The sequence below is a fragment of the Ischnura elegans genome, chromosome 9 (assembly GCF_921293095.1).
Source record: "Ischnura elegans chromosome 9, ioIscEleg1.1, whole genome shotgun sequence".
Lineage (NCBI taxonomy): Eukaryota > Metazoa > Arthropoda > Insecta > Odonata > Coenagrionidae > Ischnura > Ischnura elegans.
The window spans coordinates 18,033,727-18,610,442 of record NC_060254.1 but is presented as its reverse complement, the minus strand read 5'-3'; the positions used below and the strand labels follow the sequence as shown (position 1 = coordinate 18,610,442).

Genomic DNA, 576,716 nt, shown 5'->3' with positions numbered 1-576,716 from the left:
TTTATAAATTATTTTATTGCAGGTATCACCGATACAATTATATATATATCCTGTTCATGAATACAGAAATAAATAATGAATCACTCTTTGAATTTAATATACATAACAATCAAGTCTTCATCGCTCTTCACCACGATTATTCTAAACATTATCTTTTTCAGTAATTAACCAATATTGATTCACTCAATGAAAATAATATACTTAATATTTATGTCTTTGCCACTTTTCACATTGATTTTTCGTTTACAGAGTCACTATTTTGTCTTATTGTCTCTTGAAGAATATCCTTTCCGTCTCGACTATTAGGATAGATTTAATTTCTTCCGAGAGTGCTTGTACATTGAAGGAAGGTGGCGTACTGCCAAGCTCCCTGAGGTCTATTAGGGCACTGTTTACATGTTCCCACGGTACACATTCAATTTCACCAGCTTCACATTCACGTTCGTATGCAAGGATCACAGAATTCAGGTAGAGATTCAAAAGTTTTCGCGCACACGAGGATCACTCACTTCGCTCTTCCCAGCGGAGACGAATGCATTCGGCATAGTTCAAAAGTCCGAACCACGAAGATTCAGCTAGATACACGCAGGGTGGGTCACTTTTATGATTCACTTCCTCCAGCATCACTGACTTGACGCCGTATATAGTTTTGAATTTAAGAATGCACTTGCCATTGGGGATGCTATGTGGTACGACGTCGTTCCAAAAATATGATGAAATCAGTTTTTCACTTTTCACTAGTTCGCACCAATCTACGTATTCCAGTTTCACACATGACCCACCGACCTTGCCAATTGTGATGAAAGGGAGACAACTATTTCTCACATCCACTCCGACTGTAATTCTTTTCGTGTTACTGGGGTTCACTTTGAATATGCATTCAACGATGGCAAGGGGACCAGGGTGAGATCCATGCGATGGTGGGCGGCTCGTAAGATGGACGGGTGTAACGTCGGCTGTGGGGTGGCCGGAGCGAGTATGGTCGTGAACGCCGACGATGGGGTGATCCTTGCACTTCACCTCTCCCAGGCATCCGGAAGGAACCTCTAGGTGTTTCCATGGCTATGGGATTACTGCTGAAGGTTCTTTCAGTACTGGGCTCTTCCTGTTTTCCCCAGGAAGGGGTAAAGCGGGAGAGAAAGAGAAGAAGCGGGGAGGGGATGAAAAGTTGCCTCTTCGCACTCGTATAAGGTGAAGTTACTGTCGCGGCCCTCCCGATCTGCCCGTGGAATAGAGGATTGCCATTTCATATCGTCATTTATTGGTACCAATTTCAAGATGGAGACCAGATTTACAGGAATTATTGCATAGGAAAACTTAGTTAAGGGATTACTTGCTTCTTTCTATGAAAATAATTCTGTAATTCAAAATTATTTTTCGTAATATTGGGCTCAGGAATTTATCACATGTTACGCACACATCTACATTCAGGGTAATCCAGGAGTCTGGTTTTATCGCACTCAAACGTATCCGAGAAATTTTGATTTATTTCGGCATTGTCACCGAGAGCATCACACGTAATATTCCTAGCACAATTATTACAGAGGCTACACTCACACAGTTATCACTGGGAAATGATTCTGAAAGCTCAGATGAGGGTAGAAGACTAGCTAGGCTGCCGGCACTCATTCCGAGAAAAATGCCTCAGCTCATGGAGCAGTGCTGACAATTTCTGTTTCCGCCGCACAGTTGATATCCTCCGTAATAGTTGGAATCGTAAGTCCTGCGTGATCCTGTGACCAGAAGCCAGATGGAAATTCCCTGCCTGCCATACCGGGCGTTAACCAATGTACCTCATTTTTAGCTGGGGCTATTAAATCGCCATATCCAAGTTGTCATTATCCCTGCGATAACGGTCGACTATCAGAATCTGAAATGAAGGCACATAAATTTTAAACTCAGGACTTGCGGGAGTGAATGAACAACAGAAACGAGGATTTATGAGAAACACTGATTGGAAGAAAAGAAACGACAGAATGCTAACCTCACGTTACTTCTCCGCAAAGGGGTAATTCTCTGATTGGCTCCTATTCTTTGCAGTAAATGGCGATCTTTGTTTGTCATAGATGGATATTTTCCGACCAGCGAGCGAGCGTCAAGTGAGACGTGTCCCATTGTCCATTCTCCAGAGGAAGGGGAGGGCGTACCAAAACACGATAGTGGGGGAAATAAAACTGAGGGGCATCGCCATATGACGAGTGATCATCCATTAGAGACCAAGACCTACCAGCCTTGCAAACGCTTTGCAAACACGGGAGGGGTAGGGTAAGGTTTCGTCTCGGCGCAGTAGTGAGAAAAGATTATTGTTTCGCTCTACCGCTCGGAATTCGCATGTCTCTCCCAAGCAGCGTAAAACTTCTGAGGATAATACGTAGTGCACTTCGCCATGGAAAATCGTACGCATTGGATTGAAACGCTAGGAATGCGAACGAGTAAATATCGCACCATTGGATGTTCCACTATGGAGATGTTTGATTTCGCACCACCACGATTTGAATTCATAATGGGGGAATGTATGAAATCCACGATTAGTGGCGGTAGTATAATTCTTCTTAGCGAGAAGCTACTATAATTTCTGCATTGCTATTTTCTGTTAGAGATTTACGAGTATCTTTGAGACGGTAATGGCTAACGTAAGTAATTTTGTGTTACATTAGTGTGCCATAATATTGAAAAATGGGAAAATATCGATTACAAGTATAAGAATGTATTAAAATGGCTCATTCGAGGAATTTTTTATCATCTTTAAAGTCACTACTACCTGACGTAATATTACTGACTACTAATACCCCCTCCATCTCACCCTCGGTTCTCTGGATTTAAATAGGCGGAGTCATTATTTTCGCTAAATATTAGGTGCATTGACATTACAATTTTGTCAAGTTCCGGCCTTTTAGCACTATTCCATCAAAACTTATTCCTCAATATTTATTTACGTGTTTGTCAATTCAAAACTCTTCCCTTTCTCCTCGTCTCTCCGGTCAAAATTCGCGATTATCGGTTGGTGAGGTAATTTTGTCTCCTCAACTTCGCTTCTCTGCGCCTCCCCCTTCATGGGACTGCAGTCAAGCTATTATAAGACGTCGGTCCTCCGCTAATTAGGCAACGGTAGACCCTCTTCAAGTCTCTTTCATACCCGATGGTCAAACTTGGGTGGTTTCACCATGTGCTGGTTCTCTGTTGCCAATACGTGTTGTCAACCTTAGCGTCTCAATGTGTATTCGCAATAATCCTGTAACTCATGTTTTCGGCGCCCTCATCCTACTCTTGGTCAATGCGACAAGTTCGCTTACACGCTACACTTTTTTACCAGTAAACACTTTTCGTTTTCTGCTAGAAACTTTCGTGGCATCGTAACAGTGCGATGTGTATACGTCGCCGTTAACTGTATGCAGTGTTTCCTCGGGAGCAGAAATAAGCATGTTAATCGGAAAAATTCCTCACTTGTGTGGCTTGGTTCCACTTAACGCGAAAATAGCGCGCGTTTTTCGCCAACCGAAACGAAGTTTAACGCTTATTCGCAAATTATAAATTCGATAACCTTAATATGACCCCAAAATTCTGCCTCGCGGTAGCGGGTAAGAAGAATTTTTTATTTGCGTCACTTCACCGACGACTTTTGGTTTCAATGGCGTTCAGCAATTTGTTAATGAAAGGATTCATAAGTAAAGTATAAAGTAAGCACCACTTCTTAAATCCAAAGTTTTCACTGGAGGAATACATGATAGATTCATCGAATCACTTGAGCATACATTTCTGCCTTGTGTTTCCAGAATTTAGCAAATGATGACGTAGATTCAGTTGAGTTCAAAAGTCATCAAATCGTTCTATCAGCATCAACAAATTTCATTGAGGATGTGGCCCGGCGCCATCGAAGTTATTATTAATGCATATTTTATGCGACGTATCACTATCTCTATTAAACACTGAGTATCCATCTAATTTTAAAATAGTGATGCGCTTTTTCTTTTCTCCTTTTGAACACGGATTTATTTTACGAGACGTGTATGATTATTGTTACTCACCATGCCAATGATTTCTTTTACTAGCTAATAGTTTTATTCACATGGTAGCACGTTCGTGTCCTTAGCATTCTCATAGTTTCTGGTCTGACCGTGTGCCGTTGTCCTATGTGCTTGGCCTGTGCTCGGTAAGCGAACGCGTTTCTGATTAAGGCTAGATGGAGTGCTACGTGCCTGGTGTGGAATCACCCGTTCTACGAACCCTGATGGCGACTTGCAGACACCTCGTATAGATAGACGTTTGAATAACTTCTGATATATTAATACGCAGTCATCATCATTTACTCGGTTCGTAACTGTGATTTAGAGAGGTCTTATATAGTGAAAATTTCGTGTTTTCGTGCCAAGTTTCTATGTCAAGTGAAATTTTTGAAGTGTGAGATACCGAAAATTCTTGATGTCAAAGGGAAGTATGTATAATGACTTCTAATTTTTTGTGCTCATCAATGGAATTTCGTTTCTAACTAAACTCGAGAAGGATCTTATTTTTAGTGGAAATATCGTGCTTTTCAATGCGACGGTTCTATGCTGAATGAACTTTTTGAGCCGTACATCATTGAAATTCTCTGAAACTCTCACGGGAAGAAAGTTCAAGTAACTTCAAATATATTACGTGCTCGTAATTGAAAACTGGTGAGCTGGTATATTTTAGAGAGTTCTAACTTCGGTGGAAATTTCTTGTGTTTGTTGTGCGTTGGTTGAGTATTAGCGAAAGTTGTGAAGAATGAGATTATGAAAACGCGTTGAAGAATGTTTGAATAACTTTTATTATATTACGTGGTCATCAAGGAAATTTGTGTGCACTTAAAACGTGGAGGTGTGATTTCGGAGGAAGCAGTGTTTTTCCCTGCAAGGTAGAATGCCAAGCGAAATTCTTGAAGATCGAAATTATTGAAAACGAAGATTTCAAAGCGAATGGTGTTTCAGTAATTTACGGCATATTAAGTGCTCATCAATGAAATTTCTCGTGTAATTTTAATTTAATGAACTCTTACTTCTGTGGATTTTTTCGTGCTTTTCTCACGCGTAGGATGATTCATAAGCGACAGTTTTCAAACATGAGTTCATTTAATTTACTATTGATTTCCTCAGGAGTAATTTTCTTAGCACTTCAAGCATATTACGTGCTCATCCATGAAATTTTGTAATTATAATGTGCAGAGTTTATACTACAGTGGAAATACCGTGTTTCCATGCGTAGGTTCTATGCTAAGAAAAATTGTTGAAACGTGAGATTATTTAAATTTAAATATTTTTTAACGCTTTTAATGGGAAGGATGCTTGAATGAATTATTTGTATTTATTATTATTGTATCATGTGTATTTATTACTATTATTGTATTATGTGTAATAGTCATTTCAAATTTGGTAACTCTAATTTAGAGAGTTCTGACTTCCGTGGAATTTTTTGTGTTTCTGTGCGAAGGTTCGACGTTCAGTGGCATTTTGAAGCATGAGATTACAATTTCTTATATTTAAAATAACTCAAATCAAATATACGTGCTCACTAACAAAATATGGTGTGTAATAATAATTCATAGTTCTTATTTCGGTGGGAAAAATCTTGCATTCCCGTTGGAACGTACTATGTTAAGTAAATTGTGGAAGCGTGGGATTGTTAAATATTTTCATTTCCACGGGAATAATGTTAGATTAACTCTTAGCATGTAACGTTGTTATAAATTATTTTTATGCAATCGTAATCTAGGTTGTTTTAAGTTCGGTAGAAAGTTCGTGTTTATAGCACAAACGTTTATGCCAAATAAAATTTGTGAGGGGTGAGATTGTTAAAATTCCTGATTCTACGATTAAAGTGTTTAAAAAATTATAACATGCTTTGTGCAAATCAATGAAAACTGCCGTTAATAAGATTTTAGTGAAAGAGATATTCTAACGCTGGTTGAAAATTTTAGCGATCTCTTACGATTTCTTGGTGCTAATTATTACTATTATTTTTTTATGCGGGAGTTTATAAAAATTCTTATGCCCCCGCAGGTTGAATACTGTAAGAACTTCTAACATATCAAATTCTCCTCAACGAAATTTCGCGTTTGACCAAGGCCTAGAGTGTTCATAACCAACCATCGAATCGGCCACAGGGTATTGTATACCGGTGTTTTATGCATTCCATTGTCCTTATGAATTTCCAAGGATTTTACTGTTGAATAAATGATATGATCAACTGAAATTTGATCGCAGAACCGTTCCCTCAACAGCCAGGCACTGATCCTAAATAAAACAATACGGGGGGAGAGTGCCTGGATGATGGCGGAATGTTCCTACGATCATATTTTAGTTGATGATATCATTATTCAACGACAAAATCCTTGGAAATTCATAAGGACAATGGAATGCATAAAACACCGGTATACAATACCCTGTGGCCGATTCGATGGTTGGTTATGAACACTCTAGGCCTTGGTCAAACGCGAAATTTCGTTGAGGAGAATTTGATATGTTAGAAGTTCTTACAGTATTCAACCTGCGGGGGCATAAGAATGTTTATAAACTCCCGCATAAAAAAATAATAGTAATAATTAGCACCAAGAAATCGTAAGAGATCGCTAAAATTTTCAACCAGCGTTAGAATATCTCTTTCACTAAAATCTTATTAACGGCAGTTTTCATTGATTTGCACAAAGCATGTTATAATTTTTTAAACACTTTAATCGTAGAATCAGGAATTTTAACAATCTCACCCCTCACAAATTTTATTTGGCATAAACGTTTGTGCTATAAACACGAACTTTCTACCGAACTTAAAACAACCTAGATTACGATTGCATAAAAATAATTTATAACAACGTTACATGCTAAGAGTTAATCTAACATTATTCCCGTGGAAATGAAAATATTTAACAATCCCACGCTTCCACAATTTACTTAACATAGTACGTTCCAACGGGAATGCAAGATTTTTCCCACCGAAATAAGAACTATGAATTATTATTACACACCATATTTTGTTAGTGAGCACGTATATTTGATTTGAGTTATTTTAAATATAAGAAATTGTAATCTCATGCTTCAAAATGCCACTGAACGTCGAACCTTCGCACAGAAACACAAAAAATTCCACGGAAGTCAGAACTCTCTAAATTAGAGTTACCAAATTTGAAATGACTATTACACATAATACAATAATAGTAATAAATACACATGATACAATAATCATAAATACAAATAATTCATTCAAGCATCCTTCCCATTAAAAGCGTTAAAAAATATTTAAGTTTAAATAATCTCACGTTTCAACAATTTTTCTTAGCATAGAACCTACGCATGGAAACACGGTATTTCCACTGTAGTATAAACTCTGCACATTATAATTACAAAATTTCATGGATGAGCACGTAATATGCTTGAAGTGCTAAGAAAATTACTCCTGAGGAAATCAATAGTAAATTAAATGAACTCATGTTTGAAAACTGTCGCTTATGAATCATCCTACGCGTGAGAAAAGCACGAAAAAATCCACAGAAGTAAGAGTTCATTAAATTAAAATTACACGAGAAATTTCATTGATGAGCACTTAATATGCCGTAAATTACTGAAACACCATTCGCTTTGAAATCTTCGTTTTCAATAATTTCGATCTTCAAGAATTTCGCTTGGCATTCTACCTTGCAGGGAAAAACACTGCTTCCTCCGAAATCACACCTCCACGTTTTAAGTGCACACAAATTTCCTTGATGACCACGTAATATAATAAAAGTTATTCAAACATTCTTCAACGCGTTTTCATAATCTCATTCTTCACAACTTTCGCTAATACTCAACCAACGCACAACAAACACAAGAAATTTCCACCGAAGTTAGAACTCTCTAAAATATACCAGCTCACCAGTTTTCAATTACGAGCACGTAATATATTTGAAGTTACTTGAACTTTCTTCCCGTGAGAGTTTCAGAGAATTTCAATGATGTACGGCTCAAAAAGTTCATTCAGCATAGAACCGTCGCATTGAAAAGCACGATATTTCCACTAAAAATAAGATCCTTCTCGAGTTTAGTTAGAAACGAAATTCCATTGATGAGCACAAAAAATTAGAAGTCATTATACATACTTCCCTTTGACATCAAGAATTTTCGGTATCTCACACTTCAAAAATTTCACTTGACATAGAAACTTGGCACGAAAACACGAAATTTTCACTATATAAGACCTCTCTAAATCACAGTTACGAACCGAGTAAATGATGATGACTGCGTATTAATATATCAGAAGTTATTCAAACGTCTATCTATACGAGGTGTCTGCAAGTCGCCATCAGGGTTCGTAGAACGGGTGATTCCACACCAGGCACGTAGCACTCCATCTAGCCTTAATCAGAAACGCGTTCGCTTACCGAGCACAGGCCAAGCACATAGGACAACGGCACACGGTCAGACCAGAAACTATGAGAATGCTAAGGACACGAACGTGCTACCATGTGAATAAAACTATTAGCTAGTAAAAGAAATCATTGGCATGGTGAGTAACAATAATCATACACGTCTCGTAAAATAAATCCGTGTTCAAAAGGAGAAAAGAAAAAGCGCATCACTATTTTAAAATTAGATGGATACTCAGTGTTTAATAGAGATAGTGATACGTCGCATAAAATATGCATTAATAATAACTTCGATGGCGCCGGGCCACATCCTCAATGAAATTTGTTGATGCTGATAGAACGATTTGATGACTTTTGAACTCAACTGAATCTACGTCATCATTTGCTAAATTCTGGAAACACAAGGCAGAAATGTATGCTCAAGTGATTCGATGAATCTATCATGTATTCCTCCAGTGAAAACTTTGGATTTAAGAAGTGGTGCTTACTTTATACTTTACTTATGAATCCTTTCATTAACAAATTGCTGAACGCCATTGAAACCAAAAGTCGTCGGTGAAGTGACGCAAATAAAAAATTCTTCTTACCCGCTACCGCGAGGCAGAATTTTGGGGTCATATTAAGGTTATCGAATTTATAATTTGCGAATAAGCGTTAAACTTCGTTTCGGTTGGCGAAAAACGCGCGCTATTTTCGCGTTAAGTGGAACCAAGCCACACAAGTGAGGAATTTTTCCGATTAACATGCTTATTTCTGCTCCCGAGGAAACACTGCATACAGTTAACGGCGACGTATACACATCGCACTGTTACGATGCCACGAAAGTTTCTAGCAGAAAACGAAAAGTGTTTACTGGTAAAAAAGTGTAGCGTGTAAGCGAACTTGTCGCATTGACCAAGAGTAGGATGAGGGCGCCGAAAACATGAGTTACAGGATTATTGCGAATACACATTGAGACGCTAAGGTTGACAACACGTATTGGCAACAGAGAACCAGCACATGGTGAAACCACCCAAGTTTGACCATCGGGTATGAAAGAGACTTGAAGAGGGTCTACCGTTGCCTAATTAGCGGAGGACCGACGTCTTATAATAGCTTGACTGCAGTCCCATGAAGGGGGAGGCGCAGAGAAGCGAAGTTGAGGAGACAAAATTACCTCACCAACCGATAATCGCGAATTTTGACCGGAGAGACGAGGAGAAAGGGAAGAGTTTTGAATTGACAAACACGTAAATAAATATTGAGGAATAAGTTTTGATGGAATAGTGCTAAAAGGCCGGAACTTGACAAAATTGTAATGTCAATGCACCTAATATTTAGCGAAAATAATGACTCCGCCTATTTAAATCCAGAGAACCGAGGGTGAGATGGAGGGGGTATTAGTAGTCAGTAATATTACGTCAGGTAGTAGTGACTTTAAAGATGATAAAAAATTCCTCGAATGAGCCATTTTAATACATTCTTATACTTGTAATCGATATTTTCCCATTTTTCAATATTATGGCACACTAATGTAACACAAAATTACTTACGTTAGCCATTACCGTCTCAAAGATACTCGTAAATCTCTAACAGAAAATAGCAATGCAGGAATTATAGTAGCTTCTCGCTAAGAAGAATTATACTACCGCCACTAATCGTGGATTTCATACATTCCCCCATTATGAATTCAAATCGTGGTGGTGCGAAATCAAACATCTCCATAGTGGAACATCCAATGGTGCGATATTTACTCGTTCGCATTCCTAGCGTTTCAATCCAATGCGTACGATTTTCCATGGCGAAGTGCACTACGTATTATCCTCAGAAGTTTTACGCTGCTTGGGAGAGACATGCGAATTCCGAGCGGTAGAGCGAAACAATAATCTTTTCTCACTACTGCGCCGAGACGAAACCTTACCCTACCCCTCCCGTGTTTGCAAAGCGTTTGCAAGGCTGGTAGGTCTTGGTCACTAATGGATGATCACTCGTCATATGGCGATGCCCCTCAGTTTTATTTCCCCCACTATCGTGTTTTGGTACGCCCTCCCCTTCCTCTGGAGAATGGACAATGGGACACGTCTCACTTGACGCTCGCTCGCTGGTCGGAAAATATCCATCTATGACAAACAAAGATCGCCATTTACTGCAAAGAATAGGAGCCAATCAGAGAATTACCCCTTTGCGGAGAAGTAACGTGAGGTTAGCATTCTGTCGTTTCTTTTCTTCCAATCAGTGTTTCTCATAAATCCTCGTTTCTGTTGTTCATTCACTCCCGCAAGTCCTGAGTTTAAAATTTATGTGCCTTCATTTCAGATTCTGATAGTCGACCGTTATCGCAGGGATAATGACAACTTGGATATGGCGATTTAATAGCCCCAGCTAAAAATGAGGTACATTGGTTAACGCCCGGTATGGCAGGCAGGGAATTTCCATCTGGCTTCTGGTCACAGGATCACGCAGGACTTACGATTCCAACTATTACGGAGGATATCAACTGTGCGGCGGAAACAGAAATTGTCAGCACTGCTCCATGAGCTGAGGCATTTTTCTCGGAATGAGTGCCGGCAGCCTAGCTAGTCTTCTACCCTCATCTGAGCTTTCAGAATCATTTCCCAGTGGTAACTGTGTGAGTGTAGCCTCTGTAATAATTGTGCTAGGAATATTACGTGTGATGCTCTCGGTGACAATGCCGAAATAAATCAAAATTTCTCGGATACGTTTGAGTGCGATAAAACCAGACTCCTGGATTACCCTGAATGTAGATGTGTGCGTAACATGTGATAAATTCCTGAGCCCAATATTACGAAAAATAATTTTGAATTACAGAATTATTTTCATAGAAAGAAGCAAGTAATCCCTTAACTAAGTTTTCCTATGCAATAATTCCTGTAAATCTGGTCTCCATCTTGAAATTGGTACCAATAAATGACGATATGAAATGGCAATCCTCTATTCCACGGGCAGATCGGGAGGGCCGCGACAGTAACTTCACCTTATACGAGTGCGAAGAGGCAACTTTTCATCCCCTCCCCGCTTCTTCTCTTTCTCTCCCGCTTTACCCCTTCCTGGGGAAAACAGGAAGAGCCCAGTACTGAAAGAACCTTCAGCAGTAATCCCATAGCCATGGAAACACCTAGAGGTTCCTTCCGGATGCCTGGGAGAGGTGAAGTGCAAGGATCACCCCATCGTCGGCGTTCACGACCATACTCGCTCCGTCCACCCCACAGCCGACGTTACACCCGTCCATCTTACGAGCCGCCCACCATCGCATGGATCTCACCCTGGTCCCCTTGCCATCGTTGAATGCATATTCAAAGTGAACCCCAGTAACACGAAAAGAATTACAGTCGGAGTGGATGTGAGAAATAGTTGTCTCCCTTTCATCACAATTGGCAAGGTCGGTGGGTCATGTGTGAAACTGGAATACGTAGATTGGTGCGAACTAGTGAAAAGTGAAAAACTGATTTCATCATATTTTTGGAACGACGTCGTACCACATAGCATCCCCAATGGCAAGTGCATTCTTAAATTCAAAACTATATACGGCGTCAAGTCAGTGATGCTGGAGGAAGTGAATCATAAAAGTGACCCACCCTGCGTGTATCTAGCTGAATCTTCGTGGTTCGGACTTTTGAACTATGCCGAATGCATTCGTCTCCGCTGGGAAGAGCGAAGTGAGTGATCCTCGTGTGCGCGAAAACTTTTGAATCTCTACCTGAATTCTGTGATCCTTGCATACGAACGTGAATGTGAAGCTGGTGAAATTGAATGTGTACCGTGGGAACATGTAAACAGTGCCCTAATAGACCTCAGGGAGCTTGGCAGTACGCCACCTTCCTTCAATGTACAAGCACTCTCGGAAGAAATTAAATCTATCCTAATAGTCGAGACGGAAAGGATATTCTTCAAGAGACAATAAGACAAAATAGTGACTCTGTAAACGAAAAATCAATGTGAAAAGTGGCAAAGACATAAATATTAAGTATATTATTTTCATTGAGTGAATCAATATTGGTTAATTACTGAAAAAGATAATGTTTAGAATAATCGTGGTGAAGAGCGATGAAGACTTGATTGTTATGTATATTAAATTCAAAGAGTGATTCATTATTTATTTCTGTATTCATGAACAGGATATATATATAATTGTATCGGTGATACCTGCAATAAAATAATTTATAAAAGGAAATAAACCGCCTTCTTTATTTCCATTGTCATACCTGTAATCCTCTGTATGTGTGTGTGTGTGTGTGTGACGGCACGTTTGTATTAATTGTCGCATTGTCACAATATCCAATATCATCAACCCGCCCAACGAACGAAATCATCCCTTTTAAAGCCTTTAATAAATTAATACGGGAGGAACAGCGATTCCCCATACCAACCTCATAATTTTCCTCATCCAAGAGATTTAGAAGCCGTGGGGTACGCCAAGCGGTGATGCCCGAGTTCGAGGCCACTACAAGTCATTCTATTCTAATATCAAAATTTATTCGACAATAGGGGATAGACGGGGCGGCGACAGGTGGGCGGGTGGCGTAAGGACGCACGATCAATGACATACCTATGGGTGGGGGATGGGTATATGCCCCAAAGTGTCCATTCTGGGTGGGTTGGGGGTGGGTGCCCTGAACCGACCCACGCGGGTTGGGTTGACGACACACCTATGGGTGGGGGTGGTTTAAGGTGGGAGGGGGATGGTTTAGGGCGGGAGGGGGTGGTATGGAGGGGGTGGGGGCGGTAGGGGTGGGGGTGGGTGCCCCAAACAGTCCCACGAGGGTTGGGTTGGGTCACACCCATGGCTAGGGGTGGGGTTACGTCATCTGGGTAAAAGTGCCCCAAAGCGCCCACATTAGTAGTGGCTGGAATCGTATTTGGATTCTGGGGGTGGGTTCAGTGAAAATGACTCTGAGGGTACACTCTCAAAGGTTCTCAGGCTTACCCGTCGGATTGATGGTAGACAGGATAGATTTCGTAGGAAGAGTTTTCGAGTTCCCCTTCGGGTTTAAGTATTGGTTTCTTCCAACCTTTTAAAGGCGTAATGAGCCATCATCTTCAGAGTGATACGTCTTTGAAAGTTCGGAAGAAATCGAACCTTGCACCCGGTGGGAAACCCAATAACTCTTGTAAACTATAAAATCTCCTCACTCTCTATTGAAATTCCTTGGCGTTTTGGCGAGTTCTGTAGCCTCTTGGATCAACAGTGGGAAGAAACTCTTTTCTTGGCGACCTTAATCGAGTTATCAAAGTAGATCTTCTATCCGGGTGAGTTCCGTGAATGCTCAGCAAGTCTTTCTTCCTGGTGGCCCTCTGGTATCCTTCGAGCCGTTTTATTAAACAACAACATCTTTGGCCTATATAGGAATTGCCCCAGCTTCACTGCATTTCATATACGCTTTCGAGTAAGTGCTTTGGCCGTTTGTCTATAAACTAGCGTCATCAGATATATAACGGCGCTTAAGGAAACCAATTGCCATTAGTCATCCTGGGAAAAAATCTGTGAGTGGATCTTTCACTTTATTCAAAAAACTCAAGGGTCCTTTTTCAGTTACTTCTTAAAACTACCTTAATTTTTCCGTAAAAATGTAGCCTAGTAATCCCTCATTGGTCATCTACATCTATATCTACATAATATCCTGAGAGCCACATCTGGGGCGTTTAGCAGGGGAAGACCAATCTCTAGCATGCAAACCACATGGTATTAGAAAATATTACGCATAGAAACTAATAAACGTGTTCATTCATGATAAGGCATAACTTGCCAACGATTAGTGATTTCTGTGGTAAATCATGCTAGTAAAGAACAATGGAAACAGAAAAAATTGCAGTGAGTCTTCCTGGCGAGTTTTCTACTTCTCTCTGTTACTACCGCTGTTATCCCTGATAGTTATGAGGTAAGAAAGAAATTTTAAATCTCTATATTTTGTTTTCCATTTCCTATATTTCATTCTCGTGATCACGTCTACCATCGTACGGTGGTAAGCGAAGGATATAGGACAAATTCGAGGGATGACATTCATCTCGTCTTGATAATAATCCTCGTACTGAGGATCGAAATGTTTGCCGAAATGGACCCCCTGACATGATGGACGACTCGTAAAAACTTTTTGAAGAAGGTACGACAGAAATTACCAACTCCTAATGTCGTATCTATTTGCAATTTCTATTACTTCTCCAAATTTGCTGCCCTTCCACGTTAAAAATCCCCTGGCTATGAGGAAACATCCATATCTTGGAGCAGAGGGAAATGAAAAATTCTTTTTTGATTTGTGATAAATTTGAATTTCAAATTTGATTTATCGAGTTAGGTATTTTCATATTTTAGTTGCATCGCAGCGAATTTTCTTCTTTCAAATATTTTCACATCCTACCTTTAACCAGATCAAGGAATTCGATTGGTATTCCAATTTTGACAGCTTCTGGTACCCTCCTTCACCCTGCTTCTATAAAATATAATAGTAGCTGTCACTTCGCTCATTATTAATTTATTATTTGATTCGTATCGATTTCTCGTGATATATTTTGAAGGTGATACATTTCGAGTCCCCATACTGATTTTAAGTTGAACATGGACCAATGTCTATGTGCGCATTTCCTTTGTAGCCGTTGTATTTAGCTAAAACCATTGTTGCTTCTTCTCCTGAATACACTAAAATAACCACAGTTGAGAAATAAATAAAATATTAGGAAGTACTGATATATTCTCTTATATAAAAACGTTAAATCTCTCGACGTGTAATGCTATTTTTTTAAATGTATCCAACACCGTTAACATGTACTATTAGGAAGATCTCTTTTAATCAAGCAAGCAATCTCATGCAAGAAGATTTGAATAGTCTAGCCTGCTGGTCACATGACCATGATATGATAATAAACACAACTAAATCCAAAGTGATGCAGATCTTTCCCTATAGGCAAAACAAGGTTAAACTAAATATCTATTTTCATGAGGACCAATGTTTACACAACAATTGCAACTTGAAGTCTTGTAAATGCGTGCCACTAGAACAGGTCAGTCAGTTTAAATATCTGGGTATAATAATAGATCAGTATTTTAAATTTGATTTGCACATAATGAAGGTAAATAGTAGGTTGAGGAGGGTATGCTACCTAATGTACAAAATAAGAACGCTGGTCTCAACTAATATCAAATTGACAATTTACCATGCATTAGTTGAATCAATATTAAGATATGGTTTGACCATTTGGGGAAACACAGCCTCATGCTACAAAGAAAAGTTACAAGCAACGCAAAACAAAATTGTAAAATTACTAGAAAATAATAGTGACAGGCTTAATCATAATAATAAAACTCGGGGTAAAGGTGAATATCTACATAATCAAACCAAATGCAATATTACGAGGTATGCAAAAATGGGACTACTCAACATAACAAATTTATATAAATATATAGTTATAATTGATAATTACTTTAATAAGAAATTCTTAAAGTATGTAGAGAGAACGCACACAATGTGCAACAGGAACAAACCAGCTTACTTTGTACCAAGATATTATAATAAGTATGGAAAAAACAAATCAAAGGTAAAAATACCAATAATTTTTAATGGTCTACCTGAAAGCCTTAAATGCCTAAATCATTTGAGTGAATTAAAAAGGAAGCTTAAAGAATATCTTAGCACAAGCTAGACATAAATCTTTCCGGACAAAGAAATCTTTATGCAGTGGATGCTATTTTCTTGTGGGTGAAGCCATTTTTTTGTGATGGAAATTGTACTACTTAAATGAGAGATATTTTTGCTTGTTGTAAATGAAATTATTATGTTGTATATTAACTGAGTGTTAATCCCACATACATGGTTGTGTTTTCTTTTGTGTGGCTTGGTTGTATGGAAAAAACAAATCAAAGGTAAAAATACCAATGATTTTTAATGTTTTATCTGAAAGCCTTAAATGCCTAAATCATTTGAGTGAATTAAAAAGGAAGCTTAAAGAATATCTTAGCACAAGCTAGACATTAATCTTTCTGGACAAAGATTTTTTATTGCAGTGGATGCTATTTCATGTTGGTGAAGGCATTTTTTTGTAATGGAAATTGTGCTACTTAAATGAGAGATATTTTGCTTGTTGTAAATGAAATTATTATTGTGGTGTATAATAACTGAGTGTTAATCCCACATACATGTTTATGTTTTTCTTTTGTGTGGCTTGGTTGTATGGAAAAAAACAAATCAAAGGTAAAAATACCAATTATTTTAATGATTTACCTGAAAGCCTTAAATACCTAAATCACTTGAGTGAATTAGAAAAGGAAGCTTAAAGAATATTTTAGCACAAGCTAGACATTAATCTTTCTGGACAAAGATTTTTTGCAGTGGATGTTATTTCTTTTTGGTGAAGGCATTTTTTGGTGATGGAAATTGTACTACCTAAATGAGAGATATTTTGCTTGTTGTAAATGAAATTATAATGTTGTATATTAACTGAGTGTTAATCCCACATACATGGTTGTGTTTCTTTTGTATGGCTTGGTTGTATGGAAAAAAACAAATCAAAGGTAAAAATACCAATGATTCTAAATGATTTACCTGAAAGCCTTAAATGCCTAAATCATTTGAGTGATTAAAAAAAAGGGGAAACTAAAAGAATATCTTAGCACAAGCTATACAATAATCATTTCTGAGCAAAGATTCTTTCTGCAATTGGATGCTATTTCATGTGGGTGAAGGTAATTTTTTTGTAATGGAATTGGTACCACTTAAATGAGAGATATTTTCGCTTGTTGTAAAGGAAAATATTATGTTGTATATTAACTGAGTGTTAATTCCACATATATGGTGATGTTTTCTCTTGTTTGGATTGGTAGTACAGAAAAAACAAATCAAAGGTAAAAAATACCAATGATTTTTAATGATTTTACCTGAATGCCTTAAATGCCTAAATCATTTGAGTGAATTAAAAAAAGAAGCTTAATGAATATCTTAGCACAAGCTTGACATTAATCTTTCTGGACTAAGATTTTATATGCAGTGGATGCTTTTTCTTGTGGGTGAAGGCATTTTTTTGTGATGGAAATTGTACTACTTAAATGAGAGATATTTTTGCTTGTTGCAAATGAAAATATTTTGTTGTATTTTAATTGAGTGTTAATTCCACATACATGGTTTTGTTTCTTTTTGTCTTTTCTTTATCTGTGAACGCACTCAATATGTATTTTTATGGATAATTTTATGTTTACACACTCCAGCCGGCACCTGCTGACAAGCCTTGATTGGCTTAGCAGGACCGTGAGGATATATTGCTGCTAATGTTATAAAAATCTTTTTTTTTTGTTATATTGGTTAAAGCAATTGTTTTGAAACTACTGCTGTTATCATCATTATAACACATTATTTATTAATATGTTAAATCCTTGGCAATAAAGCAGAGTTTGTAAATTTAAAAAAAAAATGATTGAACATTTTCATAGAAATGTCGCATATTTCATTTGCTTCGCCTATCTTACCTACTGGAAACTATTTTCACTACGTACGCCCTCTCAAAACAGCAACCAAGAGGGAATAAATAATGAAAATGTTTGGAAGTTAAGACTTAAATATATTTCCGTTAATGCGTATCGGTAATATTTGAAATAACTTTTCAGGTAAGCCAGGTTCATGATTTATATCGCTGCACTTTTGTGTTCTTCAAATATACCCGCCCTCGTCCACATTTGCCTCTCTCTCACTATCGCTTCTAAAATTCTCATTTTTTTCGCGACGCATTCATATTTTCTGAACCTGACAACGTGTCATTAAAGTCTGATCAATTCTTATTTGGCCCAAATGAAGTCTACTTGAAATGTATCAGTTTCGTTCCTTCAACAGTGGCTCGGCCTTTAGGTGAAATACAGAGTGATATATGTATGAATCGCATTTCTCTCAAATGTGCTTCACTCAGCTTCTCACTCATGCGTTGCGGGCCTAAAGTCCACGTGAAGCATTTTTCTGCTCGTCGAATTCGCGTGGGAATTCCTCATCGTACATGAGGAAGAAAATCCAGCTACTTCCACGTGCCGCAGGGCAATATGATAACGAATGGTCCACTACAACACGTCAAATTTCCCACTGCTTGAATTGCAAACTCGTTGCGTAAGTACCATGACTTCCAAAATTCGACCGACACGGCCGTCGCCAGTATATACCTACGTATTACGTATTCCTCAGAGCCCGAACATTTCGCAACCAAAACGTAAATGTGGGCAAGGATGGAAACCACATTTATAACAAGGCTAAAATATCTTCTAAATATACAGCATGTTATAGAAGGAATATGCATTACTTCTGAAGGTGGTTGGGGAGACAATTTTAAGCATTTTTGTCCATAAACATGGGGTCTCAACTCCTAAGTTCCTGAGTTTTGGCAACATATTTTTTTTTGACGCAATTTATAGTTATCATGAAAACGATTTATCTTGGATATCCAGCCTTTTCGAAATTTTATTTGATACCATGGATTTTTATGGACATTGAATAATTATGTATATACATGTATAATTAATATATATTATTAATTAATTATATATATATTATTATAAAGAGCGTGCTGCGCCCGCTCCCAGCGGGCTTCCCCCGCTCAGGTCCAAAGAGGGATAGGCGCGTTTCTAATTTTAAAATGTAGAAAAAAAGGCAGGGTCTTATGTACAAATTTAATTGGAATGTTCATGTACAAATTGAGGTCATAGGACCTCTTTAATCACAACATTGGAAGTAATTACACTATCCTCTGTTAAACGCACATGATGACTCATACTTGCGTACCAACAGGGGACTTGAATGTGGAATCAGCCGCATTTTGATAAAATTTATTTAAAGAACGCGAGATATTGTTACAAATGAACAAATGTATCAGTTTGTACGCCGTTAACATCAGGAATATTTACCGTTTTTTCGTTTTTTTATTATTTAAAAACGAATTTTAGGAAACAATAGCAATATTTAGGAAGTGAGGTATGCCGTCGCATGTTTTCTGATAAATTCTGTGCATTTTGGTACCTCATTTGTAGAGTTTGGTTGCGTATAAGTTGAGAAAAAGGTATCTATACAGTAGAAATAATATAGAAGATTGAGATTGGACGAAAATTGCGATTATAATTTTCTGATACAATTACTATCAAAATGGGTGAGATTGCGCAATTGGTTAATACTTGCTTAAAGTTCTCGTTTAATTAATCTAAAATATCGGTTGTTTCAGAAAACTATAATCGCATATTTACGTCCAGCCTTAATTATGTATTGTCCTTAAAAATCCAGAGTATCTACTTACATGTCTAAAAGACTTAATAACCAGGAAAAATCGTTTCCATGGTAACTGCAAAATGTATTTAAAATGCTTGCGTTACCGTACCTCGGTAACTAAGGAGTTTCGATCCCATTTTTATGGACATATAATGCTTAAAATTGTCTCCCGTTCCACCTCCTAAAGTATTACAGATTCCTCCTGGAACACCCAGTACGAGCGTTAATGTACGTTTGTATGTTGAACCGAATTATTTTGATTTCTATATGTATTTGGTATGTTTGGGGTTTCCTCGCATCAGTTGAAAGAATGGCCGACGTCTCTTCTTTTATGCCGGACACCTAGTCAGAACTAATAATCTAGCCTTTGTTGCGTGTCTGCTATGTCTGACTTAGGGAATGGATTTAGAATATTGTGGACGGTATTTCTCCTTTGCATAATTATTGAAAGAGGAAAATTAGTGATGATTGAGTGAAGTAAAAAATTATAAAGAAAATTATAGCTTGAAGAATTCTCGGGATCGCCACCGGATCATGTACTGCTGAGCCGTGCCACGCTCTACGCTATCGGTCGAGCAGCTTGGCGGGTGGTGAAATCCTCCGCCAAAGGAAATGCCCTCCGGTCAGTAGGGGCCTAACATGTGTGGTGGAAAAAAAGACCCAAACATATAAAAGGGAATGTTTCTCCGCGAGCGGTGTGCATTGTTTCGCTAAAGCTCTTGTCAAGCACTTGGGCGTGAGAAGATCTGCCCTCGGGCCGTGACCTAAGGCACATTTTTCGACCACCGCTCTTACAGCCAAGGTAACCATCCTCCATCCCTTTATCTAGCCTCGCCTTTACCCCGAGTCTTTTCATTGGCAACCTGGCCACTACAGTTCAGAACGGTTTTTTTTGTAAATCGACCGTTTCTTTTGTTATTAAATTTTGATACTCATTTTCTATCGTGCCTTTATACTCCTACGCATACCCCGGACCTCACAGTTCGTTTCACTGCATTACAGATCCCATGGCAATCGCGAGAACCGTTCATGCTATCAATTTACCGGGAAAGCACCAAATCATTATTCATGGAATATTATAATTTAAATGAACATATCGTTTTATGCATGGGTGGAGGTTATTCTTTTTTGAGGTGAAATTGGTCGCGGAATTAAATCCACAGTGATACTCCAATTATTCTGTGCACAAATTTGTTGGGGAGTTGCTATCTCTTCTCGCAACTCAAGCCTGAATCACAGGATAATCTGGACTATTTCAGTTCCCAGCTAGGACTGTAATTTCAGCACGAAGCAATAGAAAGCTCAAAAAACCCTGAATTTATGTGTACTGCCTGAATATCGTACGATCTTAGGAATTAAACAAGGCCTCTTTCAGTTGGTTTTTTCTTTGCCGCGGTGAACACTGTTTTTCGGAGAACAGACTGGAAGACTACTTTAAACTATCGAAATTATTTGGAAGTGAAATTTAAGCACGCGGTAATTCCCACAAATCTTTTTTTAATACATAGTTATAAATAATTTTTCGATCACAATGCAAAAGTTCCTGATTATATTGCACAATGGTCTTACCAGGTCTTATTGAGAGCAAGATCGAGAAATCGTACCGTATCAACGGTGAGAACGAAATTAGTAGGATGCTGGCAATGACACTAAGTTTCCCATGTGCCACCCCTGTGCCATACAAAACTGTAAACTGCAGCACTTTTATTTGGATATTGTACCAAAACTTACAAATTAAAACATTAAGGTGCAACAATCCAAATTTATACGTATGTATACATACCTTCAACGTATATTCAACGTTTGTAAACGTTTTAGGTATTTTCCCATGACTATTAAACTCACATACCATGATTACGTCGATATTGCGATGTAGCATTTGATAAAAAAAACAGTGCTATGGCTTTGCTAAATTGAGAGCATCAGGTCAAGATACGTACTTAGCGAGGTCGGTCTATTCATGCAATATCTGATGCAATATTCAATCGTTCCTTTTGCTCCTCGTTATTATCTGCGAGGGAATCATGCAGCAGGTGATTAATATACTTCACGCTCAAACGAATTGATTTTGCTCCCTTCCTGAATCGCCGCCGTAAATCGGAATCAAGCAGCAGACAATTGAGACCGAACGCTGGATATTCATTTGAAGCAATTGCGCTAGTCTATTGACCAAACACTATTCATACTTTTCAGTAAATATGAGGTACAACAGGAGATTATTAACCCATAATTAAAGCCAACGCAAGAAGCCATAACAGCACAGTTATTCATCTGCTAGTGCGTTTAATGGGTTCTACAAATAGAGCGGTAGTAATTTATATTTGTCTATAATGATGAACAATCGAATGCCGTTCGGTAATAACAAAAGAATTGATTATTTTATATTTCACACGGATAGGCAAACACTTAGACACTTAGAGCAAATATATGCGTATCTTATACTCTTCCCAGTTCTTTTCAACCGCTTTATACTATATATTGTATTATACTCTATACGTCTATATTGATGAAATACTACACACTATCTTTAGCAATCGTTTTGGATTTATGAGTACACTATTTTCATCTTGGGAAGGTAACCTGGTTTTATATTAATTGCTATTGTTTTTGGCCACTGCCCATTAGGTTTTTATGATATTTTTTTCTACACATCTTATAATTTTTCCCGTCTCTCTTGCTTTTCAGCTGAATATTGAATTCCCATATTTTTCTGAAGTTTATAAAGAGAAAAAGGTGAGTGAGTGGAAAGAAGATCTTCGTAAAAACTATGCTGTTGACTTATGATGATGATCATAACTCGTCTTGAGTAATACTTTACAGTATAATAATAATATTAATAATAATATCGTTTATTTTCGTAGGCACTGGGGCCCATGAGAAAATGTAAGTACAGCTTTCCACAATTCACATTGAGATAGAGAAATAAGAGACAAAAAGTAAATAAATATATATACAGTCAAATGTGAACAGTGCATATCGCCTAGTGCATGAAAAAAAAGACAATACATTGTTTTCGACAAGAAAATAAATAAATAATCGCACTTAGATATAACACACTAATTACAAAATTTAAGGTGACAAACAAAAGAAATATGAACAAGAAATATGGACATAAGAAAGTGAATATAAGCAAGAAATATGAACATAAGAAAGTGAATGTAAACAAGAAATATGAGCATAAGAAAGTGAATATAAACAAGAAATATGATCATAAGAAAGTGAATATAAACAAAAGAAGTTTAACTTGGGGTTAAGGAGGCATTCTTCAGAAACCCATATGCGTTATGTTTAAACCTATTGATATTTGTACTGCTTCTTATTTGGGCTGGGAGAGAGTTCCATATTCGTGAGGAGGTTACTATAAATGATTTGTTCATATGAGGCGTGTGATGTTTTGGAATTTTGGAATAATAACTTTCATTAATTAAGATTGTAAAATGAGTTTTTTTCATTTCGATGATTTTAATGAAATTTTTTTCAGTTTGGTTTAGTTCTTTTCCAAAGAATTTTAAGATTCTATTCTATTTTCGCTATAAAGGGTATTTGGTTTTATTCTAATGAAAAGGTTGCAAGATTGTTGGGTAGTGCACCTACCCAATGCGATCGCCCGTTGAAAAGGCTGAGCCGTCAAATACACAGTATGTTCCAAGAGTTTCCGTTTTGAGGTCGAGAAGTCAAAGTGCTCATTCATTCAGATCCAATTCTATGTGTCGTTATGTGAAAGCATTGTCCTCAAATTAGCACAGAAACTACGACGAGTTTCGAAGTGTCGATAGTTAGACCTACAGCAGGCATGTTTTTTTTCCGTTATGAGATTAGGGATCCGCAAAGTTCGTGAACTGCATCGCGTTGAGTTTCAAGGCTTTGGCAATTTGAGATATCGAAATGCAATTGGCATAAATGCGGCTTTGAATTGTCTTTGATTCAATTTATCCCAGGACTGGAGTCATCCATTTGCTTGACGAGACTCACTCCGTTAAAGATTTAATCATTGATAGCCCAACTTTGAGGAATATTGTAATTATAATGCGAGTAGCAACGAACCAATAGATACAAGTAAATTTCATTTGTAGGTCAATTCCCTACATTTTATGCAAGGTGTCCCATTTATCTTGATCACCCGAAATAACTTTTTATCCAGGTGCAAATTCAAAAATGTGTCAAGCAAATGTTCATAAGCCGTCAGGGTCATAACCCTAGACGTGGACGCGGTTGTGGTCCCGGGCTCAAAGTGACTTTTGTGTTATGTTTTGACTTGCTTGTCATTTGTTTACTGCTAACTCCAGTAAGTGGACGAGTTTCTTATGCTTTCATAACGTTCTGTTTATGTTAATGGTCCACTATGCTACATTTTTGAACAAGTCTTTATGAGAGGAAATGAAATGCCGAATAAAAAATGCAGGGTGTCATTGAAAAAAACATACCGTTGTTCATATCTTTGTAATTAACAAAGCTACAAGGAAGGCAATCATGCTGATTAATGTCACTCTGACGGCTTGTGAACATTTGCTTGACACATTTTTGAATTTGCATCTGGACAAAAAGTTATTTCGGGTGGTCAAGATAAATGGGACACCCTGTATACGACTTTTCTTAGCTTGCCTCTCCTGTTTCATCGATGGAATCATGTTACTGATTTTCAACCCAATACCCATTGTCGGATAGGATTGACATTTTTCCACACTTGCTTGCTTTTGATGACACTACAATATTCAACAATCAGACATATTATTTTTTATCGTGTACTATTTAATTGATTAAATATCTATGCGTCAAAATAGTTTTAACTTTTCTCAATAGATGCTATTTCTGTTTGACACTGAATGTCGTCGGAGGAAACGAGTTCCAGCCTGGCCCATTCCGAAATTGTATTTTTTCAAATTTCACCTTATTTTATATTTCATAAGCACTTTTTAGTGAAAAAATAGTTTATTTTCAAATATATATATGCTTCTAGCGATTAGGTGTGGGTGCCAATCCTTTATTAGCTATCAGGATCTTCTTAATATTTCTAATAAACCTAGTTAGCAACCACGATTGACTCTCCTGGTGATGAAAAGATGATATTTCCCTTTAAGTGCATCTTATGCTGCTTTTTGGAAAAAGCGCGTTTTTAAATCTATTTTTATTTTATTTTTATCAATTTAACCGACCTCTCACGCTGAAAGTTTCTTCGGAATGTTACGGTTAATTATCTAATTAATTAATGAATCGTTTCACTCTAAAGAAGCATCCAGTACGAGAGGAGAAACGTCATTAAGCGAAAAAAACGCGGAATTAAATCCAAAAAAGAAATATTATAGGTACTTGTGATTAATGGCTCGAGAAAGTTTCAATCATATTATCACTTAGTAATATTCCGTACCCCGTTTTGTTCAGTCACATTCGGTATTAAGTGCCTTATTCTCAAGAGCATAACTACCTTTTGTCGAAATCGTTTTTTTGAGCGTTTTCTTGAAAATTACTAAGTCGTTACTACTCCCTTTATCATTAGCAAATGTATATATGGGAGAAGGAAGTTTTTGATGATTGTATTCTACCCACTATTTTGATTTTGCCATTTTTCTTACCTTTTTCTTTATTAGAGTAAATAACTTCTTCAGGTGTGGTGTGTCTGTGGGGATACTCTTGCACGCTGAATGTTAGTGATTTTTCAACCCCTGCCAAACACCCTTGAGGTTACTCGTAGGGTATTAAATAGTTATTTTAATATGTCTTCGATAAAGGCAGCTTTTTTACACCCAGATATTTATTTTAATCTTTCCGATCTTGATTTATTTTTTCCCAATTTCATTCGGAGAATACTATGAAAAGCCTTGTAAAGTGCTCCCCAAACTCACCAGCTTTGGCTCACGTATTGCGATGGTATTGAATGTATACACCATCGTATCGAGGTAACCGAGTGCGGCTGTACTCGACCGCTCACCCGCCTCGAGTCCACGGTCAACCGCTGACTATGAACGGATTCGGACAACTCGTCAGCTGTTTGGGCGTTCCGCAACAAATTTGCTTTTTTTAATTCTGTTACTAGTAGGGTCGTTCTGGGGAGATGCGGAAAGATAGGTGCAAATGCTCGGGTGGGCGGGAGAGAGCGACGATTATACGGTATGATACTCCACTATTCGTCGTCGAGCGGCGAGCCGCAGGTTTCCAATTGCTCCGCCAGAGTGCGGGCTCTTCTCCAATTTCTCCGTAAAAAACGTCATATAAAAAAATACTCATTAGCAGCTGACCAATTTTGGCCTAGTATGAAAGCCGCTTTAAAGAGATCTAATCCCATAGCATATGGGTTTGCTGTGAAAGACCTATTGAAACATTTTGTGTGATGTTCAGTTTGAAAATATAATAATTTTTTGAGTTTCTCGGTCCTGTAAAACCATATGTATTCATAACTTTAGCTTGAAATTTGTTATATTTTCTTGAAAGTTTGGAAAATAGTTGCTATTACTTAAAATATTAGAAATTTTATTTTTATTTACTTCAAATTCCCAAATATTGGTACATATTTGGCTCTTTCTGCAAAATCCGGACATAATGTAAGTTTATTAGTTTACCCTGAACCAACTAAATACTTTTGAATATAGCTGACAAATTGTGTACACATTTGGTGGAACCTTGTCAAGAAAAAGATTGTGTCAAAGAAAGTTGATGTAATGAGCCATTATCGGGTTTTCTGATTAATTTATATCCATCCAATTAATAATCAATAAAGTAATTTCGGTATTAGAGGTGCGATTAAATCAATGAATAGAATAATTATATTTTCAAAATCAGTTTTACTTTCTTTGTATTACATGGCGAAATTTTTCACCAGGGGAAGCACACGCATTCAAGTTTATACGGTTCAGCACATGAGCCGTTCATGCCTTTTTCCCTCAAGCAGTAGCGGAAGCATTTGTACTCATTTCTGGGACATCCATGTCGGTCTTTCAAGGCTGCAATTTGTGTTACTCGAGCTGTAAATAAAAACCAATATAAATTATTATTGTTATGGTGCAGAACTCGGTAGATATGTTTCTTTGATGAATAACTATTACATATACTACTTCTCTCATAAATAAAGCAACTCGGGTTTCGATGAATAATCATTGTCATCAGGTATAAAGTATTATTTATAATAATATAACATCGTATAGGCGTAAATTATTGTATGATGATATAACATAATAATTTACGCCTGATGAAGATGACTTGAAAACCGGGTCACTTCATTTAAAAAAAGAATTTGTATAAGTAATAGTTAGTAAGGATCCAAGAAAGCTAAAAACGGAATTCCACTCAGTTAAAAATGAGTCAGTGAATTTGACTCGGTATATTCTTTAAATCAGGTATACCACTCCCTGCATTCCCTCAAAAGCTCCTATTTTTAATGGAGCTATGCTAATGCAAATATCATGATAAAACACAGTCATGAAATATACAATTAATCCTATACTAACCAGCCTAGGTTTTGGCAGATCGTTGCAATTTACTCAGTGCAATACCCGGCGGCGGTTGGGTACATAGAGGTAAATATGTAGACGGGGGATTTCATTGGTAAAAATTGGAAGGGGAAAAAGTTTTCCCCTCATACACCAAACCGTTACAAGATAAAGCAGCTTCAAAATACCACGGAGCTGCCCTGGGTCGGCTTACATAAAATCAAACTTAAAAAAAAATAAATCGGCTAAATCAATTTAAAATTTTATTTACTTAGAAAGTTAAAATATCCAACACAGCGTCGCCTCGAAAAGTATGTTTAACTAAAACAATTAGTTTTAACGTTGAAAAAAAAGCGATTTCAAATAATAAATATTCATAACCACTATTTGTGCTCATTTCTGTGCTGAATAATCCTCATTTATTGGTTTTAGTTTTGAATTTTAGCTCAGCTAACTTTATAATCGAATAAATACTCTGTAACCAAATTGTAACAAGTACAGCCTTGTCATGAATAATAGCCGCATTGTTATAAGCAGCTACGCGCCGAACAGTGTATCCAAAGTCCTAGAATTTACATATTGAAAAACTCATTATTTGTATTTAACTTTTAATTTAATTTTTATATAACTTTATGCAGCCCTTTGATAAAAGAACAGAATAATTTTATCATACATTTTTCTTTGCGAATCCTGTCCTAGGTTATTCCAAGGTTAACCACTCGAGTAACTCCAAACCTGAGCATTATCAAAAAGCATCGGCCTTGGGAAGGGAAATAATCACCCTTTTTTCACGCACCCATGGATTAGTTTAGGGTGAGCTCTACAAACACGGCCTGTAAGATGGCCTCCGCGGCTTTATCGTTGTGTCCGCATGACGTTACTTGACTCTGTGTTAACAAACCGTGAAATACGTGACGTAGAGGCTTCAGTTCCCTGCCGGAATTACTGAGGTTTGCATCAAGTGTCGCGTGTTGTCGATTGAAGCAGTGAATAGGATCCATATTTCCTTTTTTTCGGCGTCCTTTAACTCCTTTAAAACTTTAGTTTTAATCTTGAAATTTTCAGTGTAGGTATATAAAGTAAGCTTAAGTACCAGTAACCATTTATAAAGTAAAATTAAGTATCCATTTGCCTTTAACTCTCAGGTAAACAAATTTCATCCCACGAAATACTGAAGAAAACATTGAAAATTTGATACTTATAGCTACATTGTAGACAATGAGTGGAAAGACCTGTAAGGAAAATAGGAAATGTTCACCTACCAGAACTTGCGAGCATAAATCCGGCCACGATGCAAATGGCTATGAAGAACAGAGACAGAAGCCTTTGGAACTTCATAGTTGGGGGTTAGCGAGGAGTAGATTCCAAACCTGGAAAACGTATATTATGTTTCTCATTTACTGTAAATAAAAATAAATTTTGTATTATAAAACTGTTTAAAGCTCAAACCGTTAAAGAATGAGTATTTTGATTGTGAATACTGAAATAACTATTTCATTTCATTAAAAACGGAAAATAAAATAATATGACATTATTTCGAAGAAACCATAATAACATTACACGTTTCTTTCCCCAGCAAAGTTTTTTTTTTATTTGGTGGTGCGAAATGATTTTAAATCTGCAAATAAAATAGCAAAGTGAGACTAAATTAACATTATAAATTGCCTGTAGGCTAATATATAGAGTGAAATGTATATGAACACAATGGAAACAAAATTATTAAGATGCAACGATAGAACGAAAAGTCTCAAGGCACGATTTAATTGAATAAAAATATTTTTGTGCTCATTATGTCATTTATGCACAGTCTTGGACACGAATCTCACCACATAGGAGCCGAAAAATAGCTAATTCCCGGGTAAAATATGAATTGGTAATGCCGCGGAACTTGCTTCTGTACGACTCTGCATCGGAGAATAGCAACTTATTTATGAGATGAGCCTTTTATTAGATGCGATCGAAAAGGGTATGAAGCTCACAAAAAAATATTATACCTCTTAAAAAACTAGTGTACCTGATGATGATTCAATACTTTGAAATGCGTTGTACTCAACTAAAAGTCTAAATTCAAACTTTATACATTAAAATACATGGAAATACATATTCAAAATTTACCTTTAAGTCTGATGTTGTTTTTATTTATTTACAATTTGGTTGCTTGGATTTCTTTCTTTGTTGGTTATGTCATTTATTAAATTATGATAAATTTTGCTGAGGTAAGTAATGTCTGTTCTTTTATTGCAGCTTTTTTTATTTCTGGATATGTGGTACATTTCTTTGAATAATCTTTTTGATAAAACTGGTTCTGTATCTAAAATTTTGGCCTCTTCGAAACGAAATGAGTGACTGTTTGTAATTGCATGATGCATATATAACTGCTAATGCACAAATTTGAATTTTGGTCTTAATTGATGCCTTATGTTGTGAGATCCTATTTTTTAAATATTGACATGTTTGGCCTATATAATTTTTATCACAGTCTTTACATGGAATTGAATAAATGATATTGCTTCTAAGCTGCATAGGGGTATTTGACTTAAGTTTAGAATATATGAGTTTATGTTGGGTTTTATAGTTTTTATGTGCTATTTTAAAATTTGTTTTTTTGAATACTTTGGTAATTTGTTCTGATAATCCATTTATATAAATCATTCCTCGATATTGGTCTGTATTTGTGTTTGATATATTTGTTGTAGTTATTGTATTGTGAGTCTGTGAAGATGATTTTTTATTTGAATAGAGTATGTTATTGATTAATTTTTTTGGAAAGTGGTTTTTTTCTAAAATATTACCAATTATTTTCAAATTTTTTTTATGGAAAATCTTATCACTTAAACTGAGTGCTCTAAATTTGAGTGCCATGGCCGTATTTATTTTGTGCTTTGGAGGGTGGTGGGAATGAAAATTGTAAATAAATAAAAACAACATCAGACTTAAAGGTAAATTTTGAATATGTATTTCCATGTATTTTAATGTATAACAACTGTAAAATTGCCTGTATTTAACTAATTTTGTATCATACATTATCATTTTTATAGCCCTGAGGATGGACAAATATAATGTCCGAAACGTAGGCAAAGTTTGAAAAAATAAATAATATTTATATATATATAAAATTCTAAAAGGACATTGCAGAATATTGTCTTTGTTAATCATCGTAACATGTTCCACAACATCTCGTTTGACACCGTTTACTCTAGTAGTTCAAGCATTTAGTCAGAGGAAAATCGGTACATCAGAAATGATAGCAGGAAGATAATTGAGTCATAAATGGAGGCAGTGGCGCGAGTAGGAATATGCTTTGGGGGGATGGGATGGCATGAGACCCCGCCCCCGCCCTCCAGGCAACTGGAGGGCTCAGGGGGGTAGTTCAGGAAAATTTATGAAAAATAACAATCCTAGATATACATTGTACCTACATCATTTTGGAACTAATTATTTAACCTAGGCAGATACAGTAATTAAATTTCAAATCTAGGCAATAGTTTGAAATGGCTTATTTATTTCTCAGAATCTTTGGGGGGTACCCTCATTTGTTCCCTACGCCACCAAAAGGAGGTGTCTATGAATACGGAATGGCAAATGTGAGGATAGCTAGATAAGAGTGTGAGGAAAAAGCTAGTGAACAGTTTCACCTGAATTGCAAAAATCCATTCGACAAAATATGTCTTATTTTCTCGTTTCTGTCGGACCTGAAAATATGGAAGCGTTCTAAAATTATATTCTCCGTGTCGCCCAGAATGATATTTGTTCATGATTTGAAAAGCATTTTTGAACAAGATGATAGCGCCAGAGGATGGAACCAGAAAATAAACTTTATGAAAGAAACACCACCTCTGGTATTTTTTCAATTATTAATTACTTGCATCACAGCTATTTAAAAATTTTAGTTAACAATACCTTAGTTTATTGTTTTTATCAGAAGATAAAAGCCTCGTATCATGCAACATTAGTGTTATTCGTCGAGAAAACACCGGATCCTTCAGAATTATTTCTTATGACGAAGAATACTTCTGGAGGATGAGTGAGCGAAGAGGGTGCGAGCTAAAAGTTTTCAATGAGAAAGATAATACCAAAGACTAGCAGTGCGAACCTGCCTCTTACACTGCCAGGTTGATTCTGTTGTGCTACCTTATCTAAGTCGCCATGTCGCCTATCGTTATAGCGCTGATGATTGTCATATTGTTGCACCTGTTGCTGGCTGCTAGAGTTTTGAAAAGGAGAACCACTCCAGTTGGGAGGCTGGAATCATTTGTGGCTTGCCAATGTTTGCCTCCCGTTTCGTGGGAAGGTTGTTTTTGGTCCGTTTTTGTACGTTTTTTGACCGCAAATTTACGCACTGTCTACAGATGGCGCTGGTTTAGTCTAAAGTTTAGTCTGTAAAATGTGCCTGAAGGGATTCTGCGTCGAACTCCATCCCTGTAGCATTTGGTGCGACTGAGATAGACCCTAAAGCGGGGTCTTCACCCTTTTTTAATGCAAGGGCCAAAAATCAATTTCACGTCGTCCCGAGGGCCTAAGTGCTCCACGTCATCTTACCACAACGTCAGTAAAATTTATAGACACATAATTTCAATTGCAATCACCTTTAATGGTGAAAAGGTTCGATCAATCAATTCCATTTTTGACAAAATTCTTATTTTAGACGAGTGTGTCAATATTTGATTTAATTTTTGTAGTTGCGATAAAATATTTTCTTCAGCCTCTAGTGGCCATAGGGTGAAGACCCTTGCCCTACAGTGCGACATCGCAAAATACAGACGGAATGATACGCTACAAACTTAATATACTATATAGAAACACCACGATCTCTTTTTTCCCATTCGCGGAGTTATGAAGTGGGCTTTACCGTCTGCTTTATTCTCGACCTGGTGAATGGGCGGTGAAAGAGCACAAAGAAATTTCAGGGACGAGAGCAGACGCGCGGGGGCGCAGGAAGCATTAGGGAGGCGCACTTTTCCTCGTCGTACTTTCGGGAATCGGGAAGCCTGCATTGCGGCTCCGTGGGCGGGAAGCGGTGGAACTGGAATCCACGAAAAGTCACCGCGTGACAGGAAGTTGTAATCTTTGGAAAAAAAAAGCACGCAAGAGTGTCCCTCCCGGAACATTTTCCTGACCCACACCTTTTTGCAACTCCCTTCGTTCCCAAAGACTTACCACGCCCACGCACAACAGACCTACCGCTTCCTCTGAACTTTCACCTTATTCCCGATCACGAACGAGAATAGAACAGCACAAAGTATAGTTCTTAATTTAAAAACTTCCGTTATCATTGCATCATGCCCTGCATGCATCGGATCACACCTTATCCAACACCCAAGAGGTGCCTAGGGGTCGTTATTCAGTTTAAATTTATGCCTAGGATGTTATGGGGTATTTTTACGAAGATTCACCCGATTTGTCTATAGTTCACGAAACATCAACTCAATCCTCATTGGGAGGAGTTTTTATGCTACCGATGGAGACTATATTCCTGCATCTAATGTAAGTACTTTTAGGGCATTTTTAACTTTAATTATATATAAAAGAGGATGTCTGTTTCTCTGTTCGCTATTCGTTTCCATAAGGCTGCACAAAATGCGGCATAGGTACACCTCATGCTCTCGGATGCCATCGTATTAGTTTCGGTAGCGTCTGACGTGTCCTTTGCGGTGTTTTCACATTACAATTTGTTACACCACGTCAACGTTTGCGGTTTGGAAATCCTGAATAATACGCACACCTCTTGACACGCTCAAAGAGAAAACCTTAAAATCCTATATGATTATGAAATCCAAGTTCCCCGCTTCTCTAGATACTGTCCTTCCCGAGCAACGCGGGGAGACCTGCTAGTATTTATTAAGGAGTACGTAATGGTTCCAAAACAATTGCTTTTCAATATTAGTATTCTGATATGTCCTACCCAGCAGCATGTACAACTATGCTTTCCATGGTGGAATTGACGGCTACAGAATACTCCGTAAGTCAACTCCGTAACGAATTCACTCTCACTCAAAAGCCAAGACTTGTGCGTACCCCATCACAAAAATCGCTTCACTGGTCAAATTCTCTCACTCGATGACCTACGCACTTTTTTCTGACTGCACCGAAGAAAAGTTCCTCCTTCCCGGCCCACAAAGACATGAACCTAATAAAATACAAGCTAAAGCTGCGCGATTCGTCAAAAACCGCTGATGGCGATCAAAAAGCTTTACACTTTTGTTAAACAAATTAGACTGGGAGTCGCGAGGGACTTCGAGGCTACGCTCTAGGCTTAGATAGCTTGAGAAATAGATAATGGATATCTTTAACAGTGACATGAAGAATATCATATCAGAGCCTCACTGTTTCCAGGTCAAACAGAAACGATATATGAAGAGAGATATTATGCCGAACGGATAGGTATGGGAATTCGTTTTTCCCTCGCAAGGTAAAGGATAAATGCCGGGAGTAATTTCGTAAGAGCAATTAGAGCATTTCATTTTTATGTGTAAACGCCTGCTGCCCCCGCCACATACCTATTGAGGCAGCTTACGGGGTAGTATGTAGATTTACCGAACTCACAGGATTAGTTATTCTCCAATACGTTCAGAAGGAGATTCAGCGGCATTGCCAATTCGGCGTCAACTCGGGACTCCATGAAAATGTCGCCGCTGGACAGGAATTTGTAATCGTTGGAGAGAAAACATCCAAAAGTGTCCCATCCGTAACGCTTTCGTGATCCAGCACCCTCCACGAAATTCAAGATTGTTACTATTACTTTAAGGCTGCATCTTACCTTAAACACCTTCTAATGTTGTCTGGAATCCCTCAAGTGATAATAGCGTTTGAACGTGAGGAGCAAAATGACGATGCGTCCACGTTTTCCTTTCGCCGACTATCTGTTTGCGGGCTAACGAAAGGTTCTTTTATAGCCTATAACAGCGCCGCCCTTGTTGACGACGTTCGAGTTCCTCTGCAATGGAATTTAAGTTGTTATGCTCTGCAGTATTTTGAAATGCTAGCATATTAGTAGCAAATTGGCTTCCGGCCATCAATAAATTGCCTCTTTTTCATTAAACAATTTTTTAACGTGAAATATTACATTGTGTACCACGTGTTTCAGATAAGGGCTTTTGTATCATAACAAATATTTGGAGCACTAATTGCAAAACAGGATGGAGAAAAAAATAATATCCGCTGCGCATCAAGCACAAATGTAACAAACAAATACACAGAATATGGTATCACTGAAATCATAATTCCATGTATTGCTTACTGAGCGCATTGCTTGATATTATTTGATGGATTCATTTATTTTTGATCGCACTCTGTGATTCAATTCTCGAAAGTCGTTGAGTGGCCTCAGAAATCCACCGCAGGTACTCTCAAATATGTAAAGCAATGACATTCATTTTTAATTGGATGTTATTTTCAATTTGCATAGGAATAATGTTAATACTTCTTTGAGGATAGTTACAGAAATGTGTTTTTAATACGGCAATATTCCCCACTGTTAATTGACAAGATAAAATTTTTGAAAAATAATTTATCCTGTTTTTTATGGGTAACAAATAGTGATTCTTTAAATTTTTCCTTATTTGGTGTGCAACACGGAATTATGTGTACTATAATGTCCGAATCAGAGTATATTTTTAAATTTATTTACAAATTTATAAAAAATGAATAGTATTTATTAATTCTTCTTGTGGTTTTTATTTCAATTTGGTGAGTTACTCATAACTTTCCACCCTTTATTCATGCAGTTTACGGCTGAAAGGTTTTATAACATGCATTTAAAAATTCACCCTCGCGTGCGCTTTTTTTTTTTAAATTTTATCATGAGTGGGGAAAATTGTGGTCCAAAAATTTCATCCGGTAATGATGAACGTTGTAATTGCATAAAAATTGTGTTAATTGAGTGCACTACACACCATTTGTACCTTGAAGACGATGTAGTAAAATTGAAACCTACGTTGTAATCAATTTTATAATCGTGGAAAATAGCATGTTATTTATTTAAATATGGAAAAAGTATACTCCATCAAGCATGAATCTTCGCATTTTACAATGGTGATTAGTTACCCCCTGCCAAACGTCCTAGAGGCGGTTTACATGGTATTACATAGATGTGGCTAATTCTAGGTTGAGCTCTACCGACACCTATCTAAACCAACCTACGGTATGAATCATTGGGCAATTACATAGAAGGCATAAGCATTGTGCGAAAGTCGATTTCGTTAGAAATAGGAGAAAGCAGCGCTATAACGGTTTAGTGTTTTGACTTCAGAAAGTGATAGTGCCCACCCATTGCATTGCCACGATATATAACACTCGCACGAGTACAGTAGAGGATTCTTCAATGGCCTACTTAATGTTTTGTCATGCACCGCGAATGAAAATGGATTTACTAAATATGCTTATGTTAACCCTTGTTTATATTCTCGATAAATTATTACTGTATCATGTATATAACTTTTCCATGATGTCACATGCGAGTGCAAAAACTCTTTTTTTATAAAAAATATCCAAACAAATATTTTCAATAAACGCTGGCACAGCGTCTAACGTCGCGCAGCGGACATTCTTATACACACATTAAAATAACCGGAAGAGATGACATAAATCAAGTCATTCGGTTTAAAGGCAGGCCAGTCTGTGCAAAAACAATGTATTTTAACTTGTTACTGGTGATATTATTCCCCGAGATCTAATTCAATCGCTATCGCTGCATCCAAACGTATCTCTGCAAACATTTTTCATTGGCAATATGAGCAAGATCCACTTTTTATAAATCATAGGTATATGTTATTAGTTAATTATTTTTCCCCTTATCTTGACCTCGTTTAATTCATGTTAAAATATTTCTTGGAGCGTAGGTCAACGTATGTTATGCAAAAAAGTTATAGCCAACGTTTATGTTTATTTTAAACCATCATCAGGGCTTAACTTTGTACATATTTATTGATTGACGTTGGCTATAACTTTTTTGCATAACTTACGTTGACCTACACTCCAAGACATATTTTAGCATATTTTATTAGTACTTTATGTAGTACGTATAGTTTTGTATTGTATATTCGGGAAAATGTGTATCGTATAAAATATTTTTCCAGAAAAAAATCGAAATGAAATTTTACTTTTTTTCACCCTATCGGAACTCTCAAAACGTTTACCTTAGGATTAAAATTAAAATTTTTCCTTGGGTATATTATTTAGTTTCATAATTAATTAATTACACTTAGTTAAGTAAAACATTGCCGCAGAGTCTAATTCAGTGTCGCACTTAGTAGAAGGGGTTATCGTCGAGAGGGATGGGTCTGGGCTAAATCCCTGACACAGAAATCGAATGACTAATGAGTCAAGATCACGCTATCACCCCCCCCCCCCCACCTCGTCAGTTTCCTCCTCGTCTGATATCTCATCCGTGGAGCGCGGATAAAAAGTCCTGGATTAAACTTCCGGAATGGCTGCGTTTTTTACCATACCTCTTCCCCAATTTTCTAAGACGGATCAGCCTGCAGCTAATTCGGTCTCAGCGTCCCCTTTCGTGACTTCCGTCTGCTCTGGCGCTGTCGTCGACCGAGACATTCGACAAACTAATAACCCCGAGAATAACGAAATTCAGTTCACTCTAATTGTCCAACTATCGAGTACATTGCATTCTCCGACTTCACCGCATTCTGAATCTTGTTCCGGCCACAGGACGCACCTTGTAAATAGCTCATTTGGCGTATCTCTGTTGCCATTTACCTACATATTATATGATGTAGGCGTGGATTAAGTGGATTATATATATACATGGATTCGTGGAGACTTAGTTTGTTACAACCTGCGTTAAAAGTAAAAAAAATATTTTTATGAATGAATTATTTAATTTATGCTCTATGAATTAAGCTTAACATAAACACAAAATTGATGAATACAAATATTTAAAAATCAAATTGATCAGCACAGAGACTCTTACATTCCAAAACACTAGTGCTAATGTTTCAAATATTCATACAATTTCTTCCTAAAATATTCCTGAAAAGAGGAGAATTTTATTGAGGGGGGTTATGAATTCCAAAACTTGGATGCTATCGGGAAAAAACTTAGGTAGGTACTGGTCGATACGGGCTTGGGGTATATTGAGTTTTAGGTCTGCCCGGGTTCTTCTGACGGAAACAGTAGTTCTGAGGATGTATAGGTTGTATAAGTATTCAGGGTATTAGCTCCAATGGCACTAAATTTAGAGCGCAACGGTGTAACTTGTCTTTTAGGAATTCATATCATCCTGTTCAGCTAGAGACTCATAAAAAAGCCATTTTTGATGGAATAATTTTCAGCTTAAACGCTTATACCTACGCCAAATACGATTTCTAGTAAAGGGGAAAAGACCCCAAATAGAGGGTGTTTTTATAAAGGATATTGATTTTTCTCCTCTTTGGAAGGTGTTTTCTTAGGATACGGTGCGCTTCTTTAGATTCAAAGAGAGTCCCTTATTACTTCGAGGTTAATATGCGTCCGTATTAAAGTAGGAGAGAGAGTAAATGAGACTTTGCAATTTCAAACGAACTCATCAATATTGCTTTGGCCTCAGTAAACCAAATGCAAATATGGTGATGGAAAAAGCCTTTAGGAAATATTAAGCGCTCTTGACAAACAAGGAAGGATGGAACTCCGGATGTGAAATTGAAATCCGTAGAGAAAATTTCGCTTATATATAAGGTTTATAGTTCAAATCCGGTGTAAATGGCTTGAAGAGATATCAAGGTTTCATAATTAAATGTGATTCTCCAATGGATTATTATTTCTAGCTTGATGAATTTTCGAAGAGATAACTTTTTTTATTCACAGTTTATAACATATCCATTCTTATTATCAGGAATGAGTGAATTTATTCATCCTAATAATTTAACAAGTGAATTAAAATTGCCTTGCAGGCAAGTATTTTTTACATTTACTTATGGCTAAATGGGATGTTATAACGGCCAAATCAGAGGTTTAATTAGGACTTATTATATAGGAATTGATTGGGCGGGATGAATCAGATTAAATAGCTCACCAACCAGGGTAGTAATATCTCTAATACATAAAGAGAGACCTGGGTGCAGCATTTGAAGAAATCAATTAGAATTCGTTAATTGTTCAAATAAACTAGTAATTTTAATAAACTATCAAGGCCAAATTGGACCTACAACATTAAATCACTGCATTTCAAACAATCAAGATTTCTCTGATAGGAACACATTTTTTTAAGAATCTGGGGGAGTTAAATCCCCGCAATAACCCCTTAATAGTTACGCCCACAAATATAAAAAAGCGGAGGATTCTTCAGCGGGTGACTAGATGTGTTTTCACCCCCGGCGCAGTTAAAAGGGTTTACAGAGGTCGCCACTCGCGGATCTGACGGGCAGAGTGATCCGAATTTCTCAGAGATTATATTTATTTCCATGAGGTACTATGCAAGCCACCACCAGGGTGTGTGGCACGGGATGATTTCACAAGAGGCATGCAGCCTTGATCATCCTACCCTTGATTTGCATTCGCCAGTCTTAGTGGCGGCGGAGATTGGTCCACGCCTACCATACCAAAGGCCACGGGTTCGAGACCCGCCTGGATATGTTTCCTCTTCCAGGACTTCTGTTGTTGGTTGCTTAAACTCTGGATGTAGAGGCCACATTGTGCTGTTTTCGGGGATGATTGAGATAAATTTTTAAAAAATCGCGCTCGTTCGCCGGACTCAGGCCAAGCACTCAGAAAAGAGCTATAACTAGGGCTATTAATCGTAAAATGACAAAATGTATATTCTTAATGACGTGATCTGTTAAATACCTACCTTTTCAATTCTCAAAAAGTAATCTCCCTGAATTTGAACCTAACGATGTCGCTTAGCGATGAAACTGGTCGTTAGTGAAATCACATGTGAAATTTACAAAAAAAAATATTTAAATAAAAAAAAATTCAATGCCATTCCTTCAATTTAAATTTTACATGATAAATACTGAAAATTAATGGATCGCTATACATTTATCGCCGCTCTGCAGACGTTTCTTTGTACCGATTAAAATGCGCTCTATTGGGTTTTTTTAAAAATCTGTCTCCTACGGGACGGACTGCTGTCTCCTATATGCAGCACCCTTATTTACGACAATGGGTCAAATACTTGATTTTGGAAAAAAAAGCCATTGGGTGTTGGGTGACATCCCTTACCTTTCAAACTTTTGTAGCATCCTTTTCCCTTTACAACGCCCAGCACCACCCCATACCCTGGATGCCGGGTTGGGAGGGGTGGTAAAAGGTTTAACGGACAAGTGACCAAAATCGCCTCGCTGCCACAACCTGACCTGTCGAACGGGAGATATCGGGAAATGAACTCCGACACCTCCCTTGCGGTCCGGAAGGCAGCACCAACCGATAACGGGGAGGGAGAGAACTAGGCAGGAGGATAGACATGCCTGTCGCTGGGTTGGCTTAACGAGGCGTAAAGGCGGGTTTTAAAAAAAGCAATGAATATAAGTTAGGATTATGCCTTGGCCAACAAATTAGATCATCTGAGCATTTAAACCTACGATCAATCGGAAGTGCTGGTTCAGTACCTCCCCCCCATCCGTAGAGGCATAGTAGGGAGGGTAGCTTCGAAGAGAATTTTATTTTTAACGTTGATTAGAGTATTGGAGAGCATGTCTTGCAGAATTTAAATGCAAATTTGTGCCACCGTTTCGGTATATCTATGCATCTTCATTAGGTCTATGAAAAAGTATAAGTACATAAATTTGATACACAATGGCATAAAAGGATATTTCAATGTTTTTATAATAATAAAAAGAAAAAGAATTCAGTTGGAGTAAATTAAAAACAAGACATTAGAATTTTGATCTAACGTTTTTGGCAATAAATTGGATTTGATTATTAATGATAACTTAGCTTATACTGTTCATTACCAAACACTTTTGATTAATTATACGAAAAAAAATTTCGAAGTCTGACCTTTTATTACAACTGCTTTTGACTTTGAAAAAATATAGCATTTCTTTAGATAATCATATTTTAAAATCACTTTCAGAAACCAAAATTTTGGTATTTTCGAAGTGAAGTGTTTGGCTATTGTTTATACTTAGGATTCAAGGGCAAATAGTGAAATTCTATTTTTTATGGATGATTGGGTGTTGAAATTTCCTGTCCTTTAATTAGAGCTATGTCTGTCCTATGTAATGTGACTGTCTGTCCTCTGTCGAAAGTTCAATTTTAATTTTTAAGATAATTTATTACATTTCACATGAAAACTTCTGTTCTGATGATATAATAGCACGTATTAGTGCTTTATACTTCAGCTGTGTAACCAAAAAAGTATTCGTGCCTGTATTGCATTGAAAAAATAATGACGAACGATTGTGAATTAAGTTCAAAGTGATGTTCATCCACATGCAAATTAAGCGAGAAAATTATCTAATAAATCTGAATTCTTCGTTAATGACAATATTTTACGTGAAATTGAGAACATCTCGCGAAGTATATCATCTACCATCCGTTGTTATCGGTCTTCGCTATCATCGTCACCCGGATTACAAAGGTGAAATTGTCGTCAGACATCGTTTTGCAGAACTTAGGTATAATTATTTGTAAACTATATCTTTACGCCTTTCTAATATATAATTTAATTCATCGCTAATTTTGATTACCGTTGTCAACAAAACTTATTTTCTTTTTATGTGGCCCCGATTATCCGGTCCTAATGAAGGGGCAAAATGTAACTGCAAACTGAAGTACAGCCAAGCACAATAAATTATGGGCATTGCAAGATAGACAACTCATTAAAACGTATAATGTTCAAAAGGGATGTACTCGCTTCCCATCTTCAAATGATGGCTATCATCTGAGGCTTGCGCTACTTTCGAAACTTATGGATTATGGCGACCGGTTATTTCCCGTAGTTATTACTCCTCATCCTCAATAAAATGAAATTTACATAGAAATACTAATTCCCAGTATTTTTATAGTTTATCACGTATTAATTTGCTACGTTATCCCATGTTTCATTGCAATTGAAATCTCATCTACGAAGCGCTAGTTTTGCGCGAGATAGTTATCTCATTAACTTCGCATAGTGAGGACGTATTCCTTGTAAGCTCTCTAGTGCGGTGTACTATAATTTAAAGCAAGGGGCCTTATCCTCCACTAAGTACTACAAAATGAGGCAGTATTCTGCATGGTTTTTACTACGTGTTAACCAATTTAGTAGGCTTTCGTGCAAGGATTTTTCGTCTCTCTTGATAAGAAGGCTTTTTCTACGTTTTTAAATTAATTTTGCCTGTTATAATCAATGTCTTCACAACTCGATTCTTCGCTACCGTTGGCAGCGGCAGGGGCGAACTTTTTCAAACGAGTGCTGACTTTGCTATCTGCCAGAGACGAAATGTTGGTGCTATGGGTGAAAAGGATAGCGCTTCAGGGAGGTGAAGATGCACACCGCGTCGCTCCAACTTTTCTTGAAAGGGATATCGGGATATGTCTCATTGTAGAAGACGGTATCTAACGATTTGATCGTTGATGCGTAGTTTTCCGCGGCGTTGTCTAGATGATGTCTCCATGTTCCTGGGCTTCACCGCGTGGATTTTTCTTTATGACGACAGTTTCTCCGGTATTCCAACCGGCGTCTTCGACCTGAAGACGCCGGTTGGAATACCGGAGAAACTGTCGTCATAAAGAAAAATCCACGCGGTGAAGCCCAGGAACATGGAGACATCATAACGATTTGATCGTTGGATTATTCTTCCTCGTAGGATAATCCTCCAAAATCGTTAGAATAGCAATGGCTGTTGCCTGTTTTCGCTGGTGGTAGGACCCGCCCGCCTTTGTGGCGGTGTGGGATTCCTCGTCCCATCCCTTCCTTGACGAGATGACGTCTCCTGGGACGGGATAGGGAAGGAAGTTCCTTCCCTATCCCGTCCCAGGAGACGTCATCGGGCTCCTATCGCGGCGCGCCTCCATCCTTTCTCCTTCCTGTCTTCCCCCTTCTGCGTTGCAGAGGTAAAAAGCCTCGCGTTTATAGGCTGTGCTGTATCCTTGCGAGCCCGCCCAAGGAGTCTCGTTCCAACTGTAGAAGACGGTGTTGCCATGCAGTTTTGATTCTCGAAGCACTCAGGTTTTGTTTCGTAAACTCGATAATGAGATTATTTTACAAGAGATAATGAAGGCATTTCCAAAGGAGATGCCGTTCCCTGGGCATGAGAAACCATGGCTTACGTTCGCTAAGTACTATACCGCCGGAAATTCGGTAAATGTAAAGATCCTTTGCCTGCCGGTGGAAACTAATTTTGATGATACTTTCAAAGAACTACAGGTACGGTAAGATTCATCGCTGGTGGGATAACAAATGAAACATAAGCTCTATGATCTCGTGGAACAATTTAACTAGTGTTGTCCAAATGACTTTTGAGAAGGACATTCTGTCAGACATAAAAGTGAATTTGCGATCGGCCTGTCGTGATATGTACATGAGGATCAGAAACACAACTTTACTCATTGTCGAAAATCTCTACATTCAAAGTAATTGCATTACGGCGCCTCTGGCACGGCTATCCGACGTTGCACGATCACGGGGATTTTTTAATTCTTTTTCTCCAACATTTTAAGAACGCATATTCTTAAATCTGATCTTTTTTGACATATAAACCCTTGCCAAACGTTGTGTTGATGATTTGGAAGGGTATAACAGACGGTCTTGCCTGCGGAAAGGTAAGAAAAGCTACGCTGACGTCGCGAATGTTTATGCTGCGGAGATGGAGGTAGAAATCATGGAAGGGAAGGCAGCAGAACAGGCCTCAGAACCAGTAGATCTGGAGACAACAAATTGTATGGACACGGACGTCTCGAATAGGCCCGGCCAAACTGAGAAAGGGACACAACTCTTAACGCCACAGGACAGAAAAAGGCCGGACGACGGAGAGAGAAGAGACGGATCGGAGCAGGTAGAGATAAGAAAGACGGAAAGCGGGGATGACGCGGTGATAGAAGCAACGTTCTCCCTCATAAGGGAATCACCGGCAGTTCACGTGACATCGACGTTAGAAGGAACAGAAAAACCCTCAATCCACAGCGAGGAAAAACATAGCAATCAATATACAATCCGAGTGTGTGTATCTTCATTTTATCTTGTTCATCTTGTTTCTGGAACTATGAATTGATGGACATTGTGGGTGAGAAGAGGAAGTTTCTAGAAGTGACTCGGAGGAGACAGAAGGTATGGATGAAGGGCGTTCTCAGCAGGGTGGAGATGTTGAAAACAGTGATAGAGGGTGGAATGTTTGGTAATCGAGGGAGAGGAAGGAAAAGAATAGGATATTCAAATAGAATGAAAAGGAGTAGGCCTTACAGTGAATTGACGAGGGAAGTCCAGGTAGGGGAAGCTTTCAGAATTGCTCTTAATATTCCATAGAAAACTACCTTATTGGTGGAATACTTTAATAATAATGTTGCTTTAGATAAAATGAGATGAATCTTTCAGTTGCTACGGTTGTCGGCTCATGGGCGAAGATTTCAAGTGCGAGGCTGTCTTGTAGCCATTTTTCATATATTTTTACCTAATAATAATTTTACGGTAGCAATCCATTCACCATTCCTTAGATGGCTTGCACTAACAATTTATTTTTCTGCGTAATTTGTTTTTCTCGGCATACTCAACGCCTGATGTCATCACATTTTCACAGTCGGAAGAAATCCTTGAATTTTGCTACACATCTGCCGCAAAAATCACATTTTTAACTTATTTGTGCATGTACTTTGTTTCCATTCAATTTATTTATCCATGTATTTTGTTTTCATTCCATTTCCATTCATTGTGCGAAGACATGATGGCATTGAATACATACTCATACGATTCAAGCATAGTTTCAATCAGATTTCTTTACTAGTTGAAATTTACCACTCCAGCGCGGAGGAAAGATAAAGGATACCGCAAAGCTATATTTTTTATCCATCAAATTGTATCTCATATTACGCATCAGATGACACACCGCTAGTGGTGACTTCTGTTAACTCATTAAACAGCGTGCGGTGGGTGACAACACATGAAAGAAGCCGTCTTGAGTAGTAATAGATCCACGAGGAGTAGATAGAAGCCGTTTGTAGTAATATATCCACGTGTAGAAATAGTCTTTATTTTTAACCCTATGCAGCGTTAGTGTAGGTAGCTTTCGCTGTTCTCCATCCCTCCCTTTGGAATGAGACGGAGTTTGTGTTCCCTAATAGCGGTCGCCTCTCCTTCTCTTTTCCGACAATCGCTAACACGCGGCATCTCTTGTCGCATCTCATGGCATCTCGTCCTGTGGACCATCCTCGTTCCCAACCCTCCTCCTCCAATTAACCACCCACCTCTTTTCATTCAAACATGAAGTCGAATTTCCACGACCGTTGTTCCTTTTTTTTAAATTAGCTCTGACAAGTTTCGACTTCGGGCTCACCCACTCGCTATATCCCTAGTCGCATTCCGCTATTTTATCCTCTCTTAAATTTTCGAAAAGTCACATTTTTGGCTGAGCGAGAGAATTTTGGATTTAGTGTTTGGTCTCACGACTACGTGTTGAAGATCCTATGGTCCAAATCATGGGGAAGTCACTTAAAGGGGAAATTTTGGAAACTTTTATGCTTTCAAATTATCTTCTGGCACTCAAAGGATAAATAAGTAGATTGATAACTTTTTCTATTCCACACAGCTTTACTCAATTCAAATTTTATTGGTTCCTACACTCCCATGGTATTATTAGAAGGAAATTCCCAATAAATGCCCAAAGGAGAGGAAATGCCCTAAAAATACCCTATCAAGAGGGAATTCCCAATAAATATCTTATCAAGAGGAAATATCGAGGAGGAAATTAAGCTGCATTGTTTAGACAAAGTCCTCGTTATATTTATTCGACCATGAGCAATATCCACAAAGTTGAATCGCAAACAATTGAACATACTATATAGGTAATATAGTGTAAAGGATAATTTAAAAATAAACATGCAATTAAAGAAACTGGTAAGTAGGTACTTGGTTTCTGCAGTTTATGTATCGCTATAACTGCTTTATGTGCATCGGTAAATGCTACTAAGCAAGTTCAAGCTTCCTACAATGCATGAATAATTCCTAAATAAGGTAACCTAAAACCAGGTTTTTTCAGCCCTTTTGGTTTGTGCCGTTTCATTTTCATGTCGCTACCATTTTATTAGCAATGGGTAGGCAACTACGGTATTGGTTAACTAATTTCTTCGTCTTATTTTGTTACAACGTCCTTGTTTCTTTCATTCGATAGTATGCTTGAAAACTGAAGAAACGTTTACCTAAAATATGAAAATTTTAAAATAGCCACTCAGGTATTACACTTTCCTTATGTTCCTCAGTTTAAAAAATCAAGATTTAATTGAAAATATAATTTTTAGTTCTTTATGAAATCGATAGATAATTACATATAATTATTTTGAAGATGTTCTACGGATGAGTGAAGGAGCCGCCAAACTAAAAATAATAATAGTGAAAAATAATGACTGAAACGGAAATCAAAGGAGAAGTTTTTAGTAACTAGGGTAGTTAACATGACCTGCGTTCAGGCACGAAGCAAAGATCCAGAATTGAGTATAGAATCTTAATTAAATTTATCTAGGACTACTTATTTATGTGAATTACCTCATTGAAAATTTGGGTTTGTGTAACTCTTTCTTAGTATTCGCATCAAAGTATCCAAGAAATCGAAATATTAGCCCCTAATACGAGTTTTTAACTTTCATGACCCGATGACACTCAAAATGTAACACTACCTTGACCTTTGTGATTATGATCAGAGTTTTAAAAGTTACATATAATTATTTTGAAGATGTTCTAGGGATGAGTGAAGGAGCCGCCAAACTAAAAAAAAATAATAGTGAAAAATAATGACTGAAACGGAAGTACTCCATTAAGGAAAATCGTGGGAAGTTTTGCAGGTTTATCTCGGTCTAAGGGTCGAGAGGAATTCATGATTTCTTTCAAAATTGAGGTTGAGGGTCAAGGATTGAGAAAGTAAGAGACGCTCCAAATCAATTCTTTTTTATACTGGGACTATGCTGGGGTTTAATGGAATGAATTCGGATATTTCCTATTAATTTTCGGTGATATATTTTTTCTTTTATGCATCAAAATTTTTCTTTAGAGTACTGAATTTAATACGAGTACTATAGGAATCCAGTTTTTATTTACTATTCTTTCTAAGCTTAAACCGAGATGATGCGACGTTGGAAGTAATTTTTCAGGGTTATCCGGCTTGATTCGATAGGATGATCGGTGAAGCAGGAATGGTGCGAAGACAGCAATCACATTAATCCCTGGAACACTTGATTGTTCTGGGAAGTGTCTTTATTGCACCTCACCGTCAATTATCTAAAACAGCTGACCTTTTTCCTTCAGCCCCGTAAAACTCTCGGAATAGTGGTTGCGAGTAATTGCATGAAACGCAATTTGCAGGTTCTTATCTATCCTGAGCTTTTTCACTCCCATAAACGCCTGGTTTTTCTCTCGTCTCACGTAATATACTAGCCCATACCGAGAAAATACTCCTACTCTCATAAGTACATAAATAGAATATTTTTGATTTTATTCCAGTCATTAAAAAAAAGTATTTCTACCAACGTGGACGCATCTTCAGAGTTTAGTAGCCTATTAGAACAGAACTCGACTACTGAGGTCCTAGGTTTGAGTCCCGGGTGAGACCTTAGGACGCGCCCGAAAACCAATCCTTTACTCGCGGTGGAACCCACGGTGAAAATACTTAAGTACCCATACTAACAATAAGTTTAATAAGCACACTTATTTTGATTTCGCTCAATTTACATCTATGTTTCATTGTTTGGGGTGAGCTCACCGAACCATGGCAACTTTCGAGAAACATAATTGAGTGCGTGAGTAAAGTCATTGACGCATTGAAATAGAAATAACGTGAAACGCACATTTTACAGATTCATATCGGAAATAACTGGGGACTCATACTTTAAATACTTATTATAACCAGGTTATTCAAGTAGGTGCAGAGATTATTTCCGCAATTACAATATAGAATGAAGTAAACATATTAGCCAGCGGCAGTTTATTTACTTAAAATAGACTGCTCGAACTTAGCTGGGTACACTCAGTAATAGCTATAGCTTAAATTTATTCCTGTGTTTTTCATTTAGGCCCTTTGTTCCCTCGCTTTGGGCACATTTTCTTTTGGTTTTCAAACAGTAATCATACAACCTTGGAACTTCGGTGAAATACTAAGCAGAACAACATTAGTAATGATTGAAGAATGTCTCGGTTAAAGAAATGCTGATGAACCATATAAACCGTTGAGCTATTTTAAATGCGCTCGTCATTACTGGTCCTAAAATTTCTTCGACGCAGCTCTCCAATCAATTTTCCTGCCAGCCAATCTTTTCATGCGTATTTCTTCACTTTCACAGCCTTCTTTACCTGCACCATGCATTTTATTAAAAGTCATTCTTTACTGTTCCTACCATCCACTTGACCCTCGAAGATTATCTTCATCAGGCCATAGTGTCTCAGGATATGGCGGATTATGTTGTTCCACCTTATTGTTACAGTTGCAATTAGGATTCTCTCACATTTTTTTGGGACTTAGACCTCATATTTCACTCGGTCTATCCATTTGATTTTCATCATTTTTCTATAGCATCACATTTCGAATGCCTCCTCCTTTGTTTTGCCAGTCAGTTTGTTTGAAGTCATTGATTCTGCATGCCTCACTCCACAAAGAAGCATTCTCCAAATGTCAGTGCTTATAAATTCGTTCTTTATTTTATGCTGAAATATACCGCTGTAAGTAGATCTTCCTTCACGTGGAATGCCCTCTATACCTGAACAAATATAAAAACGATTTATGTTTTTTCTTCCAACGCCAGTTAATGTCATAAAATAATATGTTTGGTTATTATCAAAGTTGAGGTTTAAGTTTTCTTAATTGATTTTACTTGAATTTTCAAGCTTTTAATCATCGGTATAGCTCAAAATGGTAAATTCATTACCAATGTGCAAAGTTTTATTCTCATTTGAACGTTTCTTAACACCTTACAGAGTTTAATGAAGCGCCTTTTTTAATTATATTTTATTCTCAATATCTTAAGTGACTTAAAATATTTATTGTGACCTAAAAATTTGAAATATACCTCATGAAACGCATTCATTGCAGAAAAATTCAGTGATGCACACTTTCTGTTGATGAAGGATCTTTTCGAGGTTTTTTTTGCGGGTTTACCTTCAGTCTTTGAAGGGTTATGCCAGATCATGTTGAGTCCTTCCCGAAAAAAGTTAGGTACGCATTTTTAAATTCTATAGAATTTGGTTTCAAGGGTTTGTTTTAATGTTTTCAAATGTTTTAATCGTATGTTTAAGTGACCTCTTGGCCAATGACCACCAATTTAATTATCATAATTCATTATAATTTAACTTAAGTTACTGTATGAACTTAGGTGCTAATTTTAAGACCAAAGATAGATTTGGTGGAACTCTTGCAACAAACAATTGATGAAATTAAATTTTACACTATCTTGAAAACAAAGTATTGAAAAGATTAATTTCGATATACTATATCACATTTTCAAAAATGACTTATGTAAAATAGCAACTAGGTTTTTGATAACATTTTCCACTCACAAAAGATAATGATGAATCCTTAATATCCCGCAAACGAAAATTTTACAATGCTATCTACAGCTTAATTTGGGCCCGATCCTGAAACTCAAATCATTTCCTTTGGAGTACAGAGTAGGCTAAGTACGGAACTAATTTGTAATATATTTTCGAGAGCTATTAAAACTTTATGTTATTAAAAGGCCATCTTATATTGAGTGATTCAAGTCAAAGTATTCCTCTATATATTTATTAAATTTATTAAACTCTTCATTATTTTTCTTCCAAGACGAGAAAACACTTGTTGAAAGTAGAGACAAAAATATTATTTTCATTCCAAATTATGCTTAGTTTTCCTGGAATATCATTGGTATCTTTAAGAAAAATACCTTCTATCTTGACTGGAAAAAGGAAATGTCGTTCTCTCTCCAATTTCTGCGTGTACCTGTATTCCCCAAGCTCATTTTCCTCTCTGTGCCGAAAGAACGCTTTGTTCAAGCCGCGATTGAAAATCCGTTTAAGCTTTTTTGAAAGCATTTCATCTTGCTCATAAAGTGAATATCCAGCTTTAGAGGGAGTGAAAATAACTTAAAAATAGTCCAAAATGCAATATGACGCAGGTGTACGTATATTTTTCTGCTTTTTAGCATAGCGATGTAATGGAAATAAATTAAAAGTAGCGGAAAGATAGGTAAATGATTTATTTTGCTGCGAAGCAAATGCATTAACCGCATAAAGTAATGCATGTCGGCTACAACATCATTAAAGAAACTCATCGATACAAGATTTCAGCTTCTTCCATTATTTCCCAATAGTGTGATTAGCTTATCATCTTAGAAGTAGCATGTTACTGTTCCAAACGCCCAGCGAAGGCATACTTAAAGACTTTTTATTGGATTTGGATGGTGAAGATCAAAATAGAATTCTCTCACTGAGCGCTCCAACCCGAAAGTTGGCTGATGGTACAGCCCATCACAACCTACTAGGTGTGTGAATCCACATATCAAGAGTAATGGGGTCTTGACTTTTCCTTGAGCCTATTCACGCCGCCACGATTTTTGGTTAGAGTAACCGCTGGCTTCACCCAGGCTTCGATCCTGAGACTCTTTGGCCGGCATCCAGGTGCTGTACGCACTGGGCTTACACACCCTCTTAAAATAATTTTATAATTTGTTGCATAGAAATATAAAACGCGTTGCTTAAAATATACGACTGACGTAAATTGCAACATATAGATACGTAAATTTGTATTGCTCTCTATTGGGGTTAACATGACAAACAATTAACATAGCACATAGAGTATGCTAGACATTGTTCCTATTTATTAGCGACTTATAACACCCATATAATATTCGCAATCATACTTGACTCATAATACATACTTTTTACAGCTCCAAAAGTTATCCCACAACATTAAATCCACAGTAGTTTCATTTCTATAATATTCTTACTATTTGATGTACGAAATAAATCATTAATTACTTATTTAGTATGAATTCTAAGATAAGCGCAATCATTAAAACAGGAAGTTTCCGAAATCTGCCATGCGGAGTAGATCTCATACGGTATGCTCCACTCATCAGGTTAGAACCATCAGGTCTGGTGATGTCACCTTCGGCATCCCGATTAACTAAACAAAAATAATGTCATTAACTATATCTGATTAAAATAACGTGTTTCCTCCCTCGCTTATAAATTTCTTAAATCCATATGCCAATTTTATGTTTCAAAGATGACCTGTAAGTTCCCGCATTCTCATACTTGATTACATGTGATTAATCTGGATTTATTCATTGCGGCAGCACAACACTAACAAAGTATCCTCAATGAACAAAATGATATTCTCGAGATCAAGTCTTTACGACCTAAAGGAGATGATTGAAGTAGGTACATTCTCCAATTATCTTTGATTCGTCGAATTATTCACGCTACTGTAGCTTGATGAATTGTGATTGTAATTCACTGTAAACGAAAAATTAAAAAAAAATTCTCATTTCAACCAAGTGCCAGTAAATTACTTTTTATAACAATTTTTTCCTTAACTTCACATGATCCAGTTTGTCTGTTACGGTTAAATTTTGCAATCGATTTTTAAATAACTTTTCGGTCAGCTACAACTGTGAACTTATGTATAAAAGATGAATTACCGATGATAATGCGAGGTTGGAAAAGTTTCATCGCAATCCGATTGACGTTTCTCGAATTTTTAGAGAAATAAATTTAAATGTGGTAAGTTATTACTTCCTAAATTGCCGCAAAATTAATCGCAGCGCTGCAGTAGGTTTGGATTTTAAATGACATTTGGAATCCAAGAAGCATATGTATGCATAACTGCTATTTTAAAATTGTAAAATATTGAAAAATAGCTATGTAATCTGTGTATTTTAAAACTATATAAATTTTGTTTTTATTGTGGTATCTTGCACTTTAATTTCATCACATAATTTAAAATTGATTTCAAATTGACTATCTGATAAAATGAAAGAATACCTATTCAACGAAAAAGAAATATAGTTCAAATGCTTTTATTTATAACCTTGTTTTTGTTTTTTTCATATTGTGAGTTGCTTTCTTATATCTCGCTATAGAAGGTGAAACTAGATTGAATGCGATTAACTTTATGAAAAAAAGGGTGTAACACCTAATTTTGAGTTGTTTTGATTTGAATTTTGGTGTGCCGATGGAAAAGAGGAGGACAATGAAGAGGGCAACAATTAGAAGCAGAGGTGGAGTGAGGCGATTGTTGTTCACGGCACGGGATGGAGAGTATGGGGAGCTGGATTGTAATAGTGGTGGCGTACGGTTGTCTCTTTGCTCCCGAGTTTTAACTTATAAAAAGTTTTATATAGTGTAATAAAAATATTTGTGAACCATTGAAGAGAAAATAAAGAACGTTGCAAGGGACTCATAAAAGCGAATTGCAACGTCATTTTATTTGTCATTTCCATGTTGTTTAAAGGAGAAATTTGTACTTTTGAAACTCATTCCTCTGGTGCCCTCCTCGACTGTATCGAAAAAAATGTATCCTATTTTGAGGTTGATCGAACGAAATATCCGTAAAATTACGTTCTGAGTTCATATAACGTGCGTCTTCTTCGAATTTATGAATCATACGGAACTGGCTTGACGAATCGTGATTGCGATTCATCGAGAAAAAATGAAAAGGAAAAATCATTTTTTCCAACTTAGTTTCCCATTTCATCCACGTGCCAGGAAATCAAATTTTTTCTCCAGTGCCTTGCCATGTGTAACTCTTCCACAAGACATTCCGCGAAGTTTAGGTAGAATGTTGACGTCTTCAGACGTTGACGATAAGCTTGGCTGTCTCATCAACCTCCGCTCTTGGACAGCAGAGGGGGTTTGAGTTGTCACGGTGGTCTGTGTCGGGTCGCACGAGGGCACCACATTCGACGTGCGGCACGGGCGAGTGAGTACATTACTGCGTCTCATGCCTTCTCCCCCCGTGTCTCCATGAATGCCTGCTTCAACACTCTTGTGTGACATGGCATTTCAATTGCAGGGAATGAAGTCCCATATAACCGCGTGTAGATTAACCACGGCCATAGCCACCCGCGAAGTAATCAGCTCCAATCCCATCTATTATCGACGCAGAATTTATCACGCCTCGGATGTGGAAATGAGAAAGTGAATAGCAGATACCGATCCAGAGAAATGAATTACAATATTTTTTCCCGGCAATTAATAACTATTCAATTTTTTTACCTGAGCGCCTATCTATATACAGTACAGTGGTAGATCCAAGATAGGGACAAGGGGGGCTAAGTAGGGGGTAACCTCCCAGCAGTGGTGGGGGCCCGAAAAAAATTACCATTCTATCTAGTTTAAATGGGATATCCAATTGGCTCCCAAATATATCCACACTGTCTATATATATATGTATCATTCTTTTTTTTATATATGTATTCTGCGATTTAGCAGCACAGTAGGCTGCGTATCAGTGTGAAACGTTTTCATTGTTAATGGGGCTGAAGGATGTTGTTCCGGGTATTTACATTTGACTTTATTCTTTGAATATTCATTAAATTGCCGAAATCAGGTGAGAAATTCCTCACTATGGGATTCCTGACCGCGTGGACGAAAAGTTCCTCTTCTATGATTAAATAATAATCAGTTAAGAAAATACGAAATCACGGGAAACCGTGTTTCGATATATTATGGATATCTTCTCGGGTAAGCAATCCCATGATTAGTTTTTACGCAGATTTTCACCTTCATAAAAATCAGCTAATTATTGCATACCTCCCGGAATCCTCTTCCTCTCACACTTCATTACTTGTTCCACACAAGTCATTCGTGGCCTTCGTTGTCATTCTTGTTATCTAATCGTCCTTTGATTCATGAGGCTACCATAACTGGCAGTTTAACAAGTTCCATTTTCGCCTTTAAATAAATACATTGATTAATTTTTCTATTCCACAGACTTTATTTGATACACCTCCACCGGATTCAACTCTCCCACTTAATTTTCAAGAGGAACTAAATTAGTTTTCCATGTATTTTCTTTTGATAATGACGCGGTAGCATTGAAACCGGTCGAGGGCGCAGAATAAACTAAATAATCGATATATTCTCATAGGCCAGAGAAAATTCTACCAAATCAGCCCGGAAACAAATGAATGCAATATTTTCCATATTAGAAGTTATCTATCGATCATGATTTCCAGCATTCTACCGTATTATTTGATGTCATATGATGACAGTTTTCGCCGGAAATCCTGCAAGCTTCTTCAGGTCTTACAGTCTCTTAATTTAATTTTTCAAGTCAATATTTTGCTTTAAAGGAGCACTTGCAAAGCCCAGTAACATCTGTTGGGAATTAATATCCCGGCATTTAATCTCTTGCCATATAGTAGTCTCCCCTTACCACATAATGATCTTGCCTTCTTGCCATATGATGGTTGCAATAATTTTATCACAGTTGGTATCGAGTTATTATTAATGACTTTTATGATTTGTATAGCCTTATTGAGGATAACGGAGTGTGCCGGCGCGAGAAAGTACTCAAGTGGGAAAATTTAGAGTTTTTTTCACCCATCCTCTTCCGGACTGTATGGAATTGACGAAAATCCAGGCTATTTCATTCTTTTGAACGGTAAATATTTTCTGAGAAAACGCATTTCGGTAACCTGTCGGTAACTTTTAAATAGATTAAAGGTTACCGAAGTTTACTCCGGTAACCTTTAATCTAGTTAAAAGGTTGCCGGAGCAAACTTCGGTAGCCTTCAATTTAATTTATGAGTCGATTTTAGAGTACTTCTCCAAATCAATGAATGTATTTCGCTGGTTGAATATGTGACTAATATGAATTTATACTTAAAATAAAAATATTGAAAAAACTTAGGGAATGGTAATATGCTGCGTAATGCAAGGCAAAATCGAAGGCTCTGCTACATAATACGCAAACATTGGGTACATGCAACGGCCTATCGATTGATCAAGTATACCTACCTCAACAAATGTCCATTAAAATTTTTCGTTTATTGTTGAAATGTATCAGAAAGTCATTGCTAAACATTTTGTGGACTGAGTTTATCACATTGCATTACATAATTACCCAATATTGTAGAAACGTGTGTCATCTTCGTGCCTTTAATGTTCTTTTCCCATTACGTTATTAACCATTATGCTAAGTTTACGGTAGCTTTTATTTAGAATAAATGACCAAAATTAAAAGAGGGGTTCACACACCATTTTGCTTCCCTCTAGGTTCCCCCTCCCCGCTAAATTCTTCACGTCATAAGAAAACTGGTTTTATCTTCTGGTTAAATGAGGGAAACCATATTTTTTGTAGCATCGGATTTAGCTATTTCAGTTTTCCATACCTTTTATTTAAAGGTTTTTTCGAAGCTAATTTTGAGATTATTTTTCCATGAAATGCTAAAATACGAATGGGTCCAATTTCCATTTGCGGTAAAACAACATAAAACACAAAGGAATGTGTAAAAATACAAATATGTATCATTTTTCCCAGCATATATATCGCCAGACATTTAGATGCAACCATGCTTACTAAAATAAGTTGATAGTTTTCCTCATGATTCTAATAAATTTATGATAGTAATTACGTTAAAATTAATCACATTTCTACTTAATTATTTCTTCTACTGATGGTTATTCCAACAACCGCAGGCCGCTGACGTAATTGGAGATATTGATATGGATTTTATTTTTCATGTGTAGGATATGGCGATAAACGAGGGCTACTTACACCGAAATTCATGCACATAAAATAATTTGAGGCCTAACTGTCGTAGGTACTCGATTTCGACTTGCGAAATACCTAAATAAAATTAGATGAAAGAGTTTGCCAAAATCGTACAATAGATCAAATTGAAACTAATCGGAGTTTGCCGGTTAGTCTTAGTTATATCTTGCATTAGGAAGGGAGAAATATGTTTATTTTCGAGTGTAATCAGACTTGTTTCCACATGTAGTCAACCGAGTTTTTCTCGTCATGGAGTGAAAATTCTCTCCACAGTTTATCAAAGACATTGCACGTTGAGCGCCGTTTAATGGCAAAAAGCACACAAGAAGCCGTAAATTCCCATCGCTTCAAATATATCGCATTACTGCCACCGTCAGGAAGCGTGGTTCGGGGACTGGATAGCAGCGCTGCCGGCGGCGAGGTGATGGACGACACCTGGGGCCGATCAGCCACTCCGTTTGCGTCCCATTTCTCTTCGCCGGGATATCTCGCCCCGCTGATCGGAAGAAGTTTTTGGTTTACGATCAACCAACCCTCCCTCGCCTTTCTCATTTCAAGGCCAGGAATAAACTCGGCTTGGAGTGGCCATTCAGACACATAAATACAGGAGAGCATGCTGGAGGATGAAAGGTAAATGCTCAGATCGAGTAAATGTTAAAGCTGTTTCCTGTCGTGGATTTCATCGAAATCTTATCTTACATCAAATACCGTTCGCGCTTTTACGCGTAGGTATTCACAGGTGGAACACGCTTTGAAATTGTAATATCCTTGTAGAAATCCATGTCTATCTCCATTTTTGCTGCTATGCATTGGATTTAATTGGTTTTTGGTACACGGAAAAAAGTAGCATGCAAGATGGAAATCTCATTTATAAAAACTATTCGATAAAAACAGCCCAGACCTTAATGTAGATTAAAAGTACTACTTAAATCAAAAATTGAAACCGCGGAATCGAACCCAATGCAACGTCAGCGAACCTCAAGTTGTGGGCTCATTTAGGATGCGTGAAGGAGAATTGCTTCCTATTTAATAGAGGGTGAGGAAAACTACCCGCCTTAATCTCAAATCATTCGGTTTCCCCGCACTTTTTCACTCAACATTTATGCGCTACGTTTATATTTTTTTCAATTTGGTTAATTTAATGAAAATAGCCATCTACTTCCTCTTGGTTTTTTTTAAGGAGGTGTTCATAAAACAGCCGTGGCCTTTTACTATGGCCAGAGCTAGTACTTTTAAATCTTCCTCGTTTTGCTATAAATTTTCCATTATTTCATGACAAAAAAAATGCATCACTGTCTCTCTCTCTGAACGGAAACTTCCAGTATTTTACGTTAACTTATCGTCTCTTCTGTGTCTATATGATTCAGTTTTGTTAAGTATTTCTATTCTTTCCATTAACATATAAGGCAACTTCATTACAATATTTATAGTTTCCAGTAACCCTTTTTATATCCGACCACTATGTCATCTTTCCTCAGTTCTCAGGAAATCTTTTAATTATTCATATGCATACAAAGCCAAAGCATTTTTACTGCGACCGTTATTTAAACAGTAAGCGCGTCACTTTGTCTAAACTGACAGCTCCATTGCATTTCACTAATTTAACTTTCATCTCCAAAACAGTCTCAGATCCATTAGTGGTATTGATATTTCAATTTTAACCTTTTTTAAGTTGCTATATATCTTACGTATTTATCTAATGGCACTAAAGTAGTTTCCCCGAGCCGTTTTTCATCTTTCGGCTTCTTTAAATCGTTCTTCTTTCTGGAAATTCAATTTTTGCTGCCTGTAAGTTTCCTTTTGTTTCTCGTCATTTTGAGGAATATTTTCTTCTTTCCGTTCCTATAAAAGCCTTATTTTAAGTAAAAATTCAACGTTTTAGTAAATGGCTTTTATAGTTTTGTTGATTTTATTAGTTTTGTGAAATCATATACGCAACGAATCCACTGGTACTTTCTATATTTTGGTGGTGTAAAGTGTTAATTAATTCTTTCTAAATTAAAAATTTCGAATCAAAGCGTACATGGGAGGATGATGATTGTAATGAATTTCTATGAATAGCTATTTAATGTGATCTTTTTGCTTTCAGAGTAATAGGCCTCAACTAACAACTATGAACACATTCAGCTTCGCAGCTGTTGGAACATATGCTTACAAATTAATATCATGCATGTTAATACATGTTATTTTTTTAATAGTGTGCTTATTTTTCATTAAGAATTCATTTTTTAATACTTAATCTTCTGGGTGAAATGTTTGTGTAGAGCGACGTTGGTAAGATTTAGACTTTAAGTAATGATTGAAAAATATATTGGACAAGCATAAATATATGATTAAGTGCATAATCATGAGTATTTGTTATCATGTTTCAATACTCACCCCAATTGTAATGAAAATCGAATTTAATTTCAATGTTTTGTCATAATCATCACTGGTTGCCAAGGAAATGTGGCGTTGCTGATTTCAAAGAAAAATGTCATTTGAAAATGCCATTTTCCCCTCAAAACTTGATTTTCAGGCAAATACGAAGTTTAAAACAAGGAATTGAAATATTTTGAACCTTCTTTTATGAAGCCTTTTGCTTTAAAAATACCAGCCCTCCATCTTCATTGAAACTACTTTTGAAGAGCAGAAAATGGAAAATGACTGCAGTTTTCAGTTAGGAAACCAATGTATTATAAATAGACAACGGGGGGAGATCTTTTGGGAGCTGATGGCGAGTTACAAAGCTATTTATGTTACAAGAACCTTCTCTGGGGAAAAAATACACATATGTGCCAACTTTCTCGATGATCGGTGCAACGGCCTCTGATTCTATGGAACTCGGACGGGTGGACAGATATACGGACTTCCTATTTTATATACAGGTTCAAGGTTATCATAAAAGAATGGCGGGATTTCAGTCATTTGCAGGAGGATCGTAGGGATAGGGCTGGTGGAGATTTTACAGAGGCTATCCAATCCCTGCTTCAGTTCCTTGAGGAGGACACTTCAAGTGCAGCACTCCTTCCGTCGGCTGAAACATTAACCCGTGGTTCCCTTAGCGCCTTTCCTGAGAAGCAGGTGTGCTAATGTCGAAGCTAGTCTCTTTTCTTGTCGAGCGATTATGGGCGTTTATATTAAAGTTCATTAATTTTCTTAAAAAAACCTGTTTTAGACAACAAATTTGAAAAATAAATATCATATTTTATTATATTCCGTTTACATTTGAATTTTCATTTTCGTTTTCGTTCATGTTCAAAACCGCAATATTCAACCCTGTATATGGATATGGTATCTATTCTATTTTGCATGCCATAGGTAGCAAAGAATGTAATTATCAGTTTATTCTTTAAAAGTATTTATGTTTGCCAACACGTAATTTTGATCGCTAGACTGAATCATTTCACTTCTCTGCTGAATTGATCTCTGGTCACGCATATTGATCCCAGATTGAAGATGCTAGCCCAATCAGGAATTTTTACAAGGCTTTTTCCGAGAAAAACGGTTGTTACGGCTATTAGATTCTATTTTCGCGCTCCACGTCAATAACTCTTTCCATGAACGTCCATATCTTATCGATTTATTTTTATATTCGTCATATTTTTTTGCCTTTGCGTGACCATTTCAATCTAGCGCGGAAAATGAAACCATCACCTCGAGCTAAATTTATGGCAAGCAGTCATCCAGTTCAATGTGTTTTCAGTGGAATATAATATATCGAGTTAATTTCCTAAGCCGTTATAAATTAAAGAATGACAAGAATTAATTAACCTTTATCTTCCGTAGGATTCAGATTAGTCAATTATGCCTTCCAGTTTAACACGCATCATTAATAATACTCCTGTTGAAGCTCTCTTTTACTTTAAAGATCCGTGCTATCATTGTATATCAATAGCATATCTGACTGGAAGAAGTAACAACAGACCTCACAGAAGAAATTTATTTTCCTCATCCACTGAAGAGGAGTCCTCGATCGCTTGGATTCTACAAGCTCATACACTGGGGTGATGATGTTAATTGCTGCTCTCAAAAGGATTTAAGGAGCATGCTATGCATTCACTGTCAACAATTAAGTATAAATGTCTAAAAATATTTATAAATGTATTCCTTTACTTCCTTATCGCCAGAAATCTATGCATCGCGCAAACTCATGGCTGATTGAGAAAAAAATTGTTGCGATGGATGTAAAATAGATTACGATTACGATAAGGATATCAGAACTTATAACTTATTCCTTAATTGCTCAAAGTATTTTAGGATTTCTGGATTGATACATTTATACAATAGTTTAAGAAAAAATATTGCTCAATCTTTTACTTTACAAATGAAGTATCACCAGATTTTTTTAGTTCCTTCTTATACGTTTTTATGGCTTTACCTCAAACAAAGAACGAAAAAAAGCAAAGTTTAATGGCTATTTCCGAGGCAGTTTTTTTTCAGTGAGTTACATGGATTTCGAAGAGTAATAGGCTTTCCATTACCAGCGTCATACATGAAGATCATACAGTATATCCTTCGGATTCGCTATGCAAGATCAAACAACCCTTGGATTTTTGCAAATGCTGACTAATGTTGCGAGATAATCCATCCAAATATGTTTGCCAAATATTAGGAAAGCGTCATAAAATTTGTTTGGAAACATTTACTGTTATCACACCAAACTCCTCCTTTCCTTTTCTGCCGAAATTTAAGCTAATTATCGGTAGCAATTTCACGTGTCATTACGGAATTCAATGAATGAATCAATGAATTCATCAGAATGTCTCTCACTCTTCAATGAAACAGGAAGAGATTAAAATTACTTCGTTATGTTAGGTGTCTTTCTTTTAACATTTTGCCCCCACTTTTCGCAGATTTTTGGTAGGTATGAATTTTTAAAATAGAGTTTAATACTCTCGAGTGATGAATTTGTTGAATATAAATGAGTTGGAATCGTGATTCAATGAAAAAAAATTAATAGATTAATTAATTTTTCAATAACTCAGTTTCGTATTACATTCCTCTTCTCTGCAACCTAAATCCATTATTTCTTTATTAATTACAAATTTCCGTCCTTACCCTTCCGTGTCTCTTACAAGCCTGGCGTCTCTATGTGTCAGCCTCAACAATATCATCTTCCATCCATCAAAAACTAAAGCTTCTGCGGTGTCTCCATTTATCAATTTTAAGGTAAATTTGACCGATCGTCCGGCTATCTCATAGTTGTATCTTTCTAGTAAAGTTTCGCATTCCGTTTTTGCAGCTAAATAATTTGATAGCTATGAATTTTCCAATCACCTTTGATTAGCTCGATTATTAATAAGGAGATAATTGAAATTTTCAAAGCTACCCAAATTCAAACCTTGTTTATACCGAATTGAATGAATAAATAATTTTTAGTTTTCCGCTCTTAGTGCGAAATAAAATAATTAATTGTATATCCACGAATTTTATTTCCTTATTCCCTTCCTGTTCTTTGTTACCTTTATCCATTTTTCCATCACTTCTTTCAGAATTCCTTTTCCATGTTTCTCATTTCGCGTATCTTAGCAACCTATCACCCTTCTTCGAACTGCGATCCCTTCAATTGGAAAGCAGAGCTTTTTCCGGGTCGCCATTGACCTATTTTAAGCTGGATCTGGAAAAGTGTCTCGATCGGTCCCATTGCATTGCCATGGAAATATTGAAAGTTACTTTGGCTATAAAGTGATATTTGGAGCATGATGTAGGTATCACCGATACACACTTTCCTTGGCAGATCCCCAAGGTACCAAAAGTGCAGTACAACTCGGATAAGATGTCGAATCTGGGTCGATATCGTATTACAACCGCTGAATTCAAACATATTTAATGACAGTCGCCTTGCACCACGTACGGGAGTAGTTGAAGCCAGGCTGATGCCTGAACCGATCCTCCATGCATAGCCGACTCCCATTCATTAATTTATATCGGAAAAAATGTCAATTCGACAGAAATAATAGTGCATATTGAGGCAAAAAAATAGTAACTTGCGATCCTAATATGTTCCATGTCACAATCATATCCGATTTATATTAGATTATAGGAAAAGTTAAAACTCATCCATCACTGCAGCGCAATATTAGATATCCTTTTCAAAATGGCTAATTGCGCAATTTCAGGGAAAGGAACCTTTATGTGCAAATTCCTATCGCCGCCTGCGGCTTAAATCTGGGTAAACTCTACTCTCACCTATCCAAACCTACGTGCAGTTTGAAGAACTGTGTGTCTAAGATTTTGAGCAAACCTTGGGTGAGTTCCGGCTCAAGTGTCAGAAAACTATTTATTATGAAAATACTTATTTCTTACAGTTAACTAAAATGCGTTAATCACTTTTTGTCACCAGTTATCTTAGGCCAGTGATAAGCGATCAAATAGAGCATGTAAATAATATTCATGCCATACCAGTAAGCTCCAATACAGGATAATACCGATAAGCTCCAACATCAGATGATGGTGGGTTTGTTCGTGATGGTTACATCTCTCATGGTACTATTCCTTGGATCTAGGTCCATAGGGGAGATCATTTTTCTACCAGTACCCTCTCTTACTTCCTAATCGCTATGAGTTATCAATCCGGAAATAGGTTTGTTGCAGCTTTCCACACAATTCCCTAACCAGGCAGTGGTTCTATGGCCTAACCAAGTGGCTCTTAAAACATTATTCTTTCAATTGCACATCCTTTACCACCTGCTCAACGATACGTTGATGTTCATTATTCTTATTCTGATCTCTACTTTTTGTATTTGTTGCTGTTCATGGTGAATATGGTTCCATGTTCTGCATTTTTGTGATGCATTCTCATATTTTGGCACATAACTTCCAATTACAGGTAGGATTCTCCCTCTCACTCGTCGAAACCGGATTTTTTTTTGTTTTAAAAAGATATTCATCCTTTTATCTATTCTTTGGCGGATATACCACCTTGACAGTGGAATATTAGCCACCTCTATTAAAGCTGACGCGCCTAAAAACTAGTGATAAAATCGAGTTGCCCTTTATTTACAAATGAATGCTTCAAGGGATTTTTATCCCAAAGAAAAAGATAATTTTCTATCTTTTCTTTGACTGTCATGTCAGCGGTGAATCTCAGAATGCTAGTAATCTTAGCTCATTTTTCGCCACGGAATGCAGAGTCGAATAGGCAATGTAGTCAGAAATTAATCCATACAGTTAATCTCTTTAGTTATTAATTTGATTTTGGTGGGCTTAATTTTGATAGATACGAAACTTAATGCTAACGAATCATTGGGCTAGGGGTCGTAAGGGATATCTCCCCTCAGCCAATCTCTTCTCCCGTCATCCTCATACTGCCGGATATTTCGCTGTCCTCCAGCGAATAAATAAGCTGCTGATATAATGACGATGATTTAGCTTAGTTAGTAGCTCAAGCGTTAAAGAAATGCTTTGAAATTCATGTTAGAGAGTGAAAATTTATATTAAAATCTCTTATATCCTTTGTGTCGCCGATATCCTCATGCTTTCCTGCTGGGACAGTTTCCTGGTGTGTCAATACCCCCCGGTTCTTTTGATCTCTACCAAATTATGGGACTCGTTATGTGAACAGTGGAATATGGATATCAGAGGTCCCACAAGGTGAATGTTTCCCGTTGGTGAAATGAGCTTCATACTTTCAAATGATTACGATGCAATTTCTCACAAATGTATCCTTACTATTTTTTTTCATTCTTGAGGAAGTGTTAAAAAAAATAATCCGTAACGTATTCTTCATATATTTTCAAAGAGTGCCTAAATTTTTTTAAATGTTTACTAGTTATACGATAGTTTATATGTTAATAACACAATTTACGCAACGTAACCCTCATATATTTTCAAAGAGTGTCTAAGTGGTTTTTAAATGTTTACTAGTTATGCGGTAATTTATATGTTAATAACACAATTTTACCCACCGTAGCCATATGCCTACATTCTTTCGTTCTGAGTATTTGAGGCTCTTGATAAAACCCGGTGTTCCTTTTTGGTGCCCAAGTTTTGCAGATATGTTGCTAAAGCTTGCTATAACTAAATCATTATTAGTTTTTATATGCCAATCAAAATAAGCCCAATGACGGAAAGAGACGGCTGCGAAACGAAAATTCAATATGGACGCCTACTATCTGTAAATTACATGCAAGTATCATATCAGTAAACAGGAAATGGAATTGCATAGATTATTTTAACTTTCCTTCGTCCAAAAATATGACTGCCTTGAAGATTCCTCCTATCTGTCAAGATCACTCGCAGAAATTGAACAACAATATATTTTGACCTCATTACCACCTAGTGTAGCCATATGGCTACGGGTCATTCTGAAGGCACAATTGACCACAACACATGACATGGATAACCAAAATATTTCACTGGATAACAAAAGCTAACCGTAGGAGCGACGCGACGTAGCTAAATGTCTTCGCATTCGCAAGTGAAATTTTTAATGGGCGTGAATGGGTTTAACCTCGTATTAAAATCAAGGATTTCATTCTCGACATATTTTATGTATCTGATTCCCGTTGCAATATATGTATTTTGTTTTCTATTTCTTGTTATTGGGCCACTATAAATTGACAATATTGCTGTACAAATAAATAGACGTGTCTTTACTGATTGTGATTCTGTCACTCATAATGTAAACGGACCGCCCAAACTATTTGCGGCATGCGTTGGCGCACTTAGGAATGAATTTTGCGATAAACCATTTTTAGGGTTGGTTTTATCTCATACTTACAATGTACTCCCAATTTCATTCTTTTTTTCATTATCGAAAAAGGAATTACGATTATTAGCATGCTGCGATTCACCGATACCGAAGCGATGATAGAAATAACATCAAGATAGGAAAATTCTCTCTCAGTGTTCACGCCAACACCTGTTTGCTGTTTGCTTATTTCCGTATGTCGTTGGATTTAAATGATATATCTACTCCAGCATGATTCGTTTGCCATAAAGATATCTTACTATTTTACCTGCATAAGTGTTATTGATATTGGTGGATTAAATGAATTGCTCCATAATTTTCGGTGATTTTTGAGCATTATTTTCGAGTTTAGGCAGCAAGAATACACAAAGGACACCTATTTTTGGGAAAAATATTTTTCCACTGTTTCATGGTGTTAATAACTGGTCAACCACCGCCAAATGCTACTGAGAAAAAGCCTTTTCTCTGTCCCTTTGAACAACTTCATGATTTAAGATAGATTTGTAACAGCTCTAATGACTCACTTACGAATATTGATAGTGATATACTAAAAAAAATAAAGATTTAATCTGATATTCTACAATTATAAAGAACGTGGTGAAGAAAATTGTCAAATCAATGAAGCATCAAGAACTTGTTCCCGCCAAGGCGCCTCGGGGTGAAAAAATGCATGATCCCACATTCTTAGTGTGAATATATACATATTTCTTAATGCCGTTTTTTTTTATAATCTACTTCAACTTCAGTCGTTTGACATATACTTCTAACCTAAATACGTATTGCCGATATGGGCCGAGTAAATTACTTTTTAATTATTGTAATTAAGATCTCCATTTAGATCTTTTGAGTATCAATTTTGTAGGAGGGAAGACATGATACACTCTTTCGCACGGTCTACGACATATATCTACCGTTGTGAAAAAAATTATTATAACTCATAGTGTAATCTTCATTTTGTTTCGTACAGTTTTTGGTAAAAATTAATTTTAATTCTATTGAGTTCATCCGATTTATATTTAAAATTAACAAGTATCCATATATTTTCTCTTGATCATCGTATGTCTTATTTGTCACCAGCGAAACTGTTAACGTTTTGTTCTCAGATTTTGCATGCTAGTATATCTCAAGCAACGGCATTAGTGCCAAGTCTAATAATTTTCTGTGCACTATGATATGCATTCTGAAGGGATCTTGTTTCATTAAAAATCCTATTTTGACATAACGTAATGGTATTTTTGGATAGTTGATTGCTCAGAAAGTGAATATTATGATTTTTTTAAATTTATTTTTGTGTACACATAATGTTATCCTTAATTATGGAAGTTAACTTGTTATTTATGCAATTATCTTGAACCGCTACTCATAACAACCTGTATCATCTATTATTAATAAAGTATTATATGATTTAATGAACGGATCTAAAAAACAGTGGAAATACTGCATATTTATTTTCTTACCGCAATAATAATCTGAAATGAATCTAATATTTCTAGTCATTGAACGCTTTGATATCCAATAATCCATCAAAGTACGCTTTCATAAATGGATCGTCAATTTTGCTGATTATACTCTTTGTATTTGCCCTATGATAAAATAGAATTATGGCAAACAGATTCGGGAAAACAATGAGATTAAAGGCCGGAGTGGCTTTTGGAATTAATTCATTGACTTATAATACCTTCCAATCAATTCTTATTCAATGGGAATCAAGAGCATTGCCATTCACAGGTAAAACGGAACGAGATGATAAAATTGTATCATCTAGTTATGATAATTCGCCAATAATGTGTATTCACAGCTGACTAACCAGAATTGAGGTTGTTTGAAGGATATAAGCGTATTAAGCTTTAAAAGTTGCACTGCAAATGTATTACGAGACGATCTCTTCATGGTTAAATAGATTTTTCATGCATTGTTCCAATTTTCAAATCCTACAAAGCTTTCCTTTGTCAGTGACGATTTTTAATATCTTTAATTGTAATTATGAAACGGTCTCTTTATGGCTAAATAGGAATTTTCCCTGCATTATTCCAATTTTCAAATCCTTCAAAGCTTTGCTTTGTCACTGGTGATATTTAATGTCTTATATGCTGGTGTTGCGTTTTATATTCCACTGTGTATTCTAAAGAGAAAGATAAAGTATTATTTGTACTTTTAAGCTATGATACCCAACTAAACATCATAGTGCATGCTAATTCTATGGATCACTATTATAATAGTTTTTGCATTTGTGCTATGAGTCGCTCCAATGATAATCACCTCATATCAGAAAATTAAAGTTTATGGTCACTTATTCCAGCCTTTCGATCTTAGTCTCAGCATTTCATTTTCTGTTCTTTACGTTTTATAAATATGATAATATCTATACATGCTATTAAATCCGCTTTTTCTGGAGTTTGATATATTATGTTAATCCGGATAGCGAGTATAGGTAATTTAATTAAGTCTTTTCTTTTCTTATAATTAAAAAGGTTATTTAACTGGACCTTCAGAAACCCTTTTCACCATAAAAATTGTAGAGATTTCAATGTTTTTCATTCTAAAAATTATTATAATCACAAAATATAGCGAGGTAGGTTACAAACACAATTATTTCACTAAAATTAATATCGGTAAAATGAGATTAGTTAGAGTTAAAAGGTAGTTTTCTGAATAAGTAACTGATTAAATGTTAAGCTATAAAATGAGAATTTTGCGCTACAAGGTATTTTTTCTTTCAAAAATAATCAACTCCCTCACCTGTTGCCAATTAAATTTATGAAAATTTGGCGGCCAATCCGATCAACTTCGCTATTGTTTGGATGTCTTTGTCTGGACTTATTTATTGCATAGTTGTACAGCAACTATTCATTTTTCATCCTTATGTACCATTGTATTTTTCCTCTTAAATATGTTGAACAAGCCCCATGAACATATTCGAACAGATCGACATTCACAAAAAATTAACGAATCTAATTAACTGATGTTAATTTTGAATAAGTGTATTTAAAATTTGAAAAAAATAATAGAAAGTCCAAAATGTAAACATTAAATAAAATAATTCACTTTTCACAATTAAATTTTAATGGTTTATTTATGAAAGTTAATCCCAACTTTGCAACAACCTCGTCGTCAATGTGGAACGAATTCATTAAGTATCCTTTTATAAATCTTAAGGTAATGAAAACCATCTGTACATGGTAATTATGTTTGTTTGTGTTTGTATCATGAAGGTGTTGTTGTACCCTGAAATACTCTTTATGTAGCCCTGATGATGGAACTTATTTAAGTCGGCTTAGAATAGCAACGTCATGTATACGCTCTATACGGAATAATACATTCCTTTTTATACCTGATAATGACACTATGGGTTGAAATATGGGTCGCACATACAAAATATCTTTCGTGTCCAGCAGTCGAGTTTACCCTTTATTTTATTTCACTGCTACCCATGTAAATTGTGTGCTAAAAGAATTCAATCGTCGCCGAAATGATTATCACCCACTGGAGACGTAGTGAACGATGAAAATTGACATAACGTTGATTGAACGATGATTCCAATTCAAATACACTAGAATAAGAGGGACGGCATGCTCTCTTATGCACACAAAGTCTTATTTATTTAAAATTTCGTTCTTTGATTTCAGCGAATAATAGGACAACATAGCGCCCGTAGCATGAGTGTAACGCATGTTCACGGAATACGGGCGCAATCAGACGCCCGAGTTTACGTTAGGCGCCGACTATGATGGAGGGGAATTGGCTCAGAGTTGCAATAGGAGAGTAGTTTCCTCATTCCGCAATCACGGGCACGACCCGCGCCTTCATCGCTTCCGCTATGTCGGCCGCCGATCTCTCCGCAATTGCTGTAGGCACATCCACAAGTTCAAATACGTTCGTTATTTGAGTTTCTGTTCACGACGTAACATAGTGTTTGCACTGTGCCGGCTTTTTCATCTTTGGCGCGTGTGTCTATTATCTTCGTCCGTACTTCATATAGCAAAGGTAGTCCGTAATTTCCTTTTCTTATTATAATGACCAACAGAAAGGTATTTTTCTGTGAACGAAATAATTTTTGTAACCGGGATTGGAACCCGTACCTCCTGATTGCCGGTCAGATTTTCTCCCACCATTCCCATTCAGCTAAGGCAAAAGATTTCACGACGAATTCCACCCTTGGGGTATATTTTCACCCGCGCGTGTGACTGTGCGCAAATGTACTTGTTTCCTCCAGTGCTTTGGTTGTCTTTAGAACAAATCTCCACCGAAATCATGGTAAATAAAATGATATTTAAGTTTGTGATATAAATACTTTTTCTGTTACGCAGAACGTATTAATACTATGGACCAATATTTGGCCACATTCTGGTGCTATGTTTATCCGATTGGTTTCTAATTTCTAGAATAAGTTTTAATTGATGTTTTATAGAGAATGTGTTCATTTTTATTAATTAGTATTAGTCTTCCTAATTTAGTGTGAAATACACGCTCTTACTAGCACTCTTTACTTCAATTTCTCGTCAAGTTACACCGGAAAGGTAATTGTACTAGTCCATTACATATTTTCAAAGTCATTCCCTATTTCTGGCCAAGGTCATGTACATCAATACTGAATAGGTAGTAGCAAACGCACTGAAGCAATTGTTTAAAATCCTGCCTGAAAATTCAAGCTAATCAGAGCCTATCGTCAGAACTTAATTGTATGCGACCGTTTCGCATGCTATGAAGTTCCGTAAAATTTTACAGTTTCACTGTTATTGTGACAGTGAAAAACTTTCTCGGGGCTCTTGAAACCAACATGTCAATGCAGGTCGATGCCAGTTTTAATCATCGCTGTATATTGCCATAGCAGGGGCTCAAGAGTGACAACTCGCTACTAATATGTACTCAAAACTGTCCCTAAAACGACCATGTGTTTCGTGATGGCGTTGATAGAGGAAAATGAGAAGTGCCTTTTGCCTCAGAGAAATACCTTCATCTCCCCTTCTTTTTAATCAAATTAAAATGTTTTTTTACTTTCTGTTGATCCCTAAAAAAGTAATTAATTCAAAAGTGAGTTTTAATAATATTATTAGCCTGCGTGATTAAATCAAACATTTCCGCTTGCTACGTATTCTTAGACACCGGCTCCTTCAGCATTCAAAGCTGGACTACTTTACTTTCGTAATTTCAACTTTGCTAATAGATTAAATATAGATCATTCGATTCCAATTTACTCGACTGCTATAACAATCTACTTTTACCTTTTAGCCCTGCTACATGATGGTCTGTAATCAGAATAATTGTTTTGGATGGGAAGTTCGCGGAAAGAAGGTCAACAACCGGGAAGTATTATCCGATCAATTCGAGGCTAATCTCCGTCTTCCGCAATGGGACTAGGGAGCAAGAAATCGAGTGTTGCTCAAGTGGTTCAAAGTATCGTAGGGTAGAGTCGATCTAAATGATTCCAACACTCTAAGGCCTTTAATTTGGCTTTAATATGGTATATTTGCCGGTTATGCCACTGTATTATACAATGACCTATATTTTTACGAGAATGCATGAAATGTTTTTCATGGCCTTGAACAAGTAAAAATAGCCCGTGAGATGACACCTTTTGCTTTGAATCGAGCAAACCCAGTTATAATCTCCAGCTTCATAATCGATGATCGAAGGATTTTGATTAAATTGGGAAGTAGAAACCAACATAAGTTCTCTGTGATTTATTAAGGTAGCGAATGCAAATGGGTTCGTTCACTCAAGAATCTAAGTGGCACTCCATTATAAAGGCCGCTATGCACGGTGAATGATCATGCGAAAGATCATGCTGAATGATCACGTGATCATTCACAGGATCATGCGAGCAAAATAGAACATGTTCTAATTTTCAATAAATGATCATGCGCATGAAGGTTCAATCGCGCATTGTTCCGTCATACACGGTGAATGATCATGCGCACGATAATGCTGAGTCATCATGCGAATGAAATCATTCACCGTGTATAGCGGCCTTAAGAATTAACATATGGAAAGAATGCGCAAGACGCAACGAATAACAACATCTACCCGAGCAGTCATTATTGCGTATGAGTGAAATAGAAATCAGCAAAAGTTCCCACGCACTCATTACGAGAAGTTGACGTCACAATGATGTTCACACCTAGGGATAAAATTTCACTGAATCCCAGAAGCATGGAAACATCATCTAGACAACGACGCGGAAAACTACGCATCAAAAACTGGACATTTTTATACTTTTCCAGGCTGTTATCAAAGGAAGAAACTGGGGATGAGTCGGTTCCACTATTGTATTGATTCCGATTCAAATTCAGATTCTTTAACCCATTATAACCCAATCATGCTTCTAAGCAGCATCAAAAATGCATAAATGTTCTGCTCTATTTCGGAGCTATCTAAATTACGCAACATGTTTTGGTGTTAATTACAATGACGAAATATTCAGCTGCCTCGATAATTATGATTGAGTGTAAAATTTTCAAGTTTTCACAATGAAAAATATTGAAAATTTGAATTCTCTTAAAAAAAAAGCTCTTGGTTGGAAAGGGTTAAAATCAATTTCCGATTCTCTTTTATGATTCCATCACTTCTTATTCAAACTAACTGGTGGGATATTTATTTATGAGTAGCATTGCAGTCGTTAAATTTTAGGACTTTATTGGAATAAAATAGGTGACAAATAAAGTAAAGTTGCCTAAAAAGTATATTCACTAACAATAGTGTAATGATATATCCTCAGGTTTAAAAAAATAATAATTAATTTAACTGTTTCAGGCATTAATTGTAAACTTAAAAAAGAACAGTGCACAATGGCTCAGGTGTGTGGCGGCTTTCATGCCCCAAGCTTACAGTCTATTTTCAAAATAATTATCTTCCTGGAATCGATGGCATCGACTTTAGGCAATCAATTCTCGATTACGATTTCGCACTGGAGAGTTGGTGGAGTCAATATTAGGCATTTGAAATCGACTTATCCCTAGAAAAAAATAATATAGATTATATTGATACGTTGAGGTAATAGGAAGTTAAGTTATAAGAAATTTAAGTATTCAAATTTACCTGCACATAAAAAGTTCACTTATGTAAATTCACAATAAATGGTCTAGGGATGACTACTCAAGAAGCGCATTTTGTTGGCAATTAATTGTGCGTTCCACGACATAGTTCGGAAAGATTAAGTTGCGGAGACGGGACTGTGCGTACGATCGGGAACAGGACTCCTTCAGGGAATAGGTTTTGCATACGGAATGATTGCATTATAATGAGGGAACAGTTTCAAGAGTATTGTAGGGCGTATTCTGGGATTGTAGGAACAAATGCCTCTTTTTAATAATGATTTATTGAGGTAAGGGAGAAGAATATACATAAGAGGCTTTTCTTCTCCTTTAATTTGACTAAGATGTCCCGAGGGAGCATCTCTGGGAACCGAGGAGGGAATTTCCCCAACGAAATGGCTCATCCCTTTCACCAATGGTTGAGGTTTAACTCCCGGAGTATATTTTGAAGAGGACATTTTCTAGAGCCGGAGCTTTTCATGCAATTGACATTTATGGTGGCCCGCGCTAAAATATTGCACCTATTTTCTGCGCTAGTACAAAATTTATGCCTGCGGATAGAAAGGGAGTTGAGAACGTATGAAGAAAAAGCCATTTCTTCCCGAGTAGCCGGGGCTGGTAACCCTGTGGTTTTGTCAAGGACAATATTTGCTAAACACTTTAATGCTTCCATATCTCTGACACTAGGTTTGGAAGTAGTGAGACGGATTTCATACTCTACGTTGGAAAAATTTAGCATTATAAGTACCCTTGAAGGGACGAATACATTTCGCTCGAACGGTCCATATTACAGACGCATACTTTTTAAAAACTCAGTTCACTATCTTGAGAGCCGGGAGCTATATAAGCTGACCCTTTTAAACATTTCACTGTATCTCAATATAGCAAAATTTCTCGTTGGTTGGAATTCAAAAAAAGATAGAATTAAGGAAAAAATTCATCAAATGCAACATATGCAGCATGTTTCCCTAGGGGAGCGAGACTTGGACGTTGATAGTAGCTTGTATTAGTTGATAGATAGTAGTAGATAGTAGTAGTTGAGAGTGGAATCATTCGAAATGTGGTGCTCCCGAAGAATTATGAAGATAAAATGTATGGACAGTGTTAGTAATGAGGAAGTGCTACGAAGAGTGGGAGAAAGGAGAAGTCTTCTATAAACCTTAAGTAGAAGATGGAACAATTTAGTTGGCCACATTATGAGACATGATGGCCTGACGATGGCAATCGTAGTAGGACAGATGGAAGGGAAGAAAGGCAAGGGACAGCCTCGTCTAAGTTACATAGGTTAGGTTATAAAGAATGTAAAAGAGAAGGAATACGTCGACGATGTTGAAAATGCTCTGTACCTAACTCTGTTTTTTTGATAAAAGAAATATACAAAAACTTAAAGGCCAAGGAGTCTCAAGGAATGAGTTTCTGTTCTGTGCTGGCATTGATTGGAACATCAAATTCACTCTCAAATATCTTGTAAATCTCGTTTTGTGTTCTTAACTGAATTTCTGTACCTAACTCCGTTTAGGAACAAAAATCACAAGTACCCATTGGCTTCTCACCCTCTCAAATGAAATATTATTCCCATGCGAGAGCACAACAATTCAAATTGTTAAACCGAAAGAAACGCAGGTCAAACAATGATAAATGAGGGAAAAATAATTCAGAGAAAATGTAGTAAGGTAGTAGTAGAAATATATAAAGGGAAAATCAACAACATGCAATGATATGTCGTAGCGAGTTATGTAATACATTTATCAATTGACAGACTTGCTATTCCTCATAGTGCGAGGAAATATGACAATTCAAACCTCTCTGTTTTGTAGTCGATTTCCTTTATAATCTTCTCTTGATCCACTGTTCAATAGCACGACGATAAGCCCTCTCATATTAATTCTCTAATTGCGAGTGCTAGACAGAGAAAACAAGCTCTATCCCTGCTCTCAATATGGGAAATTCATACGACTAAGGCCTATTCTGTGGTGAGTTCTATCCTCATGTATTGAAGTAAGTCTTAGAAGTTAATCACTGAGTGGATGGAGGGCACAGATATCAGCAACGTTTTCATCTCTATTCTAGCGATATTCAACAGTCATCATCCGTAATGAGCACGCAGGGGAGGTCTGGGGTGGATAAGGCCCAGGAAGGGGAGGAATGAGAGGTAGAGGGGTCCTCCCTCGGAAAACTTTATGACATTGTATTCCCGGGAATAAATTTTGACGCTATTCTAGCTGTTAAAAACTGGATAAAATTTAATTCAAATAGCTATTTCGTAAGAAAAACTTTTATCAAAAGTGAAAATTTCACACTGTGAAATTCACAGCTTTTAAATTTAATAATGTATTATGGTTCGATTATCTATTAATTCTCCTTGAAACTGCACTGAAGTCTAAAAAATACCTGTAAAATAACCTTTTACAATAACCCTTTCAAAAAACCTTTCAGGTTCTCTTCACTCTTCTTAGATCTTCATTTTATCTAAGTTTATACGATCTTTTTACGCTGAGTATGCTGTAAATACAGCAACTAATAAAAACGTAGAATTTGGCGACAGGAAAAACTTTGATTCAAATAATGAGTATTTTATTACACCTTCCATGTACGCTTCACGTTAGAGGCGAGTAAAGTGAGGGCCCCCTAAGCTTGGGGTCCTTGGCAATCGCCAACCAGCCGACCTGGTCAGACCGCCCCTGCGAATATGGCAAAATCGCTATTTATTCTCAGGCTGGCGTTAGTTGATCACATTGGTGATACTCACGGTGTCAATAATTTATCTTAGGGAGCAGGAGGAGAGGAAGGTGCACTGTGGTGATTATAGAAACCATTAATAATCCTCGTCTTGGGTCATTGGGATTTCTGTTTAGAAGATCAATCAAGAACTCAAGTCATCCACAATGCAGTACTTCCTCTGCAAGACCAAGAGTTTCGTTTGGCTATGCTGGCAAAGCCAAGAAATTCCATTAGTTGATCATGGAGTTTAAAGAGAAAGGAGTCATCTGAGACTTTATCCCGGGAGATTTTGGGGCCGCTTTAAGAGTTAGCAGTTGCGGGAAAATAACTCAATGAATGTGTATCGTTAAAAGTTTTTAAGTGTTTCATTGGATTCCCAGCACATGCTGTAATTATTTATCTTTAGGGTGATTAAGTTTCCCGAAATAATTTGCATTCAAATGTAGATATAAGTACGAATTTACTGAGTTTTTCTTTCACTGAATTAGTACAAATATCGTCTATTTTATGCTTAAATTAATGATCCAGAAGAGGCAAATATATTTTTCCTCTATATGGTGCATATTTTAGTTCTTATTTTTCTCTATGTTATTAAATTTATGAATATTCTATCAATGTCCTGTGTGTAAACCTGGACGTACGGTTAAAAAAACATGGCGTGGGTAGTGGATGTTTCTGTACATATATTCACGGTTCAGCCACTTTTCATTCACATTTTGTGAACTTTCCATATTTTATTTTTCTCAAATTTCATTCGGTTACAGATGTCTTGTTTGAGGTCTAGTTATGTATTGAACGAAGGTTATTTTTGCAAAATGTATTATTTTGAGGTATAATTATTTGGTTTTATATTGCTGTAATGTGAAAGAAAATACATTTATTAAATTTTGAATTTAATGTCTCTCTTGAGGGTCTTTGGAAATTATTTTCACTATTTCGTACTGGTTTTTAATTTGTAACAGCAAGTGAAAGTTTTATTTATGAGAAGTCTGTAGGACCCTAAGGGTCTACGGCTATAAACGCTTCTTTTATTATTATATTCTCATTCAGCTGGATTGGCAATGGGAACAATATGTTGTCGGGGGAGAAATTAAAATCCATTGTCATTTTTTTCGTGCTAAATATTACCATAGCTTGGAATGTACATACATAGGCGCTATGGCAGGCTGAGACAAAATATAACAACATCTTTGATTAAGTAATTGCAATTTCAAGCCTAAAGTAACCCACACGCAGTAGCTACCTCTACCATTAACACAAATATCCGTTAGTGTACACTTACAAATGTCTTACGGATGCTGTGACTTGGTGCTCCTCACGTTTTGATTTACAGTGCACAGAAATTTCTACTTGTTAATTGACAAATTTTTAGGCCACACCCTATGAAGCCATTTTGCGATACTTGGAAATAACTGCGATTCTTTTTCTTAATGAGAGACCAACGTTTCAATATTTTGCACGCCGAGACCCAGTCTTTCTAAGAGCTTGCCGATGGCTTGCAAAACGTTTGCACCTTGGTCGGTAGATAAAGATTTCTGTTGAACTTGACAGAGTGAACAACTATTCCATTATTTGTCAAATATGTGATACTTATGTTTAAGAGAATGTGCAAAAATAGTTGGAATTGATCATATATTATTTTAATTTCTTTAAACAGCATGTTGAGTCACGCTGACACGGAAAAACTTCCTGAAAGGTCGTGGGATGTCGTATACCTCCCACTTGACTGGTCTTTTTTTGTTATTCTCTTAAAAGTAATATCATTATCCTAGAGCGAAAGGTGAAAAAAATATTCAGTTACGAAGACGATACATAATCACCGTCGAAAAAAATATCAAGTTTCAAAAGAATAGTGGAATAATATTTTACCCCTCCCCTTCCTCACCAACTTTTTTCACCTAACTTTATCCATGGTCCCGGTTTCCGAAGACCACCTGAGTATCTATTGGGACCAAAGATATTTAACAATAACTTTTGTAAATTGGCATTTTATCTTTATTGGATCGAAGCATTAGCGATATGCGCGTCATTATAAAACGAATGAGATCAAACATGATATATTTCTGGCATTGTTCAAGCTATTTATGTTCTAAGTTATTCAAGTTGTAAGTATTCAAGCTATTTAAGTTTTCTATGATTTTAGTTTTCCAAAAGCAGGTAAGTTGCTGGTTAAATATTGTTGTGTCAAGAATTGTCACATGGTTGTAAGTAGGTAATTTACGGAGTTTATCTATTTTTTCTGAGCTACATACAGCTACAACTCATATGGATAACTCTTTATTTATAAAATTATTAGTGCTAGTGCAACCTATGGGTTGCGTAGTGATGAACATTTGAGTGCTGAAATACTTTTAATCTGGTAAATAAAGGAGTACGTAGGCACAAACCTAAAATCGCAATATTATTATGAGAACAAAATTCATTGATATTTTGACGTCAAATACATATTAAACGTTCAATATATCTGACTTAACACCACCCTACCAATCGGTTAAATTATTGCATATGTCCGACGAAAGTATATGCATTCTGGAACGACGATAGTTATGAGGAAATAGTAGATTTATTTTTTCGACCATCCACACTGAGCACCTTTCACCATCACTCAGTTTTTCCCACCCTATTAATCGCATAAATAGGCTAAAATTCACATTTATTTCGCATATTAGCATGAACGTGGGAACATATTACCTAAAATCCTAAAATGAGAACATTAAGGTTGAATAAAGACTTTTTCCACCACAACCAACTTTTGATCATTCTGCTGATCGGTGTAAAATGCCGCAAATTGAGCAATCAATGTGCATGGAGGCATAAATGTGAACCACAGTAATAAAGAAAGTAACAAGCAGAAACAAGGGAATTTTTTCAACACTTAAAATTGTATTTTATTTCACCATAAACGACTTTCGACCGTCCTACTAATCGGTATAAAATACCCCGAACACTCAATCAATTTACACGTACGAATAAACCTTGAACCATTATAATAAACACTTTCCAACCCAGAGCGGCTTATGGGAGAAATTATATTTCAAGGCTTTTCATTTTAAAATTTGAAATTTTCCAACTCAGTCATAATTATTGTGGCATCTACGTATTTACTTCTACGTATCTACGTATTTATATTTCACCATTAAATTTTACAGCACAAGAGACTACGCATTTTAAATCTTTCCTGAATTGTGCTTAAAATGCATACATTTTTGATGTTACTTAGGAGCAACATTGGGTTAAATAGGTTAAGAGTAAAACATGGAAGAATGGACTATTTTTTTAAACGTTTTGCTCTGTATTTTTTCACCATAACCGACTTTTGACCACCCTGCTAATCTGTGCAAATTAGCGCAGACGGGCAACACTAACTTCCGCACTCCATCAACGAGAATCACACCGAAATACCTACCGCCCGTTCCAACCCCCTACCCCTCACGGCTTCAAACACGCTGGCCAAGTTTTCGCGGTTTAAAGGCGAAGCCTTGATGATGAAGTAATTAGTTGAGCGGTCCTCAGGTGGAACAGTCCGGAGTGGATTCAATTAGCCGTCTTTCTCTCTCTCTCATTGTCAGACAGAGGAAGCGGGCGCCTAGCTGTTCCCTCACGCGTTTCACGTCTTACACGAGTTTGCCGGAGATTCACCGCGCCTTAAAACGTCTCCTCATTTAACCCTGAATATTCTCTCCTTCTCTTCCTCACTCTGCCCGCAGAGCATGTCTAATCCTTTTCCTCGTGGCAAAAGGGAGAAGCAAGCTGAAGAGAACAAAGATCTCTCCTCTCCTGCACGAAGCAAGAATAAATCTCTCTTCGGCGCATTCATCTAATTTCAACACACTCATTTTTTCCGAGTTTCAACATATTATTATAAAACACAGGGTTATAATAGAATTATTGGGGGGGTGAGAAGTCGAAGGGATACAAGTGATTTTTTTCTAAACGGAGCTAGGTGTAGAAATTGGGTATTTAAAAAAACGATATGGGCAAGGTATTTAGTTGTGCATTTGATTTTCCACTTCATGACAGAACAGAATGGAGATTCCCTCGTAACCCATGGCAACCTAGTTTCTGTATGATTCTTCTATCAATTTCAATACCTAACTCTGTTTAGAAAAGAAATCACATACACTCCCTGTCCTCTCACCCCTTCAATTATGCGATTTTGAACTTGCTTTGAATGAAAACAGATTTACTTACATTCAAAGCTATTTATTATTTTTCGAATCTATCATCCCACACAGTTTTTTTTACAAAATCAATAAATGTCAATACGTGCGTCCGTAGTCACTAGACAAGAGAGAAACCCGGCGTCGACATTTGATTACTGAGGAAAGGCTGCATGAAATAAAACGCACCATTCTCTTATGAGAGGTAGTGTTTAAAAACGTTACGAGAGAGCAGTCGACCCAGAGGTACCTTACATATGTTTAATAGCGATATACGTCTTTGCCTTTGGCAATAATATACTACAGCCAAATGGTACTAGCATTCTCTAAAATATCTTAAATATATTTACGTTTAAGGAAGTTTTGTTGGTTGATCGTTCCACTGAACTATTGATCTATTTAGGTACAGAAATTTCATCGGTTCTTGGCGTTCGGCCCTATTAAGTTGATGATAATTTTTTGGTTAACTAATTCAATACTAATATACTAAACCTTCGTTGATCATCCCAAGATCTTTCTTCGGAAACAATTCTGCAATTTCCTCATTTTATTACGTTACTGAATGAAGATGTCAGTTTAAGGGTGTACAAACATATTACACGCCCAAGTTCATGATCAATCTGAAAGTTGTCTCTGTTAAAAACATTGTTCCCGTCCACTGTGCCGGTAGGGTTGAGAACATATCGAATGACATTCTCAAAAAGCATTGGTACTTTAAAATCCCCCAAGTTATTTAATTGTATGGCTAGAGAACGACCACAATGAAAATAGTATCTTCAATATTTTGTTTTAAATTTTTAAATAGCGTAGATAATTATGAATAATGAGTATTGCAAGCTGTTCATTTAATTAGTTAATTTATAAGGGACGAAACATTTTTATTTTCTGCACTTAAATTGAATACATGGGTCGTGTGTATGAGAACCAAACTCTCTCCCTCAAGTGATGCAGGAAGAAGTCTCTTCCTTCAGTATTCCCCTTATATCCACTCACATGTTTTCCATTAATTTTTTTATCGTATGAAGACGCAACTTTACGTCCGTCTTTATATTTCTGTCTCCCCGTGGGGTAGGAGAACAGCAAATGGAGAAATGAGTTGAGGGTGGAAGAAAGAATATAAAGTCTCACAGAAAACGGCGTATCACTGATATGTGGGTGTTTCATAGAGGAAAAATTTTGAACGTAACAGAAATTAATTATCTTGCATGCTTGAATTGATTGCAGTGGTCATTTTGAATACATTAATCCTCTTTTCCGTATAATCTCGCAATACGTCTAGGTACATCTATGAGGTACCGTGCAAGCCACCGCCAGGGTGTTTGGCATGGAGTGATTCCACACCAGGTATGGAGCAGTCATAGTAGCCGTACGTAATCAGTAACGCGCTAGTTCGCCGGACATAGGCCCCACAATAAGGAAAACGACACGCGGTCAGATCAGAAACTAGGAGTGTGCTAAGGACACATTAACCAGACACCAGACAAATAAAACGACTAGTTAGTAATAGAAAAACGAAAACTTAGCGTGGTATATGATTCATGTTTGACACGCCAAGAAAGCATGCAGACAATTAGTATTTACAAATGTAATATGGGCAATCCTATTTGTGGCGGAATTACCTTTAGAGAAAATTATGCAATAGGATATTTCGATTGATTTGTAAAATACAAAAAAATTGTAAAACTTTTAACTGTGCATGATCGAAAACATTTATGAAGGTGATTTTCACGCACTTACAGAAACAAAATTAACTATCGAAATACCTTCTGAATAAGCCCATAATTTACATGTGACGGAATTACTTCCAGGTCAACCTCCTTATTGTAATGATTTTAAACATCTTCAAAACTCTGTGAATCGAAGTATAGTTTGAAAACTTTTAGCAAGGCTGTGAATAATATTTCAAGCATTGATTTCTTGAAATTCAAGCAATTAGCTGTTGATTTATAAAGATAAAATATTTCCAGCCTAAATTTTAATTAGTGAGAAAAAGTTGACATTTTCATGGAAATGCCCATATGTTATCAACTACACATGCTGAGCTTATTTTACGTAGTTCGAGTCAGGCTATCCTAGAAGTTAACTATAGCGAGTATTATGGTCACTTATTGTACGCGGAAAGATCGGACATGTTAAATCTATCGGCCCTGCTGACTTTTTCCCTGATCTTATCCATGTGATCGTTTCTACCATAATAATTAGGCTCTCTCAAAATATCTTGAACATCGGGTAAAAAGTATTCTACTTAAAATTTCAGGGAAAGATTTGATCTAAATTATCCCCTTCCAGTGGTTAGACTTTCCAATTCTTAATCTAATTCAATTCAATTACACCTTTACGTTTATGGTAACAATTTTTAACAACTACTCACTTGTGAATTTTATCTATACCCAAAATCATGCTCATATACTGACCCCATACACCAGCAGCGTGCTATAATGGAAAGAATTATAACATATTTGTTTTAATTTTTCATATAATTTTCAAAGAATACTTTTAATAAATCATAACATACTATTTGCATGCCTAGTAAATATCTTGAATGTGCCTTTACAAGGATATGTCGTGCGTGAGAGTTTCCCCTAAATATTGACTGACTATACATTTGATAACATTGTTGATTAATAGAATACGTTTCGCTGGGAAACTCTTTCTATCTCCAAAAGTTATTTACTACACACTTTAAAAGAGAATGTTGATTCGTATTTGTTTGAGGAAACCGAGAGCTAAAGTCCTCTTTGTAAAGTAATTTTTTGAAGGGTAAGGATAGAGGTAATTCCGGCCCTGGCATCAAGCCTTTACTTAACGACGGGTGCCATGGATTTTAGTTTTGTACTTCAAGAACCACTACACGTTCAATCAGGGTGCGGACAGTAACTGAAAAATCTCCCCATTGTCGGGATTTAAACCTGGGCCCTAACGTTGTAAACCCATCACTCTGGCCAACGCACTAACCCAGTCCCTGAGCGTCACATTTCTTTGTCTCATGTATATTACAACTTTATAGTGAACGATTTCCAACCATGATTTCATTCGATTCATTTATTATTATTTTCATAAGGATGTATAAATCATCAGTGGTGTCATGATGCCGGAACGTCGTTCTGGCACTGGTTAAGAAAAGACGTAATAGACAAATAGGACTTTTATAAATTTTGGTGCCTCAAAATTTCTTATATGCTTGAGTCATTCTCCCACAATCCTACAAAATTATGTCCATGGACTGCGATAAAAATACTAGTAAATCAAAAATAAAGTGGCATATTATTTTATCTACCCTTTTACTAATTTTAGTGACAAATCAGCAAATGAAAAAAATTATTTTCCCTAAATTTAATGTCGGGTTGTTTCATTCGTCAGGTCCGTGGAGGGTCCCACATAGATTTTCGAAGAGGTTTTCATTGTATTAATAACCTTTACTAAATAACTTATTATAAAATATATGGTTAAACAAACTAAAACAATATAAACATTCCAAAATAGTCTTTTTGGGTTGCTTTTTTCATAATATTGATTGTAAAAAAAACATTTTATCCGTGGACACAGGAAAAAGGGGGAATTATTCTTAGCATGTGATGGCAGCCCTGAACAACCAGAGTGTAGAGAAAGATATTGTCAGCTATATCGGGTTGTTTGAGTTTGCACTTGCTTTAGTGAATATTTAAACGCTGGGAGAAAAATTTTAATTCAGTTTTTTGAAATAGCCAAGATCATCATTCATGTCCGTGGACAGGTAAAAATTAGAAAAATTAAAGCCTTTTGCTAATTACAATTGAGATATCTTTTGCAGCTATAAAATGCAAGTTCAATGTAGTAAGGACAGTGCCCTGACTTATATTAAGTCGCAACTATAGCTTAATTTAGAGGAAATCGCCATGTCCATGGACATCATGTCCGTGGACATCATATTCGTGAAATCTGCACTCCATGGACAATGTCCATTGGACATGACAGACGGTAGCGGACAACATGATACCAACACTACGGCTAGTTACAGAATGTCCAATTACTAATTTTAAAAAATTCCCATGAGTAAATACGATATTCTACTTCTGATACTATGTCCGTGGACATATATATCATGTTCGCAGACAGCACAAAAGTAAAATTTAAAAAAGTGTAAATATTACTAATGATCTCCGGCACTTAAGTCATTAGATTGTATGATTGATAAACTTTAATTACACAATTTTGGTTCTCAATAAACAAAAATTAATTCCTTTAAATTTTGCCAGTAGTAAATTTATGTTTTTTGGAGATTGACCCACTTATATATTCGTAACGACAACAATTTCTTTCGATTTATTTATTTTATGATTGCTAAAAATTTGATGTTGGGTCAATTGCTTGGGGGAATCATTGCACTGCATGAAAACCAGACTGTACCTACATCTAAGTAACTCCCCCATCTCATTTCGTCAAAACCAAGTACTTAAATACTTACTAAACAAAGGCATATAAATTTGAAAACATACAGATGTAATTTTTAATAAAATTAACACATAGAATATTATTTAACTTGCAAAATAAATTCCAGGAAAGTGCGTTCCGGCGCTGTTTATTTATCCATGACACTACTGTAAATCATGCGCTAATATGCTAATTATTCTTCGCCCTTTAAGGCATCAAGGCATACAATTAACGCGCGCCGTGACTTTTTGCCGGGAATGATGTGTTATTGCAGCTTGGTAAAAGTGATAGAAAAGGCCGCCGCAGAGCAGCAGTGTTATTGTTTGTCCTCAAGTTTAAGTGGGAATTTCGCAAGTTTCGGATCCTATTTTGAAGCAACCAGGGGTGGCAATCTAGGTCATGCACTCACAGCGCCTCTCTACTCTTTCTCTCTAATTAAACGGAAATTAGACCAACGCGGACAACTTTTATCGCTTCCCACATCCGAAGTATTTAAAATGTTTCCACTTTAGTCCGCGAAGGCGCTCAAAACACAACAACCCGTTATGCAAGCTTCGTTCATTGCCGGAGCAAAAGTTCTTTATTCAAGGCGAAGGGGGATGAGAATGGAGTCCAGGGCATGTAATGTGAATATGGGGTGAAAGGATGTCAGAGTGAACGCTCCTCTCACGAGGACCGTGAAGGGTCGTGTGTTTAGGATCTGAGCAATCTTTGCTTCCATGCTAACAATTTTGCATGGTCCAGCGTCTAACATATGCTGGGCCCAATGCTTTTGTTTTCATGCCCTAGCCTAACAACCATCCCGGCTCATAGATACACTAGAGACGAAGGTTTAACAGTGAGCCAGGCCTGTCCTATCCCATGAAAAGCATCATGAGACACGAAGAGAACACGGCTCAAGCAGACTCCAGGACATAGCCGGAGGCGAAAGTTCAGAGATTCCGAGTTATCAGACGATGATGCGCCTTATGTTGACGTTCTAATACATGGTAGAGTGATTTAAAAATAATTGGATCAATCTGCAAGTATAACTACCTTGTCGCTATTGATAATTTTTTAATGCTTCAGAATATTTTGGAAATGTTGGTCGTAGATGATATAAACCCACATCCACCCACCATAGCCGTACATATACCTACCTACCTGCCCACCATTATGAGCATATGAGGTTCTCGTAAATCCCCGACCCCCTTTTTGCTGTTTAATTGACACAAATATGTTGCGGAAGGTTGCAATAACTTAATTCAATTATTATTTTGTTTTGGAAGGCGGTCAAAATACTAAGCTAGCTGAAGTAAAGAGAGGAGTGCAAAACGCAAATTTGATATGGGTGCCTACTGCCTGTAAATCACATTAAAAGTATCATTAAAGTGAACAGGCAAGGGTACTGCGTAGACTATTTTAAGTTTTCTTTATCCAAAAGTATGCTGTCCTGGAATGTTCATTATTTCTATAAAGATCACTCGTAGAAGTTGAACTACATTATATTCTGTACTCGTTGACTCGTTTTCCTTCGATATTTAGTTATATGTTCTCAAACTTAAACGCGCAAAATTTCAGCGTCGACATTAGCTTCCAATTTGAGAAACACCCCATAAAATTCATGGAAACATGCTTGTATTTTTTGTTCACCAATTTTTACCTAATGCAAATCAGCGACGAATTCTGCACTCCGCTACCAGCAATGAAGCTTAGAAAAGTCTTTTTATTTTCAAACAGACAAGTGAAGTTGAATAACAAAAATGGTACAGGTTTCTCGGCTAAATACATGGATAAGCTGATAACCACACAAATATTTCTCATGAAGAAAGTGAAGAACCTTTAATACCTTTGCTAAACATTGTTATTTCACATAATAAAAGGATATATTCTTAGAGTAATCAATGGCAATGAAGAGATTCTGCAAAATTATACACATGGTAGATTTAAAGTTGTCATGAGCGCACGTCTCCATAAAGTTTCAATAAATGAATTTCATTTGAGTAATTTTTTTTTAAATGATCGTTGGAAATGGTTTCAATCCATTGGTGCAAAGAAGTATTTTATGAAGCAATTAGATACGCACTTTTAACATGCAGAACTATTTCTGTACTGTTAAGAAGAAGAAACAAATGATTTTTTTAATCTCCAAATAAATCATTGAATCACTCCTACTTGTAAATATTTCCGCTGCCTCGGGAAATGAAAATATTTTCGCGAATAGATTAAAGGGGCGATATTTTCTTGCTATTCGGGCACCTAATTTCCTGCTTGTGTTTTAGAATGCTTGGTAATATAATGCACGATAAATTTACAATTCCTTTGAGCGGAGAAAATCACATCAGTTCCGTCTTGTTGTCATTTTTCTCCACCGGGTTCTTGATACGTCACGGAATATGTAGTTTAAGCTATCATACCAAGGCAATCTAAAAACGCCCGGAAGCAAAACATTGCTTCCCTTTCTTTGACAGAATCAAGATTATCACCGATCATATCCATCCCCCTTAAGTGAGATTTAAGATGTCTGATGCCAGAATTATAATCTCGGATGCATGTTGATTAGAAAGTTGGAGGAAAACGGTTGGAATATTATTTTTTTGAGTCTGAATAAGAGCGATTATATCAAAACCCCGAAAATCACGTTTTTCCTTGAGTGTCTTCGGGAGGAGAAATGTAATCTGATTTTTTCCCTTTCCTTTGGCACGCAACAGGTTAATTTCCTTTGCTGATTTGAATGATTAAGCTTGTCTACCTGTGATTCATGAGTTGATGGTGATATCACGATGAATGATAGATGGGCAAACGGAGATGACAAATCGGATAAAATGAAATGCTTGAACGAGCTGCTTTACCCTGCTAACCGACCCTCGTATTATTCTAACTATCTCTCCTCAAGGTACCCCAACGTATTATTGATATATCTTGGAAATGAATGTTTTGCTGGTCTTAGTTTATTGTTCTACTTGGTAAAATATCACCAGCAGCTGTGATGATATCAATTTTTTTAATTAGTAAAAAATAGAGTTATTCATCAACTATAAACATTTTTATATAGAGTTGTGATATTTTGCCTTTGATAGGTTGAGGAAAGAATTATTTTTTTAAGAAGGCTACCATAAATTTAAGTTTCAGTCAAGATTATGTCGGTTAATGTTAACAATCTGCTCCTTATGGATGTTTTTGTACTTAGTCCACTTCGACCATATCTAAATAAGTGTTTTTGATGCACCTGCTGAAGGAGCTGAATTGACAAGGAGATAAAAAAAAATTTTCTTAGCATGTTAATGAAATTGCTGTAATGTACATGCCCGAAAAATTTAATAAGTAATCTATAATATGATACATCGAGTATGATTGAAATAATCACCGTAGTGCGAATTGTTATGAACCTAGTAATGCAATGATTACTTACTACCTAATATAACCACCTAAAAACGCAGTGACTGCCTCATATTCAATTAATTCAGAATGACGTCGATTAATTAGAAAAAGATGTGAGGCATAACAAGACACCTACCCATTGAACAATAACAAACTGATCAACATTGCTAGGAAACCATTAATCCTTTTAAAAATGAATAGCAAAGCTGACACTCATGTGCAAAATAACATCGATAATTAATGATGAGCAAGTGAGGTGCCAAAAAATTTCAAGGTAAAAAATTAATACATGCAGGTTTTTTTTAATCATTATTTAAACATAAATCATTTACGACATAAAGGTTGATATAGTGAGGTAAATGAGCAATATGAACTCATAAGTATTGTTTCACGTGCTTTGCGTTTTACTAACTTGAAGGTAGGTATATGAGATCGCTTCAATTTTCAAGAAATTTGATGTTGCTAACTGCCGGTGCCGGTTGCTAAAGCCGGTGTCCCACGGTCAAATTTGCATCAAAATTTTTGGACCATAAGTTTTGATGCAAAAATTTGTATGCAACGAGGTGGGGGTATCCCACGATGCATCTCATTTGGACAAAAAAAACGAAAGACGATATTTATGTAAACAAATTTGAAAGCTTGGGAAGTGAAGTATTGTCTTTTTAAGCAGTCTAAATTGTCTGAACAGGCCTCTTGAACATTAAAGAGGCGAAAAAAATAAAACAGAAGGAATACTAAACATGGCCTTGGCTGGAAAAAGGGGTATGAAAGCGTTGGAATAAGCGTGCTAAACATATTGGAGAAGCAGTTGGTCGCCGGTGTTCCCTTATATTGTCGATATTAATTGACGATTAGTGACGATATTTTCATGTCCATTATCAGCAAGGTTGAGGGCAGAATAAAACACCAGGATAAGAACGTGAGCCAGTTTATTCCCGTGAGGAAAATGTTATTAATAAATGATGGACATTATAGTTGAAATGTTTTGAATAGTGCTATAAACGTGCATTGAAATCACAATCTTTCTCTCCTAATCTAGAAGTTGCTAAAATAAGGTCCTTATCCTATAATCATAGTGATCGAAACGGGAAGCTATAGTGTTTCACAGGTATAATTGTCATTTCATATTATTCATTTTTCCAGCTGCTCGCTCGCTCGGATTGCATGCCCTCCAAAAGGCTAACATGTATAATTCGGCCTCTACACCTTAAGTAAATATTTTATTCTCTCCAAAACATCTCTCAATGTATTGCGATTCTAAAGATCGCTTCCTTCTTATGTTTTGTTAGTTCATTTCGCGGCATGAAGACATTATAGATTAAAAACTAAACCTTTTAGTATTCCATACTGTATTCATGAAAAAACTCAACCAGTTTCGGTCTTTTCAGGTCTTTATCAAGACGTTTACGATAATGATAATGACCTAAAGAGATGGAAGTCGGTTTGATTTTTAATGCATACTGTGTGGAATTAACATACTGTGCGCGCTAGGCTTAGATTGCTTGAACAATTGAGAATGGATATCTTTAAGAGCGACACAGTGAACATAATATTAGAGCCACACTATATTTCCAGGTCCGATAGAAGTGATAAATTAAGAGAGATGTTTTGCCGAACGGATAGATATGCGAATTCGTTTTTCCCCCGAACCATAAAGGACTTTAATAAACGCTAGTCCCAACTTCGTTTGAGCACTTAATTTTATTTTTGCTGTAAACGGCTGGTGTCCTAACACCCCCTGCCACACGCCTTTTAGGCGGCTTGCGGGGTATTATGTAGATGTAGATGAAAACAAAGTTTATTTTTGCGTCCATAATATATATTTATTAATTATAATACTCATGCAGGCGATAAATGAGTTTAACCTGTGTGGCCTTCGTGTCAGCGCTTGGCGATGCTCTTTTGTCAAAGGCCCTGTGATTGGTTGGTCCAATTGGATGAAAATTTAGAACCTGTCCTATCCATTTGGACAAAACGATTTTGGTCCAAACGATAGGACCAAAAGCCAGTTGGATGAAATTTTGACCGTGGGACACGGTACGCGTCAGTTGTATCAAAATTTGATGCAAATTTGACCATGGGACATCGGCTTAAGCATAAACACCAATCGAGGGTAAAAATGTTGTTTACGTAACAATAAGAGAATATGTAATATATAATGTTAAACGGATTAATAGATTATCTCCTATCATAACGAAGATATTAAACCTTTCTTGAAAATATCATTATTATCAATATAATATTATATCATCAATTTTATATCAATTTTTATACCTTGGAAAACTGAATATGCTATTATTAGAATACTGTTGTTTTAATTAATACCATAATCACAATGTATGAAACTATAAATTAGTAATTAAGACAATATTCTTGCCATACAAAAATTTAAGACGATGAAATGGTGGCATTGATTCGTTCATTAACCGAGATTCCTTGGATGCTTATCACACGAATCTCTCAGCTCGAATGGGTTTCATTCCAAGGCATAGCCATGCTTTTCCTGTAAGCTCCCCCGAGTTCAAAGAACAAAGAGGCATCGTCGATACTAATTACCTTAATGAAACGAAAATATAGCCAATCAGCATCATCGTTACACAGAGTGCTGGGAATGGTATGGAGAAGATAGCCCCTCGTTCCATTCCACGAAACTTAACCAGACGAGCTCCTGTGGTGTTTCCCGATGGGTGCGATAAAGGCAGGACTAAGGGTTTCCTGAAGAAATGCGAACGTTACGTATTTTATGAGGAAAAAATATTCGTTCCAGGCTCAACCTAATCGCCAGCCCATCGGCTTGGGAATCGTACTGCGGGGGAAAAAATAGAAAAGGGACCGAGGAACCCCCGTAGAGGAGGTCTCATTCCGTCCTGTAGAGGGTTGATTTAAGTTCTAACTTACTAGGGTCGGTGGCGGCGCCAAGGTTGGCCCGGGCCCACCCGAATTATTTTAGCCCACCCATATAAGTAGGACAAATTTCAGAATCGAAGTCCTAAGTTAAAATTTATTTTATAAAATTGAAGTAAAAATTATGTTTTAAAAATCAAAACTTAAGTCGGGAGTAAAATTTTACAATTGAGGAAAATTTCATGTGGTTTAATTTCAATACTCAACTTATCGACAATCGAAAAGATGAGAAATCATATTGTGGAAAACTACGGAGGCGAAACGAGAGTGAGGAAGAAAAAAAAAGACGTTCGGATTCCGCACCAGCGGAGTGGATAAAGAAATCACGACGATGAAGGAAATCCAGCGTGGCCTGAAGGGATAATGACGCGAAAGAGCAAACAAAAATAAAGCAAGCGAATAAATGGATCGACCCTCTCGTCTGTGTTAATGGTGGCTGCCGGATTGAGGTGGACGGGGTGCGGCTTAGAAGTGGATGAACTGCGGATTTCGTATCTCGTTTCCTCTCTTTCTCTGTGAAGGTCCCTGGGGGGAGAGATGATTGCAAGAGGCATGCGTGCTTGTTAGTCTTACTCACTCCTGTGTTCCAGTGTAATTCCGCCGAAAAGAAGGAAGACATAAACCTCCCAAAATTTGAGGTGAACGTTAAGAGAGCAACTGCAATGAAAAACAATTCTGACATGAGGGAATTTAGACCTTGTCAAGCTAACCTGGATATTCTTCTGCAATTGCCGGAGTTTAAAACATGATAAAACTGTTAAAAAGTACTCAGTATAATGAAAAAAGAGTCAAAAATTTGAGATAGCGTAAAGAGGCACTGAAATGAAAAACAATTCTGACAGAGAGCAAATGCTGATCTTGTCAAGCTAGGTTGGATGCTCAGTAAAAATTTGTAACCTTAAAATAAGACGATTTTGGCGTTTTCAGCGTGGTAAAATGGCTTAAAAAAACTCTGAATATAACGTAAAAATAACGTGAATATAACGTAAAGCGGCACTGCAATGTGAAAAATTCTGACAGAGAGCAAATGCTGGCCTTGTCAAGCTAGGTCGGATGCTCAGTAAAAATATGTAACCTAAAATAAGACCATTGTGGAGTTTTCAACGTGATAACATGATTTTAAAAATACTCTGAATATAACGTAAAGATAACGTGAAGATGATGTAAAGCGGAACCGCAATGAAAAAATATTCTGACAGAGAGCAAATGCTGATCTTGTCAAGCTAGGTTAGATGCTCAGTTGCAATTTGAAACCTCAAAATAAGTACATTGTGGGGTTTTCAACGTGATAAGATGACTTTAAAAAAACTTCTAACAGAAAAGAGAACTTTTAAGTTTGAAATAACTTAGAGGCACATTAATAAAAAAATTCTGATAAGGAGCAAATTCTTACCTTGTCAACTTAGGTTGGATTCCAAGAGAAAATTGAAACCCCAAAGTAAGAGTATATCCCTCCCTCACTTCCGATCGTAAAATTTTTTGACTGTGAATGAACTTTAGTTATGTGAGATGGTTTTGTAGAGATTTTTATTTAAAATTCTAAAACCTTCCACTGCAGAATCATGCCCCGCAACCACAACAATCGCATAACACTCCGTGGAAGCCTTCAGCATTTTTTCTGCGTTAATTTAATATCAATTGAGCGGGTGAGAAGCCAGGGGGTACAAGTGATTTCTTTTTTCTACTCAGAGTTAGGTACAAAAATTAAGGTACAGAAAACAAACGAGATTAATTAGATGTTTAATAGTGCATTTGATTTTCCATTCGATATCAGCACAGAACAGAGACTCACTTGCATCCCTTGGCATTCAAGTTTTTGTGTATTTCTTCTAACAATTAACTTTACCTAACTCTGTTGAGAAAAACAATCACTTGTACCCCTTGGCTTCTCAACCCCTCAATTGCCCTCGAAAGCTTCAATCAATTAGTAATGTTACGCTAGCATTGCATGTTTTTAGCATAAATCGCCTTTGAATCTCTGTTTACTATTCCATAGCATTTTTAATCTACCATATCGGTTATGCTGCTGATATGAGGCGACTATTATGATGTTCCTTCGTTTCGAGCTGCATCTAACAGGGATTGATTAACCTAGTACGTACCTGAAGATATTATGGACGCATAGTGGCAGCTAGCTCTAAATGTGTCTAGTAGATAGGATACTTAAAAAAAATACAGCATAGCTAAGGCTCAGGCAAGTGATATAATAGTTGACATCCCAGCCAAGTACCATTGAAGTCCTTTGAAACATCGGATGGTGCGAGGCTTATCAGATTTATTTAGCATCGTTTGCTAAAATTTGTCAGACACTTGCCTCTCCCTTTACCTTTGAATTTTATTTTTCCAGTCGCCCAACTAATTTGTATATTTACCGAGACATCAGAACTGAAAACAATGTTTTGAAGATTAAAAACGCTCAAGTAAATATTTTCTTTTACATTTATAGCGAAAGATATGTCTTTTGGAGCAATTTAACCTCGTCGCCACTGGTGCTCAGTGATAATCGCACTGACACGATACGACTAAAAATCTACGGAAGCGATTTTTTTTATGCAATTAAGAGGGCCATAGCCCAGTCCTGTGCTGGTTAATACCTTTCCCCGTTAATGACTGCCAAATCAATCGGAAAAAAACTGTTTTCGAGAATTTATTTTTTTCTAACTGTAATTGGCATTTTGGTTTCCCGTATTCGGATTTAATCTTTTCGGCCTAAAGACACCAGTTGCAATTTTAGTCAAACTGTTGTCATCTTGCATTTCAAAGCCCAGTCCTGTGCTGGTTAATACCTTTCCCCGTTAATGATTGCCAAAACAATTGAAAAAAAACTGTTTTCATTGCTCGGAGTTGTCCGAAGGATTACTTGGCTACGATGTTAACTATTACATCACTTGCCTGAGCCTTAGCTATGATGTATTTAAATAAATGTATCCCATCTCTGTATACCCGGTACACTTGTAATGTATCCTATCGATACCAGGTACACTTAGAGCGAGCTAGCTGCCACTATGCGTCCATAATATCTTCAGGCACCTACTAGATTAATCAATCCTTGTTAGACAGCTGGAAACTAAGGAACATCATAATAGTCGCCTCATATCAGCAGCATGACCGATGTGGTGGATTAAAAATATTATGGAATAGTAAACAGAGATTTAAATGCAATTTATGCCAAGGCGATTTATGGTAGTTGAACCAAGGACTCTGCAGTAAAAAGTCATAGTCGTATCCACCGGATTTATATGGAAATTTTTACAAATAAAAATATTATAGAAAATAATATAGTTTCAGCCACCTAATTGTAAAATTCAATGAAAAATCACGGAATATATGAAAAATTCAAATCAGGAAAAATAAATAACAAAATTTAATGATTCATCAAAACTTTTTGACATTCGTTATTTTCAGCACGCGTCACATACGGTTTTGAACATTCCACTCGAAAACAAGAATACTGTACCAAAATATGTCTCCAATAATAGTAATAATGATAATAGCTACAATATATTTTAGTAGACTTCGAAGAGCGAGGCTTAGTGACCCACACTTGGCTTCTAATCCATGTTTTCAAGCTGTTTAACACAGAATTAAACACTTTTTTTGCTGCTGTTACGAACAGAGCATGCATTTGTATTATCAACATCATTTCTTCCTTTAACCTATTTGCTATAGCTGTCATGGGCGAATGGGCGAAGTTGTAACCCAAGTGTTCTGGTGACGAAGTGGGCAAGCAGCTCCAAAAGGCAAAAAGTAAAGGCTCCTTGAAAAATTGAAAGAAATATTTTATGTGATTTTTTAATGAATCGAACAAAATAGTTTAATTTTTTACTTAGTGTAACAGCATCTACAGTTCTCATGGTGTCTTATTAAGCATGCCCACGGTTCCATGAAGAGACTCGCGGATAGGAGAGAGGAATGGAGAGCTGCTTCAAGCCAATCTTAGTATTTCAGGCTAATGATTACAAAAACTTAGGGTTAAAAAATCCTTGATACATAGAGTTTTGCGTTCTGTACGTATTTTGAATTAAAAAACTATTCACAAGGCACATTGGTAACGCCCTGTGGTTCCAGCGTGGATTCCCGCCAGCCACTCCTGGTAGGTTCGCCTCTTTAATGAATACGTCCTCTGATCTCCCACTCCGTCTCATTCAGATATAAATATGCGCAATGGATTCGGTAGCCCTCGGCTACTATTTATGCTATAAATGACCCTTTTTCCTGCAGGAGAAAAGCAGACATTCATACAAACAAGTAGATCATATTTGGGTGAACCCTTCAGGGAATCAGCCCAATGTGTAGTCAGTATGTCTACAACTTTTGTATTTGGATGAGAAGATGACTTAATTTAGCCACGAAAAGGTTCCTGTTTGCTTTTACGACGGAATTTCCTCTGAAATTTTACTCTCTTCCTTCCTCGTGGAATGAATTTTTAATGCCAATAGGGAAATCCAAGAGGAAAGTATAATATATTCTTGGCCTCCAATCAAAAGACAGATTTCGTTATATTTGCTAGGACGCTATATTTGAGATGCACACATATTTGTAAATTTATCTTCCCATCGTTTATGCCGCTTTTTTTCTTTGATCTTTCGTGATTGAAATGGGAAGGAGCTAAAAGCTACATAATCCTTCGTGCACGACTTACTTGTTAATGTATGGTAAGGATAGAAGTTAATGTTTGTCTCGCTTGCGTGAACATTGAGAGTAATAACAGTTTTACCAGCTAAATCATGAGACATGAAGGCAATCGTCGAATGACAGGACGGGAAGAAGGGTAAGGGAAAGCTTCGATTAAGTCATGCAGGACATGTAATTAATGAAATGAAAAATTGATAATCTAAAACTTTTTTTATGATTTCTACTATATATCGACTGTTATTCATAATTTAAAATTAAACATGCAGATTAGTTGAAAAAATGACCACCAAAATCCGACGGCAGCGCTAAGATCATTTAGAGGAATTAGAATGATAGAGTTATAACAAAAAATTTTTTTACATCAAAGTTCATTGAAAAATTGATTGGAAAAAATTACTAGTAAAAGGAGCTGAAACAAAAATAGGAGACAGATAAGGTATGAAATTTATAATTTAATTTTCGAAGTCATAATCTTTATGGCTTGTGTGCATATGAACAATTCCACGCTGAACAATTTTAGTATTCTTTACAGTTCGCAATAAAAACATTGTTTTACATGAAAATATGTTTATACTATGTATTAGTATTAACCGTTATATTCGGTCATCTGTTGCGCATATCTAATTTAGGGCTGGTTGAATTAGAAACCACAAGACAGATTTTTTCTTCACAAATACACAAATTTGGCAAAAAATATCGTTTACATATTTATTTTAACCACTCTCAAAAACATCTTCGCCTAAGGTTCAATGTGAAAACATTCCCCGAATATATGTACTCTATTCGAACATTCGGCTCGAAGTTATGAAAAGATTTCCAACCCCTAATTCATAATGTACAAAATGTGGACTAAACTCGAACGTCTAATCATTTTAGAGCTTCTCGAGGATTATTGTCGTTAGAGGTTATCACTAACAGTGTAATACTTCAGGGATGAAATTTGCTATGAAACAATCATTTAGTTTACCCAAGATTTGATATCTTAGCCGGGAAATTATTTTTTAGCGAATGCCGTCCTTTATGTGTTGTTACACTCCTGCACATGACTTCGAACTAAGCTACTTGTTTCATGCAGTTCATTAGAAAATGTTATTTAGAGTACGATATTTTCTTCCTTTTTTGCTTATTATTATTAGTTAACTGTCACTTATACCACTGCTGAGTGCAAAGCATTGGTATGAGTAAGAGTTTACTAACGAAGACAATTTATAATGGAATACTGCAATTTTAAGAATGGTAAATTAATATTGGTGATAAAGTCAGTTAAATACCATAATTATATACATACGTTATAATTAACTGATGGAGGAGATTTATTGAGCGAAGTGATTTTTTGCTGAACAATTTTTATTTACTGTATTTTATAGGGTTTTCGTTTTACTTGAACTTAATATAACGTACATTTTAGGGTCTCAATTTTATTATGATTTTTGTTTCTTGATTACCAATACAATTGGAGTGAAACCTCAAGATACTTAAACATTTTGTGATTGTTATTTTGTTATACAATTGCTTTGGTTTTTTCATTAATATTGACCCCTTGTAATTTTGTGGTAAGTAGGTACTATTCTCAAGTATGCCCAAAATAAAGAGCAAAACTTAGTGATAAAAGTAATCAATGAGTAATGGATAAGAATAAATTAATTATAACTATTTTAACTTACAAAGAAAGATAAAACCTGAATTTCCCCACCTCTATATGCCTCCACCGATATAGTGATTTCCACCAGTTAAAAAGATAAAAGATATGGGTCAAGAACTGCGTCAAAGATTAAATTATTAGCATTAAATTAAAATCTAATTATTAAAATTGAAATAATGAAAAAGTAGTTATTTTGCGGAAAACATAGTTTGACCCTTTTTCGTGACTAAAGTGGAAACTTTTCGGGGTTACTTTGAGCTAATAAGCCCATATGCACGTCTTTCTACGTAGCGCGAAACCCCAAGCATCCAAATACTATAGACTCTCTCAGAGTAACCTTTGAAAAGATAACAGAATTCAACCGGGATCAATCGATTCTTTGGTGCTCGAAAATGTTTTTAATGGAAATGTTAGACTTATTGTTAGAAACTACCGCCCGCAGAGCGATCAACGAAAGGGTGTCAATGGCCGTATCTGCAGCAGTAAAATGACGTCACCAACCCCTGAAAATTGGGCTTCGGCTATTTTCACATATTTTTTTATTTTGATAGCTGAATAGCTGAACGAGTATGGCGCTGTTACATTTTTCGGCTTCTCTTACCTTTTTCTATCTGCATAGTATTGAAAATTTAGTACTCACTTGGGTCTGGTTCATTTAAAACTTCTCCTCAATCTTTATTTCAACCCCTTTGAATGTGCCGCGGGGAGTAGAACCAATATATTAAAACCAAGTATTAATTACTTGTTTTGACTTTTAGAGGTCGCTCAAGAGCACTAAATGCAGTAAAAATTAATATTCTCGAATATACCATAGCGATTCCTTCCCTTAATGAGCTGCTCTTCCTTAACGTGTAAATAAACCAGCAGTAAAATGACGTCACCAACTCCTGAAAATTGGGCTCCGCTATTTTAACATGTTTTTTTATATTTTTATAAGTTATTGGCTGAACGAAGAACAATTTCTATGCAATAATTTGTCTTTTTACGAAATTCTCTGAAATTATGTCGGTGCATAACTTTGATTGAGCAAAGTTATTACGATGACTAACACTATTCAATTCGTAAAGATTATTAGGGACTAAAAGTTTCCGGAGCATGATGCTTATCCCTAGGTAAACATTGGCTCATGACTAGTATTATGGCTATGCATTGGTTAATAACGCCTTACGTGATTCCTTCGTTGGACATGAGAGGGGGCGATTGTTCCAACCTTTCTGATTTTACGCATGCTTTGCTCCCTAGTTACGCGCTTCATTCACAAAAACTTTTGTTCACTAAATATTCGTAAACAACGGGCATTACACATATGATATTGCCCTATAATTCCAGCAAAACACTTGAAATACTTGGATTAAAAGTAGAATTCTTAATTTCAGGAAGTTATTGCTTGCATAAAATGAATTTCCTGCATATTAAAATTGCTAGTGTAAACAGTGATGAGTGTAGTTCATTATGAATTTTTCAGGTTAATATGGCTGATTCTATGACACGGGTAATGTAGATTCAAAAAACATTAAGGTTGTTAAGCTTTTAATAATTCAAACATGTTGAACGTATGAATATCTGAACTTAAATATTATGTAATAATTGAAAGTTGAAATCATTATCTAAATGGGTTGGGTGAGCATGTTTCCTACCGGATATACTGTTGATTTGAGCTGTTATCGTCTTTTCCATTTCTCCTTTGAAAAATTCTCTTCCTTTACAACTCTCCGCTGTGAGACGCGATTTGTTGTTGGAAATATATTTTTTAATAACTGTTAAAATGATGCCATTTATGATGGTCCTAAGAATTAGTCTGATACTTCAAAAACCGAGGGATGCATTTCTCAATAAATAAAATGTCTTGATTAAAACAATTTCAAACACCCTAAGGACTTTTCCCTAACCATTAGTCAAGAATGAGTCGATGAAATTGGTAAGCACCAACGATTATTATCAATTGTGAATAAATATAACTGATCCACATGACGGTTAATGGATCTTCGGAAACATTTATTTCCATGTTGGATAAATTATTTTTACGCATATTGTATCTACATAATGTATTAACATGTATTTTCAAGAATCAATTTATCGAAGTTTGATGAAGAGGTTTATCTCGGTTAAGAATCAGATTGCATATTTGTTTTTATTCTATCCTCAGCAGCAAGATATCTTTTTTCAATTTAATAAAGCAGAGCATCTGTATGTTATCTAAATTAAGTGTGGTTATAAAGCTGTAGCTGTCTAAGTTATATGCTTTGATACTCCAATTATCTATTTGACGGAAATTCATTGGGTTTCTTCCTTTTACTGAATGCATTTAGCGTTTTGACTTACAATTTAATCAAATCTGCACTGCAATTCGATAAATAAAATAATATTTATATTTTATCGTTGCTTGGCACTTCTTTTTCGTGCCATCATATTTTTGAAGCCTTAGTTCAAAATGAAAACTAAATTTACCGTCAAATGGAGGCATATTTTCCGAGTAATTTGAAAGCTTTGGTCACTTTTAATTACTCTGCGTTTGCGTCCAAATCAAGACTTCAAAGCTATTTTTAATCTGTATCAACGTGTTTCTTCTGGCTAAGATGAGAAAATGTTTATATGCCTTTTTCTTTGAAATTGGCCCATGAGGAGAGCTTTTTTTTTCTTCTCTCTTTGGCACGTTTTGCTCTTGCATGCTCACTCAACTCCAAAGGCCATTCCTTTTTAACGTAGGCCTTGATTACCGAGGTGATAAAACTTATTTTTTTCTTATTTAAAGAGAGAGAGCTGTCTATGATTTTTCGCTAACTTATAAGAGTACGGGAGACCGGGGCTAATTTACACGCGTGATACGTTTACACACTGATTTAACAGCACCATACTAACAGGCTAGGGCGAATCCAGGATTTTTTGGGGGGAATGAGGAGACGTGGGTCTGACAGGCAGGCAAAATATCTTCTCATGCTTGAGATTAAACGAACCTAATTGATCACAAAAACTCCCTACAACAAAGTCTGCGTTTGGGCTTAAAACATGAAAAGTGCCCCAGTAGAACGAGTTATTGAAAGAAATATTTAGTACAGTAAAGCTCGCTTATAACGGTAACGCATGTAACGATTTCCCGCCTGTAGCCAGGTGATTTGCCGGTCTTTTGGACATTCCTATGATCGCCAATTTTAATTTCCGCACATGTAACGAGTACGGATGTTACGGAACCCCAGCTGTTACGTACGATCCTTTGGTCTCTTGGGGAAATATTTCCTCTTCTACAAGGAAATTAGGGCAATCTTCGCTTCATAACCGTCCCATGCCATATCGTCAGTTGTTCTCACGAATGGCCATCACCGTATGTTTCTACTGTTGATCATAAAATCGTTCCCTTTACAGTCGTTTGATTGAGGGGGTGGGGCGATGATTAATTGCTACGGATCTGTTGATTAAATAAAGACGATTTACGGAATATTAGCCGGCAATCCTGAGATATATACGACGAAATCCTTTGTAATGTATAAAACGAAATCCCTTTTATAAGGGAATAGAACTATGGGCCCCAAAATTCGCTACAAGCGATTTTACTGTATTTTGCATTTACAAGTAATATTTTCCATATACATTTGCACAATTAGCAGCGAGAAAAATTTCAGCGGAGGGTAAAACCTCTTCACCGTTTTGCTCCGGGTTTCAAGTCGTTCGACATAAAGTTTTAAATTAATTTTCGATAATAACCCATTCAGCATCCTCTATGCAAAACCAGCTTTTCTTTCTTTTGTAGTACTAAGTTCTTACTTTTGTAGTACACTTCTGAGTGCATTGGTGTACATTTATTTCAGTGTTGAAGTTTGTCGAAGGAGGTTTCTGCGCTTAAAATCACGGTTGTTCCTTGTCCCTATTCCGCTTAAATTTCTACTTGATGTCGTAATTCTATCAGATTACCTTTCTGTATTGGGTTACGTTTGCGAAGGCGCTCGCGGTTCGGATGGTGTTCAATTTTCCCTTTGTAAATCGTATCATATTACTTTCTGTATTGGTTTACATTCACGGAGACGTTGATGGATTGAATGAAGCTAAATTTTCCCTACGAAAAACGTACCAAATTACTTTTCCTTATTGAATTACATTCCCGGGACATCCGGGAACTGAGCTACTTTCCTCTGGAATGGTTTTATATTATTTTTCGGTGTCGGATTTTATTTTGCCAGAGACAGGTGGACGATTATCGTATGACTTCGGAGGGTCAAGTATTCAAAACTTCATGGGTACGTGTTCAACCAATGTGCACCAATTTGTACCCAGGATTTACACTGTATACATCGAGGATGATTTTTATCATGATGGATATCATCTTTGGTGCATATAACTTCACAGTGAGGTAACTGGTAGCGTACACGACCGGTAATCGGGAGATCCGGGTTCGAATACCAGGCAAAACGATTATTTCGTGGAACTCTAGATGGTCTAATACAATCAGAGGTTACGCACTCATTTTCTACTTTTTTTCGTAATAGATTGTATAATATCTTATAGGGTATCCAAATATTTTGTATCAAAGGTTTAAATCATTTTATATTAGTGATAAGCTTTAAGTCAACGGTAAAATTCTTTCCCTAGAATGTATGGTACCACTCAGCTGAGGCATTTTTAAGGGAGGAAAAAATAACAGATGTTTGTAAAGTAAAAATATATCGTAAAAGTGTAATGTTTGTACCGTAAAAACATTTTTAGGATTGCAGCGCACCTCGATTTTTTTCACATTTTTGGCCAAACATGCTCCTTGAATACCTACGTAAATCCATTTCTTTCCATCAACATGTCCCATAGACAAATCCATGTCACATCGCATGACACTGTTTCATCCAGTATCGATATAACTTATGCATTTCTTTCCTAACACTGTTACTTTTTTAATGTTTGAAAAATGTTTCTTAACTTCCCTTAATTTCCTCATCTCATAATTGGCCGAAACTCAAAGTGGCAATTAAATGAAACGGAGAAAAATAATTGAATGTTCACATTCGTTTGTTGAATTGAGGTGAAACGACGCGTATCTTTTATAATATAAATTATACACAAATTTTTCATTCAGTAGTGTAACTCTCCCTCGTTGCGCTGTACCAAATGGACAAATTTGCATGCCAGCATTGCCAGCCTAATTTCGCGCTTTGACGGAACCCGAGGGGAACGTCAATCTTTATCAGTAGTCGTGCAGTTTAACATTCTGTCCGCTACAGTTTCGTTAATTTTCCTGAAAGGTTTGAATTTCCCATCATTATGAATTTGAGTTGTGGCACATATCGCTTCGCTGCTCATCGACCAAGTGATAGTAATTTAAGGAAAATTAAGAGTGACAAACCTACTTGGATGTAGAACGATGCCACGAATGCGAAGACACAACACTATTGGCGCCTAGGGATCAATTACAGCACACAGAGCCACTGTGCGGAGTTGTCTTGGTTACTAGGAAACTATAGACAACCTTAAAGTTTTGATTATGCCAATACACCAACCTATCCGGGTTCTAACATGGTACCTCTTGGAGTTGTTGTAGCGTTTAACAAAATGAAGTTTAGCGCAATTAATGGCTTAAAATTTCGATTTTAGTCAAATTAAAGTGGTTTTTTAGGTGATATGTGGTGGAACTATTCCTGCATATATGAAAGAGATATTTAAATTTCCACTTCAAAGCTTTATCGGCTCCAGTACAAGATAAGTTTTGATGATTTCACATTGGCTAATGACACTTTAAGTTCTTTAGTGGAACATTTGAGACCTCTGTCATTTATGATTAATTGAAATCGAGCACAATGGGACGTCGGGACAAAAATATAATGATAAATTTAATAATTGTATTGCCTTGAATGAAAAATTATCCTTTTTTGACACAGAATATATCCTGTGTAAAAAGAAAGTTTACTTTTTCATTTAAAATGAGTAAATTCGTTAAAGTATCACCAGAACCATCAACTTCATTTAATCGTCATTATGACGTGACCCTTTTATTTATTCTAGTAGTTTACAGAACGCAGCTGTCCTGTAATTTTACACGTCGAAAGAAATCAAGATAAACCGTTTGAACAAAGATATTTATTGGAGCATTTTTGTGAGAAATATATATATTCGAACTATTTGGTGGTGTGTGGCGCATAATTGTTGAATGTGGTAGACCAGCTCCAAACGAAATCCATATTTTGGGCCTCTAGAAACGTGGTTGTTTTGAAATAATAGAAAATTTTCATCGAAACATTTTTTATAATGTTTTGCATGGCTGTGAATATGGCATATAGATTCTTCGAAGCAGTACTATTATTTAAATTTTGGATTCCAACAAAATGATTGAAATGGATATCAATATAATCGTCATCACTTAGTAGTGCCTTTGATTGATGTTTTCTACCACTTGTTCAAACTCTCTCTTACCTTTGATTTGAAATGCAAATTTCCCATCATGAAAGATATAACAATCATAAGTAGGCTTTACAATAAACCAAAAATTTCTGAGTGTTAATTTTCTAGCAAAGAAAATGTACTTCTCCACAGATATTTTTTCATGATGCGTGGATTAATTCCAAATAGTCCGTCACTTTCCGGTGAATTACTCTGCATTTTGTAATTGGTAATTTATCTTTTTGTAGCACTAAAATAGGCTGTATTGAGTAGATAATAGCTAGCATGAACTTAAATAGGAATAAAAAAGTAACACATGTCAATATTTTATTAATACTTTACGTATCAAGGCCTGGCGATATTATTTGATTATATTTGATCAGATGTAACTGGGGCGGACTGGCCAGGGTGGTATGCTGGAATTTCCACAGGGACCCGCCCCTGCGAGAACCATGGGCCTGTTAGCATGCATATACAATGCATTTAGTGCGACAATCCCGTGCAACCGAGTATCTTGTAAGCTTGTGGTCATTAAATTCAAAATGCTGACTTCCACAGCTAAAGAAATTTTTGAGAAATTTTTACTTGTTGAAAGACTGTTAGCTTAAAGACGTGCAAAATAAATTAGTGGAGATGTTTACGTAGACATCGGTTACATTAAATATAGAATTGAACTCTCTTGTTCAAGTCAGCAAAACATGTCGCCCTAAATGCTTCATCTCACATTTAAAAGGGCATTACCGTAACTATGATTTTTATATCAATCATATGTAAATCATAATTACGAACTGTACATTAAGCGTTTATTTTTTGTAAGACATCCCCCTCTGTCCCTTCGCATAAAACATTTTAATAATATTTCTATATATAGAAACCTTTCCAAGTCCATTCCTGTCCCTTTACCTATATATGTCCATTTTTCATTTTTTGACAGGAAAGAAATGATAAGTGTGTTTAAAAGAAAGTTTAAAGAAAAGGCTTTCGAAGAGTCTGATCTGGAGTGTACCACTTTAAGGTAAGTACGGAAACGTGATCACGAGGAAGAAGGACGATAAATGACTGGATGCACTTGAGAAATGCGGATGGAGCAAGATGGAGGTGTAGTAAGCAGAGAGAAAGTAGAACTAAAATGTGCCTTACATGGCGGACGAGAGGGAGAGGGATTATTAATATGAGATACGGAGGGGACAGGGGGTGTGGATATAGGGAGTACTGGGTGAGGATGGGATCTTGATAAGTGTTAGAGAGATGAATGTTGGGTCAGCGGAGGAGGGGAAGAAAGACAATAGGAATATTTTAGTAACGCTGAAAAGGGGTAGGCGTGGGGTGTCCGGCAAAATTCTCTAAGTGAACGTACTTTTGACACTATATTTTAAGTATTAACACACAATTGAATCATCGTCTTAATTTCAATCGCAAACTGAGATTCTTAGATCTCATTTTCCTCTTCTCCCAAGCACTCTTTTCCTCGAAAACTCTGCCCTAATTCATCTACTTTAGCCCCTTTAAAAGGCCCACGCTTCCGAGAGCAAGTGAGGACGAGGTGAATTCCCCTTGGAGCCCACGCAAGGATCCGCATAATGGCTAAAAACTCTTAGGCCTCCGCCAGAAAATAGGAATGTATGGCGGAAAAGAATGGAAAATTTAGATATTCTGGCAGTGAAAGCAGAGGCGTATGTGGATGAGGTCGGGCATATTTAAAGAAGACAAAAGCGCAACGATACACATCATGCGTCTTGCTTACCTGAAAAATTATTTCCTCGAAAATGTGACAGATGCGCCGTAACGGAATAACATTTCAGTCTTAGCTTCTTAATCTTTCCATTATACTTTCCTTCTTGGTTGCTATTCTGCGTGGGTGTACGTAGTGACAATTGTTTTCGGTAGTAATAAATACTCAGGTAAAAAGTATACTCGGTATATCAATGAATATTTTCAATCTTCTTCTCACGAGATAGTCCTAAAAGTACACGCCTTTAGTGACGCGTATACATTCAGAAAGCTTTTTTAGTGTCAACACGTATCAAGAGACTGTATTTTGTTATTCTTGGGATAATAACCCTACTTCATAATTTCTTTCATTATTTCTTCTTTCTTAATTTTTTCAATAATTGAATATTCAAATTCGTTTGTTGAACTGATGTGAAACGACGTGTATCTGTAATAATATAAATCATACGCTAATCTTTCATTCAGTAGTGTAACTCTCCCTCGTTGCGCTATACCAAATAGACAAATTTGCGTGCCAGCATTGCCAGCCTAATTTCGCGCTTTGACATAACCCGAGGGGAACGTCAATCTTTATCAGTACTCGTGCAATTTAACATTCTGTCCGCTAGAGTTTCGTTATTCGCTATTGTGCGTGGGTGTACGTAGTGGCAATGGTTTTCGGTAGGTAATAAATGCTCAGGTAAAAAGTGTACTCGGTATATCTATGAATATTTTCACTCTTCATCTCACGAGATATTTCTAAAAGTACACGCCTTTAGTGACGCGTATAGATTCAGAAGGCTTTTTAAAGTATCAACATGTATCAAGAGACTGTATTTTTTTATTCTTGGAATAATATCCTGACTTCATAATCTCTTTCATTATTTCTTCTTTCTTGGTTGTTATTTCGAGTGCACTATGCATGTAGTGACAATGGTTTTAGAAAGGCACTATTGATACAAAAATTCAGAAGTACAGAAGCATGAATGGTGTATGTATGCTCTTAGCAGTTTTTGTAAGCTAGCATGTAAGCTCGGGTATCAAGAGAATTGTAACGCCAGGGGCGGCGATCAACGGATTCGGCTAAAGGGAGGAAGGGAACCAAGGGTAATGACAGTCAGACAAACGGTGGATAGCGTTTATTGTCTTCACTCGATTACTTCCCGCGCACGACTGTCGCGCGCCAACGGTACCTCGGTGTCTCGGCGTGCCCCTCGTGACTTGGTCCGAAGCCCTCATTGGCTCCCGATGTCGTCAGTGCATCGCGCGTTCGGGTACAAAGTACGCTGCTGACTCTATAGGTAAGTATAGGAGGTGCAAGAGGAAATGGGAAAAGTGGGCTGGAGTGGGCGGAAGAATGAATGCCTACGCAGGCAGAGGCGCGTCTCGAGGACAGGAAGGGAAGAGTACAGGCGGAAAGAGATGAACTCAAGTCATAGGCTGGTCAGCAATATTACAGAATGTGCAGTGTATTTGTGCTGGGAATAATATTCTAAAGCAGGAACGCGTTGTTAGAACACATAATCAATGGATGATAATATGCCTGTTCTTTTAATTCCGTTCGAATTATATTTCAGTTAAAAACATCTCTTTCTAGAATGAATAATTTCCCGTACTTTGCCCTCTTTTGATATTTTTCACTCTAACCTAATTTCCGACAGTTTTCTTATGCTCTGTAACTCATCATTTACCATTCTTCTGTAGTATCAGAACATAAGGCTATTTTTATGCGGCCATTATATATTTTTTATGATGAGAGGTGAAAAATATTCCTTTAGTATTATCTTTGGGCGTCTAATAAGAAGTTAGCGTGTACTTCTTTTTGAGACAAATTTATAAAGGGTTTCATACAGCATTTCAAATCGCATATTTGTAAAGTACTAAAAATCTAAGAAGAATTGTATAAAACACGAAGTGCCCCGATCATAAATAATTAAATGGTCGAAAGTTAAAACAAAACATACAATATAACAGCTAAAAAATAACTTCCGACCATTTCGTTATTTATGATCGTGATACTTTGTGTTTTATTTCATTCTTCTTAGCTTTTTTAGTACATTACAAATATACCATTTAGACTGATGTAATGAGAAAGTAAAAAAGAGTTAATAATTTTATTAGAGTGATGAAAGGGAAAGAGACAGGCGAACGGACCCGCCAGCTACCTGTGTCGGTCCCATACAGTTTTTTTGTCGGTCCTTACCTCCCGTCCTTCGCTCGCGGCTCAGGTACTTCACGGGCCCGTGCGCCAACTTACGGTATACACACTATAAGTAGGTACCGAATTTTTTAATATTTGAGGAAAAATAAATCAAAATCAACCTGGGTAAAAATCTTGGACTTAATACTGGAAAGTGTGTAATACGATGCGTCTGAATGTCTTTGTGTATACTCGGTCAATACCAGTCGGTACTCTACATTTTTGCAGCTTGAACTCTTAAATGACAAAATACGCAGTGCATAAATGTGTACATGCATCAACTGATTAACCTTACCCTTTCCCGTATTCCTCATTAGCGAAAGTACCTGCCCTTTGAATTTAAACGGGATATGATCACTTATATATGGCTTTACGGTCATTAACGTAGCAGTTTATTGTTTATAGTGGGTTTTGGTGAAAACAGTTTTGCTCTTTGTATATATTTCGAACGTTTGTCTACGCCTGGTTGTTAAGTGAACTAAATAATTAATAACAACATTTTCTTTGCTGCACAATGGTGTGAAGTTTATCACAATATTTCTTGTGGAAACAAAAGAAAAGGGGAAAATATATGCACGGAATTCCATGCTTTTCTAACGGAAGTCAGAATGTTAACATTAATTACTCCTTGAATATCCAGCGAGGATATAGGAAGCGACGCAGAAATATTTAATTCGTGAACTTAACAAACACAATACTAAGGATAGCTGCACGATTCGTCAAAAAACTGCTAAGAGCATACAGAAAAGGTTAAACAGAAATAAAACGAGTTAGGCTGGTAGCCGCTAAAGACTCGGAGGCTGCCAGCTAGGGTCAGATTGCTTGAACAATTGAGAATCAATATATTTTAGAGGGACGCAAAGAAAATCATTTTAATACCCTATCATATTTACAATGGCAGCAGAGACGATAAATTAAGAAAGATATTTTGCCTAACGGATATCTGTAGGAATTCGTTTTTTCCCGGAACAATGGTGGGATTTAATAAGTGCTAGGCGAAATTCTTATAGCATTTCTTTTTTTATTCGTAAACGGTTAATATCCTAACACCCCCCACCACTCACCTATTGAGAAGGCTTGTGGGGGACCTAGTATGTAGATATAATCGATTGTAATCTACTCTAAAAATATTTTATCAGAAAAATATTTCTCCGTAGGCTTATAAATGGAATCAGAAATAGATACCAAAATTTCGTGGAAGTAATTCAGAAAGTAGTTTTGGCTCTGAGTTAATGAGTGAGGTATTTAGTTTGACATTCAGCGCTCGTTGTTTTATTAATGAGAGATTTCCAGACTTCTCCCTCCTCTAGCGATGAATTCAATGTCACTTCAGCAGTTCAGGCATAAATGCATGGAGTATTCAGTGCAGAGGGAGAAGAGAATATTTAATTCGAAGAAGAATTTAAGAAGTACAATTATTTTCCATCTGCTACAAAATCAGAATTTAATTAGTAAGTATACAATTTTCGTATACCTATTCCATGGGGACTGCTACATCGAGGAGACACCAGTCTGTCTTGTTTTAGCCTCTTTTTTTTGTTGCCACTTTGAACGCGTTTTAATCGGCTATCAAAAATGCCTGCCACTCGAGATGAGGAGAGAGGGATCCAATTATTTTAAATATTTACTGACAATGAGTGATATTTACTATCCTGTGGAATAGCATTTAAATGCTATGCGTTAGATATATCGCATCATCATAAATATCAACTTCGGTTAGTAGCCCTAATTACGGAAGATTACCTGATGGAAGAATTCAGTGGATAGGTACGTAAATTCAATATTAGGATATTTGACCCGTGACAATGATTAGCTCTAATTACGGCATATTTCTCCGTGCGTTTCGGGCCGTTCTGCTCGTCAGCGACTCGAGTGGTGACTTTTGTAAAACCATTTAAATGATCTGCCGTTTACAGCACATCAAGAGGCCGAATGAAGGATCATGCGTTGTAATATTCCTAAGAAAGAAAGGAAAATACGTTTAAAATACCTAATTTGATGGAAATTTTCTATTTTTTCGAATCACTATCAAGTAAAAAAAAATTAAATCCTAGGTTCTTTTGGCTTGTGATTACGATAGTAAAATTTATTCAATTATAAATATAGGACAGGCTGAAGGAACCTAAGTGCGTGATTTAAGCTAGAGACTCAACTTATTGTGTTAGTGAATGAATAGAGAGAGTGAATTGTTGTGGGGAATTCGCTATGTATATGAGGACGACTAAAGTGTGCAATTTTACAAACCATCAATAAATTAAGAACTGAAAAAAACTTGACTTATAAGCCCATGACTATGCAATGCATCAGCCGAAGTTGATTCATTTGGAGTTCGGAAACTTTGGATGAATATTTTCCCTGTCATGGAAAAAAAGCTTTGTACTCACAATTATCTGATGCATATGCGTATTTTAGGTCTTGATTTATGGATAGCTTTCAAATTGGTATTATTTTCGGCAAACCAACTCCCCCTAATCCGTGTCCTAGTTCTTTTCTCATACCGAAAAAGAGTAATGCAGCTGACGGTATGTTAATTTGATGCGAAATTAATAATGACTGAATAATTTACACGGTGTTTGTTTGAATTAATTTCTATTTTGGTCACATTATAATTCATTAATACAATTCCGCCACACAAAGTATGTATATTATTGTGTTCATTTAACGAGTTTGCTTTTTTTCTGAGCATGTGCTATCCAAAATTAGGATAGCATAAATTACCTGCCCTTGTTATGAGTATGATTTATCTATAGTTGCGAATTTAATGATTCATAATTATTTTTTCATCATCATTCTTCAAGTTTTTCCTTAATATTTTATTAATTACTATTACTCCTCTATCTCGAATGTTTAGACTTTGGTTTTATCACAGTATCAGATTTTAAATAATTCCCTCGTCATTAAATAGGGTTCATGTTTTCTATGCGTGTTAATGGCATAAGATTGTTTAAAATAACGTCGAGTGCAGCGCAACCGGCTCGGAAAAAATAGTAGTCGTGATTTTGATGAAATATTGGAAGCGGTTAAAATAGATCTCATCCATATATTGATATCGATACACTTGTACGTGCCCCATTGTTTTTTTTGTTGAAATATTTGTAGTAATCTAGTGCACGAAATGAAAATGATTTATCCATCGGTCGCTATATCCCTAACTCTATGATTAGACGCAGCTATTAGTGAAACTAGGAGATTTACTTCCTCTTTTTTATCGCAATGAAATGGATGAAACATTTTTTTCCATGAGAGGGAACCTTTTTAAATCACTGCCTTCAATAATTTTTCATAAAACGCTGCCCGGGGTTATCACGATAGATGTATTGCCTTCCGTAAAATCTAGAAATGCATTAATACTGTGGGAAACTCTCCTAGATAATTCGCTCATTCATTCTCACTATGGAGTGTTGGAATTCAGTTTTGCGTTTGAATTATTGACCGGATATTTCGTCGTCACGGAAAGTAAGAATTTCGCTCGGGAACACAGTAAAGTATCATTACATCTGTCACCCTATCAACTACGTGCGGGCGATGTTGAGCTGGAATGGATGCGGAAGGCAGGAAAATGACCGCGCGAAATGTGGGCCAAAAGAAGGGCGATCCATCACTGCATCCAGCACCGCTATGCCTAATGCAATCGAAAACGCCTACATGTATGACGCCGCGTTGTTGTGTGATGAATATCCGCGCAGTAGTGGCCGCCGGTATCATGGGAGTAGGCACAAGTTTTTGGTGGGACCGCTAATAGCAGCTGAGTGGCGATGAGATTTGACGCTGGTGATATTTCCTCCACGCGATCGGATTCAAATGAGTGCCGGGGAAATGAATAGCGATTCCATTTCTGTTTCTGTCGGGCACGAGGCTTGGATGAATGTGTTTGAACGAGCGAGAGGAAATGGGTTCGTAAACTTCATCAAAAAAATTATCACGGGGAAATTTCTGTCGCTTATTTTTTTTGGATGTGATTTCGAAGTGTTTTTTGTGGCTTGTGCCCTTTGGAGAGTACTGGATGTTTTCGCGTTCGTTCCAGGAGTGATAATGGGCGACCCCCTATGTATTTAGCCTCATATTTATGATTAGTAGAGCGAGGCAGGCTCGTGTGTAGAGCACTGGGATGCTGATTGAACAGTCTCAGGTTCAAAATCCGGCTAAAGCATCTGAGTAATCCAAAGATGAAAATACTGAAGATGCGAGGTGGTCCACGGAAAGGAAATTTCCCTCCTTACCCTAAAAAGCGATTATCACACCTCTATGGGTGAGTCTAGGCTGACCTCTACCCTCAACTACCCAAAATGAATTGTGCACTACATGTATCCTACTGTGCAACGCAACGTCTATCTATTGTTTATTAATGTAGACTATTCGTTCCATTCACAAACCATAAACCTATTCTCTAAATTGATATTACATTTCTAAAAAGCAAATTATTCTTCAATAGTGTCAGTTTAAATGAAAAACCTCCGTATTGAATCAGTGAGGATGATGATTGGTTACAAGAGTGCTAATGGAGTCCCCATTTACATTTATCCTCATATATATATGATTGGTAGAGTGAGACAGCTTTGTGGGTAGAGCACAAGGCTGCCGATCGAAGAGTCCCAGGTTCAGATCGAAGAGTCCCGGTCCGCCCATCCTGGTCAGTTCGTCATTGTTTGGTGGTAGTAGTCATTAAAACCCTGGGGTGAATATAATTTAATATTTTTTGCTGCATATTAAGGTTATTTTTCTCCTAGAAAACTGCATCCTAAGTGTGAGGGGACTTGAATTTGGGTCAGGGTCGTTAGGGAAAGCTGGGAAAGCCGAGGAAATCTCCAGAGCCTCGTGTTGGCGTCCTATGAGGACGAGAGTTTCACTTAAGGAAAGAGGAAATGTCTACTGGGGCAAGATTGGGGGTTTAGAGAAGGCTAGGGAATCGTTACCAAGCATCGCGGTGCCTTTTTTACCGAGTTCTTGGAAACCAAGAGCCCAGACTGCGGCCAAAGCGGCTTGCACGCACTCTCTGAAGGATGCTTCGGCGGTTCATTTCCAGGAAGTGTATGATGCGTAGGAAACTCGCCTGCAAAAGTGTGTCGATACCATAGGAGTATTATTTGGATGCTACCACAGTTTAATAGCGATTTATTTCACAAATTTCTTTAAATAAATTTACTCTCAATATTAAAAATACACAACTTGTTGGTAATTTAAGGCAGTTTTGGCGGAGCGAAGCAAAAATATTATGTTAAGGTTAAAATTAAATGCGAAATTGTACGTAAATGAGGATTTTTGACGGAGAACAGTCAGAAAAATTCAGTGCGTCGAATGATGAAATAACTTTCCGGGTATCCATGAATTCGCCCGGGTACTCGTTATCCAGTTCGGACACTCGATTATCGTTACAAAAATACATTTTCCACACTCCCACAGGTCACTTACCCATAAAGTTGCTTCGGAGGGAATGCGGATAGTCTATTGTGTTTTTTTGTTAATAGGTAACCACCGGAAAACCATAAATTTAAAAAAAGATATATAAATGCTTATTTTGCAGAATCCTAAAAGTTTATTTATCGGCAGGCATTATGTAACTACATCAAAAACTGGAGGGATAGAAGAACTCGAAACCCATTGCTATTGGTCTCCATTGTAGATTTATTGCGCATAGTCACCGAAAGGGACAAAACTTCAAAAACAAAGGCATGGGACCACAGCGTTCCGTAGCTACGTGCCAGACTACCTCCTAAAATCACGTATCATTTCGGTTGAGTGTCGCTCGTGGTCATTAATTCACATGAATATGCATATCCTACGAGCCACTTCAAGGGTGGTTTGAGACAAGTTGAGTTTTCTGTGAATTCGTAAACGGGAATCTTGCAACAACCGTGCTGCCGTTAACATTGGGTAGCGATAACGTGAGTTTCCCTTCCATTTCCCTTTCACTCATTGGGAATGCCAGACGATTCTCTTTGTAGCTTTCGTGCGCGAAATGTATTGAGGGTGGCACGAAAGTCTCGGAGGAGTGGGCGAACTCTGCGGCAGCACGAGGGGGAAAAGAGCAGCGTAAGGGGGCGCTTCCGGCGGTGAATAAGAGAGAGAGCCGTTAAACGGTGGAGAAGGGACTTCTCCTTTTCCAAGGGAACATTACCTGGAGAATTGCTCCAATCGTCTTCGTCACATCACCAACACGCCTTTCAGCAATAGCTGAACGCTCATAGATAGGTCCAACCATGGGCAGTCTGGCCAGCTCGGCTGGTCGATGATCACCAAGGGAACTGAGCTTAGGGGGCCCCTATAATCCCCGCGTCTATGAGTAAATGAAAGGTGCTGTAAAAAAAGACTCAAAATACTTCAATCAATTTTTTATTGCAGTTATAACATTATACGTTTTAATTTGTTGCTTTGTTTACAACGTACTCTGTGTTAAAGATTGTGCCTGCAACAAACTAAATAAAATTATGATATCAGAAGGTAAAAGAGTACCTAATGCTTTTTTGACAGGGTTATTTGAAAAGTATAATTGATGACCTCAGGCTTTACTTTGTGAAACCTCTCCGTATTGGAAATAAAGAAATAAAAGTTTGTAAGGTTCACTATTAGAACTAATAGTGAACCTTATAAAGTTTTATTTATTTTTTATTTCCAATTATTTGAAAAGGGTATTTTAGACGCTTCAGGGTATTTTCAAGGAACAATACCACTAAATAGATAACAGAACTATAAATATATATTACTAAATTTTACAATCTGTGAAATTCTCACATTTTATAGGGTTTTCTTTACGAAATCGATATTTCTTTTTCACTTTGATGCAGTTTTAGGATCCAGAATAGCGTCAGAATCCATCTCCGGGCTCATAATTTTCGAAACTTTCCGAGGGAGGAACCCCGAATACCCCGGGAAAGAGGGCCCCATAATGAGCCCCAGCTGAGGGCTGCCAATCACTCCAGCCGCCCTTTAGTCACTCCTTATCCTTAACTCACTCCGCCACCTTGCCTGCTAAACCTAAGGTCGCGGGTATAATCATACAAATAGTGGTATGATGACGGATAGATCGAGCATTTTCAAATGGTGCACTAGATTACTAAATTTAGAATGAAAATATAGACAAATAAAAGAGTGTTGCGATCTCAAATTATGTAGGTACGAGGTGTATTGTAATTATTTCAATTTTTTAATCAAAATTACTAGCCACGTTTTTGTAATCCATTATACTTCATTCGTGTTTTTTAAGGACATTTTCTGCAGTTTACTTGCCTACAAAATATTAGTCCTCTATCATGATAGGGAATTCATTTGAAATCTACTAACTGATAAAATAAATGATAATGCAATAAACAATGACAACCTCTAACCCTTTTGTTTCATCGTTGCTTTAATTAGGAACCTTCCCTCCTCAATGGAAATGCGCCAACGTCATCCCGATAGTCAAAGCGGGAAGCAAAGCTTACGTCACAAACTATCGCCCTATATTTTTGCTTCCAGTACTTTCTTCCGTACTTTCTTTCTTTCTGTGAGCGCATAATTCTCAAAATTTCTACTTCACTTCTCCCTTTTCATTCCCCCAGCAGCATGGTTTCCCCCCGGAGAGATCATGCCTAACAAATCTTGCTGTCTTCCAGCACCTGTCTCTGCAATAGACAACTCTCGTCAACTTGATGCCATCTACCTTGACTTCTTCAAAGCTTTCGACACACTCCATCATCAACTCCTCCTTCATAAACTAAGCCAGTAATTTGGCATGCATGGTAGGTTCCTTAGTCTTCTCTCAAGCTTTCTTTCCCACAGAACCCAGCGTGTAATACTCGCTAGTGGATCTTCTTCTTGGTCTCCAGTGACGTCAGGAGTTCCTCAGGGCAGTGTCCTAGGGCCTTATATTTTCAATTTATATATTAATGATCTTCCGTCCCACCTTCTGTCCCCTCAAACACACACTCTTCTACATGCGGACGATTGCAAGATCTACAAGGAGATAAAAAAACACCTCTGACTGCAGAGATCTCCAAATTGCCCTAAATAAAGCTTCCCTGTCGAGTGACACTTGGAAATTAAAGCCCAATCCTAAAAAATGCAGCATCATGACTATTACGCAAAAAACACAACCCGTAACTTTCGACTACACCATTAATTCATCTCCCTTGACCAGAGTTACGACGATGATTGCATATCCCACTACTTTGCCAAAATAGCTAGGCATAGAGTCCCTCATTTACGCAATATGTCCTCTGATGCTGTATTGTCTTCTCTTTCCTTGTTTAATTTACAGAATCTCAGACTTAAAACGGACTTCAACTTTCTACACAATATCTTGAACTCGACTTCTGACTGCCCTGAACTCCTCTCTCTGTTGAATTTTAGAATACCGACTAGCTCCACCCGCTCGCTCTCCCTACTCCTCCTTCCTATTCCCAGAATTTCCCTGACCAAGCGCTCACCTTTATATCGGCTGTCCTCCCCTCTAAATTCGCTCCCACCTTTTATAGATCCTTTTTACCTGTCATGCAAAAAATTCGCCGCACAAGCTCTGACCCATATGTCTACCAATTGAACTTTATACTTTCCATACTGGTTAATTCTTTGTTTTTACGTTGTTATTGTATTGTGTCTAATTCATATCATTGTTAAAAATGTCACAGTAAATTGGCGTCACGGCTGTATGTGAAAATTACTTAAATAAATAAATAAGACATTCACGATCAAGGAGTTGAGCAGATAATGAATGTAGTATGGAAAATAGTGACGGCTCTTTGATAAATAAATATCATCATATATGAAACCATAGATAAATCGAATGTATAGGTAGGAAATTCTCTCGAGTAAAATATCCGGAAGGGTTTGTGGCGCCTTGGTAATTTCTCCATATATATATAACTGTTACAATACATAAATGTTCTTAAATATTTTATCGTTAACTTGTTAAAAAAGGCTGTGTAAAAGGCGTTTTATGGTGATTTTTTCGGTGGTAATGAAATAAATGCATATAAAAATATGATGGCACAAAATTAATTGTCATTTAGGGAAGATAACAGATTATTATGGAAGCCATTGAAATTGTAAATATAACCGAGAATTTCGACAAAAAAAGAAGGGTAAATACTATCCAATAAATGGAAAAGTCTTCCGACCCAATCTAGAGAATAGGAAAAGCGAGAGGGAAGACGGAACAATGAGAAGAGAGAAACAGAGCAATGGTAAGACACGTTACGCCTATGATGGGTAACATAAAGACAGAAAACTGACACTCACTGAACGTCTGTGACCTGAAGGGTCTTCAAGTCACCGGATAAGTTCAACCGATTCAGGCGTGATATAGTGGAAATTCGACACATTGACATAAAATTTAAGTAGTTGCACTTTACCATGAGTGTTTAATGCGTGCTTTTTTGAATAAGTAAAGGAGGAATCGGATAAGTTGACCAGTCTGGGATGAAATATAAAATCACCGTTCAGCACAAACTAGGAAGAATTAGTTGCATTATTTATTTTGCACTGTAAATAATGCAGATTTTTTTATGATGGATATTTTCTTAGGAGAGTACCTACACTTTTCTTTGGAGTACGCATCAAATACTTGTGGAAAAGCGCAGCTACCTTTTCATTCGAGAAACCTTCGTTACCGGCGTGAACGTGTCAAAAATAAATTTCTCAAATTTATTAATTAAAAATTAAGAATACCACAGTCTGATTACAGCACTTCATATCATCTATCCCTTTTAAATCTTAAACCCTTATGTAACAGACGTTCTTTCAACGATGCCCTATTTCTCTACAAAAATTTTAATTCTTATATAGATTTTTCCTCTCTCCTTTCATTTGTAAATTTAAATGCACCCCGCCATAGTTCTAGAAATCCTCATCCATTTCTTGTTAATCACCATAGAAAAAATTATGCCTTTAACTTTCCGCTTTCTAGAGTGATGAGGAATTTTAATAAACCAGGAACAAGTATTGATTTCTCTATGTCTCTATCTAAATTAAAAAGTTACTTATGGCAAAGCTGAGCACAACTCTACTACAAGGGCATGTTTATGTCTTAGGTTTATAGTAGTATTATTGTATATAGCTTATATGTATTGTTTATAGCTTAGTATATTATTGTATCTACCTACTTGTTTTATATATCGATATGCAATGCTGTGTAGATTTTTAAAAATGTGTTTATTCTACTCGTATATTATTTTCTATTTTTTCTCATGTTGAAAACAGAGTTAGAGGGTAGAGTTTTGAGTAAACGAGGGTAGGGTAGGAAGAGAACGGATTCTTATATTGAATGAAAGGGAGCGGGCCTCTTTTTGAAATGAAGAGCAAGTGCATGGTCGGAAGTGAGAGAACCGGAATGCTTCCTGAAGCTTCATGCAAACCACCTTAATCAGTAGAATACTTAAATAATAACTGTATATCATCTTTAAAGGTATATGTAAGAATATGTTTAATGGGCCTTCCCGTAGATAAATTAAATGCTGAAAATGTCAGTTCAGTGAAGTGGAGACGCCGTCTGTCCGTAATTCCGGTGAAACTTTTCTCTGTGGATATGCACAAACACGGTGAAAAACCCGGAAACCATTCCGCATAAGAGTGTCGTTTAACGGCAGGGAAGAGATCTCTCCTTTCCAAGAAGAACGCTACTTCAAGGGGAGCTCCAATCGTCTTCACCTCAGAGGGGAACGGGCATATAAAAATATACGACGCACCCACTCACTCTTCTCCTACGGTGGAAGTGTTCTGGGGTGGGATAGTAACGATCGTTATCCCACGCCCTGTCGTTAGGGAAGGATTCCTTTTGCGTCGTGCGTAAAGGCCAAAAACCTTTTTCTTATAGCCTCGGGCACATCACGTCTGTTTCGGAAACCTCAGTAATGCGAAACTTGGAGGGAAGCGTTGTTGCGCGTCTTATATGAGCTCGCGATCTTCTAGCACCCTTCCGGTGATTCTTTACATGTTTGTGTAATCCCAGTCGCTTCCTCTTTCTTTCAAATTGTCGTCTATAACCTTTGTAACCTTAGAGCCACGGATGTGTACCCGCAGTGAAATTTGATTTACTCTTGCTATCATCAGTTTGCGGTCGTGTCAAGAAAGGTTTCGCCTATGCATAGAAATTTGGCTTTTGACATCTATACGCATGTTTGTAGACATCAATCAATGTATTTCTGGCAACAGTCTTCCAAAATAACTATAAAAATCACAGTACTCTTGGCATTGGAAATGGTTCAGTATTTTGTTTATTCACCTTTTTTTAATGTATGCAATTACCCTCCATTTATGTGCCACACCAGTCGCGAATATCAATAGATCAAAATGACGTATATTGCCGGAATTTCACGTGAGATCTGATTGGTTTGGTGGCTACAGTGGTTCGGAGTTGTGAGGAGGACACTTCAAGTCCATCAGGAGAAAGGAAAGGAAATTATTGTACGCGGTACCGCCTCGCTTTAATAATAGTCCTTTGATGTTTGAGCAAAGAACAAAGTCAAATCTGATGCTTTCCCGGCGAATATATTCGAAAAAGGATATGCGGGCTTCCAGGCGGATGGTTTCCCTCCATTCTGCCGACGTTTCGGAGCACGAATCAGGTTCCATCCTCAAGGCTAATGGTGAGTGAATGAATTTTGCCAGCTGTATAGTCTTCAATTGGATGTAAGATCGAACGTAATTGGCCGGGAGGCAGCCATTCTTATTTTCCTAATTGCCGGTTTCCATTCATTATTTAGTGAATACCCGGCGTCACGGTTGAGGGTGTTACTTGTCAGCCGGATCTCGATGGATTCCTTTAACAGTCTTTCCCAGAATTAAGTCTCGCGGTATAGAATTTTCACATGGTCCCACTTCACCCTATGGTCGGATTCAATGGCGTGTTCCACAACCGCGGATTTTTCCGGTTGGCAGAGCCTAAGGTGTCTCTTATGTTCTTTGATCCTGGTATTAATGGTTCTCCCCGTTTCCCCAACGCCACCTGTCCACACTCACAAGGAACTTGGTAGACCCCTGGAGTTTCAAAACCGCAAGGATCCTTGGCTTTAACAAGTAGGTCTCTTAGTTTGGAGCATGGTTGGAAAACGGTGTCAATATTGTGTTTTTGGAGGATCCTTGAAATTTTCCCGGACACCTTGGACACAAAGGGAATTTTGGCTATAGCCATGGGCTTCGGTCTTTCTTCCCCCTTTGAAGAGCCTTGGTTTTTGATGCTACTTTTTAGGGCCGAGTGTATCTCCTCATTACTGTAGCCATTTTTTTTCTTTTGACTCGTGCTCCGAAACGTCGGCAGAATGGAGGGAGACCACCCGGCTGGAAGCCCGAATAGCCTTTTTGGAAAGAACAAAGTCGTTTACCTATGGTTTCGGCAAAACCTCCTTCTTAATGCATAACCTCTTTCGGACTTGGAATATAGTGAGGTTCTAATATAATGTTCTCATGTCGTCCTGAAAAAACTGGTGCTCAAGAAATCTGAGCCAATCCAAGCCTACGTGTTTATAGCGGCTTTTGTAATGAACTAAGTTCTGTGTAACGCTTTCTGTACGCCCGTAGAATTTTTTGACGAATCGCGCAGCTTTCTTTTGTATTTTATTAAGTTCACGGAATTTCTGCGTCGGATCGCACATGCTCGCTGCATACTCAAGTTGTGTAATTTCTTTACCCTCTCTTCCATATCCTTCTTTTGGGCGCAAAAACACGTCATCCATTGGTTATTTCCTCCAAGTACCGCACCGTATCATATTTGGAGAGAATCTCCAAAAAAGAATAGGTAAACGCAACAATAAATCAATTGGCTATAGTTATGTTTCTAACTCTCCCTCTATCTCGTGGAAATCAGTTATTCATAGGCTTTGATTCACTCCTTTCTCGATGAGAATAGCTGTAATCTGCCAGCAAAATATTTTGGTGATGGGAAATTGGATGTATGCTATTCTTTTTAGCATACGGTACAATGCATATTGCAAGTCTGAATTTGACTTTTTCATTCTTGCGTATTTCACATCCAGTGCATATTCAAACATTTCAAGAAAAATGTATCTGTCAGCTAGCCATTGGCGGCTTAAACTAGCTTTGATAAATCGGAACGAACGCAGTATTCTACATCCCAAAAGACTATTTTTGCATAAGAAATAGTTGGATTTCATATATCCGTGTTCAACGTCTTTCCTCTACTTTTTGATCATTGAAACAAGAAAATATCCCATAAAGAGGCCATAGAGATTGTAATAATTCCTTTCAAAAATCTATCTAGAAAAATTGTTTACAGTAAAACATGGTGGGCATGAATTAACATTTTCATGCTACTGTATGAAATCGTGTCCATGATAGCCGTAACTATAATATTTCGCATTCAAACATTGTCACTTTTATAATTGTGCTGAAGTGAAAGCAAATTCCGAGAATAATTTGCAAGATTTCTTTTCATCAATATGGAAATTTCAATGTACATACTAACTTGTAAATTACTATTTCAGAAGAGGGTAGGTAGATCGATAATACGTACTTCCTATTCTGCTCACGAAATTGCAAATCTACGATAACCTCAAATTATTTACTTAAATAGGCTATAAAATATTGCCGCTCATATGACAGAATAATAATTGTAATTAGGTAAGCGGTTGCTATTAAATATACATTTTTCTGTATCTAAAGGGAAAATTATAGTTTACTCAATGTCCATCTTTTTAAGCGAATTTCAGCATAACTACATTTTAACTATTGATTAACAAACTCGGAGAGCATGTATTAAAATTTAATGTAATAAATTTTCTCAATAAGATATTCATTTTAACGTTCACAAAACCCTTTTCTAAGGAAAAACGAATCATTTTCAACGGTTTACCGGAATTATCAGTGGTTACCAAGAAACTATTGATATGAAAGCATGAATACTATCAATACAATGAGAAATTATCATGAAAAAAGATATCGCACTGTCCACATAATGTCAATTTCACAAAACTCTACTACACGGGTTTCGATTGGCTTGCCATCATTATCAGCTGATGCAATCATCATCACCTGCGAACGAGTAATAATAATAATAATAATACGTCTTCATTGGGCGAGATTTGGGCTACTAATCCCCATCTTCTATCTAACCCATAACCGAGTACAGTGCGCTTGACGACTTATCGTGGACGGAACACGTGTAGTAAAGTTGTGTGAAATTAAAATTAAGCGGATAGTACGATATCTTTGTGCATCATTTAATATACTGTTCCACGATATCTCCACGGAAAATTTTGACTCAATACAAGAGAATTGATGACCACCTTTAATATAATCTCTTTTGAAAAAATGTCGGTTAAATCGAATTTCGCTTACAAAGGTTCTTGCTGGTAACAAACCATTAAAACGGCCTTAATAGAAAACAAAACTCTTTCCTTTGCGAAAAAGTAGCGGTGCCAAACTATTAATGAAATGCAGGAGAGGATTTTGACGTACGGCATAAGTTCCTTGTCATCCCCCTCTCAATCTCTCCTCCGCCAAATCTCTTAAGCACTCTCCTCGCAATTCCGCCCGATCTGTTTACCCGTGGGATTCCTGCGGTCATTAGTTGAGGAGACGCCGGCCTGGGCATTGCATCATCGGAGTGTGGAAATGGTGAGGCGCTGGAAAGCGAACCGCTTCCAGGAGTGAGGAAGTCAGCTTGGGAGCGGGAAAAATAATGACTCCCTTCATCGGCAAAAGGCACGCGGGAGAATGGATGTGTTCGGCTGTGGGTGGATGTGTAGGGAGGGCGCTGGCCAATGGGGTGGGGGGAGGGTCATCGATTTTCGCCACCACTATCCCCGTTTCAGTGGCACGAGAAAGTGGTTCAAACGCGAAACGCGCGGTGGAAGTTCGGAGAAAAATGGGCCATTTTTCCTATCGGGTTGATTTTTATTTTTGTGCAGCATTGCTTCGCTTTAGGCTTGCCGCTTCCTATTTCTACGAAGTGCATTCAAGTTCTAACGCGTACGATTTTTTTCTTACTGGCTACTCGGACGAAAACTATGAAACTTTTGTTTCTTCTCGACATAATCTTCCTGAGCACGTACACGTTTTTCACAATGTCGACGCCAAGTTTCCATGGCTGCGACGAAGGATTCTTTAAGAGCGTGTTTTTGACCACTGAAAAATTGTCTAGATTGTTTTGGTTTGTTGCCACTCAATCTTCTACCTTCATTGAACTATTGTACCTACTAATATCACAAAAGAGGATCCTCAAGTCGGCTTCTAAATGTGTTGTAACCCACCGCGCAATTATATGGGTTTAAAACAGTCACCACTCGCATCACTGACGGGCAAGTTGATCCGATTTTAACGAGGAAATAACGTATAATTACAGGTATTAACCTTACTTCATACATATGATGATGTGATATGTCACTTTTCGGGTATTCCTCGCGATCACAAACATTATACTGTAAAATTGTTGGAGAAAAGAGATTCGCATTGTACTCATCACCGCACCGCGGACATTTTTGAAAACCAATTTAAATGCGACCGAAGTGGAAACATATATCAGCCTTCTATGGGGTGGAATCGGGCCTCCTTTATGCAGTCCCCTCGGTTGCACCCATGGACGCACTTTCGACACATCCTTAACTTCTTCACCACACGTGTTCTTAAACTGTCGATGAACTTCAAATGGTGTCACACCACGAAAATGCAGAAAACTAATGATCGCATACTGTTTGTGTGAGGAAAATGTCGTCATTTCAAGTATCTGACTCTGTTCTCATTCTAGAGAACAATGCCGAAAGAGTTCTATCTGTCTTGCGGTTCAGCCATCTCTGTCATACTTTGACAAAAATTGCGCACTCATGAACAACACACACACACACACGTTAAAACAATACACCTGTTTCCATTTGTTTCCAGTCTAGAGAAAAAACATCGGAAGCCTTAGAACATGCACGTTGTAAATACTACCCATCTGTAGAGCCCCACAAAACGGCTTCCTTACTCGACCACAATCGGTTACCTAGGTCTTTTCTCATTTTCAGTTTTTGGCGGAGAAATTGGCGAAGAGCCTGCACTTTGGTGGAGGAAACGGAAATCTGCGGCCAAGTAATAATAGTACGCCTTTATTGGCTGAGATTGCAGATAGAAATTCCCATCTTCCATCTATGGGGACATCCATAAATTACGTGAGGCGTTTAGGAGTGCAAGCCTTTCTAGCCGGTTCTCACCGATCTCGGGAGAGCTTATATCCTGGCAAATATCACCCAATATTTTTCCGCAAGAAACAGTGCAAATTGCGAGAAAACTGGTTTGCGTTGAGAAAAACATGTTTCTCTATTAAAATATGCCAAAATACTACTCAATAATTTTTATCGCGGTTATTTGAATGCAGAAGAGTAGCACCATAGACCTTCTATTGTTTACCCATCGGCCAGCCAAAAGGTAGATCCACATTTGTGACAAAATAATCTTACCTTAAATAAAAATAAATTGAAAAATTGTATTTTTTAATGAATCCACAGAAATGACGCGAATATTAACGTATTTACACTGAAAATACGCATTTTGAACAATCTCACGTGAGATTAGAGGGAGGTGGTCGAGCCAAATTTCACGATATCTCACTAAGAGGGGTGGGGGCAAAAATATCGTACTGTCCATATAATGTCAATTTCACAAAACTCTGCTACACGTGTTTCCATTGGCTTGCCATCATTATCAGCTGATGCATCATCATCACCTGCGGACGAGTAATAATAATACTAAAAATACGTCTTCGTTGGGCGAGATTAGGACTACTAATTCCCATTTTCCATCAAACCCATAACCGAGTACAGTGCGCTTGACGACGAATCGTGAACGCAACACGTGTAGTAAAGTTGTGTGAAATTAACATTAAGCGGATAGTACGATATCATAGTGCACCATTTAATATACTGTTCCACGATATCTCTACGGAAAAATTGGACTCAATACAAGAGAATTCATGACCACCTTAAATGTAATCTCTTTTGAAAAAATGTCGGTTACATCGAATTCCACTTACAAAGGTTCTTGTGGGTAACAAACTATTACAACGGCCTTAATAGAAAACAATACTCTCTCCAATGCGAGAAAGTAGCCAAAATCACCTCATGTAATTCATGGACGCCCCACCGATTCAGTGCGGTACGCTTGGCAACGAATCGTCGCGTGCAGTCATACTCGCGTGAGAAATTGAGCCTAACTCTTCCTGGGCCCCCAAAACGATTCCACTCGGTACAGATTTGAGCAACGCAGATTTGTGAGCACACGCCCAAGCGGCTGCCGAGTTACCCGAATGGATGCCTTGATACTCGGTGGATGACCGTGGTCTCGAGAGGCGAGCGGCGGTCGAGCACATCCACACTTGGTTAACTCGAGCACGAATATTACAAAAGAGGATCCTCAAGTCGGCCTCTGAACGTGCTCTCACCCACCGTGCATTTGCATGGGTTTACAAAACTCGCCACCAGCGTCGCTGACGAAAAAAATTGATCCGAGTTTCACGGTGAGATTAGGGGAGTTGACTGAAATTTATATGTGTATTAGGTGCGTAACTTAGTTCCCGCTGTTTGTTAACAGATAGCTCTAGTGGTGATTACTCGTCGATTTAGACGTATCGGAAACGTCACAAATTAAGCTTAGACATTTGGTTAACAAACCGCTCGACAACAATGCCGAGTTTTTTTGCGTCATATCGTTATTGTTGCGTGAAAATGGTCGAGTTTGTGCTAGGTAACGTCATTTGCGGGGAGTGTTTATTTTCTTATTTCGTTCGAAGAAAACAGGGGCTGAAGTGCATCGAGAGCTCCAAATAGTTTTCGGAGATGCTGCTCAAAGTGAAACTACTTGTGGTGATTGCTTCCATTGCTTCAAAACGGTCATTCCAAGGCTGACGTGAAGGAAGACCAAAAATCTTCGAAGACGCTGTATTGGAGGCATTACTCGACGAAGATCAGTACCGAACACAAGAAGAGCTTGCTTATGCATATTAGGAGTTACACACCAATCCATTTCCAAGCGATTGGATGCGTTACGATTAATTCAAAATTACCAAAAAATGGCATGATTCGTTGGTAGCCTCAAAAAATGAACACTTTTACCGTTACGGTATTGACCTCTGCCACGTTCATGGGGAAAAGTTGTAGCTAACGATGGACAATACTTTGAATGATTCAATAACAACAATTTTTTCTCGATGAAGTTGCATTTTCGTTCGAAAAACAGCGGGAACTTAGTTGCGCACCCAATACATGATGATGTTAGCTATAAAATTCATAACTTTTCCATCGTATACCTCGCAATTACAAACATTATGATGGTAAATATTGGAAAAAAGTGGATCGCGCTGAACTCATCACCGCCCATTAATGCCCAGACGTATCTTTAGATACGTCATACTTTAGAAATTCCTAAATGCTCTTTAGTTTATTGTTTATGCAATTTCTTTACGTAATATGACAGAAGAAAGTCTTCAAATAGTATACAAATGATTTAGATTATTGAAGCCTATATTTGCAATTGTTATGCTTACTTACACAAGGCTGGTCATGAACTACTCAGAAATCGCTACGCTATGGTCATGTGAAAATTAAATTTTCATATAAAGCATTGAGTTCACTGAATCCAGTTTTTGTCTGTTTTATTTTAAATGTATAAGGAATATTATCTTTTTAAAGAGATTCATTTTTATTTCCCATGACAAGCCCATGACAAAACTAATCAGTGAAGTTTTGACGTAATATCTAAAGATACGTCTGGGCACTTGTGGCACTAAATATTCAAGTTTTGACTTATTGGTATGTTGCATTCTATTTATTGATTGATTAAATAAATAAACCTAATTATGTGATAGCTGAAACACAATTTCATATTTCTGCCATTTCATGAAGTATAATATTGAACAATGAGGTAAATACAGCAAAAATAGGTATTTTCTCAGAATTGTGGTGTATCCTCATTTGAATTGTGATAAAGTACTTTCATTGGAAACATAAAATGAATCACAATTGGATTTCTGGAAGCGCAAATGTTCGAGATATCAAGTTGCCTATCCTGGTGCAGTAACGGATGTAAAAAAAATTCAAGGGGGGCGCAAAAGATATCTAGAGCTACCTCTACTTGTATCGTAATGAAAAATAATCTATTTACATGCAAAGTTTAGGAAAGCTTTAGGTAAATTTATTGCACACCTATTCAAGGCAGTGGGTTCGGGGGTCCCAGGGCGGGCCCCGCAAAGGTTACGCTCTCGAGGACCGGGAACCAAGTCTGAGACTTATACGCCCGTGCCTCTCGAGAGGGGGAGGACAGATAGGAACAAAGGATTAGAGGCATCGCCGCGATTAGAGCCCGACGACGCCTCCAGGGAAAGGACGGGGAAGGAAGGAAGGGACGAGGAATCCTGCACCGTCACAAAGGCGGGCAGGTCCTACCACTAACGAAACCAAGCAATACGCAATTAATATGCTACCAATTCTAGTAGATTTTCCTATGAGGAAGGAAAATCTATCGATCGAATCGGTAGATACCTATTCAAGGCAATGCCATCTCATGATGTGAAAGAGTTGCGATTGTAGTTCTGCAATGTTAGGCAATGCGGGCGGCCACGTAAGAGGGGGGCACGCGCCCCCTTCGCCCCCCATATGTATCCGCCACTATCCTGGAATCACTTGTATTCTGTATCGCCGATGGTGGAATGGATTGATTACTTTGTTTCTCATTAAAATTTCCGCTGGCGATGAAATCTAGATTGCAAGCCAGAAATCAGTGAAGGAATAAGTAACTTTGGTGAACATTGGTAAAGAAACTATGTACTACGCTACGTCACCCAAATCTTTGTACTTTGTATTCAAGTTCGAGTATCCGAAGGATATACCTGACATAAGGAGGAATCGGTGCTTTAAAATCTTTTCAACCGTCTCTTTTGTAAATGATTTTTTGTTACTATTGTTGCACATCCCTATATAAGTCAAGAAAACAGCTTACAGGGGCTACTATTTACCGGTGAGAAGAGATGACGTACCTTAGTGATGAAACAGAGGTGAAAAATATCTGAAATAGCTCTAACATCAATGCTGTCAGCACAAAAATTCAAGTCAAGTTTTCTGAACAATTGTTAAAAATGTTTGTACATCCTTCGTACGTACAAATCGAAGAGATTTATAAAGTGTTTGAAATATTGCTACTCTCAGGTTATCACCGTCTACCTAGTCGATGGCTTTATCGGAGGTCATCTCCAGATTGCACCATCGAAATAGTTTCTCAGTCAATGCGAAGGAACAGGTTTGAAGAAATTTTAAGGTTTCTGCATCTGGCAGATAATTATTATAATCGGAAGAATGATGGCAAGGATAGGCTATATAAAGTTCAACCTTTGTTTGAGATTTTGAACAAGACTTTCAAAATTGTAAGGGCTGGAATATACTTTTTGGTGGATGAATCAATCAACCCCTACTATGGTAGATATGGCTGCAAGCAATGTATTAGAGGGAAACGAGTAAGATTTGGGGTAAAATTATGGTGTATTTCCGAATCAAGTCAACCTTTATCATGCTGGAGCCAACCTTTAGAGATCAGATCTTGGTCAAGGAGGAGATGTAATTTCAGAACTTGTGGATGAGTGTAAATTACCACCAACTAAACACATTTGTTAACAACTTATTTACATCAGAAAAACTGCTTAGAAAGTTGACTGGAAGGAGCTTTTGTGGCACTAGAACACTTGGCGAAAATAGTCAATAGTGTACATAACATTCCAGAAAGAGCTGCATTTCAAAAATTAAAAGGGGGACTGCTCAAGTTTAATTGAATAGTTTCTAGCAATGATAGATACATAGTTACCATGATTACAACTAGCATACATAATAAAATGAAAACTCCTGTTTGCTATTCTGTTTCCGAAAAAAAATTATGTTCCAATGCCAGTGGCGATCGCAGAATACTGTTCTCATGTGAGTGGTGTGGACCTGTGCGATCAATTCCTGGCAAATTACCGGACAACAATCAGAAATAAAAATGGTGGTTCACCTATTTTAGATGAGACTTGGATGTATCAGTTGTACAGGGATGGCTACGGTATAGAAAACTGGGATCAGGGTCACACAGTTGTAAAATTTCAAAATGCAAATGTAAATTGTTCACGTAATAATACTAAAATAATACTCTATATTATTTTATGCATAAAAATACAAATTCAAGTATTAAAAACTACTGATGAAAGCATGAGTAATGAATTATATAGCAAAGACGTGCATCAACACAGTTAAATGATAATTTACATTTTTGACCCCTTAAGTGCCCAGATGTATCTTAAGATACGTGTAGGATTAAGTACTATGCAAATGTTAGAGATTTTTAAAAACATTTTTCCCCGCATCAGCAATGATTTCTAATCATAATTTAACCGAAAAAGGTAAAATATTTTGAAAAAAATCTTCTGGGCATTAATGGGTTCAAACGCGACCGAAGTGGCAACAGATATCAGCCTTCTATGGCATGGAATTAGGCATCCTCTATGTAGTTCCCTTGAACTCCGGGTTACAGTGAATGCATTCGTTTCTGCCGCCAGCAGTGTGAAAGGTGAAAATTTTTAGAGGCGCTTTGCATGGGTCCAATGACGAGTAGTGTTGGGACACAATTCTTAAACCAAAAAAGTAAAGCACTCCTCAACTGTTCATTTCTGCTCGGAAAAATATCCCCCAACATTTATCGTTTTTTTTACCAAGAATTACGTAGATTGGGGTTCTGATATAATGCTTTCCTTATCGCTCTGAAAGATATCTGTTGATAATTGCTCAAACAAAGTGTGAGAAACCAAGGGAGGTCCTTAGAAGGTTACAACGCACCGGGGCCCAGACCCAGTACTGCAACTGATACGCCCGAGCACCCGGTGAGGGAGTCGAATGGGAAGAAAAAAGGATAGAGGCGCCGCGCCGCCCCGATTTAGGAGCCCGTCAACGCCTCTTGGGTAGGGATAGGAATGGTAGGGTAGGAATTGGAAATACCCACGCCGCCATGAAATTGACCAGGGCCCACTACTAGCGAAGCCATACTTTAATGTGCCAACGATTTTGAAAGATTTTACTATATACTATAAGTAAAATCCAATGATCAAATCGTTGTATAATTCGTTTTTGACGCAGCCTCCGAGTCTATAACAGTTCCCAGTCTAATTCTTAATTCTAATTATTATCAGATTCACTACAAATGGTTATGGACACAGCAAAATTATTTACTCTAATTTGAATTTAAGAAAATCAAGGCAAGTTTCCCATGCGAGATGTTCAGAGGCTGAATTTGATCAAGAGAAACCATTGCTTATCGCCAGTTTCCTATCGATATTCTTTTCTTTGCAAGCACTGGAATGAGAATAAAATAAATTGGTAAAACTCAACTCGGAATAGGCCCCGCAATTTAAGTAACTGAACTCCGAAGCAGGTACGAAGCTGTAAATTTGCTTTTTGGGGTGGTATGGTATGCCTTGTCAATATTGATGCTTTGTTGCCTATTTGCACGCATTGTAAAGCCATGCATTTCATTAAGCTATCCATATGTTTCATTGGCATAATACTGAAATTCGTCGTTGGTTTTTGACAGACAATATCTCTTGTAATTCATCGAAAAATGGAGTATCGGAAGATAGGTGGCCATGGGCTACTGGTCTCCTCAGGGAATGAATCACGGTTAGTCGTCAAAAAGAAAAAAATCCGGAGGTGAGGACACGAAGCTCCTAAAGCCCCCCCCCCTCTCTCTCTCTCTCTCTCTCTCTCTCTCTCTCTGGCTAAGTGCCAATTCTGAAGGTGAAAAATTTTGACGATCACTGAAATATTATCTGTGATAGTAGACTAAAGGGTATTTTGACCAAGGTAGCTATTTGGTATATTGCCGTTTGCCTATCATAGTAAGACATTTAAAACTCCTTCATCGCATGATTTCTTATTTCAGATGATATATTCTGGACCTCACATTGGGTCAAGACCTCCATTTCAACCTTTTCCGGCTCATTGGGTCAAGGGAATGGCCAGAAATGGATCCATGTTTCGCAAGAATAGGTACAGGGTAAATCGAATGATCTTTCTACTTACATCTTCATGCAGACATTTCTGCTATCCGCATAAGGTTCAGGTGATGTAAATCATAACTGTATGGGGGAAATACATTTCTTCCATGAATTTCAATCGTTTTTTTTCTATTTTGTTGTAAAGAGTTCCAGAACACCTCATTTATGATCAATTTTCTCTATTTTGTAAAGCGCGGCCCATAGAAGTCATGTTGCGACTAAGTTTTTCGGCTCAAGAGGACCGAGTTTATTGCAGAAGCATCATATTTAAGAAGAAATATGGCACATATGAATTTGATGTTGCTAATCACTAGCTTTTCTTTTACACTGTGGCAGTCGATTAAATTGATGTGTATGCTTGATGACGATGATTATTCACTGAAGCCCGAGATGTTTAGTTGAAAATAAAAAGTGGGATTAGTAATAATTACCTAAAATCTTAATACAGCTAAAAGATTGGAAATAATAGATGGAATTAGAATATTTTTACGAAAAAATAATCCTTGTATGTGATTGAATAATTAATTCCTGAACCACAGTATATGCGTATGTAAAAGTAACATCAATATTCACAAAGGAGATTCACCTTGTAATGTGTGTTGGCACAGATTGTCTGGTATTGTACATGAGGAGCGGCAGAATAACCTGTTTATTTCTATTCCATTCGGCATAATAACTCTCCTAATTTGTTGTTTCTGTCAGTCCTAGAAATATAGGGAAATCTTAACATGATGCTCCCCATGTTACTCTGGAATGTATGAATTCTAAATATGCTTAAGCAATCCTAGTCTTTAGCTTCGGAGATATTGGCGGCCCCTTGCCTGATTCGTTAAAACTCTGTGCAGTGGTCTCCGTTCGATTGGAGCAGTTTTTGACGATTCGCACTGCTTTCCTCTGCATTTTATCAATTTCATAGATTTCAGGAGCTCACATTGAGAAAAGACATCCGTTTCAACCACTTTATCGTCCGTTTGCAACCGTTTTCAATCATGCGTTTAATAATGCAAACCAATACATTATCAAATGATAATTGATTAATCTTGAAGAAGCACATTTTTTTCCATCGGGGAAGTAGACTTTCTCAGAGTACTCTATTGGATATAACCTTTCACAGGCCACTTGCCTCGGTCCAAACTTTTGTCATCCCTGGATCAGAAAGATTTTCAGATTCAAAGATTTTCAGATTCAAAGATTTTCACAATGAATGTCCCTTTGATCCATGATTCAAAGGTTGAATGAATATTTTAACGTCATACATCAGCGGCGTGGTGGCTTTCAAATATGTCTTTCTACGATTCCCTGTCCTTTCATCCATGTGAGTGGATTCCTGCTCTGTGAATTCCTTTCTCTCCGTTTCTTAGTCGTCAATCTACGATTTGACTTTGTATTGGAGTTCTATTTTTGCGGCAATGTGACCACGTAGAGGCATAAAATCACTCTCATTTCTTGACTTTTCCTCATAAGTTGTATTGACGCGGAAAGACGTTCGGCCTTCTACGAAGGATACAACCCATCTCAATCTCCTAAATTATTTCTACTGTATAGATACATTTTTCTCAACGTATACGCAACCAAACTCTACAAATGAGGTACCAAAGTGCACATAATTTATCAGAGAACATGCGACGGCATATCTTACTTCCTAAATATTGCTATTGTTTCCTAAAATTGGTTTTTAAATAATTTTAAAAAATCGGTAAATATTCCTGACGTTAGCGGCGCACAAGCTGATACATTTGTTCATTTGCAACAATATCTCGCATTCTTTAAATAACTTTTATCAAAATGCGGCTGATTCCACATTCAAGTCTCCTGTTGATACGTAAGTATGAGTCATCATGTGCGTTTAACAGAGGATAGTGTAATTGCTTCCAATGTTGTCTTTAAAGAGGTCCTCTGACCTCGATTTGTACATGAACATTCAAATTAAATTAGTACATAAGACCCTGCTACTTTTTTTCTACATTTTAAAATTAGAAACGCGCCTATCCCTGTGTGGACTTGCATTGAAAAGAGTGGGGGAAGCACGCTCGTCACCAATAATTCTGACAGATTATGAGACAAAAATAGGCATTATCTACACTCTGCTACCAATCCCCTCGATTGGTTTCTTCGCAAATACTTCACACGCCATTTTCAAGAGCTGACTAGTTACTATCAGCAAGCTTGACACACACATTATGTTTATGGTGTTTGGAAGGGTAAGCGGATGTAGATGTGAGAATAAAAGGGGTTGAGAAAATGGTCCAATTTCAAAATTATCAATAAATTCCAGTTTTGTATCTTTGTCACATGCATGTAGAATATTACAGTTAAAATCCGATTTATGAATTCAAACCAGGATTTGCTGTCACAGTTCAAATATCCTTAATGCTCCTTCATTTTCAAATGCAATTTCTTCCAGTTTGCCTAGTATGACAGCGTAAACAGTCACTGGTGCTGCATATTGGAAGGTAAACTCCACATTTTTCTTTGCCATTGAAATGATCCCCAGAATTATACCACAGTTTACTTGAGGTGACTGTATTATATAATATAAGCACAGCTAAAAATGATCTTAGGTAGAAAAAAATTCTATTTAAATGGTATAGGTGGTGGATATGATAAGGAATGGTATTTTTACCCACTTTCTCTCCGATCTCATGGGACAAGTTATCCAAGACCCGTCATTGACGAGACAGTCCTCTTTTTAAACAATAATTTTTTTTAAAGCGTGGAAATTTTTATGAAGAAGAAGGAAAGCATGTGTGAGTACTGATAAACGCCCAACATTTATTTAATTCCTTTATTGTTCATGGGAAAAATGAATTCCAATGCCTATCAGTTCGGCAAAATATCAATCTTAAGTTATCTTCTCTGCTGGAATAGATGATACAGTGGAATTTTAGTATTGTGCTATTCTTGTCGCTTTGAAAGATATCCTACCATGGATGGGCATCATAAAAAGGATATTTTGATGGACTTCAAGGAAAAATAGTCCTAAAACTTCTTTTGCAGGGATGGAGCTCATCTTTGACTCAAGTAAACACAGGAGGAAGGGTGGCTACTTTGACAATTCCAACTACTAGCAAAAACAATCTTCTATTTAGTCTTTTACTCCCATTATCACCGAGCCTAGAGCTCACCGTAAGCTTTCTGCCTTTCTCTTGAGTTGTGAGGATTGAAATTTTAATATTAATCGGCGCGCAACGTAATTTGCGTCATAAATTTACGCCAATCAACGGGACAAGGGTTTTGAATAATAAAATATTTATTGATGATTTGTGACAGTTAAATATATAATTGATTGATAAACATGAAAAATTAAGTACTTACAACATGCGACATTCGTTACCAAAAATATTATCTGCTCCCCACCAGTTACGTTATAATCTGTTGATAATTGATGTTCTCAATGATATCAATAAATCGAAGGGGATGAGCATCGTATGCCCTTTCAGGATACAATTTCACACGCATTCTCCTGTGAAACAACAAATTTTCGATTCGTTTGGGCGTTAATTGCTCATCAACGAGCTGAATTATTCCTTTGCCAAGCATAACTGTCTACACGGCTCGTTCGAAATTCCTTTAAATCCTGCAAAGCCCTGCTGTGGCGTTTTTTTTTTCATTTCGGTCGGTGACAAGTTCACGCTTGACCGAAAATGGACGCGGAGCGGGGAAGGGCGGGTGTATATGGAGGAGTGAGTCTATACGGAGGCGTGGTGGGTTGGCTCGATGTGGGCGTAGTTGATCGTCACCAAATGAAACATTGATACGCGGGCGGACGTCATTACGGAGCAAATGGACCGTAGGGCCCGTGAGTGGCCGGCGAAGAATACATTTGAGTGCGAGGATGATGCATATAATCGACGCTGGTTTTTTAATTAATTCGACTCCCGAGATTAAATTTTAAAGCAAGCCGGCTCTCCTGCCTCATCGCTGTGACACGGATTTTCCCGAATTCGTGACGCTTTGTGAAGCGCGATTGACGGAAAAACATTTTGACCGATGCATACAACGAGTTTACGTTCTTACATTTGTTCTGACATTTCTGTTACGTTTTACATTGACCGATTGTTTCCTACCAAATTAAATACAGATTTTATCTCGGATGAGTGTATTTCAAAATGATTTCTGGTTTGAATAGTCACTTAATTTCCACCTTCTCATTTTTAGTTTCATCGACAGTTTGACAGTTGCGCAAATTCTCCAAAAGGTCGCACGTACCACCTCGCATGGTATTTATGGATTTTTTAATGAATTTTTTCATTGTGATGCCTCCATATCTCTCATTTATCCTAAAATATTTCTGACGTTATAGTTTTTAGCATTTACTTGCGTAATTTTTTGTCATGGGACTACATACTTTTATCTTCTTGTGACCTCATCTTTACCCCTTGTTTTAATGGGAAATAATACGAAGCCATTTAATTTTGATTGCTAAATTTTAGTAATTAGCGGCTTAAATATTTTTGATGCCATAAATGGCGGTGATAAGAAACCCTAAAAATAATAGAAAAGGAGAAGACCTTGACAAGAGCCTTTTGAAAATCTTGAGTAGAACAATGAACCATTTAATCGGTTACATCATGAGACACGGTAGAATAATGATGATAGTCGTTGAAAGACAGATGCATGGAAAGAGCGAAGGGATACATAGATCACGTGATGAAGGATACATGGTAGAAAATGCATGCATGCATTAATACAATATCCAATGGAAGTATTGAAGGAGGGCTATATTAAATTGATATTAAGATAATCCCAGTCAGGTAGCATTTTTACCCTCTGATTTCTGACTTTTTCCATCTACCACAGCACCGTTGTCCTCGTCCTCTTTCTATTATATGTTCCTATCCCTTTCCTTCCTAACCTCTGAATTTATTTGAATGTTTACACTCAAGGCGTCGTGAGAATGAATGAAGTAGGATATTAACATAATTATATATACGAGTACTTTTTAATTTCAACCTCCCATCGCTCAGCAAAAACACTATACAAGCGACAGGCGGGTGCTGCGCGGATGGGGCAGCTGCACTTCCTCCGCACCACACGCTCAAGTTATTTCTGACCTTAAGTTGTCTGTTTAAGGTTAATGGTAATCTCATTAACTACACTGCCTCAATTGTTTCTCCCGCCAAGTGTGCACTGCGGAGAGACAGCTAGAAAACTCGACGAATGGCTTCGGCATTGAATTGTCTTGACCCTTAAAAAAAAGAGAATTTTAAAGAAATAAAAGAGAATTTTAATGTTAATGCAGCTGCTCAGTGCGAAACATAACGTCCATTCCCGTTCACAACAAAAGAAGAGACACGCAGACCTCTGGAAGTTTTGTAATCCATGACAACGCCCGTCATCTCAGCGATGATGCAGCCCAACTGCTCCTTGAGAAATTTCGATGGGAAATTTTCGATCACCCGCCGTTCGATGCCCGCCCAGTGCCGTGTTACTTCCATTTTTACGCTGAAATGAAGAGGTTGTTAGAAGGGAAGCGCTTTCAAACGGAGGATGAGCATTAGGAGGAAGCCAAAATTCATTGGAAATCATTGGTGGCTACATCCTATGAAGAAGGTGGAGTAAACCTTGTCCATAGGTACAACAAATTCCTCCATGGCCAAGGCGATTATGTAAGAAAGTACACCACCCGTGTTCTCTTTATTTAGCAAAGATATAATTTTTAATAAATCACTTCGTCTTCTGTGCAGGACCCTTTGGAGGTTGAAAGAAACACCCCCGTATACATAAATGATATAAGATATTATATGAATATTTATGATGTTTTTTTAGCCGAAATTATATGGAAATAATCACCCGCATTGGGAACAAATAATTGAGCATATGGTATTGACAAAGTATCGTGTTGCAAAAGTTTTCGTCTTAGATTCTTATGACGATATATTTTAGGCTTCAACTAAATTTAGAAAATATAAACATTGAGATATTGATCCAATTGATTGCTCTTCATTAGAACGTCTGATTAATACTGTACGTGTTTATCAATCTCCTCATCTCAGTTTTTTCATTCAGATTTTTCATACTTCTGCGGTCGTTTGGAAGTTTTAAAGAACAATTTACATTCAACTCTGCCTAGATTTCTTGAAGTTTTGGCCATAGAATATCTCCCAAAATTAGCCTCCTGCGGCACAAAAAGAGAATAAAAACTATGACTTGCCTAGGTTTCTAGTTTCCAAGGCTTTCATTGAATTCATTAGCTCTTTAGTATTTTTCTTAACAGAAAAAATAGAGGTAAAGATCGATGATCGTGAAAAGGTTTTCCTAGTACCAATTACCATAGCATATTCTGGGAACTTAAATTGCGAATATAAAGAACTTTGTATCATACATTGCTTATTTTAGCGGTGAATGAATTGAGGCCCACCAGGCAGAGTTTAATCTAAATTTGTTATTCATTCTCTCTCATTCCTACCGGAGTCAGTCTGTTTCAGAATTAACCTTATTTTTGTGGTCCGACTCTAACGGTGGAAATTGGAGAGAGAATAAACGACTATGTGGTCCGTGTTCCATTGTATTTAGATCTTGCTAACGTTCTCTATTGTACCCGAGGACTTTAGGACTTTGAATGCAATTTAAGTGAAGTCATTTTTTCTCTCTTCCTTTTGAAACAACCTTTTGTCCGGAAAATATTTTAGTCAAATTTCCACGTTCATTTTACGCAAAATGTTGTTGTGTTGTGTTTTGTATAAAATAGCACTGTGTACCTATATTGTCATGAATTTTGACCATTTTTATGAGCTACTGAAAGAAGAGATTTCTGATTGTCAGGTTAAAGAGGCAATTAAACTCTAGGCACAGTAGGCAAACAAATATTATGGCGTGTTTAATGAAGAAATGGTCATTTTGTAACGGTAATTCTTGGAGGTTCGTGAATGTTTGATCACAAAATAAACAGAGGAAAATTTATATCGCTCTCTGGAGATACTTCTGGAGGAGATTACACTTTAGCTCATATCAAGTTCGCAGAATAAACTCACCAGTGCGCGTGGCTTTCCAAACCATTAGTATGCCTATTTCTCCTATTTCCAACCTTTTAGGCCAAAATTTTATCCAAGTGTTGGTTCATATTGATCTAAAGTACCTTCAAACTCTTCTTTTACTTTTTATCTAGTTGAATAAAGTACTTCTTTTCTGAAAATTATATAATGAAGTGGTACAATATTTTTCAATAGTATCAAAATACGAGAAATGTAATTTTTATAAAAAAACATGTTTGATTTAAAAGAAGAACATAACGGCCTACGACCCACCAAATTATTTGAAAATTTTCGAATTGGTTTGATCAAAAAGTTGCATTATGTTTCTGGAGAGCATTTCAGATATCACAAATGGTAAACGTGGGGCGCATCTAAGATTATATTCGCTTTTTCTAATGGACGAGGATGATATCCATTGATCGGTAAATATCAATTTATAATCTTACATCCGCACCAAATTTTTCGTTTTTTATATCTGAAATGTCGTCTTAAACTTATTGTAACTTTCTCATTAGTTATATTTGAAATTTTCAATAATCAAAGAGTATATAGGTCGTTATTTTCTAAAATAAGGTTTTATGCTTTCCCGGCGATTTATGTGAAAAAAAATTTTTCAGGAGTCCCACCGTTCTAATAACTCCATTTCTGCCGATGTTTCCAGCTCCAACTCGGGGCTCATCCTTGGGGCTACCGAGCGTTGTTGTAATTTGACTTTAAACTAAAGCGGAACTAATACTAGAACAATTAAAATTAAACGACAATGAACAGCCCTGAGGATGAGCCCCGAGTCGCTGCTCGAAACGTCCGAAGATATGGAGTTTCTAGCCCTCTTCATGCCGCACCATTTTTTTCATTCCGAATAAACAAGTATGTGTTCTTCAGAAAAAGTGGCTAAGTTTGTGAGAGTAGCAAGAAGCAGGTCTGGTAACAAACTTTGCAATATAAAATATATATCGGTGTTATTCCGTCATCAATAGTAAACAGGAGATAGTATTCCACGCATGAGGATAGGCCAATGTGCACTTACCTCTCCACTTAAGACAGGATACAACCAGTGCTGACATTTCAAAATTAGCAGTGACGGAACACACTTTCTTTTACTTTTTTACAGATGAAATATTATTTTGTGTATTTTTTACTACAAATTATTATTTACATTTTATCAAAAAAATTATTTTGGTCACGAATGTATGTGTTGGAAATTTTGAGACACTAGTATTAATAACAAAGTAATTTGACTCTTATGTCTTTTTTAACCAGTGCCGGAACGCCGTTCCTACGCGTTCCAGCAGGATGACACCATTGAATACAACCCATCTGCGAGTGCGGCGTGCCTATTAATATCAAACACCAGAGTGCAATAAGTATTGGACGTCCAGGGATAAGCTGAGGAATAGAGGGACTCTTCCCGAAGTATTCAATGAAAGTTGGCCAATAAGGTTAATAAAGTAATACATTTCGTAGAAGACACTGGCCTCATGACGAAAATAGCTTGCTCTCAGTTGAGGAGAAATGAAGGGAAAATACAATATATCTCATATTCAGCAAGTAAATAATGTCACCAGTTTTATTCTTTGACTGAGGTGATGCAAAATGACCTTAGCCGTCGTCGCAGCCTTAGCAAAAAAAAGCGCCACCATTCCAATCGATTTGGGACAGAAAGGTACCCGGAAAGTTGGGAAAAGACTGCCTTCGCCCCCTTTGGCGAAAAATTGTCGATTTCCAGGCCTCCTCCTATCCTTCGACAACTTTTCCGGAAATAAACCTCTCACTTTTTTCTCAAGACTTGGGTTTGACAAAAAATCTGCGAAAAAAACTTCCGCTCCTTTGGCGGAATAAATCGGAAATAAATTTCTCTCCGCGCAAAAAAAAAATCTCTCACAATGACCGAGGAAATCATGGGGAAAGAATATTTTTTTCTGGTTATGAGATGGAAAGAAAATGGATGGTGAGGGAAATTGTGTAAAATGTAGTGCCTGGGAAGGTGGTATAAGAGAGTGAAGTCATATGGAAAGGAGTTGACAGGTGTGGAATACTTGAGAACCTCGATAGTCAAAATGTATCCTTTATCTCTTTATTCTGAGCGGTTATTTAACACAATACTGTCTAAATGAAGTCATAAACAAAATATCTTATTAAGAGGGTGAATTTAGGGTACAAAATAGTATAGCAGGGTCGAAGTGATTACCTAAGAGCGGCTTGGTCAAAATAATATTTTTCTATGCTGGTAAATACACATCACTCTAGGGGATCGAGTGAAGTTTTAGCTTTATGTATGAACGCAACATATAATCTATTTAATAATAATGTCGTCTTTATTACGATCGAACTTAGGACTGCATAGTCCTCTCTTACCGCATTTACTTTTACAGTCACATGCATCCATTCTCCGGGTGTTGGTAAATACACCCAAGCGAGATTCGAACCCGCGACCTTTAGGTTGGCAAGCGGGGACATTACCCTGGCGCCACCGAGGCCGGCAAAAAGTTGTTCAGCCCAGGTTCGAACTGGGACCTTCCACGCGTAAAACGGATTTGATAACCACTACACATGGGAACTTTACGTTGATGAAGAATAAATATATATTTCTGTCTACATTGAGAGCGTGTATTCACCACCAGGGTTTGGGGTGATTTTACACCAGGTGTGCAACACTCATGCTTTACATTTGCAATGCATACAGCCGTGAGGGTCACAATCAATGGCCGGCCAAGTGCTAGGAAGGGCGCAGCCGATAGGTCCTCCCCCAGGCCCCAAGGGGTTAGCCAAGGGCCCCCGGCGGTGACGTGGACTTTGGGCGCCATGAGCAAAAGGCAAACCCCCCTTTAAAAAGTGAATTTAGGCATTTGGGCGAGTATATTTTAATACATATTGTATCAGTCAATGTCGTTCTCCCACACGGGAAAAATATTTCATCAAAACTATCAAACTGATATGATAGGGAGTATTTTTGCTAAATATACTTAAACTTTGATGTAAATTATTAATCACTTGATTTATTTTACCAAACACTCTTGATATATTTCATCAAACATTTTGATATTTCATAATTTGGTCAATTGTACGAAAGAGCTTGGTAAAAATAACTGAATTAATTCAATACAATTCAGAGTTTGACAACTTTTATCGAAGTTATGATTAATTTTACGAAGGTGCTTGCTTGTTTGTTTGGTAAAAATTATCAAACGCTACATTGTTATGCAAATTTGGTTTGATAGAATTAACTAAATGTTTCGTATATCTATCGAAAAGTCTGTCGTTCCTCTTTTGTTCATACCAATACCCATTTGCAGTTGAAAGATTCTTAAACAGGCCTCACATGATAGAAAGGTTGGTAGAAATGATTTTGTTTTCACTATTTGTGATGGCGATAACGTTTTAATTTTGTTTACGTTCATTTTTCTGTTTATTTCTGCTTTAAATTGCAATGTTATCCGTAAGCTGGTGCATCTAAGACAATGATTGAATAACGTATTATCATGGATATTAAAGCTATAAGGATATGTTTGTGTATTTCGAAACATAAAAATTTTAATTACAGGTATTCCTGAGGTATAATCATTCGCGATCATGTTCAATAGCATGCGATAAAAGTCGTCATTCTAGACCCAATCCATGCTAAGGATATCACCGAGCACGTTAATGTCATCTCTACATCGATGTAAAAAGCCTGAAAATAAAGTTCTCTTGCGCATCTGCACTAGATATTGATAACGTATTGCAATTTTGTGCATCAAGTATTCCTCTTAAGCTTTAAAAGGGAAACTTTAGTCACACCTTAATCACATTTCAAAACAAAGGTTGGTTATTTACAATAATAGTATATTACGATGTTTGTGTAAGCTATTTTTATGGCAACCGATTTAGCCTAGTTGTTAGAATCCGTTTCTACCACACCCACGTTCCCATACTTCATGCAGGCGTATTTTTTTCTCCGCTTTTTTGCATTTATTTTGCAAAAACTTACGTCATACTCTTAATTTTATGATTTTTAATCAGAAAAATGTTTTTTGGGTGTAAAATCTTTTATATATGCACGCTACGTCGGTTTCATTATCCTTTTGATTTTGGTAGTGTTTATCGAACTGCTGTGGCCAGTTCAGTAACAATTACCAAACCAGTTTGATAGAATTTATCAAACTGGTTTGATAATTGTTACTGAATTTTTCAATGTGCCATATGAACCGAAAATTTTGATAAATTTCTTCAGCATTCGATAGTTCTAACTAAACTATTTTTCGGTGCACTGCTGATTCTCAATCTCGGTGGCCCCAGGGTAATATCCCCGAATGACAACCCAGAGGTCGCGGGTTCGAATCCCGCATGGGTGTATTTACCACCAACAAGGCATAGTTTTATATGATTGTCAAATAAGTAAATTACAAGAGGGCTATCTGTTCCTAAAAATGCTCTTAATAAAGACGATATTATTATTGTTATTATCCTTTCACAACTCTTTTACCAATCTTCTCTCAGACTTTTTTTATGCATCCCTTAAATCCATCTCTTCTGGGACTGCATATTTGTAGCCTCCCCTCTAGGATCCACCGTCCACTGCAATATTTGTTTCAGGTGTATTTCATTTCCCATTCGCTGCCCCTGCTTTTGTCACTTCAACTACTAAGTTCTCATATATCTTTTATTGCGTCACTTTTATTCGTAATTTCTCTGATCATGAAATTCCTGTTTTTTTTCTTGAATTACCAGCTGTTCTTCTCCAGAAGTCCATTTCTCTGATTCATGGTATGTTTTCCGATATTTTCGCTTGGGGAATTACTTCACGACTGTAAGTTTCCATGAGCAGTAACTAAGAAGTACGAGCATTTATTGATGGGTAAAACAATAGCGTTCAATTTTACAATATAAAGTAATAGCATATAAGACCAACCAGCGAGCCTTTGTAGAAACATAAAGGATTCAGGATGACGTTAGGCCAAGGATCAGTGGGCTGGATGAATAACTGGCCAGGTAAAGAAATGAAAGATAAAAGGAACAGATAAACAATTAAAAAGGAAGGTACTTTTTCAAGCAATTTATTTAAGATGACCGGTTTCGTCGCAGAGGCGACATCTTCAGGTACAGAAATCGTTATTTTATAGTTATTTTAGCTAAAAATAACTATAAAAAATGTAAAAAATTAAAATAACTTTTTTAGTTTTAAAAAATAACGATGAAATAACGATTTCTGTACCTGCAGATGTCGCCTCTGCGACCTTTTTATTGTTCAGAATGGATTTTAGCATACATAGCCTGAAACAATCGAGTTTAAAGGAGCAGTTGTTGTTGGTGAAGGTCCTCATACAAACAGCTGTGGATGCATTAAGCGGGGATGTATGTTCGAATACAAAAGAGGTGATTGAGTCACTTAAAGTTATTCGTTACATAGATTAAGCGACCTATTTAAAGTTCAAAATTTATCATAAAAGTCTAATTTGACTAAGACTCCGATGTGAAAATCACTAATAGTGTCAGAACCCTTCAAATGCTTCGCAAAACCTGATTTATCGTCATTATTCATTAAACTTTTCCTGCGTTCGATCACCGCGTCTTTAAATTTCCTCCCTGTCTAGCCTACGTAATGAATATCACAGTCATAACACTTTAATTCGTATAAACCACTTTTATTCTTCTTGCCCTTAGAAAAATATAATCCTTTCCCAAGTGTAACAGGGGTAGAATGATAAGTTACCCTTATATTCTTGGTCTCTTATTATCAAATTGTGCGATAATTTACTTAAGAATGGTAGTTTGACCCAACGGGAATACGCTACGATAAGCAAAGATACGCGTACATGTGTGGATGTTGACCTATAATTGTAGGTACGGTATCCGGAACAATTGTTCAATACTCTACCTCTCAAAAGACTTCTACTTCTCCGCTTCTCCTAGGACTTCCACATTACTCGTTCAATATATATCCATTTGACTTTCATCATTGACTAATTTTTGTATTATATGAATGCTCAGTTAATTTATTTCCTGTTCAAACTATAAACGAGATTAGTGACGCCAGGTTTTAGTAATTACTACGTGTCAAAAGTATACTTTACTGTCATTAATTACATCAATCAAAATTCGCAGTTTATTTCCCAATTACATTAGCTCATCTTTTAGTAAAATATATGACATTTAAATATGGAAGGCCATAATCAATACCGTATGAAAAAGTTATGAAATTAATAAATTATGCTAGACTCTTATCTCTATATTTGTTCATTAAAGTGGCCGTCCATTAAACCGTAATGTATTACCACCAATATGATTTTCAAAAGGTAAATTCCACTAATTCGTCCCATAGCAATATTAAATTACATGAAAAAAGTAAAAATGTCTCATTAACTTTTAGTAATCAAGCGGTGGGCTACGCTTTTTCTGAAGTTTTTAACGTTTTATTTTTGTATCTTTTTTATAGTTCGCCATAAAAATTGTCTTCAAATTTTATCATAAATTAGTCCTCCTCTTAATTAAGTCGATCAATTTTGAAATCTTAGAAAAATAAATAATTTTTTCGTTATTATTTGTATTAAAATTGGGTATTTTATATTATTAGCGTTATTTATTACTCTATGAACGCAATTTTCAAGCACGAAAAGTAATTTAATCTCAGTGATACACTTTGCTGCATTGAACATGATAAGAAATGTTTTGTAATAATTTTACCATACATGGTTTTTCATTTATTGGAAAAAATGGTACGGTCGAATTAATAAGTTGCTATTTTGAAGGGTGTCAATTCCAAAATTTAGTGATATACGATATCTTGTTGTTATAGACATATATGAAGAATGGCAACTTTTATGATTTAATATTTATAAATTCCTATAGAAATCAAAGCGGTTTTAAATTAAGCTTCCTTGGAATTAATGCGTTTTTCTCGTAAGAGAATAAAATATTTCGACCGATTTTGAAACACTGGCATCGTTGCTGTCACATTAGCTAACTCTCGTTCGAAAAATTCGTCATTTCAATATATCTTGAGGGCAGGGAAGCATGAAGACATCTCCCCTCGCATAAGCAAACCGTTGGGCGTGAAAAGGAGTGGAACGGTGAGAAAAGCATCTACGAAATAAAGAAAAAAATAATGTAAATTCGTTGAGGGAGCAGGTGACGGACTTTGCGAAGGGGTGTCGGAGGGAAGTCGCTGATGCGGCTGGTTATGAATGGTGCGGCCAAAAGAATGATGGCTGGGGAGGAGGAGTTAATCAGAAGTAAAGGATGACGCTGATGGGGAAGAAATAGGGAGATTATAAAATAAATTATGCGCTGGACAAATCTCAATGCCTGCGAGAAAGTGGGAAGATGGGACGTACTTAATGGATTTGGGAAAAGTGGTTGTGCTGTAGGGCTATGTTGTAGCTTGCTGTGGAATCAGAAGGATCTCGACACCACACCGGGTATTACCAAGAGTTTCGGAGTAGCTGAGTGAAAGTAATAGAGTAACCGGTTACGATTATATTGCATTTGCTCTTCACTTGTAACTGTTACTTATTAAACGCTTTTTCTTAACTTCATTTGTTAGTCTGCCTGTTTCATCGAAGGATTCTTCTAATTGATATTTTACGCATCGTCTATTCGAATTCAAATTTTGAACACTTGGCTTCTTCTAATGACAGTTTAGCAATTCAATGATCAAACGTTTGAAATTTTGTTCCATTTCACCCTAATTAATGATATAGCTGTATGAAGAGGTAGAGTTGTAGTTTTTCAATAGATGCAGGTTGTTCCTTTTACGAAAAATCGTAGAAATATTCTTCCTCTTAAGAATTTTTTTTCTTTTCTGTAGAAACATTAAATTATGGTTTCGCTAGTAGCAGGACCCGTCCGCCTATGTGACGGTGCGGGATTCCTCATCCCTTCCCTATCCACTCCTTGGAGGCGTCGTCGGGCTCCTATCACGGCGGCGCCTCCTTCCTTTTTCCTTCCTTGTCCTCCCCCCTTCCGTGGTGCAGGAGTAAAAAGAGAAAGTTTAGAACCCGGCACGGGAGTGTAACCCTACGATCCTCCCATGGAGTCTCGATCCTCTTGTTTCTTTTAGAACTTTTGACGCAGAAATTTGTCGGAGGATACGAGTTAGGGCCCAGCCGATGCTATTAAAATTTTATCTGTTTTTATATTTCTCAAGCAGTTAATTGTATAACAAAAAATTAATTTTTCACAAGATTGAAAAAACACACCATTTCCAAAAATATTGTATAAAGTGCTCCAAAAATAAAATAAAAAACAAGTTTTATTCACTTCGAGAATAATTCGTGGGAGCTGATAAGGCTTAGACAAAAATATCTCGTTCCAATCCTTACCCTGCCACATTCATTTCTAATAAAGCTAATCAGCTTGCACGCTTTATTATCCGACTGATAAAAATCTTATTTTAACTCTTTAGTGCAATTATACTGTTTAAGGAATGAGTTTGTTTATTTTTAATCTTATTTTATTTGATTTTCAGTTATTACCGTAACGTGTAATAAATAATGATAAAAGAATTAAAATTTAAAATACTGTCTGTATATATATGAAATAAAAACACCCGAAAACGTGGAAAAGCTAGGTAGAGAGAATTATTTAATCTTATACAATGCGCTAAACTGTAAATGAAAATAATGCTTGTCTTTTCACTGTCATAGATTTCTGATTAAGATATCAAACGCATTGAGTAGGGGATCGGAATTCTATGGTGGCCAGAGTGTTGGTTATACACTCCATAGTTCGGGCACAAATCCTGGGGGTTGAAGACAATTTCCAGTGATTACCCGATTCCTGCTTGGGTGTTCTGTGGAGGGCACTTCAAGTATAGCATTCCGTCCGCCGGATAGGACTTTAACCCATAGTCCTCTAGACGCCACTCGTTATGAAATGACTAATGCCGAGGCCGGGTTTCTCTCAGCAACTACTTCCACACTCTTCCTTATAGCGCAAATAAGCTAATCTGTCGGCTACCTTCTTGGTATAACATGCCAAACGAAGGCCTTCTAAATTCATATCAGCACATTATATTAAAACTATCACGTTATTATCAAGATGACGTCTGAGCAATCAGCAAGATATCAAGAGACCAAATTGCTTCCGAGAACAGCACTCAAGATAGCACTGTCCTCGCAGTGTGGTCCATGTGATATCCTTGCTCAGTAAGTTCAATTCTCGGGTATGTGTGGAAGACAGAGTAGAGGATACTTATCCTCGAAGTAGCTCATCGCCGCTGTTATGTCTGTGTAACCAGTTACATGCATTAGTCACGAAGTAAGGAGCATTGGCAACATGTGTGGCTTGCATCTCTCGGGCGTTCCGCATAGAGATCACTTTGAAGAAGCACAGGACGCTAAATCCAAGCGTAGGATTTAAATGCGTTACTATACGCACTTGGTTGCCATTTAAGCACACTTTGAGAATAATTGCAATCAATTTGGAGCCATGATGTTTTATGCGAGCAAAATAATATGAAATACTGGTTGTAATCAAAATATAAGGGTATCCTTTGTAAATACACAGTAGTTTCACTCAGAAATGGATTTTATGTATTCATACTTTATGTATTATAAGCACGCCAAAAATCTTTTTAATTAAATTCACAAGTGGTAAGAACGCATGGAAAATTCCATTGTTCAGAAAATGTTGTAGAAGCAAGTCAGCAGAAATCTCGCAGATATAATGGCCAGTCCTGACTCCATTACTGACCCTCTTTTACGCCAAAAAAATTAGTATGAAAAGTTAAAGGTCATTTTCACATCATTCAACATACATCCTCCTCATTATGTAACGGAGGAGAGACATTTTTGCGTCCAACCTTATTATGCTTTTGCATTAATCAATAAGCAACCACGTCCGTTAAAAATAGTTATTATTTGATAAAATTTCTGAGTGGAAAACACACAGTTTTATTAATTTTATTTAAGTAAGTGATTGCATGCGGGATATAATCAAACGAGGCGATAATTGAAACGAAAAGATTAAAATAGAGGTTGCGAGGTTTCCCGTATGGGAAGAGAAGAAAGTTTTTTAGGATTGAAGGGAGGTAAATATTCCTCGAAATTTCCCAGTTTGTCGCCGGATCGAATTGTGACACCCGGCAAAACTTGCAGCGAATTATTGGCATGAGCCAGGGAGGCATGGTAGTTTTTTGATTATGCAATAGAAAATAGGGAATGCAAATTCAAGTAAATATGAGGAAAAGGGAAATAGGCACATCAGTTATGGTGATAAGTCGAAAGTTCCGTCGGCAAACTTCGCTAGTGTACGAGGCTATTCAGAGCAGCAATGCGGACGTGTACCGCGAGTCACCTACCGTCACCTTTGTTTTCATTGCAGGGCAACGCAACGTCCGACAAATACAGTAAAAATTGGCCAAAAAATGCATATAGACTATATTTGAATGAACCATGCATATCTATAGGAGCGTAGAGTAATGGCGTTAGGGTAAAGTCCTCGCATCCCATGCCGATAGTTCTGGGTTCGAGTATCGCCTGGGTAAGTCATCCCTATCCAGATCATGGGCGTTTTAAATCGTCCTAAATTGTTTTTCGTTTGATTCTCCTACTAATAAGGCAATTAATTCGCTGGTTTCAAGGACTGTGAATATAAATAAAGATATAAAAAATAAGTCCGTACAAGATAAGGAATAGATAAAGAGTAGAAAATTAAAAAAGAAAAAAATTAAATTCGGAGAGAGAGTTTTTGACAGACGCTGTGACTAATACCCTTCGCCTATCATCATATTTTGGTGGAAGGAATACCATTTTGACGATTTTGAAGCTTTTCGTCGAAATTTTATAGTTGAAGCAAGTATCCAGAGGGTAGATATTTGGGAGAAAATCAAAAATGAAATGTTGATAAGAGTTATCTGTTGTTATTTCTAATTTTCAAATGTTCGTTGATTGTCGGCCAAATATATTTATTTATCTTTACTCTGTACAACAATACTCTTGAGTTAAAGTCATATTTTTCACTTACATCAAACCAGTGTCATCTACAACTTCGCGCTAAGGATCATACATTCTCGAGTTTTACCAATATTTATCCGAATATTATTCAATTCTGAAATAAAAAAGTGGCAAATTGACACTACCTATTACAGACGAGGCTTCTTTTATTTCAGTTAGTTAAATGATTGCTTGGTTTTAAAAAAGTCGAAAATTGAGGCAACCTATTATAGACGAGTCTTATTTTTATTTTGAAGTTAAGTAAGTGTTTGTAAAGTTTAAAAAAGTGGTAAATTGAGGGAACCCATTGTAGGTGAGGCTTCTTTACCCTTTGAAGTTAAGAGAGTCATTTCAAAGTTAAAAAAGTGGTATAAAAAGGAAACCTAGCGTACGCGAGCCGACTTTGTTTTTAGGTGAAATAGTGATTTCAGGATGAAAAGAATCGAACGAAGCGGAAGTTGAAACGATGAGGTCAAAATAGGGGTTGCGTGGTTTCTCGTTCGGTTAGAGAAGAAAGTTTCGCGGGTATGCAGTAGGGTTTAGCGCCAGAAGGGTGGTTTTGAGCGGAGAGGGAGGGAGTAGTGTATTTCCATATCCATTATTAGATTCCGGGATCCGCAATTTTAACTCCTTCAACTTTTTTCCTCCACTTTCTCTTTCGTCGCTTGATTTTTTTTCAACCCAGCATGCTACCGATACCTCTCTATCTCTTTCGTTCTCTTTTTTCCTCCTCTGCCTTCCATTCTTTGCCCTCGGGCTGAGCAGAGAGGCAGCGTTGGGCATGGGAAGCCGAAGAGTTGAGCTGGCGAGAATATGCCTCTGAAAAATCTCCCGGAAAAATAGCTGACTGAAACCCCTTTCCCTCGATTTTTCCGGTCCTTTCCTCGGGTCCGTCCGTGAGGAGTATTGCTTTCATTTGGCGCAGTAGGCATTGGCCGCTTTCAGACTGACGCATTCGATGCGAAGGCTTGGAGATTAAATTCATAAAAAAGATAAGAAAGGATAAAACGAACTTTTAGCTCGGCAAAACCCTTTATCTCAATCCGGAAATGATGTTTTTTTTTGCTGTAAAAACCTTATATATATCCGAGTTCTTTCTCTTTTGCCACTCTCGTTCATTGTTCAAATCATACGTGGCTTTACTGAATCGTCACAGTGATGAAGTGTGAGGCGTAAAATGTTTTTTCGATATTTTTAGCCCCGAAACCTCAAAGCTTTTAGAGCAAAAGCTCGTATCGGAGCGCATACTTTATTCATTTTGTTGGCTGTATTCGGTGACAAGTGTTTAAATTTGTGATCATTTATTATGAATGACGAGCTTTTTATTTTTTATCGTTTCCTTATGGAGTTGCATAAATCGAGTGATACGCAGGTATATATCTACATCAGGGGCGTATATAAGGGTAGCATAGGAAGCCAACCACCCACTAATTGAAGATAATAAAGAAAAAATTAAGTTTCGTTGTATGAATTACATGAATTGAATCGTACCTGAGGGTGACCGCGGGATCAGTAAAAGTCCGTATTTTACAAATTATTAATTATATTCATTTAAACCGTGATGACCTAACTTATGAATGACCTTGGCATTTCCTACAATTGAATATCATTTATCCTAAAGGTCATTCCGTTCATTCATGCAGGCTCCTTTGACAAGTGAGTAGTCACTATCTGGGATATTTTTCAAAATATATAAATGGTTTACAAATTGGCTCATTTTAATTGTCTGAGCTAATTTTTAGTAAGATTGCAGCCGTTTGAAAAGTACAGCAGCGATGGGCATTCAGTCCATGTAAAGGAAAGCAGTCAATTTTTTAAAACCTATTATTCGGGCAATAATTAAACTATAATTTTTTAATGTATTCATTGTTTTTATTGTTTATTATATTTACTACGTAGTACAAAATGTTTTTAAAAAGTTTATTACATTTTTTTTACAAAAAAATTAAAAAGCTCCAGTTAAAATCCAATTGTAAATTTCACAATTTATTCCACTTTGAGAACTTTCTATTTTAATGTTACAAATAATTTCATAAGTCTCGGGAGCCTTTAATTTCACTCAATACAATTCACCTCCTCAGTATTTACATTGTGAAATTACCTTCTACTAGAAATAATGAGTGTTAGTAGCCATTCGTTTCAAATGAACAACTTCATTACACGCCCTCTGTTTCGTCGAGGATCCATCATCAGGCACTAATGCTCAAAAATGTTTCCCCACAAATGGAGAGGTGCCACTTCTTCTCCTGGACAAAATTTGACTCTCTGTATTGCTTTATATTAATTTTTTTACCGTACATATGAAGATCAAAACTCTTTGCCTTGCCTATCTTCTAGGATTTTGTCACCCTCGCGGAATTTTTTCATTGAATTTCCGAAAAAACAGGAGATCTATAAAATTTTCTCAATTATAATTTCATAGTTACATGGTGATTAAGCGCGATTTTTGAAATGGCTTATTCTCCGTCGTACTATTTTCTGACTCAAAGTAAATAAATGTTATTATTTCACCCTGTTTAATATGCGTGGCCTTAAAATAACATACAAAAATAGAGATGGTCGAATTGCCTCCGAAAGCATAAGTGATAAGCCAGGCACCACTTTCCTCGAAACTTATATTCATATACTGTCATGGATTCATAATTAACCTAGACTTTTACATAGTAAAAAGGAACTATAGTGGAACACTCCTAACTTTTCTTGGCAATTTGAATGGCGAGATACTTCAATGTATCAGATGACGTCGATCCCCGAAAAATCTCTCGTTCAGTATTAAAGCTTTTTTGCCGAATAAAAAAGTATTTATGCTTATAATATCCATTGCACTGCATTCAGTATAATTAGCCCAAGTTTGTAAATTTTCCACAACCCGCCAACAGCTGTTAGGTTGTTTTCTTTAACTGTTTTCGGAATGTTTTGTTTCTATGATCAGCAAGCCATCCACCTCTACGGAGAGATCTATTCAATTTGATTTCAAGTAACAATTTTCAAAACAATTTCTTGTTTTTTACTTAATGATTCCAGCCATAATGCACTACTCCCTTTTTGTAATGAATCTTTTACCAATTGGTTTATGTCATCCTCCATTCACTATTCATAAATATTAAATTAATCAAAGAATTTTATTGATTCCCCTCAACGGAAATGAATACTTATGATATTTAAAACGAAGCCACTGCATTTTAGTTTTCAAAGATGCTCATCAAATCATAGTCTCTATTTAACGATTGAAACGTTTAAAACGAAATCAATTTAAAAATTTCTTTTCCCCTAAAAGAGAATGTAAACGAATTATTATACTGGCGTTTAAAAATATCGATTCGATAAATATCGCGTGATGAATTATACAGTATATTAAATTGATAATTAGTTTGTCTAATGCGAGCGAGATGTATTATAGGCTTTGCTGTGTTCCAACTCAAATTATAATCTAATTGAATGGGGATGGATACGTTTCGTCATAGTTGACCCCAAATTTTTGTATTGGGAATAATATTTGTATATGATGCGCTTGTTATTCTTCCATTGCTCATTTAATTAAAATACGTAATTCATAATGAAGTATCTATGCAATTATCGGAATGGAATGTCAAAGATGTCATTAGCCTTACGTTTACCATATAAATTAAAATTGAATATTTGTTATTATCGCGTGTTTGAGGTGTCAGAAGCTTGAAGTGATGAACGGAATGGTAAATTCAAAATTATTGGCATTCTGAATAATAAATTTGTCACCGAATTAAATATTTTTAATATTTTGCCGTCAACGTATCCAAACCTGGATGTTGTTTCATTTTTAATAATTTGTATTCATCAAAATATTCCCTATGCAACTCTGATAGATCAAACCATTGTGACTTTTAAAAATTGCTCCATTTATTATGAATAATATTCCGTGAAAGCACTTCTCTGGGACAACAGAATTGTGTTATTTCATGAAATACCACGATGAATTATTTTATCACATGCAATTACCTCTTGTTCATTATTTATTTTGAATTTGACAGCTGGTTAATTTAAGCAGTTTTTTCTTTCTTTTTTACCTTGGACACCGTTCAATTGCAGTCACGACTCACGTATTGCTCGTATTATTCTCCTTGGGTTTATGTGAATTTATGAGAAAGCGATCTGTTAACTCTGGTGTTTTTCTTTGCTTAATGTTCTTTCACCGTTTTCTTACTGAAAATTCTTTTGGATGCCTTCAATCATAGAAAACATGTCAAAGATAAAACAAGTATTTCAGGTGTATCTTTGCGAAATGTTGCAGTATTTATAGTTACAATACTATATTTTATTCAATAATAATCAAATTAATAACATGACATAGGTTTCATCCCCTAGTGCCAATGACCTGAAATCTGAGTCAGTGATTTTATTGTTTTTTTACTCCAATTATTTTTTAATCCCACTCATTTTTACCGTTAAATATCAAAGATAAAGTTTGAAATGGGGCTATGGAAAGATGGTCGCTTTATATTGGTGTTTAAAGAAACGTTCACGGTTAATGAAACCATGCATTTACATTTTCCTTTAAGTCGCCATATTTTCTTCTTGATGTCAAACTTACTGTGAGTAATTATTGGAGCGGAATGTCTTTGATGTCATTAATTTGGTTCACCATTAAATTGAAATTGGATATTTATTGTCATCCCATGTTTGCGGTGTCAAAAGCATTACGTAAAAAACAGGTGGGTCAATTTAAAATTATTGGTACCCTTAATACAATATTTTTTGTCACCGAAATAAATATTTTACTGCATGTGGTGCGTCCCATTTCTACTGCCAATACTTTTATGTCAGTGACGTAGCCTAAATAGGAAACTTCAAAGAGAACTGGGGTGTTATACCGGTTGCCTTCATTATATTTTGTATTTTTTTGTCCGTTTGCACTAATCGAAAAATCATACATTTCATATAACCAGCTATAAATTTTGTATGCTTCATGCTGAAAGTTTAATTCATTGTTGGTTACCGGTATACTCTATGAAATGGATCTTAATTGATGAATGGAGTGTCAGAGGATAGGTGCCGCTAGACTAGAGGTTTCCTCAGTGACGAATCGCGGTTAGTTACCACAAGGGGATAAAATTTCGCGCGGGGAGGGAAGTACGAAGCCCCTTAAAGCCCTATTTATTACGTGTTTGTATTAGGTATGAAGTTCTCGGTCTTCCCCACTGTCCCACTGGCTTGAATTTCTACTTCAGTATTTTATTTTTTTTGAAGATTGGACCGAATGAATGTCCGATGAAATTTCTCTAACTGCATCATCTACCTTCTAGTTCTTTCATCCGTCGGTACACCTAGTTCATAATAGCCTCATCCATAAATACATTCTTTTGTTTCAAATTGGTCATATCATTCTTCCTTAGTGTCCATGAGTCACATCTATAAGTTAGCACACATTCAAAAGATAGCTTTTCAAAGAATGTTCCCAGTTTAAACATAAAAATTTTTATTTACTGAGGCGCGTTTTTTTTATTTGAAGCCTTTTGTCAGGCTGACGTTCGTCTGATTTTAGTCTTTACCACGCTAAAAATGACCTGTGTAAGGCATTGAAGGGATATTTTAACGAACAACAGAATAAGACTAATTCTTCGTTAAAACTTTCGCGGGTACCCGTCATGTTAAATTATTGCGATCCACATAGAATAAATATTTCTTACCTGAAGAAGGAGTTACCTTGATTGCGAATTTGATCAATACTCCAAAACTTAGAATAAATAATTTGAGAGCAATACAATACTGCAGGGCGTTTGCTAACTGTAATATTAGCCCGGTTATCCTTACTCGATAGGACCGGAGGGTACGCCTATGAATATTAAATGGCCACGAATATTCTTTCCTCTCAAAACATCATAATTCCTCAAAATTGTGGTTACATTCACATGCGGAGGAAAACAATATTTTCATATAAAGTCAACCGATGACTTAGTTATTCCGAAAGTAGAGCCAAATAGCGATTGCATTATTGCAAAATAGCATTTGAGTTCAAAATTAATGCTTCAGCTTCTGCATGGGTGTATATGCGTAAACATGATATTTTCATTTTGCCACAAAAAAATGCTCTTTTATAAGGAATTGGAGTTTAAAGTAGGTACCCCGCAAATTTTTCTATGGTATTTATTATAGTCCAGTCAACATGAAGTTTTCACCGATACGTTTTGTCGTGGTTTTTATTTTTCAATTTTCTATCTATTTTGGGCATCAAAACTGCAAAAAGCCGATTTTTTTATATCCTGGCAGCCTCCAAAAGTGTACAATTTTTTATAATAATATTTATATATATTTAATATTTCATATGTATATATATTTATTATTTCATATGCATAATATTTTACGGGCATGGCTTGCCATCTGCCGTCTCAAACTTTCATTGCGAATAATTTCACAAAAATTATTGGGTACCAATTTCTTTAGACACATTTCAGTTAATATATAATTACCTGCCATGTATTTTTAAAATAATTATTTACATATTTAAATAAAAACATTTACCATTTTCATACACTCTTTATGCTGAAGAATTTATTTCAACAATTGTTCTCATTTTAAGTCTATTGGACCACCCGTGTTCGTCTTACGCTGTTTCTTTTGTCCCGTGTGGGACCAACTTTGATGCAACCATTTCTGGGGACTCATCTTTATTACCTGAAACTAGATTTTAATGAAAATACGGTGATACGTCCCGTATTATACGATAAGTACGCAGGTAATACGATCCGCTGCGGCATCGGGGAATCCACGTTGAGGACATCTTGGCTGGACTATTTAGGCAAGATGAGATTAGCATTTCCGATCATCATAAGTAAACAACACTACATCCATGAAACGGGGATAGGAAACGAATGAATGAAACTCATACTTTTCAAGTGAATAGGATATGTTATTTACGTAATTGGGAAGCATTATGCATAGGTACCAAGCAGTACATTAGTCATACGGTAAAATGACACAGAACAATTTATCACTTAGGTAATCATTTTTACAAGATGGTTCCAATGTAGGCACTCATAGAATAGTCATTCCCTCTTCCAAAACTCAATTCTCGAACGAACCACACATCTTCTTTTTTCAACGTCCTTCTACAAGTTGGATAGTGAAATAAGACAATAATGGATACAAATTTTCGGGGTATACACTGGTTGAAAGAGGAAAAAATTATTTGATTATCCACATTTAGCCGTATTTGTTCACAGATTTCACGATGAGATATTAGGATACAAAAATATATGTGACTTATTTTTACTTTTTTGCATCTATTTTTTTCACCTTTTCTTTCCTATCAATACGTGAAAAAAATTTATGGTGATTAATTTCACTCACTTTGTCGTACAGTAATTGATTACTCAGCTTCCTTATTCTTAAAAACTATCCTTTCCCACTGAGTGCTATACACACGTCGCTACTCGTCACAATATTCACTGTTTTAATTGATCAACTCAGGGGCACAGTATTATTATTCCGTCGTCAGGTTGTCACATGGCTTTTACTGTCTATTCATCCCGATTTGTATGCTGTGATAGAATCACTAAATAAAGTGTAGTTCTTTCGGAGGACACACACGTAATACATTACTCCTGCATCATCGGTCTGGCGAGTACCCACGTTCATTGTTCATGTCATCGGCCCTCCTGAAATAAGAAGAAAATATCATTTTAGCATAGAGTATGATTTTCTCTCAAATACAGTTCGATGGATCTTTGTTAAATTTTGCTGTTTTCGGAAAATTATTCGGTACAAAAATTAGTTTATTTCGGAATTAAACTTGTTTCAAGATTTTCACTTAAGATTTTTCTTTAGTATTCGACCGTATTTGTTCAACAGCGGACATTATTAGGCATATATTGCACCTCCTTCATTCCTTACACATAAGTTATTCACGGTTAAAATGCAAAATCGGTTATTGTTTGGACGAAACCGTTCTCGAAGTATCATTGCGGAATATTATAGGAGCATTTAAGGGAAAATCGTGTCCAAAGTCTGATTCTTACTGTAAACCATGACTTTTCACAGAGTTGAGGCTGAAAATATTAAATGTACTCAATAAATATTTTTTCTAATGTAAGTACTACATTTAAGTATCATTTTTTAAACATGAGATAATTTTAATATTGAAGTGAATGAATTTAAACAGTGATTATTTCTTTTTTGTTCAAAACACGATTGAAAAATATCTATTTGAATTATTTTTCAACTTTATTATTTGTATGAATTATTGTTTGGAAACTTTTTTCATCGATTAAAAAATGAACATGTAGTACAAGCTCAATTCTGCCGCAGAATCCAGCGTTCAGATGTCACCGCCATATGGTTTTGCATGACATGTAAAGGCAGAGTATTTGGAGCCAGATGCTAGTTGCGTCGAACGGCGTTGTAGATACTCCATATTGAACGGCGGCTGGCAGTTCACCTGTAAAAGAAATTCGTTTCTTTGAGTTATATTAATAAAATAGTGCGATGCTCGCATTACATTAAGATTAAAAGATAAAACCACTAAATCACTAAAAGTTAAAAAAAAATATTAATAATATAGAATCAATTCAAGACGGCGAGGAAGTCCATTATTTTTATTCCTTAGTGAGATAATTTATTAGTAGTGTATATTTATTTTTAGGTTTAGTAATCCATTTCCGGGTTTACTGCCAATGTTGATTAACAATAAGATTTCTGCGCTCCGCCATAGCAACAACATCTGCATTCTATTCTCGGTTGATTAGAATGGTAAGACAGATTTCTTAGAGGCCTGTAACGTTAATTGGTACGATGGCTATTACCATAGCAGTGTATGGAAAAGGCACTTTTCTCAAAATATGGATGAGGCACCAAGCACTTAACACATTTTCTGTTTTATCTGCGGTATTCCATTTTTATCTGCTGGAATTTATTTAGTTACTTATTTTTTCGAATCCAAGGCTAGATGATCTGTTTTGCAATGGTTCATCCAGATGAAAACGGATAAATCGCGTAGTCGTCTGAGGACATTAACAGCAGGGAGAATAAAACATTGACTTTTAAAAGTTAATTCCACGGAAGAGTAAATACAAAAATGGACTACACTAGTGTATATGAGAGATAACTCATGTCTTAACATTTTATTATGTTAATTTTATTTAATACAAGCTCTTAATTTATTGCAATGTTTGTTGTTATTCTCATATAATTTTTATAAGCAGCCTTGAATGAGAGCTATTATTTTCTGTATTCTTTTCAAATCCAGCGTATAATTTTTACTCGCATTTTTTTCAGAGGCAATTATTGTATTTTTCATTTGAAAATGATACTGTGCTTTGAAACTAGTCGACGATTAAAGATAAGTTGTAGAAAACAAAGTTGTTATTTTCCCATACTTATATTATTTTGGTTTGCATGCGTTTTTATTTCACCAAGTCTATCTTTAGTTCCATCTCCATGGTCATTCATTAGTTATTTTTCCCTGATTTTAAAATTCATTCTTGTTTACGTAGTTAAAAATTATCTTTGTAAAATGGGTTATGAATCTATGTTGTAAATACATGGACTTTTATTTATCTTTAAGTCTCTACCCCTTACAATCATGGTCGCTTCCAGCATTATCTTTACGAGGATACATTTTGGTCACTTTTTCCTTTGATATCGTGAAAAACATATAAAATGTATGATTACAGAATCCACAATCGCAAAATGCTGGGGCAGTAAGGCACCTACATATCCACCGCCTTACCCTATGCCATTACGATTATTTTACAGCTATTCATTTATATCTGCTTGTTATTTGGAGGGAGTATCAGCTTCAGAACGATGCCTTTAAGAAAATATATGTATAGTAATAGAAAAAATATTCTTTACGGAAGCTAAATTCCCTATTTTTAATTATGCATTGCGAAAAATTACCGAAAGATTTCTGAAATGGCATGAAATTTGACAAATCATTGAAACTAAAACTCTAAATTAAATCCTATCTGAATGACAGCTGGATTAGAATATTTACAACTTTTATGTAACTCTAACTTTCCGCTGACAGGGCAGGCCTCAAGGCACAAGATTCTTTGCGTCATTGTTTCAACTGGCATGGCAGCTAGTTTTATTTTTTTGAGTCTATACAAGCTTAGTGCATGAACGCGAAAGCATGAAAGGTCATAACCTTCCCCAAACAATCCGTTCCTCACGAGGAAGGTTTCTTATGATGCTCTCGATTGTTTCAAGGGTATACGGAGCATAAAAAAGAAAAAAGTTTTGATATCTCGAGATGTACGCCCCTTTCTATAAGCCATTGTTGGTTTTTTTCTTCGTCGGCGCAAAAAGGAAACTTGTGTACACTGCCGAAAAAAGCTCTGCACCTCCTCCCGCGCCATATCAAGTCTTTCTCTCTTTCTTTCGCTTTCTGTCGCGGCCTTTCATTTTTGCTTTATGCTTTACTTTTTCAGCCAACCTTTCACTCCCCGAGTGTGTTGTCGGAATGGTGGCCCCTTATCCATTTCATTTTCTTTTCCTCCGCTCCCCCCTCCTTTCAGCGCAAATATTTTATTCCCACATTATTTTCGCCGTTCGCAACGCTCCCTCTGCATCCAAACCTCTCTTTCCCATTCACGAAGCGAAGTGGATCTCGCCACAGAGACAAACAAACCCTTCACAACCAACTTTCGATTTCACGCGTGGAATAGTCCTCCGAATAGCAGCTTTGGAGCCCCTCTCTCTCTCTGAATTATCACACACGAAATAATTTCCAGAAATTCGCACTCTCTCTCTTTTCGATTATAGATGGCATTTAAGTGATGCCGCGCCCATATGCCAACCACACCAATGTATCGTGCGCACTGACTCTTCACGCGTTAAGTGGACGTAGAAAGGGAGTCCAACTGGATGGGAGTTTGAGATTTATTGAATTAATTACTTGACTTAACGAGTCGCTTTGAGCATTTCCATTTCGAAACCGTTCTAACCTCAAAAAAAGATAAGCTATCGAATTCGTGTTTCAATTCTGTATTCAAACACCTCTTTTAAGTACTTATTTTTATTCCCTTGATGGCTCCTGCTCTGTCTTAAGATTACTCGGATGCTAATTTGTATTCAAAATATTTTTTGTAGCCTAAATATTTTCCTCGAAACTTCGCAAAATATATTTTTATTTAATTTTCCTATCCAATTTTAATGAGACGACTCTTTTCATTTCAAAGAGATTAGCTAGCCCTTTTGTCAATCCTGAAGTCCTCTTATAATGTTTTCAGGCTCTTGATAGCTTGAGTTGTATTTTGAGACTCTGTTCCAAATTTACCTGCAAAGTTTCCTTGTTAGATCAATATTTTCCTTAGAAAACTTTGCAATAGAATTTATCTATTAAGTTTTTCCTTTTAATGTACAGTCAATGTTTTCCTTCGAAAATACATTTACAAATGTAAACATTTATTTTAACCTTTTTTCGGTCTTCCCTTTGGTGAACTCACATTCCCTCATTCAATAGCATTACTCTCTGTTACTGAATTTTCAGAAGTAGAAGCATCATCCCGTTTCATTTTATATCTACCACGTCCACTTAAAATTTATATAAGCTAACCTCTGTCCATAGTGAAATCATTCTTCCACGCTGGCTGTTCCTGGCATATAAAATAATGGAAAAATCGTTACAACTTTGCTGAACATCGTACTTAGACTCCAAGATATGTTCGTCATTCCAATTGATAGCAAAGGAGCGTGAAATTAGTCACTGAAACTTGTATCAACCTTTAAGTGCACACAGTGACATTGGTGATTTCCGGCGAAACTTTGTGGAATTTACTGAGAATTTTGATGAATAAAATTAAACTTTGTTTTTCCACAGAATATTTATTGAAACACTACCATGGTTTCGACAAAATGAACGTCATCTTCTGAAAGCCAGCTTTTAAACGTCATCTATCAGAAGATCACGTTCACCGTTGAAATCAAGGAAGTGTTTTAATAAAAATTGGATAAGCAAATTCATCCAAAATATACATATTAAGTTCAAGGTCATAAGTAAAATACAGCAATGTAGAAAGTCAATTTATATACGAGAAGATCAGTGGCACCACTCAATTCGCAGGAAGTTTTTTGGAGTCATAGCACCTGAGCAGTGGTTGCGAACAATAACCTTTGCTTGGGTCGTAGGAAAGTTGAATTCATTTCCTCTTATTCGACCCAAGTTGCTCCCTGCGTCTAATCTCCACTCGCCCAACATTAAAGGATCCCTCCCTCTCCAATGGCGTAAGGCGTGGTCTTTAGCTAAACCAGAGATCAGGGACCCTAATTCCCACTGGAGTAAGAAGATTGGGGCGCCATATTATGGCTTTCATCGATAAGGAAGGATGAGAAGCTCAAAAAACCCAAGGCTTAAGATCCTAACTTGAGCCTAAAATCCTACCAAGTCTCCCTTGTCTAACTCTCTGCTCTGCAACCCTTGATTTTTTATCCCTTTGTGTAATCTAAACGCGCTGCAGTATGTTTTTTTCTCTGCTTTCCTCCCTAAATCATATTGTAATTTTTTTGTTTGCTCTCCTTATAACCAATCCCACTAAACAATGAAATTGAATTTACCCCTAAAAGGTACCGTTTGGCAACTTACCAGCTGCTGCTCTTATCCTTGCCAATATTTAATGCTTAGGTATAGTGAATTTCACAGATATTTTTTTATTAAATTTTAATCATCGAATGTAGGTTCTCTCGGATAGACCAATGTTGCTATGCGGTACTAATAATTTAACTTCATATGAAAAAGTATAAATACATATCGTTTTCTGTCTGCCAAGGGCAAATGACATTTGTAAAAGGTATTCTGTACCCACAACATCTATTATGTAGCCACTTTTCCATACCATCCGTCCCTTGCATTAAATAAAGAAAAACGCCATAACTTTATTGACTACCATACGTAACTCGTTCAATACGAGTGATACCAAATGACGATGGAACATATAGTCAGCATCTATTTTTTGCGGAATATCGGGATTCGCGTTTTCACACCTATTCGATTGTAGATAACATTCAAGTGATTTCAAGCGCATATGCTAATCGCACCAATTTATTGTGGCAATAGCTCTCCAAGCGTCAAGTGGAGACAAAAAGGTAGTTAAAATCGATGAGTGCTTGATATTGAATTAATGAGCAACTTTGTGCATTTCAATTTTGAATCCGGTTCAACTGCAAAAAAGGTACTAACTTATTACACAGATATTTTTGCTATCTATAAATTCTTTCATTGCAAGTAGTTATGCATGCAAAAAATACATATTTTAGGTTTTTCGCCTCCAAAAATAATTCCTTTGACTAAATAATGTAGATAAACCATCTCGATGAGCATGGAAAAACGTTAAGATTTGAAATTCATAGGCGTTTAAGAGTGAAATTTTGTTTTTATTTAATAGTATCTTAAATAGGACGTAAAAGCCACCCCAATGAAAAATCAAAAGGGGTTATATGTAGATTCACAGCCTGCTAATTCCAAGTGTCCACAATAGATGGTATAGGGACTAGCTCCAGCGAAAATTCCTGGATAACAAATTGTATACGACCTAAAGAGAATAAAAGAGCGCTAATACTCTTGTTAACTATTTATTTATTTATTTATTTATTTTATTAAAATTTGATACATTTCCTTTGTCCTTTTATCTTAGTGATAGCTCTATTGATTTATTATTTTATGGGGCATAAAAGCAACTTACCAAACACAATCGAAGGTATGTTAAAGTAAAAAAGGATAGTAATAATAGGTCTCAAAATAACATTGACAAAGTATAAGAATGTGCAGCAAAATCAGAAACTCAGATACAATAAACCTAAAATTAAAAATACGGGGGAGGATCAGAAAAGATGGAATTATCTAAAAACAATACAGTCAAGCATCTGAGCAGTAATATTTAGAGATAAATTTCGAGGATGGTTATGAAGTTATTCATACTAGTAATTAAACATATCAAATACTGAGCATTGAAAAGAGCGGATACTGCCTCAAATTACCTTTAAAAGACGGAAATAGAATTATTCAAAACATATATCTAGGATGTTGGTAATAGCAAGGAAAATAACATCTTTAGAGAGGTATGTGAACTATTCAAATTTGTCTCGTATCGATTTCACGATTGAAACGCGGTCTGAGTTTTTAAGGGTGGAAAATTTTGCTCGTTTTTTTATGATGTTATGTCAACGGAGCTTTGGGCCATTAACCCATCACACAGTGCTGATACCCGATTAACTTTTGTCAATTGTGAGTGATGAAAACTATTTTATCTTTCGTTGACTAAAAATTCATTTAAGAAGACGTGAATTCAGCAATTACATGCCATTTTCTTAGCATATTAATATTTCCTCCCGGTAGACAAGGAACTGATTCATTAAATGGATAATGTTTGGCTAAATAGCTTATTACTTAATAATTTTCTGTATAAAAATATCTGCTATTGGTATTAGACCCGTTTGTTGAAGAGTTTAAATATTAGTACCCAGATTTTTGGGCGTAAGTTATGATGCTATATTTGTACCAATGACAATAATGCAAGAGATTCGTAGAATTTATTCTATCCGAATGTCTCTAAGCAGTCTTATCATGGCGCTATTCTTTCAACGAATTGCAGTTTTGCAGGGCTTGATTTAAATCCTAGGAAACTCTCCCGCGGAAAATCACCATACTTGCCAAGCTATTCGTTGATGCTATACAGTCACAAGAAGGTCTGAGCTTTACTCTTAAATCCTTTTCGTAAAAGGGCTGGCAATTTAATCACCTCTATCTCTTAAATGGTTGTGTTCAAGGATCGCGCATTCCACAGCAACGTTTCCAGACGGGTCTCAGAGCGTACTTAAGCCCCGAGCTTCGTTTCAAAACGCTTTGCCGGTACTTTCTCGGGAACGCAGAACAAGAAATGATCTCCAAAGTAATCTAATAAGAAGATGTCTCCAGAGAATTGGCTCGTGTAGTCAAGTTTTGGACGAGAGAACAGAACGCTAAGATTGTATTCTTCATGCTAATTTAACACACGTCGTCCATGGCACACATGCCGTGTAATCCAACACACCTAATCAGCTAATTGTATTCAAGACAACTTTGAAGGCTGTTACATTCCTCAGACAAGCCAAAGTCGTTCAATTTTTTTCTTTACTGCATCGTTCATGAAAAAATACCTTCCATGCGTTTCTTACGGAACTTTAATGTTCATAATTTGTAGTGGAGTGAATATCTTTATTTTGCCACCGATTATTTTTCATTATATTTTAACATTATATATTCTATAACTGAAATTAAAATAAAACTAAAATTTTCAGTGAATTTCGTCCGAAATGTGAAACTTGCTATTTGCAATTCCTCATTTTGTAAAGAAATTTCTATGCCATGGTCTTCGCTTTTATATGGGTCTCATATTGCAACATAATTTTTCTTGCATTTTTAGTTGAGCACAGGGTGGATTTAAAGGTTTTTAAATTATAATTTAAGGCATATATTCACATTGAATTTTTAAGGTTGCATTGCCTATTGAATACATTTAACGAAAATTATTAATCCATATTAGATTTTTTCATATGCTGCGTACTTTGTTTTTCTGAAAATAAATTCATTAATGGAGAATAACTTTCTGGGTGCAAAAGAAAAGGAATTTTATTCTGTTATTGGCGAAAATAGGTGATGCAGCGCATTTGATATTAATGAATGATAGTGTCACCCACTTAAGAACAAAAGTTCCACCACAGCGCGGGGCCTTAATATTGGAGTATCGTTTTTGAATCGCTTGTTAGGCACTTTAATGAATAGTAATGTGGTGTGGATTCCGGAGCAATACGGTAACTGTATTAACCCACATTATCGCGTTCTAATTTCTTAAATTCTGTGTGTGTATATATACAGGCCTTCAGATGTAGGTCCTTTGATGTGGAAAATATTAAATCACCTATATAGTCCAAAATGAGGACAGAATAAGAGGAAATCCACCAAAACCTATCTGTGAGCTTGCATGATGGATATGATTCTTGTCTGAGGGTAATAACTCAGATATTTAATGGGTCACCTCTTCCGGGTGTCTCTTTAGGGAATTATGCCGATAGCTTCCTCAACACCAAAGGCAGGCCGCATAAATAATTAGCATGTGGTATTTTAGGTCAGCAGGATGGATTATAAGGGAAGCGCGAGCTTACAAACGCATTTCGTATGGTCCGGACTAGCAGTAAGTTCCACGGATATTTTTTGCTTCCAACGACCTGCTTGCCTCAACTGTGAAGGTCAAGCGTTGATTATTTTATGAGTTACACATTAGCATGCTTTGAAACTAGGCACTAGCCCCCTGCTGACCGTATGAGGGACCGTGGATAAGGACGTGGTACAGCTTTTAAGGCAACTTAATGTCATGGTATTCGGCTATTCACATTCAAATTTTTACGACGAGATAAAAGTTGGCTTTTAAGGTGTTTTTCTCACAGTTTTTGTTTTTACATTCATTAATTCACCATGCTAGTTTTAATTGCTCTTCATTTTTGTATCGTTCCTCATTTATGTTTCACCCAGAACAAATAGTCTAGTTTTAGTATTGCATACTGTAGAATTAGAGCCGTAAGTGCTTTATTGTTGAACGTGACGACTCTCATAATGAAATTCAAAAAAACTTTATAATTTCTCGTGACGGGCCTCGTTGAAACCAAGGTCGTATAGTTTTTTATTTATAGTTTTTTAAATTAGTTCACAAATCGTTCATCTGGTGATGAGGTACCACGTAACATGATCATCATTGGCGTGCCACGTTGAAACCAAGGTCTTACAGTATTGTGTAGAATTATAATTTTTTTGCCTGTAACTCCGTTAAGTCACGTACGAAACAACGAGCTATATGCGACGACTCTCAGCGGTGGAAGCGAGTGAAAAGTCGTACAAGTATAAAAGTTATTATTTCTCCTCAAGACTTATGTGTGAAAATCATCATCTAACTCAAGGGTCGGCAACCCGCGTTCCGCCGGTGAATTTTTTGCTGTCTTTAGAGGCTAAAGAAAACATTGTATCGCGAACCAAATATCGACACACTCATCAAAAACAAATCGTCAAAAATTGCATTGATTTATTGAACTTTTTAACTAATCAAGATTATTGCACTTTGAAAATATGTTTTATTTTATTTTATTGAAGACGTGGTAAAATGACGTGGAACATTGTGGCCCTCCGGACGATGTGAAATCAATCTTTGGCCCTTTCATTAAAAAAGGTTGAAGACCCCTGATCTACCTTTAAGTTGCATTTAAGAATTGTATCATATTTTCTAAGTTTACGGAGCATAAATGTCACTTTTCATTTCTTTTTTATGTCCCATGAGCAGGACTTTCGGATTTGGATCACGGATGCAGAACTAATTTCAAGTTTGTTTCCGTCCGAAACTTTGGAAAGACCCCACTCGCATCTCTATGCCACACCGCGTCACGTTCGACACGACTTGGGAGTAAGTAAAATTACTACGGAGTGGACAGCGATCTTCGGACGAGCGACAACTCCATTATCGCCTACGACCACCACACCGCCTTCTCCTCGTCGGCGACCTGTCTATTGTCACCAGCATCCCCTTGGGGAGCAGTTTTAAAAGCAGCGAATCCGTCCTATTCCTTTCGCCCGGCCCTTGTTTCAACCTTAAACGTGTAAAGGTGTCCCTTTACGACCATCCTAGGGAGCAAACCCTCTCCACACAGGAGAACCCTCGCCCTTCCCTCAAACGGCCGCGTAACACAAAGATCTTCTACCCCGAACCAACTTCCCGGCGATAACCTCTTTCCTCTCTCTGTATATCCCTCTCCTATCCCTCCCATCTCCCCGTGGGACCAACACTGCTTGACTCCCCTTCTCCGCGCACAACAGCAGCGTTCTGGATCGCCTCTTCCCAGGGGGCGTTGGCGAAAGAGAGCGCTGAAAAACTCCTCCACTTCGCCAAGGGCCTTTTTCTTTCTTGCCTTCTCCCGTCTTTTTCTCTCTTTCTTGTGCACCTTACCTACCTTCCCCCTTCAGCGCTTAGCGGAGGAAGCACGTCAGCGGCGACTAAACCTAAAGGAAAACATTTTCAAGTGAAGACTTAAAGGAAGTTGAAGGGTTTTAGTGCTCACTCCCCAAGCGGACTTGCACTCTGCTTCCCTTCGCTCCCTCACGGCAAACCACCGAGCCTAAATTTTATCCCTCACGGCAAAAGCCTCGCAAAGATAGCAAGCACCTTCCCCTCTCCGGTGGGGCACCCAGCGTCTTTCTCTCCCAGGAAAAGCTCCCTCCAGACGGGGGGCATTTCCGGCAGTTTCCACCGCGATCAAAAACCGGAGGTTCTCGGGGGCAAAAACTGGAGCATCTTGGGAATGAATATAAGGAGTTGGGAGGGGTGTTTAACCTCTTAAGGACCCAGGGAGTTACACATGTCCCATATTTGGAGAATTCTCTCTGATCCAACTGAATCAGTTTGTAGTCCTTATTTTAATGCGTATCGAATAATCAAGATTGTGGCTTTCAATGGCACTAACTCTTCGCGACTAGTTTTTGTTATGATTGTCGCTATATCCATGGGAAATTTCTCTAGAAATACAATTCATAAAACTAAAATATGACCTCTTCCCTTCAGACAATCTTAGGGTCACTCTTACAAAACTGTATTTAACATGAATTTTGGTGGAACGATTCTTCGCAGAATTTGCTGCCATCGTTTCCCGTTTTCCAGCGCGTTTTTTTCCTGATGTTGACAGTTTTGGCAGCATATACAGGTCAGAATATTTGAGAACCTGAGCTGATGATTTTGGCGGAAATTCCGGCGAAACTGTTGACACCAGAAATAAAAAATGCGCTGGAAACCCGAATATTAGCATCCACTATTCATTGCGGAGACCATCGCAACAGTTCCTTAGAACTTAATTTTCCCCCTTTCATTGGTATATAAAATTTTAGATATTGCTGAACATTGTATTTATGATATAAGTAGGATTTTTTTTAAATTTCACTCAAGAACACGTTTCTAAGAGAGTTAATTAGAAACATTTTATGGAAAAGAGCGTGAATAATGATCAAAATAAGTGATTATCTCCTTTTCAAGCAAATGCTGGCACTATTAAACTGATGATTTCGGGATTTACTGTGCGATACCTTTCCATTATGGAAAATGAAAGGTATAACTTTGCTAGGCTCGCTAATATATTTGGAAAAACATTACCCGGGTTTCATAACATAGTTCACCTGATGATGTAACTATATAGTGAAACCCGGGCCATACTTTTTCAAATATATTAGTGAACCTAACAAAGTTTATTCTTCCATTTTCTGTGTTAGCATTATTTTTCCCACGTTGGTCCTCAAAAACTATCACAGTTATCGCTTCGATAATAACAACTCTTGAATCATAGCACCCATTTTAGCCTGAAAACGTTATGAATAAAATTTGTGGTGGACGTAATACTTATGGTCCTCAAAGGGTAAAGACGACGACGACTTGATGGGGCGTCGGTTTCAATGGTTTATCATGGTTTTTCTATCTTATCTCTCGTGCGGAAGTGAAAGGGGTTGCAGTTATTAAAAATGATGACCGGTGACTCAAGTAGGCACTCTTAGAAAATGGAGAGCAGAGTGGAAGAGGTGCTTTAGATTACACAAAGCGCGTCTGAATACATTCAGCGATTCAGGGCAGCGAAGATCTCTCGGCCTTCCCATGGGAAGAGTTCCACTGACGCTTTCCTATCGTCGTTTTATTCGTGTTGGTGCGATGATGATGACGCACGCTGAAGAGAGGCTTGCTGGAGTCCTCAGATCGTCATTTTTATTCTCCTACTCGACTTACTAGAGTGAAAAGTAATTACGGCCACGGTTAAGTGTGTGAAAAACTTTGCTCTGAGCCCCAGTTTGCGATCTTCATGTGGTCTATGAAGCAATGGAGTCGTTCAGCAATTTGATTTTACAGTGGATTTCAAAAGAGTTCGAAAAATAGTAAGTAGTACCCGTAATTTCTTTTCAGCATATCCTTTTCATTTTAAACGGCAGGTATCCGAACAACCCACAACCTACACCAACTGAGACAGCTTGCGGGATGCTATGTGGATCTAGATGAATAAAGACCCACATTTTACCGTTTTTCGTAGCATCGACGAATCGTCGACGACTTCTGGATCATTTTGCACCTGAAATTTGAAGGCTTTAAACCTTCATATTATGTTGATAAGGTATGTAGGATAATATTAGATAGGTTTTAAGATAGGTAGGTGAAAACACATAAGTTAATGATGTCACGAACTGTTCCCGTGCAGCTCACCGCTTCTATGCTGTTCCTAGGTCTCTTCCATCCATCTGATGTGTTTTCGTTGTCATTTACGTTCTAGTGACCGATTGAATCAGTCAAAGATACTCTCTCCGAACAACTAAATCAACGAGAAATTTAATGCCATCACTACCTCTTGAAAAAGGGGCTACTTCTTTCGTATTCTTTAATTTACAGATCAGTTTAAGGAGAAAATGTCTTAATGAGGAATCCTTTTTTTTTTCGTCGGCACTTATTTTCCCTATCGTCCTCCGAATTAGTTTTATAAATTGCGATATTGACGAGGAACAATTCAATGCGACCGAGCAACTATTAGCTCACTCATCAGTAAAAATTATAAAAATAGCTCATAAATGGTTTGAATATTAATTTTAATTTTGTAGTTCGTTTATTTTGGTGGAAATAATAAATTGTTCAAATCCAAAGGTGGAAGAAAACTTCTATGATGTCTATTGTGAATAAAGAGTTATGTGTGCGCGAGTTCTGACACGTAATCCAAGTGTTACTACGTTACCACGTGTTCAAAAAGATATAGTAATTAAGTTAAAGCAATTAGATCTTTATGAAATAGCATTTGGAGGAGGCGACTGACAGCCGAGGGAGCCGAGGAGGTGCTGACATCCAGTATATTGATCGCTGTGCGTTGAAGTGCTCTCCACGGGGCACTCAAGTAGGGACCGGCTAGTCTCGGAAAATCGCCGCCATCGTCAGGATTTGAACCCGGATCAATAGGACAGCAAGACGGCACTCAACTCAGCACTCACTGCCACACAAACGCGGTACCACATTTTAGACACTTACATAGTTTGCTAAAATAAAATTACTTAGTTATATTCCACACTTTATTTCAACTGGCACGGTTCGAGTTTCTGCTTATCATACTGCCATCAGGCATGATATACAGATATTTCATGATAGCATGATATGCAGAAACCCGGAAGTGGCGGCTCGTGAGTCAAATGCTGGAAGGGGCACACTCCACCGGGGGGTCAAAATTTTTTAATATTTTGTGAGTTTTATGAGTGAGAGAACAAAGATTTTTAGTATTTTAGTGAGTTTTTAAGGCAATCTAGAGACCATTATGACTCACTAGTACACAAAACAGTCGCTAACACTAACTTGATTAACTCAACTACAACTAGGCCTATTTACATTAAAGCAATTTACACATAATAAGTGAATTCTTCACAAAAACAAGGTATTCTGCAACACTGCAACACCAAGATTATACGGCCGCCGGGTAGTGCGGCGATGTCAACTCAATAGATAAGTCGTTTTGCGCATGCTCGGGCGGCGTCCCTAGACTTCCACAAGGCATAAGCTTAGACGCGTCATAGCACCAGCAGCCCCCACCACTACCACTCTTCATATAACTGCATGTTAATGGATTGGGACGTTCTGGCGCCCCACGGCTACAAATACGAACTTCTCGCGCTATTTTTGCGTGTTATTTTCCTACATTTTCGATGCATGCGATTGAAAAAACACCTTAGTAAATAGATGTATAATTACAATTGAATGGTATTTAATTTTTTTCCTTTTTCAAATCTTTTGGGAGGGGCGAGGTCCGAGAGTCCTTGTGGGCAAGCCGCCACTGAAACCCGGGTCGTAGCAGTTGAAATAAATTGTGGAATAAAGCGAAGTATTTTTATTTTAACATGAAACAGTTCTACAAAGTAACGCTGAAGACCGTCTTACATTACATAGCTTGATTTGTGACTGCAACTGGAGTGATATGTGCCTCGTTTGATATAGAGATTTGTTCTTTATTCTAATTCTGTCAGTTGGCCAGCCGGCACAAAATTAATACTAACCCCTGACTCAGGGGATTTATTTCCTTTCAATTTTGTTACGATATTCTTATTTTTATTGACAAACCTACTTGCGCTGTCATGTATATGAAAAAATGGCTTCATGGAAAAATTTATAGCTATCGAATGGAAATTACTGCTTTTAAATTGATGTGCTGTGTTTGTTTAAGTACGATACCCTGGAATTGGGCTTATTATGTAGTTATAGCGGAGATTCCTATTATAATTTCAGGTTAGAAGAAAAAGATTGTTGGAATCCCTTCAGGGTCATTATTACAACTTTTATATCATTAAAAAAATCTTTTATTCCTACTGAAAATTATAAGTTTACCTTTTACCTTAGAATCTAAGTACTGTACTCTGTGCGGAAATTTACCATATTCATGACATAATGAAAATAAATAGGTAACTCATTCATTTTCAATGTCGATCAAAATGGACGTTACATTGAGGGGATTTTAACTCCCTGATTCGTACATCTGTCAATAATCATGTACGTAATCCTCAAAATTTTCCACTAAAAAAAGCTAAGCTTCTTTTTATTACTACATATAAGGCTATAAATAAGATAAAATAGCTACAATGTAGTTTCAATCAACAGGGAGAAAATATTTTTGACTAAAATGGATAATTACGTGATAAGCAATATGTCTATTGTGAAAAAAGACTATCTGCGCAGTCTCACGACTCTTCTCTTTAACATTTAGCGTGGACCCTCTAGAGTCTATAGAACTCTGATCAATCTATTCCCTTCTCTCGAATCTGTAGAATAAAACGCAGGCACAAGAGAAATTCGAAACTCTCCATTAATTGAAATCGGAATACCGCATGCATTTCACAATGTCGTTTTATTCGATAGCGCTTGGAATTGGCGTCGCAGACTCTCTCTCCACAGCCGGCTGAAGCAACTCGCTGATGAGAACGTGACACGCATGTTCAAAAAACAATTTTAGCCCACGCGTACCCATTTGCACGTCTGCTTGTCGGCAAACGGCCTTCCTTTCTCTGGTATTCTCAAAATCCTGAATCGAGTCCGTGACAATTTTAGCTATATCATCATATTCACCTTGGGAACAAAATTACGCCTGCCTGCCTGATTAATTTACCTGCTTTGCCTAATGGCACCCAAAAAATCTAGCCGTGTTCTTCCTCAGGGAGTAATGGTTCTTTATGACTATATCAATCGTTCATTACCCCTCTTTTGAATTTCTGCCCTCATCCACATTTGATTGGCAGGGTCTATGGTCTTTAATTTACTGCAAATCGAATGTTCATGATGGTAGCATCTGTTTTCAATTATCATTTGCCGTTATTTCTTCAATATTCATGAAAATGTTCACTCTAAATGCCGCTTTTGAGCGGGACATTGGATATTTAACGAAAAATGAATGAGGACGCCTAATTGTATCTGATATGGATAATGGGGAACTTGCATGAATTTTTTTTATTTCATAGGCGGACAGAAAATTATTTTCTGAATACAACAAAGAAAACCGCATGTAAATCTGAGTTTTCCTTCGCGAGTTATTTAATGATAAATATAACGAATTTTAAAGCGCGGGAAAAACTCCCTCACCCCCCAAGCCACTGCCGACGAAGCCTCGATGACGTCAAAGGTGCCTAAACATCACGCGAAGCTATTGTTGTGATTGTTTGAAATAGTTGCCAGCAGTGGTGAGAGCTTCGTTTGTTAGACGTGTTGATTATTTTGTATTTAAAGATAAATATCCGACGATAGAGGCTTGGAAGCCCTCGTATTTTGCATTATTTATAATATTAATATATATAATTTTATAATACCTAAATAACATCGTTGTAGGAGTCTGAGCCACGTCCATTGGAAGGGGGATACGTCAATTGTAAGTTGATGTTATCGACGGCATATCATTCATTTGAGTATGTAATTAGAACGATTTTGATGTTTACTAATGTCCGATTAGCTTTTATATACAATAACTTCATCCGTTTATTCGTAGGTACCGGAGAATTCGTCGTTTAGGACTGTCTGTGCTTGTATTATGGGGTGAATTCCAGACAATGCAACTTTTGTTCGCTGATTGGAGACATCTAGGAACATTTTTGTGCCAAAATAGCGTTATTTTCAACGTGACATCTCCCGTTAAGCTACTGCTAATAATCACAGTGCCAGTGGTTATAATGCACAAAGTTTGACAAGGTTGAAAAATATTAGAGTTATCAGTGTTCCATCGTGATTGAATTATAAAAAGTGCTATTACGCTATCGATAAATGTCTAACAGTAGTGTAAAAATTGTCAGTGGCGTGCTAATCTCCGTTGTTCACCGTAGATATGACATTTCACGATCACGCTTTTGAAATAAAAACTGTGTGTGAAGTTTGTTATTCCATTATTTCAACGAATAGTAGTGAGAAATGTCACTTGTGTGGGCTAATTTAAGGGTTTAAATCAGTGAATAAATAGTTGTTTTCATCATAACGAGTTCTTTTATTGTAAGTTGTACGTGATGAATATAAGAATGTGATAGTGACATCCAGTTTTTTATAAGAGTATTTGCCTATTTCCCACTATATTCTTATGGTATATGCTAGTATATTGTTTATGGATTTACCTATATCATTGAAATAGGTTGTAGCTTGTGTGTGTGTTGGCAGCGGAACCGATTCGCGATCTCACATGTGGATTGTGTGCATACTGTTTTGCTGTGAATTCGTACCGTAGGGCGGATAGGACTACCTTCTCCGTTAATCCGGCGTTGCCAAATTCAACAGCACAGCTTACTCTAATGTCAACAGCACAGCTTACGATCGTTATCCTCCAGTATTACAAGTTTCTTTTACAACTCGATTTGCCGCCGACGTATAGCAATAATTTGTCTTCCATGAGGGTCGTAGCATCAATTTTTGGTGTCCTAAAAAAAGGCTGGTGTCCTAACACCCCATGCCACACGCCTTTTAGGCGGCTTGCGGGGTATTATGTAGACGTAGATGAATTTCAGGTGTACTATTCGAACGAGTGGCAACGTTATCATCCATTTTTCTGATAACCAAAACACACGAAGTGAAACGCTTGTACTTCATCATCCCGATGCCGCATTATTAATATCCCAAATAATAATATAGGCACAATAGCAATAGGAAAACTTGCCCAAGAATAACAGAACAAAATAAAGTGACGATGAGCGGCTAAATACTCCCTCAAAACAAACTTTACACCATGCGCTCAGCGTATTTCCCTACTCCCTACGGTTGTTTAGGCACCTATGACGTCACGCCTGGCCTCGGCAACGCTCGGGTGTCTTCGCGCAGTGGTCGGCTCAGAGAAATTTTTCTCGATTTTAAATGCAATTTTTTTATTTCTTTTGATGTTGAATGGAGAAACAGAAGGTATTTTTGCGACCTAATGTATCCATTTGACTTATTCAAAATAGTTTTTAGAGCAATCTACGACCCATGCAAGTTCCTCATTGTGGATTACCCGTGGCACTTGATTATTTTTCCATTCATTTTTTATAGGTAAATATACTTTTGAGCTTTAGGAACATTTGATGAGTGCTTAAGTAGCGACATGCTTTTCAGTGCTATTCCTCTCAGTATTCATATCGATGTTCTGGCACCAGCCAATGTAAGCTGGTTCGCCATATTCACCTTCGGAGGAAAATAACGCCCAACTCAATTACCTCCCTTGCATAACAACACCGACAAGATGTAGTTTTGTTCTTCGTAAAGGAGAAGCGCTTCTTTATGTCCTCATTAATCGTCCGTTGCCTCTCTTTTGAGATACTCCCTCCTCCACTTGAAGCATAATCAGAACGAAAGAGAAAGGTAGAGAGAGAAAAAGACGACGACGACGCTGCTGCTGCTTGAGATATTAAAATTTCACGGAAGGAGAAAACCTGTACGAGGTGTCTTCACTTTCAAGAGTAAAATTAAGGCGGTCTTAATAGAAACTCCTCAAGATCCTATTCCAAGTTGATGAATAACTTCGGGGAAAGGGAGAGCACGCTTTTAAGAAAGGTATGAGCACATCTTTTACGGTTGTGAAAGATGTATAAATGAGTCCCATCATGGTGTATGTCACTTTCCGCCAGTTATACTGTTACAAGGAGTCATCGCGAGCAAGTTATAATACAAGCCCAAAGTCTTGCCATGAAATGTCGTGAGGTCTTCCATAATTTTACGGTGAACGTGCGTAATTACTCACCTAATGCCCTATATGCGATTAATTTCTGTTATCTCACTGTGGTTATTACCTTCCTAAGAATTTATTTTGTTTTGCCTTGCAATTCTATAAAAATAGTTAACATATTTCCCTTTCAAAATTAAAAAGACCATGAAAATTATCTACATTTTGTGATATTAGTAAAGGTCTGTATATTATGGTAATTACATGAAAGTAATTATACGTAAGTAAATTGTTAGATACAAATCAATGAAAGCATTTTTTTTTTATAAATATGTTATTAATCTGTTTTATTTTGCGTTTACTTAGATTTAGTTTCACCTGCAGAACCGTTGAAGAAATGTTTAGCTTTTCAATGTTTCATGGCTCTATTCGCAAATTTGTCTGGCGCTTGAAAATCACTTTCAATGTTTAAAACGGAATATAATTCCTCCGAATTTATCCGGTCATTCATATTTTTTGGTAAATAATCCTATCCGAATAAAATCAAATATTTTCTTCACTTTCATTTCCTTTAGTTTTTAAATCTTTTTGTTCCATTCTTCTTTCAATTTCGGGGGAATATGGGCAGCCAAAAGTTTTTCACCCCAACACCGTTATCCACCACCGAATGAATTTGAGCCAATTATATAATTTGAATACCCTTTCATGCCAAAAAGCTTCCGGGTGCCCCCTTAATCCTATAATCTTAGGTACTCCAGGTGAAAGCCATGGACGTTATCATTTCTTTCTCTCGTGGCGGACAACAAAAGAAATTCTACCGGGGCTCAGGAACTGGATTCCATGGCTTTTAAGCGGGCGGCAACTTTCTCGTCCTTCCCATTTCGAAATCCCGAGATTTTCTGAATCAACAATGGCGGCGGCCCGGGAAGTCAAAATAACATTATTCCGATTACGAGCGAATTCTCCTCCAAAATGGATTGTCTTAATGCCAGCCCAAGGTTCAGCGAAATACTCTCTTTATGGGAGACAATCCAATTACTACGATGTAAATCCGTTGAAAGCGTCCCCAAAATACTAGTCAACCAAATTGTCAATCTCTATTTAAAGAATGTATCGCCAAAATTTTTATTTTATTTGCTAAATTTTAATGAAATTAATTTTACAGTTATGCGAGTGTATAAGGGGAGGGCAGCTTAAATATACATATTATTTCTTTAACTATAGATTATATTACTGTTTTATTTCTTAGTTCAAATTGTCCTCTGTCTTCATTATTCTTTCACTTCCGCATGCAAGGAACGGTTTACTTTAAGGCGAAAGGTGATTGCTCCTTAAACTATTTTTAAACCTGTAGCGAGCTGGGCTAAATTATTGGCGTGAAACCTTCGCTAACACGTATATCAGAGACATATTGTTTCTTGTATAACTAATTAGAATAATATCAAAATTGAAACTTTTAGATGGATAGATTCTCTAAATATAGGAGAACATTTAATTTTTGGTCTCATGCAAACTTTGAAACCAATGATAAAAGGATGAATTCATTTATGTATTGAAAAATTGCTGCCGGTTTTATAATGTCTGATAGTATCAACTGTAACTTCATACAGCCGTAATCAAAAATTGAGCATATTTCAAACTTACAACAAAGAAAAGTAGATCGGAATAACTTCTAGAGAAATTCATTACTTCGAATGGATAAAATTTTTAGTTTTAATACTATGGAAAATTTTAACTATAAATTATATAACTGATCCTTAGAATGAGGAAAGCACCCCACGAAGGAGCGCCTCATCAGCGTAGAGAGAAGAGGGGCGGTGGGGTGGAATTAGCGTGCACTCTCGGTCTTCCTAGCATCGGGGCTTTTTTTGAGGCTCTTTTTTTCACTGTGGATTTTTCACATAATTTGTGAATTGCGGGTGACTCCCGTAAAAGTTATCACCGTGACTAGTCCTGGTATACTTCAATCGATTTTTTAATGTCGTTCCAAAGAGAAAACGGGCGAGCTAATATATTTATGCTGTTTGAGTTTCCAGTCATTGTCATTTTGTTTCAGTGTATCGCTAATGACACTGTCCTGCATTCTTCCTATTTTTCAAGTTCTGCTGATGGTAACCAACGTATTTTTGTGCGTTGAATCCAAAACTGGTCATGGTTTTTTTTTATCACGTCAGAATTATTTTGCAAATTGTAATCTGTTGTGCACTTTATGTGTCGTCTATGGAAGGAAATGAAAAATATTAAACTTATAATAATATGTGCGTATTTCTTGTTTCAATTCAAAGAAAAATAAATAATTAATTTTTTCTTCAAGTTTTTAACTGGCTTCAAATTTTTAAATAAATTTATCCATATTTCTTCCATTCGAGGATAGAGATGGACAGCAGCAACCAGGCATAAGCACGCTTTCATTCGTACACTAATCTGACACTGATTTTACCTAAACTTACAGTAAGAAGGTACTTATAATGGTTCAATAATTGTAAAGCCTTGAGGTAGGTGTCCACCAGTGATCAAATCTCGAGTCTTGTTCAAGAGACTAAGAGAGAGACTGGTGTCCATAAATATCGAGAAGTATGTCAGAGCTTTGTCCATTAGGGCGGATCGGAAAAATCGATTTTTTTCAAATCCATCTGGCCCAGTGAAAAAAAGTTGTGGGACCGATCTAAAATAAGGCCTGAAAATTTTGAGAACTGTCGGTGAACCCCTGACACTCGCTCAAATTCAATTTAGGGGGGGTCAAAATTCTAAAAATATAATATTTTATGGTCATTCCCTATAGATTTTGACGAGTTACTGTCAGGACATCACATTTTTAGAATTTTGACCCTTCCCCCAAATTGTATTTGAGCGAGGGCCAGGGTTTCACCTAGAGGTCTCAAATTTTTCGGGCCTTATTTTTGATCGGTCCCACAACTTTTTTTCAGTGGGCCAGATGGATTTGAAAAAAATCGATTTTTCCGATACGCCCTCGTGTCCATTAGAGACTAGTTTAAGTCTCTGAGACTCATGTCTCGGAGATTTCTCCCAACTGGAAAAAAATTTAAAGTCTCCGAGAATGGTCTTACTCCCATTTCCGTGCATTCGTGACTCCACTCTCGAGACTAAAACCTGCATCACGCGAACATTTATTCCGTCCCTTTCGATGAAGAGTTCCAGCGATCGCCCCAATGATGGCGGAAAAAAATTAACGTTTCAAGCGATCATTTTCCGCGATGGCTCGAGGGATGAAAATCCCATCCCTCATTCCATCACTCGACACGTCCTTTTTTCTACCGCTGAAACCATCGCTGGTACGGTAACGTCCTTCAGTCACTCAATACGCACGGCCATAAACAGAAAGTGTAACGCCTCGCTTGGCTATCATTTGCATGAGTTGTAAATACGGAAAGTGACAGAATAAGCGAGGGAAGGTGGAAATGACCGCTTCACTCAGAAATTGATCGGTGGAGTGATCACTCTTTCGGATCCTGAAAACCTATCGCTGGAGCTGTAATTCTGAGGGACGGAAAAGACGATCTTGCGATTCAGGCTGAAATATTTTTAGTCCCAAGTGGACTTGTAGCGTTATTATAGTCCTCGATTTCAACGTTTTTTTTTGCTAATTTATTTACATTCTCAAAATAAGCATTAAAATGAAAAAGGATCATAAATGAATGATGCGTACCGTTGAGTATGTGTATGAAGACGGTTGCAGCCGCCAGAGTGCCAATAGAGCAGGTGTAATTTCCTCCGTCTTCCCTTGTCACAGCTTCTATCCTCAATGTGAGGGCCACATTCTTTCCGCCTTGACTCACTCTTATCCTGTGAAAATAGAAAAAAATAGTCGTTTTAGGATTGAAGACGATTTATGTAACACATCCAACTAGTGCAACTGAAAATGTTAAGGTAACTCATGGTTATCGTATGCAGCGGTCAATATTTTACTGTCTCAGCTTCAACTCTGCGTTAAGTGATGCCAGCGGATTTTTGTAGCAGAGAATGTGCCGATTAGGGGCTTTTAGAGCAAATATTTCACTCTTTCTCCATCTCTTCTGTTAACTGATGAAATAATTCATTTGATCTATCTCCAATATCTCAAATCCCGAGTAAAACGCGCCACCAATGCTATGATTATTCATCAATTTTTCGACAGTTTTATGTCATTATTATTGCTCGGTAATGATCAGGGGCGGATCCACGATTTATTTTGGGGGGGCTCACGGGTCGGATAGGCTATCGGTCTTCTCATACTTGAGATTAAAGACAAGATACCACAATTACTGTGCGAAATATTCTCTTTGTTTCATCACGAAAGTTATAAATGCGAAATTAAAGAATTGAGGATCCGTAATACACAAAACAATACGAACGTAATGAATACATTAAATTATATTTTGTCTATTTTTAACCGTCTGAAGAGGCCCGTGCCCCCGTGTCCCCCGCCGAAATCCACCTATGGTAATGATTCTATTTTCAAGCTTGTGAGCTTCGAAAAATGCATAGGGCTGTTCATTATGTCCTTCCGGATATCGGAATTTGTGGAATAACTAGGAAATGGAAGTTGTAGTTGACATTACAACAGAAAAAAAATGAGGGAGCATGTGGTATTCATGTCGCCCGTGAAATTATAGCATAAATTTAAAAAAATACGCATTTTTCTGTTTAATTCCCTGTCCTTGCAATGCTTCGCAAGAGCGCCTGTTCGCGCTGTTATCTAGTGAACGATCGTTGCAGAGGTGACAATGTGGCGGACAAGTTTTGATGCAGTGGGGAGTATAGGGAGGTTCACCTTTATGTAAGGTAATAAGAATAATGGAGTCTAGTGCTCACCCCACGCCCCTGCCGCTAGTGGTGTGGGTGATGGCCGAGTCTCCGTGCCTCCACAGCACCCGGGCGGCCGCACCCTTGAGTGCGAAGAATCCCCTCCGTGGCGGCCCTTTCGGCGGCCTGGGCGTAGTCGTGGTGAGGTTGGCACCCTCCTCCACGTCCGGCAGGCCGTCCCGCTCCTCCAGTTGAGTGGCAAGACACGTGAACTCCACCTCGCTGCCAACCTTGAAGTATCGCTCGTGCACCTCGTGACGATTCTCGTCCACTATCCGTATGTGGGGCGCTGCAAGAGGGCGAAATCAAGACGAATATAACATACGACCATGACTCACTAATTATTTAATTCAACCTGATGGTTGGTTTGTATGGATGAGGGTAGAGCTCAAACTAAATTCACCACAGGAGTGTGAATTTCACCCAATGAGAGTAGTGGGGTTTTCATTCCTCTGTCCAACTTACACTATGAGGATTTTTTGGGGGTATATGAAGGCTATAAAAGTATGGTTATCAAGTCATAAAAATATGCACATTAATATCATAGCACGTATTTCATTTAAAAATTTTAACGTGAACCCTTACTTTTCAAACTTCATGTGGTATAAAATTTACTTTGAATGACAATGAGAATGAGGGCTCAGGGGAGCCTTGCTAGGTTACAACACACCGGGGCCGGGATCCAGCAATCGAGCTGATACGCCCGATCACCCGGGGAGGGGGAGGACAGGAAGGAAAAAGGAAAGAGGCGCCGCCGCGATAGGAGCCTGACGACGCCTCTGGGGTTGGGAAAAGGTTGGAAGGGATGGGACGGGGTAAAACACCCCAACGCTATAGAAGCGAAGAGGGCCCAACTAAATAGCGAAACCAGGCGAAGCCATTACTGTGCCAGAGATTTTAGAGGATGATTCTATGAGGAAAAATAATCCAACGATCAAATCGCTAGATACTTTTAATATCGCTAGAGAACTTTTGGCATTACAACTTTCAATGACAATGGGACGTTTAAATACCTTCAGGGGAAGGCAGTTACGAGTTAGCTAACTTTTGCTGATAAATGGGAGGGTGGTAGCTTTGGGGGGCCAATGAACTCAAATGTAATTAACAGATTCGCTCTTTTAGGACTAATTTGTAACCGTCTGCTGTCTGTCCCTATGGGTCGTATTCCAGAAATTGACTCAAACATGAATCCTCTATCTATCTCGGTGGCTCAGATCTCAAACTAGTTGAGTTTTAGCTAAAGCTGTCATTCTGGAAACTAAATTCAACTGAGCTCACCTAAGCTAAATTAATTTTGGTGACTTGAAGCAGTAAAATTACAAAATTAAACTCTTTTCATTCATAGTCTCCTGCACAGCAAAAAGTAGTATTACTGGGGAATAATTTCACGCTTGGAAGTATTTTTATAAGAGATTTGTCTCTTCTATAACGAGAAGCGACTGCGGCGGATATCATAGAAATTGTCAACTTAGTGAGAGTTTACACTCACGTTGTTGACTGTTGAGTTTAGCTTGAGCCTTCTTTGGAACACGAGTGAGGTCTCATAATACCAACGTGGCAACCATGGAAAGTTTGATACATGATGAAGGCTTGAGTAACGATCTGGTGTATCATATCCCCGAGAATTCGGCAGAGTAAAGGTGTCACTTCAAGGTAATAGGGAGAAAACTAGACTTTTTTAAACGGATTTAGCTATAGGCGTATTAATGTTAGCTGTGCAATTCCAGGTCCGAATTATTGGATAGCTAAAAATAATACTCATCATTTCAATTGATGCTTGAATTTTAGCTTCTTCTAATCTTTCTCCAAGCCGTTATCTTCGACATCCATGAAAAACGTTTTGCTACACTGATACATACTGGTGAAAATATTTTGTATAATGCCTTTAAAACAATAAACAGTTCGTACTTCAATCCAAAAAAATAATGATCAAATATATTTAAATATTATATCCATTAATTTTTGCTGGCAATTTTATTATTCCCACTCGTCAAATTGATGCCTTTTCTACGCTACAAATTTACGATAAACGAAAAAGCCGAAGCATTAGTGATACAGCGATTTTGTTCAATCGCTAAATACTCATCAAACCTAATTGGTGGCATATGCTTTAAAAAGTATTGACATTTCATTACGGAGAAAATATTTATCTTCTGCCCAAAACGTGGTGATTAACTAAAATGGAGAATCACGGACATCATAAAGGTCGCTATTCACGGCTTTCAGGAGCCTTCGTTGCTTTCGCTCTTCCTTAAAATAGTCTGAGCTGCCTGCTCTAAGGGAATGAATTAATTTTTTTTTCATTAAATTTCGCATAACCTCTTCATAACTTCTTAATAAGCCGCCCATCATGCAGCGTAGTTCTACCCTTCTAATATTCTCCGTCGATCTTCATCTGCTAGCATATTCGCCTCTTTGTCATTTTTACTCCAAGGAAAAAGTCTGAGCCGGCAAATATAAGGTGGCCTCTCATGACGGATTTCTCGACCTCCCAAAGACCGTGTGCTCAAAAGATTCCGTCCTTCATGGCCTGCTGTTAATATGGCTGGCATGATAGAGTTTACGCTTAAAAGATAACTAAGAGGAAAATAATTTTTTTGGCCTAATACCAAGAGTATAAGAATATCTTATTGTGATCGAGGCTAAAATTTTTATTTGTGAAGAAAAACGTGGTGGTATCTTAACTTTTGTTTTCGACATGAAGGAAATGGTGTTCAAGAACATCATAACACCATTTATTTGCTTTATTCCTTCCAATAGAAAAACGTAATGAATAATTCAGTAAATGATATAATAAGATATTTGCTAATTGTGTATAAGCTATTTGGGGTGTAGAAAACCGGCGATGGATATATCACCTAAATTGATCCGTTTATAGTACATGTGTGATAATATTTTTCTATATTTTAGCGTTTTCGTGCATAAAAATATTTTGATTTTCCTAATTTGGGTTTTGACTAAATCATACGTATGCGTTATGAGGTGTTAAATACATGTATTATTCCCTCCGGATTCTTTAGTCGCTTCATAGTTATTATAAACTGAAAATTTCATGCATTAAAGATTTAAGACTAAAAATTTCACCCATTATAATGATTACCTACAGGTTGGGTGAGTTGCTGATTGAATTTGAAGACATGAATGTTAATTAGTCTGATTAGTTTGCAATTAAGAATACTAGCAATTAACTACTTAAAGATATCTTGTTTCACAATTTTAAAATTTTTAATTCACTGTTTATTTCCCAAATTTTTATAATAAAATAATTGACTAGTGACTGATAATTTAAGGATAAAAGTTGCGTTTAATCCCTATTAAAATCTTAAAAAAGAGTACTTTTAAATACTCGAGCCCTCTCTAGCTATTCATAGCCTTCAAAATGGGAACTCCCATTTTGTCGTACTTAGATTCTGATTTTTTTTCACACAATTAATGATGCATTTATTCATTTGCTGATTCATTCTCATAGTAACATTTATCAGTATCACTGCACGCTAAATCAAAGACGCAGTAATTATTTTTATCATGTTTATCGAGTGATAATATGTTAATATTCCAAATTCTTTGACGCTGAATATTTGGCATGGACTAAATTAGTCATTACGTTTTTCAAATGGAAGGAAAAGAGACCGATTTTATAGGTTTATATGCAATTATACCACAGAGTAGATAATCAAATATATGAAGGCTAGAGGACGGTAAAAGCGATAATCGCTTGATGCTCATTTGGCCATATTCTATAAAGTTAATTATGGTCGCTTAGCAGTAAACGGTACAGTTTACTTTCGTTTATGATTCTGGAGCAAGTAATGGGTGATTCGTTGCCGTATATGTACTAAGGCCGGACGCGTTTACGTAAATTGATTCGTTGCCGGTAATTGAAGACGTAATTTTACTCGAGATATGCTAGCCTTAATTATGACTGGAGTGATAGTTAATTATGATTAGTAAAGTGAAAAGATTCTTCAATTACATCGTACTGAGCGGCTCCCAGTTAATTATTTTCCTGGTGTAACCCCAGATAACCAGGCATGGAAATGTAGTGGGAAACTTAAATCAGACAAGGTTCAGGCCAGGAAATATCACTCTACGGTATAGTATAAATACTTGTTAATTGCGGCAATCAAGTCTGAACTATTTCATATTTCACACACATTTTACTTACTTTCAGGGTGCCCGCCAGTCGACATTTCCATTAAAATATTAAATACTGGATCATCATAGATTCCCTGTATATCCTTACTCTGTTACTATAAAATTGAACTTACCTGTCACTTTGAGGTACACTTTTCTCACTCGGATGGGATGTGTCGCCACCTGGCACTCGTAGAGTCCTTCGTCTCGTTTGTTGGCGTACAAAATCTGAAGTCGCCAATTGTTGGGATACCGATATGCTAGAGAGAAACGCGAATCACTGCTGTACGTTTGCCGTCCGACCGTCAGCAAGTGAATCGCATCACCTTTCCTGTGTAGCCACGTAACCTGGGAACGAGAAGAAACAATGTTTTAGTAATTTCCAATCGTTTCACTATTAAAAATACGGGTGTCTTGATAAATGTTCCACAAGTTGCGTCCCGGGTTAGTTTTTGTACCTTTGTTCGACGTTTTGAGAGTCAAAAATCCATTTTTGTCCTTGCGGAAGCTGGTTTTTGTGCAAATAAATGCACGGAAACCATGAGATACCTAAGAAAAATAAAAACTAATGGTCGGCGAAAAGTCGAAAAAAAGACAAAATCCAACCCGGGAAGCTACCGGAGAGACCCATTGAGATTTCAATTCAATTCTTCAACTGTTTATATAGATAACATGTTCATTGCTGTTGTTTCTACTTCTTATTTACTTGATTTTATATTAACGAAAGCTCAATACTTGAATCGGTAGGAAGCTCATGTCCATAAAATCTACTGACCTTTATCAGTATAATGCACCGAAAAAGCTTGAATTCTCTCAGCTTGAATTTTTTCAGCTAAAGGTACTGAGCCTGAATATGTCGATAATAATTTTAGTAACAATAAACATTATCGACTATTTTTTTAACTTAAGTACATTCTCTCTAGAGTTTTGGTTAGTTTAAATAATAGACATCTTTACCACAAAACGATGTCACCGTGTCAGAAAATTTGTTCACCACCATCAGGGCTAACTGTTTTTTTTACAAAACTCATTAAATCTGTGAATAAATTATCATTGGAATTCGTTTGGGATGAAGCATTTTCTATTTTGCATTTTTATTTCGATTATTTTTCATAGAGAAATTATGTTATTAAAATATATGTGTAATTATGAAAATACCACATTTCAGGCTACGAATGCATTAATTGAAGTTTATTTGTAGGAGAGAAGAAATAATGGTGCTTTTTCAAAGGAATATCAGATACAGTTATTATTATCTCCATATTTCTATTTTTCGTCAATTTTTCATTTCAAGCCATTTTATACTGATTATAATTTGAGTACATTGAGAATTCTATAATTGTTCGTTAATTGCTCTATGTACTTCTTTCAATCCTCATTTGAATATGATTATAGAAATGTGTTAGAGAATACGCTGCATTTGGAGCCATCACTTCAATTTAATTTCAATTTAACTACCTTCTTCATTTTTGCTCTTCACCTATGACTGATACGGATAAATGATTTAACTGATTTCAACTTCGTTTCATATGTACTCATCGCCATCAATACCTTAAATCAAATTCTTTCACTGTAAATATTAATCACAAAGCCAGAACTACAGTCTTAAGTAAATGATGATAAATTTATATCACTACAGCAACAAATGTGAGGTGAATGCGCACCAGGTTTTTGGTTCAGAGTATGCAGTCTTTTACCTGTGAAACATAACTGTGGGACTGTGGGTTTCGCTGTTTATTTTCGTATTTTCATTTCGAATGAAATCGTGGGTTCCTATATTAATTTTAAAATTTATTTGAAAATAAAATATACAAACTTACCTTAGTCGGTAGGACGCCTTAATAATTGTTTAAATATTCTATTGTAATTTGAATCACTCTCTCGGTAAATGTTCGTTTTTCAGGTCACTTCAATGTGATACTTGTACAAATTAAATAATTCATAAAACACCATTTACATGAAATATATGTGTTCTTATGACCATTAGTCTTTAGTTCTTTGCCAAGCTTTAATATTTGTCGCACTATCTTTAAAAATTGATCTAACTACATGGAAAAGCGTAAAAGATACGCATTATTTATGTTTTTTTTTCTTTTCGGGCGAATTTTTATAATCCATGTTGATGTAGGAACTCGAATTTGTTTTTACGGATATACTAGTTTTAGTACAACACAAATTAAATTTATTTGCAAGAGTACTGGTATTATTGTGCATTTTTAATGAATTAGCTTGCATAATCATTTGGATCTCTATGAATAATTTGCGTATTATTTGCAGGCTTACGTGAGTCGCTCTCTTTGCTTGTTTCAGAACAAGAGTGGCCTCATTTGATTGTTTTTTTAATAAGAATACTTGAAAGATAACACATCGGTACGAGCGATTCTCTTTAATTTGTATTAAAATAAAGCACCTACATTATTAATTTTTACGACATCCATGATTTAGTAGGATAATTATTTAACTGAATGCTTCTCCGTTTTCCTATATCTCTCTCACCACCAATGGGACCATTCGTGTTCATAAAATCTAATTCAGTCTCTCTTTCATATCCTCTCCCTAATCTCATTCCTTCACCACTCTCTCCCTGCGTGTAATTCATAAATATTTTGTGAGCTGGTAAACAACATCGTTTAACCTATTTGTCCAATTTTAATACGAAACTCGTTGCAATACATTCATTATTCACATAATACGGTCCGAGCGTTTTTTGATATCGATATGCGTTAAATTGAATCGCGAAACGAAAATGTTGAATGCTTATTTTTAACGCAATTGCCTAGTGCAATGTTTTTGCGATTAATATATTTTTATAGAGACATTTTTACTACACCGCCGAATGTAGCACACATTGGCCTTTGAAATCGGCATTTTCAACAAATTTAACAATTTCACGTGTACGAAAAACAATGACTTATATAGAAGCAACCTACTAAGGCAAGACTGTAACCCGCGACCTCTTGTTCGGCAGGCGACGTCTTCACCCCGCCTTCAAATAATTTACTGAATTTATCATTATTATTAAAGTTTATTTGCAAGAGAGCAGGTATTTTTGCGTATTTTTAATGAAATATTAATTTATAGCTTACATAAGCATTTGGATCTTCATAAATAATTTACTTATGAACCTCTGCAAGTTTACGTAATACCCAGTACATCGATAATCTAGAACTGGCAGCTCATGATTTTAAATGTTTCCCAGTCAAATAAAACTCGTATTAATTCTCCCTTCCTTTCTCTCTGCGATTTTTTTTTGCAAATTCTCGGCTGCGAACTGGCGTTACAGACTAATCAACATTCTTTTGGCCAACTGAAACCATTTCTCGGCCCAAACACATTCCTCCCGCATTCCATATCACAGTGATTTTCCGCGAAACCTGATCACAGACTGCCGACTATGCGATGGTGCTCGCCGTGGTCACCATGTGTACTGAATCGCGAATTTTGGTCGGGTGGAATCGCAGGCCACATCATGCGCTCGCGTCAACAGCTGCAAGCCTCTCTCGGACCTTTTGATCAGCTGCGCCTCATGATCAAATCAAAACATCCAATCCTGTGTTTTGAATTTCGATGCCTTTTCATTAGCGAATTCATGAATTGTGAGCATAAAAAAGGCATTGTTGGCGAATCACTGACATGAATGTCACGCAGCTGTGAGTATTAACATTTTTTTCATCCGATTTATTTTTTTCTTGAAATTTTTCATGAAACGCGAACTTGAATTGTAGATACCTTTACGTCATTGAGAATGTTCAGTCACCAACGGTTCACGATGCGTGGAATAAAAATGGTATAAAATTACCATTACCGCAAAAAAAATGGTGATTGCAAATGATCACTGACGCAATTATGGCAATCGAATGGTGCACAATGCGATATCTCCTTATTGAAGGCTAATTCAATGATTGATTAAGAGGGTATCGTGGTTTAATAGTTATATTTGGCTTTTAAAGAAAAAGAGGTACCTATTTGTTTCGGGATCCATATTGTAAATATAATTTCAATTTTTGATAAAGCAATTCGTGAATGGAATTTATAACGCAATTTTTCTTACCTATATTACTGATAAATAGGTATTTCATTCTATTAGTAAGTACTGCTATTGTTATCTCTCAAGTATTTTATCACCATCGGTCTCCATATTCAGCCCTTCCCAATCGCCTGTCCAACTGCAGTCATGCCGGCAAAATTGTACAGGTTCGCTTTGAAACGGGTGTATCCTCAATAATAATTAGAAGACGGTAAAAGTATTTATATCCAAATAAATGGGCGAATTTTCTCTCCAATGGCAGTTGTATTGACGCATAAATGCGAGATTTATGTTGTTATTAACTTTCATTGTTTTAACGTGATTCCATACGTAGTGGTGTTAGCTGTACATAACTATAGCTATACAAGTAGGAACATTCATTCATTTATGCAACACATAGAGAAACAGATTCACCTAGTTGACCGTTAATATTGTTTTATGTACTATACTAGTCGATTGAATAGGTGCAATATTAGCCGACACTGTAAATTTCTTCCCGCATATTAAGCATGGCTATTTTTTTTATTTTTTACGGGAGCGAATTATTTACGTACATTGTAAAATGTCTTCTAAATTTCAAAATGACTGTCGTTGAGTATCCTATTTAACTCCCGAAATTATGTGTCTTATTTTCAGTTGGTGCTATTTAAGCCTCAATTTATTGTTCGGATTGACCGGGTGGTGTTTAATCGTCATCATGCTTAAGACTGGCTCCATGCATCTCTCCACTCAATTTTCCTATCGGCTATTCTTTTAACGCCTGCATAATTCCTATCCGATCACCTGCTCTGTACATTTCATCCCCGCAGTTCTTCCCTTCCACCTGTCCTTCAACGATAATTTTCATCAGATCATCGTGCACCATGATGCGGTAGATTAAATTTCTCCGTTTTCTCCTCAAGGTTTTCAAAGGACCCCTCTTGATTTGATGCTTTTTCGGAAAAGAGACTACGTGTAGAGTTCACGGAATCGCCACCGGGTCAGTAACTGCAATTCTGTTGGCATGAACCGTCTGATATCGAAACATCAGGATAAATACAATTCCTGACCCGGAGGTGATATTGAGAACTCTTCACTTCACGCATTACTCACATTATCAATCCATTCGATTCTCATCATTCTTTTCCAATACCACATTTTGAGAGCTGCCAAAAAATTTAACCTATTTCTCCTGCTATATTAGTTATTATTTTAATAACATTTTCGTGTCAAATTTTTGCAAGCTCTCTCCTTCTGTTTAAACTGTCGTCGTCATTAGTGACATATCCGGAAGGGTAATGGACTTCTCTGTGATGACTCGATATTCATGCGTGAATTTATCGTAGATATTGAATTACTGTTGTACTTAATTAACCGGGACACTGCTGCAGTAAATATGGTGCTGTCAGAACTGTTATCTTCCCACAGCTGCCTATATATTCACTGGTGCACAGTAGGAAAACTAAAACAAATTTCGCGCATGAACGCGCTTTGCTCTATTACGTGGCATTATCTGTGATGGCATGCCTTGATAATTATCCGCAACTTCTGTCCTAGTTTGATTTAACCTCTGCGGTTGTGGGTCAAAGGAAATGAAATTTACACTGCCTAGCTGGTCGGTAAATGTTGACTCATGGACCACGTAAGCCTATGTGAATGCTTGAGGCAGTTTGCTAGTCAGTCTACTTGTGAGCCCGCAATAGATTTCATTTGCTGCCCACCTTTGCTGAGCAGTGAAGATTTTTCATTGGTTTTTTACTGACAGCTTAATCACTGGGCTATTTGAGAAATATTTTCGCTCAGAAATATTTTCGTTAATTTTTTGTCATAGGTCACGTTTTAGATAGTAAAAAAAAGTCCTAAATTCTGCAACCGCACGTGCATATAGACAAAAACATGTTTATAAAGTTTCATAAAAACATAAATATCTAATTTTAAGTATCAAAGTACTAAAAGTCAATAATCTTCCGGTAAAAAATATCTCAAAATTAAAATATAAAGCATATCAAAACCGTATCTTATATTAATAACAGGCAAATATAAACAAAAATTCAGCAGTGAGCATTAATTTTATCCGATCCAATCCTTATGGCATATAAATGAGCATTATATTTTCTCAACTGCATATCTGTTTAATTTAACATCTACATATTTCATTTCTATCTTTAATATAGACATTTTTCCAATTTCCCTCAATGGTCGTTTAATTGTTGTTGGTGCAATATACATCAAGGAACTCTTCCCGTAGTTGCTATAACATTATGGTACCACCTTTTCCGACAAGGAAACTGGTATCAATGTACAGTATTAACATATTTCAAAATTTTTATGGCATAAATTTTGTATTGATATTTATTTGAATCTGTTAGAAATTTTATAAAAATCCGGTGGACATAAAAAATGACAAATCATTTGTTGACGAGCATTGGCCAAGCAGGACTTCATTGGTATTTTTTCTCAAGGAAAATATTGTAATCTTTCTTTTAAATATATTTTCTACAAAAATTTGTGCTATTGCATAATTTTAAATACATTTATAAAAATATTTCATCTGCTTAAAAATATTACTGAACTTGCTCACTGATACTGTTTTTAGGCATCACAATCGATGGCGATAATGAGCAATTTTCTTGAGACATGTCAATGATTTCCCATTTTAAAGGTTTTCATTGTGACTCAAGGAAGCATATTATAAAAATATGAATGGCTTTAATATAAACCACACTATAATTCACGTTTAATTTGGCTTTGTGTACAAATTTTCCTGCACACATTAGTTAATTTAAATATGTGTTATTAATGACCAATGCGTGATAAATTATTCATTTATTCAAGCAAAGATAAAATACCTAGTTTTAGCTTTCATTTATAATAAAGTGTTTATTATTTTTGCAGGTCGCCCATCGGATGAAGAATTCGTCGTTGTCATCTGGGATTTGATGAACAACCAACGCATGCCTGCTTTGTTATCAGTAGGTGTTTTGATGTTTTACCCTGTTCGATCAATATTTTTTCTTATTTTCGTATATTTCATTTTCCATGTTTTTTTTCTATCAGAATCCATTGCGTCAATGCTGCCTTTGTCGTTTCCAATTTTTATTATTTTCTTACTCAAATCCTCATGCAATAAGGTTTTTGTTGCTAATACTAATTCTATTTATTTTAATTCGGACTTCTCCTATTTTTATCAAACCATAGTATAATTCACAAATACTTGCAGCAAGCGTGTATGGTAGACATTATTGTTATACAACTGTTCAAATACTACGTTTTTTCACTGAAAGCATTGTTGATTAGAGATTTGTTTACGCTTCTCATTATACACATGCATAGCAGTACTTTATACCATCTGAATTATCCTTTAGTTTCGTAGGCGAAGGGAGATAATGGTTTCTTTTTATCCGCAGAGGGTCAAGCCGAGCCTATGGCAAGGTAGCCGTGAGGTTACAAGTAGGATGATGATAAATGCATAAAGAGAGAGGGAAAGCAAGACCTCTTCATAGGAGGAAGAACCCTTCTGCAGAATGATGCCACCGTTGTTAACGGAAGGTACTATATCCTACTAGGTCCTTCACCTCGTGAACATTCTGAAAGTGCTCCATTTCTTGGAAAAGTTCAAGGTTAGTAACGAGATGTACTAAGGCCCAGTATCACCAGCACGTATAATATTCTCTATTATCTCAGTTTTTAAAAACTCGGTTAAAATTATTATCACAGAAATGTGAGGATCGTGTTTCACCAACGACATTTCGTCTTAGTTTTCAAAAACCGAGATTATCAGATTAAATAATTTGGCTCGTACGTTTTTCATAACTCTGACGTGGGAAAAATAAATGACGGTAAGCAACCGTATGACATGGAATCAGTTTAATAAGTCGGTAAGGGTACAATCAAGTACAGAGTGAGATAATGATTTGCAACAGTGTTAATATTGACATTGAGAGTTAGAAAGCTCAAATATAAGGTTTTCATGGATGGATTTATTAATTTGCCTTACCGAATGCCACGCATGGGTAGTAAATAAATAAATAAAAAACAAATAGGGGAACCGCGTTTGGCAAGAGCAAGGAATGCGAGAATATTGCGGTGAAAAAACTTGTAAGCATCTTTGTTTAATGCATCGTTATTTAAAAACGAAAATTTTTAATTTAATGAGACTCCCAGATTTAAATAAACACAGTTCTGGGTTATTTAATGCTACAATAATTAATTACACCTCACATTCGTAAAATTGCGATTTCGTAAATAAGATGCTGTTACATAGGTATTAATTCAGGAAGAGGACAGAGATTAAAGATTTATATATATATATATATAAATATGTGGCCGATCGAGGCGAACGAACAAAAATTGTACTACTAAAACATAGACACACGTAAAAAAAAGGGACACTCACAAATAAACGTTCAGACGTTTCAGCGGATTGATCCGCTATCCTCAATGCTGAAGGTGAACTGCTGCAGGCAGGGTAAGTTCCTCCAGTCGCCCTCCTTGGTGAGGTAGTGGGGGTGGAAGAAGGGGAAGGGGAGAGGGGGGGAAAAGGGAGGGTAGGGTTTGTTTTGGCTTTTAGTGGGCGATGTTTAGCCCGGGCGTTTCAAACGCCTTTTCAACCCAGATGTGGGCCATCTCCCTCGTCCTCACCTCGATGATAGTTGCCCTCTCTGGCAAAACTTCAATGAAGGTTAGGGCAAAACATTGGTCGAAGGTACTGTTGTGTGAGGAAGTGTGAATGGGGATGGGTTCATGAAAGGGGGGAGTTTTGCAGGAGTGCCTGTGGTTATTCATACGGATGGATATGGGTGTGGTACATTCTCCTATGTAGTACGCGGGGCAAAAATTACAAAATAGCCTGTATACAACGTTGAAGGAAGTGCAAGGCGGTGTGGAGGAGGATCTATTGATGACAGGTGAAGTGGTGGGGCGTAGCAGGGGGCAGCATTTGCAACGGGGGCGGTTGCATGGAGTCAGGGAGGAAGGTGGGGGCAGAGCGTGCCGTAGGAGGGGGCGGGTGGATTTTAAAATATTACCTAAGTTAGGTGCTCTTCTGTAGGCAATGGAGGGGCAGGATGGAAGAAGAGCAGCCGTGATTTTGTTTTTTCTGATGATAGGGTACAGATCTTTTAATATTTTTTTAATTTTTTGAGAGCCCGGGAAGAATGTGGTTGCCTCTTCCCGGGCTCTCAAAAAATTAAAAAAATATTAAAAGATCTGTACCCTATCAGTCCGTGCCCATCGCATCTGCAACAATTCACCATCTCTTCAAAGAGCCACACAGAACCTCCATCATGCTCTCCTCAAACGAAAGTATCCAGAACCCCTGCTTAAAAAGAAAATACTCTCTCCCTCCGAACAGTACACCCCACGCACCAAAAAAGAACAAACCAGGAAACTGAATCTCACCACCACTGCAAATGCTGCCCCCTGCTACGCCCCACCACTTCACCTGTCATCAATAGATCCTCCTCCACACCGTCTTGCACTTCCTTCAACGTTGTATACAGGCTATTTTGTAATTTTTGCCCCGCGTACTACATAGGAGAATGTACCACACCCATATCCATCCGTATGAATAACCACAGGCACTCCTGCAAAACTCCCCCCTTTCATGAACCCATCCCCATTCACACTTCCTCACACAACAGTACCTTCGACCAATGTTTTGCCCTAACCTTCATTGAAGTTTTGCCAGAGAGGGCAACTATCATCGAGGTGAGGACGAGGGAGATGGCCCACATCTGGGTTGAAAAGGCGTTTGAAACGCCCGGGCTAAACATCGCCCACTAAAAGCCAAAACAAACCCTACCCTCCCTTTTCCCCCCCTCTCCCCTTCCCCTTCTTCCACCCCCACTACCTCACCAAGGAGGGCGACTGGAGGAACTTACCCTGCCTGCAGCAGTTCACCTTCAGCATTGAGGATAGCGGATCAATCCGCTGAAACGTCTGAACGTTTATTTGTGAGTGTCCCTTTTTTTTACGTGTGTCTATGTTTTAGTAGTACAATTTTTGTTCGTTCGCCTCGATCGGCCACATATTTATATTATCGCTTAGTGCGCTTTCATCAAGATTTTATATATATATATATATATATATATATATATATATATATAAATAGTTTAAGTTAATGTCGATACACTAGGAGACACAAAAAAGAAACACTCACATTGAATAAATAAACTTGAAGCTATCGAAGCACTTCAGGCTTCTTCGTCAGCTGAAGAATGAATGGTGAGGAAAGGAGAGGGTTGGAAAAGGGAAAAGAGGGGTAAGGGGAGAGGTGTATGGGGAGGGGGAGTTAGGAATAGGGGTTAGGATGCAACGTTCAGACCCGGAGAGCTATTGGCTTGAAAGTGCCAAATGCACGCCAATTCGAGGGTGTGGAGGTTGAGGGCGGAGTCGGTGGGAGGGAGGGAGGCAATAATGGATACTTTGTAGCAATGATTGAAAATGGAATCATGTGAAAGACAATGTGTAGGAACTGGTAGAGAGGAGTGGGGGGAAGATGGACAACAGGAGGCGCGATGATTGTTAATTCTGAGATTGAGAGGGGTAGTGCATAGGCCAATATAGAAAGCAGGGCAGAAATTACAATGAAGAAGGTAGATGATGTTGGCGGAAGTACAAGTAGTGGAGGGGAAAATCGGTAGGCATTTAAGCTTGGGGAGAAAAGAGACAGGGGGTGGAGAGAATATCTTGCAGGTTTTACACCTGGGACGATTGCAAGGTGAGGGTGTGGAGATAGTGACTGACTGCGACTTTTGGAGAGGGCGGGTGGCTTTAAATATGGTGTTTAAATTCGGTGGTCTCTTAAATGTTATCCGAGGAGTAGAAGGGAAAATCTGAGAGGTGGACTTGTGTTTGGAAAGGAAGGGGTACAGGTCCTTCAATAAGTTTTGTAGCAAATGAGCACCAGGGAAGTAGGTTGTGAGCAGAGAAGGAGAGCAATGTTTGTCTGCGCGGGGTTTATTGTGAATAGCCGGTTTTTTTCTTATTTTGTTCATCAAGAGTTTCCCCTCTTTTCCCTTTTCCAACCCTCTCCTTTCCTCACCATTCATTCTTCAGCTGACGAAGAAGCCTGAAGTGCTTCGATAGCTTCAAGTTTATTTATTCAATGTGAGTGTTTCTTTTTTGTGTCTCCTAGTGTATCGACATTAACTTAAACTATTTATATTACGTGCCACGTGCATTTCGGATTTTCCAATACATTGTATATATATATATATATATATGTATATATATATATATATATATGTAAGAAAATTCAAAGAAAGGCCAGTAACATTTATGAATACGAACATATTTAGGTAAGAGTTGTCGGAATCGTTGGATCAAGAGGAGCATAGGCGTGGAAAAGCTCAAGTTAAAGAGAAAGAAACGTTAAATTTTTTTAACAAGGGGGGATCACGTACCCCATTATGATGATAAAAAATTTTCCTCATGTCTATGCTGGCTTCAATTAAAATTATTCATATGCTTGTCGCCGTATGATCAAAATTAAGACGACAAAATATACTGCTTTGGCGAAGGCTGGAACCCTATCCCCCCGGGTGACGGAACCACTCTACCAACTGCCCAATGTATAAGATGTGGTGCTATTTTAAAATTATATAAGGCTTGTTAAGAGTACCGCATGAAAATTAATTAATTACAGCCAAACTAAGGCCCATTCAATAGAACCGCTACCAGTTTAGAGATGTATTCGCCATTCCGAATGCTATAAAAAATAAGACATTGAAAACCTCCACCTCCCCTTGTGAGTAAAATTCGTCTTCTTCAATAAGAGCGAGAACTGCTTTTGCAGTTACCTTTGCCATTTTCGGATGAGTAAATAAATGTACTTTACCATGTACATAAAAATAATCTGTACGCTCATTTGTACATAATAAACGTAGTCTCCGAATAGAATGTCGATATTCTTCGTCGCTGTCATTCGTAATTTCCGAGAGCCGATGAAGCTGCTTGCGCGCCATGCCATGTTACATCGGCACTCAGATTAACTCGGATAATAAACTTTGAACGGAGGAATATCGTCAGTCAAAGTATAAATCGAGATAACAGACGAAAACCGAGTTGATGCATTTGGTGAAACGCGATTGTTGTAATATCTCGGTTTTTTGATAATATTAACCGAGTTTATTCAATTATCCTCGTTGGTGTAACTGGCCCTAAGATTAAAATAAGGGAAGGCGACCCTTGAAAATATCTCCAATCAGCAGTTCCTCTACGTCTACATACTGACCCGTAAGCCGCCTCAATTGGTATTTGCCGTTGGATGCAAGGACACATGGCGATTAAATAATTATGCACGTGCAAGTTATGTTGGTGATTGATCACCCCCTGCCAAACACCCTAGAGGTGGCTCGCAGAGTATTATGTAGATGTAGATGTATGTGATAAATGATTTCCAACCAGGATTCATTGAAGTCATTTATTTCTTTACAGGGCGTGACGCTTTCTTAGGATGGTAACCCTTCTCGCTGCAGATTGCATCGTATGGTGCGAAAACTCTACAGAGGAAAAAATCATTCGCCTTGACTGGGATTCGAACCCGGATCTCCCCGATTTCCTGTCAAGTGCGTTAGACAGAGAAGCTACCGAGGCGTCTTTTCGCTTAGTGGAAGTCAAGAAAAATGATTTTGTTGAAAAATTTTTGGACAATAAAAAAAAGTTTTCACCGTGGCTAATCACGGAATACTTTATTTAAATGTTATTTTTATATTATTCTTTATTTATAAGTATTGTTTAGTATTTTAGTTTATTTAATTAATGAAATTTGCGCTAAAAATTCCTATGTTACATTTTACTTTAAGGAAAATCACATGCAATCAAGCTCTGAATGGTGTCAACGCTTATGTGGACGTCAGTAAAAATGATTGAAAAATTAAAAAAAAAGTTTTCACCGTGGCTAATCCCGGAATACTTTATTTAAATAATATTTTTATATTATTCTATATTTATTTGTATTGTATGGTATTTTATTTTATTAATGAAATTTGAGCTAAGAATTCCTATGTTAAATTTTAACTGAAGGAAAATCATATGCAATCAAGCTCTGAATGGTGAGAACCCGAGACCTCAGGTACAGTAGGCCAGTATTATTCTCGTCGTGGAGAGAGACCGGCAGGATAGAGGTCGCCCACCCAATGATGCCTCGGTTGTAAAGTGAAGGTTCCAATCCTCACCGCGCTTGAACGTTCTGAAAGCCCACCGATTTACGGGAAAGTTCAAGGCCAGGATCGAAGAGAGTCTAAGGTGAGAATAAGAGAGGGCAGCACTTGAGAATGCTTCCAATAGGCAGCTCGTCTGTAATTACATACTAACCAACAATCTGCCTCAAGAAGCGTATGGCGGGGTATGTTAGGACACCAGACGATTACAACAACAGTACGCATGGTAGTGATTCGACAATTGAGATCCAGCTAGCATTTTTTTAAATTCTTTATTGATATACATTTAGAGGGAGAGGTCTAAAAGGAATGAGAAGCCCTTTTTGCTGCAGAATATACATACATTATTTTCTTTTACTAGCTAAATTATTACGACGAATTCGTTCATTCATCTCTTGCTGGGCTTTCAAATATAACCAAGGTCTGGATGGTTAGAACTCGTGAACTCGGCGTTAGTAAGTGAGGGATTTTCCCTTCGTATCCGAGGCCGAATGGGTGAACTCCATCTCCAATTGTTTGCGAGGTAACTTCATGGGACTTGCTAATGGTTTAATATATACATTAAATAATTTGTCACTTCCGCACAGCTTCAGTTCGGTCATCTAGTCTAGGTTGTATTGGTCAAAATATATTATCGATGTATTTATTTAACCAGAGTAGAGTCCACCCACTCCATTGATACAACAGATGTAGATACTTCCGTTTCTCATCGCGTCATATCTTACGTGAACATATATTCTGAAAGTGCTCCATTATATTGCAAACTTCAACGTAGATATCGAAAATTAACTGAGATGACAATGAAAGACTATGGCCGAGAATATTTCACCGTGCAGTAGTTCATTTACACCTTGATACATTCTATCGGGGAGTTATTTCATGCATGAAGTCCACTCAACATACATTAATGTTGCTTTGTCTTCTCAGAATGATGAACCACTTACGCTGCAGATTGTATAGTATCGTATTCTCTTTTACCGACGAAATACCACTATGAATTCTTCTACATAGTAGACCCCAGCGGGGAGTTATTTGATTAATGAATTTCATCCAACATTCATTAAAGTCATTTACTGATGTATAGGGGTTGACGTCTTCTTAGGATTATGAACCCTTCTTGCTGCACATTGAATTTGTATTGTATTCTCTTTTACCTACGGATTTAACACCATGAGCTCCTCCCTTAAATTTCACTTGCTCGACATTCACATATAACCAAGCTTTGGTTGGTAAGAACCCGCGACTTCAGGGTTAGCAGGAGAGGATTTTCCCTCACCGCAGGTTGAGTTCACTCATCCCTACGTAAATAGAGGGTTCCGTTCCTCACCGCTTCATATTTCACGTGAACGCTCTGAAAGTGCTCCATCTCACGGCAAAGTTTAAGGTGAGGGCCGAGAGAGAGACTAAGATGACAATGAAGGAGGACGTAGGACTGCCTAGAAAATGTCTCCGTTCAGCAGTTAGCGGGAGAAGATATAGTCAATGGGTATGCGGGGCGGAGTGGGGCTTGGCTTGGGTTGCGCAAGGGACTGAGGTACCAATGGAAGGTAATGGGATTAGTTGAGGAAGAAGCGAAAGTCAAGCCTCCCTCCCTGAGGAGGGGGAAGGAGGCATGGGAACGGATCTCTAATTCCGGCCTCTGCCTTCCAGCCCCATCATGACATTTCGTGTTTCGGGAACTCCTGCTGCCCCATTCTCTATCATCCCCTCGTGTTTTCCGACCGAGCAGGCGAAAAAAAAACTGTTTTAATCGCGTGTCTCTTGACTCGCATTCCATATCTCGAGGATTGGAATTAGAGGGAGGAATTGGATTTAATAACAAATGGTTCTATCTGCCCTCGCGAAGATCCCTTTGATAAAGCGCACAAATTGGAGCTAATAAGCGATAAGCAAAGATAACAAGGCGTAATCATTGCCGGAGGTAATATACGGGTATTATATCTCTCGATTCAATTTCGCTCCACCTGACCCTATATTATCTAGGGCTTTCATTTAATTACTTGAAGTAATTATCCCATTTTGGTATTGTCGTATCTCTAAATCGAAAGTCCAGAAGGAAATACGAACGACGGAAACAAAGCCTAGTTTAATACGAGGACAATATGAAGCTGTCCTAACAATAAGTAGTTTTAATGTATTTTTTCTTTCCAATATAGTAGCAGGTGGTTTATTACATTTTTGTCTTCACCTTAAGTCTGCTACTATCATAGAGAGATGATGTTTCTTGTCACTTTCTTCATAACTTCACATAGCGTTATTTTTTTAATGCCTCATGGATACGTACTTTTGTATGATCCATGATAACTATTGCAGTTCCCCCGTGTTAATTAGTGTACACAGTAGACTTGACTTGTTACTCAACTATTTTAACGGATAAATCCCTAGGAACCCTGGGGGTACTTCAACAAAAAATTAAATACTAATTAGAGCGTTTCAATATCTATATCCAATGTGGATATTGGCATAATTTATCCCTGAAAGTTGATCTAAACCATAAATGGTTCTTGTCACGTTATTTATGACTACACATGTCATTGGTATTTTAAATGCCTTAAGGAGACGTACTGTGGTATCATCTTTGATGTCATTATAGTATCATAGACATGGTGAGCTGCAATTATAAAGGCCCGAAAAATAAAGCCTTGAGCTATTTTTTTAAGTGTCAGCATTCGTTTCAATTCTTAGCAGTCGTCATCAATCCCATGAAAATGTAGCAATGTCCAATTTTAAAGTAGACTATGCGTTCGGGGAACAGTTTGAATTGGATTGTTGAATGCGTTACCCTTTTTTCAAATCGAGGGAAATATTTTGGTCCATTTCTCATGATTTCTATGTGAACATTTTTTTCTCTGAGTATAAAAAACTTAAGCCGCTTTAGTAAGGATATATTCATGTGAATTTTTGGCATAAATTTCTTATTCTTCACCCAACATCAATTAAAATTTCAAGCCATCTGTGAAGGTACAATTACAACTACAATCTACCACGCAACCTGCCTAAAAAAACGTGTGGCAGGGGGGTGTTAGAACACCAGCCGTTTACACATAATAACACGCATATGCTGAAGCAAAATTATGGCTAGCGTTTATTAAAGTTCTTTATCGTTCGGGGGAAAAATGAAATCCCATATCTATCCGTTCGGTAAAATATCTCTCTCAATTTATCGCTTCTGGACCGGGAAATATGGTGGGGATATAATATAATGTTCTCCGTGCCGCTCTTATAGATATCTATTATAAATTGCTCAAGAAATCTAACCCTAGCGCGCAGCCTCCGAGTCTCTGGCGGCTCCCAACCTAATTGGTGTAACGCTTTCTGTAGCTGTTTTTGACGAAACGCGCAGCATTCCTTTGTATTTTATTCAGTTCACGGATTAACTCTTTTTGCAACGGATACAATATGCTCCTGCATATTTAAAGTACGGTCGGACGAGTGCGAAATAGCACCATTCTTTTACTTTCTCTTCCGAAAATCTTCCTCCAATGAGCTTGACGAATCCTGACTTCTTCAGCAGTCTGCCACAAATATTCCTTACATGCGTTTCCAACGATATATTCGAAATTATCATAACTCCCAGGTACTTCACTTTGCCTTTTGCCTTTATGTTTAATACCATCCACAGTTTTAAGAATTTGGATAGTTGGACGACATCCGCAAGAAATGTACCGCCGTGCATTTGCCACGATGAAGTTCGAGTCTCCCCTCTTGGCTCCACAAATAAACACTGTAACGAATAAGGTATGGCTGGAATTAATTATATTATCAAGATGCTATTTTTAAAAATCGGTTTAAGAATTTTCAAAGTTCAAATTAAAAAGAAATACTGCATTTATATCGCGTAGTGTTTTTTCAGGTCGCGAGGAGACAGTTTCATGTGGTCGTTGCATCGAAATAAACCCAGAACAAGAAGCCGTCATTTGAAGCTTTAGCTCCCGGTTCGAATCTCGATAGACTTTGGGACTTTGACAAAATATTTTAGAGTTGCCACTTCAAGCATAGAAACATCGTAGGACCTAATAAATATATAGATGCCTCAACGGAAGCGAACGCAAATGAAGAAAAAGTGCGAAGGATCTTTAAAATCTGTCCTTTTGCAAAATAATGCGTACAATTCTTTTTTGTAAGAAAACGGCAGGTTTCAAGGAGTTCAAATATGCGCTACCCCAAAAAAAATGTATAGTATAGCTATATAATTATCACGTAATGATTATAAGAAATCAGGACTCTTTGGATAAAAAGCAGGCTGCTTTTTGTAATGCAGTTAAAAGAAAGTTTTTGGGTATAATTAAGCACCTCCATTCCATATCGGCAATTGTAAGTTGCAAGGAGAGAGGGGCTAAAATCATAGCAGGAAGTTTCAAAAAGTTCGAAGTTTATGTCAAGGTTACCTGAACATGGAAACCGTGGGGAGGTTACTTCCTCCTTCGGGGACCCGCATCGAGTATTAATTTACACAACATAAAATAGCTTTAGGCGAAATTTATTGGGCCATCGTTACTCAAGGGGTTATTTCATATCCTCCCTTCTACAATGTACTGTTTGACGCTATCTCACGCAAGCAACTTCAACGGTATCTTATCTCTTTCGAACATTTTACAGAAAATTTAAGGCTGAGGCTCATTAGAGAGCTTGCTGAAGACTGCGGGATGCCAGATGGACCGTATTACAAGATTTTGAACAAAAAATTTACCTTTCTCCCAAATTCGTTTTTCGCCTTGATGACGGATGACCAAGAAGCCTATCGCATTCAGACAACAAACTCATGAATGTTTGATCGAACACTCGATCACTGTTCTTCCCCACACACACCCTACTATCCTGACCTCGCTGCCACCCTTCTTCATTGTACCCAAACTGTCGAAATTGAACTAAAAACAAACTGTCAAAAGGACGAATATTTGAGAAGAATCCCTAACTTGAATCGAAAGTGACAAGAGAAGAGATGGACGTAAAACAAATGGGGGTAACATGTAGAAGCAGAAGCAAGCGTAGGCGAGTTGAAGGAGGCCTGGACAAACTTATAAATAAAGTAAGTTCGTTTAGTTTAACGGCACCAGTCTATGTATTTTTTGAGCCGTCTTCGTATTTATTCCAGACGGGCTCGATAGGCCAAAATATCCTTGACATATTAGGTAACCTGACTGACTAGCTCACTCACACCCTCGTCAAAGGGCAGCTCAAACTACAGAAGATACATCCACGAAATTTTCAAAATGTATTCCTTAGGTAAAATATATAAACGCTTAGAAAGGATTTTTCCGAATAACTATTTTAGAGTTGTTTTTACTCCTTTAAAATAAACTTATAGTCTTATTGCAAAAAAATTGATTGAATTATGGGCTTTCTTTTCTTTTGCCATTTTAAATTACTTCTATTCTGGATACAAGGTGTAAATTTATACCCATGCGCGAATAATGGGAAACTTAATTTCATTTTTTTTTGTTAATTTTATCTATATATGCTTCGATTTTTTCTTGCAATTGTACTTCATATCCAAATTTAGCCATGTTATATTCCATTTCAACAATACAATTAATCAGAGCAGCAGTCCAGACGCAAAAATAAATTCGAAATTTTTCATAAGATGGTTTTCAAAAATTGTAAGTGATAATCATGCCGGAAGTATTTTAATTCCATTAAATGATAACTTGTATTTATAATATCCATGATATCAACCCTGAATATCCCCTGTTGAAAGGCTTCGGGTACAATGCGCTAGTCTCACATAAGATGAATTCATTTGAATCATTTTCCGTCAAAAATAGGAAAGAGTTATACTGCGGATAAAGATATTTTTTGGAGATATATATTTTTAAGTCTAAAAGAATGTGTTGCTTTAGAAAGAAAATAATTCTTACAATATGTCTAGTTCGGAGCAATAAGGTTCCTTATGAGTTACCTTTTCACGCCAAGCAGGAACCAATATCTCGTTTATTACTTTTCCGTGATGAATAAAGATGAATGAAAGGTGAAAGGTAGAGGCGCGAACGGGGAGGAATGACCTGTAAAATATTCATGAGTCGTCCTATCGATCTGATTTTTATTTGAACCAGAAAATCAAGCACAAAGTAAACGGGTAGGATATACTAACGGTATTTACCAACATCCGTATTTGCAGTGTTTCAAGCGTATTCCTTCTGCAACTCAGAAATAATATCCAGCAGCATTCTTGCCGTATCGGTTTTTGCAATAAAAATACCAGAACAGTTATCTTCGTATTCAGCGGCATCCCCACTGCATCCACAAATATTCCTATGGCTTTATTTATCGGTATCCCATCTACGAGTGTCAATATTCATCAATAGCATCATGCATTAGTGAAAACCCTTTTTTCACGAAGCTGTTTGTTATAAATGTATTTATTCCACCTGAATCAAAAAATATATTCAAAACATAGTGTCAAATACTGTTTTTGCACTCATAAAATACTCCGCTAAAATTTATTACACTTTTATAGGTACATAGTTCCCATAAATCGGATGAAAAATTGATATCGTTGAAGTAGAATACGACTATCCCAAAATGTCGCGGAAAATCTTCATGGAAATTTTTCAGAAGGAAGGAGAGGTAGGCAAGTTGCATACGCCCATCGGAGGTTAATAATTGACTAGATAGATATGCGTACTATGCCACTCACCTGGTCACCCTTTAAAAACCTCTTTAGTTGGGATATTAGTTTCACTCCTCTATGACCTCTGATAACATACCTCTATGACCTCTGATCTCCATTTTGACCTCCGGAGGTCAAAAAATCAACGATACGGATCCATGAACTACAAAACTGACTTTGGCACCCTTTAAAACCTATGGATCGACACCTATGTTGTTATGTCATCTCTTTTGCCACCCCTTTGACATTGACTGTGACCCGTCTGGGTCAATGGTTGAATCTTTGTAAATATAAGTGTTATTTTCAGTTTTCTCGTATCCGAAAATCTACGAATTGACATCTTGGTCAATGAAATTCAGACTTTTCTATCTCGATTTTTTAACATTGAAACCCCATAGGGTAAATTCAAAATTTTGGTTTGGGCCCACATTGTGAGGTCAAAAGGTCAAAATTGTAAAATTTTGCTTGCATCCAACAAAACTTGGGACCTTTTTCCATAAGTATGCCAATTTTCATGAATATTGCTCGAGGCGAAGTTACTAAAATTAAAGGTCAAAAGTTACACACGACCTGTAGGACAGTCTGTTATAAGTTCAAACAAAGGACTCATGAAAACATGCTCACATTTGACAGATGCATACCAGGAATGTGGTTCCAAGTGTTCGCACTAATATCATTCACTCCATGGTCTCTTACTTTTCGAGGCATGGCCCCTGCTTTTCCTCCTATGGGTATGTCTATTTGCTCACGGTGAAGCACCCAGCAGTAGCCAGCCACCCATCGTCCAAGCATCCCAAATTTTCTTGGGTCGTAAATCCATTACCTTGACATTCTTATTAGTACCTTTCACCTTGTTCCAGACTTCCAGTAAACAGAACATATAATTGAATTTATGTTACATTGCCATTGATTACAAGTGTACGATTTGTGCCAATTCTGTGAGTGATACGGTACTTTGAGTAACATATTCATATTAAGGTGATCAAAATACATTATGCATTATTACCCGGTAGTGACTAAAAAAAATAAATCCTGGTTCACTTGTAAATGAAAGGTGAAAATGCTCAGAATGGATTGTGAAAAATGAATTATCGGCCGTATTGCGTTACAAGGTAATACTTTAAGTTTATGAGAACGCCTGCATGTTCGAAAATGTTTTTATGACCTTGCAATTTGTTTCAATTAGTACTACAGTGGAAACGCTAAGAGTGGCGTGATTAACTGTGACGAGGAAATGGCAATCATTTTTAGATGCAAATCATGAAAAGCGTCTACACGCCGTGAGAAACTTTTTTTCCGTGGAAAAGTTACTTAGAATAAGTTCAATACGAGCTCATTAATATCGCTTCCTATATGTTCCGTCGCTGGAATGCTTTTCGTTTACTGCACACGACAGTTCATTAGGGTAGTTTCCTTCATCAAACAAGTCAAAATATATTACTTTCTGCATTTTCCCAAAGTTTATGAGTAAATGGCGCGGTAGTGACTAAAAATAAGAAATCATGGTTCACTTGTAAATGAAAGGTGAAATTCTCAGAATGGTGGACATTATCGGCCGTATTGCGTTACAAGATAATACTTTTAAGTTTATGAGAGAAAAGTGGTTTTTATCAGCAGAACTTATTGGCATTCCAAAAGCACTATGCTCGGAGAAATATGAGGTATTAATGAATTTCTGAAAATATCTTTAAGTGAAAACTTCCACTATTTCTCCTTTTAAAATGTTTGTAATCGCATCATCATTAATCATAAGTCAGCAATCGCGAGAGTGGTTTGACACAGCTCACAAATCTACTCACCTATCTACTAGCCTTTTTATAGTGGCGTTTCTTTTCTCCTTTACATCCAAAACCTGCCCTATGTAACTCATTCCGGACCGTCCCTAGTCTTCTTCTCGTCCAACTATCCGTCAAAGATAATTTTCTTCATACCTCATTATGTGGCCGAATACGTTGTTGCTAAGTTCCAAGATGACTTCTCTTTTCTCCCATTTTTCTTAGTTCTTACGCATTTCTTACCCAATCAATCCATTTTATCTTCATCCTTATTCGGTGACACCACATTTTGGATGCATCCACTCTTTACTTTTCTGCTGCTATTAACGTCCATGACTCGCCGCCGTGCAGAAAAACGCTCCATATGTAGTATCAGATGAGTTCTTTCCTTAATACTATGCTTGTATTATCTATTTTATTCAATGAGTAAGCAAGTAAGACTCCCATTATGAAAAAAAGCTCTCTTAAGATATGCTATTTTTTATATCTATCGGCTTTTCGGTTATTCGGGTTCCCAGGGAAGGAAACTGTTTCACATCTTCATGCTTTTGTTCACTTTGTTTAATATTAGTCCCAGTCTCATTTTGCGTAATACTCCCTCGGTATGTTAAAACAAAATTCTCTGCCATTTACTCCTTACGCAAACAACGGTAGATTCAAGTGATCAACATGTGTTAGCTCTTTGAAGGCAACTGGGTATGTAACTCTTAAGGTGGCTTGCAGGGGTTCATCTCTAATCTCTTTTTGCATCCGTCACTACTATTAACTGAATTTCGTTTAAAGAACAAGATATATGGTTGGCTCGATCTCTCACTTACGTATGGAATGCTTAGAACAGCGTTTTGTTCTCGTGTCATTTTTTGGTGTTTGATACTTCTAGATGAATACAACTTTAAATGATTTTATGTACCACACGTAACAGTGATTCCATTATGAGTCAATTATAGTTGGTTCATCGTTTTGGCATAGTGGAAATTTTAATGGGAGTAATAACGACCTGGTTATTTTCCTCACAGAGTTTAATTTACCCAATCGGTTTTGACCCTAACTGTCATTCTTCATCCTCCCTTAGCAACTCGAGTTGTACCCTTGAGTATGATAATGCGTTAAATGAATGGGTCGATTAAACGTTGTATGGAAAAATTCTTGATTCACTATCACTCCCTTTATCAAGCGTTTCAATCGTTTTTTCCAAGCAAAAAAACCTGGAAAATGTTGCGTCATCCGATATTCGTACGTTTTCTATCATGGGTTTTTTAACTTCGATATCCCACTAATAAAAATTTGTCTCGCGCTTGAACCAAAGTTACGGAATCAAGAGGTCATAACTGTGGAATTTGATTAACTTTCGGCAATAGGCATTTAAAATGATATCTGCACCTTGATTATGTAAATGTGACAGTGACGACGGCGATAGATGGCCATCACATTCTAATTATCACATTCCGCTGCATCGAGCGATCATGTAAGTACGAGTGATCATCATCAGTAGTCACGAGCGATCATCACCGTCATCGCGCGTATCATATAAGTACGAACGCGCGAGGTTGGTATCATTGGGAAATCTGAAGATCCAATGGATTCCTTCGACACATCTCTGTCCGAGAATGCGTCGCGTCGTCTGTCGTGTCTTTGAAATAACAATAACAAGCAATGAAAACATTAAATAGAGGCAGTTCAAGGCTGAGTACTTCGCTTCGACAATAGGTAATATTATGAAAAAGTATAATTGTGAAGTTATGGGGAAAGTGTAGTATTAACTTTTGCTGTATGATCACGTAATCTATTATGCTAATGCTCGCCGAGAATGCTGCAGTCATTATATTTGCTATATCGTAGAGAATGGTCGAAAAGTCGTAACGCTTTGATGGAGACTAATTAATTTTGAAATGATAATGGAAGTGTAAAATCCGTTTATAAGGCGCTAATGTAAATAATTAATAGTTCATTTAAGACGATTGAAAAATGGAAAAGGAGTTTAACGATGTTGATGCTTTGGAGAATGTTCCCGGCGAATGATGATAATAAAACTTCGATATAAAATAATTGACGTTTAAATCACGGATGTACTTCTCTTAGCAGTACTTACTTTCCAATTTGCTGCGTGAAAATAAAGCTGCTCATTCGAATTCACCGCCATGCGCATATAAAAATAGAACAACGTGGACAAATAATAAAGTCAAGACAGAACTCCAGTAGAAATAATTAAGAATTTTATTGGTTTTACTCGATTATAAGGCATTTTTAAATTAAATGCACAATAGTTACTTGCAAATATTTGCATATATTCCTCGTTTTTATTTTAAAATATGCTTGTCACCATCGGTTTCGAACGTGATAAGCCGATGACGTTCGCAGCGTGATAAAGAGTGCGATAACGGTTTCATAATCGCTGCTATCACCCTCTGTCGTGGGAATCGAGTTGCCCCTGGCAACGACATAGCTCTCACCCTTCTCACAGTTACATAAACAGGGTGCTGGAATATAAGCCTAATGATTGAGTCAGGTTCTGTAATACGGCTCAGAGAATATGCTGTAACTATTTACTGAACTACGGCAGTAGCTATGCAATGAAATAAAATATTGGATGAATCAGCGACGCTTTCAACCGAGTGAGATAGTGAGCTCCCAGAACACGAGCAAATATATCAAAACGTCCGCGTTCTGATGAGCGTCCTTCTGTTTCGATTGATATGGAACCGTCCTTAAATGGAAAAGTCATGCTTGGAGAAGAGGCGAAAAAAGAGGCGATCGTATGCATTAAATTTAGATGACGAAGGGCGACGGGTGTGGACGACGCTGGAGAACCAATCCCGTTGAATAAATCTACGCCGAAAAAATATTCGTTGGAAAGAAGTTTTTAAGGTCTGTTCACACGGAGCATCAATCCGTACGAGTTAATGCCTAAAAATATGAACGCGTGAATGACGCAAAAAAATACAGTAAAAACAGCCAATTTATGCGATTTCATGTACAGAAAATAGAACCTTTTCTTTTTCGTGCAAATATATATTAGCGTCTCGTAGTACAGGTCTTTAAAGAATGATAGGGAAAATTTTTGCCCAACGTTTCCATACATTTGTATATCTTCTTCAGAACTATGAATGAATATGATTATATTGAGTTGATACAAGAAAGATCATGACAATGTTTTTATACAATAATCTATATAGTATATAAAAGAAAGTCGAAAATCGTGTTACTTAGAACACTTATAACTAGAGAACGGCTGCACCGATCTTAGTGACAGTGGGCTCTTTGGATTCGTCTCAGCCCTGGATAACATATAAGCTATTAAAAAATAGGAAAAGTTCGCAAAAAAATTCATCTTTATCTTGGAGATATATTTTTAGGAGTTGATTGTTAAGACGGTCAAAAAAGTAAGTTTTTTTCGTTTTTACTAATGTATTGACTGATCTTTTTAACAATATTAAAAAAATTTAAATTTTCAAACATTTTAAAAATATTAAAGTAATATTAAAATAGTATTAAAATAATTGAGTTAGAGGTAAGCTCAGCTCGAATTGAGTTGTCAACAAACACATAACTACCGTGTGTGTAAACAAATCTCCAAGCAATTGTTGATTATCAGTAATTTCCGTGTACTCTGCATGAATTCAAATCTTTTAACTTTATAATAAACGAAGACGAAGTCACCAACTATCTATCTGAATATTTAAAGTCCTTGGACGCACCTGGCTTACCACATTACGATTTACAGCTAAAGGTAGGCTCTGTGTTCATGATCTTTCGAAACCTTAACCAACCAAAACTATCCAACAGAACGTGTTTGGTTATAAAAAAAACTGATAATGAAAGTGATTCACGCCACTATACTCAAAGGAAAATTTAAAAATGAGGAAGTTCTCAATCCGAAGATTCCATTATCCCAACTAATATGCCCTTTTGAGCTTAACCGTATTCAATTTCCTATTCGTGTTGCATTCGTGATAACGATTAACAAATCGCATGGTCAGTCTTTCAGTTTTTGTGATGTTTGTTCTCATGTGTCAGTGAAAACCCATGATTTTCTCATGGTAAATAATATGTGGTATGTTTACGAGTCGGTAAACCATCCGCTATATTTCTTCCTTCGCTTCAAGGGCGCAGCTAGGAATTAAGGATAGGGGGTTTTTATCGCAGCTAATACTGGCGGGTCTGTAGGGTATAGAAAACTCGCCAAGGTAAGCGAGAGGTGTGGGGGCTCTCCCCAAACATTTTTTAGGATAAAAGGTTCAAAATGGTAGGTTTTACGGCTGTGTGAACAGTTAAATATTTTGTGACTCATCCGTCCCTCTAATATTAATAACCAAATGTTTTATAAAAAGATTCTCTGAGCTTTTGGGGGGGGTTTTAACCCTCAAAAACCCCCCTCGCTGCGTCCCTGCTTCTCTTTGCTATTTTTATTTAGCTTCATTCGCTTTATCTTGCGGCTTATAACAAAACAAAAACTGTTGTTTATCAGAAGGCGCTTGACGCAAGACATTAAACTAGAATGTGTAGGGCACACCGTGGTGCGTTTACGCATGCAGCACGTTTACGCAGTGCAAACGCAAACAGAGATACTATAACTGGCGCGCCTAAAGTCATTTGATACGAATGCTGCTTCATAGGGGCTTTTGTTACACTATTTTGAGCATCAGTCAAGCGTCGGTCTAGCGTTGCGTAAACCTGCCCCGTGAACGAGCCAAGTTTACGCTACGGACTTAGACTTAAAAACATTTTTTTACGGTTAATAACACAAATAGCCAACAACTGAATGCGTATAATTTTTATTTCATCAATATTTTCTCATTTAATTTATAATAAATCAAATATGATTAAAATGATACAGCCGCTCTTTATTTATAAATGGTGCAACTAAACTATAAGTTCATTGAATGTTAGGCGGTACGAAGTTCGCCGGGTCAGCTAGTATAATATAAATATAAAGAATTCATTTGTACATAAACTTTCACATATTATGAGATCTATACTCCTAGACGCAAATTAACTTTTTTTAAATTGAGATCTAAAGGAGGAATAATACAAAATAAAAATAATGTTTTTATAACATAGCAATTTATCGCGTACTAAAAAGAATACAAGTAATTTGTCTTCAATCAACTTTTCAATGAACTTGGATGCAAAAATATTTGTTGCAATGACTATCATTTCTCGTTCTAATAATGGCAGCGCAGCCTTCGGATTTTGGTGGCCATTTTTACTCTAATCTCCATATTTAATTTTAGCTTCTGAATAATAATTGAAATGTAGCTAAAATCACTATAAAAGAGTTAGAATATTGCGTTGTCATTTGGTTTTCAATTATCCGGAAAATTCCATCTTGATAGTTAATCGGAAATTGGGTTGAAATTGAGTTGCAACATTTGATTTGGACATGAAGACAAACACCAAAGCAAGTGTATAAAAACGTTGTGAAAAGAAATCGATTTGCCGTACTGATTCGTCAAAATCGTGAATTCATTTGAACAAAAACTCCTACGGGAGTGTCCAAATACATTCGTTTATGTACCATAAACCAGGCCTTGAAAACTATAACTAGAAATAGAACTGAAACTAGAACTATGGAGTCTGCGCTCACCGTTTTGTCCATGAGCATCCCGATCTTGCAGTCGAGTCTCACGGTGGAACCAAGCCGGGCCGTGACGTTGCTTCCGTCCGGGTCCTCCTCGAAGTAGGGCCCGAAGCGTGACTTGGGGCCGTGGTGGTGCACGGGGTGATGCTGGGCCGGCGGCCAGGGATGCGTGGGGCCCGGAGCGGACCCGTCCGCATCGGGCATAGACGCAGAAGCCACTGTGGCAACGAAGACCTCGGGAGTGGCCGTGGGCTCGAGCGACATTTCGGCCGCTGCTTGCGATGGCAACACGTGGAGAGCGGGTGGAACGACTCGGAGTCCTGACACATCCGAACTAGCGGCGTGTTCGGATAGGTTGACAGGGCCCGGTAGAATTCGCAGTTCCTCGTCTGACTTCGTGGAGTAGCCTGAAAAATTCGAGAAAAAGAAAACGCTGTTTTGAAACGAATTATTTTGTACGTAGCCATTATCAAGGTTGTAAATATACAAAAAGGATGAATATCGTGATGAAAAATTTTAGTATTTCTGATCCATTCCCGGCGAACAGTATCGGGTTTCACACTGGGTGAAGTTTTCTATGACCGCTGACTTTCACAGGATGTTCCTACGTTCCTCTGATGCTGTATCGGGTGTCTCTGTTCATTGTATTGACGTATACCTATATGCATCTGGATTACAAACCTCTGCAAGTAACAAGAAATTTTGTACAAAGTCACAAGCAAAGGTGGAAATATACACTAAGGGTTGCATTCAACATGATAAAATATATCAGCATTCACACTCGAAATTGTAGAATAAACCACCCATTCCATTCATAATTTTATAATAAAATCAGTCGCAATAGCAACTGATATACAAAAATATCGTTCTGCCGCTTAATTTTATTTCACAGCTCTGCTGCACGTGTATCGATTGGCTTGAAATCATCATCAGGTACATTGCAAGTTAATCGAAGCACGTGTTTTTGATCTGTGAACAAAAAATTAAGGGGGCGGAACGATATCTTTTTTTATCATTTGATGTGCTGTTCTACGATATCTATCCGGAAAACATAGACTCAGTTCTTAATAATAATACTGATCGATATTTTATTCTAGATCTCTGTACTCCTTCACTCATCGCCTTCCTAATGGCTGAAATATTCTCGCCATCCACTCGAGTAACGAATTTCATTTGCAGGCGATGTTCAAATGAGCAGGCTCCTTTAGGGGCGATTTAGGTTAGCGCGAGATGTACGACTTCCCTTTTGCGTTTCGACTGTTGCCGAATACATCATCCCCTTGCAACCCGCAAGCGCGGCGCAATCTTTTTTAACGGCGACGCAGCGGGCCAAAACCGCGACGTAATTCCGGGACTCGCTGTTAAGGCTGGATGGAGCATCGTTAATGCGGCAACCTATGAAAACGGGCCCCAGTTCGTTTCGGCGGGAGTGAGCGAAGCTTTAGTGTCCTCTCCGCGGTGGGACGGCCCCTTTTTAGACGCGACCGACAAACGAATTAGATGACTCATCGGTCGATTCTACGCTGCCGCCACCATACAGGAACACGTAGAACTAGGTTGAAAATACAAATTTATATTAAGGGCGCTTTAAATCGCAGAGAGGGTTTTTATTTTGTTCCTGTTTTGTTTTTTTTTTCTTTTTCGTATGCCTGCAAAGTGTGGTCTATAGTCGAGGTTATCCCTTAATACTTGCTTTGATATTCCAGGGTAAAATAAAATTTTCCGAATTTCGAATAAAGTGTACGTCATGTAAGTTTCAATATTAAATGCACTGCCCGATAAACGCGCCTTAAACATTCCTCTTAGATAACCGTATAATTGGAATAATAAAGCTAATATTTGGTAATACATAATTGGAATAGTAGGCTAACTGCAATGTTTAAAACGTTGAATCGTTAGCCTAGATGGAGTTTTTCTCCATGAAATGAACATCAATTTCCATTTAAAAAACTAGACTATTAAGTAATTTATGGGAAATTTCTTTGCCTATAACTTTAATTGCATTCTTATTGCTTTCCAGAATGTTTTTTTTCTTCCCATCATTAATTGGCAGGTAAACGGTAAATTAGCTGGTGTCATAAAACACTTTTCCATTGAAAATTATTAAAATATCTATAGCACTTCGTGTTTTTCAAAGTATGGCGGTCCATATTCTTCCTTTTTCTCTATTTGTAGCTCTTTTGTCACAGGAAAAACTTCGTTTTTTGCTTAAAATCCTTTTTTTCCAAACTATGGTCTCAATGAGGCAAGGGTTAGCATGATCAGAAGAAACGTGGCCATTTTTAGACTGCTTGGCAAATTAAAGAGGGAACTACCCTCAGATAGAATGAATAAAATATTTTTCCATTTATAAGTTGACGACCATGATACAATTAAGACAGTTAATTAGGTTGAAATGATTATGAGGTTGGTATGAAATAGTTCAAAGGTCGAGTTTAAAAATGTGATTAAGATATACTTACGTAGGCTTACTTTTGGTTCAACCACATATTTATCAATGGGATATTATTAATTTTAGGAAAATGCAGCTGTAGGTTTGTTAAGGGGAAAATGGAAACTTTTTATCGCAGATCATTCTGCTATGAACTTAGAATCGCGGAATTGAAGAGATTGCAAAAAGTCAGATTTCCAAACCTCAAGATAACAATAAGTGTGCTTGGAGATATATTTTCATGAATTGAAATATATTATCGACAAACACTGGACGTATTATTTGCTGTCAAAGCATTTATAACAGTTCTGTATAATCAAATAACTGATGTATCCGTATATAGTCACTACATTTCCATTGCCCCGAGTGATATCGATAGGAAAAGGCTTAGCATATTTTTCGTATGATTTTCCGTATTATAAGGTTTTCCCACGCACCGATTGCTGAGGTAAAGGCGAATGTTTCAGAGAACAGCAATTGTAGTTGGAACCCTTGTTGAAGGATTGTCATAACAACACTCGAATACCCACTTCAATGAAAGGTGGAATGTGGACACATTTATGTTTTATCCATGATTCATTTTATATCTTTCTTAGACTAAAATTTTCTTATGCTAGAGTGTTTAATAAATTTTCATTGATTTATACTTTGCACATTAAATTTTAATTCATAGTCATACACCGTTAATATATATTTTTAAAGCATTCAATTTTTAACCTCACTCTCCATTTGATTTTCTTTTCACGCTTGGATCGGTATAACACGAAAGAATGAATCAAAATGTAAATTTTTTAACAGCTTCAAATTTTGAATATGTAAGTGCTTCGTAATATTTATGGCCAAAGTTTGAGCCGCGAATATCTATATATAGCATAATATAATGTATTTTCTGGATTTTTTTCTCTTCGACCTTGCTGCATATAAGGGGTAAGATAGCTCCAAATATAAAGCATATAAATGACTCGTGCCAATGATTACAGAAGGCAGTGAAAAAAAAGACATGAAATAAGCACCCACACCGTCTGACAAACAAGCGGCGAGGACGCAGGTTTAAGAAATGGGATCGAGGGCGCTTGGGCAGGAAATTGGCACAAATCGAGCGAGTCGGGAATCGGGGGGCTATTTGGTCAGTCGGTGAGCAGAGAGGAATGCCCACCAAGTGGACTCGACGACGAGAGAAATGAGACCAATGAGAGGGTTAGCGGTGGTTGAGGGCTGCTGGGTAACCGGTTGAAGAGGAAGAAAAGCTCGTACAATGAACCCTCCCTCGGCCCTGAGGGAGTTCAAAATCGGGAAGCGATGCGATTGTCCGCTACCAGGAAGCGTGTGTTTGACACTGACTGGAATTAATCCAATCTGTTTTCATACCAAGCGTTTGATAACGATTTTTTAAGCCTGACATGTGAATTTCGTGGCTGAAATGAGCCATGGCCATAGGTTATTGAGGTTTGGTCATTTTGATTATAATTATACGATAATTTTCAACTACTTATCCTCATTATTTTGTAAAAAAAAGGTGCAAAGATGTAAAATATTCTTATTCAGCATATCTTGAATGAATAATTTCTTCCAAGCAAAAATCTTGATTGCAAAAATTAAGGTTTAAAACAGCATAAAGTCATGGGATAAGAAACTTCTCTTAGTACGGCCTACACGTACATTTTTTCCTACCATTGTTTCCACACTGTTACTGTCTGAAAATGTGAATTTGTTATCAACATTAGTGACCTGTTTATTTTTTAAATGATATATTCATGATCTATCTCAATGTAAGGCTTTAATTAGCCATTGCATGTAGGTATATTCCTCCTTATTAATGGAGACATATCATCTAACACGTTGATTGGGACGCCGCTGCGGTAGGAGTTCAACGTTACACCTACACTCTACATTTTCTTTTAAATAAAATATATTCCTACCAAATATTACTAACTTGTAAATGAGGGTCATTTTAAATGACTGATATGTATAGTATTATTTGATGCATTAAATAAATGATAGTATCCTCGATGATAATTTCCTCCGTCATACGAAAAAAAAAAAAAACAACTCGTAAATTGTCGTTCACGCTTTCAAATTTTCTTATCGATTCACAATTTGTAATAACATCCAAGCGTACTGTTTTGTTTTTTTCCGCATAGCAATGCTGTATATTCGGGATATGGTTATGTTAGCCACATAAATACCCATAGCCCCATGCGTTACCTTACGACGATAGGCTGCGGCGGTATGTCACTTATTGCCTTTATGTTAACTTCATTAAAGTATTTTTCCACAGGCTAATATCGGACGGAAAGTTAAAGTTTTTGTTTAAAGAACAGCAATTCATTGCAATTATCTGTCTTTGACTACGGCAGTCCTTAAAATTACAGCATTTGCAACAGCTACTTTCCACGATTGGAAATTAGAAAACTAGCATTCATTGCGAATCTGTCTATAAAATCTTCTTAATCCAACAAGACTTTTTCCTTGTTTTAATATGTGCAACAAAGGTATCATAAGACCTCTATCTGCAATGCAGTATAATTTTGGTATTTACTTTTTGAATACCTAAATTCAATCAGGCATAACTTTTTCGAAGTTGAATGCTAGACAATGGCTTGAGTTTTACCTGTAAATCGCTTAAAGTAGGAGCTATTATCTGAGTACTAGAAAATTTAATAATACTCTTGAAAATACTGATTTTCTTGAATATCTATTTAAACTCTACATCCATGTTATCAAAGGCCATCTCACTCTAGGAGGTATTGTGTAATGCTTCAAGCCCGCCGTGAGATCGGCGGTGAACTTTACATTAATACCCATGAGATAAAATCCCCTGTATAGGCATTGGAACCTTTGGCTTTCTTGGACACTGAACGGACCACTAAGCTATCCACGATTTCTAACTCCAATCGCCAATGGACCAAGGATCATAGTACCAGATGTTAGTTGATCATAAAAATTCATAGTCATATCAATTTACACTCGATCGAACCTTACTTTAATTAGGTCTCGATTAAGAACCTATTTCAATTCTACAGAGAGTCAGCATCCCAGAACCCGGACGTGACCACGCCTCTGGTAAAATGTCCTCTTTATCCCTCTTCACACGGGTAAATGGAAGTTGGAAAGGATTTTTACGCAGAGAAGGGAGGAGTGTGAGATGGGGAGTGTGAGATAACTCACTATCGAATTTGCGGAGAAGAAGGGACGCGGTGGCGGTCGTAATAAGAAAACTCTTGGAAAAAGAGGGAACTCTAAAAAGGAAGAAAGTATAGCGAATAGGCAGCGAGAGTAACTGAAGAGAAACAAGGGGAAAGAAGAGCTTAACTCGGTTAAAACCTGGAGAGAAGGGAGCTGGTGGCAAAGAGAGCAGGCGTAATTAGCGGGGCCACGGAGGCGTGAGGCTAAGAGACCCGGATAGGAGGGCGTTGGTGGCCGGCGACGACTTAAAGGTTGCGCCGTACTCTCCGGGAGGAGTATGGGAAGGCTAGAAGGGCGGGGGGTGCATTAGGGTCAGCGATCTGTTTCCCTTAATCTCCCCGATCACGTGACGCTCTCATTCCCGCCACATTGGTCCCTCAGCCTCTTCTTCTTCCACCGTTTCCGCTTTTTTTCCATTCCATTTATCCAGCTCTCCCTCTCTCCGCCCAGCAATCTCTCCACTCTCACGGTCACATTTCTTACTTTCTCCCGCTATTTCACTCTCGCATGAGCCCTAATCCGTCTCTCTCTCTCTCTCTCTCTCTCCGCTAACTCCCTCCTTGTCTCGTCTTTTTCCATTCTCTCGCGGAGCTTCCCTCTGTTTTTCTTAATTTGGTTCCGGCGAAAGAGCAAATGGAATAGACGTTCTTTTCCGAGAGTAACCAGTTTGCCACCTCGAAAGACACGTCGCACGGTACATTAGGACATCAGCCTTTGGATCAGGCGTGGATGACGAATGGGATGAGAGAGAAGCACTGAGGGAGATGGTCTTTGATTAATCACCGCCCCACTCCTCCATTCGGAAGTTAATGAACTAAAAAAGAGATTGTCTCCCTTTGTCCGGCTTCATCTACCCCTATTATTTTCGATTTTATCATTAGTATTATGTACGTGGAATATCCTCCCCCTCCTCATTACGTTATAACATATCTTTTCAGTTACTGATCGCTACAATGGTGGCGGAAGAATGACCGTTTCACGCCATTATTTTTTGGCAAAAGCTCTAAGTGAACGATTCCCATCCCTTTTCACATCCCTGGGGACCTATTTCTATCCGTCGCTGAAACAATCTGTGGCACCGTATTTCTTCCAATCAGAAGGCACGTCCTCTTATAGCGATTTGAATACCAAATGTAGTTTTCTTATACATCATATCTCATATAATCTTATAATGGTTTGAACCTAACTAAATGCAAAAATATGAAGAATGAAGGAGGAAATTAAGAGATAATGGAAATCAGAGAGAGTACCAATCATACTTATTATTATATAGGGTGTTTATAAATGAATATCGGGGTTTTAACGCTTTATAATATTTATTACATTATACTAACAGCTATAAATTATATATCAAATGAAAGAGCAACTCAAAAATTTTTGTTATTCAGCAGCAATGCAGATGTGCGTGAAATTTTTCCGCCGCGATCCGCTAGAAAGCGGTAGTAGCAAAGATGGCGACTACTGAACAGAGAGCGTTTTGTGCTTTACAGTTTGCAAACACTGAATCTATAGTTACTGCGCAACGTGTGTTACACAGTAAACCCAGATACGCACATTATGAGTGTTTGCATGTCCACTGAGGTGAAAGGTTGATTCATCACTGAAGACAACATGATCCAGAAAATCACCATCGTCATGAAACAACATTTCCACGGTGAAGTTGGCAGGTAATCCGTGGTCGGTAGGCTTTAGAGCCTGTAATAACTGTAATAAAGTGTTGTAAGCATTTCCTTAAAACTTTCCAAGTAGTCAACACATGAATTTCTAATTCACGACTAGCCTTCCAGACTGATTTCTTTGGACTACGAGTGAACGACTCTCTCACTCGCTTAACAGTCTCTTCGTTAACTCTTGGTCGTCCCGTGCTCTTCCCTTTACAAAGGCAGCCTGTCTCTTCAGACTGATGATACCATCTACGGATGTTATTGTCACTTGGAGGATCACAACCGATTTTAATGCGGAACGCACGTTGCCCAGATTCAGTCATTGCAAACTGTAAAACACATAACGCTTTCTGTTTATTAGTCGCTATCTTTGCAGCTACCGCTTTCTAGCGGATCGCGGCGGAAAAATTTCACGCGCATGTGCAAAACAAAATCGTTTGAGATGTTCTTTCGTTTGACATATAATTTATAACTGTAATTAAATTGTAATAAATTTTAGAAAGTGTAAAAATCCCAATATTCATTTATAAACACCCGGTATCGGCCATGGGTGTAGTGCCTCACTCAATGCATCAAGGTGTCAAAAATATCGGACAACCGAAAAACTTTTTCCCTGCCATACATTTCGATTTGCTGAATTTTCGAACATAAAGCACTAATTTTAAATATATTTGGAATTGCTAGAAATTTTAAATTCAGAATAAAGAGGAGACTGTTTGGTGTAAGCCGTACTTTGCATATCACCAGAAAAAACGCCGCTGAAAAGAAATAATAATAAATTTATTTCTCCAAATTTGTTGTTGTTCAACTCCAGAATAAAAATGAAGGATCTTTAGATTGATTTAGGGGTAAAAAAATACCAGTGTGTAAGCTACGATCCGTAAATTTAATGCTAGTCAAACCATTAATTAATTTTTTTATACATTTTAATTATACATCATTGGTAATGAGACGTAGCTAAAACATATCATGTACAGAAATGTAGAAACAAGAAGAGGTAAAGTACGGAATGCCAGATTTTGCTAAAATGCTCCATTCATAAACTGACAAAAAGAAAAAATTATAACTTTCAGATAAAAAATATGACTTTTTTTAAGATAAAAAATGTAATCTATATAACATGAAGCCCCTTAACGACCACTCATTCATTCATTCACGTATACAAATGTTTGGGGTGAACGAGACGAGATACGGCAAAAAGTCTAATGAAGACCCCCTCTAAAATTGTCTGAAACCCCAGGAAAAATTATGAAAACACTAAATTTACAATTATTTGTCCGTCTATTCATATAAAATTGAGTGTATGGGGATTAGTTCAAAAAATGGCCACCAAATTCCAATGGCGGCGCGGCAGTCATACAAACGGACAATCATAGCAACATATTTGTTTATGCAAACAAGAGGAGCTAAATTGGGAAAGAAGATAAAGGAAATGAAACGAAAAACTGATAAATATATGGAAGGAAATAAGGAAAATAATATTTGAAGTGTCTATTTCTTTGCGTCTTCTTTCCGCAAGAACAAACATCTGTTTAAATCAAAGCGCATTCAAATTAAAAGCGGAGAAATATAAGGTAGGAAATTAGTTGTTGTTTTTGGTATATTACATCGAAAGTGTGGTGGTTATTAATTTCAAAGTTAATAAGTGCACCAAATGCCATTTTAGAAATATGATTCGTGCTGTTGACTATAGTTCGTATCTTGTTGGCGATACACGATTGTAGTAGAAAGGCTTTTAAACAAGTGTTACATAATATAGGTAGGTAAAAATATAATTTCATTTTTTGTGATGGTGATAACTTTTTATTTTTTTTACGTTATTTTTTCCGTTAATATCCTTTTTAATGTACAATGTTATCCGTGAGCTGCAGGAGTGAATAGGCAGTGAATAATACAATATGGAAGATTAGTGCAAATAAAGGTATTTCTTATTCAATTATTTGTCTTGCGAAAATTACGTTTCCTTGAGTGACTAAGTTATTCAACCGTGAAAATTATCGAAATCTTGACATTCACAATGTCTTGTACACCAAATGCTGTGATCCGTTACTCACCAGATTTATTACGCATTGCGTTGGATATTAAAGCTAAGATATTTGTGTACCCCGATTCATTAAAACTTTAAATAGAGGTATTTCTGAAGTGAAATCATTCGCGATCAGGAAAATTATATTTCGATAAAATTCGTCATACTAGCCCTAATTCATGCTAAGGCGCATTTGTTCCATATTCAGTCCCTACGTAATTCGATTACGAAGGGGAACAGCTGTTATATCCTATTCGTATATCAAGAATTTGGTTGAGTTTTGTGGAAAATAATTAATAAACGCGTTTTTCATTGTAATTCGTAAGGTCGTTATGTTATGATATTACGTTTGCATTGGGTGTTACAGTGGAACGTGGTCTCAACGTTTTTTGTATTTGAATTGAATAAGTTAGAGATAATCGAAGAAATTTATTTTACTTTTTTAGCCCCTCAGAAAAACGTTTCTCTTTATAAATATTTGCATTCATATTGTAGCCTACGTACCATGCACTCGTTTTACGTGAAAGTGGAAATATTGCTTATACCTAAGCTTGCCAGCTTAAAAGTAAACGATCCTTAAGTAACAAGTAGCAAACGAAAAGTGTAAGACCTCCCACAGTGAGCATAACAGGCCGTAGGCCTTTTTCGGGGGGGCCTAGGGGGGGCAGAGCCCCCCCAGCGAGCTAAGCGAGTCTATATAACATGAAGCCCCTTAACGACCACTCATTCATTCATTCACGTATACAAATGTTTGGGGTGAACGAGACGAGATACGGCAAAAAGTCTAATGAAGACCCCCTCTAAAATTGTCTGAAACCCCAGGAAAAATTATGAAAACACTAAATTTACATCTATATATAATAAAATCCCCTAACGACCACTCATTCATTCATTCACTCACCTATACAAATGTTTGGGGTGAACGAGACGAGATACGGCAAAAAGTCTAATGAAGACCCCCTCTAAAATTGTCTGAAACCCCAGGAAAAATTATGAAAACACTAAATTTACAATTATTTATCTGTCTATTCATCTAAAATTGAGTATGGGGATTAGTTCAAAAAATGGCCACCAAATTCCAATGGCGGCGCGGCAGTCATACAAACGAACAATAATAGCAACATATTTGTTTATGCAAACAAGAGGAGCTAAATTGGGAAAGAAGATAAAGGAATTAAAACGAAAAACTGATAAATATGTGGAAGGAAATTAAGAAAGTAAAATTTGAAGTGTCTATTTCTTTGCGTCTTCTTTCCGCAAGAACAAACATCTGTTTAAATCAAAGCGCATTCAAATCAAAAGCGGAGAAATATAAGGTAGGAAATTAGTTGTTGTTTTTGGTATACTACATCGAAAGTGTGGTGGTTATTAATATCAAAGTTAACAAGTGCACTAAATGCCAATTTAGAAATATGATTCGTGCTGTTGACTATAGTTCGTATCTTGTTGACGATACACGATTGTAGTAGAAAGACTTTCAAACAAGTCTTACATGATATAGGTAGGTAAAAATGATTTTATTTTCATTTTTTGTGATGGTGATAACTTTTTATTTTTGTTTACGTTTATTTTTCCGTTAATGTCCTTTTTAATGTACAATGTTATCCGTGAGCTGCAGGAGTGAATAGGCAGTGAATAATACAATATGTAAGATACGTGCAAATAAAGGTATTTCTTATTCAATTATTTGTCTTGCGAAAATCACGTTTCCTTGAGTGACTAAGTTATTCAACTGTGAAAATTATCGAAATCTTGACATTCACAATGTCTTGTACACCAAAGGCTGTGATCCTTTACTCACCAGATTTATTGCGCATTGCGTTGGATATTAAAGCTGAGATATTTGTGTATCCCGATTCATTAAAACTTTAAATAGAGGTATTTCTGAAGTGAAATCATTCGCGATCACGATCAATAATATTTCGATAAAATTCGTCATACTAGCCCCAATTCATGCTAAGGCGCATTTGTTTCTAGATATTGATATTCAGTCCCTACGTAATTCGCTTACGAAGCGGGGAACAGCTGTTACATCTTATTCGTGTATGATATAAGAATTTGGTTGAGTTTTGTGGAAAATAATTAATAAACGTGTTTTTAATTGTAATTCGTAAAGTCGTTATGTTATGATATTACGTATGCATTGGATGTTACAGTGGAACGTGGTCTCAACGTTTTTTGTATTTGAATTGAATAAGTTAGAGAAACTCGAAGAAATTTATTTTACTTTTTTAGCCCCTCAGAAAAACGTTTCTCTTTATAAATATTTACATTCACATTGTAGCCTACGTACCATGCGCTCGTTTTACGTGAAAGTGGAAATATTGCTTATACCTAAGCTAGCCAGCTTAAAAGTAAACGATCCTTAAGTAACAAGTAGCAAACAAAAAGTGTAAGACCCCCCACAGTGAGCATAACAGGCCGCAGGCCTTTTTCGGGGGGGCCTAGGGGGGGCAGAGCCCCCCCAGCGAGCAAAGCGAGTAATAAATATATAAGTATTAGACTGACTGCTGGGCCTCCAAGCCGGTAGAATAAATGCAGGCTGTTGGTTTTGTAAAATAGGTTAAATATAAATATGGCTTTAAATTTCAGCGTCTTACAAACAAAATTAATAGCTTTGTTAAAAGAAATGCATGGTTTTCTGAAGCGAGCGAATTGGCAACATAAATCAGTATAGACAATCCCCATATCATCCAAGGCCTTCCCGAAGTATATTTCTGGCCAAGTGCTTGGTACGGGGCGCGCTCTACTCTCACCTATTCTCAGCCAAACTTTGGATTGAAACTATGAGCGAGTGTCTGCCAAAATTTTTCTTCTAAAATGCTGGTCAAAATTTCCTTATTAAAAAAACCTTATTTTGCAATATCATTTTTTATGAATAAATTTCCTAATGAATTGAGTGATCACAATCACCGTAATTTGATGTTTCATTTTCCAACTGATGGTGTTATTGGAACCGGAAATAAAACAGCCAAATAAAATAGCTCATCACCGTTTTCCGGACTTGATTTGATCGCGCCTTAATTTCACGAATTCCGCAATTTATTTTTGCAGCTGGTAATTTGCCGTCTGACAAATTAATCCGAGTCGTCACACTGATTATACGCTGCCAATCGTGGCATCAACCGCCGGATTTCCAATTAATCACCACGTAAATTTCACTCTCTTTTCAAACATGTTAATTTACGCAATTCACAAAGGTATCTCATTACGGAAATTTCAGTGTCGTCCGTGAAGTTAATAAAATATGATATTTCCTTGGAATAAAGTTTCATGCGGGTTTACCATTTGAGTTTTCTGGGATAGTTTTTGTTATTTTTCCTGTAAATGTTAGGGATTCGGCAATCCTATTCCGAAATTAATCAATCATAATTTTTCTCATGGATTCCTTCCGAATTATTTGTCCTATCGCTCGTAGACAATCAATTAAGACTCGAAATTGTTAGCCATCAGAATGATCGCTGTTTAATATCACCAATAATTAGCCAAATTGATCGTGGGGGCTTGATAATCGGTAATTCCATAATACAGTGAGTTATAAAAGTTCGTAATTAATATTCATATCAAACCAATTAATGTAATTAATAGAGCCAGAAACTAATTGGTAGGTATTAATAAAACGAATTATTGTTAGGTTTAACTTCAAATCTATGAGAAAATTTGTAGCGGAAAATTCAGCATTAAAGTTAACATGGCTAAATATAGAAAGGATGAGAGTATACGCAGCTAGCATATTTACAAGAGCTCTAATGAATCATTCAATAATTTTTTACGTGTCCCCAATACATTATTATGAGCCATAAGTTTTCTCTGGATTTAAATACACATATACATATATATGTGAGACACCTTTGTTCTTATTTGCAATGGATATATTGTGATCTCCATGTGTCTTGCGAGATCTTTAGAGGTACACGCAGGTGCTTCTTTGAATATACAGCATATTCGTTTCCTAATTGTACGGCGAATAAAAAAGGCTTACTTAGCCCGCATACAACTCAGGAAGTAGTGAGGTATTTAAACTATAATGATAGTGGTGTAGTGCATTTCAATAATTTACCCGTCGTATGAAACATTGAAGCCTTTCTAATATAAGTGTGCTCTTATGTATGAATGAGTTGTGTCGTTGTGCCCTGGTCCATTTTATTAACTTCTAATAGCATTGCATGAATTGGGGACAAAATAGGGGCTGCTAGGTAGCCTTGAGAATTCTCCCAGAGGAAACGTATGGATACGTAGGAAACGTAAGGGGTGTATATCATTGAAATTGATAGTGTACAATGCTTCAATCAACCAAAAGCGCTTGCAACTATCATCAATTAAGTTATGATATCATTCATTTATTGCCACCTCAGTAATTTCAAAGTGTTGGCTAAAAAGAGCCTAAAATACTTTATTATGTATACTTAACGATTTCTTATTTTTTGTAAGCTATTTCAAATTTTATTTCAGATTATAGCCCATAATATCATGGTATTCGGAATTCCACGCTTAGTGTTGTATGAGGACGACAGTTTATCCCGCAATTCCCCCAGCATCTTCAGGTCATAAGTGGAGCTTTATGAAACTGGGCCTCTTTATGCACCCCTAAGTTTTTCAGTTGGATCTGTCCTAATTATCTCTGGTTATAAATGGTTTATTGAGACTGGGTTTCCTGAAAAACTCTCTTCCAAGGGTAAGAGGGCATGTAGCTATACTCTCTCTAGTGATATGCTTGGGGTTTTCGCCAGTTCTATAGCCTAAATAGGATCAATCTTTGGAAGTACAGGGGCTAGAAACTGAAAAGACAAAAAGTTACTGACGTGATAGCCGGCGAAACTGACCTGGGAAGCCTGGAAACCATTATCACATCGCGAAAACCTTTTCTATAGTTCTATTAACCATTAAGGAGAGCAAATTGCTCGACCTACTCCTATGAACATGTCAATAACTTTATGACTCAATCACTTAATCAGTCGAAACTAAAATTTGGCAAAACTTTTCTCACTGCAATATTGTCCATTGTTAATCTTCTAATGACTTCGATTGCGAATTGATTTTGTATATTGATGTAAAAAGGATAATATATACTGCCGCTGTTACTCTTTAATTTTCTCTTTGCAAATTCATGCCATAATTAAGACATTTCAAAAATTGTATACACTGCACTTATTTAAATAAGATAATATTTTCTATTTACCTACTACATCAGCAGCTGAGGACACCCTTTCACGTTAATGCGAAAACGGCAAATTCCAGGAATTCTATTTCCCAATAATGCTAACCATTAATATACTCAATATAAAGTACCAATATTTGGTACGTAATTCTCTACCTATATTTCCTGCGCACATCGCATACATATATCTGAAAGAACCGTTGTTTGGCAATTAAATTTAATTGGCCAATTTTAGATGAAAATCTGATCTAAATTTATCCAATTTACCATTCATCTCTGCATTGTCTCCCCTATTATTTTCGAATGAATTAGTGCTTCGCTGTCCCCTCAGAAAGGGAGCTTGAGCAAATGCAATCAGAACACAAGAGGTATTGCACTGATCCCTATCGAATTTGAACCATTAAAATTTTAAAGGCAAAGTCACAATCGCCCGCCGATTCACGGGCACCTAATCTCTTTCCAAATTAGATCCTCGATTCCAGGGCCCTTGTTAAGCCAATGCGCTTACAAATCCCGACTTTGCCGTCCGAAACGGATTTCCCTTGACCGGTTTTGCCTGCGCGGTATTTCGGGCTACTCGCCCTGTCCTGGACCCAAGTTCCGTAAAACTCAACCTTCTGACGCTCCGCAGTTGGGTAAAATCGAAGTAAGCTGGCGAAAAATAAAAATTTTGACTCATCAATGAAATATCCAATAATGGTGTATATGTATATATATTATTTTTTTATTCATCACCATCATTATTCAACAATTCTAAGATTGGTTTGACGCAGCTCTTCACCCCTCTCTTATATCCGCTAATATTTTCATAGCGATGTATTTATTCTCTTCTACATCCTTTATAACCTGTCCCATGTAACTCATTCGGGGCCGTTCCTTACCCTTCTTCGCTTCCAATCCTCCCTCAACAATTGTCTTCTTCAGGCCATCATCCCTCAAAATCTGGCCAACTAAGATTAATCGAAAATGGCGAAAATTTAATGCTGAGAGACCCCAATGCAATATTGAATCTTCATATAGCGTATTGTTCTTTGCAAAATATTATAAATTTTTCAGTAAAATTAACAATATATTTCTGTTCATACTCATACATCAAATTCTGTCTTGGATATAGCCTGTAATTGTCCTCATGTTGATATTGAGTTCTGATTACTTAAGATAAGTTATAAGTTGATATACCACCTAAAAACCACATGAAATTGATGCTAGATTATCTTTGTGAGTAGTTGGCAAGTTGTTCCTTCTCATGAGTTTGGAAGTATAGTTTTTTAGCATGCATAACTTATTTATGGCTGTGTGGTGTGCATGTGGTGGTCCTCTTGCACGCTGTATGCTGGTGATTGATCACCCCCTGCCAAACACCCTAGAGATGGTTCACAGGATATTGTGCACATTTATATGTTGATGAACAAGTAAGTATTTTTGTTAAAATAATTTTTTTAAACCAGCATTCTACAACAACCGAACTCTAAGAAGCATACTGGGATCGCTCAAGAACAAAGAAATTCCTGAAGAGCGAAGTGGAGGCCAATCGTGCTGACTGTGACGCCACTTGCATTGAGCGAACAGGGAGGAGTTTTTCCACAAGAGATGCAGAGAACCAGATACGTTATATCCACGAGGAAGAAAATTCATAGTTCGCCAAATATCTCCTAGACATGGGCCACGGCATTGACTCTATATCTATCATTATGCGCTTCGAAAAGAAAGAATGCAGATTAGACGCTCTGGAGGAGCTAGAACTTTTAACCCACAGTGATTTAAACCTAGTTTTTGACCACCTATATCCCTATTGCTACCACTCCTCCCCTTTCCTCCTTACTTATCCAACCATTCACCCCCCCCCCCCCCCCACCCTACACACAGTGACGCCTACCCAAGCATCTAGCCCAACAACCACCTCTTCTTAACCACCAACTCCTTAACACTCGAAAAAATTTCCTTCTCCATTTTTAACCCGATATAGAGGATGTAGAAAAATAGTGTCACGAAATGTTTACTCTGAGTATCTGATGGCAGAGAGAATGAGGGCTCAAGGGGAGCCCTTCGAGGATACAACACACCGGGGCCGGGAACCAAGTCACAGACTTATACGCCCGATCACCCGGGGAGGGGCTGGAGAGGAAGGAAAAAGGAAAGAGGCGCCGCCGCGATTGGAGCCCGACGACGCCTCTGGGGTAGGATAGGGAAGGAAGGGATGAGACGAGGAAAAACACCTTAACGCTATAGAAGCGGAAAGGGCCCGCTAAATAGCGAAGCCAGGTAAAGCCGTTACTGTGCCAGAAATTTTAGAGGATTATTCTATGAGGAAGAATAATCCAACGATCAAATCGCTAGATGGCATCTGATGGCATTAGGAACCAAAATTATTGATAATTTTTAAGTCAAAAACGCACCATTTGCTAACAACATAAACTTTTAGCCAAGCTATGCGATTGGCCGCGAGTTTGCCCCGTTGCCAGATGCTCTGGACAACTCATGACTTTAAATGCTTTGCCTCCCGGAAATCGCGTCTTGCTGAAAACGTTTGGCGATGCGATTTAACCGTTTAACCGTTCGAAGATTGACCGTCAGCGCTATGGTTGTAAGTTCGCACAAACCACCTTCCCTCGCACCACACTTTTCGAACATGATAAGCTAATACGTGGAATAGGTCTTGTGGTTCTTCTATACATTAATTGGCAGGGAAAGATGTGTTTTCGACCTAAAAATAATTAATAATTTTGCTTCTTACTGGCATCAGCTATCCAGCGTTAAAATTCCGTGACATAATTTTTCTCCACCTGCCGCTCAATTTTCCTGCGGTCTTTACCTTGAAAATATTCCCTCGCTACGAAACCACAGTCGGAAAAAATACTAAATCCTGTGGAGAGATCAAAGTTTTAATTCCTTCAACTCCTACAAAAATAAAATTTTACTTTTCGTGAAAAGTGATACTTATGGCGTACATTCAAGTTTCTTTGCTGATGCTCGCGATAGTTGCATTCATGCGCACGAAGAGTAAACTGCTTTAAACATTGTAACACTTCGGATGAGACTAAATAGATGAGGATAGCAATAGTATTTCCGAGAAGTGCTTATGGATTGGACAACCCTTTGGCCATTACGATATGTCCACTTCACAAACGATCAACAATCGCACATCGAATCAAATCCGCTCATCTCATAGCCCTAGTGGTACTGCATGAGCGGATTTGATTTTATCTGCAAATCTAGTACAACTTGGGTTACTAGAAAAGCGGATTTTATTCGGTGGGCGATTGTTGAGCGCTTGTGCAGGGGAGGTATTGATATGAGTTTCCTCGAATAAAGGATATAGGATGTTTGAGCGATAGCAACAACACAATTTATATGAAATGAAGTTAATATAATAAAAATATCACCAAAATGGTAATCTTGTGTACATTATATTCCGTTTGAGTTTTTCTCTTGTTAATCAAATTACATTTCTATACCGACATCCGCTTACTTTTCTGCATAAGTATCATTTTGAATGATAAGTCTTCAGTGCCTAATTCATTTGTTTTCATCTGTCAGTGGCCTTCTCATAACAGCTAATAGCCTATTTTTATTTATAATTGGTTATCTGTTTGACTCTAAAAGATCTTAGCGTCAGCATGAAATGAGAATATCATGCTCAGTTGCCTTACTTTGCATATAAAACTTTGAATAGATATTGAGAGCCAAAATTACCATTTTTTCAATAAGATCACTCTTCATGGAAGTATTTTCATTTTCGACTATCCCCAAACAATACTGCTGAAGGCAGCCTTATGTATACTAAATGCTTAAAACATTAATTAAATATATATTAGTAAATATCGGTGTTAAATCTTGATGGCACATCTGGTGTGATAATTGGAGATATACTAACGTAATAAATAAACACTTTTTGAATTCGCAAGATTTATAGATAATGCTTGAGAACTAAACTAAGTGTAAAATATCAGGGTGAGATATTGAAGGCTTAGTATCAACCCTCGTGAAAATTTTTATAATTATATGTTAAATGACGGATTAAAGTAAGTATCTTTGCTTTAAGTACTATGACCTATTTGTTAAATGCATAAAAGTAAGTTAACTGCAAAGAAATTAATCAGTCAGGATAAATCTTATGTATATTTTATCGATTCGACCCAAAGAGGATACATTAAATTTTAAAGCCCTCGATTAATTTAACATTAAGGTATTATTGAAGTACCTATGCATGAATTATATTCTTTTGTTTTCAATCACATGAAATTCCAAAATAACTTTAAATAAAATATGATAACTTACATACTTGCAGGCATCAACCCATACATTTTCTCATATATTTGCTTCACATGAATCATATTTTCCTAAAAAAACAAATTGCGTCTCTTTTTATGCATAGAATTATTATGCCCCTGACGTGAATTGGAATATTAAAGGAAAATTGGACGAATAAAACTCAAAATTTAAGAAGTGTCTCAGATTGGGGGACTCACCTTCATCTCTTTCGTATCATATTTACCGCGAAACTCAAATGGCAAAACGAGATAACTTTGATTTTCATGAATGTATAATCCAAACTTTTTTATCCCAAAAAATCACAATTTCCTCCATACCACGTCACAATTTCCCACCATCTGAATTTTAAATTGCTTCATTCATTAAGGTCCCTTTCCGTATCTGTCAATTTGCATGAGACGCTGGATCAACGTCAGCCTGAGGATTAACAAAAAAAAATGTATACGAAAAAAACGCAGCCACAAGTCCTTAGACAACCCATTAATGGCAATCCGCAGGGCCAACAACGCCCCTATGACAACAGGCGACAATCTCAGGGCCCTCCCGCCTCCCGTCCCAAGCGGCGGTTAACGGTCCCCAGCCCTGCTTCTGCCCACAACACTCCCCATAATCCTCCATCCTCGAAATCTTCGCTCCCGTCGTCGTCGCTTTTTTTTAGCGGTAGCAATTTCCGATATCGTGTCTAGATCAATAAGCTACACTCTCTTAGATCATCCCTGTCCATACCTTAATGAGATTGTATCTTCTATCCTTTTACATCTTACGCCGTTTTTTTAATTATAAAGTAACAAGTAAGACTTTACATGAGCATTATTCTTCGACATCGATGAAAAATATTTTCGAGGAAAATGTTGTAATTTTCACCCCCATAACAATGCGGCTATCTTGAAAAATTCGTATTCATCCGAGCAGATAATTTTAGTGGTACCTTTAATGCAGTGTTATCTCCATTCTGCCTCGTATACCATGGAGACCATCAATAAAATTTGCACACAATCTTGCCCCTCCATATCTTCGCTCTCGCGACCGTCATTTTTTATGCAGCAGCGATATCCGATAAACCGCTATAGATCGATTTGCTAGCCTCACTTATATCATCCTTTTTCCGTCACTTAAGGAGATCGCATCTTGTCTAGAACACCTCTTTCGCGGTTCTTTATTCGAAGATCTAACTCTCCCTTAGCCTCATTTAAAAGAAAAAGTAACATATTTTCGAGGATTGCATTTGCGTGCTATAAATTGTGGATAATGCCATATTTACTGCCATAAATTGTGGATGTTGAGAAAAATTGTCATTTATCTTGGTTTCCTCGGAGACCACCTAATATGCTGGGTACTGCATGGTGAGCATCAATGAATTTTGTTAACGATTCGATCCGTCGATATTCCTACATCACTTTTCATACACTTCTCATTATCCATGGGAAAAATTGGTACACAATTTAAGACATTTCAATTTTTTTTCCACCTTATTAACCACGAAAACAGAATTCAATCAGTGAAAAAGTTCGCAACTTTCTTTCCCCAAAGCCATAATTTTTTAAGCAGCTGCAATTTTCAAAAACGCGTGCATATCGATGATTAGCAGCACGTAGATCGTTATTTTCCCGTCGCATAAGGAGATCATATTTTACCCTTCTCTGAGATTTTTTTCGCCGGTCCCTCTTACTATAAAGAAACAAATATAACGTGACATTAGCTGTATTTTTCTTCTATGTAGAATATTTTCGAGGATGGCAATCTCTGATTTCCACCGACATAGCAATAACGCCAACTTAAATATTGGCGTGTATCGTAGCAGATAATTGAAGTGCTATCTTACTTTCTTTTCTCCATCATAAACCTTGGAATCCATGAATAAAATTTGCCTACAATCTTGTCCTCCTAATCGTTACTCTCCCGACAGTCTCTTCTTATGTAGAGCGGCAGCGATTTACGATAGCTCGAATAGATCGATAAGATAGCCTCACTCAGGTCATCCTTTCCCCATCACTTAATGAGATCGTGCGCCCTATCTAAAGCCCCTTACGCCGTTTTTTCTACGGCGAATATTGCTTTCTATATCCCTCATTAAAATAAACTCCTCACAAAAAATATTTTCGAAGAATATATGCACGTGTATTTACCGCTATAAAATGCGGATATGGAGAAATTGGCATTTATTCTGTTCTCCATGGATACCATTTGATATTCTGAGTGCTGCATGGAAATCATCAATGGAGTTTGTGTACAGGTTTGTCCCTCAACATTTTTGCATCACTTTCATCACACTTTCATTGATCCTACAACCTTATCGAGATCGTTTACCCCCTCTAGAACATCATGTACCGTAATTTGTATTGTGAAGTTGTTATCTGATATTCCATGTGCCACATTCATTAATTTTACATAATTATTTCCAAAAATTACACTTGCCTATTTTCATGTCGGTCTCGGGAGGAATTGGTATACAATTAATGCCATTTCACGTTTTCTTTTCTGTCTTGTTAACCATGGAAATTAAATGCATTCAGGGCAGCTGTAAAACTTTCGTATTTCTGCTTCTCCAATAGTCTTATGATAGTCATTTTTGTGATGCAGCGAATTTCTATAGCGTGTATAGATATTTGAAGCCATCATTGCACATTTCGTATAAATGAGCACTTTCGTATCTTCCTTTCTCTACCAGTCAACAATTTTTTGGCAGCAGCCTTTTCCCATGGCGCGTTTAGATCAATAAGTGAGCCTCATAGAGATCATCGTTTCTCTATCATATAATGAGATCGCACGCCCTGTCTGAGACCTCTTTTGCCGTTCTTTCGTGACAAATCTCACTTTCATGAGCCTCATTTTTCAACTTTAACGAAGAATATTTTCGAGGGGTACATTAACTTACATCCACCATCATAATGATGAGGGTGTCTGGAAGAATTGCCTTTTGTTATATCACTCACTCTTAGAATTATCTCATCTTCTGCCTCGTTTCCCATGAAACAAATCAATGAAATTTTCGTTCTAGTTCGTCACCCCGAATCTACGCTTCTCCGGCAATCTGCTTTCTACGAGCAGTAATGATATTTGATTGTGCGGAGAAATTGATGAGACAGCCTCGCTTATATCTATTCCCCATCACCTGATGGGACCGCATCTCCTCTTCTCCAAAGCACCTTTTGCAATTTTGCGCGATTTTAAGTGACAAATTCAACTTTCCATTTGCTTCATTTTTCAACTCTAACAATGCTAACGTTCGATATTTTCATCTTCTTATTTTCGCTAACTTAAAAATGAGAGTATTGCAAAGAATTGACTTTTGTCCTGATGCATAATTAAACCAATAAAATGTTTTATTACCTGCCTCTGACAGGGTGGCCATCTGTGAAATTCTTTTGTAGCGTAACGTTTACGAACCAGAAGTTACTAACTAACGTTCACCTTGTTGAGAACAAGAGCCATATACACCTATTGGTAACGCGAATGAGGGACAACTCCACGAAAGGCAAACAAAACCATAGGGAAAATCAACTAGGCAATGCTTTTCCAAAAGCTATCAGAAACGAGTAGAACAGACCAACATTCGAAAGTGACGACCCTTACTATAAAAATAGTAAATCTCGGCCGGAGTGCTGCGATTGTGGGCGAGATCTGAATACCGCAACGTTGGCAACGCAAGAGAGAGACTTTGGAAAAGATGAAGAGGGTAATTTAGGAGAGGTGCATTTTCCTTCAGGGTTCGAGGCAGTGCAATGAGCTGGCAGGGATCTTTTTACCGGGGATGATTGGCCAACTCCCAGCAGCTGTTTATTGGGAGAACTCTTCTCAGTATTTTACGGGTGGACTGGACTCTGGTAATAAGCCAACATGGAGGGTGAGGGTACTTACAAAATGCCACTCTTGTATTACTTCTCCGCTCCGTATTTGCATCTATGACTTAAGTTAGGCTCACTGAGATGATCTTTTCACCTCTATATTAGCTATATCGCAGTTTATAGTACCTATTGTTAAGTGGCTAATCTAACGTCGCATGAGCTTTATTTACTACAGATTGTGGTTTTTTTCAATCAAAATATTTACCTATTATAACAATCATAACATTAAAAAAATATCAACCTTGAGAGATATTAGTAATGCTCCTGGCATACACTTTAAACATTAACGCATTTTCCTCTCATGAGCCAATGATACCACCAATGAAATCGGCTTACAATTTATGCCCCTGTATTTTCGCTTTTACGGCTGTGATTAATAAGTTAATATTTTCGACTGCGCGAATAGATAGATTAGTAGGCCCCACTTTGATCATCCTTTGTGCTTCAATATTGAGATCGCGTTTTCTCTCCAAACCTTCTTTCGCCATATATTCTTATTAAAAAGTGACAAATTTAAAGTTTCATGAGGTCAATTTTTCAATGTAAATGGGCAAATTTTCTGGATTTGTATTGACTTTCATTTACTACAACATAATTTTCAATACCGACAGAAATTAGCGTATATTCTGCTACTTAACTCATCATTTGTAAATTTGGCTATACCACGGAGACCATCTATGCCATACGTGAACTAAACTGAAGAAAGCACATCTCTGAAACTTTATGTATTTTTTCGACGCCACAATTATCTTCACCGCCAAAAATTTATATACTTTTGGGATTATCATTTTCATTATTATTAATTTTGAATTCATGCCGGTCCACAGTATTGGCACATATTATTTTCTGCCTCATAAACCTTAGAGGCCACTGTTGAAATTTTGCCGCACATTCGCGCCGCCATAATTTTGCATCTCCGATTTCCATAATTTTTTATTAGCAGTAGCTGTAACAATATAGATTTCTGTAATCTTTGAGTAAGATTTCGCTGAATGATGTAATTGACGCACTGGTTTACAAGGGTTTTACTTTGCGTTTATTCACATTTTATGCTTTAGGAGTTGATACGGATAATATGTCATTGCTTAAAAAAATCTTTGGATAAAAAGTGCGTCAGAATGATCGCGACATTTCCAAGTATCATAAGAATCGTCATATTTTAGGAAACCAAATACTTTTGGTGCTGAATGTTTGAGATGAAGGAAATTTTCAAAGGCCTCGTTTGCTGCTGTTTATTACACTAATCTTCTTTACGGGGAACAATATGCGATATATGAGGAAATTCAATTTTTTCAGATGGACTGAGCATGACATTTACTGTTTTTTTTATCATTTACTAGTCGTACTGATGAGGTTGTTCTATGTCATTTTAATAAATAATCATTTGGTTGTAGGCGTACCATTGTCGCCACGTACACTTTAGAGTAGGATTAGCCAAGTAGTGTATGACTTTTTTCAAATTACCACACTTTTTACCTCTTTTATCCACCTTCTATTCATCCTTTTAGCGTCATTTATCTCAATTAGAGCTCGAGCACTACGTTTCCCGTATATCACCAATATATTCCGAAGTGAAATTCAAAACGAAAAATTCTAGTCCAAATATGGGTCGTGATTTAGAATGCTATGAGTATAAAATTCATAACACACACAATGCCCTGCGTGAACCTGAATATCATATACTTTAAGATCCCTTCTCCACGCATAATGAACGGCTGATGTTAATTATAACATATATTTCATGTAATAAGAACCCGAGAAGTCTTAAGCCTCATTATAGCCTAAAAAAGACAGGAATAAGTATCATGAACTCCTACGCCCTCTAGCCTCTCTTCCGTAGTTGTCCGTGTTATTGTTTCCATGTGTGCTTACGATGCGTATAGAGTGTCATGATATTCATTCAAAGTAGCATACGTATTTTAGGCAAATTACCACAATTTTATGCCTGTAATCCATTCCTACTCTTCTTTCTTACAACAACGCTATTTTTCTCAATTTTGGCTCGCCCGCAATGCCTCCCGTGTATCACCGATATGATGATTCACCTGCTCGTACAAGGCATTTCTGAAGAACCTCCAAACGGGGAAAAAAGTATTACCTTTGATATATTTTAAGAAACGGGCATATATAATGTCGTGCTGAATAAGTGGAAGGAAAAGGCAAATCCCAATCCGCTGCTGATGTATAGACTGTACATCTGTGTGAGTAAATAGTTAACGTAGTATTTACGGATAATTTTTTTCTTTCGATTTGCCATATCTTGCCATAAGATTTATTTTTGATAGTTAAGTAGATGATGCTTGATTAAGGTTTTAGTTCTATGTCCTTTCAATAAATTCTCATGAAGACTTTGCCACTCTTTCCTCTACATTTGAAAATATCAATGTCAATAGAATGGGTTATCTTGACGGCCCCTTAATATATTTTAAAGTCAATTTATTGAAGTGCTAGTAATTTTTATAATCAATTTGATATTTTCTATAATTTTAACACTCTAAATTACGCTGAGAAAAATATAACATTTAATTATTAGTTTGCGTACCACTGAAAACAGCTCTATATGGCCTTTGACGGTGGGGGTTTCAGCATGTAAACAGTTTTAACGTACAGTGACAACCAAACCCTGGATAGGGGCAACCTACCTAGGCGGGAAACGAACCCGCGAACTCTTATTTGGGAGGTTAGGGCTCAACCCCGCCGTTCCCGAGGCCAGCGGGGTAAAGCATTTTTGTATCACTAAATAGTAAACAACCTTTCATACAAGGCTTTAAAAAGGAACAATAAAGTACCGACACGTTGGCCTAACATTTTCTTTAATTAAAAACGAAAATGAAGACCCATACTACAACTAATGGCCTATAAAAAAGTATCGTTATGCTTTAGATGAGAGAAGTAGCAGTATAGTCAAAGTAGTACGCGTATTTTATCCAAATTACGCACTTTAATGGCTGCACTCCCTGCTCTCCAGCCTTTCAACGTCACTTATCTCAATTTGTGCTCGTCTCCCTTGCCTCCCATTTCCCTCTCCCTCTCTCTCTTCCTCTCTCTCTCTCTCTCGCCATCACATTAGCCCAGCTACTGCTCTTTCCTTCCTCCTTTAATCCATCCCTCAGGAAAAATGAAGTCGCCCCTTTTTCACTACTTTCCCTCGTAATGAGAGCCGCGAATGCCATGCAACCACCTCGTTACGTTCTCTCTATCTGAAACTGTAGTCCGCACCTATGTTGCCGCGGTTACCGCGCTTAATTTGGTTAGTGAGCGGGAGCGATTTAATTTGGTTTAAATTACTATTCTCATCTTACTCTCGACTAGTGTGACACGAAAATTAATCATGTCGTGAAAAGAATGGAACTACTAATCTACTGAATATCTGTCTCACAGTTCAATCGGGAATTTCAAACGTGACCACTGCGGCTTTTCTTTGTGATCCTAGGACCACCTGAATAAATGGAAAAGATTTCCTCCAAAAGCTTACCCTGATTTAAAAATTATAATTTATAATACTCATTTTTGCACCCCTCATTCTAGCAATTTTTTTTATGTCACAACTTTCACGAAACTAATTTTCTAAATATCACCTCGAGTCATTTACCATATTAAATTCAAAATATCAGCGTGTATAATAATCTCTCTGATTAACGTGATACATTTTTGAAACAAATAACAATTTATTTTTTTCCGATTTTTTTACGCTTTCTTCAAACAGAGGTTTAATTCTGAATAATTTGTGTAAGTGCCATAAATGGCATATTTTTACTTGGTATGTACGCAAGAATTATATGTTAATGTAGGGAGCATAAACCAAAAATTATAGGTTTGAAGTAGTACCTACTTATCTCATGTTTGTGTGTTTATAGTGATGTTTAAAAAAAATTAGATCCTTCTTTGATCCATAATATGTTAAAATTAATATCCACATTCAAAATACGAGGAATTGATATTTTTTATCATATTCTGGTTGACATCCAAATTTGTCTTTGTTGGTTACGAATTATATTTAAATTTATTTAAATAAACTAGAACAATAGACATGCTCAGAACTTCAGTAAATATAATTAAAAATACTATCCCAAAATTCTAACCAGACAAATTATCCAGCGTACGTAATTTTTATACAAAGTATATAAAAGAAAAAGAGCATACAAGAAGAAGAAATACAAATTTTGAATATTCAGGTACAGAATTTTTATTAAAAACCTAATTTGGAAAGTTGTTGGGCAGTACCCTATTTTAAAGCATGAGCCAGGAAATAGTTGCTAAATACGGTGGTTTTACGTTAAAATTTCACCACTCTTGAGAGAAAAACGCACATGCGGCGTTAGCCATTTAAACTGAAATCAAGGTATTTCCTTAAATAATAAAAATGAGTGATTTTTTTCGGATCAGAGAAATTGCATCAAAACTCAGCTAATTACGGAGTGGAAATAAGCCAAATGTTGAGAGGAGAGAATAGCCTATAGGTATCCAGTACTGTACTCCCGTTAAAGAACGATTCAAAATTAGCAAATCCCGGTAGAGTTGAACGTTAGATTTAGGGTGTTGATTTTGTAAGGATAAACCGTCGTTCAGATTTTCAATATCGTACGAAAAATGAATGCTGAATTATTATGGAAATATTCGGCACTCTTCTTTTATCGTCCTCTCAACATTTCTCTCCTCCACTCGCTCAAGTTTTCTCATGGGACCATGAAAACCTTTTGAGAGGATTATCCCAGTTGCTTCGTAATAACCACTTGATAAGAATTACGATAGCAACAGCTGGCTGAACGACAAGAAAAGTTGAGGAGCTGTGTGCGATCCAGAAAGATCCCTTTTTTGAGAAAAAAATATGGCATGGATGATTCCCAAGAAAATATTGGTTCTCGGATTGACAGACTTGCGTAAGGAAGGCTACGATGATTGAGGAAATTTTAGATTAATTTTAGGATTCACCGTGATGTCCTTAATGGGATCCTTTTATCCCGGTAGCTGTCATGTGTCAACGAGAGAAAGTCTTTCACGATGCCGATAACGGAGCCTGTCGAAAGAAAACACAATTATGGCTTGGGAAGAACAACCTTTCCCATGATTTTATGGCGCGTAAGACTTTTCGGCGCCTCTTCCTGCACTTTGTTTAATGTGGGTAAATTTTTATAGCATTGGAAAACCCCTATCGCTTCTCTTTTCATCCCAACCTTAACATTGCTTCTCTTTAACGTCAGTTCTTTCAATGTTAATATTTTTTTTATTCGCGGTAATAAATGGAAGCTCATGTGCTGGTGAAATTTTTTATATATTTGGAATATTATTTTGCGGATAGATGAAGGATATTTATGCTAATTTTATATTTAGGCATCCTAAATAATTAGCATGGCAGTTTTGGTATATGTTACCTTAAGAGAAATTGTTGTTCTCATGACAATTATATGCGGATTGTCTTTGGCAAGTACCAATGAAACAGTACTAATTATAAAAAAATAGTTCCAATGCGTGATTTAATTTAAAATTTAGGGAAAAATCTTACAGAAGGAGTTAACAGTTGCTAAAAGGTAGTAAGTACCATTTGTCTGGCAAAGGTAAGGTTTCAACTTTTAGGTTTCAACGCTTAATATCATTGTCCTTATCTTTCCCTAATGGCGAACATAATTTTGAATCCATTGTCACGCAGTACCTACCCACAATTTAGGGAAATAATACATATAGTTTTGAGTGAGATCTATAGCCTCTATTTTGAGAATTGGAAGACCGTGTTTTATGGTAACCGTTATAAGGCCCTTATGGCTTTTATTCTTTCCGCGCACCGAACGGAATGGTTTCCAACTGAGGGGCTCCGATCGCCGACAACTCCGTCTCACTCTGACCCAACCACCAACTCCACCTCTGCTTCATCTTGCAGTGCCGGCCCTATTTTAGGTCCCAGAGAGCTCTAATCTCCCCTTTTTGAATCACTGTATTCTTAATAAGGCCATATTTATTAGCTGCCACTAACGCATTACAAAGGAAGGAGTAATTATACTGAGAAAAACCTACGTTAAACATTTATTCAATGTTAAATAAATATATTTTAAAACTCCACACAGCTTTATTTGGTACAATGTTGACCGGCTTTTAAGATTCTTATTCCATTATTGAGAAAAAATATTTTTTGAGTTGGATGTAAATTTTATAATAAATAAAATACAAAAACTTCCTCAACACTTAGACTCACCTATGACCTCCACGCCATGATATTTCTTTCCTCTACAACCCTCTTTCCTCTCCTCACCACCTCCCATTAAAAGTAGGTGTATTACCGAGTCACCATAAAGCAGGTCAAATTTTCTCTTGATGATAACCCGGAAGTGTTGAACCAAGTCGAGATTGTATTGAATGAAACCGTGTAAAATTCACAAATTTTCAATATATTTATTTAGCCATGTTTTATAAGTTGCAGAGTATTATATTGCAAATAATTGGAGATATAATTACACAGTGGACTTAAAAGAACATTTAATCAAAAGATGCATAGCAAATTTTAATAAGAAAGGGGCTATGGTACAATTTTTTTGATGATTTCCGTAGGTGTGCAACAAAAACAACCGTGCTTTCAGTCATTGTCAATTCAAGACTGAGGTAAAAAAAATCGAGGGAAAGTTATTCAAAGGTGTAAAAAATTGTTTTATGAGATATTTAATGCAGGTCTCCTAAATATTATAATTCCTTCCGAGAAAAATTGGTATCTAGTCGCATTAGAATGCATCTTTTCCGTGGCTTGCGTGAGGATGGAACGTAGTTGGCCGGTATATTTCATTGTGGTACCGATATATTACTCCCACCGTAAGAAGCCTTGTATTATGATCACTATTTTGAAAACCTTAAGCCTCCTTCTACCCCACGCAGCAAACAGCATAGTCCGCTACACGCAGTCGCAAAATTGCCCTCGTCGATGACTCCCTTACGCAGGGGCGCCTACGCCGCCCCTGACTCCACGTGTGCTGCCGGCCCTATTAAAGGGCCCCGGAGCACTTCTTTCCCCTTTCCTTTATCGCCATGCCGAAAGAGGCGGCCCTGCTCCACTCCTTCCTCGAAACATCCAATTTCCTCCACTTCCCGAGTGACTCCGAGGAAAAAAATCATCCTGACCCCCGACCAAGACCAACCAACCCCCGTCGTGCCGTGTTTGCATGCCTCCTGCCGCTACACCCACTTCAAAGCTCCCTCTTAGTCGAGGCGACGTCATTCAGCGCCCACAAAGTACCATCGCATTTGTATAACAATTTCCCCTACGAGGATAAATCTCCACGTGTTTGTACATCTCTATCCGCAAGAGATGTTGATTATTTATTTGCTCTTGGGTTGCCTACAGGAAAAGCTCAGCGGCCATCAAAACTCAATTACTAAATGTATGAAGGCGTACAGAGTTTTAAGGATATCTAGCCTATTTCTCTATCATAAAATGAGTTTACCTCGGACTAGAATGCGTTCGTAGTACAATTACTAGAACACCTGGTGCTAGTAATTGTACTTTGGGAGATACAGGCTCGAATATCGGTCAAGGCAAATGATTTTTCATCAGTATATCTTCCACTTTTACTTCTTCGCCCATGTTTGTGAAAATTATATGCAAAACTCGCAGTCAGGGGGAAAATTCTCCCTCCACCAATGAGTTCACTAACAGAGCATGGAGCTGCAATTTCACACCACCAGTTTCTCTATCAAGGGGTATAGCTACTGACCATAGATTGATTTCCAATCGATATGGTTAGCTTTTTTAGGACAAAGTTTATAATGATAAATTGAGCTTTTTTTCTTGATATGAATGTCATAGTAAGGTACCCAACTGCCCGATGAATCATCATCAACACCAAACCAAGGCCAACCCCTGCCGTGTTTGCAAGCTTCCCTGCCGCAACCCCCTTCCAAACCACCCCCTTCAATGGTCGAGGCGACTTCATTCATTGCACACAAAGTAACATCGCATTTGTAGAATAATTTCCCCTACGAGGATAAATCTGCACGTGTTCGTATGTATATCTCAACCCAACAGAGGGGGCATTGATATTGTCCGGGGCGTTGCCGCTAGGTAAAGCTCAGCGTCCATCAAAAGCTAACTTTTAAATGAATGAGGGTGTCCATCTTTCCCTATCATAAAATTAATTAGACTGCTTTTGGAATGAGGCTGCTTTTGTAGTTCGTGTACAAGAACGCCTGCTGCGACTTTTAGAGATAATTACTCGAATATAGGTCAAGGCAAATGATTTTTCATCAATAGATCTTCCGCTTTTTCCTTTGTCCATGTTAATGAAACTTATATGCTAAAATTTTATGTGCACAGTCAAGGGAAAACGTAACCCTTCACTAACTAGTTCACTATCGGAGCATGAAGCAGCACCTGCGTTATTTCGGCTTCTATCTCAAGTGGAATAGATACTGCCACCAATACCGTTACAAATAACGTAATGGGTAACGTTTTCGGTAAGTAAGATAGTTTAAAGATGTTCCAAGTGAATTGTGAGTGGATATTCAGGAGTATTTCATCCAAAGCATTGCGTCTCTTACCGGCCGGCCACGAAGGAACATTGAGAGTACACAGATGAAAAGAAGAGTATTTGTCGGGTATTATTAAATGCTGTATTGTTTTTGATAATATTAGCACTTTTGGATTAACAGTGATTGCAATATTTGGTGTGCTTTATGCATAACCATGTGTAGTTGTGTTTATAATAACGTTGTATATTATTGAAGGAAGAATGGCTACTCATGAACTATTGATGTTTTTAGGTACGGATGTTATCCATATTTTCAAAACTAATCATGAATGCACTACATTTTTTTCTGTGATCAGCGAGACTATTTTATTCATGAAACTTTCCATTGTTTTCATTTAAGGTGCCCAAGCGTTGTTGTGTGCCATATTGCAGAAGCAACTACCTATCCACCAAGAACAAGGGGTATGTGACTGTGTTACAGTTCACCAGAGATGAACGCAGTAGACAGAAGTGGCTGAAAAATATTCCTCGGGAGGATTGGAATCCTTCTTCAAGCGCAGTAGTTTGCGTCAAGCATTTTGCTGAGCGGGATATCTTACACCGTGTAACTAAAACGGATAAGGACGGTGAAGTGAAAAGTTACGAGTTAGATCGCCCAAAGTTGTCCCCTGGTGCTACTCCCTCAGTCTCCCTTCTTCTTAAAACTTCTTATTGTGATCAATGAACCATGAAAATCAGTGAACATGAGTGTATGTGTTGTACTTCTAAGAAAAGAGATCAGGAAATATTGTATGAATCAGTGGAACATGAAAGGACTGTTGATGAAATGACAATATACCTATGTCTTTATTTCCGAAAGGCATGCTCATTTGACATTTGGCCGCCTTCCAATACTGAAGGTAGGTACATTGGAAAATCAATTGCTACTAAGTGATATGGAATATATAAGTGGTATTTTGAGCTAATTCATCTTTCCCTTGCAGGTAAAACTTCTTATTGTGATCAGTGAACTATGAAAAACTGTGAACATAAGTAGATATAATGTAAATCTTGGAAATGAGATCAACAAATATTGTATAAATCAGTGGGACATAAAAGAACATCTGATGAAATGTCAATTATATTTGTTCTCATATCGACAAGGGTACCTTAATTTACAGTCATCCGTCTTACAATACTGTAGGTATATTGAAAATCCAAGGGTACTGAGTGATATCCTATCTATGCGTGGTATTTATGAACTAATCCATCTTTCTCTTGCAGGTAAAACTTCTTATTGTGATCAGTGAAGCATGAAAATCTGTGGAAATAATTGAAAATGAAGTATTTCTAGGAAATGAAATGAACTAATACTGTATGAATTAGTGGAACATGAAAGAACTACTGAGGAAATGACGATATAAGTTCTCATATTGAAAAGACTTAATTAAATTACTTTGTAAATTGACGTCTGGTCGCCTTCCAGTATAGTAGGTATATTGGCAAATCCGTGAGTGCTGCGTGAAATTGTATCTATATATGGTATTTAGAACAATAAAATAATTTTCTCGTCAGCTAAAACTTCTTTTTGAGTGAATTTTTGTTAGTGAACCTTGAAAATTTGGTCATTTAATTTATCTTGAAGTACCTGTTGTGGCTACCATTATCGAGATTAATTCAATAATTTCCTCTCGTTTGTAAAATTTGATTTTCTTTAGATCAGTCTTGAGTTACTGTACAATGTTATTTGTTGAGATATTTCTCCAATTCGGAAGTCATTATTATTTCATTATACTGATCTTGGTGTTTAAAAATAATAGATTGATAATACATATCTTCCTTATGGCTTCATATTTTTTAATCGTTGTTGTCTAATTTATAGAATGTTATGACTATTTTTTGTTATTTTTGTTATTGACTATGTTTTGTTAAGTTTTCTTATTATCCCTTACATTTGTACTGATTATGTTTTTTTTCAACAAATTTTTCCATCAACTAATGAAGTGCGTGTGAAACTGATAGCTGCTGCTGGTGACGGTTCATCGGTGAACTTCAAATTGCAAGATCTATGGAGGTTGTTTCCGGCTAAAATTGAATTAAGATTCTGTGGCAGCTTTTATTTATTCCACTTTCTGGAGCAATATTTATGCTTTGATGGCCATGTCTTGTGACATTGTGAACTTGTTTGATATATTGTGTGGAATTTGACCTCTTATATATGAAATTTTTACCGGAAAATGTTTATATCTGATTTTCTTTTGAATAAATGCTGTTAAACTTCATAAATTTTTTCTCTCCTGAAATACTGCGGCAAAAGTTGCTAGAAAATAGCGCGTTAATTTTTCAGGTTTTTCACACAGGTGCATTCAGGGAGGTGAAATAATATTTATTTTAAAGCCGCTCTTTATTTCTAAGACGATAAATTTTATAGGGTGCTCTTCTATATAAACAACCAATGGCTTAAGTAGAAAACTAAACGGTATTTCCTTCTTGGTCTGAACTTCTGGGTTGTCGATCGAGGTACTTAAATATATTTCCGTGCATAATCTCTCGTATCCCTTGACTTGTTATTAGTTCTCGGAATTACTTTTAATAAATATTAAAAGTAATTCCGAGAATAACTATTAAAAGTAATTGCCATTATAATACGAAATATAACCACTCGAATAACTAAACCCTACCGTAGTTTTTTGATTAACTTTAGGGAAGGTGAACGGAGGTCCATGCGTATTAACATCAAACAACGTCAACAGCTGAGAGGCCGATCCACCGGACCCCAGGTGATAATTAGTAGGACCGCTGACGTCATGTAAAGCGCTGTCGCCAAATTGCATGTTCCGGCCTGTATTAAAGGTGGCCATGATATGGGCGAAAGAAAAATTATTCGTAAAATACACGTTGAACACAGTAATATCTTGACAACGTATACCTCAACAGCTTTGCTAACCGTCAATTTCTCGTTCACTTTAGATATCAGCACCAGAGGGCAGCGCAGATTTTAACCATCGTTGAGTGAATACACGATAGTTCCAACGATTGCTGGAACAATCGTAATCTGAACGAGGCATTAGTCCATGCAACGTCTTTACATGATTTCGTCTCGATTCTGTATTTGCACGATCTTCAATTTAACGCCGGAATGTGTTGAAACATTGACATTTCTTGAGTTTATTTCAACTTTCCAATTAAAAAGGATTTCAATTTGCCGGCCTCGGTGGCGGCGGGGTAACGTCCTCGCCTGCCTAACAAGAGGTCGCGGGTTCGAGTCCCGCCTGGGTAGGTTTCCCTAGTCCAGGGCATGGTTGTTCGTGTACGTTTACTTGTTAAAATTTGTGGAATACCCCGATGTAAAATGGCCAATAGGAGCTGTATTCGGTGGTTTGAGGATTTAAAAAAAAAAAAAAAATGAGGAGAAATTAGCCATTCGTGGGCAAAAAATATGTCTCTATGAATGAGTTCTATGATTTTCACATTATTTCCTATGTTCTTACAGATGTAACGCTTCAAGTTTTTGTATATAGGTCCTTACAGCCTCCGAAAAAAATTTCAGCTCTTCTTGAATGTCCAACGATCTTCACATGTTCACTAACCCTTTGAAAGACAATGCCGCTGGGTAGCATTGAAGAATGAGGAAAATTTTCATTTCACCTTTAAACCAATTTGTTTCTTCAGGGCCCACAAATTTCCATCACATATGTATAATAATTTCCCGGTGAGGTTAAAACTTTGCGTGTTTGTACTTCTGAAATTCAAAAGAAGGCACAGGTATTGATCTACAGGTTGCCGCCAGGAAAAGCTCTCCGTCCGCCTTAAGTAAATTTTAGAATAAATGAAGGCATACAGGGTTTTCAAGTGGGTGTCTGGCTCTCTTCTAATCTCTAACGTTTCCGGCTTTTCTTTGAGAAACCGCGGAATAGTAAAATAAAAATCACTCGATACGTTGCACACTGACACTTCATTTCCGATCATGCTTCGAGGTTATCCACACATAATGACAACGGAACAGGATGATAGCGTAGGAGAGTCAAATCCATGATGTGAAATTATGTGTGAGCGTTGAACGTATCCGGTGAATTTTCATTTCTTTATCCTGATTTCATTAAAGTTAAGTTTGCCAACAGTCAGGGGAAAATTTTCATACTTCACAAACGAATGCAGTATCGGATTATGAAGCTCCAGTTCCGGGTTTTCTCTGTAGATACATCGCGGATATTAACTACATGTATTTCTCAAGTATAATACTTTCATATTGTGATGATACCAAGTTTTTCAATTCATCCGGTTTGCTTTTTTAGGCCAAAAATCTACTAAGAGTACCACAGTGCCCTTTAGAGGGTTAGAGTGAGCTGTAAAACCGCCATACATAATATCATCCCGACCAGGATCACCCCAGTTAGTTTACATGTCCCGCCTTACTCCACCGTCTTCGAGTTCCCTTTGTCAAGTTATTTAATTTAAAACACGGTCTCCGGCGTTACTGTTTGGAACTATTTCATGTTGAAAATAAAAATACTTTTTATATACTACACTTCATTTCAAATGGTATGATAGCATGATAACTGATGATAGCATGATACACAGAAACCCGGATCGTACCATTGGAAATGAAGTATGGAATATAAAAAAAGTATTTTTTTTATTTTTAACGAGTTATTAAATTGCCTAAAATGTCCCATCGCCTATGAAGAATTATTTCCCTTCGAGGATTTGCCTGCACATAGATCTGAATTCATCACTAGGGCACTAATTGTGAAATGAGGAGGAATCAGCACGTCCACTCTTAAGCTGTTACTGAGTAAAGTAGTTCATGTGTTACAGTTAATACCTCCGTCGAGTTTAGGTACTTTTATACAGTTTTAGTTCCATTTTTTGCTTGCCGATAAACTTGAGTTTTTCACGCAAACTTTTGCATGCAAATATACACATTGATCACGAAAAATGTCTGTTTTTCTAATCTATATAGACAGCGGTTTTAGGCTTACAATGGTGGAATTCTAACTTAGCAGTAAATTAAAGGCTACCAATTACAACTTTTACGATTAGGTACCTTATCATAGTATTTTTGGAAAATTGCCAGTAAATTTTTATTTACTAATTGTTTCAGTTCGTCCAGTCAAATTGTTACAAAAATTTTATTTTCAATAGATTCATTATTAATTGCATGCGATGTGATTTCCAAAGCGCTCAGTGTAGTTAAACTATAAATTCATTTGATTTATTAGCGATTGATAACGAGGGCACATGCGCCAACACTTGCAAGAATACTAATCCTAACAGGACCAATAAAATGATTCTGGAAACTTAACGAGAGTTTGAATGGCGTATCAACAGGCGGATGAGTGTTACCCTTTTAGTCCAGGTGTAGGGAAACATTGGCAATTAAACGATTTCGCATAGAATTCATGCGTCATACATTTCCCATTCGATGGATTATTTTCCCACTACGATCCGACCCTTTGGAGTGTTCTCGCGTGCAATAAAACACACGCCATCGGCTGACGACGCGACGCCACACCACGCCATCGCTGCGTCCAAATGGCCTCTCATCATTTATTAGCACGAATAAATCACGCGGCTCGTTTTCAAGAGTCGGGAGGGGATGAATTCCAGAAGGGAATGAGGGGATGAAACGCTTTTCCCGCTAAAGCACTTGCCGGTGCCTCTTCCACCCGCGTCACCGTAACGGCACGATCTTCATTTATTATGCTTTTAAGTTCGCTTGACAAAAAAAGTAAAGGATATAGGGCATAGTTTCGCTGAATCGTTTAATCAATTAATGACACTTACATGTGTATAGTCAGAGAAATTCTTACACTGATTTAATAATATATAATATAATAATAATATATAATTTATTCTATTTACAATCAAATATTACATTTTAGAACATACTTCTATTTATAGAACATACTTCAATTTGATTGTGTTCCAACATTAATTTAAAAATAGTATCTTTTTCCACTTAATTTGACCTCATTTTATTAATGATAAAATACTTCTTGGAGTATAGGTCATATATAATGCAAATAAGTTGTTAGCCAACGTTTCTGCTTACTTAAAACCTTCATCAAGGCTATGAATGAAACACTAGGACACAATAAAATACAATGATACATATATTGTTACATAAGTAAATGTTAGGAAAGAGTTTTTTTACAATAATATAATTTTCTTTAATAAGAAGAGAATACACACAAATTTTGACACACCTTAGTTTTGCACATATTTGTTTATTGATAGTAGGTAACTAAGCTATTACTAAATCTAGTTACCATTAATTTTTATTAATTAAATAAAAATAAATGTTACTAAGGTTTTCAATGTCTGTTTTTTTATTACAGTTGTTAATTGATTTAGATATGTGAAAAATAGTATCGTTTAGCTGAGAACAGTAATGAATTCTCGCTAGAAACTATTACATTCCAGGCAATGTTTGCTAAATGTTTTTCCCAAAACGTATGATGTTGATTTAACTAAATAGTTTATCACAATTTCTACATTGCTTGACTGTTATGTCCTATTTGGCTGTGCATTGATTGCTGGTGCTAAACAATTAGGTTCATTCACAAGACGAGTATTTTCTCCAGTATTAAATGTGTCAAACAGGTACAGTGGCAGAAAATATTTTGGCTGGACGACTTGAAAAAGTTAGTAAAAATTCACTCCACAGTCAACTACCCAAATGGTTATGCACTATAGTAGTTGAATTTCAACAAATAAATATGCTTATAGGAATTCAATAGCCATGGAACATCCTATGGACCTTGTGATAGACATTGAAAAGATTCAACATCCGAAAAAAGTTTCCATTATTTTTTTTTCATTAATTTTTCAGAACATTTTTTAACATTAGAAAATATGTGCAGCATCAAGTCAGCCGTCACTGCGAATTGATCCGTGGAACCTGTGATTCGTAACATGATTCTTTACCCACTACACCATCGGAACGATTGCGTTCCAAGGCACTCAATTACCTTTTTCCTCAAATATCGAGAGAAACCTTCGGCTTGATTCACTGAGAGAGAAAAAAAAACAAAAATCATAGTAAAGTCAAAGTAAGAAATCAAAGTAAGAAATGGTTCAGCTTAAGAAAAAGGCCGAAGTAGTTAAGATAAAATTTAAATAATAATAATTACGTATTTCATTTAAGAAACCTAACGAAAAGACGGTTGACTGGTAACAAAAAAGGCGCCAGCAAAATTTGAAAATGTATCTCATTAATCGGAATTATATGACCTCCGAATAAAAAGAAGGATCGATTTTGTAATGCGAATTAACGACAATGAAGAAGAGACAGAACGAGGGAGAGAGGGAGGGAGGTATAATGGAAGATATAAGGGATGGTGGCGTGTGGAAAGGTACGATAGGTTTAAGGGGGTGTGGCTGGTGGTGTGGGGCTAATGGCCTTTAAAAGTGGAGCCATAAGGACGGTGGGAACACGCTGATGGAGGTCCCTGTATCGGTTGATGCTCTCAAAAGTGCCGCCGAGGGAGAGGGATGCGGTAAGGGGTGGTCGGGCGGACCAATGTGTTGCACCACGGCCCTTGTCACGATTCCCCCCTTCCCTTCGCAGGGTGACCGGAAGGTGGCTCTACCGTCGCTGGATGCTGTGCTCTTGAGTGATGGGGGACCAACACGGAGAAGAGGGCGTCGTATTGGTGGATTGAACGAAAGAACAAAGGAAGGAGGTGGTGGGCGTCATGTAAAATCGGATTCACTTACTCCCCCTCCTCACGTCATATTCAGGAGTGCGAAAGAAACACAATAAATTCTGGCAGCATCATTGAAATCGTATCATTTTTTAATATAAATACGAAAATATTGGAGTTTAAGTCTTTAATGAAAAATTCATTGGTCTCCATCTCGGAAATATATTTTAGATTCTCAAGACTTAGGATATATAAATATGAATGAAACAAAAATACAAAATTTGGTCAAGTATTAAAACATGCTTCTGCAGTGCAAGAGATATCCTGTAAAACATTTCAAAAAATAGATTAAAAATTTAATGAAAAAATGAGAAAATTAATGTTACATATCTTATAAGTAGAAGTTTAGTTTGCTAGTTGCTGTGCTACAATAATATGTTTATAGTTACATTAATTTTGACTATAAATTACTATTCATTTTGATTACACCATCTATGTCAGTTGGGTAAACTCTTCTCGGGATTCCCACTCGGTTAAATTCTCCGTATAAGCCATATCCCTGAGGGTGAGCCCCGAGTCGGAGCATGAAACGTTGGCTAATGTGGAGAATTTAAACTGGTGGGAATCCCGAGAAGAGTTTCCCCACATTATTCGCCGAGAAAGAATCAAATCTCATTTCATCTATGTCAGTTTTTTATTACAATTATTTGTGTGCTTACGTATATAAACCATTTCTTCAAATAATCTCAGTGATAAATGACATTCTGTATATAATTAAGTCTTGGGAATGAATAAATATTTTCAAATGTAAAATTAAGACATAAACTCACAAGACTTCATTAATATTTAAAACAAGAGATCAATTTCATATGAATTATATTATTTTTACGGCGTAATTATATTTTGAATTGATTTTTGTCCTTCAAAATATATGTATTATAAGCAATGAATGGTTATCCTTTTATGCAAAATGCTAATTTTTTTACTTGGGTGGTAATAAGTGAAACCCAAAGGCGTAAATGGTACTTACCATTTTTCATGCATAAATATAATAAATAAATACATCTCTTATAAAATGTCAACTGAAATATCCCAGCTGCAGCTAAATCTTTTTAAATTATAGTCTCCAGGTCGCAGAGAATTTTAAATCCAAAAGCTTTTCATTCATCCCTCTCTACATATAATCCACAGAAAGGCTTCAAAAATATAATTTGGGGCTGATTTTTAATTTGATGTAACTAGATGATATTGGTTTCCTTTCAAAGTAATTGACAAACATTCTCAGAGAAAGAATAACATTGTGGATGGTTAAGAAAGGGATTTGAAGGAGAACTATCAGGAAAACGATCAAAAGTATAATGTCAAGGAAATTATACTAGCAGTAGATAAGCTTTGACAAAGAGGAAGGGGTATTCTAAGAAAGAACTTAACCCATTTAAAAACCACTAGAGTATTTTGAATTTCATGCGAATGCGAATTGATTTTAATCTAAAATTTGTGTGTCCTTTTGCGAGCAGACTTTTTATTCATTTTATGTTGTTTAATGGCACTTGGAAAATTGTCTAAAGAGCAATGGATAACCTGAAGTTTTTCTCCGTATTATTATAATTACCACCTATTGACTAACAGTTTTCACAAAATGTCCTGGAAGATATTCGACCAAATATTTATGATATTATGTAAATTATTCAAATTGGTAAAACTTTCGCAGCCATTTCAATTTCACGTTATTACATCTATAATTGAATGGGTATCACAAAAAGGTTTCTAACTCTAACAGTCTTAATCAATTATCACTACTGTAATATACACTGTATTTTTTAAATCATTAACATTTTCTAAATCAATAAACATAAAATATCAATATTCTTGCACAAAATCTCTCGAAGTACTTCCAAATAAGTGATTTTTCATGTCTTTCTTTTTATTGTAGTGAGATTTCTTTTTCTTTCTCTTGACCTCAACTTTTTAATATTTACAAGTGTGTCGGAATATAGGTCTAAACAATAGGGTCTGAAAGTAATTTTAAATTGATTTATTTGGGATACAAAAGCTGAAAATCAAAAACACTTTTACTTACGAATGGTGTTTGAAAAGTCAGAAGTTGAATAAAAAAATAGTCGTTTAGAAAGTAATTTATTTGATTCTCCACTGTGTAGCCGCATTTTTCTTGGGGTGACATAACTTTGCAACTTTTTTCTAATGCCAAGATCTGGCCCTGTCTGTGTTAATGCGTGTTAAATGACAGTTTCATCAATGATTCAAAAGAATTTCCATGATCATTTCTGGAGGAGGATGACAATTTTTAAACGCATTGAAATTTCGTAAATGTCTTAGATAAGTTGCGAAAGACAAAAACGTCAAAGTAATAATACAAATATGTCATTATTTTTTATTTTTGTTTTAATTTTGAGCCAATTATATCATTTGGCCAAACAATTGCAACTGCTAAGTTTTTATGGAATGCGTGAGTTTTTAATATTAACGAGAATAGCTGAAATATATGATTACTGCGTTCATTGCTATCTCATATTATAGCGCTTCTTTTGAGAGCATTGTATCACAATTAATAATATGAGGTGAAATTAATATTTATAATGAAGCAGTGACTTCTTATTTATGTCAATTAGGGGTTTACAGGGTGACAACAGGAATAATTGTATCTCTGTTTTTTCGAGGACTTTTTAAGTTCGGGGATAAATGAGGCTTAAGACAGTGTCGTCAACAGCTGTTGATAGCGTCCTTGGAGACCCCGAAGTCGTTGGAGACCTGATTCTAGCGTTAAATATTCACGATCGGTCGGTGTTCCTCTTATGGATGGGATGACGCGATTTCCTCGCTTGTTTTCAGAGGAGGGCAAGACACAGGACAGAAAGACCCTTCCCTTCGGCATTTCCTCACCGCTAATCTCTTCACGCCCCACCCCACACGTTTTCTTTCCTTCTCTTCTTATCGCCGAGCCTATCACGCCCAAAAGGCTATGACGACGACGACGACGATGGCATGAATATTGATGATAGTGAGAGAACCAACAGGCAAGGTCCCCTTTAAAGAGCTCGTTTCCCTCCATCCTGGTCGTCGTCCATTCTGGCCCGCCCAAAAGACGACGACAAACCCTCATTTCGTCACTCCCTCACACTTCTCTTCCCTGTGTCCGTCTGTCGGCCATTTGGGCAGCTCCCTCTCCAACCCACGCCCAACTGTCTTCTTTTTTTCTCACTCGGTGATTAAAAGCGAAGGTTGGTTTGAATAGGTAAGGGTAGAACTCACTTCAGACTTGGATAAATGCTTGTACATATCGAACATTCTGGGTAGGAGATGCATTCCAGTTTATTTCCCTCAACCATCTCGTACTTTGTGAATTTAATTTTGGGGTGTCCGAAAGCTTCGGGATTTGAATACAGGACCCCTTGATCAGCAGCCAAGCGCTCTACCCACGAGGATACCACGGTACCCGCTGTTTATACTTAACCAGCCTAAGCCCAACAAGAACTCTAAGGTAGGAGAAATACGAGACATAATGAGGTCTTAAAACATTTATCTGGTTGAGAGGCATATAAAAATAATTGAAACCTCAAGTGTCTCTTCTGTATTAATGACTTTAAAGGTACCATTTTTTCCACAATGATTTGATGTAACCTAATGGCTAATTTTAGTACATATTGTATTTTCTTCCGGCTCAAAGACGTCACAGATGTTACAATTCCACAAGAATATGCCTGAAGCAACTCTCTCTCTTCTTTCCCGTTGATCGTCCTTTTAAATAAGTACATTCTGTAGTCTATCTTAACCACTCGTTTAAAACTCAGATGCATGTAAAAAAAGACAGATGAGCAGAGTTGTTGTACACCAGAGGCAGGAATTAAGCCTTATACTTGAAATGTTTAATGTTTTATCCGAAAAATCATGCTATTAAAATTAAATGCGAAGTATAAGAGTTCATTGAAATACCCTCTAGAATATATAACATGATTGAAAGAAGTATCTATAGAAGTATATGTGCGATACACATAATGGTTCGTTGACTACCATCTACGTTGGCTATTTTTGCGTAGTAATCCCCATTCCTCCAATGCAAATCTAGCCCCCCATTTCCAGTATCCACTTCTGTCTTCAAGATACCATTGCTCGCATTAGAGCGCATTTTCGATAAATTTTATAAATTTACCATGGACCGAGTCATTGTCAACTCTTACGCCTGTCCGCAGTCCCACTTCATGACTCAATGCCGCTTAACCACCTTACATTATTTTCTACAAATACCGGGTGTTTCTGGATGATTCTGCAAAGCTGCCGAAGGTGGTAGGGGAGACAATTTTAAGAATTTAAAAGTGTATTTATACTGACTCACGTATCATCGGCATAGATGAACCACCCGAGAATTTAGTGGCATTAAATGTGGTACTCAATATTATTTTTTGGCTGCTTAGTTGTACTAGGAAATGCTTCGGGTAAGAAAACATTTTTTGGGGTAGTTTTCACCCGATTTATGCTTACACATCTGAAAAGCATTGGAAACGATTAAGACTCGATATATTGGGGTGAATTCACACCATAGTAAAAATAATTAATTATTATGTTCAAATACCCATTATACGTTGGTTGCTCTGTTTATAATTTGTATTTTTAGTAAAAATATACCTGTTTTTCTCCCATTTCAATTATATAAACTAAATGAGGCTACTAGGCTTATTCATTCAAAATCTCTCCAATTTTAATTGCATTCATATTTAATGATATTTATTCCCGGAGTGTTTTCCGTTTCAAAATGAACGGCTAACCTGTGAGTTATTTATGACCTTATTTCCTTTGTACACATATGACTGATTTTTTTACAATAAGATTATTTTATTCATGTTAAACTATCATTGCTTCAAACATTTATTTACTTCAACTGATACCTATGCTTCAGCCGTGCGTAAATATGGCACTACTGTTAGCCTACCATTTCAAGTCAAGAGCATTAAATCAATGAGAGCCGTATAGAAACGGGAGGCTGAGTATTTTCTGCTTTGATGATGCAACAACCATATTCTTCCATAATTTTAAAACTTGATAAAATTTAACTTCCACAAGTCACTCGGTAATTTCATGATTAATTGTTCTGAACGAATGATTTGAAAATTCCCATATTTTACTATATCATTTAAAAATATATATAATTCGTTTTTCACCGAAAAAATTCAGCAGCCACTGCCTTCTTTCACGAAGGACTCATTTTTATCGTTGAAATCTATTCATGATTAGTTGATTCTATGATAATGCGTTTCGCGTTGGATCAAATAATTAGATTTTTAGATCACAAGTAACATCAATGTTCAAGAAGTAAATGTCATTATTGTGGTTTTCTTAAAGGGTCTTTTACAATCTCGCATGTGTCAATGATGTTAAACCTTAGGCGTAAAACTTTTTCCCTCATTTTTGTTGTATAACATCGAGCCTTTTTTAAGTCAGAAAGGTGCCCAAGTTATACTACTTAGTTGCACTGCCAATTTATTCAAAACTTTCACCAAAATAAATCAACAATAAAATTAGGAATAACGAAAGATATGCTGACAGTTTTTTAATGACACTATTTTATTCTAGATTACTTCATAATTTCTTTTTACCTGTATATTTATCTACATGAATTTCATTGCAAATAATAATCAATCACTCAGTCAAATATTACTTTTTTCCTCTGATTTTGTCTTTCAAACGTCAGCGTACTCCTTGGTACTAATGAAAAAAATTGATTAAAAACTGTTGATATTTTTTAAGCTTTATAGATTGTGTACCTTGCGTGTAATATTAAGCTCACTCTAGTTTCTATCCCTTTATGTTTCAATTACTTTTTTCATGTCTTTTTATATTTGAATTTTATATTTTACATAGTTTGTCAAAAAATTCTTGCCCACTATTTTTTCCGCTGTATTTCGTGTAGAATGCCTGAGAGTAACCCGAGAACTTCATGAGAATATTTTTATTTTTCTATAAAATCCTATTTGTCTTATGTAGGTTGCATACCGGAGAAGTTAGCGAAATAAATAAAACCTTTTGAAAGCCCTGACATTTTTTACCTTTGCTCTCGCAGAGAACCTAAGAAAGCTGAAACTGTTCATGTTGTTTTGTTGATCAGAAGATAATAAGTAACCTAAACCTAAAATATGACACAATATATCTTCGAATCTTCTATATATATAAAAGAAAGTCGAAAATCGTGTTAGTTAGAACACTTATAACTCGAGAACGGCTGCACCGATTTCAATGAGATTTGGTTCTTTGGATTCGTCTCAGGCGGGGTTAACATATAGGCTATTAAAAAAAGGATAATTTCACAAAAAAAATTCATCTCTTTCCTATGGACATGCTTTTAGGAGTTATAGTAACACAACAATTGATAAGTCGGTCAAAACTACAAATTAAATAATTTGTTTTGCTTTTACCACTTTAATAACTGAATTTAGTAACAATATAACATTTTAATTACTAAATATATTCAAAATATTAATTAAATTGAAATTACATTTAAAAAATGTAATTCGAGCTAATTGTAAGCCCAGCCGTGGCCAAGCTCGAGTTGACACTTCACTACCGTGTTTGTAAACAAATCTCCAAGCAATTGTTGACAAACGGTAATGTCCGTGTTCCTGTCGAGGAATCGAGTAGTTTTAACTCATTACCTTGGAATGATTGCAAATTAGTTTCAGTGAGCTCATCAACAAAGAGTTCCAGAATATGATTGATCACCAAAAGAATCAAAGATGGTTGATTTAGCGAGCAAGAACGAAGATGCGGATGACTAAAACGAGGTAAATTCAAATAGTTCGTACTCTGCATGAATTCGAATCTTTTAAATGTGTAACAAACGAAGCCGAAATCACCAACTACCTATCTGAATATTGTAAGTCCTTGGACATACCTAGCTTACCAAGGCACGATTTACAGAAAAATGTAGTTTCTGTGTTCATGATCTTTCGAAGCCTAAACCAACCATAACTATCCAACGGAACGTGTTTGGTGATTAAAATAATTGGTAATGAATGTGATTCACGCAACTTCACTCAAAGGAAAATTCAAAGGTGAGGAAGTCCTTATTCCGTAGATTCCATTATCTCAACTCATATGCCCTTTTGAGATTAAACGTATTCAATTTCCAATTCGTGTTGCATTCGTGATAACGATTAAAAAATCGCATGGTCAGTCTTTCAGTTTTTGTGTTGTTTGTGCTCATGTGCTAATGAAAACCCATGATTTTCTCATGGTCAATTTAACGTGCTATGTTCACGAGTCGATAAACCATCCTCTGTATTTCTTCCTTCGCTTCAAGTGCGCAGCTAGGATAGGGGGTTTTGGGCGCAGCTAATACCACGGGTCTGTAGGGTATAGAAAACTCGCTAAGGTAAGCGGGAGGTGTGGGGGCACTTCCCCAGATATTTTTTAAGATAAATGGTTCAAAATAGTGGGTTTTGCGTCTGTGCGAATAGTTAAATATGTTTTGTTTGTTAGTCATCCGTCCCCCTAATATTAATAACAAAATCTTTCATAAAAAAATTCTCTAAGCTCTTGGGGGGGGGGGGGTTTATCCCCCAAAATCTCCCCTCGCTGCGTCACTGCTTTGCTTCGCTATATTTATTTAGCTTCATCCGCTTCATCTTGCGCCTGATAACAAAACTAAAACTGTTGTTTATCAGAAGGTGCTCGACGCAAGACATTAAACCCGAATGTGTAGAGCTCACCGTGGTGCGTTTACGCATGCAGTACGTTTACGCAGTGCATTTTTTTCAAACAGAGATACTAAAACTGGCGCGCCTTAAGTCATTTAATGCGAATGCTGACTCATAGGGGCTCTTCTTGCACGATTTTGAGCATCAGTCAAGCGTCGGTCTGGGGTTGTGTCAACCTCCCCCCTGAATGGGCCAAGTGTATGCAACAGACTTGAACATAAAAACATTTTTTTACAGCTAATAACGCAAATAGCCAACAACTGAATGCGTATATTTTTTATTTCATGAACTGCTTTATTAAACCACAATGCCCAAAATTTCTTATGCTAAAACGTAAGAAAATTTGCTGAAAAATATCCGCGTAGACGTGCTCCGATCCACCCTATATGGATTCAATTAAGAAAATTTCCTTCTGACAAGCAATTTTGGTACTGATTTACGTAGTTTTATTGAATTTGTATCCTTATTTCATTATAATAAATTAAACATGATTAAAAACGATACAGCCGCTCTTGATTTATAAATGGTGTAAGTAAACTTTAAGTTCATTGATTGTTAGGCGATACGAAGTTCGCCGGGGCAGCTAGTACTGTAATAAAACGTGGCATATGCTCAAGTAGTGGTCACTAATGCTAGAATTTTATTGTAGTTTTTCTCATCCCTACCGATGTTGAAAAGATCCGTATGAATTATAAATTAATATGGCATTGAAAAATCAAGCCATTATTGTTCCAATGAAATCATCTATTTTATGATTCATTGCTCATAAATCAAACTCTTTCGTGTCATTCAAGGAAAACATTTTCCGACACCATATGCTTCACATGGACGTAGCTTCTCTTTTTTCCATAAATCTAATCTCATTTTCTCGGACTTCTTTATCAACCTTCATGGAAATAAGGTGTAAAATATGCATCAAGGATATGCCTAATGGATCAACAGCATTTATGAAGATTGTGAAAGATTAATGAATAAAATGTCCTTGCAATGACTCGTTGCCAACTATTATTTGAAGAAATGTACGAAAAATAAATTTTTTATACTGAAAAGAATACATTTGACCCATTGGTCAACATAATCACTCAAATTTTTTGTTTTAACCAATATGCAGGACAATCTCGACGAAAATCAGATACATAAATGTGGTAGATATTTAATTTTAAAGAAAAATGAGAGAGTAACGATCAAGGAATGGAGGGAAGTTAGAACAAAATCAAATGTGCTAATGCTATGAGTATTCACTAACCATTATTTACGTTGGTAGTAGTTTGCGGAGGCAAAATTATACTATGCTAAATCCCTGGTCATTCCCATGATACTAAACAATTGCTCCCAACTCAACAGTTCACTCCAATTCTGCGCATCCCAAAAGTAAATTTTGCCACTAAATTAAAGGCTTTTTATGGAAATAACTATTCTTATATCCTCGTCTTGGATGGTAATGTTCTGTATGCTCAGAAATAAGTTGAGCGTGAGGCTGGCTTGTTTCTTTTAGCTTTTTCGGAGACTCAGAATAGTATATTCTACGAATCAACGAGGATAAAAGTCTGTCGTGGTATAAAAGTATAGCAATGAAAAAAGCCTTTTAAATTAAGGCCAGTGAAGAAGGGCCGGGAGCTAAGAACACTAAATCAGAAATTATGCATGAATTGCGTACGAGCAGAATGTATAAAAGTATGTATGTATTTCGTAGAAAAGGCTCCGAGTTGAAGGCAGCTAATTACTTTAAATCAGCAAACGTGAATTACGCTGCGAAAATATGAGCTTCAATATTTCCTTGTTCTTGAGGGCATAAGGTCCATGAGAATTTTTCTTGAACATGCCTAGTTTTCTTTATTTTTAGTTGACGTTAATTGCAAATGGCTAATTATTCTATCTGTTTACCATTTTTTATGTCGTCCTTACAATCGCTGTTTTCTTTCAAGTGAAAGATAAACCTGATTATTTCAGGCGAAATTGGTGGAAGTGATCCATCTTCAATGAAAGAAATTTTGAATTCTACTCTTGAAAATTTTATTTTCACTGTATACGCTTCGATGCTTTTATACAGATGCATTGACGACTTTGGTTTTTCGTATCTCATTGGTTGACTGTTTCCTAACCTTCTTCAAACTTTTATAATCCTCACACATCTCTTCCTCTAATTTATAAATGTGATTTTCTCATGCACTGTGATTTCTTGTACCAAATGATGGATCTGGAGCAAAAACGCGTCTCACGTGTTAAAATTACTGTAGAAAAATGTAATTATTTTAATGTTATTATAGGTTAAAAACATAACTGTAGACCATGTATAACAGAACGGTAAGATCATTTTTAATTTATTTAGAATTTTTTTAAATACGCGAAGATGTTCTCGAATTCCATCATGTGTATTAGAAATTACCATTTTTGTGATATATTTCTTTCATCCTTTATGTCATCTTTGGCCACCCTTCCCAGCGGTAATTACCTTTTACGTAAGTTAAGCTTTATTTTCCGAGATAAGGTAGAGCGTTGTGATAAATGATTTTAATAAAACTTTTCGTATTTTACACTTTCTATTGCGATATTAAGTACGCATTTTAACGAATAGCTTCATCATACAGTGGCACAGCGTATCAAAAATACCTGGTGGTGAAGCTATGCGTATAAACGCGCAGTTTAGTTCAGCAATAAAACATTGGACACTATGATAAATGGATGCAAGTTTTCTTCCTTTATAAATCAATCATTGGCTCTCATATGCGCCGAAAGTATTGATATTTATTAGCGTGAATATAATACGTGACAGTGCGAATATCGGATCTCCTCTTTTAATATTTCTTTATTATTTTTCACGCTAAAATCATGTCGCAGTGAGCCATATATTAGGTTAGATACCAAGGTGCATCAATAGTTGCAAAAATTGGTAGGTACGTTTACGAATCATTCGCGTCGACAAATAATGTCAATGCAATTTCAGAGAGATTTCATCAAATTGGCAATACATTACTCCAATAAGTATCCCATTGTTCCATAGCAGTCAATTATTCTATTGTTTTCTCTCTGAGGGAACGCTATGTACTAATAACTAGGTACATTCAGTGATTCTTCAAAAACTTCTACGAGTGGACTGAAAGCATTACTTAGGTTATACACGATATAGGAATGGAGCCGCTACAAATTCTGAGACTATGTTCCGTACTTTGAATGGTTGAAAAATTTATCGTGCACATTATTTTTTTCTTGTAAACAGTTGATGTCTTAGAAACACCCACCACAGGGCAATTGAGACGGGATACGGATGAAGATTGCTTTAGTTCACCGTTGTTCCTATTCACTTGGCCCTCACTTTTCTAAGTAAAATGCTGTGAGTATTACCCTCGTAGGATAACCATTATTTCTGCTCAAGGGTAACTTCCTTAGAGCTTCTTCCCGCCGTTACCGTCCTTGCCTCCCCAATGGCGTGTTCCTGTCACGTCTCCGCCTTCAACTTAAACCCGGCCGTGTTTTACTCAGCTCATTCCGGAAGACTCTTTCTTTTGCCGATAGTCACTCCTGATCTTTAGCGCGGCAATATTTTCCGATTCTGCCGCTCATTACTCAAACCCTTTTTGCTTCACCCTGAGGAACCGATTTCCCGGCTTCTTGCGAAGCACGAGATCCTAGCTCCCCCTGTCCCATAAACCCTTATATCTCTAGCTCACGCCTCTTTCTCCAGCCTCTTACTTTCCCGGGCGACCCCTGCTGCGTGACAATCCCGTCTCCCTGCCTCGCCCCGTGAGGCTCATTTGTTTCGCTCCTCGAGAGTCACATTTTCCTTCGCATGCCAACGCAACGTAACATAATGGCGGTGTCATTTCCTGCTGGCATACAGATTTTTGCGCGATGCCTGACGTGTATGTTATAAATGTAATAGAAAACCCTCATTAACTCCACTTATAAAGTTGTCATGGTAAATAACGAATAATGGGTAGTTGTTTATGTTTGGGGACGAAAGAGATAGAACACGGAAGTTTATATAATTTTTTGTACTTAAAATGATAAAGAGGAAGAATAAAGGAAGTAAACAAAATTGTAAGTAGTGATAAGATAATTAATTCTATCGCTACGATACGATATGCCTTACTTGCAATCTGTGGATAGGGATAAAAAAAATTGCTTCTACCTTCTCATTAACCTTCCCATACATTTCATTTTTTCGCATGGCCTTAGCGAAGTTCATACGGGTCACGGAAATCAGGAAAGTCAGGGTAATGTCAGGGAAATCATACGATGGTCGGGGTAAAACTTAACAGGCTTTAAGGTGAGTATAGTAGTTGAGCTTTCGCACGCCTGCGGCCATTTCTGGTCACTTTGCCAGTTTTTACAATTTGTCTGCTGTTTGTTCCTTAAGGAGAGTTTCGTTTTCGGTGTTAAGTAACCTTCCTCATTGAATTCTCGGAACTCCAAAGTTATTTGCTTCCAAGCTTTCTGACCGCCAGAAGGGGTGGACTAATAGCTGCACACTATGACTTCGGTGCCAGTAACAAGCTTCTTTGCGATGCTCAAATTCCGCATTCACATCGATGTTTTGATCCCCAAATGCAGCCAAAAAGAAGAGCCATAGAGTTGGTCGCCAACAATATAATAGATGGAAAATTAAATTTTAGGGTTTTGAAAATTTTTCTTTGGATTTCAGACGATTTTAGAGTGGGTCGATATTATGCCATATTCTAGTATCTCGTCTCGTTCACCCCTAATTTCTCCAAAGATTAAAGGCATAGAGGGAGTTGGCAACACTGTAACCAATAAAAAATTTATCGTGTTGAAAATTTTCCAAGGTTTTCAGATGATTTTAGAGAGGGTTGATTCAATGAGTTTTTGCCGTATCTCGCTCACCCCAAACATTTGATTGAGTCAGTGGTCGGAAAAGGGTTTTATGGTATAAAGGCGCGCGGGTTACAGCTGTCGAGTTTGAGCGGTGAGATGATCGTTTTGCTATGCTTGTGTTCTGAAAAAGAAACGCTCGGCAAAATTTTACTCAGCGGGAGACTTAGCCAATGTAGCAACAGAGAATACCGAAGAAATAAGTGCAAACTATGTCCATATTTCTGTAATAATGGCAAGCCGTGGATAAGGTTTTTTGTTGGTAATTTCTGTTATTTTTAATAATCTCAGATTTTTAAGCAAAGGCCTCTTGGAGTTCACATTCTCTTTTGCTTTTTTAATTTCTACGTACAACACTGCTGGAATAAGTTATTTTTTTAAACTTACGCTGCTTAAATTAAACACATAGTAAATAAAAATGGATAAAAAATCCAGGACAGGCTAAAAAAACTAAAAATACCGTTTGGGTAGGTTGTTAATTAGGGTTTGCAAAGACTAAATTTAATTTCATTCCATTTTTTTGTACATATTCTCACTTTTTGAAATGCAGGCATAAAGTAATATCATATAAATAAAGAATCATATTTTAAGAGTGGAACTGGAAATATTTACTCGAATAAATGTGTTTTATATACGGCATTAGATAATGCAAGCGTGATTAATGAGTGTTTGAAGGACTTTTTTCACCATCTGCCTTAGGTACTGTTAGATGCTTCAGAGTTGGCACGGTACATGGTGATATTCTTTTCTCTCGAAGTATTTGCTTCAAACTGTTCTAGGTATTTCCACCGGTGTAAATGATTGTAAATCATCAGCGTTTATAAAGATTTTCACCAAAGAAAATCCCGGGAATAATTTTATAAATTGATCTTTTGTTGTAATTCGTTCTCTTGGGTGTGACTACATGTAATCGATTGTAAAATAATGTAATGTAAACAACTTCGCAATTCTACATAATTTTTACTGTGCGACCAAGGCTTCGGCGTGGCACGTCTTAACCTAGATGGTATATTTTAAAAAGTTTTGGAATTACAAAATTTTTAACCTCTCATAATATTTTGTAGCTATTGATTTTAATCTCCATTCGCTATTTCTTCTTTGATAGCATGCCAAACTTTTTGGCCATCCTTCGTGAGTGCAGCCGGAACTGTACACCAAATCGGTGGTCTCACCCACCCTTCCTCCCTTCGGTCTGCGGTTCCTCTCGGGTTTTAGGCCCCCCAGAGGGATTTACGGTCCGCGAGGGATGTAAATTGAAGGGCCGCTGTGTCGGGATGTCTGAGTTGTCGGCTGGAGAGGTGTGCAAAGAGTGGGCGGAGCCGCCGAACGGAACCGCAAGGCTTTTGAGCGCACGAACACCCGGCGGCCACGACGAGCCTCTCTATCATCGACACAGAGAGACGGAATAAATCGATTCTCGAGGCTCTGATTGGCCCGCTTGTCACAATCGAAGAGGATGGTGGGAGTGAGGGAAGGCTTCAGTCGTGACGCGAAAGGATCGGCACGGAAATAAAGTGAGCAGTTTGACAAAATCAGGGTCACGCGCGGCGGAATAGGCGTAGCCGTGTCGGGTTCCAAATTGATTTCGGATGGATCCGGTTGCGTCGATATCCGCCGTTGCGGTGTATTAAGACCTCTCGGATTCCGTTCTCTGGGAGGAAAACCAGGATCAATGTTGACACCGCAATAATGATGTTGGTCTGGGAGTTTTTCGATAGGTGTCTCCACTTTCGATGGCAAAAGCATGAAAATAATACCCACACGAATCACTTCTGAAAATTATACTTCAAATTTTTCACTATGCGTTCTCTTCACGGCCTTTGCTGAATAAATTCCGATTTTAAGAAAAACAAAGGCAACTAAGATCGATATCGGTGTGTCAATGAATATGATGCTCTAGGAGTTTTTCCATAGGCGTCTCCACTTTTGGAACCAAACGCACAGAATTAATACCCAAGAATTACATTTGAAAAGTGGACTTCAAATTTTCACTCGCATTAATGTGACATCTTCAATGCATTGTGTGAATAAATTCCTATTTTTAAGAAAAACGAAGGCAACCAGGATCGATGATGGCGCCACAATAATGATGTTGCTCTTGGAGTTTTTCGTTAGATGTTCCCTCTATCAGAATCAAACGCATTAAATAAAAACTAACGGACTATATATGAAAAGTTGACTTCAAAATATTCACTCGAATTGATTTATTATTCTTTTGAAGGCATCTCCTGAATAAAATTCCGATTGCATGAAAAACAAAGGAACCAGAATCGATGGACACGCCGCCATAATGATGTTTTTCCGGAATTTTTGCGATAGGTGTCCACACAGTCCACCGCAGGTTATTAGCATTAATACCCACGAATTATAAGGAAACGTTGGCTTCAAAATCTTTGCTCGTATAAATGTATTATTTTCACTGCATTTACAGAGTATTTCCGATTACATGCAAATTGAAGGCCACCAGAATCGATTTTGACGGCGCAATTATTTTGCTCTGGAAAATTTTCCATAGATTTCGCTTATTTCGGGGCAACAAATATAAAATAAGTGCTTATATCTGAGGACATAAATTGAAAATACCTGCCCGAATTATCATTATTATTCTCGTTACGGTATTTGATAAATGACACCTGATTGTACGCAATTATTTTACAGGACATTTTTGAACTCAAAAATGGAATGAAAAAATATCAATTTTATGCATAAATGGTTAACGTCTGAATTGTAATAATATACGTCCAATGGCTTCGAAATTGTCCAAAATGGCATAAATTCGCTTGTTTGTTGTTTACTTTCCGCAGCAAAGGCATATTTTCTTTTCCTGTAGTAATTTGGAGTTCATGTAAAGTGGAATTAGTGATAATTTTATGTCTAGCAGCCTCAGCCTTACCTTAAAAACTGTGGAATATTTTGAATATATTCTAAAACGAATTATAATGACTTTATCGTTCTGTGGTTAAAATGATTGTGTTTAAGTTTCTCACAATAAAAAGTTCTATGAGAAATATTTTACATCACTATCGATATTTTATCATGCCTACCGCATTGTAGATAAGTAATATAATCCTATCCCCTTATTATTTATAATGCCAAACTATTATCTTTTCGTTTATTTTCTAGACACAATTTTCTGCCAAATTCTTCATAACTTACTTTAAATGCGCTTGTAATCATTTACCCAATAAATCTGTTTTGTTATGGATGGTTTTAAATTTCTTTTTATCTTCCAGCAACAAATTATGTTAATTCCCTTTTATACGGAATTGATTGGAAAACTTTTTCAAACGCAGATCAAGTTTTCAATTTTCACTCACAATAAGATATTAACGTATTCAAGGTAAAAAATTGATTTGAATTTATGAAAAATAAAACGAATAGCTTCATAAATTATAACTTTAGGGGAAAAAACTAGTAAAATGATTTGTTGAGCTCTTTTTATTTACTTTTCTTGAAAGTTCTAAAATTGTATCAAGTTACAAAAACGGAAAATTGTATATCTACATTTTTAATGGAAAAAAATCCTTCATACGAATATCTGCTACTTTTTGACCGCATTTCAAGGAAAGTTAATTCCAATAATGCCCCTAATTAAACGGAATTACATTTATCATATCAATTACACGGTTTATTTCTCATTGATGATGAAAAAACAAGTAGCAATGAGAGACATTTTGGCATGAGTATATTAAAGTCGTGTGGAGAACAATATACCCGGCCATTGCAACAAATCTGACAGTTAAACTTGTAACAAAAACATTTTAGTGGAGTACAAATGATACTTCTAAAGAGTTTATGCCAAAGTTCATTGGTACAAAACGAATGAACTTTGGAAAGGTGTGCATAACTGTGGGGCCACATTTCTGTGGAAACGCGGAGAGGTAAAGTTTACTGGAAATATCCTGAACTTAGGAAGCAAAGGGATAGGCTGAGGTAAATTTTATAAGGAAAGGAATTTAAGGAGGGAAAGGGTGAGGACGGATGTTAGCTGTGGAAAACACGCGCGACGGGTGGGGTTGGGAAAAGAGATTGAAAGAGAGACATTTTACATGGACATGCTTTTCACATATTTACACATGCTCGTATATACACACACCTATATCACTCACTGACTTTTTCCTTAGATGTTTAGAAAGAAGCTATTGACTTCGAAATCTCCAAATCAATATTTCCCGTGTGTTTATTTTTAAGTATTTCTCATTAAGACAGTCACTCGAAACTGTTTTATTATCACTTAATCATTATGTGCCACGTGTATAACTTTTCGCAATGATTTATTGATGCCAGTAGAAATACAAGTTTCAAGTTCATACAATATTGAAACAGTGATTTTTTAATATCCAACAGCCTTTAAAACTTAAAACTTTATGTTTTACATAAATAAATAATGAATGTAAGTGCTAAAAATTGTGTTGCGCCAGCGGTAATAACTATATCAATTACAGACACATGCAACACACAATAGTAGCGAGTCAGTAGCGCTAAATTAAAAAACGCATAAAAAGAAACACTCATACGGAATATATATGTATAAATACATATATATGTAGAATGTCTCGATCTCATGCATGAGGAATGGGGGGACCTTAAAGCAGCCGAAGAGATGGATGAAGTGGAGCACCTCTCAAAGGAGACCCGAAAGTTTAAGGTTAGTTCGAGGGGTAGATGAAACGGAGAGTGTGTTGGGTTCATGAAAAGTGAATGGAGCGAAGCAAATTAAATAGAGCCAAGAAGGCAAGGCAAAGATTGCTGCGAGGTTGTATGAAACGAGAATTTGATCACGTTTGCAAAATTCCACCAAATTGTTTTTCAGTATTCAAAACTTGAAGTGGATTTGTAGCAAAATTCATGAGAAAAGGATTATTTATCTTTGTCTATTTTTAAAAACCGTCTTTCTGACAGCTTAATGTTTTATAAGTTTACATTTTTGTTTTTTTACAAATATTACATTTTGCATAATGTCTAGTTATCATCTTATAGGTCCGAGTCCAACTCTTAAGTTCGCTTGTCATGACGGATTTTGGAGGAAGATATTATTTTTTCTTTGTTGATTGTTATTATGGAAACGTAAAAGGTACAATTATATTAGAACATAGAGACAGCTAGAAGATGAAAAGGAGAATACGAAAACTGAATAAAGAAATGGCAATAAAATGAAAGTGAGAAGACAGCGTAAATATTGTGATGCTTCGTAAAATGAGGAAAAAATCCGTCAAGTTTAATTTCATTACAATGCTCAAAGCAATGCATGAAAAAACACATGAATAGCCTAGTGAAAAAATCTCTGGACGAGGAAACACTTGTTTCCCTTGAGAAATTGTTTCATTTTTATCTTTCCGTCTGTTTCAATGGGAAAAATGGAAATTACCATTTTCCCATGGAAATTCGTGTTAAAAAGCTACCGTTTCATTGTACTTCGCACGGCATTATGAAAAACTTTCACATGGAGTGAATCCTTCGCCAAATACTTAATGTGATCGATTTAAAAACGTTTTTCTGCTTTATCTGCTTAGGATATTCCATTATTAAGTTCTGGGGGACAGTAAAATTATTCTATAGAATGTAAGAATCAATAGCAATTTCGAAGCGTGTGTATGGTAGCCTAGTCGACAGAGCGCCTGGCTGGCGCCTGGGGTACGGGGTTTAAATCTCAGGGTATAGTCTTTGATCACTCTGTGTATAAATCCTCGGAGTGCGATATGACTCAGGGAAAGGAACTTGCCCCTTTACCGTGAACCTATCAAATTCACTATCCTGAGTCTTACTCTGTGGTGTGAGTCTTATGCAAATCATTAAGTAAGTGAAATAAATACTGACTAAACCCTGGAAGTTTAATTAATCTGTTCAATATTTATTCATTTCATGAGGGAGCTCTGTAGGGAGATCCATAGGAGAGGCCACCGCGACTTTCACATCTTTTTATCTAATGTTCTTCCTTATAAGTGAAGGAAAAGTCTACGTATTAAGGGGCTATAGAAAAGCAAACAATTACACAAATTTGCACGTTTGCCAACGTTTAAAGCACTTACATTTGCTCGGGTGTTACTAGTCATGTGACTTCTTTCCGGTAAAGATTTGAGATTGCACAAAATTAAAATTTGGTGAAGTTTAAGTTCACAAAATTTGTTTCGAAAGCTCAAAATACAGAAGCAAAATAATTACGGTAATACTTCCAAATGTTGCCGTTAAGGACTTGAAATTAATTAATGGAAATTAATTGTGAGTGCAAGAGTCTCGCACACACAATTAATTGAATGAGCATTAAGAGAATGAAAATTAATGGAATAAGCTAAACTTTGACAGATTATCAGGCACCGCCCGGAGTCCTAATAATCTGTCAAATTCATTTCAAAATCATCTGTCAAAGTTCATTCCTTGACGAGACATTTTGCGGGTACGTTGATTCACGTAATATATATTGTTATTGGCAGCTTGATATGTTAAAAGAATATTTAATATCTCAAAGTTTGTTCGTGGTTCTATAATCCACAAGAAAAATGGTACAAGTAACAGTGCGACGACGACAAAGCTAGGAAGACGTTGTACGATAGTAAAGCTTAGGTTTGGGCTGAGATCCATTCTTCCCAATCCAAACCAACTTTCGAGCTGAATGACTGAGTGAGACCACTCAGTGAAATTTGAAGTAATATGTCTATCTCAACTCTTGAATCAATTACGGAAAAAAAACATGGATGCTTTATGAAAAATGATTCACACATTCGTTTTATTCCAGTAACCGTGTATTACACTTTGCTGCCGATCTGCGGTGTCTTAAAATATGTTTCATAATTTATAACGATATTTTACTGTGAAATCAATTTTGTAACTCAACAAGAGACTTTGGATTTTAGTTAACTCGAGATGGGCCAACGCACAAGGCTCTTTTACTGTCTCATGTGTTTTCGTGTGTATTGCCTTTCCATTTTTCCGCATTTCTGCTTAGGGATGACCTATCCTTTTTTTAAAACATTGATTTTGGGCTTATCTTATTGTAATGTAATTGTAAAACTGTTTCATAAATTTACAACTCCAAATTTCCTAACTCCTCTCTTCTGTGACGATGGACCTCCTGACTTCTGTGACCAACAACGAATGTTAGGAGTTCCTATCTTAGAATCGCAAACAAAATTCGAAGCTCATTCGTTATCCTCAGAGCATTACTTTTTTTATAACTGAGGTTTTATCGAATTTGAGAAAGATGATACTTTGGTATCGGCAGATACTTTGTGTCAATCCATCATCAGAGAAAATTAATAAACTTTTGAAAAATTTCACTCGGTATATCTCTTCTTCTTTTTCTGCAGCTCTTCGGAACTAGTCACCTCCATGTCATGGCATGTCATGGGCATTCCTTAGAGTGAAATTGAGTAAATAAATAGTTACCGTATTAATTTAATTGAGGAATAATATTTAAATTAATATACTCATTTCTAATTACTACACTCTTCTAATCCTCAGGCAGTTAACATCCACGGATAGTTCAATGCAATCCTTAACAACGGTAACTACGGTCCTCATGATGTTGAAGGGCAGTGAAATATGGTGGCTAGAATAAATTATAATTACAATGAGTGGAATTTTCCAAAGTCTAATTAATTGGTATTCCGAACTTCCTGTGTCTCTGGAAGAAAATACCTCGTAGCAATGTTCACTGCTAGTGTTGACTGCGTGTGGACCAACTCGTCGTCAGTTCTTAGCCATTCACCCGACCCTAATTATACGACCCTTCCCTCGACCCTGAAAATTACGAAGCAGCCTTTCCTTCCGCAGGGACAAAGTAAGAACTTCAAAGCCTATTTGATGAAAACTAGAACATTTTGCGCATGAAATAACATAAGAAAAACATATTTACATAATAATTGCTATGAAGATGCTCCTACGAAAACGTTTGCGCTGTATTAGCCCTTGCTCACTGCAGCCTAACATGACTTGAGTTTAAAACTTGAGAAAAGCATCTACTGGCTCCCAGCAATTTAAAACGGCTAGACCTGACTTGGAGTGGTCTTTAACACAGAAAACCATTTATTTTATTAATGGTAATTATGCCCATTGACATTCAAATAAACAATTGATTTTTTATTAAATCGATTTTATTATTGAAACACGCGCTGAGCTGTGATTGGTACACTAGTTAATCAATATAGCTGGGGAATATTAAGTAATTTTAAGACAAGTTGCTGTAAATGGGGATTTATTCTCAATTAATTGTACACTGCTGGGCTTTCGAGCATACAAGCGAATTAAAGTAAAATACATATTAAAATAGGTATGATTGCGATTTAACCTATAGTAAATCTTATTCATATTCATTTGGCTACCAAATAAATATCGAACTTTTTCGTTATTGGTTCCATGTAAAAGTGAGTGAATATGGTTTTCATATTTTTTTTCCACGAAATTTTCTCATTTTCATAATTTTGCTTTTTCGATCAAATTGCATTATTATTTTCATTTATCTACTAACAATTATTAAATATGGAGGTCGGAGCACGGGAAAAAATTTCTTCAAAGTGCGATTGGACACCAAGATCAGCCGCCCGGAGTGAATATATAAGTCTTATTGACCTTCATCAAAACTCCAAACCAACTTTCGGGTTAAATCACTGAAAGAAATATAGAGTCACTTTTTGCTCTTAACTCTTAAATCTTGATGGAATAGAAGCCGTGGACTATGATAAACGACGTCTTATTCAATAATTTACAGCTAATACTAGTTATTTAAAGTCGTATAATCATCTCAAAATTGGTACTGACTTATTTCCGAGGTTTTTTTGGGATTCCCATCCCTACGCATGGAAATATAATGAAATGGCAGTGAAGATAAAAAATCGTTCAAAATAATATTTTCAGTAATGTTGACTGTAGTAGAATAATTTGAACATTTAATCTGACGTAGATACAATATATTTTGAGTTTATTAAAATATAATTCAAGAACGATAATTAAATGAGGTGTGGCTAAACCTCTTCACAAATTAAATGAATGGGTCTCCTGACTCTAGTGTAATTTGTTTTCTGTTCTTGGTGCGAGTTCTACCTGTGAGAGCGAAAATGTGTTATTCAAGCGATGAAGAGAAAGTGATTAGTGACGGGAACGATGTTAAATGGAATAATTTATCCAGATGATTCGCAGCATTCTGAATGTTTAACGACGTAACTGAGGTTAATGCAAGGCATAATCTTAAAATGATTATATAGAGTTAAAAATAGTTGTAGAGTAATTTATCAGTTCGTATTATGAATAAAAGTTCGAATTATGAATAAAAAAATTTCTAGGTTTATGACTTAGTATGCATACTTACATAGTTAAAAGAAAAACATTTTCGCTCCGATGTAGCTAAATTTGCTTTGGTATCAATTCATAGTGTTGAAAATGTATTGCGGTTAATTTCACATTGTATTGTGTTGACTGTTAAAATAATTAATTCATTGAGATTCATCGCAGTCATTTGTTTATTCATCATTTAACGTTTTAATCAATTTCTTAGCATTCCATCACTGTAAATATTTTTTACGGAAAACTTCTTCAATGTGACGATGAATTTCGGCTGGCTTATTGCTTCTTACCTTTAAAAAAAACCGAATCATAGAATAAATCTCACAGTCCGTGTGTTCATCTAATACGCGAGTGCCCCGCAATCATGAGGACTCGACATAGACACCTGGGCTCACCTTTTATAGAACCCAAGAAGGTAAAAGATCTTTCCATTGGGGACCTTTTGTCCTTCGCCAAGGACATAGGCCTCTATGGGTGATCCATTATCGGTGGTTAGTACAATGGACCTACCTAAGTGCCCTGGGAGCTGATCCCCCACCGCATTATTCAATCTATTCTTCAAATCCATGTGTTCACAAATTACCGTAAACATTTTTAATGCTCAGAAAAAAGGAAATGGATGAGAGTAAACAATCAAAATGGCGCTATGTACATCCAATAAACCAATAAAACCAGTAAATACAGGCAAAGCAACGATAGCAGCGTTGAAGTGGCATCAGATTGAAACGTTACTTAACTCTAGCCTAGTTTCATTAGGCAAGCGGATATAAAATTGGAACGACAAACTAAGACATGATCATGAATGATGAGCAATTAGTTTTCATTGGGGATATTCCAGCATTTAATCCCTCAAGGCTGCAAAATAATACGAGCAATTTTTTATCGGATGTGTTCAAGAAGACTGTAAGTTAGATATATTTTGAATAGAAGCCTAAAATTTCCCTACCTTTCCATCGCGTCTCTTAATACACTCGTGTACAATCTTTTGCAAAAGGCTCTCTTGGTCACCTCTCCAGCTATCTTCTCAACTTTCATCATGAAAGATTTTTTTTAATAAATTAATAAAATAAATAAATTCATCAGAACCTAGGAAATGTAATAATTTTCTTATGGTAATTGCTCAAATATAATTTTTCTGGTCATGAGAAGTTAAATGTCACATATAGGCTTTTTTTAATCTGCTTACTGATGGGATGTTAAAGAATTTTCTTGGCTGTTGAATTATAGCTTCGCTTTAAATTATATCCCGCATCCCTTCATATCGTCGGAGATTTTAATCCTGCGCTGTCGCCTCGAGGGAGAGTCTCCACGCTTAGCTGGTGGAATTTCGAAAATTCATCGCTTGAACTCGTTGAGAAGAGCATTAGGTGTGACTTTGCAGATTTGAATAAATTTATGCTTTCATGAGAGAAAGAATTAGAGGATATTTATCACTCGTAAACTTGAGACTTGGTCAACGTTGAGCTCGAAAAAAAATGAATTGTTCACGAAGGTTTAAGTTAAGTAACTAAATTGTAAATTATGCCTGCATTTAATAAATCATTGAATATTTAATACACCTATTCAATTGATTGTTACAGTAATTAACTCCCAGAGAAAACTCTTGAACAACACAGGGGTATTACTTCGTCTTCTTAGAGTAAACATTGAATCAAATAAGTTTTATCGTGAGGTTTCCGATTTTCAGGATTAAAGGATTTTAATTTATGCTTGGTGGCACTCAATCCGTGTATCTCCTCTTCTTTATTTTTTGTGTGTTTTTTAACGTCTATGTCCTGGAACACAACTGTAAATGCAGAATATGTTGTCGTGCGTTCTGGTTGCTTTCTCTATCAATAGTTATCTTTTCCATTTTTTTCTTTAAATTGATTTAAGATCTCCTCTGTGTATCACATCGTTTTCTGATTGCATCTGTTTTCTTTTCCAAATCATCCATGACGTTTGGGTGCGTAATCTAAAGTTTAATCCATCACGTATTTATTTTCAGTTATTTATTTTACATCGGCATTACCATTCCAAAAGGTTAAAAATACCTTTTCTACGTATTCACTTAAGTGGTTTTAGAAATACTAGACGCAAAAGAACGGTGATTTGTCGTCCTCCTTGTAAATAGCAACAACTGGGAGTTGATCCATTCAAATCCTCTCGTTTTAAATTCCAACTACCACCATAATTTAGCCTCTAGTCCATTACATGCTTGAGGACCCCTTAAAAATTTAAAAATAACTCACCTACAGCGTATTTGATAGGTATTAGTGTATAATTGCCTATATATCAGGAAGAGGAGATATTCCATTTACCCTCAAGAAAAAAGGGCGATATATAGTTAATCAATATCAATTGCTGAGCTTTAGAAATCAATCGATTGGCAAGGAGGGTAGCTCCTTTGTTCGTTCTTGACCCTAAAGGCTCCAAAGATATGTCTCTCTTGAGAGCACTTAGGCGACTTGCGAGAGTTCTTGTAGCCATAGGCCGAGGTTAGGAATCACTCTTTAAATGGAGATAAGAGAGAATTCGCAAGATACTGCGTTAACAGAAAATCTAAGAGGGTCACATTCTTAATGTGTAGAGTTTGGTTGAAATAATATTAATTTAGAATAATATGTATTAAATCAGGGAATTGGGTATCTTTACAATCCCTAATTACGACACGATTATTAAATATTACCATAAAAATAGCAACGTTTCCAATATGTTTGGCGAGTTAAGATGGGAATCTTTACAAGATCGTAGAAATAAATATAGGGTAAATTTAATTAGTAAATTCGGAATAGAGTTTTTCTCAGACGATGTGAAACATATATTTTGTTTACCGTTCTATTAGTGTAGAATCGAGAAGGAAATAAATTAAATAGACTGCAAAACTGAGAAATTTTAATAATTATTCTTTCTCCATACTAGCGGGGATTGCAACGGAATCTCAATGATTGCGTTGCATTGCGAATAGCGGGGATTGCAACAGATGACTCACGATAAGATTATCTCTTTCTATTGCTGCAACCTTGCATGGATTTACAATAGGACAGATGGTATAAGGAATTGGCAAGTTTTGCCTTTGCATTTACACGCCTGTGATATGTGATATTTTTAAGAGTGTTTGGTGTGAACATGGAGATCATCTTGCATGGTAGTGATTGATACCTGCCAAGCAAAATAGAGCTGGCTCGCTGAGTTTTATAGAATAGATAGAAAAAATATAAAAACATATAATAAAAGATTTTTCCGTAATAGGTTTGCACAACGAGATTTTATTTCTTGGACCAGATTAATAATTTTGTCCCACCTTCTGCAAATATTCGCCTTGTCTATACATTTTTCTCGCACTCAAAAGTCATATTCCCTTTGATCAGTTGCAGGTGGAGTGGTCATCGAAACCCCATTCCTCCATCTGGCATGAGCTTTATTAGCCAATATCCAGTTACATTGCGTTTGCCAATAACCGCCTCAACTAACTTCTGCATTTGTCCAAACCTATGGTCATTTGTGTTTGACTGCACTATTATGTACATCGAATTCAAAGGTACCCTGTTTGTAGAAGTCGAGAAGAGATTTTAGATTGTCATCCATGTGTCGCGCATGGCATGTCATGTCGCACGGCAGGATAGACTTTTTGCCAGACTTACAGCGACTAAAATTGACCATACTTTTCATTTGTTTACACTATGCTCCAGCATTGACCAGCAAACTATTCATTCAAAAGAAAAAATCCGATGCGGGTTTTATACTTGGGAGAACAAGTATTCAGATTAATGTTTTTTTCTCTTGTCACAAACACTTCCAGACTTTATTTAATAATTGAACTGTCAATTTTTTCTTGTTTTTTTTTAAGGAGAGAGACGGAACTTGCACCATAATATTCTTGGGAAATGCAGCAGTAACACAAGGATGAGCGTTTCCCCGACCAAACTCTTGAAAACAAATTTTACAAAGTACAATCGCACTCTGGCTCAAGTCTGTTGAATTTATTTCCCCGGTTCTCAGTTTTCTTGACGTTTCCGTTAGAGGCTCCACACATGCCCTGGTTTTTGTAATCTCGGCATTAAACTTTCGGCAAACATCTCTTCTTTTCTTCCGTTTCTTGTGAGATGTTAATCGACCAGTTATACCAAATATATAATAATTGCACATGGCTAATTTGTCTGATTTTCTTGAACTTCCTGACAATTGAATTAAATCATAAGCCGGCGTCTTAAGTAAGGGTCTATAAGTACAACCTTGATCGAACTCTGCGAGTGTTTGTCTGCAGGTGGTACAATTGGCTCTGGGATATTTCGAGTTCTTTAGGTTGAATTTTTCATTGGCCAGTTTTCGAATCAATTCCTCAGTATTGTCACTTACCTTATAAAGGTCACATTTTTTAAAATGAAGGGATCGGCATGATGGATATTTGTCAAATTAACCCTTAATCAAGAAGGAGATAGAATGCTGAAACAGTTTTTCTCCCTGCTCACAAGCCGCCAAAATATGTATTTGTAAACAAGTTTTAACTACGCTGTATAGTGTTCCAATGTAGTCACAAGATCACTTTTTGTGGTACTCAGAGTTTGTTGTGTACCAGTTGTTAACAATAAATAAAATCGCATCGTCATTAGCAACCGTAAAAGATTGTTAATTCGAGTATCATATATTTGTGAATGAATGCAGTGCTTTCAGATACGTGGGGGAGGATGTGTGCGGGGGAGGAGGGTGTACGGTGAGGGGTTACATGCGGGAGGGGGGAAGATAAATGCTCATTTTACACAATCCCACGTTTATAAAATAATATATTTTTATAGAAACACATGATTATAGGTCATCATATACTTTGTTTCTGGGTCTTTTCAGAACCACTTTTTTTCTTGTATAATATCATTTTTGACCATATTTTCCGTAAATGAGCAGTTCCGATTTTCATTCCTGCGAATTTCGACTACTAAAGTTTTCCAAAATACCCCTCCGTTCTTAGATTTCTGGGCCACTTTTGACAAGCGTATGCATCATTGAGTATAGCTGTGCCTATCAGCTAATCTTCTCACACCTACGTGTTTCTTCTCTTTCACACCCGTCTTTGTCTTTTCCATATATTTCACTCTAAACTCTTCCTTTTCCGTTCTTACCATCTACTTGTCCCTCGACGAAGGTCTTCACTAGGCAATCATGTCTCAAAATATGGCCTATAAGGTAGTACCGTCTTATAATAAATGTTTTTTTTTATATCTTATTTCCCGTAAACAGCACGTTGCGGCCTTTACAACGGGTTTTTTCAACATCAACAACGCACAACACAAACATCCATGCCCTGGTTAGGAATCACCTACCCAGGAGGGATTTGAACCCGCGACCTACGGATTGGCAGGCGAGGACTTTACCCCACCGCCACCGAGGCCGGCGTTTTCAGGAGATTTCTTTCCTACTCTTCTCAGGACTTCCTCATTACATACTTGGTCGATTCCAATTTAAGTACCAATGTGAAAAAATAGTTAATCGTTGGAAAACGCTTCCAAAACATGAATATCTTAAATGCTTTTAAATTCGGATTTTTTAGAAACTTGCATTTATTAATTGATTCACTACCTTTTAAAAACTGCCAAGTGCCAAAGAAAACATTTCCTTATGATAAAAAATCACCAAATTCTTGCCTGATTCCAGGATAAACAACATTACTTGGAAATTAATCGCCAGAATGATGGTTCAGCTTTCTGTTGCATTGCAATAGAGGTTAATTTCATGTATGGTCAGCGATAATGTGAGGAATAAATTTTTCTGACTTCTTTATCTTATGGCACCGGAGTTACGACAGTGTAAAAGTCTTTCTTTCGATTGCACTAGATTCTTTGAAATCGATAAATATTGGGACTTGGGGACAATGGACAAGAACGGCTCTCTCTGGAGGAGTAATTGTTTTTTGGCACATCAGCTATTGCTACAAAGGTGAAAAAAATAGCTAGTGATAAGGTGTAGTTAGGTGGTCATATAAAATTTATTTTAAATGGAAATTCTAAAATAATTTATGGTGAAGCCTACTTATTCGCTAAAGTAAAACAAAGATTTGGTGCAAAAACTCACGGCTATGATCCTTATTTCTTGAAAGAATTTCGATGAAGAGAATAGCTTTTTTGTTCGGCATATTTTAGTACAAAGCATGCGTAATTACCTTCACTCAGTAAATTACCTGAATGCAATTTTTTTTAAAAGCATATTTTATAGCATTCCGCAATACTTGTGATACCTTTTTTATCTTTCTAAAATGCATTACTTTGGAAAATTAAACTAAATCCAATAATTTCTTTATTAAGGTTGTTATCCTTAAGCTTCTTCTTTGCGATGATTGTGAAAATAAATAAATAAAATAATAAATGACACCACGGTTTTTCCATTGTTATTTAAAAAAACCAAGAGTGCATTTTAACTATATAGTAAGAATCTAATAGGCAATAATCGTTTTGGGTGAAATCTAATCTTTAATCACGTTAGAGTCCATCGATAGATTAATTGAAGGTGTGCCGTAGTATTTCTAAGTATGTCACTTAAATGGGATATATCTTATCGTATTTCTACTAATACTCTGTTTAAAATTATTTGAAAGGCAGAGGAGATTGGTTAGCAGTGGGAAATTAATACTACTGAAATTGTCGCCCAATAAGGGAAATAGTAAAGGCACCACGATTTTTCCACTGTCATTAATAATTAAGTGAGCATTTAAACAATATGGTAAGAATCAAAAGGGAAATAATCATTTTGCGTGACCTTTATGACCTGCGTTGCGTGACCTGCTACCTTTAATGGCATAAAACGTAGGAGACTGTTTATTGCATCTTGGAAAACATTTCTTTTGTAGAAAACTTTTTTTTGGTGGAAATAAGTGCAGAAAAGCATGAAATAAGTGATTACTAATGCATTTTTCGGTGAAAATAAATGCATTAATTGCTGATTTTTTATTTTAATTTTAACTTGAAATTGATACAGTTTAATTAGAACACGATTATCATTCTAGTAAGGCAAATTGGACAAAATAAATTTCTCAGTTTTACATATCAAAACATTCGAGCCTCATCGTCATAGTTTAGTCTTCATTTCATTTTTTTTTACTTTTTGTTAGTATAACCCACCACAACAATCTATTTGTTTGGCTTAAATCGCTTGGAGATACTAGGACAAATTAGAATGCCTAGCAGGTGGATAACGTAAATCACGAAGCAATGTTATTACTAAGCATTTCAATAGAATGCTTCCAGTTCCACTCGAGTTCACAGAATCCCATGTTATGCATACAATTAGAAAATTATAAGGCTAAATAAATATGTGTTGCACGTGGAATATAACTGGCGAGTACGCTTGCTTATTCTAGCCACATATGTGCCATGAGGTAAGTGAGTAACTAATGAGAAAACAATTTACTCTTGAGCGTTGTGTACTGGAGAAACTAATTTCCTACCGTTTGAATTTGAGTGTGACTTGCAGACTCAAATTCAAATCCTCATGTGAGTCAACGTATACGTTGAAATTGGTATTTGTAATGACTAAAGTTTTATTGCTTGCTGTGATAATGGCTTCTAATAGTTGTCTTAATTAATTTTAGGAAGTATTATTTAACAAGAGGATGATTATTTAGCTACAAGTTATTCATTTTGAAATAGTATTTTAAATAATAGTTGGAAATTCATCTTGTATGCCGCGTATATAACTCCTATTAATTGAATCTAAGCGCAATGTGTTCGTGAGTTTTGATTTTAAAACTTGCTAAAATAACATCAAACTTCCTTCCTAATTTATTTATGAAGAAGTAAGATAATACGAGGACGTTTTTTTTTCAACCTCCTATGGGCCATTAACAGAAGACGAAATGATTGATTAAAAAATATTTCATAGGTAAATCTTGAAATCACTTATGATGTCCTTTCAACATAATCTCCTCGGCGATTGAGGAATTGGTCGTGGCTGTGGACAAGCTTTACTATACTTTCTTCATAGGATATTGCCGCCGTTGCCGCCAAAATGTTGTATTTTTCCTGAAGCTCATCGTCCGCTTCCCTTCAAGCCACATCTTCATTTCAGCGTAAAGATGGAGGTCTCACGGCACTTCGTCGGCATTACACGGCGGTTGATCGAAAATTTCCTATTAAAATTGCCCAAAGAGCATTATGGCTGCATTAGCACTAAGATGACGGCCGTTGTCATGGATCAGATAACTTCCAGAAGACAGCATGTCTCTTCTTTTGTCTTTAATAGGAGTGGGCATAATGTTTCACACTGTTTTACACTCTAGCCACAGTGCATTAAAAAAATTCTCTTATATCGGTATAAAGGTCAAAACATGTCAGTGTTGAAGTCGTTCGGCGAGTTTTCTGGCTGTCGCTCCGCAGTGCACACTTGTCGTGAGAATCAATTGAGGCAGTGTTGTTGATGAGATTGCCACTAACCGTAAACTAACAACTTACGGTCAGAAATGACTTGAGCGTGTGGTGCGGAGGACGCGCAGTCGCCCTATTCGCGCAGTACTCGCCTGTCGGTTTATGGTGTTTTTGCTGAGCTAACGTAGGTTGAAAAATAAAGTCCCTCGCATTTCAAGGGTAAGTGAAAGAGAAGTTTAAAGTCAGACTTCTAGTGAGTGCGTGTAACCCACACTAATTCTAGTAAGAACTATCGGGAAAATACTCTGAATGGACTACAACAATTATAAATTCAATATTCGTTTCTTACCTCGGATTTTCTTGATTTTATATCTTTTTTATTATTATATGATTTTTCGTTTATTTTTTTATTTTTGTATAGGTAGTGTTTTTGTATACTTCCATTTCTTTCCTTGAATTATTTTCTTGGTTTAATATATTTTTTTGGTCTTGCGATATACTATATTTTTTGCTGATTTTTTTATCTAGAGTATATTACTCTTTTATATATTTTCATTTTTCCTTGAACTTTCTTGGTTTCCTCTTTTTTGTACTTATATTATAATATGATTTTCGTTTACTTTTTATCACTTTTCTTTCATTTTGCGATATTCTATCATTTTATTTTTTAAATTTGCTTTCAAATGACTCAAGACAAAGTACCAATGAACCATCTTTTGTAATCCGATAAATGTGAGAGAGAATGAGGTTTCATTACATTCAGTAGTTTTATTTACCTTGACCAACAATTACTTACCGTCAATCGCTGTGATAATATTATATTTTCCTGTCTAGCATCATATACCATTTATATACCCTTATTACTGATGAAAAGGCTGAACTCACCTGCCCCGTCGATGGTCTGCGATGCGAACGACGTCCTGGCGGTCGGGCCGACCGCCGGGCTCCCATCCCCGTTAACGGCGCCCTCTCCCTCGGCCGTGGACTCGACGGCGCCGGCAGCGGTGGCGGACGCCGAGACGCCGAAGGTGACCTCGGAGGGGACGGGCGAGGACCCGGCGGGAGAAGAGGGCGCAACGACCGGCGTCAGCGCCAGGCAGTGGGCGAGGAGCAAGGGGATGAGCGGATGAAACCAAGGGTAAGCCATCTTGCGATCTCTAGCCGGACTGTGGGCAGTGCCACTGGACAGCACTCATTGCTGATCCCTCCTCACCACGGGTAGCTGTGAATGAAGGAAGTTTCAGTCAGCGTCCGGAGTTGATTTAATTCTAGGAAAGGACTAGTGTCCACTATTATTATTGAAGACAACAAGTGCAAGAAACAGATAATAACCTAAGGTGAAGTTTCGATGGAAATTAAATATATAACGGTTCTTGCCGAGAGTAGAACGTAAGGTTTTAATTACCTAATGAGCATATTTTATTTGGAAATATCGTTTGATGAAAATAATATCTGCTTGTGAAGGGAAGGGAAGGGAGTCATGTGTTTTTGGAAATCTCATTTTGGCAAAAATCGTTCAGTATCTGGTTCTTACTCTTAGATCTTCAAATGATAGACATTTATGTACTAAGGCTCATCAACCCATACGCTGTTAGGGTTAAGTGCAATTATTGTTTTCTTAAATTTAAAAGAAATTTAAGTCTTTATCGCACATTGTGGCTACCGACGTTAACATAGTCGGTTTCCATCTTCAGGGCTGATGATCGGAACCAACTCGGTTTCCGATTCGTAGGCAGGCATAAAGCCAAAATTAAGCCGAAATGCACACCCGAGTAGCTTTCTAAGACAGTATTCGCAGGACAAACACCAGAGAACGAGGTATCTAGTTCCTTAATTTCTTACGTTTCTATAATTTGGTGTTTTTAAAAATGCAAATAGTCTTTCCCAACGATTCTTTTTAAGATAAATATATTTTTAGGAATTGCAAATAATTATATTGTGTGCATAAAATATTTGGGAGTAAGGTGCAATGAATCAGAGAGATGACTGGAAATGCATACAAAAATATTTTACCTTTTCCGGGAATCGACCATGATGCTAAAAATTAAATATTTTTTTAGGAACATTAACTTTGTTGTATAAGAACATATTGTATAGCAATATCTACGGCAAATTAAAGAGAAAAAATGCGAAAAAAACGTTCCGAATAAGTGATACACGTGTTCTCACGATGATACTAAAATACCCTGAATGGTGTGTTGGCCAGCAGTTTTGCTGGCAGCTCCTGGCTAACAACTGAAAAATTTCCCTGTGTGTGAATTAAAATCCTAAATTCAACTTCCAGGGAAAAGGTATATTCCACCATTGTTTTTGATAAAGATGTAATTAAGATTGGAAATTCACTGCGGTCTGATCGACCCATACGCGAGTCTGGAGGGTTGAATACAATCAATTCCTCCTTTATGAGTGGAAATAAATTCAAAAGTTTAAAAATTTGTCAGTCATTGCATCAAATGGAATCAGTTGTGAATACGCTGCGAGGAAATATTGGGAACGAAATGCCTCGAGCGATGTTTTTCGAGATGGGTATCGGATAATTGCTTGACTGTGTATTTAAATTATAGATATGACGCAACTGCGTCAATTTGCGTAGCTCTTTTCGATTATCTTTAATTTCCCGCGCTCAGCAGGCTGTATGACAAAATTTGACGTTTTTGCATGCAAAAGAACTGTCATTGGTTCGCACTGCTGTTCAAAACTGACGAAGGTGAGTCATGACATGTGAAATGTGAGTCCCGCACGATTTTATTAGCACTTTTATATACGCTTATTTAAATATTTCGCATCAATTATCTTGCTCTTTTTTTTGTTAAAAAATATCTTGGAATTTCGTAGGGCTCTGCACCAGGTTATTGGTTTCATTTCAGTTCACGATAATCATTCATAAATGTTATTCGCCGGGAAAAGCTTTAATAATATTTAAGCATCTTTTTCCCTGAAAAATAAAAATGTAAGGCATTAGAAATTCTCTTGAATATTTTCTATCTGTGTTAAAGGACGTGTCAATTTTGCATTGAGAATGCTGCGACAAGTTAACAAGGAGCTAAAATTGGAACCATGGTCGTAACTAGGGCTTGACTTTGGAGGGGGAGGAATAATATTTAAAAGCGCATTACACCGGCTATTATGAGACAAAATGTTTCTTTATATTTTTTGTATTAGTTAAAGAAAGGGGAGCGTGGTAGGCTAGTCTGTTCGCAGCTGGATTTCTCATCGAGGATTCAGATCCCAGATGAAAATTTCAAATACAACAAATAAAGCTTTCCATACCTCGTAGCCTAAATAAAAGAATTGCTCCTTTTACCTAAACTAGCCAAACGAACCTTCGGCTCGAATGATTGAGTGAGTAAGTGAAAAAGCTTTTAGAATTTTTCGATGCTTTATGAATTATGCTGAATGAATACTGAATAATAAGTAAGGAAATAGCTTTCTTTAAGGAGTTCGATTTATTTGGATCATCACGACTTTAGTTTTGGTGAGAAATTCCATTTCCAAGAATGAAACTATTGGTGTGAGAGGAATTAGGAGATTTTCCTCTTGAGTTGGCCGAAGGGCTTCCCCGGATTTGATTGATCGCAGTTGGAAATTAGTCCTACTCTTTCTTTTCGTTTTCTTCGAATCCATCAAACCCATTTTTAAACCATAAAAAAGATTGGTGAATAGGTATCTCGATTTCACTTAACTTTATTCTTTTCGTGGCAATGAGAATGTTTTGTGAGTACTGCGGAACTGATCGTATGATCGCAATGTGATCCTATTTAATTATTTATAGCTTTAGATGCATTTATTCTGGAAAAATATAGGTTTAATTTTCAGGCATACTTATATTTGTTGCAGCATTGCCCTTAAAAATACCTAAATCTTTAAAATGTTTTTCCATATTTCTTCCCTGCATATTTATCAAAATTTTATCAACATTTAATGCACTTCTGTCGCTAATGTTTGAAAACTAATTATGCAGTCAAACATTAATTTGGTAAGCGTCATCTATATGCCTCCGAGGCCCTAAAGAAATTAAGTACAAGATGTTTAGTCCATTTGCAACTTTGAAAAGTATAACAGCACCCAATGTAATTTTTTTTATTTTTCTAGTAATACTTCTCGATAAACGTTTTTCTCGATTTTTCTTTTTCTATTTTTAAATTATTGTTAATAAAATGATATATGGTGATAAATAGGCCATGATATTTTGTATGACATATGTCAGCTTGTAATGGAGGTGGAATCATTTTCAAAGATTATATTTAGCAACCTTTCTGTTGTTTAATCCTACTTATTATGGTGCCTCGAGCGGTGATTCATGGATAGCATAACTTGAGGTTATTTTACTTTAAGACGAAGAGCATTATTGCATCACCTCGATTTTTAGCAATTAACCGGAAAAAACCGATGGGATGAAATAAATATTTAGCAGCAACTTCAGTGTTATTTATCCTACTCCATTTTTTTCTAAGAGACCCGACGTTTTATCAGGTTGAAAAATTCATCTCCACCTTTAATCTGATATATTACTACTTTAATATATTATTCGGAATTTTCTCCGCTCTGTCACTTTTTCACACTCTTCCTCGTCCTTTCCTATTCGTTCAATGAACATTCGTTGTCTTCACCTACACAAATAGGCATAACGATCTGATAACTCTTAAACGCGTCTTTATAGTTTAAGTAAACCATTTTTTCAATTCAGATTTTTATTTTTGAAAGCTTTACTTCCCTTTTTCCATATGGGAATATATAAATAAATCATAAAATATTATTTAAGAAATGGCCCACACTTGGCGTCGTTGGTAGCTATTCAGTTGAGAATGGAGGAATATATTTTGAATATAATTATTTGTCTTCGAATTGCCTTGTAACATATTATATTCCTCAGATACCATATACAAGATGATTTTTAAAAGAAGGATAATTTTGATTGAATTGGGTGCGCATAAAATTATTACTTAGATTGTATTCCATTCTTTGCTAAGCTTTTTTTCTACTTCTGAAATAAAATTGTCGTCCTCGAGAGCGGTGGGGTCAATTCCTCGCCTGCCAAACCGTAGGTCGCGGATTCGAATCCCACCTGGGAGGTGGTCCCTATTTGAGTAGGTGGTAGTTTGTGTCGTGCTTTGTTAATTCCTCCGCTGTAATGGCCTCTATGTGCTGTTTACGGGGAAGTTGAAAATAAATAATTAAAAATAATTTTAGGAATTTATAGATACCTGAGAGTCTAAACGTTTGCAATTTTAATTTTGAAAATAGGGGAAAAGAGTGTCGGCAGTTTTATTTACGGGCAATGATTCAAATTATTCTTTTCTGATTTTCATAATTCGGTTGAATTATATTTTGAGATCATGAGATTCTAATAAAAAAATAAGCGCGCTCGCTTTGGATGGTAGGGACGTAAAATGAATAAATTCCTTTACCCCAGGTAGATCACAACGTGTTAAGAGTCGGCGATATTTTTTCCGATGAACTCACTGCCTCTTCAGGGGTACCGCAAGGAAGTGTGCTAGGGCCTTTGCCATTTATTATCTACGTAAATGATATTAGTGGGAACATAAAGAGCAAAATTAGAATGTTTGCAGATGATTGCATTATTTATAGAGTCATAGACAAAGTAGATGACTGTATCATCTTACAAAATGACCTAAGTACTTTGGATAAATGGCCTAAAGAAAATAAAATGATCATCTATGCCAGCAAAACTAATCTAATTAGATTTTGGAAAGATAGGAGTTGTGTACAAAATGATTACCATATTATGGGTGAGTTACTGTCAGAAACCAAACGTTGTAATAACTTAGGAGTGACATTAAGCTGGGATTTGCAATGGGGTCCACATATCGAAAAAACTGCGACCAAAGCTTTCAGGGCATTACATTTTTTGATGAGGACCCTTGGAAAAAGCTGTAAAAAGCAAAGGAATTCGCGTATAAAACGTTTGTTAGGCCTGATCTCGAATACAGTCAGTTTGAGATCCTCATCTAAATAGGGAGACCAAGCAACTAAAAAACGTTCAGCGATTAGCAGCTAGATTTGTATTGGGAAATTTAAGAACGAAGGCAAGCGTCACGGAGTTGTTAAAAACGCTGGGCTGGAAATCTTTAGTGTCAAGGAGGAAGAAAGACCCCTTGAGGTGTATATTAAAAGCTTACAGTGGTGATCCTGTGTGGAGGGACCTAACATAGCGGTAAAAGGAACAAGTTATCTCGAGATGAAGGATCATAATTATAAGATTAAGGCTCCGAAGCAGCTGTCAAATACACTAAAATTTTCCCTCCTACATCGGGGGATAGAGGATTGGAATGGTTTACCGGAGGAAATTTTTTTTAGCCCTTCCGAGGTAACGCCAAGATATATAACGGTAAAATTATGACTAGGTTAAATAAAATTGAATTCTGAGGGCTTTTCTATACGTTTATTTGTCGAATTAGGTGTTTCATATTTTTTTGCTTTGGTCTTCATATATTATTGTGTAAAAATGGATTTTGGATGGCTATGTAAATGTACACATGTATTGTTTTCTGCTGATTTAGTGCTATGTACATTGGGACATGTATTGTGTAAAAAATAGTTTTTGGGGTTTTTTTTTAATTTTTTGTACTTAGTATTTTATGTTTTGTATTTTGGTTTTTGTATATTTTTGTGTGTGAGGAAACCTATCAACCAAGCTGGTTACCATGCATGTTATAATTTTGTCTTTATATACTTTCTGATTTTACGTTACTATCCAACTTTATGGTCGACTTGCAACAATTTATGTAATAATATTAATAATTATTATTATATGTCATTTTTACCTGGATATGCATGTTTCTCTATATTCCTGTTGAAAGTATTCTGCACAAATTTCACCTTTGGTATCTAATTGGTGTGAGGAAACTTACTTCGCCTTCCTCGCCATGAGGGGGCTCTCATAGCTTATGATGACATTCCGACGAGGAAACACATTCTTGCGGCACACGTGAGAGTGCAGGAAGTTGGAATCGGCCATGCCGCTGCGTAATGGGATTCCCTCGATATAAAACCCCTCGGAGGATTGATGTATGATACTGGATAGCATTGATTAGCACTCAAAACCCAAACAAATCCGGAGACTAAGCCTACGTGCGAAAGATAATACCCACGCTAAGTGTGGGCGGGAGGAAGTCGGCGGCGAAGCGAAACAAGCGTTTCGAGAGCGGAATTTAGCACGTGTATGAGATGTGTTTGATGAAATGATAACATATTTTCCAGTTCGTGACGTAGGTACGATAGGTCATCGTTAAATTAAGGGCGAGACGGGAAAGATCGGATCTCGGGGAATGAAAGGTGATTTTCCGAGGAACAGGTGGGGTGATTTGGGGAACCTAGCAAGGGAAGAGATGAGGGGAGCCAGGAGGAGGAAGAAATTCTCGCGGCCATTTATCTCAATATGAAAATGGACGTGTGGAATCCAGAGAGCGAAACATATGAAAGCCTCTCTCGCGGGTGGGTTTGTATTTCACGCCATTAGTCAAGAGAGTGAGATGATACCTGCGAGTGTGGGATGGGATTATAGCTGGCAAGAGAGAGACTGTAAATTAAGCTTTACATTGATTTGATCTTAACGCCGTCCGCTAGACTCTCACGGTAATTTAACATCCGCTCCGCCCGTGCCGAAGTTTAATAAATAAATAAAGTGAGGAGTGAGAAGGGGAAGACTTTTTTTAAAGGTGAAGGGGTCAGATTTTGTGGTGATTCACTGCTGAAGAGTGGGATAGCATTTTTCGCATGGTGTGGGGGAGTATTTGAGGTGGCGAAGGAAAAAATAACTCACCCTCTCCCCATAACGAAGATTAATTAAGGAAAGTGTGAGGGGAGTGGGCGGGTTGCTAAATGGGCTTAAAGTGGATCGGATGATGGTTGCGGAAAGAATGTGTAATTGCGGGCGTGGGTCTTTTTTGGAGTGGGCAAGTGCGCAGAATTATGACGCATGGGAAGGGCAATGTGCAATGATTCTTTGACCCACCCCATTTCATTAACACTCCTATCACTCCGCCTTCCCACCTCTATGGTGCATTGGGGGCATGGGATAAATTTCTTTGTTTCAAAGAAAACATTTTATCACATTTTTTCCATTATTGTATGATATTTTTTTCCTGGAAATGCTGGCTATGTATTTCTATTGCTTTTTTTCTTCGCAAATTATACTGATATGCATTAATAATTATCACACGAAATTGACATTATTACAAATTTTGTGATATGTGACATTATTACGTAAATTATAATAATAATGAGGAAAATGATGGCTGCGAAACGCTCAAAGCTTAGTAGCTTCATGACCGTAAATATTTGTTATGCGATGCATTCAAGAAGCGATAAACAAACTGGAGTCATTACATGCAAGTCGTACCACATTAAATTAATTATGAGCCAGTTGTAAAAACCTTTTAGCTCGTTGCTGCATTTGATATTCGGATTTTCAGTGCAAAATATCCCTTAGGATACAAAAGACGAAACCTTCATCGATAAATAATATAGCCAAAAAGGTTGAGAAGTAAGGTTAACCGCTGACGACCTGTGTTGAGCGAGGAGTTATGAAAGAAAACTGGGGAAATGTCTTCCACGTTGATGATGTGATTGCGATAAACAATTTGTACTAAAGATTTTTTAATATAATGAGATTTGAGCAGCTACTCATCAAAGCGTTTGAATCATTAGGGACTAAGGAGGAAGAAAACGCGTCCTGTTGCCAATTTGATAGGTGTTAGGGCAGTTTGAAAATGTTCCATAACCAGTTTCAACAGTTCACAAAGTGTTGGAATTTTGTAGATAAATATTTACTAACATTAATTTCTGCTGAATTTGCAGAATATGCAAGCAAAGTAACTCATTGTAAAACGAAATTTGCAATTGCAAATATTGAAAAGTAGCCTGCAACTAGCAGAATTAAATTCCTTATTTCCCCAAATGAAACAATATTATTTATTAAATAAATCATTGAAGACTGTAAATTCTTAAGAACTCTGAGTTCTGTTTTTCTGTTCTGATTCTGACAATGAGTTGATCGCACTCCCATTTAATTGTGCTATTTTCGATATTTAATTTCTAGAATAGTAACCAGCATACTAATTCAAGAGCACTTCTAGTCTGTAAAAGGTTTAAAAAACTGTTTTCTATGCATATTTTGCACATTTTGGTATTTACTATCACCTGTTTTAATAGGTCATCAAAACTCGGTATCTTTTTTTGAAAATTAACTTATAGCAGCTTTCTTTCGATAGTGTGAAGATCGTTTTTATTTGATCACAGAAGATGTTTTGTCTTCAATTTTATCAAAATTTATTCATTATATTAAGAATCCCTTTTAATCATATTCAACTAGAATTCATATCCTAATTTTGTGAATTTAAATATTTTCAATTGTTCTTATGTGATGCATGCTTTTAAAGAATAACAATTATGCCTTGATATTTCCCTTCCCAAGGAAATATCCTTGTAGCTGCTTAAAGCTCAAAAGCATTGTTAGCATTAATTCAGAGAGAACAATTCATGACATTTTATAAAAAGAAAACAAAAATAGTCTTTCGGATTTGGAAAGGTACCCTATTTCGTGTAAAATAAGTTTGATGTACCCCTATATTCGTAAAAAAATGCATTGTAGATGACTCCGTAAAGATATCACCGTGGCTAGTCCCATTTTACTAAATTATTCCTATATCCATAGTAATTTCTTATATAAATCACTGGAATGATAAGGAGAATTTGTGAGGTTCTTTCATTATTTTATTAGAATTTTCTGGACAGGTCAACCGGTACACTAGCGTACGCGTGAGCTTTGCTAACTTTGACGACATCTAAGGACACTTTTGCTCAATAGGTATGCGATTTACGCGAAAAACAACTTTGCTTCCAATGCAGACGTAAGACGAGCAAAGTAGTTATGGTAATGGATTGATAGAGTAGGAGGAAAGACGCAGCATGCAGTCGGGGATGGAAAGTAAGTGGGATGGGAAACAGGCCAGGATTAATTAGCTTGGAGAAAGTTTTTAGACTGGGGAAGGAAATGATGAATTCAAGGCCGGGAGAGTGGAAAGCTAATTTATTGCGACAGGTTTTGACAAACTGGTGGCTTGGGAATGGGTTGCAAAGAAGCGGTTGACAGTGTTTCTATATTTTTTTTTGAATGGAAATATTTATATGTGCAAGATATTTTGTTCCATCTTTTGGGAATTTGCAATCGTATTCTGTATTTTTTACGATGCATTTTATAAATAAATATGAACTGATGAAGACAAGCGACACGAAGTATGGAAAATTTTATTCTTTTGCCACATTTATTTAATTCTTCGGAAAAACAGACAATCAACCTTGGATTTAGAATACCGCTTATAAAAATAAATGGCGGAAGCTCTTTTTTTTTAAACAGGTGAAAGTACGTAGGTTTTGATATTTTTTTATTTTTTTATTTGCTACAGCATTATATTGTACGGGAATTCTTAAGACTTATTGATATTAATGTCACTCAAAACTTCAATATTTGCGAGGGTGCATCTAATTGCCTGCATACATACGTATGTATATGTGAATTAAATCAAGTTGGGCAATGAAATATATCTTTGATTAATATAATGATTATAATAAAAAGCCTTTACTTGGGAAAGATTGAGACCGTGAAGTCTCCTATTCCATCCAAACTCTTGTCATTTAACTAATAATAAATATTTTTAATGATTGGTGCAGTCAATTAAATACTGCGTAGAAATGAAGTCAGAAATTAAAATACTGCCATTGATAAAAACGATTGATGGCACCAAAGAATATGGTGAGACAGATAATTACGAGCATACGAAATATGATATGCTGGGGATAGGTATTGATATCGGCATGGAGTGAAAGAGAAACTGTAAACTTTCACTTGCGCCCTCTGTAAAGAGCATAGAGTTCCGAAACAACTATGATGTCAACCTCTTGTGTCTGACAAAGTCTGGCAAATATACCACAATACCCCATCGCAAGATCAAAGCGTCAAACTTCCAGCCGGAAACAGGAACCTCATCTTCTCTTTTGGTAAAGGCAGACTTCTAGTTTCATTTCTTCCAGCTCTTTCATCATACTTGATCTAAATATCTAAACCCACAGCTAAACGACTAATCAAAACGCTCTACACCCTAACTCGTGTCATTTTTTCATCCCTTCTGGAATGGTTCTGGTATTTTTTAGTTTTTTAAAGCAAGTCTTACTTTGCGATTACCTATCATGACTTCTAATGATTTTTATTTTTTTACCAAAAGTCATTAGAATTAATTATGTGAAAAAAAAAATTGATAATTATCTATCGATCTATTTAATTTTTCCACATTACGTTTAATGCTAGAATAATAAGAAACTTAAGGTATTCCTGTTCTCATTCACATGCAATTAATTAAAATTTAGTAGGTTAAACTTCTCAGGTAGCTACATTAGTAATTTTGGATGATTTTTTAAAATCCAAAATGTCAAATTTTATACGTTCCTAAGGAATCGTACTGAATACTATTACTATACCGCATTCAAGATCGCATAATATATAAACATAGCAAAATACATTTTAGTTAGTCGAGTACCGTTACTAAATATTATGTCTTGATATATTAAATATTCTTATTATATCTTGACATATCTAATTCTTCTTCGTTCTCGTCTTAATTATAAAAATCTTCGCGTTCGTAGATAAGAAAAACTTTTTTCCAAGCCACAAGGTCTCACGCAGCCAGAAGGAAGGTTGTACGCAAATTTTAATATCACAGAACAGTTCATAAAACGAGGTCATTTATATTAGCAAGGCGCAGCGCAAGGGTTGTCTCTCGACGCAGGAGAAATGCAAATGAAGTGCTTCATTAATGACGGGAAAGGGATAATGAAAAAAACTCAAAACACGTGACGGCAGCGACGCGGAATTATTTCGGCGGAAAAATCAAAAGTCCCCCACTCACACTCCAAAGCTTTTCGATCGTCTATAAACACAGGTCTCAGGTTCAATAAAACATAATGCATTTAATAATGACATATCTTGTGAAACATATCTTTTAAAAGAGTTTAACTCTAGCTACGACAAAGTTAGGACCTGTCATCATAATGGAATAATTTTTCAATTTACCGTATATTATGTTTATATTATGTATCTCCTGGATCAGGAGATACATAATTTAAACTTATTATAAGTATATGACGAATTATATATTATGGTCTAATCTAACTTAAACTCATCAATAATATGAAAATGAGTAAAATTAGGGATTAGGATTATTACAAAGGTTTCTCGTATTAAAGGTGCACTCGGATAGAATATTAAGCTTTAGGGAGCAATTTTTCCTTAACCTTCCTTTGGTAAGAATAGAGGTTAAGTAGTTATTTTTTAAGTATGCAGATAGCTTGCTACGTAGGTAATTCTGTACCCATTTAGCAAGGACGTATTTCATGAAATTTTAATTTATGCTGAGAGTGCATTATAGAATGAGAATTAATGGTGCTATAAGTGTCATATTATCTCACAGATTAGTCTGAGGTTATATCAAACATAGAACAACATTTTCTACCACATAAACAGAATAAAATTTAAATATTTTAACTTCTGATAATTTGGTGTGCAAAACTTGCGCGTGTTTAGCTCTATTGTGTAACTTATGATTCTTCTTTGATTCCTAAATACCTAGATGTTATTCCCAGATAGAATTATAGCATATTTCGTAGCGTAATATAACATCTATATTAAAAGTTAATTTGTTTTGATAAACAGCTCTTTTAGATGGGTGTGCCATTTGATAAGGACAGGGTCTCAGTAATATCCTGATTTGCTCGGTGATATTTATAAATATACGAGTATACTATCTCGTATATTATTTTCCTCACGGTCTACCTCAAATCCCCAAACTCCCCCGCCCACACCTACGTCATCTCCTTTTCTCTTCCGTCTTACCCTTTTCTCATTTTTATTGCGTCTGCCCATCCCACGGAGTGAGGAAAAAAACAGGGGCGGAATAAGAGGGAAGGACTCCCTTCCTCCAATCTCTCTTCCCTCCCTTCCTTCCCCTCCTGAGCGTGGATTCGCAATTCCTCCTTCATCACACCACCCCCCCGTACCCTTCCCAGAGGGCACTAGCGTCGCCCCCAAAACATTCCCATCTCCGCACCCCCGCCAAGAGGACCCCCTTCCCCTTATTTCTTCCGGTTTCTCCTCATTCACCCCATGGGGCCAACTCCGAAATTGACTCCCGGCACTTCCACCCTCGGCAGCCGTCGTCGTCGTCTTACTCTCCGCGCCCGACCTTCCCTCCCGCTGCGAGACCCCCTGTTACCCTTCCCCACCTTCTACGACCACCCTGGAAAGCAGCATTTCTTCCTTGTTTTTTTTTCTTTTTATTATTCTTTTCTTGTTTATATTTTACCCTTGTTTTCTCCCATCATCGTTCTTTTCCCTCCATCTATATATATAAATATATATCCCTCTCTCTCATCAAGAGAGGCTTGCTATTTTCTTACGATCTACACCTCCCTCCCCGCCACCTAACTCTTTCTCTCCTTACTCCGGCGTATCCATTTCTTTTCTCCTGATTCCTTTCCCCTGTCCCGTGCACCACTTTCGCCTCTTCTCTTACATACGAGAAAGAAAGGGTCCAATCTCTTCGGAGGAATTATGAGATGGGGGTAGACCCCTCTCCATCCCATTATTTCAGCACTCGTTTTGCATCCGCGAGGTCAAAATGAGATGGTAATCCACCAATTACGGCGCTAATGGCTTCACGGGCTTGGTCCCCCGGTCATGTTCCTCAATTCTTGTCAAGATATTGGACGTCTCTACGTCGCCATGTAATTCAGTGATCGTGTGGGATAGTATATATACAAGGTACGATTTTCTTAATATTTTTCGACCATAAAGATGCAGTACTTTGACTAAATTTCGCGGTGCAAGAAAATAAACGCATTCTGTTTTCAGTGGCTTATGGGAAAATTTTTTTCCTTAACCCTCAATATTAATTCATATAATCAATATATTCATATAAATAATATATTAATCAATATTTTTCGTGTAATTCAACATATATTTCTTATTAAATAACATAGTTATCATATGTGTTTATTTTTACCCGTAAATGTAGACTCGTTTGCCGGATTACTTTAGAATTATTTTCCATGTCATTGATATGAATGTTCAATGGGGCATTTACAAATATATATTTTGGTAAGACATTTGGCTTAATATGATATGGTTATATGCCAATTACCGCGCCAATGGCCTATTGAACGCCATTACATGGTAATACTTTGCATTTACAAGGAAGTATATACTTACTGTATTTGGAGTTAAGAGAATATCGCAGTAAATATCGGTTGTTTTGGTCATGTTTAAGCATATTTTTCTTGAGTTGATGATTTTAATATAATTTACATTAATAAGGTCAGCGTACCCACACTTGCTTTCTGCTGCTTTTTCACGCCATATCTATTTTCGTACCTTAGGATAATTGGGAATATATTCTGCGTTAAATCGAACCTTGATACGTGGTGAAAGGGCTCCATATCATTAATAACAGATATTTTGTTACTTCCACAGTATATTTTTTTAAATTAAACCGTTTACGGTTGCTACACCATCATTAAGTACAGAAAATATTATGAAGTAGAGAGAATATTTTCTGTACTTGAAAATGTACTTGACTGCCGAACCGATTGAATTTTTTAAAAACTATAGTGGAAGTAACGAAGTGTCTGTTATTGATAATATATTCAAAGGCATGATTGTTCGCACAAAAATGCACAATCAATTGAATATTATAAGCTAGAGATCACACTGCCTATTCTGCACAATCACGTGTATGCTAAAACATTGTCTTTGCACTGTATTTATTTTGAAACGCCTTGCTGCTTTAAAAGTAATCAAGAATTTACCCGAGAGAAAACTTTGTACAAGCACCAGCATTTCATTCTTGTCTTTAATAGAATCAAACTGCCTCTGAGATTTTGATTTTTCTGCTATGTTTTTATAATATTGCTCTCATTCAAATTAAAACATTTTTTACGTGAGAAAAACTCGGTTAAGTGCTAAGTAAAATATAAATGTAGGGGTAAACATTAAAATAATGAACCAATTTAACGTAGTTTTTTAACTTTCATTTTATTACATATTCTGCTAATTAGTTATTACATGTTATTAATTGGGTACTGGTGTAAAGTAACGAGTTTTTATGTTAATATTTGCCTTTAACTTATCACAGTGATACCGTGGAAAGCGAGCATTGAAATTTATTTCAAATGCCCACTGAAATTATTTGCCGATATCAGCCGACTGGAGCCTAAAATAGGCAAGACATTCAAATGCTAAAATGACAATGATAAGTCAAACCACTGAATTGCTCCTTAAGTTCTTAGGTTGCTTCCATTCTCGCTACAGTCCCAATCACCTATTCTCACCAATGGCATTCCGTCCTTGGGTTCCAGGGTCATTTTTTCCCCATAGCGTCCCTCGCATTCCTTCGGTTCCACGGGATAGCTCCACCTTTCGTCTCCATTCTTACACTCGACTCTTTTCCTTTATTTACGACGCCTTTCTTCTCTGGGTAAAAACCAGTCTTCCATACCCTGCAGGTTCCTTATAAATAACACGCACACCCTTACTCTTTTCCCTGCCGTTTACCTACTTTCTCCCATCCGCGATCGTAAATTTCCTCCACACTCGTTCCGCTTCTAGGTAGACGAAACTGGTAAACGCCGTACTGCAGTTTTTGGTGTTGGAAAGTCATAGAGCGGAAGCGATTTATTCTTCTCTTAAAAATATCACCCCATTGTCTTTCAAGATTTATTCTTTCTTAAAGCACAACTGCAAATGAGTTAAATGTGTGCTGACGCTAACCGTGTGTGTAGTGTGACGTATTGTTCCGTAGTAATTTGTGGAGGTGAATAAAAATTTGGATATTTTTCTTTTCTCTCATATTTTCACTCTCTTATTGCAGCTAGTAGACAAACTAGCGTTGTCACAGGTTATAAAGTGCTCCTTTAAAATATTTTTTAAGTGTTTTGCAATGGGAAACACAGCACAACAGGTCTCTTCTGTTGTAAACACATAAACTATGTAAATATATGAAACATATGTGCTGTATCAAGGTAGGTTAAGATGAATAAGGAGGCGTTAAAAGAACAAATGAGAATCAATGTTACATACAATATATTTCAAAGCGATTGAAAGTTTATTATTATGCATTTTATTATTGTTTATATTACTTACATCGTACAACGTCTGTATGTCTCCTCCAAGGGTGGTGGGAAAATACACCATGCTATTACCTTTTCCTGGAGTTAAACATGTATATTGTTTAGTAATATATGATAGTTTGCGTAGTCAATTTTTGGAGCTAAAAATAGTATATGATGCGATGGATTTTGCCATGCGTCATAGCTGGCTTGTTCCATCTCTTTTTTTAGGTAATTTCTTTGAATTTTAAGTATTTTGCGTTTATTTGCGCAATAGAAGTTTGAATAAGGATGCGTTCTCAACATTCTATAGACATAAATAAATATTTTTGCATCAAAATGTTTTGCACAGCCAGAAAATGGTATAATTAGAATTGAATGAGCTCAAAAATAGCGTGGTGGTTTATTTGATTGAGATTTGAGCTGTTGGTACTCCCTCAACTCTCGCATACAGTCTTTCAACATTTCCAAATGCTTTCACCGCTGTAAGACGTAACCCAGGGAAAGGAACTGCCCCTAACTTGGAGGTGAGAGTTTCTCATGCTTATGTTTAAGTCAAAATGCATTTTTAGGTTTTTAAAGAACGGTAGAAAATCTAAGTTTAATGTAAGGTAGTAGTAGTAGGTTTGGGGTTAAGGGTGCGTCGACAGCTAAGGTCATTAGCACCACGCGCAATCAAATTGCGACATAAGCATATACTATAATTTCAGTTTGGTGCGGCACTGTTGACAATATTGATGTAAACTTCGAGCCTATCAAATCGAATTCACAAGACCAGTTTTCTTAACGAATTCTATGACGCGGCATAGGCGGCCAGGGTCATCGCCCAGAATAAATTCTAGGTTGCCCCTGACGCCTGTCCGGCTTCGCGTAATATGATGCTCATCACACTCCGTCAAGAGGTGTCTCACAGTCAGGGGACAGTCACAATAGCCACATCGAGGTGGGATCTTGTCTTGGGTGAAGAGATAGGAATGTGTCAGGGCGCAATGACCGATTCTCAGTCTAGTAATAATGACCTCCTCCCTACGATTCCTCCCAACAGAAGAGGGCCACATTGACGTAACCGGTTTGATAATTCTCAGTTTGTTATTCGTTACGTTCGTCCATACCTCACTCCACTGCCGTAGAACTATTCCGCGCATGGCCATCTGCAGGTCTTGATAGGTTACAGAAGTCGAAGCCTGTCCCGGCAGCGTGAGCGCCGCCTTTGCAGCTGCATCTGCTTTTTCGTTTCCTGTTATTCCCATGTGCCCGGGAACCCATAGGAACGACACTTGGCGTCCACGTTTACAGATATAATATAGAGCGATTTGGATATCTTGCACAATAGGGTGCGTCGGGAAAATAGCGGCAATAGATTGCAGCGAGCTCTTTGAGTCGGTGCATACTATGGTGGAAGGGTTGCAATCGTCGGCGACCATCCCCAACGCGATCTTAATGGCGATAAGCTCCGCTGTGTATATGCTACACAACGGGCTGAGTCTCGTCTGCTTGATGCCGTGGTATGCCGAGGACACTGCGCAGGCACAGGCGGCTTCCGACTTGGATCCGTCTGTATACATGAGTCGACTGCCCTTATGGCGACTGACGAATTCATTAAAATGACACTGATACTCTGAGGCAGTGGAGTATTCTTTCTGGAGTCCTTTAAAAGCATCATAAATTTTGGGATGTGGAATTATCCATGGCGGGATATCGGGGTAAACGATTGGAGCTACATCCGGGAGTTGAATTCCGGATGCTTCGATGAACTCTTTCAATCGTACACATAGTGGCTTAGTGGCTCTCGTTCTTATAATAAAAATTCTTAAAAACTTTGGATTAAAAACAATGTTAAAACACGGGTGACCTCTTGAGGCTAGGATTTTCGCCGCGTAGTTTAACATCAGGATGTTCCTTCGGCTCTGCAAAGGCGGCTCTCCAGCGTCTGCATAAATGCTGAGCACCGGGCTGGTGCGGAAGGCACCAGTTGAGAGCCGCAACCCTGTGTTGTGCAGCGTCGTCAAGGTTCTTAAAATTGACTCGCGGCCAGACGAGTAAATAAAACTCCCATAGTCCAGCTTGGATCGAACAAGTGCGCGATATAGTAAAAGCATCATGCTGCGGTCGGCGCCCCATGAGGAGTGGGTTAAAAACTTTAAAATATTTAGGGTCCTAAGACAATTATTTCTTAAAAACTGAATATGTTCCCGCCAATTTAATCGGTGGTCTAGGGTCATACCTAGGAATCGAGCCGACTCCACGTACGGAAGGGGTCTGCCATCCAGTTTTAAAACTGGAGGGGCAAAGTAACCTCTCTTCCGGTGAAAATGCACGCATTTGGTCTTTTCCGCTGAAAATTTAAAACCATTTTTCCGTGACCAGTTGCCTAGGTTATTTAAAGCTAACTGTAGTTGTCTGGCTACCGATACAAGTTTGGACGACCGGCAAAAGATTGCCAGGTCATCCACGAACAGCGAGCTCATCGTTGGGGCTTTGACACAATCCGCCACGTCATTTACGGCTATCGCGAAAAGTGTCACGCTCAATACGGAGCCCTGTGGTACCCCATTTTCCAGGGGATAAGATTGCGATAAGTCTCGGCCTATTCTGACCTTAAAAGTGCGGTTCTTTAAAAAATTTTCAATGAATATTGGCAGATGGCCTCTAAATCCCCATTTTTGGAGCGTCAAGAGTATTTTCCGGCGCCAGACCCGGTCGTAAGCCTTCTCTAGATCAAAGAAAATACCAACAACGTGCTGACGAAGGACAAAGGCCTCCTGGATGTAGTTCTCTGTCCTGACAAGGTGGTCAACTGTCGATCGGCCGCGTCGGAAGCCACATTGGACAGTGGAAAGAAGGTTTCGACGCTCCAGCCACCAAACAAGTCGTCGGTTCACCATTCTTTCCATTACCTTACACAGACAGCTGGTGAGGGATATTGGACGATAGTTGTTCGGATCAGATTTATCCTTGCCCTGTTTTAAAATTGGAATAACTATAGATTCGCGCCAGGACGGTGGGAAGCTTCTCTCTGCCCAAAGTTGATTGAAACATAAAAGAACTTCCAATAAAGTTCTCTCTGGAAGATTCCGGAGAAAGGCATTATGGATCTCATCCATCCCCGGGGACGTGTCGCGGGAAGCTGCGATTGCTGATTTTAGTTCCCAAAGGGAAAATGGGACATTGTAGTCCGCCAGTGTCCCCCTATCAGCGAAAGAAAGTGTGTGCAATTCGCAGCGTCTCTTCAAGGATAGGAAGGAGTCCTCATAATTGGAGTTGCCGCTTATGTTAGCTAACAGCCGTCCGAATATCTCGCTGATGGCGGCCGATGAGGTTACGATGTTGTCATTGTTTTTAATGTATGTGACTCCATGCTGACGGTGGTCACCACAGATACTCCTCACCTTTTTCCACACCTGCGACACTGGTGTCCGGCAGTTTATCCCGGATACAAATGACATCCAGGAGTCTTTCTTCGCCTCTTTGACCACCTTTCGGGCTTTGGCTCGGAGACGGCGAAAGGAAGCCAAATTTATGGCTGTTGGGTATTTATTAAAAATTCTTAGCGCTCTCTTGCGTGCCTGAATAGCCTTGGCGCAATCGTCGTTCCACCATGGAACGGAAGGCTTCATACGGGCGTGTCCTGACCTTGGCACACTACTATTTGCACATTGTAATGTAATTAATGTAAGGTATTTCATGACTTTTTCTAGCATTAACAATGATCTCAAAATTTTCTTAATAGAAATTAATTTTTTGTAACCAAGATGAAAAACAATATCTTCTGAATTAATAAGGTAAATAATTTTAATTACATATCTACCTTATGTTCTCATAATCGAGGCTTGTTATTAGTAAGAGACGATCTAGCGTTATTTCTTCCTTCCAATGGCATCTGCAAAATACGACTGCATTTTCTTTTACTGGGAAACCTAACTCTGTTGTAACGCACTAATAAAAATTAGTTAACATCCACAGCTCTGCATTCATTATCTCAAACAAATATTCTGGTTCAAACACTGATTGAATAAATTATCTCGATATGGGTGATTTATGATATAAATTTTTGCATAAACACCTGAAAAGTGCATTTATATCAGTTCCATTGTTTTTTCTGATTATAGTGATTTTATTCTTCCATCTTTCAAACAGCTCTCCTATAGCGTTGTTGAAGACTCCAGATTAAACCAGCATTTTCACACTATTTCATGGCAAAATTTCTTTTAAAAGTCATTTGTAGACAAAGGTATGCAGTATCTATCTATTCTTAAAAGCACTGGCGTCGTCATAATTTTATGAACGATTTCATCCGTTGTCATGTACTCTATATGTTTCTATCGCCTCACTCTTGTCTCCATCCCAACTCTCTTATCGATACCTTTACCTAGAAACGGCACTCTTGGCTGAAGGGTCTAGCGGCGCACCAGTTAAAACCGTTTCTCACTTGTTTTTATTTTTAATCTTTTCTTCGACGCATTCTCCAGTATTCCTTCTGTTCTTTCTTTCGAAGTTTCTATTTTATTTCACCTCTGCTTTCCTGCGCCCTAGATTTTAGACCACGTACTCCACGTACTCTTCCTGTGCATGCAATTTGCCTTTTATCTGCCTACATTTCCGACGGGAGTTTTCCTAGTGGGAGAGCGGAGTGCTGCGAAACCAGTGCTGCCTCGCTTCCGAGGCCGTAGTCCGGGACACGAGCGGCCGCTGCCTCCCTACGGCGCTGTCCCAGCTCTCCATTCTTGAAGCTTTCATGAAGAGCATCTATTTTTTGGGTGCCGCAGTCGCTATATTTAAAGTAAAACAGCGGCAACCGTCTGTTCATTTTTTTATCAGGGAGCCAAATAACTTTATTCTGGGCGAAGTTTACGCTCTCGAGCCGCCCTTCATATCTACCTCCTCCATATGCTCTTTGCCAAAAAAATGGGAAATTCTCCCAAGCACGATGCATCCTTTGGGTAACGTAAGCTTTAAGTTTTCACTCGAAAGCCCAAATGTTTGAAATTCCATGCTCTGTGAGCATGCTTCCAAATTTTAGGAGCGTGGTAGAATAAATGTATTGATAACTCAGCATGTTTCACACAACTTTATTTTGTTCCAACTCGACCAGTTTCAACAAGGGAAGATTGAAGTTTTGCTTTATTGGAATTAAAGTATAAATATATATGAGCTAAGTGTTTTCCCTTAATAATAAGATGGGAGTGCTTAAATTGGTCGAGATTGCATCAAATAAAGGTCTGTGGAATTGACAATGTTATCACTGTTTTAATTCAATCATTGTAGAGTTCCACAAAGTTAGCTCACAAACAATTGAAGATATATTTAGGAACATGATTTTTATATCAATCATTAAACACATTGCAATACAATAGTTGTTACTTGCCATGAATTGGAATCATGGAACACACTAGAGGTATTTCTTAAGTACCAAATGTCGTGCACTAACAAAATTAGGTTTCACTTCGATTTTATGGTCTTCTCCATTGAATAGCCATTCTCTTTCCCAGAATAATTACTTGCCGGTACCATTAGTTTCACCGCATTGCGGCACTTTTGGAATAATTATGTCAAGATATGGGGGCCCCAAGTATTGTACGTAAACATACCGTTAAACGACGGAACTATTTGTATATTCAAAATCTATGGTGATAAAAAGTACCACAATCACAATACATCTAACCATAATCTAAAGTAATTCCACACGTTCAGGTTGTTTTAAAAATGTTATGAAAGCGTAATGAGTATGCTTATGATATCTTCCGGAAAATTCCTAGCTTAATATTATGAAAGTGTAAGAGAATTGTTTTTCTCCCAATAGAGCATTTTTTTTAGTCTTTTTAGAGTTTTCTGATTCAAATATTCGTAGATTTTCTTTTGAGGTTTTTACAACAAATATCACTCAAATATTTGCACTATGTCGTTAGCTGAAACTCTCGGCCTTCATAGTTGGCTCCATGCCAAGGAACTCCATACCTGATTGGAAGCTCAGGAAAGCTTCATCTAAGTTATTCACCGGGAAAATCTTTACTTATTGACTTGAATATTATATTTTGGACGTTTGTGTAGTATTAAATTTTATTAGGATTTAGTTTTATTTATTTATTTTAGTAGGCGGAAAATTTTATTTAAAGGAAATGAAAATACTCTTGAGTAGTAATTGAATGATTGGACCATATAACATTGATAAATATTTTCATATCTGAACTTTATGAGATTTATATATAATTAATATTGATGATTTTTATACGTATTGTATAGAAGACACAGAACCGCAAGGGTTGGATTGGCATTAAAATTTTGAACTAATCATCTTTCGGGATTTGAAACTGGGACCCTTCGGTCAGCATCAAAGTGGCTGAGTTTTCATGCTTCCGAATTCAGATATTATATTTTGCTAAATTCTATAATATTCTAATATAATTTGGTGTTTTGGCTATTGGTCACTGTACTAAGAATCCTTCTTAATCATCAGCACCTAGCCGACGTAGGATCTTTCAAAATTGTTGTCACCCTTCCGTTAAAAGTAAGATTCAAAGTATATTTCCCCTGAGACCGAACCGATTTTAAGATATTTCCGTTCTCTGGTATCACTTTATCGTTGCCTCTAGTCATGCATTTGCTGGATATGCAGACGTAAGAACGTCCGGGCCGTGGAAAGCGAGTCGCAGACTCTGAGTTCGAACGCGCTAGAACATCCCGAGGCCGATGGATCTTCCGGGGAAAAACGATGCAAAAATTCCGCCGTTTCGTCGCAAGTGAGAATGGGGGAGAAAAAAAAGGCTCGCTTGGGAGAAAGGAAAGCAGGATATTTCCTCGGCATCCGCGCACGCTCTTCATTCGTCGTTTTTGCAACGGCACCGCACCGCCTCTCGCGTCTGTAAGATGAAATGCGAGGGGGTAGGCGGCTTGGGTGTGGTGGGAGACAAAAAAGAAATTACGAGGGGGAGGAGATGGTTTAAAACTGGAAAACAAAGGGTTTGCTGCGGTGAATCAGGCGAATGCGAACAGTTTCCGGGGAGGAGTGAGGGGGGTTGCGGATATACCAGGGGCTTATGTGTAAAAAGGGTTGCAGTGTTAGCAGGATGAAATAGTATGGTGAGGAGGGGTTACGGTAATAGCAGAATGAGAGGAACGAGTGTGAAAAGGGTTTCATGGGTGGCTCTGTTATAGGCGCCACTATAGAGGGTCTCATCGCGAAGCGCGCGTAAGTGGGGCGGCCTGGGAGTCCTGGCTTGTCATTCCCATCTTCCTTTGTGGAAATGAATGCACCGTTAAGTTCGGATGGTGAGGTAGGTGTCAAGACCATGCGGTCCTCCTAATGATACAAACGATGCTAAAGCGTTGAGAGGTCCGCCGGCTTGGAAAGGAAACAAATAGACGGGGACGCGTACCACTGTTTGGATTTCCACTCTCGTGTTGCCATAGAGGCAGAAGGAATGGGTTGAAAGGATTCGATAGGGCGAAATAGGTCGAGGGGTAGGGATAGGCGAGTGTGGAGATGCCAGGACAGAATTACTGTGGTTACCGATTTCATTAACTCAAGGAGTGAATACGAGTTTTCCTATGAGAATAATAATGATTAATCAACCCTGTAAATATCGTTTTGCGTGATGTGCGTCGTAAAAGGCTTTAAAAAAATACTTATTCCTATCAAGATAGTCTTCAAGAAATGCTCATTTTTATGCAGGAGAGCCCTTCCATAACATGCACAAGATTGATTAATTATACTCTGGCTTTTATTTTCCCAGCGGTTATCACAAAATTGGAAGCAAATGCATAGACGCATTATTCTCAACTGTTATGAGCCCACCGTAGTACTTATTAAGCCATGCCATTTAACTAATTACATGTCATAACTATAGAATTGATATGAATATTACGAATGTTCTTTTTCCTTAGTCACTTCGTTTATATACATGTACATTTTTCAAATTTATGCAACTTGCACAACGATTCGATGTATTGCCATCTCTTTCCTTCATTCCCAGTCATAAACTATGTCATTTTTCCCTTAAGTTAGAGAAAAGGATTTGAACTAGATGGAAGCTTGGTATCATATTTATTGTTTTCAATGGCTCATTTGTAGCATCCTCAATTATAAATTCATCATATTATTTAAACCTGTATTTTAAATTTAATTGCATTTAAATTTTAATTTTATGCATAGGAACAAGAAAAGCATTTTTAAATAAGTATAACCTTACGCATGACATTTATATTGTAGCAATCTATTAAATATCGATGTGTGTAGGGTTAATTCAAACCATTCATAATTTCATTTAAGCCATGGGCAGCCTAGAAGTTGGTAAGGTAGATTTTTATTAAATATTTTCTATCAAAATACATGCTGCCATTTTCTTTTACGTGATGAAAACCATAACAAAGTGAGGAATGGTGATTTTCGTAAAAATATGTATAAAAAGTAATTCCTTTTCCTGAGCATTGAAGTCATTTTTTATGGTGAAATTACGAAAATTGATGCCTGGGAAAATTAAACACCAGACTGCTCATCATGTGATAGATACGTAGATTTTTCAAGTATATGCAACTTGCATAATGATTCGATCTATTTTCATGTATATCCTTCATTCCTAATCATAAAATATATCATTTAAGTTAAAGAAATTTTTGAACTAGTTGGAAGCTTAGTATCATATTTATTGTTTCCAATGGCTCATATTTAGCGATCTTTACCATAAATTCTTATTATTTTATTATTATTAATTATAAAAAGATATCTTCTATCATCACTGGGAGTTAGGGGAATCCGTACGCATACCATCTCTACTATGAATAATTTTATTCACAAAATTTTCTCATCTTATTCATTATTCTTAAATGAATACATCGTAAAAGCTAGAAATTGGTTGACTCTCTGTATTATGTGTATTCAAGAGTCAGTGTAAAAGGTATCTATGAATAAAAATGCTCATAATATCCACTTCATAATTTATCTCCTCGTAAAAATGTACTTTGACTCATCATCAGAAACTTTAGTATGCAATCCCCAGCATGTTAAAAAATGGAACTTGGAAGTCATAAAATTATAAAAGGAACTCATCAAGAACCATCTCATGTGAGGGAGATTACGGTAAATGAGTTTTTTTATATTATATTAGTGTTAAATGAACACTATGTTTTCTAAATATTCTTCTGAGTAAGATAATGGCTGAGAATAAACCTGTAGTTGGTTCGGCGATGCTGAAATGACACCGTCACCTTGAAAAAAAGAAAGGGTAGGTGAGGTAGGTCTGCGATGAATGACCTGAGCGCGCTTAAGGTGGTTTAGTGAGATAAAAAGCGAGCGGAGAATACCTACATCATTCCTTGAGTAGAGGTGTCATGAACAGCACTATTAACGACACTTTTTGTATAGATTGACTCTGTGGTGGCTTTTACTCTATATTTGACCATGCTATCTTGGTATTGACCAGTATATAATTGATTCAAAAGGTAAGTACCATATGACATTAACCTCAAGCTAAGGTGAGGGGCTGATTAGGAGATCCGAAACAAAAGTTTGACAGCCATTCCGATGAAAGCCAACCTTATGAAAGTTCCGAACAGAGAATCGATACGTCGGTCAGCGACAACTTGCCACGGTGAAGAACCTGAGAAGAATTTTTAACTAGAAAGTTACTAGAGAATAATAATGCTCAAAGAGGGCAATTTCAAATTAAATTTGAATATATAAAATTTCATGCCTTGATTGATGTCTGTGTGTACAGCAAGTGCTACATAGGACAGACATCACAGTATTTAAAAAAAAACAGCATTTCCCGTCATAGATCATCAATAAAAATTAATATAACATTATTTTCCCTTACTAACCATAGCATTATCAATAGCCATAATTTTGATTTATACCACAAATTTTAGATTTCGACATTAATTTGAAAAAAATATTATTCAAAGAAATGGTATACATCTAAAACCAATAACAGCTGTAATAAAATATTGAGTCAAAGAAAGACATTGGGAATCTTAGTAAATTTTATTTCTACTTAATTAATCAAAATTTATGGCAACTAAGTTAGGTAATAACTTAGATACTACTAAGGGGTGTCAAAATTCTTGTTTCTACCTTTTTTATTATATAATTGTAAAAATTATAGTTTGTAACCTTTAATTTTGTTAATGTATCAATATTATACACTCTTTTTTCATTTAATCTCCTGAAGATGGTTTACAAATAAACCGAAACGTCGGCAAAAAAAAGGCTTGCATTATTTTGATCCGAGATACTTATAATCATTAAAAATTAGAGGTCAAGATAAGGGTAAGGCAATTCTAATTACAATTAAAGTTAGAAGGATGAAAATTTCCTAGATTGGTTATTGTATTGCCTTTTGAAATCATACTAGAGGATGAGAACTGGTTTTAATTCGCCTAAGGATGATCACTATCTCAGCATGAACAGTTTATAAGAAAGTAGTTTCAAATATTTCTAATACAATCCCGCCTTCAATGTTTTATGGAATTCCTATTTGTTTCATGTTATAGCACATACCTTGTTATTTTAATGCTAATTTAATTAACTCTGGCCGTTGTAAACGTTGTGACACTCCTGGAAAGTTAGAGCTCGAACTTGTGACTTCAGCGGACAAATTAGTGTGTGCTGCCGAACATACAATGCCGAAAGCAGTGTGTTCGCCTGTATAGCATTACAGTCCTGAGGCTAAAGCAAAAGTTTTTAACACGAAGATGTTTCAGGTGGACATCCTCCTCGTAGATAAGCCTCGCAAAGTAGCCTGCGGTAAATCGTCACAGAGTCACTCGAAAGTACACGCATGGTACGAGAAGTTACAGGGGAAAAATATTTGGCTTTATCCAGCATCACTGAGAGTCCTCGGGGATTGTTCGACTGGCTTAAGGTACATGACACTTTCATATAGCTCCTAGTTAAGATTATTTATCACAAACGTAATTTCAAAAATAGTTTACAATTGCAACTCCATGTATATCCAAGGCTGTCAAACTCAGGCCCATTTACCGAAAATATCCATGAGGTTAAGTCGTTTCAAGTCATATTTTGGGACTTTTGTTGATCAAGCATGATAATTATTGATGCGCGTTCAAATTTTCTCTTTTTCCTCATATATTATCCTCTGTCGATAATATTTCCTAAATCAATTTTTATCAAACTTTGGGCCAAAATTGACTTCTTTATTAGCTTCATGCTGAGCTATTTTCTGAAAATCTTGCTATTTTACTGTCAAAATTTGTTTTAAACTGTGGGTTTTGAATCACAGGGATTAAAATAATCAAACACATTTTTCCTTAAAGGATGACTCTTACTTTTCAAGGAACAAAACTTTTCTGTCTGGTAGATTAAATATTATGAAGTTAACGTAATAATACCCATTATCATACCAAGTATTAACCATATCAATTTTTGGAAAAAAATAGAATACCGTCAATGCTAGAAGATTTTGATAGGCTACCAGGTTTTTAGCCACAAAAGACCTAAAATTATATTGTCTCTCCAAGGGGAATGAAAAAAATTGTTTTTGCATAGTTTAGCAGCTCAGGTAATTTCAGCGTTCTCAAACGTGCTTTTTGGCTGGAGAAGAGGTTGAATTTGTTCTTAATCCAATTGATTTTTAGAATTTTCCAAGAAATTTGATGTCCGAGAGAATGTGAACATGTAAAGTGGACTCAAAAACTAAGAGGGATTTTTTGGGGGTTCTGAAGGAATCTTTTCGGGCTATGCTCTGATCTCGATGAAATTTGGCTCTTGATCCTAAATGATAACCTTATCTTCTTCCTCATCCCTCCAGAATCTGTTTTACCACACGATTTTTACTAAGCAGCCTCCATTAATTCAAATTTTAAAATCTTCTCACTTAATTTGTATGCATAAAAATGTTGTGAAAGAATTGGAGGCAGTGAATACTTCCCAAGAGGTAGTAAATTTTCTCTTCTGTCGGTATATAATAGATTAAACATCAAATAGAATTATAATTTAAAGCATAATGATTATTGACAGGTTTTAATCATAAAAGAGGTTAGTGGTATTGTCAAAGTCGGGTTTGCATAAGATTTCGCTTCCATTGCCGCTTTTATTTACGGTTAATATATTATATTTTTCAGAAAAAGAAAGATATATATTGAATTGGACATTATAAAGCAAAAAAACAATGCCAAATTAAAATCATCGATTTTTTTATGAAAGAGATTTTGAGGGAAATTTTTTGCACCCAACTGTGGTGCTTACTAGCAATATCCTTAATCCGGAAGGAGGAATTTACTCTCTGGGCCCTTTCTCCAAGGCCCAATTTATGGTGGTCCTTGGACGATTTTCCCATTCTTTTCCCCTTCTAATCCTGCCTCTCTTATTTTACCTCCAAAAGCGAGCAACAGGACGAACTTGATGGATCGCGTACGCTTGGTTTGTCCGAAAATATATGAGGCATTTTTCTTCAGCTTTCGAGGAGGAATAGGGATTAGATTATAAGAAATGAGATTATTACATGGCCATTATTGCAAACAAGCATATTATTATCTCTCTCGGGTCCGGATGGAGAGAAAACTTAACTTCCGGAACAATTGCTTTCCGTAATATTTTTCCTTGATGTTAGACATGACAATGTGAATCAGTCGAATGAATGGCAACATATTATTTCAACTTCATGGGTGAAGAGCCTCTTTCATATACTCTAAGCCTAGGCTTATGTTTTGTGCCTAACTATTTCCTTACTCCAGAAGTAGTATTCAAATTTCGTGCTCTCTGTTCATGAGCTATGGAATGGATTTGATGCATTGTGTACTCCTTAGTTGTTCTAGAGGCCTTTATTTTCAGTTATCTATCATATGAAAGGAATTAAATTACAACGAATGAAATGTTATTTTATGGTTATTGCTATAATCAAGAAAGATTATTAAGGGAAAATATTTTTGTAAACAGACTTATACCATTATACTCGACTGTTGATTTGTTGTTTTTAGGTGAAATTCGACATAAAATAGTAAAACAAATCATATTATTGCACAACACAATAATGATTTTTAACTAGTCTTTGTCGAGGCAAACTTTTAGCGCAAGTAAGTGGAATCAACATAATATGTCCTTAATTCAAAAGGGAAAAGTAACATTCCTGTTCTTTTAGATGAATGATCACTATTAGTCCCTACTGCATGTATTCTAAGCTAATTAGGAGAATTTAACCTTCTGGAATTAAATAAAAATACAATGTTTTATAATATGCATACATTTATAATGAATATTAAGATATGCATTTTCTGTTCAGGTCAGTGAACATTTTCTAGATCATTTTTTGTATAATTTGTTTAGCTGCATTGGATAAAACATTTTTTATACAATACGGCTGCAATGCGTCATAAAATTTAGACTGATGTCTTTCCAAGGCAAAATTTCAGTGCTGGCCGCTGGATCCTTATGATTACATTTCCTTAATTCATAAAGGAAAGTTAAATTTAGGGGTTCTTTCCAAATAAAAGGAGCATAAAAAGTAGTTTAATGGATTGTGTAGCTTTTGTTTTCCGCGAATAAGTGGTCTCCATCTTCAGCTATTGGCAGATTGATGAGTTAAGATAATTATGCATGGTTATTATCATATTTGTAGTTATATTTAAGATTATTTTATGCATCTCAAGGGCGAATTAGTGGGCTATGTATTTATTGATCGATAAGGGTGCCGCTTTTCTGAGAAATCAGGAGTATAGAAGGGAAGGAGGAAATATGATGACAAAACAGAGTAATCACTTATCACAGACCTCAAGGCTAAATTTTCCACTGGTCCCTCTTGATAACAACTTCAGTCTAAAAGGGGGACTTTACCCTATGGGCCATTCCTCTGAAGACTATTGGGCTTCACGTTGGGGCACCACCGTTTTTCACTATTCTTCCTCATCCAAACCCATAATTAGTCTCCATGAACGAGCATTGGTTGGGATTTTATAGATTGTGTAGGCTGGGCTGATCCTAAGGTGTATTAAGCTTATCGCTATCCATATGTAGTCACATAGACCATCGTTGGTATTAGTTCATAATAAACAAAAGTTTGTTTGATACTAATAAATACAGGGTTGTCATAAAAGAATGGTTTCGAACAATTTTGAACAACGTTTAAATGAAAACAGAATTACTAACAGTTTATGCCTTTTATTGTTCAAATTTGACATGTCAAACAGATTTTTACGTAATTTATAAACTTCAGTTTGTGCGCCCTTAGTCACTTGGCAAGAGAGAACCCCGACGTCGGTATCAGACCACTCCTAGGGCGCCAAGTGGACCACGGACGGAACGATCTGACGGACGGAAAGCTGCACTTGAAGTACCCTCCACAAAGAGCTCTATCAGGGATCGGGCAGCCTCTGAGATAGCCACCCTAGTATCAAAGGTATATACATCCCTAATATCTTCCTATGAGTTATTAAAACAGCACATTCTTTTATTATAATGCCGTAAAAACAAGATTTAGTATCTAACGTGGCTAGAGGCTGTATCAGAAGATGGTTTTGTTTCCTAAACTAATGCTTTCTACGCCGTATCTGGAAAAAATTTGCAATTTATAAGTGAAAGGAGAAGTAAGATTTCAGAACATCGGAACCGTTTTCGGGAGAAAGTATTTATAGGCGTTCCAAGTCAAATTTTTCGCTAACCCCTTCGGCCTTTCCGCCCCGCGTCCAACATTTTTCCTGCATTCTTCCTCCATAACAAACAATTCGATGGACCAACGTGAAGGTTTCTCTGCCCTAGAAAAATGAGACTAAAAAATAGATGAAGACCCATAATTAATGATGACCTTTTTCCTTTTCTAAGTTATTATCTTCTCTTTGTAATCCAGAGCTTTGTGGTGGATTTTGTCCCTTTACCATCTAGTGGAGACTAAGAACTAGTGGATTAAAAATCTGCACTTAACCTTATTTACGCAGTTAAAGATACTGGTATGGGTAATTTATGATACTAGATACGATGAGGTTAAAAATAAAATGACACAATAGGCAGGATCCTTCATAATTTACGTCTTCCTTCAATTTTAAAATAGTATTTTCATTTTGAGGTCATATTAGTGACCCGTTTATTATACGAATACAATGAGTTTTTTCTTCGCTAGGAGTAAAAAAGAAGCAAAAAATGCTATAGCTACAAAATCTTGTTCAATTTAAAAATTGAGAAAGGTTTTCTAGGCAGAGGCTTTTCAAAGTCAAAATTCTGCATTGACCATTGGTCCACACTAGGTGAACCTTTGAGCCAAAAATAGAAATTAGCCTTTTTTTATCTTTCTCCGTCGCCAAACTCAGGACGGAGCAGGATATTTTTCCCTTCCCCGGCCTCATTCTAATTATCACAATCATATTTTCCTCCATAAACGAGTGGAAGATGGGAGGCAGATTGCGTAGGCTCAAGCTATCGTGGAACAATATGCTCCAAATTTAACCATTGGAAGATTGGTAGGATAAAAATACAGCGAATGAAAGAAAAACATGTAATTATAATTATGTAAAAGGATATTTTGTGTCTTGCGGCCGAAATAGTAGAAGATTTTTTATGCTGATCCATCGACTTTTTCACTTGTTTCGAAAATAGTTAATGACCATCTTCCATCGTCATAAGGATTATGGAACTTTTTTTTTGAGAATGGGAATTATTACTAAAATAGCAAAGCACGGTAATAAGCTTTTAGATCAAAGATTTTCCAAGGATAAATTTGGGCCCGTCTCACTCATTTCCGATGACTACGTCCTTCATCCGAAACGAGATATTTTGTTCCAGAACTCTTCTTCCATCGTCAAATTCAAAGTCGAGGAGAACCACTTTCTCCCTCATCAAAATCCGCTCACTCATTTCTTCCTTTGTAAAGTAGCAGTAGCTTTATAGATTTTGCACGGTGGTTTGACCTTTTGATATGATGCTTTAAACATCTGTCTTAAATTATTCATGTGATCGTTGACATTTAATGATGATCATAATTCATTGCTTAATTATAATTAAGAGTATGGAATTTGTTTTGTGGCCACATTAGTGAACAGTTTTGTTTCATGAATCATTGTATCCGCGCTATGCTGCTTTGATTTACGGTGAACGGGACAATGCGTATTTAAAACACCCTTTTTCCATCCTAGTTCTAAGGGTAGGATTTATTTAGGAATAGGAGGAGATAAGTTCTAATTTTTTGGTAATGCGTTTTATTTAGATGGTTTAAATTATATGTTTTGATCACTTTTGATGATAATAAATGAGAGTGATGATTAAGAGCAAGGAATGTGTTTTGAGACTAGATTAAGGGAAATGAATAATTATTTCTGTTTCAACGTTTGGTGAAATTTGGTATGAATGGTTGAAGCAGAAGATGCGATATAATGCCATTTTTCAAGTTTCATGCCAATTAAGATGGCTATATTTCTAATAACAATTACTTTATTTACTGCGAGTCGAGGAGAGAGACATTTTGTTTCTTGATTATTCTCTATCTATACTATTGTTTGGTTGAATAACATATAAAAAGTTACACAGGCATTTTGATTACAAAACATTTTAGCCAATTAGCAGACCTTTTGAAGGAAAAGTTGAAGCTCGATCCAATGGCCCCCACCGAATATTTTCGTGATCCGAACGGGAAAAATTTACGAAATCTACTTTCAGAGTCCTTCCTCCTACATCACCCAATCCTCGATGTACGAGGATAACTTGCTCCTCATCCAAATCCTCCCACTCATATTTTACCTCCATTGAGCGAGCAATAGAGGGGACTTGATGGATCGCGCAGGAAGGGCTGGCTGGTCCTAGGATATATTAAGGCCCTCCCAAAACCCAGGCACTCCGAGATCGTCGGAATTAGAATATAATGAATGGGACAAAGGGAGGAGGAACGAGTGCGCGCAGGATGATGTGGGTGGGTGGGAAGGTTGAGTTAGTGGGGACCTCTTTCACGACGGGAAGGGGGAACAAGGCCAGGACCACACGTAGCAACCCCCTCTCTCTCACTCTCTCTCCACCGTCCTTGATACAGTAGTTTCCTCCGTTGGGAACGCACCCGAAGGGTTGTCGGGCGGAAGGGGGAAATGTGAAAGGAATGGAGTGGAGGGGAGAGGGATGGGGGAAGCGTAAAATAAGAAGAAAAGGACGCGGAAGAGTTTAAGGGGACACAGTTTAACTCTGTCATATAAGTCTCTGCAGGCTATCACGATTTACACTTCGTAACTTGTTAGTGACCAAGGTGCACTTCAATTTTTTTAATACATTCTTCAGTAAGGATGTAGTTTTTGATGTCACTACAATTCATTGCTCATTTTAGCTTGGATTTTTCGGTAAAGTTGACTTAAAACTTACCTTTTTTACCATTTTTACGGCATTCTTTGCAATGCCACATAAGCGAATTAAAATACGGCCTATCACTATCGGGATGATGACGTACCACATCGAAACCAAGATCTAAAAATTTTATGTACCCTCATAATTACTTAATGTACTTATTTTGCTGTAGTTATATTATTGATATTACGTATATTACTCAATGTTGATTTATGTACGAGAGTACTTAATTGCACTCTAATAATTTTATGTGGAATTGCAAGTGTTTTTAGATGCATCTGGATGATGGCGTTCCACTTCGAAACCTAGGTCGTGCTTCATCATATTTTTGTGGGACTACAAATTGTTTTACTTTTCACAATGCTGAGGTCGATTCCATCAAGTCACCCCCGAGACAATTATTTACATATTCATGATTTTTGCGTACATACCGTACCTAATTGCTGCTAATTTATTACATTCCTGGGATGAAAAAAGCAGGAATATCTTCCCTTATAAATGAAAATCTGCATTCTTAAATATTATCAACATATTTCTAGTCTTTACTGGTACTTGCTTAGTTTATTAGAAAAAACTAAGAATGTGCATTAAAATAGGCGATATTTTATAATTATGAATTGGAATACACTGTTACTACTAGATTTCTTTTACAAAGGTAGAGGATTAATCGCCGCAATGTCTTTCAAAGTGTTACGCTTTTTGCCAAGGCAGTGAATCTTCCTGAATCTTTCAGAGTGACGCAGATAATATCTTAGTAGAACTTCACATTATTTTTAGTCGCCATAGAAACTATAAATTAACCCGGTAACGCCTGAATTAAAAAGTCTCTGTGATTTTTGTGGTGATCATGTATATAAATATAAATGAAATTCGGAGTCATTAGATGCAAACATTTTTCTTTTACCACTAATAGTTACGCCTTATGGTACCGCTATAAGTGGTAACTGTGGTACCACCAAAACGTTTTGCATCATTACATCCCAAATATTAGGCTCACATCAAATAACCATACTTTTATGAGATATACATGTTATAACAATCATGATTTCATATTAAAACCTTTTTATTAACAGTACATAAGGCGTAAGTAACGAAAATCGAAATGCTTGGTCTAAAAATTCCGTTTTTTTGGGCTAATTGATAATTTCAAACGGCACTAAATGCGTTAATTACGGCTTTAAAATAGCAAACTTTTCGGAAAAATGTTATTAAAATATTCTTATCAATTTAAAACTCTCAAAAACCCTAATGAATTACGATAAATGACAAAAACGTTACGTTTAGCACTGCACTGCCAACCGGTACCATTTGGTACCACTAGGCGTTAACTGGTTAGGAGACACATTTTTCCGAACGGATAGGTACAGGCATTTGTTATTATTTATTTGTCATTAAAGGATAGGGAACAATATAGGCTAGATGGAACTTAGTGGTGTATTTCTTTTTTTCTGGGTGGTGTTCTAGCACTCTCTTCCGATTGAGGGGGCCGCAATCGAAACTTTTATAGCTACCGTCTTTCATCCCAATCTTTTTCACCAGATATAAATCCCAGCGATTTTATTACCATTTCCTCTACTTAAATAATATCCAGTATGATATTTTTCGACATGCAAATAATCTTAAAACTGGGCATTGAAATTACCGTTTATAGATCGTAAAAAAATAATTAAAATATGTAGCATTGAAGGTATAAAAAAGAAATGCTCTTAGATCAATGGAAATGAGATATTTAACAATTAGTATAAAGAAAAATATATATAGAGAAATTAACTCGAAAGAAATCACTGCATTCAACACGCTAAGTGGAAACTTTGTCGGAAGTAACTAGAAATCATTATTAAAATAAATTGAAACTATAGTTTTAAAACACTTGCTTTTGCTTGCACTTGCTTTGCAGTTGCTTTCACTTTTTTGAATTTTGTTTTGCATTCCCACTGATCTCCCATCTCAATAGTTAAATGAGTATTTTTTTGCCTAAACTTTGTCTACATGTGTTTATCCTAAAAATTCCAGTATGGTATCGTAAATTTTAAACTAGTACTATGTCAGCAAAAAAAGACGTCCGAAATGAGAGGGAGAGAGGTATGCGTCCTCTCTTAAGGGACCCAAGCAAAAAACACGCTCAACGGATGAGAAAAAGAGGGAGAGAAAGGAATTGAGGGAGTGGTATACAGTGTTGAATGGGGGGGAGAGCGAGAGAATGGGGAAAAGAAAGGGAAAACACTGGGGCCCACGTTCCGGTGGATGAGACGAGGCCGAAAAACGCGAGACGGAAAAAGGGAAAGGAAGAGACCTTGATCCCGGCCAGTGGACGGCCATTGCGAGGGCGTGTAGGTGCGTACGTCGCAGAGGAGAAAGGTTCAATTTGTTACGTTCGAAAATCACCGGAGGAGAAGTGAGGGGGGGGGGGGGGAGTATAATCGAGGATTTGAAATTTACAAAAAATAAATGAAAGAAAACAACAGCAAAAAAAAAACAAATAAAATCTTTCTAGAAGATTTCTCGGGACATATTACGGGTCAGGGGTTCCCTTAGGGCCGACGTAACGTTTGGATTCTCTAATTGAGGATTATTTTCAAGGTGAGATGATTATCTGGAATTCATCCGTTTTACCTACATAAGGGACCTGAACTGACTGTAATCTGAAGTCACTTGACCAGGAGCTTGGGAATCGAGCAGTTATCCATTGAACTTTTATAGCGTTTTAGTGAGATCAATAGATTCTCGGATCAACCTAAGGAGGAAACTCTTTTTCGTCGTAATCCCTAAACTTTTTTACTATCACTTAAACTTTTAAGTACCTATCGAAACCCTTTTATGCTTAAAATTGAGAATTTTTTTCTAATATTTGATGTGTGCACTAGGATAATTCTTGTATTTAGTATGATGGTTTGTGAGTGAGAATACCAATTTATTTCATATCACATCAAGGGAAACATGAAAATTACAAGGAACACGTAAAAAATACAGCTTCTAGAAGTTTCCTTGGATTCTCCACCGGATCAGGGCGTCTATTAGGCCCGTCGTTTCGATTCTAAACTCGAACATCAATTTCAATGTGAGATCTATGTCATCTCTAGAATTTGTCAGTCTTGGTGACTGGTTATTAGACGACGCAATGAATCACTCAAATTGACACGTAAGACAGACAAATGCAATGGATGACAATCATCTCACCTTAAAAATGACCCCGTATCTAGGATAGAAACGTCAGCCCCAATGGATTCCCTCACTTGGAGCACAGCCCGATAAAACATTTTGAAGCATACCCGCCGGGAAAGCACCATTTCCTATTTTAAATGAAATTCTGCGGCTGCAGGGGTATTCATTGCTTCCATTCATAATTTTTTTTAATTGCCATCTCCGATCTATGAGTTGTATCGGGATCATTTCACGTGGTCATTCTCCCTCCCTCCCTTCGTCCAAACGGAATTAAAAGTGAAGTATAGAGCGGTGTAATCATTTCTCCTGGAATCCAAAAATTGATGAGAGTATTTTGCACCGTTGGCTAAAACATTTCCCATTAATTGAGGGACAATGACGTAGTTCCCCTCCGGGATTTAAACATAAAATTCTGACACCTATAGCTACGTAGGCTCAAATTTCTCAACATACCTCCACCGTACGGAAACTATAAATTAAGAGGGAAATAATTGGTTTTTCCACCGAACAATAAAGGTACTAAATAAGGTAAATACATGCTAGGTGGTACTCAATACCGCATTTCCTTTTTTATTTACGGCCTGTATCTTAACATCCCCCGCCACCCGCCTATAAAGCCGGCTTGTAGGGTAGCACTTAAATATAAATTGGAATTCTGCAATTAAAATGTTAATAAATACCATCCATAATGCAGATGTTTTGGAATATTACTACAGTATTTAGGAATTTAATATAATTGTAATGCTAAGTAACAATAATAATGATAAATATTTACTGTCGCCGACTCAAAGGTCGTAAAGGCTTTAAAAAAATATAAATATAGCATACTTTTGCGATTACAATATTAATACAAAGTAAATATTAATAGGTACTGAAAAATATACCACAGACGTATAAAGTTCAACAGAAAAAATATAACCGTTTATACAGCGACATCTTCCACTCAATACACAACGAGACCTAAAACAAGATATAGTGTTGATTTGCAATAGAATGTAATTAGAGAAAAAAATGAGGAAAGTTAACAAAATATGTTTAAAAAAGTGAACGAATAAAGATACATAGTAATACACGCTAGAGGCACAATTTTTTTACCATTTACAGGAATTCCTGGTTTACATTCGCAAGTACACCGGCAGTAAAAGCATGCAATTTCATCAAATATTTCTCCACGCATAATTCATCGCAAATATTCGTATGGATATTAATCCTCGTACACATGGGCTTCAAACCTTACGGTTCCGCTTGGCAATGCAACTTACGTTTATCTTCTCATATCGATCGAATGCCAATGGTTATTCCCACCCACATAAATTCGTCTGGTGCTCTATCGACACACGAGGGTTTTAAGTTTTCCCCTAAACGCTTCCCGCCCTTGGGCCCGGATGTGGCTCACCTTTTAGGGCACCGCAATATTTTTCATCCAAAACCGATTCCTTCCCCAAACCCGTCCGTCCCCTCAAACAAACCGTGACCCACTTTTCCTCCGCGATTATCCTCCGGCCTCCCACTGGCGCGGCAACAGAAGCATCTCTTCTTTCCTCTCGTGGTATTTTCGCATCGCTGACACACTTCCTCACCTTTTATTTTACACGCCTTCCAAAGCTTCCCTCTGTCTCTCTTTTTTCCTTGCCAATCTTTTGCCTTCCATTACCTGTTATGTATTGATCTGTCGGCCCTTATACTGCGAAACCTTCTTTTGCGGACCTCTCCAAATAATAAAAATGTAATACAAATGTATCTTACAATCCAATCGAAAGGGTACAAGAGTAACATATGCACAATTTATGCCTTGAAATTAGGTTCTTCTACTATAAGTAACTTCCGTACTGAGGTTGCCGAATCAAATATTTTCATAGAGTTGCAGTATGCAAAAAAACATTTGTCAGATCAATCTAAGTGTCAAATCAAACTACGCTAGAAATAAATAGGTATAAAATTAAATGCAATTTTAAATATATAAACTAATTTAAAAAAAAGAAAAATATTTTTCTTTCTATGGTCATTCTTTTAATATTAATAAATACTTTTATAAAAAGGAAATACATATGTACTGCGCAGTTACTCTTTTTTATGGATGAAAAAGTTTCAATTCAGATTTTGAAACCTCTTTCAGTAAACAAGACAATAATTTTGAACTTAATTTAAGTTTTACTATCTAGAAATATTAATATCTCGGTATATAATTTTATCAATAAATAGCTGAAATCTACCTTTAGAGGACAGATCTTTAGGCCTAAAATCGAACTACATGTATCTAGCTTCCCTAATTAATGGACACTTTTGATAAGTCATGCACTGCAGAAAATTTATATTTTTTCAAATCTCTCAAATAACGGACACATTACAAGATATCATGTAAAATCTATGTACCCAAACAAAAAAAAGAGAATTTCTTAAAGGATAATTTCTTTAAAATAATTAGCCCGGGAAAAATCATTGAATATATTTGAAGAAACTCATCGTTGGTTTACAGGTTTATCATTAATATTTTAATTTCTTATAAAAACAAGGACATACACTTCCTTTCCTGATCTGATGCGGAAAGAAGGACTTTTTAACAAAAGAGATATAGAAACAACCCCCCGCATAATAGTTACTATGCGATATTCACGACCTATTTCTTCTAAAATTACGGGAAGAGAAAGTTCGCTTGCGGGTCTCAAAACCTTATGTATTGAGGGAGTACGTGTAAACAAACTCTATTGAGCTGAATGTGAACAATCGCCGTTGAGTTCATTGGGGATAAAGGCCATCAAGAGCAACATTTAATACGCGCATTCCAGTGACCCTAACGGATATCCCATTTGAATTCAATTGCAATAATTTATATAATTTCCTTGCTGTCTTTATAGGGTGTGATTTGGAATTGCCGATCGTTTGAAAATTTGTTTTAATGGCGTCTTCATTAAAATATGTTAACGAAGACGCCACATTTCGTTGTAGGGACAGCATTTAATAAGTTTTTCATTAATTGTGTTGATACCTAAAGACTAATATTCCAATACTTGGAAGATACAAACATTTTAAATGTACTAAAATTCATTTTTTTAACGAGACAGTTACAACATCTACAAACTGCGCAGAAATTGTGTTAACCGAAGGAACTTTTGAACAGCGCACACATCCGAGAAATGCGAACAATATATCCGGTCCCATACACGTTCGTTATAAGGATATTTGACTCTATCTCACCACTTAAGTTCCCAGAAATGTTCCTCCCTCCCTTACTCTCTCTCTCTCTCACATTCTCTATATTTAATATTCAATCCAATTTCCCCTTTCTGAAATAAAAAAACACTATGCGAGACAACCTCTATCTATTAAACTCCATTCTTTTTCTCTTTTTTTAATGCAAATTACTTAGAAAATAAAAAAGAAGGCGTTGGAGTGGCAGGCATTTCCCTTGATACCGCCGTATTAATTATCAGAATTTTGGAAGCGAAACGGGAAGCGTGCGACATTCATTCTCGCATGCCGAAAAATATTTTACTTTGACATGTTATATGATTGGGCGCACAATTTTCTCCGTGTAAAAATTCCTGAAAGACTTTTTTGGGTGTTGAATTATGCATGAATTGGGCGTGAAGCGAATCATTTCATATTTCCCCTCACCCGTGAAAAGAGGTTTTCATTGTACGTATCTATGAACTATAATGGCGGCCTTACAGTAAAATATATATTTAGTTTTGAATAAATCGCTTCGTTCCGTTAAATTATGGCCTCTTACTTCGCCGAATTATCCCATGATTACTCTATATGCCATTCGAGTTGCTTTTTTTCCTTTAAAAAGATCTCCGAAATTCATCCCCTTCGACAACCGTTGAATTTTATTGAGTCAGTGGAATGTGCCATTTTAAAATGGACTGAAAAAGTAATACGGGTTAGTGCTTGGCAATATTTAGCGTTGTGTGTATTGATTTTTTATGATTTGTAGACTCTTTCGTTGCCTTCATTTTTTAAAAAGACCTCAGACCAATATTCGGATCCTAATGTGATTAGATGTGAACAAATCATTAATTCAATTAAAGAAATATCAGACAAAATAAGTTGAGAGTTGAATTTTTTCCAAAATATCACTTGTTATCTGGATGAAATGGACATTTACCTAGTAACGTAATGAAAAAATACGGAAATTTTAAAACAATTTTGACTCAACTGAATAAAATCCTAATTTATATGAGCCATAGTCCACCTTATATAAATACTGATTTATACGGCGTTAGCTTAAACTATTTTGTAAAAAGTCCAAATTATGCGAGCTATAGTCTGTAGTCCACCGTCTGGAGGACTATTATTTCAACATTTTTTAAGAATGTAAATCACTTATTGTCTCAATGAGCTCCCGGTATCCGGAAATTGATTTGTTTTGATTCCGATGATGAGTTTTTTAACATAAAATTTACATTTTTAAACATAAAACTCTGTCACATAGAGTTAGATGTGCAGTTATCTCCCAATCAGCTGGATCACTTGAATAACTGCATTCTTTGTCATGCAGCTCATGCTTCAAACCGGCATCTCCTACTGACCCTAATATACAGTCTGAGTCTGAAGGCAAATCAAACACAGCAGCTTCAGCATGACCCGTAACAGAATTTGCAGATACCTTTCCCTTTGTAACACTTTTTTAAGTTGTTTCACTTTTTCCGGCAAAGTCCGGCAACATTATTTCTGGTATTGCGGGATTGTTGGTGTCCATTGTGGCCAAATAAATAAATGAAATGTCATTATCACTAGTATTACTAGTTTTACCAGTAATGCAATCAGTGTCTCTGCTCATAAATTGCAGCACCGAACCCCGAATTCTTTTCAGGGCATATTCTTTCTCCTCCTTTTTCTTCCGCTTCTCAAATTCACTCTCGTGTTTCCTCTTGTATCCATCAGACATGGTTATTTAACAGTACTTTCGTTACTTTTTAAACAATTTTAAGAAAAAGAAGCACACGGATAACTATAAACAACGAATGCGAAGTGCATGATGTAACACCGGAATTACTACATCATCACTGCATAGAGTCTGCATGGAATAATTAACAATGCGGAATGTTTAATTAGATTTCAAATCGCAAAGAAATGCGGGTGCATTCTTTAAAAATATTTAAAATGAAGTCGGGGAGGGCCTACAACTTTGAAAGTGGCTAGGGACTACGATGACCTTAAAACGGCCATGTGTCATTGTAATTGAATAACAATTCCAGCTTTCCATAATATATTTTGGGAAAATACCAATGCTATTTGCATAATAATAGTGCAAACTTCTACTGCATCTCACCTGAATTGTTTGAACTTTGACTTTGTAAAACTTGCATGGTGAAAATAGGTCAAGAATTGATATTACAAAATTTAAATATTCTACAATTTAAACAAATTAACTATTGTACTTTAAATTAAGTAATTATTTTCACTCTACTTTACATGCTTCTCTTACATAAGGTAATTTTTATACTTTGCCTATAAAAAATACTGAAAATAAAAAATTTTAAAATAAAATGCTCATAAATTAAAACTTAGTACTTTTGTTTACTTTTCGTGATTCTTTTAAATACTCTAAATCTAAAAATATACTTTAAAGAACTTTACTTTGCATACCTATTTTATAGAATCTACTTTACATACTTTTAATTATACTTAAAACGCTCCTGCTACCAAAAAATACTTTAAATAAAAATACACAAAAATAACAATATAATACTGTTGTGAATACATTAGGTATAAGGGAAATTTGGAAGAATTAAGTAGGAGAAAGACGTGCTGTTATTCAAAGTAAATTGAGATCGGGATCGGATGGTGCGTAAGACAAAAAACAATATTTTTAATAAAAAGTATTTTAAAATCAATACTCAAAAATTAAAATACAGTACTTTGTGCTATACGTGCTTCCTATAAATACTTTACTTCTTAAAATAATATTTAAATTAAATTATTTAAACATTAAAAATTCTCTACTCTAAATACTACTTAGTAATATACTTTCAAGTACATATTTTTGATAATCTACTTTACGTACTTCGCATCTTAAAAAATATTTTGAATAAAAAATAAATATTCAAAAACTAAAACATAGTACTGTTGTGAACACGTTATGCGGGAAATAAGTAAAGAGTAAGAAGGCGGAAGAGCTACTGTTAATCAAAGTAAATTGAGACCTGGATCGAATGGCTTGTAGACAATTGATGATGGGAACCACTCGCCTCTAATTGCGGTGGAATCCGCAAAGTCACTCTCCCCACACGCTCTTCTTATCCCCACCGCTCTCTCTCTCTCTCTCTCTCCGTCTCTTTGGAAGCACACTTCCTCGTCTCGCGCACGCAATCGACCCGGCCACTTACCCTCCCGACCACCTCACACCCCTCACGTATGCATCTCCCTCTCTCCATTCCTTCCTTCTAGCAATGACTCGAGTCCACGTTTTTTCGATTCCGATTTCGATTCTTTTAAATCGATTCTCGATTCGGATTCTATCGGTTCTTGTCCATACTATCATTTTGAATGATAATTGTTTATCGAGTTTATGCCGCGTCGGGTCATTTTTGGTGGACGACAGTTAAAAATAATGAATGAAATGATTTTTTGGACCTGAAGACGGGAGCTGGAACGAGCCCGAAACTGTGGTCCGCCAAAAATGAGTCGACGCGGCATTGACCCGAAACAAGTGTGAAATTAATCACCGCGGAATCCTCCGTAAATATTAGTTGGGATATTGATTTATCAGTAGCATTGCCGTCATTAAAATCTAAGAATTGAATGCATTAACGGCAATTAAGTGGCCGAAAAAATATATTCATTAAAATTAGAGAATTGGTAGTTTGGTAATATATAATATATAAATATTATAAACACTTTCTATACATTATATCTAAACATATTATAAGTTTCAATAAAATTATAAACACTTTTAACTGTATTGGACATTAATTGTTAACTTAATAATGTACAGTTCACAATGGTTCAGGTGTATGGGAAGCCTTTATGCTCCAACCCCATAGACAGATAGATAGAAAAGTATTTATCGGTCAGGAAAAGGAATCCTTGAGAACAAAAATAATATAGTACAGTTTTCAGGCACATTAACAACATTTTAGATAATTACAATAATATTAAACTTTTATTTTTTGAAATTTCTATGTTTAATGTTTTTCCAATTAATATCATAACAAAATATAACAAAATCATGAAACCTAAGTAAAAAAACGGCAAATTGGGAATTGCTAGTAAAATTCTCTTATAGTCTCCCTTCAAAATATTTATCTTCCAGGAATCGATGGAATCGGAATCGACTTTTAATTTTTGAAATTTCTATGTATAATTTTTTTCCATTTGACAGCATAACAAACTATAAAAAAAGCATGAAACCTAAGTGAAAAAACGGCAAATGGAAAATTGCTAGTAAAATTATCTTAAAGTCTAGGTTCAAAATATTTATCTTCCCAGAATCAATGGACACGGGGCACTTGGGCACGGAATCGGTGGAATCAAGAATCGATATTTTGAATCGACTCCCCCTACTTCATTCCATCCCCTCCACACCAACGAAGAACCTCTTTCTCTTTTCTCCACTCAACCTCCCTCCATTTCATTTCTCTCACTCTCCCTCTGAAGCGTCCTTTTTTCCCTCTCTTTTTCTTGCCTCTCGCCTGTCATTGCCTAATCTGACTCTTTTTTTCTCGTGATGTGAATCTCCTCTACACTCATCAACCAAACCACGGCCCGTATCCTTCAGTTTATTTTCCTTGACTCCAAGAAACTATGATGATTGTGCGCCGAAAACTTTTCCTCTAGTCCATAGAGAAGTTAGCTCAATTCCACTGCTTTATGTAGGTGAGAACCCTTTTTCTATTTTAGGGATCTTCTTTCGCGGATCATTTTGACTCATTTGCTAAGCTAAGAGTTATTCCGAATGTATATTACTGGAAGCTGTCATTTTTACACGCTTTTCCGCAACAAGCTACGTCTGTTTGTTTCAACGATGGAATTTTTAAAATACATTTTTAACCCATTCACCATTATCGGATTGGCTTGAAATTTCGCACACTTGCTTGCTTCTGATGACAATACAATAGTCAATAATCAGAAAATTAAAAAATTTTGTTTCATTGTGGTCTAATTAATTGACTGAATCACCATGCGGAAAAAAGTTTTAAATATTCTCAAAACATGCCGTTATTTATAATTTTTTGTGGCAGAAATTTCTTAAATGGCAAAGGTTTAATCGATTATATGATTCACACAAATGGTAGGAAAAAAATAAGGCTAAAAAAAAGAGGACTTAATTTTCTGTTTTGAATATACATTCCAGTTGAGATATTGTATGACCGGTGCACCAATGGCTGGCAACTGGCATCTGCAATTCGAGTCCTTCACCACCTCTTTCCTTTGAACGTCCTCTTAACGCTCCATTCTTTGATTGCGTGTGCATCTGATGATTTATCAAGTATCAACGTCTTTCATGTCATCACTCCCTCCTTGATTACTTTATTCTCATTACTCAACTACGTAACAATCAATATATCGTATCGTATCACATAAGTGGGCATTTTGCCTGACTATTCATTAATGTCGGATCACATGACGATTTACTCTCAATTGATTCTTATGAGATACTGGCATTGGCATGGCTGTGATAAATATAGCATTCATGAACATACTCAAGAGTGCGGTATGAATTAAGCCTACCATTTCTACAATGATTCAATGCATATTAAGCCTTCAGTTGAAAGTTTTCAGAATAAAACTTTTTATACTTTTGAAAAACTAAATAGTCTTCTCACTTATTCTCAGCCGTATATATCCTTTCTTTATTGCACGTTATAACTATATCAATATCTTGGCCCTTTGATGAAAAAGTCTCCCTTTCGTCGCCAAGTTCCTAACCGTTGTTTTCTGTTCGTTACTTGGATTGTATATAAGTAGTTTTAAATTCTCGTCCCAACTTATAGGTTCAATAGTTTTTTGGATGCATTTTTACTTGCTGAGTACAACTCAGCATATTTGTTTCCTCCTCCAATATTGATTTATCCCTATAAATTTCATGGCGAGATAATTTTAATTCTTTTTCCAAAAGCCCTTTATATTCCCTTATCTCCGAAGAAATTAAATTAAGCCGTGAGTTATAGTATTTCATTAATTCCCTCTCCATTAAAGTTTCGCCATCAACTTTCACAACTTTCCGTGTAGTTTCAATCATGATAAGCGATTTGAACTGTAGGATAAAATTTTAACTGGGTTTTGGTTTATTCCTTATTTGAATGGAGATGATATCCCATGAATTGAAGTGTAAATAAAATAATGGCAATTAATTTCAGACAGCCATTTCCCGTATTATAACGTAATTTTCAATTTAAAAAAACATTATCGATGAAACTAATGTTTTCATCAATATCGTGGATATATTTTTTTTCAATTAAACATTCTCGAACCAAATAAATTTCTTTTAGTTAGTACATACGTTATTAGCCCGTTGAATCCAAACACTGGCTCATTCAATCAGAGTTGCCATCATTCAATTCAGTTAACAAGGTTAATATGCTCTCCTGATTGGATCACCAGTAAAGCTTCATGTGAAGTAATTGAGCGCATGAATAAAATTTGATGTCTGGCTTTTTCAAAATTGCTGGATGGGTGGCAAGCTAATCAAATGGCCTAAAAGGCTGCATTGGGCTTGAAAATTGTGAAAACCCATTAGAAAATATTACGCCTAGTAATATCGATTTTTGTGAAAGCAATAATGATCATATAATCGAACTGATTGCTGGTTGAATTAGTTTTTCGGTTGCTTGTGAATCTTAAAGGACTCCATTTTGATTTTGTTCCCTTTAATATGATTTATACAAGTGAAATTTTTAAATCTGATTTTAAGTATAGTCATTCCATTTGCTGAAAACCGATTTCTTTTGTACTTAATTGACAATTTGTTTCTAGACTTATTCTTTTACTTCGTCAGTTCCTTCATTTTCATCAGGCCATTATATCTCACAATGTGGCCTTGGAGGTTGTCCCATCTTCTGCTTAAGGTTTTTAGAAAACTTTTCTTTTCTCCCACTTTTCTTGGCACTTCCTCGTTACTTACACAGTAGAAGGACAGTTCGAACATAAGAAGGGCAAGGAACGGCCCAGAATAAAAAACATAGAACAGGTTATAAAGGATGTATAAGAGGCTAAATAAGTCACTATGAAAGGGCTAGTGGATAGGAGACAGGAATGGAGAGCTGCATCAAACCGATCTTAGGATTGATTAGAAAGCTGACTGAAAATGATGATCTCCTGACACTTTTTCTACACTCTCTCTAAATCGAAACTAATTAATCTGACTTAATTGCTTTATCTATTAGATTTTATGATAATGGAATAATGCACAAACTTCAGTAGTTTTCCTTATTTTAATTAAACACCGATCTAGGTTTCACCGGGTAACCGTCATTTTTAAGGTCCAGAGTGTCAGGCACCAGAAAATTACCGATTTATGTACGTGTTACAGTTAAAGTGAGAAAGGATATATCGAAAATGGGGACAAGAAGGGTGATGAGGGATAATTAATGGAACATACAATGTAAACGCCACAAGCACGCCGAACAATTAGCCAATATATGCAAACACCAGAGCTGGGTAAAAGAGCAACAAGGTCAAAAAAGAGATTAGGCAGGGGGGAGGGAAATGTCGGGTTACTCATGAATGATTCCTTTGAGTAGGGTTCACTCACAGCACAACGTTGAGCAGCAGTCAAACTCATGGACGTTTAATAAGAACTTTTTTCGGGAGCATTAACAATGTCGAGTATTACCAGATGAACCAATTTCATTCCTTGGTTAAAATACTCCACAAAATAATACTTTGTTTCTACTCTACTCTATTGTATATATAAAAATACTCTATTGTTTGAGGGGGATTAAATATTGGTGACGATGACCATTGCGGGGCCACATGGCCTATTTACAATTAAGGTGAGAAGATACTTTCTGATACACAACTTTACCTTTTCGTTCGGTGGTCTTGAGGTGTGATTCCCCCATGAACATTATTTTGTAAAATTGGGAAAATTTTCTGCGCATTGTATTCAATATTTATTAAGGCAGGTTATTCCTGTTCTTACGTATGATGACGTATCTCAATCATACATCACAAATGTACTCTTGTGCGTTTAAAAAAATACAAAATGTATTTAGTCTCTTCAAACACAATAGTTCAAGGATTGGTTGGCTTCAACCATTAAAGTCCACGGTTTGGTGGATGGCGATTTAACGTTAAGCAACAAGCCTCAAAAATAGGTCAAGTGCTAAATGAAATAAAATTCTGCCTCTCCTCATGGCGCAATATCAAAGAACAAAACTCTTTATATCCAAATAAATGTGCTGCCTTGAAATTGCGAAGCAGAAGTGATCCAGAAAACATATCTTTTACGAGTCCATGTTACAATAACTTGATGCAGATCATTTCATTGCTAAAATTGTATTTATTTCCCAATAATTCGTGAAAGGCCAGCAAAAAGATTAAACTTGAAAATTAGTTTTTTTTTGTCCCGTTGTAGATGCCACAAAATTTCCATAGGAGCGAATTAGTTAGACGGCCATAGAGAATATGTCCCTAAAAAAATGTTCCTATAGTATAGACAGGCTCATATGGATAAAATATAGGCCCTGTTAATAATTATGGCATTGAGTGGAATTTGGAATTTTCAATTGCTGGTCTGTTGTTTGAATTTTGATTGCTTGTTTGTTATCCTCAGAGTAAAAGCGCATCAGGTAGTCTTAATTATTTATCTCAATTACTTATTTCAAGTTTTTTGTCCTTTGTACTCGTGAGACTCTTCAACGTGCCTGCGTCTAATGTACATGTTACTTATCAACATATCCCGAAGAGTCCAAATCTGTAATAATGAAATTGAAAATTATGGAATAGTACCTATACTTTTAAGTTTTTTATTCATTTTACATCTCAGCTACTGTGCACATTAATTGGAATTAATTTAAACTTCATCGTGGTGAGACACAGTTCATTCTAACTGAATGCTTTTAGAAAATGTACATTATTGATGTCCTTGTTTTTGTTATAACATATCCATTATTAATTAACTGGGTCTATGTTTTCTGGAATAAGTCAGTCGGTAATTTCAAAATATTTGTTTGAGGATATATTCACTGGGAGACTCTAGCAAATTCGCTCCTATGGAAAATTTATGCAATCTAAAACGGGATAAAAAAATTCATCTATACAGAGATGCATTAAATATTATAGCGAATACGTAAATAGAGTAATCTCTTTCGACCATTATGATTCAAATTTGATCAAAAAGTGAATATTTTGGCTCATGCAGAACTCATTTATATGGAAATATTTTCTCCATAACAATAGCTTCTAGCATTCATATACTTAGGATATCGGAGCATTTTATAAATTTAGAACGAGGATATGGTAAACCTTACGAAAGATGATTTATTGATTGACGTATAGGTTGCTTACTGCTGTCGTCGTTTCCCCGAACTCAGCTTCCACTTCTCTGATTCCTTAACACTCTTCAAATTCCTCTAATCCCATAGCTCTCCGTATTATCAGCCACTCCTGGCTTTTCTCTGTCCAATTTTTTCTGGAGTTCTTCATTTCAATATCTTCCTGGGCCATCCGGTTACATCCATCTAATTAACAAGGCCAAGCCAGATTATCTTTTCCTCTCTACGTCGTCGAATGTATCCTTTTCCAATTCCATCATCTTCATTATCGTGATGAACTCCTCTCGGCGTTTAGACCGGGTATTGGCTGTAATGCTTCCAACGTTTCGGATAGAGATTCATTACTCATCCTCAAGGCAAATCTCACGAACCTAAATAGCACGCAGGATTTATAGGGGCGCTGATGGAGGGGGAATGGTTGAGCTCCGATTGTTAGACTGAACGGTAGCTGGCCGTAAGATTCGCTCTGTCCATTCGTATTCTTATCAGGACTTCATTCTACGAGATACTGAAGATATAGCCTTAATCTCGGTTTAAATTCCTCCTATCCAATCTCATTTCTAACGTTTTCTTCGTAAAACGATCCCAAAAATTTCCTATGAACCTGAGAACCATGTATTTATTACATGTTTCATTCTAAACTTTCTCCATTTTTCTCTTTCTGCAACCTCTTCCTAGGAAAGTATCCGTTGATGAATTTTTTGCACAGTTTACAAATGGATCACTATCGTTTGCATTAAAATACCTTGATTTCTTGTATATGGAGGCTTCCATGGAGTGTCGCAGTTGGCGCAGCTAGACTTTTGGGTCATCCTCCGCGTCTATTCCTTTTTTTACGACAGTTTCGCCTCCGTTGCAGCAGGAGTCTTAAGTTTTGAAGTAAAGACGCCTGCTGCAACTCCGGCGAAACTATCGTCACGAAGATAAATCGACGCGGAGGTCAACCTGGAATCCTAGCTGCGCCTACCACGATTTCTTTTCAACTCTTAAAGCTGGCCGCACACCAAAAGGAGCAAACTGTCTGTAGCAAGTGTCACGAGTCATTTTGTTTCAACAGTTTTGTCGGACACCTACTTTTGCATCTATCTCAACGGACCGATACAAACTGAGGTAACGCGTGTTTCGAGGCCCTTCGCGACATTGTCGGACGGTGTCGGACGCCGAGTGAAAATTTTGTCTCGTGACAACCGTCGGAAGCTGAAGTCATGCAAGTTTTAAAGAGTAAAAGTATGCGTACGGTGGCCTATCTAACCTCATTTCGAGCATTTTCCGGCCGGCGTACGTCTTTTGTTATATTTTTTGTTATAGTATTGGTTCTTTCTTGGTAATATCTTTCTCAACTATCTCCAACAGTCCTCAAACTTCCTTACGTTCACCCGATAGTAATTGTCTAACTTGTCTGGGAAACACCATGAGTTTCATATATAAACGATTTTATATCCCTCTTTTTGCTAATGGGGTGAACCCAATGCTTCCTTTCTTGAGATATATTCAACATTTGGACAAACTGGCATTAGCATATGGCGTCATCAAGATCTTCTTCTGCACCCATGCTCTTAAAAGGGTGTGCGGGCACCTAGTTATTTTCAGTCAGTCAAAATGTCTCTTTGTCGCAAGCTACCCCACATTGGAGGAGCAAACTGTCAAGATTCTCCCACCAAAATGACTCGTGACACTTGCTTCAGACAGTTTGCTCCTTCGCTGTCCGGCCGGTCTAATACTGTTTTGCCTTATGCTGCCCTGCCGCTTTGGCTCCACTCGTTTTTCCATCATTGCCTTCGTCTCCTCCTTCATTCCTTCTTCTTCTTTTCCCAGCGCTGACACTGTGCCTCCCATTCGCTCCATGAATCCGCCTCAAATCCTGACCTTTTTGCGCCCTCTCTATCCCCTCAGGTAAAATTCCCATTTCTCATCCCTGACACCCATCAAAGAGCTCTTCACCCGAACACCCCTCCTCCTATCTTTCATTTTTTTCCTGCATCCTCCTCACACCCCTCAGAGGCGTGATGGAGGGACGGACGGGCGACCAAATTTGTATTCTCCGCTCGCATCTTTGAGACGAGGCTCCATCCGCGGGAGACAATGGAAGCTTTGTCTCTTAAGCACTCCCTTTTTTATTATTTTGCCGCTTAGGAGAGATTCTTGCTGCCTACTAATTCGGTTTGGCTTGTTTTCATAACCCGCTGTTTCCATCCGTCCGTTTTCTCATTCTTCCACATCCCTCAACGTTACTCTAGCACTTCATATTCCACGGTAGTCTCTAGGAGCTATATTTTACATATAAACAGTCACTAATCACCAAAGGCTGATGAATATCGCTAATATGTGGTCAAAACATGTTTTTTTTTAAAGCACCAGAAAGCTGGATTTCTAGTTTGATTGACGACGTAGAACAATGATCTCTTATGACAATTTACGAACTGTCACAAAAGAAGGAGACATCTAGCGTTCATTTTCGATTTAATGACTTTGGGTCATTGGGTACTTTTGGAAATTCGATGCTCATTTTTTTACTTCAAGGAATAACAAGTTAAAAATACAAAAAACAGCCCAACTAGTGATATAGTACTTCCAAAGGTAAGATGAAAGTGCTCTTAGAGAATATGAGCGGAAAATACTGGAGAAGATACACGGACCTGTGAAGGAAAAGGATGAATGGAGAATAAAATATGATAGACAGCTAAATCAATTAATCAAACTGGACTCCAACATAGTAAGGCGTGAAAGTAAGAAGGATTGAGTGGCTTAGGCATTAAAGGGAGAACGGATGAAGAAATATCGCCCAAAATAATAACATGGCATTTGGATGAGGCAACCGACGGACAAGGTCATTTACACCATGAGGCAAGAGTATGAAAGGAAGGGTGGAGAGTCAATGTCGTTGGCATTACCCTGCTCTTAACGAAAGGCACCAATGAGATGTCGGTTTAAAGTCCCATCTGATTGATGGAGAGCTGTTCTTAAAGTAGCTTCTTCAAAACACACACGTAGGAAATAGGCTGTATTTGAAAAATCTCACCGCCGCCTTCTTGATTTGAACCAGTAACCACAGAATCAAAAGCCAGAATTCAAGACAGCACACCAACCCGGTTTCCATCCATCACTCATGCTCATATTTCAACAAAGCGAAGTGCAAGCATTAGATTCGGCAAGTTAGAGAACCAGTGAATTTCATGCAATTCTGTTTTACAATAAAAAAATCTTGCTTAACTTGTTGAGACTATGGAGGAAAATAACTAAAAAATAGGGTTTGATGGTTCAAAACAACTCTAAATGGTTGGACTCCATTTGAAATAGTAACTTTGCGGTAAGTTCAAATTTATCTAATATGTGGCCTGAGGTAAGGAATACAGCCGAGAATCGAAAAATATGAAAACATATCTTATGACCTCAAAAATTCATTTCAAGAATGAAGTGCAGTTTATGCTGTGATTTCTATGGCCGTAAAATATTCACTTTCTGATTACCATGGATTGATCGAATTCATTATAAGCCACGCTATGCTAAGTTAAGTTGTTGTGGGCGTGGCTTTATCCCCTTATTATCTGCTGTATCTATTTTTATGACCTCCCTGTAATACTGTTGAGAAGATTTCTTAATGCTATTTCGGAATCTAATGCTCTTCATTTGTCATTATCTCCGTTAGTTCTTATCAAAGGCAAGATTTAATTCTCCTAGGTACTAGTTTTCTCTGATCATATATTTTAGAGGGCAATATTTTCAAATATTTTCCCTAATGCTTATGTGAACCAAAAGATATGCATAAAGATTTCTCACTCGTATTTTTAACACTATGAAGGAACACACCCATTTTCACGTCTTCTGTTCTTCACTTCAAAGAGTACGAATGTTTCATTGTGGTATTGTGAGAATATCTTTAGAAATGTGTGTAAGAAACTAAAAAGATTTTGTCTACCATCAATGGTTTCTTTGATCTCGCTTGGTTTGGTCTGCTCCACATAATGGGAGAATCCTTGCTTTTTCCTACTTCTTGAAACTTGACATTCCGTCCAAAGTTTGCCAAATATAATTTGTATGTATGAAGTGTACGTATAAGCAGCCAAGATCTTTGAGCACACGTGTGGATATTTCGTTTGACCCAGTGGACTAGATAGGGCATGAACTTTTGACTACAGTACTCTCAATATTATATTCTCCATTCTAGATGCACAACAATTCCTCCCATTGGTCCCTCTCATCTACGGAAAATTTCGAGGACAAATACTTTATTGATTTCAGTCGTTACCATTGGCGGCTACTGAATTCATTTTCATTCCTCTATTAATTGACTTTTTATCAACACCAACTATTGTTACGGGCTCTATTTTTATCAACCAATTTTCACTCTTTTGTCAATTTTCTTAATATGCATTTATTACCTGATAATGAAGTTCTGAATTTTAACAAAACCGATGATGCAAAAATTAATTAGCATCTTTATCAAAATTGCAATAAGTTGATTTTATAATTTGTTCCATTATTGAAGAAAAAATTCTCTGTAATGGATAATTAGGTTGAATTCATACCACTCCCTATATTCATTTATAAAGGAAAATTAAATTGACTTAATTAAACGTTTCTCTTAATATATACTGTACTATCCCTAGATTATTCCACATGTAATTGTAATAGTAATAACTTTTGACATACTACGGGCTAATTAGTATTCAACTAATCTTATATTCGAGTATATTTAAGGAATCTGAGTAATGGTACCCTCGTTAGTGAACCAGAACGCCATTTTGTCTTTTTTTTCTAGTATGCGACCAAGCCACTTTTTTTATCAACAATTTGCTTGTGACGCAATTTTTTTCCTTTTTTTTTAGATGAAATTATAGACCTTGTATTATTTGTAGTATTGACTTCGATATAATAGCAACTACTATCTACCATTACCTGCAAGAAATAAATTTACCAATCAAAAAAATTAATGCTTTTTTATTTTTAATTTCACTAATATCCACAAAATTGTGTTAATAATGTGGGTCAAATCTTCAATCTCTATTATCTCATGTTTTAGTAATATCCAATATCGATTTTTTCATCATTTGAGCAAGTAAAATAAGTACCTACTTGTTCTTTTCTTGTAGTTGAAATTCGAGAAGTAGTGCAAAAGTGTATCTAACGGTTTGCTTCCAACATAAAGGACATTTAATGGTTTCTGCTAAACGTCTAGCTCTGTTAATAGCGTAAGAATGTTTCATTCAAAGCAAAACACTGTTATTTTCATCATATTTGCCTTATTTTTTATGAATTTTGTATTTTTATGTTATTGGATAATTAGCATTTACTTAAGAACCACTCTATATTGACCGATACAATGAAGGTATTTATTTGTTTTCAATGGAAGAAGACAGTTACAAAATTTTTCTTTATGTGAAGAACTAAGGCTAAATTTTTTTGTTGCTATATTTATCATTCTAATAATGGCGATTAATGAAATAATTAAATCCACATGTGTCTTTTAGAAAGAATGTTCCTCCCCATTAGTAATTCGAGTTTTGTATTTTATCGAATGCATTCACTTGGTATCTGTCAAAGAATCCTGCTGATTAATAGAGAAAAAGAAAACACTGTCTATGATGTAGCTGGGTGTACAATTGAGCTAAACCAGGATACCAACCATTTAACCAACAGCATAGGTTAAAAAGACATGCATTTTTCAGGTATTCCCCAAGCGTATGTTGATACCTTGACCACCATTAGATAGGAATGGAACTTTTCACTGGCATTATTGATTCCCACTTCAGTACGTCGCGAACAAAGGTAGAAATGCGAGGAACGATCTCGCTTACTGTTTATTTTTTTTTCCTTGATGCCTGAATGCATTGTGTGAGAAATAGGTCGTTGGTCTGTTATACACTGCGCATGTAAAGGACGCTTAAATGGTGCAACATGCCTCTCTATTGTGACTGGTAAAGTAGGGAAAAAAATTTGCCAAAACACTCTATTCTTGCAAAAAAAAAAAAGAAAGGAGTGAGAGCTAATGGACAACAATACCTGAATAAAAACTGTCTCACGAATGGAAAGAGAACTATTAATTGAGGTTCCAGCGGAATAGAGGAAGATAAATATCTCTTTTGCAGTATCTGCCTAGGATTGAGTATATTATATCAAACTTCCACTGGGCATTGAGTTAATAGTGGATTGTGAATCCCATTCTGTTTTTCCTTCCTCTGTGTCTTTTCGGCAATCCTCTCTTCCTAAATTTTGTTTTTCATTTTACATTAGTTTTTAAAAGATTCACCTATTAATTTCACTTCTGTTCCTTATTTAAGATATGATTGATCACGTATCATTCATATTTATTAAAAATACATATTTTAGCAACATCATAAGTCAATAAAAGTGAGATCACTTGAAGCATCTCACCATTCCCTCTCACCTCTCCTATCTGTTAGCCGTAATCATGGTGACGTACTGTTTTTCATTCTTAATAATACGTCTCAAATGATTCATACGGGACCATCTCTTGCCCTTCTATCTGTCCAATTGTCTTTCTATGATTGTTTTCATCAGACCGTCATCCCTCAAGATGTAGCCAACATGTTGTCCCTTCTTCTCTGTAGGGTTTTAGAAGAAGTTTTTTTCTTCCCCTTTGCTCTTTTCTCCCTTTTTCCCTAGAACTTTCTCATGAAATATTCGGTATATCCATTTATCCTCATCATTCTTGGGTAAAAAAGCATTTAGAATGCTTCGACTCTTACATTTTCTACAGCTGTAAACCTCCAAGCCCCATCCCCATAGATAAACGTGCTCCATAACATTTATAACTAAATATTAAATAAAACTTCTTCTTGTACTGGAGTGGGAACACTAAAACACTTTGTTAGTTAGTGTAAATAAACAAAATATGGAGCATCCTGTGTAGCTTTTCTAATCTTCGATGGGAGGCAGCCCATTTTTATCAAGAGAGCAAAGGAACTGGAAATAGTAATGAAAGAAATGAGGGAATAACGAAGGGTGCACGGAAGAGGACAAATATGGAGGAAGGAAAAAAGGTTAACGGGGATTTTTGGTGCTTTGGTGGGTGCGGTTGATTCCTGGTGCAGAAAACGCACGGAAAGCCCAACTGGACGCCTGCTACCTCTCATTCTGCTCAAGGGGGATGGCAGACAGGGGAATGGATGCCAATATTCCCACATTGTAACATTCGTCAAATATAGGGTTGTGGGAGGAGGTATTTACGGCGACTGGATGAGAGGCAGAAAGAGAGGGTACATTATTGCAAGATGGCCGAGGCCTATTTATTCGTATGCACAAGGGGGTTTTGGATAGGCCGATGTAAATTGCGGGGCATTTCTGGCATAGTAGTATGCATTCAATGATTTTAGTACTGCAGGAAAGGTCTGAGTTTGAAGGGAGAGGGAAAGCGATAAATTTATCGGGAAGGGGTTCGGTAATTAGGATACGGCATGCATCGCATCTTGCATCGTTGCGACGTGAGGAAAATTTTCATGGCTGCTCCCGAAGAAGCTACACTGCGGATATAATAAAGGGAGCCTTTTTTATTTTAAATGAAAAATTCTATCTTTATTCCATAATAATTTCTTGCTGCATTCAAGTGAGTGAAATAATTAGCATAGAGGAAATTAGTATCCGTCGCTCTCATTAAAATTTCATCTATATTGTCGTACGAAATTTGAGGTAACAACTATTAAAGTTTTTTTCTGTTTTATTAGCTCGTTGTTTTCATCAAACGGAAGCAAGCTTAAGATTTTGAGGCATTTTTAATGTGCTGCCGTCTAATACAGCATGCCTTACATCATTTCTGGAATGATACTGACTGCGTAAGGATTAGTTTTATACTCATTATTCCTACGTAGGTAGATAATTATTTCTATATAACATCGAATGGTTGTTGATATATCGCTAGAATTTCGTACTGTTATCTTTTAAACCATGTGTAGCAATAGTTAATTGCCGGCCATCAGGAACCAAATTAGCATTGTGATTTTTAAATCTTAAAACACAATATGTACCCAAAGTATATTTATTTGCGTTTTTGTGATGTTCACAGGGTTGTGGTAAGGTCAATCGTCTCCTTTTCCAACCTACATTAGGGTTGTATCATTGAGTAGGTAAGTACATTTCACATATATTTTATTCATTGATCCATCACTAAATTTTCAAATTATGCAAGACTTTCAGGCGTAATGGTATATCGCGGGAGTTTTTTTTCACTTTACAATCAACTGAAACATAATGTTATCCAAAGCAAATACGTATAGGCCTTTAGAGCAACCTATAAATAATAGAATTCGCAGCACTGGATCACATTGAAGAGGGGACCGATGAGAATTCTCCAAGGATATCTTTTAATTCCTTTTATATTCCTTTATTTCATTATTATTATGCAGTCACATACATATTTGTCATAGATACATATTTCTTACGATATCATATGGTAGCTCACTTATCAACGCATTTTTGTGATGTGATATTTTAAACGAAGTTTATCATTAGCATTATTGCATCGGTGCCAATATTTGGGAAAATAAAAACGAAAGTGGTTTTTCAATATTATGAAAGGGTCTAATTATCATTTGAAATTGAATTTCTTTTTTGTTTTATTGTCCAAAGAGAAATTTTGAAAAGACAGGGAATTTGTAACGAAGATGAAATTTAGAAAAAATATAATGCTATACTTAGTACATGTAATAATATTGAGCTTTCTTTAACAATCGAACTTTTCTGTCTACGACTTTTTTGTATACCATTTCTTAGCTCAATTTAATCATTACTGTCACTAACCGGACTCTAGCTAAGTCTGGGTTAATCTCTACCTTTACCTGAGGAAACCAACGTCCGTATTGAAGCACTAGTTGAATAAAGTGCAGTCCATGCTTTTTTCAATTGCTATTAATTTATGGCTAAATATGCAGCTAGGCATATTGTAAGCCAGACTATGCATGGTAACCTAAATATCGCGGGAGCGATGTCAATCGTTGCTCTTTAATCAAGTCGAGTGTATCGCAGTGTCCTCTTCAGCTGGTATCGACGTATTTAGGGGCGACAGATACAGCATGCGATTCGCACTGGCACTAGATCACATTGAAGTGGGGGAACCGTTATGAAAAGTTTCAAGGATCCGTCATGAATGGGTTCGCCTACGCCGCATCGCAGAGGCTTCCAGAGCGATGAGATATTTTGCTCACTAGGCTGCACGCGACGAATCGGCCTCCCCTCTCTTTCCATATACTACATTGCATCCCCCTTGGAGATTACTCTGGCGTGTGCCTCCTCCACATCGCATTATTATTCGTTCGCTCTCAATGATTGCAATCGTTCGAACTCTTGCTGTTCATTCCCACGTCGCGTCTTTCTTTATACTGCTCTAATGCCTGCCTCTATCTTCCCCGCATCCCACCAGTAGGTTCCTTTTTTTGCTTTCTGCACGACCTATTCATGCCCGCACGTGGAAATAGTTGAAATGTTATCGTGATCTAGAATATTATGAAAAGGATTTTCCAGTCGCTCGCTGAATGTGCTGTCAACCACCGCGCGTTTAAATGGGTTTATAAAACTCGTCCCTCCCGAATGTGAATTTCACGAAATATACTAAAATTATGTATAAAATTCCTTACTAATTTGTAAAATGAACTATCCTAAATAAGTTGCTAACCGAAAATTATATGAAAGATTACATTATGCATCATAACTTTTAATGCTGCTCCTCGGGATGACAAGTAAAATATTCCAAATATTTTACGAAAATGCACTATTTGTAGCTCTGCCAACAGTTGTGCAAAATAAATTAAAAATGCGCCCAGTGGAAACATTAAAATATCTTCGATAAGAGGGGCTAGGATCTCCTCTATGTACCCCCATTGATCGTGATATGTATCTGTTTTTATTGTTTTGCCGGGGGTTTTTCAATTTTTTTCATATTCATGAATCATGATATTTTAGGAAACAAATATTACTGTTTTATCTTCAATAATTTTGTTGGCATCAAAATATTGTGCAATATAATGATTAAGTAGTTTAAAATACGGCTATTGAAGATGATCACCTTCATAACTATTTCACAACACGAAATTGTCAGAATTTGTAGTATTTCCCTTGATAGTGAACCAAAGACTTTTTTACTTAATGAATTTATTACTTCTCCGGGATTTATTTTGAATTAGTTTTGCTATAAAAATCTACATAATGAGCGTCAGTACCTTTCTGAGGTATTCTTTTACTGAAATTCCTCATCGTATTCACAAGTAAAAACTGAAACCTTTTTCTTGCCTGGCCGTGAATACCTATGTACGGTTTTTTAACTCATCAAGTATTTATTGTGTGAAATCCTGGAAATTGGATGATTTTTTTTCTGCCATGTTTATTTGGTATTTCAGCGACCCTGAACACGCGTTTTTCGGTATTTTGGCAATGCAGCCAAAATTCACAACCGTCGTCGTAAAAAAATATTTATTCTTAGAGTGATATGGATCATGATAAAACATGAAACCCAGGCATCACTAGGAATTTGGAACCCTTTGAAGAATGTAAACTCATTTTCATTAAAATCTTTAAGTAATAATTAAATTCAACTACTTCAATTTAACTACTTTATATTAGTGAAGTGTGGCAGACTGATCAAGGTCTATTTCATGCTGTGACAGCAGATAATCTAAAGAATCGATATACGTTTTTAGAAACTGCCTAGAATAATAAAGCGTTACTAATTAGTAAAGTGAACTATGCTTAGAGCTCATCACGCTGGTCCTCACAAAATGGGAAATATCTTAGATTCAACCGAATTTAAGCAATAGTCATAATATGGTTTGTCTTTTTCGGTGCTTATATGAGAATCGATTACTAATCTCTTACGAAAAAATTCAACTGATTATGATATTTGGATTTTCAGTTTTTCCTGTCACGTGTAAGCAAGCGTTTCTTCAACTTTTTTTGAAAACAAATAGAAAGATTGGCTTCGAAGTGCCCGCAAAATTTGCATTTTTTACAGCGATAGCGTCATCTCAGCTAATCGTTGTTGATAGGGCCATTTTTTCGATTTTGAGAACTGGAAAAAAGCATTTACTGGGTAGCGTGAATGTTGGCGACATCTCGAACATAAAGTCGATGATTTTTAATGTCAACATTGAGTAGCGTACAGCAGTGTATTTTATGTTGGTAATGAATTTTTTTCTTTAACATGGTCGTAGGATTCCTTGACTTCATTTCTCAACTTATGCTGCAATGATTCATTATTACCGTCATTTATTATTTCTATTTTGTATTGGAAATAAAGGATTAAAACTTTGTAATAGTGATAATAGTGAACCTTTCAAATTTTTCGTCCTTTATTTCCAATATGGAGAGGTTTCAAAAAGTCAAGCCTGAAATCAGTTATATTCTATTTTTTAATTTATCATTGTAAAATATTATTCATAGACCGTAAGAAATTGTGGATGTTACCGTGAAAGTCAATTCCATGATCCTTATCGCACATAAGAGAAAAAGGGATACAGCAATAAGGACATCAAGAACAGAATTTCGTTACCAAAGTAGGTGTTCACGAAGGAGCTTATGAGAGGATTGTCATGTAGGAGGTAAAAGAAAAGGCTTGTGAAGAGTCTGATATGGAGTGTAATACTTCAATGAGCGGAAACATGGACACTAAGGAAGGACGAGAGAAGACTCGACGCTTCAAGATGTGGGTGTTCAGAAGAATTGAGAAGGTGAAGTGGATGGAGAGGGTGAAGAACAACGAAGTAATGGACATGGTGGTTGAGAAGAGGCAGCTTCTAGATGAGACACGGAGCAGACGAAAGCTATGGATAGAGCGAGTTCTTAGCGGGGAAATTATGTCGAAAACAGTGTTAGAGGATAGAATGTTGGGTAAAGGAAGAGGAAGAAAGAGTATACGATTTTTAGGTAGAATGAAAGGGAGTAAGTCCCATTGCGAATTGAAGACGAAAGCCCATGACGGAACCCCAAAATACTTCGGTACTCCATGGAAACCTAGGATACGTCAGTAATAATAATCTACATTTAAAATCGGATCTCCTACACAAACGCACATACAATCTCGCATTAAACGTTTCAATCTCGGATTTGTTTCTGAAGGGTACTGGTACCACTATACTTGGTCAACAATTGTGCTTCGTGTGTGGACACACTGGCTACAGGCAGCTGGCTCGAGGACTGATTGATCGGGCTCTCTCCACAACAGCCCTAGAAGTCGCTCAATGCTTTCAAAGCTTTCGTGATTTTGATATGATGACTTCGTGAAGATCAATATTATCGAAATGAGTGACCTTGCCGTGACTTTCTATAACCGCATGCCCACGCGTGACCCTTGGCTTTAACCCCTTCTGACCTCATTTGTTATTCCCCAAATGTATTCCTACAGTCAAGCCTTTTACACAAACTTACATTCCATTCCACCCAAGGAATTTTTTCTTACCACTTTCATTTAAGCGACCCAATTCCCTTCTCTTGGCCTCCGAAACATACATTCCACTGGAAAAATTACTTTTGGAGCTGGCACTCCGTAAGTTCGCGCCAAAATCCCTGAAATTTTTCTGGATATCTTCCGTACACCCGCTCGAGGACATTTTATGCAAATATTTTCATCATTCTGGCCCAAATGCTTACGTTCCATTCCGCTGCAATAGCACCTGCTTTCCCCACTGTATAACGAGAGTATCCTTGTTTCCATGAAATTGTTTTCTTCGCTCACGACACGAATAGCTACTCGTATTTCGCGAAAATATCCCGCGAATAATGTTGCGCTCTGTTTACTCAGCGTTTACGGTTCCCCAGAAGTTTTCGCATTTCGGTCAACAGTGAGACAGTGGTGGAATATATTTGGTGACAAGGAGGCGATATACGTGCGCAAATAAAAATAGCGAACAATATACCTGCTGCACGTGGGATTAATTTTTCCTTGGTTATGACTTCTCACATTATTTCGCAAACATTCGTCAGTTGCATGGATGGATCACGTGTGCCAACATTTCACCTGAACAAACACCATACTTAAAGCTTTGTTCATGCTGACTCTTTGCCGTGCCCAACGTTGGTCCAAGAGTGATGGCAGCAATATTGATCGGTTCGTTAATTTCCATTGAAGCAACTGCCCATTTCATCGTTATTTTTTAAGGAAGTACTTGAATGTTTGCCACTAAATTAATTGCATATTCTTGATTCAATCATAGTTATCATGGTAGCATCATGCTGACAGTTAAATTCTTCAGTATAAAATGGGTATTATTTTAGATGTTTCTTCAAGAGTGCCGAAAATGTAACCATTAAATTTTTATTTTTGCTGAAAAGCAACAATGGACAATAAAGATGAAAACCATGCATGCCTCTTCATCGTTGTCTTCCGTTGCCTGCATCTCCCATTTGATAATTCTATCTTTTATCTTTTTCCTTTTTTCAGATAAAATTTTGAACTCTCTAACTTTTGAACTCTAAAACTTTGAACTCTCCCTTACCTAAAAATATCAAGACGATAGCATAGCTGGTATTCCATGGCTAAAAAATACCGGTCGAGATGGAGGTATGCGCCCTAAGAAAAACTTACATAATATATGCACAACTGATTTAGAAATATATGATATGCCGAGAAAATCATCGAAGGGGACTAGGCTTGTGAGGTGACTTGAGAGTTGACTTCTTATACCGTGGCCATGGGTTCATATCCCAGCGTAGGCAGACATTTTTCAAAGATCCCGATCTCTACTTGAAGGGAAGACACTTCAAGCAAGGCATTTCGTCCGTCGAATGAGACTTAAAAGCCGGGGTCTAGGCGTGATGGTTAACAATAGGCTAACGCAGCCACCAGGTTTCTCTACACCCTTACTTCATTACTTTTTCCTCACGGTCAACGTAACCTAATCGTTCGGTTGCCTCTTTAAATACCACGCCATGAAGCAAAATGTACACAATATTAGCACCCATTCCACGGCAAACGAGATAATAGTTTCGAAAAATAGCAGCCTCTTCTATCACTGCATTTAAATTCATTTTTCCCATTATTTGTATGTAGTGTATTTAGTGTCATTTCTCTAGCGTCATAAATTTAAATAAACAATGAAATATTCATTTAATATACATAAAAGCATTAAAATATTGAGGGATCGAACAATGTTTATTTTAAATGATCAGTATTGTTTTCTGGAGCAGTGCTGACTGAATTTCTTACAAAAATTATTGTAATGCAGTCATATTAATATATTCTTGGGAATATGGTATTTTAGACTAGTAGATTTCTATCTCCACCAACAAAACCTACTTTTTGATAAATATACTTAGTTAGGAGGTGATAGTCTCCAATACCGTTTGTAATTTAATCATAGATATTTTATTCTAAATTGGTCCTCATTTTACCACTTCATTACCGACCTATTTTGTTGTGATAAATACTTTCAAGCGTAGGAGTTAATCCTTATTTTACAGATAAAAAGAAAACCAAACTGGCAAAATAAATTCACATCACAATTCAATTTCTGCAGTGAATTTTTGTTTTAACACTTAAATCCCAACACCGAATTTTTTACAGCTTTCTTTTCCGTGAACCTTACTTTACTGTTTTATTTTTTATCGCAGTAAATAAAAATAAAACTATGTTAAGTAAAATCTATTTGCTAATGGCACCAAAGAGTAGGTTATGTATACGCGTCCTCCTAGCGATGATGTTATTACAAAAATTAGCGATTTGAATTAAAATAAGCAATGAAAACCCTTGAAAATATAGAATTTTGTGACACCTTTTAAATCAGCAGCCTATTTCATGATACAAGTTACGGAATTCTTATCTGCATTGAGTCTCCTTTGTCTCCTATATATTTTTATTTTAGCCTCAATAACTTCCACTTTAAAGTTGACCAAATTATCCACGCCCAGCGGTCACGGCTATATTTTTAATGCGGTAACTGTATACGACTTTGATCGATAGCATTGATATCGATAGGGCGTCAGAAATAAGTTCAGAAACTTAAAAACATTTTAAAGACGTTTCATATTCTGAACTCCAACTAGCAAGCACTTTATGACTCTAAATATTTTTGTAACCCATCAATTAATAATAATTTGCCCCTCGCACCTTTCAGAAAATTACTTTTCATAGAACAAGGTAAATTAATTTATCATACTTCATTAATTTATATGGAGAACAACAAGACGTGTTTTAGGTTAATTAAGATGGACGTGAAGACAAGAACGATTTTTCACTGGAAAAGTTGAATTTTTTCCATTAATAGCACGGGATTGACCAATTATTCTAGGAAATTAAATTAACGTATGTCAGTTACTTTAGGAAACGATTATTCATTTTTTTCAAGTACAAAAAACCATTAACGCTCTTCCTTTCTGCACTTTTATTGAAGTGAAAATGAGGTTTTCATAGCTTCTTTTCGCCTTCTCCACTTATGCATGAAGTTCTTAAGAGTAAACGTAATTTGACTGTTCATAAAATTATGCTGCTACAGTTTAAGCGCCACATAATATTTCTCACGCTTTGCTACAATTAATTATTTGTTGTGAAGAGTTAGCAGCTTTTATGGTCTTTATTAATTGCGGTGTCAATTGATAATATTTTTTATACTGGCATATATTTTTTTAGTATTTTCACGTCTCTAAACTAATTTCGGAGCATGAAGAATGCGTAAAGAAGAGGACTGTGATAAATCCTCTTATCATAGAAGAAAGGGGTGAAGCGGATGTTCTGACCCACTTACGGACGAGAGTCAACGAAATGTTTTCCAACATGGAAGTAGATTCTTTTTAATGAGCGAGGAGAGGAAAGTCACACGCTGGAACAATTTTTATTTTCTGCGTCAAGACCCTCCGCTGAGCAGCTAACCTAATTTTACCCCGCTCCACTTAGAGATTAATTACATAAATTTAAGGACCTTTATGAAGTTTATGACTTTCAAAACTTCAGCTTGTATAAGAGCCAGCACAATCGGATGTTGCACCAAAAACCTGGAATTATGAACCTTGAATGCAAGTGCCTCATCCTTTCATTTAAAATTTCAAAACTGTTTTGAAAGAGTTTTTTTTATTTCTCTTTAGAATAAAATTTTCTCTTTTATCGTCTGCATATTTTTTAGTCACAAGCATTTGAACTCTAACATCATAAATACGTCTAATACATTTTATAAATGTCTCTCCTGTTGGAAGACGGTTTTACTTATTAATATTCCAAATACTTTTTTCAATTCTTCATATGGAAATTACTTTTCACAGTGCAAAGTTTACTATTTATCTGGAGAAAATACTATTTTATATATCAGAAACTTTTTCGATGGTGATATTATCAGAAAATTTCGAAATTTTTGCTATCACATTTTTAGTAGTATTTTCAATACGATAACTGTGGTCACCACCATTTGAAGGTGCCATACACAGCCAGGGAAATTCCTCATCTGGATTTGTTCATTCAGGATGGATTCAGGTCATCATAAGATCTAAATTTTACAACTGGTCTGATCTAAAATTTCCGTTACTGTTAATCCTTGGAGTACTTGGTGGCGGACATTTAATCATTGAGGTGCATTCTTTAGTGGCATCAGCACCGCCTCCGAAATTTTTCTTTTCTCCGCTTTGCGCGATGCCTCTGTCAAGGACCCCGTCGATTTTGCCCTTCATTTTGCGATATAATTCCATTTCAAAATGTCTTACAGTAACCAACGATGAATTTAAATTTAAAAATAATGCAAACGAAATATAGCTGGTTCAGTGAAATTTGTGGTTTCCCGACGGGTGAAAATGGATAGTGAAATATCATGAAAAATACCGGCAATCCACATTCCACCCAATATCCCCCTCATGAATGAAATTTTAGCTTTTGCCTGGGCTCATAAATTTTTCTCATGAACATGCTGCATTATGTTATCACGTCATTAGGGGAAATTCTACATGGAGGAAAGGAAATTTATTTCTATAAATTTCATATTTCACGTAAGGACTTCTTTATCTCCGGGCCACTTTAATGTATAAGTCTTAGTAAATCACGGAGTTGCGTGTCTTAAGGGTATTTAAGGGTGGTACGAAAGTAACGTCAAAAGTGAGCGATAAATTTCCTTCTGGGGTTGGTCGATTGCAAATTTAGGTGGAGCCACAAGGTCTTGTGGGATCATTTTTTGTCGTCCTCAACCACCGCTATTATCCGTGAAACGATTCCTCGAAGGGTGTTATTTTCATGCTCATTTACGCTGGCTGGCGCAGTAAAAAATTGAGCGTAACAGGTGATTGGAATTTAATGCCATTTAAGCCCTAAATTTTCAGCTATATCTTGCCGAAAATAAAGGTTAGCTTTTATTCATTGTTTCCATATTCGATCGGATTGGAACAAATACTTCGCTACCCACACGCTTTATTATCGCTTTTTGCTTCTTACTTTGTACGGTATTGCCAGCATATTTTAAGGTCACCCATCCCTTCAGTCACGTAGCGCCTGTGTGTTGATTCATATGGTTTCATTTAATTTTGTATTTCTAGTTTTTTCTTTTATTTCCTCACCATCAACCATTTCCCTTCGGTATTTTTTTATTTTTTTTAATAATTTTGTTTGCAACAAAATATTATGAGACATGGTCAATAAATGGTTTAAATTACTTAAATTTGAGAAATTGAGCTCAATAACTAGGGATGAAAAACAAAGTGATAATTTGGCAGCACTTTATTTCGAATGCTAATACTCCTTGATAGGGGACCCAAGATGCCTTTTTTAATGAATTATATATTATCCTCAATTAATTTCTCCAGGAGTTACTATAAATTATTTGTGCGATAAAAATGACCTAATTATTGTTAGTTCCTCTCTAATCTCTTCCTTTACTTTAATTCCCTAGCACAAGTATTTACATATTGATACATTTTTCCTGCGATAAAAACATTGAGATTTTCTTTGTACATATGAGAAAGTTTTTTCGTTATTTCCATTTTGGCTTCTTGCTTTGAACTCTGAAAATAGTTGGGAGTATTTCTGGTAAAAGTACCAACAACAGAAGGTGTTGAAGTAAAAAAGTCATGAAAGCTCTTTCGTGAAATTTCTATGAATATTTTCCATAGTTGGAGTCTTTATATCTGGACTAAGTCTCAGAAAAGGCGCGGCAACACTTTTTATGAAACGTGCACCTTGGCATCTGTTTAGAGACGTCGCTATAGTCTGGTTCAAAAGTGACGAAAGCCATTTGGCGCGAATTTTTAGTTTCGTGTAGGAATGTTTACCGGTATATACGATGTGATGTGCTTCGTTGCTTTTATTCTACATCGAACACATTTTTACATTCAATTAATTTCTTCTATCATTACCTATATAATATAATTACATACATTTACTCTAAATTACAGTAAGACATTTCTCGTGTAAAATTTTGGCCTCATTTAATCAGGACAGAAATTTCATTTTTTTCATATCTACATAGGTACATAAATTATAATGCGATCAGCCCTCCAATTCTCCCTAGCTAAAGTAAGTCCTTTCACCTCCCTGAGTCTATTACCCCGTAATCTTCCGTATCTGCTCTAGGTACTTGTCTCTTAGTGTTTCCCTGGGGACTTTTCCATCAATTTTTCTATGTCTCTCGTAAGTGATATGTCTCATAATATGACCATTCCAATGTGTAATTTTTTCACGTGGAGTGATCCATAGTTTATTCTCGTCGCCTATTATTATAAACTAGCAGTTACTCGGTAAGGATAGTACTCAAAGAAGTGGAAAACTTGTAATTTGGAATTCATGGTCACCGCCGAAACGTTTGTTTTTTCTCTTTGAGCTTGTCAAGAATTGTGCCTACCCGGTAGGATATCCCACCGCAGTAATCGTATGACGTGACGTAACAAAAGCCAATGAGAAAACGACGCAAAGAACGCGTCGATATATAAATACCTTCTCGTTTCTCACCCTATCCGTCCACTTTATGTACAACCTCCAACTCCAGAATCAAGTCTCCCATACGAGGCTTTTTTCATGAAGTGCCATATTTTCATGGTTACTTTTAATCCAACTTTAAAAGTAATTGCATAATATTTTTCCCAGTTTGGGCATCGACGTTTTACAAAAATTATTTTGGGCAAGGTATGAAAAAATATATAGAAAAAACTATTTTGTTATTACTTTACAAGCCCATAAAAATCTTGTCCCGTCGGAAAAATATAAAGCCATAAAGAGTGAATACATATCTTTTAATATGAAATGGGGCGTAGAAGCAATGGCGTTGATGGTTTGTTCGCAGTATGGTACAATTTAGAAGGTACAATGGTACGAGGAACGGTAGAAGTATGTACATATGTATGTAGAAGTAGAAGTTGGTACATAACAAAGGGACTTCCATTTGAAATACATTGCGAGTAAAAAAAATCATGTTTCAACTTGGATCATTTTTTTGGGAAAGGAATTGAAGAACCAAGTTCATTATACCTAACTACGATTCCAATAGGTATCGTATTTTTTAAACGGCCATTTGTGGTGGCTTTTTATATCATTCTTCTTTCTTGTTCAATGCATTTGAGAATAGAGCCATCGAAGGTACTTACAATACAAGATGTAAGTTAAAAGCGCTCAATAAACAATTATGATATTATTATTCGACTCCTAATCCTGTAGATAGGATTCCTGCCTAATAAGATTATATCAATGGAATTCTTTTGACTGGAATGTAGAATTATCTCCTGAAAATCATCAGGAAAAAATTAATTCGTAATACGTTAGGAAAAACTTAAATATTGGAATTCATACCGTAATTTTTAAAATTATTTTGGTTTTACCCTTGGTCAATCCTCAGCTGAAGACTATGATTGAAATTCCATTTTGACTCGGACAGATTTGTCATTCGTAAATACCCTCGTCACAATGTTGTCGCTTATTTTAATTGGGTTGCCAATCAACTTTTGCGTTGGCTAGATTAATTCCAATCCTTTTCTATAATCTTCAATTGCCAGTGAAACCCATATTACTTTTTGTCCAATTTTTCAATGGAATTGAAGGGGAAAATCCAATTAACTAATTTGCAGTCAGCTTCAATCGTATTTCCTTTTCCTGCTTCCTGAAATAAAATCGTTTCCTGCGGAATTGGAGCCAATTACATTGTGATTTTTATCGGATTTTCAATTATGTAATGTATAAACCCAAATTCAAAACTCAAAAATATGTTGGATCGTTAAGAAAGGGTATAATTAAGCCTATGGAAATTTATATACTCTTTTAAATAGCATAGAGCAATACTTATCATAGCACTACATCGTGAACTACCTAATAATGTTCTAGTATTTTAAGTAAGTCTGTGGCTAGGATGAAAATATAGCGGAAATTCGCTAATGAGTATTTAAAATTTTATTGGCGACTATAAATTACATTCCGCAAGAGTTTCGGAAAGTGTTTCCCAGGAACGATTCAGCTAGCATATTCTAGTTTTTACCCCAAGCATCGGTATACAATGCAACAAATATATTTGATGGCATTAAATTCTTTGATTCTTTTCAATTATGCCTCAGTGAGCACGGAAATTGTGTCCCGCGCATGTTATACAGCTGCATTAATGCGTAAAAGCCGCATTCTCCGCATTCCGCTTCCCGATTGATAACTGTTGCCATTATTCTTTGTATTAGTGCAATTCACATCATAATTACGCCTCTTTAGGTACCGTGATCGGTTTAAATATGATTAAAAATTAAATTGCCTGTTTTTACATATTTTCCTTCAATATGAATTGTAGAGCCCCAATAAATTCCGTACAAACCATAATGTCTGCACGTTCCGATATCATAATGAAGTACGATATTCAAGTTAATTCTGCTGCATAGAGACATTCACGCGCTAATCGCAATGCAGTTTAATTTCATATTTTTAAGGGTTGTCCCATGCTTTGGTCCGTGGAAATGCTTTACATTTTTTGAAACGTAGAACGCGTTCGTGGGAAGCGACGGCATTTGTTTTGTTTTTTTTGGCTCCCGCCGAGGTCGTTACGTGGAGGAAATGCTGCGCGTTTTAAATCCATAAAATACTGCGTTTGGATAGGAGAAGGATATACATTGGGGAGTAATTAAAACATTTCATCTTTTTATTTCATCTCCCAGGCGCAGCATAACTTTTTATCATTTAAGGATCGTGCTGAGCCATTCGGAACACAAGTCCACTTATCAGAGCGCGGTCGTTTTGATACATCCGCTCACGTTGAGGGGGAATACTTCCACACTTGCTTAAAAGCGTCGTTACAAACCATTGCGACTTTTTATTTTCGTGGTATAAACTTAGCCATGGTGCAATGAAAATAAACTGTATATTCCGTGGGACGTTTTCCAGAAATGGACTTGGGTCTCCACTTCGTGGCCCAAATCTCAAACTCAAGTTTGAGGTCCTATTCTAGAGACAAACTTCAACTCAATTGATGCCTGCTAGAGAAAATTCCCGTTCACAACAATTCAACTTAACTTGGCATAAGTGAGAGTTGAACAATTTTGAAGAGTGGCCACTGGTTCGCAACACGTTAAAGTTGGGTAATTCACTCATTATTCATTCAAGTCATTAGTTCACAAAACATCATATATCTCTTGGTATTAGCCAGTACCAAGGCTGAGAGTAGCCAGTGGCAACGGATTATATAGGTATATTGACCGCCGCCTCCATGGATAATGAAAAGCTCTTTTAACTGGATTTAATGATTGAAACACGGTGTGAGATTTTATTGGGAGAATATTTCACTCATGGGTATAAGCGATGTTAAGTCAAGTTACACCAAGTTAATTAGTTGTTAACGGTGTTAAATTATGGTAAATTTCATCGCTAATGTAACAAAATACCTTAACTCTTTTCATTCATGGTCTGCGGTCATCATAAGGTTGCATAATTGGAGTAAATTAAGGCTCGTGTCAGTAATTTTTTGCGAGAGATATTTCGTTTCAAACCCGTGAGACGACGACGGCGGACATCTTGGAATTTGGCAGCTCTATTTGAGCTGGAATCCAAATTTTGGGGAATAGTCTGAGCGAAATTTGGACTCGAACGCAGTTTCGTAATGCCAACGTGCCAACCGAGTCGAGTTTGAGTCAAGATCACGCCTAACGCTACGTTAAATAACTTAACTTAATTAAATTTCTGCAATATGGCCCTAAGGCAGTAGCTAGTAGGTACATGCTGATGCTATTGTAATTATTCAATGGGTTAAAATATATCATATTTCATCCCATTTTTGATATTTTATATGATACATTTTGTTTATTTTTCAGATATTTTGAGCAAAATTTGAGTGTCCTTACGTTAACAAAATTGGTGGACGCTGATTTCAGGTGATTTTTATGGTATTTTACTATAGTCATTTATAACATGCAATCAAACATGGTCCCTGTAGGAGACATGGCTTGTCAGGGGGTTCTATACAAATTGGAAAATGATACATACAAAAACAATTTAAAATTTTACAACATTTTTTGATATGATGGGATGTGGAAATTTTACATAGCTAATACATTTAGACATTCCACAATTTTGAAAACACAAGCGCTCACGCCAAATATATTGAATATATATTCTGTTAAAAATATCTAAAAAGTAACAATGCGTGTTCTTCTTTCTTTACTTCCGCCATCCCTTTGAAATTACCAAGGTATTTAAGCAACTTTTGCGTGGTATTTTGCTAATATTACACCATAAAGTTGACATGAAATTGAGCAGAACTAGTTTTTTTTCGTCGAAAAAAATAATTTTATGAATGACAATTCTTATCTGTCTTTAAGTTCATGAGGAATTAATGTGGCCTGCGTATATTCCGTGCGTCAAGGTGGTTCAAAGAAATGATAGTATGGGGAGAGGGGGGATAGCAATATGGGGAGCTTGGAGTACGTGCTGCATCCAGGCATCTTTTCGCTCGATTTGGGGAGAGGGTGGGGTAAGCGCCGAAGGGGATGAAGGTGGGTATTTTTATCCAGTTGAGCGCTCCACGGGGTTAGGTGTTGGTTTAGTGTGAGGGACGGCCGAGTGAGATCTAGTCATTCCTTCGGGAATAAGAGAAGAAAGGATAAATTGGATTTCAAAGTGAGAATTCCGCACCGCCTCAAACTCCACGCCAGAAACTTCTGAATGGAGCAGGAACTTGGCCATCTCCCTCCTCGCATCTCTCAGTCTGTCTCTCTTTTCGCCACCACTAACGTTCCCATGACTACACCTTCCTCCTCCTTTCTTCTTTATATGAACGGGTAGGACGAGACGAATGGAAGAGGTGAATGAATTCTGTCATTTGGGTACGGTCAACTGGGCCGTATTAGTCTTAGGTATTTTGCCATTTGCATTTAGTTGTCGACTAAGTTTTCTCATCAGTTGACAAGCCGCAGAACTGGCTTCACTCTGGAATTATTTAAGGTTTTGGTTGCAAAGAATAGAACGAATTTAGAACATTAGCTGATTATATAATCATTGTTGCATTGCTGAATAGTATGATTTTTCTTAGCAGAAATGTTGTTTTTTGTTTTTAGGTAATTTTTCTTCAAATAAAGTAAATTTAAAGGTTAAAATCAAAGAACACCTGAAAACATTATAGTAAGAGATATTTTGGTGAGGTGTCTTTGCTTCAGCTCATGGTTTAGAACTAGATTTGTATGGTTGATATTAAATTGGGCCAAAGTTGCCCCAATTCAAGACAACTTTAGCTCAAATTTTTGAAAAAAAAATCCTGGATTTTAAAATAGTTAGAGGTTCATAAGTAGCCGTAAATTGAGGTTCCATGATCTGTCAATAATTTTTACCAATTTACATCTATTGTTTATTAATTCTAAAATTAGATAAGTTTGTTTTTTCCAAGAAATCATGAGAAGTGGGCCACAGTTGACGATAGCAGAAATACTAACGATGGAATAAGTCGTCAGTATAATAGCCAAGGTGAAGAGAGTCGCAGAAAGATTTATCTCCTTACTGCGGGAAATGTATGCATGGAATTGGCCATAACAGGGATAAATGGATGACTGTAGTATACACACCTTAGGATTGCAATACTATGAATGGAGCTTTTTCATGGTTACAAAGCCGTGTTTTTCTTTTTCATACGTTAAACCATGAATCCCGTTATCCTTTATCCTTCAACTCAATGAGTTTCAACCAGGTTACTATGCTAAAATTTCCCAGGCATTTTTACTGTTTCTGAAGTAGTTATGCAAAAAATAGGGCTGAGATAAGGGTGAAGGATGAAAACTATATTTTACGTGGTTTCAACTTTTTAATGTATCATTTGAATTGCTTTTACAAAATATGTGTCCAGTGATAATTTTCACAAAAGATATGATGCTAAAATAAAATCAATATCGACTTTCAAGAGGACCGCGATAGAGCTTTCCGGCATTTTAAGTGTTAACGGCCATTAGTATCGCACCCATAATTGTTGTTACTGAAAAAATTTTAAGGCTAAAAATTGATGCGTAGATCCAAATGATATTCTCAGGAAGCGATTTAAATCAGGTGTTTTTTGAGATACAGCTTGAGACTAACATGTCCCCATGGTCATCAAAGGTGAAATTTTCTCAAAATGAGAAAATCGCAGGTATCAATAATTACGGTACTTTTAATTCCTCTCAAACTTGTCAACCTTATCTAATGAAGTTTAACTACATTATTGTGTGATCGTTAGTTCAGTGTATATTGCATGTTTTACGAAACCGCATGAGAGATTAAATGGAAAGACATCAAATCGATTTCTCCGAATAACGTACCATGATGCTTTGTACTAGCGATATAAGTATCTTATAAATATAAAAAAGAAAGGTAAAAATGATATATAGGCTAAGAACTTATTTAAGACTTCACCCTTTCCTGGCATACGTTATGCATGAAATTTTCTCGTTTACATCACCACGTGAGCCTTTTATCTCGGCTCATTATTATTTATTTATTGCTATCGAAGGCAGAGTTAGAATCGAAACATTATCCGTTCCTAGCAAAGTCACTTGGTGGTGTACCTGAGAAAACTTCATCCATGTAAGGAACTTGTTTCACTGAAGCCCCTAACTTGCCTATTATGGTGACTTAGGAAGAAATAAACTAGTTGCCCCACTAAGTCCAACTATAATATCTATTCAGGTCCAACTAAGCTCAACTCTGTACACCCAAGTTCATGCGTCCTCCTTTCTATTCTCTTTACTTGTCTCTGTTGCGTTCAAAACCTCCCTCGTCTTAACGATCATCAGGAACTTATTCGCATGTCTCTCTTCAACCTAGCGTATACCGCGAAGGAAAATTATTTATATACATTCTCTTTATTGTTGCACCCTGGATTTTGGTGAAATCTTGAAAAATGTCGTCAATTTAGCTTACATCAGAATTTTATAAATAGAAAACATTAAATGAGACAAAAAAAACTTTTCTGGTGATAATACACCATTTTTGCATTAGATTACAACCATAAATATCAATGAGTCTGTTTTCTAATGACCCAACTCAAGTATATTAAGTCTCAGTCAATTTGAGATAAAATGCGTTTACAAAATGTTTGTATTAAATTGATTAGTTATTGATTAATTGAAAATTATTGTCTATCTTCTACAAAGTTGACCACGATGACAACTCTTTTCCCAGTATAAATAAACAATTATTGTTAATTTATTAATCGAGCACTTTCAATAAATATGCAATAAAAATGTCAATTTTATCCAACAAGAGAAAGTGTTGCATTTATGAATTCACTTTATATGTTAATTTATTAAGCCAGCAAATATATAATGTAAATATTATAATTTTTTGTTTCTTTCAATCTTTGTTTCACAATTAATTAAGTCAACATATATACCATTCACACATAATAAAAAAGGTGAAACAGAAGAACATTGCAGTAACTACCTTAATGCATCTTTGTTTCACTACAGCCTCTTACTATAATGACTTAAGAAGAAATCTGGGCTAGAATTAGACTTAGAAAGTCTAGTCCAAGTGTGGCCCAATTTTTCACTCACGGCTTCATTCCCCCTATTCTCTATCTTCATCTCTAGTGCGCCCGAATTCGTTTATCATCACGCTCCCTTACCTGGCATCCACCGCTAGGAAAACTTAATTTCGTTCTCGGAAGTTGAGTGCACTCATCTCACGTTGCGCGACATAACACACTCGCCTGCGCCAGCTGTTCCGAGGCCGTTCCTTGCGACCAAAGGGGTTCTTCCCCGAGGCAGCCGACGAACGAGGTGGGATCCAAAGGCATGCGTCCGCTCTATGCGACTACCAAGGAACTTGAGGCACTGAATAACGTGGACATTTTTCACGTGGAATCCCTTTTATCTCGGTGCGTTGGCGATATTTTTTTCTTTCTCTGAAGGGCGTAACATATTTACGTCAATATTTCCGCGGTGTTGAAGCATTCTTCTTTTTCTAATGAACCCTAAAAACGAGTGAATTACCGCATTGAGGAGATTCCGTCGCACCTGATTGTTTATAAAAACAATATTTACTATACCAAAAAAATAATATCGTCCCTTTAAATGTTAAACCTCGTAAATCAAAATTTTGATAAGATTTAGATTTTTTGCCATTAGTTGCAGAACCTCGTATTACGTACAATGCAGCACGAAAAAAAAGATCTTTTTAAAATTGAATTTTAGGAATTTAAATTCTAAAACAGTAATTTAAATGCTGTACGACAAGAAAATAAACAGTTCTTTGTTCGCAAATTATTGTAAATAAATTATTATAAATAAAATTTTATATTTTTCATCAATGAGGTTTTACATTTAAGGTTATCAAATTATTATTTTACATTTATTTTATTATAGTAAATATTAGCGAGTATAGATCCCTTAATGTAGTTACCATTATTAGCCATAGCATTGGACTTTCCTTCCTTAGGGCTACATAACGAATATTCTGGGTACAACAAATATTTCATAATAAATTAACACAAATACAAACGATCATAAATACCAAGGATGGGTAATTTAAATTGCCTTAGAATTAATTGGAAGTAACTTATAGCACACTTCCTTGGTAAAAATCAGATTTTAATCATCATTTTTATTTATTGAACATTTTAAACCTTTGCAATGCGTGGCAAAATGCATGATTTGAGGTTGAGATACTTGAAATCTATAGATTTGCCTTCATTTTGTAAAAATTCATGCTGAATGAATATAAACGTACTCTGTAAATTTTCATTGAATTTATTTGCTAGTACGATGCGTTCCGACGCAAAGGATTACTCGAGAATGACACCTTAGCGTCGAAACGCATCGTACCAGCAAATAAATTCAGTGAAAATTTACAAAGTGTGTTTATGTTCATTCAACTATTTGCTTCATTCCGTCTTTTATACTACATTAATATTTTTTTTAATTTTAGAAATTAATATAAACTATTACAATTAATTATAAGTTTAAAAAAACAAATAGTAATTATGTCAATCATAGAATTGATGTCATTTTTCCTTCTTTCTGTGATTATAACGGAACCGTGTTTATTCAAATAATGTATTTGGACATCCGCCTCTGTTCTATTTCTGCCATAACTCAAACGGCAACGAGATGGCGGTCCAAATTATTATTTTTTTTTAATTCGTATCTAATGGCTAAACTTAATGAGTTTTTGTTAGTCAGTGCTAAACATTTAGTCAAAAATATTTTTATCCGAACATTTATATCCGCACAGGCAATACTCTCCATTGGTTCTTAATATAGAATAGAAATATGTAATATAGAAATTCAGATATCATACTTTCAAAAGCACTTAACTGTTATCACTGACGCCCACCTCGTAAATTAGAGCACATAAAAAATAGGCATTTTATAAAAATTTTAAAAAGACACATTCACAGTTCAACAATTTGATAGAAAAGTAAACAATACATTTTTACTACGTTACCTGTATACACAAACAGAGTTGTCGAAAAAACATCGTTCGATAACCACAAGTGAGCTGCGGATTGTAATTTGGTGGCAAAAGAGTTGCTCAACTTATACGATATTTGGTTAGTAACTCCACCAGATACCATGAACCCACCGATAAACATCTTGCTATTGCGAATTTTTTGTTGCAACGTGACTTAGGAATAATTTACTACGAAACTCGATGCTGGGATTTCAACCAAGGTGACTGCGGCACCACTACAGATGTTGAGAATATTTTTCCATAGCGCGCATATATGCAAATTTTCGAGATTTTAACATTTTCACCATTTGCTCTTTGATATTTATTACGTTATTTTAGTTTTCTTCAATTATTGTTACGAATACAATTTTTCTGGCCTTAATGGTGACACTGCAAAATATTTTATGAATATTCTTGCCTATAAAGTGTATAACATCGGAATATCCCCGATTTTTCCGTGGACGAGTAAATGAGGCGTATAAGTTCATCTAAGATGAGCTGTTTGATTGCTGTACATTAGCTTGAGATATTTTTGTTCATATTACCTATGAGACATGCGACATCTTATGTCTTGCGACATTGATAGGACTCCTCTTTTCTCGCCTTACTTTACCTTCGGAGCATTGGAATCAAAAGGGACGACTTTGGTGTATTTTCAGTTTCCAACGTTTCCTTGAATATAATTTGCCTCTCAGGGAAAAAATTATAAGAATATACAGGAAAAACAGTTGAAAAATATATTTACTCTCCTTTAGTTAGACTTTTTTCGCGTTAACTGCCGCATGGAAATATTGTAATTGTTTATCTACGCAGACATTACGCCATCCAGGTTACTTAATTAACATGGTAATAAACATCGAGGTTCACAGAATTTAGTACTACTAGAATTTCTCCGTCTTACACCAGGTAGGCTTTAAATATACGACATAAGTCACCAAGCGCGGCTTTACCGCTGGTATATGGTTCAACATTGGTAGTGGCTTCTAGGAATCCCATAATACCGCGAGATGCCATTTTGGATGGAACTCAAGGGCCTAAAATTTGACACCATGAACCTCCGTAAAATTTGCATGAGAATTTAGAATCTGGATAGCGTAATGGTCAGCGCAGCGGTCTGGAAAGCCATGCATACGTAGTTTAATTAACGTTTCAGGAGAATAGTTACCCGTGACAATTGATACATTAATTTCCCTGCCGTTCACGCGGCAGGCTTGAAACATCTTTTATCGCTGTCAATTAATATACGGAAATACGACTTAACAAAGAGGTTTTCGAAGCAGTATTACATGCTCTTAATAAGCAGATAAAATATTATGCATATTTTAACGTCATCTAGCTTAAATATTTTGTGATACATTCTAAAAGGCTATTATCGCTTGTAGTAACATATTTCACCACATATTCCGAGTCCAACAGTAAAAAAAGAGAAATCAATACAGCCCAGAGGTACACTCCAAAACCTTCTTTATTAAGCTTTTATAGAAGAGGTTCACAATAGCTTGTGTTATTAAGGGTACGCTTGGATATGCGCTTCAACCTCGGAGCTAAGTTGCTTTACACAGTAAATTTCGAGAACTCACGTCAGATAACGCCTAGATGCATGAAATCAGAGACGCATGCTGCATATACTATGGGAGACTAGGGCCTTGAATGGAGTAATTATCCCAGCATCTTGGGATTAGTTCCCCTTAAGAAATTTATCGTGCCGCTTGAAAAGGTGGGTGGAATAATTTATTGCCTTAATTCCACCATCTGCGTGTAGGTATATAGTGATTGTATTTTGCGCTATTGTGGTCGAAGAATTTATGCGTTGACTTGGGGCAATATTTTACTAGCATGTATCTTAAACCGTTGTTTCAGCGATAACTCGGTATTTGGCGCTCAATTAGGGAATCTTGGAAACCAAATCAACACTTCTTACGGACTTTTACCCTTTACCCTTATCATAGACCCTTTCCTGCAAGTCAATTGATTTTTTACGTTTATTTTCATGTTCATTAAAGATTAGACATTTTTATGCTACAACATTTATATCATTTTTTTTTCTTTCCTTTAGAGAATCGTACCGAACTTTGAATTGGAATCAAAAAGTTAGGCATTTTGAAATACCCATATAATTATTCTCATACCCATCATAACTATTCAAATTTGTCGGAAATCATATATTTCATTCTAAAATTCCGCATACTAGCGGTTGAGTTTCTTTTTTTTTTAATTTTCCACAGTTTGAGTTGTTTCGCATCTAGAAATAAATTCACCTATTGTCTTCGCTACACCCAATTACATTTTCTGGCTATAATGTGTCATATTATAGGAAAATTTGCCTAAATTAGCATTGAGAAGTCTGCATGAATAGGTTGAGGACTGCAATTTTAATTCTATACATGGATCCATTGCTATTAAGAAAAACATAGAGTGAAAATTCACTATTTACATCACAGAATAAATATTTCGACCAAGACTTATTTTAATAAGTGAAGAATGGTCCCAGATAAAAGTGGCGATAGTCTCTGAATTTAAAATTGGCAAATATTTCCTGTGACATATCCTTGGTCCTCATTCATTTCAATTATATTAAATACATGGGATTTGCCACAGAAATACTTGTTTCGTGAATTTCATAAAATACAGAGGAAAGCTGCTCGATTCGTCGAAAAATGTGAGAAGGGAACAGAACGAGTAACATCGCTTTTACGCGAATTAGGCTGGAAGCCGGCAGACTCGCAGGAAATCCCTGAGCAATTAAGAACATATGCCTTTCAGAACGACACGAAGAATATCATTTTAGAACCTCACTGTACTTTCAGCTCCGAAAGATACGAGTATTTAAGAGAGAGATTTTGTCAAAGCCAAACGTACAGCAATGAGAATCCGTTTTATTTTCAGAAATTTAATGAAATTTTATGTTAAATAAATCGGATGAACCTGTCAGTTCGTGCATCCCCAAGATATGAATTACCCATCGTCCTGTTATTTTGTATTATTTGTAAACTAGGGTATTAACCTTTAAATCTTACCACACGGGGACTATTACGTACTTCCGAATTGATGTGACCACATTCGGATAGCTGCTGGATCTTCACGTGGAATGTTCAAGGAGTCATTTACTGCCTAGGAGAGATTTTGTCTAACTAATCGCAATGAGAATCTGTTTTTTTTCTGAATTTAATTTTCAGAAATTTAATGAATGCAAGGTGGGTCTGAGTACATGCATCTCCTTTTTTTGCTAACGGCTGGTTTTATTACACTCCCCGCCACACGCTTATTGAGGCAACTTGCGGTATAATAATATGTAGATTTAAATCTTTGTTCTTCGCCAGCACAAGAATATCAAAATTTTATAGCAAATTATAATGATGTATAATTTCTATAGCATCTTTTTTCTTTTGGCATGAAAGCGTTCCATATCTCTCAATCGACCGCATCTGTATCAATTAATAGCTCGCAAGTTAAGAGTATAAATGTAAAACATTTTTATTTCAATAAATAGGGAAATATGCACTCGATCGTCAAAAGTATCATCTCTGGTCTATCCATTTTTTTCCTTTATGGAAACCAGTTCGACTAATAGGGCAGAACTTTTGAGGAAAACAGATACAGCCGCAAGTAAGGACATCAGGAAGACAAATACGTCAACTAAGGAGGCATTCGTGGCTAAGAAAGAGCTGATGAGAGAGTCACGATGCAAAAGTATAAAATAGAAGTCAGTGAAGAGTCTGATCTAGAGTACAACGCTTTACGGTTCGAAAACGTAGTCACTTTAGATGGAGGACGAGAAGGAAGCCTTTGAGATGTGGGTGTGGCGAAGAATGGAGAAGGTGAAGTAGAGGGATAGAAAGATGAATAAAGAAGAAGTAGTCATGGTGGGCGATTAGAGGAAACTTCTAAGCGAGATGCCGAGAAGATTGAAGGGAGTACTGAGCGGGAAGGGGATTTTAACAGCCGTGTTGGAGCGAAGACTGCAGGTTAGCAATGGAGGATAAGGATGAGTATAGGATTTATTTATAGAATGAAAGGGAAGTCACCTCACAGACAAGAGAAGAATGAGGTCAGTATGAGACGGCTGAGAAACCTTGCAAAGCACTCCATTTAAAATATTTTGCTGTACGGATAGGTATGGAAATTCGTTTTTCCCTAGCACGATAAAGGACCTAAATAAATTCTAGGCGTAATTTTGTTAGAGAATATTCTTTTTATTTTTAAATGGCTGGTGTCCTAACACCCTCTGCCTCACGTCTATTGAGGCGGCTTGCAGGGTAGAATGTAAATGTCGATTTAAATCTACATTAACTGGCAGAATGCTTAGGTTAAACAAATCGGATGAACCTGTCAGTTCGTTCATCCCCAAGATATGAATTACCCACTCCTGTTATTTTGAATCATTTGTCATCTTGGGCATTAACCTTTAAATCTTACCTCAGGGGGGCTGTTCTGTACTTCCGAACGGAAGTGACCACATTCGGATAGCTACTGGATCTTCAGATGAATAGTTCAAGGAGTTTTTTTCTTCCTACGGCAACAATGATGACGCTATGGAAAAGATGAACCGCTCCCAAGGAAGTGAGTTAAGTGATTCCACACTCCTCTATATTGCCATAGAATAACTACTAAGTTAGCCTGGAGACGAGTGGTGTTGAGAGTGCAACCGAGAGGACTCTGAATTAGCTGTTGATTGCGCCCAGCAGGTGGTCACTTATTGAAATTCCAGTAAATTCCCATATTTGACTAAATCTGTGACAACGTCTTAATTTGAGACCAAATTTGGAAATTCAGAAAAGCCCCCCAGGGCAGAGAACGGCTGAAGTAGGATTCGATTCCTCGTCTAAGCGATTTATGAACTTAGCCCAAAATACAACTTGGTGCTCGATTAAGAGAAGAATTTATCGACGATTAAAAATCAATAACTCTGGCTCTACTTTGTGGTATTCCATTTTAAGTTTCCTGGGTATCAGACAATTGCTTACACCACTTATTTTTTATCAGAGTGCGACCCGGGTTAAAATGAATTATCATCATCTTCAGGCGAAAATTATGATTTGTTAATCTATTTGCGCCTGAAGATGATGATAATTCATTGATAAGTGGTATAAGTAATTGCCTGATATCCAGGAAACTTATCGACGATTATTTTGGAGTCAAAAATTTATTTATCCCTTTATGCCGTCGGCATGCCTACTTGTGTAGCTTATCACAATTTTAAGCAAGCTTACTATCCTATCCCTTTTTATTTGATTAATTACGCCCTATTTTTACACTTCTCTTTTGGATTCCAGCGGAGTTAAGGGATTCTGGATTCTACGATGATTTTTTTCAATTTATCATTCGAAAAACTAACTTGTTTAACCGTTTCCACTCGGCGAGATGTAGTTTTTTGAGTCCTTTCCTTAAATCCAATCATTGGATTGGATGCTAGAAAACTCCCATGTCCACGTTTGGCCCTCATCAGCAATAGTGCAAGCATTTGCCATTCAAGGATAAAGGCGTGAAAGAGAAATTTTTATTTTACGTTCCCGAGCCATTGGGATGGGTAATTTTATCAACAGCCAAACTCGGAATAACTCACCTCCCGTCCGGGATATCATGCGCGGAAATCTCCCGGCATGCACCACACAACTGAACTGTCAATGGAGGTGGGGGGTGAGGGGACATATTTTTTCCCCCGCCGAAAGAGGAAAACTAAACATTTATTCCCAGATTACCGGCAAACTTCATCCCATCTGCTCCGCTCCGATTGATTTAAATCAATGGGGCTCCGATAAATCCTTCACTCTCCATTCCAGCCACTTCCTCTCAAAACATACCTAACTCCCTCTCGCTCTGTCTCTCCCTTGAAAATGGCGTGCATCGAAAAAAAAGCAAGCCCTTCCATCATTCATTTTCTACCCTCTTATTTTTAGATCCATCCGTCCCTATACTCTGATCTTTCCCACCTCTCTCCCTCCGCAACCCCCTCCTATATAGGTACACCCCCTCTCCCCAAAACCCTTTTCCACCCTCCCGCGTTCGACCCCCTGAGGGAATTTATTCATGCGTTCGAACATGGGAATGGATGAGCACATTCACTTTCCACTCTCCTATCCTTCGCTCTCGTCCTATCTCCTTTCTCCCCATTCCCATGCATTCTTCATTTCCATTCCTCCACGCTCCTCCTCACCATCACTATCCCTCTTCTAACTCTCCTCTCGTTCCACATTACCGTTTCTTCATCTTGAGAAATTTGATCATCAAATGCTAGATGCATTCCTAATCCTAGCAACGTATGTACTTTAATGTACCATAATTACCTATTATTATACATAATATAATCATTGAAATATTCTTCAAATTGGAATAATAATCTGCAACGCGACATAATGCAATATTTTTCTCGCAAGAAAGGAAATTAGATAAAAATCCTCGTTTTCGCATAGCTTAATTACCACTTCATCTTCTGCTAAGTTGAAAGATATTTGGCTGTTTTAGGACACACATTACATTCTTAGCGGAGAAAATTCATCAAATGTTCACGAGAAAACCAACACAGGCACTAAAATCTACATATGTGCCGACATTTTTTTCATTATGATGGCTAGAGATGCGTGAAAATCGCAAATGCAACAAATGCGACATAGATGCGATGACTGGACTTTTATGGTATTTTTACGTAAATTTGCCTTATCGACGGCAAAATTCGTACATTTTGTGCCGAGCGCAGTGTAAATGCTCCGCCGACACTAACCGCTCAAAGCATGTGAGCGACTGGCCAGCTGCTAGTTGGCTGGGACTCTACGTGGCCGCGAACTACAAGTGGGCGCGGGCAAGCTACACCTCCACCACTATATGTCTTATTCCTTAATTTATTATTGTTCTACAACATAATTATTTAAAATACTCGTTATTTTGTCATATAACTGTGTTTCACTACATTTTATTGTCAAATACCTCATTATGAAAATAAGAAATAGACGCTACAAAATGCGATAAACTGTTATTGAAAGTGCGATTTTCACGTATCTCTAATGATGGCATATTATCTTTATTTATCCCTTAATAATTTTTTTTCAAAATGTATTATTTAAAATATCTGTAATAATAATAATTGCTGAGATATTAATAGGTACCCCCATTTGATAGCATTGTAATATTATCGGCAAAATTTTAAAACCACCCATGCCCTGAATATCTAGGTGGGACTCGAACCCGCGACCTTCGGTTTATTATTACTTACTTCAACGGCACCGAAGTCGGCATATATGTAGATTTTCGTGCCTGTGTTGGTTTTCTCGTGAACATTTGATGAATTTTCTCCGCTAAGAATGTAATGTGTGTCCTAAAATAGCTAAATCTCTTTTAACTTAGCAGAAGACGAAGTGGTAATTTAACTATGCGAAAACGAAAATTTTATCTAATTTCCTTTCGTACGAGAAAAAAATTGCATTATGCCGCGTTGTAGATTATTATTCCAATTTGAAGCATATTTTAATGATTAGATTATGTATAATAATAGGTAATTATGGTATATTAAAGTCCTGGACTTAAATTGAGCATCAAAAAATCCTCAATTTATTAATACAACTAACATTGTAAATCTTAATTACTTTTAGATATTTTTGTATAAATATATTCATATAAAATTATAAGTACATGCCACATCATCTTTGGAATTCCAAACAAGCCATAAATAATATTTATCCAAGAAATTGTTTCAGGATCACATTTTCTTTTTTTTTACCTTTTATAGCCTTTAAGCTCAACCTGGCCTTTGATAGCCTAAACATCAGAAGAATTTAATACATCAAAATCGGTTAAGTAGTATTGAAAACCGATCATGGCGAAAATAAAGAATGGCCATGCTCCAATTGCATGCATTAAGTGACGCAAGAATTATCTATGTTGTTTTCCAGCGACCATAAGCAAAAAAAATAAGAGAATAAACAAATTTTTTAGTAAACCTGTTAGCTCTGCAGCGTAAACAAAATCTTATTGGGAATCCGGTCACGTACGGGCGCATCAAATATTTATAGAAACTCGTGTGACACCGCAGGAGCTGGGTGATGTTGGCAGAAGGGTTGCGGAAGGGTCCTGAAAGGTGCGCCTACGTACGATATGTAGCCTTGTGTGCCATGTGTGTTACAGCAACAAATATACCGTACCTATTTCGGATATTTAACTCTGCATTACTTTTGAATTGATTTCAGACTGGAGCACCACTGGTAAAAGTTTTTCAATGAGAAGGCTAAGCTGCTTAGTTATGTTCCAGCTGAAAGTACATATTGTACAGCCTTAAATAACATACAGCAAATAATAACGAACAATTTATCAAAAACAATTAATAATATTCTAGCTCGGAAGCGTGGTGATCGGTAGAGTAGGGTTTTTGGCTTCTCATCTAAGGGTTCCTGTTCAAATCCCGGGTGAAGCTTTCCGACATCCCAGATCAAAAAACTCTGGATGGTTATCTCAGTAGTAAATTACCTTGAATGCGTGATTTTACGTTTGTGGCTGATGTCGAAGTGAGCTCTAACCTCACTTGTGCAAAGAAACCTTCGGTTTGATTCATTGATTCTAAGAGTGATCTGAATTTTTAAAATTCACGTGCTTTTCGCTTAGTTTTGTACGAGCCCTAACCTCACCGAACATAGCAACAATCGTTTTGAGGAACCAACAATGAGTGGGGTGAGAATGGTTGCTGAAGAGATTGAGCATAGATATTTGAAGGGACCCGACTGAGATGAAAGAGAGAGACTTGAAAGTTTGCAATATATATGATGAATCAATGTTATTTTAGCCAGGATTTGGAAACAGGTAAATCATAAAAAATGTGAATTATGCAGAGGTTTTAACCAGTTTATGGAGCTTGGAAAATCGATAAAAATTTAAATTCCAAATATCTTGGAATATAAGTCTCAAGTGCCATTTATTGCAAAATATCCGGGTTTTTCACTAACAGGAAACTCAAAGGAAAAATGTTTTAACAAGCAATTTACGCTAACAATTGAGATGAAACGACAAATTTTTAACTTCGTCGCCATCTTGGTTGTTTCACTTCTAGTCTGTATTTGGAGCTAGTAACATAAACCACTTGAGTAAAGTTGATTGTTACTTGAATATATGTTATAATTTTCCAGAGGCATAGAGCAAAATAATCCAGCATCAATTTCTCCTAACATACGTAAGGTAAAAAGCAAGAATTTCAATTGCTTCTTCTGAGAAAATTGCTGAAACTGCTGAAATGTTAACCAGATTTCTGCTTAACCCAGCAGCCATTCTACATGTATGTTGTAGGACTTACAACATATACGTAGAACACGTCTACTAAGTTTTGTCTTCTAAGAAACCTGATGGCCTTATAATAATAATAATAATAATTGCTTTTTGGTTGATAATTGCTGCATTGTTTTTAGGGCAGCATGAAGATGAGTAATTCTTTCAATTATATACATGTTGCAGCGTTGGCAGATTTTATTTTTCTTCATCTATACATATAGTATATTTTTGTAAATAATTTCTTTGTTATGATTCATCCTTATACTATTAGACGTTTCATAATATTTACAAATGGAATCGTTAATTATTTCGCCGTCACAATTCACAGACTTTCCATTGAAACATATTTTACCACGGCCAGATTCTTTGCTGCTCAAAACTGCCCACCTCATGCGGAGTGAAAGGAAAAAACTTGTCCAACATTGTTCTACGTTTTACTTAAAAGACTTTTCTAGTAATGTTCTGCATGAGACGGAGTGGTTCAGTAAATACTGAAAACACTTGTCCAATAATTTTCCACAATTTACTGAATCACTCCGTCTCATGCGGAACATGACTTCACAACTCTTTTCAGTAAAATGTGGAGTACTGTTAGACAAGTGTTTTCCTTTCACTGCGCATAAAGAAGAGACTTTCAGCACAATGTTCCAATTTTTACTGAAACACTTGTCTAGTTATAATCCTCATTCTGCTGAATTTTAACTAGACAGTTTTCTTTTTAGCATCATTACATAAAATTTGCACATTTCAACATTCCATTTTCAGCATTCGTTGTTTAAGATGCTCTGAATTTTGCAGCTGACTGCAAGTTAAGCTGATAAAATCGCATGTCAATTTTTTCCCCGGCCTATGACCTATTGATACATTCAAGATGTTTTTTATCAACTAAATAGTAGTATCTCTTGAATTACAGTACACTTACTTACTGGTGGTAAGTTTCATATCGATAGCATTTATCTCCTTACCTAAACAATACCTTCAAGTAAAAGGAGAAATAGAGAAATTTGTATGCTTTATTTTTAATGCAATACTTCCGTCCTCTTTCATCCAAATTTTGAAACTATAAAGGCTGATGCAATGCACGCTGATGATTTAGGCACGCATAACTGTAGCTATTCAGCAGTGATCTCAATTGGTCATCTCGAGTTCGGCCCTTTACTTATCATTTCTTATATGAATTCCATTTCTACCACTAATTTCTACAGATAATATTTCCTAAAAGTCATACAACACAAAAAATGAATATAAAGGAAAGAAAATGAAGCTTAATTAGCCCTTTTTCAAGATTTCAATTTCCAGAGGCCGATCTGTAACCTACGGTGGAAAATCTAAAACACTTATTCTTTAAAACATATATACTTTCGAAATTAACCCCGGTATTCAAATTCACAAAAAAAAGAATAATTAACTCATAGCAGGTAATTGAATAATCCTTCCGCGAGGGAGCAGTAAAGGCGTGAAGAGAACGAAATTATAAAATTCTTCCTCAGGGCATTACAGGAAGATCAAACTATAAGCACTCTTAAAAGGCTAACATACTCTCTCCTTGCACTTAGTTGAGCACAGTTCAGCAGGGATCGACTGTACTATTTGGGGAACATTTTTTCTGGTTCACGTATTGCGGAATAAATTTGACTGGCATTTACTTATTAAAACTTCTTTGAGTTTTGATTGATTTTTGTCTATTTAGTCATTTTGTGCCAAATGAACCAACTCCGTTGGCAAGTAGGCAAGAGGAGTTTTTTAATATTATTTGAATTTTCTATTTAAACGCATTAAAGTGTGTGCATAAAATATACTTAATTAAATAGCAGGCAATAATTTTTTTTTTATATTTTTGATATCATCGACTCAAACGTCTTAAAATTTGGTATTTGGTATGGTCATTAAAAACACAATGATTCTTTTCTAATAGATATAATTCAAGATATGCAAATGCGGTAAAAAATAATTTTCTCAAGTAAGAATGAAAACGGGCAAACAATAATGTAGTAGCACTGAAGGACCAAAATTGTCGGCGGGCAGGCCTACGTTCTTACGAAGCCACATTCACAATGCATGGAGTGTGTTGCTGTATTGAAGGCAAACATGGACCGTGGGGTAAGGTGCGAGTTGAAGAAAAGAGGCCTTTGAGATCTTTTACTTTAGGAGAATGTGGAAAATACAGTGGACAGTGGCCATTGGTCCTCTTCATTGAATGAATGAACAATTTATTTATTTTCCTGGGGCTATCCCGCTTGAGAACAACAAATGTACATTTTTGAGCAAAATTAAAAGAAAAAACGACAATTTTGAAAATAAGACTGAAAAATTAAATATAAATTATTAAAATTTTCAAGATTAAAATGTTGAAAGCAAAGTATTTGGGAAACCGTTTGACAAATTCATCTGCATACATGTTTTCTCGAAGTAAGCAATAGAAGAACTGCTTTAAAATACTATTATTAAAGAAGGAAACACAACAACTACAAGAGGTTATAACAATATACAAAAAGATAAAATCATTCATTGGCCATAATGTACCATATTATAATATTCCATCGAAAAAAAGGTAACTTAAGTACAATTTTTTTATGTTTTTAGGCAGGATGTTAAGTTGGTCATTGACGAACGAAGAAATTTTGAGAAAAGTGAAAGAAAAGCGGAACTTATGGAGAAATTTGAAAAGAGACAGAATAGAGGGACTGGGCGTTTACTGCGGCAAGAGGTGTTGGAGAAGATAATCATTGAAGGCAAGGCGTAGAGGAGGCCAAATTCCATCCCATACAAGGCTGATTTCTGTTGCTACTCAGGTCGCATTTAATTCTGCTATCAAAAATTCCCCCGGCGCGGTGACGAGACCAATGCGATTCACTTCTTTCAACATTTTGCATTAAAATGTTTGCAATTGCGAGGATTAACATGGAAAAGTTATTATTTGGGTAGATCATATCATCATGTAAATAAATTTCGGTAAATACCCCTAATTATACCTTACTTACCCGTGAAATTCGGATCAATTTGTCCGAGTGGCGACTTTTATAAACCCATTTATATGCGCGGTGGGTGACAAACTTTCAGCGGCCGACTTGAGGATCCTCCTCTATAATACTCGTGGTTGAAGGAATGGTGGGATACAGAGGGTATTGAGAAAGGCGTCGAGTGATATATTGGAAGAAGATAATGGAGGATTTGGAATGTGGACGTGAACCGGAATGAAGCAAATGGCAGAAGGCGGAGAGAGGTGGAGGGCTGTCGCCAACCAATCCTGAAAAGGATTGACAACTTAAGATACACAGCGGAAAGGTAGTAAAGTACTAAAATCTTTCAAGAGTAAGGAGTTTCTGCGTGCTGTGTTTAGGAGAGTGAGAAGGAAAGGAGTCAGTCATTCTCTCGTTAATCCGGTGAAGATGACGGACCGATGTGTTCCGTTTTCCTATATTATTGATTCCCTTTTTCCTATCCATTAAACCTTCGTTCGATGCCCAATATCCCTTCTCTTTCTCTCTCTTTCTCTTCCTCAAACGCCTCCTTCGAAAAAAAATCTCCCACACTGGTCCGCCCACCGCATTTTTTTGCGTTTACATGGCTGCCATCAGCGAGGCCACTGGGGATGGGCCTCTTCGGCCTTTCTTTTGGTAGCCCTCCAGAATCAATACAAAGTCAACTACACGCTTTGCCTTCTCCCAGCTCATCTCTTGCTTCTCTCTCGTGCCAAAAGAGGTCGTGGATGTATATGGAGGGAAAAAACGGGGGATGAATTGGAGGAAGGATATGGGACACCATTGCACGGGATGGCATACAGCGTCATATAAACAAGGCTAAGACGACATTCGTGCCAGAAAGGCAGCTACACTGCTCCGAGAGCACGAGAATGGGGAAGAGGAAACCGTCTGTGGATACATTTGTGTAGGCAGCGGCAATCTAAAAGGATCAGAAACTTGTGCGATTCCTAAAGGTGACAAGGCTCAAGAGATCTGAGGCCGAATTCCGGTCAGTATTCGTTATTGTAGCGCCGCGGGGTTTGTACAAATATCAGGTCAGAAATATTAAGTCTTTGCGATAAGCCCGAAATTACTTTTCGATCAAACGATTAATTAGTGCAGCTAATTGAGAGTGTGATTCGAAAGACGCAATACCGTATTTTACCATAACGAACGGCGCTACGATTTCATGAAGAAACATCCCCATTTCCTAATAAGGGTACTGAAGATCATGTAGACGGATAGAGTTATAAATGAGTAGGAGGGCCGAGGAGAAGAATTAGACGAAATGAAACTGTAAAGCAGCATTCAACAGAGGAGAACCCGCTAGATAGGTCGTGTCACATCATACCACTTGGTTCAAAACATTAGTTTACGGTAAGTTTCGCATTTTCAATTATCATCAGCAAAGCACAAAGACAATCGCTGCATGTACGTGGGCTTACATACTTCTCTTTTCTCCCACTCTTCTTAGCACTTCCTCATTACTACTCACACACAGAAAAACAGAAAATATCGTGTGTTCACTTGCACTCGAATAAATGAATCACTAGTTAAATCGACAGCTTCGGCTTTCACTTGATGGAAATTCATTCTGAATGTAGATATTAACCTTAGTAAAAAGCATGACGCCCTAGTATTGAAACACATCGTACTAATAAAAATTCTATGGAAATTTACAAAACTGTTCATCTTCTTGAATGACTATACTAACTAAATGACTATCTACTAAATGACTGGTTCATACAAATTCTTGGGGTAAACGAGACGAGATACGACAAAAAGTCATAGAATCGACCCCATCTAAAATCGTCCAAAATCCTAGGAAAAGTTTTGAAAAAACTTAATTTTCCGTATAGTATTAGCGAGTATAATTAAATAAAATGGCACTTGTAAATGTTTCTCATATAAAAATTACACTTTTCAATGGCAATAATGCAGCATAAATTCAATTTCATCGCAAGATTTCCAAAGATTTCCTTTTTTGCAGCAATGCTCGACGGGTAAGCAATGGTGGTGTATGAGAGATACCACAAAAGAGTAACAGGAGGATGCCCGTAAGATGAAGTGTGTTCGCCCGGGTTGGCAACCATTGGGGATGAGACGGCCGGAGGCATGGAAACCAACCACGGGAGCGAGGGAGCGAAGCGAGGAAAATGGACGGGGGAAAAAATTTATGCCCTAAAGTTTTCTGCGGGATATGGAGAGGAAAGTGAGAGAACCTAAATAAATTAGAAAGGCTTAAAAGGATAGATGTAAAAGCGGGATTTCCTACAAATGTTCCGATTCGGAATATCATACTCGGTCCACTATCTTTAATTATGCCACTTATGGTTTTTTTGCTGAAAAAATATTATTATAAAAAATGGACCGCCGAAGCAGGGAGATGGTCCCATTAAATGCGCTCGTGAAATAGAATAGCAAAAGTTTGGTGGTCGGGAAGATAGAAGGAATGATTTTCCTGAGAGGAGAGTAAATCGTCATGAATTATTTGAAGATCGGATTCCTTTTATCTCTGCATGCCATCGTTTTTTTCCATCCAAAGGTTCCACAGTCGTGCACAAATCGTTACTTTTAAGGGAAATACCATGTATTTTTATGGATCTACAATGAATATATTCCGTTCATCACCCAGAACCCTCTAGTACATTTCTTTATGGATAAATTTCACCACTCATCTGATCATAATTTTATGATCAAAGTAGGCTATCGTAGCTAGTTTCAGAATCATCTAATAAAATATTGAAAAGTAAATTTTAAAACTATCGATTTAAAAAATAAAAGTCTTATCAACAATGGCGTGAGAGAGCCGGCTGATGGTCACAGGTTTCAGTGCCAGGCCTGTCTCTTTGGAAGATACACACCTAAATACTCATACTCGGTCCACTATCTTTAATTATGCCACTTACGGTTTTTTTGCTGAAAAAATATTATTATAAAAAATTGACCGCCGAAGCAGGGAGATGGTCCCATTAAATGCGCGAAAATCCTTATATAAGCATTCAATTGTCATTATCATATGCTAGCTCATTTACCTCCCTGAAGCTCTTCTTCCCCATATCCTTCTTGATCTGTTCCAGGTACTTGTCCCTTGGTCTTTCTCTGGTGACTTCTCCATTATTTTTGTCCTCCCTCATGTTTCTCACGCAGCTACTATGTCTCATAATTTGACCATTCTACCTTGTCCTTCTTTGGCGTATAGTGATACATAGAGCTCAAAATATTCTATTCCTCGCAGTATCTCCTCATTTCTATCCTATCCGTTCATTTCATTTTCAACATTCTCCTCCAGCATCGGCTCTCGAAGGAAGAAGGAAGATTTGGAGGATGATCATGACAGTGGAAGCTTCATTTCATATCTTTCGCGCATTAATTACGCGGGTGGGTTAAATGAATCCGAAATTCATCATCTTTATAATGAAAGTTACTGTCTAATCTGTTGTCGATGCAAATTAAGTGTGTAAGGCATCCTCAGATTGGACAGAACATGCGAAATTCCACAACGGAAAATGACCTACCGGTGTTTTTGCCCGGTTTAGTCTACAAATTTCCTCTGAGTAGATTCTATAGATTTCTGTTTCTCCGGCAGAATAAATGGCTAAATAACTCGGCCGCAAATCGGGGGATTCGGGTTCGAATCCCGGTCTGGGAAAAGACTTTACTGCTGTGAGATTTCTCACATTTTTGCATTGCACGTAGCTCCGTAAAGTAATCGTGGCTAGTGTAGTCTTTCTTTTCCTTGAAAAGTGGTAAAAACTTACCTTTTGTTACCATTCAGTTTCCCAATCAATTTTTGCTTTAAGAAAGGCAGTTCCACAAAATTAAATCAGTTCAACGTCTTCAATCCGTGTTCCTTAGCCTTCCAGCTTCACTCCGAAGAACCATTACGTCTCCCGTCATAAAAAGTGGCACATATCTTTTGGAAGGAAGACGTTAAGTGAATAGCCCACAGTTAACATCAAGTTGGCACGCGGAACAAGGGAGCTACACGATTTTCCGCCGATTTACACTGAGTGGGGGTAAGGAAGGGGAGCAACAATTCTGAAATCGAGGGTAGAGAGAAGAGAAAAAAAAAAGGAAGCGGCTTCGTTGTCTGAAACGAAACGGCGGCGTTGCCAAATTGGTTTGGTGATTTCTCCTGAAAGGAATCGACAAAAAAGGGACGTGTGCAAGAATGAAGAATGACGTTGAGGAAGGGACCGGATGACGTGGGAGTCCGCGGGAAAATAGAATAGGGAAGTGAATCTGATTTTTAGGGCAGAGTTATAGGAAAGGAGGGAGAAAATTGTGGAGGCGAGAGCGGACTGGTTACCCAAAGGGCCCCCGGCGGCAACGTGGTCAACAGGCTCCAAAAAACCTCCTGAAAAGAATGTGCGAGGACATATTCTGGTGAGCATGAATATCAGAGTGCGCCGAAAAATGACTTTTTTTCGGCATCAAATTTTCCCGATGCGGGAAAGTTGTCAACTTCCGTCAAAGAATACGAAACTAAAATGCGGAAATTGAAATAATTAATTCATAACGACTACCGCCCGAGACTTGTAATTAAACATTTTGAAAAAAATTCTGGCAATATTTGTAAAAGGACACTTAAGTAGAAAGAGTGAGTGGAACTAAGATCATTTTAAAATAGGAAATGACGATTTTTACTCCATTTCTCATATTGTATTTAAGAAATTTCCGGTTTATCGAAGCGGTGTTTCCGATCTCTGGATCATGTTGCGATTGATTTTAAAGCCGTATTTTAGAAAGTATTATTACTTTTATCTTCAACTCAACTCATTTGGGCTCAATGGGTGTAATAATACGCAATTTAAAAAAATGCATTTACCAAAACTCTTTTCAGTCATGGCATTTTTCTCGTCAGAAATTACCTTTAAAGAAGTATCATATCATACCTTCAAGTATTATTTCGATAAATATATTCATTTCTAAAATGTGAGACGACGTTGTTAGACTGCTTGGAATTCGGCGACACGACTTTGGAGTCAGCTTTTCACTCGAGTGAGGTCTCGTAATGCCAATGTGGAAATCGAGTGGACTCTGCGTCAGAATCATAACTTGAGTAACGTCTTGGAAATCGGCCGTAAAATTGGAGAGTTGATCGGATTTTGAGGTCAATTTGGGGTGAATTTTAGGAAAGAAGGGAGGAAATTCTGTATTAATTAGGCACGGGAGGACTCGGGCCCTGGTGGTAACGTGGTCAAAAGGGCCCAAATAGTTATATTCCTCCCTCAAAAAAAAGTGCGAAGTCATCCCTCGCAAAAGTTAGTGAAGTTCAATTCGTTTCTAAAACATTTTATTCAAATATCGAAGAGATTTTTGAATCTGAATCCAAACCCCCTTAGATAACTTATTGCAACTCAGAGGGGTTTTATAGAGGCTTCTAAGAGACTTACTGGATCTTTCCTGATGTATCTCCTCAAAACGTCTAGGTGAGGATTTTTAAATGCAATGGATAGGTTTTCAGCAGGATTTGTAAAGTTTTCGCAGAGGCCTTCAATGTAATAATTGCAATAGGGTTTTCAAATTCTGAAAAAAAATAATAGCCACCTTTGTTATGTTTTCTAGAGGATTTTTTATGAAAAATCCACGCAATCCTCTTGAAAACCCATCCAAATTTACTTATTGGCTCGTGATTTTAGTCAAAAAAATTTATACCGGGGCGCATGAATATGTTAAGAGACCAGCGGAATGGTTAGCGTCGCGGTGTCGGTTTCCAATTCAAAGTTTTAAATTGCTGAAAATACTGTATAAAATGTGTAAACTAAAGCCGAAAGAGAACAAAATGTCCCCCCAACTCCGCAATAAATCTTTGTAAGAGCAAAATAAGTTCGTTTGACGCTTCTGAGAAGAAAAAAAATATTTAGGTTGTTCCGTCCTCTTCTAAAGGTTTTTATAAGACTTAACTCATTCTTCGTAGCACTTTCTCATAACACCACCACATTTAAAATAATAACAATGAGTTTACGAGCACGTTGCGAGATATTCGGGTATGTTGCGAGAGTTATAGGAAAGGAAAGAGGGCATTTTGGAGGAGTAGCTAGGGTTAGAAAAGTCAAATTTATTGGAATGGGAAAATATTCCCCAAGTCCAGATTTCTGATCGTGAGCCTATGTGATATTGCCGAGGGAAGTAAGAGCCTCAACAGTTGTCTCTTGTGCTCCTTCATTTCACAGTTCGCGTTCTTGCAGGGGCTGAAGGAAAATGGAAGGTACTTAAAGAGCCCTGGGCTCGCCTAGGCTGGCCGGGGTCTTCGGCCTGGGATGGGATTACCGCCAGCCCACCGTTAACGGTTCCGCAGTTAGGATAAATACGATTAGGAAACTTGAGAATTGCGGAGAGATGGTGATGAGAATAGTTCAGAGGACATCAGGAGTCGTAAAGGCGGGCGGGTTATTGGTAATCGGGGAGAATTTGGGTGTCCACAGGGGAATTAAAATTGAGAATGAGTGCAAAACGGGGCTCACTCACACCCGAAAGCTCACTTATTCAAAATAATACGTTGGTTGGAAGAGAAAGAGAAATTACTACGAAAAAATTTCTCTTCATTTAGCTATTCCCACGTAAGTTTAAAATAAGATAGCACGCAGGATAATTAAAATAGCCGTTGCACTTTTATAAGGTTATTGTAATGTCACATAATAATTAATTAATTATGAATAATGCTTTAAATTATTATATAATAAATTATAATACTAATGGCTTAATGGCATATAATATGGTTTTCAGGCACAGGATGTTTTTCTCCATGAGCCGAAACGCGTTGTTCGCATTAAAATAATTTAGGAAAAGTGCAATTGTTATCTTTATTATCATAACATGACGACCTTTCCATCTATCTCGCTCAAATCGGTCGACTCTGCAGAGGAAAATACAAAATTCGCCGTCCTTATTGCATGAGCTGTTTACGTAATTGAAGCTTTGTTAATGGGCTAGTTAAGAGAAAAACTGAGGGACCACAAGAGTGATCGCTCGACCAAATACTTTTTTAATCACACGGTCGTTCACACCGCCCCTTATTCCATCGCTTATTATGTTACTTTTTGCATTTAAAACTGCCGTTAAATTAAAAGCAAAGTATAGCATTAAATTCGCTGTTAGTAATTGTATGTCCTGAAGGATGGTGCCAACGAATGTTTCGGCGAAGGGAAAAAGGGAAGGGCCGAGTGATGGGAAAAGGGATAGAAATACCATCCCTCGAGCCATCGTGGAAAATGATCACGCAAAAGGTCTTTTTTTTGCCATCAGTGGAGCGATCGCTGAAGCTGTCCCTTTGACGGGATGGAAAAAATGATCGTATGATTCAGGCTTTACTCATTCGGGGTCGTCCCTTTCTCTTCTTCCCTTTCCTTGTCCTTCGATTGTCTTCATTGGATCATCATTTCTCATGATGTGGCCGATTATGCTGTCCCGTTTTCTCCTTAGGGTTTTTATAAGACTTTTCTTATCTCCCACCCTTCTTACCTCTGTCTCATAACACTGCCACATTTTGAAATAATAAAAAAATGAGTATAAGAGCTCATTGAGGTTATCCTGCGAGAGGGATAGGGAAGAAGGGTTACGTTGTGCAGCAGTTAGGGTAAATAAGGTTAGGGAACTTGACTATGGGATGGACTTCAGGCGATGGGAAGGGTGGCTGGTCGGAGAACGAGAGATAAATTAGGCGGTAAGCGAAGGGCGGAGTTTAGGAAGTTGGGCGAATGTGCTGAGTGCATGAGGAATAGCGGTGAGTGCCGTGGGAAAAGGATTTTGGGGATTTAATGGACGTTTTCGCCTCTTATCAACCCCTTGTCGAGATTTTACCCCTGTGGAAAAACGCGTGCATTTCTGGGAAAATGATTGCGGTGCTTTATAATTGCTCGGAAGGAATGAGGAAAAATCGATGGGGCTTATTATCCGCCATTGTTCCAATATACTTTTCGGAATTTTTTAAAAATTTAGTGTGCCAAGAATCACAGTAATTCTTCATCATCAATTGAAGACTCGAAAAAAAGGCTTATTCAGTTAAAGCCAGCTATCGATTGTTAGTTATGGAGTTCTTTTAATGTAAAATGCCATGCATTACATCCTCGTTTAAATATAGCGAGTCAAAGTTGGAATGCTATGGAATTCCTTTAGGTTATTTCATTTCTAATTTCATATTTTAGAAATTTTTGAAGACGCGATGTCATCAACATATGCTTATGAATAATGCTATTTTGATCTTCAGCCAAGTAGATTCTTTTGAATTCTTTACTTAAAAGGAACCGCCCCGGCGCGGCGGTGGTGTTAACCTATGTTGTTAATGCACTAGAAACCGTAATGGCAGCATTCTACAAATTTAATCGTCTTGATCCTGACTCAAACTAGATCCGGGTACTACGTTGGTATAATGAGACCTGACTCGAGTCTCAAAGCTCGATATACTCCACACTTGATACGTTGAGTCGAAACTCAAATCGAATCGCGGAATTCCAAGGTGTCCGCCACTGTCACCTATCGTTTTTGAAACGAAATATCCCTAGTAACAAAATTACCTCCTAGTGTTATATTTTACTCCTGAAGTACTAGCTTTTGATAAATGAAAGGTGATGGGTAGCCACATTTCAGGTGAATGAATTGTTCTATTAATCATACCAGTGAACGTTCCAGAATTTCTATAGCTCAAGTCTGCTGAGTGGTATTTTGGTTTAAAAAAAGAACTCCTAACTCAAACTCAACTCTAATCTGAGATTTGAACCACTGAGTTGTAGAAAAGACTCACTCTGGAGTCAGGTTCTGGATTATGGCCTAAAGTACCCACACAAAAATGACCGACAAACAAATTGCTAACGAATTCGGTTTACATTAGCAAGTAGCAGGAAATAATTCATCGAGACTTTATGATCGTTGATATGTTAGGCATAAATCCACGAGACAAATTGCCTTTTGTTATCTTTTAGCTGGTAAATATATTCCGCTTTGGGTCCCCCGCCTCGTAAAAAAAATTGCCGAAATACGACACTATTTGTCAATTTTTCAGAAAGAAAATATCCGACGGAGTTGGTAGGTATTTCTTTATTGGTTCTCTGAGGGGACAAAAGGATGACGGCAAGAGGTCAAAGTCATGCGTGAGTGCCTTTGTTCACCCGAAAAAGGTTCACGCAAAATATTTATGAATTTAAAAAAATGAGTTATGAATCCCGGATTTGCACTTTGTTTTGCGATGAGGAGGAAACCAAAAGAAATAAAAGACCCGGGGACAGATATTCATGGAAATTTGCCTCGTCCCTCATTCGGAAAACAGCGTGACGATCGTACGTACACGGATGCGCTCTTTCGAGCTGTTTTTGTTTTTTATTCAACCGCGTTTTGTCCATCAGAGATGTCCATTGTTGCCCTGGCTGTATTGTTGCTCATGTCCAAAAAAAAGAGCGAGCGTATAGACTCATAGCATGAATTGACTGATGTTAATCGCGAATGCTTTATTTTTCTTTCTTTTGAACTAAGCGGAGGAGAATATTTGGAATTTTTTACTACTACTTTAAGATGACGCATCACCCTAAGAGTCTCACTCTGGCCATTTGCTCATTTCAAACTATTAGTTTAAATATTGAAGCATTCAAGGCACATGGGTAATTAGTCAAAATTTTCCTTTATTATCAAATGTAAAGAAAGGTATTCCTGAGAAAATACCCCGGCGAAATTTTCAAATTTGAGGTGCTAAGCACACGCGCATGGTAAAAAATAATATGGGAAAATACAATTTGGATGATTGGCATTTAAAAAATCCAAATGACTTTTTTTAACCCGATAAAAAAATCAACATAAACTATGATGATTATTACTGGATCATTGCGATAAAATCCATTGGCAATTTAAGTGCCGATGATTTATTTTCCAAAACCTTTTTTTTACATCGCACGGTTTACCCAGAATATTTCAATGTGATAGCATAAATTTCCAATGATTTTATTGTGTAAGTAAGACGGCAGTTAAGAAGAATAGAGAACTTAAGTATTTTGAAACTCCTTTGGGAGGAGTAGAAATGATTAAATCAACACATCTAGTGACACGATGGTATAATGAAACTAATCATTGAACGGACGGTGGAAAGGAAGATTGGATCGAAACGATTTGCCATTCGGAGGAGTGGAGAGCTACTTCATACCAATCTTTTGACTGATGACTGAGGATAGTGAGGAATTTGATCCCTTTTCTCTATCCCTAACGCTTTTACTATCTTGGCTAAATCTCATCCCTCTTACAATCAATACCACTATTTCTTATCTCAGTTCCTTTCCGATTGTTGCCACTTTCTATGTAATCTTTTTTCTAAATGTTTTATTTCGTCGTTTTCAATTGGGCCATATTAAATTGGCAATATTGCTGCACGTGGAATTTAACAAAAAATAACAGAATATTAAGTCATTCAAGGAGGGTTGGCTGAGGGATGCGAAACTCGCGAGAAATGAAACAGGAATGTAGGAAGGATTGGAGGGAAGAGAACGATTCCTCCGGAACTCAGTCGGGCAATCCCAAACTTTTACCCCTGAGTAGCTCACTTTGTTATGCGTCTCTATGGCAGCGCTGTACGGGAAAAGGGTAGATCCCTGAGGCGAAGCAACTCCATCCGGTGGCTGTGCGCCGCGAAGGAGGAAGTCGTAGATGGCTCTCATTGGCCAACTTTTAATGCTTTTTCCTGGTCCTTCGCTTCGCGATTTCTGGCGGGGGAGTTTTCTGATTCTGGTCCCTCCGTCTCTTCCTTCCGATCCCAGCTCAGAAGGCGTTGCGTTGGCTGAGTTCCCGGCTCGACGCCTCATGCTCCACTTCCGTATGATGAATTTACAGGTGGTAAATCGAGTTGAAGGAATTAATACCAGCACGAGGAATTAAATAATGAGAAGAGGATCCGAATTAAAGCGAATGGTTTCGTCTCTGAGTCCAGTTATACTATTGTTCCTAACATTATCGTGATGAAGAATGCATGGAAATTTTATGCCTACTACGTAAGCATAGTTTTACATTTTGTAATAACCATGAATAAGGATACAGTTTAAGTAAACTGTACAGTTAATTGCAACTATACATAACATCATTATTCGCAAAAATTTTGTTGCCTTCAATAATTATCCCTATTAATTTGAGGAAGTTTGCACTGAACATGAATTATCCAAAATTATCTCTATGCAAATTGAAATGAATATATAATGAGTGTTCAAGTGTTTCCTTGACCTTTTTTCATGGAATATGGTATGCAGTGAAATCATCATTCGACTTTCCCGGGAAATGCATGATTGCTGTTTGTGCACTTGACAAGTATCTGATAAAAAATACGGGTTCCAGTCCCTGCCAAGAAAATTATTTTTCATAAGATAATTTTACTCTTTGTGTACACTATTCATCATTTAGAATTTTAATATTTATGTTTAGTTATGCATTTATCATGAACTTTATTCATTATGGGAATTGCAGGATATTTATCACATTTATTTGCTTAATGATGCCGTATCCGGTGAATAAAGTCTCAATTTTTATATCACGTAAATATCTTATTTTGATATTATTTTATTTAATTATTGATCATCAATACTCTTCAAGGATTTTCAAAAATAATATTGATTTACTTTAAGAGAGATTTGAATCAATAAACTGTTCAGATTTAATAAATGTTTTGCCATCAATCAGTCACCCCTCATTCTCTTTCATCATCTTCATCTGGATGTTTGCCCTACGGCAATTCGCAAATACCAAAGCTATTCACCCTCCTCCGAGGCTGCCTCCGTGATTTCCCTCTTATTTCTGTATATCCTCACTTGGTCATTTTCATCCTTCTTCGTCTTCTCTTATCTCCTTCCACTGTTCCTTCTTCTCCTTTATACTCTTCCCTCTTAAAATATGCCCGATTCAATTTTTATTTCCATTTTGTAAGGTCTTCAATAATTTCCCTTCCTTCCAAACTCTTTCCAGCACCTTTCTCACATTATAAATTTATCATTTCACCCCCTTCAGCCTCCTCCACGACCAAGTCTAAAATAGCTCATCCTGTCCTAGTATATTCTTCAAAATTTTCACTTTTAACAGAAAGGCAAATAACATTTCACACTATGATCTACATGTTTATCCAGTCAAATTCTTTTTTTTCACCTAAACTTTAACTACTTTTCTGATGGCTAAGTTACCAGTTTAACTTTAATGTTTGCTTTGGAAACTTAAAGTACCAACGTCTGGATGCATCGGAACTTTGTTTTTTAATGGTTTCTATATATAGCTGCTATATTTAATAAAACTTCCAAATCATGGATTGGCATTAGCGTATAAAAGATACCTTAATCTATCTGTTGTATTGAAGTTATTGGATTATTTAATGGAGCAACCACGGATCTGTGAACCACTTATGTCATTGAAACTTTACCGTTGCCTATCCGTCTCACGTGAACGTAATTTTCAGTGACACGGAATGTTTTCTGCTGGCCTTATTTCTCCCTATAAAGAGGTCAATGCGATGATATGCCTATTAAGTTTGCAACCCACTTTTGAAAAATGGAAAAGCCTCAACTTTGGATGTCAGGAGAATTTTTTTTCGTATTTTGTAGGTCAGACTAATTACCTGCCGATAAAAGGAGCTAATGATCGATATTTGAGAGGAAACTTTCTATTTATGTGATCAATACTTCAATTTTCCACTTTGTCTGTTCCTATAATTTTCTTTTACTGTGGCAGTGGTTCGGGGGAGCGTAGGAGTCTATATTGACGCATACCACTTTACTCTGACCAAAGGGTTCCGGATTGAAGTCAATTGAGAATCCTTCACGCATCCGCCGGATTTTAGAAAAAGTTAGCAATAAATAATTATTATCATTCAGGGAAACATTTGGCAAAATTAACAATGGAAACCTAAATGTAATCAATCTTCTGCTGAAAAAAACGTACGAAAATATTTAATCCGCTTGTCAAGAAAGGAGGATTTTCCTCTTACATGCTGAATGTTAGTGATTGATCACCTCCAGCCGAACACCCAAGAGGTGGCTCTCAGGGGTTTATGAAGATGTAGATGAATAGAGAGTTTGTGTGAAATTCACTGAGAGAAGGAATCGCCCACATGAGTTTTATCGACATCGAAATATAGGAGACCGATGGGCCAGTTCGAGAAAATGCCTGATAAGCGGTGACCCGCTGGGAAGGAGAGCGTGAAGTGATAAAAGTTGACCACTTGAATTTTCAACATGGGATATTCCCCTAAATTAGCTCAGCAATATAGCTATACATAAAAAAGGGAAAAAATATGAGTTTCTTTGTGAGCAAGATCAATCATGAGGGAAAGTAATAAAAGCTCTGCGAATGATTCCTTGCCTCCAGCTGAAATCACACCATGAATGGAAAGTTTATTTCAGCTCAAAGGAAGAATACAAACCATTCCGCCTTGGCCGAAAGCTCGACTTAAAATTTTTACTGAAAAACACAACATTTTATGAAAAAAAACATGGAGCACATTCGCTTTACGTTTAACACTGGAGTGATGTAATTTCATCATTCTATATTAGCTGCTGTATTGTTTTGAATATTTATAGAAAAAGAATCTCATAAAACAAGCAGAATTTTTTTGTTCTAAACAAGTAGTTTATTGTCTGTAAAATTTAAACGTGGGCCCTTGGGCCAAAGAAAGATGGTTTCTTTTCTTCTTTTCCGTACTAAAAGAAATTTAGTTTTTTCATGACAAATTTTTCGATCAATTGTAATAGAATTACCTTATTCGATTATATATATATACTATTCTCACCAAATTACCTGAATTTGAAAATCTTAAATCGTTTTAATTATGCTTCAGCCGAGCTCAACGATTAAAAACATTATAACTGTCGAAAATGTTGGTCTTACTGCCTCTGGAGAGCTGTAAATCGAGAAATATACCTTATCATCTGGATCTGATCTACGCTGAAAATTTTAAGTCGACACTTAATAAAGGAGTGGGTAATATTTTAGTTTCAAATTTGAACCGATAGGTAAAACGGACAAAGAGACAAAAGGGCGAATCCATGAAAACGTGTTAAGTATAGTCCTAACTGTTCTGAACACAAATTTGAGCTAAGCTGTGTTTTAGTCCCACCCTCTTAGTCCCACGTGCCGATATATTGGCTTTTTCTCCACGAGCTTTTGACATTTATATGTAAAATATTGACTTAATAATGTATTTTTTTATGTTGTGCTACGAAATTCTCAAATTTGCGCTTACACTTTTCGCTAGTTCCACCACGTTTCGGTGGCACTAAGACAGTTAATATTAAATGCTCTTCAGGTTGACTTACTCGATTCCCAAAAGTGAAATAAGCCCTGAATTAATTCTTAAAATTTCCCTGTTCAACACCCTGTTCAACAAAATATCCAAGGATATTCATTAAGGTACTGAGGCAAATAAAATCCCGGTATACTTCAAACAGGTACAAAAATCTCACTATGCATCGCAAAAATAAAAAATGACAGTCTCATTTTCAGCGTTAGGTAGTCGGGGATTCTCCCGAAAGCAGAGCACAATGATATGAACTTTTTTCTATTTATGAACTCAAACTTTCGTTGCGTCCTTTTCCCCTATCCAATATTCTCTTACATTCTGTCTGCCTTTGCGTATTTCACCCAAATGTCGAAAAAGCTTTGCATTTTCATCTCTCAAAGCACCCTTTGTTGCTTTGATATCGGATTTTATTGCGAACTTTTTATTTTATATTTTGCACAATGATCATTCGGCATCGAACTTTGCTCATGTATTTAGTGTAAAACGTGCTCAAGCAGACACTAAGAACAAAATTTTTCATGAAAAATATTTTGGCTTAGCCGAGATTTGAACCCAAACCTCCCGGATGTGTGAACATGAGAGGTCAGCCCTGGTCAGATCTGGTTCAGTAAAAGCCCGTTTGAAATTCGATTTGGGAGTGGAGGGTTTAATGGTATATATTGATGGAAAAATTACGACCAAAATCGATCTTTATCCACATAAGAAGCTCGAATTGTCAACAAAAATCTATATTTGAACCGAAAGATCGATTAATCGAAAAAACAGTACAGTACCTTTCTATATTTACAGTTTCTACCGCAACATGTTTGTTATAGATTCGAAAAACAATCAAAATACACATTTAAAATGCAGAAAAAAAATCCCTAAAATTCTGCTAAGATACATGACTGGATAGAAAATAGTTTTTTCATGCATGCACTGAGTTGTGCACGCAAAGGTTTTTATTCGCGTACCGCTGGGTAATTTAAGGGTAAGAAGAGAGACGTAGTGTAGCAGAGGTGGAGGACACAAATGGAAAATAAATTACGTGGTTGAGGAGCTGATATTTCAGCGTAGCCGTCAGCAGCATTCGGTGGCAAGGAGGCAAGAGTTGATTGCGCGCTCGAGAGCGGCAGAATGAATGTGGCCGGCTGATGGACGACGAGCCTCTTCACGCAAGAGGAGACACGCCCGTGATGAGGGCGACCTCCCACCGGGGAACCAGCCAAGTGTGCGCGGCGCGGCGGTTATAAATACTGGGATTTTTTTACGCGCCGCGCCGGACAACGGGTGCAACGTAGGGCAAATGCCAAGTGGTAATTACAATGTACTCCGTAGCATATTTCGCTAAGCAATCCGCACAATGTTTCGTGTTTTTAGGAGTATCTTTATCCGGCTTTGATGCGATTGATTACTCCCTTATGCCCTTCGTGTATAGTGAAATATTTCTAAACCTTTTGCCTGAACAGTATTAATATTTAGTACATATTTAGACATTACAATAATCGCCCCTGGAGCACGAATAAAACACGATAAATCACATTAACAAATCACGGAAATAATGGGAGAAAATTTTAATGCATTTCTTAATTTCAGCACTTTGATTCTCATCTCACATTGTAACGTTTATTTTTTATGCTGTGTACCTTATTGTTCTTCTCAAGTGTTGCAAACGTGCTTGTAAAGACTATACACCTACATGTTCAGAGGAAGGAAGTCGTAAACCTCTACGCTTTCCAGATTCCTTGATGGCCATGATTACAGAGGGTCAAGGCACTAGATGCCCATGTCCTAGCGGTCCATCCAATACCATGGGAATCAAGGACCCCGGATAGCGTAGTGGTCTAGAAAGCCAAAGAAAGCTCGAATCCCGGTCCAGAGAATTTTTTCTCATGGCAACTCTTATTATTGTACAATCGTTGCTCATCAGACCATGCCGAATGGTCAGTAGTGAACGAGGCCAAATAGATAAATTTTATTGCTTCTGAATAGATAAATTACTGCCGCAGTACTTGAAATCAAGTGAATCGTCAACAAATTTAGGGGATTTATGTTTCCTAATATTAAAGACACTACACACTTGGAAAATAATGGGGGAAAATTTAATTTCTCCGAAATTCACTTGAATAGACCTCCATAGAATCTCTAATCAGTGTTCCTATAAACATCTACCAATTTTTATGTTACATTATGTGAACGTGTAACTTCCCATCAAATAATTGTAGTCCAAACGCTTGTGCTCCTTCCCGCTTACCTTAAGTTACTTATGGCTGTTCTCAAATATTGCAAAAGGCTTTGTAAAGAGGATATGCCGCTTGTTCAGAGGAAGGAAGTCGCCCATAATTCCCCGAAGAACTATTATGTGAGCGCTCTCTATTTTCCATGTCTGCCTTCATCTCTCTTCCAATACTTCCTTATAGACTCTTTCCCTGTGTCATTCATGCATATTTTACATTACCTTAGCATATTAATCATTCAAAACACCCTTTGCTACCTCTGAATTTCTTTTTAGATTTTTTTTCTCGCGCATTTCACAGATATTTTGCATTAACTTGGTATATTAATCTTTCAAAACATCCTTTGTTTCCTCAACATTTGGCACAAACATTTTATCAAATATTCAGTATCTTAATTTTTAAAGAATTCCATTTTTTAGTGTATTTTTATAACCTTTAACACGTAAGTATCCCTATTTCCAGATAATGTACATGGATGCAGATCTACCTCTTAAATCCAAAGACAGGTTTTCCTTTCGGGCAATTTTAAGTTACTCATGTTTGAAATATTTATGAATGCTCATTTCTTTTTGAAAACGTATAAGTGCATTCTCATCCATTAGCCATTTAAGGCTACTTTCTCACTTAATTTATTTGGACAACATTTTTTGCTAAACCCTTTTAAATAACTTTTTAAATTTAGGTACATCTCTCTCTGTATATAAAAGTAACTGGCTATCAGTTATCGTCTTTCAATGGTCCTAGGAGATTTTTGGGTAAAACTAACTTTACCTCTCCGGTTTGCGGGGTTCATATGGGTAGATATGAATTTTGTCATATTTTTTACATTTTGAGCTGACAAACAGACGAGGCGAATGTTATATGCCGAATGGTTCTTGAAATGGACCTACTCTGTGACACAGCATATATATTGATGCGAACATCCAGGAACACTTTTAATAATTACTTTTGAAGTATCACCAAAGTGCGTGAAAATATTATATGCGCCCAGTTTCAGGGGAAGGAAGTCTCCGATTCTCCGAAACGAAAACAAATATTTTTGTTCGCCCAATTATTTTGCATTTCCGCCTCTATCTCCTGTGCAATATTTGTCGACGCCCTCTTCCTTGCGTTATTTGCCTATATTTTGCATTATATTTGCATTTTAACCTTTCAAAAACATCCATTGTCGCCTCGGCATCGCAGTGTGTAAGTAAACTTATTATCTTTTTGCACCAAACATTGGGCACCTAAATTTGCTGAAATATTCAGTTATGTTACTTTTAAGGAGGCAATATTTTTAGGAGTATCTTTTAATCCTGCGAAATCTACCTATTTTTTATTTACTCTTATGTAGGTGAAGGATTTACAGTCCATAAAAAAATTGTAGTCCAAATTAAGGTCTTTCTTTTTAAAAAGAGTTAGTTGGAAAGATACCGACATCATGTAATGATAAACATTCCCATTCATAAGCCATTTGTGATCACTTTCTTATTTATTTTTTCCAAACTTTTTCTAATTTTTAATAGCAAATATGTAAATCATTCGCCAATTATCCCATCATTGATAGCCAAGGATCCGTGAGTATGATTTTTAATAGTACTCCACAATGTACCACAGCAACCACCAACTTAGATAAAAGAATAGTTCCAACATTGAATAAAAGAAGCATTTTGCAGTTTTCTGAATATTACGCCTCCAGCCCTGAGCATAGAATAATGTTTAACGCTGCATGGGTATTGGCGAAGAGGGAAGTAGAGTGGCGAAGGCGGAGGTAGTTTCCCTGTACCACAGCAACCACCAACATTGATAAAAGAAGCTGTGAAAATCTTCATACAAAAATACTTACAGTAACTTTTCTTCAAAGAATACTATGTTTTAAAGAGCATTTTCGTACAACTATTCGCATATTCCATTATTTAAATGAACGTAGAACTTTTTACCTATTAAATAATATTGCCCAAAATCACGCCCTCTTTCTTGGCTACCTAAAGTTACTCCTATTGAAAATATTAATGTAATCCTCATTCGTTCGCCATCAAAGGCTACTATCTCATGTATGTTTTTGGACTTTTGTTTAAGCCTTTGAATTTATTTATTAATAAAAATGTATATCCCTCTATAATATAAGTGAGACTTGCCTATTAGTTCACTATGCTCTGCTGCTACAACTTTTAAAGGCTAAGAAATGAGGATATTAAGGCGAATTAAAAATTGCTCGCAAAAAATATTAGCCATCCCATTTGCGTAGTGCGCCAAGTAAATTGCGATACTTTTTCAAATTTACCCATCGGCTCCACTATTTTTCAGCCCAAATTATGAATAAATGCTACCATTCATATCAATAATCATACCGGAGAGATAAGCGAAGCATCACGCATAACAAATCCTTGTGTGTAAAATCTATTAACAATAATAAACTATTAGGCAAGTCTCTAATGAATTTTTTTTTAAGTGCGATAGCCTTTTAGTTCTTCATTTGTATGCGCAACTATTCGCTCGTCTCCCTGATTATAGGGTATTGTACAATTAATGGGCATTTTTATCTCACGGGAGAGAACATGGAGTAGCCAGAGGGTAATTTTCAAATGGCAACGACGATTTCCTCCGTGTCCCACTCTGTTAAGAGAGGATAATTTAAAAAATACTTTCGAGTTCCAGAGAAACACCCTCATCTTTATCTCATTAAAGTTCCTTCATTATTTTATATCTTTTTTATTCAGTTTATTGTATTTATCATTATATATTTCAAACTCATTTTTTTGTTTTAGACAAGCTTTTATCATCAACCAAGGATTTTTTAAGGTAAGAAACCGAGGGGTTGTTTTGCGTAGCTCAAGTTTTACTCACCCTTTTTAAGGGATGGTATCAAGACCAGGATTTTACTACACGCTAGGCCATTTCAACGGATGAGACGCAGTGTTTTCGCCAAATGGTAATTACAATTTAATTCGTGAAACACCTCGCATGGAGAGAATATAGAGATTGATATTTTAAAAGAGAACTTTTAAGTCCTACTAAAACCTTTTGTTGTCCCTTGGAAGCTGTTTTAATTTATTACCTTATTCAGATTGTATTGTTGTAGGGATTTCTAAGCCAAAGCGTTATCTCTATTTTTATACCCTTTCTCCACATAACTACATGGAATAGGATATAATAAATTTAATTATACGTGGATACTTTATACTTCAGCATCACTTAAAATTTTTCAGTTATCTAAAAATAATTCTTACTCCTCTTCCTTCATAGTTACCATAATCATTTCATTGAATGGTGTAGATACAGAGGATGTTTAATGGATAATGACCTGATTTTTTATCGGTAACAATTGCTCTCCATTAGAAGTGTAGGCAAGTAAATATGTTGTGTTTGAATGGGCATGGCACAGAATTTCAGAAAATTGCCGCTGATTATCAGTCGGTGAGTCATCTCATCATTTGTTCGCGACGCAAATACTGCAACGAAGGATTTTTTTATTTGGCCATTTTCATGTGGCCACCGCGCATTTAAGTGGGATTACAAAAGTCACCACTGGCTTCGCTGACGGGCAAAGCGATCCGAATTCCACGGGGCAATAGCAAAGTCATATTTACAGGTGTTAATTGAAATTTATATTTGCAATGATGTGATCAACCAAATTCATTATTTCTCAGAACTTCTCCTCGCTATTGTATACACTGCATGGCAAAAATTAAAACAAAATTAATCGCTCTTCACTCATTGATACGCTGCAGATATTTTTGAAAGCTGGTGAAAGAAAAGTGGCAGTATAAGTCAAACTTTTACGAGACGGACTGGGACCTCTTTATTTAATCTCAGGATTTACATTCAGCCAAATACATATGGCTGTTTCTCAAATGACACCCTGCCTAAACCCTGGAAAAGTCGCACGGGACCCCGGCACGTGTTCCTGCATTCTTGGCCTTCTTAATCGCCAGAAATGACTCCTTGCAATATTTTCATGTTGGTCCATGTGAAGGAAAAAGCAATCATCTCTCCGTTAGCTCGTAACACCACACTGAATAATATAATAGAATAGGTTTATTTTGTCCAAAGTATAAATAATATAGCAAATTCGGATGTTGTTGGTTATCTGACAAGGTTATTCCTTATGATAAGATTGACTTTATGCTATTTACACTCAATTAGGCTAACGCCTCATAAAAAATGCAAGAATAACAGTTTAATAAGAAATATACATAAATATAGATACAGCTTATTTTTTCGTTTTACTTTTAAATATATTTTCAATATTGTGCTGAATTCAAAGTCACTTTTTCATAGAACAGGGAGATTTTCAGATTTTTTCCTGTTTTATATTTGCCTGCAAACCACTGGAGACTTTAGGACCCATTTAAATGGATGGTCTTTTAAATTTAGTTAATTTTGGTTCGTAGATATGCGCATTGCATTTTTTTCATTGCATGAATAACTAGTACGAAAATGAAAATATCGTAACACGTAACAATTATATAAGCATCTCACTGGTAACACTGTTAGATATTGATCTAGAAGATAGGATAGAATATCAGCTACCATGCCGTTCGTAAATAGAAATAAATTGTGCCCAGTTTGTGGTGGGTTTGGATTATCGTCTATGTAACGTTCCAGCTATTGTTGAAGCAAAGAGAACAATTAATAAAGCTTGGCTATAAACATAAGAGTATGTGGCTATTGTTTCAATTCGTTCCATTTATCTATTATGTTTTATTTAATAGACATTGAGATTTAAAATCAGGTCATTCCCTAAAAAAACTTCCTTTATATATATATATTCCTAAAGTATGGAAAATCGGTAATAACATTTGGTCTTTATTTTTCGGAAAAAAAATTGTTTGAAGAGACCCGTAATGCGTACCCATTTATTCAAATGTTATCCTTTTAGAGAGAGATATATGACGAGCGGATTAAATTCATCCGTGACGTTCGAGTATCCAAACGCCCCCTAATTCCTCCGTATCTGCGTTATCCCTGGCACGGGAACTTGCTCGATATTCTCCCACGGAAATAAGTTCATCTGGGTCCGGTGAAAACAAATAACATAAATAATTCTTTAGAGAATGCACCTCACCAAAATTCATGATCCTTTTGGTCGCGCCACGCGTAGATAATCACTCGGAAGTTCAAGAGCGAAATGAAATACTCGCTGTAAAAAAATGACAGTCGCCAAACGACGACTCGTGGCGAATTTATATGTCCTTGGCAATAATGCTATCAAAATTTTTCCTGGCATACACACGGCATATGAAGCAATTCCTCAGCGAAAACTAGCTCGCCATAAAAGTAATAAATAGGCTAGGAGATACAGTGGAATGTCGTCCACGGAGTGTTTCGAGCAATATGAACCACTACTCCCCTTTTGCCCGGCATCCTATGCTAGCATGGTCCTCGGCTGCGTCCAGAAGACCTACTCCCTTAACCTCCTTTCAGCTGGAAACGGTTGAGAGGTCTGCACCGCGGGGATAAAATAAATAATAATGTTTTCGGCGACTTTTTTCAGGCAGCCTTAAAAAAAGTGTGAGATAAAATATGAACTAGAGGCGAGAGTGCTTTACGTAAGAATGTGCAAGGGTGAGAATACTGAGGTGATGACTGGTACGAGATACGAAATTCGTGTACTTTCCGTGAACTTTTGAAAATATGCGATCCTAACTGAACTTCGACCGAGGGCCAAAAGTAATAGGCTTTCCGTGATGATATGATGTCTTCGAATTGCATTCTTTCATGTGCTCATTAGGTTTTTGTCAAACCTACGAAACATTATGATGTGTTGGTTGAGACTTAGTGGAATTAATTTATCATATCAAAATAAAAAAATACAATTACAAAACTTCCCCTAGACCTCCACCAAATTTAAATGAGTATAATTCTTATAAATAGAAATAAATTGTGCCCAGTTAGAGACGAGTTTCGGATCATCTTCTTGGTAATGTTCCTACTACTGTTCCTTGGCAAAGAAAGCCTCAGCATAAAACTTAAGATTATCTTAATATTTTTCAACCCGTTCCATTATTCTAATGTAGATATTGAGATTTAGAACCCTATCGATGGAGTTGAATTTTATCGACGAACTTCATCGATGGTAAAGAATTCTCGTGTATTAGACACCCAAAAAGACCGATGTCGTGGAAGGGATGATGATTCTATGGTAGGCCCTGTCTTCTGTTTTCAATGTCCCTTATGGTGACGATACTCGTCAAAACCTAGGTCGCAGTAAAGTTTTTTTATATCTAAGTGTGAACACGCATTTATTCTTATTGTTTTAAACCATGCAGAAAATTTGGCACAATGCTACAACGTTTATCGCATTTTGTTCTGATTGAAAACTTTTACGATTTCTGTTTTAAAATAAGAATTATACTAAAAATAAAATTTAGTCCCGTCACAGAGCATCATTTTGAGTTATTACTAACGTACTGTTGCATTTGAGGTGAATGTAGGAGTATCATTCCATCTCGTTGTAGATCTGTCTTGTAGCCCTTTCGGCACTTTGTAACCGGTTTTTCTAAATTTTTCATAGTGCGGCGGTGAATTGATAGCGATCCATTTATTCTCAATATATGCTATGTGATATTTAAAATCGTGAAGAACATCGTTGAAAAGTAATAAATTTAATAAATCACATCTCACTACTTAAAATTGCGGCGAATTGTCATAATTATACATGGCTTGTAAAAACTCTTCTCGGGATACCGCGCGTGTTAGATTATATGAGAGTGCTGACGTTTCGGGTATCGACTTGCTACCCATTGTCACGGCTACTACGGCGCGGTATCCCGAGAAGAGTTTTTACATGCTGTTCACCGGAAAAGTGTTAAATCTTACATATACATGGCCTGTCTCTCCGCCAAAAAGTGATAACATATCTAGTGGCCAAATCATGAATGTTTTTTTTAGTATTATTTTTTTGAGCCAAATCACACTTTCATGGGAGAATGGCACTCGGGTTTCAACTCAAAAATTTGTAAAAAAAAGTCAAATAAAAATTTGAAGATTAAATAATAACATTTTCTCTACACCTAATTTGGTGTTAAATTTGGTGTGTGTCGCCAATGATAACGAGACCTTTTGAGAACATATGTGATATATATTTTGTTTTCAATCGCGCAGTTGTAAACTTGCATCGATAAGGAGATTTCAATAGTGGGTTGAATATTTCTCGGCTTTCAAGGCTCATCAATGAGCCCTGAGTATGATGGAAAAGAATTCTACCGAAATTCTGGCGAAAATCGAGAGTTTGACTCGGTCGGAAGCCCGAGAAAGTTTAATGTTACTAATTCACCGGGAAAACATTTAATCCTCATTTTTGGAGCTGCCATCCTCACTCATGCTTTTGTTATCATATTGAAATTTTCAGGGTTTACGATGCAGACTTTTACCAATACGTTGTTGTTAAGCAGCGGCGTAAGAAAGAATATTTTTTGGGGGATGGCAGGCCTGGAAGGGCGACCTCCGCAGGCAACGGGGAGTCCGTGTCCGAAAAGTTTTGAAAAATGACCTGCCTGGAAATACATTTTACATTTAGGCACTTAGCAGCAGATGCAGTTATTATATGTCAAACCTAGACAATAGATTTAAATAATTTTTTAAATTCTTTGAAGCTTTGGGGGGATCTATCCCCCTCATCCCCCCAATGTTACGCTATTGATCCTAAGTATGATAAACTTATATTTGAGTTAATATTTTTCAAATGATAAACAAAGATACCGTACTGCCCACTTATTTTATTTAATAGTTTACATGTGTTTCGATTGCTACACAATAATCATCTGCGCACTACGCATATATATCAGTATGATGATTTTAAATCAATCAAAACATGTTGTGAACTGTTAAACAAAATTAGGGGGCAGTACGATACCTTTGCTTATCACTCGACTTGCTGTACTATAATAAAATCTTTCCGGAAAAAGTTGGATTTATATATACCTATTTTCAACGCTGACATACGTGCAAATTTTTTGACACGGTCCATTTACTATACCCCTCAACAGTTCAAGAAAATGGCATGAGTTTTAACCGATAGTTACATCACCCTAAAAGATCGGTGTCGCGGAACGGATGCGTCCCCTTAAAAAGATGGTGCATAGAGGCTCGAGGAAAAAATAAACACATCAGATGCATGTGCTCGTAAAAAGCCATTAATCAAATCATGTATCCCCGATGCATTAACTCAAGTGATAATGCCGAGCAGATGCTTATTTTTTTGGACGTGCACTATCGTCAATCTTTCTAGCCGTCTCAGTGATTCTGGAAAAAATAATCCTGAACTAAAAAACTACTGCGTAACATTTCCTGCGTTTATTTCCTGTGAAACCGGTGTGAAAGCTTCAAGTGGGCCTCTCTTCTTTTAGGTCCGTTTAAAGCCGATGAAGGCCGTTTGTTTTATCATCTAGAGGATCTGAAACAACTTGGCGTTCCTCTTTGGGTTACGGTTGGATATGTCTCAGGCTGATGGGCGTAATTTAGGATGAAAGGAAATAGCTTTCCCACAAGTAAACTGTGACTTTTTTCCGCATCTGTACATACTTCCTTTCTTTATGCTGTCATCCATTGATCGTGAGCCTCAATATATAACATTTTACACACATACAGCCTCAATATATAACATTTTGATCCTTTAATTTTAACGCTTTTGGATATATATTTAAGTATATTTATTTGTAATTGAATTTATTAGTTTAAATTGGATTTATTTTCTCTGAAAATATGAAATAAAACAATACACATTTCAATGAAATATGGAGGTATCGTGATCAGCAAAGTTATTTCTTCTAAGTGCTTCTGTGTTAAGGGAACGCCCTTCTGTAGCACAAAATTTGATATTTTCAGTCGTAGCATCCAAAAAGTATAACAGGGGAATCACAAGAATTTTTGTTCTACAGCTGATGTTGTTAGCTCTTATCTTCGGGTATCATGTTTTTGACCGAAGTCTAGTCTAGGATGATAAAATTAACCGTAATTTATCCTTCTTCCGCGTACCTTCTGAGTTACGAATGATAAATTTCTTACAAGAAATTCTCTATAAAATTTACACTTCCATTTTTCTATTGATGAATTATTAGTAAAATATTTAATATTTTTATTTACAGCATTAAACTGCTCAATCACCGAAGGTCCTAACTTGCTTCATTAGCAAGAAGGAATTTGGCATATCCGTAATTCACTCGGTACAAAGATGTTCCGAAATATCTATGCACTAACAATCCTGCAAGTCGTCTTTCACGTCTGTCTGAATATTTCGAATTAGTTTTTAATTATCCTACCTTACCTCAGTATACCCATCTGGATATACTTCGAACTTTGATTCGTAGTTCATAGTCAATGAACATAAACTCCCAATTAACACTCATATCCTCCTCTCCACCCAAATGTCTACTTCTCAAGCAATGGCAATGACCTGTGCTACGAGGGCTATTTTTTAAGGTAAGGGCCGTTTTGCCGTACACTGTAACAGTTCGCACGCCTTCCGTAACGAGTGTGAGCGCCGCCTCCCGACATTCCTTGCGAACAACCACTTTTCAATTGCAGTTCTGTATCTAACCCTTACGCTTCACTGTGGATCTTTAAAATGTTTAAGATTATTGAATCACCCGCCGCGTGTGAGATTCGGTCAGTGATACGATTTTTTACTTCAAAATACATGTCGGCTGCAGAAATTCACGCTCAGCTTTGTGAAGTGTATGCTGTTAACGCAATGAGCGAAGGTGAAGTGCGGAAATGGGTCGGAGAATTCAAAGATGGCCGCGAAAATGTTCACGATGACGATGTTGATCGCTCAGGACGGCCATCTTTGATCACAAAAGTTGTCGCGCTGCAAAATCAAGGCAAACCGTGTTCTGGGACAGGCGCGGTGTTTTGCTAGTGGACTTCATGAAACGAAGAATGACGATCAACTCAGAAGCCTACTGTGCAACTCTGGCCAGGCTCCGACGCGCCATTCAGAACAAAAGTGAACTCCAGGTTGCCAGGGCAGGCGGCAAACTTCTTTACAGAGTGGTTTCAGAACTTTGTATTAAGGTATGATAAGTGCCAAAAACAAACAAGCTAACTATGTGGAAATGTAAATAAAAATATGAAAATTCTAAAAATAAAAGAATTTTGAAAAAATAATTTTAGTTTATTTTAATAAAAAACGGGCCATACTTAGTGACAACGTAATTTAGTGACGCATCAAACTATCCTCTGGGATACGCTCATTCAGCAAATGAAAAAAGGGACATCTAGAATGTCTACATTATCTAGTGATATGAGACGAGATAATTACTGATAAAGTAAGGGGTTCCACGGAAGTTTATAAAATATACATTTGTGACATGGTATCATTTCGTACACGTTTTCCTTCTTCGTTTAATATTCTCCATTTCATCTCCATGGTGACTTAGATATTATTATAAATAAATAATAAAATACTTATATTTCCAATACCAATTTCATGAAAATCATTTAGAGGAAAAACCAACTAATATCTACGAATTTATAAAGCTTTATTCCTAGAATGAAAAAATGGACTTTCTAGGAAAAAGACTTACAAAACATTTTATAATTACTGGTGGAAAACTTATTTAAAAAATTATTCCCAGGTCCCTAACTGGGAGAATGGCTCCCTCTCCAACGTTTCGGAAATTTACTCTGCCACTATCTTCACGGGTGAAGAGTAACTGAAGAAGATATGTAGAATTCTGTACTCGGGGGAGATGAATTTATTCTCCCCATTAAGCAGCAACTGAGTGGGTTTGCTAAAACGTTGGAGATGCATTGTTTTGGCAACCCGAGAAGGATTTCTGTATAAAAATATCTATTTTATTACGTCTAATTGTAACGTTTTGGATGATTTTAAATTAATTTTCAGAAACATGCTCCACTTTTTTGTCATTTTAAGTTTCACCATTACATAAATATTCCCTCATTTTTTTAGAAGCCTATAAAGTTATAAAATCAATGGTTCTTTTTTAAATTCTATACTTCACGACGTTGAGTTTCTTACATCTAGCGTCACTATTCCTATGGTTTATCACATGTGTGACCCTTTAAGAGAAGGCATACTTTCCATCTAACCAACATGTTTAGTAAAAAAATAACGAGGTTCAAGCTATGCTATTATCTCAAAATTTTCAGCGACGCAGGTCAGCATTCATTTGTTATTCAATTTTGAAAATATTCCCTCTATATTTTCTCTGGCGGCTACTTTAGGTTTATTTGACATGTAGATTGATGGGAAATATTAACCCTATACATTCACAAAATTTTTAGGCGATCGCGTAAATTTTAAAATTTAAATTTTACGTCTCCTAAATAGAAAAATACAACCGAACGAGAGATAAATAAGCGTGCTCTTAAATGCTCTGATGGTTTCCAGGTTTTCATCGGGTGATGATGATGACCGTATCTCCGGCAATCCCGCCAGCATCTTTAAACTTCAGGCGCAAAGATACTGGCGGGGAAAAAGTCGTCATCAGACATTATACAACGCGGTGAAAACCCGGAAATCATGAACGGGTCTTCAACACACCGTGGACGCCTTCGCGAGAGCTTTACTCTTAGGTGCATCCTGCGTGCATAATTCCCACTAATATCCTTCGTCAGGAAGAAAGATTGTGTCCGGATTAACATGTATTCACATCATCACGCCAAAGTGCGCCTTTGCTTGGAATTCTTGTTTGAAATGTTTGCCTCGGGTAACAGTGAGACGTTGGGTGTGTTCTAAGGTATGGTACATATCTCCATTCCGCACGCAAAGGGACTTGCGAAAAGCAGGTTTCTGTTTTGTAATGCGCTCGCATCGGTGGCGTGGATCTTGTCACAGTTGCATGCTGGGATGCTATTATGACGCGAAGCAAGAATAACGAGTCTCTCATTTACGATTCCCATGAGGGCGTACCTAAGCTCAGCGAAAAAGCATTCTCCTTCCTTACACACATTATGAGTGTGGATGTAATCCGAAATATGACATTTCATTTTCTCACAGAAGTTTCCAAAACTTTTTTGGTTCAAATAATATAAAAGCATACGTGGGTAAAAATATCATGAGATTTTTGCGGGAAAAAGAGAAAAAAAACTAAAAAATTATGCAAACTTCAAATTCCAGTCGAAGAATTTTTAAGTCAAGAAGTTTCAAGAAGTTAAAATGATGATTATTTTATCATCAACAAAACAAGTAACAAAATACGTTTTTAAGGGTACTTTGAGGCATGGTTTGGTCTTAGTGGAGAGGGAAATTTTTATTTTTGCATCCATCGTATTTCTCAAAGTCGTTGGATCTTTACTTAATAATTATGGTTGAAATTAAAGTCCTTTAAACCGCATGTAATTGCTTACAGAAGCGGTGCTAATAAGACTACAACTCTTTGGAACTAACAGGTGATTCATAGCATTACAACTAGCTTGCATTTCGCTCACGATTACTAAAAATGGCATTATTCTAACCCCCACAAAAGAGAAAATTCGGTGCAAATGGGTGATTGTCCTGTGTCGATTAGTCCTGCTGTCACTAGTAAAACAAAATAAATTCGAATATCACAAAATATAAACAAAACTTTCATTTCGGCTGAGGTTTGCTTTTTTCGACATAGTTAATCCTTAAAATCCGGTTTATTTCTATAACAGTATCATAAACCTGATTCGTGACGGCTGACTTTTTGTTACATATGTATTGTTTGTGCATGAGGCAAAAGTTTTGGATTTGTTGGTGATGGTTTTTAAAGATGATTAACTACGAAATATCATTATTTCAACTATTGAGAAAAATGAGTTTTCTTTAAATCTCCCAATTGAATCGCTTGAAATTCTTTAGTACTAAACTGAAGGTAATAGAGGCAAAATTTCTGAATGAAATAGAAATTTTATTTCCAACGAATATACTGAGGTTTGTCGAGAAAGGAATATTTCACTGCTGACACCATCCTTTCCAGTGACCTTATCTTGTACGCATTCTCCATCGTATTCTCATTTGCAGTGAAACTCTTCAACCTTTCTCTCCGCTGTTGTTGTCTCGTGGGAACAGGCTTGTCCATCAAAACACATTCCCCTGTCACCACTAACACGCCCAGAAACAAAATCGTGGGCGCAGAGTGTTTAGACCCCGTCACACGGGCACGACCGAGAGGCAAACGGAGCCCATTCATCATCTTGGCGAGGAGGGAAGGTGGCTTCCTTAGCACTCGAAAGGAAAAGAAACAGATAGCACAGCAGCATGGGGTGTAAGTTACTTTCCGCCCGGGACATAAGGGGTGGCTGTGTGGGGGGCGTGAGCCATTCCCTCTACGCACTAAATTACGCAGCGAAATGCCACTTTCGCACCTCGAAGACCTCCTAGAGGAAATAAAAGCCTCTCGGTGCAACAGTGTGCGCGCGATGGGGAATGAGGTTATCTTTCGAATCCGTGACGGTAGGCGGTGAGCGTTGGAGTGGAGGAAGAAGGGTGGGCTGGCGAGATATAAAGGGAATCATCCCCTTTTCCGCTCGTACATAGCTCCTCGCGGTGAACCCTCACGGCAAAAGGAGCACGTCCAAAGGCCTTATCTTGCGGGGAAAGAAATCCAAGTGGGATCGCAAACAACCTTCCTTCTTTTCGCCTCCCTCACTCCCTTTCCCTCTTTATATTCTTATCCTCCTTCCCCTTCATTTTCCCTCTGAACACCCCCCTCCCTCGCGCACTGTTACCAACCATTTCCCCCAACCGCATCTTATCCCTCCTCTCCTACCCATCCGTAGGCGAGCGTTTTGGCAACAACCCCTTATTCCTATTAACCTTTCCCTGAAACATTTTTTGCCCTCCAATCCGCATATCTCATTTTCACAAGAAACTTCTCTTCCTCATCGGCAACCCTTTATGTACATCTATCTCCTTAGAGAAATAAAATGTACTTGCATTTTTCCACTGTTATTTTTATGCGCACGACGCGTTTTGGCTCACAGATACATCATCTGGTACCTGGGTCTTCAAACTTTTCTATGTATGGGTTGCATTATACATTTCCTTCATTTATGCGGGCCGAAGGAATAAAAAATAAGTCAGTGCCGGTGATTTAATCTCCTTAAAAATTACAGCATGAGCATGGAAAAATTAAAACGTATCTTGTTGGAAAAAAATCAGGGTAAGCTAAACAGATTCCTTTAATTTTATGCAACCAAATTAGTATGACGAATGATACAGTCGTTTTCAAAATTTAATTAAAATCAGGTTCCAGATTGTTTGGCGGGCCGGATGAAATTATACGTGGGGCCGGATGTGGCCCGCGGGCCATAATTTGAGGTCCCTTGAATTAGTACAAGATATCGTACATGAGAACATCACATTCGTACATTGGAGTATAAAAGGTATAAATATGATGTTCTCATGTACACTGATGTTTTGCACCAGCCGAAACGTGTCGCACGAATTAAAATATAACTTTGGAAAAGGGCAATTACCTTTTATTTCAATAAGTCGAACTCCCTATATATCACGCCTGAAGCGGTTGAATTTATCTATTTGAATTTTTTTTATCAGTGCGTTGCTAAACAACGTACATTCACAATATCGTGGTTACCGTGTGCTGTCCTCTCGTACCAACGTTAGGAAAGAACGGAAGAAATCCATTAGACCTCGAATAACTTCACTTACTAGACATGAAACAACCCGGCGGAAACACGGAAACCATGAGAGCGTCTGACACTCATTTCGGAACCCTTCGCAAGAACGTTTTTGCTCTCAATGACTCGAAGTGATCAAATCCTTCACGGTCCCTCTCTTCCTACTTTCTTTGCCAACCTTCTGCTGGGACAGCAGCGCTGGCCTTGGTTAAGTGGCATTGTCATGAATTATTGATATTTCGGTAACCAACGCTTGATAAGACGGTGGTTATGTGCTTAGTTAAAACCGAAGTTGTGTTAATCATTACCAATTCCCTTATTTCGTACATGATTCCTTGTTTTTTTATTGTTCTTCTTTGATTTTCACTTTGTTAGTTACCACTCCGCTTCGCTGCCTTTCCGTCTTTTGTTTCCCTTCTCTTCCGGCTTCTCTCTCTCGTTGGATGATTCTCACCATCAGTTCTCCGCCTTCCTGTTTCTCTTTATGCCTTCTCTCCCCACTTCCCAAACTTCATCTTAGCTCTATTCATGACAATTAAAGGATGCCATAGCATGATAGTATATAATTCTACTTTCCTAAAAAAATGCCCTTATTTTAAACTTTAAAACAATGTATTCTCTTACACCAACATCTTTTTAGTATACACACGAGTAAATATTTAAATATTTATACAAAATTCATCTCCATCAAATATTGGTATAGTGCGAGTACAAAATGTGAGCCGCTAGATAAATATTAGCATCTCACCACAATACTAAGTTAAGAATCGATGAATACAAAATTAAAGGGAAACATTGATGGAGAATCTAAATTACAATAGCATCATATTTTGATTTTAAATAAATAGTTACTTGAAATGTGCGGCATTAAAGTACTCATCTTTGATTACTAGATTAATATCAATGTAGTAACTTATGAGCATTCAGTGTAAAGTTCCTACAAAGGTATTTCCTGCTCTTGAAATGAAACCTTCAGGATGATTTATTTTATTAAGTAACTTTCTTGTCTGTTTGCGTTTTTGGCCTTCCGATGAATCACCTCAAATCTACCCCACTTCCCTTAACTATTGACTTAGTATTTCCATCACAGGTCAGAAAAAGATAACAATGCATTCTTATACTATTTCTAGTTCTTAAGAGGCAGTTTGAGCCACAATTATAGACATTTAACACTTGTATTAATCTATCACCTGCACCATAAATTTTAAAAATTAACTTTTTTTCAGCTAAAAAAATACCTAATTCTAAAAACATTATTCTTTTATTTAAACTAGAAAAAGGAAACATTTCAAAAAATTGAAAAAAGATATGATGCTTTCCCGGCGTGTGCTGGTAGTGAAGGCTGATCGAGTGCTCCACCCCGTAATCACCCGCTGGAAAGCTTTTTTATTCCGAATGAAAGAAGAAAATAATCCATCCCTTTTCCAGAGGTCCTACGCTTACACTTTCCAGATAAATAAGTGCATGTTCAAAACTGAAATTGTGTTCCGCATCAATTTTAACACCTTAAATCAAATTATTTCTTCGTAGATATTTATTTCTTAATACAACAACTAAAATATCAAATGTACAATGATGAATTAATATCATCCCAGCGCCTCACGCACTGAGAATACTCAACACGTTTTTTTTTTGTAAGGTATATATAGTCATTTATCGTAAATTTCAACGTGGGACCGTGAGCCCAGGCAGGGTGGCTTATTTTTTTTTATTATGATTTAAAACATGGGTGTTTTTAGATTATCATTTTTATATTCTCTCCTTCTACTTAATATTTTTTCTTTCTAACGGCTGGTCTCCAACGGCTTCCTTGAATAGGCTTTCCTCCAGGTTACAAATGTGATAAGAAAGCCTCCTATAATTTTTTACCATTTTTAATTCTCACGTCTCCCCTCTGATGGTCTCAAGAAAACCATTGATTCATATTGGAGCCACCGCGTATCCACTTCACAGATCTGTTTGCCTTCTATTGCGTTTTTTAATTTTCTTTGCTCAGACCTCATTCTTGGTCCCACAATATAACCTCTTTTTTTGTTCAAATTCCCTTTAAACTTCCGTTGTGGCATCAAAGAATTGATCTGAATTTTATCGGCACTTGTGAGTAATAAAGTGAAATGTTTTTTTTTCTAAATAGCGTTCTCGCATTCTACAAACATTATTTTCATCCAACCACAGATTTCTCGAGCTATAATACGTGTCTTGAGGGCTATTACATTCTCTTTTCTCTGCCTTATTATTACAGCCTAGCATGTGCAAAAAAAATTAATAAAGCACCTCCGCCGTTAATATGGAAATTTTATTATATCTGAGGACGTATTTGCATGTAAATTTATTCCAGAAATAGAAGATTACAATCTAAATGGTATTTTTCATAGTGTCTTGAGAACGACTGCTCAATGTATCTGCAAATACGTCTCGTGTTATAAAAGATGTATCCATTCACTCATATTCACATCAAATGAGAAATACGATAAAAATGTAAGCTTTGTGTATCACAATCGCGACTTACGGTATTTGTTTTTTTGGCCAAAGCCATACAGATTAAAACTATAAAATATCAGGATTAGTTGAACGCCATGAAGAAATATATGATAAAGGAGACTAGAGTGTCATTTTTATGCTCAGTTGGCCAAGCATATTTTATAGATCTTAGCTACTGAACTAGTGTGATAAAATTATGCAATTTTATTATTATTTCTTCATCTTGTAACAGCTAGATTTAGAAGACCAATCTAAATAAAAAAAATTCAATAAATCTCGACCATTATAATTATTTAAATAATATTTCCAAGTTCTAATTTTCAAAATCACTTAACTTTTATTAAATTGTATTTAAATATTACATTTTTAGCTACAATTTACACCTCTGAGGCATATTCAAAATGAGCTAAAATATTTTTGGGAAAGTAATTCATTACCACCCAAATCTCTATCTAAAACTTTCTCGTAGTCTTGGTGTTGAGAGGTTTTCGTTGTGTACAAGTGTCTTTTTAACCAAGGATTATATGCTTCATGAAAACGGATTTTTGGCCCAAAGGTGAGCTGGGAAACTAGGATGAGTGAGATAATAATAAAAAGCTGTTATAGACTTTTTGGAAGCACCACTCTGGATTTGTTCAGGGAATATCGAAAAACTCCTAAATTCCAATACGCGAAGAGAGAAATTTTCCTTGCGCATTTTTACGATAGAGATTTTTAGTAGAAAACTTGTGATAGTTGCGATTTTTTGTTTCTGATAAACTGCTCAGAGTAGAGTAATTATTTCTCTCTTTATAAGGTACTGGCGGCCTCTAAGTTTTGTCCCCCAATGGCCTAACAATAGCCTGAAGGTTGTAATAAAAACGATAAGATTAAAATGGCATGTTTATTTCATATGAAATAAAATAATAAAATCTAAATTTATATCCAATTCCCCAAAAATTATTTTCTATTTAAAAATAGGCATTTAGAGAAATATAATTGAGTTTCTCTGGCATTTTTACATTCTATTAACGTGATTAGGTAAATGTTTTTTTTCCATTTTCACTGTACGTAATATTTTATTTGAGTATTGCAAATTTTCAACTTAAAATTAAAATGCCAGGTATCTGAAAGAATGGTTAAACAGATTATTTATATCACCGATGGCTGCTGATGTCTTATACCACTCATATAAAATGCATTACGGCTCATAAAGACTTTTTCTATATTAAATGTTATTTTATTTGCCATCCACTTGGACATTGAAGTGATTTTTAGGATGGTGTTACCCCATATGTTTTTTATAGAAAAGAAGAAAATGCAATTGTTACAAGAAGACATGCATGGCTATATTTTCTCTCTGCAGGGCGATGATCCAGGCTATTTGAAACGGTATATTCACCGTAAAAGCATTTATTGAAATGTAAACGAATGTATTGGTTAAGAAATAACATGCAACAATAGAGAATATCGATTTTCGTCGCTTCGTTTGATGGTAATCATTTTAGAACAGCAGTGCCTTTCCGCAAATACTGTGTTGAATACACATGAAAGCAAAAAAAACTCCTTTTATCCGGTTTTCTCGTGATGTGGAATAAACTCTGTAGCTTTCATTCCGTGAGGTGGGGTAACGAAAAGCAAACAAAAATGTGGTTATAGTGCTTATTTGTTGATTGGCCGCGAAATTCTTCCCCATACATCCTGGATATTGGGACGCCGCAAATGCTTCCTCTGGTTCTAACTATACTAAAACTGCCCCGAGTAATTATTGCTACCTCTCTAACGTATCCGCTGCCTTTATTTCTCATATCCACAAGGCTTCTTTGATATCGTGATTGTAGTCCAAAGACCTTAATTTATATGGTTGAGTGGAGGATTAAAAAAATATAGGTTTATAAATCAATCTCCAAAATATAATTTACTCTTCAATTCTACATATTTCTATCATAATATATACTGGATTTCATTAATATTTTTACATTTTATACCGTGTTAAGTTTTTTTCATTTTCACTAAACGTAGCATTGTATTACTATGATGCAAATTCAGAACTAAGATTTATAATTTCAGGTCTCTAAAAGATAGATTAAACTGATTCATTACCTAACTGATGACTGATGATGTCCTATACCACTCATATAAATCCCGCAATTCCTGTAATACTATTTATTGAATACCTACTCATCAAAACAAAGAAATCCTTTTTCCCGATTTCCTCGTGGCATAGGATACATTTTGTAGCCTCAATTCCTTGGAGGCGGGTCTTGGAAAACAAAACATAAGGGATCTGGTGTTTATTGGCTGATTGACCGAAATTCTACCCAATAACTCCTGGGTGTTGGGTCACCGCAGATGCTTCCCTTCCCTTCATCCGTTCGTCTTTTGATGCTCCAGTAGGCTTCTCTCGGTACCTCCAGTCGTCCCTTCTGCCCCAGGCGAGCCTTCTTTCAACACGCCTCTAGCTCTCTTTCACACTTTGTTTCTCTCGCGTCGTGTCCCTATCGCCTCGGCGCGTCCAAAGGATACTTCGTATTCAGCGTCAGAACAACATCCTAACACACAGAAACATCTTGGCTAAACACGATCGGACTCCAGCCTTGGAGGCAAGTATAGAGAATTGTAATCAAGCCACAGAGAGTAGAGGTTACAAAACCCATGTACGCCCAGAAAACTTTTCTCTTGTTTGTAAGGACATTTTTCTACGTTTCTTCTATAGTCACCTTTAGTATGCCAGTGAAATATTTTGGTGATACATCTACCAGATCAGTAGCCATATAGCTCCACTGGGTGGTAACGAGAATTTCTACTAATGGCCTAGATAGAAACCATTAATCTCATAGATATTCACATTTTTGGGTGAAGGGAAGTTAAAATAATTTATACAATGCCATTATTTAAAATACAAGATACATTCAGGTCGTGTGTTTGTTGTACCAAATACAAATTACAAATGTATTTCAAATACGTATTTGAAAATACTAGCATTGGAAAACTGCACAGCTCCGTCTTCCATGGAATCTGTACCTACATTTTAGTTGTTTCATATAAGCATCTCTTTAAGAGATGAAACTGGACGCGTGTTCTCGTAAAATTTCGTCGTCAATTAGAAGGATTGCGATGGCCTATAATGAATATTTTGGGACTCCTAAAAGCACTTAAGTAAGGATATTACCCAGAGGGAAAATCTTTCACCTTCAATTAAGCTTGAGCCAGAATCCCTAAAAATTTCTCCCATCCCAATGAGCATGAAAAAGATGAAACCGCTGGGAAGAGGGAGTCTCTGGTCAAAGCGAATCATTTTTACTCCGTATTTTTTACTTAATTATATTTTGTTCCGAGCTCCCACTGATAAGGCTTCTGGTGGCTTTAGTGCTGAAATAGAATTTGCGTTTTGCGCTGAGGCTCCTTTGAAGCACTCTCTTATCCCTGGCTATTTGATCTTTGGTGAACCGCGAAGGCAGATAGAGTAGGTATCGTAAATCCTAAAACATTTCCGAGAATAAAAGCCGGGTTAGAGATTTGTGGTGGATATGTCATATACAGGGTGTTTCAGAAGGAATCTGCATTATTTTAAGAGGTGACAGGGGAGACAATTTTAAATATTTTTGTCCATAAACATAGGGTCGCAACTCCATAGTTACTGAGGTATGGTATCGCAAACATTTTTGCACGCACTTTGCAAGTTACCACGAAAACGGTTTGTTTTTTTGGATAGCGAGCATTTTCGACATTTTATTGCAAACTCAAGATTTTTAAGGACATTAAATAAATAAGTTTGAACAAATATTTTCCTACATTTTCCATGTATAATATAATGCATAACGTACTTACTATTATTAGAGAACAACATAATTCAACTTAATAATTCTTTTCAAGTTGATGAGGGTAGTTAGCCAAGCTGGAAGATCCGTATTAGGACTACCGAAATTAAAACGTCCGATAACGTAAGGGTTGAGGCCGTCCATTTTTCGCGGAAAACGGATCGAGATAAAAGGATAAATATGGTGGTGAAATTGAAACGGAAAATTTCTCTATTTTACCAACAACGAAGTGCTTTTGAATTCGTCTGATTGGGGCATTTTAGACCACCCTGCACACTCCCCTGACTTGGCGCCTTTAGATAATCATCTTTTCACCTTCCTGAACACTCGTATGGTAGGAAAAAAATTCTCAACGGGTGGCGAGGTTGATCAAGTCCCTAGGTCCACTGTTACAGAAGAATTCTAAGCTGTCTCTCAAAACCAAACTCATCCTCTATAAGACGATGCTTAAATCTTTGCTTTTTTACGCGTCACCCGTCTGGCTGATGCCTTCCAGAACTCATTTATCTAAAATACAGAAAACTGAGAACGTTCTCATCCGAAAGATTGCCGCTGCTCCCCGGTTCATCGGAAACAAAGGCATCCGCAAGAACCTACGTATAACCTTCATCCTTCGATCCTTCATGAAGTAAAATAAAATTTAATCTTATGTAGAAACTCATTCTCTCGGACCAAAAATGAAAAAAATTATTAATATCTGGAATTACGCACCGAACGCAACGAAAAAGCACAGAATTCCGCATTCCTCCCTAACCATATCCCTTCCCTTAAATAGTTTTCCACCTGCAAAGCTGTAAACAAACATGATAAAACTTACCTGAAATGAAAATATTAGAAACCCACTGGAGAGAGCCATAACGGCTGGAACTAGTGTAGTACAACAGAAACAGAAATTCCGGCGAGGCGAGGTTGAGCAAGTCCTCTAAAAATGGACTGCAAGTGGACGAAGGATGGCGGTCGAGTTCTATGATGAGGGAACTAAAAATCTTGTGCCACAACTCAAACCCTGTATAAAACGGTAAGGCGTTTATTTGGAAAAATAACTAACATGTATAGTTTCAAGGTAGAGTATTTTTTAAATTAATTATTATTTATAGAATTGAGAATACTACTCTCTGGACACCCCTCGTATACGGCGATCAACGTTGAAATGAATTGGTGGAAGAGCCCATTTCTGTCTGTCGCGTCAAGGAGTCGTTTCGTACCGCCCGATATGCTGGCGATGCAGGGCCGGGACTAGCCTCACGTTTACAGACGAAAATGAAAATAACGAGCGGCAGAATACCAAATGGGAAATGAAAAAAGAAGAAATGGAAAGGTAGGAAGAAATGAGACAAGGGAAATCCTGCCTTACCGTTGGCTTCGCCAACCTCTGCACTCACTTTCTCTTTTATTCATTTTAAACAACATTTTTCAAGCTAACTATTTTAAATATTGAATTATTCTCAGGTATATTAATTTGTCAATTTCATAACTCTTTTACGCTTAATTTCATGCATTCATAACAGTTCACATTTAATTTATTCGCCAACTTACTGCTATTTACTTATTAATTTCCTATCATCCGGCATAAAATATGGATGAAGGTAACCTGTCGCGTCGAATGCTGGCGTTGCAGGTTGGAAGTACGCACCTGTGTGCCTCCTTACTTGACTTCAAGATGAGCTCGAACGAAAATGAACTTTTACCGGCCTGCGTGCCTAAAACATAAATAAAATACAAGACCTGTAAGAAATATCAGAAACTCTGTTAAAGGAGCCCTGGCCCTGGGGAAGAAGAGTCCGGATTGTGACCTCACCTGGGCAAGATCAAATAAATGAAAAGTCAGGTTCGAAGTGTGTCATTCCCGTTTGAGCGTCGACGAGAGGAAAGAAACGTGTCCTTTTCGCCTGAGTTTCCGGCGAGATAATCCGATTTCTGCAAGGACTCTCTGTCCCTGAAACTGGTGAAGCGACCTCTGAAGGGGCTGCATAGAGGAGGCCTAGTTTTACCCCATCAAAAGCTGATTTCTGCTGCCACTTCGATGGCATCTTTTTCGGTTTTCAAAAATGTCTGCGGCGCGGTGATAAGTGCAATTCGATCCACTTTTTTCCAATATTTCGCAGTAAAACGTTTTTAATTGCGAGAAATAACATTGAAAAGTTATCAATTTCATAGATCACATAATCGTGTACATAAATTTCGGTTAACACCCCTAATTATACCTTATATCCCCGTGAAATTCGGATCAACTTTTCCGTTAGCGACGCGAGTGGTGACCTTTGTAAACTCATTTAAATGCGCGGTGGGCGAGGTCGTTTGCGGATCCTCTTTTGTAATATTCGTACGTCCTCTACAAGCACAAAAACAAAAGAATCACTAAAACCAAGCAGGCGGGAAAATGGAGGAAAAGAGCTAAATTCAAAACTTAAGAGGCATGAAAAAATAAAAAGAGAACAGGTTTGGTGAAATCTACTCGGTTTTTCCACGGGGTGAGTTTCTTGTAGGCCGCCGTTTCACTGTTTGCCCATGCCATCGTCCTCAGGACAATCCGAAAAATTGCGCCTTCTCATATAGCAGTCTGTTTCGCGCCATAGGTGGTCAGGTTCCTTCTGATTGGCTTGCGCTAATTTTCTGCCTTTCTTCCTTGATTTTTCATAGGTCTGCGGTGCTTCGTAGCCTGTATCACGGTTGAAGTCATCCATTACACGGCGGTCTACGTGTGGTCTTCCCGGTCTCCCTCACGTCTCGGACAAATGTCGGACCAATAGCCATCTCTGAGGAGAAGAATTCCAGAGAGATATATATTACAAATGCTGCCACATGCTCAAAAGGAAATGTGAACTAGATATATCTCTTCAAAAAACTCTGAAGAGGAAATTTCCTAAACCAAATTCATGATGCATATGTCTAATACTACAGTACACTATGTAAATATCCACTGTACACTAGAAGCATTGGAAATAACCTAAAAAATAACGTTTGAAGTTTTTTTGAAACAGTTTCTTCACGGTTAAAAAGGTCTAAGCCGAAGACTGTCGATCATCTTCTGTTTTTCCTCCATTCCTCCTCCCGGTTCCTCTTTTCCTCCCGACCGCAAACAGACGTTAGCCATTTCCTTCAGCGTGGAGATTCCTTGCGGCTCATATCCAGGGCCGCACCGCCGCCCAAATTCGACCCCCGCCCTCTTCCCAAGGGCGGAGGCTGTCTCGGAATGAAATGTGCCGCTGCGTCGAGGGAGACGGGCTGCTGGTTGCCGTGGCAATCCCAATGCCCTCCTAACCGTCGCTCCGCCACACAGCCGCCTCCCCTTAACCAATTTCAACCCCTTCCCTCGCCGCGTTCCCTCTCGTCTGCGTATGCTTCAGAATCAGGAGGATATACAGCGATGTCCCTTGCGACCAGTGGTGGACTGAGAGGGGGGTTGGCGCCCCCCCCCTCAAACGCCGTAATTTTTACTCTGCAGAAGGACCAAATTATTCAAGCATTTTATGATGGATTGAAATGAAAGTTAGTTGCTTTTCCCAATTATAGGGGAACCCGGGGCGGAACGGGGTGAGCGATTTTTAAGTGCAATATGTGTAACTAGTCCAGATTGATGTTGCTTATAAGTTGAGCAACACCAATCTAGACTAGGTACATTTATTGCTGCTTACGCAGCACCTTTCTTCGCGCTTAAAAATCGCTTACCCCGTTCCACTGAACGTTGCTGATCTTTGGTGCAAATAAAAATCGGAGCAGTCATGACCAACAGCACAACAGCGGAAATGAAACAAACCTAGCAGCTTGAAACTTGCAAAGGCATAGAAACAAATTCACAAAGCGTCATCGGCGTAAAATGACAGTACTACCAAAATAAACAAAGGTATAACTAGATTGCGGATAATAATTGACTTGCCCTTGTATATCGTACTCTCTTCTTATTTTAATCTCAGAATCTACTTCACGTGTTTCACTGGTTCGCAGTAATCATTGAGTACCTCGTGATGACTGCATGCCAGTTGAAACGCCTGTCGGAGAATTTTAACTTAAAATATAATTAATAAATAATAAATAAATCACTCCAAATGCAAAAAAATATAACTTCGGTAACAAATATCGAAAGGGAATAAGGTAACTTTAGTGGTTAATACCATGTAATAATTTAAAAGCAAAGCTAGTCATAAACATCTTACTTTTTATACATGATAACTATTTCATTAAAAATAACACAAGATAATATGAAAATATTATGTGAAGAAAATGTGAGTAAAATTAGAGAAAAAAATAAGAGCATTCAAGAAAATACAAAAGTATAAATCATTACACAAAAAATAGCACTTTTTTAACGCAATAAAAATAAATTTGTGCGTCTTTTCACGATGCAGCTCTACAATATCTCTCCCGAAAACGCTGACTCGATTAGAGGGATAGGTGGAAAGAAAAAGGGCTTTTACGCGCGTCTTCTTAGGCTTCCCTTCCAGTCTTTTTCAGCACTTCCTCGCAAACCAAACGTAGACCTCGACCTGCCTTCTTCCATTAAAGATGATAATCGATTTTCAATAATCTTAAAGCATCAACTAGTGGTAGTTCTTCCCAGCCATTTTCTATTAAGGGCTTTTCATGTATTTTTCATGCCGCGAATGAATCGATTTGATGATTTATCATTGTATCCTATAAGCTGAATCGCTTATTTTAACTCGTTCATTCATAGAGCTGCACTAAGCTGGGTCTTCATTTTTGCGGTGCCTCTCAATATCATCGCAAAGATTGGAAAACCTCTATCCACCATTCCTTTTGGGAAACTGTGATTTCTTCTAAAGTAAGACTTCGGTTATTAGTCTTCACTCGTTCATACAAACCTATACATGATAATAACAACCGTCGAAATACTTGTTCTCAGAGCAGTAAAATCAAAAAATAGGAAACTTGTATAAAGTAGCAAGCAAAAATTCATTTTCTCTGGCTTTTTCTGGATTCAAATTTACTGGGAAAACCTTAGGATTAAAGCGGTTAGCAGAATGTAATAGAGTGCATCTATTTCAATATTGGTATCAATTAAGAGACTGAATTCATACCCCATCACCTTCTTGAATTCCTATTATTAAATGTAGATTCCTAATGCTATAAAAGTAATGAATAAGTTTTGATTCAATGATATCTGACCGACATTTAAATTAGCTTCTACATCAGTGGCAGTGACGCGCGAAATTTCAACCGTAAAATTTAATGATAGAAATAATTAACTTTCAGTATTGCTATCTTCCTTTAATTACCTTACTCATCCATCGCTAATTACTCCCCCACTCTAATTACCGTAGAATTATTTACTCATTTAAAAGGATTAGATTTATAAGTATTTTTATTTACCCTATTTAATATTTTTTTCAATATCAAGGATGGAAATTATGCCGAGATAACCAATGAACTCATTAGGAATTGTTTTTTACTGTTTTATTTCCTGTTTTTCGCAGGTGAACGTTTTATTTGTGTTTTTTATCCAACATCTTTATTTTAACGGAAACACTAATAATTAAAGTAGTAAGCAGAATGATGTTGTTAGAGGCTTGCAGAATATAGTTCAATCACGCCTTTTTTAAGTGACCTAAATCATTTCTCTGCACCTTATTGAAGAAACCTAAAATTTGAGAATATTTTTGAAATAACCACTTTCTATATGACGAAGTTATGTAAGATAAAAGTTGATGATGAAATATTCTGATTGTCAGGTCAGCATGGTGTGCCACACCATCGGTGTGGTCTTGTGGAAAAATCATTCCGATTATGAATTTAATTTTTTCCCCAATAGGATGTTGGATGCACTTCCATGTGCAAAACGTGTCCATTGGGTTGGGTTGGTTAATAATGCTGGAATATTTTATATTTTTTCTGTCGCCTTTTAAATATGCGCGCGTTTTTTGACTGCATAATTAGAATTATTTGACCTGTTTTATATTTGATAAGTATTTTTTCCGTATACATACCGAGATTCATAATGTCAAAAATTAATAACGCATATAAATTAGGAGCGTTCAAAATTTTCGAGATGTTATGCAATTTTTTTATTCAATTTCACACCAAACTAAATGAATATGTGTCTGCGTAATGGACGAATTTTAATTCTGATGACAAGCATTAAACCCATACTCTTCTCATTTCCGCTGATTCCAGAATGGAAATTTCCCGCGAATTTCTATCAAATTATCGACTAAAATGGTCGTTATGGACGAAGTACTTCAGTCAGAATTGGATTGACGTGTCATTTCGACGAATAACGGTAATTCCGACTTCGCAAGGAAAACTGCGTGATTGGACTCATTTACGGGAATGCTCAGGTGCTTCTCGGGTAAATGAGAATTGATGTGCAAAATCAACGGGCGAAATACCAAAGGGTGATGGATCTTTGCGATTTTTTTTGCAACGGGTGAAAACGCGTTACGGTGAAATATGTGCGGTTTGTTTCCACTGCGTTTCCTTTCCATACTCATAATTTCTAATGACAAATAGATCCCAATAATAGGCTTAGCTCTTGAAATTTTCTCATTAATTTGTTGGTTCGCCTGTGCTCTACCACGGGTAACGTGCTCGAGAATGCTTCAAGCAAATCAATCATATAACTTACATGAAAACTTGAACGTTGGGTAATTTTAGTGAAGGCCCTATAGCCATCCTTCTTTGGATTTTTTTCTGGCTCGCTTATTATCACACGGACATTATAATTACATGATTTTCTAACATATAGATAAAATATGTCTTCAAATATGCAGTATTAACGTGCAACCAGCTTAAAATAAATGTGGCGGAGTGCCTGCATCTTAATTGCACGGACACGTCAAAGTCTCGACTTGAAACTTCCTTTATTTCTTCAAATAGGAAAGAATTACATACATAAGAATAGATTTTTCTTAAAGTGTAGTTTCCAGACATAGTTTGAAATTCTCCGAAGTATTTCTTCAAGAGTAGATGCACAAGTTCATAAGTAGCATATTGCAAAAATATATGGAAATCCAAATTCATAGAAATTCGTTGAACTAGCATCCTTGTTATCCTTGCTGCGTGCAGATATTCTATCGTTCCAATTGTTCTTCATTGCATGATTCAAATAGCTTGCTGTTTCGCCTATCATTGAAATTGTTCTTGCTACCGAGGATATTATCAGTATTTTCCTGAAGTAAGGTGTAACAGGAAAATACCCTTGGCAAGAGCCACGAACTCTATTTATAAGGATAAGGGAACTACGGTATTTGCTATGCATGATAAATAAGAGAAAAAATGGGTGGTTTGGACTCTTGCATTTCTTAAATAACATGCTGTTTCAACCATCATTGAAAGCCTTTTTTGAAACTTTTTCTTTTTTATGTTCTATCGCAATGCTTATGTCGAAGGAGGGAGTGGAACAGTTTTTGGAGTGAAATAAAATTGCCTTCCGCCGATCCAATACTTTATACTATATTATTTTTTGCTGTCTCCCTCTACTCCCTTCATATTCCCTGTCAACATCATATCGCCGGCGTTCCGTCCACAATATCGCACACGCTCGCATCCACAATTGTGTCGCCCTCTCTCTTTCCCCTTATGGGACACTCATGCTTACTAACTACCACCGTTACGTTGTGCCCTCCCCATATGGTTAACATTGACCTCTCCACCCCTTCCTCCCAGTGAAATTTACTATAAAAATCAAGATTTTAAAAAAAAACTTGTTCTAGATTTCTATTATCCGTGAGTGACTGCAGTTAAGAGTGTTGGAATATTTTTTGTTCGTATTTTTTTTAATTTCGTGTGTTACTGCAGTACAAAGTTTTCATCAAGAAGCCCGTCATAGCATCACTCTATAAGCAAAATTCTATAAGAAAAATTCTAAAATCCTTAAGTCATAACTGTGAATGCAAGAGATTTGATGCATGAGTAAATGACGCTATATTATTTTTTATAATTTTCCCCTCTTCACGTGATGTACCGAGTCAAAGTCAAAACGTCGATGGACGGTATCATATCCATTCACTCATCCACAATTTTACCCACCTCAATTATGCTCTTTCTCTGTCTCCCGTGTTCGCTAACTGCCATTGTGTCCTCCCCCGTTGCTTAACCATTAACCTCTCCACGTCTTCCTCCCTATAAAATCCAAGATTTTAAAGTTTTCCCTCTAGACTTCAGCTATCTGTGAGTGCGTGAGGTTAAAATATTTGTGGTTCGTGTTTTTTGTCGACCGTTGACTACCAAGTTTTTTGTATCGGTATATACCAAAACCCATTGGTATCTACATTCCCTATAGTGGGGAATTTACGCTCGGGTGTTTCCTTATTTATTTATTTAATCCAAAGACAGCACGAGGCCAATTACATTATGTGTCGCGCTACCAAATGCTAGTACCAATATTGTCACGAGGAGAAAGGCACAGTTTTTGGCATAGTTTCTGCGTACGGATATCACTACGTACATAATCAAAATCTAAAATTTCGAAGTAATAATTTGGAATGTGAAACTTTTGATTCGTGAATTAATAGCTTTTTTTTACATTATATTTCTAATTTTACCTCTTCACTTGCTCCTCAACATGTAATACCCCGCTTTGTAACATATTAATACCATCGTCCATACAAACGCATTACCAACGTATTACGTATTAATACCACTCCAAAGTTAAAAATTCTATTATCTCGACGTATTAATGGCTTTGAGGCACACCGTGTTCTTCATGCGGACAATTATACGTGGCATTTTCACGCGTGGGTAAATAATTCAGTTTGTTTGTTTAGGCTAAAGATAGATTTACTAAACATATCGTGCACTCCATTGAACTAAAAGGCTGATAATGTTTTTTAACAGTCATAATTTGTGATAGAGATACAATTTGAAATTTATTAATTATTAGAAGGCCACCCGGTGTTGCTCGGGAAATATGGTACGTGGGTAAGTGGGAAACTTAAAACTGGGAATTCATGGTCACATGGCAGAATTTTTAGGTAAAAGAACAAAATATATAACTGCAAACGATGGAAACAATGATTTTTGTTTATCGCGCACGGGATGAACTTACGCATGCCCCAGAAAAAAGTTTTGCACCAAGAGTAGGTAAGAGTGCTTTTACTTATGTTTTACCATACCGTGTCAAGGGTTTTGTCTACCCAGCAGGATTTGCTACCACAGAAGTTGCATGACGTGACATAACTAATGGCAATGAAATAAGGACGCAGAGGATGCGTCGGACAAAACCAAATGTAGCATAACGTGATTTGGGAGCATGAGATGCTCCTACGAACTAACTTTGGTTGACAAACAGGCATCCTCTTTATATACATAAAAGATAATAAAAGTACAATGAATTTTTTTAAAATGAATGTTTACTGTTTTTTATAGGCCAACATCGTTCACAGCATCTTCCTATTTTAGTCATATACCACATCTTCACACACAATAAGTCAGTTATTTTTTATTTGACCACCAAAATATTTACTAGAAATGATTTGTATGGCAAAACAACGTCAGCTAGTAACTTCATATTTTTTACATTGTTATAATATAATTTTTGCCTCTTCGCTTCGCGTACAACTAAATGGAGTTCGATCGGCGATAACATGTACGCATGAATTCACACTCGCTCCTTGCCGCTGTCATTCCCCTTATCTGACTCCCGTGTTTGCTAACTGCTACCGATACACAGTTTCCCCCGCCCCTTGCTTACGCCCTTAACCCTTTCCCCCTCGAACAGTCCCCCCACCAATGGAAATGCGAGAGCGTTCTGCTCCCTCTAACCCCCCCCCCACCCCATTACCACCCCATCGTGTTCACCTCCCCCTCCTAACATTCACCCTTATTCTTTTCGCACCCTCCTGAACGGCAATAAACCACACAACGTCAAAATGGCGTGCCTTGAATTCCACTTGGACCGTGCAAAGGCGTGCGCTGAATGCGCGATGATATTTTACCATTGATAATGGGCCCGGTGGGCTTATTTATTTTTTTCTCCTCAACTCTCTCCGCTGACTGAATTTTCGTTCGTCCCCATTTTTTTATACGTTTTATGTTTCCTCTTTTTTTGTTGCGAGATATGTTTGTCTTTCAGCCGAGAGGGAACTGGTGTGGCGAGTGGCGGTGTTCGTTCGAGAGGTATTAAAAAAAACTCGCTGTCGTGAGCATTCTTTTTTTTTCTCTATCCGCGGAAAACATTATGTTCGTGCTCTTTTCGTTGCATGGGTACTCTTTGTGTGAGTTGTAATTTTTATTTCCGCTATTCCCGTCATTGTTCTTTTTATTTGGGTGAAAAATTATTTTTTAAACACTCTCGTGCCGGAAGATTATATCCGGTCGAAAAATGGAAGAACCTAAATTAAATGTGCTTTTTCCGCTGTACCACAGAAACGATTTGGACGCGCATTTATTAAATGATTTGTTCGACGGTCTCTCTTCTTTTCCGGCGGCTGTTTCCGCGGATCGGCGCACGTGACGCCACCTTTCCGACTTGTGATGCAAATGGCAAATAATTAGTTGCAACTGAATCCCGAGTGGCCTTTGTTTACCCCGTACGTGGCGGCTAGATAGAACAGCATAATCATAGAGCGCATGTGCGCCTCGTCCAATCAGAGTAATTAAATGCGATCGCTGGGATCGGCCTCCTTCTTCGCCATGTGCATTCAATGACAGACTATTTGCCTAAGCAACAATACGCCATTTCCCATTCGCTTCACTCGAATATAGCCGAGCACTGCGCCGCATTGCTTCCTTCTTGTATTATTTTACCACGTTTTCATAAAGCCATTTGCTTGTCTATTTGTTTGTCCATGAGCGCGATCTCATGCAAATGGTTTTTAACCCACCCTTCGATTAGCTTTCGAATTAAAATTTTTTGTTCAAATCAGATGAACACGCAGTCCTACAATATTTTAAGTTCTTCATATCCACTATTTACGACAGTTAACATAGTTTATTTTTCTCTCCACTGCACCATAAATTTCAACGATTTAATTCTTCTGATTGGACGGTATTCTCTGGCGCAGTAGCTAATGTTTATAATCATGGATTCGAAATTTTCAGGTTCGAATCACTGCAGTGCAGCTCCTTTTTTTATATATATATGTTTCAATGTATTTTACTAGTTGGCTTCACTATTTCGCAATATTTTACGTAGAAGTCTTCGAGAGCCTTACAAGTCTCCATTATATAAAATAAAATTTAAAAAATTATATTGCAATAGATTAAAAAATTATTTAAAAGCTACGTTTATATTTTAGTGAAAAACAATTAAATAAACCACGCTGTCCTTGTCCAAGGTCCAAAGCTTTAATTTTACAAAAAAAAATTTAAATTTTGAAAACCACAGACGTGGTATGCATCACTTTGGCACTGGAGTGACACAAATTCATCATTATACATTTGAGTATTCAATTGCAGTATTTTTGTGATTATTTGCTGATAAACAATTTCATTTAATAAATTAAAATGAATGCGCAACACGTTTTTTCGATTTGAACGTGTACTGTTTTATCATAAAAATTTAAACGTAGGACCTTGTGCCAAAGTAGAGTGTTTTATTTCCTTTCTTAGTTCGAAAAAAACATGGGTTATTTTATTTTAATTAGAGTAATATTTGTTTCTCGATTCGGAATAAGCATTTTCAATTTATAGTACCCTAAGGTGAAATTTTTTCCACGGTTCCTTTTGTCCTTTCAGCTGCAAAAGTTTTGTTTTGCTTCATACATCACTTAATACATTCAAGAATTTCATTGTTTACCGTCGGAATGCAGGCTTACCATATGGCATATTTGAACTCATGACGAAAAATGTTTTCTGAGATTTCTATCACATGGTTCAACCCTAAATTGAAAAAAGTATACCTAGCAAATCACATCGGAACTATGAGTAAGCACTAACTGCAATATTTAAACCTAATTAGTAGAACGGTGTGCTTTCTCAGTAGGCACCTGAATATTAATGGTCAATTTGTGCTAATGAAAGTATACATTTATTATTTACACAACTGAAAAATTCCACAAATATGTATTCCCTACGCGTAATCATTTTTCTAAATCACGACCTACAATGTTTAGCAGTGAGTGACTGTTTTTGAAGCTTGTCGAATGTCTCTCATTTGTGTTCTTCGAAAATGACGTGCGTTAATTCAGAACCAAGTTAGTTCTTTTTAGATAGAATATAGACAACATCATTCCAGTTGCGAATATAGTAATGAAAGTTACTTAGAAGGAAATAACTTTGAATTTCAGAGCTTAGAACGTGATGTAAGAGCCTACGATACACTATAATTTATTTATATGAGCTCAAAATAAACCAATAAATAAGGAAATAAAGTTCACACGCTTTTATTTCTGTTACTTTAATTTATTTTATACAAATTGAAATTAATATTGGCATCTTAGCCACCAAGAGAGGAGTAAAATTTTAGTAAAACTTAATTTATTTTCGCTTGCAATTTTTGTAAATATAGCAAGACCCGAATTTTTCGTATTTTTATTTCTCGCCTACTTTCCGATCTGCTCGAACCTAGAAATGAATGGCCATAATCCTTGATCGCTGGCGTTGCTGGTTTCAATGAAAATACAGATATTTTCCCAAAGTCACCTGATTTCAATTTTAACCATAGAATTCACTCTGGATCATCTCTCCACCGGTGATGGTGCTGCCACGATCGGCCATTCGAAACGTGAATATGAAAAATAGAGGAGTTCTTCGTAATTCTCACTGTTTATGCTTAATGTTCTCGACCGAGGATTCATTACGTAGTTAAACCTAAAGATGAACAATAAAGATCCCGGGTTACACATTAAATCTTCAGGTGAAGGATTATTACGATTACAGTCGTATTTATACTAACATTCAGGCAAATTCATTTTAAATAAAGCAAAACTCTTAAATAAATATTGAGAGATTAATCATTTTTAAACATTTAACAAATAGATAAACCTTTTACTTTGAGATCAAAACAGGATTATTATGTATAATTGCAATAAAGACATGCAGAATATTCTCGGCTAAACAGATAATCTTGTTTGATGGTAAGTACTCGGGTTCCTGTGTCTAATAATTTTTTCATACGCACTCATACCAAAATCTTGTATAAAATAGAAGGATCGGGAAAATGCGAGGTTGGAATAATGTTAGGAGTAAGGTGAGAGATCATAGATATTAATAAATCGTTTTGTATATTTTGACGCTTAATCTTTGTTTCACTCTCCTTCTCATTGATTTAACCTGGAAGTTGGTTTTAATAGGTTAGGGTGGAGCTCACCCTAGACTTAGCCACAGGTGAGTAATTGCCTCACACTTTAATAGGATGCATGTCAAGGATGTTATTTAAGGGTGTTACAATGTGTCACCCAGGTACTGAACCTGGGGTCCCTTGATCAGAAGTCAAGCGCTCTACACAATAGACTACCACGCTCCCCGCTACATATTTAAGGTGAAATATTCACAAATTTTTCATCAAAATGTGTACATAATTTATTTATATTAGGTAAAGCATCATTTTGCTAAAGAATCCAACCACATCAATCATTACAGCCAAAGCTCCTGCCAGAATTAAAAGGCTTAGAAAACGCCCTCCTGACTATATTAGAGGATGAAGTTAAGAATTCCACGGTAACAATAAGGTTTCAAAAAAATACGTTCATATGTCTTAAGATGAGAGAAAAATGAGTCTTTTGAGCTATTTCCGCAAGTCATTAAGAATAACGGATATTCAGGCTCAGACTTGTACAGCTAAGGAGATTTTTACGTCAGTTTAATTTCCGGTGTGCATATTAAGTGGGTTTCTTCAATACCATTTATAACATGAAAAAATAATAACCTCTCACGAAAATTGTATAGGAGGACGTAGTCCCCAGGCTAATTAATCTCTAAAAACTAAAAAAAGTAAAATCTCTTGTAATACCCACAAAAAATTGTCTGAAAATTTGAATTTAGAACTTGTTTTATAAATATAAATTTCTTCATTTGCATTTGAAATTGAGAAACAAGATGATTATTTCTGTTATAAATTGCTCATTCTCAATCCATCTTATTTTTTTCTATTTCCTTTCATCATCATGTTTTTTTGATGAGAAATGTCTACACGTAATTACGTATGAAGATCTTCATTAGAAGTTCTCAATTGTGGGATTAATCGTTTCAGCTCAAAGATCGTTTTTAAAGTGAAACACGGCTAGCCATGCTAATTAGCAGATTGAGTTGTCCATACAGCACCTATTTTTACCTTGTTTCATATTATTTCACACATGTGCCTCATAATCCATGGCAATTACTCTCCTTAATGGATATTCCTAATGAAAATGCACGATCTTTTATTCGATTCGCATTTTCAAGACGTTATTATGACAAAATATTTTTAACGATAAAAATTGAAAAAAAATAATAATATCATAGCTACTAACTATATAGTATCTTCTTACGGCCCTCACATAATTATTTTTCAAGTCTGCGAGAAATAGTGAAATTTCAACCGACTGCGTCCAGTAGACATGGGACGATATCCTGAAAGTTATGTAACAGTACATCTTGATACCAATGAAGGTTTGCCTAACCACGAGTAAAGAACGCAAGGCTCACGGGCCTTTCCTGTTAAGAAATCAGTTTTGACGTTTCCATGATGTATATTTTATAATGTAACCTTAATATTTTCAAACATTTAACTGAAGCTTTTTCATCTAATCTCATTTTGGAATCCATACCACTTGTTTACTTTTCTTACTCGGTTAATATAAATACGCTTCTAAATAGGAAAGCCTGGGTTCCACGTAAATATATATCGTCAGGAAATATTCGAAGTATAAACAGTTAGAATACAAATAAAACTGCAATTCTAAAGCAATTTTCGAAAGGTTTTATTGCATTTGTTTTATCGACTAAAATTTAGTTTATTTGCCAAAGAATTCATTTTCTCACTATTTCATTCAGTGTATCGCGTAAAGTAGATAATGACCAAGATTTAATTTGATTAAAAGTAGAGAACCGTACACTTAAGGAAATTTTAACTATGAGCAATGTTTAATGGTATGAATAAAATTAATATAACTTTTCCTGGATAAATTTGATCCTTCAAAATACTTTTAAATATACCTTCTAAAATATTCTCCAAATTAGTAACTAAATTAACATTAATTAGGTGATTTATTTTCCGAAAACTCAGTTACGTTGCAAACTCTAAGAATGGTAGTCTTAAATCCGTTTTATGATAACATCATGTTTGTTTCCATATTAATGTGTTCTATATTATCAAGGTATATTTAAAAAGGTATTTATACATTCCGTCTTTAAAATATATTTATCAATATCATTCAATTTCCTGAAGTTTTATTCCATACGGAATTATTTATAAACTTGCTTAAGTAACCAGATACCTTAGTATTTTAAGGGTGTCGATCACTATGTTATTTTTATGGTAAGTGTTGCTCATAGTAACGAATTATTTTTCCCACAAAAACTTGAAATTAATTATACAAAGGCACGTTTTCAAATTTGATTTCAACTTTTAATGACAAAAAATATAATGGCCATAAAATTCCCTTCTAATATGTTTCTATAAGGAAAGTCAGTGATACCCATTAAAATACTAATAATTTGCCTTCGTTTTTACAAAATCATTACACCCAGAACCCGTATCCATTGTTATTTTCCGTCACTTCCACGAAGGAAATCAATGACTCACACTAGTTGGCATAATAAATCAACCTCGGACACGGAACCTCTACAGTAAATCCTTACGGTGGGGTTCTAGGAGTAATTGACGTCTGGTAAACAATCCGGGGTCATTACAGTTTAATGACATGCATGGGGCGCCGAAACATGTCTTAAAACAGCCCACGCAACCACTCCGTTCGTCCGCTCCTGCAAAAACGGAAAACAAGATTCCTTGGAGGCCCAGCGAGGAACGCTGCATCTATTTGTAATGCGGTCGTAGTTTGAAATGCGGAGAGTGGTAGGTTGTGGAGATAAAAAGAAAAGTTGGAAAAAAATAATACAAAATCCACAGGCGGTGGAAATTGCGTGTCCCGGCCTTGGCTCTCCTATCTTGCGATCAAAATTCCTCGGCCACAGCAGCGGCGATGGCAAGAGGGCCCACGTCGGTTGACATCCGATGTCCTAAGAGATTGGGGAAGGTGAAGGGCCCATGCATCACCACGGAAACCAATTCCCCCTTCCTCCAGCACCACCTCTGCCTTCATACTTTGATATTTTCCTTCCCTCTCTCTCTCTCTTCCTCTTATTCCTTCCCTTCATCTCATAACCTCACGCTAGCCTTATCCGTTCCGTTTTCGGAAATCTGCAGCGTATTTACTGTTTTTATGATAGCGTTTCTCCTCTCGTCCAGTTGGTGTCATTAAATTTCAGATGTATTTTCTGTATTTTAACCAAAATTTTGTCTAAAACTGGCTCACCAATAGAGGTCAACAAGTTAGTATATTCTTTGCAAGCCAGCATTGTGGAGCTTGCTCTTGGTTATAGAAGTATGCAGATAACTTTCTCTATTCCAAATAGCTTTATGCAGTACAATTTCGATCTGCTTCAGCACTCTCGCATCATTATCAAGAGAAAATACAAGTTTTTCCCTATTGGATATTGATTAATACCTTTAAGGAGTTACTCCATGGACGTAGTCAATGATACTTTATTTGATAAGCCTTCACCTCTTTTTAATTTTTAACTATTTTTAAGTTTCTTTAAATTTCTCACTTTTTTACCTTCTTATTTCAGTTTCCCATACAAATATTTATCCATAACGAGTTCCTTCATATTTTACTGCGATTTAAGTGAAGCCTGTGAGTATATGGGTATGTGTAATGAGTTCATGCACACAGACGTTTTGCTAGACCATTCTACTTATTAATCTTCTTGACGGAACTCACCGCTTTTGGGCCTTTCATTTATTTTTATTTATTCTTTTATATATGTATTTATGGAAGGTCAAGAAGGCCGGACTTGTATTGTTGAGTGTTCTCATTTTTTATCAATCCCTTCGCCTTATAAACCTTCCAAACACGAATCACTCACATTCCGTGGCCACAACCCTTAATTATCTTTCCCTGCCTCCATTCTTCCTTCTTCATGTGTATTTAAGGAATTGGCTATATGAATATGTACTTTGATAGTCACATAATATTGTGGAAACAGAGGGCGAAAATTAAGTGTCAGTGTGAAGCGGATTTTTCCTACCCTCTTCTGCCTCTCCCGTTTCGCCAATACTCTCTTAATATCAGTTCTCCTTCCTCCCTCTTTCTCTCCCTTGCGTTCGGACCGGGCGATCTCCGCTTGCCGCAAATCTAACGCCCTTGAAGTTCACCTGCGGGAATTGGGGCGAGGAGTGCGGTGTCGGGGAATAAAAAATTGATCCAATTAGAGGTCGCGGAACGGAGAGAATATTGTGAGGGTGATTCTTGCCCAAAACTGAGACCGAAATCTATTGAAAAAGACGGTATTCACTGCTTTTACGCCCTTACATTTTTTTATTCTTTCGTAAATAGTATTTTAATTACCCCCTTTGTGACTTATTGTAATTTTTCATTCAAATCATCCGTATTACATTTCTCTATTTCTATTTTCCGGGAAGCAAACAATATATGGAAGAAAACATTTGATAGTTTACATTTTTTTGAACTTACCACTTGCCGAAAAGTTCACAGTCATTTGCAATCAGTCACAGTCACATCATTTGCAATAATACGATCTTCCACAAAAAACCGCTAACTGAAATTCTGGTGCATCACGACTATATTTTGCATTATTTTCACCTAACTACCACTAAATATCAATTATTTAATTAGATTTTATTGCAGATGATTTTTTTCATATTTAGCTGTGATTTTACTTAAAGTAATATTGTATGTAAATCTATATCTATAGACACATGGATGTGTGAGATGAGTTACTGCATATAGGCGTTTTGTTCGGCGATAATAACATTTTATCATGATAATTATGGCGTGCATCAATATTGGAATAGATCCATCAACTCAAAATATTTTAAAACATCGTATAAATCAGCGATAAGTATTTTTTAACTCTTCCGTATGTCTTACCGTAAAATTATATCCTAGGTCTTAATAATATGCAACGAATGCCTTGGAATCCTTCCTGCGGCGTTGTTATAGCTTCTATTCAAAGTTTTCCAAAGCTCAAGTCCTCAGTTGGAAAATGGTATGTAAGCCCTTCCGGTGAAATGTCTTCCTTTGGAACAGAAATTTCGTCTCTTTCATCGCATATAACCTCCTCTTTTGTTAGTAGCTTAGAAGAGGTGCCGAAAGACCCAACTCTAGCCTCTCGTAGCTTTTTAGTAATTTGCGTGACTTGCATTCCCTTCAAACAGAAATATTCATGAGGCTTTGCGTATCCAAGGTTTTATTTCGAAAACAACACTGCTTAGCGTGCGAAAGAATAACACCGTCTAAAGGAGTAGGATAGAGAGTATTTTTTTCTCAGTGCTTCTAGCCCTAAAGTGGCGACATAGAGAGATTCTAAGGCGGGAGAAGAAAGCTTAAATAATGCTCAAGGGTTATCCGCTCGCGGCCAGGTTACCGGGAAGAACCTATTTCAGCTGCGAGGGAATTGTGTATATGTCGGGAATCTTTGAAAACGACCCTTTCAAGCTCAACCCGAGGGTGAGACTTACGGCTCGGGCCAGCATTTGGGTTTTGGTTGAAGGTTCGTGCGTGGCATGAGCGATCTCTGATGAAAAGGATAGCGACGACGTGTGGGTCAGAACATGGAATCCATGCATGTTCCAGGAAGTATCCATTTCCTGGAGTGCGCAAACACGATAGAAGGTGAGGAGATGATTCTCAGCTTTCTCCTCACAATCCGAATCCTCATCTACATTCCGACCCGCAGAATCGTATAGAATAAGCAAATAGGAATCATTGGCCCTGGGGGTGATTCTTTGTCCGCCTGGGATGACGTAGGCGAGCCAGGGCAGCAAGGTTTTTCTGTGCACTGTCTGAGGGGTTTGTTTCGCGTTTTAGAAACAGCATGACAATTCACTTTTTAAAAATGGCTCCCTTTCTAAAAGCTGAGTATCTAAGGGGTGAATTTCAATTCTGGCACGTCTTTGGGGGTCAGGAAAATCAGTGTAGTGAGGGAAAAGTTTGGGTACTTGAAATGGGTGAGGGTAATAAAAAAGAAACCATGGAATCTCTTCCACAGGGTCAAGGATAAGGTATGCCATGACGAGCGAAGAGTAAGCTAGTGTTTACGTGCTCATTGTAAAAATTTTGTTTGTTATATCTATTTAAACTTGGCAGTATATTCTGACTTTTGTTCGACTGAAATAAGTTTAGGGGATTATGTTTTTCTATGAGGTCATTGAAATGAAGTTCGTTTAAAATTGAATCAAATTATGTATACTGTTTAATTTTTAAAGGATATTTTTATTTAAAATTTTGCAAAATTATCGAGAAAAGAGAGTGAACAGTTCAGGGGAAACTAATATTATTATTTGACTTGCGTTGTTTTCTCCAGTCATCAATGAGAATACTTACACCGTTCATCACGAAAATATGCCAATAAAGAGGACTTATTGTTGAAAGAAGTATACAAGGAACGAGAAAATATAACGCGTAAAAACACTATGCCCGTCCTTATAAGCAGCGAGTAATCTCCCCCCTTCCAGTGATAAGCAAGGTATTCATTTATATGAACACAAGAGTCCTTACCGTACAATGCAAAGTAGCTCAAGAGGGAAACTTAGCACGATTCATGAGTGATGATGCTCGCAAACAGGGATAATATAGCCAAGGAAGAAAATAGAAATTTGCCTGCGGGAAAAATCTAAATAAATATTAGCAGTTCAGAGAATCGCTGAGGAAGTCATATCGAGGTAACGGAGCAAGCTACGCTGGAGGAGGGAGGAGTCGTCCAGGTACGAGCAGCAAAGAATGAGTGGAACAAGGAACGCGGAAAACGGAGCAAGAACTTGGGGGAAACTATTAATGGAAAAAGTTGCGCACTCGAGGGGAAAACAAAACTGGAGGCGAAGAAAACGGCGGAAATGTTGATTCAAAGGGAGTCGTGATGGAGAGAGATGCAATTTTTATGAGATATGTGCTGGAAGGAGAGGTGAAGTTAATATAATTGAGGAGGGGAAATGAAATGAAAGAGGATCGCGAGCGTGTTTCTATCCGGAGGGTCCCGCGCGTGACGAGGTGTGGGTAATGGGTTGTGATGCGGAGGCAAGCGGGGGTGGAGAGAGATCAATGAACGTGTTACACGTCTCCGCTCCTCCTTCACGCGCGGGACAAACTCGGGCGGGGTAGGAGGGTGTGTGCGAAGGTGGAATAACACGACGAGTTCGGGTGACAGTGAAGACAGGCTAGTTTCCATTGCTTTAGTGTTGAAATTACACGTTGAATTAATTAAAACGTATTTGTTGGAATCTATGTGTTATAAAACGCACTTCCGACCGCTGGTTAATTCGTACAAATGTTTGGGGTGGACGAAACGAGATACGAAGAAAAGTTTCAGGATCTACGCCCTCTAAAATCGTCCGAAAGTCTCGGAAAAATTGTGGAAACACAATATTTTCCATATATTACAGTGTTACAACTTCCTCTATGACCACCAAATGCTTCCTTTGTAGAGGCATTCTGGGTTCAAAAAATCGATTTTTCAGAAATGTCATTTTCGAATATAGACCAGGTGATATTTTGAGAAAAAAATCAGACCGATTACAGCACTTTTAACTTTGACCAAATCGTGCGATTTCACAATATGTAAATTATTATAACGAAGCAACGTGGGGATATACAGTGTTGCATCATAGGATTCGAAAAAAATTCTAGGCTCTGCAAAGTAACGGAAAAGGCTGCAGGTCGACGAGTGAAAGCGAGTTAAAAAACATATATTTCACTTTTTACGAGTAAATGTTGCATATTCCTTTAAGGTAGCATTCAGAATTAATAAAGGAATTATTCAGCTTTGTGTGTGGTAGAAAGGAAAATTAAAATTCGTCATTCAAATTAATATGCTGGCGTCTTAGGGCCTTAGCCAAACCGAAAAACATCCTCTACCAAAATTACAGAAGCTGAAATAAATTTAATCTTAAACTTCTAGAATCGGTGCAAAAGTGGCCAATTGCCTCATGGTAATGTTACATTAAATTTTCAAAAATTGTATTTGTTAATTGGTAAATTTTATATTAATTTAATACATATGTAACTTTTAGGCTCGGTAGAAAAGTGTATATAAGTCTCAGAATGGTATAAAATTAAACTTCCAACATTTAAATATACTAATTAATTAATTAAACTAATTAATTAAACAAAAGTCAAATTTATTAATTGCCAGTATTAAACCAGCAACTAAACTTCTACCATTTAAATTAGTTAATTAGTTAAAATAAAAATTTGACTTTTATTTAATACTTTTCTTCTGGGTTCCGTGAAAAAGTGGTTATAAGTCTTTATGTATATTAGATCAAACTTCCACCGATTGAATTATTTAATTAGTAAGATTTTTACCTTTATATAATATTTAACTTTTAGGTTCATATCAAAGGGGCTGACAGTCCTCGTTAATATTAGATTTAACTCCCGCCAATTGAAGTCCATTACTTCGTTTGCGTCCTCCTGACGTCTGCGCGCGCAACTCGCCTCCGCTACTAGCCCCCACCCTACTTACCTTCAAAAGCGGAACTAACGCTGGCGGGAGAGAGGAAGGAGGGAAATGACACGACGAGTACGACTGAAAACACACGCGGGAAGCGTGCGGCGACATGGAGTGCCGTTGGAATCGGATAGATTGCACGTCTGAGTGGCGGGGTAAGGTTGGACGGGGCCAAACTCAGCCACTTCCGCCATGCTGCTCGTTCGTTCGAGGGATGAAAAATACAAGAGAAAAAAGAGAAAGGAAACATTCGGCTTTTTCGTTCCTATCTCTTCGCCCCTTTAACACTCGAGTGTAGCGCACGATGGCGTTCCGAAACGACTGGCAGCGATTATTTCATCTCGTCCGAAGGGGCCGCCTCTCTCTCCGGTCGACAACAAGCGAGTGGTCGGTTACAAAATGTTTCCCGCGATGGCTTTCTGATAACACGCTAGAAGGCCCTCGCGAGGAGAGAGAGAGAGAGAGCGTAGAGCCGCACCAGATAAGGGCGATCCGGAAAAATCAACAGTCAGATATATCCCCCTCGAGCATTTACATATTTTTTTGAAAGCTGACGGACGTAAATAAAAGAATATGACAGAGTAAACGAGCACGATAGCAATGGCGGAAACAATGCTTCAGAATTTTATTAATTTTATTTTTTTGAATTCGCAAAGCGGAAGTACAAAGAGAAAAACGTGTACGCATTAGTTCCAAGCATTTTTCCGGACATGATAACTTGTGACTGTTAAAGATTTTCTAATTGTGTAACAATAAAATGACCTCGATTAATAGCATAACACCTTTCATGGAATTTTTCTCAAGGTTTTCGGATATATTTAACACATTTTCGTCGCTATCCCTCGTAAGAACACTTATCTGATATGACGTTTTTTTCCTCGTCATGGGAACTGTTTCCAAAACCATACACACAAAACCATATACATTGTCATATTCAAAAAGTCAACAGTCGTAGTAAAAACATCAAATCTGCGTTAGTCTCTAATTGCTTAAAAAATTACTGATGCCCTGAGCATAACGTAAAGATCAATATATACAATAAAGATGGCATCGCTGGTAATTCAGCAACGGCCTCAGGCCTGAAGTTTACTGCCGTCAAAAATGCGGAAAGTTGCACACCTCAGAAGTGAATAGTATTTTTCATCTTTTAATTGTTTTATTATTTTTGTTTGTTGATTGAAAGAGATTTTTGGTGCTGGACAATTATTTTTCTATATTCTATATATATTTTTTATATTATTCTATATATATATATATTATATATCCATTCACTAGAATGTATGGTGTAACAGTAATATATATATAGTTTTATGGTATAATATTCCATAGAATATACGAAGGATTGTTCCACCTTATATCATATTCATGATTTATATTTTTGAGCACATATCAATTTTGCTTCCACGATGATTTTGTTTTAAATAGCTCCAAAACTTTTAGTAGTAATCCCATGCATTATAGCTGGCCACCATTTCTTTGAATATTTCTCTATCGATTTTTATTTTCGCTGAAACTCATTCCTAAATTTCTACTGGTTTTCTTCCTGTAAATTCCCTTGTTTATATTAAATGCTCCACACAGAATTGATAACACTGCGTTTTTAGTAAAGCAAAAATGAATTGATGTGAGGGCACTGATGGGTACTTCTGTTCGTACCCCACGAACTTTGGTCGTCGTAGTCCCTTACATTTGGCTGAAGCCCTTTCCGACCCTTGTTCTGATGGTGTTTCGGCTTTTAACCCTTTAACTTTCGCTACCCGTCCTTCTCTCGCGTCGCTGACTCGGAATATCTTCCTCCCGTTTTCCACCTCTCCCCACACTCAATGGCCACTCCCCGGTCGCGTGAATTTTAAGCCCCTCGATGGCCTCTCCGAAACCCTAACTTCCTCACCCTACCTTCACCGTTTTCTCCCCCGCTGTCCAAAACCAGCAATCAGACCGGACCGCACATATGCTAATGAAACGGCGGCGTGACGAATGGCTGCAGGAAGCCACCAAGCGCTATATCTGCGCTCTCCGCCTCCATACCTGTGTGGTTGCACACCGCACCGATTCTTCGGTTGCCTTCCACCGCAGACAGGAACGCCTAATCCTATCTGTCGTTTTCTCTTTTTTTCCTTCTTTTTCTCCGTATCTCCGATGAAAAACTCGTCCCCGGTTCAAAGAACCGAAGTTTAAATACTTAATCCGCCAGCGAGAGGGTATCCAGGTGAAGTTTTAATGCTCCGAAGTCGGTTCCCGCGAGTGTTCAATCAATCAGTTGAAATGTAATCCGGAATCATTTTCCCGAAAATCTTGTTCATTTATTATTCACTGCTACCCTGGGGGTATAATTTCGGGTGTGACTTGAATAACTATTGTGTGAAATATAAATGGTCATTTTTCTTTAAGAATTAATTCTTTTAATAGATTATCCGTCAATTTTTTAAAATCCTATATTATTTTGATCCGTGTTCTTATTGAAAAAACCCTTCAATGTAAACACATGCCTCATGAATGCCTCTAAGAGCAGGTTAACTATTATATAAGTATACTACATATATATTACTGATATTGAGAATATTTTTATATGAAAACTTTTCTAGGCACATTATATTATGTTTGCATGGATTAAAAAGCATTGGATTTGTGCAATACTAGAAATGTCTACGGTGGGTCATATGCAGCATTCATTTTAGGCGCGATACAAATAGCACTTCTTGCATCCGTGAAACGTGTTGATTTCGTGTCAATGTATAGGTGTATTAGGTGAGTAAGCGGATATATTGAGCTACATATCCTACACAAATACATGTTTCTAACAGCTGAAGCCAATGGGGAAGGGACGAAAGGATAGTAAAAATGTAAGTACAGTGACCATATTTAAGAACTCTGAGTGACATTTTATATATTTGGATGTTAGAAGTGCATAATCATGTGAATTTGAAACTTGTTTGATTGATTTAAATAACATGAAATACTAAAATAATTCTGATACTTTAATGATAATAAAATCAAACAAAAAAATCACTGTTTAAATTATTAGCCGGATATTTTTTATATTTTTCGTAGATCTACGTTATATTGCATTTTATCATATCCTCCATGAAGTGAACTATTCGATCCCGTACAGTTTTATAACTATGAATAGAACGCAAGATTTTTTTGGAAGGCTAGTTTTAATTCGTTATACTATTGCCCTTCAGCCCACCTCAAAACAATGACTCTTCAACGTTGAGATTTATTTGCATTTTTCATAAAACACATGCTTTTTGTCTCGGGCACAGAAAATTAATTATCTTAAGGTTAACCATCTCTGTGGTGATATTTAAGATTTATATAAATATGAACCTTACTTAACCTATGTTGACTCGAATATTAGCTATAATCATAGAGTTATTCTGGATAGTTATTATGGTGAGCATTCAAAACAAACAAGTCTGCTTATCCGAAAAATCAAAATTGGATATCAGCGGACCAGTGAAAAACGTTAAGGACCATTCTCCAAGGTTGAGAATTCCATCATAAATAAATACCATTAATTGAAATTAAGTGATAATATCTTGTCCAAATTCATAATATATGTGTCAGAAATTCACCTCTTTCAAGGACTTGCTAAATATAATTATAACCGCATTTAAAATTTTTTACGTTGTAAATTATAGCTTTCCTACAATCGAGTTCATAGGAAACTCGTAAACCGGCGAGCCTGCGCATCTCGGTATTTTATTCCATTCTTCGAGTTAAATTTAGCAACCTTCTGACGATAATTCTAAGACTTTTTTCAAAAATATTAGCGAATTTTTTGTCCAAATTGATGACGTTTTTTGTGATCTAATTATAAATCATAGATGAGTCTAATATTTTAACGTCATAACGACAATATTTTCGAGGAATCTCGACAATACTTTAATATAAAAATACAAGTTATATTCTGGACTGAATTCTGCTTGCATTTCCATTGTGACAATTTTGAATCGGAAATATTGTTGCTGCTTTTTCCGTTCCATTGGCCTTTTTTCGCGGTCAGCCTCGTCAATTACAAAGAACAAAGTGAATAGCTGGGCCCTCTATACCCACCCGTCCACACAAACGCACTCGTCTGTCGTGAGATTTTTGTCCCCTGTTAGTGCCGACGCTTTCTCCCGTTAGCCCCGAGTACCAACCATCCGAACTCGTATCCGCCCTTAAAAGCGTTAAATGATGCTGCACTCGTCACTGTAACGCCTCCTGCACTTTCATCCCTGAGCTTGACGTCATTGCAGAATGGTCGTGACGTGGTCCATTAAAATGTTTCGCCCGCTTGTCCCCCCACCCTCACAAAAGCCCAAACCCCCTCCCACATCCCACTACCCACCGCTCTTGAACAAGCATCAGAGGAGGCCCCAAGTACGTACTCGGGACTAAGCAAGGTGAGTTTGCGCCAAATACGTTCCCCTGGAGAGGGAGCCATCGGCGTGTTTTGCGATATACTGACCGGCCGCATAGTTACCGCATCTATTTTTTTTCTCGTTTTAATGTCCTCCCACTATCCATCGCTAGACTGCGATCAATTGACCCCGCTCGGAAGTCGTCGTTGGGCCCGTAATAATAGCCGAACGCGAGAATTTGAGCGTTTAGCCCGTTAGGTGTGCCTCTCGACCGATAATAGCCATGGATTCTCGAAGGGGAATAGATAAAACTGCATCTAAATAAAGAGAGTCGCAGCGAAATTTCATTTTGATGAAACATAGAGAGTACAGAATTGGACTCTTAAAATGCTACTTAATTGAAATATACAATATAATATCCATTTAAAACGTCTTAATTCTAAACACAATATACATTTTTACTTTCTATGGAATAAAGTTATTTATAAAATTTTAAGTTATTTTCAGTTGTTTCATTGCGTGACTTTGCCGGTAAAAGATAAGAATACAAAATTCAGTGGATAAAATAAATATAACAAGTGGATAAATAAACATAGGCTATGATATTGGCCCATTGTACGGCTGCATTTATGAAATATCAAAAGAAATTTTAAAGTGCATTTTTTGTGATTTCAATATTACATATTCTCCTCTGTACAAAAAAATTAAATGTACTGCAATAATAACTATAAAAAGTTTATAATGTTCCTTCATGCTAGACAGAAAGAAAAATTAAAATATTTCCTTCAAAAAAATCAATAGCTTGCAGCCAAATATGGACCAATAAACATTTTTCAAACTATCATTAATTGGTGAAACTGAAAATTATTAAATCTTTAACTTCTTGATTCTAAGTAAAAAAAATTAATGATCCTATAAACTTCTATTAGATTTTAAAATGACAAGTTCTAGTCTATTATTTTGTTTTGGTAATGCCTTCTCCAAATATAATACAAAACCTCTCGTTGTCCTTTTTTCTTAGTAAACAACTGTTCTTTAAGACCATTACCAAAATTTTGACTTCCTACGTAAATTTTCGGAAGTTAAATGATATTTTAAGCAAACTATGACGGCAAAGATAATGAAAATTCAAAACCTTTTGGGGTGTTGCTGATTAATTAGTTTATTTACAAAGAAATTTACATGTTGCACGTGGCTTTTTTACGGTAAACAAAAATATTAAAACTAGTTGAGCGTACTCAGAGCATAAAATAGCCCAGTAGTGTACGTAGAAAATTTAAATAAGGTATTGAGTGAATTTAAACGTACTTATTGGAGCTTAAAAATACATTCTACTCTGTACGGTTACATTTTGCGGGTTTATTTGAGATATTATTCATAATTGTCAAAGGCTTTCTAATTTGACTTTGTGCGTGACGCAGGTAGAAAGATTAAAATTCTTTTACAGCTAATACAACCATTGCTTATAGCCATATCTGAGCCGAAAAAACCTTCTCTTTGGCTGTAACTATTAAAACCTGGTATTTATTTTGTCTGTAGTTTTTAAGTTTGGTGAAAAATGAGCAATAGTCTTATTAACCACCAAAATGTTAAATGTATGCCTTTCTTATATACATATTTAAGTCCATTATTTATTACTCGTATTGCAATTTACTAAATTAATTAAAAACCATCTCTCGTGAAAATTCCACCTTGTTAAACAATATGCGATTTAAGGCCCATTAATTCTTAAAATCTTTATCCTATACGCAAACCTTTTGAACTTCCAATATTATGTATAAATGTGCAATTGGTTATCATGAGCTAATATTCCTTACTTTTTCTTTAAAGAGAAAACTAAATTAAATTTTAAGTGAAGTACAATTAAAGAGAAAAAATTATGCATACTAATGGTGAGTATTATTATTTATCTTCGAAGAGTAATTTTTGCCTTTGTCCATGACCAATTAAAATATTAAAAATAGCCACAAAATCATAAACTCTGAGCATAAAACGGGCCAGTAGTATAACTATAGCATTTAAATATCCAATTAATTTTTTTCAAAACCTGAGCCACTCTATATGTTGGAGTTTAAATAAAAACATTTTCCTCTCTACTGTTACATTATGCAACTTAATTTGAAATAGATTTGATTATTTTAAAGGCTTAATTATGTAGCTTTGTGTTTGACGCGCAGAAATATTAATAGTCGTTTTACTAATTGCATACAAACAAAGCTGGACCGAAATATATCATTCTTTTTCGGCTATTACTGAAGCCTAGCGTCTACTTTTATGCAATATAACATTATCATTAAAAATATGCATATATATAATCTATAGAATATATTTCATCTCCTGTTGCTAGGTTCGGTGAAAAAGTGACCAATTGTCTGAAGAACTTTCATTTCATTACAATTCCTTTCTACACCGTCTTTTTAACTTCAATCTCATTAATGAACTTGCTTCTGTAGTTTCCTTCAGTGGTAAAAACCAAATCCGTTACTTACTTTTAAGGAAGATATACCTTTAATCTCCATCATTATTAGTGAAAACTTGACCTGTTATTATTTCGACTGATAAAGCTTAATTAAACGCAAACATAAGTTTAAAGCGATTAATGATGTATATTAAATTATGAAAATTATTCATGATACTATTATTAATCTAAAGAGCACTTATTACATGACTTACGCAGAGAAAGATAGCAATATCTGTCACTGCGTAAGTAAAAATTAACAGTAGCCATGCAAACTCATAAACGTGGAGTAGAATATGGACCAGTTGTGTTTCTCATGAGTTGAAATATCATATTAAATAAATTTTAATATATATTTAGGAATATAAAATATAAAATTCTCTGTTTCTAATAACATTTTCCAATAAATTGCTTGCTTCAATGACTTACTTAACTTTCTATGAAGTTTATACCAAACGAGCAATTAAAATGCCAAAGAATTTAACATTTTGGCAAGTTTAGTGAGGATATTTAGGCGGTATTTATATTTATGAGGCGTGTTCCCTAATTTCATACACAACCCCGATTTGCTTTTATGTACGTAACAAATATATTAACGCCTAAATTTTATATTAGAAATGCAACACTAATAACGTCAAATAAAACTACATATTTTTCCTGTTATATTTTATCAGAGTTTATATTTAACTATATGCTTTAATTCATAACTTATGCATTGGAGGTCAGGATGATAATAACTTTAAAGTACACTTCCCTTGTACGTCAATAAAAAATGCTAATATTTAGTATGAGCTTTAATCCTAGAATCTTAGTAAAAAAAACTCGTTTCCTCTGAGAAATATAATCCACCAAAATGAATTTAATAAAAAGTTTGAATTAGCTGGACAAAGAAATAGCATTTATGCCTAACAAACGTCGTTTTTTTAACTCAAAAGTGTAGCATCTTAGGTTCTTTAGCTAATTTCTTTTTTCAAAGCCCACGGCGTCTGAAAATGAGCGTAATTTATACTGTGTACCTAATTTGAAATATAACCTCTTTTTTGCTTTCATGAAAGAAGTGGAATTGCTTTCGAAAAGCAGTTGAATGCATTCAGTAGCGGAAGCTTCCTTTTATCTCCATTTTCATGGAAATTCCTTTGTGCTGGAATATTTGCGGCATTAAAATCCGAGAAAATGAAGGGGAGGGAGGGAAAATGGAATTCTTGCATTGAAATCTATGTCGTACAAGTGTGGTGAACTCCGATTTCTCTTCGTGAGAATATTACATATTAATGCTGCTTTGTAGCTCATTGGGAGAAAAACGAGACTAAAACATCGAATTACTAATAATAAAGCAACGATTAGATTTCAAAAAATATACCGTGTATACATATTTTATCCAATAGGAATAAATATCGTGGAATTTAGTTGAAAATTATAGACCAAATGCTATTTAAATCCAAATGAGAAATAATATTTCCGTGAGTAAAACAATAATAATGCTGTTATTTTCCTATTTTATTAGTTAAATAATTTTTTATCATAAAATTCTTTCCCAGCAAATTGTCTGCACGAAGTCTTCTCTTGATTTTAACTGGTTTAAAACGTTGTGCATCAGCAACGTTTTAACGGACGACTTTTCCATCATCAACAGGGTGAATGAATAAGTTAGAGCGAATAAAATTAGTTCAACAGTTTTTATTTGCTCACCGTGATGGCGATGGATCAGTTTCTCGTTGAAAAGTAAATGATATATAACGACTTAAACCGGTATAACCCCGAAAATACTTCACGCAAACCATTTTTGAATTATTTATATCTCAAAGTATATATATTATTTCTCGCAAATGCTAGTATCATTTATCACTAGATAGGTGACGATTTAAAAAAAAGCTTTTTGAAGCGATAAGAATGTAACTATATAAACGGATGTCTTGTCTCTCGCAGCTGTATACTCAATTTATAGAATTACAAAACGATTTAAACCGCTCAACTGGAAATGCGTTCCTCGATACTCTTAAAATCATACTCTTTCCGGAAAAAAACGTCTCTCTCTCTATATATATATTTGGCTTATTCATTCGCCGTAGCGTTCTTTGGCATTCAAAACCCCTGCGCTCAAATGGAGAGCTTGCTTCATGATAAGTGAGTTCAGTTAACGAATTGCCGAATTTTCTCGCTCTAATTCTCGCAAATCAATTTGTGGAAAAGACTGCTCGTTGAGGATAAAAACTAGGGGACGTGTTGAGTTTTTCTCGAATGCAACCGACCGCTTTTTCCTCTTAGTCGTATTTTCCGAACTCCCTCTCGTTTCATTCCTATCCGATAGTTCCACAGTTTGCGGCGCCGCGCCTCCTCTACTCGAGAGGCAACCGCAACCCCTAGACACTGCAATAGAGTCGGCAAAAAAGAAAAGAAAATCGATCCAAAGTAGTAGTGTGTGTCTCGCTCATTTTTTTTCTCCGAGTTATGCATCCACTGATTGAACCAAGCGGAATGCAATGAGTATAGGGGAAAAATAAAACATTCGCCCGCTAAGTTATCTTTTCATTGAATCCTACATTTTTCACAAAAGATCACTCGATACTGCAAATCGTTAGTCCTTTTTTCACGTTTAGCGAAAGATAACGTCATCGAAATTTAAAAGTATTTGCAAGAATTAAGTCACAAACTCGGATAGATTATTCAAACAAAAAAATAAGTTGTGGTAGTGATATTTTTTTATATCATCCAAGTTTCATCTAACCTCAATAAAACCTAGTTTTCTTACATTTTACAGAGGATATCGTCATGTTATAAATTGTCAAATATCGCCAAATCAGGGGAAGATGGGTATAATTAGGTGAAAAACAAGAAAGAGCATTAAAAAATTGAATTCGGAGAAGAGTCTTGCTAATTCTGCTCCTAGTTATGCATCCACTGGTTGACTGAGGTGGAATGCATCGAGTCAGTAATGAAAATAAAACATTCGCCAACTAAAAAGTACCGAGTTAAATTTCCATGGAATCCTTTTATTTTTTCAAAAGATCACTCAACAAGAAATCGTTAATCCTTTCGTGTTTAGCGAAAGATTACGTAATATAAATTTAAAAGTCCTCAACTAGGATAGATCATTTAATTAAAATAAAAAATTCGTGGCATTATATATTTGTGTATATTACCCAAATTGTGAACCTCAATCAAACCTCATCTTTTTCACATTTTAGGATAACGTCGTATTGCCTAAAAGTAGACATAAAAATTAAAAAATCTCAATCATGGCTATGGGTATATTAGTTGAAGATCGTTATCAACATCTAAAAAACATAAAGTCTTCTCCTCAAAATAGTATGGAAGGCACAAAAATAGTCCTTCATTGGCAAAAAATAACTATTGTAGGAGTGGCTGCCTCACTTTCTACCACGTTGTGCATCTACTGATTCAACGAGGTGAAATATATTGAGTCAATGGCGAAAATAAACATTGTGACCTCCTTACCGCCTTATAATTCGATTCAATCTTTTCACATTTTTACAGAAGATCACTCGACATAGAAAATTGCTAGTCCCTCTTTTTTGTGTAACGAAAAATTACGTGATCGAAGTTTAAAATTAATTGCAACAATCAAGTTAAAAATAAATGGATCATTCAAATAAAAATCTAAATTCGTGGTAGGCATATTTTTACTTTAACGAAGTTGCAAAACTCGAAAAATTTATTATATTTCCTTGAGGGAAACGTCATATTGCGTACCGTCTACATGGGTGTATAATTGAGGAATAGATAGATAGAAAAATATTTATTGTATAGGAAATATTCCATAAGAATAAATATTATATTAAATTACATAATAAATTACATTTTGCTAGCATATTACATTAAATACAATATAAATTATTACAATGATAACAATGATAAATAATTGCAATGATTTTCCATTTCATGACATAACCGATCATAGCAAATGCATGAAAAACAGTACTTAAAAAATCGGCCAATTGAGCTATTTTCCAATCCGGATTTCATGAAAACACAAACAAAAAGTCACATATTTTTAACTAAACAAAGAAATAAAAAAACCTACAGCAAAAAAATGAACCATAATAACCAGAACACAAAAAAAGTAAGAAGTCGAGATAATATTATCGAGATAATAATCATAATATTTTAGTTTAAAGATTTTGACAGGTATGCAATTTTTGACATCATTTGGTATCTCATTTCAAATCCGACAAGCGGTAACGAGAAAATATTTATTTTAAACAGTAGTGCGATGCCCAGGGAAATATAACGTATTAGGATCAGACCTAGTTTACTTTGTAGAGACACACGGACAACTAAGGAACAAATCATACACTATACCTTGGTGATTTGTTTTTAAATAGTACAAACAAAAAGGATCCTAGGAGGTATTCCCTGCGGTATTTGACGTCGAGCCATCTTAGTTGCTTTTGATAAGGTGTAATATGGACGTCTCTGCGAAGGTCAAAAATGAACCTAAGGCAGGAGTTTAAGGCCCGGTGAAGTTTTAAATTACTTCCTTCGTTGCGATCATTATAAGCAATGAGTGTGTATCAGCAGGCAAAATACATAATGTCTAGTACCCTTGTATATAAATAGATTGGTAGAAAAGTAGTCCTTCACAGGAACAAAAATAAAAGCCGAGTCGAAGTAGGACCTTGCTCACTTTCCTCCAATTTATGCATTCACTGATTAAACGTAGCGGACTGCATTGAGTCCTTGGCAAAAATAAAACCCACCCGTTAAAAAGTACCACGCGATCTTTCGATTGAATTCTTCTACATTTTTACAAAGGATCACTCGATACTGCATACCGTTAGCCTTTTTCTATGGCCAATTCAAACCATAGTTGCAGTATAATAAAACACTTCGAATAGGATTTTCATGAGATTTGAAAAATGTCTTTGCTCTATCTTTGAAGGATATGTGGCGTGCGGTTATCATTATACTAATAATTCGTTTGGATTATGTAAAGAAAATAAAACTGATTTCTATTACATAACTTGTTATTAGGGATATCAAAAATAAATTTTTATATTCTAATAAAGAAGAGGAGATAAAATTACGTCTCCTTCGCAACCACCACTTCTTATATTTGTAACCTAAGTCATCACGAAGCGCCTTGCTTTGAGAGTTAGGACACTTTTGTTTCGATATTAGTTGCGAGATATTGCTTCGAAGCTACTGCAATTGTTGCCCATTGCAACGAGTAAACCAGGCTTCAGCTTAATCTTGGAACAGCCTACGTGCGATATATATCGATTATTCTTGCTGAGGAGGTTAAGCATGAGAAATAGGAAGAGACAAACCGGAAGAGTCGAAATCGCCTAGCAAAATTTGAAATATATTCTCTAAGTATGCTGATGACCACCATTGCCTCTCGTCACTAACTTCATTCTCTAAATTGAGTCCAAAATAATGTATAAGAGTTGCTAGCAATATTTCTTTCTCTGGATATTAAAATATATGGGGCCTGGAATACCACATGAACTGAAATACATTTGAAGCTCTTCATCTAGTTCGATAAATTCAGTCTAAAATTCTCCTAGGATGAAGATGACTTGGTTGTGTTCGGGATGTGTTTAGAAAATAACGGGATTTTTTATTGAAAAAATTATTATTTCTTCGTCTACATTAATGTTATTGACTTCAAAATAGTCCTCATTAGATATTATGCATTTGTGCTAACACTTCTTCCAATTCTCGAAACAATTCTCAAACTCGATTTCAGGGATAGCCTCTTTCTCTGTTATCCATTTCTTCTGATGTCATCAATGACTGAATAACGAGATCTCTTTTAGGTTCTCTTTATTTTGAAAAGAGTAAAAAGTCACACGCAGACATGCCTACCGAATATGGCAGATGGGGCATCGTTACAGTATTATTTTTTGGTCAAAATTTCACGAACTAGTTATGAAACGTGAGCCGAAAATCGCCGAGCTCATGAAAACACGTCTAACCGTAGCGACTGCCACAAAGTAAACAATGAATACTGCTGAAAATGTTATCATACTTCAGGGGTATATATATAATTGGTCTCTTTAGACCGTGGTTAGATTCCACCAACATTCAAACAACACTGCCTTTCAACTTCCTCCCCTTTCGTTATCTTGCTATTATATACAAAAAAAACACAGAATCGGATTTCGACACCATTAACCATAGTAAATGAAAAGAAGCTTATTTTATCCCATTCAGCCTTATATATTCCCGATCGATTTTAATTAATCGTTATATTAAGGGTGAATCAACTGACGGAGCATCATCTACATCTACATAATACCTTGCCGTATATACATATATAATATGCGGTGTATATACGTACCAACATGGTAAAAAAATTTACAAGCGGACTCTCTAAACTCCAAACCTTCGAAAGTAAAAAATTCCCGTTCTTTTCTGAACACACATATTGAGTGTGTCGCAAACTTGACCGACAATCGGAAGATACGAGCTCAAATTTTGATTAAGCCACAAATTTTTTCATGGCGAATTTTATTCGTGGTGAATATTTTTACATGCCATTGAAGTGGTAAATAGCATCATAAAGAGTCTTATTCTTTCATTAGATAAAGAGATTTCGCGGCAATAAAGGGAAATAGAAATATCTCGGTCTTGAGGGCATTGCTCTTTCTATACGCTACTTCTACGGTTCAAGATGTTGGTGGAATTTAAAAAGAGCATTACGGACAAGCATACGGCTATAAAGCTCTACGTGAGCACCACGGAACACCACAGAATCACAAAAAAAGCAGAGCAAAACTTCGGAGCGTAACCTCAATTTTCGCCCTGGCGTGTCTCGGTGTTGGCCGTCTTAAACTTGGCATAAGGCCCAGTAGCCCATAACATACGTCCGTCAGGATTGTAAGAGCGTAGTAACTTGTTACCTAGTGCGGCATATTCTGGGATTGGCTCGCTATTAACACTTGAAGGACGAAACCCGTAACTGAACTGTTAGCCACCAATCTCTAGGCTATAATACCAGCATTTTTCTCTATACCGCCTGATTTTTCCTGACTAATCTATTTTTTATGAGAAATTTATTATCATAAAAATCTATGAAATCGAAGAAATGAAACTCTCAATACCCTCCTATCTTAAAGGACCAAGAACCGTCGAAATGGTGGATCGAAAGTTTTGCAATGCATATCGTCGTTCCTAGTCATTTATACTTGTACTCAGCCTTTGTCTACAACTTCTGTCATTCTAGAGTAAATTATTCCCTATTTCTGTCTCTTAGTGATTTTTTTTAGGGGAGCACATGTTTTTTCACATGCCTAACACATTGGTGCATCAAATACCCCTATCTCAGCGCTTTTTCCTCTTTTTACATGGCTACTACGAAGTAAATCTATTTTTTACGTAATAGTAAGAAAATCCATTTCAATCTGAAAAAAAGTCATTTTTCGGCATATCCTACTGGCAACCCCACCTATTGTACGAAAGGTTTTTTAAATAAATATTTTTCAATTGTTTTTAGCGTCAGCTATGCTTGATTTCTTTGAATTTGTTAAAAGATACAAAGCTTCTTTAATTATATTTTACATGAGACTTCTTCATACTACTGAGAACGAAATCTAGAGTCACAATGAGAAAATTGAGTAAAATAATTCTAAAATAATTTCTCGCGATTTTACACTTTTGCTTGCGGAAAAAATCACGTACTATTTTCTTAGTCCTCTACGAGGAATTGGGTGATATTTGGTTCGAACTTCTACACTCTTGGCATCAATCGCTTCGCGCAATTATTGGACGTCCTATTATAGAAATAATGAATGAAATATCTTTTTCCGGGACAAATGTGTTCCTTGCGAACAAAAATGATTATAAAGATCTTAGAGCAAACTAATAATACATATAGTACAATAGGAAAATTTACTTGATGCATCAATAACACAGAACCCTACATAATATGTAACAAAATATTTAACAAGAGGCAAAATGTATTAATACACATAAATAACATCTGATTTTTTTATAGTGTACCAAAATATTTAGTTCACATGCAGTATTTTTTTGGTATTTCTTTTTTAACTGACTTGCATAATATGTTGCATTATATGTACTGCCTCGCGGGGATTTTGAAATAACTAAATAAACAGCAGCGCAACTACTGAAATACGGCTAACAGGACTGAATATCTGGACGACTGCATTTGATGTGCATGCACATCTCTTTCCAAGTGTGAATCTACGACTGTGTCAACGGATATAACCAGGTCGTATGAAGATAAAGGACCATCATATTTCATCACAGGTTAATTCAAATCCTTTTTGGCACGAATCCCACGATCCTCACGCTGGCATGAGAAGTACGCTGGTGGGAATGAAAGGTCAAGATGATGGAAGTAAAGAAGCCCTCTGTCGGTTTTAGTCTGTTCTCGGTGGAAAAAGGAGAGGAGCCCACGTTTAGCGTCCAATCCTGCACGCTTCGGGCACTGTTCTTTCTCTAATGCTCAACTCGAAGGGTTTAATTAGGGGTTGGAAAGCGCTGAAATTTTTACTCCTCCAGAAATTAACGCCGGCCTCTCTCCTCCGTCCATCCCTTGGACGGTAAACACTTGAGCCCACCCCTCTATTTCCCTCTCTCTATGCATTCACAGTCAGACCAGCCGTCATGCTGCCACGAGGCGAAAAGTCTCAGTGGGCTATTCATTAATCATTTCTGCACTTCCCCTGATTTTCATTCCCTGGTCTATTTGCTCGAGGTAAAAAAAACATTTCGTAATCTCAGTTCTATATTTTCTATTTTACCTCTGTTGACTATCTATTTTACTCACGGTCACATAAATAACGTTGCCAAACTTCTGACATTTTATGATAACATTTTTCAGTTACACCACAATATTTTTAGCAATTATTGCTTCGGAGTGAGAGAACTCTGCTACCCTTATGGCAAGAAAAAAAACTTACAAGTCTAATAACCGTCAGTATCAACACATTGTGCTTATCTAATAGGGACCACCGGCTTTTCGAGCCTGTTAAGTATTTTTTTGTTTTGTTCTTACTGTTTCATGTTTTTTTATAAGTTTATTATTCAAAAACTTTTATGCAACGTATTAATATAATTTTTACATCGTATACACAGTGTTTTCTATCACACGTCGTAGTTAATGTTAAATGTGAGAATTCCCTTCATGAATCTGAGTAAGACAAGAACGTAGGAGCATTCCCTTGGAAATATGTTCACTATTTAGAGACACCTTGCAATAATGACTGTTGATGTGGTTCATGTAAAGTATTCGTACTTTGTTTGGAAATCATGTTTGCAAAATCGCAATTAAGTTTGCCATTAACCATTTTAAGAGACTTAAGCCTGAATCCCACAATCATTTTTTCCGTCCATCAGAGTGATAGCTCCAAGGATAGCTTTTAAGGGGTCAAATAAATGATCGCTCGACCCATCATTAGCTGAATCACACGGTTATCCCTATTGTCTCATTTTCCTTAAATATATAAATTAAAGGAATAATGTTTCGTTGATCTTATAGTAACTTTACTTCTTTGCCAGTTTTAGTCGGTGGAAAAAGTATAGGAGCTCACGTTTAACGGCCTATCCGGCAAACTTTGGGCACTATACTTTCTCTCAGGCTCAACTGAAAGCGTTTAATAATTAGGGCTTGGAATTCGCTGAAATTTATTGCTTGTCTCTCTCCTACCACCCCGTGGTCCGCAAATACTTAAGCCCACCACTTTATTTTCTTTTGTCTATGCATTCATACTAAAGCCGACCGTCATACTCCCACTAGACGAGAAATCCCAGAGGACGATTAATTAATCATTTCTATATTCCTCCTAGTTTTGACTTTCTTGACTTTTTATTTCCTTGGCTCATGCATAGGGTATTTTAAGAGTCATTTTTATTTTTTATTTTCGTACTTTTTTCCGTCAACGAATATATTTATTAATGGCTACATGGTTAAGGGATCAATTTGATGATATTTAACACTTAGTTATGTTTTAACCTAATACTATCTCGCAAAGAGAGAGCACTCTCACATCCCTCTGACAAGAAATACAGACACTTACAGAGGATAACCGTCGAGCTCAATGAACAATATGCTTCTAAAGTAGACTTCCAGACTTATATTCTGTTCATGTTTTCTGATATGCATTGATGTTTGCAAAAGAGCATGTTTTTTTAATGATTTATTTTTCTCAAACTTTCATGCCGCGTAGAAATACTGATACTCTACTCAAATAAATAGTGCTATTCGCGGAAGGTCTATTTAACTAAGTAATATCCTTAAATAAAATGTTGGGAAATCCCCAATGTATTACTGGAGTAAGAAATAATGTAATTTTGAGTTTTCCTATATATTTATTCAGGTTATTGATGTAGATATGAGTTTTTAGAGTCAAAAGTTGGATGTTTATTTGCATTTATTGGCTATTTAGGTGTTGAGATTATCTTTTTTGGGTACACTGACGATTTTATTCATCATTGAATTTATTTCTTTATTTTATTTTTTTATTTTATTTATTTTATTCTCAAACCACCGAATACAGCTCATGTTGGCCAATTTACATCGGGTATCTGTCACAAGTAAACGTACACGAACAACCATGTCCTGGACATGGAAAAACCAACCCAGGAGGGATTTGAACCTGCGACCTCTTGTTTGACAGAGTTTATCAATATTGAGTGATAACGTCTAATCGCGGCAATCGAAGAAGTTTTCAGTGGCAAGCCCGCCTCTGGACGTTTTGTTATTTTGAAGATTAAGCCTAGGTAATGTTTGGCTAGAACTAGCAGCAGTCCTAACTCCAGAGAAAGCACTTCCATAGTTCCTTCTACTTCTGTCGAGATGCTCCTCCCTAATGATAGGTCGATCTTTGTACGACAGACGTGATAATTATCACTGTCTTTTAAAGTCCTTTACCCTTGAATTGATACGTCGAAGTTGGAAGTGATGCCTCCCGATAGGAATTGTAGTTGGGATAACAGGAGAAACATTTTCGTAGGAAGATAGATTTAGTTTAGTGCGGGTGGAACTAAATTGAACGACAATGTGGTCATTTGCAGGTATCAAAATTTTACATACAATACTATAATTTTTTTAAAGATGCTCCATAATATTTTCAGAAGGCATGATATTTTATTTTTATGTTTTTATTATTATTTCAATTTGTATTTCTATTATTTTCACCAACCAGCCGCTCATTTAAGCATACAGCAGCAGGGGAATATATAATGAACTACCAAAACATTTTGTAAATGCAACCAGCTTTCTTTATCTTTAGAATCTTTAGAACAGCAAATGCTTTTCGTAACACAGGCGAAAGTATACTCCCTACTCCATAAGTTATGATGAAAACCCGGGTATGAAATTCTCGTGCTTAATCTCTCCGGTCTTGGGCACCGATACGGGCGGGTTAGACCCGGAATATGATTGATGATGGGATCTCACTATTAGGGTGTTCTTATAATCTGAAAAACCGAGTGGGGAAACAACTTATAATCTTTATAAAAAATATAAACACATGTTAAGTAGCTCAATCGTTGAAGTTCCTTGTCATTAATCAGTGCCGTGTCAAAACGCATTAGTTCACCGTATGCTACACTATTCCAACTATTCCCGAAATAGAAGGTGTTCTCAAAATAAACTCAATATTCTTGTCTACCAGTTTCCTTCATTGATGATTGTGATCGAGTTTTAATAGTAAGGAGAGCTGTATTTTTCCGTTTTGCCTCACCTACTACTTTCAGAGTATTCGCGACGAAAAATTGATGGCGTTAACCCTTTTGCAGATAAGTCTAAGTAGATAAAGATAACCCTTTCGCGAGCCCATACCGAGGGTAATCATCGTATTTCAGCCACTCGTCGGCCTTTGACATTGGGTGTACAATGTATAGTTGTTGTATCAGTCCTTGTTTCCCTCAGTGAAAGGTTTTTCAGAGGGAGAAAATTAACCACAAATCTATAAAGACCTCATCAACTCATAATTGGGTGTGAAAAAACTTTCCGTTTTCTTATTTTAAACTCCGAGAGACTGGATGAATGCGGAATGCGTCATTAAGGTTTCGTCATTAAGATTATTCGTCATTGTTTTATCAATTTTCCTTCTTTTATATTTCAATTCCGTTAATTTTTTTGTCACCTAGTTACCAAGCCATCGGAGTCAAAGCTTAAGGTACTTAGAGAATATTTTAGCATTATTTTAATAAGCAATAGCATTTGTATTATGATAAATGTTATTCAATGCTTTTTCACTCATTCCTGACGATCCTCGAATGAAAAAGCAAAACGCGGGTAAAAAATCGACGAATGATTCTTGAGACCAAACCTCAATAACCCAAAGCCATCAGTTATGAAGAAAATATTGCTCAAGAACTATCGTATAGTTACGCTTATGAGGGAATGATTGAATGGGTGAACGATTCTATATCGTCCTTACTTATCCTGATCTTCAATCTTCCGGATTCTTTAAATAAATCACATTTTCGGGTCGGAGTGAGCAACGAGATCGCTCGCTGGCACATTGCGGGAGGCCTGATGTGCAAGCGAGCGGCCGCGAATCCCTCGAGTGGCCCGCCACCGAATTTTCAATGTGCACCCAATCGACCGATTATAATATTGGTAATTACCAGTCCCTCCCTGCAGCGAGTAAAGACCTGCTGTGATTTTATAGAGCTGTCATAAATTTCAGCTTTTATTCCATACCTTTGCTGGAGTAAATGTCAATTTCCAACAGAGAACAAGTGTGGTATTACACTTGGTCAGCGAGCGGCTTCGGAACATGATATATAACTCGAATTAATTTTCGGCGTAGCCAATGGCCGAAGATGATCTCTTCGGATTCACACTCTGCGGTAATTTTCTCATTTTTCTCTATAATACAACGGTTGAAACATTCCTACAAGTAGTGCTTGAGTATTAGGAAAATCAGGGTCCTCCATTTTTATCATATCTTTGACAAATACGACAATCAATCTGTGAACTTTAATGAAAATTAATTCAAAGAAACATTCAATAACATCGTGTATTTTTATTTGTATTTTAAGAGTAGCATTATCTAGAATGAGATACATTTTTGAAAAACAACTAAAAATGGGCGATTTTGAGGAAAATTGTTCATTTTTGTACCGATGAATTATGTTAACGAAGGAACCTGTGAAAAATAACATGCATTACCATATGACTTTACATATTGGCAATAACTGCGCCCTTTTTTGCCAAGAAAACATTTTTGAGGCCGGCATATACCGTTTTCATCTCACTATGCGGCACATCCCGTTTCCGTGCGGCCCGCCGTCGCGGGGGCGCCCTCTTGTTTGCACTGCCGCGAGGCCCTTTATCGGACGCTGAGGCAAACTGGGAGCGCGCCTGCCTCTTCCTCCCTTAAACCAATTACCTTCCCCCGCTGGAACTTATTTAAGGGGATGTGGGTGGCGTCAACCCCGCTCTGGGGGCGGGCGCTTTGACAAGCCACTCGTTGCGAGTTGGCCGAGTCCACAAGTGTCGCGGTTGATTTAAGTGGCCGTGCGAATCGAGAAATCAATTTGCGGAGGGAAGGTTGCTGCGGAATCTTGAGCAGTTGAGGGCGCCGATGAAAGGCTGTCGGGGGGAAAAGTATTGGGCTGACTTAATTGCGCGCTCCCTTCCAAGCTGGGTTTCATCCCTTAAGAGAAATAGCTGCCATAGAAGTGTCACATTAATTCCCTCAGTGACTTACTTCGTCGGCGGTGGCTTACCTAACCTACTGGCGTCTTTAGTTGACATAGGGATAGCGAAAATGAAATACGTAGGCGTTAGTATGCGTCTACTTCAATATTTTCACGCAAAACTAGTTTCGACGTATTCAGGCGTCATTTTCGGGTACCCCTCATAAAACATTAAAAAGGAGCTAAGCTACATCCTTTACGCATTTCATTTATATTGTGTTCCACAGCATCTCAACTTCCTTATCATCTGACGCACTTAATATTTCATCAAAAGATGTGCTTCATCGAGGAGTTTTTCCCATTAAATTGCAATGAGTATTGCAAATATATAAAGGTTATACAAAAACTGAGGGAACTAACTTGTCTTCATTGTAAGCTCCCTTGCACATAAAGTTTCATTCCTTAATTGAATTATCTATCAAAGATTTATTACATTACATCACTCGCCGATTAATTCGTCGCCTGGAGTTATCCTTAAGATTAAAAAATCATACTGTATCTTTCAGTCACACTATATTTTTTCATCCATCGTAATTGAAGTGATAAACGGTCAAAAATTGCAAGCCCTCTAGCCGACTCTTCACTTCTTCCAGGTAAATCGCGCATTAATAATTAATTATGTTTGTTAAGCAGTGGGAAGAAGACGCTCAGTTAATTTTGAGCTCACTGCCTCCAAGCGAATCGCGCTAAGCGTTAAATATTTATAAAATTTGTAAAGATTTGGGGAAATGAACGCCTGACTCAGTTGTGAACTCCACTCCACGCTGAGTTTCATCCTTTAAGAGAAATAGCTGCCATGGAAGTAATTCATTAATCCTTCTCAGTAATTCCTTAGTCTGCTGTGGCTTGGCATTATGGCCAGAAATTGTGCGGAACCTTTGACTCATCAAATTTTCCATCCATCGTTCAGCATTCAAGGAATATCCGTAGTTTAGCCATTCACACACGCAGTCACCGCCTCGTGTACTTGAAGTGAGAAAATATTCCACAAAGAAAAATATTATTGCCTTGTCCATAATGTAGAAAAAGTCCCGGTAAAAACGAAACCTGTAGAGGGAAATTATTTTTCCTTTTGTATTAATTTTTGATTTTTCCTTTCCTGATGTATTAATTTTCGCATATCATCTTCCATCAAAGGAATACCGGTATATACTGAAAAATTCCCATTTCATATCCATTTCTTCCGAGTGGATAGCAAATCATTTATAAATTTTTGGCCTTTTTTCCATTAAGGTAATCATTTTTTTAAGTACCACCGGGGATGTCCCACTGTGATTCAAAGAAACGAAGTTTGCGATGTTAATTTTCTCATGCACTTAAATTTGGAGGATATTTGGTCCATTTTCCCTTATTTTTTTCGTTTACTTGTCACTCAAACTTTACACGGTGAATATTTTCAAGCCTTTTTACGAAAATTTGATTTCGTCACTAGGAAAGTTTCAGAGCTAAGAATATTCATCACGTCCTGAGAGCTATGGTTTTTGTATCCTCTCCAGGAAATGAATATTCCTCCCTCATAGAACTTATCAGCCTAGTGATTTCCCAATGCTGAACTGGTTTCATAGAATATTCCCGGAACATTTAAAAATTTATCCACGGAGCTCGAAATAATTTCAAAATAAAAATAATTGAATACATTTAGCTCGGGTTAGATGAAAGTTTTCAAATTCCACGAGGTTTAGTTGAAAGTCTGAGCAGTTGAGAATATTTGATCGCCTACTTCCGTCCTGCCCGAGAGCTTCATAAAATTGGAGACGCGACGGGAAATACATTTCCTCCCGCTTGAATGCTAAAGTTTGTTCGGGCCAAATGGGATGTAGTGCGTAAACAAGTTTTAGGTGAACAAGTTGAGTAATAATTTACGTCGTTTTGGGCGATGGTGGCATTGTGATTAGCTAACCCTGAGGGTCCCGGGCGGTGGCGGACGGACTCGCCGGCACTGCGTGCTTAGGGCGTGCGACCTTCCTTCCAGTCCCCAGGCCCACCCGAACGCGAGTCTCTTTCCCTTCATTAAAACTCAGAACGCACCCCTTCCTCTCTGTCTCACTCCGCGCATTAAATATTCCTCGAAAGAGAGACGGTGATAAGTTCCCGTAGGTAGCTAGCTCTCTTTTTTTACGCAAATAGCAGACTCGAAAAACATGCTCCCGTATACAGTAGCGTAGCCAGGACTTTGAATTGGGGGGAGAGTTTACCGGAGATTTCGGGGCCCTCCCGGGGAGATATGGAAAACACCCTCAGACACCAACTTTTATCTAGCCCGAACTAAATGTATTCAATTTAATTTGTTTTGAAATTATTGCGAGCTCTAAGGATAAATTATTTAATTTTCCGGGAATATTCCATGAAAGCAGTTCAGCATTGGGAAATCATTGGACTGATAGCTCTGTGAGGGAGGAACATCCGGAAAATTTTGGGATTTTTGATGTTGAAAACGTGATTTTTTTAGGACTCAAAAACGGTAATTTTGTACGAGCATATATTTATTAAGGCCATCTTACTTTTTTTGGCACCTCTTTTAAAGACTCAAAGGGTTGTAATCCCGGAATACCTCCCCCCCCCCCCCCCCCCCCGTGGCTACGCTACTGCCCGCATAGCTCGCGCGCGTAGATCCGCCTGGCTGGAAAAGTAGAAAAAAGTCAGAAATAGAAAGAGAGGCAGTCTCTCGCCGTGGCATAAATCGTAACACAGTTTCAGATAGCGAAAAGCACTTCAATATTCTTAATTACAAGAACGTGTGAGCTGAATAAACTTTGAGAGACAGAACGGAAGTGTGAGAGCCGACCAGAATAACGATAGTAACATTTAAGATATCTGCACATCGTGATTGATGCCAGACAGCAAGTGCAAATATTCAATCCACCCCCTCAAATCATATATATTTACAACCATCATAATCCTAAAAAATACGTATGATTTTCTTTGCATAAAGGTTTCGCAAAAATGCCAGCAAGCAAATCATCGGTTGTACTAAATTTCATTTATCCATTCATGCCAGGCTGAATTAGATCTTTAACAAAATGGTGTTTTATATCAATATGTTTACTGCGTTTCAAAGGTTTTTTGCTCTCATCCACGCAATGATCAAACAAATTGTCATTCAATATTTCTATCATACCAAATTTCAGCTCCAACTTTTGACATAAATAACTGATAAAACATGATTTTTTCACTAAATTAGTTAAGGATATTCAGTCTCGGTGATGAACGACTCAATATTTTTCTGCATTATAGATTCCCTACTTTAGTTATGGCTAAAAATTCAGCCTCGTTGTGGGACTATTCAATAGTTTTCTACTTTCCAAATTCCCTACTAAAAGTTTAGCAACCAAATTGCATAATGTAATTTTTGTGAGCGTGTATCTACACTCCGAATTAAAATTTGCTCGGAAGAGAGGCGGTGATAAGTCTCCGTAGGTAGGCATCTCACTCTTTTGTTTCACGCAAATTGTTGACGGTACTCTGGAAAAACATGCTCTCGTAGCACGCACGCGTAACTGAGTCGGGCTGGCGGTGGGAAGGAGGGAGATCCCAGCAGCTCCCTAAGGATTTACTCTTGGTTGTTTATGTCGTTATGCTGTCTCCCAAACGCTCGTTCTGTCGTACCCGTAGGGAAAGACGGGTGTGCGCTGAAAATTTATCTGAACTTGTGACGGGAGAAAGGAACCGAGACTGAAGCACGCATGAATTAACAATTTTCCAGGGCCTCTGGCGTCGCGGGGAATTCAAAAAATGCTCAATCATTTTGCTGACTCAATTTCACAAGAACATTCACGTTAAATAAAGGGACACAGTCGATTCTCTTTGGTTTCTAGGTAAAACAAAATTGTAACTTATGAGTAATACATCCAAATAAATAAATTCAAGACCCTTATAGTGTGTTATTAAATGGATGCCATAGATTTCAACGCCATGTACTGATATCTTCAATGAAGACCGTTTAGCAAGTAGAAATCTGTCACAGTTTGGTAAACTTTTAAACTAAAATAATTGTTTATAACCTTTCAAAGGGAGAAACGAAATGAGACTGAAACACTCTTGAATTCGCAATGATCCAGGGCTTTCAGCACCCTTGGGAAATATAAATAATGTTCCATCATGTAACGGCTCAATTTCACAAGTAAACGCATATTAAAGGAAATAAATCAACTCAGTAACAAGATTACAACCGTATAAATTTAGGAAACACCCTAATAGTGTTATATCCCGAATTATTTAGCCAATTAAATTCTCACGCTCTTTTTTATGCGTGTCTATTGTTTTGACCGATCCCATTGCCATTAGCCTGGCTATTCTTCATTCAGACAGTCTCATTAGTCTTATTCGCCTTTTTTGGTTAATGCGTGAGTATCGGGAACTTTCCACTTTGCGCGTACTGCGCTGATTTTGATGACAGTGGGGAATGCATTTTTGACTGTCGGTGCGTGAGCGCTTTTCTGAAAACAATTCAACTATGCGCGCGCTGTGCTGATTTTGCTGATAGCGGGGAATGCATGTTTGCTAATAGGTGCGCGTGCGCTTTTCAGAAAAGAATTGCGCACCAGTGGAAAGTTCTAGAACGCACGGAGAGGGGGCGGTCGGATGCCGCGATGCCTTAAAATCCGCACGCATCATTCACTCGAGGTGATTTCGTCAAGAGTCGGGGTCGTGCCGTGCACAGGCCCTTGAAGGGAAGCTCTACGATTGACCCGGAGTATCCAAGGGAGAAGATCACTCTTGTTCAACAACCAACTGTCTCAAAATATAATCTAACGATTTGATCGTTGGATTATTCTTCCTCATAGAATGATCCTCCAAAATCGTTAGAACATTAATGGCTTTGCCTGGTTTCGCTATTTAGTTGGATATCTAGCTTCGCTTCTATAGCGTTGAGGTGTTTTCCCCTTCCCATCCCTTCCGAACCTATCCTTACCCAGAGGCGTCGACGGGGTCCTATCGTGGCGGCGCCTTTTTCCTTTTCCCTTCCTCTCCTCCCCCTCCCCGGGTGATCGGGCGTATAATTCACTGACTTGGTTCCCGGCCCCAGTGTGTTGTATCCCTGAAGGGCTCCCCTCGAGCTCTCATTTTCTCTTTATCTCCAAATTCACTCCTTGCGGCAAACTCCGTATCTTTCATTTCTCACTGATACTGTCCCTCCGATAGGACCACCTTCGCAGTCCGGAAACCCTCAGCGTCAGTCAAGACCCTAGGTCTGAGTCACTTGCCCAGTTGTCCACGAGAGGGCACGACAATAGTTAGAAATTTTATCTGAACTAATGAGGGGAGAAAGGAATAGTGCATGAAATGTGCAGTAATTGAGAACGATAGATATCATAGCGCTCTCCTGTATACTACTGGAATTTTTACAAGCTAAGTTTACAATTAAAAGATACTTAAATAGAGAAATTGACCTGTATGAGTTACTTTCCACTAGATAAATTTAGGAAACATCGGAAAGGAAGTAAAAATTTACAGTTAAAATAAGAATCATATTTCTTAGTTATGAGCAGCCACGCCAGTGCGAAAAAAAAACTTCATAGGTTTATATTCATTGCATGTTATTCGGTACACACCTTGTAACTCCACAATATGTACTATTATTACTATATACTACTATCTATCAGGTACTCTACCTGTTAAGAGTATGTGAACGTGGAATATTTCGCGAATTACCACGGCTTTCTCCTCTTCCCTCTCCAATGCACACCCAGGCCTTCTGGTTGTCATTCTCTCTATAAATCCTATTATTTTCTTACTTTCCGCGCTTACCTATCCTAGCAGCTTAGTAGGTGAATCTACGCTTTGGGAAGAATTCATGCTGAAAGAAATGTGACTTCGATTTATATTCCTTAAGGATTAGGTACCTATTTTTCTGTTAAAAAATGGAAGCAATTTAATTTTCTGCATAATTTCTTGAGCATATAAAAGGTAAAATTGTTGATTAATCATAAAAATGCACCCTTCAGCTAATATCTTAGACTGGTGTTTTATTAATTCTTTGAACGCTATGACGGTTTTGATTTTCTCCGAGGAGAGATACTTGCGATATAAAAAGCTAAAGAGTACATTCAACGAATGCGTTTTTTTTTCACGAGATAAAATAAAATTGATTCGATTTTCCTTCCCAGAGATCTTAGTTTATTATGACATGGCGCAGGCATTATTTGGTGTTATTTAATTCTCTGTAGGTATCATGATACAAACATTGAAAAATTGCACCGAGTAGTGCTTCAGTCGAGTTCAGTACCAGACCATACAGACTAGGCATAAAAAATAATAGAAAAAATAGCAATAAATTATCCGTAGGAGGTGCATAGCGAAGGATTCAAGTACCGATACCCACAACGGAGTTCGTTTTTTTTAATATCTTGGCACTTTGATACGCACGAATACGTATTCATTTTCATGCGTTCCGTTTTGTTTGCTATAAACTTGAATAATAGGAGAATACATTTCGGGTTGAAAAGTACCATGGATTTCATATAGATTCGTGAAGTAAACTCCGGGAGAGATATATATTAAGTATTTTTTCAAAAACAAATTTAGTCTTGTTCAATTCCTTGCGTGCAGCTGTTTACTATTAGTTCTGAAATAAAATTTTAGATGGCAGTGTTTTCAATAAACGCCTTAAAGTTGTTAAGCTAACTTTTCCTTAAGTACTGCATTCTAATGTATTGCTAATTTTTATATTAATTACTAATTTACTACTAATTTTAATGCTGATATGTTCCTAATTTTTTCTTTAAACCGGACTAAGTAGCCTCGGTGGTCGTTTTGTTATTTATGACATTAATATTCTTCAAGAAGGATCAAATCTTGAACAGCTACCAAAAAATGTGTAAGGGCTTCCTGAAAAATTAACTCCTTAGCATTAGCTTTATTTCTGAGCATAAGGAAAACACTTTCGGTGGATGGACTTCCAGTAGATCCTCTATGGAGCCCGCTGTTGCCCATCACTTGTCGAGCTGCCGTAAAACTCTCCGACGCTTTTCCAATCGCCTCTTTACAGCAGCTTAAGCTGATTGGGTAAGCATCGCTGAATTTTACGGTTGTACGGGCATGAATGGGCAGCAGCGTGATTCGTCCAGAATCCGCTTTAAGTCCATCCACTAACAGCCCTTTTCTCCGAGGGAAGAGTAAATTTGTTTTCCTCTATTCTCGGAAACTCATTTATTCTTTCCCGACGACCAATATTGGTGAAGATCTCTCTCGTTTCACACCGGGTGAATTGGGTTCCTAGATGCCTGAACAAGACGAACGTGTTCCTAGTCGAAACCTTGGACGTAGATATGGAAAATCCATTGTAGGAGCCGAGAGATCTTCACCAACATATATTATTATGGCATGGTAAAAGCTGTGGTGTTTGATAGCTAATTCCTTTTATTTTTCTTTAGTACGACAATAAAATTATTCTATCTATCAGTCTTTTAGTATAAGCTAGTAATATGGTGTTCCCAAATTTTTAGGCTCTTAATGGCATCAAAGGGTCAAGCAGTTTAAGATGGTGAAAATTGCCCCCAGATATTTTGCAAAATAAAAAACATACACGAAAAGAACATGAAAATTATATTTTTCCCCAAAGTTTCAAGCCTTAAAAATAGAAAATAATCCCAAAATATTGGAAACACGATTTTTCGTTTTGAAATAGAAAAATCACCTATATAAAATATATAGAATTAGATATGAAAAACCTGACCCATTGTAAAAACTGAGAGATCTACACCAATGTAATTATTAAAATGGTTTGGTAAAGATAGTGGTGTTTGATAGCTAAGTCCTTTTATTTTTCTTTAGTACGACAAGAAAATTATTCTACCTATATCATATCATAGTAATTTCTTGATCCACGTTTATACACTAGTTTTCCATTAAATAAGATACATCTTTTACAAACTGTACGAGTAGAGACCCAAAAATAACCGGACGAAAATCGCTGCGCACGTAACTCTTGTATTTTGGGCTTCTCCCACTATATGGGTGTTATTTCATCATTTCTTCGTCAGTAGGGAAAACGGCGTGCCTTTAGACGGTTGTAGCGAGTCCCTGTGACCGTTTATATTAGAAGAGTTTCTTGATCTCTTCGATTTTTGAAATTGCTGATATTCAACAACAGCGTGCAGCGTTGAAAATTTGTTCTCCGCTCGGTAAAATTTAGTCGGACACGGTTAATCTTTTGTCTACAGCTTATACCTAAAGAACACGCCGTAAAAAGAAGTGAAGTGCACGAGTGGTATTCGGTATTCAAATGCGGCAAATTGTCGATCGAAGACATTGTTATTTTATTAGTATCACTAACTCGTACGCCCCGGTCCAGAACTAATGAAAATGTTGGGGAAAAAACGTGCCTTTGTGCACGAGGGTAAGAGGCGTACTATTATCGAACTTGCTGAACAATTTGGTCTTTCTTTGAGTTCATTGCAGGGAATTTAAGCTGAGTATTAGCAAATGAGACGAATCGCGGCGAAATTCATCCCCCGTTTGCCGACTCCTGGTCAAAATGCGGCACGTGTTGCTGCTTGCCGCGACACTATGGTATTCCCAAATGTTTAGGCTATTAATGGCATCAAAAGGTCTAGCAGCAAAAAAAATTGTGTCCGGTTATTTTTGGGACCCCCCCTCGTTCATGAATGAGAAACAATTTTGAAAAACAATTTTTCTTTCAACTCATCTTCGTTAAAACGTTTTTTGATTAAGTGACTAGTACAACAACGATTACCTTTCGGAATGAGGGAAGTAATGTTCCTAAAAACCTAATTTAAAATATTAGAGTTTTTTACGAACAAATCAATACTTATGAGTTGATACGGGTTTTCTGAAGGGAAGTTCAACTAAGTCAATTTCCGACTCAGGATATGAATGTAATTTTAAGGAACCGTCACTTCCAGAAGACTGCGACGAAGAAAGTTCTTGAGACTGGGAAGATGAAGATGTTTGACAATTGGGGCATCGTCTTCTCTTCGCCTTATTGACCATGTATAAGTTACACTGGTATAGAATTTAAGGCACAAAATATCATTGACCAAGGCTACGTCATTAGTTTCCTTAGAAATTCTCTCAGCCAACTTAGCTGTGTCAATAGACTTTTTGGGTGCGGTTATTTTCTCGCAGTGAATGCCACACCTTACACATTTTTATCCATATTCTGTCCCCTTGTGGAAATGATTGACCCTACGAAGAGAAATGTTAGCTTTAACGTAATGCTCTACCGATAGGGTTCCAAACCGTTCATATTGGAGAAACCAAGAAATTGAAAGGGTATGTAATTTAAAAATGAATTCATTTGCTAAAATAGCTAAGCTTTATTGCACAATAATATTTCAATATAATCCCAAAAAAATAATATAAAAAATCTCCATTTATTTATGAGATTCATAGAAAAGACCTATTATTTATTATAAAAAACTTTCTATACATACTATTACGATATAGGTTTTATTGTACTATCGCTAACATCACAATCTATAACCCTGTCAGATATTTACAATAGCAGATAATATCCCTTCAAGTACCTCAACTCCGTGTGGCTTAGGGCAACGGCCTGGTTCCTTTGGAATACCATAATTGCACATTTCTCAAACTCAAATGTCACCAACGCTCCTTCCGAATGTGGTGTCTCTGGTACCTTCTCTGTCTCAGTGAATACCAAGTGTGTCAACGGACGAGATCTTTCGACAGCCCCACTTACTTCCACTAAGTTGGACTAACCAATTGCACCCATGTCGACATATATGCGCAGTGGTATAGTCATGGAAACCAGCCTCTCATTAAGGAATTTATCCGAATTCATTTTCTCTCTCGATGCCGCACGCGACACGTCTGTATCGTTTAACATGAACCGATTGAGAAATTAAGCATCAGAGAAAGCTAATTTTTGGCATCAGCAGTGAGGAAGTGTTATCGCCTCGTAGAATGCTGTTGGTCGAATTTTCTGTGATATTCTCCTATTAAATGGGAAAATATCTCAAACGATCGCGATAACCGATTATCAGAGTCAGCACGTTACGCAGACTAATGTTCTTCTCTTAATATATCTCCAATATATCTCTTTGCTTCTTACCGAGGTAGAATTCCCCCTTTCAGCTAGACCGTAAAGTAACATCTCACTGCTGTTTCCTTCCTAAGCATAACCTAGGCTTTGGAGAAAAGAATCGATACGCGCTACTCAAAGTGTTTTATAGTAGTTTGAGGATTTCATCTACATCTACATACTAACTATAAGCCTCTCAATCTTCTATATTATCTCTACTGTATAGATACCTTTTTCTCAACTTATACACAACCAAACTCTACAAGTAGGCACCAAAATGCACCGAATTTATCAGATAACATGCGACGGCATACCTTAATTCCTAAATATTGCTATCGTTCCCTTAAATTGGTTTTTAAATAATAAAAAAACAACAAAAAACGGTAAATATTCCTGACGTTAACGGCGCACAAACTGATACATTTGTTCATTTGCAACAATATCTCGCGTTCTTTAAATAACTTTTATCAAAATGCGGCTGATTCCACATTCAAGTCTCCTGTTGATACGTAAGTATGAGTCATCATGTGCGTTTAACTGAGGACAGTGTAATTACTTCCAATGTTGTGTTTAAAGAGGTCCTCTGACCTCAATGTTTACATGAACATTCAAATTAAATTCGTACATAAGACCCTGCCTTTTTTTCTACATTTTAAAATTAGAAACGCCCCTACCCCTCTGTGGACCTACATTGAAAAGAGCGGGGGAAGCCCGCTGGGAGCGTTCGCATCACGCTCGTAGGTTATAAATTGTTGACAAGAAAGTCTAACATAAGTGAGATAGTCCAAGACCACCAAACTTCAGGTAGTTTTTATTCAAGACCTTTTGTTCGTCGGTTAAACGAATTTCTGTATAATTTCTGTATCCATTCGGTAAAATATCTCTATTTTTTATGGTTTCTTTCAGGTCTTTAAATATATTGAGGGTCAAAGATGATGTTCTCCGTATCTCTCTCAAAGAAATTTTCTTTCAACTGCTCAAGCAATCTAAATCTATAGTAAAAGCGTAATACAAACAGTGTGCACCATTGGTTCATCAGCTAGCAGCTACATTTTCCAGCGATTACATCCAGGTGGTAATATTTTCTCTACTACAACTTAATTTTTTATGGAATGACGTCAAGAAAAACCAAAAATGCATTTTAATGGAAAAATCTACTGCCACAAAAATACGAAAATCGGCGAAAAAAAAACTTTTTGTTGGGGTTTCAGAGAATTCAAGTTTATTGTGATATGAAGATGAAGTCCTCCTCACATAAGTATAAGGTATTATCCGAGTAATACTATATTGGTGGTAGTTGTCAAGCAATTAATGGCATAAATGTTCTCCAAGGAAGAGCACGTCCAGTGAATATGAATAGCTAGAAGCATGAGTGCACGAGTTAACACACAAAGTATTACCTTTGAAATAACCTTCTTCCAGAGATTTAGTTTGGCTGATGAGAAAAGCTTCCATACGTTTTACATAAGGCGTTTCACTGTAGATCGTGGATTTGCGGGGAGTAGCGTGATCCATGCAGTGGCCCGATCCGTTCCGTTAGCCCGCCCACCGAATGCGCTTTTTCCCCCAAATGAGAGTGAGGGGGAAAAAGCGCAAGAGATTTTCCCACCTGGAACTTTATTTCATAATGAGATGACGTCTAGACAAACCCTCAATGAAATTTTATGGAAAATCTACTTCAAAAAATGGGATATAATTCAGAAAAAATATTTGTTTAAGTTTTAACGGAGGATGTCCCACCTAAAAACGTGCCCATCACGCTTTTTCCCTACGGAAATGGAACGATCGTATGTACGCATGGGAAGTGGGTCGAATCAGACGGAAATAAGTATGATGAATGCCACCGTCTGTCGTAGTAAAAATAAGAAAGATGAACAGGATAGAAGAGAGTCGTGAGGTATCGAAGTGTGTGTAAGGAGTTAATTAGTAAAATTAAAGCTTCAGGCGGGGTAGTGCAAGATATCTACTTGAAATTAAATATATTGAAGTTGAGTGAGATGAAGATCCGATCATCAATTATAAAGAGCAGCCTATTTATTACTTTTGCAGTTGTACGCTCAGTGCATTTTCTCCGTACGTACCTTTATAAAAATGCTCAGCATGTATCGCATTATCCAGAAAATGAAGCAAATCCGTAAATCCTATTTTTTTTTGTGGCCGGCATTGGAAGGGTTAGAACTAGAAGAGCATATTTTTAAATTTCCGAGAATTAGTCGCATATACTTCGTTTCATTGGCCTTAATCATAATATTACAATATAAAAATTACAATCGAAAATCTGGTGCGCACGCAAGATTATATTTACTTTCTCTGGGAGGTAAATAAGATATCTATTTACCAGCAAGTTATAATTTTATAATCTTTCATGCGCACAACGCTTCTCATTTTTGATACCTGAAATGTTTTTTTCTAAAACTAACACTGTAACTTTCTCATCAACCAGATTTGAAAATTTCAATAACATGATATAAATTTAAGTCTGTTATTTTCTTTTTAAACAAAACGTGATATTTTATTTTTTTAATTATATCATCTATGCTGTAATTTTTTATAAGACTTTTTAGTTTTGTTGTAGTGGAAAAACGGCCGCACGAGAATAAAAGCCTTCCCGAGAATCTCGACCCGGGCTCCCACGATAAGGAGTCGCCCATGGTAACAACTGGTCTGCGGCGTTCATTTATGTGCCGATATTGGGAAGATACTTCATTGCAGCTGTAATTATTGCAGCGCCACCGTTGGATAACGGTGGCAATGTTTGGAACTAATCTCCGTACTTCATTTTTTACTTCTAAATACAACTAGAGACGCTGTTGAAATCACGTTAAAAGTGTTAGAACATTGCATTGAAATCCATTTCTGAGCTATCCTGAAATTTTTAACGCTCTAGTTAATCGGTTAGTGGTCGAAATTTGAGTTGCAATATTTTTCCCGGAAGGGTAAATACACAAACAAGAAAAGGAGTATAATCAAACCTGGTAAGAAAATTAAAGTAAATTAGATGGAAAAGGCGGGAAAATGTGAGCTAATGAGCAGCTATTTCGGCGGGAAGGTGGATCGTTGAACAACGAATTTTTACATTAGCATCAACAGCGTTAATAATTATGACCGTAATGATATGAAAATTCATATAAAAATTTAGACAGCCTTTTAGCTACAACATTAATGAAGGAAATTTTGTTTTTTCAGTCCATTTCGTCGCTGTTAAGCCGTAAATGAAATGCACTCGTTAGGCAGCCAGAAAACTGCGTTAATATTCCGTTTGTGTTTGCAAATTGGAATTATCATTACCATCAAATTAGTTTGTTTGTTATCCGTCAAAGCAAAAATGAAATGGCTTTACTGTGGTGTGTTTTGTTTCAAATCAAATGAGCCGCCGATGAGATATTTCCGTTAAAATACGAGTGATAGAATTTTGCAGCAGAATTTAGAAGAGCATGTTTTATATTGCTCGTAAATGTTGCAAATACTCGTTAATTAATAAGATTACATGTTTAAAACTAAATGCGAGGTGAGCTTCAATTCCAAAATCTTTAATTATTTTCTTTCTCAGTAAATATTTATTGCAATATTATGACAAAAATCTCAAATATATTATACTGAATATGTATAACTCCATTGTCAAATGTAAAGTGGATGCGGAGCACGTTTTTGGTTTTGAAGATTTAGTATTTTATCTGTGAAAATTAAAAGCAGAACTGTGGGCCAAATAAGTGTGGCTTATTATCAGTGTGGTTTCTTTTTAGTTGTAATTAAAACGTGGATTTTTTTATTATTCCTTTGATTTATTACAATATTTTGTCCCTCACAGGATGGCGTAAAACTAGAAGAACACATTTTGAATAATTCGTGAATTTGTGGCGTATACTTCGTATCTCCGACCGTAGTAATAAAATGGAAAGTGAAATGGATATAAGAAGGCGGGAAAAAGGATAGCGAGTCAATAGTGCGTGGGAGTGGGAAAGAAGGCCGTAAGAGATTTCGTCTTTGCCTTAATTAAAGGAACCGTCCCTTGTTTTTCGACAACGGGAGCGGTTTGGAGGGAAGGTACCTTTTACGGTGAGAGGGACCTTCCCTACGGAAAAGAGGGCATTCTCTCCAACAACCCTTCCACCCCCAGTACAGCCGTGATCATTTGCAAGCCCGCCCCCACCCCTTCCCCCCCCCCTCTGACCATACCGCATTCAAACACGAGTTCCTCACTCCGCAGACCTTGTCCTCTCGCCCTCTCCCTGCGGCTCCTTCAATTAAATATTGTGTCGATCCCTCGGCCCTAAACCTCCCTCTCTCCCGCTGTCCTTTCACCCATCCACGCACAAGGGAATCGGGTTGATGTGGTGGCTAGAGTGTTGGCTTCACATCCCGTGGGTCCGGGTTCAAATCCCAGCACTTGTAGATAATTTTAAAATGTTACCCGACCCCTGCTTGAGCGCGCTAACCTAAAAACATTCATATTACCGAAAACAACTATTCACGATGTAAGTGAAAATGCAATGATTGCTTTATGAGACGAACCTGAATATGAATCAATCGGGACACCGGCTTTCATCTAAGCAATACATGGAGACCTGTAATCAGCTGAATAAAAAACATAAGGGTTGAACGTGAAGAATTTCAACAGACTTACAGCCAATCGATCCGGTTCAGTGTGAAATTGGACTTCAATAAAGTAACACAGCCTTGAGGATGAGAGACAAGTCGTCTCCTGAAACGTCGGCTTGTATAAAAGCATTAACCTGGTTGAGAACCCGAGAAATATTCGTCTAAATATGACTTTTTTACCAAGCGTAGGAAAAAATTTAAGAATCATTCTAGGGGGACCGGGTTGGTGTGTGGCTAGATTGTCGGTTTCACATCCATGGTTACGCATTCAAACCCCGACAGTGGCAGAGAATACTCAGAGGTTACCCGGTCCACACTTGATTTCTTTAACGTGAAAACGTTAATATTATCGAAAAAAATCTAGTCGGTGTACATCTGGTAAGTGAAAATGCTATTACTAATTTGTGAGACGAAACTTAATATAATTAATTTATCAAGCATTGATAAAAATAAGTAAGAATTATTCAGGAGTGGCTGAATTAATTGGTCGTTAAAGTATTTTCATCACATCCCGCGGGCCTGGGTTCAAACCCCGGAAGTGAGAGAGAATTTTCTGAGATAACCCGTCCCCTGCTTCAGTGTGTTAACCTAAAACCATGCATATTGTCGAAATAAATCTATTCACAGTTCATGATATAAGTGAAAATGCAATGCTTGCTTTGTGAGATGAACGTGAGTATATTATTTCCCCAAGCATTGATAAAAGAATCATTCAGGGATGATTTGGTTGGTGAAGTAGCTAGATTGTTGGTTTCACATTCCGTGAGACTGGGTTCAAATACCGTCTGTAGCAGAGAATTTTCAGCGGTTACCCGACCCCTGCTTGTGTATTTTTTGGAGGGATTTTCAAGCACAGCACTCCGTCCGTCGGATGGGACGTTAAGCCGTGGTCCCCTCGGCGCATTTCATTAAAAGTAGGGTAACACCGACGCCGGGTTTCTCTCCACCCTTACTTCCCTAGCCTTCCCTCACGGCGTAAATGACTTCAACTGTCGGTCGCCTCGTCCAAGTGCCTACCAAAGAAATATTATGAAATATTTCTACATGTAAATTGAATATTGTAACGTTACAGATTATTGTGCTAATGCTAAAGTTAACTGATTATTGTGCTGATCCTTTAGTCAATAACATCATATGTATTTTTGAGTTCATACATTTGTCTCGCTGATAGTTATATATACGTATGTATTTTTTGTTCTACTCTGTCATATATTTAGTCGCATTCTGTGACATAGATATATAATGTAAATCTACTTATTCTTGTAATATTTCTGACTCTATTATATTTGTAATCATATATGCTCCTAAGGGACACACTTGTCCCGGAATAATAAATTTTATTTTCTATTCTATTTCTATTCTACCACGCTTCTGCTACCTACATCGTCTGCAAACAACCTTTGAACACCACAACTAACCACGCAAATCCTCCTCTCTTTCCCGCCCCGTTACTTTTTTCAACGCCTCCGCAGCAGCTGGTACAAACAAGGGCATAAAGATGCCTTTAATTAAAGGGAAAACACTTGAAGAAAATTCGAATTTCCAAGCATGGAGGACCAAGCGGTTTTCATGGGAAGGAGACGAATTTTCCTCGGAGGAAATAGGCGAACTTATTTTTTTTTAATCCGTTCGTCTTTGCCGAAACATTTTTTCTCCAGAAAAACTCGAAAAGGTCGTCCTGCTAATTTAGTACTGGATCAGAGGAGCCTATTTATTTATTCTCCTGTTTGTTTTCCGACCAAACTTTCCATGCCCTTATTTATTTTATAGATCAAATCAGTTCCGTATTATTCGCTAGGATCATTAAACTTGATTTTCATAATCTAATTATGAGTATGCATCGAAGTTATAATTAGGGAAGCCGCATTTTTCTACTGTACATTTTCAAGCAGTTATTTTTAATAAGTGCTTTTAATGAATATAGCGGGATAAGGCTTTGTATTTTAACTTTTACTCATGCGTATGAACATATATCTACATCAACATACTGTCCTGTAAGCCACCTCAATAGACGTGAGGCGGGGATTTTTACGACACAGGTCGTTAACAAACTAAAGAAGAATAACTTATTAATGTAACTTTTTATGTATAGAAAAAACGAATTTCTCTACCTATCCGTCCAGCTAAATATTTCTCTAATTCTATTGCTTCTGTAGAACCTTGAAACAAAGTTCTAAGAATATGTTCTCCTTGGCCTTCTGAATCTGTGGGTCAGTTGAAAAAGCGACTATCAACCACAGCAATCAGGTTTCCCATGTAAGTCATCAATAAATTGTGAGGAAGTAGATGAGCTTGTTTGAAAAATGAAGTCTTTAAGAAGAATAGCTTGCAATGGCAAAGTTGGCATCCCACCCCGTGGACTCGGGTTCAAATCCCGGCGGTGGTAGATATTTTTCATTGATTTCCCGGTCCCTGCTAGAATGTTGTGCGGAGTACATTTCAAGCGTAACACTCCGTCCGTCGTATGGGAAGTTAAGCCGTAGGCCCCTCGGCGCCTTTCGTTAATACCAGGCTAATACCGACGCCGGGTTTCTCTCCTCCCTTACATCCCTAGCCTTCCCTAATGGCGCAAATGACATCAACTGTCGGTTACCTCCTCCTAATACCATACCACCACCAGTTATGGAATTTCAACAAATGTCACAAAAATATTCCGAAAAACATTCTATTTGTTATAGAGATGGCATTAAAATATTTTATTATCCCCTATGCATACATATGTATTTTCGAAATTTTAAAATTCTATCATAAATATGGTTGCACCCTTGACGGAAAATAAATTCTTATGTATCCTGCTCAATTAATTTTAGGATAATATTCAGCTTCACAACATCACATTCCATCTCCTAGTTTTTTTAAGTGTTGATAATTACTAAAGAAGAGTTTTTCTTCCATCGTCATTTATTAAAATGTGCATCTCCAGTTGCAAAACACCTTATTGCTTAAATTTATTTAGACATCATCTCATAGCAACGGGTATGTTAGCAACGACTGATCAAGAACAATGTGGTCCAAAAAAACTTGGTTATTTTTCAAAAAAAATATAAACAAAAAACCACCGGTCACCGCTCAAATCAAAGAACTAAAAAAAATTAAACAAAAATTTAACGAATGACACCATACAAAAGGACAATAAAGGCTCTTTTCAACACCATTTACCTATTATAATCCAAAATATTTCTTCTAAGTAACATCAAAAGTGTACATATTTTCAGCTCTATTCATGAAAGATATAAACTTAATGTTCTTTTGGGCTGTTAAGTTTAATGGCGAAATATGTAGCTGCCACAATGATTATGATTGAGTAGAAATTTTTCATATTTAAAAAATGAGAATTCTTGAAATTAAATTTCTCCCAGAAGCAGCTTTGGGTTAGAAAGGGTGGAATAAATATTTTTTGGGATCTCCTCGTTAATGATCATTAGCAAAGAGGGGCATCTCGGTTTATCGCAATAACCGAGTGCTAAGAAAATCTTGTAGACTCGGAAGAAAGTGGTTACCAGAGCAGAAGGCTTTAAGTGGTTCAGTAAGTTTGAAGAAGAGAAGATCGGAGAGCAAGTGAGAATGAGCTGCTAGGGTGTCATCTCCTTGCAGCACCAGATGGAAATGGGGAAGACGTAGCCACGGCCGAAGACGCACGGTGCCGTAGTCATCCTTACGATGGCCACCTGAGGGTGAAAATTCGGGAAAATATCTCCTCGCAGTCTTTTAATTGGACTTTTAAAAAACGTTGTCATGGAAGAATTAGCGGAATCCAAGCCATTTTCTGAAATAATCTCCAAGTTTAGACAAAAGAAAGATGCGTGAATGTAAACTGCACTTTCGTTTTTTCATTCAATTTTTAAGTCGTCAAAAAATTTACGAAAGCATTCCTCCAAAAATTAATTAAACTTCTTCAGCCCTTAAAGTGCCGGGAAGCGATATCGCGCTCCTCTTGTCCATTACGAAAAGTGTTAGTAGAGCGCTAGCGCTCCTTCTGCAAGTCATTTTATTCTCACATTTTGTGTAAAGCATTGCTAAATTCACATGTTGTACGAAAAACATCGTCAAATACTACATTTAAAAGGCGAAACCACATATATAATACCTTTTTCCTAAAATTTATGAATATTTACCTTCACATGAATTTTAGACTTAATTTTCTGAGGCCACTGCAAAATCAGCAAGAATACCTCGGTAATTTTAGTATTTATAACATCGGTTGGCGCTAAAAGGGTTAAAATTTTCCACTCTAAAATTTTGAAATTAGTCAATTATTTTTCAAACTTCCCTCGCATATAAATGTTATGATTAAAAGCTACGTAGCAGTGGGCACTGTGCGATGCTTCCACTGAAATGATAATTCTCGACTGCCGCAGAGAAGTAAGCATTCCACATTTGACCAGTCCTTAAGGCACCTAACTCCTCCGAAGTTGCCTCCAATCAAAATTCTAGGCCAAGGTTGTCCATTTTTCTATAATTAATTACGCTTACTCTGGATAGTTGGTCAGTTAAAAAAATTCTTCTCTCCACTATCATTCCAACTTTACAGTGATTTATTCACTTCTAAAAGAGGGCTTATTCTATGTTTGCTGCGTAAAACTCATTAAATAAATCGGTTTGAGTAATCGGTCGCTTGTAAATTTTTGAAAGAAAAAGTAGCAATACTTAACAACAGAACAACATGGCCACTAAAAAATATTTTGGTGTTGCTAGGTATTGTTATTTTATATTTCGAACCATTTCAAAAGAACGGTTGATCAAATTAATTTAATAAGGTTTACATAAAAAATCATAGAAAATTCATGGTGGTAGTCAATAAATAAATTCACTGAATCATCGACATAATTCTGAAACAAGGGATAATTATTTTAACTGACTAACCCGCCAAAGATAACATAGTTAAGTTAAGAAAAGTGCTTGATAGTTACTGTGATTTTCTCCATTTTTCTTTCGCCGAAAGAGCGACGGGGAGAGGCGGCTTTCGTTTGTGCGTGGGTGCGGTCGAATCTCAGAAGCGAGCAGAGGCGAATTTTTTGAAAGTCTTGGCGAAAGCTCTAAAAGTTAAAAAGCGTTTGAAGTTTATTAGGTTAATGCAATCTGAGACTGGGTGAAATGAGATGGAATTATCATGGTTTGCATCTCTATTTGTGGTTCCACTGAGTGTAGGCGTGAAGACTTTTCGAAAAAATATTTACTGCAACGATTATTTTTGGAAATGAGGACGGAAAATTCAAGATCTTCCTTCCCATTGAAACAGATAATCTCTTTATGGATTCAATATCTGGAGGTCTCTTAATTAAAACTACGATGCCGTACTCCATATTTTTTATGTAATTTCCCTTGAAATATTTATTAATAACGTAGTGGTGTGAATATAAAACTAAGTATTTTGCTATATCCGGTGGAACCTTTTTATTGTTGCGTAATACACGTAAGCATCGCTATCTATCCACTTTGGAAGGAGCTACGATAATGACACAAAATATCTGGGACTTATTGTAGCTCACATCTATCGTTGGGAATTCACATAAGAAATATTTCTGCAGGACCCTAGGAAAGCAATAATTCATCATCAACTGTGGCATGGGAAGGTCCTCGGACATAAAGTAAAAGAGAAGTCTTAACTTTTCCTGGACTAGTCTCACCTAGAATATGCAGTAAATATAAGGGTGTCTTAAGTAGAAATATTTTATCCAAGATACATAAAATACAGTACAAAGAAAAAGGAAAAATGTTTCAAAAAATTCTGCTAGGGAACTAATAGCATAGCGAAGGTATTCCATATGCTGTGCCAGGAGCCGCTAGAGACGCGAAGGCTACGTGCCAAGCTTGAAAAACTAAGGACAAAAATATTTCAGATCGGTAAAAGATCACAAGAACCACCTCACATTTCTAGGCGGAGACAAATGAACAAAGAAGGAATATTTGCCGGATAGGTCTTTTTTATTCTTTTTACGGCGGAAAAAAGTACTGAAATTAAAATTACAGCATATAACACTGAAGACGGTTACCATAATTTCTCTTACGGGTAAGAGGATGGTGTCATTCCGCTCGCAATTCTACTAATTTCACTTAACTAAGTTACGTTGCATTTTGTTCATAAAAAGTACAGAGAACACGTTTACATTCCCATCATCTGTTCGGGACATTTTGTCAGTTTATTCCTATTCGAAGTGGAAGAGACAGCTCTTTCGGCATTAGCCAGTGCTTCCATAGTGATTTTAAAGAGACGAAGAGATTCTTGACAAAATAGTGTACGTCAAAGCTGAAATTCGAGATAAACTGTGTGGCACTGCCGCAAGAAAATAATTCACCATTGCATTAAATGAATTTAAGACATTTCACCAATCTAAAATTTTAGCAACGAAAGCAACTTATTGGTTGAATTGACTGTATTCCGTAATCGGAGATTCTTGACAAAATAGTCGATGTCAAAGCTCAAATTCGAGATAAACTCTGTGGCACTGCCGAAAGAAAATAATTCACCATTGCATCAAATGAATTTAAGACATTTCACCAATCTAAAATGTTAGTCTTCCGATTTGCTATTTGATCACTGGTGACGATTAGGCTCACTTTATGTACCGTCTTCAATTCTAACAAGTTCTGTATCCCTCTTATGGTACAGCAGTGCATGTTAGTACCCGTTGAATTTCAACGGAAGGTGTGCACTAAAATATGGGTTTACGATTATTAACGCAGTGGTTTTTTCTATTCAGTAGGTTTAGTTAAAAAAGTTTCATTTCTTTAAATATGCTATGAACGCATGTTTACGCCTGGTTGTTACTGATAATTTCCATTGCTGAAATGGAAAAAATGGATAAATTTAAAGCTAAAAATTTTCGCCCAATATCTCCAGTGGTAGTTACTCAAAAAAGCAAAATATAAGGAAAGAAAACGGAACCAAATTCTTTTCTAATGGGAATAAAAACGTTAAAATTATTAGGATGAGACTACCCAGAAAAAAAATCTCTAAGTGCGACTGTAAATGACATAAGGAATACAACCTCTAAATTTCATGGCTGAAACTTCAAGTACTTTGGAGTTGATTAGTGAGAGAATCAGTCCGTCAGCCGGGACGCGTTGCTACATACATGTTATGGATTTGCCTTCTCCACTTCATTGATCCATACCGTTCACGGGACAGGATATGTCAAAGTTGAAAATCATTTATTACACGTGCATTATTTTACACAATTTCATACAGACTCAACCCAGGCCCTCGATAATTACATAATGTGTGGAAAAATGGCGTTCTTTTGAAAAATGTCATTACTATTCTCGAAATATCGCTTAAATACACCCATGTTTAATAAATAATATTCTGCATCGAAATTATTCGTCGCTGACAAATACCACAGTAGAAAATTCCCAAGTCATTTAGGAACAGCAAAAGGCAATGTTAATGTAAATGAGATTTCGATTTATTGCGTAAATCTCAATATTTAAACAACTAAAATCCTCGTTACAACTCATACGCTCTTATGAATTAGTTTTATACCAACCTATCAGTGAAACATTTCTTTACGAATCCGTACCCTTTTAAGATATCCTCATTTCTGTTGTGATCTCAAAAAATTTCTGATGGGATGATAATAATTTTGTCCATAATAAAAAGGGCATCCTTATCCATACCCTTCAGTACAGATCCTTTTTTCTTACTTTCTTAACATCCTCAATTCCCCAGAAGCTAATCAAGGTATCGAAGCATGGCAATAACCTGAGGGGGATATTCCGCAGTGTGAAATATCAGGCTCCTTTATTATTGATCATTGTAATTGATGCTTCATTGATTGATGATTCAAAGTGCTTATATAGCTTTGTGATTTATGAAATAAAATTTATAAAATATTTCTTTGGTGAATAATTTTATACCCCGGAAAACATACCTTTACATGACTTCAATCAAACTTGCTCAATAGCTGTGAAGAATATAAGAAGAAAAATCCATCTTTTTAAATAAATTTAAATTTAAATCTGTTAGGCTTATGAAAAACCATCGCTCCTACACTGCTAATTTAATAATTAGAAATTGTTAGGAGTAAACGAGTCTTACCTCACCCGGATAATGAAGGTGATTGGTAGCTCCCCGCCTTTCACGGAACTTCTCGGAGATTTAGTCCTAAGGAAGAGGTCCAACTTCCGACGTAACGGTCAAAAAGTTTCTTCAAAAGTTCAATTTGATCAAAGAGGATCACCACATCGAAGGTGCTTTTATCTTGATTGAGTCACACCTTTTAGAATTTTAATCAATGGTACCGGTTGAAATATTGAGACAGAACTTTTCACCGAAATTATATCACTCTTTAGAACTCGAATAGCAAATTCGAAGAAACAGAATTAGTTACACTAAAATACATTGTTCTTGACTCTTAGAAGATGAATGTTAGAACTTGAAACCTAATGTCATGTTATTGGTAATCTTTTTTCTTCATTCAGCGGAAAAGAATTATAACACACTTCAAAAGTGCCAACTGGGTAATTTTACGTGAGAAGCTTTTATGCGCCATTAAAACTTTCCATTCGGCTTGATTAGCGATCGTAAACTCAATCGCAAATGCCGAGAGGTGCGGACCGTTTTGAGGGAGAGACTCTGTTTCAAGTTCTCGTTTCACAAATGGGAAGTCCCTTTGAAGCTTTTGCCCAAAAGGAGGAATCCCTTCTTCCAACCGTCCTTTTCTCATGAACGTAAAAGTTCCACTATGATCTCGGCATCACTTTGATAGGTGAACACACCGCAGTCAACAAACACTTATTAGCAGAAGCAAGTTGGCGATTTTTGTTTTCGGCCGCAACTTCCCGCAGAAAGACGAACGTGGGGTTTACACCTATATATTTTTATGCACTATTTTCTGTCGAAACTTGTCTTTTTTGATGCTTCAGAGCGCTTAAATTTGGATCTCGCAAAAGGAAACGTTCGCGGAATCCAGCACTGTAACTCTCTGAACAAGCAGATAGTTTTTCTCTCTCCTCGGTCAAAGATGGAGTTCCAAAGGAAACGCGTGGTGGTCGTTATCACACACAAGTACGTACATACGACTATTCCTTTGCGATCTGGTGCTAGAACTTGCAAAGAAACCACCAGGTATATTTTATCTCACGTGAAAAGGATGAGAAAAGTCTACCACAAAAGTCGTATGGCTGCACAGAGAGACAAATGGAGAGACAGTGTAATGAAGTGGGGTGAAAAACTTATGAGACCGCAGGCGCGGCGCGTACATAGCCTTGTCGCATTCCACTCGTTTTAATCAAGAGCAACGTATCACTAATTGTTGCGCGTGAGAGGGTGTATTTAATTACTCATCTGTCACGCAGTCAAGCCTGCGAGCGGAATCGGGTGCGATGTCCAAACAGTTGGCTTCTCACCCCGCGGGCACGGGTTTAAACCCCGTCGGTGGTAGGGATTTATCATAAGCTTCCCAATCCCTGTTGGAATGTTTTTTCGGAGAGCACTATAAGCACAGAACTACGTCCTTCGGATGGGACGCTAAGCCGTGGTCCGTTAAGAGGAGGCTAATTCCGACGCCGGGTTTCTCTCCGCCCTTCTTTCCTCTATACCCTTCCCTCAGGGTGCAAATTACGGTAGCTGTCGGTCACCTCCTCCTAATACCATGCCATACCAACGTCTCCGTGAACTTTAAGTTTCTTTGTCTTCTTTTCACCCGTCAGGAGAAGATCGCGAACTTAAAACCGGCAAGGCGAAGGCGGAGTTTACCGCGAAAGGAAAAACTTTTTCACTTCGCGTCTCAATAATGGGACGATTGGTGATGTGTCCGAAGGAATTAATTCCACACGAGCTCGCCAAGAGAGGTACAGGTAAGAGGAGAAAGGTGAGCGCCGGCAAGCAGCCGGAGATGCGCGGCGGAAGATGGCTTTTCGTCGGGATCGCTCGCTCGAGGCGCGCGGCCTTCTCAACAGTCCTGCGACGACTCCTCTCGCCGCCGACGACGGATTCAGGGGCTTTCGCGAGTTGGAGGGGAGGTAGAAGAGTGCAGGAGGAGGGGAAGCGAAGCGCTGAAGGGGAAGGCAAAGGGGTAGAGAGTAGTGCTGGGCGCGGAGCGGCGGATTTCCGAGCTTTCAATCGGAGCTGCAGATTACTCATGATTGACGCCGGATTTTCGAAGCGTCCTTCATTCTTACCATGTCACCTATGAATCATGTAATCCACTAGAAGCATCATTCACTAGTGAACAATGATATATTGGCTAAAACTTATGCAATTGCCTAAAAGTAGATATCCTCTGAGATTGAGATTTAGTAAATGAAAGCGTACTGTTCAGTTGTATGAAATGATTCATCTAATGGGCTTTACCATTAGATGAATCATTCCATAGGTAAGAGAAAAGGAGGGGAAGAGAAAAGTGCTCTGTTTACAGGTAAATTGACTGTGAAAATCGAGATAGAGAAAGAAATATTTAAGAGTTTTTTATTGCTTTTGCATTTTATTTTATGTTAAATAAAAAAAGAGAGAAGTCAGAAGTAGAAATAAGTCTTCACAAATAATTAGATTGGTGAGAGTCAATGCAATGAATTATTCTGCAGTTTTGGAATGAATAAATGGTGACTTTTTGGGTGACGCTTGTCTTTAAAAAATATTCTTGTGCGTAAATATGCATATTTCAGTTTTTTCCGAATGTATACGAAGATATGCGCATAGAATATGTCCATTTTCAGTCTGCTGGAAACACGTCCCATCAATATATGAGCGCAATCTCGTGGCTCGGCGAAGTTCAGTCATGTTTGACTCACCGCTCGGAAAGCCTCCATATCCTCCGGAAACCTCTGGTTCCTCCGATTACCTCCGTTCATATGTCTCGCCTCCGATTGACGTCCGACCTTCGTCGGCGGTGCTGGAAGCCTCCTGAGAAAGCGTTGTGATGGCATTCAACGATTCAATTGCTGGAGAATTTCCTCATGTTCGCCACACTGGACTAGAGAGAAAGAGAGAGAGGGGAAGAGAATGGGTACCTTTGAGTAGGAGTGGGAGATTTTGCGGTGCACCAGTTCATCGGTTCGGTTTTTTTCCTGAAACGGTTCACCGGTTCTGTTTTAACTAGAAAAAATCGTTGCACCGAAGTAGAGGTCTGGTCTGAACTGGTCTAAACTAGAAACTTTGATAAATAATTAAATAGTCATCGAGAAACAATAAATTTCTCTGGATTGTTCCACAGTTTGAAATATCAATATTTAGATTCTACGTCAATTGGAATAGACTATACTGATTTAAAGGAATGACATTGAGATCCCTTAGAGACACAAAGGCAACGCTTAGATTGATTGAACAATTAAGAATTAAGAAATTAGGTATCTTTGCGAGATACAAAGAGAATAATGTATTAGGCTCTTATTAGACGAGGTAGCCAGGCGACGTCGCCAGCGACGAAATTGGCTACTCAGCTTGTCATGGGTCATTGATTCTTAGAATCTCACAGGCTCGATAGAATTATCCTGGTCCGCCAGAAGAGATGCATTAAGAGAATTATTTTGCCGAACAGGTAGGTATGAGAGTTTCACCTTAGATGAACAATCAAGGAAATCAGTATATTTTATTGCGATCATCGTTGAATATATATCGAATTAAGTAAATATGTCTTCACGGCAATTAAAATTAATTACATTCGGCAACTAACCTTCATTGCCAGCATCCAACTCCACCTTTAAAAGTGGCAAACAAAGATGAACCTACAGTGATATCCTATTTACGGCTCTCACATAATAAAATCTGCTAACTTATTCCGCTAAATATATATATCGTGCCTTGTGTTCCCTTGTGTACCGGATTCTGATAGCAGTCCCATCATTCAATTCACTGCAACCAACAACAAATTGGTTTTCGATTCATCTTTCAATGTGAATGATTTCTTTTGAACGATTTAACCATATAGCAACATGGTTCAATTCATTCGGTTCATCCTAACGAATCGCTAATGGAAATAATTTAAGTGCGGTGGCTATAATGCTGAGGTCAGTGTATTTTTTTATTTAAAAATTTAGAATGATGGTGGGTTGCTTTTGATGTCATGGCAAAAATAGGTGTGTGCCTTCATTCTGGAGCTGTAAATTTGTGGGTGGCTGACACCATTGGTACACTGTTTGGATTTAAATATTGCTTTTGTCTTACCAATGATCATAATGCCCAAGGTAGTTACTGGGTTACTGTTTGCTTTGCAAGGATACCTAATAATGTTACAATGAATATTGGTGGTTTGCAAAGTTTTCCATCGTCAGATATTTTGTGTTTTAAGACATTGCAAATTAATAATTTTCAGTCATATGTTAACGAGCATTGTACTACTGTTTCTACGATTGTGTTAACATCTAAGATGTGTATGAAGTTTAAACCAGAATATCGTTTAATTATTTTTTCAAAAGCAATTTGCCTTATAATTTTGCCATTGGTTTATTTGGTGATGTACAATTTTATGTTAAAGATTAATAAATAGTGTATTATCAGATGTTGGCTTCGAAGCCTAGTGAGTACGGGTTCAATGCTCAGTGGTGGCAGAGATTTTTTAGAGAGTGCCCGATCCCTTATTGAGTGCTCTGTGGATGGCACACCAAGTAAAACACTCCGTTCGTCGGATGGAACGTAGCCATTTGCCCTTGCCGCCTTTCTTTAAGAACAGGCTAATTCCTACAATCAGCACTGTCGATCTAAAGAAAAATCTGTGTAATATTTAAATTTGTAGAATATTCTTCCATTTCCGTTGGAATATCGAATCATAGTTTCGCTAATAGTGGCCCCCGCTGCCTCAAAGACGACGTTGGGATTCCGTATGCCCTTCCCTTCCATCCCTATTTTTTCTCCGGAGGCGTCGTCGGGGTCTCATCGCGGCGGCGCCTCCTATACTTTTTACTTCCTTTGTCCTTTCCCTCCCGAGAGAACAGACTTACAGACCCGGCCCTAGGGAGAGTAGCCCCACGAGCCCGTCCTGGGTCCTCGTTACAGTTGTCAGCTTGTGTTATACTAAGAATTTTCTTCCATTTCTGTAGGAACATCAAATCATGGTTTTGCTATTTTTGCTATAGAATGAGTCTTTCATTAGACCTGTCGTGGAGTACGCGGCAATGGCTGTAATCCCGTACAATACTGCCCGGGAAAAACACACCGCATTTGAGAGGCGTATCTTACATCAGATCTTCCTGTTGCACCCTCTTACGAAAGGAAAGAACGTCTGTAACATAACTAATCTCAAGCCTCTCCTCCACAGACTATGCCGGCTTCGGAGCAACGCCGCCGGGAGGATAGCAGAGCACAACGCGCTGCTATTCGTGGACATCATGTTTCGAGGGAAAGGCATAATCCAAAAGGCTGTCAAGAAGAAGATCTACTCTACCTCACGATTCATCAGCGACGACCTTCACAATCAGTACGTTGAACTACCAACGTCAGCGTCGATTCAACCAGTGATCTCCAACCTCGCGAAGCTCGTTGACTATCGCCCCCGGAGTCCCCTCTGAGGTGAAGAATCAAGAGCAAGAACAAAAGGAAGAAAAACTCAGTGAACCCCCCTCCCTAAACCAGTGAGAACGACGAACACATCTCCCTATCCCAACCAGTGAGAACAATATAGTGAAGTGGAAGAGATAGACTATTTATTTATCTATTTTTTTATACCTTGTTATTGTATCGACGTAGTATATATTTGAAAATTTATTATTTTATAAAGTTTATTGTACAGTGACGGTGGTTTTTACGGGATTCCCGCCGTCCTAGGGTGAATGTTGGGCCAATACCACTCCCGTACCAGTGTTTAACCCCAGTATATTTTATATCTGTTGTTACTCGTGCAATAAACGATTGCGGAATTGAATGAGCTATTATGGTATTAAAATCTGTAGTACGTGAAAAAGTTTCACTCAAAATAAAGATTATTACATGATTAATAATAAACATACCTTTAATTACTTTTTTAAAGAACTGTTGTAAATATTTATTGTAGTTATGAACCGTTAGTGAATATAGCTAGATAAGCTAATGTATTTTCATGAATGCCTTTGCTCGGCTGGGTATAATGAATTTTATGAGAAATTTTTGGTTTTCCGATTATTTTTACGATTCCTTATTGAAAATTGTTATTTAAGCAGAGTTAAGGTCTATTCGCGATGAGATTTCTACTGAAACGTAGCTGTGTTAGCGATTCAAATTGTCCATTTGTGGTAACAGTCTATATTTTTGATACTAGGTAACGATGATGTTGGTATCTTTTGAGTTTGATTACACCCTTTGGAACGACTCGTCCGTAATACTGTGTCCAAGGTGTCGACGTAGAGAGAAAGGTTAAGAGGGGGTAATGGCATCAAGCACAATTAATAGGGGTCCACAGAGGAAGAAGTATCCTTTGGCGCGGCTTCGGAATTCTCTCTCACGAGCGTAGTTTTTTTACTTTAAAAATGTTTTTTTGTCTCTCTTCCTCGTCCTCAACCCGTTTTTTATATCCTCGGTAAATCATAAATTTTTTCCCTTTTTTTCTCACCCGCGACAAATAATTGTTAACTACGTATTTTTAGCTAGCCGTCGTGAATTTCGAGCAGGAAAAATGCATAATACGTGATATTTGTTTTTTGCGGGCAAGAGGCACGCTGCGGACAATAGGAAGGCGTGAGTAAATGCCCCGTACATTCTTTCGCCATACTCTCTCTGTGTGTTTTTTGCGCTTGTACTTCCCTGCTTGCGGGTTTGGGAGTGTTTTCAGGCGACAAACAACATAATTTCGTAATTTGACGACTCTGGCTGCAGCATCGTATGAAGGGAATTGCTTACAGTCGAATTGTGTTCAGGTGTTTATTTTAGTACGGTGTAGAACTTGTAATCCTAAACAATTTCTATGCATTCACTTTAAATTTAAAGCTTAGTCCATGAGTGAGATATCCTTTGTTCTATTGTAGTTAGCTTCATTTACGATAATAAAAACACCACTTGCTCTTTATTCACTTTTAACTCTAGATATGTCAAAGTATGAAATATTTTGTTTGGACTCTCGTCGGATTTTCTTTGTGTATAAAATGATAGTACGTAGTTTCTACTGTGTAGTTTGATAACATAGCAACACTTCTGATAATTAAAGGTAATCTGAATTGTAAAAAATTATTTAATACGGCAAAAAAATGATTGAAACGTAATGCAAAATTCCTTAGACAATACTACTGATGATAGCCAGCAGAGAAACAGGGTGTACATATTATTGCCAAAGTGTAAGGGAAGTAGAAGTATCGTACCATCACTTGTCAACAATCCTAAGATTGGTTTGATAAAGCTCTCCGCCCAATTCACTTGTCAAATAATCTTTTATCACTTACATATTTCTTCCCTTTCTAACCCTTCATAACCTGTTCCATATCTTTTATTCACAGCCTTCCTTTTCTATTGAAGCCATCCACTTATACATCGATGAGACGATACACCTTGGTTCCTATAGAAATTGGAACTGTAGAAACCAAGGAATCTGGATAGCGTAATTGTCTGCGCAGTGGCCGGGAGTGACAAAGGTTCGATTCTCGGAAATCCATTTTAATTTCCAGGGAAATATTCCCCCAGTAATTATTTTTAATTTCACCGCCGCAAACGTGGCAGGTTCGAAATCACAGCTCTTAAATGAACTTCTGTACCGGGCATAGTAGCTATACCGAATTATTAAATGATTTAATTAAGCTGCTTACCGTCGCCAAATAAATTTGTACTTACATTCGTTCAGATAGGGCTTTTTGGTGTTGGAACTAATCACTCACAGGTGTGTAAACAAGGACGAACCACACACAGTGCGAGTACAAGGCCAAAGGTGGCTGAGAAGCGATGACACGATGGGATGATTTCATGGCGTCATCTATTCATACGAGGTGTGTTCAAAAATAACGCTAATTTTTAAATTTAACGGATTTGGAGATTCCGATTGTCAAATTTTTATTACACTGGCATCGCTGGCATACATGCCCCTGCATCATGATAAAATGTTTAGCTTTATTTGTTTTTTATTTTGTCCGTCGCAGCCGTCAAGGTTAGACGTGTTGTTATGAGCTCGGCGATTTGCAGTTCAAACTTCATTGCTTGCTCGTAAAGTTTAAGCCAAAAACAAACCTGAAACGTTGTTCTAGCCTCCATGTTCTCCAAACATGAGTCCACATAATTTTTTCCAATTTACAAAAATAAAGAGAACCTTAAAGGGCAGTCATTTTACAAGTATAAACGACATTAAAAGCGAATTGCTGAGAGAGCTTAAGGCTATCCCAAATATCGAGTTTGAGAATAAGGGAAGGCATGGGTGCTTAATATTTAGTGGGGACTATTTTAATGGCGACAAAATTGAAGTAGACGAATAAATAAAAATTGTTTTCAAAAAACTACAATTCCTGTTGTTTTCTGACCATATCTCGTACGAGCAAACATTACGGCCGTCGAATTTTCGTAGCGAATAACGCGAGAAATAGACAATGGGTCGTGAAACGGAAAATATTCTATTTAATACTTAGGCGCCAGTTTAATATAAGACACTAAGAATGGCAAAATGAAGAGATTAAATTCAAACACTCAACGTAAAAAAAATCTTATATTATAAATTACCCTCAGACTCCCTCATCCAAATTTCTTTAAATTACAAATACTCCTCAATCTCCCTCTTCTTTCCCTGTTTCTTATAATATATTACGTATGGCAAAACCCAGTCTATCCTAAAAAATGTTTTTTTTTCAATTCGAATAACCTAATACGAAATTACAATGTAAAAACCGTTAAAAAGATTAAGAAGAGGAGTTAAAGGAATTAAAACTTAGCTGTTTCCTTCCTTCCTTTTAATTCTTTCAGCTCCTACGATAAAGGATTTCACCCAAATCACAACCGCTAGTATTACTTACATTGAGACGAAACAGAGAAGGCTCGATTTCACCCTTTGAGATCCAATAGTCTTTTGTACAGCCTTAATTTCCTTAGCGGTAATCAGTCTACGTGTGAAAATTACAGTCTCTCTGTCTTTTTACATCCATCTCTGATTTATTTTATTTTTAATGTAATCATTTAATGAATATCTTAGAATATCAATTAACTAGTGTTCAAGCGTACAGATATATCCACGATATTTAGTATGATAAACTTCAGTAAAATATTATTCGTCTAAAATTCTATTAAGCTTACCCATGAATGAATACATTCTTCAATTCCTGTCGGTAACTCTAAACTGTCATTTTTCAAATAACTTGAATTCGTCGGAGAATTGTCATTATAGGTTTCAGATGCAGTTTCCAGAAATGTATGCAGTGGATGAAGTATAGGGGACTTGGAGTTCTAGATTTTCAATACGTTAAGTACTTAATCATCAATGTCAGTTTTTGCGATAGTAGCGAGGTTCCTTTATTCCTTCATTTAAGGATTATTATGAATTTGATTCATTTACATGATGTCAGTGCGTTTCATCAAATAATCCCTAACAGTGACAGCACCTCATAACTCTCTCCGATTAAAGTGACAACAATCTTAATAGTATTTCAACTTCCTCAAGATGTGCCTGTTCAAAGTAAAAACTGCGCCTGCGATTGAGGCTAAATTTGACAGAAGGACAGCTGGCATCTTGTTCACATTCGGATTATATGAAGTAAGCTCTGAGGTCCCACGAATTCCTCAAGGACGACATTTCACTAATTTACACCACGAAGGTTTTAATGTTGTGTTTACTGGTTAATTATTAAAAATTAAATCATGTATTATGACGATGACTTAAATAAATATCGCCATTACAACTCCCTTTACTTCCTTTTATAGTTCTTTAATCAACCAATATTGAAAAACTTCACCTCCTCTTTCAATAGCCTTGTCGTTGTGATCACCATAGTCTCTGATGCTCAATATAATCAAATCGTCAATGGGGAAATTTCACCAATTATTAACCAAATTATAAACCAAAAATAGCCTTCTATTTAGCTATAAAGGAGATAAAAACTACTATCGTCCAACGTGTGGCCGTCAGAAATTTACGTACTGCGAATGACAAAATTTGCTATAAACTCTTTAGGCGTGATAAAGAAAATGTGATTCGCTCAACTCTACTTTCGCGTTTTAAAGCAATTAGTGCATTTCTTCCGTCGCGCAACGGTTATCTATTCTTTGTATCTTTGGACTCTCCTCTCCTGAGTTTTGCTTTTTTCGTCAGCCAAAAAGGTGACAGCCAGTACAGCAGACTGATGCGTAGGTTAAACATGACTGATTCAGCTGGTGTTAAATCAATTTTTATGCAAGGACGAACTTCTAAAACTCCCTGTCAAAAGGAAAGAAGCTTAAATGTTTTTAATGCCATTCATTCGAAAAATAGAAAAAATAGCGATAAAATTAAGTCTTTTTCTTAATCAAAGCCTCAAAATTTTAGCCTCAGCGATTGAGTCAAAATATCGTTCTTCTTTGATTTCAAATATTGCGCATTTGTCTTGAAAATCCGACCATTTCACTTAGCTAACAATGAAGAACTTTTTCGTCTCTTGGGTTAATTTTGGTGTTAATTTAAGATAGATATTACCTTAACTATTTCGCTACTCAAGCCTAAGGAAGTCTTTAGCTTCACAAATAAGTCTGAAATCTCTTTCAGTCTTCCGTTTCGTCTACTTCAGTCTACTTTCCTCTCAGATCCTTTCCTATCTAGTCTTTCCAGTGTAGTCGTGGGTGTCCCAAAGGTCGCTTTCCTCGCGGTGGAACTTCTGGCATTATTCTCTAATTGTATCATTCCCTCCTTTTCTCCACTCATGATCTGCCCACCAAAGTCTTCTGCTAATGGCCCGTGCTGTTCTATCTAGGCCCTTTTAGAGCTATCTAAGTTCGGTGATGGTTTGGATTCTCCAACTTCTGCTTTCGTTTATGAGGCCATGGATACATCTCAAAACTTTAATTTCGAAAACTGTCCGTTCTCTGCCTGTTTAGTCTCCGTACCCATATATTTTTTATCCACTGGTTTTTTTCATGACCGAAACGATCCGTAGTTTAGTTTACCTAGTCAGTATTTTCATTTCTAGAACCCCATGTAATTTCCATCAGTGATCGGTCTGTATTTGATTTATTCCGGCATTCATTTCTGCCTCTTCATTGTTTGTCTGGTCAATATTAGAAGAAAATTCTTAAAGTCAGTTAATTTTTCAAGCGTATAAATATATCCCTTACGGAGTCAGTCACTTAAAATGCATGCATTATTAAAAGATTTACCTCCAGCTAATATTTTTTATACCACCTTAGATTTATTTTGAGGAAATAGTGGCGACAATTTTATCCAAAGGGTCTATCAGTTTAAGAGACTTCTTTTTTTTAATCATTGACGGTTCGCACGGGTGTCAGGAGGACAAGTTAAAATAATTTTTTCTTAGCATAGTATATTTGCTGGTTAAAGGAAAATCATGAATATTTAAGAATTAAAAGCTTAAGCTTAAATTTAGGAGATAAAGAGAAGAGAAAAACTTCTCGTTTATAAACTAAGTTGCGGTCATGAAGAATAAATTACTAACATATGAAAAGCCCATAGTAAACGACTTTTCCAGAGAAAATACTAAAATACTCACGTCATTTTCGAGACCGCCAATAATCAATTTAATTTGATTCCGAGTTCACTAGGTGGCAATGGACAACGATCTCATTTTATAATTTACGAACTGCCTCGGTTAGAAGAGACATCTAGCGGTCGTCGTCCAGTTAAAAAAATGAGCATCGAATTTCCAATAGCAACCTTGGTTACGAAGTAATTATAGCAAAAATTTCCGCAAGATGTTTCTTTCGTGTGAGCTGGTTCGTAAATTATCATATGAGATCGTTTTCCTTCGTCATTCAGTGCATTGTAAATCATGTTTACTTGATTACGCACGCTTTAGAAGGCGCTCTCATGCAGAGTTCGCATAACCTCGGTCGTAACCGACGTCCGCACCTCGGTTGCTCTTAACCGTCGTCTGAACACAAGTTGGCTGCAGAGATATCAGTGGTTCGTAACACTGCCTCTTAACTGCGGTCCGCGCTGCTGGCGCTGCCCAAATCGGAAAAGGGGAGTATTAAGAGAAGAACGATACGATCATTTCGAGACATTAAGAGCGAAAACGGATCGGGGAAGTGGGAGGTGATTTTCAAGAAAGATAAGTGTAGTTGGTTGCAGTGTAATGAATTTTTTGCCACTGGTCATTTACGTTGGACACACAGAAAGCGTTCCACAAATGTAAAAAACGAGTAAGGCTGGGAGACGCTGGAGACTCATAGGCTGCGCGATTGACCGAGATTGCTTGAGCAATTGAGAATAGATAAGATGAAGAGCGATAACAATGTATTAGAACCCCAAAATATTTCCAGGTCTGACAGTAAGAATAAATTTAGCGAGATATTTTGCCGAACGGATAGGTATGGGAATTCGTTTTTCACCAGAACAGGAAAGGACTTCAATATATACTAGGCTTAATTTAGTTTCAGCATTTCCAATCAATTTGTAAACTGCTGGTGTCCTGACTACCCCCGCCACGCCTCCTATTGAGGTTGCTTGCGGGGTAGTATGAATTCAGACGAGTTCAAATACTTCGACACACGAGGGCAGCACTGGGTTTCCACGGTGGTGTGAATGCAGTTTGGTTGGTAACCGAAGTCGTATGAATGGGGCATCGGAAATAGTTCCCTGAGTTGCAATAATCACTTGACGGTCTCTACATAAACATCACGCGAGCATAAAGCCTCTATTTTCAATATTGCAGAATTTTTTTAGTTATCATAACTCGCTATTAACTATGAAATGAGCGAAGGCTTTCGTCACGTACGTATTCTGAACAGGCTATGCCAACATCTACTTGAAAAGGTCGCCTTTTGTCTTTAGTACTCTTCTCATTTATTTTGTACACCTCTTTGCTAGCGCTCCGCACCCGTAATGCTCTCTCTAATTCATGCTTAAGTATACATCCAGCCGCAAAGCCTGCACCTACATCATTACATTATACTTTCATTACGTTGGCCGACACCTCTCTGGCAAACACCATTTTAAAACCCTTGAGGGGAGTACTAGCCTTCCCTTCGGAAGACTTTTTCATTGCCGTTAATAGGTACGCTGCACTACCCTTAATAGCTCGAGTCCGTTCAGACGTCATTCACCCTTGCTCTTTAGGGAGTAATCTATGTATTAAACCTCGATTAAGCATGACGTAAGAACCTTACACACACCGCTTTTAAGGATGATAATAATGCTAGCATAGTTTGAAGTACATCCTTTTCAGAATTATTAACTTATATGGACAACTGCTCATACTCTATGAGTTGTTGCATAGCATTAAATGTATTTTATTCACAATTCTTTCACATTTGTCTGATTAGACCTTCAGATAAAATATAAAAAACCATTCCCCTCACTCCTCTTCCATATATCCTCCTCTAACCTTGGCTCTGGTATAAATACATGCGAGAGCTTGTGAATCCATCACGTTGAGAATGACCTAAGAGTCTTTAAGCCATGATCGGTAGTGGATTTGTGTATAAAAGAGTGGAAATTATTATCGGTGTTCATATTTTATCATGGGCATATCTTATTTCCACCTCGTCAAGCCTAAAAAGATTTCATAGTCCTTCAGATTATTACAGAGAGATATACTGTGACATGTTCAACTGGTCGCGAAAAGGTATGTTGTTCGAGCGTAAACCAATATTTCTGGAAGCTATTTTTAAGATATTTTAACCTGCTTGTATACTTAATGTACATTTTTCCTTGATAATTGGTTTTAATAAACCACACGGATGAATATTACATGAAAAAATGACGACCATATAGCAAGTTTCACGCTTATTTTCCCGTTAATTAAAAATCTAGCTACACCTACGCTAATTTTTTTAATTACTTTAGTCAGCTTCTGCGGTAATTTTTCCATGAATGCCGCCATTGACGTATGCGTACCATATTTTACGAAGGCCAATATACAACGGTAGATCAGATCGAGAAAATAAAATATGAGAAATAGACTGTAGATCATATATATTTAGAATGCCATTTTTCCACGATTAATAAGATATCATAACACGACTTACAAATAGGTTGGTTGACTGGTGGTGTAGCTTACTAACTTATGCATTCCTTAATGTATGTTTCTGAATTTTCCAAGAATTTTTTACAGCATTTTTGCTTTTTCCAGCTGCATAGGCCTTCGACCTTCAAAATTAGGATAGAGTAGCTTTTGCGTCACATATGTCGGGATCCTCTTGCATGCGGAATGCAGGCTGCATCTTTCAAGCCCTGGAGCTGAGCTAATCATTTCCGCAATTTTATATCCAACTTTAAAATTAAATAGGAATATAATTAGTGTCTGCCTCTTCAATGGATAAAAGTAAATTTTAAACGATCAAAATATATTTATCGATTTGATACCCACTCTTTTTCAAAATTTCTTGCGTCGTGCCTCACGGAAAAAAATAAAAAAGGAAAAATGTATGATACAGCCAATTCTCTCAAAAACAGACTCTCGCATAATAGTTACGACGGCTTCAATAGTCTACCTGCCTGGTCCTCAGAGCTATCATTGCCCTCAATCTTAACCACGCCTCTGAAAAACGTAACGTTTAGTTGACGAAACGATGTTTTGGGTTCTCGTTAACCACTATTAAAGTGTATTTTAGGGTCATAAATCGAGAGAAAACTTAGAAAAATACTGAATCCATTTCTATAATTCACCCAAATGAGTAATGTTTTTAGGCTTCCTTGAATTTAAGGTAGAATGAAATTTTCTGTCGCTACCACGTCATATCATCAATATTGAAATATTGGGCGATCGGCAGTTTTTCTACTTTCCCGAAATATTTTTTATTTAATTTTATATTGCTACAAGAAGGCTATCTCCAAATGATAACATGAGAGTTAGTATAAATGAATAAAAACCTACCTTCCTATGAATAAAGTAAAAGAACAGAAAATACACCTTTAGGAGACAAAACATACACATTATACGAATACAACACTATTGAGAAATTGAATTTGAACCAAATAACCCAATATCAAACGTCCCCTAATGAATCACAATGACATCAACAAAGAATTGAGGATCAATTACTCATAAAATGTCAATATTATAGGGGAAGACGTTAAAATATCTTCAAGTGGGTCATTCCACTCTATTTTCCTCTATGCTGAAAGGACTCCTTCAAAATACCCATTTTCCGCTTCTTGGATTCAATTTAGAATTTGTGATGGTTCCTTTCTATGTAGCTGGGTAATTCCAGCTTTTGACGTATTTCATTCCAAGCCAAGTCTTTTGTAAACGCTTTGTAGACCCAATGTACCTATTTATGGTCCTCCATAATTTCAAAGGTTACCATTCCGAACAACGAACACGTAGCTGTGACACTGTGGCCTTTCTTATGCCTCCCTAGAGTATGCCTGTATGCTTTTCTTTGAACTTTTTCAAGCTTTGAAATATCTGTTTTACTCAGAGAATCCCACACTAAAGTAGCATGTTCTCACTCCGGAAAAAGCATTGACATATTGATAATTTCTTTGGTTTCTCTTGAATATTTCTCTTAGCCCAACGCAGCGTTTTAAATTATTATCTCACCACCTGATCAATATGTTCCTCATTCGATTTTGGTTATGAAATTAACCCACATATGCCTATATCCGTTATTGTTGGAAATATTATCCCCGAGCAAGATGTAGGAATTTTGAAAGGTCCATGGGTGTTTACTGTTTTACCATGAAACTTTGCCATACACAATAGCAAGCAGTGGCTTCATTATTATTGAGATAATCCATAGAGTTCACTGTGCATTTTTTATTTTACGAATGCAGAAGTTTCATATTTGCTGGTTTTACTCCCGAAAATATTTTATTGATTTGAAATAATTAGAATCAATATGATACTATCAGTAGAGAATCGATTATGTTGAAACATTTTAAAATATACTAATAAATACTTTTGGAATCTCCAAGAAGTGAAATTTAATCCATCCTTATTTTACGTACTTACTGCTGCAAAGTTATTAACTGAGGGGTTGAAACTTTTTAACACATGTTCCGGTGTGTTATTAACAATCAGCTCTTCATTCATTTGATTTTAATTTCAAACTTTTATGTTCATCTTCGTATCATTACACTACGCAAAGCTAAGGCTATGGAAATGTTTAAGAAGGAAAATATCTCTTCAAATCTTTGAAAGAGATAATGTTTTTATTTCTAAGAATGAACAAAAAAAAACGACATCGCGTTTCATTGATCTTGTTTGCTTTGGGATATTTTATGCTGCTACATGTTCCAAAGGAATTGTAAACAAACAAAACTCTCATGAATATTTTGAACTTTTACCATTTCCTTTATTGAATGCTCTCGTTTGGTTCATAAATAAGTTTTCACTCATGCACCAAGTTTATGATGTTACTTTCAAGCTTTTACATTTTCCTCCATTCAACACAAAATACATATTTTTACAGTTTTTACTTGAAAATAGTTTTCTTTAGAGGAAGCTCAAGACATTTAGTTGGTATTATCCCCGGCAGTAAACTCGTTTTCCGTTCTTTGGAAAACACACCTGAGGAAAGCTGTCAGGGACGTCGTGCTAAGAAGCTGAGTACTCGTTGGTACATAATACTACGTCTCTCTTTTGAGTCGTGGGTATGTCGTGTTTAATTGGGAGCAAGCGGACAAAGGGCCCTGGGAGAGCAGCTCGGTAAACCGTTGTTTATGTCATTCCCCGCGTGGCTCCTCACGTCACTCGTCTTGCTCGTCGGCTTTGCCTCAAGCGCTGGGAGGAGGAACACTTCAATGGGGAGCGATCTGTGAGCAGCTGAAGGACTCTCAGTCGGAATCTGCCGCCTCGCTCGCCGCAGTACATACTCTATAGCGTACTCACTGCCGGCATCCGCTCGTCAACTTTTTTTACAGTTCAAAATTCTGCCACTGGTAATCAGTGGCGCCACTATCGGTAAAAGAACTCGAGAGGCTCTATTGGGGAAAAATACGGCCCTAAAAGCTACTTCGAAGTGCAGAAAATTGTGGGAAGGAAGGATAGAACATAGTACAATAGGGCGTAGAGTGTACCATAGCAGTTGTGGATTAAAAAGGGAAGTCATAGGGGTCATGACCCCCCACATTTTATGTTTTTATTCCATGGTATTTAAGATACTGCATTGCAATTTAACACGGTTTATTTGGATTTCTTGAGCAAATAAGAATTGGTTTCAGTAAGATTTGCTCATGACTGATTTGCTTAATTAGTGTATTTTACACAAGTACCTAAATTAGTGTATTTTACACAAGTACCTAAGTTAACATATTATGCATATCTTTACTTCCAGATTTTTCTACTTCCATAACTTAAACAAATGATCATTAGATAGTTGGTCTTTAAATTCTTTGTTATATGATTCTTATGATACAGCACGGGAATATTAGTACCAACACAAACTTTTTAGTAAACCTCTGATAAAACAGATAGTTTTCAACTTTTATGAATGTGCTTATCGTAACCTTCAACCTCATTCAATTGATGATTTTGACGTTTCCTAATGGATAAAACTGTAATATTTTATAATTATTTGAAACTTCAAGACGTCTACTTATTTCTTCTCCATTGTTTAACTTCCTAAATATCTAAAATTGTTCAATTCCATCTGCTGGCTAGAAAAAAAAAGAAATTTTAGGCTGCAGCATGCGTAAAAAGAAGGGTAATCATAACTATTGTGCAGGGGAGAAGGCCCCTCTCCCCTGTGGGGTATTCCATACTTTCAGGACCTAGGTCACGACCTCCCACCTCCTTGATGTTGAATCCGCCCTGCACCCCAGACGGCTTGTTTTCCCGGAGGCATTTTCATCTACAATTTCCCTCAACAAAATACCACTCGCCTTCATCTGCGAGAACAAAGAAGCATATGGAAGTGCCGGGAAAAAATATATGTCTAAAGCCTAAAGCCAATGTTCGTTTGGTTCATAAATTAGTTTTCACACATGCGCCGAGTTAACAGACGCATGTTAAATGTGTAGCGGGTAAGCTATCCATAGAGTGGCGAACCAAAGGCCAGGAATTAGGGCGGGGCTGAGTGGTCACGAGCCCTGGGTCGCAGATTTCAGGGGTGGAAATTTTTGAAAAGTTTATTTAAACAGCAAGGATAGAGGCCTTTGAAACGTGGAGCTACAGAAGAATGATGAAAATCAAATGGATCGACCGAGTTACTAACGAGGAAGTCCTAAGAAGGGTAGGAGAGAAGAGAAGCCTCATGAAAACCTTAATAAGAAGACGGAACATCCTTATAGGCCACATCTTGAGACATGATGGCCTGATGAAGACAATCGTCGATGGACAAGTGGAAGGCAAGAATGGAAAAGGAAGACCCCGAACAAAATATATGGATCAAGTAAAGAGAGATGTGAAAGAGAAGAAATACGTAGGTGTGAAAAGATTAGCTGATAGGAGAACTGAGTGGAGAGCTGCGTCAAACCAATCCTAGGATTGTTGACCAGTGATGATGATGATGATGATTTAAAAAGATATTTCATTTTACAATTCAACTATGTAATATTAATGAAGAATCTGAGCTTTTCCCGGTGAATAGTATGGATGAAAGATTCTCGCGTTTCATCTATGTAACATTAATTATTAAACAATAACATTCATAAAACTTCGTCGTAGCAAACATATGATGCGTACTTTCAACCACCGCATCTAAAAAAACTAGCTTACGGATGTATTATATTTTAGGGGGAGGGAGAGACCTATGCGGGATGAGGGGAAGGGGTGGCAAATTCATGTTTGCCCCACCTGATATAACTCCTAGTTCCGACCCTGGCGTACCATAAAGCCTGAATTACGCAATCATTTTTTTCTATCCCTCAGAATGATAGCTCCAGCGATACGTTTTCAAGGACCGAAATGAAGATCGCTCGATCTGAATCACAGGTTCATTGACAACGCCCCTTTTTCCATCCCTTACTCCGTCACTTTTCGTACTCACAACTGTTATTCAATTAAAAGCCAAGCGTGGCGTTACGATCTCAGTTAACGGTCTTGCTTTCTGATTAGCTAAGATACGTTGCCAGCGATGGTTTCAGGGAAGGGAAATGGCACGTGCTGAGTAATGGAAAAAAGATTGCGATTTCCATCCCTTGATTTATTAAGGGAAATGATCGCGAGAAACCTTCATTTTTCTGCCATCGCTGGAGCTTTCTCTGGAAAGGGATAGAAAAAATGATCGTGTGACTCAGGCTTAAGGCTAATTGCCGCCCAGGTTGCATGAGGTCGCTGTTTTGCGGCGGAAGAAGTCTAGATGACGCCTAGGTGGTATGCAACAACTCTGCACGATCACGAGTCTTGAGGTCTGAAATGTGGATTTTATATATTCATCAATTTTTTTAAACATTGTATGTAAATTGAAAAGATATCCTCTCACTGTCGGTGAAATGAATCCTGTCATTGACAAGCCAACTCATAATTCTAATATTTTCAAAGTTTTAGAAATCACAAGGGGTTGGTTCACCTTAATCCCAACCATTAATCCACCACTGACTTGCCGTCGGAGTTGCTATGTAGATATTTTCATGAGTTTAATTTAAATTTATTTAAATTTTCACAAATATTTGCGTTTAATTTACTTCAATACACTACAATGAGGGAAAAATACGGTGGAATAGAACTGTTCGTATTATTTTTCCCCACATTCACGGCGCCTGGGGGGTTCACTCCCATTTTGGGGCTCACTTGATAGGGGAACTTGGTACGCCACTCCGTATACCAAAGGTATCTACTTATGTATTGTCCTCGCGAATGCTTGCGCTCTCAAATGAGTGCAATGAGGGTAGGTAGTGGAATGTTTTGAGGGAATGTGTTGTTGGAATAAAGTAAATTAACGGAGGATAAAGTAATACCCCGTTCACACTACCATCATTGTCAACCAGCGTAAAGATGACATCAGAACCAGCGTGCGTTCACAGATACCATGGTTTGACAATGGCGACATCTGATGAGTGGTAAAATAAGTCCAAGTGAAAAATGAATTGATAAGAGTGCTGCTGGAAGAAACTAGAGAATATGCTGGAAAAAGTTCTTGTGTTAATTGTAATGATTTTCAAGGTATATGCAATTTAGAGCTTTAATTATTTAATTTCAATTATAATTTATTTCCAGATATTTTGTTATAAATCCTATCGTCATGACGCGTCGTAATGGCCTCTAGAACATTTAATAGGGTGAGCCGAAAAATGACTTTTTTCAGGATTAAAGAAATCTCCACGGAATGAATGTTTGAACAACGTATTATATTTTCTACGTTCGTAAGTGAATTTTTCATACAGACATAATTTAGCGAGTCCCCACTTCAAAAGGAATTGCATGTGTTTCCGAGCAAGAGTTATAGGTAAAATAAATTTTTTAAGACTACTGAAACTCTCATTTTCCACGGAAGGCACTTCTCACATATAACATGCTCATTAAGGAAATTTGCTTCGTGAATATACATTTTAGTGTGTTCTTTCTTCAGAAGAAATTACTAGTGTTGCTGTGCGAGAAATCTATTTCATGTGAAATTATTTAAGCCTGAGAAATTTTATCGAAAGACTTTTACGATGTGTGAGAATGATCAACAAATATAGAGTGTATGCAACCCGCGTGCCACCCAAAATATCTGACTGAGTGCGGATTCACTTCACATTTTGCCTTTTGTAAGACGAATTTGCAGTAAATTTACTTCATTTACACAAATTAACACTCATTACATGCCTCAATGATTCTTGAGAGAGAAATAATTCCCAGGGCTCGGTTGGCAGAGGTTAAAAATATCCGATTTTGAAACAAATTTCTGATCTGTAACCCTGATATAAGTCCGCAAATTTTCTGTACAGGGCTAATTTGATCCTGATGTATTCTTCGGCCCACCCTGGCGTGTAGAGGCTGCTTTGGGGTAGGGGGTAGGGCCGCGGCCGACGGGATTGCAGCGCCATCAGGTGAGATTCATGGAAACTACATGAATAACACCACAGTGCGCGCGCCTCTAGTGGATATTCATGAAAACTATTGGAAATCAATGGCGCGGTTCCATAATATTTTAAGTCAGCCCAAAATTACCGGGAATTTTTTCCGGTTTTTTCTCCCGAGATTTTGATGTTTCTAGCGGCAGCGGTTTCGTGAACGCTCATTCTTGCGTATTGTCAGACTTTTACCGCTTTGCCGTCTTCCACTCTAGATAACATTGGTATTTACAGGAAAACAAAAAAATCCATCCTTTTATACATGTGTATCAGACTTCCGATCTATTAACACTGCAATAGCAAAGCACCACAGTCATAATAACGATCCCCATAACAACGACATTAATGCACCCTTATGCCAATTGTAACCTCCAATCCTCCAAACACTTCACTACCCATTTCATGATAATCAATAAATTACTAAAAATAAAACTGCTAGTTTTAAACTTTTTTGGGCTCCTGGTGAGTGAAAAAATGACGAATTTCTCTAAAATAGGTTGGGAACATAGTTTCATCCATGTCAATGACTGAAATTACACTAGTTGGAGGCTAATTTCCTAGTCTATCATCCTCATCAAAAATCAAACGTCTTGCTCAGAGAATTCCCAGTGTATAACCAGAGTCATCTCAAAGTTTCATTTTGTCTGAACTGTGCAGCAAAAGTCAAGCAAGAATGAATGGGTGGACTTAACAGTGATAAATAGCAGAGACAGACCGTATCAAACAATATAACACTATCTGTATCAAAAGAAGAGCTTGACCCATTGACATAGAATCACCAATGCCTAACGCCTAGTCACATTGGCCTAACTTTCACCATTGCATAAATATTATGTTCATGCGATTAACTGCATAAATACTGTAATCCACTTGAATAATTTGTGAATTATCATACTTAACTGAATTATGCATTCATAAGAATTATGGAGAAAATAAATGCATTAGCAGGTGGAAACCTTGAATTTCACTTTCCATCCAACCTTCGCTCGGCAGCATACGATATATACACCGTATATTGGCCTCCAAGTAATGATTTAACACTAAATTTCATTAATGTGCACGTAATATGATTAAAGTGATTCAAACATTTTCTTTCTTGAAATCAAAATTTTAAATCATACTTCAATTATAATCTAAATACTTCAAATACATAAACCATTCTTCAAATATTTCAATCATAGAAAAACGCACGGAAAATACGAAATTTCCACCATAGAAAGCATTCTTCAAATTAAAAGTTTTTTTTAATTTCATTGATGAGCACCTAATTTTTAGAAGTACTTCAAATATACTTCCCATGCAAATGAAAAACTTCAATAATAACACGCCTAAAAAACGCTGAACATACAAATTAACAACAAAAACACATGAATTTACGCCATAGAAAGCAATCTCCTAATAATAATTTAAAAACCACATTTCATTGATGAACTCGTTGAAAGTTTGTAATTTTACAAACACTCCTCCAGTGGAATTAAAATATTGTAATAAGCATAGCTTCAAAAATATCTCGTAAAAAAGAGCTCTCGCGAAAAAGAAATAAATCTCCAAATAATAAGGAAACAACAAATTTCATTAATAAGGACGTAATATATTAGAATTTATTCATACTTCTCGTGGAAATCGAGGCTTTTTACAATCTCACACTTCGAAAATTTCACATACTGTTGCAGACAAACACACGAAATTCCCACCCAATATGTAAAAAGTTATTCTAACATTCTCTCCAGGAAATGTGTTGCAAAATTATATTTAACTGATTTCTTACTTCGGTAAAAATTCGTTCTGTTCCCGTGTGAAGGTTCTATGTAGAGTCGATATTTTTAATTATGAGACTGTTAAAATCCTTGATTTCTGCGGGAAAATTTTTCTAATAGCTTCAAACGCATTAGGTTCTCATCAATAAAAATGTGGTGTGTTTTACACTTTAGAGTGAGTCATTTAAGTGCAAATTTTGCATGTTTCCTTATAAAAGAAATATTTTTATTCGATCATTTTTAAGCTATTTCAATTTTTTTGCGCATCATATCGTATTTATTGATTCCTTTGCAGAGATTTTTTGTATAAATATTTTCAAATTACTTGTATTACAATGGAAATTGTGCAAAATTTAAAAAAAGTCCCTAATTTGGCAGATATTTCGTGCGTTTTTATGGGAAGATTCTTTATAAAGTAACATATTTGTAGCGTGAGATTATTATCTTTTCATCTCCACGGGATGAATGTTTGAATAAAGCATTTTATTTTATGCGCTCATAGTTTTCGCGAGTTCCTACTTCAAAAGAAAGTACGTGTGTTTCCGTGAGAAGGTTATTCGTGCGCATTCTATCTTCAGTAGAAATAATGCGTACTGAAGTTTGAACATTCAATGTTATGTTAAATTATTTAAGCTTGAGACTATTAAATTCCCCGATTTCCACTGGAGGAATGTTCAAATAATGTGTAGTATATTACGTGTACATCAATGACATTTGGTGTGTAATTATACTTATACCGTTTTTTCTATTCTATGTTTTCGTAAATTAGATGAATGTTTGAAAGACCTCTAACACATGGAATGCTCATCAGTAAACTTTGGTGTGTAATTACACTTTCATGAGATCTTTCTTCAGTAGGAATTTCGTGTGCTTTTCTGCGTACGTTTCAATTTTTATAATGTCACATAATCTGATGCTCAAAAAACATTCAAATAATCAAATAAAAAATTTTAATTATAAGTTATGCCAACATTCTTCTCGTTCAAATCTAATATTTTAATAGCAAACGGTTAAAACAATTTAAGTATCATAAACCTTTAGCACGGAAAAATACAAATTTTCCACTCTTATTTTATTTTAGTTTATGTAACACACTCTAAATTATAAAAAATACTGAATAATGTTGATGAGAGCCAAATATGTTTTATTATTTATTAGTTATTACAACATTCTTCACGCGTAAATCGAGGATTTTAATAGTATCACGATTATAAATTACTATGTAGCGTAGGATAAGTGAAATTATAAAACTGTAACATTACTGCTGTAGTATATTTATAATGTCCGCTGGAAGACTAATTGAATAACTCTTAATATATTGCGACCTCATTAATGAAATTAGAGGTATAATTATAAATTAGAGAGTTTGACTGAGGTGGACTCAGTAAAATTTGCTGTCTAATTGTTATTTAATTGTCCTTAATTTTGCGGAAATTCGCTATGTAGTTCCTACGCTAAGAAATTTCGTGTGCTTCCGTGCGAAGGTAATAAGTTAAATGAAGCTTTTTATGAATCGTCAGACTTAAAATATTCTTAATTTCCGCGGGAAGAATTAATGAATATCTCCAACACATCACGTGCTCGCCAATGAAATTCCGTATTCGATATTTCCGTGAGTTCTTTCTTCGACAGACATTACGGGTGTTGTCACAGGAACTCTCCATGTGTTGCGAATTTTTTATGTGTGAGACTATTTAAATCCTCGATTTCCATGGGAATTATGTTTGAATAACTTCAAGCGTATATCTAGCTCGTGAGTAAATTTTGGCTTGTAAATATATTATAGTGGATTCTTTCTTCAGTAGAAATTAATTGTGGCGTTTGTTCGAACGTCCAATGTTATAAAAAATTATTTAAGCTTTTGTCCATTAATTTCTTCGACTTGACGGGAAAACATTTTTGAATACCATTAATTAGATTACATGGCCATCATTGAAATTAGTTCTGAGAAAGTAAATTAGTGATTACTTACTACGAAAAAGATTTCAACTGTAGCTAATGATTTTTTTAAGTATCATATTATTAAAATTCTCGATTTCTTCGGGGAGAATGTCTGTATGACTATTGATATTTCGCTTGGTTATCAATGAAATTTGGTGTACAATATCAATATTGGGTGTGCTTAATTCGGCGGAAATTTCATATGTAAAATTAATGTGGCGTGAAATTATTCTCTCTTTTTATTTCGACGGGAAAAATCATTTAATAACGTATTATATGTTTTGTAGTCAGTAATGAATTTTTGTGTGAAATAATGATTTATTGAGCTCCTACTTCAATTGAATTTTCGAGTGTTTCCACCTGAAGTTTCTTTTTTGCGTGAAATTATTTAAGTTTTGTTTCCAACCGGAAGAATGTCTAATTAACTTTAATTAACTTATAACATATTAAGTGCACATCACTGAAATTTGGAATTTAATTATCATTTTCAGAGTCATTATGTGTATATCTCGTGCATTTCCGTACGAAATTTATATGCAAAGTACAGCTTTGATGCGTGTATTCATTCAAATTTTCTATTTCCACGCAAAGAAATTCTGTAACACTACGTGCATCGTAAGTGCTCATTACTGAAATTCGGTGTTTAATCAATAGTTATAGACTTTTTATGGTGTAAAATTGTGTGTTTCCTTGTGAAAGTTATATATTAAGTGATATTTTTGAAGAGTGTGTTTTTCTTTAAGCTTGCCTTCCACTGAATAAATTCTAAATTTAATAAATTCTAACTAATAAGGTTCTCATAAATCACATTTGGAGTTCACTAATCATTATGAGAATCTACGCTAAAAATCTCGTGATTTTCCGTGCGAAATTCCATTATTAGTGAAATTGTTGAAGCGTGAGAAAATTAACATTTTAGATTCCGATCGGATGAATGTATGATCTTAAAACGTATTGATAGCACTTTACTGAAAGTTGATATTTATTTGTAACCTGCAGGGTACTTGTATGGTGTAAATTTCGCATGTCTCCATGATGCGAAGGTTCCATGCCAAATGAATTCTTTGAAGCGTGTGTTCTTTAAAATTTTCGATTTCCATGGGAAGAATGTTTGAAATAACCTTTAACAAAATCCGTGCTCTTATGAAATGTAATTATTATTTAGAGAGTTATTTCTACGCTGTATTTTTCGTATTAATCAGTGCGAATGTGCTATGTTATGTGATATTTGTTTAACGCATGTTTATTATTTTTTCATTTCCACGGGAGGTATGTTTGAATAACTTCTGTCATTTTCCGTGCTCGTCAACAGAATTCGATGTTTAATTATTATTTAAAGAGTTCTTTCAGCAGTGCTAATTTCGTGTATTCCCGGGCTATTGTTATATGTAAAGTGAAATTTTTTACGAGTCTGAATTGATTGACTGAACATTTTGATTTCCACGGTAACAATAGTTAAAGCTGGTTCAAAAAGATGTAACGGTTGTGCCACGGGTTAAGCCGTGGGTGTGGGTTCGTCGAAAGGTGTCGGATTTCTGGGCCCCAGTACGGGATGCGACGTAATATTTAAAAATGATTCCGCCCGTACTCGGAATGGTGACAACTCCCCTGTTGGAGAAAGTAATTCCCTCAGAAAGTTGGGAGGATCGCGCTAGCGACCAAACCACTCCCTTTTCATCACCGGGAATATGGGGAGGGGAAATGGGAGAACATATAAGGAATACACTTAACCTCAACTAACCACACTCCTGGCACTAGTCGCAAAAAGAAAAAAACAGCACTCCCAAATTAAAATAACTGGCTGCCTACGGCAATCTTCACGCTCACGTCCCCTCGGAACGAGCGACTACCCTCTGCCGTTGGGGCTACACCTTCCGTCCACCGCCCGCCGCGCCATCCGCGGTCGGGGGTAGATCAAAAACTTAGCTAATTGTAAGTGAAATAATTCTCGCTAAGTGTGATGATAAAGTCAGAGAAATGAGCTTCCTCTTTACCCTCGGGAGACCTCATTTGGATACATGGGACAATGGATAGGATTCTGTTAACATAGGTTTAATCAATGAGCTTGGGGTGCTGCTAACTAAAATCAGCAAGATACCTAAAAGATCGATACGAATAACGAAACCGTGCCAAATGCCCTTGCAGAACCTTACCACCAGAATTCCGCTTCAACGTGGACAAGGTTAAAATCGGGGTAAAGGGAGAAGAACACTCCTCTTGCTATCTCCCCTCCCCTCTCATAAACTCGGCGTAGTCAATATTCTGGAGGCAGTCCTCTAAACTCTGATCACATTTCGTGATATCGTTATTTCTCATCGTCGAACCTCGAATAAAGGACAGCAACGGTCTCTCTTTAATTAAGAAAAATAATTATCTCCATGAAAATCATAATCTTCAACGGATGAATGTACGATGCCTACCACTACGGATGGGAAAATGTTGGTCAAAATCGATTTTTTGAGCAATGGATTTTCAATCGAAACAAATAACTCAGCTCATCAACAAAAATCGAAATTTGAACCGAAAGATCGATTAATCGAAAAATCGACGGTTCTTTAAAAAGATAAATTTTGATCGATACAAGATTATTATGCATTACGGCAACACAAATACACATTAGAGGTGCAGAAAAAACCCCAAAAAATCTACTCCATATACATGCGTGAATTATTAGCAGTAAAATTAAAAAATGCCCGCACATTGAAGTTTAGGGATCGCCGTCAAAAACCAATCGGCTTTACTAAACCTTTTAAGAAAGATCAACTGATTGCGATGTTTTCTTAATGATTGCGTGTTTTCAAATTTACCGGCTTTAGAAAAAAGTCTTTCACGTGAAACGGATGATAGGCCGATGGAGACGCTGCTGAGACCAAACGAAATGGTCAAGATAGTAGTTGAAAAGTTGAGTTTGGATAGAACCTTGAAGATCAAGGATCGATCTCGATTTCCTCGATCTTTAGCATTTAAAACTGGAATTCCGATTTACCCACCACTAACTACAACCTAGAACGCATGAATACAATTTTATTTGCAAAAGCTCAGTGTTGATTTCACATTTCCAAAAATAATTCATCACTTCGCAATCAAGATCGCTTATCTTCCTTAAAATCATAACTACCTACTGATTCGAAGGCATCAAAGCAATTTGAATCGCCCAGTTATTGAACATCTTTTTGAACTCTTCAGGAAAAAGTCAACATTTGGGCCGTAAAATAATCTTCCTTAAAACTGTAATTTTCAACGGATTCGTTAGAAATCTGCTGTGTAACGTATGAATACAATTTCACATCAATGCAATTGTATAATCAATTGCTTCCAGCAGATTTTGAAATTATTTAGAGATAATTTAAAATTTTGGCCACAAGAATTCTTATCTTCCTGAAAACTATATAAAATATTCGAAGAAATCACACCATATTTCCCCTTAAATGTAAAACGTATTAATAAAATTTTTAGCCAATTCTCTTAGCTAATTTCCCAATCCTTGAGGAATACTTCAACACTTTTTCCACAACAAATACTATCTCCCTAAATACAATAATAATCAATGCATCCGCAACACATATACAATACGACGCGCAACGCATCCATAAAATTTTATGCAATCAGTTTAAATGCTGACTTCTCAATTCTTTTGGAATAATTCAACATTTTGTCAACAACATCACTTTACTTCCTTAAAAAAAACTTATTTTCCACAGCTTCCTGCTAAACCTGTTACAGATGAAAAATCATAATTTGAAGAGACCGGAGATTTTGGTGAGAAGGAATTGGAGAAGCGGGTGGATAGGAAGTGCTGAATAAGGTGGGTGGAGAGGAAACGCTCTAGATATGGCAGGAGGAAAATGGTACGCAGGTGAAGTGGAGAGGTGAAGATATAAAAGAGAAAAATGAAGAATAGGATGGAATGAAGATGTGATACATGCACCACGTAAGCCTATCATTAAACAAATGAGTAGAAAAATTTCATAAAAACTTTCTATAGCTTGTTTCCAATGTATATTTAAAATCAATTAAGGCACCACAGCTAGTACACACTATCATTCATAATAATATTACACAGGCAAAAGGAAAATGAAAAAGTAAATAAGAATAGTCATTATATGCAGTGGCCTAAAATAACAGTTTTCCATATATTACATAAATTCAGTTTTTAATTACTTTTAACCACTAACAACAAGACACTTTCTTACCTTTTTTTACGGTCGATCATTCTGATAATTGGTTGCCAATCTAACCATCGATATGGGAATCTCAAAGTTTATTTCGAAAATATAACATACCGAATAATAAATAATGAAAACAGACATTGGAAGTTGGATGAAGAACTGATGACTGATGAGTGTGAACACTATACGAATTTAAATTAAATGTTTTTCCAAATTTATTGTATTCTTCCCATTTTACAAAGTTGCACTGCTAAAGAAATGTTCAGAATGGAACAATTTTCAACCAATCAGAACATTAGGAATGTAAAATAGAAAAAAAAACAAAGTAGGTTGTATTCTTTCAACCTAAAGACAACAGTGAGTGTCAAGTCCAACGTCAGCCTTTATCCTCGATTTTTCACAACCAAGTATTTGTCTCTCGGCCTCTCTTCCGATTCCAAGAGAGGCTGAAGCCATTGAGAAAACAACTGAGGGACGCAAGGGACCAGTTGAGCCTTCCTATACACAAGATCCGACGGAGTTATTCTGTATTTCTGAATTATAAAAATGACCACATTCGGAGAGATCTGACAAGAGATATATTCAAAATGAATCGTTCAACGAATCATTCATATCTCGAGGCAACAACGATGACGCGATGGAAATGCATCGTTCACGTGGATGTGAGCCATAACTCGCTCGCCAACGGCGTTCACTTATTGAACTTTCAAACAATGCTCGTTGGTGACGTCATCCGAATTTGAGCCATCAAAACAAGGAAATACAGAATGACCCCGGTGAACCACATCTCCGGATTCAGCAATTCTCTACTTAAGCCAACAAGAGAAACGAGAGAGATGGAGTGTGTTGTATGAACCGCTGCTATATTCACACGTTGCTGTTGTCGTCGTCGTCACACGTGGTTTTGATGATGTCGCCAGTGCTGCCCTCTGCGCCGCATCGTGCACCCATGACGAGCACCCTGCCTCCCTCTGCACCCACCACCACGGCACCCACCACGCCGCCCGCTTCTTCGCGCTCCAGCCGCTCCCGCGCCGCTCGCAAGCGGCTGCGCTTGGACTCGACGCGCGCCACCAGCTCGCTGGGATCGAGCCGATGGAGCGCTCGGAGCGTGTCCGAGGTGGCGTAGTCCAGCAGCTGGAGCGCAGCGGGCTGCTGAGGGAGCAAAGGCTGCGGAGACGGCCTCAGAGACTCGGAGAAGCAGCGGCTGGGCGAGCTCTGAAATTGGCGCAAACATTCAGTTACAATGCATACACGAGGGCGATAGAAACTTCCATCTTCCTCCCTAGATGAGCATTATGCGATTTAAACTAAATATTTTCAAAATTTATTTTATTCTGCTCATTTCACAAATTTGCACTGCTAAAGAAGTGTTAGGAATGGAGCAATTTTCAACCAATCACAACATTAGGAAAGGTAAACAGGAAAAAAAGAGTAGGTTGCTTATTTCAACGTCAAGAAAGCAATAAGTGTCAAGTCCAATGTTAACATTTATCCTCGATCTTTGTCATGTAAAGAGTAGTCACCAGCTACCATACGCATCTTACGATTTTTAAGGGGCCTTTGGCATCAATACCATATCAAGGAGTTAAAGAAATGAAGATGATTAACAGATCACCTAAGTTCCAAGGAGGTGGGGATATGAAAGCCTATCCTCCTTAAAATTATAAACTTGTTAAAATATAATAATATTACAAAGAAACAACGTTTCCTAAAAATAATAAAATAAATTTTATGAGCATGATAGAATCTCTAAATAAATTGCTTCATTTAACACGCGAAACGTTGGTTGCATGTTTCACTATAATTAAATTTTAATTGAAGTGAGGTAAAATACTACAATTACTACTAGAGAAATACAATATACCATGCAGTAATCTTAAGCCTTTTGATAATTTAAGCAGAAATTTCAATGTTACAAACGAACTCCTTCCTTTTAATTATCGCAGCGCCACCATCGGATTAAGGTGGTCATTTCTGAACTAATCTCCATATTGAATTTTAAAATCTGAATAAAAATAGAGATACAGTTTCAATTATAATATGAGTTTTAGAATATATGATTGTCGTCTGGTTTCGATTTATCCTAAAAATCAGGGGCGGCTTGCCCATTTGGACTCTCGGACGCCGCCCCTCCCAAAGATTTGAAAAAGGAAAATAAAATTAAATACCCATTCAATTTTAATTATTCATCTATTAATCAAGGTGTTTTTTCAATCGCATACTTCGAAAATGTAGAAAAAACACCCAAAAATAGCGCGAGACGTTCGCATTTGTAGCCACGGGGCGCTGGCCAGAACGTTCCAATTCTTCACCATGCAGTTCAATGAAGAGTGGTAGTGGTGGGGGCTGCTGGTGCTATGACGCGTTTAAGCTTGTGCCTTATGAAAGTCTTGGGACGCCGCGCCGCCCGAGCATGCGCAGAACGACGTACCTAGTGAGTTGACATCGCCGCGCCGCTCGGCGGCCGTAAAATCTTGGTGTTGAGTGTTGAAAAATACCTTGTTTTTGGTGACCAGTTGATTTATTATGTGTAAATTGTTTTAATGTAAATTGGCCTAGTTGTAGTTGAGTTAATCGAGTTAGTGATTGTTAATGTTTTAGTGTTAGTGATTGTTTTGTGTATTAGTGGTCTCTAGATTGCCTGAAAAACTCACTAAAATACACAAAATATTCAAAACTTTTGACCCCCCCGGTAGAGTGTGCCCCTCCCAGCATTTGACTCACGAGCCGCCACAGCTAAAAATGTCAGCTTGATCGAAAAGTGGGTTAAAAGTTAGTCAAAAGTTTTGAACCGGAAAACACGACAAACAAACGGCAAAGAAAAACGTTATAAAATGATAGGGATATCAGCATTTACCGCACTATCATTTATTCATTGGAGCAGTCCCAAGAGAACGAATCAGACCAATTCGGAAGGCGTAGGAGACAGAGAGATACTCACAGTGCGATACAAGCCGAAGGGCGAGGTAAAACCATTGCGAGCACGAAGAGGAGTTTTCACGGCGGTGACCCGATTCTCGAACGCACTGCCGAGACTGCCGCTGCTACCCAAAACTGGAAAGGAAACAGAGCAAGTCCATGTGAAAGAGAATTAAAGTAATCAGAGAGAGTTCCATTGTACACTTGTTTGAAAATATCCATTCGCATGTGAACCTTTCGAGGGAAAATTTTACAAAGGTTGCCGAGCTGATCCGAGCATTCAAAAGCCGCAAAGCGATGTGTGTTTCTTTACGGCCACTGAACTTGTTGGCCACATCCAAGGCCGGTAACGGTCCCATGTTCAGATGAAGTTTGACTTCACCTATTAACGTAGCAAAAGGCACGTTTATTTATTTATTAAAACATTTTGTTGTGAGACATTCGTGCGGGAATGCATCTTTAAAGTTTGTCAAGGAACGAGCTATTCTTTTTTAGGTTTGTTTACCCTTAGAGTGCCGGGAAGCGCTATCGTGCTCCTCCTATCTCTCGTGAAAAGTGCCAGGAGCTCTATCGCGCTCCTCATGCTATGTCACTCTTAGATGCTGATAATTAACTGATCAAACAATTGTCAATTTTCATTTTATTTTAACATTAACTATTTTCTTCAAATTATAAAAACTAACTCATATTACCAAAAATTCGTCAAATAATATAATAAAAAGGTGACACCACATATAATAAAGATTTCCTAAAGTTTTTGAACATATACCTTTACTTGTATTGAGACCTAATTTTTTCCCTAACCTACTGCAAAATCAGCAAAAATGCCTCGGCACTTTTGGCATAGTACCTAGAAAATCGGTTGTCACTCAAAAGGTTAACGAAAACGTTATGTAAATAAAATATGGTGATAATTACAACCTGTTTCATGAGTGAGTACATGACCATGTCAACTGTGACATAATTTGAAATATTTTGGGGCGCACATTTAGTTTTTTAACGAACAATATCCTCATAGTAATGCAGAAGCTGGTGGCGCTGATGCGTCCCGCAAATCGGCAATTATCGTGTCGCCTTGGCAAGCACTCTTCGTTTGCGATTGCGGGAAAGCAGGGGAAGCATAGGAAGCCAAGAAGTGTAGCCGGTGGCCACGATTGCTATGGACTAACCGTCAATAGTTGGAATTTAAATCTATGGCCAATAGGATGCTGGCTGGCAGACGTCGCATAATTCTTCTCGTATCCTCAATCTCTCGTAATCCCATTATGGGGCGGGAAGCGCACGAAGTAATTTCAATTATCATAATTTTTATCGTTTTTCATTCTTTCCGAGAAAATACGCTATTGAGTCAAGCACATTACACTATATAATGCCATTTTTATATTTTTTTTAAATTATTAAAAAGAAGAAAATATGAATCTACGACTTCTTAACTTATTGAAAATTTCATATAAATGTGAGGATAAAGTTGCAATAACTTTTAGAAGAACATTTCAGCTATAAAAAACGAAAAACATGGTGTGCATTTGAGATTTTATTTGCATTCGCTAATAGACAAGGATGATATTTATCGACAAAAAAGTATTAATTTTATAACCTTGCATGCGCACCACGTTTTTCGTATCCTAATAAGAAGTAAAATACACTTCTGAAACTTATTGTAACATCCGCATCAAACATATATCAAATTTTCAATAATTAAAGGGGATGTAGACCGTTATATCCTTCTATTTAATAAAATTCGTTATTTTAAGTGATATTTTTATGTGATGATATTATTTTCTTTTTTATATAAAAAAATTTATGAGAAAAACGTGTTTTTAAAATATTTTATTATTTTTGTAATTATGGGTACATCTTGCTGTCATCATTACCACTGGCAAAAATAAAGCATAAAAGGGGCATCCACGAAGAGTCCATTGGAGAGTGACCAAGGAGTTTCCGATGTGGAGAAGGAGGGAAGACGTTTAGTGATCTACAAGCCAGTTATGTTCTTCACCGTCCATTGACATCTAGCAGCTTCGTCCAGTGAAAAGTTAAATAACAGATGAAAAGATGAAAGTAATCTTTCCCCAAATGCTCGCCTGAAAACCTATTACCCAACAATTATCTCCTCTTATTCATCTCATGAAATAATTGCCTTAGAGGTATTCATTGCCAGATAAGAAACAAATTTTTTGTTCTACAGCAGTTCCTATGTGTAGTTCCATGTTGGGGGTACGTGGTGATATTCGAAGTGTGGTTACTACTTGTATTCCGAGAAAATTTAAACTCGGGAAAGAACTCGTATTTCTCTTGTCCACTTTAAAAATATTTTAAATCATTTGCCGCTCTAAGTAGCGAACACGGGCACGGAAATCGCAAACGTAAGGGGACATCCAATAATTACGTGAGGCGTTAAGGGGGGAAGAGGGTCGAGCCGATTCGCACTCAATCTTACGTGGGGGTACAGGCAAGTATCACGTATTTTTTTCCCCGAAAGAAACCGTGCAAAATTGCGATCTCTTATTCTTAAATAATAGTCTTAACTGATCTTCAATAAAAATAATTTTAAAAATCAATGACAAATTCAACGCTATGAAGAATAGATTAACGTATTACACTGAAAATACGCATTTTGAACAATTTTACGTGAGATTAGAGGGAGGGGTTCGAGCCAAATCTCACGATACCTTACTAAGAGCGGAGGGGGGGTCCAAAAATCGCCAAAATTATCTCACGTAATTCATGGACTAGGGCTATCGATAATATTATTTACGTCGGCGTATACACGTAATTTCCACCAGGCATTATAGGACTAGCAAAAAATATATTGGAGTAATACATACTGTCCTAAGGGTCGTGTGTCATTTTTGACCTGTAATTTTAGTAACTTTGCATCGAGCAATATTCATGAAAATTGGAATACTTATGGGTAAAGGTACTAAGTTTTGTTGAGTGTAAGTAAATTTTACAATTTTGGCCTTTTGACCTCACAATGTGAGTCCAAACCAAAAATTCAATGTTAAAAAAATCGAGATAGAAAAAAGTCTGAATTTCATAGACCAAGATGTCAATTCTTAGGTTTTCGGACACGAGAAACCCGAAAATAACACTTTTCTTTACGAAAATTCAACCGTTGACCCCGTAAGGTCACCGTCAAGGTCATAAGGGTGGCAAAAAGAATAGCATACCAACAAAGGTGTCGATCCATGGGTTTAATAGGGTGCCCAAGTCATTGGTATTGTCCAAATACCCTTATTATTCACTAATTGACCTCCGAGGGTCACAATGGGGGTCAAGGGTCATAGAGTTAAACGTCGTTTCAATACTCGTCGTTTCAAAAATCATTACAACCACCATGTCAAACCATAGGTTTTGAAGGGTGCCAAAGTCGGTTAGGCAGTTCCGTATTGTTGATTTTTTTACCTCCGAGGGTCACAATGTGGGTAACTTCTTATTAATACGGATATTATTAATATTCTTATTAATATTTATAATATTTATTTAATAATCTTATTATTCTTACTCTTAATATTACGGTTAGTTATTTCTTGAAATTCAACTCTTATCTAGCATAACCATTGGGGCATTTGACAGTGGAGTGAAGTTTGACCACCTTTTCCGCATCGTAAGAAGTTCCTCCTGTCCTTCACCGACCACCTCCCTCCTCTATACCACGGTGGCCCTCATGCTTTCAATAACTCCGACGAACATATGCAAAGGCCTTTTTCATGGTCTACGGTGAATACCCGTAAGCAATAAAACATTAGCGAAAAAGCCACCGACAAATACAACTGCTGGCCCACTGTTATATACAGAAATGCCTTCATCGCCAAACGCCGACGGTTCTCTGAGTTAACTTTTGTACACACGATATGTTTCAAAGGCCTTATAAAAGCGGCAACATCACGATATTTTTATTTTATTTTTAAACGTTTACTGATGAAAGACGAATTATCAATTAGTCCAAGAATATAGCCATTAATGAAAGACATTCAAAATAAACTTTGAGGATTCCGTTTCATTATACCATGATTGGATACCATGCGCATTAACATGTTTTACATTCAAAATTGTCCTTAGTGACACCAAAATAATATATAAATATTGAGGTTCGTAATAATTATGTTTGTACTTCTTTCACGACGGTCATTAAATAGAGTTCCTTTCCCTCCTCCAAGATTTCCCACTATGAATCAATGATGTCTCTGATATTCTGGATGACTCTATAAGATGAAGTCATCAGAATCTAGTCGATTTCATGCGTGTAATACGTGTACTGGTATACTACCTATCCTTTGTGTCCAGGTAATTAAATGAATGATTTACGGATGATGATTGTTGAAAAATCTATAAACATAGGCTCCATATCCTTTAACGCGAAGATCCAAAATAATTCCTTTTAGAGAAATGAAAAATTGTTAATTAAATCGATGAATAGTTTTTAAAAACCTTCTGTCAAAATTTGATGGCTACCGCACCTGAAAATATAGTCTTACATATCAATTTCTTCACTCCCTTAAATAAATGCAGACAAAAATTGATTCAAATGCGTAAATGCAACTGATGATTAGATTGATAACGTGTAATTCATTTTTCACTCGAAAAAGGAATCGAAACGACAGGTTAGGTGTACAATCTTCAAATCCTAAAAACCAGTAAAATAAAACACAGGTGTGTCACCTCACTAATGAGTTTTTACCTATTCTATAGAGCTAACGAGTCAAATACGTTCGTCACATATGTTTCCCATACTATTAAACTAGATATACCTACGAGCGGTATTAACACCTCTGACAAAGTATTTGTTTTAAATTACTAGCTTACTATATAATATTATGGAAGGGCTGCGTAGCCTTCAAAATGAGATAGATAAGAAAAAGTTAAGTTCCATTGCCTGAATTAGAGTGATGAATCATGCGCGAGGGCGTAGACGCGGAACAGTAATAATAGTTCTTATTGTCACATAACACTTACATTATATGCGGCTTACGCTTCAATGAGTTGGAAACTCGACACAAAGTAGCAAAATAAATATCTCCATGCAAAATATCAATATGCCCAAATACTTCATCAGGATTACACACATTAAAATAAATTTCGATCATGATGAATTGATTGAGCTTACTATTGAAATGAAAACCCATTGGCTTTTCCATTGTTCATGCAGTTAGCAAAATAAGTATATTCTCAGAAGAAAGCAGAAAATACCTTCATTCTTTGACAAATGCAGACAAAGACGTGTATTTATTGTTATTCCTTAAGATTCAAACATAAACAACTTGGGTCCTCTTTATTTAAGGAAGAGTTAGACTCACCATCCATTTGCCCCAACTTTTATCGATCCATCACCTTACGTTATTAGGAAACTCTGTTAGACCGAATACCCTTGAGATATGGAAAGAGGCAAACCCCGTGGCACAAAATCGCCTTTAACTGTATTCTACAAATATTCCTGACGTGTCTTGACAGACGGGGTCGCCTCTCGTCTCTAAGGTTACTCTCTATATTTCGGCCAGCGAAATTTTAAGTGGATAATGGCGGGAGTCCGTTTCCCTCCGAAATGAAGGTTTCAGAACATAATGCCATTTTCAAGGGCTACGCTGCACGCATTAGCCTTTCGAAACGTTGCATAAGGCTCTTAGAGTTTTACATTTAAAATTACAGACACATTAAAATTTCCCGAGATTGAAGAAAATTCCTAAATTAAACGCATTTCCCATCTCTTCAAATGGAGACAGGAAGTAAGACCGACTCTAGTGCGAACGGTGGTGTAATATGGGAAATCTATTGTGGAACCGTTCAGATATATATTAGATAGGATGCATTCAATTTTGCCATAGCTACATAACGCAAAGAAATCAACATACACTCAATGTATTTTATATCTACAATATGTGGGTTTTCTCATAAACAAGTGATCATGTGCATCCAAAAATACGTTTTAAAATGCGATAACCACTAGTGTTACCTTTGATATGGGGCCATTTGCCCTCTTTTCAAGAGAATAAAGGCATATTCTAAAATTCGTCGACCGTTGAGTAGGTAATTTCTCTTCTATAGCTCTCACGGTCCCAAGAGACACGTTATCACACCATTCCCACGATATGATTCCGCACGTACACAATCGAACACACTTTCAACAGTGATCATTCACTGATCAAAATATTTTAAAATTGGGATTGTTGCCAACTGCTTATAGAGCAATTCACTTCTTCACAGAGCGCAGCGAAAAATTCCCGTACATTGCATGCACAAATCACTGGAATCGCTTGTTATAGATTATTGGAAGTAGGCAATTACTAGGCGGAAAATGAACACAATTCACAAGCAAAAGAAATCAACGCTCTCCTCGCATGGTCATCGAGCAACTGAACTAACTTCAGTCCCTCAAAATTTTACCCACCATCGACTCTGAATTGCGTCACAACGAAGGGCAAATACACGACCTCTTCCGAATAGGGCATGACCTCGGTTAACAATTTTACCGTCTTTAAATAAATGACATCGCTTAGTCTTCTTTCCACTCTCTTTTATTTCGACGGACTTATGGTTTCATATCGTAAAGCCAATTCCAAGGTACAACATGATTCTTGGATGACAGACTATTCACACATTTCAATGGGCGAGTTCCACTTATAACCGGGAAAGAATCATATCCCTCGCATTACGACGACGCGCAAAATATCCAGCTACGAATTCTTCCCCATATTCTCCGAAGTATGTTTAGCACACGTCTCACCTAGAATGAATGGAGTTCACACTCGTCGGGACATTTGTGAACGCGGCCGATATACTGGAAATTGAAACTGTCTATGGCTATTGCTCACTATGGCTCACGCACTTATTTATTTGCTGAAATTAAACTCCTATATTGCATAAGCATTTGGGCAGTTGACGGTGGAGCCAATTTTGACTACCTATTTGATAATTATCATAGAAGTAATGTTATTTCGAAGTTTAATAAATATTTGACTCTAAGCCTTTTCGGATTTTTATTCTGTCCCTACTTTCAGCTAGCAATGACTCTAAACACAAAGCATAGGTTTAGAAATAGAGCTCAAATATGCGTTGAAATTTCGCGTCAGAAATGCAGCTGTAAGACAGTTGTGTTAATTTGCATACTGATTTATAAAATCCAATTATCTGCTAAATATATTTGTCGTTATAATACCATAAGACTTAAATACGTACCAAAATGCATCAAATAAAAATGAGTTGCTCATTACATTTACCTATCAATGAGGAGATTTTATTCTTGCGATTATATGAATGACCATTCATTGATACATTATCTTCATTTTTTGGATTTATTTCCAATACTCTATTCAACTAACAGAGGCAATAGTTTTTTTATCATCTCGTAAATTATAGTGTTTGGTCGAATCTTGCCATTGACTTAGCAAAACAATTTCCACTTGGCCGCCGAATGTTTACTAAAACAATTTCCTCAGACTATTTCAGCAGACTATTTCCTTTTCACTTTCTTAGGAGGGATTTACCTTCGTGATTGTTACATAATTTAAATGTGCATTACAGATGGACTGGCGAAGAAGCCTACGTAAACAAAATAAAATTTAATGAGTTTAATTGTGGATATTAAATACTTTGCGGAAAACCATTCGGATCCAAAAGGAAGAAGATTGGAAAATGACTATATGGTACACCATATTTTCTTTAGAGGAGAGGGGAATTATTCACGATTTTGGAAAAGAAAACTAGCATCAAAGATCGAATTTGATCCAAAAAAAACTTACCGCTTGCGTGAGAGGAAATAGATTCAAGAATCAATACATTGTTTATGCCTGAAATTCACGAGGAAAAATATAAGTCTACGAGATTTATCAACGTTTAGCTAGGAAAATTGTTAATTAATTGTTAATGTTAAAATGTTAATTAAAAATGTTAATTATAAATCGTTTATAACGGAAAAAAGACGTTCTCTCCTATTTACTCAATCATAGAGTCGATTTTCATTAAGTTTCTTTCCACCCATTCAAATTTCTTTGCAGTTTTCTAAATAACTTGGAAATAGATGAAAACCATAATTGATGCTCTTCTGATTTTCACTTTATGTCGGTTTACAGAGTTAAAAAACATTTAAAGCTGAGCTCAGATACATGTATTTCAATAAAGATCTAACTTTTAATTAATTATCAAATTCAAATATGCGATCGCAGGGATCATCTATATGATTAAAAATCAATTTTCAAAGAATTTTGAAATTCACAAAAGTCTATTTACAAATCTCATTTCAGCATGAAAGCAATCGGTTGTTGACCAAATTGATCAATTGCTTCGGATATCCACATGAAAGAAATTATTGAAACTTAAACTGGACATCAAATTATCCGTAACCTAAATCAATTCGGCTTCGCATTTCTTTTCAATTGCAGCATTCCGATTCCTCGGAGGTTTCAAGGTGGCTCAAAACATTCTTCCATTCTGCTCTGAGAAACTCTAAGGAGTTTTCCTTGAACGGGGGAAGAAGCGTAGTCACATCGCACATGCAGCTTATGTTAAGAGCCTTGAAGCGGGGCTGGGCGACGCGAAAAAGGTAGTCAAACTTCACTCCTCAGTCAAATGCCGGAATGGTTATGCAATTTTAACAAATAAATAAGCGCGCAACAACCCAACGCCCTTCGCAAAACCTATCACGACACTGGCTGTCGTGATAGGTTTTGCGAAGTTTTAAAATCAGAAAAATGTTCAGAGTGTGTGTGCAGCATCAAACCATCCGTCACTGAGACTCGATCTTCGATTCGTTAAATGTGGAACCTCTGATTCGTAGCATGCTACTTAACCCATTTACGGCCAAAGTTGCGAAAACGCAACATTATTGAGAAATGAAAAAAAAATAGTTTCAATTGAATTTTATTCATATATAATTCTCTTTATTCGATAAAATTAAGTTTAAACTGATTTTAGTGAGATAATAATGACATTTCATAAGTATATCAATATTTTTTTAAATACTCAAAATGCGTCAATTATCAAGTCACCTGTTACGCAAGATAAATGTTTTCGTAAGAGTAACTACTCCCTTTATTAAGTTTTTTATTCGTCCAAATGAACGTCTAAATTTCAATTAATAGATGTTACAGCTTATATTTCGTCAGGAAGTCAACATTAAGCGAAAATCGGATCGGGAACATAATGTTGCGTTTTCGCACCTTTCTTTGGCCGAATTCGGTATCTCTAGGCAGTTATGCAACCCGCATTGTCATATATTGCCGTCTCGTAGGAATATTCCGTTTTTACTGTCAGATATAATCCTACGGATTTTTATGTCTCGTACTTGACAGATAAAGTCATATTTGATAATTAAAATCCGTAGATATTATGTTTCCAATGAGATGTTGCGTTATTTAGCCTACATCCAATGTAAAATAGAGATGCATAACGGTTTAAAAGAAATTAGGATTATATCCGACAGTAAAAACGGCATATTCCTACGAGACAGCAAATACGAATATGCGGGTTGCATAATTGCCCATAGATACGGGATTCCGCCAAAGTTGCGAAAACGCATCATTTATTTTTTACCGCATAAGCAAATTTGGCCCATATTTTCAATTTACCTTATTTAGCATGTTATTAAGTAAATTGAAGCCAAAGTTATTTATTTTCAAGTATTTCTTTACTCGGCCGGTAATGGGTTAACCTACAATACCACCGGAACGATTGTGCCCTAAGGCAGTCTCAAAGCCCAATATGTCGGCTGTATTCACAGATGACCCGACAAGAGTGAACTCCATTCTAGAGTTCTAGGTGAGTCGTGGGCGACGCATACTTAGGAGAATAAGGGGAAGAATTCGTAGTGGAACCATTTTCGCGTTGTCATAATGCGAGGGAAATAAAAATTAGCTTTAAAATTCCCGGTCGTACGAGAGCATTACGAGAACAAAGGGAAAAAAGTTTGGAAAGATGGACGTCTCCAAGTAGTTCCTGAACTGGCCGCTTTCAGGCGCCAATGAGCTTGGCGTTAATTTTTTTCCGTCACTGTACAAGAAATAACTTCTTTAACTCTGCAAGATCTGAGGCTGTTTGATTAGACATGATAAGGTTTTTTGTGATTTTCACGAATTCTGCGGCATAACTTCAATACTATTTCAATCGAATTAAAATAGAAATGTTTGTGCTGTAAACATTCCCTTAATTTCACTTATACCTTGACAAATGTACTTTGGTCTTTTGGGCAAATAAAACATATTATTATATCGTGAAAAAGTGATTCGATTGAAATAATTGCCTTTGAAAAATATTATTTCTAGTTTTCTTTACCATCAGCAGTATAATGCACTGATTGCGGTAAAAAAAAAACGGATTTATATATACTATAGTTACCACCGCAATTCTCGTTTCAGTTGATTTTAGCATTATACCTGTCGCAGCTTAATATACACTAATCGCAGTTTGATATACTAATCGCAATATAATATTAACGTCAGTAAAAAAAACTTAACTATACAAGAGAAAATGCGCTGTATGTCACTCACTGCAGTGAGTACCAGTGGCGCAGCAAGGGGCGGATTTTTGGGGGATAAAACCCCCCCACAGAGGTCAGAGAAATTATTAAATTTAATCCACTTTATTTAATTGGATTGATATTACTAATAGAATAGTGTAAGGATTAATGAAATATCCCTCAGAAAGCCGTAAAACTCACCATATTGAACCATTTATCATAAAATTCCACAACTTATTAATCTCGCACCTACCACTTATCCTGGTGGGTATTCAATACCCCCACATACCCCGGTATTAGTTGCACCTAAACCCCCCCAGCCTTAATTCCTAGCTGCGCCCCTGGTGAGTACTGTTCTATTCTTTTTAATTGTGTTCACGAACACTCTGGAAAGTTATGACATCTTACTAAAGAACCGATTTCGATGAGCCTAGCCAGAAATTGAGATTTTTCTTCAGAGTGTAGAGATTTTATTGAAACTGTCAGTTCCAATATGTCTCATGCACCTGAAGAAATTCTTGCCCGTGTTTTCAGATTCTTTATACAGAAGTAGCTTCAAATTTATACCCCGTATTAATGAAAGCGATATCCGAAAACACAGTCCCTAAATATTAGGATTACAATTTTACGCCAATATTTCTACTCCTACATTTTACCCCACGAGCCAGCTTCAGGGTGTTCAGCAGTAGGTGCCCAATCACCAGAACGTGGCAGGGTACACTGGTGACAACCAGGCTCTGTCATCGCATAATAGGGTGGTTTCCTATTATTTTTTTATTGCCTAAATTGAAAGATTATTACCCCTGGAGTACGAATTTCACACTTTTAGATTTTTAAATTACGATATCTATTTTTCACAATTATATGAAAAGTGAAAATTTTCAAGCGCGCAAAAACGTGACGGCTAAGTATGAATGCTGGGAAAACCCTGTGTGATGTCATTCTGGTTCCAGCTTCCGCCTTGTGAGGTGACCTTGGAGCGAGGATATTGTGCGCCGCTGCGATGCTGGCTGCTAGCAGGTAGCAGAGTACCCTGCTAGCAGGTAGCGCTTGGCTTAAATAAGGATTATTAATACCTTATCAAACGAATGAAACTTTCTGACCTTAGGCAGTTTTAACAGGTTATTATTAAGACATGTTTCCCTGAGTTCTGTGCCTCATGCATGCATTGATAATCTCAGATGATGTAAAACTCCTATCTATTCGTATAGAAACTAGGTCCCTGTGATGTCACGTGGAGTGGCATCGCATGGGCGCCAATCTGGCGTTTTTCAAATACAGTTTAAATTTACCATTTTCATTCGTCTTAACTGGGAATTATAGAACCAAATAATTTGTATATTATGAATACACTATTGGTGGGTAACGAATCGCAATCAATGCCTTTCATTTTCTTTGATGAAGGAAACTACCCTATTATGAATTGGTGTGAAAATTGGCAGCTTGAGTAAAAATTAGAAAAAAAATTAGTAGTGATAAGTTCGCAGAAATTTGTGACTAATGTAACTATTGGAAGCAATGTGACATAATTACCAAATATACTAACAATAAGTTATTATCACTTAATACTTGTGTTAGATGTAACGCATGAATTCCTCCACTAGCATTCGCATTGTGATCTAGAACTCAAGGCCCAGTAAGGCCTTGAATATCATTTCTTTGCCTGAATAATGGCAGAAATACAAATAGCAGTAGTAGCATAATCGCCTTTAGTGAGAGTGTTAACTGCCCATCCTGAGTTATTTTATGAAGTGATTGTTATTTCTACCAGATCCTACTGGTTTTTCTAGAGTTAGGTGGCACTGAAGCATTCACAAATCAATGCTCTTCACTGAATTAACTTGTTTTTAAATGGGCATTATTAACTAACTATAAAGTGAATTGTGGGAAATTACTTAGATGGTAAGACATAATTGAATATTGTTTATGATTGTACAGCACATTACTGAACTAGTGTCAACCCACAATACAAAAGACTAACTTTTTATCGTGCGCCATTGGAAAAATTATGGCAAACTTCCGTTTCCTTTCCGGCCGAATTCATCTGGCTTTGCTAGAGTGGAGCCAAGAGTAGGGACTAGATATTAATCTTAGCAAATCTATGGTGGTACAACATACAATTGCGTAGGTCATCCAACTATCCCTATGTATATGTTGCGGAAGGCATCAACATAAAGGTGGAAGATTAAGAGAAGTATCTGGGAATTACGATAACTTCGAACCTACCACGGGAAACACATATAGGTGATAATTGTGGCAGAGCCCTGAAAAAGCTAGGATTTGCCAAGCGTGTATTTCATGGAAAGATTTTTGAATGAAGAGGTGAAAAGAAAGGAGCTATTTTGCTCACAACCTCGAATACGCAGCGAGCGTAAGCGGTCCAGCACAGAAAGATTCAGTGCACGAACTAATAGGCGATACAATGCCTATTCCTTCCAACAGAACAACAAATAGATCCAAGGTTTAAAAGAAGCCTGGAAAAGGCCAACTCCACCGGAATGTCCACCTTCCCCCCACCCCCGCGGGAAAATTTTAGGAAATTGCATGAAATGGATTTTGATGACATTCTGGCTCTGAAACTAGATTAAAAAATTTAAAATACCAATTTTGTTAGAGAAAAATACTATGAAAAGTGAGGAATTCACAGCTAATATTATTTAATTATCTATTACGGTTCTATTATCTATTTAATTTATTTTTTCCTTGAAACTGCGCTGAAATCTAAAATAAGCTTTTCGAATAACCCTTTCCACAAAGCATCCGGTTCTCTTTTATCTTGCTTCACCTATTTTATTTTTTATGTAATATTTTTACTCTGAGTACCTATATATTATAAATAAAGCAGCTAATGAAAACGTAGAATTTTACAATTAGAAAAAACACTTTGGCTCGAGTAATCTGAGTGTTTTTGTATTATAAGTGAAGGTTTAGAAAATTACGAAAGAAAATTTGGGGCTATATTGAGGCTTTCATAGTTTTTACCAAGTTATTATGTCTAATTAATTTTTGTATGCATATAGTTATAATCATGAGAACGTAGCTTTACCCATACTAGTTGCTTATTGTTTTAAAGCGTGGATTAAAAATATTTCAAAAATTGAGGTACTAATTATTGAGAAATTTCAGCCGAAATTAACTTAAATATCTCAAACTATTTTTTCAGGATCATGTATAACAGTTAGTTTGGCCTACATAAATCATTTGACCAATTAAAAATGTCTGGCAGAGAAGAAAAGAATGAGTACGGATATAAGGATGAAGAAGAAGAATGAAGAAGGATATAAGGATACGGTTTCAATTTTTTTGTTTATTTAGATTTTGATCTTGATCCAGGGAACGAATATTAATATTAACTAAATAAATAGCCCCCATGAAACTGTTCATCAGTTACAAGATGACCGAACCATTCAATTGTATTAGGAAACAAGTAAGAGAAACCGATCAAACCCAAGAGGACCAACATCATGTCGGACTGCCACTGATGACAGAAAAGTACACGAAAAATAACAAGGAGGCCCGGAAACAGCAAATTGAAGGGGTGGGTCAGAAGGGAACAACCAGAGAGTACGCTGCGGGAGACTCCACTTATAAGAATGATCCACCAATTAAATCAGGCGTATGTAAGAAATTCTATTACCCATGGAACGGACCATAACTTGTGCTAGGGATGCTCTCGCCTGTAAACTTAAAACTGCAACCTGCACTGCAAACTGACTGTACACTAAAACAGAGCAACACCTCACCCCAGTCATTTTGGATTTCCTCATCCCATAGAATCAGGTGTTGACAGCAAAAGGAGGAGGAAGGGAGACCAAAGAAACCATCCAAACCAACCACTGTCGGCACCCTATGGAGACATCCTATATTCACTAGAGATAAGCAACTTTCCGAGGACTGGACTGACACACAGAGGAAGGAGGAGGGAGGAGATGCTCCCTCCTATCCAGAGAAGTAGACAGTGCCCCCCAAAGCTTCCCCCATACCACCTCCGTTCAACAAGAGAACGCTTCACTTCAACAAGTAACCCCTCCTCTACACCTGCTCCCCCCTCGCCCACTGACCCTAAAATGAATAAAACGAGCCACTATCACCCGCAATGAACATTGACAAGCATCACAGGCTCTGCGTAACAGGTGCATTGGCACCAAATGGAGGTAGATAGCAGACAGAGATCAGATAAGGACAAGAGAAGGAGTTCCGGCGTAAGGCACCCCTCCTGTAAGTAAGAAGACCGTAAGGAATGCATCTTGTATGCATGCCTGGATAAGTTTTCTCTAAGGACCAGGCCTAAAGTAGTCACGAATATTAGCTGTTAAAGCAAAGGGAGGAGACAGGGCATTGCAGAGGGTTGGTAAGTTTAGCACTGACCAAATTCTTGAGGATTTTACAAGGTTGGCTTTTTGCAACACCACAGCTAACACATGTTAAACTTGAATGCCAGGACGGAGGAAAGAGCAATTCGTTCAATCATGCCAGCAGCTTAAAGCACTGTTAAATTCACTGCCAAGTAATGAATATTCTCATTGGCCTGCCCCTCCTCCTTTTGCTACCGACACCTGTTTCTAGGGGATGAGGAAAGAACAAGATGCCTATAATTATCAGTTTGGATGGCACTGGGATATTCAGTGAAGTCAGCAACTGCAATGCTATTGCAGACGAGTTCAACCTGATGCCTAATTGGCATGTGAAAAGTATGACCAAGGAAAAATTAATAGAATAGTAATTCAGGAAGTTGCTGATCTATTGACTGAAGGAGAGCGCATATGCATACATTAGCATAATGATAGTATATTTGAAGAACTATCAGGAAAGATTTAGAGAGAAAATTAAGGCGGCTCAGAGGACCAACAGATTTAGATATGTGCACGCGAGCAGCTAGAGATTCACGGCTTTATGAGGGATATTTTATTTATCCTTACACTTTTCTATAAGTAATATTTATCTAGTTAGGTAAAATGGATTAAATTTTAAAATTTAACTGAGTTCTGAGGGGGTTTTATCCCCCAAAACCCCCTTGCTGCGCCACTGGATATGCGAGCTTAAAGAATAAATTAGCTAAGAAAATAAATGACCAGCAATGAATCCAATGCATTTTAGCCCTGTGGTGGTGGGTGTTATATCAAAAATGAAATCCAGAAGGACCTAATAGGACACCAAACAACAAAATCATTGATGCTAGAAATGTGCCCATCATCTTATAGGAGAAAAACCAAGAGATAGGACAGGTGTGCAAAGTAGATAAAGGATAGAATTAGGGATGAGTCGATCCTAAATGTCGATTCTCGATTCCACCGATTCTCGGGCACGGATTCGGAATCGAGAATCGATCGCCTTAAGTCGATTCCGATTCCATCGATTCCAGGAAGATAAATGTTTTGAGCATACACAATAAGCTTGGGGCATAAAGGATGCCACACACCTAAGTGGCGACGGTGATAGCCTTGCCCGCGCGGAGGATACGCCCGGCACGCGGGTCCTGCGACGAACATACCTAAATGGCCTCGGAAACATGAAAATGTCGGCAGGAGCAACAAACCGACGAACCCTGAAATGGCGCGTGTCCATGAGCAACTCTCAGAGAAAAAAATTGGAAACCATGGAATCGCGAAGCAATGCATGCGTTTTTTGTTCATTTATTAACCGCTAGTCACAGCAATTCAAATTATTGCGATTATGAATCATCATTGGAGAATTCATCTGGACCACCAACTTTAACATATAATAGATCGAAATATATATTTTTATTTTCGAATGATATTTGAAGTCTGATGATTATAAAAACGTGCAGAGAGCAAGTTTTCCTGTGAAAAAAAGTTTCTTGTAAATACAAGCAGAGAGCGGGTTTTTTTATATAACTTTTTTAGACCAACACACGTCTGCGTCAATAAAAAAATTTTGACACATTCACGTTTGTATAGCCCAGTTTCATCAATGCAACCCTTGAGAAAGTTGATACTTGCTTGGCATAAGCCGCCGCGGCCCTCCGGGCGGACTCGACAGGTTGCGTTCGGCCGCCATCACGCACCCGGCAGCCTGCTCTGGTATGTACGGACGTAATGAACACTAAGACGCTATATTGTTTACCGCGGCCAAACGACAATGTAGCCACCGCGGCTATTGTTATTTTATTTTATTCCAGTCAATTCTTAAATTTTAATGGCAGCAATGCTACAGATAAATCAATATCCCATCAGTTAGAAGGATTAAGAATCGATGGAATCGGAATCGAGAATCGGGAATCGATTTCTACATCTACATCAACATAATACCCTGCAAGCCGCCTAAAAGGCGTGTGGCAGGGGGTGTTAGGACACCAGCCGTTTACAGCTAAAAAAAAAATGAAGTGCTCAAACGAAGTTGGGACTAGCGTTTATTAAAGTCCTTTATGGTTCGGGGGAAAAACGAATTCGCATATCTATCCGTTCGGCAAAACATCTCTCTTAATTTATCACTTCTATCGGACCTGGAAATATAGTGTGGCTCTAAAATTATGTTCTCTGTGTCGCTCTTAAAGATATCCATTCTCAATTGTTCAAGCAATCTAAGCCTAGCGCGCAGCCTCCGAGTCTCCAACGGCTCCCAGCCTAATTCGCTTAACATCTGGGTAACACTGTCTGTACGCCCATAGCAGTTTTTGACAAAACGCGCAGCCTTCCTTTGAATTTTATTCAGTTCGCGGATTAAGTCTTTCTGCACCGGATCCCATATGCTCGCTGCATATTCAAGGTGCGGTTGGACGAGAGCGAAATAGCACCTTTCCTTTACTTTCTCATCCGAAAATCTTCCCACAATACGCTTGACGAATCCTAATTTCTTCAGGGCTGTGCCGCAAATATTCTTTATATGTGTTCCCCACGTGAGATTCGAGGTTATCGTAACTCCCAGGTACTTAACTTCGTCTGTTGCCTTTACATTAATGCCATCCACTGCATAAACATGGTTAGAGTTTGACGAATTCCGCAAGAAATGTACCGCCATGCATTTGCTCAGATTAAGTTCGAGTCCCCACTCTTGGCTCCACAAATGAACGTTGTTTAAGTCAGATGATAGAATTTCATAGTCAGAGTGATCACTAATTTCGCGATAGATGACAGCGTCGTCAGCAAATAAACGTATTTTACTGCTAATGTGGGGGCAGAGATCATTAATGTATATTATGAACAACAGGGGGCCGATTACGCTTCCTCGTGGAACACCTGATGTAACGTTTACAACATCGGAGCTAATTCCGTCAAGAACAACTTTTTGTTTACGATCTCTGAGAAAGTCGCATATCCAGTTTAAAACTGTCTCGTTTAATCCGCACGACTGTAATTTGTATAAAAGTTTGTTGTGAGGTACAGTGTCGAAAGCTTTCTTAAAATCTAGAAATTGTGCGTCAACTTGTCTTTTCGATTCACCCGATTTTATAACGTCGTGAAGAAAGAGCGCAAGCTGTGTTTCGCATATTAAATGAAATATATATCATATTTGAAGGAATCAGAGTTGGAATCGGAATCGAAAAAAAGTGGAATCGACTCATCCCTAGATAGAATAGAAATAAAACCTACGTAGAAGTAGTTGAATAAAAATATACGTAGTTGATAAGGGTTCTCATAAATATCAGAACTAGCGAAACCATCAGTCAAGTTAGTTTGTTGATTCTGTTTCGTCTTGTCTCATTATACTCTAAATGAAATGTTGCACTGACCTATAAGTGGACTAAGAGACTTTTCATTCATTACTTGACAGTGAATTTAACATTGTTTTGAGCTGCTGGCATGATTAAACAAAAATTGTAACGCAAACCATTTTTTAACTTTTGGGGGGGAATGGTTGCAAGAGGTATTCCTTCGTTCATGCCCTCCTACCTTAACTGATGCACTAAGTAACCCATACCCCCTAAGCACACAGCACATCCAATTGGCCACCTTCAGCGCTTCCATGCCCAAGACAGGGAAAAAGAACTTTAGACCCAAACATACGAAGGCAGGCAAGCCTGTGGTACAAGAGAGATTGCTCTTGGCAAGAAAGAGAGAAAGGGGCAGAGCTGATGCCACAACAAGAGTCAGTCAGCATTTTACCTTGGTGGGGATAACTTTTATTGTGTTTTTGAGAATGAAAACAGCAGTATGTCTGTAAATCCATTTTACCTTTATCATTTTCTTTCCCTTTCCAATGAGCCAACACCCAAAAATTCTTAAAATAGAGACAATTTCGCCACACTCATCACCAGTGTAAACATGAGTTGGCATTGATTAGATTTAGGCCCACTACCATTGAAAAATTGATAAATACAAGTGCCATCCATTTCCTTTATTCCACAGGAAGAGGTCATAGCACACGAAAACCGAAAGTAGAATTTCATTCCCTATGAACATGAGGCATAGAATTTCAGAAAGAAGACCAGAAGTAGGGGAAGGAAGTAGGGGAAGCTAGACTGTACAGATAGATCTTCCGCGAACTTCAACCTTATTGCTTCCTGAGGATAAGTTGGCACAAAAAACATTACTGCAAAGTCTTCCTCAGCAGCGTGAATCCCGAGAAGAAAAAATGAAAGCTATAACAGAAAAATCACAACACCACAAACACACCTGATTCCACAATGACATAAATTGTGGTTTTTGAGCAAAATATTCCTTAGGCTGAAGTTGAAACGGAGACTAGATAACGATAATGTAATGCCGACACAACTTCAATCTAATCAAATTGACACACCACCACCACCAGCAAGTATTTTAGTTATAATTGGAGAAGACATCTGATGTAGACGTGCAGCATTCATTGAAGGTGATAAAGCAAATCCCAGGGTCAGATTAACGGTGTCAAATAACTCCCTCAAGAAGACTGAGGTTGAGATTCTGAAAGGAAAAAAATGAAACATAAAAAATAACTATTTGTACAACAAAAATTAAGGTAAATAAAATAGAAATAAAAAAGAATAAAAATTATAAGCAATATACAAAATAAAGAAGGCAACAAAGTAAATAATTTTAAAATGATCAAATAGGAAATCAAAGGCTGCTTGTATTAAGGAACTCCTAGCAAGGTAAAGAGAAAGGTATTTCAAAATCATGTCTAAAAGGTGGGTTCACAACGCAAATAACCCATCAAAACCCACTATCCTTACCCATGGATGTGTGCAATTTGTTAAGTAACCTATACATAACTTTCAGCACACAATTATGCATGGAATTGATAACATATTGACTCAGAGCAACTAATCATGAAAATTTCAGTTAATTCAGCACGCAAAGACAATTTTTCTGTGCAAAACTCTTTATCAGAAGCTCTCAATGGAGTTGAAAGAGAGAAACCAAGTAAATCCCCAAAAATTTCATAGTAACCTAAGAATCACTACACAGCCATTTCTGTTTTTTTTCTTTTTGAGAGACAAATATATCCTGATGAGATTACCACAATTTCAAATTAAAATCTCAAAAATTTCATTTACCCATGAACAACATTAAATTCTATACTGTACATGTGTCATAAGTTAAGAAAAGAGAAGTTGAATTTTCACCCTTGGGCCTTGACTTCAGTCAGGAGTGCTATAATGTGCATTCATGTAATTATGGGTGATATGAATTGTTAATAAAACAAATTTTTGAATTAATAAAGTATATTGTGGCTGAAAATTATGGCAGTGCAACATATTTGTCTTTGGAAAGCTTCTAAAACATATGTACCTATTTGTGCTGGCACAGTACTTACTACATAGACTGAATTGTTGTAAAGTGTGCTTTTAGCTCCATAAGGGTATTCGCATAGTGAGGAGGTAAGAGGTAGAGATAGAGGTGGAGGTTGCAGTACCTCGAGGTAACACAAATGCATTGTGTGCTATGGGCACGCGCATAGTGAGCATGTCCAGGTAGAGGTGTACCTCACGGTTCACCAGGAGGCCGCACGAGACCGCTTTCAAAGACAAACAAGTTTGTCTTTTCTAGCGGTGTGTTATGAGGTATATCGAAAGGCTTTTCCGTGATTGGTGCGTTCAAGGCCCGTTTCATGTGACATCCTCATCTTTTCCTGAAATATGTCTAGGTTGTACTTGCAAATACAGAAGGTGATATTCTCCCAGCACTTGATTTATGGAATGAGCACTAAATTTGCGATTACTTAACGACCAATCATGTAGGGATGTGCGAGTAGTGCTTTTTGATCTAGAGTCGAGTATGTACCAACTTGTATGCACCAACTTATTCCCATTTTTCCAATCCCCTTGAGAATGTGCTATTCTGAATGCTTAGCTTGATGTAAAAAGGAAAAGATAATAATGAGGAATGTTGTTGGTAATTGTGTCAGAATTAGTAGATGAATGAAAATTAAAGTGTCTTAAACAGTTCCATAAGTAAAATTGAAATGAACAAACCTCTAGTAATATGTTGTCAATTTTTAATTTATAAATGTATCCAAACTGCTAGAAAGAGGCTTGAATAAAAGCATTTTCACCGCTATAATAAAGATTATGTACATACATAAATGGCTCATGTAATATTTGATCTTTTCCAATTCTCATGCAGAAAAGTCAATTGTTCTACATGCTCAGGCAGCAGGTTTTGAAGTCTCCATGTAACAGTATTACTCCCTGCAGAAAATTGTCTTTCGTTACTCGTGTGGCTGGACAAGTACTTTCTTGACAAAATTGCTATATTTGAGAACTTTAAAAATTTTTATTAAAAACTATGTCAACGATTTTTAAGGACCTTGAATCTTCATGGATTTTAATTGGACAATGCGAACGAAATATACAACTTAGCTTTAGTCATATGGACCAAAATATTTTTCTTAAATTCTGACTTTGTATAATCAACCTTAGCAACTCTTGTTTTGTTAGTTCAAGAAGGAAACAAAATGCAGCAAAGGAATAAATGAAAAATAACATCGGATGCAAGTAATATTCAAATAGGCAAATAGATGGCACTACTTGTGACCTCAAACAGGGAAAAACCGGTATTGTCCGCTAAAGCCGAAAAGTTACATGTTTATTTCTAAAAATCTAAACAATTTTTACGTATTCTCCCAGCATTTGAGTTAAGTAACAAGGGGTAGGGTATAAAAGTATTGCAGAGTTAAGTATGAGCGACGCAGAGGTTCACTCCAATTATTCCGAATACTCCTGCCAGGTCGGAAGACAGTCAGCCATGGCTGACGGAAAGGTTTTTGGCGTCAACGTCGACTACTGACTGCTATGTATACAGCAAGCTGAAACTTCAGGGACAAGGCATTAGAACGACTTACTGACTTAAACAATGATATTATTACATGGGTTTCATGATAGCCACACCTGTTAGCAGATTTCTGAACTCACTGGCCTCGACAGCTCTGTAACCGAAACTACTTGACTCAACTCGACAATCATAACACTACTCGAAACACTCGAGTCGAATACAAATCGACTCAACTTGAATTTTTGAGTACTCGCACATCCCTACAATCAGGCACCACTTACATACTGAAGACCTGCCGCCAGCATCTTCACTACTGTCGCTTAATATTGTAAAAATGTTACAACTAACCAAATAACTGTAATACTTGCTGCTACACAGTGAAAGAATGGCTCGTGGTCGAGGCTGTGGGAAAGCTGAGTGAGTAAACCTCTTTACTATGCGATACAACCTCTACCTCCACCTCAATCTCCATCTCTACCTCTATCTCCACCTCCTCACTCTGCGAGTACCCTAACAAGGGACAATCACCCACACCCCTTCCTGAATTTGTTTGCACTAAATGTCCCAGAAACATATTTCTTACCATATCTACCTCAACCACACTCCTAACCTCCCACCATTAACGCATCCCCTACAAATAATAGTTCAGATGAATTTATGAAGATTACCATATTTATCTGAATATAGTCACCCCTTTTTTTCCAAAAATGCCCACAGTAAAAGTAAAAGAGGGGGACTATATTCAAATGCATTTCTTAAAATTTTCCTGAAGCTGAAGCCTCAAAATTAGGGGGGGGGTAATACGGTATTTAATAATGAATGTTCAACATTTCCACCAAACTACTCCTGAAGCAATCAATTCTTCTTTCATTCACTCAATTTCATCAGGCATAAAACTGAAGAAGAGCAGGGAGTACATGAAAGATTCTGTGTATTACGGAATTTAAGGTGTGATTCCCCTATGAAATGAGACAAAAAAATCAACAACCCTAATCTGAATTAGTTTCACAGATCATGTAAAATGGCATGACTGCAGTTTGCAGCGATATTCCATCAACACATTGTTATTCACATGAGTATGAAAATAAAATATCAGGGAGTGTCTCCATTTAAAATGAGTTAACCTAGCCTTATATTGATCTTGAGCCCTTCCCAACCACTTCCCATCCATCACCTTGAGTTATTGCTGAGCACTGCATAATAGACAAAGTAAGTATAGGTTATAGTGTTCAGGAAAACCAGAAGGGCCGAAATTAGCTAAGATCCAAATTTTTGAAAGGTATTCCTGCTAAATGAAATTGAAATTTTTGGGCTACGCCCACATATGTTGACACAGATTCACAACAGATTCACCTGCTTCACATCCTTCACCTGAGGACACCAGCAGGATGGCTGATGAAACTGTAGTAAATATTTGTCAACACATGCAGATGGAGTCAGAAAATGTTGACTTCATCCATTCAATGCAGTGGAAGCCTGCAACCAAACATTCCTGCTAAGTATTTCGAAAAAGGGCGACCGAGGTTGAGAGTTTTTAGCCATCAGTTGCCAGAGATTTTCATCGAAAAAAAAATTTTCAAATAGAAATTAAAGAACATGAACATGGTTTCATATACATATTATGTATAAAGTAGATAAGAAGGCTATTTCATTGTCACTTTCTGCCAGTGTAAAAAAATATACAATGAAAAAAATAATGAATGTCCTGCCATTTGGAATGGGCATTAATTTTTGTACCCAAAGCAACTTCTTTTTCAGCCAGCAGTTTTCTAAAGATATCTCACTGACAGCTGAAATAGAATTAATGCATAGGATCACAACAAGGCTTGCACAACCATAAGGCTTTATTGGATAACATTTGGGAATGTGCAGGTGGTTAGGATGGATCTCAACTTTCCTTTTGTAAATCGTATCAGATTACTTTCTATATCAGTTTACATTTGCAGAGGCTTTGATGGATTGATTAGAGATTCTCCCTTCAAAATTGTATCACATTACTTTTCCATATTGGGTTACATTCCCCAGACTGGGAACCTGAGGAGTTCCATTTTTTCCTCAAAAATGGTTTCACATTACCTTTCCATATCTGGTCTTATTTTGGGAAGTGTAGGTGGACCTCTTAAATTTCCTAACTTAATAACGAACTAGACATTCAATGTATAAGCACAGTACAAAATAAAAATTATACAAATCATTGCTTTGTCAATCATTATCCCAATGCACAACTGACCAAGCCATTTTTCTATGTACTTAGTGAATGCATTTACGTGATAATTATATTACCTATTTTGTATTTTCCGCTGAAAATTCAAACAATTACTGATAAAACTGTATTGCGATTAATTAATGCCTCAAATGCTTCCACTGGTACATGTTTATTTTTCCTGTGCGTTTCGTGGAAGTAATGTGAAATAACGTATCACATTTGTTTCTGCAGACAAAAATTGTAGGAGGTGGTAAAATGATCCTACCTTGGAAGACTTTCTCTATCATCCAATGAAATATCTTAATTATCTACACTAAAAAGTCTGCTAAGCATACATAATGATGTGATTAAAATTGCCATTGTTTAAAAAAAGATTTTGAGTATTATGCCTGTGTCGTCATTGAAATAATACACTGAGTATAACAAAAGCAAGGTATATAAGAAACTGTGACTAACAAAACACACATGGGTAATAAATGCAACTAAGAAATGAAAAAGCATACCCATCTGATGAGAGCGTTTCTACGCGTCACTGACTGACCGTTACACCCAGTTTTTGTTCATATATTTCCCCTTTGACTCAATACAAATCAATGTAGGAACTTTCTTGAGGATTCCTCCAAAAATAAGTTAGTGAAAGCATACACTGGATTTGGTACAACCCTGTGACCCCTGTAGAACCGGAGATTTTAAACTTCAAAGTCGTCGTCACTGACTGACAAAAATGAAACTCCGTTTTTTGACATCGTCACGTTTCTTATGATTGCTCTGAAATTATTCATGATAAAGAAAATCCACGAAATACGTAAATTAGTTCTAGGTGTTGTCCAAACGTATGCAAAATCGTGACTTTGTGTAAGTAATGGTTTCCTCTCTTTGGTCATAAAAATGGAGTGTCACTGACTGACGGGAATTGTCACTGACTGACTTATGTGATTTGACGCTTGTTAAATTTTCTTTTTCATGGAATGAGCATTGCAAAATATATATACTGAACCCAGAAATTCATATAAAAGAAACATAAGAGTGGTATAGCCAGGAGGTATGACCAGGGGGTCCAGAGGGTCCGGACCCCCCCCCCCCCCCCCCCCCCCGAAATATAAAAAACACAATTATTTTCCTTGAGAAAAAGTGTTAACATTAGTTTAGAAACCCTACCTTGTACCCTGTTTTTAAAAAATTTTCCCCTTGTATCGGACCCCCCCCCCCCGAACGAAATTCTTGGCTACCTCATTGAAACGTAAGCACATAGTATGTATTATATCCAGTACTTTTGCTTTTGCTGTGTTTTTTGGCGATGTTTAACTTGTCGCGTAGCGGACGTTCGCAAAGTAGCTATAATGGCGGCTGACATAGAATCCCTAAAGGCAGAAGTGCGGGATCTGAAAACTAAAGTTCAACATACGAAACACACAACGGTCAAGAAAGTGACATTTTCCGACAGTGTACCCATGAAATCTGAATTGGCTATCACCCTTGGTCGTGAAAATCAGTTTCGTGATAGTCCTGGATCATCAACCCACGTTATCCATAGTGAGAAGGAGCGAGACATAGAATCTCACTCAACGAAGCTGCTAAGCGACGTGAATACCAACATCAACACAATGGCTGAGGACCAGCAAGAGATAGAATCTGATTCAAGGAAGCTGCAAGGCGACATGGTTCCTAATCCACAAGGTAACGACATCATCTCCACGGACAAAGACTCCTGGAAGACGCAGCGTAATAGGAAGAAGCGCAATTTCTTTACCGTCGGTCGAGGTGAGTCCAAAAAAGATGAATTAGGTGGTCTCCGAGCCGCTAAGAGAACTATTTTCATGTATGTTGGACGCTTGGCCAATGATACTACAACTGACGAAGTGATCAAACATGTGAATGACAAATTCAGTGTACAATGTGTATCATGTGAGAAGATTGCCGGCAAAAGTGCTTACGGCGCCTTCAAAATTGGCATTGACTACGATGATTACACGAAATTGTCGAACCCTAATTTATGGCCAAATGGTGTGATAGTGAATAAATTCCTGAAACCTAAATCTGTCCCGGATACTGCTTGACTAGGCCCCGCTGTGCATATTAGTGGAATAAACGATAGTCTCCGTGATGAATCTTACACAAAAGGTTATCAAACTGTGAATACTAGTGCTCTGAAAGTAATGCACCTTAATATCCAATGTTTACGTCATAAATTGAATGTTTTAGAACTATTTTTATTTGACCATCAGCCTGATGTTGTTTGTATTTCCGAACATTGGCTAAACATGGATGAAATTCAATTTATTAGCATCGAGGGCTATAAACTAGCCTCATACTTTTGTAGATCGCAACACAGAAGTGGTGGTGTACTGATTTTTGTTAAAGCTGTTCTCTATTTTCGTAACTTTAATTTAAATAATCGTACTTTGGAGATGGACTTTGAAGGTTGTGTGACGTTGCTGACATATGGAGATATGGTCATATCAATAATGTGCATCTACAGGTCGCCGGGAGGTGATTTTTCTGTCTTCATGGATCGCCTTCTTCAAGTCTTGCCTGCTCTAATTAAAATTGCAACTTATGCCATTGTTTGTGGTGATTTTAATATTGATATGAACTGTGATTCTACAAACAAGAAATATCTGGTAGATAGCTTACTGACTTTTAACCTAACACCCACAATAAGTGAACCCACTAGAGTTACTAGTTCCTCTTCAACAATCATTGATAACATTTTTTCCACTATACCTCCTTCCAGATGTTCTAATGTGGACGTAGACTTCTCAGATCACAGAGCTCAGTTTTCCATGTACCATGTCCGTGGCGACCCCAATTGTAATCACAATGTGATTCAATATAAAAGGTGCTATTCACATCAAGCTCAAATTGAATTTCAAAATTTACTCAAGGAGCAATCCTGGGACTGTGTTTTTACTGATGTCGCTTTTGATGTAAAATTTAGTAATTTTCTTGACACATTTTTGTACTGTTTTAATGTCTGCTTCCCTAAGAAAGCTATGAAATCCCCTGGGCCTCAAAAAACAAAGTGCAAGTGGGTTACTCATGAAATCAGGACTTCATCTGAAAAATTGAAACGAGTATTCCATGAGCTAAAAGCAAACAACTCGGAGTCCCAAAGGAAATACTATAAATCCATTAAGAAGATGCATATTGACCTAATTAGTGAGACCAAAAGAAAGTATAATATATCCATTATCAATTCGTCTAATCAGAAAAGTAGATCTGCTTGGGCACTAATTAAGAATGCCACCTCTTGCACAGACAGTGATAGGTCTAAAATCAAGGCCATTCATCATGACGACGCCATGGTCTCTGATTATAATGATATTGCAAATCTATTTAATCATAACTTCCTGACTTCCATCTGTGAACTTTTTAAGAATGTTAGCCAACAACAGACCAACAAGTCTTCGTCATTGCATCGGTCACATTATGACCATACAATCTTTCTTCAGCCCACTGATGTAAAAGAAATTGATACCATAATAGAAAAGATAAATAAAAAACACTCCGCAGGTTATGATGATATTCCATGCTCCTTATTAAAAGGCAATGCCAAATTGTCTGTGATCCATCCACTTGTGCATCTAATTAATGAATCTCTGTCACTTGGAATATTTCCCAATAGATTGAAAGTTGCTAAAGTCATCCCAGTATTGAAGGGTGGTGACCCACACAACATGAACAATTATAGACCTATATCTGTTCCCTCCCTGTTTTCTAAAATATTTGAACAAGTGATGTACAATAGATTACTCTCTTTCTTTAATAAATTTAAGATTCTAACGGATTCCCAGTTTGGTTTTATAAAAAATAGATCTACTGAAACAGCAATATATAAACTCCTGCATGATATCATCTTAGAACTTGATAAGCAGAATCATATAACAGGGGTGTTCTTTGACTTAAGGAAAGCATTTGATTCTGTTGATCATGAAATACTGCTGAGGAAACTTCAGATGTATGGAGTCTCTGGAATTGCCAATCAGTGGTTAAAATCCTTTTTAAGTGAAAGATCACAAGTGGTACAGATTTACTCTACTGAGTCATATACTAATATAACTTCTACTCCCTTAGCAATTTTCAGAGGTGTTCCCCAAGGATCTATTTTGGGCCCCCTCCTTTTTCTCGTCTACATAAATGACCTTCCAAAGTACTTCGACTGTGGTTCAGTGTACATATATGCTGATGACACAACCCACCTTACCTCTAATAAGCACTTAGACTCTACGGTAGTCCAAAGAAACATAAATTCTATGAGTGACTGGTGCAATGATAATAGGGTATTTATAAATAATGATAAATCAACTTTCATTCAATTTCATACCTATCAAAGAAAGATCACTTCTTCTCCTCTCCTAAGGTTAAATGGATCCTCCCTTATTTCCTCTTCTGTGACTAAATTTTTAGGTTTATATATTCATGAGTCACTATCTTGGGAATTTCATGTTGATAAACTGTCTACAAAGGTGTCCAGTGGCTGTTACCTACTTAGAAGAATTGTCCCTCTGGTTGATACTGCTACTGCACTCTCAGTCTATTATGCATATATCCATAGTCGATTGATGTATGGGATTGCAGTATGGGGCCATTCCCACCATTCTACTCGTCTTTTTAGGCTCCAGAAATGGGCCATTAGAATAATAAAAAACATTCCTAGGCGAAGCAGCTGCAAGCCCTATTTCAAATCCTTAAGGATTCTTACGCTACCTTGCCTATACATTTTTTCTGCAATTACCTTTGTTCAACAAAATAAGCAGTTTTACAGTCTCAAAACCAATGCTGATATCCACAACTATAACACAAGGGGTTGTAGTGATTTAAGAGTTACTGTACATAAATCAACCATGTTCAGCAAAAACCCCATATATGCTGGGTCAAAATATTTCAAATGTTTACCTCTAAAGATTAAACAGCTAGATTCATTCTCCAAATTCAAAGGTCAACTTTATCAGTATTTATGTGACAATCCCTGTTATTCAGTGGATGAATTTATGTCTTTATAACCTGTCTTTTGAAAATGTTACTTTTATGTTTATGTCTGTACCTATCCTTCTCGCCTTAAATATTATTTTTTAATGCCTCATGTATGTACTATTCTTGTGACTTGTTCCATACGTGGCTCAGACACGTCTCTGGGAACCAATAAAAATATTATTATTATTATATTATTATTATTATTCCATTTCTTTAGTCTCGCTTAAAATAGTGAGTACGCCTAGCACTGTGATCTATTATCTAAGGAGACATCTTAATTATATTTATAGCAACTAACTCCACATGGTGAACAAAGAGTGTATGTTGTATGGGTTAAATGCCGTGCCACTGTTATTCCAGCATTTCATTGGAGGGAGAAATGCCGTGTACAGGGATCTCTGCAAATTTTATTTTCTTGCTGTTTTAATTGCACACTTGCACTACATTTATCACAGGAGAACCCGACTTAAAAGCTTCCCAGGTCATGTTTTTGCCTTTGCCCTCAAATACATCAACACCACCCTTGCCATGATCTGTTACGATTTCCTTGCCGCTCTCTATACTTCCTTTTTAATTCCTCGCATTCCCCGCTATGCTTTTTCCTCTCACGATGCTCGCGGTGTTTTTCAGCTCCCGTCTTTGCCATCTGAATAAATCCTGACAGATGGTACAATTAAGGATTTCAGATCTTAACAATCACTCCACTCCTATGCTTTCACAACAAACGTACCGAAGCGACGCGACGACAATGAAGGTGACGGTGACAAGCGGCATGCCGAAGGCAATAATTGGCAAAAAAAATTAAATACTCCGCTGTGTAAACAAATAATTTACTGAGAACTATATAACTTACATGGCATTATTACTCGAGGAACATATTATGCCACAAATTTAGTGTACCAGTCGGGGCCAATGAAGCGCACGCACCAAAATTTGAAACCTGAGCACTACCAAAGCTTAAAATGTCAGTCAGTGACGGCGCTCAAGAGCAAAAACGGTGAATACTAGAGAATTTTTTAATTCTGATCTTTCATCCTTGTGATGGACTTGATTAGGATACGAAACGATTTATCTCCCGCATTCTTCATTTTCGGTCAGCGGAAAAAAATGGATGTCAATCGTCACTGACTGACACCAAAACGACGCACTGTTGCATTACATTCCTCTGCAGGAACATGTGACTTTCAAGTATTGATGAAATGGATTGGTAAGTAATAGTCATGATTGGGGAGGATGGTTAACTGGAAATTTTCATGGAAAAATGTATCTTCCTTGCGAAATCTTCAGTAATAGAATGGCTCTGTAAATGGACTCATTTGCTCATATGAAACAAGAGCTCAATTCCGCGGCGTTTTCGTAAAAAATCGTTGGAGTATGGGGATAAACAAGTATGGATTATTAAAATTTGAAATATTTACACCAATTCAGGACTTTGAACGGTCCATTTATCTCAAATTGAATTTTTGAACCCTGGTATGACAGTTACGTAGAAACGCTCATGAACCCTATGGCCAACAAAACTTACAAGTATGAATTTATTGATTTAACATTCTAAATAATCACCTCGAACATGAAAAATAATGCAGATTTTTTTAAATTAAATAAACTAAATGTACATCATCAGCTTTTCACATATGACATCGCTATGACATTGCGTGCCTCTAGAAACATAATTGCAAGAAACACACCGTACTGCAAGGGTTTTGTCAGGGAATATGTTGTAAAAGAGTTCTGTTTCACCTGCGTTATATCACTCACAGAATACTTATAAGATATTGCTTCGGCTATCTCTCATAATGGCGGGGTCTCACAATAACCTTTATTTTTTACAAAGCAGTTCCACTGTAAGTCTATTCAGCCCCAATCCCAGAGGAAAATCCGAAATAACCTCTCCACGCTATCCAAATATCTTCATTATTTTCCAACAACCTTAAAGTTGAAACCTTTTATGATTTGTATATTTGCAAATACGAGGTGCTTCAAGAGCATTTTTTTAAATTACCATGCCATTAAGGGATTTACAAACATGCAAGAACAATGGCGGCTTTATTAAGTAAATGGCTCGCAACACTTGATGCAATCATGGGAGGTAAAAATAGAAAAATTCTTCTTTTCCTTGACAGCTGCACAGCTCACAAAACATAGGATTTGAAACAAAGGAACTGCAAAGTCATTCATTTTCCCTCTAACTGCCCAAAATAAGGGCAACCACTTGATTAGGGAGTATCAAGAGACATATAGAAAGCAAATAGTCAAATATCTTCGAACTAGTCCACATAGCACTGAAGATAGTATTGTGAGCCCTTGGTTGCAAGGAAGCAGTGGACTCAGTAGATGTTTTGGAGTGAATTTTTAACATCAGAAGGTGGAGTAGAGAATTTGAAGATTCTTTTGCAACAGAACATGCCACAGTAAGCAGCCTATCAAGGAAATGAAGAAAACTATGAGATAGAAGACATAAGAAAACTATTTTAAATAGAATAATTTTGAATTACAACAACTTAAAAACGGCTACTGCTTCTTATTTATAAATAAAAAATTCTTTAAACCTATGTAATTTTTCGAAATTTGCTTGGACTTCCAGAAATATTCTCATTTTTAAGCAAAATGTAATGTTTTGGTCGAGGTAAGTCACAAAAGAGCCTATATGAGTGGGGATGGTATATGGTCCTGTATTTCTTTTTGTGAGGAGGTAAGTGTAAGTAAGAAATTGAAAACTGGGTTACTTATTACAGGAATTTTTGTACTTCTTCTTTGTGCCTGTACAACCAGTTGAGCTATTTGAAGAGCAGAAGACCTCTTGGCCACGTTCTATCGGAAACACATACGCTTTTGGTTATGGGTAAGGGGAGTCATTGAGGAGAGGAATGGGCAAGTGAGGTCTCCCCAAAGGAATGTGGAAAGGGCAGGGGAGATTACAGCAGCATTGTAGAGAAAGAGGCGAGTAAGGAAGTGTAGTTCTTTCTTTGACTTGTCTTTTGGGGAGAGAGAAGGCTATTATGTAATGGGTATTTTTGCCTGGAATGTTCAGGAGGGGTTGGTTGGCAATGCACTCCTTCCTCTTACTGATTGTGTGCGCTAGGTTAGATTTATTGTTGCGTCTAACTCAAAACTTCTCCAATCCAAATTGTTAGCATGCAATATTGCCAGTGCAACTAGAGTTTTAAGAACAGTAATCATCACTCGCCAACTTGGTTTACACAAAAGTCTTTCCAGAGCCATAAAAGATGCAAAAAGGAATGAGATCAGGTCCTTTTACATGTTTTTTATTATCTTCATTGCTCACATAAGACATTTAACTCATGCGACTGAAAGGGCATAGCTGGATAAGAAGGTGAAAAGTCCCCCCTCCGGGATTTTTCCCATACTTGGGGTATGCGATTTGGGATCAAATAGGACAAACCTCCCCACACTTCCAGGCCCCTAGAGGCCCACCAGGGCTGGCTAGATCGAAAATACGATTTTCACTCTTTTTTTAATATCTCTGTCAAGAAGTCATATTTTTTAATGCGGTTTGCGGCATTTGTAACCTTATTTAATGAAGCAGATTTCCATTAGTCTCCAACAACTTTGAGCGGGACAAGAAGATATGGTGTCGATTTGGAAATTTCTAATGCATGTTTTCATAAAATATTTTCGAGAGGGCCAAAAAGAAAAAACGTTTTCTGGAGGTGCTTTTTAATACCTTTCGGCTGGCATATTGAAAAAATAATTTTTAGGTGGTGGAACATCGCGAAAAATGCTATTAAAAATATGCTATTTAGACCATTTGGCTCTATGCTCTGGCCCTCCATAACACCCCTTTTTATTTATTATAGTATTCTACCGATTAAGGTGCTTATCACAGGGACAGAATTGTATGGATACTGGTGCCGAAAATGGCTTCACAGCCCTTGAAAACCTCTTGCAGGCTGGAAATGTGGGGAGGTTTGTCCTATTTGATCCCATGTCGCATACCCTAAGTACGGGAAAAATCCCAGAGGGGGGACTTTTCACCTTCTTATCCAGCTATGCCCTTTAGCAACTAATTATTCCACTTTAATATTTTCACCCTGCAAACAGCTAACATTTTAAAAAGAGAGACACTCTGAAAAGGAATGAACTAGGGAAAACATGGCTTAAAATTTCCTAGAGTAAGAGGAGGTTATTACTGGATGAATGGTAACAAGGCGTGTATTCAAATATTACCTGGTGTACTCAAGGAAAGTACTGTATTTTGCCACAGAAGAATAGGTGTGCCAACAGAATACCAATTGTGTCCATCTTCTATGAAGGCATCATGAATGCATTATCATCAGAGATTACTATTGTGATCTCAGTACTTTGCTGACTGCCACCTTTTTACTCATGGTAATTAATTCACCCCACCTAACTTCCATCGTCGTTTATAGATATCAAGTACATATATACAAGTCACGAAATAGATTTTTACCGGTATTTCAATGGGATTCCAGCAATATGTTTAATTTCATAAGTCTAAAGGGCAATATGTGCTCTTTCAAGCAAAAATGCTGCTTAAAACTGTAAATTGATATAGACTTAAATTATTGCACTCCAAAAATAATATCGACTAAATGCTCAGGATAATTATGGAGCAATTCATAAATCCACAGGAATTAATGCTGCTGTTCCTTTAATTAACTACAGTAAGTGATGAGGCATAGAGCAGAATGGGTGAGAAAAACAAAATTTCAATTAGAAGTGCACAGATTGGAAATCATGCGGCAATAACCACAGTATTTCATGGTAATAATAAAAATTGTTTATCATCAAAATAGGAAAGGTTTTTATGGTGAATAAGGCAAGATTGAGAAATTTACTTGACTTGTGTTGTAAAGCTCTCGGAAAACTTGAATACCCCTGTGAAGACGTGACCCGCATATCACCTCCTTACCACAAAACCCCCTACATCGATGTCATGATTTTTTCGGTCCCAAGAAATTTTTTGTACGCAGGTTTTACTCTACCCAATAGCAGGAGGGGATACAAAGCAACAGCAGATCTTCTCTCATGGGAGCAATATCATTTCATTACGGATTACTACGCTTATTTTTTTGATAGATTTCATATACTCCTTAGCACAGGGGTATTCAAGTTTTCCGTGATCTTTACAACACAAGTCAAGTAAATTTCTCAATCTTGCCTTATTCACCATAAAAATCTTTCCTATTATGATGATAAACAATTTTTATTATTATGTACCATGAAATACTGTGGTTATCACCGCATGATTTTCAATCTCTCCACTTCTAATTGAAATTTTTGTTTTTCTCGCCCATTCTGCTCTATGCCTCCTTAACATCAACATTTCCGTGTTTGCTTCTTATATCGAGAGATAACATAATTTATAACACATGCAAGATGGAAAGAACGAGAGTGAGAAGGGGATATCTGCCAGGACAACAGGAGCGTGGTCGTCCCCTATCCAGGATGGTCTGATAATTGCCACATTCAGGGGGAGTAACTGCTCATAGCACAACCACAACAGCAGTGGAGTTTCCCCCTGAATGCTACTAAGCAGCTCAGTGTAGGCGTACACTCTTTTCTCGGAGTGGCCTTTTCGGCTGATACTTGACTGAACACTCGTCACAGATTGGTGGGAGCTCAATTATTAGTTCTAGGTGGGCGATGGTGTGCTGCCAGATGACTCAAAAGGCCCTATGAAGTGCCCAATCAACTTTTTCCATTTAGGGAGGCTGAGAATATACTACATAGCAGTCTGCTCCCAAGCTGACCATAAACTGAGCACTGAGCCCAAAGCACAGCTCATAAAACATCTTGTCTGCATGGTGAAGAGTGAGTATGAAGGAGTGTTCCAGTATGATGTGATCATATGCATCCAATTTGCATTCAATATGGTGTACACAAGAGTGGAAAATACATCAACATAGTGATACATAGCAGTACATTAACAGCACGAATCTTCATTAAAAGTAATTGAGCACCAACCTCCAACAGACCCAGAGGACGATGCTCCCACGTCCCCCACAATGTCGTCCACAGCCAAGGCGAGGTGCGCCCGCACCACGGGCAAGACCTGCTTGCGTGATGCGCGATGGTTACCCTGGCGGAAGACCGTGAGTCCGAGGGGAGGGGGTGCTCCGCTCTTGCCCAAACGTACCGGTTCCAGCTCCAGAGGAGGCTCCCGTGACCGCCTCAGCAGCGACGCCAACTGCAGAGGTGAGCAACATGAGACTACGGGCAGTCCAAGCAATTAAATAATGCCCTCAGATTTCCAGATTTTCCAGTGGAATTACTTTGTTATTGCCAGCAAGACATTCAGTAATAGTAAACAAAGGCATTTATGGAAAAATATTACTCCAGAGGCTAGAAATTATTGACCACATGATTATTTCAGATATTTCGAACATGTAGCATGAATGGTGGTGGAATTCACTATAATTGCCGTGTGTGAAAAAATTCCCTGGGAATGGTATTCGAACCACGGACATTCGGCTTTCCCGGACCACTGCACAGACCACTATGCAATCCAGGTTCATTGATCCCCATGGTCAATGATTTGATTCCCAGTCCAGGAGAATTGTTTCCCATAAGATTAGTAGTTAAGTCATTTAAGTGTTATGTGTACAAAATGACTCGATAGAAACTTATTTACACATGCCAATAACCCAAATGGAGAATTTGCAATGTTTTTGTAAAGCCCACCTGAACTAGGCAGATAATACAAAAACACTAATTTTCCATTCAAATGAGTGACTTATATTTATTGGCTAAAGTGAATGAAAAATATGACAGAGTTTTAAATGCAGGGTTTCGTGAACCATTGTGGAAGGTTTGTGTGCAGGATCATAATTGCAGTTAAATTCCAATCCCGTTGAGTTTCTTGGGTTCTATATGAGAGAGAGTCCTGAGTGAGGGATGCAGGATTTCAAATCATCCAAAGTTCTTCCTCTAATTCTGCTTTTTGACCTTGTATTGTTATATTTCATTACCCACTGATCAATCTGAATATACATGGAATTTGCTACATAAGTGGCAAAATTCGCACTGCACAGTAACAGCCCACAACCAGAACTATGATCAATGTTTTAGAAACATATCAAATTACTCTAAAGTTGCTTGGGGTTTAATAATAAAGGCTTGCGAAAGAGGAGGCTGTAGAAATACATCTAAAGGAGAGGAAGATCAACTGAAACTCAAGGCGGCACATCAGCCAAATATGTAGACCATCACTTAATAGCAGCCATGGAGACAATTCCAACCGCCATGACAGATTTTGAATTGACCACCCAACAACAAGCCTCAATTGTCCTCACATAGCAAGTATAAAAACCCTGATATAGACCAAACTTACGGAAATCAGTATACCCCCTCACAAAGATGAGAGTGTCAGCCCTCAACAGCTTTACCCAACCTGAGATCAGGAATTAACAAAGATGAGCTACCTGCTCAGCAAGCATTGCGCTCGGAGTGGGAGATGCGTTTGATGAGGGAGTGGCAGGGCGGGGTGAGAAAATGCCAATGTCCCTCTGCAGCGCCTTTGTGTCTGCATCTATGCGCAGTCCCATGAGGAGCAAGGCCGGGAAACGGCGCTCTGAGCAAAAGCTCTCCATGGCTGCACCTGCATCCGGGAGATCAGCAAACTCCTGAAACAAGGAAAATGCACAAGCCACTTGATATAAATGCCAACCGTCATCCTTCAGTTTTAATACATGACTGTTATATCAATATATATTAGCATAAATGCATACAGATAATGAAACAAAGAGATAGAATAGAAAATTAAAAAATTAAAACACAGAAATGGAGAGATGAAACGATTTTTTTCAATGAGCTCCAAAATTCAGAAGATCACTAGATTTTTTTTCAATTTTCTCCTGATTTTTTAATTTAACTGGTGAAGTACTAAAGGCCGTTTTGCACGGTACACGGAATTGCGCAATCTGACGTACGTGCAAAGGCACAATCAAAATTGCATCGTGTAAAGCGGTGAATTGCTAGAACACATGCGAGAATGTGTGGATGCGAGACGGCAAAATAGCCCCTGTTCTAATTTCGTTCATACATTCGCGCAATTCCATGCCATTTCAGAAATTAATGCAGCTCTAACCTGCGCAATTCCGTGCCCCGTGTAAAACTACTACTTAAGAGTAATCTGCTACTTTTTTTACAAAATTCTGTTCATCTTATTGTATATTCCAATGAAGATGTCTAACTTTGTCATCGAAGTTAAAACTTTCCTACTTCTTTTATCGCCCTCCACAATGATCAATTTCAGAAAACCAGCTAAAAAAATCTATATGATAACGTCCTCAGGTAACGCAACAATAGATGCAGAAGAAAACCACCAGAGAATGACAAATGCGGGAAAGGCCCATGGCAAAATAGGGGAGGGGTGACTAGTCCAGAGGGGGTGGGAGTTGCATGGCAAATTACAGTGGTAGGTTTTTCCCAGCCCATGGCAGGGGGAAGATCGCATGCTTTTATAGTCTGATAATTGATGGTTTGAGGCGTAACTTTGTGAAAGCGATTCGTTATGAAGAATGAAAAAGAAGATTACACATTTACACGACCATGATTTCAGCGTAAGACGTCACCATCAGCCACCACCTGATGATGATGTCTTATTCTGAAACCATGGTCGTGCAAATGTATAAATAAATAGTTCATGTGAAAGCAAAAAGTTTCTTCTTTTTAATTCTTTGTCTGATAATTGGTTACTGTTAGAGCTCTGAGCACCTTAAAATAAATATGAAATGGCCATAATGTTTTATAGCAGCTTAGAGGAGGTTAAAAAACCATGTTATGAGACCAACTTCATGAACGGGAGTCATTTCAGTATGCCTCGGTTAAAAGTGGAATGTTTTGCATGGTGAAAAGGTCATATTCAACAGGAATATATTTCACCTCATTATAAGCAGTACTTTGTTTTAAGTGTGCTCCACAGTATGTTGCCTATGATTTATGTGCCATCATGGAAGGATTGTTTATAACTTTTATTAGGAAAGATTAATTAACGATAGCTGGTAGGAGGGTGACAGTTAAATGACTAACTATTACTTGTGGTGTGATCAAGTGAGAAAAAAACATTTAATGTTGACTTGAGGAGGTGGCAAATAAAGTTTTTAGGAGACAGAAGAAAGTTAAAGAGCGCAAACACTGAAGCTGGGTAGCTTAAACACAAGAGAATAAGGAACAGAATAAGTCACACAGCAAGGAAAGCTAAAGAAATGCTGGTGAAGAATATCAGTGAAGATGAATAAAACAGCTATGGACATTCATTCCCAACTCTCACCTCGACAAGCATGGGGAGTGATGCAATGGGTACCCTCGCCTCCACCACCTTGAGATCCCGCGCCAGCAGTTGCCGTGGCGGCAGGGCTAGGGCACTGTTGGCACGTGCCGCAACCAGCAGGCCAAACAGCTCCTCCTCGCCAAGGGGCGTGGCCTGCGAAGCACCCTCTGATGCAGCTGCGCCAACACCCCCCTCCGACGGAGTGGGCGTCGAGAGGCGCAAGCGGCGGCGCAACCTCGCTGCAACGTCACGATCAAGCCGAGTAGCACGTCCAGCGGCCTCTGACAGGCAGGCAGTGTCTAGGAGGATGGGGCCTGTGGGAAAGTGGATTAAAGTCATTATTAACAGCATTACTCTCACAGCATCATTACAGCCAAGTGTGCTCAAAACATACATGATTCGACTATATATAACCAAAATGCATCTGTGGTGTAATGATCTCATATTTAATGATGAGGAAACTGTCTTCCTCCAATTCCTTCTCAAAAACTCAAATACGCAAGCCCTCATCCATCATGCTGAATAAATTAATCACTTCACTGATGTGACAACAGCAAACGTCTATTGGGCACCTCGCAAACACTTACCGTATATGTCTGAATATAGTCCCCCCTTTTTTTCCAAAAATGCCTGTCGTAAAAGAAAAGGGGGGGACTATATTCAAACGCATTTTTTTTTTCCCCGAAACTGAAGCCTCAAAATTAGGGGGGAGGGACTATATTCAGAGGGGGACTATATTCGGAGAAATACGGTAGTTATCAAAAAAATGTCTGCAGGTATATTCCAGGAGGTTGTTTCCTCCACTGTCATTGGATACTTGGAAAATGGTTTATCATCCCAATATCCATCCTCATATTTCTTACGGTATCCTGTTTTGGGGAAACACATCTACTACTGAAACAGCATTTTTGCCTCAAAAACAAGTTATCGAGGCTATGCATCAAGTACATACTATTCAGGAAAAACTTTATTTGCTAAATTTTTGAATTCTCACCCTTTCTTCTCTACAAATAGCCATAAAAATGCCTTTGTTAAAGAAAATCTTTCCAAATTTCCAAATAATTCTACTCACCATCACCAACTATATAAGATAAAATATCCACTTTAATCGATTCTTTAGCTCTCTCAGCCTTACAGGGGCCAGCAAGTGGTGCGTTAAGAGAATTTATAACTTTTAAAATATATGTATTGCTATCCCTCCATAATTCCTGTAAAAACTGAAAATATTATTTATATTAGAAGCTCTTATTTTATCTTTAAAGAAGCTCTATCATGAAAGTTTTTACTCCACAAGCAACCAAACAATGTTTAAAAATATGTAATTAATGAACATTTAAAAGCCATTTGTCTGCTCATATCAGGCCTAAGACAAATTATTCCTTAAAAGCATTCAATGCCATCAACGCACCAAGGAAAATAATAAACAACAAGACAATGTGCAACAAGAATGGTGTTGAAATAAAAATTAACGTTTTAATTTCTGCATTTCAAAAGAAGTTCATATTTAATCTGTTTACAAAATGTTTTAGTGTCTCAGAATACATAATTTGAGGAAAAAATGTAATCTACGCTTGAAAGCAGATAACTGGAACCTCCCTTAGATTTCATTTCCTTACTCTAAGTTGCTATGGGTGTGAAATTTCTCTGAAAAAAGGAAGGGAATAGTAGAAGTGAAGGCAGCAGGGGAAGTGGAAGTCTAGATAGCAGGAGTGATAGCCAGGCAACCGCCTGCATAGACAATTTGCCTAAAGTCCAGATTTCCTATACCCGCTGTTGCACGATGGCATGATCGCTCACCCATTGCCTTCAAGGTAGTTCTGTGCTCCTTTTTTCCAAGCATCGCAATGCATGATCACATATCTGCGTCCCATAGCAGTTTCATCCCTGGCAACTTGTGAGAGACTCAACTATGCGGCGTGGTGCCTGACAGTGTAGTTTCCAACGTGCGCAGTGGTTTCAAAGCATTTGTGCAAACCACTTAATTCTGAATCCATAATTCCACAGCCACGGTTGTGTGGTTTTCGGAAAACAGGTGATGCATGGAGCAGTACGAATACAAGTATAATCCCGTCATTGGCACTAAAAAGATCGCAGTCTAAAAAAAGAAAGCTCCTTATGATACCGGAAAGCAACCTAAAATAACAGACAATGAGAGTTAATAATAATAAAAGATTGTTTGATTTACGTTAATAATAAAAACTACAGTAAATTAGAGTGAAATTTTGGATTAATCGTGTTTTTCGATTATTTGTGCCGCCTCTCCCCATCATTAGCCCGGATAATCAGGAGTTTGCTGTACATAAATGACCTCTACTCCTAAACCAGCACTAAAATACATTTATTTTCTGACAACACTGTCATCTATCGCAAAATTAGTGATGACTCTGACTTTGAAATTCTATAATTGGATTTGAACAGCCTTTTGGGCTACCACCTTATCGTGGTGGAGAGGTTTGAGTGCCCCAATGACCAGGAGAGCTATGCTGGCAGGAGCGTATGCTCCTAGTAGGGCCACCCAAGCCAGACAGGTATACGGGTAAGGGACAAACTAAGTGTTGCCCACTGGTCCTCCAGGCTGGGGGTTAAGTGACAGGCCGGTAACCTGTCCATGTAAAACCTTCTTTAACGCATATGGTTAACAGAGAGCCTCGGAATAGGTAAGGATCCAATAGATGCGACTAGGCAAAAGTAAGGACATGAAGACTCCTATAACGGATATATTAAACATAGCCACATGGAATGTGCAAGGCGTAGGCAATCACAAGTTAGAACTTGATAACACCCTTAAAAGATACAAAAAGCACACGGCGGTCATTACTGAAACAAAGAAGAAACTCAAAGGGACGAAAACTAAGAAGATTATGTAATGATATACAGTGGAGTTGATCAGAATAAAAAAGCATGTTGTGGAGTGAGTGTTTTAATAGACAAAAAATGGAAAAATAATATCAGAGAATATATGTACTTTCATAAACGAAAGAATAATAACTGTACAATTCGAATTTGACAGGGGTTATTTAACAATACTTGGAACATATGCACCTGAAGAAGGGCAAAAAGGAAAAAATGGAGATTTTTTATGAGAGATTGCAAAAAGAAATAGGGAAGTTAAATAGTAGGGACTACTTTATAATAGCTGGTGATTTAGGAAATTGGGAAAAAGCCAATTCCAAAATTGATAGGAGTACATGAAGAAGACCATTTGAACCAGAATGGAAGTAAATTAAGAAAATTTATAACTTTTAATGAATAAAAATTAACTAACACATTTTTCAAGAAAAGATATATCAATAAATTTAACTGGTAAGCCTGGGGACACCGATCCCTAATTGATTAGATAATTGTAAATCGAAAATTAGCCACAAGGATAACAGATACACATGTACATAGAGGAGCAAATATATGCACATATCACTTCCTTGTAAAGACAAAAATACAACTATGGGCAAGGTGGAAAAAACAAAATACAGAAAAGATACAATGTCAAGTAAAGAAAATCTTCAAAACATATCTTCTGAAGGAGAGCAGTATTCGAAAACTGTACCAACTCAGGATTACACAACTGCTCGAACAGATGAAACCAGACCATGACATCAATAAGGAATGGGAAAATCTTAAGAAAGGTATTATACAAATAGCTTATGAAGTTTTGGGCACCAGAAATAAAAAGAAACGGAAAAGCGGTTTAAAAATCTGGAACGAAGAGATAGCACAGGTCACTGAAAATAAAAATAAAGCATACAGAGAAGACCTACAAAGAAAATCAGAGGAAACGAAAGAAAAATATCACAACGTTAGAAATCTCACGAAAGCAATAATAAGGAAGGCACATATATCATGGAAAAGATTTATAAGTGGTGTAGAGGATGATATTCCTGGTAGACAAGAAATAGCACATAAACTAATGAAACATCTAAAAAAAAACAGAGAAAGATACTGCTCAACTAAATGTTATACCAAAGGAAGAATGGATAGAACACTATAAGAGATTATGGTATGATCCCACATTAGATGATACGACCAACACTCCAGAGGAAACAATAGCAGTAGACCCTATTGACTTGAAAGAACTTGAATATGCTCTGATTAAGACAAAAAATATAAAATCTGCAGGCATACATGGAATTGAATGAGAGCTAATAAAATATGGAGGTACATCCCTTCAAAGAAGAATCCTGCATTTATACAACATGTGTTGGACAAAACTTGAAATCCCAAAGGATTGGAATATGGCTAAGGTTGTTTCATTGTTGAAAAAGGGAAAGAGAAATAACCCAGAGAATTAGAGAGGTATAAGTTTGCTAAATACTGCATATAAAACACAGTAGAATAATCAATACTATACTGGAAGCTATCAGAGATATTTAGTATTAGAGAAGAGCAAGCTGGCTTTAGGAGAAGATCTTGCATTGACAATATTTTTACTTTAAAGCAAATCATTCAAAAACTAATAGAGTTTAATCTAGAAACACATCTTGTAATCATAGATTTTGAAAAGGGATTCAATTGTGTTAATAGAGAAATGTTATGGCCAATTATGAAGAAAAGAGGGTTTCCTAAGCATCTGATAAAAGCTTCCCAGAGTCTATACGAGTCTATACTCATAAGCTTAAAAGAGAGCCTCGGAATAGGTAAGGATCCAATAGATGTGACTAGGCAAAAGTAAGGACACGAATACTCCTATAACGGATATATTAAACATAGCCACATGGAATGTACAAGGCGTAGGCAGTCACGAGTTAGAACTTAATAACACCCTTAAAAAATACAAAGTGAACACGGAGGTCATCACCGAAACAAAGAAGAAACTCAAAGGGATGAAAGACTAAGAAGACAACGTAATATAGTATATATATGTAGTAACAGGCATAGAATTGGGACCATCTCAGTACTTAAATACAATGCTGTTTGCTAACAACCAGGTTATATACAAGACAAAGAGGACTAACAACAGATGGCAGTACAAAGACTGCACCAGTTGAGTCAACTGTAGAACCTGAGAGTTTCAAAAACCAAAACAAAGACTATGGTATTTTTTGGAAGCAACCCAATATGAACAAAAATTTTTACTGAGGATCAAGTCCTGAAGCAAATGCTGCATTTCCAATACTTAGGATGCAATATAGCATATGATGAGGACAAAGATATTAAAAATAAAGCAAATAATTTCCAGAGAATATGTGGCTCAATTAGGTAGAAGAACTCTGAAAAATAAAACAATAAAGGAAACACAAATAAAATTTTATAAAGTGATGGCAGTCCCTACTGTACTTTACAGATCAAAATGTTGGATACCAAAACAGAAGGAATGAAGGCAGATAGAATCATCGGAAATGAAATTTTGTGAACAGTGAAAGGCTACACAAGATCGGATTTAAATTAAGAAATATGTACTCAAATAAGAGGTCAACTGGGTATTCAGACAAGTACTGATATATTACCAAATACAAACACAGATGGAAGAAACATATACTTTGAATGCCATGAAAGAATTCCAAAACAAGCAATGGAATATCAACCAATTGGCAAGAGAAGTGTTGGAAGACCAAGAAAAAGATGGCTATGTGGAGCCAGAAAAGGCTTAGTAGCCTAATCCTGGAAGGAAGGAAGAAGAAGAAGAAGGATATTAACAGCATTCATGGGTGTAGCCAAGAGATAGGAACCAGCATAAAGGTGACAGATGAAGTGAAGTATCCAGGAGTTACAATAACTTCGAACCTATCATGGGGAATGCATAAAAGAATTATTTGTCGCAGAACCCCGAAGAAGCTAAGATTCATCAAACTTGCTGCGGGAAGATTTTCAAAAGAAAAAGTAAAGGAGACGAGCCATTTTGCACTAATGTGGCCACAACTTGAATGTGTAGGGAGCAAATGGGATCCAGCAGAAAGAATTAATCCATAAGCTTAATAAAATACAAAGTAAAGCCACAAGATTCATCAAAAATTTCTACCCGCACACAGAAAACATTACTCAGATTACTCCCAGTTAATTAGGGTGGGAGCCACTGGAGACTCAAGAGGCTGCACACTAGGCTTAGATTGCTTGAGCAATTGAGAATCGATATCTTTTGGAACGACAAGGAGAACATCATATTACAACTGTACTATATTTCCAGGTCCAACAGATGCGATAGATTAATACAGATATTTTGCCGTACAGATAGGTATGACAATTTGTTTTCCGGCACAATAAAGGACTTCAATGAATGCTAGGCAGAACTTTGTAACAGCATTTCCTTTTAATTAGGTAGGCTGGTGGCCTAACATCCCACGCCACACCCCTATTGAGGCAGCTCAGCTTACAGGGTTAATATGTAGATGTAAATTTGGAGAGAGAGTTAGGTGATGCAACAAGCAGCAGGCACTCACCAAAGAGGAGCATGGCCACCTGTCGAGTGAGCAGCGCCTGCCCCGCCTTGGTGGCAGTGAGCCGGTCGGCCACCAGGGTGCAGCATGAGCCAACAGGGCGCAGGTCAACAGGGGCGTGGGGAGGGAAGGGGGGAGCGTGTGGGTCGCGTGGCCGGTGATCCAGCACCTCCGAGACGCTCTGTGCCAAGGCACGGTCCCCAGGAGGCAGCGAGTGGTGGTCGACAAGCACCAGCGCCAAGCGTCCAGATGCGTGCAGCCGATGCACGTCCAATTCATCCCTGCAACAGGAGAGTCAATTCAATGGGGACAGTGCATGGATGAATTTGCTTTCACCAGAGAAAATTAGGAGACTACGTAAGAGGACCAGAAGCAAATGAACATTAATAAAAGTGTACTTAAGTCCTTCAATTCCACAAATTATGTTATTTAAAAATAGAATTTCAATTTGATAGCTTTGTGTCAGGATTTGTGTGAGAAAGGTCACCCAAAAGGTAATTTTCACTGAAATTGAAATTACACCAAATTTTATACTTCAAGTCAACCTGGATTCCAAGTTGGTTCAGCCACTTACCATCCACCATCACAGTATTTCCACATATCAACGTTGCATTCATGTGGATTAAACCTTGATTCCACCAACCATTTCTTACTGGGTATAATTTTTAGGGGATACACTTTAGCCTGAAATCCCTAATTTTGGGGTGTGGGGAATCCCTTGTACTTTGAATCCTTAAAAGAAGAATAACTTGATCGACTCGCAATGGCCGTTCCCAGAAGTTCTCCCCCCCACCCAGAATTTATGCCTGCATCCACTTCTGCTAAAATAGAACATTTTCTAAGTACGAAACTGCATGAGTCAAAAGTCTTTGAGAGATCCCATATCCAACATGGCCACCAGAATGAAGACATGTGTTTCTCCCTTTCTCATGCTTTTCTACCTTTTTGGGATAAGTTCATCTCTCTTTGTGCCTTTCTTCATATGATGATGTGAGTGAAAACACACTTCGTGAATCATTCTGCAATCAAAAGTGGATCTGGTTCCCGTCAGATGTTTTAGCTACAGAAAATTTAAATTTACTTATTAAAACTACTTACTCTGATCTCGGGAAAAAGAAGTCCAGCAGCACTAAACATCCTTTTACACTGTGCTGTTTAAGGAATACTTGGCAATGTTATTATTTTAACATAGCTTGAGACTTTGTCAATAGTGCGTGACCAAAATCTAATGAATACAAACAACTTACGTGAGTTTTATACTGTTAATGTAAAATTTTAGCAAATAAAATTAATCAGTTAGCACTTAGAAAAGGTATCCATTAAATGAAATAGTTGAGTACACTTTTTAATTTTGATTACTAATCTAAACAATTATTAATCCCAGCCTCCCAATCTGCCATGCTCCATCACTTCACCATCAATAGGTACGTATTTTTATAAGTTAGATTATGAAAGTTAATTAGTTGTAAGCCTAAAGCAATTATTGTAAAATGAAAAAAGATAATATTATTTTTTGTCTAGCACGGACTTAACAATACAGTAACAGTTGAAATTGCATTTTCAAAACTATCCTATATTTTAATTATTTTTTTTCACGAACGCGGGGCCCCCCAAAGCGCGGGGCCCAGGGCGGTCACCCCGCCCTAAGGCTGGCCCTGCCACTAGCTCTTCTTTGGGCATTTATTACCATAATATCCAGAGCATCAAAAAGAAATTTTCAAAGTACATACAACTCTAATTATCATGAGCCCTTTGATATAATTGCTTTGTCTGGGACATGACTGACTCCAACTTACAATGACAAAGTGTTTCTATTTTCTCACATAATTTTGATGAAGAGATTTTCATTGAAGAATAGGTACAGTTCTACTATCACAATAAAATCTGTTTTATTCTGAGCACAGAAAAGTCTTAGAAACAAGCATTAAAATTGTGTGAAGTGAAATATCAAAACCTCAATGAAGCCCTAAAGGACCATCAAAATATTCATTGGTTGTCTTAACAGTCCTCCTAAATGTGCGTTGGAAAGTTATCTTGAATGAGTTTTCCAAGCCATAAACCTGGGACTTATGATTCTTGTGGGAGACTTAAATCTCTCTATTGCCCAGGAATCTCCCACTTGAGTCCATCCACTCAATGCTCATGAGACGTATTACGTTTAACTCCCACAACATTATCTATAGGGCACCCGAAACACAGCAACCCTGGACTACTTGCTCCCAACAGCTACAGATCACATGCGGCCACAATATTTTCGAATTGGGCCTTTGATACTCATATTATTTTCGTGGCTTATGTAACTCTCCCTACTCCATTTAAACAAATTTGGGCAGGGCCAAAAGTTCACTAGAACATCATCTACTCCCTCAACATATTTAACAGCAACTCACCATCAGATACAAAATCACAGCAAATTAGAAGAATTCTTTCAATGAAAGGGAAAGATGAATTACAACAAACGAACAGTCTTCACATTGAGGCATCCTCTTCAAATTATAAATGCAAAAGTAGCCACTCACTTTTCATGAGTTGGTTATGTCATTAGGGCTCATTCAATCATGTCAACAACAACAAAGTGAGACCATTCAACAAGGCTGAGAAAAAGCTGAAAAGTGACGATGCGCATGCCATTAGTATGTCATATCTGCGAAAGAGTGAAGACCATTATTTTTTCACCATGAATACCTAAAGAAATAGACAACAGACGGAAAAACAGAAAAATACCAGTCTCATTCATCATTGAAAGTCTACCACTATGTACAATTGAAATTCTACAATGGACCACTAACTGAAAACTGTCATTTAAATTTGTATTTACTCCTTTCATGAACAATGCTAACCTTTTGAAACTTTCTTTATCATTTTCCTCACAAATTTGTTGAAAGAAAAGCTATTCCCAGCATACTATAATTTTATTCATGGTAGGAACTTGTGATGATAATATGAGAGCATTCTAGTATGTAGACAATGTTTCACCAGAGGAGGTAATTTCTCTTCCTGTATCAGCAATTCCATGAAACTATTCCCAGCTGAAAATTTCTACTGGGTTCAGTAGAGAAAATCAACCGAATTCAACTGAACTCTGCCGTACCCTACTGAACTCTACTGTAGCCCTATTGGTTTCTACTTCACACTGTTCAGTAGCCTACCGAAACTCTACTGAGTTCTTAAATAGATGTAGAATTAAGTTATTGCTCTTGTGATCACTGGAGAATTAAAGTTATTTTGATTATAGGTATCAAGGAACAGGTTGGCATTACGACAAAAAAATTATATCTATATATATAAAAGAAAGTCGAAAATTGTGTTAGTTAGAACACTTATAACTCGAGAACGGCTGCACCGATTTTAGTGACATTAGGCTCTTTGGATTTGACTCAGCCCCGGATAACATATAGGACATTAAAAAATAGGAAAAGTTCACAAAAAAATTCAACTTTATCTTAGAGATGTGTTTTAAGGAGTTGATTGTTAAGACGGTCAAAAAAATAAGATTTTTTTCGTTTTTACTAATGTATTGACTGATCTTTTTAACAATATCAAAAAAATTTAAATATTCAAACATGTTAAAAATATTAAAGTAATATTAAAATAGTTTTAAAATAATTGAATTAGAGGTAAGCTCAGCTCAAATTGAGTTGTCAACAAACACATAACTACCGTGTGTGTAAACAAATCTCCAAGCAATTGTTGATTATCAGTAATGTCCGTGTACTCTGCATGAATTCAAATCTTTTAGCTTTGTAATAAACGAAGACGAAGTCACCAACTATATATCTGAATATTTAAAGTCCTGGGACGCACCTGGCTTACCACGGCACGATTTACAGCTAAAGGTAGGCTCTGTGTTCATGATCTTTCGAAACCTAAACCAACCAAAACTATCCAACGGAACGTGTTTGGTTATTAAAAAAAACTGATAATGAAAGTGATTCACGCCACTCTACTCAAAGGAAAATTCAATGATGAGGAAGTTCTCAATCCGAAGATTCCATGATCCCAACTTATATACCCTTTTGAGCTTAAACGTATTCAATTTCCAATTCGTGTTGCATTTGTGATAACGATTAACAAATCGCATGGTCAGTCTTTCAGTTTTTGTGATGTTTGTTCTCATGTGTCAGTGAAGACCCATGATTTTCTCATGGTAAATAATATGTGGTATGATTACGAGTCGGTAAACCATCCGCTGTATTTCTTCCTTCGTTTCAAGGGCGCAGCTAGGAATTAAGGATAGGCGCAGCTAATACTGGTGGGTCTGTAGGGTATAGAAAACTCGCCAAGGTAAGCGAGAGGTGTGGGGGCCCTCCCCAGACATTTTTTAGGATAAAAGGTTCAAAATGGTAGGTTTTGCGGCTGTGTGAACAGTTAAATATTTTGTGACTCATCCGTCCCCCTAATATTAATAACTAAATGTTTTATGAAAAGATTCTCTGAGCTTTTGGTGGGGTTTTAACCCCCAAAAACCCCCCTCGCTGCATCCCTGCTTCCCTTCGCTATTTTTATTTAGCTTCATTCGCTTTATCTTGCGCCTGATAACTAAACAAAAACTGTTGTTTATCAGAAGGCGCTTGACGCAAGACATTAAACCCGAATGTGTAGGGCACACCATGGTGCGTTTACGCATGCAGCATGTTTACGCAGTGCATTTTTTCCAAACAGAGATACTATAACTGGCGCGCCTAAAGTCATTTGATACGAATGCTGCTTCATAGGGGCTTTTCTTACCCTATTTTGAGCATCAGTCAAGCGTCGATCTAGCGTTGCGTTAACCTGCCCCGTGAACGAGCCAAGTTTACGCTACGGAGTTAGACCTAAAAACATTTTTTTACGGTTAATAACACAAATAGCCAACAACTGAATGCGTATAATTTTTATTTCATCAATATTTTCTCTTTAATTTATAATAAATCAAATATGATTAAAACGATACAGCCGCTCTTTATTTATAAATGATGCAACTAAATTATAAGTTCATTGAATGTTAGGCGGTACGAAGTTCGCCGGGTCAGCTAGTAGTATATAAATTCCTTAGGATTTTAATGATAATCAGGGAAATCTATTACTTGATCCATATTTCATTCTCTGAATGCACCACATTTTTGTAAAAGCTGCAGATTTTCAATTAACACCAAGAACTTTTTTTAATGCATAAAAAAACCCATTCAGATGCAGAGGTATATCAGAAATCTGACTTTGAGGGATTCTCAAATCAAGTACCCTAGTAGCAATGGATATCAATACAATTTCCCTAGATGGTTACCAATATCCATTAAGCATTATATCTAAAAGTAATATTGTGTGGATATTGCAATGATGTTAATTTACTATTGATTTTTGGATATTAATGGGAATGTAGACATTTCGGCTACGGTATACTTTTATCAAATCTCCAATTTTCGTCGGATCTTTACCAAAATTAGTATACATAACTTATTTCACATACTAAACAATCCTAAGGGTGGGCGAAAGCGGTTCGAGTACAAATAAAAATTTAATAATTCATTACTTATCTTGGTGTCGGATGGGTAACTTTTACATTGCAGGAGCTCTCATAGATGAGAAAAGACGATCGAAAACAAACTGTTGCTAAGGTTTGGGTTTGGGTATAGACTGGGCATGATGTGTCTTGTAAAGGATGCAAATTTTCCTCTCTACATTTTGTAAAATCCTAGCAAATGAACGGCTTATTCCTAGTGTACGGTTGTAGGACCGGAGGGGTGGGTTGGGTAGCGCACGGCGGATTCTTTCTTATTTATGTGTCGACTGACTCCGACAGACGGACTTATGACGGCATAAGCGAGATTATTTTAACTCGTCCCTCAAAATTACATCAAAACCCTCTGATACAAACTAATTAGGGTATTACTTTACAAGAGGTACAATCCGGATTTCGCCTTCAAACCTTCACTTTCCTACAGTCTCCCACCCTACCAACTGGACCAGCTCGAGGAATATTTTTTTCTTGTTGTACATGTGCCCAGAAAGTGATTTACCCACTTCTACTTCCCACTTTGTTATGTATTGGACCAGCTCGAGGGATATTTTTTTCTTGTTTACAATTCCAAACATGTGCAGTTTTCGATCGTCATTTCTCGTCTATGATGGCTCCTGCAATGTATAAGTTACCCATCCGACACCAAGATAAGTAATGAATTATTTAAGTTTTATTTGTCCTCGAACCGCTTTCACCCACCCCTAGGATTGTTTAGTATGTAAAATAGGTTATGTACACTAATTTTGGTGAAGATCCGACGAAAATTGGAGATTCGATAAAACTATACTGTCACCAACATTTCTTTAATTCCATTCAAGCATAAGTGAACATAATTACTGAATGCAATGTGCACCAGGGGTGCAGCCAGGAATCAAGGTTAGGGGGGGTTTTAGGCGGAACTGCGGGTGTGGAATACCCGCTAGGGTAAGCGGGAGATTCAAGGGCCCTCCCCTAGAATAATTTTCAAATAAATGGCTCAAAATGGTGAGTTTTACGGCTTTCTGAGGGATATTTTATTGATCCCTTACACTATATTCTAGAGGTAATATTAATCAAATTAAGTGAAATGGATTAAATGTAAAAATTTCTCCAAGCTCTAAGGGTAGAGGTAATATTTTTATTTGTAATATGTTTATCCCCCAACACCCCCCCTCGCTGCGCCACTGATGACACTAACCATGGTTGCAATGCAAATAGTAAATTGAACAAAATAATTTAGGCAACAGAATGTGAAAACAGGGACAAGCAAGTATTTTTACAACGTTTGGTAGCAATGGGAAATATATATTTAGCGTTTAAAACACCTAAGTTACATATTTTGCCCATTATATTACGTAATTATTTTTATAATATAGCGGATTTAAATACCGTATTTTGAAACTTGCTATAATTAGAAGAAGTTATTGCTTAACATAAATAATGTAAAAACGCAAATCAATAAGTATTCCAATGCACAAAAGAAAACTCGAAGAAAAAAAGGCCCAAGGAACTACCTTCTGGATCTTTGGAGCTCTCTTGCACTGCTGCAATAAATTGCCTTTTCCTAGCAGTAGGTTCATTGAAGATGAACTGTAACAAGACCATGTGCATGCTCTCTTCCAGGAAAAGCAAACTAGTGAAAGGTTTCGAGGAGATCCCCATCGAATCTCAAAAGTTTACTTAAATGATATCCTAAGACAAATTACAATTAAAGAAGTGCATTACGATGAAAAAAGCGCCTCATCTTAGGATTTCAGCTCGGTCACCAATCACCACAAAAGTCAACCAGCAAAGAAAAGAGAAAGAAATATTATAGTAAAAATATTCATATAGAATAGAAAGGTTTATTATAGAAAGCAATATATATGAAACTTCTAATTATATAACTATATTACTAATTGATACAAGTGCGCTAAGATACCTGCTAATGAAATGGCAAATAAAGAACCGAAAAGTGTCCAACCAAATGTAGTTCTTCTTGGGAGGAAAATGAAAACATTGAGTGTAGGAGTTTACTTCGAGCATTATTACTCTTTCCTAGACATTTATGGCGATATTCCCGGAAAGATTACGAAGAAAAAAGCCACGAAAGTGACCTAATTTATTCGAACATACCTGAAAATCAGTAAATCCACAGGAATATCGTTTTCGTTGAAGAAGAACATAACTTCGGTCTTCAAAGGTAATTCCGACTGGGGTATGTTGAGAAGTGGAAGGGTAGCAACACGTTTTGAGGGTCCATTTCCCCCACTACATGCTCGAGATAAATAAAGTCCAAAAACGAGGGCTGACACGGCTGAATCCAGATCACAGGACTCATTTCCCATAACAACTTGCACAGTGTCGAATTCATCGATACGTCCCTGCAACATACAAGAAGTATTATGACGAAACAGAATTAACCATGAAATTTGTAGGATCAATGCATAATATGAATACATATTGGTGATATAAAGTAAGAGCAACGGGAAGAAATAGGGAGATATTCAGAGACTGAGACATGAACTCACGAGATTTCTTCGAGCCTCGAGCAGAAACTCATTCATTTTTATTTCTGACAAGAGAAACGACACGATAGTCGGTACCCCACTACCTAATAGAAACTTATATCATCATCCGTACTCATTGTAAAAAATAACACCCAAAAAACTGCAACACGATACGTCCACTTTTCAACATTCTGTGACATTCCGTGATAACTACATCCCTACCCTCTCACTTCGTGCGCTTTCGACATTCAGCTATTTTCAAATATTAACGCGGACATATATAGAAACGTAGTCGTCCAAACCGGAAGTTTGACGTCACGTTTATATTTAATCATGAGGAGCCTATTTATGGGTTGTGTTGTGAATAGCGGTGTCTTGTGACGCCAGTAATTTAATACAAGCTCCTCATGACTACTTATGGCGGAGCCCTTCCCTATTTTGAATGTGGGTACATAGCTGATTACTACTTCATTCTTTTTATTACACGTAAAATGATGGGATTTTAGCTGTAACTAATAAAATAATTTTTAAGGATAATTGTAAATTAACTTTAATTTAATTTTGAATAGTTAATAATACACGGTAAATAATTTTCCGCAGAAATATTTTACTAATGATGCCATAATGCTACTAGTCAGTGTGATATGAACCCGACTGGTTTAGGTGACTTCGAGGTCTGTACATAGTTTTATATGGGTCTGTGAATATGGGGCATCGTTTTAACTGTATATCATAAATATATATGCGCATTAAGTGGTACGTATTCTTGTTTTTCCTTTCTAAACGTGAATAGTAGCGCAACAATTTTTCAATATTTTAATGATGTGTTACTGCTGTCCAGAATTTTGTATTGTAAAATTAGCTGCATTTATGATGATAAACTGGGTCTATTATACCATAGTTGATGAGAATTTATTTTTAGCCTATATTTTTTATGAAACAAAAAATGGTATAAATTGAACACATTGCTGTATTTTTAAGTTTTGGAGAGTCGTATTTCATTGAAATTAAATCAATGTTTATAGATAAATTAAAGCTAAATTTTAAAAAATGCATTAATAATTGACAGAAAAAATGTCCATCGAGAGTCTGGACACAAATATGGCGCATCGATTTAATATCATCGCATCATATTATAAATATATATCATCTTCATAAATACTCGATCTCTATTTCTCGGCCGATACGCGTTCAACGTGTACGCTAGAGGTGAAAACAACGATATATCTGGGAAGCGTTTCTTCCTTTATAGGAATATTATTCTTCTTCCATTAGAAACAGTTTCTTCATTCCCAACAATCTCAATTTAACAGCTTCATCAACAATCACAACTCATCAATAGCGCATTACTCTGAGAGCGCAACCGTAATCGTCAGCAATAGTAAAAATATGTTAGATTTGCCTAAATAGCAACAGCAAGCGCGCTTATTTGCGATTAAATAAAGAATTTACCAATAAACCAGCCTATAATACAGTTTTTTACACATAAATTGTATACCATCGTCAGGGGCGGATTCAGCATCAAATTTGGTGGGTGGTGTCATGACCTGGGTCCGAGGAGTGGAGAGATGGGCATTTTTACATGGTAGGGAGTGCTTCGCTCTACGATAAATTATGCAAATCAAACTTCTCTTGCGTTCGGGACCCGTAGAGTAAGAACTCTTTACTCAATAATATTTTAAAAATCAATTAAACTATAATAATGAAAATATTTTTTTAATTATAACATTTTAGAGGGGCATTACCCTTGTGAGCCCCGCTCTCAAATCCGCCCCTGATCATCTTTATAACGCCAATGGCGTTTGCGCTAAAACTAATCCAACTTCACGGGAAAAGGAATGCATAACGTCACTAACCTTACCGTAGCTATAATTTCAGGCGCATAGGAGTGGTTTAGGATCTTTCAGATGTTAATCACACAGAATAATATATTACCTAGGCCCCCAAAGAAATACAAGGATTTGTATTTAAATAATAGCGAGCATTGCTGCGATACATATAATGTTCATGTAGTGGGGAAACGATTTAATTCGTATAAAGATAATGTTAATGCCCTCCGCGAAGACTGGGCAAAAATTGTAAATGACACGGGTTACCCAGATTCATGAGCCAGTGTAAAAAAATGGTAGGCACCGGGGAGATTCGAACTCCCGATCTCCTGTTTACTAGACAGGCGCTTTAACCAACTAAGCCACGGCGCCACATCGAGGCGAGGCGAAACAAGTATTATATAATTTACTACTCTGTTCCAAGCTAATTCTTTGTCAATTGGCTATATAGTTTTCTGTTCATCAATGCTGCATAAGTAATAATCATTACCCGATTTCCCATTCAGTGAGGAGCTAAATTTTGGGAAATGGCAGAGAGTGAACGAGAATTCGGACTGTCGTGACGGCGGCAGGGTAATAGCTCATGATAAACACTTGGCCAATCCATTGGATATTGGAGTGTGGTCCAACTGACACACACCAATTTCTAGTCCAATGTCATTTGCATATAATTGGGCACAATTTCACGCCAAATTCGGAATCGCAGGCAATCCCTTTTATTGAATCCTCCTAGCCCTCCGTCACTCCCAGTGGCCTAAACAAGAAGCTCATTGCGAAACATCCGGTTTGCCTGTAAAACATTGGTTTTGTTCCGAGAATTCGCTTGAAATTTCCAAAATGTGGAAGAAAAGTTGTTTCGCTATTAATTGAAGCGCACAAATCACACCATTGCTTATACAACGTAAAATCATCGAAATACCATTGCGTTCTCAAGCGGGACTTTTGAACACTATCATGGCCAATATGGGTGTACATATTAGTACGTGACGTACGGCACGTAACGCCCAATATTTTATTCAAAACTGTGAATTTTCCAGTCCGTGAGGCGACGGCGGTGTTTACCTCGGTGACCTCGTTTTTAACGATGTTTTTTTTCTAATTAGCGCCCAAAAATATATAACTGGTGGTAAGTAAGTACTCTATTCTTCAAGGCACGCACGTATTTTACTTTTCATTATGGAAAATCCAATACGTGTAAATGTTATTTCATACTTTTTAAATAGGATAGTTTCCTGAAGAAGTGGTGGGCCATCACGCGGTGGACAAGATCGCCAATAGAAACCCTGATGCCCGTATGTGTCTAATGTGTCGTTGGGTTGCCTAAGGAAGTATCGTATTCCTAGTAGGAGTGGAGCTGCGTGTAGACCCTCAACACCAAGATACCGTATATTAAACCAGGTCTTGTCAGCATTTGCTTCTCGGTAATTAATGTCTTTGAATTAAATGCATTGTGTAAACGATTTTCTGTCTACCTCAAACTTCTCCCGACGGATGGAATGCATTATCCTCGAAAGGAATTCCATTCATATTGGGTGGCGTAATATTTGAAAGCGTAGCGTTGAAATTCAGTGTACTTTTTTTACTGTCTCCCAGTCATTGTATTCCTATTTCCAATCATACGCTTTTTAGTGATGCAGCCTTTCCTCTTTTCAAAGTGAATCAAGCCTTTTCTGTTTCAGAAAACCCCTTAACTTTACGTATTTCCTTAGGCCTCCATTTTATCGTCTTTCTTCAAACCAGTCTTCTCCACCACTTCAGTATATTCATCTCCTTCAAAATATGTTCAAAAATACCTGTCTTTGTCGTCATGTGTCAAGTGGTCTTCTGTCTTCGTGATACAGTCTCTTCTCTTTCCAACTTGAGCTAGCCAATATACTTCACTAATACAACAGTTTCTTCTCCTTCAACCTCTTACAAACAAGATTCATTCTCTCCTCTGGTAGTCTCTTCTCCTGCAAATCTGCATTCCTCTCAATAGATTTTCACTTGCTTGTTCCATCTTCACATGCTGAAAAAGCAGCCTCTTCCTCATCAAGGACAACCATGGTGACTCATTTCATCAACGAAACTGCCTCTGTCTGTTGTCTTAAACTTTCTTCTTGCATACCAAACTCTGAATATTCTCTGGTACAAAATCACATGTGAGCATTCTTCCGCCAACTAATATCTCTTCATCTCTAGTGCACATTCATAGAGTACTACATCTTCAAATCAACAACTCATTAACCAGAAAGGTTTTTTTTGTGCAATATAATATTCCTGCTTTAAATAAATGGTCTGTTTTTGACACTTCTGATAAAATTTCAGCTGTGTCTAACTGCTCTGAATTTTGTAGAGCTTATCATGTATATTGTAAAAAAAATACCCAAGATATGTTTCCTGAGTAGCTGAGAAGTTTAAAAAAAACACTGCAAATGCATGACATCCAAACCATCTTCACAATTTCAGGTATCACCTTCCTTAAATGTATCTCTCTCTGCTACAAGCATTTATGAAAAAGTATTAGCAATAACCAGATATCTCCCATGCACACCAAAGCATTAACAACTACTACAGAAATTTATCGTCAATTCTCACCAACTTATCATTCCCCTAATATCTCTCTTTAAACTGTTCATTCTTGCTCTGAAACCTGTGGGGGCTCAAAAATTCTTTCCATTTCACTGGGCTTCTCTGCGTAATATCATATCAGGAATTGTGGCCCAGTTGATGAAGGTAAAAGTCAATCTTCTATTTATCAATAAAGTGTGAATCTTGCAGCAAAACATATCAATCCAAATCCACATTTTATGTACAGAAAAGAACATGTGGGAATTAAGATAAATGCATTGTTATCCTAGGGTTTGCTCAGTCTGCAATTTATCATATTCTAACAAATGTAATTTTAGTAGGCATAAAAAAACATGCCAGACTTTGAAAAATCTTGCCCATATTCACCCTGTAAATTTCATGATGATGATTGTTTAGGAAATGAGTTCAGAAGTATAGATGAAATGAATTTCAGCTCATAAGCATGGCTTGGAATTCAAAAATGTCTTGTTCCCAAGTGGAAGAAAGTTACAAAAACTCCAGTATCAAATACAAGTTGTTGGAGCATTCCACAACAAGCTTAAAACCCACTATCTACCAAGGAAAATTAGTCATTGGCTTGGTGACTTAAAAAATGTGCTGATTCTTTTAAAAATGTTAACATTGGAATGTAACACAATCATTATGTTTTGATTGATGAAAACTAACTACCTCATTCTGGATTTTGTGTAAATATCCCTGTCTGTTAGCCGATTTTTACTTGGTATTTAACTTCGAATTTTGTATTCAAAATAAAAAAATATATATTTTAATCGCTATGTGTTTTTCATTGTGTATGAATAATTACTCGAACATCATTATTAGACCTGCAGCCTGAAAGGTTATCACTTCCTCCAATATGATTTTTTTCTTGTTAGTGGATTGTAAGGTTTGAAATGCCAATTAGTTTATCATATTAAGATGAAGCACTGAGATGCCTGAAATGTTATCTTTAATATCATCAATTCTGACTAATTTGTGGATGGTAAGGTTAGGAATGCGAATTAGGTTATCATTTCGTAGCTTAATCTTCGTTGCTAATATTTTCCATCTCATAAATTAAGATTATGTGAATGAGTGTTCATAATTGACTTTTGCTTATTTTCCTTAATCTTGATTTGTTTGAATGTCTTAAAATGAACTAATCACTTCTGTATTTTCTTATTTATCGGTTTTTATTTAGTAATAATGCTAAATTGTATTCTTCATTTACGTACAATTATTTATAAATAGAAAAAATATATTTTTTGCAGTGTAACTACAATCATATTGCTTTTTTACTGCTGCATAGCTGTATGCCATTTAAATTTGATCAAGTTCAACACCTGTAGCCATTTTCAATGACGTAGGTACGCTGGTGAGGTTACCTCTCCCTTCGTTTAGAACAATTCATGGAGTAAACAGTATATAGAAGGTTAAAGATTCTGCCACCAGGTGCTGTCACGGGCACTAAGAGTTTATGATGTTTGCCGTGTTGTCTGTAGAGTTGGAATTGATTGAACACAATGGGTTGAACAGTGGTGAATACAGGATGGGGACAAGGGGAGATTAACCTCCCAGGAGTCCGAACAAAATATACCATTATATCTAGTGTAAATTGGATACCCTACGGGGGGGAGGTGTAGTCCCCCCAGCCCCTTCTTAATATCCCACTGGATTGTAATATACCGAAATTATGTGAAATGGGCCCTAAGTTTGGAGCTAATTTGTATTTCAATTTGTTAAAGGAGGTAAATATAATGGAAAATATAACTATGTTAATACTTTTGTACAAAGTTGCAACGTCTAAAAATTTCTGTTTTATCTAGTGTATGTTTCAACCAAATGGGGGGGCTAGCACCCTTAAACCCTCCTCCCCTGCAGATCTGCCGCTGGGGTTGAAACATGGGTGAACACTTAATTTAAATGGGTGTTAGAATGAATAGAAAATGCAATTCATTTTTTGCATTGACCATTGTGAGTTAAGAAATACAGTTTAGTGAACCGCTGATTAAAAATTGTCCTGCTGTCTCCTCCCCGCTTATTCTCTAACCAGTAACATCATCATCTATCCTAACACAAACTAAGCCTTCCAAGATATGCAAAGTACCTGTCTTCCATAACTGATAACATTGAAACCTCTGAATAGCCCTATATACCCTACCCTATATAATATGAAGCCTATTGCTAGTTTTATCAAAGCATGGTAGTAACCGAGGTTGTCAAAAAATATCCATTCATTCAATTATACATCAATTTGTTTCCTCCATTCAATTATATGTTGGCTAGAGCATTTGCACATTAAGAGGGATCAGTTTAATTTGAGGACTCAATCATAAGGACAAGAAAGCATATGCATCCTTGTCGTCAATGGAAAAAGGCAATTGGCACATGTTGTGTCCTATGTCTAAAAATAAAACTAATTTACTTTCAAAATTGAATTTAAAAAGGTGAGAAAAAGTAATTTATCACCCAATATTTAATGGCATAGGATGGAATTTCGAATTAGAGCCATAAGGAAACAATCAAGAGATGTTAATGTAGGCAATAACTTTCATTCAATGTTCAACGGTTGCAACAATGCAAAATTATGTATTAAGTGTGCAATCGCCAAAGAATGCACTCCCCTATCAAACAGCAGTCTTCAACAGCTGAAGTACACATATGACAATTTATTACATTATAGCACAAACTTCAGTGGTGCATGGATTAGCAAATACTAACCTCTGATGGGGTGGTACTCCAACGTTGCAACAAACATAACAAGTACGCATCATGCAGCTGGTAAGGGAAATGTGAATTGGATGCCATAAAGGTTGAAATAAATGTGTCTCAATTATTGTTCACAATCAGTATTTATTTCCAATTATGTAACCTGCAGAGAAATGAGGTTTGTAATGTATTATCAATGCCCAAGACCTATGTTGATAGATATCCAACACCAGAAGATCAAAACTCCTTGTCGCATTTGTCTATGTTGCAGTTAGTGATACCAATTGAATTGGTTTAAGTCAGGGCCGGCCCTAGCAGGTGCGGGGCTAGGGGCGAACCTTCAGTGCGGGGCCCTTCACTTAAAATATTAAACTCTATACCCCATCTACAAACTCGAGCATTTTGAATCCCTACCACTCTCTGGCTAAGTATGTGTTCCCCTCCCAAATTCAGACTTCGTAATTACGCGGTCGTTCACATAAAAACATTGCACAATAAAAATTACTGCATTATTATTCCTTTTTCATAATATTATTTTTTGTCTAGCACGGACTTAACAATACAGTAATAGTTGAAATTGCATTTTCAAAACTATCGTATATTTTAATTTTTTTTCACCAACCCCCAAATCTTAATCTTGAAAGGCTTAGTTTGTGTTAGGATAGATGATGATGTTACTGGTTAGAGAATAAGCAGGGAGGAGACAGCAGGACAATTTTTAATCAGTGATTCACTAAACTGTATTTCTTAACGCACAATGGTCAATGCAAAAAATGAATTGCATTTTCTATTCATTCTAACACCCATTTAAATTAAGTGTTCACCCATGTTTCAACCCCAGCGGCAGATCTGTAGGGGAGGAGGGTTTAAGGGTGCTAGCCCCCCCATTTGGTTGAAACATACACTAGATAAAACAGAAATTTTTTCCCCCAAAGCGCGGGGCCCGGGGCGGTTGCCCCGGTCGCCCCGCCCTAAGGCCGGCCCTGGTTTAAGTTATTTATGCCTTGAGGTGTTCTAATGGTCTGAAAAAACATAATATAATGGGTGACATGGTAAAATTGCTGGTGATTCTCATTTACACAATTTTTCAATTCCCTCATGAATCATTTAGCCCTAAAAAACTCTAGGAATATTTTTGATGCTTGGATATAGTTGCAACATTAGTGCATTTCATAATTGTACACAAGCAAGAGGGAAGTGAGTGTGTTGCGCGGGGATGATCAGGAGCGTTGTAAATAAATTCAACCACCATTAATGTAACACCAGGTTGGTTTATTTTGGTGAAATGTGTTGCACTGACAAGCTCTACAATCTCGACCAAAACTCTCTTTGCATCCGGACTGTCATGGCATCGCATTCTCTCCTTCCCAGTGGCATCCTCTCTGCCCAACACCCTCTCGTGGCATTTGGTGGAAAACAGTTGAAACTCTTTCTGCTAGTCCACTACAGAGTGCTATAAGTGAAATGCAATCACATACTTATTATGTATGTATATCAAAATGGGATCAACCAGTCACACATGCCTATTTCTTTTCTGGCTAAATCCATGCATCTTTGCACCTTCTAATCCCATTTATCACTAGCATGAGGCAAGTTGGTATGTAGATTTGGCCACATTTAAGCTAAGTAATATAATAATTTCCATTTCATTATAGCATATAATTTCTAACCTTTCTGAAAATAATAATGTGTAAATTTTTTCATTGCTATCAATATTCCACAATCCTATGTTAGTTTAGGTACAGCTCTCTACTCTATTCTCCCATCAGCTAATATTTTAACTCTTAAATAATTCGTCTTTTTTATATCCTTCACTTAGACCATATATTCCTGGATCCTTCATCACCTGCCCCATTGATCTCATTTCATTTATCTCTGTTGTTCTTCCCTTTAAAGTACCTGTCCGTCAACGGTTTCTTCATCAGACTATGTATCATGACTCATGATGTGGCCCATGGAAGCGTGTGAACTGAGTTGATATTTTAAAGTTGAAAATAGAATGTAGGAATGAATTTTGGAGGAAAGAAGATGCAGCAGAAAATCATTAATAGAAGAGATAAGGCCCAATGACACTTTGTGAAAGAACTGGTGAGTCACAGGAGATCAAAAAAAAGGAGGTAACATGTAGCATTGCATTTTCATTTCTGGGAGCAATAAAGCTAAAAAGAAGGCTGAGGAACATACTATATATGCCAAACTGTTGCCATAGTTTATGAAGGAGCAATTGATGATGAAAAGAGTCAAAAGCCTTGGGGAGGTCAAAGTTGATGGCCTCAATTTGATTAGAGTTGTCTATTGCAGTGACTGGAAAACAGTAAGGTTCATTGAGATTCTGGGGAGGATTCAAAACTAAGTGCCTGTCGTTACAAACCATAAATGACTAAACAATAAAAAGTTATGGTACTTTTTCACACGATTTACCATAACTTTTTATTGTTCAGAATGGATTTTCACAAAGTGAAGCCAGAAACAATCGAGTTCCTAAATGACTATTTGGAAACACTTTGTCTTATTTCTGTCAAACGATGGATGCGGGAAAATTACACGATGGGAACGCGTTCTTCAAACGATCAATGTGGGAAAATGATACTTCGGGTAATGATATACGCGGGAGAAAATAACGTTGCCTTTATCGAACATTATTTGGGACCAGGAACAGCAAACGATGAATACGGGAAAACAATCAATGCGGGAACAATGGATCGGGGTTCCACTGTATTTAAAGCTTATATAGTGGTGATCCTGCGTGGAGGGACCTAACAAAGCGATTAGTTATCTGGCAAGAAAGGATCATAATAATTATAAGATTAAGGCTCCAAGGCAGCTGTCAAATAGACTAAAATTTTCCTTCCTACATTGGTGGATAGAGGATTGGAATGGTTTACCAGAGGAATTTTTTTTTGAGCCCTTCCCAACTAACGCCAAGATATTTATGACTAGGTTAAATAAAATTGAATTCTGACTGCTTTTCCAAACGTTTATTTTTTTAATTTGATGTTTCATGTTTTCTGCTTGCGTCTTCATTTATTATTGTTTGTTATGTATTGGGTAAAAATGGATTTCGAGGGCTTTTTCTAAAAATTTTTGGTAGTTAGTATTTTATGTTTTGTATTTTAGTTTTTGTATGTTTTTGTGTGTGATGAAACCCATTGACCAAGCTGGTACCTACTTCGTGTTTTTAATATTTTTGTCTTTACATACTTTCTGATTTTATGTTACCACCCACCTTTATGGTCGACTTGTAACAATTTTTGCTGTAATAATAATAAGATGAGGGGTCCAGGTACCTGCTCCTGGGTTTTAAGGGTAAAGCCTTTTCTCCAAAAAAATCTCCAATGAAAATTTGCTGCTTTCATCCCCCGTGTCAAGAAACATCCAGACGCATATTTTCGTCTTTAGTAGGGAAAAGTTTAATGCTGTCAATTTGTAAAAAGAACTCATGCACCTTGCAACTTGCACCATGTACAACCATCCATTCTACATTTATGACATCACAGCCCAGCTTTCTTAGCTGTTAGCCAAATGGAGGAATATCAGGGTCAGTGTGGTGCAGCGAGGGGAAGTTTTTGGGGTTAAAGCTCCATCGACGAAATAATCGGGGATTAGGCTTTACCCTTAAAATCCGGAAGCAGGTACCTGGACCCCTCGTTTTATAATTATTATTATTGCAGAGCTCAGAGAAATTTTTAAGGTTAATCAATTTCAATTCATTGGATTAATATTACTTATGGAATAGTCTAAGGGTTAATAAAATATCCTTCAGAAAGCCGTAAAACTCACAAATTTGAGCATCTAAATCTAGAACTATTACTGCTGCTATTACCACTACTATGAAAAATCAATGGAATTAATTATCAAGAAATTTTCTCCTTCTTGGTAACTTGATGATATCACCAACTCATGCTGAGCAGTTCACCAATTCCCTATCAGTCCTTGGCCTTGCACACCAGTCTCTCATAGTTTGCCATTGTTCATACAATTGTAAGCATTGCTCTCCCTCAATGAGAGTTTCTCCCTGAACGTGTTAACCCTTCAGCAGTGGAAAACGTGCATCTGTAAGTTACCCGTGACTGAGGGAAAAATGTAGGAGAACGATTTTCCCAACCTCCAGAAAAAAATATGACCTTAACCCCTTCCTGTAGGCACTCATGTGAGGGAAATGTTTTTCATGCTACAAGTAGTACAATAATATTTTAAACCTCCCTGTGTGGAGATTATTTTTTGGGAGGAGTTGCCAAAATATTCACATCCCCCTGATTTGTGATCCAACTCAACAGGGTTCCAGGCCACTGAACAGGACCCTCTTACCCAATCTTAGCAGAGTCCACGGTCACTAATCGCATTACCAGTATTTTTAAAACAAAATATTACTTTTGATTTTCAATAATATACATACACTTCAATAAGAATAAATGAAATGTTTAAAGCATTGTGGAATTTTCAACAGATTTTTAGCATTGATAATCACAAAGTTAGTAAACACAAGGTACTAAGACTAGATCCAGAAGTCTGTTTACATATAGCAAGGGTAAATATTCGTTTAAAAATTGCTCAGTCAAATAAAAAAACAAAGAATTCATTTCAAAATATGACAAAATGGAACATGCAGCAAAATGTTTCTTTGCAAAAACCATTGACAATATAACCACTCTATAATGGATTTATGCAGCGAGGAGGATCATAAATGAGTTGGAGGGTCAGGGCTAATTGCTAATGAGTGGCCCCAAAGGTCTCGCTAAGCTGGGTCTCGTGCAGGACTCGAATACCTCCAACCATTGATACCTTAGTGGTCCCTTTGCTTCCTTCACATTGGCTCTGATTGACATCTGTTTGTTTGCATTGAAAATAAAGCCAGCTAGAGCTGACATGAGGTCTTTAGCATATGAAAATGCTCATTGAATACTGTCAACATTCTGTGCAAAAGGGTTAATCTGCCCCTACTTTTCATTAAAATTTACTGTTTAAGCAATCATCTTTAAAAATGTAGGTTTTTAACCCCTTTAATGGTGTACAACAACAATAATTCATGGCATATTGTGAATGCATCTGTTTTTAAATGGAGTTGGCATGGGATTGGGTAAATACCTAAGACTCATGTAGAGTGGCATATCACCATAGACCAAAGTTCCCCCAATAGCACCTGAGCGTTCCAGTACCACTGGTGCTGCAAGTTTGAGGTGGAGAGAAACAGTCTGCCAACAGTTTTCATAATCACGGGGAATGAGGAATTTGGAATATCGCGGAAGATCAACAAAGAAACAGTGAGTCTCCTCATTTGGAACATCCTTGTGGAGGTTCCAAGCATGACTTTTGCTACCAAGAATGTGCATTGTGTCTAGTATAAACCACGGAGGAACCTTCTTGCCTTTGGCTTTACTAACCCTAATAAAAGTCTTGAGCCCATAAGATACATTGGTTACATTTTCTAGAGGTTTGTGACGATTTTTCATAAAAATTATCTTGAAAACTCAATGAAGGTGGTTCTAAAGGTTTTATAGGTGCTCACATTGAAAACCTCTGCAAAACTTTAATAAATGCAGTTAAACCCTCTCGATCTCCATAACATTTATAAATCCAACCTAACACCTTTTGAGGATGCAAAACAGAAAGCAAACCTTTTGGAAACCTCAAAAAAACCCTTTGTGTTGCAAACTGTTTTCTAAAGGGTTTCCATGGAGATGCACAAAACCTCTTTGATCTCAAAATATAAAATTTCAGAGGCCTCTTGAAATCTACTAATTTTTGTCAGGGAAGGGAACAAAAGCTTTTACAATGCCCTTGAAGACATGGGGAGAAATTCCACTCCTCCATCTGAGGATAAGGGGATGATTTCACGAGGTTGAGGGAGTGGTTGACTTCTGAACTTCTGGCCAAATGGGTTTAGGTGGAGTTACACAGGCTACAAAAGATGAAATGAGTATCAAATTGAAATATTTTGGCTGGGTGTGATCTGCAGCATCTGAGAGCAGGTAGTCCAGGGTGACTACGTTGTGGGTGCCTGATTGTTGGGATTAATGATTAAAATTAATTGTTAAAAATGAAGTTAATTATTTCATTTAATCAATACTTTCTCTAATGGCTAGCTTGAAACTTTATTTGCTAAAATTTTACATTAACTGATACAAAACTATCCATAGGTAATTATGTATACATATTCCATATTTTTTGGTCAATGTTCATCTGTTCGAGTTTGGGCTTGAAGCTTGTTCAACAGCACTGTTGACAAACTCCTAAGCTATACTAGAATAAAAAATAAAGTTTTCCTTCATAGCACAGTGTGAATGGATGCTTAGTACTGCAGGACTTCTTTTTTTGGAAAGCCAAGGACGGATGGCCGTTGCCAATTTAAAAATGAGAATAATGTCAAAGTTTCATGACTTTTAATTTAAAGAAAAGTAAACTCTTCTTTGAATTGAATTTTGCATTCATTTTATCATTACTGGAAAGAAAATAATATTTTAATGGTCACTTTATCATTTTTTAAAGGAACTGAAGACATAATTTTTATGTAAAAGTTACTTTCTCATACTTTAACTTTAATCCCTTACTTTTTCAAAGAAGTAACCTTTTTACTTTAACATGCTACTTTTATACTGAGATTAACTTGAATCAGTTAATTTTTGTTAATTTTTCTAACTTGGTAGGCAACAAGCAAAAGCAATGCCAGGCCAGGTTATTTAAATTTTCTGAAGTAAAAGCAGATGATGGAAAAAAAGTTATTAACTCTTTAAGTGCGGCAGGCCTATACGTATATCAGCTCTTATGTAGGTAGTCCATTATTTAATTGATTATCTTATTACATTGCTATAACTTACTTAAATAACGTAAAAATATTTTTTCAATATTAACCAGTTTAACCTCATCATTTTAAATCAAACCACATATGCATATGGCTTCCTCACCTTGACTACCCCTACTGACTCAACGTATATAAGGCCATACTCTCCCTGATTTTGAACCTGACCATGTCGCACAGTGACGAAACTGGTCTTTAGTAAAATCACATGTGAAATTTAGTGGGTGATAATGTTGAGTGGCTCAACCTAGAAGCACCACTCGACAGTGGCCTCTTAAGAAGGGAATGTGCAGCAATATTAATTTTGACAACCATCATGGGTTACCTATGCATAGATGATGCTCAGTTTTTAAGGTAGTGAAGGCTGTTCGAGTGCTCCAAAGGGTAATCTCCTTCATGGCTGCCAACACTTTGGGGTACGAGAAGTACACCATCATCAGGGCTGAATGTTGTTTCTCGGAAAGTGTTCGTCTTCTCAGTTTTTAAGTATTAAATTAACTATTGATCCTAGGAATGAAACATTCTCTTGGATTTGATGATGAATTTCCCTAGATCCAGCACTCTCTGCATTAAGGGATTTCTGGATTGGCCAACCAATTAACGACTTCAATATGTTTTAGTGGGAAGTACAGCCACTCTCTTGCTGCCTCGACGCCATACCCTTGGTGTGCAGTTGTGGTGCTGCTGCTAGTGATTCTCTCAGGAGACATAAACCTTAACCTTTTCGTGCCGAGCTCCTTCACGGGAATATGCTTTTGGCTCTACGAAGGGTTTGAGAATTTGTTTTTCGCCCCGTACGGAGTTTTTTCTCAGCTTGGGACTGCCCAGGTAGTCGCTTCCTCCCCTTAATGACCTTTCCTAGCGGGGTCCTGGACCCTTTCCTCGGCAACTGGGCAAATATAATCCTCGACCCTTTTCCCCGAAGGCAGCCCATCCCGGCGTACTTTTGCTGTCAGTTTATTGTTACCAGTGCAATTTTAATTTTTTAAATTGTTACTGTTGCATTAAATGTCAGTTCATCAATGTATTCCTTTCATTTTGCAATGCCTGTTGAACTTTTAAACGAAGTTCTATGGTTATTTTTAGGGTTTTCAGCAAAACGGCACTATATCATAGACCAACATATACTTTAAAGAGAATGAAATCTTTAATTATGTAAAACATTCCCTATTGGTACATTAAATTTACGAATTTTTAGGATATGCATTAATCAGTATTTACAGCGAAATTTGTTTATAATACCTTTGTATTCAAAGGTTGGTAAGAGGTTATTAAAAATAGTCGCTGTAATTTTGGCTCACGACAAAGAACTGAGAGAATCATATTTTATTACATTGCGAGGGCTTTTTTTCATAAAGTTAAATCGGATATTCTATCGAATTTCACCGCAAATGTACACTTAGAATGTAGCTAACAGAGTAACGTATATTTTTAGATGTAAATCATTACAATATCGCTCCTATAAACTTGCTAGTAAGTTATAAAATGACAATTAAACATCTAACCTTAGCGTCTCCAAAAGTTGTTCTAGGTGATGATCAACTCCGTTAATATGAACGCTAGAATTCCGTTTAAAATTTGGAACCAATCAGCAGAACATACAGAATGTAATTCCTTGCATTGATTTTCAATAAATGCAACATTTACGTTTTTAGCTATTTTAACTTATAAACAAATAAGTGACCATGAGCACCTTCCTTGAGTGGGACACTGAGAGCCGGAATGGGCCGAGGTAATCCCCACACGGACAATAGGAAGGGTCGGACCTCTCGCACCGAGGGACCCTAATGGCGGTTGGGACCCACTTGGCATGCTTAACCGTGAAACCGTGAAAACACGGCCTTTAGCCTTTTGCTTCGAAAAATTCAAGCCGTGAAAATCCGGCCTTCCTTCTTTAGCATCAGAAAATTCAGGCCGTGAAATCACGCCCTGCGTAGGGAAGAGGTTAACCCTGGCCCTCCCAGTGCTTCCCAAGTATGTCAAGTATTGTCAAAATGTGATAAGTATCAAGGACAAATCATCGATTGTTGATTCTCATGCACAAGAGTTCTCTCAGTTGGACATTATTATGCTTTCTGAGACCTGCCTTAATCCTACCATTAGTGATTGTCAGTAATCCTCCTCCAACTCCCATTCAGTGTACCATCAGGATCAACTATTCAGAGTTGGTGGAGTGCTCCTTGCCATCAATTCACAGTTCCCCTTGAAATGACACACAGACCTTGAGACGGAGTTCGAATTAGTGTGGTGTGAAGTTCATCTACGCACTAGCAAACACACAAACTTAACCCTTAACCAGTGACGTGAAATATTTGTTACACCACCAGTGACCAGTGACAGTCTTGGAGACCGCAATAAATCAAAAATTCATAAAATGTTGCAACGCTATTGTTATTGTTTTGTTTAATTTTTGTTTGAATGCTTAACTATTCTTTATTATTAAATTTTTACACTCCCAATACGAACCAATTTTTCATTAAAAATTGTGATTTGAAGCAGGCTCAAAAAACTGATGCCCAAAACACTTGAGTTATAATTATTCTATTTATGCATCAATAAGTCGCCAGATTAAAAAAAAAGCCTTAAATGTTAAAGTTGGAAGGCTAAGTAGTAAGTAGCCATGAAATTTATCCAGCTTATTCCTTTCTTGATGCTTTCTTATGCTAGTGATGTACGGTCTCACAGACCGCTAATCGAATTGAAATTCAAATTTACAAACTTTAATAAAAGGAACATTAATTTTTAAGAGTGGGATGTCCTTGTTATGCAAAAATATGATGCTAACGAGAATTATAGATATTTTGGAATATTAACTTTGAAAATATTCATAATTTAAGAAATGCAGCGGTCTCTCAGACCGCACGTCACCGGTTAAGGGCTAAAGAAAGTATTTTTCGGTTGCTTTTATTGTCTCCCCGGAGGTGATATTAATGTTCTTGAAAACTGTCTTGACTCTGTATTAAGGGCCATTGATCTCCGCCTAATTATCTTGGGGGATGATTTTAATTTGTCTATACGGTGAGAGTCTTCAATGTCCGGCCATCCTCTCAACGCAGACGATAACTTCCTCCTTCAACATTTTATCCATGCTCTCCACCTATTGCAACATAAGCTCCACAACACTCGTGACTGGGCAACAATGGAGCTACTCCTTTCTACCATTATCCCCGAGGCGGGCGAATATTTTCGACTCAGGCCACGAGTCCTTGGATGTAACTTTCCTTTTAAACGTTCTCAAAGCTCTGCAAAGTTCAACCCATGATCCCCATCTCCCTCCTTTTCTGGGCAAAGGCTTGCTGGGAAGACATAAACCACTGTCTTGACTTAATACCCTGGTTTTTTTTCCTTTTTGTCCTCTGAAGAAGCGGTAGACTTCCTCTATGCTGACCTTGAGAGCATCACAAAATACTTTGTCCTGATTCCCAATCTCCAACCCCAAGACAAAAAAATTCCCATTCTGGTTTAAAACTGAAACAATCCACATTTAAAAAAAAGAACCATGCCTAGTATCTTTTTACGTCCTTTCCCTATGCCCACACTTGCCGCTTCTTTTCTAACTTACGCCTTTATTCTCAAACCTTGATCTGTCAAGATTATGAAGAATATGCCCTAACCCGCTCCTCATCCATAACATCCAATCCAAAGAAATTCTGGTCCTTTGTAAATCATCGTCGTAACCAACCTCAAATTACAGATACCATTTCATACAATGAACTTAGCACAGTAGATTCAGATAGGCCTAATCTATTTATTAGATTCTTTTCTGAATGCCTTAAACCGCCTTCTAGTTACTCTCTAGCCCATGATCATGCACTTACTCCGAAAAGCAATCACTGCCTATCCCAAATTCAAACCGACCCTAAGGAAGTCTACTCATATCTTTGCAAGATTTCCCCCCATCGTTCCCCTGGTCCCGCTGATCTCAGCCCTATCCCCTTACAAAACTGTGCTTCCTCTCACGCACTACCCTTATCCATAATATTTAACAGTTGTTTTTCCCTCCGTATTTTTCCACCACAGTTTAAATTTGCTAATGTCACTCCAATCCACAAATCAGGGTCGAAAAGTAATGTCTCCGATTACCATTCCATGCCCCTCCTTCCAATTCTCTCGTCAGTTTGCGAGAGAATCATTCTAAAGAGACTTTATTATTTCATGTCCCCTTTTTTATCCACCTGCCAACAAGGCTTTCTCCCTGGGCGATCATGCTTAACTAATTTGTTAGTTTTCCAACACCATGCTGTAACCTCAATATCTAAGAAAGCCCAACTGGATGCAATATTCTTGACTTCTCAAAGGCCTTAGATTCCCTCAACCATAGTCTCCTCCTTCATAAAATCAGTCATAGGTTCAATATCCATGGTGAATTTCTCAGCCTCTAGTCTAGCTTTATTAGTGAGAGAAATCAGTGCATTATTCTTTCTGGCATGTCATCTAGTCATCAACCTAAAAAAAGTCCCTCTTAACTTCAATTACACTTTAAACTCAATATGTATCCCTGAATCAAAAGTCTTAAGTAAAGGATTTTGGCACACTAATTGATACTAAACTAACTTTCTCCAAGCACATACAAACAGTCAAATCTAAAGCCATGTCTCTTTTAGGCCTGCTATACAGATACTCAGAAATTAAAGATCCACAAGCTTCTTGTTGCTATTGTTCAACAATTTTCCTTCCTGTGATGACCCATAGCTCTTCTATTTGGGCAATGTCAGCTCCATCAAACTCTCTGCCTTTAAATCTCTTACTAACTTCATCTCAAGTATAGTACAATATAGAGTCCCTCACAAGCGTAATATGTATACCCACTAACACCATTCTAAATCCTCTCTCAATTCACAATCTTCCTTTTCTACACCTTAAACATGACCTTTAATTTATCTACAATATCCTCCAGGGGCGCAGCTAGGAATTAAGGCTGGGGGGGGGGGGGGAGGGGCAACTAATACCGGGGTGTGTGGAGGTATGGAATACCCATCAGGATAAGCGGTAGGTGGTGAGATTAATGAATTGCGGAATTTTAAGGTAAACAGTTCAAAATGGTGAGTTTTCGGCTTTCTGAGGGATATTTTATTAACCCGTTAACGCCTAGCGGTACCATATGGTACCAGCCGGTAGCGCAATGCTAAATGTAACTTTTTTGTCACTTATTGCAATTTATTTGGGTTTTTAAGAGCTTAAACATAATAAGAATGTTTTCATTTACATTTTCCCAAAAAGTTTGCTTTTTTAAAGCTGAAATTAACGTATTTAGAGCCGTTTGAAAATTGAGAATTTTCAGCTATGCGAAAAAAACGGAATTTTTAGTGCAAGCATTTCGATTTTCTTTACTTGCGTCTTGTGTACTCATAATACGAAGATGTTTTTACGTAATTATGATTGTTATAACATGTACATTTCATATTAAGCATGGTTTTTGTATTTGAGCCTAATATTTGGGATGTTATGATGCAAAACATTTTGGTGGTATCATATGGTACCGCTAGGCGCTTGCACTACCATGTTTTGGCGGAAAGCGTAAATACGAATATTTCTGTTGTTTTCGTTTTCTAATAGTTATTTATTTTACAATTATTTATTTTTCATCATTGATATTATAAATTTTGGGTTATTTAAATGTTATAACAGCATATTAAATGTGTACATAAATTAATTTTTTTGTAATAAGGACGTCATCCAAGTACATAAGGCCCTAAATTGTACGCATTTTTTCAGAATCTCGTACCCTCACGAGGGCTCAAGGAGTGGGAGGTATAATTGCATACCTGAATCCTATTTAGAAAAACATGAATAGGAAGAGTATTTGTGTACTCAATTAGGAAGGGGGTATAATGGGGAATAAGGGGGCTTGCTAAGGGGAAAATTCAATGCGGCGAGAGACGACCACGCGACAGGCATCACTTCGACAAGAGCAGCGTAATCCTAATTTTTGTCTAACGTATCTCAATCACACTCCGATACTTTTCACACTTTCAATTGCTAGTAAAACCGAAATAACTTACACATACTGCTTATAATATAGCATGTGCTGCTGCAAAGAGAGGATGAATACCTTCCTTCTGAATTAGGAAAATGGAATATCGAGTGGACGCCCATTTTGCTCGAATTTGAAGTTGTTGTTCGAAAAGGTGGACAGCCAGCTGAGTTTATCTCAAGAAATGTCTGAACATTTTTCAAAAGTGCAGTGAAACTGAACAGAGCCGTATAGCACCCAAAAGGTATAAAAATAGGGAGGAAGGACGCGTTTTTGATGATGAAGAGATCGTAAAGCACGAAAGGATTTCTCGTAATCCTGATTACCAACTCACTGTTTCATGAGGCATCCCCAACTGGAATATTTGAACTGTTCTTTGACGAAAATGTCCTTACACACTAAGTGTTAGAGTCGAATAGGTGTGTACAATTCTGCAACTGTTATGACCCAAATATAACACATGAGGTACAGAAAATATTTGTTGCAATTCTTTTTATAAGTTGGCATAAAGCGACTCCCAGTAAAAGGCACTATTGTGAGGCGGCACTAAACGCCAGAAATAATCTTGTTTATTACACAATGAGACGTAACAGATTTCTACAACTTCGTAGGTTTATTCATTGCGGTGATTACACCGCTATGGATAAATCATATAAGATATGGAAAATGCGCCCTTTTATGGGCATGGCAAAAGAAATATTCGGTGGATATTTCAGAGAAAAGCAGTCCTTGAGTTTCAAAGAGTCGATAATGTTCTCTTTTGGAATACACCCATGTCTCGTATAGCGCAAGGGATGCGTTCCTTGGGGTCTTTGCGCTATACGAATTTGCGCTATACGAGAGCGTTTTAACATAGGGAAGATAGGGATGCGTTCCTGGTAGCATAGGTCTTTGGTATTGAATTTCCTCTAAAACATCTATATTCCCATAAAAAGCCTTAGAAAACATTATTTCTATAAATATTTATAGTTTAAAACATCTTTAAAGATAGTATTCATGCATTCAAAGACTTTTATTCACGTTAAAAAAAATTCTTACGTGCTTTCGAAATTCCATCCTGTCGTGCGGGTGGGCTAACATCTGCTATCTCAGGGGATTGTAATGCGTTGCCGGCAGTTGACGATTTTTAAAACTAGTCTAAAAACAACTGTTGTGTCACGCAGGCCCTTTTGTAGCTCATCGAAATGACAGGAAAATGCTACTTTAAATGCCATTTCATAGCTAGCGGAGTTTATGAATGATAAATCATTTTAATTTGAAGTCCTCCGAGTCATTAGCAGCTACGTGAAACAGTCTTTAAATGCCTTGAAACCTGACCCAGGTTTTCCTTCCCTGAAAATGAATGAACGAGAATGCATTCTTTTCCAAAAGAATATCGTCTCGTCAACACTAGATCTAGTTGAGGGGGAAAGGAGCCACTTTCAATAACAGCTTGGAGTTCATCAGAAAATGTTGTGGTGGCTGCGCTATCAACACTTGCAGATTCACCTGATATCGCCGCACTGAAAATACCTGCTTGCCGTTTAAATTCTGGAACCAACCGCTTTCACTAAATGTCTCGGAGCGATTACCACTCTCGTCTTTTTGTACTGATTCACCATGAACTTTCCGTATGTGTAGACCGCTTGGTTGAAGTTGGTGCGGCTGAGGTCATTGATATTTTAGCTTCGTCTTTATTCAAAATAAGGCATCGTGAGTTTAAACTTCCACGCAATATCGCTTTGACGCTCTACATTTTCAAAGCAATTGACCTCTCTCAAGTCCTCTTCTAGGTTTATGGTTTTTCTTGATTTTTCTACACGCATTCCTATTTTTTGCCATATTCTCTTGGTTTTTACTCTGTATGGCTCTATCTAAATCACCTTCTTCTGCTGAACTGTATTCCTGAGACGCAGAAGGCCTATGACTGCGGGGAGGGAACGAAGCCATTGTGTTTGAGACTCTATAGCGGACCCTTTTATGTGTTGATGCTATTCATGCGCAACTCCGCCACCCCTCCATTTCTCCCCCGTGAATACCGATGACCTTGAAGGCTTTAGCGTAGACACTCTACCGGAAGTCAATCGCCCGGTAACATACGACGGCAAAAATACGTCTCAAACCGTATTGCTGAAAAAAAACTCATTTCCACTAGCCCCACGCTTAATTAACGATCTAAATTATTTATTATCATTCTGTTAAGGAGACGAGATAAATCTTCGGTAGGCCGGCTATCTGGACCCAATGACGAGTAATACTTTTGGCAATTGCACAGCAATGAATTTCGATTAATATATAAACAAAAAAGATTTGAGGCAAGAAATAACATTAATATGCGTAAATTGATAGAAATTACGTGTGTACTTAGCGCAAGTTCACGTTTTATCACGAGAGCGTTTAAAATTTTTGATTAGGCTACACTGCGTTGCAATGTTTCCCCGAGGAACGAATTTGCGCTATATCGAAATTGCGCTAATCGAAATTGCGCTATACGAGACATGGGTGTACATGGCTGTTAGCAATTCATGCGGGGGAGGCTAATTAGGTTTGGCTAGAAAGTCTGGTGCACCAATAGCTCAGATAGCTACTTCGTAAAACTCAGGAATGTGAAAGCCTACGAAAAAGGAATTGGAAAAGATAGTGTGGGGGTCGACAAAATGTTCGTGGTCCATTTTTACTTGGATTCTGGATGCAATGACGCCCAACGCATGGATGCTGATGCAGAAATCGTGAAAAAACATAACTCAGCTTGAGTTCCGATGGCCAGTAGTATAATCACAGCTGGATACAAGGATCCCCTAAAATATCAAGGACGTGCTCACTTTACTAGAAGTGCGACTGGAAAGGGGTACTTGGCTAAAGAAATAGATTTGTAACTGATTCATGTTTCAAAGATTGCATTCAACTGACAGCGGCCTATCTTCTTTCCAATGCCCCTGATAGGTTCGACGGGCACAACCAACAAATAAACTCCAAGCCCAAGCGGGGATGGTGTGCTACTGAAAACTGAACCAGTAGAATAAGAACAGAATGCTTGAAATGCAATGCAGTGACTACTTTGTTCATTTCCATGTGCGGCACTAAAATCATGTTATTCTTGATTTCTACGTCAATTATATATAACTTCTATTTTATATACAATAATATTTAATAATTAATTGAATATTATCGATATTTGAGCATAATTTTGGATGAAAATGAATGTATTTTCCGGAAAATAATAAATTTTTAAGGTTTTCGCCTTCAAAATGTGATTTCCGAAAAGTTTTTCAATTTTCGATTTTTTGACCCCTTAAACGCCTAGCGGTACCATATGGTACCAGGCTGTATTTCGGTAACTATTAGAGATAAAAGAATAAAATTTGCACTGAATGACTCAGAATTTCATTCGTATTAATACATATGATTACCACAAAAATCGCAGAAACTTTTTAATTCAGGCGTTACCGGGTTAATCCTTACACTATTCTATTAGTAATATCAATCCAATTAAGTAAAAGCTAATTAAACTTAAAAATTTCTCTGAGCTCTGGGGGGGGTTTTAACCCCCAAAAACCCCCCTCGCTGTGCCACTGATATCCTCAACTCAATCACAGACTGTCCTGAGCTCCTTTCTTTACTTAATTTCCATGTACCCTCCCGCCCTACTCGCACCCACTCACTGTTCCACATACCGGTTCCCAGATTATCACTCATTCAATGCTCACTTTTTTTCCACCTCCCTCCACTTCTTAATTCCTTTCCTCTGAGTATTGATCCCTTTTCCCTATCCCAGAACATCTTTTCTAACTTGTCTTGGCTCACATCCTGGCTCTATCTTACCTCCCTAAAAATCAATAGCAACATTTCCCATTTCTTACCACTGCTCTGATTCCCTTTAGTTTCATGTCCTTGTATTTTTTTAAATTTCAAGGATTTGATCTCTCGTAATTTTTGATTTGATTGATCTTTGATTTGACCGTCAAACTCACGGAAGTTAGGGATGGGTAGAAGGGTTGTAAGTGCCCAAGAGAGATCTCCTCGCATGATTCTTGCGTGTGAGTGGGTTACTGGGGTAAGAGGAAGCTTCACAAACCTGAATGTGTAGGTGATTGAGACCTAGGCAGTAATTTGTTCCCTAGAACAAATCTGCTAGGTGAGTGAGTGAGCTGCGCGATTGTTTTTTTTCATAGTGTTTTAGCTTAATTTCCGTGTATTACCCCACTTGCCTAGTAACTTCCCACCCCCACCTTTGCCCAGCAAAGCGTACGGCCTTGGGGAATCTATTTTCTTTCAACTGTTCAACAGCTGTAGATTGTTCAATCATCTATAAAAACATTTATGCTTCTGTGAATGCAGCGTCCCAGGGAGGGAGTGGAAAGAGTTCCGATCCCACCTTCGCATGCGCCGTTGCACAGCAATGCTTGTCCTACTCATGAGCCATTTTGCTTAAAATCTCTCAAGCCAATATGTTCATTGATTTTTGACAAGAGCATTCAAAGTTTCCCTAAAATTATTGTTTCTAAAATCTCTAATTTCTCTTCTAAAATCTGGTTATTCTACGCAAGATGCTCTTTCCTCAATTCACTCAACATAATGTGCTGAATGTGGATCATTGAACATTTTCTACATTTTTTATTTAACAGTCAATTTCCAATTCCAATCATAATCTTCATATTTTTATGTGTGAGGCAATTAAAACTTGGTTGCATGACGACTCACAATCAAGGAGGTATTCTTACCACGCAACAACGTTGCTTTATCAAACCAACTGGAATATGATAGAAATGTGTGTGTCCTATGTTTAAGCCACGCATGGCTACACTATTTGAATAGGGGTGTTTTATTCTTCTCAGCCATCATTTATGGATCAATGGTACAGAGTTAAAACCCTGCACCGATAGAATTTTTTTTGTAACCTAATTGCTATATCATAGAGACTCAAACTAGCAAATACTTTATTGATTCCTCACATTTGTTGCTGCTCTTTGATGATGTCAAACATTTCAAAATGTCAGAAATCCAAATTACAGAAAATTCAAAATTGTGTCTTACATTACGTGTGCAATATTGCATATTATGAGTGTATCACTCCATACCACGATGAATAAGAAATTTTTAAAATTGAAGAAAGAAAATTTCAAATGGGACTCTTCTTATACAAACTTTTAAAATCTTAAATTCCACCCTACATTTCCCAGCCTAACAAAGATAATTAACTGAAATTAACGAGGAACACCAGAAATAATCATAAATTGATTGAACCTCCTCGCATTACTACTGCGTATCACAGTTCCTTTATTTCAATTCATGCTATGAATGGAATTTGGTTCCCTTACGGTTGGAGGATAACACGTAGGCTAAAAATTTTGATAAAATGTTTTTTTTTTCATGAAACTCAATATTTGAATTGTCATACGAATTTGTTTGTTAA

The 576,716-nt window shown here is 37.0% G+C and overlaps 2 protein-coding genes, 2 long non-coding RNA genes and 1 other non-coding gene across 6 annotated transcripts; 1 reads left to right on the top strand and 4 right to left on the bottom strand.

The window, feature by feature from the left end:
* Window positions 1-26,331: 26,331 nt before the first annotated feature.
* LOC124165613 lies at window positions 26,332-33,908 on the bottom strand. 2 transcript variants are annotated; one of them, XR_006866268.1, is made up of 3 exons: window positions 33,754-33,908; window positions 28,259-28,396; window positions 26,332-26,531 (listed from the first exon to the last, which is right to left on the bottom strand). It is a non-coding gene; the product is annotated as an uncharacterized LOC124165613 (long non-coding RNA). The 2 variants fall into 2 exon arrangements; XR_006866267.1 differs by having other exon boundaries at window positions 28,259-28,366; window positions 33,754-33,897.
* A 118,410-nt stretch (window positions 33,909-152,318) lies between these two features.
* LOC124165819 lies at window positions 152,319-469,304 on the bottom strand. Its single transcript, XM_046543344.1, has 8 exons — window positions 467,449-469,304; window positions 277,350-277,686; window positions 207,672-208,072; window positions 180,667-180,880; window positions 176,408-176,687; window positions 175,263-175,399; window positions 153,718-153,866; window positions 152,319-153,087 (listed from the first exon to the last, which is right to left on the bottom strand). Exons 2-7 carry the CDS (start codon window positions 277,609-277,611, stop codon window positions 153,754-153,756), a joined length of 1,407 nt encoding a protein of 468 aa, XP_046399300.1. The 5' UTR covers window positions 277,612-277,686; window positions 467,449-469,304; the 3' UTR covers window positions 152,319-153,087; window positions 153,718-153,753.
* Window positions 469,305-495,979: 26,675 nt separating this feature from the next.
* Window positions 495,980-551,704, bottom strand: LOC124164877 (exopolyphosphatase PRUNE1). The gene is made up of 8 exons (XM_046542099.1): window positions 551,488-551,704; window positions 551,093-551,340; window positions 543,505-543,782; window positions 537,134-537,447; window positions 535,284-535,484; window positions 533,827-534,049; window positions 499,120-499,232; window positions 495,980-497,393 (listed from the first exon to the last, which is right to left on the bottom strand). The coding sequence occupies exons 1-8, from the start codon at window positions 551,521-551,523 to the stop codon at window positions 497,043-497,045; spliced, it is 1,764 nt and encodes a 587-aa protein (XP_046398055.1). The 5' UTR covers window positions 551,524-551,704; the 3' UTR covers window positions 495,980-497,042.
* A 1,889-nt stretch (window positions 551,705-553,593) lies between these two features.
* Window positions 553,594-553,667, bottom strand: Trnat-agu. The gene has a single exon. It is a non-coding gene; the product is annotated as a tRNA-Thr (tRNA).
* Window positions 553,668-553,867: 200 nt separating this feature from the next.
* LOC124165715 lies at window positions 553,868-556,636 on the top strand. Its single transcript, XR_006866291.1, has 2 exons — window positions 553,868-554,421; window positions 554,519-556,636. It is a non-coding gene; the product is annotated as an uncharacterized LOC124165715 (long non-coding RNA).
* Window positions 556,637-576,716: the final 20,080 nt, after the last annotated feature.

Bases quoted from the DNA above. Each gene is read 5' to 3' on its own strand.
- LOC124164877 (XM_046542099.1), bottom strand. From the start codon at position 551,523: ATGAATGAGTTTCTGCTCGAGGCTCGAAGAAATCTC. The intron at 551,341-551,487 runs GTGAGTTCATGT...TGTATGTTGCAG, and splicing joins TCGAGGCTCGAAGAAATCTC to GGACGTATCGATGAATTCGA. The intron at 537,448-543,504 runs GTGAGTGCCTGC...ACTTTCCCACAG, and splicing joins GGTGGCCATGCTCCTCTTTG to GCCCCATCCTCCTAGACACT.
- LOC124165819 (XM_046543344.1), bottom strand. From the start codon at position 277,611: ATGGCTTACCCTTGGTTTCATCCGCTCATCCCCTTGCTCCTCGCCCAC. The intron at 208,073-277,349 runs GTGAGTTCAGCC...CGAATTTTTCAG, and splicing joins GCAGACCATCGACGGGGCAG to GCTACTCCACGAAGTCAGAC. The intron at 176,688-180,666 runs GTAAGTTCAATT...GCCCTCTTGCAG, and splicing joins AGTGTACCTCAAAGTGACAG to CGCCCCACATACGGATAGTG.